Source organism: Hemicordylus capensis, chromosome 4, assembly GCF_027244095.1.
Source record: "Hemicordylus capensis ecotype Gifberg chromosome 4, rHemCap1.1.pri, whole genome shotgun sequence".
Taxonomy (NCBI): Eukaryota; Metazoa; Chordata; class Lepidosauria; order Squamata; family Cordylidae; genus Hemicordylus; species Hemicordylus capensis.
The window spans coordinates 27,301,760-27,878,475 of record NC_069660.1 but is presented as its reverse complement, the minus strand read 5'-3'; the positions used below and the strand labels follow the sequence as shown (position 1 = coordinate 27,878,475).

Sequence of the window (576,716 nt, the reverse complement as noted above, 5' to 3'; positions counted from 1 at the left end):
AACTTCTTACTGCTATTTATTTCCCCCCCTAGTAAAATGTTCCACTGCAGTGTAAGTACCAATATAACAAGGAATCTTAATATATATTAGACATTGGCTCTTGAAATTTAAGGGCTCAGCAGTTCTAGCATTATCCGTTTTAAATTTAACTATGTTTTTAAAAACCCTTCAGTAATTTATTTAACCTCCCCTTTTGTACTTCTTTGGATAGGTCAAAGGCTCAAAAGATTGTTTTGCCATCAGCAGCTGATGTACACCCCTAACCGTTCCCAGAGCAAGCTTGCTTTTTATTTTTCCTAAGGCAACCTCTCAAATTCAGATTTGGCAGATTGAAAATCCACACAGTAACAAGGTCACCTCAAACTTTTGTTCTTTGCTATTAAGCTTGAAACCATAACAAAATGAGACTGTCAGCCCTTAGTTTTTAAAATATATGAACACACACAATATGCTTAATTATCTCACTGTAGCTGCTAATGAGTGTTGAACAACATGATGCCAAATGGCCTGGGAAAGTTGACTCACAAATTCAGTATGGGGAAAAGCTATAGCTTTGCAGAAAGTCCATTATAGACTTGAATGGTCCATTGACTATTAACTCATGTACTTAGAAATAATATTGCAGGACGTAACCTGGAAGGTTGTTCTGCCAACACAGCAATTACACTCTTGCTGTTAAGTCTAACTATCAGGCAGTCAAACCAAACCTGAACTCCAAACCCAAAAGTTTAGAAAGTTTTCCCCCTGAATCAGAACTAGACCCAAACAAAACACCTCTTGGCTGTTTTGAAACTCCTAAATGGAAAGATTGTCAACTAGTTCAAAATAAATAGTTAGTCACTCAGCTTTCAACTGTATGATGAGTGTTTTATTTTCCTAGTTTTTAAAATCCTGTTGCATGTACTTTATTTGTAAAAAACTTAGAAAATTCAAAAATAAGTTTCTAAAAAAAAATCTTGAGTTAAACAGTTATAATCTTATTTTACAGAGTTACATGGCAAGCAAAAGAGTTTGATGAAATGCATGAAATGCATCTAATCCAGTTCAAAGTTTTTGAAGTGGTTATCACATCATTTTTTAAAGTTAGTGGAACTGGAACGGAATCAGAGTTTTAAAAAAAATACTGATGAACCTGAACCAAAACTGAGCCTAAATTCGTAGTGGTCCAACCCACTGCGAGTTTTAGTACTGTTTTTTATATTCTTGCTGGGAAGGAAGCGAGGGGGGAAGCAATGTATATTTTCTCTGTAAACTAATTTCAGACTTGTCACATCCCACAGAAGTTGCTATCGAGCCCCAGAGCAGCTATTAATGTGTACACCAAACAATGGCAGCTTCTTTCCTAATATGTATATTAAATGACAAGAACATTTCTGGCTAATAAAGAACATAAGATTTGCAGCACTGAGGCAGCATGTGCAACAGAAAACACTGCAATGAGAGGATGCTGGAAAAACACTGGCAGCAAAGGCAACGAGTAAAGGGAGTTTTAAGAGAAACCTTGACTAAAACAAAAGGCTTTTAAAAAGTGATCCATTTTTCACATTAATTAAGCAAAAGACAATCATGCAGAGATGAAGAGTATGTGAAAGCCAACTCCAATGCACCACACTGCTCAAACAGAGAAAACCCATTGAAGAATGAGCGACAGAGAGTGCAAGAGCAGATGTCATTAATCTGACAGGTCTTCCACATAGGATTCCCAACTTCGGGACCTCAGATGTTGCGGGACTACAACTCCTATCATCCCCAGCCACAGTGGCCTTTGGCAGGCGATGATGGGAGTTGCAATCCAATAACATCTAGGCATCCAAGGCTGGAAACCCCAGACATATAGATTATAATGGTTGTCAATCGACTTACAGTTAAAACAATCAAGGGGAGAAGCACAAAGCTTGAAAAGCAGGAAAGCTGCAAAAGTTCAGCAGCTCCAAACGCTGTCAGTCCCCCAGGCTTATTGCTTTGGAAACCGACCCCGATTGTGTTCAGGTGGCAGGGATGAAGAAGAAGAGGGATGTCGGGCTTCTCAATGAATCCACTGCAGTTCAGGCAAACCTCAACATGATCACCTGCTCTGCTGCTGGGTGCCCACAGCCCTCACTTGGTGAGTGGCAGGCTGCATTCCATATGCTGCTGCAGTTCTTAGACTCCATAGCCGCACTACCATCCCTGGGGCCGGTGGGGATGGTAACAAGCAAAGGGTCAAAATGAAGGCTAAATCTCTATGCATACTTACTTGGAAGCAATCAAGTCTCATTGAATTCCATGAGGAATTTCTTCGGAACAAACATGCATAGGAACGGGTTACATAGCGACAGCATCCGAAATGGGGTAGGGTAGTTCTCAATCAAAGAAGAGGCCACTGGCAGCTAGGGGTGTCTGGTGCAAGAGAGACAACTGGCACTAACTTTATGGAGATTCGGATTAACAATACGCAAATAACACCATATTTACCCTCCCTTCATGGCCTCAGTCCCTCGGGTTTCTGTAGCAGAATATAGTAGTAATGGTGGGGTGCGGAGCAGAGAAACTAACGCACCACCCCATTCCCATCTTAATTAATCCGGATTATCTCCGGCCTCGCTAGGCATGCTAATTAATTCGGATTAACTCCTCGCTCCGTTCTCCAACGTGGACTGGAATCCCTACAGTCTTGGCCCCACAAGCATGGGTTAGAGCAATGCACCCTTTTACTATCCCTTAAACGACCTTGCACGGAAAAGGAAGCAGTTGTTTAAGGGAGATAGAAACACGCGTGCAGCGATCTAAACCTGCATCGTGCAGCAGCAGCACCACCCTCAAATCGCGAGCTGACGATCCCCTGAATAGTCCAAGAGCCCTGGCGGTGGCTGCTGAGAAGCTCCCGAGGTTACCCAGCACCATCCGGCCGCGGCTTGCGCCTTGGAACGGGAGAAAGTTCCCCAGAACTTGCCCGGGAAGTTCGGCAAGGGCGTTTGCAGAGGGATCGCCTGTCGAGGAAAGCGGGGCCGGCGGGAGCGGGCGAACTCGCTTACTTGCAAGAACGGCTCCGGTCTTCCTTGGTCTGGCGGAGCAGGTGCAGAGAAGCCGGGCAGCAGCCTCCAGCAGACGCACAGAGCAGGGCAGAGATGCACAAGTGCCGCGCCCAGAGCGCAGGAGGCGGCGGCGGGGCTGCGCCGCGCCCACGGGACGCCCTTCTCTGCCGTCCTTTGGCAGGAGGGGGGCAGGCTCATGGTAACCGCGGCTCCGGCCCCGAGGGACGCCCAGGCGCTCGCCTTGGGGCCTGGCGGGGTGCCGCTGCCATGTAAGACGCAAAGCGCGGAGCGAAGGAGGAGGACGAAGACGACACACCCTGCACGCGCAGCTGACTGACGCGTGCACACCCGCCCTCCACCCCGCCCGCACATGCCGCGGCGAAGCGCACTCTCCATGCAACAGGCGCCTGGACGCACCCCATGCCATGCAACAGGTACAAGTGCAGCGCCCAGAGGCTGCGGGCGGGCACGCGGAGTTCTTCTTTTGCGTCTCTTGGACGTGGGCGCTGTGCGCGCGCGCTTCCCTCCAGCCTTTCACTTAGACATCAGCAACATCGCGGGAGGGACCTGCCCTTCAACCAGGACCTTTGCAGCACGCGTAACTGGCGCCACACGGCAACGTTCATAAACATACCTCCATTGTTGCCCTGGGATCAAGTCTCTCCCCACCCCCGGATTGGAAAGCCCGTTTCCACGTTGCCAGGAGCGAACGTAGTGCTCTGTTTGCCCACTGTGTTGGCTTAAATGTGTGTACTCTGCGCATAGACAACGCGCTGGTCTTACTGACGCGTACACCGAGCGGGGGAACATCTATGTAGTAACGTTGGCTGAGCTGTTTTTGCGTGACCGATTTGGCTTTACTTTATACGAATGTTGTAATCCGCCTTGAATCTACTCAGTAGAGAAAGGCAGGGTAAAAAAATGGAATGGAGGGCGGGCAGTTACAGTAAGGCAGGTCTGCTCAACTTTGATGAAGGCAGTAAGGCAGGCCTGCTCAACTTTGGCCACCCCTGATGTTTTTTGGACTACAACTCCCATAATCCTTAGCCACAGTGGCCAGTAGCCAGGGATTGTGGGAGTTGTAGGCAGTGTTCACTAACAAGGATTCCCAGATGTTGTTTACTACAACTTATTATTATTGTTATTACACTTATATCCCGCTCTTCCTCCAAGGAGCCCAGTGCTGTGTACTACATACTTAAGTTTCTCTTTCACAACAACCCTGTGAAGTAGGCTAGGCTGAGAGAGAAGTGACTGGCCCAGAGTCACCCAGCTAATTATGGCTGAATGGGGATTTGAACTCGGGTCTCCCCGGTCCTAGTCCAGCACTCTAACCACTACAACCACTCTAATCACATTTTAAAAGCTATTATGAATGAGTAGATGAAATGCCCAGTGCCCCCCAAGTCTGACTCTCACCAGGTACACATGGGCAGTAGCAAGCATGTCTTCTGATATGTAACAGGTATCCCATGCACCAGTCATGCCTACATGTGCCAATGACATATATGCATTATAGGCAGGTTAGATGAACAATCCTTGTGAGAGTGCAGGCTTATTCCGCCCCGCCACACACACACACCCTCGGTTCTGTCATGCTCTGGGAAGGAATTTCTCAGAATAGAACCCAGTCCTCCTTGGAGTTATGAGATACTGCATTAATGATGGAAATGCAAAAAAGACTGTGAAAGAGCAAAGAGAACTCGAAAGTGCATTAAGTGTAAGTTTCCTTTTCAGGGGTTCCTGGCCTTGGGTTCCCAGATGATGTTGGACTACATCTCCCATCATCCCCAGCCACATTGGCCATTGTGGCTGGGGATGATGGGAATTGTAGTCCAACATCATCTGGGAAACACTGCTTTATGTTTCCCGAATAAAGCCAAAGTTCCCTTCAGACAATATCTCACTGTCTTTTTGCAAGGATGGCCATTCCATCTATCCACAGGGGCCAGTAGGTGTCGCTGCACTGCTGTGGGCTCTTTTATTTGTTTAACAGCAGGGCCTCATCCATTTTTATGAATTTTAAAATGAATTTTCTTAAACAGCAGGCTTCTCACGCATGTGTTGCTTACAGTACTCTTTCTGCTCTTAATAAGCTGACCCTTGATTTTAAGAAGCCTTTGTAGCTTACCTTCAGCTCATGTCAAGGCAACTTAGGGCTATATAAAACATAATTTTGACAAATGACCAGGATAAAAACCATACTGCAAATCCCAGTCAGATCTTTAAAAAATGAATGAAAATTAATACTATTTGCTTCTTTGGCAGGTGGAAAAACACAGTTTGAAACTAGGATTCCAAATTAAAAGAGCACGGGAGTTTTGGAAATAGCACGTCACACCACATTTCTTCTGTTTTTCAGAAAACTGGTAAAATTTAGCTGTAGATTGAGGACAGTGACCTTGATATTAAATTTAAGGGGGGGAATGTGTGGATTTAATTCAGGTTATTGAAAGGTTGTTTTTGGATGTAGAATGTTCATTTTGCTGTCATGGTCTTGGACCAAAATTCAGACAACTCTTCGGTTCCCAGGGTCTGGATGGAAACATTTTGTGTTGGTTGGGCGTGGCTGCTCTCTGCCCCCTTAGGGGAGTCAGTTGATACAACTTCTGGGTTCCCATCTTGGAGAGGCCCTAGTCATTCTCGTGCGGCTCTTTCAGACAGCAATCAAGAATACTTTAAAAAGAGCTTGCAAATAAGTGGACGTGAGAGCTTACTCAGCATCTGCACACTCTCATGAACAAGCGGTGGCTTTTCCAGCACAATCTCATGCACAGGTCACAGAGCCAGCAGTGCCCTCATGCGATTTCCGCAGTGCCACCTGCTGGATTGATTAATAGCACTTAGCAATAGCACTTACATTTATATACCGCTTTATAACCGGAGCTCTCTAAGCGGTTTACAATGATTTAGCATATTGCCTCCAACATTCTGGGTACTCATTTTACCGACCTCGGAAGGATGGAAGGCTGAGTCAACCTTGAGCCCCTGGTCAGGATCGAACTTGTAACCTTCTGGTTACAGGGTGGCAGTTTTACCACTGCGCCACCAGGGGCTCTGTTGTAACAGATTAATCTGTTGTAGACCCTCTTATATGTAGGGGTGTGCACAAAACCAGTTAGTTCGGTTTGAGTCTGGACCGGACTCAGACTGGGCATGTTCGATTTTGTGCACCCCTGAACAGCCCCCTGGTTCATCTTGAGTTTGAGCTGGTCCGGGGTTCAGAATTATTATTATTTTTTTAATTACTCACTGCCGGGCCTGGTTCAACTTTGCTGCCATGGTGGTTGTGCTGCCATGGCTGTGGGGTGGTGGTGGAGGTCTCTAAAGCTTGCCCTCCCCCCACTGGCCTACCCGCAGCGGTTTGGCCTGAAAATGGGCCGAACAGGCCCCGTAAAGACCAGGGGGGAGGCCGGGGGGGAGGGGAAGCTTTAGAGATTCCTTCGCAGCAACGGCAGCACCCCTTGGAAGCAGCAAAGTTGACCCGCACCCGGATATACGATGTCCTAGCTCTGTCTCACAGTGATTAAATTTGAAACAAGGCATTGGAAATGTGAACTGCAGCTGCGGTTAAAAACATTTTTTTTAAAGTTGCTGGTTTTTAGGATTGTTAGATGCTGTGAGACTGCTCACCCTACTGTTTGCGCTTTGAATGCAACTTGCCCAAATGGAGGCATTTTGCTGCTGATCAGCAGCTAGGCTGGAAAGCACCCAGGTAGGTCTGAGAGAGACTTCTGCCTGAAACCTTGGGAAGCTGCTGCTAATCAGCGTAGACAGTACTGACCTAGATGGACCAATGGTCTGACTCAGTAAATGGCAGATTCCTATGTTTCTGTGAGATCACGCCTCTCTAGAAAAATATGACCCATTTATGATTTAGAATATTTATATACTGCTTTTCAACAAAAGTGTTTTACATAGAAAAAGAAACAAGATAGTTCCCTGTCCCAAAAAGGCTCACAAGTCTAAAAAGAAACATAAAGCAGACAATAGCAACAACCACTGGAGGGATGCTGTGCTGGGTTGGATAGGGACAGTTGCTCTCCCCCTGCTAAATGTAAGAGAATCACCACTTTTAAAAGGCGCCCCTCTGCTCAGTTAGCTCTTCTGCTGTCAGCCTATAAGATTGTTTGAGCACCATTCTGTACCATCATCACTGTATTCAGATGGCAAAAGTTTTGAAAAGATGCTCTTGAAGATGTCGTGCAGAGAATTTTAAACACAGGTTGACTGCATGTTAAACTGGCAAGGAATTCCCCAAGTCAGTGAACCAATCTGGGCTTCTTGACGATTTAGCTCCAGAAGGAACTATTAAACCTCCTTTCATGTCTTTTTGTTGCTTGAGGGTTTTACCTTACCTTCTGCTCTTTTGAATGCTGGAACAGAAATCTTGTTCTATCTGCGCCTTGGTTCTTGCTAATAAATCCTGTTGTCATTCTGCAGTCAGATGCAATGCTGAAGACAAAAAACACTGCAGTTCCAGCATTGGGGTTCCTCAGTCTCTGCCATTTCGCGCACTGATTAGGAGAACTGACTTGTCCTTTGGAAGGTAGAATCTGAACCTAGTCTGTTCTGCAAAGCCCAGTGGGGAAGTGGTGCAAAACTCCAGCGGTGGTGTAGGCGTACAATAAGTTGCAGAACTTAGTCAGCGGGCAATTTCAGCTAACAAATATATTTAAGAGCAAAGCCCCTCTGCTTGACAGCAGTGGGGAAACTGAAGGAACACGTGCCATTCATTGGCTACATTACTCACTGAAAATTATTATGTTTGTTTCTGAAGCTCCCTCCAGTCTGGCTGTTCTGCTGTTGATTCACTTCCCCCCTGCCCACTATATGTGATGTGTTGCTGTCTCATCTAGTGGAAGTTTTGCACTGGATCCTTGCATCTTCCCACACATAATGGTAATGCCAAAATGAATGAAGTCATGAGTGTTGCTGTAGTTGAGCAAATGGGTTCAAAGAACTTGCCCTCCCCCAGCTCCTGACGGCCCCCCAGCTCCACACTTCCATATTTTCTTCATTATCTCCCTTGCTCCTAGGGGCCACCAGGGAGTGGGTGAACACGGGCCCCCTTTCCCCTAGCTACGCCCCTGCATGAAATGGTGAGTTTTTTAAACATGCATTCGTATCCTGCTGGGGCAAGACATATCTTCCCCTGCTGATGGTGTCCTTACTTGGCTAAAAGTGATGCAAGTACCTGGTGGCCCTTTGGCCGGGGCAGAGGCCAATGTGTCTTTCCTTTGCTTCTGCAGTTCTAGTGTTGCAGGCAGTCTTCGACTTAACATGTCCCAAGGCAACTGGCACTTAAGGCATTTGTAAGTTGCCACCTTCTTTCAGGTTTACGTAAGAACAGCCCTGCTGAATCAGGCCCATGGCCCATCTAGTCCAGCATCCTGTTTCACACAGTGGCCCACCAGATGCCGCTGGGAGCCTACAGGCAGGCGTTGAGGGCATGCCCTCTCTCCTGCTGTTACTCCCCTGCAACTGGTATTCACAGGCATCCTGCCTCTGAGGCTGGAGGTGGCATATAGCCCTCCAACTAGTGGCTGTTGATAGATCTCTCCTCCATGAAGTTATCCAAACCCCTCTTAAAGCCATCCAGGTTGTTGGCGGTCACCACATCTTGTGGCAGAGAATTCCACAAGTTGATTATGCGTTGTGTGAAAAAATACTTCCGTTTGCTGGTCCTAAATTTTCCCCTGGTTCTAGGGTTATGTGAGAGGGAGAACAATTTATCTATATCCACTTTCTACACACCATGCATGATTTTATAGACCTCTCTCATGTCTCCCTGCAGTCATCTTTTTTCTAAACTAAAAAGCCCCAGGTGTTGTAGCCTTGCCTTATAAGGAAGGTGCTCTAGGTCCCTGTTCATCTTGGTCGCCCTCTTCTGTACCTTTTCCAGTTCTACAATGTCCTTCTTTAGATGTGGTGAATTGTACGCAGTACTCCAAGTGTGGTTGCACCATAGTTTTGTATAAGGGCATTATAATATTAGCAGTTTTATTTTCAGCCCCCTTTCTAATGATCCCTAGCATTGAATTTGCCTTTTTCACAGCTGCTGCACATTGAGTTGACATTTTCAATGAGCTGTCCACCACAACCCCAAGATCCCTCTCCTGGTTAGTCACCGACAGCTCCGATCCCATCAGTATGTACTTGAGATTTTTCCTCCCAATGTGCATCACTTTACACTTGCCAACATTGAACCACATTTGCCACTTTGTCGCCCACTCACCCAGTTTTGCGAGATCTTTTTTGGAGCTCCTCGCAATCCGTTTTGGATTTCACTACCCGAAAGAGTTTGGTATCATCTGCAAATTTGGCCACCTCACTCCTTCTCCTAGTTTTAGATCATATATGAATAAATTAAAAAGCACTGGTCCCAGTACAGATCCCTGGGGGACCCCACTTCTTACTTCCCTCCATTGAAAACTCTCCGTTTATACCTACCCTTTGTTTCCTGTTCTTCAACCAGTTAGCAATCCACATATACTTGTCCCCTTATCCCATGACTGCTAAGTTTCCTCAGGAGTCTTTGAGGAGGAACTTTGTTGAAAGCTTTTTGGAAGTCCAGGTATACTATGTGAACTGGATCACCTTAATCCACACACTTGTTGACACTCTCAAAGAACTCCAAATGGTTGGTGAGGCAAGATTTCCCTTTGCAGAAGCCATGCTGGTTCTCCCCCAGCTGGACCTGTTCTTCTATTTGCTTTACAGTTTTATCCTTAAGAATGCTTTCCATCAATTTGCCTGGAACAGACATTAAGCTAACTGGCCTATAATTTCCCAGATCGCCCCTGGATCCCTTTTTGAAAATTGGTGTTACATTTGCTACTTTCCAGTACTCTGGTACAGAGCCTGATTATAGGGATAAGTTATATATTTTTACAAGGAGGTCAAACTCAATTTCACATTTGAGTTCTTTGAGGACTCTTGGATGAATGCCATCTGGCCCTGGCGATTTGCTAATCTTTAATTTCCCAGACAGTTTAGAACATCATCTCTTGTCACTTCTAACTGATTCAGTTCTTTAGCCTCTGTCCCCAAAAAGCCTGTTTCAGGAACAGGTATATGCTCAGTATCCTCTGCCGTGAAGACACATGCAAAGAACTCATTTAGCTTCTCTGCAACCTCCATATCCTCTTTAATAATCCCTTTCACTCTCCCATTATCTAACGGCCCAACCGCCTGCCTGGCAGGTTTCCTGCTTCTGATATATTTGAAGAAGCTTTTGTTATTCCCCTTTATGCTTTTAGTTAAATGTTCCTCAAACTCTCTTTTCGCTTCTCTTATTGTCACCTTACATTTCTTTTGCCAGATTTTGTGTTCCTTTCTGTTCTCTTCCTTTGGGCAGGCCTTCCAATTTCAGAAGGATGTCGTCTTCTCCTTTATGGCTTCCTTGACTTTACCTGTTAGCCATGCTGGCATCCTCCTGGACTTAGTGATACCTTTCTTCCTTTTTTGTGTACATTCTAACTGGGCTTCTAGTATTGTGGTTTTGAGTAAACTCCATGCATTCTGGAGTGAAGTGACTCTCCTGATTTTCCCTTTCAGCTTTCTTTTCACTATACTCATTTTGGAGAAAATTCCTCTTCTGAAATTCAAAGTGTCTGTGTTAGACTTCCTTGGTGATGTTCTCCCCACATATATGCTGAATTTGATCACATTGTGGTCACTGTTCCCTAAGGGGTCAATGACACTGACATCACACACCAGGTCCTGGGTGTCACTCAGGATTGAGTCCAAGGTCGCCTTCTCTCTGGTTGGTTCCGTGACCAACTGTTCTAGGGCACAGTCATTCAGCGTATCTTGAAATGTGACCTCCTTGTCATTACCTGACTGTGAATTTATCCAGTCTATGTGTGGGTAATTGAAGTCACCTGTTATTACTGCCCTGCCTCTCCTTGATGCCTCTTTGATTTCCTCCCGCAACTACTTGCCATGGGAAGTATCCACTTGCCATGGGAAGAGAGGCACTGCTAGAGGGCACCGGGTGCGTGGGCCAGATGAAGAGGAGGCAACAACGGTGGTTCAGGCTCCTATTGTCATTGGCAGTCTTGGCGGCAGCATCTGAGGCTGCAGAGGGATTGGCTGGCTGGCTCATCCAAGAAGCTCCCCCCACCACTGCTGCTTCTGCTCCTCCAGCCCAGCTGCTGTGCTATAATGGCAAATGGGAGACAGCCTGGCCTGTTCTCAGCCTGCATGCCACTTCCTGCCCACCCTCCCCTCCCTTCCCTTTTAACGTCTGCAGAGGAGGAGGTGGAGCTGAGCAACCCACTGGGTAGTACCCAGTTCCTCCCTCCCTTCCATGGAGAAGAGCCAGGAAGGGGCTAGGCAGGCAGTGGATGGCAAGGCCAAGCAGCTTCTGATCAGTGTTCCCTCTAACAGGGATTCCCGGATGTTGTTGACTACAGCTCCCATAATCCCCAAGCAAAGGCTGTTGCAGCTGGGGATGCTGCGAGTTGTAGTCAGCAACATCTGGGAATCCCTGTTAGTGGGAACACTGCTTCTGATTCTCCACCATCACCTTATCTGCTGCATGGGAGAGGAGAGCTGGTCTTGTGGTAGCAAGCATGACTTGTCCCCATAGCTAAACAGGGTCTGCCCTGGTTGCATCTGAATGGGAGACTTGATGTGTGAGCACTGCAAGATATTCCCCTCAGGGGATGAAGCCGCTCTGGGAAGAGCAGAAGGTTTCAAGTTCCCTCCCTGGCTTCTCCAAGATAGGGCTGAGAGAGATTCCTGCCTGCAACCTTGGAGAAGCCACTGCCAGTCTGTGAAGCCAGTACTGAGCTAGATAGACCAATGGCCTGACTCAGTATATGGCAGTCTCCTATGTCTGTGACTGACACGCTACCAGGTTTGACAGCAGCGGGGTCAGTGGGAGGGTATCCCACCTTGGTTCAGGAACCAATTTATAACATGGTTTCCTGTGGGAAAATAGGTTCTGAGTTGAGATGTTTTGACTTAAGAGACAGTCTTCAGGATCCAGTTTCAGGATCTTCCTGCCCTGGCAGCTGGAGCAGAGTTCTTTCCCGCAGGGAGGGTAGAAATAAGCTCCCCGCAGCTGCTCTTTCTTTGGCTGGTGACTTGGGCCAGCCCAGGCTTCCCTTGCTTTGGTGTTCTTCCTGGGATGGAGGGAGTAGGTGCAACCTCCCTGCGGTCCTTATGCGGTCCTGCGGTTCTTGAACTTTGGTCCCCAGTAGGACGACAGCTCCCCGATCCCCAGCCACAATGGTCAAGGCCATTGTGGCTGGGGAACATGAGAGCTGTAACAAACAACATTTTGGGGACCCAGATCCCATCATTCCCAGCCAAGGCCATTGTGGCTGCGAATGATGGGAGCCAGCAACATCTGGGGACCCAAGATGTTAAGAACCCCTGCTTTATGGGTAGAGGTGCACCTAGGTAATTTTGGAGGCCCCCCCCCACTGCAAGTTAAGCATCATCTCCCTACGTGCACACACCATGATGACACACAGAGTATGTTTAACACGTGATTTCTTGAGGGCACAAACAGCAACTGAACTCACAAGAATGCAAGGATATAAAACGGGTCTATTTATGCAAATATGCATTAGCAGAAACATTTCAACACACAAATTAACATATTCCCATCCCACATATTTCTTTCCCCACTCTGTCTCTAAAGCAGAAGGCATGCTTGGCTGCCTGACACAAGTTATGGCCATGCTCAGCCGCCCGATGCAGCGTGGGTCGGCAGTGCGGCGTCCACATACCCCGGACAGACTAAAGAGATTTTGAGGGCCCCCAGGGGTTGTGGAGGCCCTGGACTTTGGCCCAGAAGTCCAGGGGTAAGACTGCATAAAAGTATGGGGCGCTTTCTTTCCTGGAAGCTCAGCTCCAGCATCATTCAGAAACCTTGTAAGACATTTGGCTGTGAGCTGACTTTTAAGGAACTGCCGAGGGATTGAAAGCATTTTTGTTTCCAGCAGCTCTAATGGAACTGTAATGAGATACTGTTTATATTTGTTTTTAAACCCATTGTTGCTTTCCCCAGCCTCTGGGATGGGGCAGGCTGGATGCACATGAATTCAATAGGTAGTCATTTGTACCTTCACTGTAGTAACACACGTAGTGACTAGATGCCAGAGCAAAACAGGTGCAAAGCACAGCCTCTGTATATTGCTCAAGGAAAGCAAGTGGTTGTTTGCTTAAAATATTAATCAGCTTTGACACCAATAAAGACAAAGCAAGGAGAGTATTTCCAGGAATGGGAGTTCACCAGCCATAACACGTTTCAGGGAACTGTTGTGCGAATAACTAGGAATAATATATAACAAGTATGGACCCACAACGAAACGTTGCAGTGAATCCTTGACGTTCCTGTGACTGAGCAAGGTGGTGGTGGGGGGGAGTGAGTTAGCAATGAGTCCCTATTGTAACTTGGGGCTTATTTCATATACACATTTTTATTTTTTTCTGTTTTTTTGTTTCCTGGATGCAGCAGTTTTGATGGAAGCAAGCAACACACCTTTCAGTACAAGTGTGTGAAGGTTCAGAACCAAGGAATGTGTGTTGGGGGTGACCCTTTCCCCTCCAACTTTTTCCCAATCCAAGTTGTCATGTGAGCAAAATCTCCATGTAATGTCAAAAGCACTTTCAGTATGAGTACTTCCAGACAAAGGTCGACATCTGTCCAGACTAACAATGCACCTATGTGCTGGGGAGGGGCAATTTCCACTGCTCTCCCTTTCCCACTGTGCCTCCTGCAAATTAGCCCCCAAGGGTCACACTGTTAATGCAGCTCAGGATGGCATTAGCTTTTTTAGCAGCTGCATCACACCGCTGGCACATGTTCAACTTGTGGTCCATTAAGATAACACCGAGATACCTTTCACATGTATTAGTGCCAAGCCAGATCTCCCCTATACTATACTTGTGCATTTGGTTTCTTACCAAAATTCAGGACTTTTCATTTATCTCCACTGAATGTCATCTTGTTGATTTTGGCTCAATATCCAAGCCTGTCAAGATGGCTTTGAAACTTGATTTTGTCTTGTAAGGTGTTAGCAGTCCCCCACATGTCATCTGCAAATTTGATAGCATCTCTACTCCCTCATCCAAGTCATTTATAAAAATGTTGAACAGCACAGGCTCAGAACAGAACCCAGTGGCACTCCAGTCTATGCCACAGGATTTTTCTGTACCAACAAAAGATCTATATTTCTCTTGAAGCCTCCTTCCCAAACATGCATTTTAACCACATTATTTTATGTCTTCAATATATAGGATGGATTGTGTTTCCACTTTCTCAAATGCAGCTTTATGGTAATATGGTTATCCTAAATTAAATTCAGAAAAGTACATTTTCCTCTGATTTGTCTGTGTACTATGAAAATAAGAGTTATTGACATTTTCTTTGCAACAGTATAATGACATGTTTCTCAGCTTAACTGATGGAAAAATGGATTTAAATGAACTGAAGCAAACAAATCTAGATAAATATGACAAGGGCTGCAGTCTGGAGAGCTGACTGAGCTGTAGCTTTACACTTGCACAAAGGCACTTTTGACTGTTCCGCTTCCAAACAATTGTCTTCTATGCAATTCAACAAACTGCTTTAAAATTTTGAATTTCAAAAGTGGTTTTTCATGCACCTTGGAGGGCTTGTGTTGAAAGGGTGAAAAAACAAACACACACATCACTAGTCCAGAGATGATTTTGACTGGTAGCAGGTGCTACCCACAAAATATTTTCTGCACCCCGCTTTTACTCCCCATCCACCAGACTGGAACTTTACAGCAAAGTTCCAGTCATAGTATATTATGGTACTATAGATTGAATTAATTGTTTTAAAAGATCTCTGTTGTTTAAATAAGCCTCACACACACTCAGTCACTCCTCTACCCCAGAATAAGCATCAGGAGCCAGTACAGTCAGGTGGGTAACAGACTCCTCAAGCCTCCCAGGAATCAATCCCTTAGCTTCCTTCCCAGCCAGGAAGCTGGCTGGGTGAGACCATGTGTGTGGGGTGGTGGTACAGGGTCATCTCCCCTGCAGATTTCAGTAGACTGGTACTGACCTCTTTCTCCACCCAGTCTTTCCTGCCACATGGTCTTGGACAGAAAGAGAAAAGTATACTGGAAAGCTTGACCTAATCCCCAAAGACAGCATTTTAAAAAAGAAATCTGGCACATTTTCTGAATGTTGAAAATGTCAAGCATGCTTCATTAATAAGGTGAATAAACTAACAACATTCATTCAACTTATCTCTAGAAGCTATATTATTTATTTTAAAATGTTTTTTTGATAAAACTGTTTTTAAAAATCGTATGCTTTTAAAATTGATTTGTTTGCACTGAGTTTTATTTATTGTTTTAAGTTGTATACAGCACCTTGAGACCTAGGTGTTGGGCAGTTTATAAATGTAACAAATAAATAAATAAATATTTAATGTATAGCAAAATCCACACTCCCCTAATAATATTATTTGCCACCCCAAACTAGTTGTTCTGCCCCCTGCAAAAGTCCTTGCAAAAGTCTCATTGGTTGCACAAAGTGGTCAATATAGTATAATATGTAGATGTGCCCAAACACTCTATCTTTCCCCAACTCCTAACAAAAAGTTCTGCAATTAAATTTTAAACAGTAACTTATTTGTGGGAATAATGAAAAAGAGATTGAGAGAAAGGAGGATGCTAAATTTTGTGTTTTCTCTATTGTTAATGCTGGCGTAGCAATCAGCTTTAACATACATTTGCCTACTTTCCTATGTATAATTATTTTAATAATCAAAATTATTGTGAAAACACAATCCATATTCCAGAAAGATGTGAGCTGTAGTATAAACTCTCTATTAATTGTTTACATTTCTGTGCTTTCTCAGTAGAAGTGGGTGAGAGAACAGCGTGTATTTTTGACCAGATTTCTATAATCATGAATTCAGCAATGTTTTCTTTTGAAGCAAAATGTTTTGTGCCTTAATTATGGGCTCTGCTATCATTAAACAGTAGAATTGTTTTATTGTTCTTGCAAAGACAATTAATGCATGTGGATGTTTTGTGCTGATACAAAAGCATCAACTCATGCAGCTTACTCAATTGCTTATTCAATATCGTAATGGAAATACAGTTGCACATAACAAGAAGGAAGGCTAGCAGACCATTTTTAAGAGGACTGAAAGTGGCTTTACTTTCTATACACGTACACTACAGATACATTTCCTTTGCCCTAGAGTCACGTCTGGGCAAACACAGGTCTTGCAGGTTCTTGAAACTTGAAAAACCTGACCGTCTGAAACTTGACTATGCTGAGGCTTGACAAGCAGGTAAACCAACAGGGAAGCTGACAGACTGGGAGGGGAACACGTAGGTGGGAAATCAAAACAGGTAGGCAGGCACCCCCAAAGCAAATCAAGGAGCTGCACAAGCAAAGCCAGAGTCTTCTTTATCTGGGCGAATCACACCTGACCTGGAAATGTGTTGTTAGGTCAAGTCAAAAGGGACCAATCAGTTGTCAGAGGAGGGGGTGCACTGGTGATGGAGCTCTGCTAGAACCGGGGAGACCAGGCCCTATTTTCCCTTCTATTCTTCCCACACTATTTTGCAGCCCGGAGTGATTAATGACAAAGGGTGCCAGTACATGGATCAGGAGGCTTCTGGTTTCAATCCCAGCTGATCCTGGCAGTTTATAACTACAGCAGGTGCTGCTAGGGTAACCTGAACTGGTATAGTGGGAGGTAAGAACACAAGAGTCTTTCTGGGTCAGTCCAAAGGCCGATCTAGTCCAGTATCTTGTTTCCCACAGTGACCCACCAGATCGCTTTGGGAAGCCCCCAAGGAGGAGATGGCATGCCTTCTTACTTTCAATCCTGCTGTTTGTTTTTAGAATGATTGCGTTTCACACCATCCCAAAGCGACATACATAGTCGAAGCAGCAGCTGATATTCAAAGTGCAGAAACTTAATCCTGCAATTGGTATTCAGAGATATACTGATCTCTAGATGTTTTCTTCCTAACATTCAAGGCATCTTAGGTCACTTCTGTATGGCAATAAAGTGTATTCAAACCTTTATGCAAGTTCCAAGTGTGATTTTACTCTCCATACACATGCTGCTTCTTGCAGCATTCTTTCCCTCTGGATACACTGAGCAGGGATCTTGTGTGATTTTCACAGTGCCATCTGCTGGCCAGTTCTTGCGTTCTTTTTCATTACTACTTTTCTGGTGACTGGGGAGAAGGGTGGGTTCTTCTTGGAATGCAAGAGCTGGCCAGCAGGTGGCGCTGTGAAAATTGTGTGAAGTCCCTGCTCGGCATATGTTCAGAGGGTAAGATCACACTAGGATGTAGTGTAGAAGTCTGCAGCAGTGTATGGGGAATAAGATTGTGCTTGGGACTTGCACAAAGGTTTGAATATCCTATACTTTATTATTGCTTTATGGAAGTAGCCCTACAGTTGGATGAAGCCAACCAAACATCTATAACATCAGGTGCTTTCCTGTTCTGCCAATAGTCAACATCAAACATTCAAAGACAGCATTAAAAAAACCTCAATTCTGAACCCATATCATAATAATTGTCCTTGAACATGTACATATCTCTCTGTTGCTCCCAAAGGAGCATGATAAATGGATGTGAAACGGTTAGTAGTATCTCTGCTTTGTGTTCTAGAGAATGTAGGGATTGCTGTGGTTAGTGTGCCTTTTGTTGGCTGTATGGATTCAATAATTTTACAGTGGGAAGCTCTTGCTGTGAAACATTCTCTACCTTTCCTTGTTTGTACATGTTGCTGTGTTGATAATTTCAGAGCATGATTTGGTAATTGGTTTAATAGCCCTGACAATTTGTTAGGATAGTTTCAGATTTGCTCTCTGTGTGACTTCCTGGCCAATCCTCCTGGGACGTGAGCTTAGAGTAATAACAAATCCTCATGTGATATCACCATGAGCAGTTTCACTTCCCATAGTAACTCATTTGGGACAGAAACATGGAAAAACCACAAACTCAACCAGAGTAAACAATTGAGATTTTAAACACTATTAGAATATAGCCTAAAACATTTGCCTGATTCAGGCATTATGCTGTACAGTTGTACAGATGTCTGTACACTTGTGTATGTATTTGTGTGAATGACTGTCTCTGTCCATTCTAAAAGTAAAACCTGGGTACAGGCTCCTCAACTGCATGGTACAGACAGGAAGTGTACTGCTGTACCTGTGTTCAACATAACCTGTGAATGACTGTACCTGTGTACAGATCTGTACCTGTGTATACTGTATACTCATATGAGTGTTGAACATAACATGTGAATGGGCCTACTGAGGATCTGTGTTCTGACTATCTTACCTGGCTCTTCTTGTGATGGTTTTTCATACAATACATTCTATCCTAAAAGAAGTTGCTGGGGGTGATGGGACTTGTAGTCCAACAGCAGCTGGAGAGCCTCAGATTGGCTCTAGGCCCAGCTCTGGCTTGGCTTTGTCACTACCGCACTACTGATTAGCTGCCCCTTCCCTACCCCAAAGAATACAAATTATTTCAGCCTGTTTTGTGGCATTATTTCTGCTGCTCCTATCATTTTTCTCGCCTTCCTTTGTACCTCTCCCATCTTTGCAATGTGTGGTTGTCCCAATGTGAACCTCCGCATTTTCCTCCCGGTTCATGAAAATTTCTTGCTGTTTCTTTGTGCCTTGGCTCTGCTTCTTCACGGAATGAGTGTTTCATTATACCTTTCAAGTTGGGCTGCTCTGTATTTTATAATTGAAATATACCAGTTTGATTAGTTTGAAGGCTGTACGGAGAAATAAATTGCCATCATTTTGCGAGTGGCAAAGCTCCTTAGAAGACTGTCGTTGAATAATGATACTGCTTCATGCCCCTCATTCTGGCTGTACCTGATCAGTAGGAAGTCCAGGGTAGCCTTTTATAGTATTTCTTTAGGGGAGAGAGTGATGAAGACTTGCCTCTAGTTCAGGTATAACAGGCAATTCACATGATCAAAAACTGGGTAGGACACCTATCCGGCTTTGGGAGCTGTATGTGCCCTCAGTTTTCAAGCGTGTTTGTGTGAGAGAGCGAGTGAGCAAACAACTAGGTTGGGGGGGGAGTGATTGTTAGGGATGTGCACAGAACCGGGTGGGTGAGGCTTGTAGGCCGGTAGGGTGCAGTTTTAAGGGCAGAGGAGGGTGCACTTACCCCTCCCATTGCTTCCCCCCCACTGGTGTCTGATTTTAGTAAATCCCGTCAGGGCGGCAGCATACCTCCCTGCTGCCCCATTGCTCCCATTTACTGGAACTACCCAGAAGTATTTGACATGCTGGCGCATGTCGGTGTGGGCACATCGGGCCTGCCTGTGTGCACGTGCCCGCGCAGGCGTGCCAAATACTTCTGGGTAGTTTCAGTAAATGGGAGCAACGGGGCAGCAGGGAAGTATACTGCTGCCCTGACGGGATTTACGAAAATCAGACACCGGCGGGGGGAAATTGGTGGGAGGGCTGGGCTCAGTGCACCCTCTCCTGCCCTTAAAGTTGCACCCCCGCCTTCGAACCGGCAGAACCACCCACTGACCGAACCGGTTCGAAGGCCCATAAAGGGCCTCCGAACCTGTTCAGCGTACATCCCTAGTGATTGTGTGTGAGGCAGGAGCTGGGTAGGACAATGCTATCATAACCAGCTCTCGTACCTGGCATTTTAACAAGCCAGGAAGAAAAGCCATCCTACCCCGCCCCTCTCGCACACATGATCACTCCCTTTTCCTCCTACTTAGTCGTTTGCTCGATCAAAAATCGGGAGGGTGCCCAGCTCCCGATTTTTCTACTTGTTCTACCCGGTTTTTGATTGCGTGAATGGCCTCACTGCCTGATTGCTCAAGGTGAGGAAAGGTTGGCAGAGTGTAGCTCAGAGTCTGACTGTGAGGATGGGATGGAAAAGTCAGGCCCAGGCCCAGCCCCAAGCTTTGAAACCAGGCTGGAACTTGAGTCTGCTTGCTGGAAGGCCTCCGAGCCAGAAAGCATGGAACTGGAATCTCTGGAACCAACACTCACTGAGTCTGAGCCCAAGCCCTTCCAGTGAACAGGCCTTCCAGTCCGGAAGCAACTGCCTCCTTCTCCGGAACCAGCCTTCTGGAACCAGTGAGCTGGCCTCTTCCACTCCAAGGACCTCATGCCAAGCCTGCACACCAGGTTTGGCAACAGGTCAATGGGGACTTGATGGAGTAGAGAAAGGCAGCTGAACTCTGAACTAGAGGGCTGCCCATTTAAATCTCTCTCCTCTCTAGAGGCAGGGAGGCAAAGTTTGGCAGGGGGTAGTCTAAGCCTGGAAGTATTTAAGAGATCAGTAGTTCTGGCTTTTGCTGGAGCAGGTTGCTCACTTAGACCTTCTGTAACTCCACCTGCCTTGCCACCTTCTCTCCTCCCTCCACCTGTGAAAACAACACCCCCCATCTGGTTTGGATTGATGATGACCCACTGTTATTCTTGTACCAGTATAATCACAGCAGTCACTATGGTTATGCTGGTATAGAAATAAAGCTGCACTGTAGTTATTATCTGTGTCTGCAATGCTGTAATTACTCCAGTAATCAGTATTAAGGGCCAGGGAAGGCATTGCATTATATCTGTAATTAGCGCTGATGGATTTTGGTCTACCCACCCCCCAACCCGTTTCCTGCAGATTCAGATCATGGCAATGGGGGTTGGGAGCTTCAATCCCTCCTCCTGCCATCATGGTCCCAGTCTGTCCCTGTTTCACAAGGAAGAAAAGCTCCTATGGGCACCAAGAGGCTGCTAACTATGGCTGACTTTTGAATCTGAGATGGAACACATCTGGGAACCCAAGGCTTGGAACTTGTGCCCTAGACAAAAGGAACATAAAGAATAACAGAGGATGACAACGTATAGGGCACATTTCATAGGAACATAGGAAGCTGCCATATACTGAGTCAGACCATTGGTTTGTTTAGCTCAGTATTGTCTACACAGACTGGTAGCGGCTTCTCCAAGGCTGCAGGCAGGAATCTCTCTCAGCCCTATCTTGGACGCGACCAAGAGGTTCACGCAGATGAGACAGTAAATCTCTTCTGGAAAAGTTTGTATGGTTATGTGCAAAAAGACAAGCGTATCTCTTCTAAACAGCAATGGGACAAATTGTGGAAATGGACGTCGGATGTAACCCCCCCCCCGATTACCTGATGTGCCTTGAAATCCCCCACCCCCGAGTTACAGTACTACCTGCATATACTTCATAACCTTGTGGGTTTCCAAATCATTGTGTGTAAATCTTTGTAGATATATCATGTAAAAACAACCACTTTGTATATAATTGTGCTTTGGCAACGTACTGTATGCTTTGGTAGTTTGTTGGTTCAATAAAAAAATCTTGTCCTATTTAAAAATAAATAAATAAATCTTGTCCTATCTTGGAGAAACCAGGGAGGGAACTTGAACCTTCTGCTCTTCCCAGAGCAGCTCCATCCCCTAAGGGGAATAGCTTACAGTGCTCACACATCACGTCTCCCATTCATATGCAACCAGAGTGGACCCTGCTTAGATAATGGGACAAGTCATGCTTGCTACCACAAGACAAGCTCTTCTCTCCAATACATTGTTGTATTGACTTTAATCGAAATTTGAAGGTCAAAGAATGGGAAGATGCTATACTCAGACAGATATTTATAACAATGGGGTTGGGAAGATAATGTGAAGTTCATATAGTTTATGTGCTTCAGCAATTTTTTAAATAAACCAAGATGCGAGGCATACATAATGCAATTAATATACACATAAATTTTGCATGGGGCAAAATTACCATGAAATTCAGTCTAGCTATCTGGTTAATTATTCTTGCCCTTACAAATTAAGTTTAAGAAACATTCTTCTAAGATGAGTCCTTTATTAAGCAGACACAATATTCTGATAGTAGTATTTCATGGTAATTCTCCCGCAAATCTTCCCCTTTTCCTGAAATTTCCAAGTCTTTATCTAAAAATAAACATCTGCCTTGTCGGTTCCTCCCTCCGCCCAAATAATTAAGTATGGCTTTGGTTTTTTTCTGCTTCCAATCATAATGGGTTATAGTTATGGTGATAGTTATAGTTATTTTAATATTTTATGCAGTTCAACCTAAGGTAGGTTTTTGTGGAAAATGCCATTCAGTCTTCTTTGCAGTGGGTGGGAGGTTTCTATCTATCTATCTATCTATCTATCTAACTAACATAGTTTGGCGGGAGATTTGTATTTATTTATTTATTTATTTAGCATAGTTCTATCCCGCCCAAAACTTGCGACTCTGGGTGGTTTATAATTAAAATCATTTAAACATTAAATCAATTAAACAATTAAAATAATTTAAAACTATAAATCTAATTAATAGGTTGGTGGAATACAATAGGAATTTCTAGCAGATACTGACGAGGTGAAAGCATTAGTCCACAAATACATATAATATCTACACAGATATTCTACTTTGAATGACTTCTCAAACAAAACAGCATGGCCAGCTCAGGTAGATGATGATTTCCAGTTACAGTTTATTTAATTATTTATAGCCTGCCTTTTGGTCCTCCAAGGCGGCTTGCCACCAATTAAAAAGAAACAATGCAAAATTAAAACAAAATAAACAAAAGACAATAACAATAAATGATCAAAACAGCTAAAAGTAGAAAACACTGCAGGATATAAAACTCAGCAAGAGGAAAACCATAGTCACTCAACCAAACCTCTGACAAAGCAGAAACATCTTATCCTGGGCATTTTCCAGACTACGAGATTTGCAACGGTTAATGCGTTAATGCGTCACAAACTGTGACGGAATAACAATAACGTAATGGTTTCAAAACGAGAGTAAAGGGTTGTTTCATGTTTTGTCGTAAGCTGGTGGCCATTCGTATTTTCCAGCCCCAGAAACATATTTTTCAGGCAGGAGTGTCCACATTCGCCTTGAAACCCATTTATCTGCTCCTCCTCCTGCTCCATTTGGGCCAATGGACTCCTGGAGCGTGTGTGACTGTGACTTTAAAAAAAAAAAAATTAATGAGGGAGCGAAAGGAAATCCTGTGGTGAACCTGGAAGTGGGGAGAGAGGAATTGGTGTGCCTGGGTGGGCGCTCTCTTCCATGGCGGCAGTGGCCAGCAGCCCTTCAGCAACCCTACCGGGTAGCTTTGCTGAGCGGAGCAGGCTGCTCGCCACACACTGGCCACCACCACCACCCCCCCCCCCCCGAGCCAAGGCGGGCACACGGGCGGACAGAGCAGTCGCTGGCTCTGTCTCCCCTCTCAGAGCCGAGGTGGGCCTGTGGGCAACCTTGCTGAGTGGAGCAGGCTGCTCGCTGGCCACTGCCACTCCCCTTCCCCAGGGCTGAGGCAGGGGCATGGGCAGCCTTGCTGAGTGGAGCAGGCTGCTTGCTGGTCGCCGCCACCACTCCCGCCCCAGAGTAAAGGTGGGCGCGCAGGCAGCCTCCCCGAGTGGAGCAGGCTGCTTGGTGCTTGCTGGTTGCTGCTGCTTCCCCCCGTCACACATGGCCATGCTGGCTGCTGTGCCGCTGGGAGCCAAGGTGGGTGAGCGGAGCAGGCTGCTCACTTCGTTGCCTCGGTCGCCGCTTGCTGCCACCCCCCCATGGCTCGGCCAGTGGGAGGCTGGAGCTGAGCGAGCAGCGAGGCAGGCTGCTTGCTGCTTGTGCCCCAGCGGCAGCACCACCACTGTGGGGCCCCTTCAAACGCGAGGTCCAGGGTGATCACACCAGCTGCACCACCCTAAGGAAGGGCCTGCCCCAGGCAGAGCCTCGCTAGGGCCAGGGAGCCTTGCGGCTTTCTCCTCTCCGCCATCGCCCTTGCTGCTTCCCTTCTGCCAGGCCTTCTCCTGAGGAGGGAGGATGGTGGCGGCTCACCTCCAGATAAATAAATACATACATAGGAGAGAAGAGGCAGAGGGGAGGAGGGAAGGCGAGCGCTCTGCCTGTTAGGGCTGTGGAATTGCACAGAAGTAAATGGATCATGGTCCAGTTCAATGGGCTTCCTTTTAAGTAAGTGACTGTTCTTTCTCCCTGCCCTTTACCTTGTGGTATGTATGCATTTATTTATTTATTTATTTATTTATTTAGTATATTTGTATACTGCCCCAAACGCAAGTCTCTGGGCAGTTTACAACAAATAAAAAGATTAAAACATTGCAACAATTTTAAATTTAAAACAACGTTAAAACTAACTAAAATAATCAAACAATTAAAACAGTATCTAATTAAAAGCCTGGGTGAACAAATGTGTCTTGACTACCTTTTAAAAAGTTGTAAGAGATGGGAGGGCTCTTAAGCAAGTGGGATTGTACAGAAGTAAATGATTTAGTTCAGTGGGCTTCCTCTGCAGTAAAAAGTGCAAGAGAAAGGGTTGGATTCCGAAATCTGCTCAGCTGCACTAATATGAGTCTCTGGCCAAAGTAGCAAATTAAAAGGGGAATGCATACAAGAACCCTGGTGGAATAATAATAATAATAATAATAATAATAATAATAATAATAATAAACCCCTCTGATCTACTCCCTCCCCATCCCCTTCTGTGTTGAGAAGCTTCAGTTATGTTGGAAGCAAGCGGAGGAGGAGGGAGGTGTGGGGTTTGGAATCTGTGGGAGGAAAGGTGGGGAAAGCCAAGATTTCTCCCTGCCTGTGTCTTTCCCTGAGGCGAGGGGATGGAGGAAGCAAGTAAGGGTGGGGGCAAAGAACTGTCCACACTGCAAAATGCTACAACAAATAAAAATGCGGGGAAAGGCTTCCTACAATGGAAAAATGTAGCTACTTTTCTGCAGTGCATTTACAACATTGTAGGGCAAAAACGCATCATTAAAATTCAAATCAAGGCATGGGAAATGTGAACGCACCCTGCTGACAACGTAGCAACACCAATGTGGAAACACGGGCAATATGGAAGGGCACTTAGAGGATATCATCATCATCCTTTATTACAGCCATAGACCAGCATAATAATACAATTTAGAGGATATGGTGTGAGTATGTTGCAGTGTGTAATCTGGAAAACGCCCAGGTATTGGGGGAAAATCAGTGAAGGGGCCAAGTGGGCCTCCATCCTGGGGAAAGCAGTTTTGTAATTTGGGTGTCACAGCCAAAAAGGCCCTGCCAACTGGATCTCTAAAAAGGCAGACAATGCAGGGTAGATAGACAGACCAATCTGTTTCTGTACTATAGCCCAGTGTTTTCTAAACTTCTGATAGCAACACAGTATTTTTTTTATTAAAACAGAGGCACGCTTCATGTGTATGCCCCCACAAGTATATCTTTAACATAAGAGTCAAGTTTATTACCAAATTTAATGAACTATTAAATGAAGTTAGCACTTACTTTTTTTTTTTTTTAGCTTCCTGGCTGCTCTGATCATACTTTCCTGAGCACAACCCCTGACAGTGCCCATGCAAAGATGTGGCAAAACTAGCCTACTGCTTGAAGAGGTCACACCTTTGCATGAGGCTGCTGTCTGGGCTGACCTGATTGGATGAAAGCCTGTGTAGACCAAAACTCCTGCATAATGTTGTGGTGGGCTATCCCCTCTGAGTCCAGATAATTCTGATGCATTTCTTCATTGGGGGTATGGATAGATCATTTAATCCCTGCTGATGTAGAACACCTGCTTCAGAAGGTATGGAAGAAAAGAAACAGACCCTGAGGCTCTTAGGAGTCTTTGATCATTTAACTTTTTTTTTAAATGGCATACTTAATTTAATGTGCTGATTTGATCAATTTAATGTGATCAAAACTTTAAATGGCCTTGATATCTCCATGACTGCCTCCTCCCCTGTGAACTTACCTGAATACTCAAATCAGCCCCAGAGGTCTTCCCTCTGCATCCTGCCATCATCTGAAGTGTGGTGGGTAGGCACTAGGCCTGTGCAAAGCTTCACCTCCAAATATCCAAAGCTGAGTACTCTGCACAGCCCCCCGGCACCTCACAGAGGCAACCATTTTCACTGCTCACCTCTGTACATTGCTGCATTTCCGCCAGCACTGTTGGGGTCCCTAAATGCAAAACAATGTCCGGCCAGCCCCAACAATGTCTGAGAAGGTGCTCAGGAAGCACTAAGAAGTGGAGTCCTTGCTAGCGGACTCCAAGTGGAGTCCTTGCCTAAATACCTATGGGGTATGTAGGTATTTGCACAGGCCTAGAGAGCATGCAAAAACAGGGCCTTTTCCGTTGTGGCCCCTGGGTTGTGAAGAAGGCTGCTTTCACCCCAGTGCTGTTTGCTTTTGGCATCCATGAAAATCTGACCGTTCCAGAGGACACTTGATACAGGTGCAAGCTGGCTCAGAGTTATATTTGTGATGTTTTTCTGGTATCTTTGGTATATGTTTACTACTACTACTACTACTGCTAAACTTTATTTGTTAGCCGCCCCATAACAAATTATTCTCTGGGCGGCTCACAACCAATGTTCCCTCTAACTGGGATTCCCAGATGTTGTTGACTACAACTCCCAGAATCCCCAGCTGCAATGGCTTATGCTTGGGGATTATGAGAGTTGTAGTCAACATCTGGGATTCTGTGAATCCCTGTTAGAGGGAACACTGCTCACAACAGAGGACTAAAACATACAATAAGAACACATAACACATTAAATCATAGCGGACAAAAAAGGTAAAAAGAAAATACAATATACAATACAAAGTAGCTTAAAATTCATTTTAAAATTAGTTAAAAATCAGAAGTGGTTTTAGTACCTTTTAAAAAGTAAATGGTTTTACTTTTTATATGGTTGACCACCTTGGAAAGCAGGACTTTCAGAGGGCAAGGTGTGATAAAAATATTTTAAATAAATGCAGAAATGAATTGTTCATGGCACATTCCTGAGTCACACTAAGTGTGTGTGCTGGCACATTACTTGGGAATGACTCTCTTTGCCACTGCAGCACAGTGAACTTACACAGTGAGCAAGGAAAGGTGAGTTAGATGAGGAACTGGTCCAGAGGAAGGCACATCTAAGCTTTTTTAAAGGAAGAATGATGGGGAAAGGACAAGTTATTTAGGGGACTTTGGGAATGAGGCCTTGGTTCAGTGGTACCAAGGGAATGGGGCCTTCGTTCATCTGCTTTGCATGCAGAAGGTCCTAGGTTCTATCCCTGGTATCTCCAGATGGGTCTAGGGCTGTCAGAAAACATGAAGAGCTGCTGCCGGTCAGAGTAGACAGTACTGAGCTAGATGGTCCAAGCTTGATGGCAGCTATAAGGTAGCTTTCCAAGCATGTAATTTTTTTGTTCAGTTCTGGTTGTAAAATGCCCATAGCTAGTTTATTCTATACCTTAAAGCTGGGAGAAAAAAAGTTTGGTTTTTTTTTAAACCTTAAAAAAAAACTGCTGTAGGGAAAAAGCTTTTTGTGCATTTTCATCTGTGTGCAGAATTTCTGAGATGGTGTCATGTATAATAGCATGTGATTTCGCAGCAGCCTTATTCTAAATACATCATTTAGGGTGACAAATACATATTAAGTTAATGGCAAATATCCTCTCTTTTCTGACTAATGCACTTAATCAGATGAAACGGAGATCCAGGCACAGTTTAATAGGAAAATTGGTGCTCAGACAGTCTGGGGACAACTGTGACAGAAACACACAGCAGTTACTTAACTGCAGTTTGTGGAAAGGGCAGGGCTAGATACATAGATGGCGGAAGAGAGTACTGGAGAAGGGATTTTCAGGGTTGGTGTTCCTAAGATTGGTGTAAGCTACACACAGCCCTGAACCAAAGGGACTCCATCCTGACCTGAAGGGTGACCCGAGAGAGAGCTGGGGGCTTGTGTAAGGAGTTTTTGCAATGCTTGTGTGAGACGTTTTTCTGATAAACCAGTTACTTATAAACTAGTCTTGCCTAACCGCACCTGATGTACCAAGGGTGACTCATGCACATCTGTTGTGCAGGGATTAAGCGTGTTGTGTAGTCAAGGTGTATAAATGTACTTGTTCCTCCTATGTTCGGGGTCCTGCTCTGAGCGTGAGCCGAGCAGCACCTTTGCTACTTAAGGGTAAATAAACGATCCGTAAGATACTTCTCGACTGGGCTGGTTCTTTGGCCCTACCCACCTGGAAAAAGAACCCAAGTACCTCCAGGCGTCAGAGTACACCAAGATAACCTCGAAGAAAGTGAGGCAGAGATGATGGCATGAGAAACAGTGTGGTGAAGAGGTTAAAAAGTTGAACTAGGACTGAGGAGATCCAGGTTCAAATCCCCGTTCAGCCATGAAACACACTGGGTGACTCTGAGTCAGTCACTTGTCTCTCAGCCTAACCTACCTTGTTGTGAGGATAAACATTTTTGTTTTTAGTACACTGTTCTGAGCTCCTTGGAGGAAGAAAAATAGTTAATTAAATAAAAACTGAGCACAAAATAGCAGAAAGTGCTTTATACCTGCCTGGCAGCAGAACTAGGTGTCTTAGTAGACCACATATTGAACATGAGCCCGCAGTGTGATGCAGCTGCTAAAAAAGCTGATGCGATCCTGGGTAGAGGTTTGTATGGATTGCAGTTTGGGCCACAGCGAACTGGTTTGGTCTACTTTGGCTGAACTGCACACCAGTCCGGCGTTTCAAGGCAGTTCCCGGGGGGTGGCAGTGAGTGGCACCTTTAAATGTAAAGCTGCAGGTCCTTACCTCATGGCTGCCGCTCCAGGCAGCTTCCTGCTGTGGTGGTGCTCCCCTCAGCAGCCCGTGTGTGGTGATGGCGGTGTGGCTCTGTCACTCCATCATCTGGTTGCTGCACATGGGTGGCCGAACCGGTTCGCCGGATTGCAGTCCGAATTTGGACCGTGGCCTGAACCACGATCTGTGCACACCCTTAATCCTGGGCTGTATTAACAGTGCCATCATATCCCAATCATGAGAATTAATAGGGCTGTGTTGGTGGTTTGGAGGCCAATTTGCTCTGAAAGTAATTTGGCTGTTGTTGTTGTTGTTGTTATTAATTATTTATTCGATTTCTATACTGCCCTTCCAAAAATGTCTCAGGGTGGTTTACACAGAGAAATAATAAATAAATAAGATGGATCCTTGTCCCCAAAGGGCTCACAGTCTAAAAAGAAACATAAGACAGACACCAGCAACAGTCACTGGAGGGATGCTGTACTGGGAGTGGATATGGCTAGTTGTTGAAGCTTTGATTCAGATCCCAACAGGCAGACTCCCGGTTCAGTCTGAATTAAAACTACTGTGGCTGAAATGGGCCAAAGTGCTTTGGTTGCTTCAGCCCCCCACCCCTTTGCCATTCTCCCTGAATGAGAAGTAATTGAATTCTGTAGTAACTCTTTGGGTATGGGCAGGAGACAGGGCAAGCTGTGCTTCATCTTCACTCCCAGCAATGAGGGAACAGTGTCTTCCATGGCTTCAGCTTTAAAATTACTTCCCTTCCCCTGCAGTCCTGGGAAAGACACTTGGTTTCTTGGGAATTGTAATCTTTTCCAGGGCTGTGACCATTTCTGCGACCCCAGAAAAGACTACAATTCCCAAGAAACCTTGCACTTGTCTGTCCTGGTCCCTGATAGCCCACAGGGTCTTTGGGGTAAATCCAGCTAATATGTGGACTGGCACACTTCAATCTGGAGTGGATTTGAAAGAAAAGCCCTGTCTGTAAAGCCTCCGGGTGGGATAGTGGAGGAGTGAAAGTCACTTCATGATCAAGCCCATCAAGCCAGCAGGGCAGCTAGTCTGAAGGCTGGCTCCCTCCTCCTCTGACTGCATCTATGCCTCGCTGCCCATCATGTCAGCCACTGTGTCCAGCTCTGGGCATCATAGTTCAAGAAAGGTGTTGATAAACTGGAACAGGTTCAGGGGAGAGTAACAAAGATACTGAGAGGTCTGGAAATCAAGTCCTTGTATACTACTTTACAATTATATGGGAGAAAAACACGATAGTCTCTCCTGTCCTTGACACTTCTCAAGAGACAGAGAAACCTTGTCCCAGATGTAGGAAGATCCAGGGCCCTGGCAGGCAGATCAATGCGTGCTCCATGAGTCTACATCCCACACTTTGGGGGAGATGTAGGGACATAGAGGAATTCCCTGCTACCCCATCACCTGCTGCTTGGCATTGTGTGGGGTCCAGGTCCCATGCAGACTGCACAAGGGATCATTCCTTATGCATGTGTATGTGTCCCTGGGCACAGATGAGTATATGCACAGAACATCATATTCTGAAACAATATGCTTCTGAATACTAGCTGTTAGGGGCATAATTGGAGAAGAGCTATAGCTTTCAGCTGATTACGTGAACGGCCTCACTGCCTGATTGCTCTGTAGGGCAGTTTCTAGATCCTGTGATGCTGCAGAATATTCCTACCTGGGGGTCAGTAAAAAAAAAAAAAAAAGTCCCTGTAGGCTGGATCTGGCCCCCGGGCCTTATGTTATAGGAACATAGGAAGCTGCCATATACTGAGTAAGACCATAGGTCCATCTAGCTCAGTATTGTCTACACAGACTGGCAGCGGCTTCTCCAAGCTTGCAGGCAGGAATCTCTCTCAGCCCTATCTTGGAGAAGCCAGGGAGGGAACTTGGAACCTTCTGCTCTTCCCAGAGCAGATCCATCCCCTGAGGGGGATATAAAGATGATGTAACAGGGTAACCTTGTCCCCAATAAGGAGGTTCGTTCCTGGGCGGATGGAGCCCAATAATCATCAGCCCAGATGAGATAACAATATCAAAGGTTTATTTACTCTCAAGTAGTAATGGTATTGTTTGGCTCATGCTCAAAACAAGACAAAGGACTATTGCAGAGAGCATACATTTTATACTCTTAAAATTGTTCTCCAGAACAACATGTTGTTCAGCTACATAGCAAATACGTCATCATGACTTGCTAAGATTAGGGAATAACCACAAACATGCATGCAGGCAGACAGACAGCCTTATCTTAAAATTGTTCTACATTCTAAAACCATGGTCACTCTAACCTGTGGGGGACGGAAAACTACCAGAGAGAATACACAGTAGTAAGCATCCTTCTAGCAGAGCAGATCCTTGAGTTTAGTTAAACATAATGGCGTTGCTTATGTCAAGCTGTGAACTTCTATGCATTTCTGATTTACTATACATCAAAGAGTGCTCACACTTCTAGTCTCCCATTCATATGCATTCAGGGTGGACCCTGCTTAGCTAAGGGGACAAGTCATGCTTGCTACCACAAGACCAGCTCTCCTGCAGGCCTGGTGTAGACAATGCTGAGCTAGATGGACCAAGGGTCTGACTTGGTATAAGGCAGCTTCCTAGGTTCCTAAGTATGCTCAAGACTGCAGCCTTCTCAACCCCAGCTGCCTCTCTGAGGAACAGAGGAGAGGCAGTCGAGAGCAGTGTTCCCTCTAAGGCGTGTGCATGTGCGTGCATTCACACATTTTTTGATGTCCGCTCAGTTCATTTTAGATCCTGCTTAGTTTGAATCAGGAAGGTCTTCCATTCTGAATGCAGGTGTGCACACACTGTCTTGATACTTCCACCCAGAAGAAAATTCATTCCGCACACAGATGAAAAAAATTAGAGAGAACACTGGTTGAGAGGCAAAGAAGCATTCTGGCCAATGAAGAGTTTTCTTTATGGCATTTGTTAAAATAACCTAAATACAAGAGGGAGTCAAAATGCATTTGAGCCTCCCTTGTGAAAACCCTTAGAAAAGGCTGCCCAACTTTGGCCCTCCTGCAGCAATTGGACTACGACCCCTGTCATCCCTGACTGTTAGCGACTGTGGTTTGGGATTGTGGGAGTTGTAGTCCAAGAACAGCTGGAGGGCTGCAGTTGTGTAGCTGTGCCTTAGAGGGACAGAAGTGCCCCTCTAAGGGTGTTTTCACATGCAAGGTTTACATGGCGTTTACAGTATTTATTAAACGTATTTCTATACCGCCCAAAAATTGTCTTTCTGGGCAGTTTTCAAGTTTTAATTTTTCACACATGGTATAAAATAAAATCTAGCCACCTAATGGCGCAGCAGGGAAATGACTTGCCTAGCAAGCAAGAGGTTGCCAATTTGAATCCCCACTAGTATGTTTCCCAGACTATGAGAAACACCTAAATCAGGAAGCAGTGATATAGGAAGATGCTGAAAGGCATCATCTCATACTGCACGGGAGGAGGCAATGGTAAACCCCTCCTGTATTCTACTCAAAGAAAACCACAAGGCACAGAGTGGACACTGACTCAGAGTCAACACCAACACAGGATTCGACACTGGCTTGACAGCACACTTTACCTTGATACAATAAAATTTAGGTCAGTAAGTCATTATCTTAAGTTAACTTTAATTGAACTGGCCTGGGTCAGACTAGTCATCCTTACAATCCCCCCCCCCCAAAAAAACCAAGCACCTTTCATTTCAATGATATTTTTGGCCCATTATTTGATTGCAAATGTCATGGCAGATAATGAGGATTCAAGGAGAAAATGCAGGGTCCTTCATTTAAAAAACACTCACACCTCCAACCTTCTTTCAAAGAAGACTAGAAAGTCCTTATTAGCAACTGGCTTGCTTTATAGAGTAGAGACAATAGCAGATACCAGCAACAAAAAGATACTTGTGTTAAATTATCTGCTTTTAGTTCAGTCATTGTTAGAGTGCTTCCCTTCATCACCTGCTCCAGTGGTTCAGCACAGCAAATGGCATTTCTTCAAAAGGGTGCTCGCAAATAACCCACAGTCCTTACAGCCCATAGATTGCACGTTTTAAGTCTGACAATGAGCTTTTGGTCTGCAGAAAATAGGTTTTTCTTCCTTCTGCCTGATTATGAATGAAAAGAACATGAATTCACCATGGGCCGAGGGGCAGGGGAGGAAGTTATAAAAAGATGCTTCTAAAATAGTGGTGATGGATGGATGGAGATATATATTTTTTCCCCAGCTGTAAAAAAAAATAAAAAAATGCAACAGAGGTTTTTTAAAAAATGCATAGGATTACTTTAAGCAATGTTCACTGGTACAACACCCTGGCTGCTCTCTGGAGTTGCCAATGGTCCGCACAAAACAAAACAGCAAAGCAAAGAATGAATGAATGAATAAACAAACAGTGATTCAGTTTTGCTTTCCCTTGCCTTCTGCCTCCACTCTGGGAAACATGGACTTCTGCAGGACTTTTTCTGGGGGTGGGGGCAAAAGCTGCAATCCTATATCCACTTTCTTGGGAGTAAGTGCCATCGAATTTAGTGGAGCAGGCTCAATCTGGGGGGTGGGGGGGACACTGCCCACCTTGGCCCCCACCTCCAGACACTCATGATTGGAAACTGAGCCAGGTTTCCAATCTGCACAGCCCTGATCTGGTTCAATTTCTTGGTTGTGCAGGAGGAGGCAGACTCAGAGTTTCTGGAAGCTACCTCCCCGCCCCCTGCTTTTTTTCTTTTCTTTTTTCGTAGGGACCTTGGGAGGTACCAGCGTGAAAGGGAAGCTTGCAGGGATGGAGCAGTCACAAATTGTCAGCTTGGGTAGGCAAAGCCAGTTGCAAAATGACCTGTTAAAAATAATTACATCTACAGAATAAGGGATTTTAATATTGAACCCCATCAAATGGTCATGCAGGGATCTGATCAAAGACAACTAATTAATGTTCATTTTACAGATGTGGAACTGGGGCTGAGAGATAAGCTCATGGCCAGCTATTAAATCCAAGACATATTTTATTTGTTTATTTGTTATGTTCAAACTGCCCAAGTTTGATGTTCAAATTGGAAAGCTACTTCAGATAAGACTATGAGCAGTTGAGCTACCTGATTCCACCTGCCCCCCACCCCACCAGTGCTAGAGTGTTCCAGAACTCGGGAAACGATCAAAACAGATGTTTGTTCCACAAAAAGAAACTTTTACTGCTATTGAGACCTTGCTTTTCAGCAGTCAGCTGTGTAGCATTTCATATAGTGCTATTTTATCCAGCACACTTGATCCTCGTGGACAAAATACTTCTATAATGTTTGCTCAGAAGTAAATCCCACTCTGCAGAGATCTGCTGCAAAGTTAAATGAAAGATTCCTGCTTGCAACCAGCTGTCCTTTTTATTACTTACTGTTGAATGCAGCAGAGGGATTACAGATGAAAAGCCTCCTCCTTATACCTGGAATGGCTTATTGGGTATCATTTAATGTTAGATCATGTGGGGTGGGGGGAGGGAGACTTCCCCTCATCATGTTTTTATTTTTATTTTTTAAATTGGAAAATTCCACTGCCACACTCAAAGCCAGAAGCTGGAATCAGGAAGCATTTAATTAAAGGCACAATAGCCCTGAAAAGCTACAATAGCACTTTGCCAGCTCACACAGGGAAGAGAGCTGGTCTTGCGGTAGCAAGCATGACTTGTCCCCTTAGCTAAGCAGGGTCTGCTCTGGTTGCATATGAATGGGAGACTTGATGTGTGAACACTGTAAGATACTCCCATTAGGGGATGGAGCCGCTCTGGGAAGAGCATCTAGTTTCCAAGTTCCCTCCCTGGCATCTCCAAGATAGGGCTGAGAGAGATTCCTGCCTGCAACCCTGGAGAAGCCACTGCCAGTCTATGTAGACAATACTGAGCTAGATGGACTAAAGACCATATACTGACTCAGTATATGGCAGCTTCCTATGTTCCTATGTTCCACATACAGATTGGATCTGACAAAGACAATACAGAAAACACAGGAAAGTAATGGGCTAGCCTGGCATCCTCCTTAGGCTTTTTCTCACAACCAAAAAGTGGGTAGGAGGTGCACCCAGCCAGGCTTCAAGCCCCATGTGCACTCCCAAGAAACAGTCGTGTGTCAGCAAAAGACCAAGGCAGGGGGAGAGGGGAGTGGTCCGTTCTAGCTGTGATCTGGGTAGGACAGCATGGGACGTTCTTTTCCTCCATCCCCAATACAATTCTGGGTACACGGTGAATATTTGTCGTATTTGTAATGTGGCTTGGCCACCACCATCCTACTCGGATTGTGGCGAATGCATGATCCCTTTCCCCTCCTCCTGCCTCACCTTTTGCTGAGCCATTCCAAGTCATTTCTTGGAAGCATGCATGGGGTATGGAGCCTGTCTGGATTCTCCTGCTATCCAACTTCTGGTTGTGAGAGCAGGCCCTTTGTTTGGCTTCTCAGTAAAAAGTGAACGGACAAAGCGTGGCAGCCCCCAACCAGCTCGTTAGCACTGAAGCAACAGATAGATACACAACACCAGCCGCAAGTTTAGTCTCTACAAATAAACATAAATAAATAAATGAGATTATCCCAGTTGCAGATTGCTCATAATCAAATTGTAGCATCCACCACGCACTGCAGAGAAATGAGGGATATAAACTCCATCGTGTTATAAAAAATAGTGCATAGAGCTGCTTGTTAATCTAACTTCTGTGCCAGCAGCTTGCATCTCCAGATTTGCAAGAGCATGTACTGTGCAGACAGACATCGATTTACTACACAAAACTGATCAAATTGCATAACATTATAAAGAGGCTGTAAATAATGAAAGGTTGCTCCCGACTCACAACTTTGTAGGATAGCTATGTTGCCATTTCCCCCCCAGATCCAATCAAGGGCACAGGAGATCTCATCATCCAGATGATAGTGGTTGATATTCAGACAAACTTATCCAATAATACTACTCAGGAAGTAGTCTGCTTAATTTCAGCAGGACAACTCAGGAATAATTTAGTTTGGAGGTCAGCCAATCTATGAAGCCATTCACAAGTCCACAAGGGGATGGACTAGGGGGAAGGCAGGAGCCTACCTGCCTTCTCCCAGATGACCATTTGCCCATCAGGGCTCAGCCACCTGTGTGCCCACATGAGCAGTGTGGTAGGAAGCCCAGAGGGGATCCAGAAGAGGGGAAGGAAGCTGGGGCTGCCAGGCATCCCACAATGCACTGCATGAGCAGTACAATGCAGAGGGGGAGCGCCACACTGTTGGCCGCTCCTTCCCCCCAGCTCTATCATAAAGATGGCTGCCGGCAGCATGGTGCCCCAGATGACCAGAAAGTGAGGTAGGAGGTATGAACGTGTCCTCCTACCTCACTTTAAACCTGGGTAGTCGATCAGGGCTACCCATGGGAGGAGTGACAGAATTGGGAGTGATCCAGGGGCCCTAGACGACCAGCACTACCCTAGCTAGCCCTGTCCCACCCAGGTAGAACTGATTGTGAGAATGGGCTCTATGTCTCTCCTGGGTAGCATGCCCCATATTTTGAGTAGCAGGATTACAAATAAGCTAACAAATAAATGACCCCATATTACATTCTTAGTATTGTGATTTCTCTGTCCTTTAAATGCTGTAGGCCAAGCAGTCAGTTTAAGAGATACTTCCATTGATTGAACTGGCATAATGCAACTGATGCACGTCTTTCACCATCCTGGGTAGAAATAAAAGTCTCCCCACTACCCGCTGCAGTTATGACACTCAGACTCTTTTATGCACAGGAAATGAAACTCTTTCCCAGACCATATTGTGCTAGATCTGTCACTTGCTTTGGTAGATTTGAAAACCAGCAGTAAAGGGAGCTATTAGCCCAAGAAGTGACCTGGAGGAAAAAAACTGTATTTATATTATCAACATAATAAAGGCTATCATGTGGCCCCCGGGGTAACAAGACATGCTTAACATTTTAATTTTCTGTCTCTTTCTCTTTCTCTCTCTGGCTTTTTAGTGTAGAAAAAAGACAACCAAGGGGGGATTTTTTAGAGTTTTATAAAATTATGCATGGCATGGAGAAAATGGATAGAGAAGATTTTCTCCCTCTCTCATAACGCTAGAACTTGGGGTCATCCGATGAACTTGATCGGCAGGAGATTAAAGACAGACAAGAGGAAGTGCTTCTTCACTTAACACATCGTTATTAATATTTTTGCTGCCACATCTGCCTCAAGGTGATGGGTCATAGATCAGTGACAGAGAACATACTTGAGATGCAGAAGGGTTCCAGGGAGTTCAGAGGGGTAGGACTCTATTCTAGAAGCTTGTTCATCATGCCTTCCAAGGCACAGTGATGATGGTTCATATGCTTGGTCCGTCTGATCCAGCATTCTGCATCCAGCGGCTGAATGCTTTTGGGCTCTTTGAATAAATACCAGTTCTTTTCCCTAAAGTACAGTGATTATAAACCAAAACACTGACCTTTTTGAATCACAGCCATATACATAATTGTGTGCAATAATTTTCTTGAAGTGTTTGGGTCACTTCCCATTCTCTGTGCAATTTCTCCCCTTCCCTTGATTGGAACAGATGGAGGTTTATTATCAGAGAGTGGCTTTTAATGTGGCACAATTAAAAAAAAATTTAAACCCCTCCCACCCAAGAATAAGCAGTTCTATGCAACTCTGTGAAGGTTGATTATAGCCTGCTAAATGAGATGCAGAGATTACTTTCAGCTGCTGTTTTACATGGCAAAGATGAGACCTTATTACAGGGGCGAGGGGAGATCAGATCTCAAGGAGGAAGGAATGTGTCAGCATAAACCTACACACACACGGACTTGTGAGAGGCAAGGAGGTTTAGGATTAGGTGGCTTCTAAGCCAAGGAACAAAGGCAAAGGGAGCTGAATGTCACATATTGATTTGGTTTGGACTCAAGAGTCTTTGGGCTGCTCTCGGCTATAGTCCTGCTATTCATGGCTGGGTTTGAGGGGATCCTGGGCAAAATAACCTCTTGTGAGCTCCCCCAACATTGGTGACCCTCCATTTGGATGAGCCCTGGTAGGCTTTGGGGAGGCGGTGGGCAGCAGTAGTGGTGATCCACCCAGCATTGCTCACCGTTTTAATTCCTGCACAATGCCTCCAACACAATGTCTCTGGATAGGCTTCAGCTACACCAATGCTGAGATGAGTACTAGTGGCGGGGGGCAGTGCAGCATCAGCATCACGGCTGAACCCCAGTTTCCCAGATAATTTTGTTGAGGGCTGGAGCGGAGCAAACGAGGCTGCTTTGTAGGAGAAGAAACGGGAGAGAAATTAATGGGAGAGAAAGTTAAAGTCATCCTGATCATTCAGAGAGAGAGAGAGAGAGAGAGAGAGAGAGAGAGAGAGAGATCCACCCTGCCAGCCAATCAGGCTTGACTGGAAAAGAATGGAGGAAGAAGCAAGCCCAAATGCCCGGGAGTTATTTGCATCTGGATTCATGCTGTGGGGTAAATGTTGAGCAAAGCCACTTCGAATTGCATTTGTGGCACTGAGGGAAGCAGCCCCTCCCCTCTGCTCTCAGTTTTTGTTTTTACGAGTTCACGTGACATGCCTCCATCTTTTCCTTCTAGCCAATGTGGTGGGGGGAGAGAGATTACGAAAGAGCTACATCTGCATTTCAAAGACAGTATCCCTCTTATCATGCTAATGATTCTGCATCAGTGCCTCTCCCCATTTGCTCCAGTGTTTTCAGAAAAAGTAGCTTAAAACCAGCATTCAAAAAACCTGGAAATACCTCGAGAGAAGCTAGAATTCACAAGATAAAGCCCAATTTGTGTATGGAGTGGGTTGAAGGATCTTGAAGGGACTTCGGGGTAAGTTTGGCTGGTGTGTGAACACACACACTCTCTTCTGAAGGAGATTTGGGGTAGAAGCCCTGTCTGTAAAGCCTCCTGGAGCGTGACTTCAGACCAGCCCAGGAGCTACTAGTAGCCCCACAGCTACCTAATGCCTACCCGTGCTCTAGAGCAAGGATTTTCAATGCTGGGTCCCCAAATGTTATTGGACTTCAACTCCCATAATCCGCAACCCCAGTGGCCTTTCGTTGGGGATTATGGGAGTTGAAGTCCAATAACATCTGGGGACCCAATATTGAGAATCCCTGCTCTAGAGGCGTACTTCCAACCTGATGCACCTATTTTATGTCAAATACAGCTGGACCCTCAGAACAAAAGCTGGTCTGGGAGTAAGAACCAAGCAAGGCAGGGGTATAGTTGGGTACCTAAATGGTCTGAGGCTCAAGCTTGCAGGACCTGGCTCAGATCCTGCATTTTGACAGTTAAACCTTTTTGTGCTCTCTAAAGCATGGGGATGGTACTGTAGTTCAGTGGCAGAGCATCTGCTTTGCATGCAGGTCTCCGGTTCAATTCCCATTATCTCCAGGTAGGGCTGGGAGAGACTCCTGCTTGAAACCTTGGAGAGCTGCTACCAGTCAGTGTAGTGAGTTAGATGGACTGAGGGTCTGACTCGATATAAGTCCGCTTCCTGTGTTCGCAAAGGAATCCAGGACTCTCTTTCGTTTTTTGAAACTGTTAATGAGCAGTGCATCCACCAATGTCAGGCAGGAGGGCGGAGGACTGGGGCACTAAAGAATGGATGCTGTCTACAATCCCGAGGCAAGGAGAAGACTAGTGCAGGAGCCTGACTCGGATGCTGCTAAAGGCACAGACCAATTGCAGGTACAGAAGTCAGAGGTTTGTCACCCTAGGCCAGTGTCAGTATTGCTATCTGTATGCCAGCTGTCCAGCTGGGACAGCTGGGCAAAGGTAATCTAATATCTAATTGACTCCACTTGTTCTAAGACAAATGGGCTTTTTATCCCCCTCACACTGAAGAACATTATTTATTCCTTTATATATTTTTCTAAGATCTTTTTATCTCCCCTTTCCAAGCTCCTTCAGCTCACCCAATTTCCTCTCTATGTTTATTCCTTTTACAGGAGGAAAAAGTCTTTTCCCAGCAGAATCTCAGCTTGCCTGGTGAGATCTACCTAGTTATGGCTGAGTGCCATTTTGTGTGTGTCTCAGCCAAGTATTTCCTTGTTTGGACGGCCCAGTTGTATTTCTTCATAAAAGAGGTTCTTCTGGTTTGAAGCATACCTCTGTGGCAAGGGTAGGCAACCTTGACTCTCCAGCTCTTGTTGAACTACAACTCCAATCACCCTCGGTTGTTGGGATGTGCTCTAGAGCATCTCAGCCTGATCTAGAGCATCTGGGCTCTAGACCAGGGATTCTCAATGTTGGGTCCCCAGATGTTATTGGACTTCAACTCCCATAATCCCCAACCAAAGGTCACTGGGGCTAGGGATTATGGGGGTTGAAGTCCAATAACATCTGGGGATCCAACGTTGAGAATCCCTGCTCTAGACCATGTGTTTGTGGGGACATGTAGTTTTTGGCCTTTTTTTGCATGTGCATGTAGTTGTTGGCTCTTACCCTTGCTATGTCCCTTCCCCACACAGTTATTGTGTGCTTTGCACACTACTGCACCATATTGCAGTTGTACCATGCTTGTGGCAGCAAGCATGGCTTGTCCCCTTTGCTAAGCAGGGTCCACCCTGGTTGCATATGATTGGGAGACTACATGTGTGAGCATGGTAAGATATTCCCCTTAGGGGATGGAGCTGCTCTGGGAAGAGCAGAAGGTTCCAAGTTTCCTCACTGGCATCTCCAAGACAGGGCTGAGAACGATTCCTGCTTGCAACCTTGGAGCAGCCAGTCTGTGTAGACAATATTTAGCTGGATGAACCAATGGTCTGACAGTATATGGCAGCTTCCTAAGTTCCTATGTGCCTCATTTGGCAAAAGGGGGCTGTTTATGACATTATATCTCCAACTCACACTACTCTGTAACATCTTGGGTTGATTTGCATGGCAACACGTGATGATAGTTCTCAACCTAACCTCTTAGGACAGATTTACATTTTGGCAGGGGTCCTCAAGCTGGTTTCCAAGATATTGCTGGACTACAATTCCCATCATTCCCAGCCACAATAGCCAAAGACTGGGGATGATGCGAGTTGTAGTCTAATAATATTTGGAAATCCAACTTTGGGAACTCTTGAACTGTGAGACAATTACAAGACTGTGTTTGTCTTGTACTACTAATGCAGGGGTTGGAGGGGAGATGTGTGGATGCAAGGGAGGGCTTAACCCTTCCTTTACTGATTCTCCTCTACAGGTGCCCTCTGCTGTTGGGCTCTAACTGGAAGTAAAAGTAGCCTGGGGGTTTGTTGCAGAAGATAATCTATAGAATTCATTGAATCTATAGAAGAATCTACAGAAGATGTGGCAGTGGCCATTAGCTGAAGTTGGCTTTAAAAGGGGATTAGATCAATTCATGGAGTTTAAAATCTGTCACTAGCTATTAGTCCTGCTGGCTATATGGGAGTTTTGCGTTCAGAGGGAGATGTGCCACTGAATACCAGCAGTGCTTGAAGTTTTGGGAGGAACAGGTAGGGGAGCCCTTAATGAAATCCACAAGCCCCATCTTGACTCCCCCCAAGTTTTAGCCAAATCGTGTCCCCCTTCTAAAAACCATGTCCCCCTTCCATTCCACCAGAGAGGTAAGAGGTGGGGCAGTCCCAAGTTTTTGGGTGCCTGAAGCGAGGCTTCAAGTGCTGCCTTGCCCCACAACCCTGCAGTGGTGGAATCTAGCAGCCTTGTTGGGTCCCAATAACCCACTGCTTCACCTTGCCTGGGGAAGGGAACACCCCTGGTAAGAAGGCTGCCCCCTTGTAATCTGAGCATTGAGCACAGGAATAGCTGAGGGCCCCTTCAGGTTACTGATGGGCATCTGGCAGGGAGTGGGGAGAAGAGGGGCCGGGGAAGTCTCCCAACCCTGGATTGCCTACTGAATTCAATGAGGAATACTCCCAGGGCGTGGGGTATTGGATTGCTAGCTTTGCCCATCCTGGAAAATGTCCTTCAGAGATGCCCATGGCCCCATCCCCATCTTTGGCCCACGTTTGCCCAGGTAATGTGTCATCATTTTGCTCTCATTTGCTGGTTCTGCAGCTCTCAGGGCTGGGATATAATCAGCAGATTCCAAATTGAGAAAGCAGTTGCTGTATTAGCAAGAGTCCTGCTCCAGCACTTGGAAAGCAGCGAGAAAGGGACAAGGTGTGCACTGAGGCATATAACAGGATTATAAATAGAATTAAGAAGAGAGTGTTCATGTCATTAATTGTGTACTGGTTGGTTAAGTCTTCCAGGATTTTTTTAAACAAGGCTTTCAATTGACTGCTCTAATTGACTGCATCAATTATATCACTTACTGCCATCTTGAGATAGTTACTTTCATCAGCTCGCTGTTTCAGTCCATGTTTTAAGTATTCTTCTCCATCTTCCTCGCTTTCATTAATGGCCCTTTGTAAATCTTTTAGGCTTGTTTGTGAGCACTCCTGAATTTGCAGAGCTGAAAACCCAAATGTTTTGGGTTCAGCCTCAACTGCATGGCCCGTGGCCCAGAGATTACGGGAAGGGACAGCAGTGGTGCAGGTGATTAGGCAGGACAGGTATGTAGTCTTAGCATAAGGTCGCCATAGGCAAGTGACTAATGACTGTCTGTCACTTGACACTTCAATTAATTTTCCTAAACAATTTTAGTTCTTAAAGTAAGTATGATTTCAGTATATGAGCTCTCTTACATTTAGGTTTCTGTATTCCTCACTGACTGGCTTCAATGAGAAGTCAGTTGAAGCCCCACCACCACCACCACAAAATTTCTGCCTCTGGAGCAGCTTATTCCAGATCTGCTTGTAGAACACAAGGACTTATCCATCCCCAGCCCAGTATCCCTCCAGGGGCTGTTGCTGGTGTCTGTCTTAAGTTTCTTAGATTTTGTCTAAGATTCTGTCTTAAGTTTCTTAAGATTTTGATGCCTTTGGGGACAGGGAACCATCTCTATCTATCTATCTATCTATCTATCTATCTATCTATTGATGATTGATTGATTAAGTGCCATCAAGCTGGTGTCGACTCTTAGCGACCACATAGATAGATTCTCTCCAGGATGATCTGTCCTTAACTTGGCCTATAAGGTCTCTCAGTGATGCATTCATTGCTGTTGTAATTGAGTCCATCTACCTTACTGCTGGTCATCTTCTTCTTCGCTTTCCTTCTACTTTTTCCAGCATTATGGACTTCTCAAGGGAGCTGGATCTTCACATAATGTGTCTGAAGTATGATAGATTGAGACTGGTCATGTGTGCTTTGAGTGAAAATTCTGGATTGATTTGTTTTATGATCCATTTGTTTATTTTCCGGGCTGTCCATGGTATCCTCAAAAGTCTTCTCCAGCACAGAAGTTCAAAAGCGTCAATGCTTTTTCTATCTTGCGTCTTCAAAGTCCAGCTTTCGCATCCATAGAGTGTCACAGGGAAAACCATTGTCTGAACAATTCTAAGCTTTGTAGGTGTAAATGCGTCACAGCATCTAAATATCCTTTCCAAGGCCTTCTATCTATACCGCTTTGGAAATGCTGTTGAAAAGTGATATATAAATAGTAGTAGTAGTAGTAGTAGCAGCAGCAGATTATGTGAATTCTTTTTATTAATATATTTATATTTAATAAGAAAAAAAGGAAATAGCATGATTATATTATCATCTCTTGAACTCCAGAAGTTACATATGACAATTTGGGATTCCGCTTCCATCCTTTGCCACACACCCCGCCCACATCAGATGTTACAGAAAGATATAAGTAAATCTTGGGTGTGGATGTTGACACTGTGCTAAATTGTAATTTATGAACGGTTCCCAGGTTAACACAAATGTTTCATCTGAGGTATTGTGTACATAAACAGTGATCTTAGCTATCAAGGCATATTCCCACTTTAGTAGGCATTTGTAGGCATTTGTCCAGGGTCAGATTATGTGAATTCACCTGTGTGGAGGTTATGCAAAGGATCTTGCCTTGGACATTATGACTTTAGGATTACCTTCTAGCTCTGACAAGAATTTAAATGTTGTTAACAATAATAATAAAGTCCAGTGGCACCTTAAGACTATTTTGAATACTAATTTATTGTATTATAAGTTGTTGTTTTTTGGTGGACTGTAGTCCACTTCATCAGATACACTGTAGTGCATCTAATAATAAGCAATAGGTGTGCAATAAGCACAAAGACAATAAACATTAGTCTGTAAGATGCCACTAAACATTTAGTTGTCCTTGCTGCAAGAGACAAACACGGCTCCCTCTTCAATAAATTCTGTGTGGATTGGTATTCTCATCCTTCTTATGTGCTCTACTATCAGCTCAGTATATCATGGTAAAATCATTGGGGGATATCCAGACTAATTGCTCCTGAGTAGTTTTAATGAAATTAAGTAGTCCTTTATTCATTCATTCATTCATTCATTCATTCAAAATATTGCATCTCTGGGCGGTTTACAATTAAAATCATTTAAAACATTAAATCAATTAACAATTAAAATCATTTAAAACATTAAAAACATTAAAAACCCAGTATTAAAATGATTTAAAATTATAAATCTAATTAAAAGCCTAGGTGAATAAATGTGTCTTCAGTGCCTTTTTGAAAGTTGCCAGAGATGGGGAGGCTCTTATTTCAACAGGGAGTGCATTAGCCACCAGATGAGTTGGTGGCAGTCGCAGGCGAACCTATTCAGATGATCTTAGCAGGCGGTGGGGCTCATGGCAATAAAGACTTCTCTTAAATACCTTGAGTAACACTATTTCATACTCTGAATGTCAGCCCCCTCTGTATATCATATGCATATGATGACTACTAGCAAGTTTTAGTGATAAAATTCTGTTCTTGTAGATCCCCACCCCAGAGATGTCAAGGAGCAAAGCAAAGTAGAATAATGTATTGCCTTTCGTATCTGGGAAGTATTGAGTGTTCTGCCACATAGCAATATCTATGTCTTTTGGCATATTTTTAGAGCAAAAACTAGTGTTTCGTATGGATGCTCCATTTCACTTACAAATACAATTTTTTAAAATTTATTTGGTTTGATTTATATACCACCCTTCCAAAAATGGCTCAGGGTGGTTTACATCAAAATCAAAACTAAATCAATTAAACAACTAAAATCATTTAAACATTTAAATAATTAACATTAAAACAATTTAAAACCAACATGAAGAATTTAAAACCACAATTAAAAGCGAATATGACAAATATTTAAATACTCCTTTTCAACAGAAGTTCCCAAAGTGGTTTACATAGCTATAAACGATCAATCAAACTAATAAATAAAATGGCTCCCTGTCCCCAAAGGGCTCGCAATCTAAAAAAGAAACATAAAAAAGAGACCAGCAACAATGACTGGAGGGATGTGCTAGAGATGGATAATGGGGCTAGTTGCTCTTCCCCTGGTAAATAAAGAGAATCGCCACTTTTAAAAGGTGCCTCTTTGCTCAATTAACACTCTTACTGTGTGCATGGACAAACAAATATTTTCTGTTATAACCAGGGGATGAAATCCTGATACATTTACTAGAGAATGTCCTGTTGAAATTTAGTAATCCTTTAGACCACTTCCTGAGTAGTACTATTCAGTGAGTTAGTCTGGATGTCAGCCAGTGTGTTTAATATTTTATTTTATTTTTATTTTTTTATGCATTCGATTTCTAGACTGCCCTTACAGAATAGCTCTGGGTGGTTTACAGACACCACAAAACAGTTAAAATCAATCCATAATCAAAACCAGAAACTTTTTAAAAATACAATAAGACAGCTAAAAAATAAACAATTAAAAACCTTATTAAAAAACCCAGTACATCAAGAGCCCTTTAAAACAACTGAAAAACCCTGGAAGGCCAGGCCGAACAGATAGGTCTTTAGGGCTCTCCTAAATGCCAATAAAATTCCTACTTCTGACTCCCGTTGTTAACTAACTTCATGGAGGTCTCTGATAGTCTCCTTGGTTTTCATGGTTGCAGTGTGTGAGGGAGATAATGAAGAAAATAGGGAGGGCTGGAGCTGGAGGCCTGGGTTCTCTGAACCCATTCGCTCAGTTATAGCTACATCTCTGATCTCATCTCAACCATAGTTGATTATACAAGTACAGGCCATGCCTTTGGGCTGCTGTTGGACAAAGCACAAAATATATGTAAAGCATATATTTATGTAAAGCATAAATATATGTAAAGCAGGCATAGCAAGTCCGTGGTAGCTTGTCCCACCCATCGCCAGCCCCTGTTGCTTGTTTGTGGGGCCCAGAGCTAGCCTTTCGTGCTGCCCCCTGTCTTGCCATGCAGTGCTGCCTTCTGCCTCCTCTTGCTGCCGCCGCCAACATTATGCTCCTCACTGTCATGGTGAGCAGGGAGATACCACGCATCCTCTCTCACTGACTCCAGAGAGAATGCATCACATCCCTTCACTTTTCCCTCCAAAAGCCTGCCAGGAGCTCCTGGCAGGCTCTTGGAGTGGCAGCTGAAGGGATGGGGGAGTGGGGCGCATGTTATCCTTGTGTTCACTCTGAAACAGTAGGGAGCATAGTGGTGGCGGTTCTCTGCCACAAGATGTGGTGACAGCCAACAACCTGAATGGCTTTAAGAGAGGCTTGGATAACTTCATGGAGGAGAGGTCTATCAACGGCTACTAGTCAGAGAGCCATAGGCCACCTCCAGCCTCAAAGGCAGGATGCCTCTGAGTACCAGTTGCAAGGGAGTAACAGCAGGAAGGAGGGCATGCCCTCAACTCTTGCTGTAGGCTTCCAGTGGCATCTGGTGGGCCACTGTGTGAAACAGGATGCTGGACTAGATGGGCCTTTGGCCCAATCCAGCAGGGCTGTTCTTATGTTCTTATGAGGTGAAGCAGGCAGAGATGGCTCCTGGGGGCGTGGCAGCTTGTGTTCACAGGGCATGTGTGAACACTGGTTGCTCCACCCCGATGCAAAGATAGTAATGGTGCAGAAATATTCACAGTTGCAAGCATTTGGTTATCATTCAGTACGTCTTAACTTAAATTTCAAAGTGTGATGTGTTAAAACTGTAACACATCGGCACTGAGGCTGATGCTGAAGGCAGGACTACATCTCTCCTCTACACAATGGGAAGTTCAGAGTAATCTTTCCAAGGTCATTTTCCTTGGAAGAGAGAGTACAGGAGTTCTCATCATTTATCATCATTTAATACTTGTGAAGCACCTACCGTATACTGAACGGAAGTGTTTTTGTGCTAACTGAGTTATATTCTCATTTGCAAATGGGAAGGAAGGAATGCAAGGTGGCAGTTAGCATAGCCTGGCAGGGGAGAATCATATTAGGCCCCAGAGTCCAAGAAGATTAGAACCCTCCAGAGTGATCCTGTCCAGCCTTTGTTTCCAAACACTAACTTAAATGGCTGAGGCTGCTTATCGGGATGGTAATGTTTGATCACTACCGCCTCCCATTGGAAACGATGCGTAAGTAAGTTAATCAGCTACGTTCATGTGATGGCATAGGATTTACTTAGTGGAAAGAAAAGCTTGTTTGTTGGCTGCCTGGAAAAATTAACATCATCATTATAAAATTCTGCCAGGATTAATTTCATGTTTACTAAATATATTTTGTAATTGTGGCTCAGTCTTTTATGCCAGCCAAATGATCTGTTTGTTCACTGTGCACTGAAGAGGGATAATAAGAGATGCTAGTGGTTATGTCTGTTGATGTTGAACATGAAAGAGGAACATTTCTGTCTACTGAGATATAAAATTTAAGAGTTTATTTTTCCACCGCAACAAAAAGCGGATGAGTTATTTATTTATTTACTTACTTACTTACTTACTTACTTACTTACTTAATTTCCTTATTTCCTTATTTATTTATTTGATTATATCAAATATTCCAAAATGGCTCAGGGCAGTTTACAGCACGATAAAAACAATTAAAACAAGTTAACAGTTAAAACCAAACGATAAAAACAGAATAAAACCAATTAAACAATTCAAACAGCTAAAAAAAACACCCTGGAAATCAGGGCAGCAATTTAAAACAATTTAAAACAGTTTGTCAATCATTTAAAAACCCTGGGAGACCAGGCCAAACAGATAGGTTTTAAGGGCTCCCCTGAAGGACAGTAATGATCTCAAATTACGAATTTCTGCTTTCAAGACTTAATTTGCTTTCATGGGAAGCACAAACCTTTCACCGTCTTGGGGAGTGACTGATAACTTTCCCAGTATGTGGCAGACGTACATGTAGGTTTGAAATCTGGCCCTAGCCCATCTGGCTCTCCTCTATGTCATACTCCCGTATTGAAAGAGTTACCCTGGCTGCTGATAAGTTTCTAGACAAAATACAAGGTGCTGGTTATAACCTATAAAGCCCTAAATGACTTGGGCCCTGGCTATTTAAGAGAATGTCTTCTTCGTCATGAACCCCACCACCAATTGAGATCATCAGGAGAGGTCTGTCTGCAGTTGCCATTGGCTTGTCTGGTGGCTACTTGGCTACTTGGGGAAAGGCCTTCTCTGCTGCTGCCCCGAAGCTTTGGAATGCACTCCATGCTGAAATAAGATCCTCCCCGTTTCTGACAACTTTTAAAAAGTCTTTAAAGATGCATCTGTCCAGCTTTTAATTACATACTGTTTTAATAGTTTTGACATTTTTTAAAATATTAAATATTAAATATTTAAATATTTTTTAAATACTGTAAGGTTTTAACTTTTCCTGTTAAATTTATTTTGTTTTAACTAATATTTTAGCCTTTTCTGTTGTCATTTATTTTGTTTTGTTGTAAACCACCCAGAGACATATGTTTTTGGGCGGTATAAAAATACGTTAAATAAATTAAAAAAAATGCTTGATGCCTGCTTAATTTCTGTTTCCTAGGCCATACAGAATAAGATTGAAATCATCCATGGCTTGATCATGGATGAGGGAGCTGACCTGGCTTGTAGAACTGAGACCTGGATCGGGGAGGCTCGTGGCCCAGTTTGGGCCCAGCTTCTCCCACCAGGCTACTCTGTTGTGGAGTGGGCTAGGGGTAATGGGCAGGGTGGGGGGGGGTGGAGTGGCTGTGGTCCATAAGAATACCATTTCCCTTACTAAAGCCCTTGTGTGACAGTTAATGTATATTGTGTGTGTATTTCTGAGGCTGGGAACTAGGGATAGATTGGGGATTCTGTTGGTGTACCATCCACTTTGCTGCCCAGCTGACTCCCTAACTGAGCTGACGGAGCTGGTCTAGGAGTTGATGTTGGAGTCATCCAGACTTTTAGTGCTAGGGGACTTCAGTATCCATTGTGAGGCTGGTGAGGCTCAGGAGTTCATAGTGGCCATGACAACTGTGGGCCTATTCCAACTAATTTCAGGACCAATTCATGCTGCCGGCCACACACTCGATCTAGTCTTTTGTTTGGAACAGGGGGATGTTCCATGGGTGGGGGATCCTGTGGTTTCCCCATTGTCATGGACAGACCACTACCTGATTAAGGTTGGTTTCTTGGCCACAACCCAGCCCAGTAGGTGTAGAGGGCCTATTAAGATGGTCCGCCTGAGATGGCTGCTGGACCCAGTAGGATTCCAAAAAGCCTTGGAGGGTTTTAATGTCGGTCCTGCCAGTGGTTCTGTTGATGCCCTGGTGGGAACCTGGAACAGGGAACTCACCAGGGCAGTAGACACAATTGCTCTTAAGCATCCCTTGTGACTTGCTTTAAAAGAGGAGTTGTGTGGTCTGAAGCAGCAAGGTAGGTGACTAGAACGCAAGTGAAAGAGAACTCAGCTTGAAATTGACAGGACACAGCATAGAGCCCATTTGAAGATTTATGCGGATGCAGTGTGTGCAGCAAAAATACAATTCTGGTCTGCACGCATTGCTTCTGCAGGTTCGTGTTCAGCAGAGCTGTCCTGGGTTGTGAGGAGTTTGATTCAGGCTCCTCCCATTTCAAACCAGTCCAGAGACTTTGTGTTCACACAAAAGTTAACAAGACTATAAAAATTACACAATTAAAATACTCAGCTAGAATATAAAAGTACAGATCTGATTTTAATTTTTTTTTTAAAAAAAAATCACAATATAACCATAAAAAATACAAAGCAGCAGCCGTAGAGACAATCATATAAAAGCCTGGATAAAAAGCCAAGGTTTTATACTCTTTCTAAAAACTGTGATGGAGTCCAAGGAGCGAATGACCACTGGGAGAGCATTCCAAAGTCTGGGGGCAACAACAGAGAAGGCCCTGTCCTGTGTGCATGACAAATGAGCCTCCCTCATTTTCGGCACCCAGAGCAGAGCCCCGCCAGATGACCTCATCAAGCGGGCAGTAACTCTTGGGAGCAGGCAGTCCCTCAGGTATCCAGGGCCCAAACTGTTAAGGGTTTTAAAGGTCAAAACCAGGTGAATTGGACCTAGAAACAAATTGGCAGCCAGTGCAGCTCTTTCAAAATGAGTGTGATGTGATCCCAGCGGGCAGCTCCAGATAAAATCCTAGCTGCTGCATTTTGCACTAGCTGCAGTTTCTGAAAATTCTTCAAGGGCAGCCCCATGCAGAGTGCATTACAGTAATCCAGCCATGCTGTGACTAAGGTGTGGGTAATTGTGGCCAAATCTGCATTCTCAAGAAAGCTGGTGCACTAGCCGAAGCCGTGCAAAGGCACCCTTGGCCACCATCTCCACCTGAGCTGCATACTTGCTCTTTCAAAGGGAGTGTATTGGTTTTAGCTTAACTAATTCTATATTACTATCTGCTGTAGTAAACTTTATGGTACACTGTTTTTTGTTTTAATGCTTTTTCTTTTTTATGTTGTGTTACTGTTGGGAATTCTCTCTGGTAAGAGATACCCTTCTATTACAGCAGAGTGCACAGAGGCAAGACACAGCAGAGTCTGCCTAGGCATGTGTGTATGCTGACAGTAAAAGAAACTTGGAGCCAGTTCATAGTTTCAAATCAATATAAGGAGTCGTTATTGGTGAACTCCATTCTAGATAGTAAAGTGGAGAGATAGGATGAGGAGAGCTGGTCTTGTGGTAGCAAGGAGAGGAGAGCTGGTCTTGTGGTAGCAAGCATGACTTGTCCCCATAGCTAAGCAGGGTCTGCCCTGGTTGCATATGAATGGGAGACTTGATGTGTGAGCACTGCAAGATATTCCCCTCAGGGGATGGAGCCGCTCTGGGAAGAGCATCTAGGTTTCAAGTTCCCTCCCTGACTTCTCCAAGATAGGGCTGAGAGAGATTCCTGCCCACAACCTTGGAGAAGCCACTGCCAGTCTGTGAAGACAATACTGAGCTAGATAGACCAATGGTCTGACTCAGTATATGGCAGTTTCCTATGTTCCTATGTTCCTATGATCTCTAATCTAGCTAGCTAGCTGGATGCAGAGGGATGGTTTCTGCATCTCTGCACACGTGTGTTGAGAGAGGAGAGCATGTGTGTTGCAAGGGAGAAGAAAGGGGAAGAGGAAGCGGCAGGCAGGCAGGAAGGAAGTCCCTAAGAGTAGCAATCTACATATCAAAGGGATAGTGTCAGAGCAGTAGAGAAGGGATGACCAATGTCTTGACCCCTCTAGCCCTCTGATTCACTAATCTGTCCCCCTCTGTCGCTGAGGCATGAGCCAGTGCAGAGTTCTTCACTTCCAACAGTTACGAGCAGTGGTTATAACAATAAACATTTTACTTACTTCTGTCTGTTGCACATTTCTTTCTTTTTAGTCTCCACAGTTTAATTTTTCTATCTGTAGACATCAGTAGCCACCTACCAACTTCATAGACCACATCATGCATCTGATGTGTCTATCCCATGATATATCTATGCCACAGTAAATGTCTTAGTCTTTCAGTGGCTTCAAAATTCTGTGTCTGGCTGTGCTTCTGGAATTTGTTCCCAATAAAATAAATGTAGTCTTATATGTTTGTAAACTGGGAGATCTTGAAACTAGTTATAAACAGATATTATGTTGTGTTTACAGTAATATCCCCCTATTTTTGTGGAGTAAAAAAATATTTCCTGGCAATAGGAAAATCTAGTGGGATCCGAATATGTCAGATGAAAATCTTTGCAGTTTCAAATCAAGTTCTTAATTTCCTGTACTGGCAAAGCTTCCTCCTTTGACTGAGAGGAACAAAGTCTGTGGGGAAATGCAGTCTGCTCTGCTGCATGCGTGGCTTAGTTGTTGGCCAAGTAAATGTTTCAAAACTTGGATTTACTACCAGGCTGGCAGAGATAACTTGGACTCTAAAACATCACAAGACACTAATTTAATTATGTTTAAAGTGCCTGTCTTTGTGCATAAGAGCGTAGGAGGAGGAAGAAAATGGTTTCTTATCAACATCAAGTTGTACATATCCCACCAACACTTTACAGATGAAAACAGCAGCACGCCTTTGTACTTTTAGCACCCTCTTTCTCACCTGTCCCCCCAATCTCATCTTTTGGGGCTTCCAGATATTATGCTAAAGCATGGTTTTAGCACTACAGAAATGGGAGACTAGAAGTGTGAGCATTGTAAGATATTCCCCTCAGGGGATGGAGCCGCTCTGGGAAGAGCAGAAGGTTTCAAGTTCCCTCCCTGGCTTCTCCAACATAGGGCTGAGAGAGATTCCTGCCTGCAACCTTGGAGAAGGCGCTGCCAGTCTGTGAAGACAATACTGAGCTAGATAGACCAATGGTCTGACTCAGTATATGGCAGCTTTCTATGTTCCTATGTTCACAAAGCCTGGTCTCACATACTAGGGATGTGCATGAGTGGCTCGGGCAGCTGCCAGCGGGGTAGGGAGAGGTTCCCTTAAAAAGCAGGTAAAGAGCTCCTTACCTGCTTTTTAAGGAAACCGCTCCCACTCCACTGAACTGGTTTGAACACTGACACCCGAGCCCGTTTGGCACTTCCCAGAGGAAGCACCAAACCAGTTAGTGCACATTCCTTTCACATGCTCCCTCCACTCCCTTGTGCATTCAAGTTAGAAACTTCTGGTCTTGGTTTGTGGCAAACCATAGTTTGCCCATAAACCAGGACTGCAAACCACATTCAGAATGTGGTTTGCACATACGGTACTGTGCTGAGTTTAGATGAAACAGTAAGCTATGGTTTGCTGCAAACTGAAGTAGTAGGTTTTTTATTTCAGTGTGCAAGAGGAGGAGGGGGAGGGGTCAAGGCCTGAGGCTCATACCTGCTCATTCTCATAATGCTAAACCATGATTTAGTGCAGGGGTAGCAATGTGTGGCTCTTCAGATGCTGATGAACTACAGCTCTCATCATCCCCAGCTGCAATGAACTGTGGCTGGGGGTGGTGGGAGTTGTAGTTCAGCAACATCTGAGGAGCTGCACATTGCCTACCCCTGGCTTACTAGTGTTACATTTGAACCTGAAGACACTTCTAGACTCCTTTAGACACTCCAGTAGTGGCAGGCGATTGTGTTGGTAGTTCACATTGTCTGCCAATGTCAGCAGTATTGCAGATAAACAGTTTTGGCAATTATGAAAAATTCTGCATGCATGCATTTATTTTATTGTTAGTTTTTTTATACTGCCTTTCATTAAACAATCTCAAGGTGGTTTACAAAACATTTAAGACCATATAAAACTATAAAACAGTTATACAATAAAAATATTAAATTGTAATATAAAAATGCAAATCTAAATAAACATTTTGCAAACATACACAACAGGACCATAAAATACAGAGCAGCAGCAACAAAAACAAATATAAAAGCCTGGGCAAAAAGCTAATATTTCACTTCCTTTCTAAAAACTGGGATGGAGACTGAGGAGCGGATATCTAGCAGGATTGCATTCCAAAGTCTGGGGGCAATAACCTGTCCTGCATGTATGATAGCCGAGCCTTCCTCATTGTCAGCATGTGGAACAGAGCCCCCTCCAATGACCTTGTCATGCAGGCAGAAACTCTTGGGAGCAGGCACTGCCCAAGTGAATGATGCAAATAGACCTTTTGGTGGGTTTCTTTTTTTTTTTTAAGATATTGAAGTTAAATTGTTTGCTTTTGATCGATTGATTTGCAAGGTAAAAGTAGTTGATCTGATCAAGAAATTAACTGCAGATTAAAATGTAGACCTTTAAATCAGATTTTGATCAGTTTTGTCTTCCGTGAAAGGGAGTTCAGTGCAGTTCTACATCTTTAAAGGTAAAGTGTGCCATCGAGTCGATTTCGACTCCTGGCGACCACAGAGCCCTGTGGTTGTCTTTGGTAGAATACAGGAGGGGTTTACCATTGCCTCCTCCTGCACAGTATGAGATGATGCCTTTCCACATCTTCCTATAATGCTGCTACCCGATATAGTAGCAGTGGGGATTTGGACTGGCAACCTTCTGCTTGTTAGTCAAGCATTTCCCTGCTGCGCAACTTAAGGTGGCTTACAATAACTAATTAAGATATATGTTCCTAACAAAAATGATTTGACTGTGTTCCCTAGCAGATAGAATTATTATCATAATCACATGCCCTGAAAAATGTAACCTGTGCTGTAGGAAGTCATGGCTATTTTGATAAGCTAATCAACTGTGATAGTCCGTAACACATTTTAAGTCAATTAGCTGTTGATTGAGCAGTAAACCAAAGAACCCTGTCTGCTTTCTGAACGAAACTCCAAATCCCTCAATACCCCTCATTTTGTAATCATAATCTTAATACATTACTCAGATTGAATAATTAAATGCAACTTCATGGCTCCTGCACTAGTCCAGTGGTGTTAAAGGAACAGTGCAGATATTCCAGGATTCAGGATCACAGCTCCTGACCTTTAGGCAGGAATAGTCACCCATAGCCTATCACAGAATCAACAAACCAGAAGGAAGAATTAAAACCTTAAATGGCTTGGGCCCCGGGAACCTTAGGAAACCTCTGTTCCCAGATGAATCTCTCCACCTGACTAGATTGGCTGGGAGGGCTCTGCTCCACGTGCCGACACCTTCTGAGGCCCATGTGCCAAGTGCACAGGACAGGGCCTTCTTGTTTATTGCCCCCAGGCTTTAGAACTCACTCTTCATTGAGAGAAGACTTCCTCTCTCCCATGGCTCTTTACTTCCCAGCCTTTAGAAGGAAAACGAAGACTCCTTTTTATTCATGAATTTGGGCAATGTGTTGTCCCTTGCTCCTTAAAAAATTTTTTTAGCTGCATTTGTCTTGTTTTTTGTGTGTGTTTTTTAAAAAAATCTTGTTATTAACCATCCTGGGGTCTTAGGATGAAGGTTGGAATATAAATAAGGGAACAATCACCACCGTAACTAGCCCCTGCCATAAGACAAGATATGCGTACGTAGAAAATTCGTGAAAGATGAACATCTAAGCTGCTATTGCAGTTTTCCTAGAGATGTGCACGAAACGGATTTTGCGATTCATTTTAAGCTCAAAATGAATAGGAAAATCCTCAAATCAATACGCCGAAACAGCAGCCAAGCTGGCTGTTTCGACGAATCAACCTCAAAACATTTCAACAGGCTATTTTTAGGCCTGTTTTACCGGGAAGAGCTGGTCTACTAGTTGGGGTTGAAAGGTAGATCAGTCATCAGAGGTGGGCCAACGTGCTAAGTCCAGGGTGGAGGCCTGGTCTATCTGTCTCACACGGCAGGTAGACAACCATCTGTCCTGGACTTAGTGCATTGGACCACCTCGGAGAACTGGTCTATCAGGTAGACCAGTGCTCTGAGGTGAACCAACATACATTCATAACATTCATAATGACATAAGTCCAGAGTGGAGAGCTGGTTTACATGCTGATCCCAATTGGAAGACCAGCAATCCTTGGAAACACAGAGCTGTTTTTCCGGGGAGAGCTGGTCTACTGATTGGGGTCAATGAAGACCAGCCTCCCATTCCAGACAGCATGTTGGCCCACCTTGGAGGACTGGTCTACCCACCGACCCCAAGTGGTAAACCATCTCTCCCTGGAAAAACAGGCCTCAAAATGGCATTCAAAATGTTTTGAGTCAAAACAGAGCTGTTTCATTTAGTGCTCAAAACAGGCCCTTTATTTATTTTAAGGGTGTTTTGTTTAAAGCTCGAAACACTCATAATGTCCCGTTTTGAGCTTGAAACAATTTGAGCTTGAATCAATTCACAATTCTCTAAATTTTCCAAGGAAGGGATTCTGAAGTTAGAAAGCTGTTTGGGTGATGAAATTCTAGAGCCATGTTTGGGCATAGATGTAGGTTTGGGTTTCTGGAGTCTAGGGAATGGAGTCTAAAGATGCTATCTCCTATTGCCACACATCAGACCCTGCTTCCTGGTGTCCCCTACAGTTACCCCGGTGCTGCAGCTTGCATCTGACTTCTGTCCCTGAATTGTTTAAATCTGATTGTTGAATGTATTAAAACACATTCACTAAGACATACCCGTGGCTAATCCCGTTTGTGGCAGCTCTCGCGAGAGTTCCAGCAAAAGAGAGTTGCTGGAAGGGCAGCTGCTGCCGAGGAGGGAGGGAGGTTGAGGAGGAGGCAAAGAAAGAAAGAAGAGACTTTAAGCAATGGCATCCATCACTGCCGAGTCTCCTTGCAAGGAGGACCAGTGCACTGAGGGCCATCTATGCAGGCTGGAAGGGAAGCCCCGGCTTGGCTGTCTTCCTCGTGAGGAGACTCGGCAGTGACGGATGCCGTTGCTCAGTGTCTGGGGGTTGCCTGGCTGAGGGGGTGGGGGTGAGGGAGACTGGCTGAAGGGGTGAGTGAGCAATAAAGTCTTAGAGCGCAGATGCTCTGTGCAGGATAAGCTAGTTCATTTATTATTATTATTATTATTATTATTATTATTATTATTATTATTATTATTTATTATTTCTTGTTTACACAGTCAGACAGGTGTTATTGACTGGTTTGTTTTATCCAGACATCGAATCCTTCCCAAGGACCTGGGTTGCCAGAATTTTATTGTCTATTATTATTATTATTATTATTATTATTATTATTATTATTATTACATTTATATCCCGCTCTTTCTCCAAGGAGCCCAGAGCGGTGTACTACGTACTTAATTTTCTCTTTCACAACAACCCTGTGAAGTAGGTTAGGCTGAGAGAGAAGTGACTGGTCCAGAGTCACCTAGCTAGTATTATGGCTGAATGGGGATTTGAACTCGGGTCTCTCTGGTCCAGTACTCTAACCACTATACCACTCTGGCTCCAGTTTAAATGTAACGATTTCTTGTTATTATAATAACAAGAAATAGTTACATTTATTATCAATCATGCTGAGGATATTAAACAAAATCTTTTAAACATAGGCCATGGATTACATAGCATATTTCTACTTTAGTAAGATGATATTAGTAGGGCAGATAGCCCCTAACATTATGTAGACATAATAGCTAATTGACTCTAGTGAGAATTCTGTTCTTGCTTCATTCTTGAGGACATTATCATAGATTTTAAGTTTAATGGATATAAATGGGTTTGAATGGGGCATTTTCCTTCCTGCTTGCTTTTCTTGTAGGGTTCATTAGGAATTCTCTTTAAAATAGAGGTGTTTTTGAATTAGCGCTGTTCTTGCCTTGGAGTAATCAAAAGTTGCAATCCTCAAAGCACTCACTCTAGAAGAGTTCCATTAAAGTTGGTACACTTGTATTAGGGTAAAATGGTTAAAAAATTGTTAGACTATACACTAAACTAAAATGTCAGGCCACAGAATCCAGGAATGTAATAACAATAGAGATTTGTGGCTGAAAGAGAGCGAGGAAAGTCGAAGACTTCAGAAATTATTTATTAGTCATAATGCAGCAGTGCTAATCAAAGCTAGGTCAATTCTTATTTTAATGATGTCAGGTACAATGGGAATTTGATTATGTGAGGAAATGCCTGGCTGGAATGTGCAAGGTTTGGGGTTTTTTGTTTAAACTTAATTCTCCTGCTACTTTATGAAACACTGGGATACAAAGAAGTGCACAAGTAGTCTCTCATGCCCAAAGGGGATGAGAGCGTGTTTCTTAAATAGCTGTCCCTTATGCCACATGGCAAGCAGTATGTATAACTTGGGGAGTTTCAAAAGCTGCTTGTGATGCGGCATTGGGGGTGGGTGAAAGTGGTCCATTATTCAAAATGAAATAGTCGGGTTTTTAGGCAGGGCTCACACATAACACAGAACCTGAGGTTCACCCAGCTTGCAGCTTGAAAATATGGAAGAAAACTGAAGTTGGCGCTGCAGACAATCACATATCTTGGTGAGCTGAGTCAGAAGTTTCCTCCCCTGCTGGGCCTTCCAACGAGGATCCGGATGCTATGCCAGCCTGCCTTGGACAGCCTCACAGGCATTGTTCCCAATGGCAAACAGGGTGGGCTTGGCTGGAATGAGCCAGAGGTTCATGAAGAGTGTGGGTTCGGGCATCGCATGCACCTGAGGGTGCGCAGCACTTGGTTTGGCAAGCCAACTTCAAATCTTAGTTTCACATCTTGGTTTGAGGGGGCATGTGAACCTCAGGTTCCTGCCTTGGTGTGGGTTGACACTCACAGACAAGTAGATGACTGTCTCTGCAAGCAGAGATGTGCAAATTGATTTCAGTTTGAATCAATTTACACTCAGTACGGGCCATTTTGAACGTTTCCACTCAAAACAAAACATCCTTAAGATAAAGGGCCTGTTTGAATTCGAAATGAAACTGCTTCATTTTGATTCAGAATGTTTTGACTGCCATTTTGAAGCCTGTTTTTCAGGGCTGAGCTGGTCTACCAATTGGGGTCAGCAGGTAGACCAGTCTGAGGCCGGCCAAACCACTAAGTCTGGAGCAGTAGTCTGGTCTACATGTTGACCCCAATTGGTAGGCCTGCTCTCTCTGGAAAAACAGACCCGTATTTCTGGTGTAGAGCTGGTCTACCAATTGGGTTGGTGGGTAGACCAGCTCTCCACTCCGGACTTCATGTGTTGGCCTGCCTCAGAGCACAGGTCTACCTGGAGACTACCCAGAGTTTTTGTTTATTTAGATATAGTAAGTAATCTCTAGGAAAGCTTCTCAATTAGTTTTTCTAAATTTTTGGCTCAAATGAAAAATGACTTAGATTGGTGGGCTATGATTTCGTTGAGTATCTGGGGCAAAATAAATGCACTTAAGATGAATTTAACACCAAAGTTTATAAATATCTCAAGAGGTCTTCCAATTCTCATACCTTCATCATATTTTAAGCAAGTTTATACATTAGTAAATGACTTCTTATGGCAAGGACACCCACCCAGATTTTCACTTTGCAAACTTCAACTGCCTATTGAAGAAGGCAGATTTAATTCCCCCCATTTTCAGGGTTATCACTGGGCATTCATTTTATCTTCAGTTCTAGGCTGGAACAATGAGTCCCAAGTTTCAGCTGCACGTTGGGCACAGCTTGAGAGCCATTATTTGACCCCATTGAAATTGTGGCAGGTGCTCTGTTCACTATTTGTTCGTGGATTACCGGTAGTTATAATGTCATTGCCGGTAGTTAAAATGGCAAGGCATATATGGAGAATCCTGGGTTTTAGACATGGCGTTGATACTTTTCAGCATGAATCGCTTACATTGTGGGTAAATCCCAGTTTAAAGATTGCTTGTAAGTCCTTTTATTGGGCCAACTGGGCCTCTCGCAATGTCATCACATTAGATCAATTGATATCTTCTGAAGCTGTTTTTAAGCCTTTGACACTTTTCAAGCTGGATTTGATACACTTTCTAATGCTAGCTGGCAGTTTATCCAGCTAAAACATTTATTGTCACGACTCTTTGGTCCTGATGCAATTGCAGCTTCTGAAATTCCATCTTTATTATTAGATTTGGAACGTTTATTAAATGCACCTAAGCCTGTAACCTTGCTCTATCAGGAACTTAGACATTGATAAGATTGATATTTATTATATCCGAGATTTTTGGAATAACGATCTTGAATATGCCATATCAATTGCGGGTTGCATTGAAGGCAACAAAACATGCCTTTTTAGATCTTAAAATGCGGCTAAAACCTTTATTTGATGTCTATTGGACCCCTCAGAAAATTTTTAATAAGAGATGGCTGCAGACCGCTACATGTTGGAGGTGTAATTTGTACGAGGGTACACTTGCATATGTCCTTTGGTCCTATCTGGTTATTGCATCATTTTGGTCTGAAATGCACAAGGTAATTAATGTGACTTTACAACTATCATTGTCCATTAAGGATGTTCATGTTTTGCTGGGGTATATCCCCAGCATATGGAATTTAGCATCACATCAAGAACTGTGGATTCTTCGTGCTTGGGGTGTTGCCAAAAGGATTATAATACAACACTGGAAGAACAAATTTACTCCTGGATTACAATTTTGGATTACTGATATGTGTTCCTTGTCTGCATTTGAACTTTTTTTTTTTCTCGTCACCAAGGCAAAGAAGAATTTTTAGCAATTTGGTTGAACTTCAATGAACTGTTTGTGCTTTGAAATATAAGCTTTTTGTTTTTTGTTTTCTGTTTAATCCCTTTCTCCTCCCCCCTCCTGTGTTGGTTGTATTCTATCACGTTTAGCCATGTTAAGGGATTTCCTCCCGTTAATGTACTGTAAACTATAATAAAGAAAAGGCGGGGCGGGGGGGGGGGGAGAAAAGAAAGTCTAGGGTGGAGGGCTGGTTTACCTGCTGTGTTGGCCTGCCTCTGATGACTGTCTACCTGCCAATCCCAATTGGTAGGCCAGCTCTCCCCAGAAAAACAGGCCTCAAAATGGCGCTTGAAACACTCAAAATGTTTCGACAAATCGATTCAAGGGTTTTGCAGTTCATTTTGAGCTCAAAACGAATTGCAAAATCTGTTCTGCGCACATTTCTGTCTGCAAGTAGATTATTGTCCTATGTATGAACGTTATATATGAGCCTGTCCTTAGATTCTGATATTTTTTTTTAAACCATCAACAAATTTTATTGCACTAAAAACTTGATAAATTTGAACTGGGGGGTGGGGAAAAAACAATGTTGTCTTTCCTGGGTCTGCAGACTCAGAGTGATTTGCTGTATTATGACTTGGTGAACTTCCAGTAAGAAGCCTTGGTATTCGGAACAGCCATGGCACAAATTAGATCCTACCTTTATTTGCATGTTACCGGTCAACACCCTTACTAATGCTGTGCTTGTGCAATGAACACAGTTGTGCCAGTGCAAGAAAAATTGTGTCGCTGCACTCATTCATGGTTATTTATACAATAAATTGCATAAATGTATTCAATAGCCTCCCTAGTGAGGCTTGCCTAGTGCTTTCTTCTTTAGATGCCAGATGAAGACCTGTTTATTCACCCAGGCTTTAATTTAAAAAAAAAATCTATTTTTTAAAAAATCTGGTTTTTTAATTGTATTTTATTGTAGTTTTGTTTCTGTTTGTTTTAAAGTGTTTTTTTTTAAATGTATGTTTTATTTGATTGTTTTGTTGTTTGAATTTGTGAGCTTCCCAGAGAGCAATTGTTATGTGATGGCTATATAAATAAAGTTATCGTTGTTGGAACTGTGCAACTGCACAGAAGTTCCCTGCAAAACATACGCGGTGTGCCACTAGTTGTGTGCCTTGTTGCGCAAACACAGATATGTTTGCACTACATCAACACTAGTCCAGAATGCAAGCTGCAGACTTAGCACAACAGCTTTGCACAAGTGTGATGTTAGGGTGTTGGCTGTTATTTATAGTTATAGGTAACCTACAGCTTCTTGAACCTGATTTGTACATACATGATTTTTGTCCCTGAATGTGCATATCCTGTGTCATGAATAATTTTGCCCTAGCCACTTTATATGGCCAGCTGGGCATGTGGCAGAATCCTCCACATAACAATACTGGTACCTCACTGCATTTGTGGGGGCTTGCTTGTTTACAAATGCTCTCCAAATCAACATCTTCTTGCATGTGGAAATTTCAACTCCTATTGTCTTTTGAGCCCACATAACACAACTGTGTGAATCGCCTTTCGCAGTGAGCCACTGATGCATAACTTTCTAGTGTTCTTTGAATGACTAGGTACTCCACTAGGCATAGGCACACTTCAGCTAGTCAAGGCTTGTTACCTGACTGTATTGCATTAAGTGTTCATTCTGTTTTGAGTGAGTCATTTCACTTAACTGAAGAGACACATGGAAGCGAACTGAAGTGTTGCCTGGTGAGTATTGCTTTTCAGTCTGTTCCAAGAAAACATCTTGTCTACTTGAATGCTACAAGAATAAGTGAAGGCTGCCTAGTTCGCTAGCAACTAAAGTAACGCAGAAGGGAGACAGCGAGGACTATTGAGAAGTTAATTTCTCTTACATATCTCTATAACTCTCTTGATTTGTTGCCATAGCAACTCTAATGTGAAATAAATTGCTAGAAAGGCATTAGTTTCTATAGAAACAGCTTGCCCTATATGAGCAAAAAGTTTACTTTGTAACATACAACGCCTAATATTAGATATTGTGTCTGTGTGGTATAGAGTAGGGATCCTCAACGTTGGGCCCCCAGATGTTCTTGGACCTCAACTCCCAGCATCCTCAGTTGCAGTGGCCTTTGGCTGGGGATTCTGGGAGTTGAAGTCCAAGAACATCTGGGGGCCCAACGTTGAGGATCCCTGTTATAGAGGACTGCCCACCTGCGAGTGCCCAAACAATACAAGTAGTTGTGTACAGGTGGCCCACATTATAAGGATGTGCACGGAAACAGTTCGGAGGCCCTTTACTGCTTTGAACGACGGGTGGTTCTGACGGTTCGATGGCGTGTGTGTGTGTGCATCTTTAAGGGTGGGGGAGGGTGCACTTACCCTTCCCACTGCATTTCCCCCGCTGGCACTTCTGTTTGGTAAAGCACCTCAGAGTGGCGGCGTACCTTCCTGTCTCCTTGTTCCACATCTCCCGGAAGTGACCGGAAGTATCAGATGCTCCTGCGTGCACCGGGCACAGGCGTGTGCACGTTGCATGCATGCGTGCACACAGCAGGCATGTGCACATGATGGGCATGACGTGTGTGTGCCTGTGCCTGGCACATGCAGGCGCGCCTGATACTTCTGGTCACTTCTGAGAGATGCGGCAACAGGGCAGCAGGAAGGTATGCCACCACCTCGAGGGGATTTACCAAAACAGAGTGCTGGTGGGCGGGGGGAAGCAATGGGAGGGGTAAGTGTACCCTCCCCCACTCTTAAAGAGGCACCCCCCACCATTGAACCACCCCCACCTGGTTCCATGCACATCCCTACCAGATTATCCACAGTACCGGCACCCACGGTTTCGCATATCTGTGGTTGGGCAATGGAGACCCAGCCAGTGTTGCCTCAAATCTTTTTCATCAGTGAACGGAATGAGGTTGGTTCTGGGCAGCAGTATCAAGGCAGTATGTGTACACTTGCATTATTATGTGCCACTATAGATACAACACACACACACACACATTCTGAAGGAAAGAAGTATATTTTACAATTCTATTCTATTTATAAGATCATAATATAAAATAATATTTATTCTATTTATAAAATTTGATTTATAGCTTTATAGTGCCAAACTGAGTATGCTAGCTTCAGGTAAGTATGCTAGCTTTTTCTTTTTCAGAAAAATTCTGCATATCATTGTAGCAGATTAAAGCCTTTGTCTCAGAGCAAGCTCACACGAGGGAAAGAAATACTGAATCTTCCCTGCTGAGCTGCCTGGCTAGGCTTCCCCTAAAACTATTCTGTATTATCAGTAGATTCAAAATGCCACCAACCCTCTTATTGACAGAGCTTGAACATCCCTGGGCTTGGGGTGGAATCCCAGGGAAAACTCTCCTTATTTTGCTATTGGATAAGTACAAAAATCTTCCATTTGCAAGCCTACACATGGTGAGAAAACTGATTGCTGCTGAACATTTGAGGATGAGTTTCCACCAGAGAAATCCTCCTTAACCTGCTCTTTCCTGAGTTACAAACCAACTTGGAGAGGCTTGTAAAAAGAAAAGAAAAGAACTAAAAATAGTTTTATTCTATTATTATTATTATTACTACTACTACTACTACTACTACTACTACTACTACTACTACATATATATCCCGCTCTTCCTCCAAGGAGCCCAGAGTGGTGTACTACATACTTGAGTTTACTACTACAGACTACTACAACTACTACAGACGGCTTCTGTCTGAGGCGTCTAGCTTCTAGTTACAGTTAAGAATACTTACAGTAGTAGGATTATAAAAATACGTTGTTTAATACATGCTTAAATGTTTATAGAGTCTTTTGCAATGCCCTAGGTAGGGTGGGCATAGACTAGTGCTTCTTATTTCAATTACATTACAGGTAAACAATAATAGAACAGTATTAGGAATATGCAAAAGCACACACCAAAGAAACAGAAATTCTAATGAAAACTCTTTTTAAACCATTTTCTCCTGCCCTAAACTTCCAAAGCCACTAGCCTGGCTTCCTTTCTCCTCACCAAACTCCTGTTGAGATTTCAAGCTTCCTGCTCTCCTGTCTGCAGAGTTATTATCCTGCAGCCAACCTCCACGGCCACATGGCCTCCTGTGCACCTCCTTCTCACAAAGAACTTCCTGGCAACAGCTCTCTAGGTCCCACCCACCTGGTGTGCTGATTGGCTGAGCTTTGGAGTTCACCAGCCTGTCAGTCAAGACAGGGTTCATTTCCAGTTAACTCTTTAGAGGGAGGGGAGACTGAATAAAATAAAACCATATTTTAACTATTATTGAGATCATTGAGTGTTAAAAAATCTGCTGAGAACAATTATAGTTAAAATATAATCAGAATTTTTCTGAAAGATAAGAAATATTTTTTGAAAAAGAAAATAGACTCTATTAAAGACTCATATTTAAGTAATGAAAATAGCTATATTTCCTAGTTAATTAATTGAAGGGTTTTGTTCTGTATATGATCTAGTTATCCAAGCTCTTGTCTACTGAGGGAATCTAGCACTATTCCCTGAGAATTATCACATTTTGTAATTATATTCCTAGTATCTACTAGGAATATTCAAAATTTCTAGGAATATTCAAAATTTCTGAAACTACTTTCAGAAAAGCTTAGACAATAAATTTTGTCTTTATGGAACTCTAAGAGCTCAGCTTCAACTCCCAAACAACATAATGTCCAAGAAAAACAGTACCCCTCTTCCCTCCACCTTACCCTCCACTCATTCCATTCACTCCTCCTTTGGGAAGGCACTTTAACCGCCCAAGCAGCCAGGGCCTGGGTGACATGGAAGTCTGGAGAGTGTGCCAGAAGAGAGGAAGCTCAGTCAAAAAAGCACACAGGGACAGGGTTCCTGCTTCTAGCACCAGGAGCAGTGATCCCACTACAGTCCTACTGGGCCGTTCCCTCTTCGCTCCTGCTCCTGCTTTGGGGGCCAGCTCCAGCAAGTGCAACCACCTCCCCAGTCTGCCGCTGTCTCAGCAGGTGATGCTGCAGGGTCACTGGAGATAGCTTCCCTCTCCCTTCTTACCTTCTATAATGGGTAAGGCCTGGAGGGGGGCACACGTGACCTCTGCTACCATGTTTAGGAGAGGGAGTGACGTTTCTAGCAGGGTGACGACTCCGGGCTCAGCTCAGGTTTTGGGACTTGGGAGTCCCTCCAGCCACCTTCTTTCTTCCTCTTCCTCCCCACTTCCTTTCTTCTTCCACTCCCTCCCTTGCCAGGAGAAAGCCTCCTTCTTTCTCTCACTCTTCCTCACATGCAGCAGGGGCTGAGGAAGGAAAGAGCAGCTCTCCAGCAACAGGAGAAGGTTCAATTTGTCTTCCCCTCCAGGCACGCCATTGGCACATCACACAGTGGGAGGGGAGAAAGGAAGGGGAAAGGAAGGCGTGGCTTGGCTGGGCTCCACTCAGCACGACAGGTGGGGAAAAGGAAGATGTGGCTCGTGGTAGGGAGAAGGTTCAGTTCACCTTTCACCCCACTTGCATGCCACCCCACACTGCACAACTGGAAATAGTGAAAGGGAAGGATCGGCATGGTGCAGTGTGGCTTGTCAGGGCAGGGGAAAGGGAAAAGCAGTACTAGCAGCAGCACAGTGAGACCGTGCAGCTTCTGAAAAAAGCTGCGCGGGGGTATGGAGTTTTGTGTGAACACACACACACATACCTTAGAAGGAACTTTAGACCCAACCTCGTTATATGCAGTTGGAAAAACCGTAATTTTTCACCTGTCCATGGCTCCTAGGTGGCTAGAAATGAGCTCTGAGGTCATTTCCAGCCACCATTTTGCTGAATGGAGCCATTTTGTGGCTCTTTTAGGAAAATGTCCCCACAATTTTTCACAAAAAGTTGGTGGAACTAGGGGTTTTAGTGGGGAATTGCTAGACAGCTGGAGCATGGCATGGTACGTTATTGCTCTTATTTCTGTTTTTTAAAGCTCCCCCCTTCTTTTTTGGGCTTTTTAAAAACCTCCAGGAACCTAACCCCCCAATTCCCATTCACTCACAGTCTCATTATCCATGGATATTTCGTTATCCGCGATTGTAGCTGAGAATGGAACCCCCGTAGATAATGAGGGCCATCTGAATCTCTCAACACAAACTAAAAAGTTATTAAATATGATAGAATTAAAATAGCACAACTTGGGTGACATTTGCATTTGAAAAAAATACAAAATTGCTAGGTCATATGGTTTGTACAGGAGCTGCACCTTGGTGTTTGTACACAAAATTTAAACATACACTGCTAGAAACCACCTCTGAATAATCTTCCCTATGCTTAAGAGGCAGGCTTGCTCATGCTGATGCTTCTGAACAATCTTCAGGGGCAGTCCCATATATAAGAACATAAGAACAGGCCTGCTGGATCAGGCCCAAGACCCATCTAGACCAGCATCCTGTTTCACACAGTGGCCCCTCTGATGCCCCTGGAAGCCTACAGCCAGAAGTTGAGGGCATGCCCTCTCTCCTGCTGTTACTCCCCTGCAACTGGTACTCAGAGGCATCCTGCCTTTGAGGCTGGAGGTGGCCTATAGCCCTCCAACTAGGAGCCGTTGATAGATAACTACTCCATGAAGTTATCCAAACCCCTCTTAAAGAAAGCCATCCAGGTTGTTGGCTGTCACCACATCTTGTGGCAGACAATTCCACAAGTTGATTATGCGTTTGTGAAAAAGTACCTCTGTTTGCTGTTCCTAAATTTCCTGGCAATCAATTTCATGGGATGACCCCTGATTCTAGTGTTATGTGAGAGGGAGAAGAATTTCTCTCTATCCACCTTCTCCACACCATGCATGATTTTATAGACCTCTTTCATGTCTCCCCACAGTCATCTTTTCTTCTAAACTAAATAGCCCTAGGAGTTGTAGTGTGTTACAGTGCATTACAGTGGTTTAGCCATTAAGGCTGTAATATCAGTCATTACAATGAATCAGAAAAAGAAAATATAAAGCACTTGAAAAGCCATGTGAGTTTTTTTTGCAGAATTTCACTTGTGCATGCACATGTATGGGTGCGTATGGAGGGCAGGGGCAAGAATCCCTGAGAATGATGTTATGTCAGAACTAGATCAAAGTTTATAATATCTGTCAAGACTAGAAATGAAGATTATTATAAATCACAGCTGTGCAATTATATTCCTAGTATCACCATGGACAAACCACAGTGGTGTTTGTAATGCATAAACTTCACAAGACGTGTTTGCATCCTTTGCCTAGGGTAATTTTTTTAAAAAATTAAAAGGACGGTGATGTTGCAGATAATCAGTATTGTAATATAATCATGACATCATTATTCTTAGCCGGAAACTCATCAGTGTCTTTAGAGCCTAAGTCAGCTGCTGACATCCTGACTAATGAGGCACTGGAGCAACAGGAGAAACATTTGACGAACATTCAACTATCCCAGCTCCAGCGCTGGCTGAGCAGTGGGGACAATTTTCAGTGACCTCCCCTTCCCCAGGAGGTGCTCTGTGCCACCTGAAAACATGTCCCTGAGGGCCTGGGAAGGGTCACTGTACTTCAGGGTACTTTTGCTGCCACCACTGAGATCTGATTAGGCAGGATCTGAGACAAACTCTCCTTTCTTCCCCTCTTCTTGTTTGTGTAGAGTAGCATGGGGGGGTCTCTCTTCAGGTGAGATGGGAGAGGAAACAAAAATGCACTCAATAAAACTAAATAATGGGATTTTGTTTAACAAAAGTTCATTAAGTGTGATGGCTACAAGTTCTAGAGGTACATAAGCGTAGTGATTTCGAAGTGTTTCATAGCTTACAGAGATGTTAATGGTCTTTCTCCACTCTGGGGTTCGGGTGCCTTTCTTGTTTACAGAGTTTCTGCTCAGCTTCCCTCCTGAGGATTTTTGGGTCTTCCACGGAACAGGCACTGGCTTTTCCAGTGGAGAGCAGATTCTCCACCTAAGCCTTACTTCTCTCTTCACCAGAGAAAACTTCAGAACCTTTGTCTCTCCAAGTCTCTGGCTCACCTTCTCCCCTCACCGACTGCCTGCTTGCCATCCAACCAACCAATTTCTGTCACCTTTCTCTCACTGTAACTGCTTACCCCCTCCCACATTCCAAGCAAGTTTTCTTTGTCCTTCCTGCAGGGGTCTCACTAGTGCAGCTGCTGCCAATCAACTCCCCGTTTACATTACATTCTATACATTAATATTTAAACATGTAAATAACACCTTTAACAGAGACTTTAAAAATGCAAACCGTCATAGGGCCTTGCAGCCCTCAGGGACATAGTTACCTGTGACACAGAAGGGGGAGGTTGTTGAAATACCCCCATGCACTGGTGCAGCGTTAGTCTGAAACTCTTCAGAAGTCCTGGAGCTGCACTGTTCCTTTCCCTGTTGCACTGGTGCTCTCTTAGGATGTGAGCCAGGATCTTGAGAACTTGGTGCAGAGTATAACACATGCAGAGTCATCCACGATAACCACACTGGAATTGTCCCCAATGTTGCCTAACCTCAGGTCTGATTTTCATGTTCACAATACGTGGCTGAACAGATGAGGCTGCCTTATGTTGAGTCAGACCATCGGTCCATCTAGATAGCAGGGACTTTGGTAGAAGTCTTTCTCAGCCCTACCTGGAATAGGGACTGAATCTGGGACTGCTAGTCTTCTTATGAATGGACAACAGTGGGAAGGGAGATTGAATAGATTCTTCTTTCTTAAAATGAGAAATGAGTTTGTGGTTTTTAACTTTAAAAAACACCCTGAAAAGGCAGAAATACTAGGTTTGCATTGGTGATTGCCGTCTGCTAGCAATAACAACAGACTACTGAGGCATGCGTGAAGTGCTAGACACCCACCAACCCAGCAGCATTAGGGCCAGTAAAGTTTTTCCTGGGTTGCACCATTTCAGGTTGGGGTAGGATTGCATGATTGAATGTTCACCTCCCCTCAAAGTCTAATAGAAGCCAAAGGAAAAGCTTGTTTTCTGCTTTCAGAAATGTAGTGTATCAGGAAGAATACTGGGTTTCAGTTTTCTGCTTGACATGCTTCTTGTGTGCACGAATATTTTTTGATGGGGGAGCATTTAAGTAGTGTCATACAGGAAGAATTTTGCAACTTGATGCTGCTGTACAAACTGGCCCTTAATGTATGTGGAATAAGAGGATAGGGTAACCATCTTGTCCTTTGCCTCAAGCAACAAAACGTCTTAAGCCAGCCCTGCATGGGGACCCTGAGCTCATGCCTAAACATGTTGAGAGCTGGGGTACAAATGGTATCCAGAGGAAACAGTTTGAGGCTCACTAGAGTATTAGTTTACAGAGTCATGCAAGATTAATCTCCTGTATTAATAAGGGTGATAGGGAACACTGCAAATCTGCAGGATCAAATATAAACACTAAATATGCAAATCTGAGAACTTTCAGACTGTTCCGTTCTATCTGCAAGTGTTAGTTTTGCGGTTTAAAAAAATAATTTTGTTGTCCCAGGCTTTTCCCTTTGAGATTACTTTTGCAAAATGCTTCAGCAGTGTATTCTGGCTTTCAGTGAAGAGTCTGTGCTTGGCTGTAGCAGATGCCAGCTCTCTTTAATCACAGTCTCTTGTTGCATAATCACCTGAAAACAGATTTCTAGCAATTGTCCTTTTGACTTTCAGAACTTGGGAAAGCAGGGTTAGCACTGCATCTCTTTAAACTGGTGGAAATACTGAAGGAAGAATTTGTTCGTGTTCGTGTTCTCTCTCTCTCTCTCTCACTCACACACACACACACACACACACACATCCTTACAAGTGGAGCCCAAAAGAATTAGACAGCTTTCCCATTTCCTTGTGAAGATGAATTCAGGGTAGAAATGAGGACTGCCAGATTTCTTTCTACATCCAGAGAAGTTTCTCCTCCGAGATGGACATGTGGGAAAAGTGACTTTGCTCACACAGGGCAATGTCATGTATGCTTACAGAACCAAAGGCTTGGTTTTCTTTGTGTGACATTCTCCAAGCCATATACAAATGCATATGTGAAGACTTATTTCCAGTAAAAAGTTGCAGTCCTATAAGGGGCATATACAATATACATGTCAATATATATAAATAAGTAAATTGGGAGTAAGTCCCCTTGACCTCAGTGGGACTCATTTCCAAGTAAACATGCACAGGATCAAACCGTTCAAATAACATGCTACTGAAAATGGGGGAAACAACCTTGACTGTTTTTTACTATCCCAAGTTGCATAGCTATTTCATACTGTACACCATCCCAAAGTAAATTATGCAAGCAAAGCAAGTTTAAGCTTCACAAGCAACACCTAATTATTGGATGGATGGATGGAATTTTCGGAGTTTGTCAGGGCCCTGCTGGGTCAGACCTGTAAGTGGTCTGTTGGAAGTCCAGGTCAGGCCAAAGTCAAGGTCCAGAGCAGCAAAGTGAGATCAGAAGGACCAGAAGCAGGTACATAGTCAAGGTCATGCATGTCAGATTCCAAAAGAGGGCAGGGCAGTCTGTATAGTATATTTTTAATACTAAGAACCTGTGTCTAAGGCAGCAGTTATAGGAGGTCAGCCGGTCCTGATGGCTTCCTAGATCATCTAATCAAGCTGGTTACCCTCTCTAGCCATTATCTGAGTGGCATTATAAAACAGTAGAGACCAGGCCAATACTTCCCTCTTTCTAAGAGCTGCACTAGTGCATTGGAAGTAAGGTGTCTAGCTCTGCTGCAAGATTCCTTTGTTTGAATCCCCTGCTGCCTTACAAAGGGTGGGTTTAGTCAACCCACAAAAAGCAAGTAGGAAGGAAGCAGCACTTCCAGGAGAATGCACACTACTGCCACTTGCCAGTACTTCCACCCATTTCTGTGTTGTCGGAACCCAGAAATGTCAGGTGGAGATTGTTGGGGACCCCTCTCACAACCCAACGTTCTCCACCCAACATTTCCAAGTTCAGTTGACATGGAAGTGGGTGGAAGTACCAGCAAGTGGCAGGAGCATGAGCTCGCTGGGAACCACCCCTTCCTGTGGGTCATCAGAACCCGCTCAAAGTATATAAATAGAATGGCAGAACCATATTAACTAGTATGCATGTTTGATTTAAAACAGATCTAAAGTGTTTGAAAATGTCTTCATCTTCTATTGTTCTTTCATGTGGGTGTTTCATCCATATACTTTCCTGACCAGAGCATGTCACTCTTGTCCTATTCTGACCACTCTTGTGCACTTTATTTTGGCATCTGGCTGATAAAAGTAATATCTTCAATTGCATTTCTTGCTGTCCCTGTCTGAACTTTGCGAGTTGAGTTTCCAGCAGCGATCTTGAGAACATGAAGTGCAAATTAAAAGTAGAGATAAAAATGGAGCAAGGAAAGCAATCAGCATACAGAAAATGAAGCCATGACTTTAAATGTATGCGTAGAAAATAATAAAGTGTTGTGTGATCACAATCTAACTAACCCTTTGAATCTGTAGATGACATACTGCAGGGTTATTTTTAGCTGAAGATGTTCAGAATCTGAGCAGATTGTTTGGAGCATATGTGCACGTTTTAGCTTATCTTGCATCTCAGATAATAAGCCTCTGCTCTAGAGTCTGTATGAAAGTTTTATTTCCTGTAAGTATGCAAATAGGTGTGTGTGTGTGTGTTGCCACCTTACAACCCAAGCCTTAGGTAACTATATAGTTATCAGATCACAGTTTGCTGGCCTTGGACAAAAGCTTGGCAATCACATTTTGGATCAGTTGAAGTTTCCAGACATTCATCAGCTACACTTAATGGGCACAAACAGGATTGGATAATTCCAACCTAAACTAGGTTTCCTAGGACCTGCCCCATGTTGGGCCATGTTTGACCTCACCGATTCAACCTTGCACACTCCTAGTGTCACCTGTTGGTAGTAATACAGAAGAAGACGACGTTGTGCAAGGTTAATAGGACGTAAAAGGGAAGTGTATGTGCAGAAACACTGTACCAGAGTGTTGCTGAGAAAACATGGGCAGAGGGAGGGGGGCTTCAGAAATATGTCCTTGAACGTCGTGCAGCTCTCAAGGACATATTTCTGAAGCCAAAAAGTCCTTTTGGAGGAAGGAGAGAGAAGCAAAATTCACTCACCCCTCTCTCTCTGTCCACTTTTGTCTGCATGGGAATATGTCAGGCAGAGCTCTGATACAGTGTTTCTTCACAGATGCTACTTTTTAATGCCTTATTAATGCTGTGCAGAATGTGAGCCACTAATGGTGTATGAATGGTGTAATCTGCTGTAGTCCTCCATTGCTACAGCCATAGCCATCAGGCTGCAGCGGACGGTGAGGCTAGCAGCAAGGCCCCTCCATGAACCTGAGAGGGACCAAGAACCTACTGGACCCTCCCCCCTGACAACTCCCGCCCCCCACATTTTTAATTGTTTGATTTTTAAAAAAAAGATTGTGAGCCCCTTTGAGACAAGATTATTCATTCTAAAGAATGCTGTAAGCCGCTCTGAGCCTTTTGGGAAGAGCAGGATATAAATAGAACAAATAAACACAAATAAATAATAATGCTTCTCAATGGGTTTGGTCCGATCTCTTTCCTGAATGAGCAATTCAGCTACAGAGGTAGGGTCTGAACTGATCTTTTGCAGGGCGTGTGTGAGGAACAGGCAATTCTGGCAGGTTTGGATTTAGAGAGAAAATTGCTGCGAGTTTAGCTAGATTTAGCTGAAATTGGGTGCAGGGGAGTTCTCTCCAGGAATCGGATGCTGGATTAGTAGGTGTGCTATCTGTTTCTAGGAGCATGTTTACCTCCACTTATGTTCTGTAGGCATGTTCGTAAATAAGGCAGATATTACAAAGACACCAAAAATGTCCACTGATCTTATATCCAAAGGAAACAAAATCTATAGTGTTACCCCTGGAACTTCTTATCTCTTGGTAAACAGGGGAGCATATCACAATTTCAAAAAACCCTGTTAATGTGGCACTGGTTGCTTTAACAGTGAACATAAGCAGATGAAAAAGCTAATGAGTTCTGCAGAGCTGGGTCTGTTTTGTTTTCTGCAGCTGTTCTTAATGATAACAAGTTCCTTCATGAGTTTGGGATTAAAATGCTAGAAATTGTGATTGCATTCAGTCTCAGTGGCTATGAAATGACAGTAGATCACATCTTTTTATGATGCTCATTTCCTTTAGGAGGTGTGTTATCTCCATGACAACACTCCTGGGATTAAAAGATGCTGGCCACATATATGCTTTGGTCAGCCACCAAAGTTGCACTTAGTAGACAACTTCAGCTCCTTTATGTCTTCTCATTTATGAAGAGAAAAACAGGGGAAAACATGAAGGGGAAAAACACGAAGATGTATGTCCATCAGAGTCCAGGAGCCTACTTGGTTGTCATTAGCTGGAGTGTAGGATGTAGTTTGTTGTAACCAATGCTGGAAATCCAGTGTTGCAAATCCCAGAAACTATCCTTGTTTGGGACGTTTGGACTGGGAAGCCTTTGCTGCTGTTAGGATTTACAGGGCTCTGAACATATAATGTGAGCAAAATGGGAGAGGAGGGCTACACTGCAAATATATACAGGACCCAGAGGAATTATGCTTGGGCATTGTGTGTATTGCAGGAGGATAGGATAATGACACTTCCATTTGTTTCTATATACTGCTAGCAATATACATCTTCTACCACCTTGGCAAGAGCCACCTAATGGCGCAGTGGGGAAATGACTTGATTAGCAAGCCAGAGGTTGACTGTTCGAATTCCTGCTGGGATGTTTCCCAGACTATGGGAAACACCTATATCGGGCAGCAGCGATATAGGAAGATGCTGAAAGGCATCATCTCAGACTGCGTGGGAGGAGGCAATGGTAAAACCCTCCTGTATTCTACTAAAGAGAACCGCAGGGCTCTGTGGGTGCCAGGAGTCAACACTGACTCTTCGGCACACTTTACATGACACTAATAATCTTGAACACTATCTTCAAATTAAGAATGAGAAAGGTTTGAGCTTAAGTGGTAGAATTCTCTACTCTCGCTGCCCATAGATCTAATTAAATATAATATTTAAAAAGGCTTTGAACTACAATCAAGGAGATATTAGAAATGCACTATTATTTATGCATATAGGCCATATTTGTATTAAACCGCTCCCAGCCCTGCCCCAAAACACACATCATACATGCCTTTGACATTTTGGATTCTCTAGACTCTCTTCTATCCATCAGTTGTCATAGGAACTGTCATTCCTAAAACAGAGATATGTTGACATTATTCCGCTAGGTGGCTTATTGCTTATAAAATGCTGGCAGGGAGGGCCTTGCAATGAATTCTTAAATGTCACTAAGGTAACTGTTGTTTTAAACAGTTCTGTATAAAAGGGGTTTTGGTTTATCATTGCAAGTTTATTTTTGATTGAAAAATAAACAAGAGTTTGAAGTAGCAGTTGATATAGCAACAGATCTTGCTGAAGGTTTTGCATTTATGTTATTCAGATTTACAAAATCTGCCTTCATCACTAATCTCATCTCATGCTTTCCTGCAACAATCTTGAAAACTAGATTACTATTATTCCCATTTTATTTATTTATTTATTTGATTTATATACCACCCTTCCAAAAATGGCTCAGAGATGGAGAGCTGATGATGATTTCATTATACATTCATATGTCTGCTTCTTTTAATGTGTAGATTTATAATTATTCAAGTTTGTAAATTTAAGTACAGAAAATTATTAATGTCTCAGGCATATCTTCTTAACCTATCAGTTATTAGTTTTATGTTACATTTTACTAAGCCAAGGATCAGCATATTTCTTTATTGATTGGTAACTCTAAATTGACTTGCTCAATATTTTTGGTACACCATGAAGCTATTCTCATGATCGTGTGAGAAGGCTACCCTCTTTTGTGGGGAGGAAGCCCAAAAGCGCTTACCTCCCGACAGACGATCACAGCCAGGGCTCTGGGTGGGTGGATCATGGACGCGGACGAGCGACGGCTCTCTCATTCCAGTGCCTGGCCCTCCGGGGCCCCAGTAATGCACCATGTGAGTGCATGGTGCATTTCTGGGACCCCCCCTCCCCAAGTGTGTCTATCATGGTTGCAAGCAGCTGTAGCAGACACACACCTAGTAACAACCCATTTCTTTTTGGTGTGCTCACGCCCAAATCCCAGGTTAAGTGGCGGGCTCCGTAAGCTGCCGCTGGGAGCCGCACAGCTCCCGTCAGTGCACACGAGCAGCAGAAACTGGGCTGGGCTCCCTTAGCCCGGTTTCTCCTGCTCGTGAGAATAGCTTCAATGTCTTGCATTTAAAGTTGGGAGTTGTCTAGTCCAACAGTCGGTCTGTTCACAAAGCAGGCTGAAGTGAGTTAGCGAAATGGCAGATTTGGAGCCATCCCTCCTGCTTGCTTACCTCTGCTGTGGCTAGCAGCACCACTGAGCGGATGGTGGAATCCCTCTAGGCAGCCCAACTCTTTGAATGGGCCCACTCTAGCCCAACTCTAAGGGTGGAAGGAAATCCATTCTTCTCTGCTTTCTCTTCCATTTCCTCTCCCTCCTCTGTGTCTGCTGCCGCTGTTAGGAACACAAGTGCTCTCGTTTGCTGCCCAACCTAACATCACTGTCCTAGCTTTTCTTTCCATGCTGCTTTGCCCTCCATGACCTATGGAAGGTAAGTTTGATGATGTGTGAGCACTGTAAGATATTCCCCTCAGGGGAGGGAGCCTCTCTAGGAAAAGAAGAAGGTTCCAAGTTCCCTCCCTGGCAATTCCAAGATAGGACTGAGAGAGATTCCTGCCTGCAACCTTGGAGAAGCTGCTGCCAGTCTGTGTAGACAATACTGAGCTAGATGGACCAATGATCTGACGCAGTGTATGGCAGCTTCCTATGTGGACAAGTGTGCATGTGTTGGGGGAATAGGGAGCTGTATTTGGTGCCCTGCTTCATGAACCAAAGCATCTTGGGTGGCTACTGAGTCCACAGTTTATCCAAGAGAAGGTATCACAGGGAGTTGCTGTATACCAAATCAGACCATTGGTCCATTTAACTCAATATTGCCTTTCAGGTAGGGTTTTTTGCAGCCCTAACTGGAGATAGTAGGGATTGAACCTGGGACCTTCTGCACACAAAGCAGATACTCTGCCAGTGAGCTATGGCTCCTCCCTCACAGCCTTGTCCTATCCTCCTATGCAGGTGGTGGTGTAATAGTTCACAAACATTTTTACCATTTGATTCCCAGCTTTGCCACCATGGCGCTGATGTGCAACACATACATGCAGACCAAGTGGACATCTGCTATCTGTGGAAGTATCTTCCAGACCTTTCAGTTCTGTCTATGTATCCACCCTGTCCTACACACCCTTGACTTCATATGCCACGTGCTTCAGCAATGGACCGTGAGGGTGCCCTTACCCAAATGAGGGAAGAACATTCCATCCTTTAACTGAGTTCCTGAGAGTATCGGTACTCTGTCACTGAACTGGAAGCTGTCGCTGTTAAATTGGCCATAGGGAAGCTAAACCTGCAGGAACCTCTATTTGTGCTGTGCTCTCACCACATCCCCCATTCAGTGGCTCCAGGGCACGAAAGAGAGCAACCCCTGTCCCACACACTGGTACCCAGCTCTTCAGCACTATACCTTTAAAATAGGACAAGGACTTCCAGCATTTTTGTGTGTGTCTTTTAAAAAGTGGTATAGAAATATTCTGAACTAGCTGGGCCAGGCACAGAGCATCTGTGTCTCTAGTTTGCCACCACTCCCCCCCATGCCACCTTCACCATTTCCCCCACCCGTCCACCATCACCGTTTCCCCTGCCCACCATCACGTCCCCTGCCACCTGTCCACCCGCCGCCGCTGTTGCTTTCTTCCTGCCCAGCCTCTGCCTCCTTCTTCTGCCTGTCCATCTGCCCCCGCCATTTTCTCTGCCAGCTGCCGCTGCCATTCACTGCCATTTCCCCCCGCCCCGCCGGGCCCCTGGCCTGGCTGCCACCGCTGCCATTTTCTTTCCCCCCACCCATCTCCATCACTATCCGGCAGCTGCTCGTGAACTCTTGTGAGAGCTGCTACACATGGGATTAGCGACGGGTACACCTAAGAGAACACACACACACACACACACACACACACACAAAATTAGTAACCGTGCCAATTTCCCCCTTCCCAATTGTTCCAGATGGGCTTCTCAGCAAGAGGTCTGTGAGCCAATCCGTCTAGAACCTGCCCTTCTTGGGGTTACCGAGAGGGCCTAGCAACCAGCATGAGAGGTGCTGCTCATTTGTCGTGGAGAAGCCACTTGGAAAGCCTTACCTGGAGGTCCCAGCAAGGGGGGGGGCACCTCAAGGAAGGGGAGGGGAGGCTTAAGAGGAAGCTGAATCATCGGCACATCCCTCCCCTGGCCCCATGGGGAGGCAGCCACTCCCAGCACTTGCAGAGCAAGTCCAGTGCATCGTGCAGGGGAGGGCTGCTAAAGGGATGTGGAGCTGTGGTAAGCCCCAGTGAGGGAAAGTGTGTGGCAAGGCACACAGGGTCCTTCCCAGTATAGTCCTTCCCAGCGCTCTCCCTATTATGACCCATCTTCCAAGACATCACAAGGGCTTCCTGTGGTTCCAGGTCCCTTTCATGACCCTCCCTGGCTGTTCTTCACACAGCAGGCTTTACTGCGAGTTTACTGCAAACTCGAAGTTGTCCCCCCCCAAAAAATGCAAAAAATGGAATTTTTTTTTGCCCTGTATGTAAATTGGACTAAGCCACCTAATGGCACAGCCAGGAAATGACTTGACTAGCAAGCCAGAGGTTTCTGGTTCGAATCCCCGCTGGCAGCAGCAATTGCTTGGGAGATGGCAATGGTAAACCCCTCCTGTATTCTACCAGAGACAACCACAGGGCTCTTGTGATTGCCAGGAGTTGAGGGCACACTTTACCTGACACTCTAATGCACAGTGAAGAACTCAAACTGTGTTTGAAGTGCTCCCTGATAGCTTACAGGTACTTTGGGATAAATCTGCCCGATATGTGAATGCACACCCTCCATTCCGGAAGACATATGCACTAAAGGGTTTTTAAAGAGATGTACATATCAGGCACTATAAAAATATGATAGATAGACAGACAGACAGATAGATAGATAGATAGATAGATAGATAGATAGATAGATAGAAGCCCTCTGTGAAAAATGCCCTGGTGCCGTGCAAAGGACTGCTCTGAATGGAAGTAAACACTGGGAGTGGCGGCTTCCCTGTGGAGTCAAGCCAGGAGAGGCTCTTCACTTAGGACAAAGTAAGAGCCGCCCTCCCAAAACTTCAATGCCACCATCATTTTTGCTAACTCACTGCCTCCCTGTGTGTGGCTGCCCTCTACACTTCCCTGCCTGCAGCTTGCCTGCCCAGCAATGTTTACATAGAGTGGGCGCCGGTAGCAGGCTCCAATTGAAAAGATAGAACAGTGTTTCCCCGCTTCATTTAAATATTAATGAGGCAGCAGCCAATGAAAAGGCCCGCCTTTGTTTTCATAAAGTGGGCAGAAATGGAAATGACCTTGAAATGACCTGATAGGAGGCATTGTGTGGATTGACTACCCTATCAGCCAATCAGAGTGGCCAGAGGGGAAGGCCATCTATTTTGAGAGAGGCAAGACAAAAAGAGCAAAATCGCCAATTTGTTTAGCACTACAGTGCTTTTAGGGACAGTTCCTCCTGCATTGTGTGAGGAATGGACTTGAAAATAAGATGTTCAGTTCAACAAAGAAACAAACTCCATTGTTAAGATACGACTGGACAACATTCAAGTGGTGGTGGTGAGTATATTTCCTGTACCCTTGATATTTGTCTCCCTGTCTGCCCTGAATGAATGTGCTTCAACTTGTTTGTATTTGAGAGTTTTTCTTATGTTCAGAAACCAAGCTACCCCTCGAGGCAGTTGCTGTGTTTGCAATATGTTCCTAAAGTAAATATCAATTGCATGTACCCTTTTAAAAAGCTTCATCTATCCCTATGAATAAATATGGCAGCTTTGCTTTCCGCCCCCCCCCCCACAATGAATCATTTCCATCTACTTAAAATGATGGATGGCTAGCTTTGCTTTGTAGTTTTTATAACTGCAAATACAATATTTAATATTTAGCAGCTGTTGGTCTTGAGGATTCCTACTTTTCCTAATTAATTTGTAGTAAATCTTTCAACCTGTTAGCCCAAATTTGATGGTTCCCTTCTGAAGACTAGAGAAATGTTTTCCCCCTTTGAGGTGCATATTATTGTTCTCTCCTGGCTCCTTAACAGTTCTGTTCTGTTTATTCAGAAATCATTAAGGTCTTCTGCATTTGCATCAAAAAAGGGATCGCTTACCTGTTTTGTCTACCTTCCACAGTAGATCTCGAATTGATGAAGGCTTGTTAAAGAGAGATGGAGAGTAATTTGGCTAGTGAATGAGAAGGGTTATGTGGTGGGTTTTGCTATGGTGATCATATTCCAAAAGGGAATGGACCACACATTTAAACTACTTTGAAACATCATTCATCATTTTGGGCCTCCCGACCCTTCCAAAATAAAATAAAATGGGAACTGCAATTTTGTGCAAATGCTGAGAAGCCTTTATTAGAACCCTCTCATCAAAGAACTGCAGCTCCCAGTGCTTGGGTGGTGAGGGACCATGATGATTAAGCAGGTTTGAATCTGGCTTAAAATGTGTAGTGTAGACATGCCCTTAAGAGTTAGGGAAACTTCACCTGTGGAACATTGGTTTTTATCAAAGATCTTAAAGGAACTGGCATGCCTCTTCTTTTTGGAACAGTGCTCCACTTCCAATTTGTGCAAATAATATATTTGTGTGTTTTGTCCTTAGACTTTTATTTTATTGCAGGTGCTGGTTGTTATTGTGAAGGGCATGTTGCTAATATATAGTACTAGTATTTTTAAGCCCGTTAAAATAACGGGCACTAGTACCTTTTTTTTTGTTTATTCCTTCTCCTTTTCTCTTGCCCCTTTTTTTTCTTTCTCTCCCTCTTCCTCTCTTTCCTTTCCTCTCTCTCCCTCTCCCTCCTTCCCTTCCTTTCTTCCACTTTTTCTCATTTTTTTCTTTTTCTTTCTCCTTTCCTCTTTTCTTTCCATAATGGGCGCTCTTTGGGGCTGGCGGTTTTTTGTTTTTGTTTATCTTTCTCCCTCACTTCTTCTATTTTTTTCCTTCGTTCTTTACTTCTTTCTTTCCTATTTTCCCTTTCTCACTCCTTGTTTATTTTGTTCTTTTCTCTCCCTTCTCTCTCTTCTCTCTTATTCCTTCTTTTTCTTCTTCTTCTTCTCTCTATTGTCCTGTCTCCCTCCTGCACTCCTTCTTTTCTGTCTGTCTGTCTCTCTCTTTCTCTCTGTAAAATTGCTGCCGCTGCCGACCGACCGCCCACCCTCCCAGCTGGCCAAGTACTCCATCCCCGCTCCCCCCCATGCAATTGCCGCCGCTGCCCGATTACCCCTTACCCGGTAAGGAGTCCCTATTCTCTATAGGAGAGAGGAGCTCGCAAACAGAGCTCCTCTCTATGCAAAGCCTCTCTTCGAACGGGTGTTTTGGTTGCAAAGGACGCCTATTGCGTCCTTGCTTCCATAGCGGCAGTTCGAGCTGAGGCTTTGCACAGAGAGGAGCTCTGTTTGCGAGCTCCTCTCTCCTATTGAGAATAGGGACTCCTTACCGGGTAAGGAGTAATCAGGCAGCTGGGAGGGACTCCTTACCGGGTAAGGAGTAATCGGGCAGCTGGGAGGGTGGTCGGTCGGCGGCGGCCGCAGGGGCATTTTTTTTGGGCCATTTAGGCCCTTAATCATGGGGGGGGGAGCGGGGAAGGAGAAATCGGCCAGCTGGGAGGGTGGGCGGTTGGTTGGCGGCGGCGGCAATTTTTTGGGCCATTTAGGCCCTTAATCATGTGGGGGGGGGAGCGGGGAAGGAGGAATAGGGTGGCCGCGGCAGCACGTGCATGGGCCGTTTGGGCCAACATGGCCGCCCGTGTCTGGGCGGCCGTATCTTCTCAGCAATTTTTTGGGGCCATTTAGGCCCTTAATCATGTGTGTGGGGGGGAGCGGGGAAGGAGGAATTGGCCGGCTGCGGCAGCCGCGGCAGCACTTGTATTGCCAACATGGCCGCCTGTGCCTGGGCGGCCGTGTCTTTTTGGGCCGATCTGAGCATGCACTCTGCGCATGCCCAGAACGGCCCAAAAAGACACGGGCAGCACGGCCGCACACCTAACCATTTTATGGTATAGGATGTTGGAAATAAACATACCTAATAAGGTCATTTGTGAAATATTCCTGCATTGGTTTTGAGGAGTGTCCACTTCATCTTCCCATGGCCCATCCCAACTTGTCCCCAAGGTTCCAACCACCCCCCAAAGCAACTTTTCAGGGAGTTGCTGGGAAGATAAGTGGGGGAGTTTTTTGGCATTCACTTCTATATGCCCAAGCACAGTGGGGAAGTAACTTGCCTAGGGAGCAAGAGGTTGCAGGTTTGACTCCCCACTGGTATGTTTCCCAGACTATGGGAAACTCCTATATCGGGCAGCAGCAACATAGGAAGATGCTGAAAGGCATCATCTCATACTGTGAGGGAGGAGGCAATGGTAATCTCCTCCTGTATTCTATCATAGAAAACCACATGGCTCTGTGGTTGCCAGGAGTTGACACCGACTTGACTGCACAACTTTACCTTTACTTTCTATATGCAAATGGGAGTTAGTAGTTGTTGGGTTTTTGCCCCACCCCTGCGCCGCCCACTTTGGCTCTGCCACCACCTGCCCTGCCTGGCGTCCACCCAGTCCCAGGAGTCACCAGCCGCCACTGGGCCAGGCAGTGTGCAGATGTTTGCAATGTGCATCTGCCAGGCAGTGTGCAGATGTTTCAGGTTTGACACTTTGAAGTTTAATCTTTGCACAGATCTAGTCCTCAGTGAGGTGTGAACCAGACCTGCCAGTGGGGGATAGAGAGGAGGTGTGAACCTGGGACATTCAGCTGGAGGTAGCTCACTGTCAACTGCTTTCCCCACAGATCTCCTTTCAACGCTTCACACTGCTTGTGTGAAGCACTTCGTAGTCTCCCATTCAAATGCAAACCAGGGTGGGCCCTGCTTAGCAAAGGGGACGATTTATGCTGGCTACCATAGGAGCAGCTCTCCTCCCTGTGGTCCATCCTGTAGCGGATGGACCACATAATGTAGAGACCCAGCAACAACATGACACACAGGCACATTAAACATGGTATGCTCACATTCTTTCATATGCACTTTAGTGTGTCTGTGTTACAAAGAGACACAAAGGGATGATGCTTATTTAGCATATTAACTTGTCACATAGCTGACCTTTCAGAAACACACAAAACCAGGCAACGCCTACTTCATTTTTTCACACGCTTTTGTAAGATACATATTTTCTAACCTTTTAGCTGATGCCTAGTCACCAGATCTCAGAACCTTTCTGCAAAGAGCAAGAATAATTCAGAACCATTAAGATTAAAAAGTGGGCTTTAAGAACTTAATTTTGCCCTGCCATTAAGAGCAATCTTTAATATGCGAGAGAGACTCTTAGCAAACGAAATCTCCTTAAATGCATTTTTTAATGGTTTTAATGAGGAAAACTTTGCAAAAATTACTGTCATGGTTATTTTAGGGAGATCCATTATGATTCACAAGAAAAGCCACTTTTCCTTGATAGTACTAGGAAAAAGTGGTCTACTTACATGGTTTGTCAGATTGTGGAAAATTGGTAGCAACAAGTTCGTAGTAATGGCTAACATTTAAGTGAATACTGTAGCAGTATTATGGGCACTCTGTGAAATGATTTTATAGAAAGAAGACTTATGGGGGAGAGAGAGAGAAGGGGCGGGGGGCGCAGAGGGGAAATGACTTGATTAGCAAGCCAGAGAGGTTGTCGGTTCAAATCCCCGCTGGTATGTTTCCCAGACTATGGGAAACACCTATATCGGGCAGCAGCAATATAGGAAGATGCTGAAAGGCATCATCTCATACTGCGCGGGAGCTGGCAATGGTAAACCCCTCCTGTATTCTACCAAAGACAACCACAGGGCTCTGTGTCGACACCGACTTGATGGCACACTTTACCTTTATGATTCCATTAAGAGAATCCAGTATGTATTTATCTCTCTCCCACTGAAATCAATGGGATATAAATGGGCTTATTTTCAACTGGGATACACCCATTAGTTGTTCAGGCCTTAAATTACAAGGTCATACACATGACCAAACGTGCCAGTGGAGTTGAGGGCACGTGATCGATTTCTGCCACTCTCTGGCACACGAGCCACGCCAAAGTGAGCAGCAGAGCAGGGAGCTGGAGGAGGAAGTCCTCCAGGATCCCTCAGTGTACTGCGCCAGGAGTGTGGTGCCTTGAGGGATCCTCCCTCAGCCAGGTGCTCTTGCCGCCCAGCTCTGTGTGTATACAGGCTGCATGCGCTCGCGTCCTTAACCCTTGCTAAAGGTTAGGGTAAAAAGGCAGGTTAGGCGGAGCGGCAGTGCTGGGATTGGCCTCGATCCTGGCGCTGCACATGAGCAATCTAACCCAGGCCGAGCTGCCCTAGCCTGGTTATGGCTGCTAGAACAGCCTCATGGAGTTTGTAGGCTAGGTTGCAGGCACACTCATGAACTGACTCTTGTCCACTGTGTTTAAATGAATGGAAAATCATAGGTCTGTGGAATTCAGTTAAGAGCAGGAGATGGTACTGCTTATTACATCAAGATGATTTATCGTATCATTATGAAGTTTAGTATGGATGGATATGAGCTTTTCTACTTCTCAGAGAAATCGGAACTTGCTGCAGTCTTTAAACCGGAAGCAGGGTTTTTCTTTTCCCTGGGTATTTCCCACATTTTTCCGTTGAGTAGGGAAGCATAAGTTTAACTTCATCAAGCAGAAGGTGTACATGTTTTCAAAATCAAAGTGCATCATCAAGTTGCATTTTTTGATTAATATTCGAAAATCCATTGTTGATACTGTTAATGCTATCATGTTTTTCAGTTCATGCATTTTGCAATGTAAAGGGGTGGAGAGGGTGTTTATTATACAGCTATTTTCCATAGAAGTGGGAGAGCAAGGAGCACGGAAAATGAGCTGATAAGCTGAGATAAAGAATGGAGGGGGAAAGGTAGCCAACAGCTCCTACTTAATGTGTCTTACAGGGTTTCTTAACCTTGGGCCCCAGATGTTGTTGGACTACAACTCCCAGAATCCCCAGACATGGCCTTTGTGGTTGGGGATTCCGGGAGTTGCAGTCCAACATCTGGGGGCCCAAGGTTAAGAAACCCTGGTGTATTAGCTTTCAGAACAGAGGAAACTGCCTCTGTTCAACACTCAGAGCTGCCAGGGATTGAACCTGAGACCTCTGTGTGCCAAGCAGATGTTCTCCCACTGAACTACAGCCCTATCCCCTTCAGATTCTGTTTGGCTTTCTCTGCCTGTTATGTGGTGAATGAGCTCCCTGTTTGTGAGACAAAGAAGAACTTCCTTCAAAGTGGCGATTCTCTTCTATTTAACAGGGGGCGAGTAACTGTCTCTGTCCATCCCCAGGATGCTTTCCAGATTGGACACTAGGACAGTTTCACTATGTGTCCATTAAGTGTGCTTCTGAACTGCCTCTGTTTTGACGCTGCAGTCCCTGTGCTGTCAGCAAGATGCTGTTCACATTTCCGATGCCTTCTTTTGAATTTTATTGCCATGTTACAGTCCTATAATGTCGCACATGCAGTACAAATAAATAGCTGTATTTTTCCATTTTGGAGTTTTCTCAAGACTACTCCTCCGGCTGGTGGCTTTGCATAACAGCCTTTATTTATGGTTTCAGTGAACTCTGCCCACTGCTGAAGCATGTTACCATTGCTGAGTGGATAATCTGGAAAGCACCCAGGACAATGCCCCTTACAGTGGCCATTGCTGATGTCTACCTTGTGTTTCTTTTTAGATGACACCTTTGGGGACAGGGACCCATCTTTTTCTATGCAAACCACTTTGAGAGCTTTTGTGGGGGGGGGTGTTGAAAAGTGGTATATAATAAACTTCATATCTATTTCTGAAAGAGCTGGAAATGTTATTATCCTTATGGAACACCTGAGATGAGGTGAGAAGGAGTTACCAGCAGAACAGATAGTCAGTTTCACAAAAATCTGAAGGAAGAAAATCTGAGGGCGAAAAACCTCCTAAACTGTCCTAATGTAACTTAATGGAGTGGAATGTTCACAAACTCAGAGGGCTGTTAACAGACAATCCGGTGGGCATACTAATGGAACTCACTGGCAAGGAGTGGGGAAAGAGGACTTGAACAAGAAAAAAAAAAGTGGGAACTTTCTCTTTTTGAAGAATACTCCCTCAAGAGAGTCACAGCCCCTTCTGCTTCTGAGAGGGAAAATATCTAAACTTCTTTAGTTTTCTCACCAGCCATTTCACACCTTTATGTTTTTGAGTAGAGAGGGCTTTGACACATTTAAGCTCTTGTTGTGTTTCGGGGGGGATCGAATCTGCCCCAAACACAACATTTAAACAACTGTATGTGTGTGATCTCTCCTGAGGAATGGAAGGGGAAGTTGCACATTGATTTGCACACTGCTGATAATTGTATATGCCCACTCACATTCACCATTATTTTTCACACCAGGAATATATTGCCACATCTTGTGTGTGACAAACATATAATAACAACAATGCAACCAGGCTTTTTGGATCCAGCATTCTTGATGCTCGTGGGATGCCTGACACCTGAAAGGCATTGAAGGATTGTACTAATTCAAAGGGATTAGCAAGGTCAACATGGACGGCACAAGAATCCTGCACCAGGAAATAGCTGGTCTTTGAGATTCACTTGCCTGCGTTGACTCTATCAAGGCTGGAGATGCTGCTTTGCAAGCTGCTCCAGGCCACTGAGGGCTTCCTCATTTTTTAATTTTACCTTTACCTGGTCTTGAGCTGTCCAAAGGCAGTCTCCAAAAGAAGTCAACCAGTTAGTACAGAAATTCACCTCTACAATACCTGATCTTGCCCACAGCAATGCTCTTGTTTGGTGGTCTCTGTTTTGTCCATGTGATGTGCTTCTTATACAGTATTTTATGCTCATAAATCATGATAAAACAAAATTCCTTATTTATTACTGTTTTATTTATTTTTACATTTATATCCCACTCTTCCTCCAAGGAGCCCAGAGCATATACATGGTTATGTTCAACCTTACAACAGCCCTGTGAGGTAGGCTAGGCTGAGAGATGAGTGACTGGCTTGGAGTTGCCCAGTGAGGAGAGGAGAGCTGGTCTTGTGGTAGCAAGCATGACTTGTCCCCATAGCTAAACAGGGTCTGCCCTGGTTGCATCTGAATGGGAGACTTGGTGTGTGAGCACTGGAAGATATTGCCCTTAGGGGATGAAGCCGCTCTGGGAAGAGCAGAAGGTTCCAAGTTCCCTCCCTGGCTTCTCCAAGATAGGGCTGAGAGAGATTCCTGCCTGCAACCTTGGAGAAGCCCTGCCAGTCTGTGAAGACAATACGGAGCTAGATAGACCAATGGTCTGACTCAGTATATGGCAGTTTCCTATGTTCCTATGTTCATGGCGGAATGGGGAATTGAACTCAGCTCTCCCTGGTCCTAGTCTAACCACTACACCATGCTGGCGCTCTCTCATTGCATCAGATCCCACAAAACCAATCTCCAGATGAGCTCAGGAAATTGCTTGTGCTTATAAAGAAAGGCATTTCATTTTAATATATCGCTGGTATGTGTGGTGTTTTTGGTTAATCCATTCCTGGATCCAGGCCAGCTTTTGAATGGTGCTTTAGTTACTTTTATTCCAATCCTGGAGTGGAGGCAGGCCCAACAAATAGCCAGCAGCAAGCGCACTGAAGGCGGACTGCACTTGCTTCCCTGCACATAATATCTATTTCATTAAGCCATTAATATTCCTGATTGAACTCCACTGCCTTGTCCCTGCATACCACAACTCTTTCCCTTGGATTCTACAGTATGTAAAATTTGAATCATGAAAGTAGGAAGGGAAAGGCCTTAAGATATGATTTAGCATAGTTACATTCTCCTGTTCTAGCAAGTAGAGAATTAAAACCAAGCACTGTTTAAAACAAGACAACAGAACACAGTAATTAAATAACATTCTATACCTATTAATTAGTAGCCTCATCTGTCTAGCAGGCATACTTCTTTTTTTTACCACTAATTAAAAGAATATTATGGAAGAAGCCATGAATTAATTATGCTTCCAGGCTCCTGTAATAAAAGAGCTAATTGTGTAAAGACCGCATCTTCTTTTGATAGTGACAACAATTATAGCATAAGCAAGGTTACCAGGCGGGGGTGCGGGAGAGGGGAGCAAACATGTGAATCTGCCAATCATCCATAAACTGCTTCCTGTGTCTGTCACTCGGTTCACTGGGGTATGAAAATAGTTTCCTCTTATGGATAGTTAATTAGATGAGATTTTGCCTGTCTGTTTTGGTAATTGTCCAGATAACACACTATCTTCCTGCCAGAAGTTGGTGAAATAATTCAAACTGCCCAACAGTACTACTGTTAGTATGTAATGATTCGCCAGCAGAACCTTGTTAGGAATCTTAACGCCTGGCTGCTTGTTGAAGTGTGTTATTTGCTGTTATGTGGTGCAAGTCGATATGGTAGCAAAGAGCTGGGAAGTGAGTGGAAAATGAAAGGATGGGGCCAGTACTTGCATGAGTGGTTTCATGATCAAGAAACTTTTAAGATAGCTCAAGGTAAGGATTGCCAGTTACAGATGTTTGCTCAACACTTTTGAATGGTTACTGCTGGTGCACCAGTTAAAGCTGTGCAAAGGGATTCCTGACCACAAATACGTGCAGCGCTACGACCAGAAACATCCCAATCTATGAATCTGATTCTTCAGAGGATGTGCTACCTGGTCAAAAATAGGCTCTATCAGCAGCCCTGGATGAAGCAAGGCTACCACACCTGGGGCTATTTAGTTTAGAAAAAAAAAGACGATTGCAGAGACATGATAGATGTCTATAAAATCATGCATGGTGTGGTGAAAGTGGATAGAGAGAAATTCTTCTCCCTCTCACATATCACTAGAACCAGGGGTCATCCCATGAAATTGATTGCCAGGAAATCTAGGACCAACAAACGGAAGTACTTTCCCATACAACGCATAATCCACTTGTGGAATTCTCTGCCACAAGATGTGGTGACAGCCAACAACCTGGATGGCTTTAAGAGGGGTTTGGATAACTTCATGGAGGAGAGGTCTATCATCGGCTACTAGTCGGAGGGCTATAGGCCACCCCCATCCTCAAAGGCAGAATGCTTCTGAGTACCAGTTGCAGGGGAGTAACAGCAGTAGAGAGGGCATGCCCTCAACTCCTGCCTGTAGGCTTCCAGCAGCTTCTGGTGGGCCACTGTGTGAAACAGGATGCTGGACTAGATGGGCCTTGGGCCTGATCCAGCAGGGCTGTTCTTATGTTCTTATGGAGGTTTGCTGCTGGGAGCCATGCCGCTCCAGTGGCAGCACACGACCACGGGAAAGTGGGCTCAGCTCCCTTAGCCCGCTTTCCCGCGGTCCTGAGAATCGCCTCCATGACTTAGGGTATCAAAAGCTCATGAAAGGCCAGCAGTGTCAAGGGGCCACACTTCCCTGTACATTTTTGGCATTGCCCATTTGTCAGGATGACTAAGGCAGTCTCAGTCCCAAAGCTAGTCAGAAAGCCAGACTGAACAGATCAGGATAAAGAATCCCATTAAAACAAGCAAACCAAAACAAATGGTTGGCCCAGAACCACATGCTTTGGAACCTGTCCTGAAAAGGGAATGTTGGAAAATGGTCAGTACATTTTCTGGATGAGAAACCTAAAGGTGGTTTGTTTTTTTACTTTATTTGTATGGCTGTCCCATAATGAATGAATGAATGATTGATTGATTGTTAAATGTTTATACTGCCTTTCGTTAAAACAATCTCAAGGCGGTTTACAAAACATTTAAAATATAAAACTATGAAACAGTTACACAATAAATATATTAAATTGGAATATAAAAATGCAGATCTAATTAAAAGGTTTTCTGTGCAGCTGACGAATTATTCTCTGGGCACTAAATGAAACAATAAACAGTAATATAAAATATACAATTAAATATACATTAAAATGACAATAAAATACAATGAAAAAGAAAACAATAACATTAAAAACCATTTAAAAAGCTTAGGTGAACAAACATCCTTCACCTGGTGTCTAAAAGGACAAAGTGATGGTGCCAGGTGAGCCTCTCTGGGAGGGCTCTAGGGAGGCTATTCCGTAAACAGGGTGCCACCACCAAAAAGGCCTTCTTCCTAGTAGCCACCCACCTCACCTCATTTGGCAGGGGCACTTGAAGCAGGGGCTCTGAAGGAGATCTTGCAGTCCAGGTAGGAACATATGGAACAAGGTGCTATTTCAGGTAACCTGAGCCCAAACCATTTAGGGCTTTAAAGGTTTATAACTTCCAATCCCAGTTAATAACCTTGTGGCCCTATTTTGGACCAAGTGCATTTTCTGAACTGTTTTTAAAGGCAGCCCTATATACACTGCATTTCAGTAATCTAAATGGGAGGTTATCAGAGCAAGGGTAACTGTGGCCAGGCTACTCCACCTAGATAAGGTTGTAGTCGGCATATTAGCCAAAGCTGATAAAAGGTGCTTCAAGCCACAGAGGCCACGTGAACTTCTAGTAACAATGCTGGATTAATGAGCAACCCCAGACTATGAACCTGATCCTTTAAGTTTCTTCCATAGTGGTCTACATACTGCTTTCTTAAGCTTCATTAACCTAACAAGTAGTTCTTGTTAGATCTAATCTGCCTACTTTCCTTTCACTATCCCTACAACTGGACTAAATTTGGTCCAAATTGGTCAGGCAGTTCACAAGTTAGCCCATTTGCACTTCAAACGTTCATGTGTCCACCATCTTAAATTGAGGTGGATGACATCATCACAAACTATGTCTTTGAGGTGTCCCTATGTGTCCCTACAACTGTACCAAATTTTGTCCAAATCAGTTCCCACTTGTGCCTCAAACATTCACAATTCTTCCATCTTGAATTGGGGTGGATGACATCATTACAAACTATGCCACTGAGTATCCCTAGAAGTCCCTATAGCTGTAGCAAGTTGGGTTCAAATCGGTTAGGCGGTTCACAGGTTAGCCCAGTTATGCCTCAAATGTTCAAGCATCTGCCATCTTGAATGGGGTGGATGACAGCATCACAAGCTACACTGTTGAGGTGTCCCTGTGTGACCCTACAACTGTTCCAAATTTGGTTCAAATCAGTTAGGTGGTTCACAAGTTAGCCCTCTTGTGCCTCAAATGTTTACATGTCAACTATCTTGAACTGGGGCGGGTTACATCATCACAAACTATGCTATTGAGGCGTCATTGTGTGTCCCTACGACTGTACCCAATTTGCTTAATATTGGTCCAGGCAATGCGAAGCTGATGCGGGACACGCACAGAATGCCGAGTGATCTCATAAGCTTACTTTCCTTAAGGCAAATAGGCCAAAAAAGTTACAGATCATAGAGAGATGATTAATAATTATTACCTCTACAACTTTCAACAGCACATGCTGCCAACTAATGTTCCAAAACGAATGTTTAGGAATGTGATGCATTAGTTGATTCTTACACTCATTCTGTGTTTGTCTCATAGTGCTATATTTAAGGTACCAATGCTATTTTTAATAACATAAATTACCTGGAAACTGACAGTGTTGATGTTGGCTGACTTTGAATGCCAAATTAATAAGAACTTGTTTCCCTCTCTTTGAAACAAGAAGGATGATTTAAAAATAAACCTGTATGTTTGCAAGAATATCTGGGTTGTTTACGATACTAGTACTCCTTGCAGTGTGCTTAATAACATTAATAAAAGATCTGGGGAAATGCAGGCCTGAAAGAATGAGGTGAAGATAACGTGTCTCTAAAATAATAGAAAAGTTTCAGTGTGCGCCAGATTGGATGATACTTTCCCTTGGACTGGGCCCATAGCATAGAGGGAAGTGTAAATGCTCCTGCCTGTGTCTATCTTGTGTGTTAGTCTTGTGCCATGCCTGGCTATCCATGTGAGAATCTTGTGTGAGGCCTGTGTGAGGGCTATGCATACAGAATCCATTAAACCTAATCACTGACTGGATTATTTTGTCCTGCGTGTGTTGGATTTTATGCATAGAAACTATATTCAGAACTGGAACAGCTTGAGGATGCTGGAGGTGGGTCTGATATGTGGGTGGATGGGGAGGGCAGACTTATTCTCATTCCCCTTCCATGCAGTGGGGCGGACTGGGGAGAAAGAATTGTCCAGTTGAGCCCTAAGACTCTATTTGTAATTTATTTCCTCACAAAGTAGTTTTCAACAGGAGTCGTTTTCAACGGGAGGAGAGCTGGTCTTGTGGGAGCAAGCATGACTTGTCCCCTTAGCTAAGCAGGGTACATCCTGGTTACAAATGAATGAGAGACTAGAAGTGTGAGCACTGTAAGATATTCCCCTCAGGGGATGGAGCCGCTCTGGGAAGAGCATCAGAAGGTTCCAAGTTCCCTCCCTGGCAGCATCTCCAAGAGCAGAGCTGAGAGAGATTCCTGCCTGCAACCTTGGAGAAGCCGCTGCCAGTCTGTGAAGACAATACTGAGCTAGATGGACCAATGGTCTGACTCGGTATATGGCAGCTTCATATGTTCCGATGTTCCTAAGTTACAAAGCTGATGTGATCTCGGTCATGTGTGCCCATGTTCCAACAGTTTGCAGTTTAAGACAGGGACGCACTTAGAACAACCAATTCTCATACCATGGATTACTGCCATGACACATGCCTGAAGACTGGATTCCATCCACTACATGTTGCGGAAGTAGTGCCTTACATAGTGCCTTAGTCTTGTGCACCGATTTACGCACAGGTGCACCAGGGACATGATTCATCCACCCACCCACCCAGGTGGAGATTTAAAGACTGTTCATATGAGCAACCCTACCCAGGCTCTAGGAAGGGCTGCTCATATGAAATGCTGGGATCAGGTCTGATCCCGGTGCTGCCCCGCTGGGTAGCCCAGTGTTTTTTCATGCACAGCACGGACTTCCTGCAGTCCAGTTTGGGGGAAGGAGCTTCTAGTATGTGTTCAATGCACTGTGCGAGTAGCGCATTGCATTGTGGGCTTTATGGAGGCTGGGTCTGTTAGAGGTTGTTGATTTTTACCCACAATAGGTAAAACATCAGAGCACTAAGGAATGAGCACACACTCCAGTTACAGAGTAGGTAGCAGAGGATGGTTTAGTTGTTGCAGCTATTTAGAGAAAACACATGGAGATCCTTGTGTGACTAAACACTAAACATTTATTGGTTAAATACACTTAGGCAGGAAAGACCTATATCTAATCTAAAGGACTACATAGTGGATAGGTTAGGAGAGGGAGAGAGATGTTTCCATCTGCTCTCTAGGAGGAAAGGAAGGATTGTGACTCAGCACAGGAAGTGCTGCAGAGTCAGTTCAGGGGTCATAGAGTAGGGACAGATAGGGAGACCCTGACTCACTGTCTCTACTCCCAGTGCCCCTAGTGGTCATTAGGACAGTTGGTGCAAAAGGTCGATGCACTGGAAGTTCATCTCCAACACCCCTTCTCATCGCCTGTCGCACCTGGTCACGACTCCCATCTTCTCACGAAGCATCTGGAATCTGTCTCTGGATAATGGCTTAGTTAATCCATCTGCCAGCATCTCTTCTGTAGGGCAGTACCTCAGCTGGACCACCCCTTTTTCTTGCAAGTCCCGAACATAGTGGTACTTTATGGGAATATGCTTAGTTTGAGATTTCATCTTCTCCATTTGGGAGATCTGGATACAACTTTGGTTGTCCTCAAACATCACTGTGGGTTTTGGTTCCTCGATGCCAAAGTCCGATAGTCATTGGTGTATCCATACTGCTTCCCTGCATGCTTCACTTGCTGAAACGTACTCCACTTCTGTGGATGATTGCTCAACAAGTAACTGCTTGCGGCTTCTCCAAGTTATGGCTCCACCTCCATACAGGAACAGGTGTCCACTTGTGGACTTGCGGTCCGTTCTGTCCTCGCCCCAGTCTGCATCCACATATCCCACAAGTTTGGGTTTGCTGGGATCTCCAATACATAATGTGCAGTACCTTTCAGGTACCTTCCCAGTCTTTTGACCGCTATCCAGTCCTTGTTCGTTGGCACACTCACTTTTCTGCTCAGGATTCCCACTGCTGAGGCAACGTCTGGCCTTGACACTGTGGCTATGTACAAGAGTTTTCCAATTGCCTTTCTGTACTGGTTGTTGGCTGGTAAAGGTTGGCTGTCCTCATCTTGCTTCCAGAAATCAGCATCCATTGGCGTGCTGACTTCATTGGCATCTATCAGTCCCAGGCATTCTAGAAGATCTTTTATCTTCTGTTTTTGGTTGAGAAGGAATGTTCCATTCTCTTCTCTTTCTATTTGGATGCCAAGGTAATATGAGATGCTTCCGAGTTCCTTCACCTCTATTTCCTTGTTCAGGTGTTGTACAATTTCATGACTGTTGCATTTCCTCATGTGCAAGAATCAAATCATCAACGTAAGTCAGGATGTAAGTCCATCTATTGTCTCTGAGTCTAGAATAGGTCAGCTTTTCCTTGCGTGAACCCCTCCTTAAGTAGTAATTGATTCAGTTTTTCATTCCATGCTCTGGCTGCCTGCTTTAAGCCATAGATGCTCTTTTGCAGTTTGCACACTAGCCCCTTCTTTCCAGGTTCCTCAAAGCCTGGGGGTTGTTGCATGTAGATGTCTTCCTCGATTTCCCCATGTAGGAAGGCAGTCTTTATATCCAAGTGTTCAACTTGCATCCCTTTGGCTGCTGCCACGCTGAGCAATGTTCTAATTGACGTGTGTTTCACAACTGGTGCAAAAGTCTCATCGTAGTCCTGACCATAGACTTGGGAGTATCCTTTGGCTACTAGTCTGGCTTTGTAGCGCTGTACATCCCCTTCTGCATCTTGCTTGACTTTGAAGACCCATTTGCATCCCACAGTCTTTCTTCCAGTGGGTAGTTCCACAAGTCTCCAAGTCTCATTTTTGTGCAAGGAGTCAATTTCTTCCATTGCTGCTTTTCTCCACTTCTCCTCTTCATCAGCTGGCAACCTTTCTATATCTTGCCACGTAGTGGGTTCTTGCATCTCTCCTCCTTTAGCCATGAGTGAGAGTCTGTTAGGAGGAACCCCTTTGTTATGCCTCTGTGAGCGCCTCAGTTCTGGTTCTGGTTGTGCAGCCCCTTCTGAATCTGGCACTGATTCCTCGGGATCGCTGCTTGACTCCAGATCCATTTGAGTCCAATCATATGGCTCTTTATTCATCTGGATTTCTGGGGAAATCTTTGATGCTTAACCTTTATTTGGTCTTTGTCTTTCATCAAAATACACTGCATTGCAGACTTTGACCTTTCCACTTTTTGGATCAAGGATTCTGTATCCTCTAGATTCATAGCCAACAAAAATTCCCAGTTCACATCTGCAATTGAGTTTGGTCCTCTTTGCTTTGGGAATATATGCATAGGCCATTGAACCAAACACTTTGATGTGTCTTAGGGAAGGTTTTCTGTCGTGCCAAAGTTCAAATGGTGTCTTATTTGTTGCCTTGGTTGGCAATCTGTTTTGCAGGTAGTTAGCAGTCATCACTGCTTCACCCCAGAACCTGTCTGCTAGATTGGCATCATGCAGTAGACATTTGGTCATTTCCACTAGAGATCTGTTCTTTCTCTCAGCTACCCCGTTGAGCTGTCCAGTAAATGGAGGGGTAGTCTGGTGAGAGATACCATTTGATTTCATAAATTCTTTCATCTGGTTTGACATATATTCCCCTCCATTGTCTGACCTCAAACACTGGGGCTTCCTTCAAATTTGTTGTTCACCAGTGCAATATACTCTTTAAATTTCTCAAACACCTGGCTTTTCTCTCTTAAAACATACACATAGCAAAATCGGGAGTAATCATCAATGAAAGTCAGGACATACCTATTTCCACCTGAACTGACCGGTTAGGGTCCACAAACATCTGAGTGCACCAGTTCCAAAATGCTCCCGGACTGTACACTTCCCCTTGCCGGAAAGGTTGGCTTGACTCCCTTGTTAAGAATGCAACACTGACATCTGCTGGCCATTTCTGGACATGCCCTTATATTAAATCCCTCGGTTAGTTTCCTCATTTGGGAGTCAGTTTTAAAGTCTAGGCTTCGGTGGCCCAATTTTCTGTGCCATAAGAAATCACAATTTTTGTGTTGGCAACTACTTGCCACGTTTGCTTGTGCAGTAGCACAGTCCACTTCAAAAAGTCCATCATCCCGCATGTGGGCAGTCATGATTAACTCATCACCTTTAGAAATGTAGCATGCTTCATTTTCAAAAATTGCTTGCACCCCTTCTTGAGTCCATGCCCAATTGAAATCAAGTTGACTTGCATCTCTGGCACGAAAAGTGCATCATTTATCTTAACCTCATAAGCTTCAGTAGCAGAGCCACAAAGTATCTTTGCTGTCCCCTTGCCTGCCACACTTATCTTTCTTGAATCTGCTAATGTGACGTCCGATTTGTAGGATGTGTCAAGTTCAATGAACAGATTCCGATCACAGATTATATTCTGGGATGCACCTGAGTCCAGGATGAAAGTGTGACCCTGTGTTCACTCTCCTAAGGTAATGCTGTAGCTCTTGGCATTATTACTGGCCCTTTCAGATAAGCCACCTTGTCTGTGCTTCTCCTCCCTTCTTTGTTTGTTGCCATGACTCATCCCTGTGTTTACTTCATTGCCATGGTGACCAGGTCTGTGCCCTCTGAGTTTCCTGCTCTTTGGATATACTGATGAGTCACTGAGGCTACTTCGCTTGTTAATGCTGGAATTACTTTGCCTGCTGGAATGTGCTAGAGTGCCATCGCTTTCAAATTTCTCCTGCTGCAACTTTATATTAAAATTTCTCAGATTGGATATGACATAATCAACCTTCAGTTCACAGTGAGACAGTTCAAGAGCGACAATAAGGGGTTCAAAACTTTTAGGCAGGGATTGTAGGATTGCCCCAATTAGAATAGTTTCATTCAATTCACATTGGTTACTCTTCAAAAGCCTGTTAATTTCTAAGATATTTGCTATGTGGGCTTCAAAGTCTTCCCCTTCCTGCAGTTTGCTTTCACATAGCCTTTTATACAGGAGAAGAGCTGCATTTGCAGAGACTTGGCCACATTGCTTTTTCAGTCTATACCACGCTTCTGAGGCTAAATCAGTATCCCGCACATAGATCAATAGATCATCGCTTATACTCAAAATTAAAAGGCCATACGTGTGTTGGTTTTTCTTGTCCCATGAGGCTTGAACAGCTTCATCTTGGGCTGGCCGTTTCTCTGTGAGCACTTCAAAGATTCCTTTTGTCATGAAGATTGTTTTCATCTTGAGGGCCCAGGTTTCGTAGTTATTGCCATCCAGTTTGGGGAAAGAAGGAGCCATTCCTGAGTAGGCTGTAGTCACAGGATCCATACTGCAGTTTTTAACTAACTCAGCTGCACTTTCAAAAATGAAAAATGAAAAATGAAATAAACTCTGCTTGTGCCTAGAAGCCTGTTGCTCCTGCTGGGCCCATAACCCTGTTAGAGGTTGTTGATTTTTACCCACAATAGGTAAAACAGCAGAGCACTAAGGAATGAGCACACACTCCAGTTACAGAGTAGGTAGCAGAGGATGGTTTAGTTGTTGCAGCTATTTAGAGAAAGCACATGGAGATCCTTGTGTGACTAAACACTAAACATTTATTGGTTAAATACACTTAGGCAGGAAAGACCTATATCTAATCTAAAGGACTACATAGCGGATAGGTTAGGAGAGGGAGAGAGATGTTTCCATCTGCTCTCTAGGAGGAAAGGAAGGATTGTGACTCAGCACAGGAAGTGCTGCAGAGTCAGTTCAGGGGTCATAGAGTAGGGACAGATAGGGAGACCCTTACTCACTGACTCTACCCCCGATGCCCCTAGTGGTCATTAGGACAGTTAGCAAAAGGTCGATGCACTGGAAGTTCATCTCCAACAGGGTCCACTTCCCCTCGCCTCTCTTTTGCCATGCCACTCGCCTAAGTGGCGCTCATGTGGAGGTGCAGCATGGCAAGCATGGTAGGAGTAGCGATTGTGTGGGGGAAGGTAGGAGTGATCCTGACTTCCCCCGGCCCTTCCTGGCCCCGGGAAAGGATATTAATATCTATAGAGACTTGGGGAGTAAGCGGAATCCTGAGGAATGCCAGCTCTAGTAACTCCCATGAGAAAGGAAGTGAAGAAGGCATCCCCAAGAGGCAAAAATAGGGTGAGTGATTTGCCAGGGACAGATCCCAGAAAATAGGAACTGTCCCCTGATAAATACCTGCCCCCAGGCAGCCGCCTCCCCTTGCCTAATAGTAGTTACACCCTGTTATTAGCCCTGTCCCTGGAATACAAGGACTCCTGGTACTGTCTGTGACCTGTAGCCAAAGCACCAGAAGGGATGGGGTTTATCTGGAACATTGCCTCTGCTTTAATAGGAGGGAGTTTTTTTTAATGTCTTGTGTTTATGAAGGGGTTGCTCATCACAATATGTGCCGTCTTACTTTGGAGGGGGCCCTTCCAACTGAGGTGGTCCTTGGCAGAGGGCAATATAGTGGTGGAAGTAGGACATGTCAGGTGAGGGGAAGGTGCACTGGCTATATCAAAGCCATCACACCCTCTGATCCTTCTCCCATCCAAGGTGACCCCAGTAAATCTCCCAGCAGCCCACCTTGCCTGCAGCTGGGTCCATAAATGCTAGGTCCATAATGCAAAGACCACAGCCCTCCAGCAGGTTATCCTGGATGAGCACCCTGACCTGGTGTGCATTTCGGAGACCTGGTTGGATGAGGGAGGGAGATGTATATCTCTCCCAGCTGTGCCCACCAGGTTTCTGGGTGCAGCATCAGCCAAGGCAGGGTGGGCGGGGAGATGGGATTGCCCTAATTCATCGGGAGACCATTCTCCTCACCAGATGCATTGTCCGCCATTCTGACCAGTTTGAGTGCCTGCATGCAGCGTTGGGATCACAAGACAGTTGGGATCCTGATGGTATACCACCCATCCCGCTGTCTACGTGGGGCTGCCTTTGTACGTAGTCCGGTAACTTCAGTTAGTTCAGAATGAGGTGGCCAGATTGGTCTCTGGGGCAACCCGGAGAGACCATATTATGCCTGTTTTGAAACAGTTACGCTGGCTGCCGATATGTTTCCGGGCAAAATACAAAGTGCTGGTTATTACCTTTAAAGCCCTGAAAGGCTTAGGTACGAGTTATCTAAGAGTGCGCCTTCTTCTACAGTACATGATCCCCACCACACGTTAAAGTCATCTGAGGAGGTCCATCTCCAGTTGCCACCGGTTCGTCTGGTGGCAACACAGAGGTGGGCCTTCTCTGTAGCTGCTCCTGGGCTGTGGAATGCACTCCCGGCAGAAATTCATAATTTGAGATCATTGCTGTCCTTCAGGAGAGCCTTCCAGGTTTTTAAATGATTAACTGTTTTAAAGTGTTGTCCTGATTTCCAGGGTTTTTAGCTGTTTAATTGGTTTTATTGTGTTTTAATAGTTTGATTTTAATTGTTAACTTGTTTTAATTGTTTTTATCATGCTGTAAACTGCCCTGAGCCATTTTGGAAGGGCGGTATACAAATCTAATAAATAAATAAATAAATAAATAAATAAATATTTTTATCCTTGCCTGAGCTGCTCAAGGTGGTCTCGGAAGTGGCATTGAGGACCCTGAGGCTGTTAGTCTTGAGAAACTTTAACATCCATGCTGAGGCTGCCTTGTCTGGTCCAGCTTGGGATTTCATGCCTTCTATTATGACTATAGGCTTGTCTCAACTGATTTCTGGTCCCACACATGACTTGTTCTTTGAGTCAATGGTGGACAGTGGTGCTCCATGGATAGTCCAGGACAGGGATTCTCAGCGTTGGGTCTAGGGATGTGCACGGAACTGCGTTGGGGCAGTTCAAAGGCGATGGGGGTCTCCCTTTAAGAGCAGGGGGAGGGTGCACTTACCCCTGCTGCTTCTCCCCCACAGGCATCAGTTTTTTAAAAAGCCCATCGGGGTGGCAGCGTACCTCCCTGCCGCCCCATTGCCCTCGTCTTCTGGATATCGCATCGGTGACGTCTGGTCATATCCAGAAGATGAGGGCAATGGGGCGGCAGGGAGGTACACTGCCACCCCAATGGGTTTTTTTAAAAAAACTTACACCGGCAGGGGGAAAGTGGCCGGAGGGGTAAGTGCACCCTCCCTCTGCTCTTAAAGGGAGACCCCTGCCTCCTTCGAACCGGTTCAGAGGCCCATAAAGGGCCTCTGAACTGGTTCTGTGCACATCCCTAGTTGGTTCCCCAGATGTTCTGTGCACATCCCTAGTTGGTTCCCCAGATGTAACCCATAACCCCCAGCCCCAGTGGCCTTTGGTTGGGGATTGTGGGAGTGGAAGTCCAATAACATCTAGGGACTCAATGTTGAGAATCCCTGGTCCAGGACTCCTTAATACTGTTGTCATGGATGGTTCAGTATCTGGTGAAGACTGGACTGAGGGTGGACCCAATACACCTCTGCACGGGTGGGGGATGAGTTATGATAATCTGCCACTTGGAGGCTTATGGATTCTAATGTATTCCTAACAGCTCTGGGGTGCTGAGAGATGGTGATGAGAGAGTGGCCAATCCTGTTGATGCCCTGGTCTCTCTCTGGTATGAGGAGATGGGTCGGGCAATTGACATGGTCATGCCTCTCCTGACCTATTGAGTCCAAGCAACTCCCTGGTAAACAGATGAGATGCGGACAATGAAGCAGGCTAGTAGATGGCTAGGGTGCCTTTGGTGGAAATATCAACACGGCTAGAGCCCATGTTAGGACCTATTCTATGGGGGTGAAGAAATCCTACTTTTCTGCTACCATCACGCCTGCTCAATGTCATCCAGTGGAACATTTTCGAGTGGTTCAAGGCCTCCTATGTGAGGGTCCCAAAGAATATCCAACAGAACCATTGGCAGCCCTCTGTGATCAATTCATATTACATTTTGCGTATAAAATCGCTTGTATCTATTCTGACTTGGATGCTAAGGTTTTTGCTGCACCAGAACTGGATATTACCAATGTACTGTCTGGTTTTGTTATATTGGGTGGTTTTCAGATTGTGTTGCCTGAGGAGGTGGACAGGCTGCTTGGAAGGCTGAGGCCTACCACATGCGTGGTTGACCCATGCCCTTTATGCTTGGTGAAAGCTGCTAGGGAGGGACTGGATCCATGGATGCTGGGAGTGGTGAATGCCTCTCTGAAGCTGGGGGTGGTGCCCCCTCATCTAAAGAAGGTAGTCATTAGGCCCCTCCTTAAAAAGCCTTCATTGAACCCAGATGATTTAAATGACTTTTGACCAGTTTCTAACCTCCCCTTCTTGGGCAAAGTGTTGGAGAGAGTGGTGGCACCACAGCTCCAGGCACCCCTGAATGAAACTGATTACTTAGATCTTTTCTAGTCTGGCTTCTGGCTTGGATATGGATGGAAACTGCCTTGGTCGCCCTGGTGGATGACCTACGCCAGGAGATAGACATAGGAAGTGTAACTGTTGATTCTCCTGGACCTCTCAGCAGCTTTCGATACCATTGCCCATGAGATCCTTCAGGGTCGTCTCTCCAGTTTGGGACTTGAGGGCACAGTTATATAGTGGCTCCACTCCTGCCTGGAGGGTTGTACTCAGGAGGTGGTGCTGGGGGACGCCTGCTCCAACTCTTGGCCTTTGTCCCATGGGGTGCCACAGAGATCTATTCTGTCCCCTATGCTGTTTAACATCTACATGAAACCCCTGGGAGAGATCATCCGTGGGTGTGGGCTGAGGTGCCATCACTATGCTGATGACACCCAGCTCTACCTATCTTTTAAGTCAGCAGACACCAAGGAGGCAGTGGGTGCCTTGAACTGGGGCTTGGAGACTGTTCTGGACTGGATGGGGGCACACAAACTGAAACTTAATTGAGATAATGTGGAAGTGCTCTGAGTTGGTAAAACTGATCATCTGAGTAGTGAGGTAAATCTGGTCTTGGACGGGGTCACACTCCCTCTGAAAGACAAAGTGTTTCTGGACCCGGCGCTGTCCTTGGAGGTGGCAGCAGTGTGCAGAGGTGCTTTTTACCAGCTATGGCTGGTGTGCCAGCTGCGATGCTACTTGGAGAAGTCGGACCTGACCTCAGTCACTCATGCTTTGGTAACGTCTGGATTGGACCACTGCAATGTGCTCTACATGGGGCAGCCTTGATGGTTTGGAAGCTTCAGCTGGTCCAGAATGCTGCCTCAAGAATGGTCATGGGCACAAGTTGCTTCATGAGTGTCCCACCCAACCTGGAGTGGCTTCATTGTTTACCAGTCCGCTTCCAGGCTAGATTCAAGGTGCTGGTCTTGACTTTTAAAGCTCTACACAGCTTGGGGCCAGGGCACCTGTCGGACTGTATTCGCCCATATGAACCTGCCAGGGCCCTCCGCTCAGCATCTCAGTCCCGGATCATGGCCCCGCCACTAACAGAGATTCAGTTGCCGGGGACTAGAGACGGCCTTTTCAGTTGTGGCCCCCCAGCTTTGGAACACCCTCCCCAAATATATTTCTCATGCTCCCTCCCTCAGTGTTTTAAAAATAATAATTAAAACACATCTTTTTAATGAGATTTTTTAATGTTTTATCTGCTGCTTATAGCTGGTAGGTTATTTAGTTTTTATAGTTCTCAGTTTTTAGCTTTTTATTTTATTTTTTATTTAACTTTTAATTTGAATCTTTTTTAAAAAATTGTAATTTTAAACGTGGTTTTAGCCTGGTCTTTTAAGTTGTCTAACGGTATTAACCTTTTCTTTTACATTGTATCTATTTTATTAATGTGGTGAGCCGTCTCTAGCAGTAGTGTACTGGAAGGTGGGGTATAAATATTTTCAACCAATCAACCAGACAAACAAACAAATAAAATGGGGACAGTTGAAGCCTATCTTTATGGAAAAGACCAACCTGTGAAAGACCTCAAGGAGTTTCCTGTGTTGCAAAGCTGAAACTGGGAGAACAGCACAGGCTAAAAACAGCACCAGAATAATTTAAAGAATAAGTTCACAGGCAGAAAGCAAATTGGCTTCTTCCATGGAGAGTGTTTTCCAGCAGAGGTACTATAGTCCTCTGACCCTCATACTCCAGTGCATTAGGATGTTATATAATTAATGAGTTTATCAAATTGGAACATCAGACCTATCTGACACCTTACATTTTAGACAAGCCTGCCTCTAATTAAGTCCTTGATCTCATCCTGACTTCTCCGTTTTAAAAGTACAACTTTTTGAAGGCGCTGATCTAAAAGTTGTATTTTTAAAGCATTTCTGGTGAACAAATTAGAGTAGATATAATTGAAAAACCGCATACATTTTTTAAAAAGCATGTGTAGCATAGTAGGTCTGTTCACACAATAATCAAAATCAGGGTAGAAGGTAGGTTACCCTAGTTTGCATGATTGCATGAACTCACAAAAATTCCTCCAACCCAAGTTGCTCAAAGCTGGGTAACCCAGCTTTTGTACCCAGCTTTTAACTAAGATAGAAGGAGAGGATAGCTCTCCTACCTTGCATTTCTGGTTGTGTGGATCCACTGACCTTTTCTACCCAGACATCGGGACTCAGCAGTCCGGGAAATAATAGAGAGCTGTGGCTACAGGGATACGCTGCAAAATACACTCTATGATCCTGTCACTGGAGCCACTTCAGCAAGGTTGGGTCCATCTCCTGCTCCTTTGTTGCCAATCAGAGGGCAGCTTCTAACGTCATGAGACTTTCCAGTTTACTGGCAGTGCAAAGCATGCTGGGAAGGTCTGTTAGACCATTGGAGGACTTTCCATGCTTGCAGCTCCTTATTTCAGCAATGGACACCTCACCTGGTTTAATCATGTGTTTCCTGGGTTTGCTGATCCAAACAGAGGTTCTAATCATGTGCTGCTACTGAGGAAGAAACTCTCTAACCCTCGAATCCACCCCAAACGGTTGTGTGAACAGGTCTAATGCCTTCTAAGCACAGTACTCAATTTCTATACTGCCCTTCCAAACTGGCTCAGGGTGGTTTACAATTAAAACAAAACCGTTAAAATCAGTTAACAATTAAATTTTTTTTAATAAAACAACAATTAACAATTAAAACATCATAAAACAGCAATTAAACAATCACAGCAATTAAAAAACCCTGAAAACCAAGTTATAACATTAAAAACCCTCTACAACAATTAAAAAACCCTGGAAGGCCAGGCCAAACAGATAGGTCTTAAGGGCTCTCCTGAAGGCCAATAATGAGCTCAGATTACAGATTTCTGCCGGGAGTGCATTCCACAGTCCAGGAGTGGCTACAGAGAAGGCCCACCTCTGAGTCGCCACCAAACATATCGGTGGTAACTGGAGATGGACCTCCTCAGATCAGGTGACCTTCTGAGGTAACCTGGACCTAAGCTGTTCAGGGCTTTAGAGGTAATAACCAGCACTTTATATTTTGTCCGGAAGGCAGCCAGTGCAGCTGTTTCAAAAAAGGCATAATATGGTCTCTCCGGGTTGCCCTGGAGACCAATCTGGCTGCTGCATTTTGAACTAAATGAAGTTTCTGAACTACGTACAAAGGCAGCCCCACGTAGAGCGCATTGCAATAGTCAAGCCTGGAGGTTATCAGCTGGTGCGCTGCTGTTTTGGGGTCATCCTCTTCAAGGAATGGACGCAGCTGTCAAATCAGCCAAAGCTGATAGAAAGTGCTCCTGGACATAGCCTCCACCTGACATATCAGGGTGAGGCCTGGGTCCAGGAGGACTCCCAAGCTCCATACCTGCTCCTTCTGGGGGAATGTAACCCCATCCAGCACAGGGAGATCTAACTCATCCCTCAGATTCTGAACCTCTACAATGAGCAGTTCCATCTTGCTTGGATTCAGTTTCAATTTGTTATCCCTCATCCAGCCCATTACTGCCTGTAAGCAAGCATTAAGGGAATGAACACCATTTCCTCATGATGCAGATGAAAATGAGAAGTAGATTTGGGCAGGGGCATATCTAGGGTGGGGAAGGCAGGGCACGTGCCTCAGGCACCACTTGAAGGGGGGGTGCCATTTTTTAAAATAAAAAAATAAAAAAATGGCTGCCAAAAACAAAATGGCCATTGCACATTCTCAAATGGCCTCTGTGAGGCCTGGGCCTCACAGACAATGGTGTGACAGCCATTTTGTTTTCAGTGCCCATTTAAAAATATATATTTTTAAAAATGGCTACTGCACATGCTCATATGGTCCCTGTGAGGTCCTAGGCCTTGCCAGGCCTCGCAGAGGCCATTTGAGCATGCATGGCGGCCTCCAAAACGGCCACCACACTGATCTTTGCAGGCCCGAAGAGGCCCAAAAATCAACCCGGGACGGGCTGCGGCAATGAATTAAGAGGCCGGCGGGGGGAGGGGGAACATTTGCAGACATGACCCCCACAGTCTTTAGGAAGCCCCCCGAAGGAGCTACAGGTAAATTGGTTTAAATATATATATATATATATAATATAAGTCACTGTACACATATTCAGTTTGGCACTATGTACAGAGAATCAGGGCTTGTGAATACTGAGCTGAAGCTTATGAGCTAGGATTGTGTTCATTTGCTCTTACTTTGCTTCTTGTGATAAGTGAGTTAAATGTGATGTCTTAATAATATGGCTATTAATGATGAGTTTGTCTTTGAATCAGTGTGAAATCTTTAGTATTAAGGCCCACTGGGAGTTTCTTGCTCTCTTTCTCTCATTTTAACTGTCTTTCTCAAATACTAGAATATATTCCAAGCAATGACACAGTTTACTCTGCATATCCTTTAATTATTTTCAGAGTATCTGGGAAAAGTCAAATTCTCCATTTATTTTTAAAACTTATGTAATAGTGATGCTGCAATGCATAGTAGAGAATTAGACAGGCACTTCCGTTTAGTTTTCCAAATACACCTCCACATAGTATTTGGGTATTTCATGAGCCCAAGCATACTGAAATTTGTAGTTTTCCAGCATTTTTGGGTCTGGCTACCTCCACTGCTAAATAGTTTTTGAAATATTAAAAGATTAATGAGCGTGACCTGTAATTTTCAGTTCATATTATGGTAAAGTTATCTAAAAGTTGGGTGTCAGATGTTTGGACAGGGGACGCAATTTCAGTGCTTGCCCTAGGCGCTATTTCCCCTAGATACGCCTCTGGAATTGGGTGTCATCGGCATAGTGATAACACCCAGCACCAAATCTCCTGATGACCTCACCCAGCGGTTTCATGTAGACATTAAAAAGCATTGGTGACAGAATGGAACTCTGTAGGACTCCATATAACGGCTCCTGTTTTGAGGAGCAACTGTCACCAAGCTCCACCATCTGGAATCTACCCAAGAGATAGGAGCAGAACCACTGCAAAGCAGTGCCCCCATCCCCAACTTCCCCAGGCGATCCAGAAGGATACTATAGTCGATGGTATCGAACGCCGCCGAGAGATCCAAAATAACAAACAGAACTCCCTCTGTCAATTCCCCAGTTGAGGTCATCCATCAGGCTGACCAAGGCTGTCTCAACTCCATAGCCTGCTTTAAAGCCAGTTGGAAATGGGTCTAGATAATCAGTTTCTTCCCAAACCGCCTGGAGCTGGTTGATCACCACCCTCTCGATCACCTTGCCCAACCAAGGGAGACTGGAGATTGGCCTATAAATATCCATTGCTAAAGGGTCTAAAGAAGGCTTCTTAAGAAGCGGTCAAACCATTGCCTCCTTCAAACATGGAGTCACCCTTCCCTCCCTCAGCGATGCATTTATGATATTAACTAGGTTATTAACTAATTTATAAGTTATATAAAACAGATATTACTAAGTGGGCTATTGTTAAGATGGTTGGAGATTTGTGACTGGATCTCCTGTGAGTTCTTAAAATGTAAAATTGTACCCTGCAGGACAAATAAGAGATTGAATGGAAGTCTGTGTATTCAGCTGGAAAAGTGGCATGAGGAAAGGGTTAACTGTCTCCCCAAACACCACTGGTCACAGTCAGAATCTCCACCTCACAGCTACTTTTGTTATTGTTGTTGTTTAAGGTAGGAGATCAGTCATTGATCACCTGTCATCTTGTGTAGTTGTGCCATAACAAGAACACTTAAATACAAAAATTGTTTTATATTTTGCAGGCTGAGATGTGGATCCTGCTGACCTTTTAGCAAACTGGAGTCTTTCATGTAGTAGGCTCTTGAGTTGGTGCATTATTTTTCTCCGCAGTTTGGACATACAGGAGAACCTTGTTGCTTGTGGGGGTTCCCTTCCTCACCTACTACCATTCCTTACCTAATGGCCCCCCAACCACCCCCAAATAACTGTGGTGTGCTCCGTGTGTCTCCCATGTCCCAGGCATGCCCTCCAAAGAACAAAATGCCCCCCCCCCAAACAGTGGGAAAAGTCACTTTTCCCCAGGAAATGAGCTACAAAATGGCTCCTTCTGTATCCTCCTCAATCCTCAAGACAAAATGGCAGCCAGAAGTGACCTCCACTGTTACTTCTGGCCCTCTAGGAACTGCGGATACATGGGTTTTAACGCATTAGTATCGAGGGATACTGGAAACATGTGTCTATTAGACACCCATGGATACACAGAACCACAAATAGCAGTTACACAAATAATGAGGTTCTCCTGTACTAGGGTTTTGGTTTTTTTAAAAGGGATTAGATCTCCCAATCCAAATTAAGGCCACTGAGCTGCTTTGGAGGAGAAACAATCTTGAGTATTCCAGATACAGAACTGCCATGTAACATCTAGTTTGGTCTGGAAACACATACAGGCTTGTAATAGCCAAATCAAACCATATATTTTCAAAAATTCTTTAATGGAGCATGCTGGCCATTTGCCTCTCCCCCATATTCATAACACTGGGACACCATACCACTACTATTCTGCTCCAACAGATATTGTGTTAGTTAGTTATTGTCCCTTATATGTCTGTAAGGCTCTATAGAACTATTTTAGCTTTCCCTCTATGCAGAGGCGTAACTATAGGGGGGGCGGGGGGGCACGTGCCCCGGGCGCCATCTTTTCAGATCACATGGGGGGCACCGCCATGACCAATTTTTTAAAAAACTTTTTTTTAAAATACAAATTTCTCCTGCTCAGTGCAGCAGCGCTGCAGCAGTCAAGGGAGCGCATCGGCGCCCCCTCCCCCACGAGTGGTCCCTTCCGCACCGCCCGTGCCCCCCCATTGCTTTGCTGGCGGCCAGTCAGTGGCCTGGCTTGGTGGCGGTGGGTGCCGCGGCGGGAGCCTTTCATGCTGCTCACTGTGCCTGCCCTTGGCTGAGGCTCGCTCGCTCCATCACTCGCTTAGTCTGGAACAGCCAGAAAGAGGCCCTCTAGTGGCTTGCCAGCCAGAGGGTCTCTAGTCAGTGATGCACGCATGCTCAATTTGGCCAGCGTGCCGTGTCGCGCTGCGCATGCGTGCAGTGCGTCCGCCCTCCTCTGTTCGCCTGCACGTGGTGGCGCGGTCGCCGTTGCGGAGGAAAGCGTGGTTGCTGGGGCTGGGGCTGCACTGCAGCAGGCGCAGGCAGGACGACGAGGACACACACGGACACCCGCACGGAAGAAAGGATTCGGCGGTGGGTGGGTGGAAGCAGCAGACCAAGTGTCAGGGTGAGAAATTGAATGAGTTGCAAAAACTACAGAAGCCACATGTGGGGAAAAAAACATATTAAAGAATCAGGCTTTTATTTAGCTGCCCAACTATGGTTCTCAGATGCCTAACAGGTGTTAATGTTTGCATTATACGCTCCTCTCTCCGCCCCAAAAGAAAGAAAAACAATCATAAAGATTCTTTGGCACTCAATCTTAAATGCATGCATGTATATGGAACTGAGAGTCAATTCCCACAGCCTGGTTAGTACAGCAGTGTGAGTTGACTCAAGCAGTGTAACATAGCTGCCTGTGCATTGTTACAAGGTGTTTCAAGAGAGTTTTACCATGAGTTCTGCTTGCTGGCATGCTCGTTTTTGCACTGTGAAAGCTTGCCTTGTGATCTCAGTTTACGCTGAAGTGCTCCTATAACAGCTCCATCTCAGAAAAACCTGCAGTGTTAGCTTTAACAAGTGCCTGTGGTATCCTGCTAAAGACACAAAGTTTGGCAAGAAAAATGGGGGAGGGGGTTATATGCCAGGACCTTTGGAGATTGTCTCTTCCTTGTGAGGAAAAACCTAAGTATAATGTGGTGTGTATCATCATTGCATCATAATTCTGTTGTTTGAGATACAGGCCAACTCCACAGGGTTGTTGCTTGTGAGGAAAAACCTAAGTATAATGTAGTGTGTATCATCATTGCATCATAATTCTGTTGTTTGAGAGTCAAGCCAACTTCACAGGGTTGTTGTGAGGAAAAAACACATGTGTGTCAGTCAGATGTATGCTGGGGCGGCGGCGGCGGGGGGGGCGCAATTTCAGTGCTTGCCCCAGGCGCCGTTTTCCCTAGTTACGCCTCTGCCTCTATGAACTGGTTAGCAACTGATAGGCCTTGCAGTGGTTATTGCACTGATTAATTGCCCCTAGACCAAGGGTTCTCAAAGTAGGATCCCTAGATGTTGTTGGTCATTGTGGCTGGGAATGATGGGAGTTGTAGTCCAATGACATCAGGGGGGACCCAAGCTTAAGAACCCCTGCCCCAGGCAAAATCTTCTATCCTTATTGGTCAGCTTGCCCAGAAGTGGGAAGGCTCTCCTTTGGAGCACTCTTCTGCATTTGAAACATTTAACTTGGAAGGTCTGCCCTTTCATTACCTTTTCACCTCATCCCATCCCATCCCATTTCATCTGCCTGATTCATCTTGTTCAACCCTTTGTCTTCCTACAGCTGAGTATTTATTTTTCTGCATGTACAAGTTGTCTGCTGATTCACCTGTGTTCTTAATAACACTGAAGATTGATTTGGTTGTACTCATGAAATTGGATGAGAGTTTAGCTGACTGGAGAGGCACACAGCCGATCTTGACTTGGGTTGAGGCTGGAACAACTGCAGGGAGCTGCTCTCTCACACCATGTGAAACAAATGTATTATATTGAATTTCCATCTACTAGAAAGTATACAGCTGGCTCCACCCATGCCATGCAAAGTGTCATTAACAAACAATGGAAAAACCATCAGACGGGCATAGCAAGGTTAAAGTGGTCCCTGGGACAAGGAGTGAAGATGGGCCCCTGTGCCTTCTCCTCCCCACTCCACTCCGTGTCTTTGCTGCAGAATAAAACAAAACATTCTCGCATGCCCTTTCTCTCATTCCTATGCAAATACCATTATATCCTCTCCACACTCCAGCCAGAAGCCAGCTGCTGCCACTGGATCAGGGAGGCAGGAGAGGAGAGCCAGGAGTGGGCTATTTCACAGCCAGTGGGCCCCCCTCCCTTAAGGGCTATGGGGCAATTGGTCTTCCTTGTTCATTTATTCACAGTGGTTCCCAACCTGTGGTTCACCAGATGTTTCAGAACTACAACTCCCATCATCCCCAGCTATAATTTACTGTGGCCGGGGATGATGGGAATTGTAGTCCAGCAACATCTGGAATGCCACACAGGTTGGGAAGCCCTGAATTATGGCTGTGCCCCTGCCTTGAGAAAGGAAAGAGCACACCCTGGATTGTTGGCTCTTTTAGTAAGCAAAATGCAGTGCAATCGCTGCAGAAAAACTTACAAAGTCTCTCTGTGTTTCTCACCTAATAGTTATTCCCTTGAATTCTTGCCATCTCTCCTTTCAGAAAGAGGGTGCATCATCAATGCCTGTGTGGTCTTCTGTGCTGGGAACATCTTTCCTCCCCTCCTTTTTCAGTCTGTCTTTCTTGTACAGCTGATTCCTGCTGCGAACAGACGGTCCAGACCAGACCACAGACTGAGACTCTGGAAAAATCAACTGTCATTAAGGAAATGGCTGAAATAAAAGAACGCATTTTCTAAAGGTCAGCTGAACTGATGGAGCACTTATAAGGTGGAAATTATAGCTCTTGTCTGTTGCGGTAGTGCAGGGCTAAAAGATGCTGTGCAGGAAAAGGTACAAAGCAATGTTATAATAGGGCCGAAAAAGAGTTAAAACCAAACCTCCCTCCCACTTTAGCTCTTCTATACAATTTAGGCACAAGTGAAACATTGAAATGTTATTTGATACATTAAAGAACTTTCCTGATTATTCTGGGTAAGCTACTTGCTGCCCTTTAGCCCGACTTCCATCCCTAGATAGGTGAAGGGTCACATTTGTATGCTACTCTGTGTAGGGGTGTGCATGAACTGCAGTTTGAACCGTGGTTCAGGCACTTTTTGGGCAAGGGGACCGGAAACTTTAAGGGAAAGGAGAGCAGGTTCCTACCTGCTCTCCACTGCCCCATGCAGTTTCCTGGTGGGGCAACACGTGTTTCAATAACCCCTGTGTGGTGCCAGCATGCACATGGTGTCCAAGTGCATGCCGGCATCATGCAAGGGTTATTGGGTAGCTCCATCAGGAAGCTGCATGGGGCAATGGAGAGCAGGTAGGGACCTGCTCTACTTTTTCCTAAGTTTTCAGTCCTTCTGCTCAAACCACGGTTTGAACCGCCATTCCTGAATATCATAGGAACATAGGAAGCTGCCATATACTGAGTCAGACCGTTGGTCTATCTAGCTCAGTATCGTCTTCACAGACTGGCAGCGGCTTCTCCAAGGTTGCAGGCAGGAATCTCTCTCAACCCTATCTTGGAGGAGCCATGGAGGGAACTTGGAACCTTCTGCTCTTCCCAGAGCGGCTCCATCCCCTGAGGGGAAGATCTCATAGTGCTCACACTTCTAGTCTCCCTTTCATATGCAACCAGGGCAGACCCTGCTTAGCTAAGAGGACAAGTCATGCTTGCTACCACAAGACCAGCTCTCCTCTCCTTCACAGACTGGCAGAAGCTTCTCCAAGGTTGCAGGCAGGAATCTCTCTCAGCTCTATCTTGGAGAAGCCAGGGAGGGAACTTGGAACCTTCTGCTCTTCCCAGAGCGGCTCCATCCCCTGAGGGGAAGATCTCATAGTGCTCACACTTCTTGTCTCCCATTCATATGCAGCCAGGGTGAGCCCTGCTTAGCTAAGGGGACAGGTCATGCTTGCTACCACAAGACCAGCTCTCTAACTCTATGCTGCCAGTATTTGCTGGCATCATGAGGACAGTGCACATGCGCAGCCCTTGATACCTGTTGTGTTTGGGGATGCTGCTGCACTTTTTGTTGTTCTTTAAAAAGAACACCAAGATTTGGGGAGGAGAGCTGGTCTTGTGGGTTTGCACTGCTTTGCATTTTGGTGGCTGGCTAAATGTGAACACTGCTGTATGATATTCCAGCTAGGTAGGCAAGGCTGCAAGATGAAGGCTGACTCCTGGTCAGTGATTTTCATTGATGAGTGGGGATTTGTACCCAGGTTATTTTGATGTCTAACCACTACACCAAACTGGCTCTCTGTTCTTGAAAAGACCTTTCAGATATCATGATGGAAAAATCTCAGGTCTGGCTCTTAAGACTGATTGACCCAAGACCTTGTAAACATTCCTGCTGGCTCTTTAAATGTACTTGGAGTACATCCAGTCCTTTCTGGCACCCATATCTCTTTTTTGCCTTATTTGAAGTATCATTTTTAATAGTACGATCTGTGTACTGTATAAATAATAAAGGCAACCATCCAGCAACACAATGGCTGGATCAGGTGTGGTGGAGGGGGAGCAGGAGGAAGGACTGGGATGAATGATGTCCTGGAAGACTCAAATGCAAAGTGTTGGTTCTCCTCAGTGGAAAAATAGCATCTAAAAATGAACCAGCTGTGTTAAGTGGAGAAAACATCCAATTAAAACATGACAGGTATCCATTATTGATGGGATCGATACATCAGCCAACAGACATATTTGGTTGTTTTGATTGACTCCTTTCTCTTTTTTTTGCTCAGAATTGTATTTAATCTTCTCCAAATCCATCTGTAAAACAGCATCACTTCCATGCAAAAACAATCTCAGGTCTGACCATTGTACTCAGCACTCTCTGCCTTCTGGCATCCTTTTTCTCATTCATGTTTATTTCATCTTTTCAGTTGCTGCAGCTGCTGGGGTTGGGTAGAAATGGCCTCACTGCTGGGTTATGTAATGCCAGGTAAATAATACACCTGCTGTTAAAAGAGCCCAAGTGTTTCGATCCAGTTCTTAAAATTGTTTGCAGAGATTCATTCAAAAACCATACCCCATTCCTCTTAATCCTAGATCCTGATACCCTAATAACAGAAAGTGGGGTCTGTAGCAGTGTTGCCTGTAACTGGGATTCCCAGTTAACTACAACTCCCATCATCCCCAGCCACAATGAATTGCATCTGGGGAAGATGGGAGATATAGTTCAGCAACATCTGGAGTAGCACAGGTTGGGAACCGCTGCCCTACATGATTCCTTATCAGTTCAGTGGGATTTGCATGGGAGTAAAGTTTCCTGCAGTGCACTCCATGTTCTCTGAGGGGGTTGTGCAGCCCAAAACAAGATGGAACAGTGTCATGAAGTTGCTATAATAGGTTTTTTTGGTTTTTTAATGATCAGGCTCAGCTTTTGAAGGCAAGATCATAATATTTACTTGAGCTTTCCAGCAGTGAGCCCTTTTATGGTACAGATTTTACTCATTCTTCAAACAAAATTTGAAGGCAGTGGTGTGGTGATTTCAAATCTTTCATCAGTTCAAATCTTCTACTACTCAAAAGAACTTGAGGGCATGATTGAATCATACCTCCTTTCCCCAAATCTCAATACATACAGTAAGTAGCTCTCCTAAGTAAAGTAAATTGTGCCGTTTAGTTGATGTTGACTTCTGGCAACCACAGAGCCCTGTGGGTTTTCTTTGGTAGAATACAGGAGGGGTTTACCATTGCCATTTCCTGCGCAGTATGAGATGATGCCTTTCAGCATCTTCCTATATCACTGCTGCCCAATATAGGTGATCCCCATAGTCTGGGAAACATACCAGCGGGGACTCGAACCGGCAACCTCTGGCTTGCTAGTCAAGCCATTTTCCCGCTGCGCCATTAGGTGGCCTTAGCTCTCCTAAATAGGGAGCCTGAAACCTTTCCCACCCACAAATATGTTCAGAATAACCCCCTTTCACCACAAAGACACTGCTTTAGCTAATAAAACATGCATTAAATCCTTCTTCTTCAACACTCTCCACAATTTCCTGCAGTCCCTCAAGGAGGGGATGACGGACCTTTCAAGCTGCATAGAAAACTGTTAAAATTGTGCTCTACACCCTGCATTTCCCAACCAATGGTGCACCTAGGTAATTTTGGAGCCTGGACATAAAGACTTTTGGAGGCCCCTCTCCCTGGCTGGAGCCCCCCCTTCAAGTTAAGCATCATCCCCCTACACACACACTGTGACACACACAATGAGGTGCTTCATACGATCTGTGTGAAGTGCCTGAGGGGGTTCTGCAGGAAGAGTGGGCTTAGCCCGCTCTCTCCGCAGCCAAGCGGCCGCTTGTAGCTGGGTGGCTGGATTGGCTGCCCACACGACTGCCAGCTCTGTCATGGAGCCGACAGGGGTGGCGGGGATCAGGGGCTGTGCAGCCCCCAGAAGTTCCAGGATGCCCTGTGCGAGCGTGCAGGGCTTCCTGGAGAGACTTCCCAACCTGGGTGGCTGCTTGAAGCCTCCCAGTGGGGGTCTCCTCATGTGTCGCCATGGCGTGGAGTGATCAGGAAACCCGGGTTAGCGGAGGGCTCACTCTACTAACCTGGGCTAAGGGGAGGGCTACTTTGGCGGGCCAGCTGCCAGAGAACTACCGGGCGAGCCGGCGAGCCCGCTGGTTCTCACGATCGGGAAAAACCGGACTGGGCTTCTTTAGCCCGGTTTTTCCCCATCATGAGAATAGCCTCAGTATTTTTAACACGTGGGTTCTTGAGAGCACAAACAGCAACTGAACTCACAAGAAGGTAAGAATTATAAAACAGGTATATTTATGCAAATATGCATTAGAGCATTTCAACACATAACATATTCCCATCCCACATATTTCTTTCCCCACTCCCCCCTCTGTCTCTAAAGCACAGGTCACAATCACTCTTGGCCGCCAATGGGGACCACACTACCCGGGACAGACTAAAGAGGATTTGGGGGCCCCCAGGAGGTGTGGAGGCCCTGGACTTCAGTCCCGAAGTCCAGGGGTAAGAGTGCCACTCCTCCGTCCTGATTCCCGGATCCTCAGTAGATGAGAGAAACCGGCCTGTTGCAGTTATTTTGTATGCGTGTACAGATGTCTGCCTCACGCACAGCCTCTGAAAATGACATGGATGTCCCACCCAGCACGTCAATCTTTCTTCCCTGCTGGATGGGTCCAGCCTTTGTCTGAAAAGGCCTTCCCATGACTGGAAAACTGGGGCATGAGCATAGCGTCCTTGGATAACATCTGAATGAGGCGTATCTTCATCTTAAAAGTGAACCTGGGTACAGGCTCCTCAAATGCATACTACAGATAGGAAGTGTACTGCTACAACAACAACAAACAAATAAGTAAGATGGATGAACCTGTGTTCAATATAATGTGTGAACAACTGTGCCTGTGTACAAATCTCTGCTTGTGTACACTGTAAACTCATTATATGAGTGTTGAACATAACATGTGAATAGGAGTTTGGTGCTTTATTAAATTAAGAATAATGGCTGAAATCCTGACTAACGAAGCACCGGTGTGGTGGCACATGCAGGAGGGGGAACCATCTCTCCATACATAGGAACATAGGAAGCTGCCATGTACTGAATCAGACCATTGGTCTATCTAGCTCAGTATAGTCTTCATAGACTGGCAGCGGCTTCTCCAAGATTGGGAGGTTCTCTCCAAGGCTGCAGGCAGGAATTTCTCTCAGCCCTTTCTTGGAGATGTTGCCAGGGAGGGAACTTGGAAGCTTCTGCTCTTCCCAGAGTGGTTCCATCCCCTAAGGGGAATATCTTCTAGTGCTCACATCTCTAGTCTCCCATTCAAATGTAACCAGGGCAGACCCTGCTTAGCTAAGGGGACAAGTCATGCTTGCTACCACAAGACCAGATCTCCTCTCCCATAATTGTCCATGCTGCCCCAAAAAATATGTCCCTGCGGCTACACATGAGCACTAGAAGATATTCCCTTAAGGAATGGAGCCGTAGCTCAGTGGAAGAGCATCTGCATGCTTGCATACAGAGGGACCCAGGTTCACTTCTTGGTATCTCCGGGTAGGGCTGGAAAAAATGCCTGTCTGTAACCTTGAAGAGCCTCTGCCAGACAGTGTAGACAGTACTGAGCTAGATGAACCAATGGCCTGACTCGTTATAAAGCAGATTCCTGCTTTCCTGTACGTGTCATGGAGATGAAGAGTTGCCACCTCACCCTTTGCTACTGGCAGCAGAATATTTTAGGTCAGACCTGTTGGTGATTATAATTCCTTAGGAACAAAGTATGTGTCAGTGTTTCCTTTTCCCCTTGCAAGCGGTAAATACCCGATGTTTCCCAATTTTCTTTCAGTAGATGACAAGAAATGGCCTTTTCAGACTGATATCCAAGGTCAGCTGCATTATTTCAGAATGTAAAAAAGACTGAAGATCTAATTTTGCCTTCTTAAGCTGATCATTTGAGGATTCTGATGAGGACCTGAAAAACAAAATTAGATTTAGCAAAGTTCAAATGTAGTTTAATGTTATTCAAACCAAATGGATTTTTTTGAAATGGGGTATTGAAAATAAACCCCACACACAGAGTGCTGTTTGAAATGTGCTCAGAGCGTTGGCATGTAATATCATGCAAGTGCGATTGTGCAGATTTACATATGAGCTCAAGCATGCCCTCGTGCAACAGCACTGGTGGTATTTTAGACAACTGCAGCAGTTGTTTTTAGAACAACCTGTGGTACCCACATATCATGTCAGCTACTGTAAAGGTTGTCCAAGAATACAAAAAGTGATTGACATGATACACTTTGTTTACCATAAAAGCTGAAATCTGTGTACAGAACAGTGCAACAACCTCACAGTTTTGCATTAAGATTCTTGTAGCTACATTGTGGAACCTCTGAGCATATTGTTCACAGGGTCCGCCACCTTAGAATTCCATCCTTCAGATGCACTGTTCGGGAACTCTATATATCTGTTGATGGTTTTTTTCTCTTGCAAGAACTGAACCCTTTTTAGAGATTTTGAAAGAAAGGGTTTGACTCAACTGAGTGACATTTAATTAAAGCTGTAAAGGGATCTCTACTCATATATATAACTGCCCATTTCAGTGTACATTTAATTTACTTCCCCCGAGAAGCATCATGGAGACTGAATTTGTCTTCCTCTGTACCTTTGCCAGAAATTGTCATGGGGCATAATTACATTTTTCTTTCCTTTATTTTTTTATAGTTTTTAATTAAGAATTGAAAATCTATATCTCTGCTAAACATCTGGCGCTGCTTGGCCACGGAGTCCCTAAAGTAATATGGCCGGGTATTTTACACTATTTGTCATTCAGAAATAATGTTTCTCTGCCCCTCCAATACTCTGAGCTATAGCAGTTTATTTGCTGAGTATTATCACTATCAATTTTAATGGAAACTTCAAGACAAACTTTAAATTACTCTGCACAGGATGCATTTCCAGTTTTTAATACGTATCCATATTGGTCTGATCCCACTTGTTTTATCTCCCGGATTTTTCAAATAGAGAATTGTATGTGTATGCTGTCTGTCTTAATTATTAATGAAAAGTATACTGGCTTGTGGTTTCTTCTCTGCATCAGTGGCCAGCCCAAAACCTTTGTAATAGTTCTTTCCTTTATAGCCCATTCACTAGTATTTAATAGCAGTTTAATTACAAAAAATACTTTATTTAAATGTTCGCGTCAGTTGGAAGTGCAGGTGGGGTGGAAGAGGGTCTCGAGAATTGTAGTAAAACTACATAGGCTTATTGTTCATATTAATTCTTGGATTCCTATTCCTCATATTTTGTAATGTTAGTAATAGAGCCACTGGCTAATATTTTTACCTGCTTATACATGACTTTCTGTGTATACATGGGGAACAGAGGTCATCTCATGAAACTGTTTGCCAGAAAATTTGGGACTGATAAAAGGAAGCACTTTATTACACAGCAAATGATTTATCTGTGGAATTCTCTGCCACAGGATGTGGTGATGGCCACCAGCTTGATTGCTTTAAGAGGGGTCCAAATTCATGGACAGGTTGATCAATGGCTACCAATCAATGGCTACTAGTCTTGATGGCTATAGGTTACCTCCAGGCTCAGAGGCAGGGTGCCTCTGAATAACAGTTGCAATGGGGCAACAACAGCAAGAGAGAGGGCATGCCCTCACCTCTTGCTTCTAGGCTTCCCAGAGGCATCTGGTGGGCCACTATGGGAAACAAAATGCTGGACTTTATGGGCCTTGGGCTGTTCTTATGATGTCTTTTTGGCTCCTGGTGGAAATGTTTTTATTTGCCCAGGGCAGGACATCACACCACATTGGTGTAGCTGATTTCAACTTTATTTCATTGTTTGATTGGATCTTATTGAACAATAATGGCTGCTGTTTCTGTGATTTTATAGTATCTGAATATGAATTTGTTATTGTATTGGTTTTTTCATTTTAAGTGTATACCTCTCTAAGAGCATCTGCTGAAGAGGGGAGCTTAAAAACCCACAAGATAAAATTGTGTCTTACATCTGTTTCCAAAAGAGCTGGAAATGTTATGATTAGAACATATAAGAACATAAGAACAGCCCTGCTGGATCAGGCCCAAGGCCCATCTAGTCCAGCATCCTGTTTTGCACAGTGGCCCACCAGATGCCGCTGGAAGCCACAGGCAGGAGTTGAGGGCATGCCCTCTCTCCTGCTGTTACTGGAGCACCTGCGAGTAAGAGGCATGAACTTGCACACTCATGGTAACCCACAGATCAGGTGCGGAGTGGGGTGACCACGGTGGCAGCCCCGCCGACCCCGCCCCTCATGTCTGATGTCAGACGTAGGGCTAGCCATGCCCATGCGTCTGACCACAGACATGGAGGGGTGGGAGCAATGGCTTGAGGCTCCGTTCGGGAGTTGGAATTTAACCCCCGAAGGGGTCATGCTGCTCCTTCAGGAGCTACTTAGGCTGGCGCTATGTTTGCAGCGCCTTAGCAGGGAAGAGCTGCTCCTGGCTGGCTCTGTGAATGTAGCACCAGCCTTAGTTTAGCTCCCGAAGGGGCTGCACGGCCCCCGCTCAGGAGCTAAACTAGCACCCCCGTGTCTGACGTCAGACACAAAGGGCATGTTGGGGCCGCAAGACGTGGCCCCTGATTGGGTGCGGCCAGGGTTCTTTGAACCCGTTGGCCCAATGGTGGTTCAACCCCTGCCACAGATATGTCATTTTCACAAAAACCTGATGAAAAAACCCTCAGGGGGCAACTCCCCGCCACCTGTCACAAAGTTACTCAATGGAGCAGATTATTTATAGGCTCAGAGGATGGTTAACAGGCAACTAGCTAGGCAGAGCTAGTGGAACTCAATGACAAAGAGCAGAAGGAAGGAAGGTTTGTGAAGAGCAGGACATTTATCAGCTTGAAGATTACTCCCTCAAGACAGTCAGAATTCCTTCTGCTTCTGCCGAGGGAAAGTGTCTAAAACCTTCAGCATGCTCAAGCACAGACTCAGGTAACACAACACCAGGGATATTCTGCAATAATTTACTGGGGATACATACTGGTGCAGCGGGGAAATGACTTGACTAGCAAGCCAGAGGCTGCCGCTGGTATGTTTCCCAAACAATGGGAAACACCTATATTGGGTAGCAGCGATATAGGAAGATGCTGAAAGGCATCATCTCATACTGCTCTGGAGATGGCAATGGTAAACCCCTGCTGTATTCTACCAAAGACAACCTCAGGGCTCTGTGGTTGCCAGGAGTTGACACTGACTCGATGGCACATACTTGTATTAAATAATATCTTTAGCATTACATACTTGTACAAAATAATTGGATACAGACTTCACATCCATCCAGTATTGCTCTAAGGAAGACAACTCTTTCCTTGACAGTCTTGGGGTGGTTCAGACAATAGGGGTGTGCATGAAATGATTTTTTTGTATCAATTTGTAGCTGAATTGAAACACCCTCGATTTGTTTTGGGTCTGAATCTGACTCATCCAAATCTCTCTTGTTTCAGTTTGTATCCGAATTAATCCAAATCTGAATCCAAATCAATTTGGATTTAAAAAATGGGTCCCAGGGACAAAAGAGTGGGATGAGGTGGTAGTGCCTAATGGGTGGAGGCTAATTTCAGAGGAATTGGGCAAATTTCACCCAAATTTCAGAGGAAATGGGCAAAGGGCTGATTTTTTGTGAATTAATGAAGTTCATGGGTCTTTAAGGTTTTCCACATAGGGAATAATGGAGGTTTCAGCAAAAGAATAGTTTCACGTCGGGGGGAAAGGGGTGGCCCAGGCGAAGTGTGGTGGGTGGTGGTGCCCAGTGGGGGCAAGGAAGCTACCACAATTTTTTCAGAGGAATTGGGCAAAGGGCTGAGTGTAGATCCTCTATGAGAGTGGATTCTTTTTTGTCACTAAAATCTCATATGCCACCAAAGAATCTACACTGAACACCTAAGAAACAACAAAACCCTGTACCCCACAGGCTTATGGGTATGGGGGGTAGTTGGCACCCTATGTGCACTTACCCACCACTCCCTCTGGGCCATCCCAGTGCTCCCAAAGTGCAGTTATGGGGCTGCTGAAACCTCCATTGTTCCCTTTGGGGAAAATCCTTAGAGACACATGAACTTCATTAATTCACAAAAAATCAGCCCTTTCCCCAACGCTTTTGGAATCTGAGTGGTGGCAGGCACCCAGTGGGGCACTACCACCCAACCCACTCTTCTGCCCCTGAAGCCCCCTTTCTGCTTCGAATCTGCCCCAGAGAACATAATAGCACACATCACCACCAACAGCAAAGCTTTGCAAAGAACCAGGTTTCCCTTCCAAAGCAAGCATGATTGATATCACACAGAGATGCAGCAGACTCGGCCCTAGGGCCAACAACACATAGTGCCCTCCCCCCGCCCCAGCATTTTTCATCCACAAGCAACAGAGACACAGTCAGCATCATCTGTGGCACCCGGCCATAAAAGCGGGTTCAGTAAGGATGCAAAGCAATGAACATTCTGCCAGTGGAGCAGCGAGGCTTGGCCCCCTCCTGCCCTAGAAGAGTGATGATTGACGACAACAATGGCACAGTTTTGGGGCAGAAAATACTAACATTGGAACGAACAGTTTTTTGCACATCTTTCTGACATTTCTACAACAGATTAGAACCTGTGGCATGAACAGTGTACAACAAGCAAAGGGAGTGTGGCCTCGAGCTCCGAAGAGCCCAAGCGAGCACCTCCATATCATTTCAGGCAGCGCTTGCTGCCTGAAAGCATCTGTTCTCCCTTTAGGGAGAGAAAGGGGAATAGATGCTTTCAGGTAGCCCACACTGCCTGAAAAGGATAGCCAATCCAGCACTAGCTCGGGGCTCCTGGTAGCCCGGGCGTGGGGGGGGTGTTGTTTGGGGCACACCCCGTGCATGAGATGTCACATGCACGGGAGGCCTTCAGGGGGCCGCCGGGTGGGGCTGGACCCAGGCCACTGCTCGGCTGGCTCCGCGCCTGGACCCCATCTTCATTCTTCATTGCAAACACAATTCTTCATTCCACACAACCTGTCCTTTGCCCAGTGCCAACCCCTGAGGTCCCTCAAAACACAGGCAGGCACAACAACAATAACCATCAAAGGCCTTTGAATTGCGATATGCAATGGAGTGCACTCACTCACTCAGTGCAATCAATGCCTGCCAATGCCTGCGGCTGACTGGCCAACAGAGAAAGTACTATTGTGGAATTCACGAACAGTTAGAACAATGGATCAAAATAAAATAACTGAGGAGAGGACAGACGTGGATACAATGAATGTCAAAAGCAAGCAACAAGCAGCAGATGATACAATGTAACGGGGAATGGGATACAAATTATGGGCAGGGCAGATACAGTATGCTCTCTCTATGAAATTGGCACAGACAGAGGCAGGCTTTTTTTTTTTTTTAAATATAAAAACAACACAAAAAGTGTGCAGAACTTCAGCAGAGCCTAAGGCACCAGCAATATTGAATTATTAATAATACTTAGTAGGGCACAGGACAGGCTCCCTTTTAAAAAAAATGCAAATGCAAAAAAACAAAAATTGGAAGGGAGAAAAAGATAGATAGATAGATAGATAGATAGATAGATAGATAGATAGATAGATAGATAGATAGATATTTTAAACCACAGGGGTATGCTAGCTAGCTACCCTCTAAACCACCTACAGCTAGCTAACGGGGATCCCTGTTTTTAAACTCTAAAGCTAAGCAGATTGAATCCCTATTTATACTTATTCTAAACAGCACACAACTTTTTAAATTCAGTTTAAAAACCAAAACCTCCTCTAAAAACCCCAAATACACAATACAAGACCAGAGACCTGTGTGTGTAGGTGTGGTGTGTGTTATAAATAAAATGGGTGCTCTCACTCAGTAAGGCTTCTCCAGCGCTGGGTCCCTGGTCTGGTCAGTCTGAGTCATTTTTCTTCTCAGTCTTCCTCTACTTCAGATGGGGCTAAACACTAAAGCCTCAAAAAACTTTTGAAAATCTAGGGTGGCAACTGCTGGCTGGCCACAGGTGGCCAGCGCTCTGGGGATGGTGTGGATGGCTGCGTGCTTGCACAGGCAGGCAGCAGTGATGCTGATTCTCAGAGTCAGTAGCAGGAAGAAGAAGGGGGGGGGGAAATCAGAAAAAAAAAGTTTTCTCCCAATTTGAGGCTGAGCAATGGCAGCAATGCTGATGAACTATAATAGCACTAGCAAATTAGCAGCAATGCTTGCTGAGCAAATGGAGGCAATGGTGGACGATGATGGGGGCAGCACCAGCAAGGCTAAGCTCTCTCTTCTCTCTCCTGCGAGGCAGCAGAAAGGAAGAAAATGGATACTGCTGGCCCTTTAATATGCTCCTGTAAACCCCTCCAAAAATCCCCCCCCTTGCCCCTTCCTCCACCTCCCACTGGCCACCTCCTCCTGCAGAGCCAAGTATGGGCATCCTGTCTTCAGATCGGCACTTTGCAATTGAAATCAATGGGAGGCAGAAAGGCGGGAAATTCAAACTGACATCAAACTCAAAACGGAGGAGGAAGAAGAAGGACTTTCCAGCGACTGCAAAATGGAGGTCCGAATCAACACAACTTTCAGAGCTGAAATGGGTGATTTGTTTCGGCTCCAAAACTTTCAGACTTGGCCATCGGTCGATTTGTTTTGTCTACAAATCGCCCGAAACGGTCCGTTTTGGGTACAAATCATTTTGTACCTGAAACATTTCATACACCCCTATCAGCCAATATTCCATGCACACCCCAAACTAGCTCACACAGTTAAGAAGGGGGACACATCAAGAGCACACCCATCCTGATAGCCTATCCGGATGTCCTGATGTCATCCAGGCATGTTCCTTGCCTTATATTGTTTGGGGGATAGTTTGGATGAATCCTCCTCCGATAAGATAAAGGAGTGCACCGGGATGGGGTCGGGATCTCTTGGTTAAGACATCAGGATGGGTGCTCTCTTGGCATGTTTCCCTTTTTAATTGAGTTAATTGGGTTCAGGGAGAGTGTCCTTTGAATTGATCTTTTGATTGATATTAATCAGAGTGGTGCATTACTAACTTGTGATTGCAATCCTACAATGAAATCCTAAACACATTTAGTCAGAAATAAGTTTCATTCTGTCCTTTAGGACTTATTCCCTAGCAAGTGTACTTAGTTTGCATTCTTCATCTAGGGAAGGGTTGATGTGGTTTAAAGTGGCTCCTGATTCTCGCAGTAGTGCTGCGATTTGGAATTGGTCATTTGATTACCCTTGTCCTAAAATGTTTTCCTCTCTTCCTTGAGTGATTTTCTTAATTCCACCATTTCCTCCCACCTAAAAAATAAATAAATATTTGTGCTTGAAAGTTGAAGAGGAGAAAAGAAGCAACCAGGAACAGTTCTTCAGCCTCCAAGCCTGAAAAGCTCTGTTCCAGAGTGGGGTACATGGTCAGTATCTTCCACCATGAATACAGATGAAAATAACACATTCAGCATCTCTGCAATCTCCTTATCCTCAATAATCCCTTTCATGCCCTCATCATCTAAGGGTCTGACCACCTCCATGGCAGGTTTTCTGCTTCTGATATATTTGAAGAATATAGATTTTAGCTTATAAAGAATATAGATTTTCCCTTTCAGCTTCCTTTTTACCAGTCCCCTCATTTCTGATAAGTTTCCTCTTCTGAAGTCCAACACATCTGTGTTGGACTTCCTTAGCAGTGCTTCACTCACATGTATCTAATTAAAAGCCTGAGTGAATGCATTTGTTCACCCAGGCTTTTAATTAGCTATTGTTTTAATTGTGTTTTTAATAGTTTTAACATTTTAAATTTTAATTGTGGTAATGTTTTAATCTTTTTATCTGTTTTTTATTGTTTTGTTGTAATCGTCCAGAGACTTGCGTTTTGGCCGGTATATAAATGTGTTAAATAAATAAAATAAATGTAAGCTGAATTGGATCACACTGTGGTCACTTTCCCCCAATTGTTCTACCAGGGGGCACCACTAAGGATTACTGTAAGTCCAAGGTGGCCTTCACACTGGTTGGTTCTGTGACCAACTGTTCTAAGCCACACTCATTTAGAATATTTAGAAATTTGGCCTCTCTGTCAATACCTGCATGTGAATTTGCCCAATCTTTGTGAGGGTAATGGAAGTCACCCATTATTACACTTCTGTCTCTATTTGACATCTCTTTGATTTGCTTCTCCAACTCCAGGTCAATCTCAGTGTTTTGATCCGGAGGGCGATAGCATGTCCCTACTAGGGATTGTATTGTCACCCATAATGATTATGTGGAGGACTCTGGTCTTCCTGAGTCTTCTAGCTTGTTAGATTATATCCTTTCTTTAACATAGGGATGTGCACGGAACCACACCTCCGTGGTCCAGCACTGAGGAGGGGGGGGATCTTTAAGGGCGGGGGAGGGTGTACTTATCCCTCCCGCCACTTTCCCCCCACCGGCATGTATTTTTTTGTAAGCATTTGGGGCAGCAGGGTACCGCCCTGCCCCCCTGCCCCCATTTGTCAGCAAAAGGCTTCAGAAAGCCTTTTGCGCATGTGCATATCGCGCGTGTGTTTCATGTCTCCGCGTTGTGTGCATGCGTCGCAGAAATGTGATGCGCGTGTGCGATGTGGGGAAGGGGCAGCAGGGAGGTACCCTGCTGCCCCAAATGCTTACACAAAAACGTGTGCCAGCGGGGGATAAGCGGCGGGAGGGGTAAGTACACCCTCCCCGCCATTAAAGGTCCACCCCCCGTGGCATCGAACCGCCTCTGGACCGGTCCGTGCACATCACTACTTTAACATACAGTGTTTCTCCACCCCCAATCCGCCCCTCCTTTCTGTAGAGTTTGTGCCCAGGAATAACAGTGTCCCACTGGTTCTCACTGTTCCACCAGGTTTCCATTATAGCCACTATAGCTATCCACTACAAAGTGAAATTTGCAAGAACAGTCAAATACTATCAAATGGATTTCATCTAAAGCTTTAACGTGACTTGGAAGTTCAAAGAAGCAGAAAGTAGGTCCCTTTAGTTCTACTTAGAATGACTTGTTTGATCACAGGTACGATGCATGAAGCCATAATTGGTCGTGGCTGACAAGAAAAGGCCCTTGCTAGATTCCTGAACAAGCATGAGAAGCAAGAGGCTCAAGTTGGTTCCTATTTCCATTTTCCACAGTTACTCAGTCCAGAATTGTATAAAGCTGCAGCCTGCCCCGAATAAGAGAAAAGCTCTGAACAACTTTCCTCTCAAAATAAGCTGGGCTGTCCTCAAATGATACATCGATGCCCTTCAGAGACTTGCAGCTGATTTCTTACCCCAGATACTAGTTATTGCCCTTTAAAGCTCTTGGAGGCAAAGCAGTTAGCTCCCCGGTCTTCCTCCACTCTCACCTGCTGTGGCAAACAGGTCTCCAGGTGTGCTGTGGAGTAAGTGAGAGAGGATGACAGGCGTCAGGGGCAAATGGGCAGAAGGAAGGAAGGAAGCTTGAAAGTGTCTGGGGCAAAAGGTGATGCCCCAGGAGAGACACCCCTCTGTGAGGTGCCCCAAACCTGGCTCAAAGGTTTGGTTACGAGCCAGTGCGGTGTAATGAGCCAGTGCGGTGTTTCTGGGCAAAGTACAAGGTTTTGGTTATAACCTATAAGGCCCTAAACAGCTTGGGCCCTGAGTATTTAAGAGAATGTCTTCTTTGCTATGAACCACACCACCCATTGAGATCACCTGGAGAGGTTCATCTGCAGTTGCCACCGGCTCGTCTAGTGGCTACTCAGGGACGGGTCTTCTCCATTGCTGCCCCGAGGCTTTGGAACACACTTCCTGCTGAAATAAGAGCCTCTCCATCTCTTGCAACTTTTAAAAGGGCAGTCAAGATGCATTTGTTCACCCAGGCTTTTAATTAGATATTGTTTTAATTGTGTTTTAATTGTGTTTGTTTTAATAGTTTTAACTTTTTAAATTTTAATTGTTGAACTATGTTAATCTTTTTATTGGTTGTTTTTATTGTCCTGTAAACCGCCCAGAGAACTTGCATTTTGGGTGGTATAGAAATATGCAAAATACGATAAATAAATAATGGTTAGCACATTGGACTAAAACTGGGGAGACCCGAGTTCAAATCACTGCCCAGCCATGAAATGCACTGGAAAATGCCAGGCCCGTCATTTGTCTCTCAGCCTGACCTACCTCACAGGGTTGTCATGAAGATAAATATAATAATGTACACTGCTCTGGACTCCTTGGAGGAAGGGCCGAATATAAATGTATAAATAAAAATAAAATAAAATAATCCTTCTCCAGGCTGAGCCACAGTTTCCTCTGAGATCTGCCTAGTGCCAGACTATTTTATTTTATTTTATTTTATTTCTATACTGCCCTACCAAAAATGGCTCAGGGTGGTTTGGATAGCCCCAAAGGCAACAGGTCAAAGCTGCAGCCTGAGCCAGTCAGGGAATATAGAAGCTGGGTGCTGCATCAGAGGGGAAGTCGCTCCAGCAGCTTCTCAGCACATTGCTGGGCTTTATAGTCCATTGCTTAGGCAGGGTGACTCTGGCCATAGGAAAATGTTGGTTCTTAATGTGTTGATTCTTCTAATTGGTTCTTAAAGCATTGGTTCTTCCCGTTGCATAAATGCTTGTTCCAGCAATGCTAGGGCCCTCTATTATGACTGGCAGGTCCTTGGATGACACCTCTGAATCTGAGGACTTGGTGGGGGACTAATTTAGTTTCCGCTGGTTCTCTCAGTGTGTGTGTGTGTGGGGGGGTGCAGTCCTAGTCGTACAGGGTCACCCTGTGTGCCTGACTAATCAGTGCTTTCCACTCTGTTTCCTACCCTGGATTTCCGTCTCATTCCTTATCTGGGGGTTCCAGCCAGGGTCCAGGATCTTGACAGTGACTGGTAACTCACCACTCTCAATAAAGAAAAGGAATAGTTGCTCAAGTCCAAGATCCTTATAGTTTTACCTGCATCTCTGATTGAATAGGGAAAAAAGAATCTGCAAAGTAACATTTATGGGATTATCTACAAAACAGAAGTTACAATTAGTCATTTATCTCCATTCTTCCCTGGGCATTGTATGTTGCTCCATGAGAGGGGTACAGGATGTCTAACAGAGCATTCTCAGCACATCACCAAATCCATCACCATTTTATTTTGAGGTTTGCCTTTTACATTTGTTGTTTCTGCTTTACTTTGTACTTGCTACTTCTTTTAGCAACTGAAGACCTCAACACAAGTGTGTGCCTTGACCTTAGGTCAATATTTCTGATTTTTGATTACTTCTACTTTTTTATTTTTGCACTAAAAGAGATATTAGGGGAGCAAAGAATCCTTCATCTTCTTCAGTTTTTAACTTGTCTGGACAATCCCTAGCCTGGCATAGCCCAGAACCAGAAACATTCACTTTGTTGGGTGATAGGCCCAATGGGAATAAAGCATATGTTCCCAGCTGGAATACACCTCTCCCCATCAGGGGTGTCATACACATAACACCAGGATTCCAGATGGGCTCACACTAGCCCGTCCGTCCTCTTTGCACAAAGGGCTGCCCCCCAGGACGGAGTGATCTGAACTAGCCGCAAGGCAGTTAAAAGTGGTCTCAAAGAGATACAGGTTTGTAATGTCAATGTGCCCTAGGAAGATACCATAAAATGCCTTTTAGCAAAAAATGCCTTTTGGTTTCATGAGCTACATTTTCCAACATATCCATAAATGGAGCGATACACTTGAAAGTCACTGAATCACCACAGCACAGATATTGCTGAGCTTGATTTGCTAAAGGGCAGGGCTAGATAAACTCAAGGCACTCAGGCACTTAATAAAATGCTGCTGTCACCACAGAAGAATTTAAATATTTTCCCCAGCTCCTTACAGTGCCTGGTATATAGAAATCTAATACTGGTGCCTAGGCATTTATACATTTTCAGCCCTGATGAAGGGGAAATCTGCTCAGATGCCTAGGATCACTTTTGATTTGTTGTGCTATGACATTTCTTGTTCTTCAAGGACTCTGTTAGCATTAAGGTTCAATTATTTGCTTGTTTTCATGAGTGCAGCTGCAGGCCCTTTCCAGCTGTTGTTCTGATGATGTCACCAACGTATCTTCCTTGGTAACTGACAAAATAGGCCATGTTTATACAATAAGGATCATTAAAAAACAACTTGAGGAAATACAACAGCTGCACCAATAAACTGAAGGGAAGCATGTTCGAAATGGTTTGAATGACAATGAGCAATCTCTCCCCACCCTTCAAGAAAAAGGACTAAATCAAAGGCTTTGTCCTTAGCAGCAGGCTCAGCCACAATTCAGATTCAGTAATCCAAAAACCTTTGGTTTAAGATGAGAGTCAAGATGCTAGATGAGAGTTGATGCTTACATTTTCACTTGTGCGCTAAATAAAGAATATAAATTGCAAGTTAAGGTGCCCATCTTAACTTCCGCACCATATAAGCTGTAAAAACTTTGCATAGTCTGGTATATGATGATGGCTTTAGAAATGAGGCTCCAAGCACCCACCCTTTGCCTTGATCAGAGATGCATCAGGTAGAATTTCATCAGGGGCATCTCTAGGAAGTGAGTAAGGAAATTGTGCATGTTAAATGTCTGCCTGGATGCATCCCTCCCCAGCCCAATGTCCAACTGAAAGACCAAGGCAAAGTGTGAGTTCACATGGGACCTCATTTCTAAAGCCATCATCATATACCACACTACAACATCTTTACACTTTATATGGTGGAGAAGTTAAGATGGGCACCTTAACTTGCAATTTCCATTCTTCTTAGAGCACAAGTGAAAATGTAAAGCATCCTAACTCTCATCTTAAACCAAAGGTTCTTGGAGTACTGAATTTCCTAGCATTTAAAAAAAGGAAAATCTGATTAGATACTATGGGGAAGAGCTTACCCAAATCACAAGGTAGAACTTCCTGATCTTGGACACCAAAAACTGTGTAAAACCTTCAACTAAGATAGCATCACACACTCCACCCCACCTCCCTGCCATGAACAAACACAAATAAATGAAATTAGTGGATTCAGTAACAGTGGCAGTGTGATCCCACCTCATGATTATTCAGCAGTGAATAAGGACACAAGAAGCAGGTAATTTGTGTTCACTTTAAATCTGTACTTCATACTTTCCTCTTTCTTTAAAACACACACACATTACAAATAACCAATGCTTTAACAACTGTGTCCAAAAACTACAGATAATCTTCCCAGAAATTTCCCAAAACCCTCACAGTTCTCCTGCTTGATTTCCTATAGAGCCCTTGTGTTATCTTTCCCCCCTTCCTTCACTCAGGACACACACCAGGCCTTGAGCAGCAGCCCTCCCCCCTCCCTTTTCCAGGGCCTGTTCTCTGGCTACAGTAGAGCTCTGAGGAGCTGATGTGAGCTCTTCTGGCCTTCTCTCTTCTTCTTCTGTGCAGCCCCGTTTGCGAGCGAAATCCAGCCAGCGCCATGTTCACAGCATGGCTGAGAGCAGCTCTCCCTGACTTCTAAAGGCGTTCGTGGAGCTGGCCGATTTTGCTCACAAACAGGGCTGCTGTGTAGAGACAGAGGCTCTGCCACAGAGACGGCGTTGAAAGAGGTCCTCCCACAAGCCCGGCTTACTTGCAAATGACACAGAGTGAGCGATTTGGGGCCTCTTTCACCGCTGTCCTCCAGTGCCCAACCTCATCTCCTATGATGGTCTAGGAGGCGGGCAGAGCCTCTGCCGCTACACAGCGGAATTTTTAAAAGTAGAAAAAAAGAATTAAGTTTCCCTCCAGATGCAGCTCCCCAAGACTTTCTGTCATCTTCCTATATTGCCTATGCGGTAATCCGCCATTGCTGACTCAGCTGCTGCTTAGCAAATGATCACTTCCACTCCCTCCTTCTTTGCTTTTTGCTCACAGACAATCAGAAAACGGGAGCATGCACACAGCTCCCATACTTGGGTAGAGTGAATGTCCTAATTAGAATCGTGAGAACAGCCCTGTTGTGTGTGTGCCTGTTGCCCCCCCATCCACACAATGGCAGGACAACTGAAAGAAAAGCCAGCTAGATGACAGTGTTGTGTTCCATGGATGGGAGTAGAGGAGGAGAGAGATAGCTGCAGGAGCACTGTTGGAGATCTGGGTGTATAGCATTAAGATTTGCTGTTTAGGTGACACCATAATTGACAGTAATGGAAAGAAACAGCACAGCAGATGGCACACTTAGGAGATCCTGGAAGAAGCTGCGGAACATAGACATGTTGGCTTGTAAGGGCTGGCAAATGAGGCAAGCCTTCTGTCAGGCAGGTATTAATCACAGGTGAAAATGATTGGAGCGACCAAGATGATACAACTCTCGATGGCATGTTTTAAAAGCACCAGCTGTCTGCGCGTGTAACTAAAGGCTCAAGGCATGTTTCCTAATAAACAAATGGCTTTTGCTTTGAAAATTCAGATACCTGACAGCAGGAAACAACATTCTCTTGCAGGGATAGTGAGGGTGGTCTTGTAGCCTCACACTTTTAAAAGCTGGCTCATTTTGCCCACAGGTGAAGACTCAAACCAAACAAGAAGTAACAATGAATGAATGGTTTGGGAGCATCCAGCCACTGCAGCATTGCTGAAACTAAAGGAGGTGTGGAACTGACCAGTGCATTGGACAGGAGACCATTGGGAGCAGTGTGAAAAAGCCCATGTGAGTGTGTGTGTGTGTGTATAAATAAAAATGTGTTTTTATTTATGTGAAACTTTGGCCAAAGCCAAATACCTCATCTAGCCTTCCTGGCGCAGCATCTCACAGAGGCAACTGTTCCCGTCATGCTCACCTCCACAGAGTGCTAGGGAACACCAACAGGAGGTTGGTGGAAGGAAGCTGGGTACATAAAGTGTGACGCCATGTCGGTGTCGACTCCTGGCGATCACAGAGCCCTGTGGTTGTCTTTGGTAGAATGCAGGAGGTGTTTACCATTGCCTCCTCCCGCACAGTAAGAGAGGATGCCTTTCAGCATCTTCCTATATCGCTGCTGCCCGATATAGGTGTTTCCCATACCAGCGGGGATTCAAACCGGCAACCTCTGACTTGCTAGTCAAGTCATTTCCCCTCTGTGCCATTAGATGGAGGAAGTGGTTATCCTCTTCCCCTTGCTTTTAGGCTTCATGGAAACAACTGGTTGACCACTGTGTGAGGCAGGATGATTACTAGATAGGCCTTTGGCCTGAGCTCTTCTCATGTTCTTGTGTCATTTTCTTTATATTTCTTAAATACATGTATATAGAAGACTGTAGCCCTCATCAGACGTTACTCACTCCTGCAGCACTCATGGTTACAGCTACAGAAGTGGAAAGGAAGTCCCGCCCAGAAGCTGTCACTCACTCACTCCTGCTGGGTGCTCACATTTATAGAGCTGTTTGTGTGAAGGAGGAAGTGCTATAACTGCGATGTCCGGCGCTTCCGCGAGCAGCAGCCTTGGGTGATCAAGGTGGCTGCTTAAGGAAGCAGCGCGGCCATCTAATTATGGCATTCCCAACTTTGCACAAACAGCTCCATAACTGTGAGCACCCAGCAAGCGGGGTGAGTGATAGCTCCTGGGAGGGGCTTCCTCCCCACTTTTGCAGCTGTAGCTGTGCGTACTGTGGAGGTCAGTGACATCTGAAGGGGGCTTGTGAGATGCAAAGACGATGATAATCAGGTGGTGGTTCATTCTGGAGTATTTAAGAGGAAACAGCTTTTTTCTGATTAGGTACTTGTTTCCATTTCAAGGGCTTACTGCCCTGTGTATGCATTTTGATGGAAATAAGCGGTGATGAGTTCTTACGTCTACAGTTTGAGGAACAGCAAATCCTTGTATCCTTTTGCCATTCACCAAAATACAGTCTTTTTCACAGGAGAGGAAGCCCTCTGACAGAGAGCTACTTGCTTTGACAGCCCAGTGACATGTATATTTTTTAAAACAAGGTCTTTATACAACACCGATCTTTAGAAAATTAATTGACTTAGACTGACTTGGTTTTGCAAACATAATAATCTATCTTTATAGTTGTTGTCTTTACTCTTCATTGAATTGAATAATTGACAGAGAGCCAGACATCTCTGGACTAGAGTTTAAAAAGTGGCATTATTGACTTGGTGTATTGACTTGTCCCAGACATTAAATTTAAGGATGGTGCAGTTGGCAGCTAGCAGTCTTCAGACTCAGTTTGTCCTAGAGATGGTTGCTACCTTTCTTACCAACTGCAGAACACTCACTTTCCCCTTTTCCTCTTGTTGTTCTCTGAAAGTGTCCTGGAGCAGGTATGCTTACCTCTTCCACCTGCCATTTGGGGATGGAGCTGTAACTCCGTACTGGAGCATCTGTATACTTGCACCTAAAAGGTCCCAGGTTCACTTCCTGGCATCTCCAGGTAGGGCTGGGGGAGGCTCCTGCCTGAAATGGTGGAGAGCTGTTTCCAGCCAGCATAGACAAGACGGAACTAGATGGACCAAAGGTCTGACTCATTATAAGGCAGCAATCTATGTCATGTATCAAACCATGAGATCATCCACACAATCAAAAATTGTGTTCTACCCGGGTTTGGGAGCTGTGTGTGCTTCCAATTTTCGGTTATGTGGAAGCAAAGTAGGAGGAAAACCTGGGTAGAAGTGATCGTGTGGAAGCAACGTAGGAGGAAAACCTGGGTACCTTACTTCCAGATAGAACACAGTTTTTGACTGTGTTAACGACCTCTATGTGCTAATCTTGCTTTGTGACTTAGTCACATCTCTGGCCATTTAATGTGACTTTCATTACAACCTACTTTCCAAAACAGTGATCTTTCAGGGATGCTGGCCATAAGCATTCAGCGATCTTGAGAAATTCAAAGTGGGAGAAATTGCAGATGTTGTTGCCATGTGTTTTTAGTGAGAGTGTCTTTTGGCTTAGTAGATAATGTTCCAATTGCCTCTGTAAAGTTTCCTACCAGCCTGCACTATAGGAACCTTTAGAAAAGAGAGTGAGGATTTTCAATATTGTATCCAGTCACATCAGCAGGAGTGCTCCACTAATGAGGTGAGGTGGGAAAGTTGCCTAGAACAGCGGATTGGCTGCTTCCATGGACCAGTGTTCCCTGTAACAGGGATTCCCAGATGTTGTTGACTACAACTACCAGCATGGCCAGCTGCAATGGACTTTGGCTGAGAATTATGGGAGTTGTAGTCAACAACAATAGTCACCTTAAGTGGCGCAGCAGGGAAATGCTTGACTAACAAGCAGAAGGTTGCTGGTTCAAATCCCTGCTGGTACTACGGTATATCGGGCAGCAACAATATAGGAAGATGCTGAAAAGGCATCATCTCATACTGTATGAGACAATGATACTGTGTGGTATGAGGCAATGGTAAACCCCTCCTGTATTCTACCAAAAGAAAACCACAGGGCTCTGTGGGCGCCAGGAGTCTAAATTGACTTGATGGCACACTTTACCTTTACTTTAGTCAACAGCAGCTGCAGGTCCCTGTTATAGGGAAGACTGCCATGGACTCTCCACTGGGTTCAGTGAGGAACAGGAGCAGTGATGTTTTGCCAGCACTGAAATCACCAGGTAGGGGCAAAGGGGGCTCTCTTTGCACTTCAAGGATTTGCAAAAGACAGATCAAGAGCTTCAGATACAGCTCTTGCAAGCCTTTTGAAAGGTGCCATGCAGGGAAGAATCTTGCAAAGGTTTAATTGTGTGCTTTGTCGAAGACCCATGCAAGGCCTTGGTACACAGGTTGAGGAAAGGAGGCTGCTTCCTGGCAGCTTCTCTTCCTTGCCAGCCTTGAAAAGTGGCCAAGGTGATGAGAAGAAGCTAAACGCAAGACTGAGAGGAGGGGCTTAGGGGTGTGCAATTCGGATTTTCTGTGCTTCGATTTGTAACCGAATCGAAATAGCCCTGATTCGATTTGGATCCTAATCTAACCCATCCGAATCACCCCAGAGTCGATTCGGATCCGAATCGCGGCTAATCCGAATTGAATCGATATGGGTTTCAGATCTGTCTTATTAATTCCCCCAGATTCCCAGCTTTAATTTTTTTTAAAAAGCTAAGCTCTAGCCCTTATAGAAGTGGAGTTATGGAGCAAAATGTGTGGTCACTATTTTTCAAGTGTTCTGATTTTTTGGTGTATAATAACTTTCACTCAATGAATCCTTATGAGGATTCATTACACACATTCATTTCTTCTATTCATTTTGACTGTCTTTTAGACAGTGCCAATTGTCAACTGCCATGTGCCAACTACACCCCACTCCCACCCACAAGGCAGTGGGGTACTACTCAGTTTAAGTTAAGTGCCTAATGGGTAGAGGCTACCACCCAAATTGTAGAGGAATTGGGCAAAGGGCTGATTTTTGGTGAATTGTTAAAGGTGTTGTGAATTGTTAAATTTTGGTGAATTGTTAAATTGTATCTTTGAGGTGGATCTGGGATGGAAGAATGTGGTGAGGTGGTAGTGCCTAATGGGTGGAGGCTACCACCCAAATTGCAGAGGGATTGGGCAAAGGGCTAGTTTTTGGTGAATAGTTGAAGGTTTAGACAGGACTGGGAAAGATCCCTATCTCAAACCCTGGAAAACTGCTGCCAGACAGTGTAAATAATACTGGCCTGGACTAGGGGTGTGCATGAAACCGGCTGTCCCAGTTCAGTTCGAGTCCGAACCAGTACCGAAACAGTTCAGTTTTGTCCCCCATTGAACCCCCTCAGTTCAGGGGGGGTTTGCAAATGTTTTTTCCTAATTTTTTCACTTATCCCCTCCAGGGGGCTTCTCCGAGGCCATGGGGCCCCCCGCAGAGGTTCCCCCTCCCCCCTGCCAGCCTCCGTTAAGCCTTAAATTGCCCAGTTTGGTCGTTCTTCAACTCTTTCCGGTCTTTCCCCCGTCACAGTGTCCATTTTGGAGGCCACTGCACATGCACAATGGGCCCCTGCATGGCTGGGTCATGACCCACTGGGCAGACACAGCAGCCACCAAAATGGCCGTCGTGATGGAGGAAAGGACCAAAGAACGCCCAAACTGGGTGATTTAAGGCATAACGAAAGCCAGCGGGTGGAGGGGGAACCTCCGCGGACACCCCCTCCCAGCCTTGGAGAAGCCCAGCAAAGGGAGTAAGTGATTTCTTTTTTTAAAATGTTTGCGAAACCGCCCTCCCCCAATGGCCGGGGGTGTGTGTGGCTTGGTTCAACTCTGAACTGTTGAACCAATCCAGTTCGATGTCGAACTGGCTCGACACCAAACTAGTCTGGACATCCCTAGTCTGGACCCCAGCTCCAGATCCTGGTTTATTTTAAAACTCTGTGTCTTATCCAGTTTGTCCACAGATTGCCCAGTTTGGCCATAATGAGAGATTAGAACAATAAAAGATCAGAAGCAGAATCCTTCCCCTTGCATGTGGGGGGGGAGTGCACCCCCCCCCCAAGGCTAGGGGATGTTACCTGAAGGCAGATTTCAGTTCTGAAACAGACCATTTCCTCCTGTATCAGAAAAGGAGGAATGTCTCTTTTGGGAAGGTCCTTGCCATGTGCAGTTTTTGGAAGTACTTTTCTTAATTTTTTTTTTAAAGTATGTTGTCCAATTAATGGGGGCATTGTTTTAGTTTATTTTTAAAAAATACTTTAAAAACAGATTAAGGAATTAATCAAATGTTTCCACCCTTATTTTAACCAATGACTTACCCCGCCCCCTACTTCCTAGCAATCATACTTATAGATGAAGGGTTTTGTCATGTTTTTATGGGGATCAATAGCTGGCTTTGCTTAGCTGTCATTAATATATATATATTATTAAACAAGTGATCTGAGTAGTTGGGCATCTAATGTCAGATTGTTAATCTTTACTCTGAAGAATTATCCATCCTATGAGATATGTCTAGTTCTTTTACTCCAAAAGCATTAAGTGAATGTGACAGTTTTCTGTTTTGTTTCTAGAGAGCATGACACTAAGATGCATGAATAAAATGAATAAAAATGAAAAACAGTTATTATGGAAAGGGAAAAAAGTTTTATCTCTGTGCAATTTAGCTTCATATTCTATAATTTCAGTGTGTTAAATTAAATATTCACAGTGAGGGTGTTTTCATTCCTGAGCCTTAACTTACCACTGAGCTCTGTTCTATTTATTGCGCTCCTGATAGTTGTTCATATGGAAGAGAAAGAGGGATAGGCATTTGTAATGCAAATGAGCCTTCTGAGCAATGTAAGGGTTCATTTGCATTACAAACATCAGTAGTAACTAAGATAAGAGCTACCTTAAGTCTTAGATGTGAAAACATCATGTGACTTCCGTCAGATTCCTCAAAGGTGATAGGTTCCTGCTAACTGGGCAAGGATGCTTTAAGCTTTTCCTCTACTTTCATCTTCCATGGGAATAGCAAGCTGTATTATTCTGTACAGCAAAGTTAAGAAAGAATCTTGTGGCACCTTAAAGAGTAACACATGTATTGTAGCATATGCATTTGATGAACTGGGCTCTAGTTCAGAAAAGCTTGGATGTATGCATGAAGCTGCCTTATGCTGAATCAGACCATTGGCCCATCTAAGTCAGTCCTATCTACACTGACTGGCAGCAACTATCCAGGATTCCAGACATGGATCTTTCCCAGTCCTAATAGGGGATACCAGAGATTGAACCCTGGACGTTCCTCATGCAAAGCATGCACTCTGCCACTAAGCTACAGCTTCCCCCCCACCACCCCCCAGTATCAACCCAGCTTATGTTATGGTAACTTGATTATTTTTTAAGGTGTCAGATTTTGTTGTGGTTTAAGGAAATACTTTGAGGAAGCATGGATGAAACAGTGCAATGTCAGAACTGAATGCAAGAAGCAGAACCAATAGCAGTGAGGGCCCCATTTTCAAGGAGCATAAGCATACATTATCATACTGAAACCAAATATCCTGTGAAACATTGCAGAGGAAATTTTGTAATGCCAGCCTCTTATTTGTGAACAATTTTCCTAGAGAAGGATTGCTTGCAAAAATTGCTACGTGTGTCCTGCTTGTACAGAAAAATAAGATAAATGAGCATGCTAAAATGTTGCCGTTTCCGAGAGAGAGAGATAAGCCTCTTACTTTGTGTGGTGGGGAGGTGAGAGGTTCAGGTCTAATCCTTCCATCCCCCATTTCTGACTCCTAATGGGTGTTAACTTACTTTGGGATTGTCATAGCAAGAGGATTTGTGGGCCTCCAGGGGGTGTGGAGGCCCTGGACTTCAGTCCCAAAGTCCAGGGATAAGAGCACCTCTGGTTCCTACCAGAGCCAGATGGGAGTGGAGGAGTTCACTGGGTGACTCCTTGACTGTAAGGGATTCACAGTAGGCTGCCACCATCCACTTTATTTTAATATGGGACAAACCACTCGCTCCATATAAGATTCCTGGGGGGTAAAGTGCCAAAACCCTCCCTCAGGGTTGAGCATTCCTAGGCCTCCAGGGGTGTGTGACTAAGGCAGACCCCAAATGAAGAGTAGCACACTTCACCAACAAGGGTTTATTATTAGATTAAAAGAAAAACAAGAGTATGCAGTAAGAACAATTTTCTCTTTATAAAGCAGATTGTAAAAGAAAGCATTTTAATTAACCAAGCAACTCAGATTCAAGCAATACAATAAAGGAAAATAACTTCCCTCACACGTCTAACTGAAATGGTCCCTATCTTATTACTCACAGCAGGTATCTTCCTGCTGTCTCCAGCCTCCCATGCGTGGCCTTCCCATTTCCCCAGCAGCATCTTAGCCAGCTGCTTCTTCAGGGCACTCTTGGGACTGAACAAGCAAACAGAAAGCTTTCTTTCTTCTGCTGGTGGCTTTGAGTGCAGTTCCCGGCCAGTCCTCTGGACTGGTCCTTCTGTTTTGATTTTCCCAGGCTTTCCCTCTTATTAGAAAAGGCCCACAACCACCCCCCGCCCTGTTGCTCTAATTAGGTGAGGCCTAGTTCTCCCTATCTCTTACAAAATGTTTGACGAAGAAAAGCACCCTGCCTTGCTCTCTCATATAGGCAATCTCCTTTTTATTAACACTTATTTAAGTCCAAGGCTGAATTTGTTTTCACCTCACTAAGTGAGAATGAAAGACTTCATTAATTCAAAGCCTTCTAACATCTTTATGAACGGCAGAAGCAGCTTGTCAGTTTCAGTGTGGTGAGGGGAAGGCATACTTGCCTAAACTGTCCTGCTCCCATTTTTCTCTGAATGAAAACATTCTATCTCTTTTGAAATCAGGAATGCTTTTGAGTACCAGTTGCAGGGGAGAAACAGCAGGTGAAAGAGGGCATGCCCTCAACTCCTGCCTGTGGGCTTCCAGCGGCATCTGGTGGGCCACTGTGTGAAATAGGATGCTGGACTAGATGGGCCTTGGGCCTGATCCAGCAGGGCTCTTCTAATGTATCTATCCTTTCCCATCTAAATCTGGCTGTTCTTTAAGGAAAGGAAAAGGTCTGTGCTTATTAAATACAGTGCTTTTCTGAAGGAGCAGTGCACAGAGCAAAGCTCCTCTCACACACATGATCACTCCCACTCCTGCTACCTAGTTGTTTGCACTCACAAAATCATATTTAGCTGCAGTGACTGTGCATGGGGAGGTAGGCACCCTTGTTTCACATTACCCAAAGAGTGGATTTATAACATAGTACTGGCCAATTTTAATGAGTTAAAATTACTCCCACAAAATCTAGAGACGCGACTTGTCAAATTGGGATTGATTAGGTGTTGTTGAGTCAGTGTTGTCTCTTAGTGACCACATAGATAGGTCCTCTCCAGGATGACCTGTTGTGAGAGCTCAGAGGAAGGCAGGCATTATACCCCTGCTAACTTGGCAAAGAGGCACCTTTTAACTTGGTGATTCTCTTTATTGAGCAGGGGAAGAGTAACTGGTTTTATCCACCCCCAGCACAGTACCTCCAGTGATTGCTGCTGGTGTCTTTCTTATGTTTCTTTTTAGATTGTGAGCCCTTTGGGGACAGGAATCCATCTATTGATTATGGTTATTGATTATTGATTATGATTATGGTTACTATTGATTATTATTGGTTATTATCTTATTGATTATTATGGGAGCCAGCGTGGTGTAGTGGTTAGAGTGCTAGACTAGGACCAGGGAGACCCGAGTTCAAATCCCCATTCAGCCATAAAACTAGCTGGGTGACTCTGGGCCAGTCACTTCTCTCTCAGCCTAACCTACTTCACAGGGTTGTTGTGAAAGAGAAACTCAAGTATGTAGTACACCGCTCTAGGCTCCTTGGAGGAAGAGTGGGATATAATTGTAATAATAATAATAATAATATATTTATTATTTCTCTGTGTAAACCACCTAGAGCTATTTTTGGAAATTGAAATAAATAAATAAATAAATAAATAAATAAATAAATGTAGGCTATGACTACTTTATTAGTGTAATAGGAAGAGACAAGTTCAACAAGAAGTACAGGCAGGAAGAAGGAAGTGCCACCTACTGGCTGGTCATATTATAACACATTTCCACACATCTCCCCTCCAACCCTTTCTTAAACCAACAACAATTATGATTATTAAAACAGTACATCTAAAGAGTTGGAAATTCGTAGGTCTATTACTAATCTCAAAACTTCAGGGGCTTCAGGATAATCCGAGAGTACTGGGATCATTGTCATTTTTGGTGGCTGGCCCTGGCATAGTCTCTATAGATGAATTTGGGGTTGCATGCAGTGTTCCCTCTAACATAAAAACCCAGATGTTGTTGACTGCAACTCCCAGCATCCTCAGCCAAAGCCCACTGCAGCTAGGGATGCTGGGAGCTGTAGTCAACAACATCTGGGAATCCCTGTTAGAGGGAACACTGGTTGCAGGTGCTGTTTCCTCATCTGAAGGTTGTACATTCTCAGGTATGACAAGGAGATGTCTGAGATTTCTGTTGAATGTTCCACTATCCATCTCAACCGAATATGATCTGGGTGTTTCTCTCCTCCCTACAACAGTAGCAGGAGTCTACCATGACTTTTCTCCATCATGTTTTATATAGACTTTGTTTCCAGGCTCTAAGTTTGGTAGTAGTTGTACTGAATGTCGCCTATTGATTGGTTTTGATTATTTTAGTGGTTGTTTTAGATTGGTTTTGATTATTTTAGTGTTGTTTTTAGAATATTGTTTTAAAATTTTAAACACTGTTTTAAATTTCTTGCTTTTAAATTTTCTGTTTTTGTTTTTAATTAATGTTTTACTTTTTAATCTTTGTAAACCACCCAGAGATGTAAGTTTTGGGCGGTATAAATATATGTTAAATAAACAAACAAACAAATAAATAATATTGTAGAAACATCCACAGCTGTCCGTGGCTTTGCGACCTGAAGATGCAACTTTGTGCAGATTGGGCCACTTTGGAACCAGAGTTTTTTCTAGGTTTGGAACTGGTGTTCTGATCTGCCTGCTCATTAACAGTTCTGCTGGGCTATATCCAGTAGCTATCAATGGTGTGGATCTATAGCTCAGGAGAGTGAGATGTGGATTATCATGGTGCAAACTTTTCTTAGCAGTCTGTACTGCCCTCTCTGCTTCCCCATTAAAGTTAAATGATGTGCATAAGAGCTTGAATTCTGCTGCTGTAAACTGAGGCACATTGTCTGTCACGAGCTCTTCTGGGATGCCAAACGGGGAAAAGTGTTCTTTAGTTGTGTAATGTGGTAGTGGACAAGGAAAGTATCTCAATATATCTGGAAAAATAGTCTGTGATGACCATGTAGTGTTGGCCTTGAAATTCACACAGGTCTGCAGCAAGTCTCTTCCAAGGTCGTGTAGGCAAGGGTGGTAATTAAAGGCTCTTTTTGTTGAGTTGGTCTATTCCTTCTGCAATAATCACAAGATGACACCTTGGTCTTTAAGTCATTTCCAATATTGGGCCACCATACCATCTGCTAAGGTCTAGGATTTCTTTCCTTATTGTTCGTGGCACAGCAATACTATTTCCTTTTGTCATCAATCCATCTGATTCACTCAGTTGGCCACGTTCACCAAAGTATCGCTTAGATAGCGCTCTGAAGTGTCATTGATATACTCAGGCCACCCATTTCTGATATACTGTAAGACCTCCTGAAGTTCTGGATCATGCTGAGTAGCTATTCTGATCTGAAGAAGCCGCTTGTCAGATGTTTCCGTGAAGATGTGTACGACATTAACGTAACCTTGTACTTCCTCCTCTAGGTCATAGGAGTTTTCTTGCTGTATGGGACTACTTGATAAGGCATCTGCAAGTATCAGCTTTCCCCCTGGAACATATTCAGTGATTGGTAAGAACTTCATCATCCTTATCAAAAGATGTTGGCGTCGTAGTGGTACTTGATCCAAATCTTTCCTCTTGATTAGGGTCACCAAGGGTTTGTGGTCTGTGAGCAGTCTGAAGGATGGTACATAATTTATGGTACATAATTATCTGTAGAAAGCTTCACATGCCCTGGCTAGGCATTCTTTCTCTATCTGTGCATAACGTTGTTCTGTTTTTGTCAGAGTCCTAGAGAGGAATTTATTATTTATTTATCTATCACATTTTTATACCACCCAAAACGCAAGTTCTCTGGGCAGTTTACAAGACAATAAAAACCAATAAAAAGATTAACACATATTAAAATTTAAAATGTTAAAACCGCCCAGAGATGAAAGTTTGGGCGGTGAACAAAATAAATAAATAAAATAAATAAAACTATTAAAACACAAATAAAACACATAAACCTGCCTCATAACCACTTTGATGTCCCTAGGAGCTACCCATGGGGAACAATCGGTGTTTCAAATTTCCCCATTGTTCCCTATGGCCGAAACACTCGAAATGTTTTGTTTTGTTTTGTTTTGTTTCATCAAAACAACTGGTTCGACCACTGTTTTGACAAAACATTTCGGCCCCCTGCATTTTGTTTTGAGTTTGAAACAAAAAGCAAAATCCGTTTCATGCACATCCCAAGTCGGGGCAGGGCTGAGTGGGAGCATCATGGGCTCCATCTGTAGCTCATTTTCCATCCCCTGCCCATTTGTACCATTCCAGGTGGAAACTAGATTGGAGAATTCTTCTACTTTAACTGACATCTTGAACCCGGCCTATTCGCACATGTACAGCAGTACACTTCCTATCTGTATCCAGCAATTAAGAGGGTCTGAACCCAGGTTCACTTTTAAGGTGAACATCTTGATGTAATCAATGATCTAGACAAATTATGCTCTCCTTATGCCTTTCTGTGCTCAGCTTTCTGATTCTTATTAGTTATAACAGCCTTCTATCCTTTTTATTATATGAAAAACCCTTACCCTTTGCTTTCTAAGTAGCCATTTAACTGCCACTTCTTGCAATTTAAGAATGAAACTGATTTCAGAATGATGATTACGCCTACCCATTTCCCAAGTTATCTTGTCAGTGACTAAAACCCAGGGAGAACAGGAGGAATTCAAATTTGCTCTCCTGTTTGCCAGAAATATATGACAAGCCAGATTAAGGATCATCAACTTAGATTGTATATTTGCTTAAGAAGTTCTAACATAGTTCTGTTGCCATACTAGCTGTTCACACAGATCAAGGGTGGGCAGCTTGATTAGCATTTCAGGCTGCTCTTGAAACATAAAACAATCTTGAGAACACATTGGCTGACATCCAGAGTAACTGTGTGAGGATGCAGTGAGATGCTGCCAAAGGCTCTCCCAGCATGGAGTGTGTCTGTACAGAGAGTGGGAAGCAATTTTTGCTGATCTTCCCTACCTCCAGAAGTGTCAGAGGCTGTGCAGCCCTCAGGGACATACTTCTGGAAGGCACAGAGCACTCCTGGAGGCATGGAAGATTAACAAAAATCACTCCCTCTTCCCTGTGCATGGGTACTCAGCTGCTGGGGAAGCCTCCCGCATATCCTTGGTCCATTGTATCAGTAATTGGGACATATAGACAACTAATGTAATTTGCACAATATCTGCATGAAACATTTCCCAAACCTGAGAAAGCTCATATACTGGTGCAAGTTACATAGAAGGCATAGAAGGGACAATTCTGCCACATGCAGCTTCTCCCATCAGCAGAGTAAAGAGAGAAGCCAAATTTGGAGAGTGTTTTGCTATTAGAAGGGTCCATTTCTTAATAGTCCCATAGACTGGATCTGGCAACCATAAAATGTCAGGTATTAGGGGATATGGTATGGCACTGAGCCAAAAAAGAGGTGCATAATGTCAACATTTTGGCAGTGTGGAAAATCGCACCCCCCTTTTTTACTATATGTTTTGCAGGGAGGAATTGTTCTGAAAGGAAAACAGGTGTTTGCCCAGTCAGAGTAAGGTCAACACTTCCTGAATGTGCTTCATTTGTCCTCAGTGACATCAGGACATCCTCAAATCTCATTGGCAAAGTCATGTTGTGATGCCTTCCAATTCACTCTGTGATGCTTTGTTAGCTGGTGTCATCCATATGATGTAACCAGGAAAAAGAGACACAGTAATTTAAAGAATAAAAAAGATGCCAAAATGGCAGCAGAGTGGAGAAACAATAAAGTAAAGTGTGCCGTCAGGTCGATTTCAATTCCTTGTGACCACAGAGCCATGTGGTTTTCTTTTCCAGAATACAGGAGGAGTTTACCATTGCCTCCTCCCATGCAGTATGAGATGATGCCTTTCAGCACCTTCCTATATCGCTGCTGCCCAATATGGGTGGATGACATCATCACAAACTGTCATTGAGGCATCCCTATGTGTCCCTACAGCTGTAGCAAATTTGGTTCAAATTGGTTAGGCAGTTCACAAGTTAGCCCACTTGCGCCTCAAACCTTTATATGTCCGCCATCTTGAACTAGGGTGGATGACATCACGAACTATGCCATTGTGGTGTCCCTATGTGTCACTCACTACAACTGTACCAAATTTGCTTCAAATTGGTCAGACAGATCATAAGTTAACCCACTTGCACCTCAAATGTTTACATGGCAGCTATCTTGAATCGAGGTGGATGACGTTGACACAAACTATGCCGTTGAGGTGTCCCTATGTGTACCTATACCCAATTTGGATCATATTGGTCCAGGCACTGCAAAGTTGATGGGCGGGGGGTGGGGGCACGGACACACCCACAGAATTCCAGATGATTTCATAAGCTACTTTCCTTAAGAAAAGTAGGCTTAAAAAGAAAGTTGTGAGGGATCATTTGAAAAGGAGCAAAAGATCCTTTCTGGCGTGTGAGAAACTATAGGGAGACAAGGGAAAATAAAACAGCTGTGGGATATCAACACAATGTAAATAAAACTAATCCTCTTTGTGTATATATCTTTAGAACATATATAGCACGAAAGAATATTTTCTTTCTTTCTTTCTTTCTTTCTTTCTTTCTTTCTTTCTTTCTTTCTTTCTTTCTTTCTTTCTTTCTTTCTTTCTTTCTTTCTACACACTAAATAGTAAGAGCAGCCACCCACCAACATCCCCTATTGAGAAAATTAATGTTCATATTAATGCATACTTAAATCTTAGGTTCTGATGTACTTCATCTCCACTCTTTCACGTGGCTGGCAGAGATAGACAAACTATGATAGGATGCATGCGACTCTAGTGCAGAGTGTTAAAAATAGATTTGACACTTACAATGATGGGATAGAGAATCTGAAAAGTTATTTTTCTTCCTACATTTTCATTCTATTATGACTGATTCTACTCTAAAGAAAAGACTGAATTGCAGTCTTGAACAAGCACAGGCTTCTCCCTGCATTTTCTCCTTTTATGTTGTTTGCTTTGAATTGGAAGCACAGTGTCTTCATTGTGGCGTTTTCAGTCATGCATGCGGGGGGGTGGGATTCCTTCTGTTTAATAGATCTGCCATTCTAATACTAGATTTCATAAATATATTCTTAAGAAATCCAGCCATGTTTCCTGATAAAAGAGAAGATCAAAGTATATGCTTCATTAGCAATCCACAAAGCAATGCTGAAAGACTGATTTTATTTAGTTTGATTTTCTTCAGAGGACATCTTGAAATAAATATTTCCCGATTTCACCTCTGGCTTTTGGAAATTATCAGCCATGCCAAGCATGACAAGAAGCATGCAATTAACTCTTTCGTGCTTGTTTAAATAGTAGTTTCAGGAGAGGGGCGTCATATAAATTGGGACCATTATTGTGCAGGAAGTGGGGCATTATTTCTTTCCCTTGTGCCATGTTTCTGATCTACAGGAGGAGACCTGACCTTGTGGCAGCAAGCAAGAATTGACGCCTTTGCAAAGCAGGAAGGCTGTTCACATGAGTAGTCCTACCCAGACTTGTGCAGCCCTACCTGGGTAGGGCTGCTCATGTGAAGCACCAGGATCAAGGATCATCTCGGTGCTGTGCTGCCGGGTAGCCTGGGGTCTTTCCCTGAACTTTTACCCAGGAAGAAGGGTGTGCTCGTGCCCTTCTCCCTGGATTCCCAGCCATGTGTCTGCTTGGGCTGCAGTCAGCCTGAGCGAACACACAGCCGGATGCCTAGAGCGCCCAGCTTGTGGGGGAATCCCCCAATGCACCGGACGCTCCTCAGGCAGTGCTTTGAGGGATATCTGGAGGCTGGACTGCATTCACTTGGCCTCCAGAATGCCGCACTGCCAGGAGCACTGCAGCTTGCGTGGGTGTGGGATCCACACATCCCACAAAACCCGATTGTCTGGTGGGAAAGTAGGTTTGACCCTGCTCCCCGCTCCTCAATGTAAAAGTCATGTGAATGACCTTAGGGTCTGCCTTGGTCTGCATTTGGTTGGGAGACTCTATGTGAGCGCTGTAAGATATTCACCTTAGGGCAGGGATAGGTAACGTATGCTCTCCAGATGTTGCTGAACTACAACTCCCATCATCCCCAGCTGTAATAAATTGTGGCTGGTGGTGATGGGAGTTGCAGTTCAGCAACATCTGGAGAGTCACACGTTGCCTTCCTTAGGGGACCCCAGGCTACCCGGCAGCACAGCACCGAAATCATCCTCGATCCTGGTGCTTCACAAGAGCAGCTCTACCCAGGTAGGGCTGCACATGTCTGGGTAGGACTACTCATGTGAACACCCTTCCTGCTTTGCAAAGGGGTCAATTCATGTTTGCTGCCACAAGACCAGTTCTCCTCCTGTAGATCAGAAATACGGCACAAGGGAAAGAAATAATGCCCCACTTCCTGCACAATAATGGTAAGCATCTCCAGGTAGGGCTGGGAGAGACTCCTGCCTGAAACCTTGAAGAGCCATTGCCAGTCAGTGTAGACAGTATTGAGCGAGATGGACCAATGGTCTGACTCAGTATAAGGCAGCTTCCTATAGTTCATATTGAGACCCCTGTGGCTGCCATTTAAAAAGTGCAGAAGCTTTTGTAGCGTGTATTTTAAATTAAGGGTAGTGTTCAGAAACAGGTTCCTCACCACAAGATAAATATTACTACGGGGGTAAGCCCAATTCAGTGCTCCAATTATAGAAGGGCCAGAGTGGGCTTATCTTTTATGACAACTCCCTTAGCTATCATTTTTAGAAGGCGATAGCTAGAGATATGATTCAGCTAAAATTGGAAGGGATCTGAGGCAGGGCTTGTGGGTATCATTTTAGTAGTAGCCCCCTCCCCCATCTTTTCTCCCATAATGTAATCACTGCTAACCCAAGTCCAGAAGATCTCAACATTTAAGGGATTATAGGCTCATTATGAGAGCATCAGTTTAATTGTACAAAAGCCTAAGATAAAGTTGTTAATTAAAGAATTCAACTTTCAGAAATATCTTGAAAAAATATGAGGAACTAGCTGGCCTGGGTGCAGAGCATCTTCACCTCTAATTGTCCCTTTTCTCTCTCCACCTCCTTCACCCCCTCCTTCTTGGCTCTTCAGGGGCGTATCTAAGGTAGGCCAGGCAGGGCATGTGCCCCAGGTGCCACTTGAAGGGGGGGCACCATTTTTTAAAATTACATTTTTTTAAAATGGCCACTGAAAACAAAATGGCCATCGCACGCATGCTCAAATGGCCTCTGTGAGGCCCTAGGCCATGCCAGGCCTCGCAGAGGCCATTTGAGCATGCAAAGCGGCCATTTTGTTTTCAGTGGCCATCTTTTAAAAACAAAATATATTTTAAAAAATGGCCACCGCACATACTCAGATGGTCCCTGTGAGGCCCTAGAGGCCAGCGGGGAGAGGGGGAACCTTTGCAGACCCCCCATGGCCTTTAGGAAGCCCCCTGAAGGGGCTACAGGTAAAAATGTTTTGGTTTTTTTGTTTTTTAAAATTAATATAATATAAGTCACTGTACACATATTTAGTTTGGCACTATGTACAGAGAATCAGGGCTTGTGAATACTGAGCTGAAGCTTATGAGCTGGGATTGTATTCATTTGCTCTTAGTGTGCTTCTTGTGATAAGTGAGTTAAATGTGATGTCTTAATAATATGGCTATTAATGATGAGTTTGTCTTTGAATCAGTGTGAAATCCTTAGTTTTAAGGCCCACTGGGAGTTTCTTGCTCTCTTTCTCTCATTTTAGCTGTCTTTCTGAAATACTAGAATATATTCCAAGCAGTGAGACAGTTTACTCTGCATATCCTTTAATTATTTTCAGAGTATCTGGGAAAAGTCAAATTCTCCATTTACTGTATTTTTTAAAACTTATGTAATAGTGATGCTGCAATGCATTGTAGAGAATTAGACAGGCACTTCTGTTTAGTTTTCCAAGTACACCTCCACATAGTATTTGGGTATTTCATGAACCCCAACATACTGAAATTTGTAGTTTTCCAGCATTTTTTTGGTCTGGCTACGTCCACTACTAAATCGTTTTTGAAATATTAAAAGATTAATGCCTTGTATTTTTCAGCTGATATTATGGTAAAGTTATCTGAAAGATGGGTGTCAGATGTTTGGACAGGGGATGCAATTTCTGTGCTTGCCCTAGGTGCTCTTTTCCCTAGATATGCCTCTGCGGCTCTCCCCCCACTCTCAGCCTCCCCTGCCCGCCCCCGCTTTCTCTCCCTTTCCCGGCAGCTCACTCATGAACTCTTGTGAGAGCTGCCATGCATGGGATTAACTATGGATATGTTTTAGCGAATTATATATACAGTATATATTAGCTGGGCCGGGCGCAGAGCATCTGCCCTCTAGCATGGCCCAGCCATTTTCTCCTGCCCGCCGCCACCGTTGTTTTCTTGCCGGCTGCCCACCAGTGCTTACTTTTCCACCCACCCACCAGCTGCCTCCACCTGGCCGGCCCACCGCCATCTCCTCCAGTTGGCCAGCCGGCCGTCTCCGCCAGCTGCCTCCTCCCGCCGGTGCAGCTTTGCCTGCCAGCATGGCTCCACTAGCTGGTCGCTGCCTCCTGCTGGCATGGCTTTGCCTGCTGGCACAGCTCCACCAACCAGCAGCTCCACTGACAGGCTGCCTCCACCGGCTGCCATGGCTGTTTTCTTCCCTGTGGCTATCCGGCAGCAATCCGAACTCTCGCGAGAGCTGCCACACATGGGATTAGCCACGGGTAAGTCTTAGAGAATTAAATATATAGATAGATTCCACCATCACGGTGTGCCATGTTGCTAAGTTAACCTGTTCTATTTCTTGGCTTTTTCAAACTTTAGATGTGTTAAACCAATTCCAAGTTAAAGGGTAGTTTACCTTACCAAACAAAAACAAACCACCCAATAACAGTCCAGACACCAACCCTCCACCCCACCCACAAATCCTGCAGCGGAAAAGCACAAATAAGAATCTTTCTACAAAACACAAATGAGGTATACCCACCAAATAATCCTAAGAATATGCTTATATATCATAGCAATATATCACATTCAGGATACTGCAAACTTATTAGGGCTGGTTGTTATGACCACATTTGTTCCATGGGTAACAAAGATGATCATGATCCAGAGAAAGTTAATCACATTGACTGCCATTCAGGTTAAGGAAGTACCAGAGCTCCTCATGAAGTGCTTCTGCTGCAGACAGCTCTGCTGTTCGTGTGAAATTTTCTTTGGTTTCCCCTGCTCCTGGAAAAACTCTCTGTGACCTGGAAGTAGGTCCCTGAGGACTGCTTCCTGGGGCAGAGGAGACTGGAGAAAATCAGCCCTGTGTGTGTGCTTCATTAATCAGCAGCACCATTATTTTGCTGGAAGTGTTGGTGCTTCCTTAGTCTGGATATCAGCCACTGAAATCAATGGGTCAATTTTGTCACAGATGACTCAATTTTCTTTGCTTTTAATCGTATTTATGTGTCTAACTTTCTTTGGATTTAGAAAAATTTCTTCTTTTTTGGACAAATAGCTGGGAACAAATTTCAAGGTCATTCATCAGAAATGCAGTGCTCCTTTCTCAATAAACGATGTATATTTTTCTGACTTTATTTAGCTAACTGTAAATATGACACTAACATATGAATAATTCTATCATTGTTGGTACCCAAGAATAAACTTCTCTGATATTTTAAAATGGGAACTTCACTGTTGACTATTACTAAGCACATAAGTCTCAAATCTCTTCATACAAGTGACAAAATGTAGAAATCAGAAGTTCTGATTTCTTTTATCTTAACTGAAGTTATACAGCTGATAAACATCCGTTTGCAGAGGGAATAATCAACATCTCTTTCTTGGCTCAGTTTGAAGGACAAGGTCTATTCTTGTAGGTTATTTTGCATTCCCTCTGGCCCACCAACTCCTGTTCTGAAATGCAAAGAAGATTATTATGGGAGTCTCCTTCCATCTCTCTTATTCCATTCCTCCCCCTCTTCCCCACCACTTTTCAATTGCAAGACTTCACATCTGGTGTCCTAATAATTGTTCCTAGAAATCTTTCTGTATTGAAGAAACCACAAATCATCTAGTCTTCTATAAGTGCTAATTAAATTACAGCTGCCTGTGGCTGGCATGACTAAGTTGCTCAGAAACACAATTGGCTTTTCAATTGTCATTCTGAATTCAGTTGAGAGTCGAGATTTACAGAGGGACTTGAGGAACAACAGATTACACCAAAGGACTCTAAACCAGTCAGACTTCCTTCAAAGTTGGATAACACCTTAGGAAGACATTCAAAGGTTAGTAGTAAAGCGCTATTAAATCAACAAAATGGCAGCAGCAATTATAAACTGGAATAAGATATCAATTGGGTCAGTCTAATGAGAAACATATCTGCTTGGAAATGCCAAGATTAAGGTACCTGCATGCCAGGGGTGTAGCTAGGGGAGAAGGGGCCCATGTTCGCCCCTCTGCCCAGCTGCCCCTTGGAGTGAGGGAGATAATGAAGACAATAGGGAGGGGTGGAGCTTGGGGGCCCTCAGGAGCTGGGGGCCCCGGGTTCTTTGAACCCATCTGCTCAAATATAGCTACACCTCTGCTGCATGCTCTTACCTGTGCGCTGCGGTCATCTTTGAAAGTCCTTCTCTGGTTATATATGCCTTTAGAGGTGAGGCATGTGGCAACCGCAGAGAAGGCCTTCCTTCCTGGTTATGGTGCTCTGCTTGTGGAATTCCTTTGCCAGGGGAGCTTGACTGGGACCTATGTAGTTGTCCTTCCAGGGGAAGGGGGAAGGGTTTTGAAGAACATGATGGGTCTCTATATTCTATATAAAGTTGAGGGAGGGATGAATTTTATTATGCTAAAAGATGAAAAAACTTATCAGTTTCTGGTTCTTTTGGTTTTAATAGTTTGTTAAAATTGTTCATCCTGTCTGAAAAATTATTAATTAAAAAACCCCACAGTTGTTTTAATGGTGTTTTTAATTGGAGAAGCAGCTCTTGCATGGCATTGACCATCAACCCTATTGACCACTAGGGACACTGGAGTAAAGTCATTCCCTCTCTGAGCATTAAGGGGCATTCCCTCTCATGACCATGCTTTTTCTACCTTTTCTGCTCTACTCTCTCTCAACCTGGAGAGAGAGACTTCCTTCTTCTCCCTTCCCCTCTTCCTGTATGTAGCTAGCAATGAGGCATGATAGGTCTTATCTATCTCCCTGATGGATTTCCTAAATAAACTACTTTATTTAGAACTCTAACTCCATGTTTCCAGACAATATTAATTAACTATGCAGTTCTGCTAGCTGGGACAGATAAAGAAATCGCCCCTCCTGACCTCTCTTTTAATTTGTTATCCTTAATTCTGGTGTTCCTTCCTTATTGTTTTTATCATATGTTGCTTTTCTTTTCTTTTTTTTAATTAAATGGAAAAGTAGCCTAAGCATGTCTTAAATAAGTTAGGAGTACTCACCTAATGGCACAACAGGTAAATGACTTGATTAGCAAGCCAGAGGTTCCTGGTTCGAATCCCTGATGGTATGTTTCCCAGACTATGGGAAACACCTATATCGGGCAGCAGCGATATAGGAAGATGCTGAAAGGCATCATCTCATACTGCACAGGAGGAGGCAATGGTAAACTCCTCCTGTATTCTACCAAAGACAACCACAGGGCTCTGTGGTCGCCGAGTCGACACCGACTCAAAGGCAGACTTTACTTTTACATAGCAGAGGTACATCATTCTAGGACAAGGCTGAAGAACATCTGAACAACAAATTATCATCCATTATTGCTATCTCCAACAACTTCCAGTTCTGTCCTTAACAGGTTTCCAAAGGAAACTGTTTATAACACCTTTCCATTTTCATATGCTGAAGCCCTGAGGGACTTGATCCAGCCATATTCTATATTAAGTAGGTTCTGCATTTATATTATGGAATCGTTTTCAACAAAATCAATTAATTTCACCCACGATAATGCACCAAGGATTTGCTTCTGGGCCACCATGGAAGGGATTATGTTTGTATTGCTATCTGAAGGAGGTCATGATAAGTGAGCATCTCATTCCTTTTGATGATCTTTGTGATAGTTAAGTTAGCTCCTTTGAAAACTGTGGATATCTTTATTACTGCAATTCCTGCTGCTTTTCAATGTCGCTTAATCTGTTTTCAACCATTGCTGATTGAGCCTCTATCTGCAGGAGTGTATAAATCAGTCATACCAATTTCCAACACTTTAAAAAACTGACAAAAGGCCTTTTCATTCTTCATGCTGATTCTGCTCTCAGTCCTTCTAATGATTTCCCGAAGATTGCATGTTATATCTGAACTGACTGTCTGGTTGGTGCTTGCCTTGCCAACCAGGATCAAACCCTAGTTTATCACCTTGGCTTGCAGGGCAAGCACAAACTATGGCCATCTTCACTCATAATGGCATAACCCACAGACCAGCAGTCTCCCCCCCACCCCCCCGCTGCGTGCTCCCAGATGATCCGATATGCAGACTGAGAGACTGAAAAGGGGCAGGCTCTGTCTGCACATGCAGCATGAAGGACAGCTGCAGCAGCCAATTAATTAGGAGAGGGGGAGGAACTTCCTACCCTCAACCCTGGTTACAACATGGTGGCGGAAAGCGGGCAACCCTATGCTGCCTTCAAACCTGAGGTCTCACTGGCAGAACTCACTACAGACTTAAGGTGAAAATGGAAGTTTGAGGGCTAAAACTGACTTGCGGTTCAGCAATGAAACAGCTGTTTTCTGCATTAGCACTACCACAATTTCTAACCTCTGGCCCGTTTGGCTCAGGTTTGCTGTTATGTGCAAAGGCGACCTATAGCTTGCTGTTTCAGATGTAACTGCAAAATATTGTTTACCACAAACCGGCCCGGGGAGATCAGGAATTGCAGCATGCAAGGGGAGACAGGAATAAATGAGCCTGAGGCTCAATCCACATATATTCACAGTGTCATATCTAAGAGTCAGTCTTGGATATTTTGTTGTTTTTGGAATACAGCTCCCATCATCCCTGCCACAGTGGCCAAAGGCTGGGGATGATGGGAGTTAGTCTTGGGTGACTGTTGTTTTTGGACATTAAGATGATTCCTCACAGCAACCTTGTGAGTTGGATTAGAGACTGTGACTGACACAAGGTTACCTAGTGAGTGGCATGATTAGGCCAGGGTTATAACCCAGATCTCCCTGGTCTGAGTCCAGAATTGTATCCATGGCCCTACAATGGCAATACTCACCTGCGTAGCCCAAAGTTACATATGGTTTTGGTTAGAATACTCACACCTCACCTTTAAAACATGATTTCAAATTCCTAGTGCTTAAATGTTTCCTAAGCCAGTGATGGCTACTAAGGTCAGTACTAAGGATAAAATTAGAAGTGTTGTGTAAGCTGGTGGCAGCACTTAATTTGTATGTTTTGCATTTAATACCATTTACATTAAAAATTTGCTTGGCTGTGGTAGAAAAGAATGCAGCACCTGTACTGTAGATGATTCTGTTTATTCAGTTTCTAGAAGCGATGGGTCTTTTGGATGCCTCGGATGGATGCAAAATAAATGGGTGCGAAAAGGCTATTTCCACACTTATTTCAGAGTTGTAACTGAGGCAAAGAGTGGCATGTGAGTAGTTTGCAAAGTGCCAGTATTGCGTAGAATGTCATGAACACCCTTGCAGCTGTCAACTCTCAGACTAGGCAGGCAGCCACTCTGTGGGGGGGGGGGGAGTCGCATGGAAGCCGGAAGTGAGGGTTGCCTGGGCGCGTCGGCGACGGTGCGTCCTCCCTGGCGGAGCGGTTCTCAGTGGCTGCGCCGGAGCGGAGGCTGGCTCGGTGCTGTGCTGGCTTCTGTTCGGGTTTTTTAATACCATTGGCAGCAGTAATTACTAAACCGTGAGTCCCTCAGCACCAGCAATAGGATCTTTGCAAGACAAAGCCGCGCACGCGGCCACCCCGTCCTGGAGGCGGCATTGGAGGCAGAAGGGGCGGCGGGGAGGTATCCTGCCGCCCCAATTTCTACAAAGAATATGGGCGCTGGAGGGGGCAAAGCGGCGGGAGGGGTAAGTAAACCCTCCCCGCCCTTAAAGGGAGACCCCCCCACCCGAACCGAACCGGCCAGGTCCGGATCGGTCCGGACAGTTCGGAGGCCTTTGCAATGGCCTCCGAACCAGTTCGGACTCATGTCTACTTGCCTGTGGGCTTCTCAGAGGCATCTGGTGGGCCATTGTGTGAAACAGGATGCTGGACTAGATAGGCCTTGGGTCCAGTCCAGCAGAGCTGTTCTTATGCTGTATAATTGTACAGGTATCTGTACACATGAACTTGCTTTTGTATGAATATTCATGTGTTCATCTTAAAAATGAACCTGGGCACAGGCCACAGCAAGTGCAGGGTTGCAGATAGGAAGCATACTACTGAACGTGCACTGAATGTAATGTGTGAATAGCTGTACAAGTGTTACAGATCTGCACGTGCATACAGTGAACACAGAAATCCTATTCAGAGATTATGTTGTACATACATACAGATCTCTATACAAATGTACATATTTATTTGTGAATGACTGTATGTGCATTTACTTTAAAGGTGAACCTTGGTACAGGTCCCTCAAATGCAGGGTACAGATAGAAAGTGTATGACTATAGTGTGTTGAACATCATGCATGAATAACTGTACATGCATACAAATCTGTACATGCATTCACTGTACACACATTGTACATGTGCTGAACATCATGTGTAAATAGGGCTTGTATGTGCATTGAATATAACATGTAAACAGGCCTTCACTCACACCCATCCCTGGCACCTTTTTAGGCAGCGAGGATGTAGTTATCTCTATCAATCCTCTACTACTACCACTACTACTGTGAATATTTATATACCGCTTTTCAACAAAAGTTCCCAAAGCGGCTTACAGAGAGAGAGAGAGAGAGGCTCCCTGTCCCCAAAGGACTCACAATCTAAAAAAAGAAACCTAAGATAGACACCAATAGCAACAGCCACTGGAGGGATGATGTGCTGGGAATGGATAGAGCCAGTAGCTCTCCCCTTGCTAAATACAGAGAATCAGCACTTTTGAAAAGTGCCTGTTTGTTTGTTTGTTTGTTTATTGTTAAATTTATATTCCGCCTTTCATTAAAGCAATCCCAAGGCGGTTTACAGCAAAAAATTTAAACACAAGATGGTAAAAAAAGACACAATTAAAATATTAAGTGGGGAAAAATTAAACAAATCTGATTAAAAATTTAAAACAAAAGCAATACAGACTATAAAGAGCATCAGCAGAGAATCAAATAAATGCCTGGGCAAAAAGCCAAGATTTTACACTTTTTCTAAAAGCTGTGATGGAGACCGAGGAGCGAATAGCCACCTGGAGAGCATTCCAGAGTCTGGGGGCGGCAACAGAGAAGGCCCTGTCCCGTGTGCATGACAACTGAGCCTCCCTCATTGTCGGCACCTGGAGCAGAGCCCCCTCAGATGACCTCGTCAAGCGGGCAGCAGGGATTAGTAGGGATCTAATCTAATGTGAATCTAAGAGGGTCCTTTGAAAGGAAGCATTCAGCCTGCTGGAGGAAGAAGGCCCCACCTGCCTGGAATAGGTCCTTTCCTAAAACTCGGTGCCTGCTTTCAGCTATCTTAGGGTCCACCACCTCACATCTTCAGTATCACTGTTGCACGGAGCTGCCATTCCACTGGGGTTAGCTGAGGGACGGAATATGCAAGTTCTACTATGACTGGTGTGAATGTCTGCTGTCTTTTGTGACTGAAATCAGGCACACTGCAACAAACTATATTGTAAACTTGTTCTATTTATGGGTTGCCCTTTTGGTTGTTATAGCAACGAGATGCCACTTACCAGTATCTTTTGTGGGCCTTTGAAATGATCAGCAAGTTTAAGTGCTCCACCTGCTGACTCTTGGAGCCACTGACATATTCAAGCACATGACAGTGACAGAGCTGGACACTTGAACATGATGTTCCAGCACAATAGTAACCTGGGTGGTGTGAAACATAGGAACATAGGAAACTGCCATATACTGAGTCAGACCATTGGTCTATCTAGCTCAGTATTGTCTTCACAGACTGGCAGCGGCTTCTCCAAGGTTGCCGGCAGGAATCTCTCTCAGCCCTATCTTGGAGAAGCCAGGGAGGGAACTTGAAACCTTCTGCTCTTCCCACATCTTCCTGCTGAATGGCAAGATGTTCATTTTTACATTTCAGGAAAGAGAAATTGACTTTTATAGTTCTACTTTCTCTCCACCTGAAAAACTCCTCTGATATCTGCTGATTTTGAATTATGTAACACATTTTCAGAATATTCAGATCCTCATTCAAATTCAGCAAATCCATTATGGTATATAGACTCATTTCAAGCAAATCAATTATGATATAGGTGCAGTGTAGGGATTTGTAGTGTCCTTAATGTGTCATAGGGTTTCTCAACGTGTGGGTCCCCAGATGTAATTGGACTTCAACTCCCATAATTCCCAACCAAAGGCCACTGGGGATGGGGATTATGGGAGTTGAAGTCCAATAACATCTGGAGACCCACACGTTGAGAAACCCTGGTATATAGCATACGTGTGTGTCTCAGAATGGCGGTGCAGCATGGAGTAGGTAATGAAATTGAAGTTTAAAATGCAGTGGGTCTTGGTGTGGGAAGTGATAATACATGGCAAGATGAGATTATAGGACACACAAAAGTTTAAAAGAGAATGCAGGTATCAGAATACATAATACTTATTTTGATTGAAATGAAAAGCACTTGGCAAAATGATGAAATTTTCTAAATCATGTAAAAGAAGCACAATAGCTGGTTTATATGTTCTGTGCTTTCAGAAAGACCTTTAAGGGCTAGAAGAAATATACTAATTCCTGTTATTCCCTCAGGAAGGAAATGGGAAATCTTCTGCTGGTGGTGGGGTCACATACTTATTACAGCTATTTTCCCCCACTTCATTTTTCTTGTGAATAGCTAACACATTATAGCTAGTCAGAGAACCAGCTTGTAGCAGTCTAGGATTTTAAAACCAGGTGACTGCAGAGTTGGGCATGGTCATTTTTCTTGCATGATTTTGATAGAGGAAACTTTGATTCCTGTGATAATGAGCTGGGAGAAGAGAGAAAACAGGACCCAGGTGCTCCAAAGTATTTTCTCCAAATGCATCGCTTGAATTCTCTGTGTGATTCCCAGAACTGTGTTGCTTCCTATACTTTTTTTACTTTGCCCTAATTAGAAACCATTTATTGCTTTTACCTCCTAGTGCAGAAGTTGCATGTAAAATGCCATTTGTGAATTGGTATTTCAAGGCTCTGATTTTGGTTGGGGCAGACATGCTCAGTTCCTGACTATTTTTATTCTGTTGGCACAAAATGAAAAATGAAGACATGTCCTTCCTTGTTTCACCTGTGCAGGTTGGAAATGCCTTATATCCTTGCAAATTTTTTCACATTGAATTCAAACATTTCTTTCATTTATTTATACCAGGGCTGCTCAACTTCAGCTCTCCTGCTGTTTTTGTCCCAACCACAGTGGCCAATAGACAGGGATTATGGGAGTTGTAGGCGAACATTTGCAGGAGGCCAAAGCTGAGTTACCATGATTTATACCTTGCGCTGTTCAGACCTCGTGTTAAGCTAATACAGTTCAGGCTTATTTGATGGTGGTGCTGTCTAGCATTGCCTTTAAACACTGTCTTTTAGTCCTGAGTCTTTTAGCTCAGGGTAGGACATGTGAGAGCAGTAGCACACACCAGACCTCTTCTAATAACGTAGCTATTTATTGCTTACAACTCACTGGCAGAAGCCAAGGGCAGAAAAACTTGGATTAAAAAAATAACAACTGCAGTTAACTGAGAACTGTGTCTATCTGGGATAACTGGTCCATCTGTGCCTAGGACTGTTCAGGTCCCTGAAAAGATCATATAAGCCTCATTCATATGTAAAGCAGAATTGTGGGTACAATGGACTCGTGGTTCCACACCTCCCCCCCCCCCCGGTCCAAATTGGGACGTAATAGAGAGCTCTCTCTCTGTAGTCAGCAAGACTGCAGAGAGGAGCGGGAACTGGTTGCCAGGACTTCCTTCTTGAACTGAAGGACAGCTCCAGTAGCCAATAGCAGCCAGAGTGAGGGAGGAGCTTCCTCCCTAAATTCCAGTTGGAAAGCAACCAGACTGCGGTGCCACATTCAGACATAATGCTGGCAGCGCAGAATTGGAGGTCCAGGCAGCAAACCTCACTGCAAACCAAAGTTACAAATCACTGCCCAAGGACGGAAACTGCTAGGGATGTGCGAAACATTTCGGATACAAAACGTTTTGTACCCAAAACAGCCTGTTTCGGGTGTTTTGTAGACAAGACAAAACACCCATTCTCCAGATCCAAAAGTTTTGTATACAAAACAAAACACCCCTGTTTCGGCTACAAAACATTTTGTTGTTTCGGACCTCCATTTTGTGGTGATCTCTGAGTCAGTCTCCATTTTGTGTTTGACATCTCTTTGAATTTCGCACCCTTCCAGCCTTCTGATCAGTGACCTAAATCATGGGCTGACCTGCTGACAATTCCCTCCTAGTTCCCCATTGGCTCTTTTGCTTCTTCCCACTCTTTACTGACCCCACATTGGCCAGGGGAAGGGTTGCTAACCCATGGGGTGCTGGGTTCTGCTGTTTCTGTGGTGTTCTGAGTGTAGATTCTCTGGTAGCATATGAGAGTGGATTCTTGTTTTTCACTGAAAATCTCATATGCTACCAGAGAATCTACAATGAACACCTAAGAAAAAACAAACCCAATACCCCACAGGCTTGTGGGTATGGGCGTGGTTGGCACCCTATGTGCACTACACAACCCCTCGCCCCCCCAAGTGGAATTATGGGGCTGCTGAAACCTCCATTATTCCCTATGGGAGAAATCTTAAAGACACGTAAATTTCAACAAACCACAAAAGATCAGCCCTTTGCCCAATTCCTTTGAAATAATTCTGGAAGTTTCCTTGCCCCAGAGGCGTAACTAGGGAAAATGGTGCCTAGGGCAAGCACTGAAATTGTGCCCCCCGCCGCCCCCCCCCCAACATACATCTGACTGACACACATGTTTCATGCATCAATCTTTGTTTCTCTCTTTACCTCTGAGAATTCTAGTCATCGTATAATCTTAATATATAAGGACCACAATCTGGGGGTGGGGGTGGGGGGAGACAGCAATTTACATTATTCAAATGGTTTCCCTTATTAGCCCACAAAAACTAGCCTTTCAAGATTACTATTTAAACCATGCTTTATATTTATCATTTTAAAAAAATACTGCCTAATATGTAAATCTCTAGGCGGCTTTGCAATCCATACAATCCTATCATATTGAAACACTCTAAGCCAATTTAAGTTCCATGGATACAAGGGCACAAGGCTACCTAACCAAGAGTTATGTACTTTTATCTAGAAATAAATTCCACTGGGACTTAGCTGCTAGTTAATATGTTTAAGATTTCAGCCTAACTGACTTGCAGAGCACTACAACTGAGACGGATCTCACAGTTCCATAGAACACACGAGTGTCTGCCCATCTCCACCACCTCATTTTTTGAATGTATACCGCACTAGTGCGACTTATTACCTGTCAAGTAGATGATCAGCAACAAGCATCATCTCCAACAGGAGCCTAGCACAAGACAGACACTCGGCCCCCAGACGCCCCTTGCACCTGCAGCGGAAGTGCTCGACACCACACACCTCACGAGGAGACGGAGCCCCCGAGACCAGTCACCCGGTGACATTGACATTACCGTCCAAACCAAGAGAGCAGCCCAGCCAAAGAGATCGTTCCCGCGGGTGTTTATTTACCCCAGCCGTCTTCCTCCTCTCCCCACCAACAGGAGCGTTGCATGAGCAAAATATGGAGCAGCCGCCGCCGCTGCAGTCCCACTTCCAGGCAGCCCATCCCTCCTGCGCTTTGCCCGTTTCTTGCCATCCCCTCCCGCTGGGTGGCAGCTGCCTAAGCGGATGGACACTGCTGGAGAAGTCAGCAGCCAGCCGCCCTTCGCTTGCCTTCACCCTGGTGGTGCCAAGCCTGCTGCTCACCCGGCCAGAAGGAATGGAAAATGGAGAGCGCGCGTCTTCCTCTGCCTGTGTCTCCGCCAGTTTGCCAGCTGCTACCGCAGCTCTCACGCAGCCGCCCAGCCGAAGAAAATGACCGCAGCCTGAAGTAAATCCCCGAAAGGAAAGCGCTGGTTCGGTGGGGAGAGGAAGAGCCTGCGGCACCGGCGGGAGATTCCGCACTCACCTGGCTTCTTCATGAGGCCAAGCCACCTGCGGGTGGCCAGACGATGACAGCAGCCCCCCGAGTCCTCCTTCCCCGCTTGGCTGAATCGGAGCTCCCATCCCGAGAGCGGCTCTGGGCCTTGCTCTGGGCCGGACTCTGGGCCGGACTCTGCTCAGCCTCAGGACAACTTCCGAGGCCAGGCAGGCAACTCCTTCCGGGGCAGCAGGGAGGGGGGGGCGGAGCGGGGAGCGAGCCCGAGCAAGGAGTGTCGCGACCGGTGGTGGGGCGGGGCGGCAGGGCAGGGAGTGAGGGACTGCTGTTTGCAGACTGCTGCAGACAGTGCACTAAAAAAAAAATCACAAATTTTTTTTCTCTCATCAAAGGCAGGGGATCGGCTAGGGTACTTTTTGGTGCCCCCTAGCAGGTGGCGCCCAGGGCACGTGCCCTGCCTGCCCCCCTATTGTTATGCCCCTGCCTTGCCCCCATTGGGCACTACCACCCACCACACTCTGCTCTGGGTCATCCCTTTCCCCTTGATTTGAAGCAATACATTTGCTGGAATCCCCATTATTCCCTATGGGAAAATTCTTAAAGATGTGTAAACTTAAAAAAAAAATCACAAAAAAAATCAGCCTTTTCCCTAATTCCTTTGAAATTTGCGTGGTTGCTTCCACCCATTGGACACTACCACCACCACCCACTCTTTTTGCCCTGGGACCCTTTTTAAAAATCCAAATCGATTCGGATTCGGAAAATTTGGCTACAAAACAAAACAGGGCTGATTCGGACTCAGAAAATTTGGGTACAAAACAAAATGGGGATGTTTTGATTCGGATACAAATCGAAACAAGAAAATTCCAAAATGCACACCCCTAGAAACTGCGGGTCCATTTTCTGCCGTAACTGCAGTTCCCACGTTCAAATGTTCAGAAATGGAAACCAGAGGCCCCTTCACCTCCGGTTTCGTGCTATGTGTGAATGCAGCCATTGATTTAACCCACTCACACAGACTTCTGCTGTAAGGAAACTGTTCCTTCCAGTTCACTCATATGTCTCATCCTGAGGCCTCCTGTGTTTGCATCCTTGTTATCTCCCGCTTAGATTATTGTAACACTCTCTATCTAGGGTTACCTTTGAGGACGTTGGAAAGCTACAACGGGTCCAGAATGCAGCGGCTTGCCTACTCATGGGTGCCAGAAAATATGACAGGGTAACACCACTCCTGCAGTCATTGCACTGGTTGCCTATTCACTTCCGAGTTCAATTTAAAGTCCTGGTTTTGACCTACAAAGCCTTGCGGGGCCTGGCGCGTGTCTACCTACAGACCCGCCTGTCCCATCCAGTTACATCCCGTCAAGTCAGATCTTCTCAGATGGCCCTTTTGTCAGTCCCTGATTTCCGAGAGGTTCAGGGTGCTAGGACCTGTGAAAGGGCCTTTTCGGTTGCTGCCCCACTTCTCTGGAACTCCTTTCCCCTTCAAATTTGTTTAGCTCCTTCCTTATTGATTTTTAAATCTCTATTGAAGACTTTTCTTTTTCGCCAGGCTTTTGCCCTATAGTTTACCTATTTGTTTTTTTCTTTTTTGTTAATTACTTTAGTTTTTAATTTAGAATGTAATTTTAATGCTGTCTTGCTCTGTAAGTTTTTGAACACTGCCCAAAGTCTTTGGAGTGGGCAGTATATTAAATGTTACAAATCAATCAATCAATCAATCAATCAATCTTACAGAGGCAGTATATATATACCAAGATGCTCAGCACTGGTTATAATAACCTAAAGACATCAGAGTGTCAGAGTGAGCTATCCAAATCCATAAACTCCACAGGCTGGATTCTAGAGCTGATTCTTAAGTTATTGCAGTAACTTAAATACTGGAAGTATTTTCTCTGTGGAAATAGCTTTTCTATGGTTTCTCTGCAGTGGGATCACTGCCTCATTCACAATCATAAGGACTATCATTACTGAACTATCATGAAGTCATTACAATACAATGTTATGACCAGGCTTCGAATAAGCTACTCTGTTGCAATATGGTCTACTGTCTGTTGTGCCTTAAACCCTTAATAATGCACTTATCTGCCCATGCCTTCTTCCCATGATGCTCTAGTAGAAGTGTCCCTACTGATGGGGTGGAAGAGAAAATGATACATGATAGTTCGTAACTGGGAAAATTGGGGTGTGTGTGTGTGGGAGAAATGGAGATGTAGGAAAGGATAAACCCAATAGAAGTTATGTAAACAAACTGACTGTATATGGACCTGCTAAGTGAAATCCAGCTTTAAAATGTTAAGAGTGTGCATTTTCATCTTCAAGATTTATTTTTCTATGCCTCACTTTCCTATCCGCTATGCTCCCTTATCTCTCTTCCCCTGAGAACCAAAGAGCTGAAGAGAACACTCATAAATGCTAGCATGATATTGTCGAGGTGATTGCCAGCACTGATAGGCTATTTAAAAGCTGGTTTTTTACACAAGTTTTTTTAATAAACCTCATTTGCACCCAGGAGAGATTAACACTGGGATGTACTTTGTGTGGCTAAGTGTTCCACATGTGGGCCTCCATTCAGCTGTGAAATCCTATTCAGTGAAGCACTAATATAAAGATAAAACATACACCAGTTTTGCAGTTCTGAAGAGACCAAGAGAAGTGATCAAACAGCGTCTCTGTTCTCCGGTTCAATTAGCCTTCTTCTGTATGGGCTCCATATGGCTTGGCTTTGTCCATTTCTTCACTAACCTTTAGTTCTGTTAGTCAAACAGCTGATAAAAACTGGCACCTTGCCGATGTCTTCCATCATGCAATGATTTTCTGCCTTTATCCTGCTTTGTCTGCCAACTTCTGACTTAATTTGTCACTAATGTTCTAACTGTTAAGAGGGAAGGATTGGTCCTGTCATCATACTCTCAGAAAGTGGGGGGTGGGGGAATGAAATGTACTGCTGAGCACAATTTTGGTTGCTAAACTTCAAGAATAAACAACAACAACAAATATTTATATACTGCTTTTCAACAAATGTTTCCAAAGAAGTTTACATAGAGAAATAATACATAAATAAGATAGATCCCTGTCCCCAAAGGGCTCACAATCTAAAATAAATGTAAGATAGACACTAGCAACAGACTCTGGAGGTACTGTGCTGGGGGTGGATAAAGCCAATTCCTCTCCCCCTGCTAAAAAAAGAGAATCACCACATTAAAAAGGTGCCTCTTTGTCCAGTTAGTGGGGTAACTAATAAAGGACCAATTGTGGCAATTGCCCCAGTCCACATGCATAGCAGCCCCTGCTCACAATAATTTCTAGCTCTCAGTGCCATATGTGAACAATATCCCTACTCAGACGTTATATTTAGTGCTTGTTCAAGTGTACAGTACAGATTCAGACCTATACCTTTATTTACACATTTTGAACACATCTCCTATCTGTACCATTTATTTGAGCCACCTGTACCCAGGTTCAATTTTTAAATGAATGCTGGTACAATCATTCACACAATCACATGTACAAGTGTACAGACATCTGTACACTCGTACAACATAGTGTTGGGCTGTTGTCAGGGATGAGTCACTGTCAGCTGTCAAGTGTGCAGAACTGGTTTGAATCAAATCCGGTTCGATTTGAATCGGTTCAGTTCGATCAGTTCAGGCTTGAACCAGACCAGCCCCCCGAAGGGGCTGCTCTGAGTTCAAGCTAAACCAGGGCCTGGTTGGGATTGAACCAGTTCTGCACTATTTGACCTCGTTTGGGTGGTTATGCTTGTAAAGGGAAACCCATTGAGGATCTCCCTTTACAAGCAAAAGGGATTCCTAACTTTAAAGGGGTTCAAAGGGCAGGTGGGGGTGGGCGAGAGACCACCTTACCAGCGCCAGCAGCTCCTCTGGGCCCCTTCAGCACTCCCTCCTAGCAGCACGGGCTGACGGTTGCCCAGTTCCAGCTTCCATGCATGCTCAGATGCCATTTGCATTACTTCCGCGCATGCACAGATGCCATTTGCATTACTTCCATGCATGTGCAGATGCCACTTCTGTGACCACACAAATTTGGTCATACAAATGGCCTCTGAGCATGTGGAGGGGGGTGCTGTTCGGGGGGGGGAGTGCTGGCAGGGCCTAGTGGAGTCACCGCCACCTAGGAGCCGGTGCTGCCACACCACCCTTGGTAAAGTGCCTCCCCCCCGCCCACCCTCTGAATCCAAAGAATAGCCACTCGAATCGGGCTGAACCGTTTCGACCCAGTTTGACCACACAAGCCAAACCCCTACAAGTCAAAAACAAAAGGAGAGGAAACAAGGTGTGGAGGAGGTAATTATGCTTGCCCAGTGTGCTCAGAGTGTAGGAACTCTTCACCAGAGAGGTTATTTTGATATGGTATGGAAGACCATTCTGGTCTCTGAAAGAGCTGAATTAGAGGAGGCATGATGAAGAGTTAGAATTCTTTAAACACATTAGGCAACAAGAATTTCTTGACCATGAGTTGGTCTCTCCTTTTGTTCCTGTGTTCTCCTTCCCTCGCTTAATTTTCATTCAGAGCTGAGAGGCCAGACCAAGACCAAAGCCAAGTATCTAAACAAGTGCTAGGAAGGGGCAGCCAGCAAGCTGACTAATGCTACACACATGATGCCAAAAAAGGCATGTGTGCAGCAATAACATCCCTGCTTATAGCCCCCCTTAACAGGTGCTTGAGCATGGGAGAGGGCAATTTTCACTCATTTCCCCTTATCCCAAAAGCATTCCATGCAACTTTAAAGTAGGTCCCAGAATGGTGCAGCACCAGAAAACCAGGGGTGGGGGGTGGAGAGAAAAACCCAAAGGTGCCGAATAAGTTGATAACTTTTTTCTAAAAGGCCCAATGCATTTCAAGTGTGCACACTTCTTCAGAGGTAAATCTATTCTTATTCTCTCACTCAAAATTATATCACGTACCAACAGGAATCTGTGTCTTTAGAGAGCCCTGATGGGGTGCGGGACCTGGGGCAAATCAGCCAGTGCAGAGGCTCCTTCCAGTTAATTTTAATGGCAGCCACAAGAGTGGGGCCCAGGTGGTCACCCTATTTGCCCTGCCCCCTGCATGCAAGCCCCTACACTTCAGAAGCAGGGACATTAGCACATTAGCACTTTTGGCTCTATGCATGCAGCGTTAATCAGGATGTTGCTCAGTATCATTGCCCAGGCACAATCCCTAGCTGAAAAAAGAAACTCAGCCCTGTGCGCACAAGCCCTCACACTTCAGAAGCAGGGATGTTATTGCTGCATACATGTCTTTATTGGCGGCTCATATGCAGCATTAATCAGGATGCTGTCCAGTGCCATGGGCCAGGCAAAGTCCCTAACTGAAACTGGAGGTCTTTATGGCCTTTTTGTTAAGGGCAGCCCAGGTGGACAGACTCACTCAATACCTAGGAACCCTTTAGTGTCTAGGGCCACTCTCAGCCCCAGTGGTTCATCACACAGAACAGCTGTATACAGAGCTGTGGGTTTCTAGTTGTATGCCCAGCAACTTCCTGACAGAAGGAGAATCCCCATGCTTTTGTGCAGCCACATGGGCAAAAAGTCCATTTCCCACTCTTGTGTCCTTTTTACTTGACTGTTGCTGGGGGGCTCAACCACTACTGGTCAAGCGCTGGTGGGTTCTAGCTCCCCATGCTTCTAGGCAGCCCTGTGTATGCTAAACCATGGTTTAGCTTTATATCGGCATGTGACCATTGAGTACACTGTGCTTAAGGGTTTGTTTGTTTTGATTCTGTTGTGGATTTTCAGATAGTTTTATACTAATTGAAGTGACGTTGTGCCGTTGAGTCAGTGTCAACTCCTGGCTACCACAGAGCCATGTGGTCCCCCTATTAACATGGCAACAAGGGACCTTTTAACGTGGTGATTCTCTTTATTTAGCAGGGAGAGAGTAACTGGCCCTATCCTCCCCAGCACAGCATCCCTCCAGTGGCTGTTGCTGGTGTCTGTCTTACATTTCTTTTATATTGTGAGCCCTTTGGGGACAGGGATCCATCTTATTCGATTTCTCTGTGTAAACTGCCCTGAGCCATTTTTGGAAGGGTTGTATGGAAATCGAATGAATGAATGAATGAACGAATGAATGGTTTTCTTTGGTAGAATACAGGAGGGGTTTACCACTGCCATCTCCTGCGCAGTATGAGATGATGCCTTTCAACATCTTCTTATATCACTGCTGCCTGATATAGGTGTTTCCCATAGTCTGGGAAACATAGTGTTCCCATAGTCATAGTTATTGTCAATTGCCTAGAGACGAAGGTTTGGGGTGGTGTACAAATTTGATAGATAAATAAATAAATAGTCTGGGAAACATACCAGCAGGGATTCAAACTGGCAACCTCTTGCTCGCTAGGCAAGTTACTTCCCCGCTGCACCATTAGGTGGCACCTGTTATCATTAAGGTTCAATATTTTCCTTGTTTTCATGAGTAAAGCTGCAGCCCCTTTCCAGCTGTTCTTCTGATGATGTCACCAAAGTATCTTCCTTGGTAAGTGACAAAATAGGCCATGTTCATACAATCAGAATCATTAAAAAGCAACTTGAGGAAATACAACAGCTTCACCAATAAACTGAAGGGAAGCGTGTTCAAAATGGGCTGAATACCAGGGAATACCAGTGGGGATACATACAAGCAGGGAAACATACCAGCAGGGATTCAAAATGGCAACCTCTTGCTCCCTAGGTAAGTTTCTTCCCCACTGTGCCATTAGGTAGGGGTGTGCACAGAACTGCGGCAGGGCGGTTCGAAGGCAGCGGGGGTACTGCTTTAAGAACGGGAGGAGGGTGCACTTACCCCTCCCGCCGCTTTGCCCCCACTGGCATCAGTTTTTTAAAAAGTCCATCGGGGTGGTAGCGTACCGCCCTGCCTCCCCGTCCCCCTCGTCTTCAGGATATGATTGGAAGTCGCCGACATGCCTGAGCGCACCAGCACAGGCATGCGTGAAGGGCTTGATAGGTGCACGCCCGCAAGCAACATTGTGCTTGTTGTTGTTTATATAGTGATTATTCACCATATGAAGCTGGCTGAAAGGGACGCTTGCAGTGCACAAGCTTGCCATCTCACAGCTGTCATTCTGCAGTTGTTGAATTAATGTTTCTGAACGGTTGTTAACCTGTTGTTGGACACTTATCTTTTTACAGTATGTATTTAATCCAGATAACAAACATAGTTTTGGTTTTAAATCGGGGGGGAGCAGGACAAATGCAGCATATAGCAAGCTGTGAAGAGCCTTCAACAATCTGTAAGATTGGAGAGGTGGTGCTTGCGAACGGCTCCTTAGTAGTAGAATAGAGGTACTTGCTTGCTTATTTATTTTTGCAGTTATATCCTGTTCTTCCTCCAAGGAGCCCAGAGTGGTGTACTGTACATGGTTATGTTTATCCTCACAACAGCTCTGTGAAGTAGGTTAATTGGATTCCAGGCCAAATGTTTATCTCTTAGATTCTGGCCTGGAGTCACCCAGTGAGTTTCATGGCTGAAACGGTATTTGAACTTGTTTCTCCAGGTCCTAACCCAACACTCTAACCACTATGCAGGCTCTACAAGTTTATCCCTATTTTCATCTGTGCAGTGTTGGGAAATATGCCAGTGTTCTTCCTTCTCTGTTTGGCATAGTTGCTTCCCTCCTCTCCCGTTGCCATTTCTTCCACGGTTGAATCCTAGACTGTAAACTCCTTGGGAGAGAGGACCTGTCTTTTCTGTTTTTATTACTCTCTATATAAAGTGCTAGATATATTGATGGCAGCATGTAGCCCAACAAATTTCACATTAAAGTTAATAATTTGTTGCTCGGCTAACATCAATGAGATTCTTCTAAAGGAGGTTTGATAGAAGCATTAAACTTGTTGCCTTTTATACTTTATACTTCTAAAAATTTAATGTAGAAGTTTTGTGATTATTTTAAAAATCACTATTTTATTGGCATGACATAATTAGTAATTAAGATTTTTATTAGAAGCCATTAGTATACTAGGCAGCCTTGATGTCCTGTTTTGCAGTCTCATTTCCAACCATGAGAACCCTACAGTGTTGTTCATCTGCTTAAAAGTGATTAGATTCCTTCAGCCTTCCAGGTCTGGGCCAAGTAACCATCCATCTCATCACAACGGAGGGAGGAGAATACCACCCCCAGTATCTGAATGGAGCTGTTCAAACATTACAATGATACAAATGCATTTTTATTCGTCTTTCAGTTTGCAGAGGAGTTAATGTTCCCTCTTGTTTTCAGAATAGATGTGTGCACCCGTGATTCACTGGAGAGGCCATTAGTCTTTGATGCAGCATGTCAAAGACTAGTGAAAAAGCATTTCTAGCATTGCCTTCCCCCTTTTCCTTAATCATTGCCAAATGCTAACACATTGAAATCTTCCCAGTTTGCCAAGTGGTGAAATGATTAAGACACAAACTTGGCATTTGCTTATCATTTTAAACTCAAGGAACAAACAGGCAGCCTGTGTGGGTGTACCGTGGATTACCGCTGCACACGGTGCTCCCTGACATGCGACTTAAGTGCAGTTCTTCCTTCTTCTGTAGAGCAGTGGCACGGAAACTTAGCAGCATGGGGAAGATATGTCAGCTGTCCCATATGCAGACTCAGGTCCAGATTCCAAAGGGATAAATTGCTACCTAGACAGGTCTTACCCTGTTCCAGGCAAAGTCAGGGCAGGCACGGACTGGCCCAGAAGGCAACAGGGCATTTTCTGATCTGTTGTAAGTGCTCAGAGGAAGGCAGCCATTATACCCCTGCTAACTTGGCAAAGACACCCTTTAATGTGGTGATTCTCTTTATTTAGCAGGGGGAGAGTAACTGGCCCTATCCACCCACAGCACAGTACCTCCAGTGACTGCTGCTGGTGTCTATCTTATGTTTCTTTTTAGGTTGGAAGCCCTTTGGGGACAGGGCTCCATCTTATTTATTTCTCTGTGTAAACTGCCCTGAGCCATTTTTGGAAGGGTGGTATAGAAATCTAATTAATAAAATCATCATCATCATCATCATCATCATCACGGTTTCACGGTCCACGGTTTCATCAAGCAGATGAAACCGTGGACGACCTAATCAGCTGCTGTAAAAAGATCGCACAGACTGACCACAAAAAAAGGCATGACAAAGTAGCAGGGATGACCCACTGGAACATCTGCAAAAAAAAAAAGTTACCTGTAGGCAAAAATTGGTGGGACCATCAAATTGAAAAGGTTGAAGAAAATGAAGATGTAAAAATATTATGGGACTTCCGACTACAAACAGACAAACATCTGCCACACAATACACCAGATAAAACTGTAGTGGAGAAGAAAGAAAAACAAGTTAAAATAATCAACATAGCAATACCAGGGGAAAGCAGAATAGGAGAAAAAGAAATAGAAAAAATCACAAAATACAAAGATCTACAAATTGAAATTGAAAGGCTGTGGCAGAAAAAGACCAAAATAATCCCAGTGGTCATTGGCGCCCTGGGTGCAGTTCCAAAAGACCTTGAAGAGCACCTCAACACCATAGGGGCCACAGAAATCACCATCAGCCAATTGCAAAAAGCAGCTTTACTGGGAACAGCCTATATTCTGCGACGATATCTATAACAATTGACAATAAAATTCAGCCATCCCAGGTCCTTGGGAAGGACTCGATGTCTGGATAAAACAAACCAGTCAATAACACCTGTCTGACTGTGTAAACAAGAAATAATAACAACAACAACAATATGGTGAGACGTAACTTTAATAAACTTATACCGGATCGGTCGTCGCCTGGGTCAACAAGGACCTCGCCAGGTGCTATAGTCCCTGGACATCTGGTGGCAAGTGGGCAACAGGACTCAGGATCTTCAGTTGAGCAACCAGGGCTGAAGACAGCAAAGTTACAGGAAGAAACGTCGCTTAACCGAAAAAAATATACGAAAAATGCCAACAAGGAAATAATGATCTGCTATTACAAGTCTAGTCCAACTAGAAGAGGTTATTTTAAAAGAATGCACCAAATATGGAAAGAGAAGCATCCAGACACAGAAATAACAGAACAAAGGCTAGCAGACTAGAGAAGATACATAATAAGAAATAAAGTATTCACAGGAGTTGAGCTGGAAGAACTGGAAAGAGCAACACAGGCTCAAGATATGGAAGAAGAATTACCACCAATTGAAGAAGTTGCTCAGGCGCAGGTGGAGGAGGTGTTGGAAATCGAGGATGCCACTGTTACTGAACTGTTCCAAAATCAAAACCAGGCAACCACCCCTTTGCCTTCACCTCAAAAACCCAAATGCCGTTTAACAGAAAAGCAACAAGAACTAAAGCAAAAAATAACTGAGCTCATGAACCAAACAACAACCAGGGTTCGACTTCCAGCTCTAAAAACAGTTGCCAAAAAACAACTTGCTGAGGCATTAAAAGATGTCAATGCTGCACTTGCCGAGATAACAACCAAGAATTTGCAAGAAACAAACCAACTAATGTACAGTGCTGCAACAATAACAACACAAGAGCTTGGATATAAGATCAGTGGACCTGTAAAAAAAGAAAGCAGTACATCACCTAAATGGAAGATTAGATTAGAAAATAAAATCTCCAGGCTTAGATCAGATGCTAGTAAATTGAAAGACATGAAAGACAAGAAGCTGAAGAATGAAAACACCAAACAGTATCTGATCCAAAAATACCACCTAGATTCAAGGAAAATTAGAGAAGTCCTGGAAATAATAAAGCAGCAAATAACAGCAGTGTCAAAGAAGATTAGCAGGTATGAAGCCAGAATTACACAACACAGGCAGAATCTCCAATTCCAGTCGAATCAGAGACGTTTCTACCAAAGCATAGAAGGAGAAACTGCAAGAAACCTAGAAACACCAAATAAAGAAGAAACAGTGCAATTCTGGGGGAAATTATGGGACAATCCAATAGATTATAATAAAAAAGCAGGCTGGATGAAAGAGGTCGAAAAATGTAACCAACAAATGCAAGATCTAATAATAACACCAGAATTAGTAAGTGAAAGAGCAAAGAAAATTAAAAATTTGACTGCTCCAGGCGACGATGAACTGCATGGCTTTTGGCTTAAACACCTAACAAGCCTTCATAAACAACTATCAAAACAGTTCAATCACATTTTGCAAGGAGGTGATATTGAACAATGGCTAACAACTGGGAAAACTCATCTCATAATGAAAGACCCAGCAAAAGGTGCAGTTCCAAGTAATTATAGACTGCTAACCTGCCTTCCAACCACGTTCAAATTATTAACTGGAATAATAGCAGATGAAGTGATGCAACACTTATTAACTAACAAACAGCTTCCAGTTGAACAGAAAGGAAATTGCCCGAACACCAGAGGCACAAAAGACCAGCTGCTGATTGACAAAATGATTTTAGAAAATTGCAAGAGAAGAAAAACAAATCTAAGTGTTGCATGGATTGACTACAAGAAAGCCTTCAATTCATTGCCTCACACATGGATACTAAAATGTTTAGAAACAACTGGTGTCCGCAAAAACATTCAGATATGTATTAAAAAAGCAATGAGCATGTGGAGTACACAGTTAACAATCAATGGCGAGACACTTGGACAGGTTAGCATTAGAAGAGGCATTTTCCAAGGGGACTCACTATCCCCTCTGTTGTTTGTAATCGCCATGACCCCACTTTCACAAATACTAAACAAAACAGGCTTCGGATACCAAACATCTAAAACATCAAGTAAAATCAACCATCTGCTGTACATGGACGATCTGAAGTGGTATGGAAAGTTCCAGACAGAAATCAAATCACTGCTAAGCACTGTCCGTATATTCAGCAGCGATATAGCAATGGAGTTTGGACTAGACAAGTGTGCTGCATTAATAATGAACAGGGGGGAAATAACAAAAACAGAAGTAATAGAACTGCCCAATGGAAGCAAGATCAAGAACCTGGAAGAGAAAGAACCTTACAAATACTTGGGCATTCTCAAGGCTGATAACATTGCACACACTGAAGTGAAAAGAAAAATTGGAAGTGAATACATCAGGAGAGTTAGAAAAATCCTCAAGTCCAAACTCAATGGCGGGAACACCATATAAGCCATAAACACCTGGGCTATACCTGTTATCAGATACACTGCAGGAATAATAACCTGGACCCAGCCTGAGCTAGAGATGCTGGATCGTAAGACCAGGAAAATAATGACCATCAAATATGCTCTGCACCCCCACAGTGATGTAGATAGGCTATACCTCCCTCGCAGCTCAGGTGGAAGAGGAATGCGGCAAGTCCATCAAACAGTAGAGGAGGAGAAAAGAGGCCTTGAAGAATATATCAAGGACAGTGAAGAAGATGCACTTCAAATGGTCTAGAACGCGAAACTATTCAACACCAATGAAACAAAGCAGGCCTACAAGAAAGAACAAGTCAAGAACTGAGCAGAAAAATGGAGAAATAAGCCCCTGCATGGTCAATATTTGCACAATATAAGTGGAAAATCAGACATCATCAAGACCTGGCAATGCCTTAAGAATGGCAACTTGAAGAAAGAAACAGAGGGTTTAATACTGGCTGCGCAAGAACAAATGCAATAAGAGCAAAAGTAGAAAAGTCAACAACAAACAGCAAGTGCCACCTTTGTAAAGAAGCAGATGAAACGGTGGAACACCTAATCAGCTGTTGTAAAAAGATCGCACAGACTGACTACAAACAAAGGCATGACAAGGTAGCAGGGATGATACACTGGAACATCTGCAAAAAATACAAGCTACCTGTAGCCAAACCTTGGTGGGACCATACAATTGAAAAAGTTGAAGAAAATGAAGATGTAAAAATATTATGGGACTTCCGACTACAAACAGACAAACATCTGCCACACAGTACACCAGATATAACTGTAGTTGAGAAGAAAGAAAAACAAGTGAAAATAATCAGAATAGAAGAAAAAGAAATAGAAAAAATCACAAAATACAAAGATCTACAAACTGAAATTGAAAGGCTGTGGCAGAAAAAGACCAAAATAATCTCAGTGGTAACTGGCACCCTGGGTGCAGTTCCAAAACACCTTGAAGAGCACCTCAACACCATAGGGGCCACAGAAATCACCATCAGCCAATTACAAAAAGCAGCTTTACTGGGAACAGCCTATATTCTGTGACGATATTTATAACAACAGCAACAACATTGACAATAAAATCCAGCCATCCCAGGTCCTTGGGAAGGACTCGATGTCTGGATAAAAACAAACCAGTCTATTACACCTGTCTGACTGTGTAAACAAGAGATAATAATAATCTGGAGAGGTCCGTCTCCAGTTACCACCGGTACATCTGGTCGTGACTCAGAACTGGGCCTTCTCTGTAGCTGCTCCTGGACTAGGGAATGCACTCCTGGCAGATATCTGCCGTATAGGCTCATTGTCGGCCTTTAAGAGAGCCGTAAAAACTTACTTGTTTGGACTGGCCTTCCAAGGTTTTTTAAATTGTTTTTTTAAAGTATTTTAATTAGTTTTAAATGGGTTTTGAATTGTTTTTATATTGTTTCAGACTCCCAGGGGACAAGGTGGGCTCCTAGCCCTTCTTGAACTCCAGAATGACTGGAGCACCCCCAAAACAGGAACAGACAAGGAAGGGCTGCCACCGACCCTCCGCCCGCCGCCTGTCACATGGCATTGCATTGTTATGCCACCAGTTACCCCACTTCCGTAAGTTGTGAGAGATTCCTGGGATTTGCAATGTCCCTTGGATTCTGGTTTCGTTTGCAAGGAGAGTTGCTACAGACTGATGGTTTAGTTACACAAATATACAGGATGAGCATTGCATGAAGGAGATCTTGATTGATTGATTACATCTTTATACCACCAAATTATAAGAACTCATGGCAGTTTACAGGAATTCCAGATAACACATAAATAACGGTCAAAAAACAACAACACCAATTAAAATAGTTAAAACACATTAAACAGATGTATGTTTCTAAAGGCCACCAGAAATATTAGGTCTCTCACAAGTTAACATATCATTCTTGTATACCAGCAACAGGTTACATCAGATAGGCCAAATTCTGCATCTGGAGATGCAGCAGCTTCTGGGTGCTTCATTCCAGACTCTCTCTCTAGTAATCCTTCTTCCAGTCTCACTACAGTTACTTGCCTGCTCTTTTTACATTGGCTTCACACACATGCACACACACACACACCTTGCAGGGGTGTGAGGAGAGATGGTCTTGTGGTAGCAAGTATGACTTATCCTCTTGGCTAGGCAGAGTCCATCCTGGTTGCATATGAATGGGAAACTTGATGTGTGAGCACTGCAAGATATTCCCCTCAGGGGACGAAGGTGCTCTGGGAAGAGCAGAAGGTTTCAAGTTCCCTCCCTGGCTTCTCCAAGATAGGGCTGAGAGAGATTCCTGCCTGCAATCTTGGAGAAGCCGCTGTCAGTCTGTGTAGACCAGGGCTGCTCAACTTTGGCCCTCCTGCAGATGTTGACCTACAACTCCCATAATCCCTGGCTATTGGCCATTGCCCCAAAACAACGAGTGGGGTGGCAAAGTTGAGCAGGCCTGGTGTAGACAATACTAAGCTAGATGGACCTATGGTCTGACTCAGTATATGGCAGCTTCCTATTTATTTATTTACATTTACATTTACATTTTATATCCTGCTCTTACTCCAAGGAGCCCAAAGTGGTGTACTACATACTTAAGTTTCTCCTCACAACAACCCTGTGATGTAGGTTAAGCTGAGAGAGAGGTGACTGGCCCAGAGTCACCCACAGGGATGGAGCCACCATTGGGCAAACAGGTTCAAAGAACCCAGGCCGCCAATGGGAAAAGGCCTCTGAGCCCCGTGGCTCGGGCTCCATAGGAGCCCAGAGCAAACTCCCCCTTCCCATGCCTGGGCAAACTCTTCGCCAATTTCAGGCAGCTCTGACTGCCCGATAGAACATTTTTCCCTTCGGTGGCCCGGGCATGGGAGGCGGGAGACTCCCGGCGGCCTGGACATGGGAGGGGGGAGTTCGCTCTGGGTTCCTCTGGAGCCCGAGCCACGCCCCAGTGCGAGCAACATCACATGCACTGGCGTATTGAAGGGGGCCGCTACTACCCAGGGGTACTACCCACTACTACCCAGGGGTGTACCAAGGTTGAAGTGGGCCTGGAGATAAAATTTTAAGATGGGCCCCTCGCTGCCTTACACTCCTTCTCCTGGCCCCATGTCTCTGCTGCAGAAGAACATTAAGTGCATGTGTAATGCAGTGTAGCAGATTAACAGAAGACAGAGGACAGGAGACTACAGTTAAAAGGTGTAAACGACAGCAGAACCAAATAATACAGCAGTATCAGCTTTGTGAAATAAAAGGGGGCAGTTCATGCTTGCTACCACAAGACCAGCTCTCCTCCCATTCTGTGGGTTCCAAAGGAAGCTTCTGTTCCAAGCTTAACAAATTTTGTCAGGGCTGTAGTATGGTGGGATTTTTTTTTTTTTAATTTCATTTGGAAAAGGTAGGCAAAGGGATATCCAGGCAAACCAGTTTAAAATTAGCAAACAATCCAGGATACTAGGCTAGCTCCACTTTTCTCCAGCCCTCAACTATTGTGAGCCATTCTGGGAGCAAGGAACTTTTTTTTTGAGAACTTGTTTGATTGAAAAACAATTGAATATATTTTCAATAACCACTGTCAAAGAATCGAGCAATAAACCCCCTGCCACCACCCCTCATTCCTTTCCACGGAGAGGAAAACAACTCATTGCAAGTTCCAAAGGGAAGATCACCTGGGTCAGGACTTAGAGGGAAGAACGCAATCATTAAAAATCATTGTTAAAAAATTAAAAATAGCTTAGGCATAAACAAGAGCTTTGGAGTGTGTGTGGCACAGACACATAAAGGAAGGCTTTCAATCGGGGATAGAATCTTTCTCTCTCACACACACACACACACGCCCTAAATATGGGAAGCAGGGGAAAAATAATCACACACCAAAAACACACAAATAAGAGTTGTTTGTTTGACTTGACTTTCCTTTCTACCTGAACAGCTAGCTCCCTGCTGAGCTCTGTCTTTAGTTCAGCAACTACACTCAGTTGCAGAGCCGGGGAGGAGTTCAAGATGAGGAGGACCAATCGGAGATGGCTGCTGGTGCTGTTGGGGAAATACAGGGCTGCTTTAAGCCTTTCTTTCTCTGGTGCTGCAGCTGCTCTCCTCCCAATTGACAAAAGAGAAACTGGGAGTCACAGAGAACCTGCTTGGGAGGACTGCAGCTCAGCTGGGGGAACAGAGAAACTTTTGAGGTGGCAAGGCCCACTATTGCCCACACTCCTGGCTGCGGGACTGGAGAGAGGGCAAGGACTGGACTTGGGAGCCCCTCAGAGGGTGGGGGCCAGGAGACATTTCTCTCTCTTTTTCTTATTGACGGTCTACCCCTGCTACTACCCAAAGTCTCCCATAAGTGTCACCGATGAGATGCTATTCCTAACTATCCATAGTAGGGAAAATCAATCAGCTCCAGCTCTGTGAGACCAGAATTATTTTAGACAAATAAGCCACCAAGAAAGAGAAAGGGAGGGAAGACAGAAATGTTCAGTCATGTGAGATGAGTTGCAGATGAAAAGGACTACTTCATGCTGTAGGCGAGAGGACCGCAGGGGTATTAATACAAATGATCAAATAATGGAATACAGATGAAGACAGTAAATCCATGGGGCCTTTGATCATGTCAGCTGTCCCTGATGCTAGTGCTAGGGCTGAAATGAGAAGTGTTTTCAGTTCTTTATTCTACTTGTTTTCATTATTAAAAATCTAATTTGTTAGCTTATTGATTAATTGTACAGTTATCCCTTGCCAATCACGGTTTTAAGTATCCATGATTGGGAAATTTTGGCAGGTCTCACCAACCGCAACCTGAGTATCTGCAGTTTGGTGAGATTTTTTAGCAATTTGGGGTGGGGTTTTCCCCCAATTTTGGTGGCTCAGGGGGTTCTATTTGGGGCTCAGGGATGATTTTCAGGGGGTCTGGAGTGATTTTGGGGGCCAGGGTGATTTTTGGGGTTCCCCTTCACTCCCTTACTGAATTGTGGCAATTTGGGGGGATAAGGAGGGATTTTTTTCCTATTTTTAACTGCATTTTGTAGACCATTTGTGACTGCAATTCTCCTAACCCCCCTGTTGTGCTATTAATTCCAATGGCTCACCAATTGCAAATTTGCCAACTGTGAGGTTATCCGGGAACAGAACCCTTGTGGTTGGCAAGGGATGACTGTACTTGCATTCATGTCACTCCAAATTCCATCTGTTTTATTATCTCCTTTGCTTTCATTTCCCATTTTTGTCATCATACAGTAGTTCACATCTATATTAGTCTTTCAAGAATGAGCAGCCCACATGCCTGGGGTTAACAGGGCAGCAGGGTGAGGCAGAACAAGGTGGCCAGGATGGGGATAGGTGAATGGGAACAAGCTGCACCTTTGACTTGTTTATTATTATTATTATTATTATTATTATTATTTTATTTTATTTTATTTTATTTTATTTTATTTTATTTTATTTTATTTTATTTTTTTTTTACACAGTCAGACAGGTGTTATTGACTGGAAATGCCAATAGGTTTAGAAGGGCGGTGGTGGGGTGGGAAGCAACCCAAACCAAAGAGGAGAGCTGGTCTTGTGGTAGTAAGCATTACTTGTCCCCTTAGCTAAGCAGGGTCTACCCTGGTTGCATTTGAATGGGAAACCACATGTGAGCTCTGTAAGATATTCCCCTCAGGGGATGGAGCCACTCTGGGAAGAGCAGAAAGTTTCAAGTTCCCTCCCTGGCTTCTCTAAGATAGGGCCGAGAGAGATTCCTGCCTGCAACCTTGGAGAAGCCGCTGCCAGTCTGTGTAGACAATACTGAGCTAGATAGACCAATGGTGTGACTCAGTATATGGCAGCTTCCTATGTTCCTAAACCTAGCCTAAAGGTTTTCAATGTTATCCCCACTGAATTCAAGACAAACATTTCTTCTGATTTGGGTGAGGTCAGTAATCTAATTTAAAAAGTAAAACAAAACAAATCTCCACATGACAGAGTTCCCCTTTTATTTTCAGGTCTACCCTTGGTTATCCTTTCCAAGGTGGCATATTTACAGCAAATATCACTGCACAGACCTGATTAGAGCAAGCCATTTGTATTCCCTCTGTGCTCAAGTCTGAAACTTTTCATTTTGAGCCTTGCTTTTGACTCGCTGCATGTGTGCAGCACCATGGCAGAGCAAACAAGCCTAATCACGAAGGCAGAGAGTGGAAACCTTTTATGTTTCAGTTTGGGATGTTAGGTACATTGGGCATGTGGCGTTGTTTTCCTCGCCAAAGCTGCCAAGTAATTTTCTTGTCTCCCTATATATCCTGAGCCAAAGCAAATATAGTTTTCATTACTGTGATCTTAAGGTTTTCTTTTGAAATTACCTGACACAAATGTTTCATTCCATTTCCTGTAGCTGGAACTGATAAGAACAGAGGTACAAGCATTCTGGAACTCTTGAAAAATTGTTGGTAGTGTCTTTGTTGCTGAAGAGAGTAGGAAGCCAGTTTCTTCTCCAGTCCTCATGTGTATGGCATCCACACACTAGAGAAAGGGCCCCCAGTTTCCTAGACAGAGTCCAAAGGCACATAAGAACAGCCTTTCGGGATCAGGCCCAAGGCCTAGCTAAGCAGGTTTGAATCTGGTTGGTGACTGGCTGGGAATCCTATGTACAATAGTTCCAAAGAAGAAAAGTATGATGGAAGTATAACAATAAATAAGTCAGATGCTGTGATTTACAGGTTGATTTGATTCTTTACATCTCTCAATGAAGCACTGGGTCCATCTTTGGGTGTCACTGATTCATCTGGTGGTGACCTGGGATAGAGCTTTATCTGTTGTTGCCCCTACATGGTGGAACGTGCTCCCCATGGATATGAGAAGATTATCTTTTGGAGGCCTTCATGAGAGTCTTAAAGACCAATCTTTTTAGCCTGGCTTTTAATGACATTTAGCTTTAATTTTAGTCTTCTTTTAAATGGTTTTTTATTTTAATTGTTATGTATTTTTTATTTTAGTGTAAACTGCCCTGAGCCACATTAGGAAGGGTAGTATATAAATCGAATGAGAGAATAAACAAGTTGTTCTAGTAAGAACTAATCAGCCTACTTTCCTTTCACTATCTCTACATCTGGACTAAATTTGGTGCAAATTGTGGTCCACAAGTTAGATCTCTTGCACCTCAAATGTTCGTGTATCTGCCATCTTGAATCAGGGTGGATGTCATCATTACAAACTGTGCCATCGAGGTGTCCTTGTGTGTCGCTGTTCCAAATTTGGTTGAAATCGGTTAGACTGTCCACAAGTTAGTCTACTTGCACCCAGAGGCGTAACTATAGGGGGCAGGGGGGGGCACGTGCCCCGGGCGCCATCTTTTCGGGTCACGTGGGGGGCGCCGCCATGACAATTTTTTTTTTAAAAAAATATTTTTTAATTCAAATTTATCCTGCTCAGTGCAGCAGCGCTGCAGCAGTCAAGGGAGCGTGTCGGCACCCCCTCCCCAATAAGCGGTCCCTTCTGTGCCACCTGCGCCCCCCCATTGCTTTGCTGGCGGCCAGTCAGTGGCCTGGCTTGGCGGTGGGCGCCGCGGCGGGCGCCTTTCATGCTGCTCACTGCGCCTGCCCTTGGCTGAGGCTCGCTTGCTCCGTTGCTCGCTTAGTCTGGAACAGCCAGAAAGAGGCCCTCTAGTGGCTTGCCAGCCAGAGGGTCTCTAGTCAGTGACGCACGCACGCGTGACTCGGCCGGCGTGCCGTGCGTCTGTCCTCCTCTGTTCGCCTGCACGTGGTGGCGCGGTCGCCGTCGCGGAGGAAAGCGTGGTTGCTGGGGCTGGGGCTGCACTGCAGCAGGCTCAGGCAGGACGACGAGGACACACACGGACACCAGCATGGAAGGAAAGATTCGGCGGCGGGCGGGTGGAAGCAGCAGACCAAGTGTCAGGGTGAGAAATTGAATGAGTTGCAAAAACTACAGAAGCCACATGTGGGGAAAAAAACATATTAAAGAATCAGGCTTTTATTTAGCTGCCCAACTATGGTCTCAGGTGCCTAACAGGTGTTAATGTTTGCATTATACGCTCCTCTCTCCACCCCAAAAGAAAGAAAAACAATCATAAAGATTCTTTGGCACTCAATCTTAAATGCATGCATGTATATGGAACTGAGAGTCAATTCCCACAGCCTGGGTAGTACAGCAGTGTGAGTTGACTCAGGCAGTGTAACATAGCTGCCTGTGCATTGTTACAAGGTGTTTCAAGAGAGTTTTACCATGAGTTCTGCTTGCTGGCATGCTCGTTTTTGCACTGTGAAAGCTTGCCTTGTGATCTCAGTTTACGCTGAAGTGCTCCTATAACAGCTCCATCTCAGAAAAACCTGCAGTGTTAGCTTTAACAAGTGCCTGTGGTATCCTGCTAAAGACACAAAGTTTGGCAAGAAAAATGGGGGAGGGGGTTATATGCCAGGACCTTTGGAGATTGTCTCTTGCTTGTGAGGAAAAACCTAAGTATAATGTAGTGTGTATCATCATTGCATCATAATTCTGTTGTTTGAGATAAAGGCCAACTCCACAGGGTTGTTGCTTGTGAGGAAAAACCTAAGTATAATGTGGTGTGTATCATCATTACATCATAATTCTGTTGTTTGAGATACAAGCCAACTTCACAGGGTTGTTGTGAGGAAAAAACACATGTGTGTCTGTCAGATGTATGCTGGGGGGGCGGCGGGGGGGCGCAATTTCAGTGCTTGCCCCGGGTGCCGTTTTCCCTAGTTACGCCTCTGCTTGTGCCTCAAACATTCATGCATCCACCATCTTGGATTGGGGTAGATTACATCATCGCAAACTACACCATTGAGGTGTCCTTATGTGTCCCTACAGCTGCAGCAAATTTGGTTCAAATCGGTTAAGCGGTTCACAAGCTAGACCACTTGCAACTTAAATGTTTACTTGTCCGCCATCTTGAAGCGGTGTGGATGACATCATCACAAACTATGCCATTGAGGTGTCCCTGTGTCATTCACTGCAACTGTACCTAGTTTGGTGTAAATTGGTTAGACAGTCCACAAATTAGCCTGCTTGCGCCTCAGATGTTCATGCAGCTGCCATTTTGAACTGGAGTGGATGACATCATCACACACCACACCATTTGGGCATCCATATGTGTCCCTACAGCTGTAATAAATTTGGTTCAAATCAGTTTGTTTGTTTTGCTTTAAATTTTTTATTGATTTTAACAATATCTTAAAAATCTCATTACATCAAACAAAAAAATTGACTTCCAGCTCAACTAATCAGCGCAAATCACTAACTAATCAGCACGAATCACTAATTATACAATTAACCCTTGCTATAATAATTCAAAACATATATCCTATACCTTACCAAACTCGATTTTAGTCTACTCAACCTGCTAATATTGCTAAATTTCAAACCCTGTTGAAAAATCAATATTAGGAAAATAGTTCTTTAGGTACAGTAAGAATGGTTTCCAATCTTCTGTAAAACCTTCCAAATTTTGATCTCTTATCAGTACTGTAAGTTTTGCCATCTCTGCGTATTCCAAATTTTTATCAGCCAATCTTCTTTTGAGGGCAGTTCATTGTCCTTCCATTTCTGTGCGTATACTATTCTGGCCACCGTGGTTGCATACATGAAAAATATTAAATTTCTTGTGGAAAACTCTCCTTGCATTATTCCCAGCAGGAAGGATTCTGGGCTCTTAGGAAATGTCATTTAAATTTTTTTTTAACTCATTATATATCATGTCCCAAAAAGCCTTTGCCTTCCTACAAGACCACCACATATGAAAAAATGTTCCTTCACAATGTCCACATTTCCAACATTTGTTTGAAACATTTTTATACATTATCACCAGTTTTTTAGGCGTCAAATACCACCTGTACATCATCTTATAATAATTTTCTTTTAAAGTGTAACATGCAGTGAACTTTAAATCAGTTTTCCATAATTTTTCCCAAGCTGCCATATCTATATTATAACCCACATCTTGAACCCATTTTATCATAGACGTTTTAACCAGTTCATCTCTTGTCTCCTCCAAAAGCAACAGCTTATACATCTTAGACACTAATTTTTCATCATTTTCACATAGCTCCTTCTCAAATCTCTACATGTGATCCTCAAATCCAAGTTTGACATCCTTCTTAAAAACTTCATTTAACTGATGGTACTGAAACCAATTACTAACGAAATTTTGTACTTCAATTAGATTTTTCAACTTACAGCCTTTTTCTTGAAAAAACAACAAATCCTTGTAGGTACCCCATTGCGGTTGCATATTTGTCTCTACGTACTAAAGCTTCGATTGGGGTAACCATAACGGAGTTTTAGGTTCCAGCCATTTTTTATACTTTACCCACACTCTCATTAGACTCCTTCTTACATAGTGATTCAAAAAATCTTTATGTATTTTACTTTTGTCATACCACAAATATGAATGCCATCCGAACCTTCTATCATATCCTTCCAAGTATTCTAGGATTTCTTAATGTTATCCATTCTTTTAACCACGTCAGACAAACAGCATCAAAATACAACCTTAAGTCTGGCAGGGTAAGACCACCTCTTTCTTTAGCATCTGTTAAATTTTTAAAGTTAATTCTTGGTCTTTTACCCTGCCAAACAAATTTAGTCATGTCTTTTTGCCATTGCTTAAAACAAATTAAAGTATTAATTATAGGAATAGTCTGAAAAAGAAACAGCATTTTAGGTAAAACATTCATTTTCACAACTGAGATTCTTCCCATTAAAGACAAGTTTATTCTAGACCATCTTTGCAAGTCGATATTTACTGTATTCCATATTTTAGTATAGTTATTTGAAAACAACAAGGAGTTATTGTTTGACAACCAGACGCCCAATTATTTAATTTTTTTCTCCACTTTCAGTTCACTTATTTAAAAAAATCTGTCCTTAGACCTCTGATCCATATTTTTTGTCAACACTTTTGTTTTAATCTTATTTATATAAAACCCAGCTAGTTGGCCAAATTGTTGTATTTTTCCCAAGAGTCTTCCGATCTTCTCCAATGGATTTTCTAAAAAAAAAAAAACACTACATCATCCGCAAAGGCTCTTAGTTTGTACTCTTGTTTCCCAATTTTTGGGCCTTGTAATTGATCATCTTCTCTAATATTTCTACAGAGCACTTCCAGTACTAATATAAAAAGTAATGGGGAAAGTGGACATCCTTGTCTAGTTCCTTTCTGTATTTTGCAATTGTCTGATAATTCCCCATTTACAATAATTTTAGCATATTGCTCCGAATAAATTGTCTTAATAGCCCTAATGAAATTATTACCAACTCCAATTGCATCGAATAATCTCCACATGAACTGCAGGAGACATTGTCAAAAGCTTTCATTTGCAAATTTTAAAGATAAATGTATAGGGAGAACATGCAGATTATGACTGTAGTACAATTCCGAAAAATTTGTTTCTTTCATCCTGTTGTTTTTTAAAACATGAGTTCTGTGAATGTTTCTCATTCAAAAATTCAGTATATTTTATGCAGCAGCAGGGGAATATGTTTGGGCAGCTTGTGTCCTAAAGTAAAGGAAGAGCATTGGAAGATACTTTATACCAAGTCAGACAGTTGGTTTCTCTAGCTCAGGATTATCTACACTCTGACTGGCAGTAGTTTGAAATGGGAGTCTTTCCCAGCCTTAACTGAAGGTGCCAGGGATTGAACCTGGGACCTTCTGAATGCAAATCAGATGTTCTACTACTGAGCTATGGCCTCACCCCAACAGTATATCCCCTGATAACTGATCAAAGAGGTGCCTTTTTAAAGTGGAGATTCTCTTTATTTAGCAGGGGGAGAGTAACTGGCCCTATCCACCCCCAGCACAGCATCCCTCCAGTGGCTGTTGCTGGTGTCTATCTTATGTTTCTTTTTTAGATTGTAAGCCCTTTGGGGAAAGGGAGCAATTTAATTAATTAATTTAGATCTATGTAAACTGCTTTGGGAACTTTTGTTGGAAAGCAGTATATAAATATTCATCGTATTCATATTTGTATAAATGCAAATTTTATGGCCCCAAAATGGATTAGCAGAGGAGTATAGCACAGGTGCATGTTAATGATGTGCATGAACCTGATTGGAGGCTGTGCGTGTGTCAGGTACTTCTGGTCACTTCTGGTCTGATGAGGCAACGAGGCGGCAGGGAGGTATGCTGCTGCCCTGCTGGACCATTTTAACATGCAGCGCCGGCGTGGGAAACAACACCCTCCCCTGCCCTTAAAGGTATCCCCCCCTCCTTTGAACCACCACCCGCCGCCGGGTCCGTGCACATCCCTAGGGCATGTAAGCTATTCTTCTTGTGCAAAGTGCTTCACTGTGCCTGAATTCTCTCACTGTGATCAATGGAGTCAAGAGCATCTTGTACTTTAGCTACCGGAGCAGGACAATTACAGTTCCTCCCTCCCTGAAGGATGGAACAAAGCATGTAATCAAGTTAGACCCGATGTAAATGCAAATCTGGAGCATTAATTAACAACTGCTGTGCGGGTTCCTGTTAAGTGCAGCAAGTACGTGTACATGATTCGTAGGTTCCCCGCAGCTCTGTCTTTTGATAATTAGATTTCTTAGAGAACAGGAGAGAAGAGTATTTCAGGGAGGCAGCAAAATTGCTTTAGATTGGGGTTGGGGGGTGGTGGGGAGGCCCTGACATGCTTGTCTAGTTTTGTAATCATCCTGGGTCTAATCACTATGCAGAGTTGCCGCTGTCCTTTCTGACATCTCTTGCCAGCCTCTCACCATTATTGAGCACTCATCCCTGCAGGAATACAGCCTTTAAAATAACATATGGCACACAAAGCAATGGGAAGGCAGAGGTGTTATTAAAGTACATATGTGATTTTTTTTTAAAAAAAAGATGTGCATTGTCTCCCACAGCTGTTTAATTGCAAGCTTTGGGGTAGGGAGAAGGGTTACATTCCTTCCTTGCTCCCATTCCCACCCCAAAGCTTATTCAACAGGAAAAGATTAAAAAAACAGCCACATGCAATTGTGGTGGCAACAAATTGCACTCAGTGAACTGGCCGGCTTGTTCCTATAATTGTAAGATCTGCTTCTATCACTGTTTCATAAGGAGGGGAGGGGAAGATTTGCTATAACACATACACCATCTATGGCAGTGCTTTAAAACCAGCCTCTTAGTTGGGCCTGATGATATAGAATTTGAGAGGACAAATGACTGGGGATTGATTTGCTGGCTGCTTTAATCACGAAAGAGGTGGTATTCTGAATCAATGGCTAGAATTAGGTTTTCATTGTTATTGTGCAAGTAGCAAGCCACAAACATTCATAGTTGTGTGTTTTGTTTGTGATATCTCATGCACCCCCTGTCATTATACTCCATCACTGTCAATGTACACTCCTTATTCATTCACACACACACACACACACACACACACACACACACACACACTTACTTCACAGATACACATTCACAGGCAAGATTCACATTCTGAGAAGTTACTCTTGCCCTCCCATGGTGGTCCAGTACACATTCTTTAGATGGGCAGGACAGTAGTTGCTTATGGTACAATTGGAGGAGGCCTGCATGGGGGAATCCATACTATCTATGGTTCTGTCATTGGGATAGGTCTGTGACGCTTGCACTCAACCTATAAATAGTGGTTTCAGTCACTGACTCAGGGAAGCCATGCAAGATGGTAGAACACAGTGGGGAAGCTTCCTCAGCTTCCTAAATTTTTTAGGTTTTAATCTCTGGTTTATTCTTACATTGTTAAATTGCTTTAAGTTTTTGTAAATGTTTTAAACTTGTTTTATGCTATTGTTAACCACCCAGAAACGAAAGTTTGGGGCGATGTACAAATTTGATAAATAAAATAAAATAAATTTGCAAAAGCAGTGGAGAGGGTAGGGTTCAACCAACCTTCCCCCAGATGACTACTCCAAGCCCCTGCGGCACGCAAGCTGCATACCCACACAACCAGCATTGCCAGGAGCAGCACAGATGTGCATTGCTCCCAGTAGCATGGGTAAACACAGGCTGGGACTCATTGTCCCGGCCTCCAAGAATCCCACAGTGCACCACTGGGGGATTCCCCCAGAGGACAGACGCTCTAGGCACCCATCTCTGTGTCTGTATAAGTTGCAAGCAGTGTGCACTGACACATGATCCCAGGAGCTAATGCCTAGTGCTGCAGCATTGCCGGGAATCCCAGTGGTTCTCACAAGTAGCCAAGCCCAGGCTTGGCTGCTCATGAGAACATCCTCAGTGTCCAGATCATAAGAAGAGAGAAGTGGTCCTACCTTGTGGACCACAAAGCTGAAGCAGTCAGCTAGCTATGTATGGCATGCCATCAGAAGCTTGCTAAACTTACTGGGTAGCATCCAGACTAGTAGGTCATGAGTAAGCACTGCTGCAGTCAATAAAAGAAGTTAGTCATGACTAACTTAAATCTCATTATTTCAGTGGGACTTAGGTCAGCTAGTTAATCATGACTAAGCACCATTGAAATCAGTGGCTGACATGATGCTCAGCAGTAAGTCAGCGAGAGAAAGGCTGCACTTTTGCAAAGAGCCCTGCAAGTGTTCCTGCACAGCCAAGCAGGTGCTGAGGGGGAGTGATTTTCATGTCTTTCCACTTACCGCAAAGACCTTTCTGCTTGCATAAGTATGTGCCCAAGGGTCGCGCAGCCTTTAGGCATGTACTAATGCAAGCGGAAGGGTCTTTGCAGTGCGTGGAGACTCAAAAATCCCCCCCGCACCTACTTGGTTGTTCCTGAAATGTTTAGCATAGGGATGTTGCAAATGAGGAGCCCTTCTCCCACTGACTTACTGTTGCATATCATGTCAGCCAATGAGACAAGTTAGTCATGACTTGTTGGATATGGAGTTCCAATGAATCAACCTGTTGCACCGATTATCCTAATGACCACTAGGGGCATTGGGGGTAGAGTTAGTTAGTGAAGGTCTCCTTACCTGTCCCTGCTTGCCTCTACTCTATGACCCCTGCTTTGACTCCTCAGGTATTTCCTGTAATGAGTCAGTCCTCTTCCATTCCTCCTAGGGAGAAGATGGAGACATCTCTCTCTTTCCCTACCTCTTCATTATGTAGCTGATAGACAGGATTAGGTCTTTTCTATCTCAGTGTACTTCTCCAATAGATCAATTTAGTCTAGACTCTACAGTGATCTCCATGCATGTTCCTTAAATAGCTGCAACAATTCAACCCACACTGTAACCGGTGTGGTAGCTTCTTTGGCACTCTGCTAAATAATCACAAACCCCAACATGACTAACTGATATCCCATTATTTCAATAGGACTTATTCATGACTATCCTTAAGTGGTGCAGAGAGGAAATGCTTGACTAACAAGCAGGAGGTTGCCAGTTCGAATCCCCACTGGTATGTTTCCCGGACTATGGGAAACACCTATATCAGGTTGCAGCATTATAGGAAGATGCTAAAAGGCCTCATCTCATACTGTGCAGGAGGTGGCAATGGTAAACCCGTCCGGTATTCTGCCCAAAGAAAACCACAGGGCACTGTGGGCGCCAGGAGTCAAATTCAACTTGATGGCACACTGTATTCATGACTAACTTAGTCTGAGTGCTGTCCCCTGTTTTTCCTGCCTTCCCAGGATTGTGACAGTGGGGAGGTAGTGAAGCACCTTGGAGCTCAGATGTGGTGATGATGGTAAAACCAGTCTTGCTGGTTTAAAAACAGGATTAGACAAATTCATGGGGGATAGGGCTATCAGGGTCTAGTAGTACTGATAGCTGTATACCTCAGGATCGTGGCAGCATGCACCTGAACACCAGGTTCTAGGGAACACCATTGGGAGGGAGTGCTTGCCCTCTTTCCCTGCTTGTGGGCTTCCCAGCTGCACCTGTCTGGCTGTTGCGTGAAGCAGAATGCTAGACTAGATGGCCCTTTGGTAGGGCTTTGCTTATATTCTTCTTCTTCTTCTTCTTCTTCTTCTTCTTCTTCTTCTTCTTCTTCTTCTTCTTCATTTGATTTGTAAACCACTCTTCCAAAATGGCTCAGGCACTCATGCATGTCATTAGTGTACTGGTTCAGTTTAGTGGCTAAGAAGTTGCACAGGCCTGCAGTAGACAGATGCATCATCGCTGTACTTGCAGACTTCAGTGACCTACAATATTATTTTCTCCATCAATTGATGGCCACAGAATGCATTGTCCCCAGTGACAGCTGCAGCTCCTTCTGGGAATAGCTTTAGCAAACAATATGCTTAATGGCAGCACCATGTAATTGCAGCAAGGTAGCTTTTCTGCAGCTTGTGGAGGATCACTGGGGAAATGGCCATTGAGAAGAGGATAAAACATATTCATGGACATATTTATCCACATCAGTGTGCAGACACACACCTCTAATCAATGTTTAGCCTCCCACAGCTGCTTTTTGTTAGGGGAAAATATATATATTGGGAGATTGTTACATGTGTCTGCCAAATAACATCTAGGTTGGCCCACAGTGGTTGATTGTGGTTGAGGAGAGGAGAGCTGGTCTTGTGGTAGCAAGCATGACTTGTCCCCGTAACTAAGCAGGGTCTGCCCTGGTTGCATCTGAATGGGAGACTTGATGTGTGAGCACTGCAAGATATTCCCCTCAGGGGATGAAGCTGCTCTGGGAAGAGCAGGTTTCAAGTTCCTTCCCTGGCTTCTCCAAGACAGGGCTGAGAGAGATTCCTGCCTGCAACCTTGGAGAAGTCGCTGCCAGTCTGTGAAGACAATACTGAGCTAGATAGACCAATGGTCTGACTCAGTATATGGCAGCTTCCTATGTTTCCTATGACTCTCAAGACTCTCATATCTTGACTCTCAAGATATGTCATAATTGAAGTGTGCTTAATTAAACAAGTAAAGGTAAAGTGTGCCGTCAAGTCAATTTCGACTCCTGGCACCCACAGAGCCCTGTGGTTTTCTTTTTGGTAGAATACAGGAGGGGTTTACCATTGCCTCGTCCCTCACAGGATGAGATGATGCCTTTCAGCATCTTCCTATATCACTGCTGCCCGATATAGGTGTTCCCCATAGTCTGGGAAACATACCAGTGGGGATTCAAACCGGCAACCTTCTGCTTGTTAGTCAAGCATTTCCCCGCTGCACCACTCAAGGTGTCAATTAAACAAGTAGATTCTAAATAAATTTTCATCATCATTCAACTCAAATACAATTCAAATACATGGTCCTGTATGGGTGTGGTAACCTTTGGAATAAATGAGGTGTGACAGCAGCAGTCTGAAGGTCCTCAGTCATGTAGGAAACACGGTTGCAGTATGGTGTAGTGGATAGAGTGTTGTACTAGGATCGGGGACACCCAGGTTCAAATCCTCATTCAGCCATGAAACTCACCGAGTGACTCTTTGCCAGTTGTGTATTTCTCAGCTAAACCTAGTTCACAGGGTTGTTGTGAGGGTAAACATAACCATGGGCTCCTTGGAGGAAGAGTGGGATAAAAATGTAAAAATAAAATAAATAAATGACGTGTAGGGTTCCAATTGTAATAAGAAAAGGAATATGCAGGCAAGGAGTACAGCATGCCACTCTTGGCTTGCCTCACGGCAGCATACTTCATGGAAACATAAAGAGCTGCCTTATATTGAATCAGACCATTCGTCCAGAGCTCAATATTTTCTACACTGAGTGGCAGCAGCTCTTCAAGGTTTCAGGCAGGAATCTTTCCTGGCCCTACCTGGAGATGCCGGGGAGTGAAGCTGGGACCGTCTGTAAGCATGTAGGTGCTATTTCACTTAACTGTGGCACCACCCTCTATGCCCCCATATTGAACAGCACTCACATCCAAATGCAAACCAGGGTGGGCCCTGCTTAGCAAAGGGAGACAATTCATGCTTGCTGCCACAAGACCAGCCACCTAATGGTGGGGAAGTAACTTGCCTAGAGAGCAAGTGGTTGCTGGTTCAAATCCGTACTAGTATGTTTCCCAGACTATGGAAAACACCTATATTGGGCAGCAGCCATGTAGGAAGATACTGAAAGGCATAATCTCATACTGCATGGGAGATGGCAATGGCAAACCCCTCCTGTATTCTACCAAAGACAGCCACAGGGCTCTGTGGTTGCCAGGAGTCAACACCAACTCGACAGCACAACTTTACTTACTACCAGCTCACCTCCCCATTCTCTTCCACATCCTTGAATGTCTTTCACAATGCACAACCATTGCTTCATATTTATATACACGCTTCTTCATATGAGAACCTAAGAACAGCCCTGCTAGATCAGGCCCAAGACCCACCTAGTCCAGCAACCTGTTTCACACAGTGGCCCACCAGATGCCGCTGGAAGCCACAGGCAGGAGTTGAGAGCATACCCTCTCTCCTGCTGTTACTCCCCTACAACTGGAGTCTTACCTAATGGACTGTTTGGTATGCCATCAGCAGGTGTTCATAAGGCAAATTATTAAGCATTAACACCTAGTACTTCATGTAAATCAGGTTAATTATTTGATTCCCTAAGCTTCAGGATACAGCATCTGCTTAAATTTTGTGAATTTATTTTGTACCAGCTTCATGGTAAAGGAGAACATAATGCCTCTGGCACATCAGGTGGAACTATGTCACAGAAAATGGAAATATTTTAAAGCTCAGAAGATTACCTTAATGTGTGATGACTGTATTAATATAGCAGTAGAAAGCCTATGATGTTGAGGTATGCATCTTCTATATTCACACATTTGTGGAGAGAGGGGAACTATTCTAGAATGCCATTGCAGTTCTAATTAAACATCTTTCCCAAACATGTTGGCCAATGTACATATCAGGTGGTATAGAAATATGATAGATAGATAGATAGACTAACAAAGTGTGCATGGAGTGATGCTGGGGGGAGGTGCAATTTTTGTCGATCTCATCCTCCCTTTGAAGCTGACTGTGACTCCCAAAGATATGTCCCTGAAGGTCACACAACTCTTAAGGATGTATTTTTGGGAGGAACAGTGGACTTTAGAAGGAAGGGAAGATTGACACAAACTGCCCCTCCATCATATATGGTGCCACGTTAGTCTGGATGTTAGCACTGTTGCACCAGCAAAATGCTAGTCTGGATGTCAGCCTCTCTCCCCCATCCCTATCCTTGCTTCCTCTTAGTGTTTAATTTGTCTATCATTGTCAAAGTGGAGATGGGGTGAAATGCCCATAAACAAAGGAGGGATGGATCATGGGGGTCATGGGTGGGAGGTGAGGTGACTTTAGGTGGGGTACCTGTTAATTTTGGGGGAATAACTTCCATGTCAAGTTTGTTTATTGTGATTCACAGGGAAAGAAGGGATATTTTTATGCTGGAGAAAAATCCATCTTAACTTTCTCTATAAACAGTGGCCCACATGGTGCTCAAATCATCACCAGCATTCCCGAACAGCTGATGCTGCTATGCAAATGGCATTCCCAATTGGCTCGCACTGCGAGCATGCACCCCCACCCCCAACAAGAGTGCAGTTGCAGAGATACTTAAAACAGTGTGCCTACATTTGCGAAGTGGAATGTATATTGGTAACAAATGTAAGCTCCACTGTGCAAGTACGGACATGCTGTTTTAAAGTAGCACAATTGCACACTTGCCCAACACCACCAGGCCTAGCTTACATGTGCAGAGCAGCACTGGCTGATCGGGAATTCTGGCATTGCCTTGCACATAATGTGGTCACTTCTGCATGATCCCCACCGCACGTTAAGGTCATCTGAGGAGGTCCGTCTCCAGTTACCACCGGTTCATTAGGTGGCAACTCAGAGGTGGGCCTTCTCTGTAGCTGCTCCTGGGCTGTGGAATGCACTCCTGGCAGAAATCCGTAATTTGAGTTCATTGCTGTCTTTCAGGAGAGCCCTTAAAACCTATCTGTTTGGCTTGGCCTTCCAGGGTTTTTAAATTGTTGTAAACTGTTTTAAATTGTTTTAAATGTTTGCCCTGGATTTCCAGAATTTTTAACTGTTTGGATGTTTGATTGGTTTTCTTCTGTTTTTATAGTTTTGATTTTAATTAACTGGTTTTAATTGTTTTTATTTTGTTGTAAACTGCCCTGAGCCATTTCTGAAAGGGCAGTATAGAAATCAAATACATACACACATACATACATTTTTAAAATGACCATAGGAAGAAATTATACTGTACTGACCACCCTACTCCCTCTAATTCATGAGTGATACCAGGAATAGCTGCATGATTTTGAGTAGGAACTGGCTGAAGAAAGTGAGATTATTTTGTACAGTACATAGAAGTGCTGGCTTGGATTTATCAAATATGTTAAGGGGTGGTGGTGGTGGTGGTGGTGGTGGTGAAGAAGCACTTGTTTCACACATCTTTGACCTTCCTACTTAAGGATAAGCTACTAGTTGCCAGGAGTCGACACCGGCTCGATGGCACACTTTACCTTTACTTCTACCATGTTGCTGCATAGATGTTTGAGATGACTTCTTAAACTGAGACCCTTCTTTAACTGCACAGGCGCGTCGGGTACTTTCGCTGACGTAGGGTCTGACGAGACAATGGGGTGGCATGAAGGCACGCTGCTGCCCCGACGGACCCATTGCAAACGGAGCGCCAGTGGAGGAAACGTGGAGCGAGGGGTAAGTGCACCCTCCCCCGCCCTTAAAGTCAACCCCCCCCCACCTTTGAACCGGTGGAACCGCTGGGCGTTCAAACCGGTCTGGAGGCCCATAAAGGGCCTCCGAAACGGTTCCGTGTACATCTCTAAAATACACCACCACCTGGGGATACTCATATCTAGCAGTATATAAATATGGTAGATAAGTAGTGATGTATGAACAGAGAAGCAGCAGGCAATGGGAGAACAAGAGGTGGCAGCCACCCCAGGCCTCTCCTTACAGTAAGTACACCAAGGTGGCCTGGCATGAAAAGAGTTAGAGATACTGGAGGTGAGCACAGGAATGTTGGCAGAACTCCAGGTATATGAGGGCAACAATTTGCAGAGTATGCCAGAGCTGGGACAATCTAAACTAAACAGGCAGGCCAAAAAAAGAAAGGAAGAGGAAGAAAGAAAGAAACCAGCAGGCACTGACATCCCAGCTATAGCAGGACTTCAGCTTTCAGTGTTTGCCCCGGGTGGGTGAGGGGGAGAGAGAGAAATAGAGAGAGAGAGAGCAATTACTTGTTCTCAAACATTAGCCTCTTGGAATACTGAAAACAGCTTTACTGACCTGCAGCCACTCTGCTACCCCAACCAATTTTTTTTACCTAGGTGGTGCATGCAGTTCCATAGGTTTCAAGTTGTCATTCGACAAGATCAGCCCAATTGCCCTTTTGTGTACATTTTATTTATTTATGTGTTTATTTTTATTTTTTATTTTTGCATTTTATATCCCGCTCTTCCTCCAAGGAGCCCAGAGCAGTGTACTACATACTTAGGTTTCTCCTCACAACAACCCTGTGAAGTAGGTTAGGCTGAGAGAGAAGTGACTGGCCCAGAGTCACCCAGCAAGTCTCATGGCTGAATGGGAATTTGAACTCGGGTCTCCCCAGTCCTAGTCCAGCACTCTAACCACTACAGCAAGATGCTTTATACAGAGTCAGACCACTAGTCTATCTAGCTCTGTATTGTTTGCTGGCAGCAGCTCTCGAAGGTTTCAGGCGGGAGTCTTTCCCAGCCCTACCTGGAGATGCCAGGGATTGAACATGAGACCTTTTGCATGCAAAGCTGATGCTGTACCATTGAGCAACAGCCCCACCCCACCCCATCCGTTGGCCAAGCCATTAGGACAGCATGTCTCAAAACATAACTCATGAAACAATCTGTGCACTCCTTGTGAATAGTTCACTGCTTTCAAGTTTGAGCAATTTGCTCTCAGAGTATCAATGGTGATCAGGAAATTTTTCACCCGGGGCTTTGAAAGCCCTTTAACGTGCATCTCCTCTGGAATGGAGGGGGTGCGTTCACATATTGGTCAGATTTACCCCAAAGTCCCTGCGAGTTTTCGGGGAGTAGTTCACACACAATCAGGGTTTTTCACTGCAGGTTAGAGTGTAGCCCGATTTATATGCAGAGTGTAAAAATCTACATTTTGCTTTGGTTTTTGGGGACAACTTTGAAAGTAAAGCCTCCCGGTAAACTCGTGGTAAAGAAGCGTACTGTGTGTAAAAGTCCCTGATCAGGTGATACCTAAACCAGTGCTACTTCTTGCAATTCTGAATGTTTCTGCTTGTTCTGCATTGCCCCTTGATGTCCTCGTGCTATTTTTTGCATGTTTTGTCTGCATAGGTACATCCTCCTCCTCCTCCTAGTATTCTGTTGAGATTTACTCTTCTTTCCCCTCCCTGCCCTCATACACATAATTTTGTGGAGAAATTCAGCTCCCCAGCCTTGAGCAGCAGATTCCCATAATAAATCTGCTGACCAAATAAATCTGTAGTCCAGGGCTGTAAATCCACAAGTCAGACGCTTTCTGACCATGAGCCTATGCATGCTCCTAGAGGCCTCTGCATCAGCACACCCAGTGAACTCATAAGTTATGGACCTTTCCACTTTTTGTAACATAGAGGGACAGAATGTTCTGACACAGAAAGAATTCTACTAAAGTTAATGGGCATGTTGCCCAATTGGAAAGCTACAAAAGGTTTGGAGGAGGAGAGCAGAATTGAGCTCCACACGGAGAAACCATAACCGGAACTTAAAATGACATTGTGGAGGTTGAGCTGGATCCTGTAGCAGCTATTATTCATACAATAGTGCTGATTAATTAGGAAGATCTGCCCACCAGCTCTGCATGTGTGCCTTATGAAGGGTCGGGTCCTATGCAAATTTCTTGACTGATGTTTTGTTTGCTAAGCATTAACCATGTTCTGAAAGTGTTTTGTGCCAAGATGACTACATCCTCAGGGTAAGGAGCTGAGGCTCACAGATGGAGGTATTTTGGAGCACATGTGCTCTTTAAGGCCAGAAAGCAGAGCCAGTACTGTAGTAATCAGATGTACCCAGTTTTGGAAAGCAAATACGTTAGTACCAAACACTAGAAACTTGGCCCAATATAATAAGCAAAGTTCCCAAAACCAGGGCAAAGTTACATAATTAATATCCAATAATATTTATTCAAATAGTAATCTTAAAATATTAAAAACAGGTAAAACCTCGTTTACAATAACAAAATTTAATTGTAATATAGTATGCTGTGTCCAGTGTATGAAGTATGAAGAAGTGAACTGAAGATGACTGATATGTATAGTAATGAGCGCTTGGCCTTCAAGTAGTGAGTGCCTGTCTTTCAAGGAGACTTGAATATGAATATGAGGAATATTTATATACCGCTTTTCAAAGTTCCCAAAGTAGTTTACATACAGAAATTGACTGATTGATTGATTGAATGGCTGCCTGTCCCCAAAGGGCTCACAGTCTAAAAAAGAAACATAAGACACCAGCAACAGCCACTGGAGGGATGCTGTGCTGGGGTTGGATAGGGCCAGTTGCTCTCCCCCTGCTAAATAAATAGAATCACCACTTTTAAAAGGTGCCTCTTTGCTCAGTTAGCAGGGTTTGCAGGGTTGAAGGAAAGAAATAGGTATAGTGTGGAGAACCTGATGATATAATCTTTATGCAGTTATTTAAAAGAACACCTTTTTCTTCATGAACCGGTCAGCCTATTAAGATCATTAAAGTAAAAGTAAAGTGTGGCACCCACAGAGCCCTGTGGTTTTCTTTTGGTAAAATACAGGAAGGGTTTACCACTGCCTCCTCCCACGCAGTATGAGATGACGCCTTTCAGCATCTTTCTATATCGCTGCTGCCCAATATAGGTGTTCCGCATAGTCTGGGAAACATACCAGCGGGGATTCGAACCGGCAACCTTCTGCTTGTTAGAAAAGCATTTCCCCGCAGTGCCACGTAAGGTGGTCATTAGGGGATGTCCAATTGAGGTTACCATTGGCTTGATTGATGGTGACTCAAAACCGAGTCTTCCTAGGGGTTGCCCTGGGACTCTGGAACACACTTCCTAACAAAATTAGAGCCTCCCCTTCTCTTAATGTTTTAAAGAAAGATCTGAAAACATATCTGATTAATCAAGCTCTTAATTTATAGTTTTTAAGTTTTAAGTTTTAGAGTTTATATCTATATTTTAAATTTCTTTGATTCTGTTAATGTTTTAATTGTTGTTTTTAGGATGTGAACTGCCCAGAGACTTGCATATGGGGCGGTAGAGAAAATGTGCGAAAATAAATAAATAAATGTAACTAATTGTGAGGAGTGAGTTTGTGAAAACCTAAAGCAGAGGAGGTGCACAAATCTATAAACACGAATTCAATTTATTGATTGGGCCACTGATGAAGATCAGGTGTGGTCAAAACATGTCTGGGCAACAGTTCATTACTGGCAAATAATCTACAATAATCTTCAGGTCTCTTCTTCATTTATGATATATTTTGAATGATTTGTTTGTGCGAAATAAAGTCATACTTCCTGAAGACCTGCAAATACCTAATTTAGCATACACAATCCTGCCACTGAAATTAGCTGAATGCACTACCTTTTACACTGGAATATGCTTGGTGAAAGTTTTTAATTTAATTTAATTTTTAGCAGAAATGCTGAAGATATGATGCTCAGTAATTAAATCAATAATTCACAAAGGGCATTGTATTTTATTTGCCTGAAATCCCTGCCTTTGATAAGTAAATGGGGAAGGAGGAGAAATGTGTGAAAAACTGTAGGTTGTGGGGAGACCGTGGAGCAAATAGCCACTGGTAGAGTATTCCAGAGTCTGGGGCAGCAACAGAGAAAGCCCTGCCCCACGTGCTCGACATCCGAGCCTCCCTCCTTGTCAGCACCTGGAGCAGAGCCCACTCAGATGACCTCACCAAGCGGGCAGCAACCCTTGGGAGCAGGTGGTCCCTCAGGTATCCTGGCCCAAACCGTTAAGGGCTTTAAAGGTCAAAACCAGCACCTTGAATTGGATCCGGAAACAAACTGGTAGCCATTGCAGCTCTTTCAAAATGGGTGCGATGTGCTCCCACCGGGCAGCTGCCGCATTTTGCACTAGCTGCAGTTTCCAGATATTCTTCAAGGGCAGCCCCACATAGAGTGTGTTACAGTAATCCAGCCGTGATGTTACTAAGGCATGGGTAACTGTGGCCAGATCTGCCTTCTCGAGAAAGGGACGCAGCTGGCGCACTAGCTAAAGCCGTGCAAAGGCACCCCTGGCCACCGCCTCCACCTGAGCTTCCCAAAGTAGAGCCAGCTCCAGTAATACCCCAAGCTACATACTTGCTCTTTTAAGGGCAGTGCAACCCCATCCAGGTGGACACAGAGGGAAGGACAAAACTGAGTGTTTTACTCAGATAAATGAGAGGATACAGTGGGGTTTTCCTCTCCCCCCTACTTTTTTTTGCCCCAAAGCAACTTGAGTGGGATTTGGATTGAGACTATGTCATGGGGAGAAGAGTTAGATGTGCATGCCCTTGATTCAAATCTCCACCCTTGATGCTCTGAGGTGGGTGGAAGGCATCAGAAATTCAAAACATAAAGCTCCCAAATCATCATGTCTATGCTGGTTTGTAGTCTCGAATTATCTGGGAGGTTTATTCTCCAGCAGGAGAAAGTAGGGGCAAAAAATCTTATTGCCATAATATTGCAAATTGTTCAATGAGCCATAGAAGTAATGAGATTTTGAGTAATGCTTAGGCCTGGGCACCAGCAGAAATATCGGATCAATGCCAATCCGATAATGACATGGAAGAAAAATATCAGGGAAGCTGACAGGGCCTCCCCAACATTATTGTTATTGGTATCAGGTTGACACTGATCTGATAATCCTTATCAGAAGCCAGTTTGGAGAGATCATCTCTCCATGTGGGCTCCAGATTTGGATTTAAAGGCCTGCACCCCCAAAATCAGAGGGGGGGGCAAGGTAGCACCGCAGCAAGCACCCACTGGCCCTCCACCCCTGATTTCGGGGTGCAATGTTTAAAAACCTGGTCAGGAGCTGGTTTGGCAGCTCTGGTTCTGTGTTTTAAGCGACACACCTGCAAATTCAAGGGGTGGGAGGCCACAGTAACCCCCTCAGCAAGGGGGGTTATCTTGGCCTGGAGGGTTACTTTGGGTCCCCCCTCAATTTTGCAGGTGCAGTGCTTAAAAACTGTGTCAGGAACCAGCTCTGAGGGGAGAGTTCCCCCTTTTGCCTTTGAAAACGCCACAGCTGTGTGGTGGGAGGGGGTGATGAGCTCTTTCCAGCTCCCCTCCTCCCAAGTGACTGCACAGGCCTCTCTGCTGTGCAGCCCATTTTCACTTTTTTCAGCCTCCAAAGGAATGAAAATGGGCTGCACAGCAGAGAGGCCTGTGCAATCACTTGGGAGGAGGGGAGCTGGAAGGAGCTGCCACACAGTTGCAGCATTTTCAAAGGCATAAGGGGAAGCTCCCTCACTCCCTGCAGCTGCCACCACGCCCCATCCTGCCACCAGCAGCAGTGTTCTTTAGAGGGCAAAAGGGGAATTTTTCCTCTTCCGGGGCTCCACAGCTACTGCTGCCACCATGCAGCAATGGGTTTTTAAAAAATGTAAAGCGGGGGGCTTTCTCCTCGTCCTTGCTGCAGAGCTGCCGCCCCCAGAGAGGGGTGGCAAAATTTGCCACCCCTCAAGTTTTGCCACCATAGGCAAATGCCTACTCTGCCTCTCTGGTAATTCGCCACTGTGCTTCTTCCTCTTAGTCCTCTCTCACAAGGCTCTGAGACAAGGCTGATGTCATTAGTGCCCACACCGTGTAGATTATTGGCCAGTTTGGAAAGGAAGGCCACAACTCTAGCTTTAATTAATTAACTGAATGTAAATGGAACCTCTTTGACTTATTTTCCTCATCATGTCAGCCTCTGTGCTCATCTGTCATTCAGTACAAGCGGAAACTTGGCTCATCCCATGCTTGAAGGGCCTGCTGTGAGCTCTCTCTTTCTCTTGCATCAGTCTTTTCCCCTAGGTGTCCCTCCTAGGCAGATGCACTGAACATCTCCATAAATCTTTAAAGCTGTATTGGAGAATGCAGTGACGCAGACTCTGACAGCGAGGTCTCTCCCTAAGAATTCCACCTGACACCTTTCCAATTGGAATTTCTGTGCCATGCAGCTCACTCGATCACCTTTTGTACTCCATCCCTTGTTCTATTCTACCCAGCTCTTGGGTAGAATAAATCACACTCTCTCTCCTGAATTTATGCTTTCTGACTTTCTGGTGCTTCTTGCTAAGAATGAAATATTCGGGTTGGCCTCTGCGGGTTGCCCAATGATGAAATGAGCCTGGGGAATAATTCAGGTGGTGTATTGATTGTCTGCATTGTTCCCTCCTGGCCTTTCTGTTATGCCTGTCAGTAAATTGCTGCTGCTATGCTTTAAATTATAGGTATTTAAAAATGAATAAGATTTAAAAAGAGCAAGACCTTCTCTTTTCAATCTAGTTTAAAAGAGCATAGCAACTTCAATGCTGGACTGCGGTTGATTTTTCTGAGAACATCTTGATATTTCTTTCTTTTCTCTCTCCACTTTTTATTTAGACTTTTAAAGTATTATAAAGGTATAGAAACAAATGATAAGTTGACAAAAAGCAAGAAGTCAAATCCTGGAAACCATGGTACAAAATCAATGGCCAATTGCAAGCACTGCAGCACGGAATCTATTAGCATACTATGTTCCCCACAGCCAATCAAGATGTGCTTTTTTTGTTCTAGGAGTGTCTTCTTGCAACACCCACAACCAATCAGAAACCAATTGTTCCTCCTACCCTTCAAGGATGGGGAGGGGATGAGCTACTACTGCTTCCACAAATTCCTCCCTATTCACCAATGAGGTGTGTGGAGGGAGCCATCACCCACCACTGGCAAGCTTGTTAGGGGCCAGGGTCTCAAATACTATCAAGGGGAAGGTAGGGTCTAATATACCCTGGGCCCGGTGTGGAACTTTGTTCCAGGGCCCCTAGAAACCTGGTGCCAGCACTGCTGACTAGCTTAGCTCAACTGTTCCCCTGTTTTGCTCAGGACACGGGAAAAGGGACAGGGTTTGAGGGTAAGTAGCTGTCTCTTTGTATTCTGCAGTTCTTCAAATCAAATGTAAACCTTTTGCCAACCTCTGCCATCAGCTTGAGCCATATTGATTGAATTCATGCATCAGAAAACTAGCCCCAGAAACTTCTGTAGCTGGGCCAACCTAGAGCTGCTTTTATGCAAGGTGTGTAAAAATTTATTAGCAGTGAAAACACTTGCAGGAGCCTAGTGTGCATTCCATTATATGTGGAAATAGTTACATCTAATGAAATTGATAGATTTTTTTCATTTTAGATTGCAAAAAAGATCTGTTGTTGAGTTTGATTTATGAAACCAATAAAATGCTACAGCAGGGACACTTCATCACTCTACATCATGAATCTAATGCATCAATGCCAACACAGAATCAATGTGTCATAACATTGCATGCCGTATGGTGTTGGAAGGAATATGAGCTAGTTCCAGATATGATATATTCAGATAGGGGAAATTCGGGAAGGAGGTGGGGAGTGGGTCAGTATATTGTTGCAAGTTATTTTTAGCCTACTTTCCTTAAAGAAAGTAAGCTTATGAGATCACCAGGCATTCTCTCTGTGTGTGTATGTCCATGTGACCCCTGCGTCAAATTTGCAGTGCTTGGACCAATATGAGCCAAATTGGGTACAGCCGTAGGGACACCTCAATGGTGTAGTTTGTTATTATGTCATCCACCCCAATTCAAGATGGCGGATGTGTGATTGTTTGAGACACAAGAGGGCTAACTTGTGAACTGCCTAACTGATTTGAACAGCTTGGGACAGCTGTAGGGAGTGACACATAGGGACACCTCAACTGTGTAGTTTGTAATTATGTCATCCACCCCAATTCAAGATGGCGAATGCATGAACATTTGAGGTGTGTGGGTTAACTTGTGAACTGCCTAACCGATCTGAACCAGATTTGCTACAGATATGGGGACACTTAGGGGTGGCTCAAAGGCATATTTTGTAATGATATCGTCCACCCTGATTCAAGATGATGGGCATGTGAATGGTTAAGTTCACAAGTGGGCTAGCTTGTGGACTGCCTAGCCAATCTGAACCAAATCCACTACAGATGTAGTGGGTGTATATATAGGGACACCTCAATTGCATAGCTTGTAATGCCATCCACCCCAATTCAAGATGGCAGATGTGTGAATGTTTAAGGCTGAAGTGGGTAACTTGTTTAGATGCTAATTATCATTTAAGATTATAGTGAAAGAAAAGTAGGCAGATTAATTCTTACCAGAACGACTTGTTCATTCTTGTGCTTAGCAAGGCATTGAGGTTTAGGTGTAACAGCAAACTAGGGTTAGTGCTATGTGAGCAGGCAGTCAAGCAATTTTGGTCTTGCACTTCTCCCCCTCTCTTCAAATTTGGTGAAGCTATTCACATGTGCCGGCAAAACTGGGCCAAGGAAGCCCAGCCTGGTTTTGCCTGTGTGTGTGTACCACCAGGATCGTGCCCAATCCCAGTGGTGCCTCGGCAGCAAACCTGCTTCTGGAGCCACCCTCTTAAACAAGGTTAGGAGAGCAAGCACTTTCCTAACCCCGTTTTTCTGATTGTCTGCCAGCCCTTGCTGTTTGCAGGGGAGGGCAGGAGGGATCCCCATAATGCACTGCACACTCACACGGTGTATTATAGGAGCTCCAGGGGACAGAGGTGATGCATCCCAGGTCCCCGCCCCTCTGAGCTACTGGCAGCAGCTGGTAATCATCCGGGCAGGCGATCCACCCACCGAAGAAAGAGCCCTCAGTAATCTGTGGGGAGGTAAGCTTTTTAAGGCTTGCCTGCTAGCCCTCTTGTCCTTTCTCTATGATCGTGAAAAAGGGCTCAGTTATTCCTTCTCTCCTTCCCTAGTTTGTAAACCATGTTTTTTCTTTTTGCCTGAAATGGTAAATTGTGGTTTGCACTTGCCATAAACCAGGGTTGGAAGAAGGGAATTTCCAGCTAGTGTGAATCTGCCATTTGTTACTTCAGAGCTGGCTCAGACGTCAGGCTTTGTATGCTATGCTTTGCATTCTGGACAGGCAGTAAATACATTAAATATTAGCTCACATGCAGCACAGCAAAACACAGGTGATCCACCACTACCAGCACTGTTGTGTGCGTCAAACTGTGCTGTTGCAGCGTTTGAAAGCAGCTCTTGAGAAGACAGCTGTAGTGATCAGCCTGTGATCGACTGACAGGCTGGTGAACTCCTGGGCAGCCAATCAGTATACCAGGTGGGTGAGACCTAGAGAATGGTTGCTGGGAATTCGGGGAACAAGAAGGGTGGTCTGTGCTGGATAGAAGCGCATGCAGAAAGGTTTAGTGAGGGGCATGGATTTTTGCTCCCTCATGGTCAAAGCCACCATGGAGGTTTCTCTCATGGAATAACTGCAGTTCCTTGAGAGACAGGATCGCAGCATAGGGAACAGGTTTTTTTAGTCAGACTGTGCATTAGGAACTTGTATTTCATTGTATGTTTGTGCTTTTGCATATTCCTGATACTGTTCTATTATTTACCTGTAATGTAACTAAAATAAGAAACACTAGTCTACGTCCACCCTACTTAGGGCATTGCAAAAGACTCTATAAACATTTAAGCATGCCTAAGACAACCTATTTTTGTAACCTACTAAGTATTTTTGAGTGTATCTAAGAAAGCTAGAAGCCTCAGATGGAAGCAGTCTGTAGTAATTGAATAAAACTGTTTTTGTTCTTTTCTTTTTACAAGCCTCTCAGAGTTGGTTTTGAACTCAGGAAAGAGGGGTGCGGAAGAGGGATTTTTCTGGTGCAAAAGCATCCTCAAGCGCTCAGCAGCTATCAGTTTTCTCATCATGTGTAAGCCTACACATGGAAGGTTTTTGTATTTAGCCAGTAGCAATATAGAGTTTTCCGTGAGATTCCAACCCAAGCCCAGGGTGGTTCAAGCTTTGTTGATAAGGGGTAGTGGTGGCAGCAGCATTTTAATTCTACTGGACATATAGATTAGTGTTATGAGAAGCCCAGCCAGGCAGCTCACCAGGGATGATTCAACATTTCCCCACTTCATGTGAGCTGCTCTGAGACACAGGCTGTAATTTGCTACAAACGCTCAGATCAGAGGAGGTAGCAAACATTTTTGTTCCCTAAAGAAGACAGCAAGCAAACATATTAATCAGTAAATCAACAAGAAAACAAGGGGGAAAGAACAAGCTGGTGCAGCCACATTTGTGGCAGCCACATTTGGAGTACTGAGTTCTGGTCACCATATCTTAATAAGGACAGTGTAGAACTGGAAAAGGTGCAGAAGAGGGCAACCAATATGATCAGGGGCCTGGAGCCAGCTTCCTTATGAGGCTAGGCTATAGCATCTGGGGTTCTTTAGTTTGGAATGAAGCAACTATGGGGAGACATGATAGAGGTGTATAAAATTATGCATGGAGTAGGAAAAGTGGACAGAGATAAATTTTTCTCCCTCTCTCACAACACTAGAATCAGTGGTCATCCCATCATGAAACTGTAGGCCAAGAAATTTAGGACCAAAAAAGGAAGTACTTTTTCACGCAGCACATAATTAATCTAAGAAAATTTCTCTGCTTGGATGGCTTTAAAAAGGGCTTAGACAAATTCATGGAGGACAGGTTTATCAATGGTTAGTGGCTATAGGCCACCTCCAGACTCAGACGCAAAATGCCTCTAAATACCAGTTGCAGGGGAGCAACAGCAGGAGAGAGGGTTTGCCCTCACCTTTTGCTTGTGGGCTTCTTAGGGCCACTGTGTGAAACCGAATGCTTGACTAGATAGGCCTTTGGCCTGATCTAGTAGGGCTGTTCTTATGTTCTTATAGTATGTTAACAGGGATGTTCTGCTATGATTTAAAATTGTGCAGCCACAATTTTGGAATATTGCCTCCACTGGAAATATTTATTTTATTTATTACACTTATATTCTGCTCCTCCTCCAAGGAGCTCAGAGCAGTGCACATGGTTATTTTTATCCTCACAACAACCCTGTGAGGTAGGTTAGGCTGAGAGATACATGACTGGCCCAGAGTCTCCCAGTGAGTTTCATGGCTGAATGGGGACTTCAACCTGGGTTTTCCCGATTCCATTCCAACACTCTAACCACTACACTATGATGTGGTTGTACAATTTTAAGTCACAGTGGAACAGCCTTGTTCTGCAACAACGCAGGTGGTTCTGAATCTTCCATATTTCGCTGCACAGAATGTGAGCCATTATTTACTTACAGTTGAGATTTTGCCTGAATTCCAATCTGCCTTCTGATGTTTTCAGTTGGTGGGTATTTCAAGGGTCATAATGTGGAAAAGAATGTGATCACAATGTGGACGAGCAGCCCTACCTGTGTAGAGCGGCTTATGTGGAGTGCCAGGATTGGGCCTGATTCAGGTGCTGCTCGCTGGGTAGCCTGAGTCTACCTCGCCAGGCTTTTAGGAACATAGGAAACTGCCATATACTGAGTCAGACTGTTGGTCTATCTAGCTCAGTATTGTCTTCACAGACTGGCAGCCGCTTTTCCAAGGTTGCAGGCAGGCATCTCTCTCAGCCCTATCTTGGAGATGCTGCCAGGGAGGAAACATGAAGCCATCTGCTCTTCCCAGAGCGGCTCCATCCCCTGAGGGAAATATCTTACAATGCTCACAGCCTCACACTTCTAGTCTCCCATTCATATGCAACCAGGGCAGACCCTGCTTAGCTATGGGGACAAGTCATGCTTGCAACCACAAGACCAGCTCTCCTCTCCCTCCCCAATTTACTGAGCTAGAAGGGCGCAAGCACACCTTTCTACTTCAGATTCCGGCCATGTGTCTTCTCAGGCTGTCTGCAGTCCAAACAGCCACAGAGCCAGGAGCCTAGAGTGCCCAGCAACGGGGAAATCCCCCAGTAGACCTTTCTCCTCACATGGTGCATTGTGTGATTTCTTGAGGCCGGGCTTCATTTTCCCGGCCTCCATATGTAGCCCCTGGCAAGAAGGAGGGTGTGGGTGTGTGAGCCATACAGCCAAATGAATGCACAGGGTCTTCTGGGAGGAAGATAGGTGTGATCCTGCCTCCCCCACCCCCTGCTTACAAGGTTGTGTGAACCACTTTATTGACTGTATCAGAGGGCTACAATTTTCCTACTTTGTCATGTACATAGCATAATGGTTAATCACACCACCATGTGTGTCTGTGTATTTAGTCTGTACAAGAATATCTTGCTCCTCCCTCCCCCGCCCCGCTTTATAATTTGGTGGGTTGAATTTCATTACTTTCTATTCTAAAAGCATTTCAAAAGCTATACTTCAACTTTGCACTCCAAATGAATAAAACAATTAGACAGTGAGAGGTGACATGATTTACAACTCATGGTATTATTAGAATGAAGCCAAGAGTTATCCATTGCTCTTCATGAAGCATAACCACTTAATGCTCTTGAAGTCCTTTTTAAAAAAGGATCTCCTCATGCAAAAATCTGTTCTGCCACTGATAATCTTGCACCTGAAGCAGGTTTTATATCTTATAGCAGAGGAAATTGAGTCACTTTCCTGCCCCATTCTCCCCACTTCGTGAGCAGCAGAGGGCCCATTCTGATCTTTCACACACACAAAACAGGTAGGCAATGTCTCAGGTTAAAATCCAGATTTTAAATATGGTCCCCCCTCCCGCCATTAGTTCCAAAATTTAATAGGCCAGAATTCAATAGGGACCAAATGACTGCAGATGGCAGCCTGAGATGGCTGAGTCTTTTTGCATTGTTTTATTGATGCCTGGCTAATAGGTAGATAGAAGTGTAAGGTGACTGTTTCCATCACTTTCACGACGACGATGATAGTGTCTTAGAATACACACACACACACACACACACACACACACACACACACACACAATCTATCTATCTATATACAAATTGCACTGTGAATACACTATGAGCTCTGTTTTTATATTGTCTGTCTCTAGCATAGCAGCAAGTTGAGTGCCATATGTGAATTTTGCCAATCCCCACCTGCTGAGCTGCTACTGCTGCCACTGTGTCCTCTTCTTCTGGGTGGAAAACAAACCCACCCTGCTCCAAGTCCACTAAAGGTGCCCAGCAACAGTGATCAGGCAGACAAACGAGTAGAGAGGAGCAGAGTTCTCAGACTGGCATTCAATTCACTGGTATTACAGACAATTTAAAAATAATGTGTGCCTGTGTGTGTGAGGGGTGGGGATGGACAAAAGGAAGTACCGTATTTACCTGAATCGAAGACTAAGTCCCCCCCCGCCCCAGGTTCTTTGATGTTAGAAATGGGTGTGTGCGTGTGCCATCTTAAACTCAGAGTACTCCTCTTTTCAGGTCAATACAGGTTTAACCAGTATTTAATTCACAGTTTTAAAGGCGGTCATCTTAAACTCAGTTTCTTCTGTTTGGGTAAATATGATACTTCTCCACACAACACACAACAAATCTATGGAAATTGCTGCCACAAGATGAAGTAATGCCCACTAGCTTAGATTGCTTTAAAAATGGATTCTTCAACGACAAGTATCTCAGTGGTTACTAGTTTTGACCTCTGAGCCTGTCGGTTCTGTTGGGAATTCTCTCTGGTAGGAGAAACCCTTTTTCATTATAGCAGAGTGCACAGAGGCACAACACAGCGGAATTTGGTTAGGCATGCGTGTATGCTGAGAGTAAAGTAACTTGGAGCCAGTTCATAGTTTCAAATCAATATAAATGGCATTTATTAGAGAACTCCATTCTAGATAGGAAAGTGAGGAGATAGGATCTCTAATCTAGCTAGCTAGCTGGATGCAGATGGATTCCGCATCTCTGCACACATGGTGCAGGGGAGAGGAGCTTGCATGTTGCAAGGTAGAAGGTAGGGAAGAAAGAGGAAGAGGAAGGAAGTGGCTGGAAGGAAGGAACTCCCCGAAATTAGCAATCTACATATCAAAGGGATCATGTCAGAGCAGTAGAGAAGGGATGACCAATGTCTTGACCCTATAGCCCTCTGGCTCACTAGTCTGTCCTCCTATGTCATTGAGACAAGAGACAGCGTATAGTCCTTCACTTCCAACACGTTCAGCCCAGCAGCTCGTGCTAACTGCAAGGTGCGCCTGCGCAATTGAGAGAGATCGTCGAAAGCCCATAACATCACAGGCTTGCAATGATCTCTCTCAACTGCACAGGCGCACTTCACAGTTAGCGAGAGCCGCTAGGCTGAATGGACAGGTTCAGAGGTTGCTCTGGCTGCTGCCGCCAGTGGGGGGGGGGGCTGGAAGGACTGATTGGCTCACCCCCTGGCAGCCACCCCTCAGCTGTGCAGCATCTGAAATTTTAAAAAACGGAGGTTTGATGGGGCAGTGGCGGGCATGGGGTGGCTGCAGGAGCCCCCCTCCCAGCCATTTGGAGGTGCCACGGACCTTGGAGGCCATGGACCAGGGCCCTGAGGGCCGGAGGTTAGAGCTCCTCTGACTGCCAGTCAGAGTAGACAGTATTGAGCTAGATGGTCTGACTCAGTATAAGGCAGCTTCTGATGTTCCTGTGGCCTGGGCCTTCAGCACAGGGCCATCCCTAGGGGGGTGCAGGGCTGGAGGCGAATCAGCATGTGCAGGGCCTCCTTAACATTTCATCTCATTACAGAATCATACTGATTGATGACGTACAGTGTAAATAGTGTGATTGAGGTTTTTGGACATGTCCAACCAGCTTGGACATATAATGCATTTCTAAAGAAATAAAAATAAAAAGCACAACACATGCTTCACAGTTCTCAGACCTTCTGGGTTGCAAATCAACTTGAGCATAGTTCATTCATAAACAAACAAACAAACAAATAAATAAATTATATATTGTTTGTTCCAGAGGTTTTTGTAATTTTCTCCCCTGAAACTAGCCACTTATGGGACTTTTTGGATGGGTGGTTTTTGAGGTTTTTTAAAAACAATCTGTCCAATCCACTTCAATTTAAATATGCATGTTCCTCCTACCCCACCCTACATCTCTGCTCAATACCAAAGCTTTATGCCAAGTCATTCCAGGATAGGTGATCTAAAGGCTGTGGCAGAGTAGGGGGCATTTTACCCTTTTTTAATGAAGGCAAAGGGCAGATTCTTTCATATGGGGGTGGAATGATGATCTAAGGTGGTGGTGGGGGCCTTCAGTTCCAGACATTTTTGTAATTTTCTGCCATGAAGCAAGCCACTTATAGAACTTTTTGGGTGGGTTTTTTTAAATTAAAGAATTTTTTAAAAAAACTAACAATTTGTCCAATCCACTTCAATTTAAAGATACATATTCCTCCCACCCTGCCCTATATCTCTGCTCAATACCAAAGCCCTATGGCAAGCCAATCTCTAAATATCTGGTGGGGAGGGGATAACCACAAAAAGGAAATCACATCATATCTCCATTACTAAGGCTGAGCTGGGCAGACAGTCTGCAGAGAGCTCTGGTGCTGGACACTCTCTGTCTGCCTGATCGCTTGCTTCTTTCCTGAGCTTCAGGCTTCAGGGAGGCCTGCATGGAGGCCCCGCCCAAACAGCTGAGAGGCGGGAGAGGCGGAGCTCTAGCAGTTTGCCTGGGAGCCTTTCAAGCTGCACACAGACACAAAAGACTGACTCCGGGGGCGGGGTGGGGGGAGAGATAAGTGGCTGGGATTGGGGGAGAGAGGAGGGCAGGCTGCACTAGTATGCCCTGAGTGGGGCCTGCTTCAGCAATTGCCCAATGCAGATTCCTGCTGCCAGCCCTGGCTGGATCGTAGCAGTTTCTGGCAAATGCTGTGGAGGAGTGTACCGTATTTTGGCAGTTTTCGGGGTGGAGCTTAGAATATGAACCACCTGGCTGACATGTGGAGGAAAATTACTCAAAGTAGTCCCAGTAAAATTGAGTTGGTGTTAGGCAATGTCTAACTTGTCCTTTTAATTTCAATGGGACTACTTTGAGTAATTTTTCTCATATCAGCCCTTATTAATTCAAGGCATCTGGTGGGTCACTGCGAGAAACAGGATGCTGGACTAGATAGATCTTGGGCCTGATCCAGCAGGACTGTTCTTGTGTTCTTAAGACATATAGATAAAAAGCCCAAAACTCCTAGGGGGAAATTGCCTTGCCCCTTATTTCTCTGCAACTAGCCTCAATTGGCCATCTCCAGCCTCAGAGGTGTTGGAAGTGAAGGACTCTGCACTGTCTCGTGTCTCAATGACATAGGGGGGCAGATAAGTGAGTCACAGGGCTAGAGGGGTCATTGGTCATCCCTTCTCTACTGCTCTGACACTATCCCTTTGATATGTAGATTGCTACTCTCAGGGACTTTCTTCCTGCCGCTTCCTCTTCCCCTTTCTTTTCCCTTGCAACACATGCTCTCCTCTCTCCCCGCACCATGTGTGCAAAGATGCAGAAACCATCCCTCTGCATCCAGCTAGCTAGCTAGATTAGAGATCCTATCTCTCCACTTTACTATCTAGAATGGAGTTCACCAATAAAGACTCCTTATATTGATTTGAAACTATGAACTGGTTCCAAGTTTCTTTTACTCTCAGCATACACGCATGCCTAGGCAGACTCCGCTGTGTTGTGCCTCAGTGCACCCTGCTGTAATAGAAGGGTATCTCTGACCAGAGAGAATTCCCAACAAGAGCCACGATGCCTCTCAATACCAGTTGCAGGGGAGCAGCTGCAGGAGAGAGGGCAGGCACATACCTCTTGCCTGTGGGCTCCTCAGAGGCATCTGGTGAGCCACTGTGTGAAACAGGATGCTGGACTAGATGGGCCTTGTGCCTGATCCAGCAGGGCTGGTTTTCTTATAGCCTCAAAGCAAAAATCTGTGCCCAAGTTACTGACTCCATCCATTGTTGCCAGTAAGCTTGGAAAATGCTTTGCTGCCTTTGTATCACAATGCTGCCAAGGCTAATTCTGTCAAATGGTGCAGCTTTCTCTAAGAGGACTTTTAAATATTTTTCCTCATAAAGTTGTCTTTAATGTCTTTCTGCTGTGAAATCATAGCTTAAGCTCTGTCCTCACTTTCTGCTGACATCATGATTTTTTAAAAAATCTACAGTATATTCATATTATCATATGAAGCTGCCTTATGCCAGGTCAGACCAATGTGGCCCAGTCCATACTTCAAATAGCAATGGCTCTCCAAGAACTCAGGGGGGATGCCCCCGCCCCAACTCCTGCACTTAAGATCCCTTTAGATACTAGGGATTTAATTTAGGTCATTTTGCATGCAAAGCATGTGATACAAAGCAACCAATGAGCCATAAACTCTCCCCAATCTAGTTCATGGGCTCTACTGAGATGATGGCTGACAATTACTCAATGTCATCCCAATGGAATTAAAAAGACAAGTTATGCATTTCCTAACTTGTCCTTTTAATCTCAATAGGATTACTCTTTGAGTAATTTTTCACATCATGTCAGCCAGTATTTCTAAAGTTTGCAAAGACTTTGATCCTGAACACATTTCTCAGTTATAACCCCTCTGTACCTTTTGTGGCTACCATTTCTGGTCTTGTTTGTTTATCCTATGTATATACTGCCTGCTATATGTATCTCTAGGCGGCATTACTACCTACGTCTTAAAATCTGCTCTCACGGATTATGCATAAGCTTTCTTTGATACTTCTGGTGCCACCTGCACTATTTTATTGATTCTCCTGATTAAAAATGTCCACAAGAAACTACTATCTTTAACTGCTGGCATGTCGTCTTTCCTCTCCCTCTCTCAACTAATTAACTCTTGCTAAGAAACATGCATTTCACAAAGTTTATAGGAGGAAAGGCAATAACAAGATATTTGGGGTTGTTTGGGGGACTGGCTCAGTACTGTATATTGTGTATTGATTGAAATGCACGGTATGGACATAAAAATAAGCAGCAGATGCCAAAGAAGTGCCCGAGGGAAAGAACGGTGAAACCTGAATTGTGTATGATGATAAGTTCCATCAATATTATTCCTCCCTACAACTTTCCTAACATAATAAGAGCCAGAAAATCTTGCACAGCCCTCACTGCAAAGCACATGGAAGCTGAAATGGCCGTGCAAATTTGAGGTGAGGCCATGCGTTTTTTAAAGGAAGGTGATCTATGAATAGAACAAATAACTGAATAAAACCAAAGAGAACCTTCTCAGATGTGGCACCCCACCCGTGCAGAATGCCCTCCCCTCGGAAGCTTGCCTGGTCCTTACATGGATGTCTTTTTAGCACTAAGTGAAAAGCTTTTTATTTTTCCTGGCCTTTTAACAACTGTAAGTTTTAACGGTTGACATGGTGCCAAGTACTTACATGCATGGAAGACCCGGAAGCAGCAGGGCCACAGAAAAAAACCTGCAGTAGTGCTACGAGCATTACTGTGTTTATTCCCATTCTTGTAAATGGGGGACCACTGTGGTAACACTCATAGCGCTCATGCCGATTCTCGCAGCAGCCCTGCTGCTTCCAGACCTTTGGCTGTGGCAGTGCCAATGTTGTCTATGCACTTAAGTACTGAGCATTATGTCAGTCAGTGTCTTTTCTGCTGCTTTACTAACCGGTCTTCCTAGTGTAGTGATTTTACTGGCTTACATTCTCTGCAGGGTTAGGACAAAGGAGGCAGCCCTGCAGAGATGCAAAAAGACTGGAGCTTAACTGCACAGTCTTCCTCCACAGCCACAGCCACAGCGAAGGTGGAGGTGGGGGGAAACTCGTAACTTTAACTGTTCTCTTCCCCCCCCCCAAAGAGTTTTTACTTCCAGGGATTTATTCTCAAGAGTCATACACCCCACAGGGAAAGATGTTTCCCCGCATGTGGAAACATGGTCTTGCACAAGGAAAGAGGAGCAAAAATGGCACCTTCTGCCCCCACTGGGACTGCAGAGGAAGACTTTTTGCTTTTCTGCAGGGCTGCTTCTGTGGTTCTAGCCCTGCAGGGAATGTAAGCCACTATTTTATTGCTTTCCTTGTATAACCCCCACCCCCTCCTCCTGGAAATAGGTCAGCCTATAAATTCAGATAATGTATTACTAAGTTCTTACACAGAACAAGTGGATCTCTGAATATATTCCAGGTCATTTCTGCCATAAGAATCCGTGGGCAATACATTTTGCAAATCTCTGTAGAATCTTCACTCCCTTTTGCAAACCAAAAGGTGGCTTCTGGCGTTGCTATTGGTGAAGGATGCCAAAGTAGTTGAATCGTTCGCATGATCAACAAGTTGCTTAAGAAAATTTCAACCTTTCAGGTTTCTACTAAAACATGACTGGCACTAAAGGTTTGTCTTAAGGCACATGGTACAGCAGAAGCTAAACAGACTTGGACCTGGAGCTGCTTCCTGGATGGGAGATCTCTTAGAAGCCATATGTAGGATGTGGGGTAGAAGTAAAATAAGCACATCATAAAGTGCCCACATGAATTATTTGGTAGATAGATGGCTTATAGATTGTTTAACGGAGGGCAGGAAGTGTGGAACCGACCATGCTCGGTGCCTCTAAAGCACCAGCGGTCTCAAATAAGGAATGCCTGCTTTCTTGTATCACTATGTTAACTTTCTGGACGATTTCACCACCACTACTGTGGATGGCCAGAAGGTTACATCACAGCTGCTAGTTATTTTATTTATTTTATTTTAAAATATTTCTATACTGCCCAGAACTTGCGTCTCTGGGTGGTTTACAATTAAAATCATTTAAAACATTATATCAATTAACAATTAAAATCATTTAAAAGATTAAAAACATTTAAAACCCAGTATTAAAATTATTTGAAACTAAAATTATTTAAAACTATGAATCTAATTAAAAGTCTGGGTGAATAAATGTGTCTTCAGTGCCTTTTTAAAAGTTGCCAGAGATGGGGAGGCTCTTATTTCAACAGGGATCACATTCCAAAGTCCAGGGGCTGCAATGGAGTAGCCGCCAGGCAAATTGGCGGCAGCCACAGGCGAACCTCTCCAGATGATCTTAGCAGGAGGTGGGGCTCATGGCGAAGAAGATGTTCTCTTAGTTAAGCGGGGTTGAAGTGATGCAAGGGGGCCAATAGGGGTGTGTATATCAGGTCGTTTAAATCTGCTTCCAGTAGCCTGTCGGCTATGTTGCTAAGGAAAGACTGCCATCTTGCTGCCAGCTATTGTGATGGAGGGATGTATGGCTAGGCAGGCTTGAGGTAGTGCCCTTGTCTGATATTCTGCGCAACATTGTGCCAGCACTAGAGATCTGCTGGGACTGCTGTAGAACTTGAAAGGCGGGCCCCGACAGTGTGGAACAACTGCCCTGTCTAATGCTGTGCAGAATGTCGGCTTGTAAGAATATTGTTGGGACTGCCAGACTACAGCCATACCTAGACCTTCTGTGTGCTCAGGTGTGAGTTGTTTGTGGAGGGTGTCAGGGAAGTGGGATCCAGTGGGTTCCTTCTTTGCTGTGCCACATCCCACTGAGTGGCACCATTGCAGAATGTGTGTGGAGCCTGGTGCCATTGTGGTGGCTATGCCCATGGTGTGATCATACACATGAGAAGCCTTTGCTAAGGGCATGTATTCATTTCAGGACAAACGGAACCAAACCAGACTGGACCCATTCGCAGATGCCCACAGTTTGCAGGTCCAAATGAATGAATTGTTGAGATTATCTAGTGTGGCAGGAGAGCTGGGCTCCCCCCACCCCACTTCTAAAAGATATATATATTTAAAATGTCAGTGGGCAGTAGCAAAGCCCCTTTCTCAGATATTGTTTTGTTTTTGCCCACAATACTTTGGAAATAGAAATCTATGGTGCAGCTACATTTGGAGTACTGTGTGTACAGTTCTGGTCACCATACCTCAAAAAGGACATTGTAGAACTGGAGAAGGTGCAGAAGAGGGCAACCAAGATGCTAGAGGGGCCTAGAGCACCTTCCTCATGAGGTAAGGCTACAAAACCTGAGATTTTTTAGTCTAGAAAAAAACTACTGAGGGGCAACATTATATATAAAATTATGCATGGTGTGGAGAGAGTGGATACAGAGAAATTTGTCTCCCTCTCTCATAACACTAGAACCAGGGGTCATCCCATGAAACTGAAGGCCAAGAAATTTGGGATCAACAAAAGGAAGTACTTTTTAACACAACACATAATTATCCTATGGAATTCTCCACCACAAGATGTTGTGAAAGCTACCAGCCTGAGTGGCTTTAAGAAGGGCTTAGATAAATTCATGGAGGACAAGTCTATCAAATGGTACTAATCTGAGGGCTATAGGCCACCTCCAGCCTCAGAGGTGAGATGTGCCAGTTGCAGGGGAGCAACAGCAGGACAGAGGGCCTGCCCTCACCTCTTGCCTGTGGGCTTCTCAGAGTGGTGGGCCACTGTATGAAACAAGTTGCTGGACTAGATAGGCCTAGGGCCTGATCCAGCAGGGCTGCTATGTTCTTAATAATAATGTTCCAGAGAATTGGGGAGAAAATTGTGCCTGTCCGGTTTTGTGGTGGTTGCCTTTTGTTTTTCTCTTTACCTACAATGCCCAGGAAAAACCGTGTAACTCAGTCATTGTGGGGAAAACAAAATGGTGACCACTAGCAAAGAACTTTTGCTACCGTTGTTTAATATTTTTTAAAAGCTAGCCACAACTGCGAGATTCATTTCATTCATTCATTCATTCGATTTCTATACCACCCTTCCAAAAATGGCTCAGGGTGGTTTACACAGATAAATAATAAATAAATAAGATGGATCCCTGTCCCCAAAGGGCTCACAATCTAAAAAGAATCATAGACACTAGCAACAATCACTGGAGGTATTGTGGTGACGGTGGATAGGGCCACTCCTTTAATGGAACCCCCTTTAATGGTACATTAACAATGGAATGGAATTAACACCCCTTTAATGGAAATGAATGGAAGTAATGACACAAATGTGACTTTAATAAATGACTGGTTTAATAATGAAAACAAAGTACCAAAACATCAACAAATTCTTGTATACCTCTAGCCTTTTCACTTTGCCCACCACAAGTCCTTGCATGAGTGTACGCATATGGCTAACTGGCTAAATGTTTCATTTGGCATCCCTGCTAACTGAGCAAAGTGACACCTTTTAAAAGCGGCGATTCTCTTATGTTTAGCAGGGGGAGAGCAACTGGCCCCATCCAACCGCAGCACAGCATCCCTCCAGTTGGCTGTTGCTGGTGTCTATCTTATGTTGCTTTTTAGATTGTGAGCCCTTTGGGGACAGGGGACCATGTTTATGTATTATTCATTTTTATATGTAAACCACTTTGAAAACTTTGGTTGAAGAGCAGTATATAAATATTCGTAGTAGTAGTAGTTTTTGTGCTAACCAAGGGTGGAAAATGAGCCCTAGCTGCTCAGGTACCAGCAGCAACTGCTCTCTTGCAGCCTTCTGTCCCTTCCCTGTTGTAATTGACCCATGTGGGTGGCTGCTACTACTACGACGGATATTTGTATACCTCTCTTCAACAAAGTTCTCAAAGCGGTTTACATAGAAAAATAAAAAAAATATATAAATAAGATGGCTCCCTGTCCCCAAAGGGCTCACAATCTAAAAAGAAATATAAGGCAGGCACCAGCAACAGCCACAGGAGAGATGCTGTGCTGGGGCTGGATAGGGCCAGTTGTGTTGGAAATTCTCTGTGGTGAGAGAATCCCTTTCTCATTGTAGCAGAGTGCACAGAGGCACAACACAGCGGATTTAGTTAGGCATGCGTGTATGCTGAGAGTAAAGTAACTTGGAGCCAATTCATAGTTTCAAATCAATATAAAAGGCATTTATTAAGGAACTCCATTCTAGATAGGAAAGTGAGGCGTTAGGATCTCTAATCTATCTATCTAGCTGGATGCAGATGGATTCTGCATCCTCTCTGCACACATGGTGCAGGGAGAGAGGCTTGCCATGTTGCAAGGTAGAAAGGGCAGGTAGGGAAGAGAGAGAGAAGAAGGAAGTTAATCCCTAAGAGTAGCAATCTACATTTCAAAGGGATAGTGTCAGAGAAGTGGAGAAGGGATGACCAATGTCTTGACCCTCTAGCCCTCTGACTTACTAGTCTGTCCTCCACTGTCTGAAACAAGAGACAGCGCAAAGTCCTTTAACTTCCAACAAGTTGCTCTCCCCAGGCTAAAGCTTAGAGAATCACCACTTTAAAAGGTGCCTCTTTGCTCAATTAGCAGGGTTATTCGCAGGCTAGTCATTTGCCTGGTAGAGAAGGGAAATCCCCAACCCTGGTCACTCACCTACTGGATGAATGTTCTGCCCACACAGCTCACTTACAACTAGGAGGGCCAGATGGCTGTGAGAGAGCAGCAAGAGCTTTTTTTTCTGCCCCTCCAACTTGTTGGTATAGGCCACTAGTGATCTTAGAACAAATAAGATGAGAATAGATTGAATTAAATGTTGTTTAATTAGATTACTCAGTAAGTCAGCCACCAAAATATTATGGGAGAAGAGAGTATTTGCAAAAATTCCAGTGATGGTGCTGAGAACTCTCAAACTGGCACCCTGGTTCTTCAGGGACTGAATATTCTGCATTGTATATTCTGGGACTGCATATTTTCATTAGCAGTCTGCAGCAGCAAGCATTATAAAGCACATGTCTGATTATAGTGGTGCTCTTCATTATTAAACCTGGGCAACAGTTGATTGGTAGCTGTGCTGCAATCAGCTGACACCTAATTACCACTGCAGTGTTTGAAGTTCATGATAGGAGCTCTGGGAATGGCAGAAAGAAATACTGCTGCATTTCCAGACTGCTACACCCCCTTGGTGACTAATGTTACTTGGCATTTGTTTGCAGAGGTTTTGAGTTTGCAAAACTATTATTCCCCCTAGCTGAAAACATCATTGACATTCAAGCCAGTCCTGCATTCGCCATTACAGCTGGGCTGTCAACAACAACCCCACATCATTAGTTCAGCATTGATCAGTACAGCTGCAATTGTATAGCATGTAGATAAAACTAATGGGATGTTCAAAAGCCGGCATTATTTTAGCTCACACTAATTTAGAATGAACATGAAGCCCTACTTCAGTTCTTGCAATCATTAATATGAGCTACAATCATCCGTCAAAGTAGATGCACAGGAGCACTCAGCCACGATTTACCGCGTTATTTTACCATGATTTTAGTCAAAGAATTGGAGTTAGTTGTTCAGGCTTTAATACTCTGCATTATTCTGGTCTCAAACTTGAATTGCAGCAAATATTATCCAGTTTCAGTTTTGGGATTGTATTGATTTGCCAGGGAGGGTGAGAAATACTGGCTGACATACAGAGGAAGGATGCATCAGCGCAGCGAAAGAACACCCTAACAGTGCAGCAGGGAAGTGGCAATTTTTGAGGCTGTCCCCTTCCCCAGGAAGCCCTCTATACCACCAGAAAATATGTCCCTGAGAGTTGCACAGCCCGGGGGGAGGACATATTTTTGGGTGGCACAGAGGGCTTCCTGGGGAAGGGGAGGGTGTCAAATACGACCACTTCCTCGCTGCGTCAGTGTTAGATTGCTCTTTTGCTGCATCCTTGCTCTGTATGTGAGCCAATGGCTGACCGCCACACCACCAGTGTTTGTCACAAAGTGCTGGTACTGCTAGGCTGCAGTCAGGCACATAGGAAGCTGGTGGCGGCGTGGGTGCAACCCGTTGGTGGCCTCTATGCGCCCTATCCATGCCCCCTGCATCTGACATCTGATGTAGGGGGCATGGCCATATGCCCCATTCGCAAGGCGCTGTTCCCAAAGTGCTTCAGCCAGCTCTGAGTTTCCAGCCTGGCTGGGAGCACCTTTTCCTCCCTCGAAAGGCAGAGAGATGCATTCCCAGCCAGGCTGGGAACCCAGGACTGGCTGAAGCTTGTCACAAACAGGGCCATTTGTGAGAATCTATTCTAGATGAACAGTATTTTCAAATGCACGGTAAGAAGAAACCTTTTGATTTTCTCTTCAGGGCAGTCTTGAACTTTCCCCTCTTCCTCTGTGTGCCCTAATAAATCGCCTTCTTTAAACCTTGCTCTGACTGGTGAATTTGCAGCTCAGTAAATTCTCTCATGTGCCTGACGATTTTCTTATGCAGTGAAGTCGTCAAGGAAGCCAGGAGAGAAGACAGAGCTGAGTCTGAGCCAGCAGGGACAGACTGGGAAGACCAGCTGTTTCAGACCTGCTCAACTTCAGCCCCACAGCTGTTTTGGAACTACAACTCCCATCATCCCCAGCCACAGTGGCCAATAGCCAGGGATTATGGGAGTTGTAGGCCAACATCTGTAGGAGGGCCGAAGCTGAGCAGCCCTGACACTCATACCAAATTACCTCAGGTTACCACCAAGGGGTATTATGAGGTGATGACAGTCAAGGGGTATAGAAATTGAATTATTACTACTACTACTACTACTACTACTACTACTACTACTACTACTACTACAGAGTAGCAGAGGTGTGGAGCAAGTCCTGGGGTCAGAGTGGACCCTTATCTTCCACACCAGTTGAACATTTTCATAAATTGTTTTAAAAATTAGCAAGGGGGGGGGATGTTTCTGCAAAAAGGCCAGTAGCTTCAGCTTAACCCCATCTCAGAATGATTGCTTTAGTACTCATTCCCTACTTGTAATTAAGCTATACTAGAAAACTCGCTTGTTGATATCTGCCTCATTGCTATGCTAGCACGTTTTTGTACCAGGCCCTGTAGCTATGCCTTTAACATTGGCTTGATGTAGCTATTAGCAGTCAATAAGTATAGACCTTGAAAAGTTTTGTTTGCTAATTATTGCATAAAAACACAGCTTCTGAGGCTAGTTCAAAAGCTGGCAATTCTACGTGAAGCTATTTTAACCTATACAGATGCTTCCAAATTCTGCAATTAAGACGATGCAAATTCTGCAATTAACAACAACAAAATATTTATATGCCGCTTTTCAACAAGCGTTTCCAAAGCGGTTTTACAGAGAGAAATAAAAAATAAATACATAAGATGGCTCGCTGTCCCCAAAGGGCTCACAATCTAGAAAGAGACATAAGATAGATACCAGCAACAGTCACTGGAAGTACTGTGCTGGGTGGTGGATAGGGCCAGTTAGTTACTCTCCCCCTGCTCAATAAAAAGAATCATCATGTTAAAAAGGTGCCTCTTTGCCCAGTTAGCAGTCTAAATTAGACTAATTAGACTAATAGAGTCTGCAATTTCAGAAATGGATCTGTAAAGAGCTGGGGCCTGTTTTATAAGCCTCTAGGTTCAGGCACACACGCATGATGTCACTGGCATGCACTAGTATGTCACAGTTTGTCTACAGTTGCTACCAGCTCGTCCGCTGGTTACTAAGGGATGCCTTCCTCCATTGCTGCCCCTAGGCTTTGGAATGTGCTCCCTGTTGAAATAACAGCCTCCCCATCTCTGACAACTTTTAAAAAGTCAATCAAGACACATCTGGTCACCCAGGCTTTTAATTAGACTTACTGTTTTAATTTTTTTTAAACCTTGATTTAAGTTTTAAATTGTTTTAATGTTTAAATTTTGTTTTAATTCTGCTTTTATTGTAAACTGCCAAGGGACGTAGGTTTTGGGTGGTATAGCAATTTGTTAAATAAATAAATATAATAGAATAGTAGAGCACATACCCAGGCCCTCCCCACTGCCACCTCCTCACCTTGGACGACTCTGCAGTAGCTGCAGGGATGTTTGTGTTATGCTATAACCATCTGATTAAACATTCAGTTTCACAAAAGGTGGTCACGATTGTTGGAATTTGTAATTATTTAGCAAAGTGCCAAAAGGAAGCTACCTATTCCAGTTACAGAGTCGAGTGCAGAGTTTAGTTGTTGCAGTTACTTTAAGAGCACGCATGGAGATTGTTGTACAGTCTAACCATAATAGGCTTATTGGTTAAGTGCCAATACCTATCGTATAGTATAGGAAAGACCTGTTCTATCAACTACCTAAAGGACAGATGAGGAGAGAAAGAGATGCCTCCTCATCTATTCTCTAAGAGGAAAGGAAGAGGACTGACTCTCTACAGGAAGTACCTGAGGAGTCAGGGCAGGAGTCATGGTGTAATGCTGGACCAGGACCGGGGAGACCCGAGTTCAAATCCCCATTCAGCCATGATACTTGCTGGGTGACTCCGAGCCAATCACTTCTCTCTCAGCCTAACCTACTTCACAGGGTTGTTGTGAGGAGAAACCTAAGTATGTAGTTCCTTGGAGAAAGAGCGGGATATAAAAAATGTTTAAAAAAATAATAATAGAGGCAAATCAGGGACAGGTAGGGTGACCCTCACTAACTACCTCTACTCCCTTTGCCCCTAGTGGTCATTAGGATAGTTGGTGCAAAAGGTCAATGCACTGAAACTCCATCTCCAACACCCCTTCTCATCACCTGTCGCACCAGCTCACTGCACCCATTTTCTTCATGAAGCATCTGGAATCTGTCTCTGGGCAGTGGCTTAGTGAATCCATCTGTCATTGCGTCTTCTGTTGGGCAGTACTTTGACTTAACTACCCCCTTTTGTTGCATGTCTCGAACATAGTGACACTTTATTGAAATGTGCTTGGTTCAAGACTTCATCTTATCCATTTGAGGGATCTGGATGTGTCTTTGGTTATCCTCAAACAACATTGTGGGTTCTTTCCTGCTTTGGTCAGGAGTGAGAATCTTTTGGGTGGAACCCTTTTGATGGGCCTCTGTAGCATCCTTTTGCTTCAGCACCATCCACTCCAGATCACCTTCAGAACTCCTAGTCTGTTGATAAACAAAAAAAGACTAAGAAGAGAGCTTTATTTAAAGTATCTTTTATTCCCATTATGCTTTAAGGACAGCAAATTCACTCAATCAACACCAAATAATAAAGTTGACAAATATAAATAGTTACTAGTATGTTTGAGCCCGTTATAATAACGGGCGCTAGCCTTCCCCCCCCCTTAAGTCTTTTTCATCTCTTTTATTTTTTTTTAACCTGTCTGCTTCTTTCTCTCTCTGTTTCTTCCTCTTTTTCTCTTTGTTTTTGTTTTCCTGCACCATTTCCCCCCCTCTTCCCTCTCCCTTGTTCCTTTTTTGAAGTGCTACCTCTACACTCTTCACTGCCTCTGACTCCCAGCGGCTCTCGCAGCCGCTTTGCAGCTCCGTTCAACGTTTGTAAAATGCCGTTTTGAAGTGCTGCCTCTACAATTTTCGCGGTGGTCCTGGAGCCGGCGCCGCCTCTGACTTCCAGTGGCTCTCGTAGCCGCTTGCTTGCTCCCTTGCGTCGCCCGCTCTCCAGAGAGGAGAGACGGTTGCCAACCTTTTCGTTCTCTGTGTCTGCTCTTCCTCCTCCTCCTCCTCGGGCTGGCGCACCTTCTCATTCTGCAACCCGAGCCCCCACCCCCGCCCACGCTCTCTCCCTCCCTCGAGTCAGTTTTCGAGGAGAGAAGGAACTTTCTCTCCATCTTTTCCTCTCTCTCTCTCTGACAGAGAGGAAGGGGCAACGGCAAGGTATTCTTCAGCACCTCCTTGAACTCTCGCTTGATCCTCTACACCGCGATGTTGGCCTTCTCCGCAGCGGGCTCCCACGACCCGCACAACCCCCAGGGCGCTGCAGCCACCTCTCAGCCAAGCTGGGCCAAGCACCGCCACCTGTCACCACCACCCCCACTCCCGGTGGTTAATCCCCGGCCCTTCCTAATCGGCGCCTCCACCGAGCATGAACGTTATCACATGCGGAGCTTGCCCGGCCCTCCGCTTACTTGTTCCCTCTGCTTCCTTGTTCCACCAGGCCGGAAAGCAGCGACCTCTCTGGGGAACGGAAGGGAAGCTCGCCGGGCAGAGTCACAAACATGGCCGCCTGTTCCCTTTGTCCGTGCCTCCCTCGGCCGTTCTGCGCATGCGCTCTGCGCATGCGTAGAATGGCTGAGGGAGGCACGGACACACGCTTGGTTGTCCACGGACGGACACCAAGCGTTTTATTAGAGAGGATTACAAAAATTGTCACTAAAACCAGTGAGTCTCACATAGACAGATGAACATTTATCAGGTTATTTAAGACCATTATAACACTCATCTCTTTTTAAAATTTACAAAGTTTATAATGGTATGAACAGATTATAAAACTCAGATTTACAGCAATGGTCATAAAGGTGTCACCAAAATATAAGGATCAAGGTTTTTCTGATATTTGTCATTCCAACCCATAATAAAGACACTCAATTTTTCTATAACTTATTGTCATTTTGTCTTGCTTTCCAAGCACGCACTAGATTTGTAAGCTTTATTATGACAGTAACATCCCAGATTCTAAATAACCGTTCCTTCGGTGAAGATAGATCAGCCATTTTATAGTTCTTTCAGCCATTTATAGTTCAGTGCTGCCATTAATAAATGAGCAATCTATTTTCTATATTATTTTACTTAGGTAACCAAGTAAAACCACTAAAGAGATTCACAATATTATGTATCAAGTCATTTTTGTCCCATCTTATCTAGAGGTTTTCAAATAGGTGAATATAAGGACAGGATTAAATATATAGAGGATGTTAGGTTGCTAATATTTGCACCTTCAGCATTTGTCATAATTCAGTTTATATATTTTATTTACAGAGAGTTAAATACCAGTGATATTTCACCTTGAAGAATATTCCTCTCAAATGGTTAAACAGTTGATCTAGGAATGTTCTCTAAATCAGTTTCCATGTATCCTTCCAGATATTTATCATGAAATCTTTCTCCCATTTCATCTAAAATTGCCGCCAGCTCGGTTGGTGGTGACTCAAAACCAGGCCTTTTCTAGAGTTGCTTTGGGACTAGAGTTTCCCCCTTTCTGAATGTTTTTAAGGAGGACCTGAAAACTACCTGTTCAGCCAAGCCTTTAGTTTATAGTTTTAAAGCTTCAGGTTTTAGAGTTTTTATTTGTATATTTAAATTATTTTAATTGATTCCATGTTTTAATGGTTTTTAGATTGTGAACCACCCAGAGACATTTTTGTATGGAGCAGTATAAAAATGTAATAAATAAATAAAATTATTATCAATAGTTCAGAAATAACTGCTAGAACATTTCTGGAAATGCTTTATAAGAATTAGAAGCACCCCCCCCCAAAAAAAAGATAGTTTTCCTCAGCAAACTGCTTCCATAACAATGTGATCAGAATATGTCTAATCTGAAAAGAAGATAAGAAAAAAATACAAACAAGTTCTATGATTATCAATTTTTGTTACAGCAGCTTGATAAATCACCACATCATGCAAGATAATTTAACAATGTAACATCACACCCATTGTGAGATATCCATACACACACACACACACACACACACACACACACACACCACTTGTTAATTATGATAGTTGTGAGGCCAATTTGCTTTTCCATTTTTCTCAGATTTAAAAACAGCTTGGGCACATGGATTTGTATTAGATAGCATCATTAAACAAAACAAAACAAAAAAAAAATTAGATATTGTAATGGTACTTCAGACTGTTCTTGCTATGGGTTTCTCTTATTCCAGTCATGAGGCATGCTTGGAATAGTGATTCATGTAAAAACATGGGGTGGGTTCTTCTGAGGTGGGTACTTCTTACTCTTTCATGAAGTAAAACGTTTGGAGGCATATGAGGGAAATGTGGTTTCAATTTTGGGGGTGGGTGGGGGGGGTGGGATGTGCCTTAGATATCAGCCAGTGTGATGTAGTAGTCAGAATGTTAACTTGGACTTGGAAGACTTTGGCCACCTTCCCGGTAATGGGAAACCAGAGGAAACATACCAGAGATTAAAAATTGTGGTAGTCTGAAGAATGCAGAAAGCCATGGTTTCCTTGCTGAACTGAGGGTGAGTTTTAGTCTCCAAACATGAATTGTCGCCTTAGGACTGTAGTGAGTTTTGTCACCGAGACCTCAGGTTTGAAGGCAGCATTGTGTCTGCATTCTGCTGCCATGTTCTAACCAGAGTTGAGAGTATGAAGCTCCTCTCCCTCTCCTAACGAATTGGCTTCTGTGGCTGTCATTTATGCCACGTGTGCAGCCAGTGTCTCCCCCTTTGCAGTCTCTCAGACTGCATATCGGATTTTCTGGGAGCATGGGGTGGGGGTGGGGGTAATGGAGGCAAACTGTGGATCTGTTTGCCCCACAGTTTGCCGTTGAGTGTGAAGGCGCCCTTAGCTTTGCCAACCCTAACTGAAGCTATTTCTAGAGAAGGTTTTCCCAGCATTTTTCACAATACCAAGCCATAAAAATCTCTAGGGTTGTTTTTAATAGTTTCCTGGAGATTGATGCTGATTCCTAGAGACTTCAGGCAGCCCATCCTGAAGGGATGGCAAGCCAATTCAAATCTCTGTTCATCCAAGAAAGCTCACTGTGCAGTTTAGGGCCAGTCACTACATTTCAGACTTACTAAGTGACCTGATTAGGTTGTTAGGATAAAAGTAGAGCTGTGTAAACTGCCCTGAATACATCTGTAGGAAGCAGAGAGGGATAAAAATTAAATTAATAAAATTTCAATAAAAATTAGCATAATTCAGTAAGACTGGTTTCAACTAAATATTTCAGCAAAAATATTGGCCAACATCCAAACTAACAAATGCACAGCACACACTATGGGGGAGGGGCAACTTTAGTCAAACTCCCCTTCCTTTTGAAACCCCCAACTAGGATTGCCAACATTTCATTGCCAGAATAAGGGACTCAAGTTTGGGGGCTCTGGGGACAGGGTGGGAGGTGAGTGCAGTGGTAATCAACACCCTGAGTATCATTGACGTATATGTAATTTACATATATGTAATTGAATTATATGCTACTGAATAATGCCAGCATTGTTATTATTTAGAACATATTCAAGTTACACCACTTTGCAACCAAAAACCTCTCAAAATAAGAAGCTGCTCGCCCTGCCATCAAAATGAGGGACAAATGCTGTCCCTATAGGGAACAACATTTCATCCCTGAAATGAGGGATGTCCCGCATAATGAGGGACAGTTGGCAACTCTATAAAAGTCTCCCACACAAGAGTGTGGTGTTTTGGGTTACTTTTGTGGTGCTTAGTTACTTGTATCCCAGTCCTGGAGTACAGGTGGGGCTAACAAACAACCAGCAGCAAGAGCACAGAAAAGGAGTCTGCACTTGCCTCTCTGCACATCAGGGATGTAGCCACCATTGGGCAACTGGGTTCAAAGAACCTGGGCCGCTGCCCCTCAGGGGCCATGCCTCGCAGCCCCGACACAGCCCCCGCATCTGACATTAGACATGGGGTGGGTGGGTGCTGGTTTAGCTCCTGAGTGTGGCCGCACGGCCCCATTTGGGAGTTAAATGGCCGGCACTGCATTCACAGTGTGGCCAGAAGCAGCTCTCCCTGCCTTTAAGGGAGAGCTGGTCTTGATCTAACTACTAAATGGGGCTGCTCGCCCCAATTCGAGAGCCAAACCACACACCCCTTCATCTGATATCAGATGCGGGGCATCGCTAACCCCCGCGTCTGATGTCAGACATAGGGGCAGGGTGAATGGGGCCACAGCAGCGGCTGCACATGGGCTGCGCCTGGTCTGACTCCGCTAGTGCTGCACATAATATCTGTCTCAATAAACCATTAATATTCCTGATTCAGCTCCACTATCTTGTCCTTGCATACCACAACTCTTTCCTCTGGATTCTACACAGGCCTCAGGAATATTTTCAGGAGTTGCAGTGGGCTTCAGAAGGAAGGGGAGATCAAAAATCGCCCAGCCCTGTAGCTCATTCACAGCACCAGTGTTTTGCTAGTCCAGATGTTGGCTGCTTTCTTCAAAACAGCCACACAACACTCATTCCTCAACGCTCTTCACTTGTGGCTCCCTGGCAATATATTCCTGACAAAAATCAGTTATCATCCTACTGCATCTCTCCACTGGCAGCTCATAACTGTGATTTCTGTTTTATGAGCAACGTCTCCCTTGCAGAAGAGGGAAGGAGAATTTCTAAACACATCTCAGTTCAACATGCTGTGTTTGAGACCATGAGGAAGGCATGGAAGGCATCATTAAGGAGCGGGCAGCCCTCAAACCAGAACAACAACTGTGTACACTTTGTTCTTTGGAGGCTTTCCGTGGAGGCCAAGTCTCCATTGGCAACATCACAATGCTCTTTCCACAGCAACGAACAGTGATGCTGTAGAGCAAGGCAATACCTATTTTTGAAAAGGTAGGAGGAAGATGCAATTGAGGTGTTTGAGATCTAAAAGGTGCAAAGAAACCCCCCAAAACTCAAATGGTTTTTTAAAGAACTGAGCATAAAAATATCCTTTCCTGCAAAGGGTGTTTGTTTTTTAAGACATCTACTGACCCTGAACTGATTGAGCATTTTGTTTCCTAGCCCATTGTTAAATGTAATGGGGAAAACAAGGGGAAAAGACACTCTGTGTGTGATGTTGTGTGTGTGACACAGTGTGTGTGATGATGTTGAGGGACATGCAGGTCCCTCTTCTGGCTTTGTTTTAAGAACTGTGATTGGTTATGGTTGATGGTTTTTCAAATCCAGAAGCAAAATTGGGACTCTCATGGCAAGAACTGTAATGCGAAATGCCAAAGGCGGGTGATTGAATAGTGCAGTCTGCATACTGAAGTGATGTGCTATTAAATAATGTTAATTATAACTAATAATAACAGGATCAGGAGAAAGCTCTGCTTTGGACTGAGCAGGACCTAGAAGGCAAGCCTTTTGTTCACAAGATAAGTCTTTGCACCTGCTTAATACGAATACAACAAATATTTATATACCACTTTTCAACAAAAGTTCCCAAAGTGTTTTTTTGATTGAGTGAGTGTCAACAATTAGCAACCACATAGCAAGTTGGTGTCGACTCTTAGCAACCACATAGATAGATTCTCTCCAGGATGATCTGTCTTCAGCTGGGCCTTGAAGGTCTCTCAGTGGCTCATTCATTGCTGTCATAATTGAGTAGATCCACTTTGCTGCTGGCCATCCTCTTATTCTCTTTCCTTCAATTTTTCCCACCATTATGGACTTCTCAAGGGAGCTGGGTTTTAGCATAATGTGTCTGAAGTATAATAGTTTGAGGCTGGTCATTTGTGCTTCAAGTGAAAATTCTGGATTGATTTGTTGTATGATCCCTTTGTTTGTTTTCCTGGCTGTCCATGGTATCCTCAAAAGTCTTCTCCAGCACCAAAGTTCAAAAGCGTCAATACTTTTTCTATCTTGCTTCTTCAAAGTCCAGCTTTCGTAGTTTACATAGAAATTAAATAGATAGATAGATAGATAGATAGATAGATAGATGGCTCTCTGTCCCCAAAGTGTTCACAATCCAAAAAAGAAACATAAGATAGACACCAGCAACAGCCATTGGAGAGATGATGTGCAGGGGATGTATCAGGCCGGTTGTTCTCCCCAGCTAAATAAAGAGAGTCACTATTTTTAAAAGGTGCCTCTTTTCTCAGTTAGCAGGGAACACACAGTTTTATGGATAATCATACAGTTTTATGGATAAACCATATTCTAGTTGGATCTGCCCTAAAAACTGAATGAAGCAACAGCACATTGGCATTTAAAGTCATGATCCATCCTTGCTATGAACCATACCTGAGTGTTCTACCTGGTTAAAGTACTGGAAAATATGACTTTCTTATAAGGAACAAGTTATGTTCCTCCCTACTTTCCTACTTGGGAATGCTATGGGTGGGACATCACTTGTTATCAGAAAGATCTTTCCCAGCACTTTTATCATGTGAAACACTCAGGTATGATTCATAGCAAGGATGGATTATGACTTTAAATGCCAATGGGCTGCTGCTTCATTCAGTTTTTAGGGCAGATCCAACCAGAATCTCATAAGCTTATGAGATCACCCTGTGTGTGTGTGTGTGTGTGTGTGTGTGTGTGTGTGTGTGTGTGTCTCCGCCCCATCAATTTTGCAATTCCTGGACCAATATGAACCAAATTGGGAACAGTTGTAGAGACACATAGGGACACCTTAATGGTGTAATTTGTGATGATGTCATCCACCCCAATTCAAGATGGTGGACGCATACATGTTTGAGGTGCAAGTGGGCTAACTTGTGGACCATCTAACTGATTTGATCCAAATTTGTTACAGTTGTAATGAGTGACACATAGGGACACCTCAACACCATTGTTTGTGATGATGTCATACAGTCCAATTCAAAATGGCAGTTGCGTAAATGTTTGAGGCACAAATGGGCTAACCAATTTGGACCAAATTTGGAACAGTTGCAGGGACACATAGGAACACCTCAAATGACATAATTCATGATTATGTCATCCAGCCCATTCAAGATAGCGAACACATGAATGTCTGAGGTGTAACTGGCCTAACTTATGAACCACCTAACCGATTTGAACCAAATTTGCTACAGCTGTAGGGACACATAGGGACACCTCAAAGGCATAGTTTGTGATGATGTCATCCACCCCAGTTCGACGGTGGACATGTGAACATTTGAGGCACAAGTGGGCTAATTTGTTAACTGCCTAACCAATTTGGACCAAATTTAGTCCAGTTGTAGGAAAGTAGACAGATTAGTTCTTACTAGAACGACTTTTTATCTCATAAATACATTATGCCAGTGTCACTCAGTCTTTTGGTACCTGGGCCACACATATTTTTGGATTAAAATTAGAGGCGCCTTTAGTCTCATACTGGAAAATATGCATATTTATGTTCTCAAACTGCTTCCAGAATAATGAATAACAACCTCCTGACAACTGAGAGATAAGCCCTATTCAGACATTATCTGTGTATGCATAAAGGTGTTTGTACCAAAATTAATGGACCTTGACTAACATCCCCCTTGATTTCAAGAGGACCTGTATGACTAACATTCTTTGGACTGAAGCCATAAGGTGAAGAATGTACCCAACAGAGTGTCTGAATCTGTCGGATGTATCCGACAGAGATATAATTTTTTGTATCATTCTGCTGTATCAGAATGATGCTGGAATCACTGCATTAATCCACTCAGGAATCACTGCATTACTCTCTTCCCCCGCCCCATTTGCTCTAACTTTGTGTCTTTGAAAGTTTTGCATATAGGAACATAGGAAAACATAGGAACATAGGAAACTGCTATATACTGAGTCAGACCATTGGTCTATCTAGCTCAGTATTGTCTTCACAGACTGGCAGCGGCTTCTCCAAGGTTGCAGGCAGGAATCTCTCTCAGCCCTATCTTGGAGATGCCAGGGAGGGAACTTGAAACCTTCTGCTCTTCCCAGAGCAGCTTCATCCCCTGAAGGGAATATCTTGCAGTGCTCACACATCAAGTCTCCCATTCAGATGCAACCAGGGAAGACCCTGCTTAGCTATAGGGACAAGTCATGCTTGCTACCACAAGACCAGCTCTCCTCTTTAAGCTCTCCTCATATGACACCAGCAGCATTTTCTTGACATATGCTTCTGCCTTTTATGTGCATATGTGAGTGTTGTTAGTACAGTATACAAAGCAGAAGAGTCAAAGCTGCTTTCTAAATCAGATGTTCAAAGTAGCCAAAGTAGGCCTTATCCTTGCATTACAATAGAAAACACTCATAAAACTATTGATCAGGCTTCATTCTTGCTTTCAGCAAGAAAATCCAAAGACAAACACTTGTGCAAAAGGTAGAAATGATCATTGGGAATGCTGTGTTTCTCTTGTGATGTAGGGTTTGGTGCCAAAAGACTCTGAAAGTGGATTCACATGACTCTGGTCGATAACAAACTCAACTTCTGAAATTACCCACTCGCCTTGCGAGTGTTCAGCTCACAGAACCAGTAGGTGTTCAACAAATCATTTTTGAAGCTTACAGAGCACAGATTGGTCAGCAATCCAGGCACAGTGAACTGCTCCCCAGTACAAGTGGATCTGAGGTGACAGAATGAAAATATATTTTGGATAGTAAAACATTTTTACATTGCACATGAGATACTTTGGAAAGTAAAATATACTTTGGTCTGTGAAATGTGGGCAGACATCCTAACGAAGCACTTGCATAATGAACAAAGGTGCACTAAAAATGAGGAATTTTAAAATGGTGCTCTTGTGCTTTAGTGCTAAAGTTTCCTTTTAAAAGGATGAGGCATGCTGAAAGTTGCACAACCGTTGTTCAAGTGCAAACGTGCTTGCAGCAGTGCAACACTAGACTGGAATGCAAACTCCAGACTTAGCAGAACTCACCTGTGCAACGTCCTTCATTCCATAAGTACACTGTTGGGTAGCATGTCAGCTGCAGTACTTTTGTACATAATATACTTACATTAGTTGAGATCTTCATCTCTCATGCTGCAAATTGCATCCAAATTTATGCAAATCTAATACGGCCTAAAGCAAAATGACAAAGCTGTGATTAAAACTTAGATTGGGAACATTGTAGCACTGTAAATATCTGTAATGAGTGTTATAAATTTTGCTGCTGTTATTCCACTCATGCTACACACTGCATATGTTTTAAGATCAGTTGTCATGTCAAGATGACTCGTGATTTATGCTGAAAATGAGCTAATGAGGCTTGTAATGTAGAGAGGTAATAAAATCTATCAACAGGGAAATAGGGAAACATCTCACACAGAAAAGGGAGTTTCTCCCTTCTGTGTTTGAACAAGACATTGCCCAAAATATGGATACATCTACTCTGCATTGAATATGCTATATTGCAAATGCCAAAACAAAACTAGAAGACAAATTATTCTCCAAAATCTGAAACTATTTCAGCAAGAAGACCATGAGGCTCTCCATACAAGCAGTATGGAGAGCACGCGGAGCTTCTGTGGGGAGAATGGGCTTGATCCAGATTGGCCACCCACACGATGACCAGCTCAGTCACAGAGCTGGTAGGGGCGGCGGGGATCGAGGGGCCACCGGGTGCCCAGGAGTCCCAGAATGCCCCGTGTGAGTGCACGGAACATTCTGGGGAGACCCCCAAGGCTGGGAGGCTTGCTGCATGAGTTGCCACGGTGCAGAGCCATTCCATGATGACTCATGATCACAAAAATGGGGTTAGCGGAGCACTGTCCTTTTAGGGGAGGGGGAATTAAGCAGGCTAGCCACTGGAATTGCCCAGTGCTTTCTATGACTGCTGGAAAGCGAGCTGGGCTCCCTTAGCCTGCTTTCCAGCAGTCGTGGGAATAGCCTCCATATCTATTGATGGTATTGAATATGAAGATTCTCCTAGATTATTGGTGAATATTTATGCACCAATTGAATTTGTTATTGTTGTAAGAGTCCCGGGATCTCATTGGGAAATTTGGAAGAGACCCATATGGAATCTATGGAAGAATTTTTCATTTCATTGGGGTATGTATTTGTGACTAGTGTCCATGGTTTAATATGTTGAAATGTGCTTTAAAATGGTCTATTATTTATTTGTTTGGGATTTATATCACACTTTACATGTGCCTCAAGACAGCCGACACAACTGATTAACAATACAATGATAAAACAACAAATAAAGTTCATTAATAAAATCTGAGGTTCATATTGCCCTCAGAAACATATTTTCAGGAGGCACAGGGGACTTCAGAAAGAAGGGGAGATCAATAAAAATCACCCTCCTCCCTAGGACCAGCACCAGTGCAGCATCAGTGCTGTGTTAGTCTGGATGTCAGCCAGAGAGTTCATTGTTTTAAGCCATGATCTGAACCAAAGTGTGCCCATTCGAAAGGGTAAACATTCGCTTTCCAAAGAGAGCGGGTGAAGTATAATTGCTAAGAGTCTGAGCTGTGAATCAGAACGTTCCCCATTGAATATAAAAGTGTGCCGTCAAGTCAATTTTGACTCCTGGTGCCCACTGAGCCCTGTGGTTTTTCTTTGGTAGAATACAGGAGGAGTTTACTATTGCTATCTTCCATGCAGTAAGAGATGATGTCTTTCAGCATCTTCCTATATCACTGGTGCCCGATATAGTACCAGTGGTGATTCGAACCGGCAACCTTCTGCTTGTTAATCAAGCATTTCCCCGCTGCGCCACTTAAGGTGGCTGGCCTTAGGCAAGTCACTCTACCTTAGCCCCCTCATTTGCAACATGGTGACAATAATACTTCTCTACAGAGGGCCAGTTCCAGCAATACTTCCCCAGCCCACACGATTAAAAGGGGGATGCTCTGACATTCCAACACCTTCACAGCTCATCCCTTCCATGTTCTTCCAAACAGTAGCTCTACGTGATTCTAATACTAGAGGAAACTAATATTTGGAGTGGTCGTTTAGACGGAAAAACCATCCTAATTGAACATGCTGGGAGGGTCCTGAGAATCGGTGGGAGATGTGATGGGCATGTACTTGACGTGTCCCCCTTTTGCTCAAGTGGGCTGAGGAAGCCCAGAAAAGGTGAAAGAATCAAGATAAAACATATGGCATGTTTGAACACTAAACAAACCTTTCCAGCCTGTCACTAGGAAATGCTGCCTGATACTGCTCCCCCTCCCCTCATGGAGAGGATTAATTAACTTGAAGCTGAGCCCAAGTGTTGGGAGCTTGGTGTGCCAGTGAGTCGGAAGGCAAGTGAGGGGAGAGCATGATAGTAGCCCCTATCCCCCTCTCTCCAAATGGCCCACCTTGTTCTATTGTAACCACACCCTTGCCTAAGGTCATCCAATGAGTTCATGACAGAGATGAAGATTAAATAGCGATAGGGTTCTGGCTTGTAGCACATGCTCTTAACCACTACCAGTTCTTTTCTTTTTGGTGATAACCGACTCCACCCCATATCATCACTGTTCAGCCTGCAAACAAAGGAGTCATCCTGGAATTGAAGCAGATTAGTCAGAAGGGAAAGGGCATAGTTGTCACTACAGACTTCTTGATTAAACATTCAACTGTCTTCCTATAGAGTCCTCTCCTGAGCATTGTCATTCTGCAAGGCGGAGGAGGGGTCTTTAGCAGAGACACAGGGGCGTAGCTTAGGAAACATAGGAAACATAAGAAACTGCCATATACTGAGTCAGACCATCGGTCTATCTAGCTCAGTATTGTCTTCACAGACTGGCAGCGACTTCTCCAAGGTTGCAGGCAGGAATCTTTCTCAGCCCTATCTTGGATAAGCCAGGGAGGGAACTTGAAACCTTTTGCTCTTCCCAGAGCGGCTTCATCCGCTGAGGGGAATATCTTGCAGTACTCACACATCAAGTCTCCCATTCAGATGCAACCAGGGCAGACCCTGCTTAGCTATGGGGACAAGTCAAGACCAGTATGATCCCCATCGGTCATTGAGGTCATCTGGAGAGGTCCGTCTCCAGTTACCACCGGTACAGAACCGGGCCTTTTCTGTAGCTGCTTCTGGTCTATGGAATGCACTCCCGGCAAATATCTGCAGTTTAGGCTCTCTGTCAGCCTTTAAGAGAGCCCTAAAAACCTGTTTATTTGGCCTGGCCTTCCAAGGCTTGTAAAGTGTTGTTGTTTTTAAAAGTATTTTAATTGGTTTTAAATAGTTTTAATCATTTTTGAATTGTTTTTATATTGTTTTTAGCATTGTGTTTGAATTGTGGGTTTTACAGGTGAAACTTGGAAAATTAGAATATCGTGCAAAAGTCCATTAATTTCAGTAATGCAAATTAAAAGGTGAAACTGATATATGAGACGGACGCATTACATGCAAAGCGAGATAAGTCAAGCCTTAATTTGTTATAATTGTGATGATCATGGCGTACAGCTCATAAAAACCCCAAATCCACAATCCCAGAAAATTAGGATATTACATGGAACCAAGAAGACAAGGATTGTAGAATAGAACAATATCGGACCTCTGAAAAGTATAAGCATGCATATGTATTCAGTACTTGGTTTGGGCCCCTTTTGCAGCAATTACTGCCTCAATGCGGCGTGGCATGGATGCTATCAGCCTGTGGCATTGATGAGGTGTGATGGAAGACCAGGATGCTTCATTAGCAGCCTTCAGCTCTTCTGCATTGTTTGGTCTCATGTCGCTCATCCTTCTCTTGGCAATGCCCCATAGATTCTCTATGGGGTCAGGTCAGGTGAGTTTGCTGGCCAATCAAGCACAGTACACTGTATACTTTTCAGAGGTCCGATATTGTTCTATTCTACAATCCTTGTCTTCTTGGATCCATGTAATATTCTAATTTTCTGGGATTGTGGATTTGGGGTTTTCATGAGCTGTACGCCATGATCATCACAATTATAACAAATTAAGGCTTGACTTATCTCGCTTTGCATGTAATGCGTCTGTCTCATATATCAGTTTCACCTTTTAATTTGCATTACTGAAATTAATGGACTTTTGCACGATATTCTAATTTTCCGAGTTTCACCTGTATGTCTTTTTAAAAAGTTGTCCAGAGCCTCTGGATGGGGCAGTTTATAAATGCGATAGAAAAATCAATCAATCAATCAATCAATCAAGAAAGAAAGAAAGAAAGAAAGGGAGAAGGGGGCCCATGTTCACATCTCCCTTTTAATCCTCGGCAGCCCCTTGGAGTGAGGGAAACAATGAAAAAATTAGAAAGGGGTAGATCTGGGAGGCTCAAGTTCTTTGAACCCATCTGCTCAATTATAGCTACACCCCTGCAGAGTCTTCTCAGTACTTCACCAAATTAAAATTCCCAGACCCCTTGAAAGAAGCCATCACAATTAGTGCTTTAAAACTAGTATTAGCAGTATGGGCAGGGACAAAGCGTGGAGAAGCTTATTTTCAGTATCTTGGATCTGTAACATAGGGATAATAAAACTGGCCTACATTTCAGGGTTGTTCTCAGCAGTACCGATTAATTGCATCACTTAAAGCCCTTGAAAATACGATGAAAAAAGTTCTACATATGTTTGTATTATTTACACTGTTGCCTTTGAACTTGGATTTGCAGGAATATCTTTCAAAAGTGGAGTGGGGGACATACTGGGGACCTGGTATGAACTAATTGCCTGGATAAGCCTTAAATGCAGGAACACGAAGCCTGTAACTGCAAATTGATTGCTGAGTTGGGCGCTATGCATATTTGTCAGGGTACATGTTTCTGATTAACACTTACAAGCAAACAGTAGTGCAGGTACATATGGGCTCTTGAGTCAGCTGCAGCTGGGCATGAAAGGAGCTTCCTCCCCCCGCCCTAAGATAAAAATAGAACTCCAAGTATCTATGCAAAATGTTGATGAAAATCATAATTCCAATAACATTTCTGTTCTGTCCTTTAGTAACCGCATACATGATAGTAGCTGCAAAAAAGATGTAAAGTTCTGGGAGGTCAGGGGTATAAATAGGAGGTGTTGAGCTTAAGCAGACATGAAATTTGGTTCACACTTGACATCAGGCAAACAGGGCTCGTCTGATGTGGTTTTTACACAGCCTCTTTATCATTTACATTTGCCTCTGGCTCAACACACAGTGCCACTTGATTTATCTTTTTATGACTAGTTATACAAATTTCTCAGCAGTCCTCCTTCTGCATTGCACCCAGAACACACAAACACACACAGGTTATTATCATCAACACTTTCAAATAGATAGTGTTAAAAGTGGTGGCGACGCTCGGCCTTGAGTGCTAATGATATTTCTCTCTGGCATGTAAAGCATGTTTTTTCAGTCAACTGAATCCATCACATTTGTATCCTGCCCTCCCTCCAATGAACTCAGAGTCGCATACATAGCCAGCTCCTCAGAATGTGGATAGGCTGCCATATGGATAAGAAGACAGATCTCCCGTGAATTTCAGCAAATGAAGCTTGCTGTGCAGGGGAAAGAAAAGCTGTACTTGCTGAAATGTATGCATCTCTTAAAGGTACAGGGGGCCCATCCTCTTATCCATATGGCAGCCCTGCCTGGGAAATTTCTCCAATGTTTCTTCTCGGTTAGAACTCTGAAATCTCTTTGAATCTCATCCTTTGTGATGCTACAAGGGGAAGGTCTGGGGACACAGTGTTCAAACTGACATTTCTCCCAAGTGGCATTGTCTTTGAATTTCAGCTTCTCCTTTGGAGAAACCCTAAAATTCCTCTTTGAATTTCGCTTTGGAAAAATTTCAGCTCCAGGAGTGCCTCCACTCCACCCCCACCCCTGAGGTTCCCCTTGCAACATCACAGTAGCTTTGGAGCCACTATTTCAGCTTGCACAAGCAGATAGCCATGCTGGGAGCAGCACGAGAGAGCCTGTTCCTTGCATGCTTCTTCTTCCCTGAATTGTGGCATCCCAGGTAGCTACTTGAGTTGGCCCTGGCTGACAGGGATAGTAGGAGGTTATCCCTAGTCCAAGAGCTTAGGCATCACCAAGGCTTAACCTTTGCCTAGCTAAAACTTCAATAGGTGATTGGAAGCTAAGGCTGAGAGTTGAGTGGATCCAATGGGCATTTTGCACCTGATAGGTCCTACCTATGTCGGTCAGTATCAGGACGAGTTCCACAATGACAGGAGGGCCCCCCAGCAATCAGAATTCAACCAACCCCCCCCCCCATTGTGGAATTCTATTGGAGTTTTGCCATGCCTATTGGACCTGCCCTGCCCCCCTCCCCCTTGCCCGGGACCTGAGTGGGTGCAAGGGACAGTAGATATGATGCTCTCATTGTACCTTCTGGAGTGCTGGATTGTGGGAATTGTAGTTCTTTTAATGGATGCAGCCATAGTTGCTGTCTCCTGCACCCACTTGGGTCCCAGGTGAGGGAGGGGGATGGGGAGCGGGTGGAATAAAGGCAAGGGAAGGCAGGAGATGTTGGGGAGTCCAGAAAATTGTTGGATTTCTGGCATGATCTGACCAAACCGGAGAGCTTATGGGCATACATGCCAACATGTCCCTATTTTCCCATTCAGGTGAATGGGAAAATAGTGTTGGCAAGTATGCTTGCGGGTGGGGGGGTCATGTTGCTGGTTCCAAACAGCTTTCCTTATCAGGGTGGGTTGGATCAGACCAAGAACGTTGATCCTGCACAGGCCTACTGGAAACACTCACCCACCCAAACCTGTGTGCTACTTGCAGCTTATGAAATCAGACTATCATAGCATTATTACTACTTGCATTTTTATCCCACCCTTCCTCCGAGGAGTTCAGGGTGCCTTTTTTCATCATAATTAACAGTTCTTGTGAGGCAGATTAGACTGAGAGTTATTCAGTTGTTAATTCCCATTTATATTTACATGTTATCATTCTTTCCATGTTGTCCTTACTGAAGATGGCATACATGAGGCTCTAAGGTGGCTCCCCATCCAGACCTGAGATATGCTTAGTTTTAACAAGGTGGTTGTATTGTGTGCCCTCAGACCCACATAATGAATGGCCCAAGATCACCAGTGAGCTTAATGGTTGGAAGGAATTCAAACCTGGGTTTTCCTGGTTCAAGTCCAGCACCCTAACCACTGCACCACCCTAATTCTATAAGTAGTTCCCTTAGAAAGCAACTTGGTTCTATCAAAGGGCATGACGACAGTGCTTCTCTCTCTCTTGCTCGTGCTCTCTTTTTAATAGGGTCTCAAGTACACGCATTCAGCACAGTGGATTCTGGAAAAGCACTCTTATCTATTGCGGTACATGATAGTGACAAGGCAAGCCATTCCCCTTACCCCTCATTCATAAATTGAATGGGGGCCCCATTCATAAATTGCAATTCGCAAAATAAACTAGAACACTCTTCAGACATTTGAAGCTTCATTCATGCATTCATTCAATGAACAGGCATAGAATGAAGGCAACAGCATTGGGATGGTAAACTCCACCCCACTGCCCCCTGAATGTCTGCAATATGCCTAAACACAGAGGCGTATCTAGGGAAAAGAGCGCCTAGGGCAAGCACTGAAATTGTGCCCCCTGTCCAAACATCTGACACCCATCTTTCAGATAACTTTACCATAATATCAGCTCAAAAATACAAGTCAAGCTTGTTAACCTTTTAATATTTCAAAAAATATTTAGCAGTGGACTTAACCAGACCAAAAAATGCTGGAAAACTACAAATTTCAGTATGCTGGGGCTCATGAAATATTCAATTAGTATGTGGAGGTGTACTTGGGAAACTAAACAGAAGTGCCTGTCTAATTCTCTACTATGCATTGTAGCATCACTATTACATAAGTTTTGAAAATAAATGGAGAATTTGACTTTTCCGAGATACCCTGAAAATAATTAAAGGATATGCAGAGTAAACTGTGTCACTGCTTGGAATATATTCTAGTATTTCAGAAAGACAGTTAAAATGAGAGAAAGAGAGCAAGAAACTCCCAGTGGGCCTTAATACTAAGGATTTCACACTGATTCAAAGATAACCATTAACAGCCATATTATTAAGACATGACATTTAACTCACTTATCACAAGAAGCAAAGTAAGAGCAAATGAATACAATCCTAGCTCATAAGCTTCAGCTCAGTATTCCCAAGCCCTGATTCTCTGTACATAGTGCCAGACTGAATATGTGTACAGTGACTTACATTATATTAAATTTAAAAATTGTTTTTTAATCTGCTGCCCCTTTGGGGGGCTTCCTAAAGACCGTGGGAGGGGGTCTGCAAAGGTTTCCCCTCCCCCCGCGGGCCTCGCAGGGACCATTTGAGCATGTGCAGTGGCCATTAAATTTAAAAAAAAAAAATAGCCGCTGAAAAATAGCCGCTGATAGGCCTGGCATGGCCTAGGGCCTCACAGAGGCCATTTGAGCATGTGCGGTGGCCATTTTGTTTTCAGTGGCCATTTAAAAAAAAAATTTTTTAAATGGCGCCCCCCTTCAAGTGCCACCCGGGGCATGTTCCCTGACTGTCCCACCCTAGATATGCCCCTGCCTAAACATGTGCATAGCTCTCCCTGTCCCAGCAGTCATCAGAAGGGCAGTGCTTTCTGCAAGCAGCCACTGGCTATTTGGTTGTTTATTGAGGTACTGCAGAGTGGGATGAGCTATGTGAGGTGAGAGCTTAGTCCCAGGTGTGACAATGGCTTTAGTGCTCTACCTTGGAGGAAGGTGGATCTTCCCTCCTAGGTCCTGAAATGCACCAGCAGCACCAACTTTTGGGGAAAATGCTAAAGATTGGGGTGAGGTGAGGGGAGATGTGATGGGCTGGATGGTAGGGATGTGCACGGAACCGGGTGGAGGAAGTTCGAAGGTGGGGGGGGTGACTTTAAGGGCAGGGGAGGGTGCACTTACTCTTCCTTCCACTTTCCCTTCTCCGGCACTCCATTTGGAAAGGGACCATTGGGGCGGCAGCGTGCCTCCTGCCGCCCCATTGCCTCCTCAGTCCCGATGTCACCGGAAGTACCCAATGTGCTGGTGGTGGGAAAGTGGAGGGAGGGTAAGTACACCCTCCCCCACTCTTAAAATACACCCCCCCCCGCCTTTGAACCAGCAGAACTGCCGGTCGTTTGAACTGCTTCCGTGCACATCCCTACTGGATGGCAGCTCAGTGGTTGGCGAGGTGATGATGTTGCCTCTGGAGCTAGGTAGGTATCATCAACAGTGGTTTGATATCCTGCATTATTATAAGATTGCTGACCTGGCATGCTCTTGCATCCTGTCTTTAGCAGCAGCAATGAGCTGGGCAGAAATTGACAGATGGAGCATTTAACAGCTTGGGAGGAAAGTTATCATCTGCTAAAAGTTGCAGATCCAAGCTGCTGTACAATGAGAAAGCTCATGCGAAAAGTTGGCACCTCTAATTTCCATGCTGAAAAAAATCACCAGCTGATTTCTGCAGATCAATCTGCTCTTAAGAAGCCCAAGAACTGGTAGGGCGGATGCAGATGTGTTCGCATTGTTGGGCGGCTGCCAAGGCCTGGACCCTTGGAAGGAGGCACTGATGTTCCCTGAGACCATCTCTGTGTCTAAAGCCTTTGTGGTGGTGGTGGTGCTGGTGCTGGTGCTGGTGGAGTGACTCTCAAGGTCCACCCAATAGGAGGACACCCATGAAAGGCAGCTTGTTGAAGATCCCCTGAAACCTCCTGGAGCTGGCCTGAGAACTGTACAGGCAAATTATTCTTGTTCAGATGCAGGTGTAAACTGCTCTGAGCCACCCTAGGAAGGGCGGCATATAAATAGAATGAATGAATGAATGAATGAATGAATGAATGAAAACTACCCCACCACATCACCCATGTGAAAATTCTGCCTCCTTCAGTAAGCTTACCAGATCAGAGAGAAGTCAAGGTTAGTTACACAAAGTTCCTTCTCAAGAATAGATCATTTTCTAGTGGCTTTTTTTGGGGGGGGGGGCAAGGCAGCTTGCACTCTAGTTAACATAGTTCTTGTACATATTTCCCTACATTTTGTTTTAAATGCACCCCTCCCCTCCCCGAAGGTATTATGCTGCCTTAAAGACTAACAGATTTATTGTGGCATAAGCAGCCACAAACTAGAGCCCAGTTAATCAGCAATATATAACAAATTTAACTAGGTTAATGCTAATATGGCATTAACATGTGCCATTTCCCCCCTTAAAGCTTTTGCTTTGAACAACTGCAACTGAAGAAAATATTCTGTGTAATTGCAGAGCTTGCAGGCCCAGGATTTTGAACACTGGTGGGGCCAGTAAAAAGTTTTCTTCTGATGTCTGCCTTAAATCTGAAGGTATTTTAAGTACTTGTGACAGCTTGCATGTTAAAAAAAAAGAAAGGATGTTGATAAATTGCCTTAATGATGGTGGGAACATCAACAGGAACGGGCTTTGCACCACCCCCTAAAAGGAGATAATTAGGAAAAGTTTTTGTGACCTGCAAAGCCCTCCCCTTTGATGGAAGTGTCTGTTCATTGTCTAGGTGTTTGGCAGTGATTAAGTGAAAATTACACCTTTGACAGTGCTCAGTGCTTGAGTGGAGCTCTATGAGATGCAGCTGGGTGGATGGAATTGGATGAAGCAGATAACATGAACACCTCACAGGATGAAAACAGCAAGATTAATTTATTAAAAGAGGCATTGTTATGATACATTGATTTATCAGGGAGGTTCAGTCAGCTGGTTGAAGAGATCATCCGGATTAGCTACTTTTTCAATTAGACTCGCTTCAAACTTTGCTGCCTTTTCAAAGAATTTGTTGTTTGTTTGGTAAGTCAGATCTGATTAAAATTAGAGGAGAGAGACAGGAGAAGGTCCATGCTTTTTAATTAAGACAATGCAAGGCGGAGTTATTTGTGCCAAAGAGTACAGGCAGATTTTCAGCCGCACAGGAAAAGAAAACCATAAGAGCATAATATATTTCTTTAGACCATTAACAACATCACAAAGAAGTGAACAAGCTTTAATCGGAACTCTTATTCAGGTTGAATGTTAAGCCAAAAAACAAGGGGTGTGTGTGTGAGTGAAAGAGAGAAGAGAAACAGATGTCGCTGGGGTGATATAAAAACTAGTCACAGTAGGTAATAATCTTAAAAAAGAATGGAGGAGGTGTTATGCAGAGGGCACTGCCAGATGTGATAGCACCAACCAGCCATTGCTTTTCTTCTTGCAGTCATAGGCAAAACTGCAACATTTCTTCCATGTAGCAGTCGATATTCATTCATTCATTCATTTGATTTCTATACTGCCCTTCCAAAAATGGCTCAGGGCGGTTTACACAGAGAAATAACAAATAAATAAAATGGATCCCTGTCCCCAAAGGGCGCACCATCTAAAAAGAAACATATGATAGACATCAGCCACAGTTACTAGAAGTACTGTGCTGGGGGTGGAGAGGGCCAGTTACTCCAGGAGCCCCTGGTGGCGCAGTGGTAAAACTGCCGCCCTGTAACCAGAAGGTTTCAAGTTCGATCCTGACCAGGGGCTCAAGGTTGACTCAGCCTTCCATCCTTCCGAGGTCGGTAAAATGAGTACCCAGAATGTTGGGGGCAATATGCTAAGTCATTGTAAACCGCTTAGAGAGCTCTGGCTATAGAGCGGTATATAAATGTAAGTGCTATTGCTATTGCTATTGCTACTCTCCCCCTGCTAAATAAAGAGAATCACCACGTTAAAAGGTGCCTCTTTGCCAAGTTAGCAGGGATTATCCCATGGTTTGAGGATATAGTCGGCTGGCCCTTCCCCTTTTATCTCTCCTGTTCCCATTGCCGTCTGTTGTATACACCTCTCAAAAAGATGGAACAGTAACGCTAAGAGTAGTCCATGCTTTTGCACAATGGTGCAGCTATACCTCTGTTCTTTTTTTAAAAAAGTCAGATTTTCTCCATTTATAAGTGAGACAATTTAAGCATGGGGAAGATACAAACGAGACAGCGTGGTGTAGTGGTTAGAGTGCTGGACTAGGACTGGGGAGACCCGAGTTCAAATCCCCATTCAGCCATGAGACTTGCTGGGTGACTCTGGGACAGTCACTTCTCTCTCAGCCTAACCTACTTCACAGGGTTGTTGTGAAGAGAAACCTAAGTATGTAGTACACCACTCTGGGCAACTTGGAGGAAGAGCGGGATATAAAATGTAAAAACAAACAAAATGTAGACGAGAGCTGAATGATTGTGTTGCCACAAAGGCATCAGCGGTTTAGAATGCCTGCACAGTAAAGAATCACACTATTGCTGAGTTAGCCTTTTATAGCAGTTTGTGTAATCTTTAGAAGAATCCCTTAGAATACATTACATTCATCAATATACCCATGTGAGAGCAGAAATGGTTCAGCAGTATGTGTGTCCATCTAGTCAAGCCTGATCAGAATCAAAGTCAGAATCAAGGTACCAGGGATTGATTGGCAAAGCCTTTCTCAGCCAGCCAATCTTGTGTAAGCAGCCCTGCCTGCTAGTTTACTTCAATTTCTCGTGCTTATCTCCATGAAGCCTTTACTCCTGTACTCACCGGGAAGGTCTCGATCTAGCTAGTAAAACCACGAACCTTTCACCTAATATATCAAGAGTCAACACTCTCCATCTGCAGTAATGTACCTTCTGTGATCTCATCTCCTTTTGAACCTGCAATCTCTGTCTGCAATCTCCTGCCTCTGTACTTGTGAGTTATTTGCATGCTTTGGAAGAAATAAATCTATTTAAAACTGGTTGGGACTCTTGATTGTTTGAGTTTGACACTTAATGAGGTCATTAAGATGCTCATTACAATGATGATGTGTGAGCCCTTTGGGGACAGGGATCCATCTCATTTATTTGTTATTTCTCTGTGTAAACCACCCTGAGCCATTTTTGGAAGGGCGGTATAGAAATCAAATGAATGAATGAATGAACCAACCCCTCATAAAGAGTAAATAAACAAAAGGTGACAACTAGGGGTGTGTACAAATCAAATTCTGCAATTCGATTTGAGGTTGGATTGAATTGTAGAGCCCTTGAACTGATTCATAAAAAACAGCCAGCTTGGCCGGCTGCTTTGACGAATCACCTGAATCTATTTGGGTGATTTCAGCACCATTTTTAGGCCCATATTGCTGGAAAACAGGCCTCAGAATAGTGCCTTTTTCCTGGGGAGAGCTGATCTACTAATTGGGGTTGGCGGGCAGACCATCCCTTTGCTCCAGACTTAGCGTGTCAGCCCACCTTGGAGGACTGGTCTATCTGGGTAGATCAGTCCTCCGAGGTGGGCTGACACACTGTCTAGGGCAGAGGGCTGGTCTACCCGCCATAGACCAGCCCTCTGGTCTACGGCGGGTAGTAAAAAAAGAATCCAGCAGTTATTTGGCTGTGTCTCTAGCACTAATCGAAACCTGCAGGTCCCATGTAGGACAAAGAACAGGAGCAAAGAAAAATTTAGTAATCCTTGTATTAGCAGAAATGAGACAGTATGTCCCAGCTAGTGCTAGAGAGATCCAAATATCTGCTGTCATCCATATTTTTAACAGGAGAGCAATCATTGCTTGCTCACCCCAGCATGATCTGCTGAAACCAGAGCTCTGTTTGCACCGTGCACAATCCAGTCTCATTAACAGCGCAATTCTATGCATATCTACATGGAAGTAAGTTCCCCTGTGTCACATTGGGCTTACTCTCTGTGTTTTGGATTCCAGCCTAAGGGTGTCTCATCATCCATTTGCTGCCAAAGGTCAGGAGGAGCTGGCACACATGCTCCCATGAATCGCAACTGGAGTGGTCATGTGCCATGTAAAAACAGGAGAGATCTCAGCTTGCCGCAGTGCCAAGCCAACATTTAACCGCAGTCATGAATTTTTAATCTGATCTGCTCTGGTTAAATGTCTACTCAGCCTTGTGCCAAGCTGAGAGCAACCCTGTATTTATGTGGTACACAGTCACTCCAGCTGAGATTCACAGGAGCATGAACTTGACCTCCTCTTGACTTTTGGCAGCAAACAGATCACGTGAACCTGTGCAATATCTCAAAAACACCTTTCCCACTTTATTGTAAAAGACTATTACAAGCTGCAGTCTAGAGCATTTCCATCGTCTCAGTAACAACTATATTCTTCCTTCCTCCCCACCTGCTGAACAATAAGAGTTTTAAAAGCTTGACCAGTATTTTGTGGTGTTTGGGTTGGTCTGAATAAAAGTATGATGCTGCTGTTGCTGTGGGTATTTGGCAGAGGAAGACTTGAGTGAGCAGAGATGCAAGCTTCCCTGAAATGCTTGCAAGGATGGCTAGAGCGTTGTTGATATGCGCCTTGCTTTCTCTCTCTCTTGATTTCGGCAAAGAACTGTGTTTTTCCTGAGGAGATTACTGTTGTGGCAAAGGATTTTATCCCATCATCCCATTATCCCATCCCATCATATATCAGTTTGAAAACGAAAGTTTTTGGTGCAGCATCTAGAGCCCTGGTCAGCACAAGCTTTGCTAGGGAGCTAATTTAAGAAGCAAGCAATGGGTAGCAATTTGGGAACTTAACTGCCCCCCCACCACTACATGGCCTGCTCCCTTCCCATTGCCACACAAATATGACTCATGTACAAGCCTTCTTTGCCTTTACACTGGCACTTACTGGGAGGAGAGGTTGACATGGCTTCCCTCACGGAGCCAGAACTGGTTTAGGCATTGCCAGCTGACAGTCCCTAATCTAATGTGAATTGATATTCACAACAAGGATAAAAAGTGCATTCAATGCCATTCTTAAAATTTACACATTTCAAGTATCAGACAATTATACTGCACCAGGGTGCTTTCTAGAGTAGCTGCTCAGCAGCAGCAAAAAATGCCTCCATTTGGGCAAGTCACATTCGGATCGTAAACAGCAGGGGGAGCAGTCTTGCAACAACTAACAACCCTTGTTTGGCCTATGGCTGCAATAAAAGTATTAAATTAACTAACAACCTGAAAAAAGCAACTTTTTCACACCGGATATTCAATGTCCTTGCTCTATATCGCAGCGATTAAGTTCGCAACAAGGCATTGGAAATGTGAACGGCACCCTGCTGTCCACTTAGGGACTGCGGTGTCACAACACAGGAAGTGTGGAAACACACTTCCAAGATACATCCTGACCTCATTGTAGTATCTAGTCTGGAAAGCGCCCAGTTCCAGAATCATATACCAGATATCTGAAGCTTTTGCTGTAGGTAAAATGTGGGCATTTAATAAGATAGTTATGAAAGAATAATGAAATGCGCAACTTTATGAGCTTCCAGATGTACATTTATTTGACTTTCCTCAGGAGTTGGCTGTAAGTATTGATGTGGGGGTTAGCAGAATATTAATGATGGATGACTCTTCAATCTGGCCTTCCTTCACCAATCTGGTCTTTCTTCTGCTTTTTTCACAGAAGAAGCATACTAATGTGCCACATTCGTGCCTCAGCCCCATGCCAGCAAAGTATTTCTATTCCATTAACTTCTCAGCGCTATTCCCTGCTGATCTATCTGTGTCAATCCCATGCTTGCTCTGGCTGTTTAGCTGGGACCCTAATAGCAGTTGACTAAATGCTCCTTAAATGTAGAGTGTGGGGGGAATGGTTTCTTGTGCTTTCCCTTTGCAGGTGTAGTAACTGCTTTCCCAAAGTTCGGAACTTGCTTATCCAGTTATAAAATCTTTGGTATAAGGAACCAACTTCTCAATCCCTTTGCTGTGTAAACCATTTTGTGAACTATTGGGTTGAAAAATGGTGTACACATATTCTAAACAGTAATGGCCCATCCTGTTTCACACACTGTGAAACAGGATGCTGGACTAGATGGGCCTTGGGCCTGATCCAGCAGGACTGTTCTTATGATGGCATTTAGTCAATCACTTATCCCTTTCAGCTTCTCAGTCTGCTGATTTGGGACTGGATGGGGGCAAACAATCTGAAATAAATGGAAATGCTCTGGGTTGGTAAAACCGAGTAGTGAGGTAAATCTGGTCTTGGACGGGGTCACACTCCCTCTGAAAGACAAAGAGGCTCTTCTCGTGATCAGTGAGAAGAACCTGGATGGGGTTTGTGGAGAGAGCAGGCTAAGCCCGCTCTCCCCACAGACAAGCAGTCAGTCTGCTCTGGGTGGGCGAACTGGCTGCCCACATGACTGCTGGCTCAGTTGCGGTGCCGGCAGGGGCTGGGGGGATTGGGGGCTGCGCAAAGTTGCAGGGCATGCTGGAGAGACCCTCGAGCCGGGAGGCTGCTTTTCAGCCTCCCAGTTGGGGGTCTACTCGTGAGTTTCTGCAGTGTGGAGCCACGCCATGGCAACACACAATTGAAAAAACCGGGTTTGCAGAGTGCTTGCTCCGCAAACCTGGCTTAAGCCCCGGGGTAGTTTAGTGGGTTATCCACTGAAGAACCACCGGGCTTGCAGCCGAGCCTGGTGGTTCTCACGATGGTAGAAAATTGGGCTAGCCTCCGCTAGCCTGAAATTCTTCCATCGTGAATAGCCTTAAAGTCTGCAGCTTGGGGTTGTTTCTGGACCCGATGCTGTACTTGGAGGCTCAGTTGGTGGCAATGTGCAGAAGTGCCTTTTACCAGCTACAGCTGGTACGCCAGCTGTGACCCTACTTGGAGAAGTCAGACCTGACCTCAGTTACTCATGCTTTGGTAACATCCAGAATGAACTTCTGCAATGCTCTCTATGTGGGGATGCTGGTTACTGGTTCATTTCCGGGCTAGATTCAAGATGCTGGTCTTGACCTTTTAATATCTACATGGCTTAGGGAAGGGGTGTCTGTCGGGCTGCATTCATGCATATGAACCTGCCAGGGCCCTCGACTCATCATCTCAGGCCTTGCTCATGGTCCCGCCACTGACAGAGATCTGGTTGGTGGAACCATGTCAACTAATGACATGGCCTTAATTTTATTAGTCTGATTTTACATTGTAACTATTTTATAAATGTTGTGAGCAACCCCAAGCAGTAGTGTACTGGAGGGGTGGGGTATACATACAATAAATACAATAAATAAGTAAATAAATAAATACATAAATAAATGTTCATATGGGTGGGGCAGAGGGGATGGAAAACAAACCACAGGTATGGTTTTCTTCCATTCTCTTCTCCCCGTCCCCACAGCCTCACTCTCTCTCACCTCCCCCGCTGCAATGCTAACCCCGGGTGCATGGGCTGGTCATTCTCTTGGGTTGGAGAACTGGGCAAATGACTACCCACATGCCTAGGGTTAATGTCACAGTGGGGGAAGCATGGGAGAGTGAAACAATGGGAATAAGAGAGAGGAGAGTAGGAATGTGCCACACCTGTGGCTTGTTTCCCTCCCCCCTGAAGCCACACAGGCTGCTGCTGATTCTAAATATTAAGCCTATATCGTCAGGAGACCCTCAATCATGTTTTTCTCCCACATCCTCAGTGTCTCCTTTGCCATCTCTGATCTTTTCTTCCAGCCTGTCACCTCCATCTGTCCTCTCAGAACAGCTTTTGTCATGACAGAAGTACAGCCAGTTGGAGGAGCAGCCATGTCTATTTTTTGCAGAAACAAACAAACCTCCTCATAGAAGGTTGCCATCTTTTTTTGACAGGGCTTTGTGTTTTTAACAGCTGTTCATTAAAAGAAATTCAACAAGTGCTACTTTCCATTACTGTTATCTCTGGTTGGAAAGAGCTCCTCCTGGAGCCCTTACACCATCATAAATGGAAATATCTTCCCATTGATGGCTTCCCTTCACAGCAGACTGGTCCTCTGAAGTTACCCAGAATGCTTACATGCACTAGGCCCAGAGAATAATCACAAAGGGGAAAAAATACCCTAACCCCTCCTGCAAACCAACAAAACTTGCTTTAATATCAACATTGACCCAGCATTTGGAAACTGAAAGCAGAAAAACTTCAGAAAACTCCCAAGTCCCAGGAACAAACCCTAGAAACATAGGAAACTGCCATATACTGAGTCAGACCATTGGTCTATCTAGCTCAGTATTGTCTTCACAGACTGGCAGTGGCTTCTCCAAGGTTGCAGGCAGGAATCTCTCTCAGCCCTATCTTGGACTGGAGAAGCCAGGGAGGGAACTTGAAACTTTCTGCTTTTCCCAGAGTGGCTCCATCCCCTGAGGGGAATATCTTATAGTGCTCACACTTCAAGTCTTCCTTTCATATGCAACCAGGGCAGACCTTGCTTAGCTAAGGGGACAAGTCATGCTTGCTACCACAAGACCAGCTCTCCTCTCCTCACCCTGTACTGGAAAAACATTTCCGCTCCATTTAGAATGCTTCCACTCCCCACAATCTTTGATTTTATTTTAACCTTAAAATATTTTCATATGGCATGTTGCCTGTTTTATTATAAGCATCAAACATTGCTGAAAATGCCCTTAGATGTTGGCTTTTTACATGCTGACATTAACAGTTTTAATACTTTAACATTTTGCTGTGCTAATTTTTGGCAGAGCTTGGGACTGTGGGTGGAACTTAAATATCACTGCTCCTCTCCCTCCCCACAGTGGCTGATACAGCAAGTGGCACCTACTTGTCACATCGCATGTGAGTGCCATATGGTTTCATCTGACCCCCCTTCATGTTGAAGCTCAGCAGTCTGAGCCAAGGAGAAGTGTGGGCTTTTAAATAGAAAAATCAAGACTGAGTCTGCTTTTGCCAGCGTGTTTAGTTTTTCACTTGCAAGTGGGCATGCAATGAATGTAATTCATAAATCAGATTAAGGCAGGTTGTATGAGGAGCTGGTGTAACACATGACCCCTATTCGGGCAGGAGACTATACAGTAGGACCTCGTTATTAGCGGATCTGGGACCTGCAGTTTCACGTATCCACGATCGGGTGAATAGCACCCAATCTCAGTATACACGAGAGAAAAATGGGTTTTTTAAAGGTGTATCCGCAGATCGGGGGTGTCCTGAAATGACCTACAAGGTCATTTCCAGCTGCTATTTTGAGTGCCAGAACCATTCTGTGGCTCATATTCAAAGAAAAAGCTGCTTAAAAATTGTGATCCCCCCCGCAAAAAAATGGCAGAATGGAGAATTGGGGTTGGGGGCATTGCTAGAATGCTGGGGATCCATGGAGCATGGTAGGGCACTTTATTTGGGGTGTTGGGTTTTTTTGCAATTTTTTTTGCCTAGGTCTTTTTGCAATTTTCCATGCCCTTTGGAACCTAACCCCCACAACCCCATTGACTTCATGCCTCGGTATTCACACGTTCGGTATCTGTGGCACTAGCTCAGAACAGAACCCCCGTGAATAGCGAGACCCTCCTGTTCTCACATACAATTTCCTAAATTGGCCAGACATCCCACCTGTGCATCATTCACTCCTCTCCCTGCCATGGATCAGTCATAGTTACAGGGTTTGTCTGAAGAGGTGGATGCTATCCGTGTGATGGCACCCATTTCTGTGATCTGTAGGCTTGGGCGCCCCAGCCTCCTGATCACGGAAATGGGAGCAGTGATGTTTACAGCATCCATCTTTTCAGATGAACACTACAGTCGGTGTGAAGAGTGCAGTCAGGAGGATAAGTGACGGACTGGGGGTGGAGATTCTGACCCACTTTTGACTGTGTAAGCCTGTGCAGCAGCATTCCGTGGATACCTGTACTGGCTAAATACCTGTATAAATACTGGCTAGATACCTGTAGTGGCTAAAAGACTGAGCTGTGACCAGGATGTTCCTGGAAGATTTTACTTCAGCTATTACGATAGCAATGGATGCACCACTGAGAGACCTTAAAGGCCAAGTTGAAGACAGATCATCTTGGAGAGAATCTATCTATGTGGTCACTAAGAGTCGACACCGACTTGATGGCACTTAATCAATCATCAGTCAATCAATCAATTAGTGATTACATAGCTTTAGGCTGGGGTTCCCAAACTTGGGCCCCCAGTCAGACTACAAGTCCCATAATTCCCAGCCACAGGGATGATTGGAGTTGTAGTCCAACAACCACTGAGGACCAAAGGTTGGGAACTCCTGCTTTAGGCAAACCCTTCTTCTTTCAAACTCAGCCTCTCCATTCCCTGCCTGTAACATGCAAACTAATAATGTGCTAACTGAGCAAAGAGGCACCTTTTAAAGTGGTGACTCATATTTTTCAGGGGGAGAGCAACTATCTCTATTCAACCCCAGCTCAGCATCCCTCCAGTGGCTACTGTCTACTGTGTGTGTGTTTGTGTGGAGTGTGTGTGTGTGTGTGTGTGTGTGTGTGTGTGTGTGTGTGTGTGTGTGTGTAGACTGTGAATCCTTTTGGGACAAGGAAACCTCTTTCTTCTATATAAACAGTTTTGCAAGCTTTTTTTGTTTTTTTTACAACTGATATAATAATGATAATTAATAATACTGGTCTTACCTTAGAGTGATGTAAAGGACTGTTGAGGACCAATCTGGATTTGACACAGGAGATCTGTGGTTTGGCAGTTTTTGTTTTACTAATTAGCAGCACCATGGAGCTCCTTTTGAAGACTGAGGAAGTGGCACTCAGAAAGGGTGACAAACCTTTTCCTCCCATGCCCTTCCCCAGTGTAAATTTCCCTCCTCCCCAAACTGCAAAGCTTAATGGGCAAAAAAATCAGGTATTTGTCTGTGGATGGAATTTACATGGCGGAGTGGGGAGATATAAGATGAAAGGATTAACCATCCTCTCCCAGAGTACCACTTCCTTGATCTTCAAAGTTGCCATGTGGGACTGCTAATTAGTAAAACAAGAACTGTGGGAGATCCTTGTTGCAGGCCTACTGCCTGCCTCACATCCGGTTTTGCCCTAAGGAAATGCATGTGAATTGTTCTGAACATTTGAAATGTGCCATATAAACTCTGGGTGGTACATTATTCTGTTTCATAGACTAAATGCAAGCTCCTACACTTTTACTCTGAGTTAAATTAATCCAGAATAATTACCACTTAATAGTTTTGTCTCATAATTCTTAATATAAATGTAAAAGTCTTACCCTCTCTCTACACATGCATAGTAAGGTTTTCATACTTGGTTATGTCCATTAGTTTCTGTTCGTCTCCTATTGATATTAAGTGATTGCTTATGTACTGGGTAGTCAGTGGTTGACACACAATTTATCTTGACTCTGTCTTTTTCTGAATTATAGGCTAGGGTGTTTTGCTTTTATTTTTGGTAGCTAGCTTTATGCTATTCACTGCTTTCCAAATTAACAGAAGACAGAAGGCTGGTTTTCCCTTCATGTTTTTTCTTCTTTGTGAATAAGAAAATGCATACATTTTCACCTGCTTTTCACACCTTCATTGCTTCTAGCAAAAATGGCAATTGAAATGCAGTGCCTTTCACAGTCTTTTCACAGTGGCTCCTCCTTGCCCCCAAATAGAGAACTCTACATGCTGGGGGACTAGCCTCCCATTAGCTGAGGGCAAGTACCTGTAACATTAAAGGCCCTTACACCGGGGAGTCTACTGTACGTTTTGCTGCACCAGTTGGAAGATAATGGGGGAGCAAATGCACCCCTACAATCCCTTTTTGGCTCAAAAAACGAGCTTCATGGGCATTGTAGTCAGAGGCGCGCCTCGGTAATTTTGGAACCTAGACCTAAAGGCCTTTGGAGGCCCCCCTCCCCTGAAAATTAAGCATTATCATGCTCCGTCAGGCAACCACACCACCTGAGACAGTCTAAAGAGGATTTGAGGGCCCCCTGGGGTTGTGGAGGCTCCGGACTTTGGCCCAGAAGTCCAGGGGTAAGAGCGCCTCTGATTGTAGTTCCTGCCACAGTGTGATCTATCTGGCCCACAGGGCTGTAGACTGCTTTCTAGAGGCCTGCGATAAACCACCTTCCTGCCTTTTACCACGTCAGACCATTAAGCTCAGTATAGTCTACACCAGGGATTCTCAACATTGGGTCCTCGGATGTTATTGGACTCCCATAATCCCCAGCCCCCAGTGGCCTTTGGTTGGGGATTATGGGAGTTGAAGTCCAATAACATGTGGGGACCCAACGTTGAAAATCCCTGGTCTACACAGTGGCTTCTCCAGGGTTACAGGCATGAGTCTCCCGGAGCCCTATATGAAAATGCCAGGGAAGGAACTTGGAACTGTCTGCACGCAGATGCTCTTCCCAGAGTGGCCCCATCCCCTAAGGGGAATATCTTACAGTGCTCACATGTAGTCTCCCATTCAAATGCAAACCAGGGTAGACCCTGCTATGCAAAGGGGACAATTCATGCCTGCTACCACAAGACGAGCTCTCCTCCCCATCGTGTGTGCTGTCCACCGCAGTCCAGTGGCGGCTGGTGTGGCCACCACCAGGGGGGCACCGGTGGGAGGCACCTTTAAGTATAAATGAGTAAGTGCTTGCCTCCTGTACTACTGCACCTGAAAGCTCTTCTCAGCAGCAGCGCACTGCCCAGCGCAGCACCCACTGCAGTGGCAAATGACCTTCACCAGCAGAGTGACACTGCTGCTGAGGAAAGCTTTCAAGTGTGGAGGTACGGGAGGTAAACACCTACTAATTTACACTTAAAGGTACCTTCCACCGCCCCCGTGGCAGCGCCAGCACCAACTGCCACTGCTGGAGTCAACCAACCACCACTGCTGGCCCACCCCAAGGCAAAAAGAGAGAGAGAGAGAGAGAGAGAGAGAGAGAGAGAGAGAGAGAGAACAAACTGTGTTCATTACTAACTTGATAGGAGCACAACACTTAAATCCGGAATAAGGAACAGTTCCCGGAAATAGGGAACAGGTGTCAGGCCTATGAATCAGCCAACTGGAAAAGTTTAAAACTTTCATCATGTCCCTCTCTCCCTTCACGATAACAAGATTTAGGGAGCTGCTGTGACAAAAACTGTGCCTCACATTTTCAGGTACCTGAGGAAGCCTTATTTCTTACTTCTACAGGGCTAATCTTTAGCAAGGGCTGGTGAGGCTGGGGATTGCATTTGCATTGCAAATAGCTTGATTTGTTAAGTGTTTGTAGTGAATTAATTTGAGCTCCATGTGGTGTTTGTTTTAATTGTGCAACAGAATAATGAATTTCCTTTGGGGGGCCTCTCTGAGAATGAGAATGCATTCATAAACAAGGCCAGCTGATTCAAGGCTTTCAGAGACTGGCCGTTCACTGAATGACCTCTCTGACATTCATCTAGATTTCACAGCAATTTTCAAAGCATACTGCAGACTCTTCCTGAAACGTGCAAGATGTATTGTTGCTATTTGCCACAGCAGGGGCGTAGCTAGGGGAGAGGGGGCCCGTGTTCTCCCTGCTCCCCGGCCCAGAGGCCCCTCGGAATGAAGGAAATAATGAAGAAAAGAGGGAAGGGCGGAGCTGGGGGGGCTCTCAAAATCTGGGTCCTCCGGGTTCTTTGAACCCATCTGCTTAATTATAGCTACAACCCTGTGCCACAGTCTAGTAATACCACAGTTAAAGGTAAAGTTGTGCCGTTGAGTCGGTGTCGACTCCTGGCAACCACAGAGCCATGTGGTTTTCTTAGGCAAAATACAGGAGGGGTTTACCATTGCCATCTCCCACGCAGTACGAGGTGATACCTTTCAGCATCTTACCATATAGCTGCTGCCCGATACAGGTGTTCCCCATAGTCTGGAAACATACCAGCAAGGATTTGAACCGGCAATCTCTTGCTCCCTAGGCAAATTACTTCCCCACTATACCACTGTTAAAGGGAAAGGGAAAGGTTGTGCCATTGAGTCAGTGTCAACTCCTGGAGACACAGAGCCATGTGGTTTTCTTGGTAGAATACAGGAGTGGTTTACCATTGCTTTCTCCCATGCAGTATGAGATGACGCCTTCCAGCACCTTCCTATATCACAGCTGCCCAATATAGGAGTTTCCCATATTCTGGGGACCTGCAAAATCACAAAGCTGTGAGCAGCAAGTTGTCCAGAACCCAAAAGCTTGCTGGTCACAACCTTGTGTCATTGGATTGTTTTTCTAATGGACAAACATGACTACCTGTGATTTGTGGGTTGCTATTTAATTCTTGCAGGTTTCCCTGTAAGAATATATCTGAATATTGTACCTGTATCTATGAGGATAACATTTAATGCATCTGATGAAATAAGCTCCAGAACTGGGAGGACTTCAGGGAGTTGACTTTTTACTAGTACTCTGAGGGCCACCAGTCAGAGCCAGGTGCAAAATCATGGCTCAAAGAAGTGGACATAAACTTACAATTAAGGACCAGGGTGCCCCTGAGCTTATGCTCAGCCCTGTAATATGAGTTTACAGTCCTTGCACCCCCAAATCTACTTTTGCTTTCCCTCCAAGCTTTCTTTATTTCAGCAGTCAAGTTCAAGACAGGAAGCCTTTCTGTTATTAAAAATGGGAGTTAGAAATCCTTGCTACATAGATAGGCACATAGGAAGCTGCCATATACTGAGTAAAACCATTGGTCTATCTAGCTTAGCACTGTCTTCACAGACTGGTAGTGGCTTCTCCGTGGTTGTAGGCAGGAATCTCTCTCAGCCCTATCTTGGAGATGCCAGGGAGGGAACTTGGAACCTTCTGCTCTTCCCAGAGCAGCTCCATCTCCTCAGGGAAATATCTTCCAGTGCTCACACTTCTAGTCTCCCTTTCATATGCAACCAGGGTGGACCCTGCTTAGCTAAGGGGACAAGTCATGCTTGCTACCACAAGACCAGCTCTTCCTATGATACATAGGAAGTCAGACCATTGGTCCATTTAGGTCAGTAAGGCTGGCAGTAGCTCTCCAGGCTTTCAGACAGGGTTTTCCAGCCCCACCTTGCAATGCCAGGGATTGAACCCGGAACCTTCTGCAGGCAAAGTAGATCTTTGGCTCATCTGCTGATCTATTGCAGAGCATCCAAAGATCTGCTAGTAAGTCAGCCTGCCCTCTGCCCTCTCCTGCTCTAGTCCATGAATGTATGTCACAATAAGTCTTTAAAGAACCATGAGACTTCTTTGCTGTGCGTGGACATAAGATTGGGCTGCATGCCATTATTTTGAATGGGAAATGTGAATGGGAGACTTGACTTCTGTAATGCGCTCTACATGGGGCTGCCTTTGTACGTAGTGCAGAAACTTCAGTTGGTTCAGAATGCAGCAGCCAGGTTGGTCTCTGGGTCATCTCGGAGAGACCACATTACACCTTTAATTTTGGAGCTACACTGGCTGCCAATAGGTATCCGGACAAAATACAAAGTGCTAGTTGTAATTTATAAAGCCCTAACTTATAAAGCCCTAAACGGCTTAGGCCCTGGGTATCTAAGAGAGTGTCTTCTTCACTATGAGCCCCACCGCCCATTGAGGTCATCTGAGAAGGTCCGTCTCCAGTTACCACAAACTCGTTTGGTGGCTACACAGAGACGGGCCTTCTCAGTTGCTGCCCTGAGATTGTGGAATGCGCTCCCTGCTGAGATACGATCCTCCCCATCTCTAGCAATTTTTTAAAAAACACCTGAAAAACCATCTTTTCGCCCAAGCTTTCTCAGCTTTTAAAAATAGTTTGTTTTAATTTTATGGTTGTTTTTAAACTGTTGATTTGTTTTAACTTTTATATGTGTTTTAATTGTTTTATGTTAACCGCCCAGAGACGAAGGTTTGGGCGGTATATAAGTTTGAATGAATGAATGAATGTAACATCAGCCCTCTGAACGTTTGCTCAGCGGTAATAATGTCCCGAGTTCAGTGTAGTTTACGAACAAGTAAGTGTGCATAGGATTGCTTACTAAGAACCAAACTATCTGTAATGTTAAATGCATCACTGGTCCTGCCAGGCTTAATTTTTCTTTGGAAAATATTAGGGCCCTTTGGAGGGTGGGGGCTTTAACCTTTTCCTCCTGCTATGGTCCTGGTCCAGATTGCCCCCCCCCAAAAAAAAACCCCAAACTGCTAATGGAAAAAACTTCCCATTGGTGCCAGCTAGAGCTTTCTTTTCTTGGCAAAAAGCAAATGAGAGAGGGGTTCTGGATCCAAACTCTAATAGAGGGGATGGAGTTAAAGCCCCCCTATACCCCCACCATGGAGCCAATGAGCAAGGGGCTAAAATAGGTGCTCTACCAAAAAAAGCAGAAGCAAGTCAGGGCCAATGATATATTTGATGGCATGTATAGTTTGGCTCTAAGGCTGGAGTCCTGTGTGCTTTTAGCTGGTGTGCAATGCCTAAGACTGTAATAATAGCCCCATTCAGACATTATACTGTACGAGAGTATAGATGTCTGTTCACTTGTAAATGTGTTTGTGTGAATGACTGTACCTGCATTCATGTTGAAAGTGAACCTAAGTACAGGCCCCTCAAATGTATGGTACGAATGAGAAATGTACTACTGTACCTGTGCTCAACTGTACAGCCAACTGAATGACTGTACCTGTGTACACTGTACACTCATACAAGTGTTGAACATAACATATGAATGGGCCTATAATGCATAGAGCGCCAACGTGGTGTAGTGGTTAGAGTGCTGGACTAGGAACGGGGAGACCCGGGTTCAAATCCCCATTCAGCCATGATACTTGCTGGGTGACTCTGGGCCAGTCACTTCTCTCTCAGCCTAACCTACTTCACAGAGTTGTTGTGAAAGAGTAACTTAAGTATGTAGTACACTGCTCTGGGCTCCTTGGAGGAAGAGTGGGATATAAATGTAATCATCATCATCATCATCCCCCAGTGAGGCACTACCTTGGCGTAGTTGTGGGGCTTGCGTGCTCTGAGGAAGGTGAGAGCTATGCCAGAGGTCAAACCATACTGGACAGGTCTCACCAGAGGAGCCAGACAAAGAGTGCCCACCCATCAACAATATGGTGAGACGTAACTTTAATAAACCTATACCGGATCGGTCGTCGTCCAGGTGCCGGAGTCCCTGGACATCTGGTGGCAAGTGGGCAACAGGACTCAGGATCTTCAGTTGAACAACCAGGGCTGGAGACTGCATGGTTACTGGAAGAAACATCACTTAACCAGAAAAAATGTATGAAAAATGCCAACAAGGAAATCATGATCTGCTATTACAAGTCTAGTCCAACTAGAAGAGGTTATTTAAAAAGAATGTACCAAATTTGGAAAGAGAAGCATCCAGATACAGAAATAACAGAACAAAGGCTAGCAGACCAGAGAAGATTCATAATAAGAAATAAAGTATTCACAGGAGTTGAGCTGGAAGAACTGCAAAGAGTAACACAGGCTCAAGATATGGAAGAAGAATTACCACCAACTGAAGAAGTTGCTCAGGCGCAGGTGGAGAAGGTGTTGGAAATCGAGGATGCCACTGTTGCTGAACTGTTTCAAAATCAAAACCAGGCAACCACCCCTTTGCCTTCACCTCAAAAACCCAAATGCCGTTTAACAGAAAAGCAACAAGAACTAAAGCAAAAAATAACTGAGCACATGAACCAAACAACCACCAGAGTTCGACTTCCAGCTCTAAAATCAGTTGCCAAAAACCAACTTGCTCAGGCATTAAAAGATGTCAATGCTGCACTTGCAGAAATAACAACCAATAATTTGCAAGAAACAAACCAACTAATGTACAGTGCAGCAACAATAACAACACAAGAGCTTGGATATAAGGTCAGTGGACCTGTAAAAAAAGAAAGCAGTACATTACCTAAATGGAAGATTAGATTAGAAAATAAAATCTCCAGGCTTAGATCAGATGCTAGTAAATTGAAAGATATGAAAGACAAGAAGCTGAAGAATGAAAACACCAAACAGTATCTGATCCAAAAATACCACCTAGATTCAAGGAAAATTAGAGAAGTCCTGGAAATAATAAAGCAGCAACAAACAGCAGTGTCAAAGCAGATTAGCAGATACGAAGCCAGAATTATACAAGACAGGCAGAATCTCCAATTCCAGTCAAATCAGAGACGTTTCTACCAAAGCATAGAAGGAGAAATGGCAAGAAACGCAGAAACACCAAATAAAGAAGAAACAGTGCAATTCTGGGGGAAATTATGGGACAATCCAATAGATTATAATAAAAAAGCAGGCTGGATGAAAGAGGTCAAAAAATGTAACCAACAAATGCAAGATCTAATAATAACACCAGAATCAATAAGTGAAAGAGCAAAGAAAATTAAAATTTGGACTGCGCCAGGCGACGATGAATTGCATGGCTTTTGGCTTAAACACCTAACAAGCCTTCATAAACAACTATCAAAACAGTTCATTCACATTTTGCAAGGAGGTGATATTGAACAATGGCTAACAACTGGGAAAACTCGTCTCATCATGAAAGACCCAGCAAAAGGTGCAGTTCCAAGTAATTGTAGACCGATAACCTGCCTGCCAACCATGTTCAAATTATTAACTGGAATAATAGCATGATGGAACACTTATTAACTAAAAGACAGTTTCCAGTTGAACAGAAAGGAAATTGCCCGAACACCAGAGGCACAAAAGACCAGCTGCTGATTTTAGAAAATTGCAAGAGAAGAAAAACAAATCGAAGTGTTTCCTGGATTTACTACAAGAAAGCCTTCGATTCATTGCCTCACACATGGATATTAAAATGTTTAGAAACAAATGGTGTCAGCAAAAACATTCAGATATTTATAAATAAAGCAATCAGTTTGTGGAGCACACAGTTAACAATCAATGGCGAGACACTTGGACAGGTTAGCATTAGAAGAGGCATTTTCCAAGGGGACTCACTATCCCCTCTGTTGTTTGTTATCGCCATGACCCCACTTTCACAAATACTAAACAAAACAGGCCTCGGATACCAAACATCTAAAACATCAAGTAAAATCAACCATCTGCTGTACATGGACGATCTGAAAGGTTGTATGGAAAGTCCCAGTGAGAAATTGAATCACTGCTAAACACTGTCCGTAAATTCAGTAGTGATATAGCAATGGAGTTTGGACTAGACAAGTGTGCTGCATTAGTAATGAACAGAGGGAAAATAAGAAAAACAGAAGGAATAGAACTGCCCAATGGAAGCAAGATCAAGAAACTGGAAGAGAAAGAACATTACAAATACTTGGGCATTCTCCAGGCTGATAACATTGCACATACTGAAGTTAAAAGAAAAATAGGAAGTGAATACATCAGGAGAGTTAGAAAAATCTTAAGTCCAAACTCAATGGCGGGAACACCATACAAGCCATAAACACCTGAGCTATACCTGTTATCAGATACACTGCAGGAGTAATAGACTGGACCCAGGCAGAGCTAGAGACGCTAGATCGTAAGACCAGGAAAATCATGACCATCAATCATGCTCTGCACCCCCGCAGTGATGTCGATAGGCTATACCTCCCTCGCAGCTCAGGTGGAAGAGGAATGCTGCAAGTCCATCAAACGGTAGAGGAGGAGAAAAGAGGCCTTGAAGAATACTGTATATCAAGGACAGTGAAGAAGATGCACTTCAAATGGTCAAGAACACAAAACTATTCAACACCAATGAAAGAAAGCAGGCCTACAAGAAAGAACAAGTCAAGAACCGAGCAGAAAAATGGAGAAATAAGCCCCTGCATGGTCAATATTTACACAATAAAAGTGGAAAATCAGACATCACCAAGACCTGGCAATGGCTTAAGAATGGCAACTTGAAGAAAGAAACAGAGGGTTTAATACTGGCTGCACAAGAACAAGCACTAAGAACAAATGAAATAAGAGCAAAAGTAGAAAAATCAACAACAAACAGCAAATGCCGCCTTTGTAAAGAAGCAGATGAAACAGTGGACCACCTAATCAGCTGTTGTAAAAAGATCGCACAGACTGACTACAAGCAAAGGCATGACAAGGTAGCAGGGATGATACACTGGAACATTTGCAAAAAATGCAAGCTACCTGTAGCCAAAAATTGGTGGGACCAGAAAATTGAAAAAGTTGTAGAAAATGAAGATGCAAAAATATTATGGGACTTCCGACTACAAACAGACAAACATCTGCCACCAGATATAACTGTAGTTGAGAAGAAAGAAAAACAAGTTAAAATAATTGACATAGCAATACCAGGGGATAGCTGAACAGAAGAAAAAGAAATAGAAAAAAATCACCAAATACAAAGATCTACAAATTGAAATTGAAAGGCTGTGGCAGAAAAAGACCAAAATAATCCCAGTGGTCATTGGCGCCCTGCGTGCAGTCCCAAAAGACCTTGAAGAGCACCTCAACACCATAGAGGCCACAGAAATGACCATCAGCCAATTACAAAAAGCAGCTTTACTGGGAACAGCCTATATTCTGCGACAATATCTATAACAACAGCAACAACATTGACAATAAAATTCTGGCATCCCAGGTCCTTGGGAAGGACTCGATGTCTGGATAAAACCAACCAGCCAATAACACCTGTCTGACTGTGTAAATAAATAATAATTAATCAATAGGAGTAAACTCCATTTAGCACAGTGGGATCCCCCCCCCCCGCCCACAAGTATTATCATGTGAGCCCACCTGAATGAGCTATTGTACATATGGGAACTGCAGCACACAGCAGACCTGCTTCTAAAAACCCAAGTGTTGCTTGATAACAACTCACTAGAAAAGCCCATTGCATAAAATAGATTCAGCAGCAACAAAACTCCAAAATATCTGTGGACTGTCTACTTTCTAGTCCATTGGTTCCCAACCAGTAATGGACAAACCCTCTAGGGGTACTTTTAAAGCTTGTAAGCAGTACTCATAGCCCTCCTGCCTCCCTGACTCACTGACTTGCGATTAAATACAGCTTTATGGCTTCCTGATCAGAGGACTTAGCTATTACAATCACTGGCCAACATCCAGATTGTTACCCATGGGCAGTGCTATTACAATTAGTACAGAAAGTTTACTAGTCCTATTCATTTAATGGGAGTACTTATGAGCAACTTAGTCTGAAAGTAAGCCAGTGACTGTAATACTCTGTCCCTTAGCTGTAACATTTAAATGTGTGTGTGCACACACACACGATCTCTATGGGGTTCCTGGCTTGGAGGTTTCAGACGGAAGGGGTACACTTGTGTTTAAAAGAGCCTAAGTCTATCTGGGCCTAAAGCTGTTCAGGACCTTAAAGAGATTATACAAGCCTAACCACTTACACGACTTCTGCTATAAATGAAGACCGTTCCCCCAGTTCCCTCACATTGGCCCTTCTCAGCCTGAGGCTTTTTGAGCTGGCCCCTTAAAGAGGCAGTACACTATAGGCATTTTGCCTGGAAAGATGGAATATGCATTTTAATATTAAAAACATGAATACAGTCCTGGGCAGGATAATCCAAGCACTCAGCAATAAAAACATTCCAAACATGCTCTCTAGCCTGCATATCTAAGATTGTAGCCTACGTAAATAACATGGATTCTCAGCCCATTTTTAGTCGAGAGAAGTATTTCGGCCATCTCTTTTATGCTATTTTAAAAAGGAAATGTCTACAGAAATTTGTTTTGCAGTTGGGCATTTCTATATAAGGACAACCCAGAACGCCCCTGTCCTCTGGACATTGCTTTTCCATTTAATCACAGAGCTCAGAAATGTATTCTGTTATAGAGTTGCTGTGAGCTGGAATAATGTGAAAATGACTATTCTGGACATCCTGCTTAGCTTCAGAATTGCATTCTCCTGCCTGTGTGGACACCACAAGGAGCACTGAAATTGGAAAATGTACAATCGTAGACACAAGCTTCATCTTGTGATCTGGCAACAGTTGCCGAAAAAGAACAGTACATTCCTCACTTTCTAGCCACAAGAGGTTTCACAGGAAACAACCACCTCCCCCTTCCCAATCTCACAAATATAAATGGAATTGTCAAATCTGGTGAAGAGTGTGGGGGCAGGAAAGAGCTAACTGAGTCAAATAACAATAACGTGGGTACAAACTTGCAGTTTCATCCTCACAGTGTTGTAATGGTGTATGCATCATAATATGAGCAGTGGCAAATTGCTAATAATTCATGTGTGAATTTCAAGGTTCTTCTGTGGCTGGAACTAAATGTTGCAGAAAATATGTGCCTACTGCTGAAAACAAGTCTACAAGCAGCTGCCAATGAAATAGAGGCTTGGAAGCTCAAACTGTGATGATATCACATTGTGCTTTACTTAATGGATATTAAAGGTAGGTAGCCACTATCTCTTCCTATCCTGAGATAGGAAGAGATAGTGGCTGTACTTACACATAATGCAGAACCGTGGATCCAATGGACCCACGGTTCCGTCCCCTCCCCCCCACATGTGGTTACCTGTCCACATTCAGACATAACTGGCAGGACCCTCTCTACAGTCAGGGAGACTGCAGAGAGGAAGGTAAACTGGCTGTGTGGACTTCCTTCTGCCCCGGCAGACAATCACCCCGGCAGACAATCACAGCCAGAGCGAGGGAGTAGCTTCCTCCCTCAACTCCAGTTAGAGCTCAGTGGGGCTGCAGTTCAATGTTTGGACTTAACTCTGGCACCTTGAAACCTCAGGTAGGAGCAGTGAAACTCACTGCAAACCAAAGGTAAAAATTGGAGTTTGGGGAGGGAAACCTCTGCTTCCTTTTGTGTCCAAACAGCAGTTACCTGCGTTAAGATGTACTAGGAATTCAACCTCAGGCCCCTTCATCTCTGGCTTCCCGGTAGATGCAAATGGGACCATGGGCTCATGCTGTAGCTCAGTATCACTAACATCACTAGTTCCACCCTGTGACTTTTAGATCACAGAGAGATAGAATTTTAGAGCTGGAAGAGGCCTTGGAGATCTCCCAGGCCAACCCCCAGCTGAGGAAACATTCCTGACAGATGACTGGACTGCTTGAAAACCTCCAGTGAGTGAGAGCTTGCCACTGCATAAGGCAGACAGGGCCACTGTCAAACAGCTCTTGCAGTTAGGAAATTCTTCCTGCTTCCTAAATCTGCTTCCTTGTAATTTTAACCCTTTGGTTCAAGTCCTACTTTTAGGAGAAACAGAAAATAAGTCTGCTCCTTCTTTTATTTCGGAAGGGTTTGAAAGTTTGGGCCCCAGATTACAAATCAGCCTTGGATTCAGTTTGTGATTTTGGACAAGTCACTCATCTCCATCTAGTCCTCCACTTTGTTTCCAGCAATAGTCATTCAAGTGCATCTGGGAAGTTTACAGGCACAGCAGGAAACAAACCTACCCTGCTTGTTCTAAGCACTGGATGTTCAGAAGTAGAATCACTCTGAACAAATAGATTGTGAGGAGTGCCAAAAGGATCTCTTCGAACTGGGGGAGTGGGCAACACAATGGCAAACACAGTTTGATGTTAGCAAGTGTAAAGTGATGCATATTGAGGCAAAAAAAAAAAAAACCCACCTACCAACAAATTCACATATATGCTGATGGGATCTGAGCTGTGGGGGACTGACCAGGAGAAAGATCTTGGGACTGTGGAGGACAGCTTGTTGAAAGTGTCAACTCAATGTGCTGCAGCTGTGAAAAAGGCCAATTCCATGCTTGGAATAATTAGGAAGGGGTTTGGAAATATAACTCCTAATATTATAATGCCCTTATACAAAACTGTGGTACGGCCACATTTGGAGTACTGCATACAGTTCTAGTCACTGTATCTTAAGAAGGACATTGTAGAACTGGATAGGTGCAGAAGCAGGCAACCAAGATGATCTGTAGCCTAGAGCACTTTCCTTATGAGGCAAGGCTACAACACCTGTGGATTTTGGGTTCAGAAAAAAGACAACTGAGGGGAGACATGATTGATTGATTGATTAAGTGCCATCAAGTTGGTGTCGACTCTTAGCAACCACATAGAAAGATTCTCTCCAGGATGATCTGTCTTCAGCTTGGCCTTTAAGGTCTCTCAGTGGTACATTCATTGCTGTCATAATCGTGTCCATCGTACTTGCTGCTGGTCGTCCTCTTCTCTTTTCTTCAACTTTTCCCAGCATTATGGCTTCTCAAGGGAGCTGGGTTTTTGCATAATGTGTCCGAATTATGATAGTTTGAGCCTGGTCATTTGTGCCTCGACTGAAAATTCTGGATTGATTTGTTCCATGATCCATTTGTTTTCCTGGCTGTCCATGGTATCCTCAAGAGTCTTCTCCAGCACAAAAGTTCAAAAGTGTCAATTCTTTTTCTATCTTGCTTCTTCAAAGTCCAGCTTCCGCATCCATAGAGTGTATGGACGATTCTAATCTTTGTAGATATAGACATGTCCCGGCATCTAAATATCCTTTCCATGGCCTTCATTGCAACCCCACCAAATGCTAGTCTGTGGCATATTTCTTGACTGCTGAACCCTTAACTGTTGTTGGTTGATCTTAAAAGGCAGAAGCTATCCATCACAGCAATGTCTTCTTTATCAGTTCTGAGGTTGGTTGCTATACCGGTTGTCATTAGTTTCATCTTCTTTACATTTAGTCATAGTCCAATTTTTTCACTGTGCTCCTTGACTTTCATTACTGGAGCTTGCAGATCATCCACATTCTCAGCTATCAGCGTAGTGGTGTTAGTGGGTGCCATCAGTGTAGCACAGGTTATTGATGTTCCTTCTTCCAACTTTAAAACCATGCTCCTCTTCTTCTAATCCAGCTTCTCTCAGTGTATGTTCAGCATATAAATTGAATAAAGAAGGAGAGAGTATACAGCCTTGTCTTACTCCTTTGCTGATCTGGAACCAGTCTGTGTCACCATGTTTTGTCTGGACTGTGGCTTCCTGTCCTCTGTACAGGTTTCTCATGAGATCAATGAGATGTTTTGGGACCCCCATTTTCCTAAGGATATTCCACAACTTGACATGGTTGATGCAGTCAAAGGTTTTCTGTAGTCAATAAAGCACTTATTGACTTCTTTTTGGTATTCTTTGGCTTTCTCAATTATCCAGTGTGCATCAGCAATCGTCTCTTGTTCTTCGGCTTTTTCTGAAATGAGCTTGAACATCCTTTCCACGTAGGGCTCTAATCTACGTTGGATGATCCTGAGCATTATTTTGCTAACATGTGAAATTAAAGATATTGTGCGATGGTTTGCGCAATCTGTTAAGTCTCTTTTCTTTGGAGACATGATAGAAGTCTATAAAATTAGGTAGGGAGTGGAGAGAGAATACTAGAACCAGGGGTCATCCCATGAAACTGATTGCCAAGAAATTTAAGACTGACAAAAGGAAGAGAGAAATGTTTCCCCTTCTCTCATAACACTAGAACCAGGGGTCATCCCATGAAACTGATTGCCAAGAAATTTAGGACTGACAAAAGGAAGTACTTTTTCACACAATTCACACAATGCATAGTTAAGCTAGGGAATTCTCTGCCACAAGATGTTGTGACAGCCACCAGCTTGGATGGCTTTATGAAGGGCTTAGATAAATTCATGGAGTAGCCATTTATCAATGTTTACAAGTCTGAAGGCTATAGACCACCTCCAGCCTCACAGGCAAGATGCCTCTAAATACTAGTTTCAGGGGAGCAACAGCAAGGGAGAGTGCATACCCTCGCTTCTTGCCTGTGGGCTTCTCAGAGGCATCTGGTGGGCCACTGTGTGAAACAGGATGCTGGACTAGATAGGCTTTAGATCTGATCCAGCAGGGCTGTTCTTGTGTTTTTAGATGGAACTGGGATGCCAGGAGGAATTTGGCATAGGGAAGTTATTTGGGGAGGGAAGTTATTTGGGGAGTAGCTTGGCAGACTGGGTGACTCCACCTTTGAAAACAGCAGCCCCTGGATTTTGAAAACATTTTCAATATACTAAGTGTTTTATAATCCCTCTCTTATTTACTAGGGATGTGCAGAGCTTTGAGCCAGTATTCAGAACTGAACTAAAGTGAGACACTCTGGCTATATATAGACCAATTTGGCTTGAATTGGCTGATTCAGGTCCAATTTTGGTTGATTCAGGTCCAATTGGGTCACACTGGCTGATTCAGGTCCAATTGGGTCAAGTGAGGCTGACTTTATTACTGTAAGAATTCCCTCTTATGGAGCTAAGACAGGAGCAGCTGCAGCAATACAGTGTCTGTTTGAAAAGGGTTTTAATGTCTCTTTCTGCAGTCCTGGGAAAGATCTTATGGGAACAGCGGTCTTTTCCAGGGTTGCAGGAAGAACAAACAAACACCTCTTCTGGCTGTCCTTTTCAGAAAGGCACTGCATTGCTACAGCTGCACCCATATTCTCCCTGTAAGAAAAAAGGTTGGGGGAGGACATTGGAGAAGGGCTGGTGAAAGATTAGTGTGGTTCGGCCCAATCAAAGTGTTTCATCAGTCCAAACCCCCAAATCTAATTAGGATCACTCTCAATTCTGAGGCTGTGAAGCAAATTAGGGTTGCTTTGCACAGCCCTGCTGTCATAATTTATCCTCACAGCCCATTCAGAGGCTGAAGAATAATGACTTTAAGCATCTCATGTATTTTGGGGTTGAGTGGAGATATGCAGGCAGTTCTAAAATGGCAGCTGCCAGTAAACTTCTATGCAGAGGTCACCCCGGATATGGGTCTAGGTCTTACACATCCAAACCCTTTCTGAACAATCCCGGTGTACTTCAGAAGAAAGAGAGCACGAGAGTATGACTGCTTTGGAAATGAAAGTTGACAGCATCCTGAAATTTGTGAGGAAAACTGAAGAAAGATATTCCTGTCAGAAGTCTCTTTCAGGTTGTCTTTAAAAGACAGTCTAGAATAAGGCTCCAAACATTCTGACCCTCAGATAACAAGGGCACCCGTCCCCTGATCAGTGCAGTGTGCATCTTGCCTTCCCCCACCTGAGTTGAGGTGACACAAAGCTATATGTTGCTAGGGTCTTGACAAAACATACTGTTAAAGTTCTTTGTATATATTATATGTTATCAAGACTTATGCATAAGATCACTTGTTACACTTTGTGATTTAAAACAATAGACAATTTACTGTCTCTTGATTGGTTGGTTGATTAATTGATTGATTGATTAAGAGCCGTCAAGTTGGTGTCGACTCTTGGCGAGGCGACCACATAGATAGATTCTCTCCAAGATGATCTGTCTTCAACTTGGTCTTTAAGGTCTTGCAGTTGTGCTTTCATTGTTGTCATAATCAAGTCCATCCACCTTGCTGCTGGCCGTCCTCTTATTCTCGTTCCTTCAACTTTTCCTAGCATTATGGACTTCTCAAGGGAGCTGGGTCTTCGCATAACATGTCCGAAGTATGATAGTTTGAGCCTGGTCATTTGTGCCTTGAGTGAAAATCCTGGATTGATTAGTTCCATGATCCATTTGTTTGTTTTCCTAGTTGTCCATGGTATCATCAAAAGTTTTCTCCAGCACCAAAGTTCAAAAGCATCAATACATTTCTATCTTGTTTCATCAAAGTCCAGCTTTCGCATCCATAGAATGTCACAGGGAAAACCATTTTCCGAACTATTCTAATCTTTGTAGGTATAGGCACATACCTATACATTAGGGATGTGCAAAAAATTTCGGGCACAGATCGATCTGTGCCCGAAACAAGCAATTTCGGGTGATTCGGATCCGAACTGAATCACCCCCGATGTCCCCCGATATTTTTCAGGGCTGAGCCAAATCACCCCTGATTCGTGCCCGAAAAATTCGGGTGATTCGGGATGACATCTCTTTGAATTTCCCGCCTTTTTTGCCTCCATTGATTTGAATGCAAATGGGTCTGATGTGACGTCAGCTAGAATTTAGGGTCCCAGGGGCAAAATAGTGGGGTGGGGTGGTAGTGCCTAATGGATGGAGGCTACCACCCAAATTTCAGGGGAATTGGGCAAAGGGCTGATTTTTGGGGAATTTTTGAAGTTTTAGTGTCTTTGGGGCAGTACGGGGGCATAGCGTGGGATCTGGGCAAAAATAGTGGGGTGGGGTGGTAGTGCCTAATGGTTGGAGGCTACCACACTGATTTCAAAGTGATTGGGCAGAGGGATTATTTTGGGGGAATTGTTGAAGTTTACGCTTGTTTATGCTTCTCTATGGGGAAAAACCTTAAAGACGGGTAAACTTCAACAATTCCCCAAAAATCATCCCGCTGCCTAATCACTCTGAAATTGGGGTGGTAGCCTCCACCCATTAGGCACTACCACTCCACCCCACTCTTTTTGCCCAGATCCCACGCTATGCCTCTGATCTGCCCCAAAGACACTAAAACTTCAAAAATTCCCCCGAAATCAGCCCTTTGCCCAATTCCCCTGAAATTTGGGTGGTAGCCTCCAACCATTGGGCACTACCACCCCACCCCACTATTTTGCTCCTGGGACCCGTTTTTCTTATCTGAATTGATTCAGATTCGGATTTAATCCGAATCCGAACCGAATCAGGGGTGATTCGGGTAGCCCAGATTCGGGCACAGAACAGAACGGGGGTGATTCAGTTTGGGCCCCGAACAGAATCACCGAAAACCCAAATTGCACACTCCTACTATACATACATCTAAATATCCTTCCCAAAGCCTTCATTGCAACCCTATCAAGTGCTAGTCTTCAGTGTATTTCTTTACTGCTGCCCAAAATCTGTTGCTGTAGCAGCCGCATCTCTCTACTTTATGAAAGGGGCAGTCCTAAGTAACAATGGAACTCAGGAGCTCAAGCAATTTGAGGCTTTTGTCTACTTTAAGAGACAAGATGCAAAGGCTTTGGGATAAGAAATTCAGGTGAGAGAACTGGGGAACAGTTTCATTTTGTAGCAGATGCTGTGTGAGTGGTTGGACCTGTATGATCTTCTCAGAGACTAGAGCAGCCTTAGGTCGAGATGTACTACAAAATAGAAACTGCCTACAGGGAAAGTTTTTTCAAAGCCAGTCTATGTTTTTATGCACTGAGCTTTTCCAGGGAGTTGTTAGCAATGAGTTATTAGAAACAGTTGTTGTGTGCTACTGTCCTCACATATTCAATAGTGTTCAGATAATTCTTGACACTTTGGATTCTTGTAGCAAGCCCTAAAGACTGGCTTATATGTGTTAAATAGGGTGTGGTGCAGTTCTTCTTGGACTATACCATTTCTGCTAGATGGTGGATAATATATTTGACTGTACAAGCCTCTTAAAATAAAATCATTTACATACTGTATAAATCTAGCATGAGAGCTAGTGTGGTATAATATTTAGAATATCCAGTTAGAACTTGGGACACTAGAATTTGGGAAATCCCTGCCACGTGAAGTCAAGTCACCCTCTTTTTCTCAGCCTAGTCTTTCTCTTGGTTGTTGCAAGGATAAAATGGGGGTGGCAGTGGTGCATGAATTCCTTGAAAGAAGGTCTTACAGAGATAAAAATATAATAAAATAAGAATGTCAAGAATGAGACTGGACTAAAACCACTCTCCTTGACATTGTAGCTTTCCATGTTAAGGGAGATGTTTAAAAATTGCATGGAGGAGCATTCAAACACGTGGCCCTTATCTATATTTTGAAGTGGCATGGTCCAAAAACAGCTTTTCGTGCATGCTCTTTCCTCTCACTTAAGGAGCCCCCAAGTGGCTACAAATAGCAGCCAATACATAAGATCAGCTGTGTTCGACTTTGACTTTGTGGATCACAAGTTGTGCTGGCCTGCCTTCAAGGCTTCACTAGCCCAAAGTTAGCTTGAGAGACAAAATGTAATCAAAACTTTATTCACTGGATACCGAGTCCCAAAACACTGCTTGGAAATCTCAGACTGATGATTTAGGCCTTTCTCTGAAAGAATGAATAATTATCCATTATTTTTATTACTGCTGCAGTACATCTGAAGGCACATTACTCTGAGCTACTGAAATCAGTTCCATAGGTTTTGACAGCTAACTGTGTGACAAACCTAATTCTTATTCTACAACGCACTCCTAATGAAAGAAGCAAGAAATCCCCCTTCTGACATGAAAAGCATAAGGTTCTGCTTGAACATCTATTCCCCACTGGTTGCTGCTGGCAGTCAATAGTTCTCAAACTTGCTGAAGAGTGAACCTTAGTCCATCCAGAACAAAGCACACAGGCTCCATCTGTCTCATCATGCAGGCTGACAATGTGTTCCATGAAATGCTAACCAGAGAAAGGTCCCTGACTCTTCTCTATGCTGCCTTTTACTTACATTTCAGCCATTAGGAGGAGACTGTGCTGCATATGTTTGTCTCTCAAGAGAGACAAGGACGTTTCATGGGCTGTGATCTTAACGCAAGGCTAAGGCACTGGCTGAATTTCTTTTTCAAAAAGAAACAAACGTTTAAAGAAAGTGACTTGGTTGATTTTCAAAAAACGTATTTGATAATGATGAGCTTGTAAAGAAAACTAGCATTGGACCAGTACTAGCACTTGGCCTGAGAAAGATTTTGATCTTAGCCTTGGAGTGCTTTCCTCAGTGCCAGAGGGGCTCGACTATGGCACATGTGCAAATAGATGAAAGCTAGGGATGTGCAAATCGATCTGAATTTGAATTGATTCAACTCGAATCTGGGTGATTCGAGTGATTCGAATTCAAATCAAATCACCCCTTAAAAGGGCATTTTCAAAATTCAATTTGAATTTGATTCAAGAGCCATTTGGCACCTTTTAGAAACCATTCAGTCCACCTGATTGGTTAAAAAAGGCACCGAAACAGGGTCCAATCAGTTCAAATTAAGTTTGAATTCAAATCAGAGTTTTGGACCAGATTCGAATGTGATTCGAATTCAAAATGAATTTTTGGAACTTGATTCAAATTTGAAATGAATCAAAAAATCCATTTTGTGCACATTTCTAAGGAAAGCATATGGATAATCTGTAACTTACCTATACATTCCTGAGATGAGGGGTTTGCTGGTTGGAGAGTGTGACTTTCAGACTAGTGCCTCTCTTTTTAGAAATCAACCATTGACTAAAATATACAGGTACCTGCATGCTTTTTTCCATTGGACAAACAGCAACTGGGTGGGAATTTAGACTGGGAAAATGAGGATCTTAATAAAATTTGCAAATCTTCACTTGGGTACTACATCAATGTTAGCCTCTCCCACTAGGTTTCATTAGCACGTTCAGCAATGTTCCCCTTTTTCCAGAATAGCCTGGATAACCTGCCCTGTCATTAATCAGGGCTGCTCAACTTCGGCCTTCCTGCAGATGTTGGCCTACAACTCCCATAATTCCTGGCTAATGGCCATTGTGGCTGGGGATTATGGGAGTTGTAGTTCAAAAACAGCTGAGGGGCCTAAGTTGAGCAGGCCTGATTTAGATCCTAAGAAGAGCCCTGCTGAATCAGTCCAAGGCTCATCTAGTCTAGCAATGCATCCTGTTTCTCACAGTGGCCAGCCACATGCCTCTGACAAGTGCGCAAGCAGGAGATGATCTTAGTGCACAAGCAGGAGATTATCTACTTCCATCATTGTTCCATAATATTATTTTGGGGATGTGGTGACCAGAACTGTGTACAATGGCTAACATTCCTCACAGACAGCCATGCACCCAAGAAGGTAGGGATGTGCCTGAACTGGCTCGGGCAGCCACGGGCAGTTTCCAGGCATGGTGCTTGCTCTTCAAAAAGCTGTGCACGGCTGCAGTGCTGCTCCCAGCAGCCTGGGTGCAGGTGCCTGAGCTGAAACGGGCGCCTGAGCTGGTTTGGCGCTTCCCTATGGAGGCGGCGAACTGGTTTGGGCACATCTCTACAAGAAGGATGTAGCCTGGCTGACTCTAGTACTCACTACATGGATGGTCCTACCAACAATGAGAGAATCTCCATGCACCCTAAGCACTGTGTCTGAGCAGCTACAACCTAGGAGTAGATTGCAGCTGATCTGACACAGCACTTAGGATGCATGCAGCTTCCCTTGTTGGTAGGAACATCCACACGGTGATGAGTGCTGCATAGCCAGTAAGCCCACATCCCTCTCGGGTGTGCTGCTGCCTGTACAGTATGTTAGTATTCCGAATTGGCCACACCATCGATTTGTATAAGAGTACTATAATATTACCAATTTTATTTTCAATCCCTTTCCTAATGATCCCTAGCATAGAATATGCTTTTTCACAGCTGTTTTCAATGCATGCTTTCATTGAGCTATCTGTCACGACCCCAAGTTCTCTTTCCTGGTCAAGCACTGACAGCTTATTTCCCTTGAGGCTGCTAAAGTGACTACAGGCAAATCCTGTTAATTAACATGAAAGTAGGTCCAAATTACCTTAGAGAGCGCCTTCTTCTGCATGATCCCCACCACAAGTTAAGGTCATATGAGGAGGTCCATCTCCAGTTACCACCAGTATGTCTGGTGGCGACTAAGAGGCGGGTCTTCTCTGTAGCCGCTCCTGGGCAGTGGAATTCACTCCCTGCAGAAATCCATAATTTGAACTCTTTATTGGCTTTTAGGCAAGCCCTTAAAACTTATCTGTTTGGCCTGGCCTTCTAGGGTTTTTAAACTGTTGTAAAGGGCTTTTAATGTTGTAACCTGATGTTTCAGGGTTTTAAAAAATTGTTTTCATTGTTTAATTGTTGCTTTATGGTGTTTTTATAATCTGTTTTAATTGTTAATTGATTTTAACTGTTTTGTTTTAATTGTAAACTGCCCTGAGCCATTTTGGAAGGGCGGTATAGAAATTGAATGAATGAATAGTACTTTTTGTAAGTTGCTTTATGAACATATTTAGTGCGAAAGTGAATAATGAATGTATATAATAATATACAGAATACATTCCACCATGGGAAAAGGGTAGGGAGGCACTTAAGGTGCTAAGACACAGTGAAGCTATTCTCATGATCAGTGGAAAGCGGGCTAAGGGTGCTTAGCCCGCTTCCCACCGATTGTGAGACTCACCGGGCTCGCAGCCAAGCCTGGTTGAGTCAAAGCAGGTCATCCGCTAAAACAACCCTCCCCTAAGCCAAGGTTAGCAGAGCGAGCGCTCCGCTAACTCAGGCTTTTCGATTGTGAGTTGCCGCAGCGCAGCAACTCACAAGTAGACCCCCGACTGGAAGTCTGAAAAGCAGCCTCCTGGCTCGGGGGTCTCTCTAGAAGCTCATGCAGGGCATGCTGGAGCTTCCGGGGGCCACGCCCCCCAATCCTCCCAGCCCCTGCCGGCTCTGTATCAGAGCTGGCAGTCGTGTGAGTGGCCGGTTTGACTGCTCATCTGCAGATTGACTGCTCGTCTGCAGGGAGAGTGGGCTTATCCTGCTCTCACTGCTAACCCTCCCACCAATCCCACTGCTAACCCTCCCACCTCACCAATCGTGAGGAGAGCCTCATTATGTGACAAGCACCTAAACCTGCTTAGCTGTGCACGGAAATGGAAGAATGAAGTTAGTTCAGATCAATTTTATTGTCAACTTTGATCAAATATACAATCCAGATCAAATAAAAGGAACTTTAAAGGTAAATATCAAAACAAATGTATCTATGTATATAAACCTATGAAATCTATTACATAAACATTGAGATAAAATAACACAGTCATCCCTCGCCAACCGCGAGGGTTCTGTTCCAGGAAACCCTCATGGTTGGCAAATTTGTGGTTGAGAAGAAATAGGGAAATTCCTATTAAAAATAGGAAGTTAGGGGAATCACAGTCACTAAATGACCAAAAATACAGTAAAAATTAAAAAAATCCCCTCTGACCCCCAGAAATCACCCCCTGACCTCTGGAAATGACCCCTGAAAATGACCTCCTGACCCATGGAATCCTCCCCAAAAATCCAAATTTCAAAAAAATATCAAAAAAACCACAGATACTTGGGTTGTGGTTGGCAAGGGCGGTCACAATTTCCCAGTTGCAGATACTCAAATCTGTATAAGGTAAAACAGAATTAAAAAGGGGGAAAGGGGGAACGATTAAAATTGACCATTTCTGATACACATGTGAGGATCTTAATCACAGCCATATAAACTTTGCACGAGGCATCAGTGTCTTTATCAGAAAGAAAGAAAATTATATAAAATTCATCCAAATTATCAGGTTATCTAAGAATGAGTGGAGCAATATATTTAGAACACAGCTCACTATAGAAAGAACAATTCAGAAGCACATGGCCAACTGTCTCAAAGAATGAAGTCTGTGTTCTTGTGAGCTCTGTGTTTTTAGATCCAGATGCCAAACAAATAATAATCATATTTCCCATGGATCATTTAGGTTGCTTCGTGTACTGTGTTTAGCTTCACATAATGGTTTAACATTGTGTGCATGCAAAACCAGGCTATGGGAGCCCAGCCCAGTTTTGCACGTGTCTGTGTGAACCACTGGGATTTGCCACGGCGGGAAACCTGCCTATTTAGCCACCCTTTAAACAAGGTTAAGAGAGCGAGCACTCCCTTAACCTCGTTTTTTTTGCTCGTATGTCAGCCGCAGCTCCTTGCAGCCGTGGCTGGCACATTCAGGGAGGAGAGGGTGGATCTCCATAATGTACCGCACACTTGTGTGGTGCATTATCGGGGCTCAGGGGTGGGGCGGGGCATGGAAGTGCATCCTGGCACCCTGACCCTCGGAGCTACTGGGAGCAGCCGGTGCTCATCTGAGTGGACAATCTGCCTGCCTAAGGAAGGGGAGACGATCATCTGAAGGGAAGGTAGGTTTAACCCACCTTCCCCGCAGCCTGCCTGCAAGCCCCTCTTGCTGCTTATGAGAAGAGGCTCATAGTCTGAACTTGGCCAAATTCAGGCACCTGGCATGTTTTCCCATGCTGCAGCAACATTTGCTTAGTCAGGATCATCTGCTGGTGGAGCAAACTGACCAACAACTACTTAAAAAAAAAATAGCTGCAGTTGGTAAGGAGGACAAGTTGATATGGGAGAGGAGGTGATGGCCAGTTCCTTCTCCTCTGAGAGAGCATTCGGAGATGAAGGGACCTCTATTTTCATGTTATGTGTGAATCCGGCCATAGTTTTGTTGGTTTAGAATTCTACCATGTTGAGTTGTGTTTGCTCATTCATGGAAGCACCTTCCCTCTATAATATTCTAAACCAACAAAACTATGGCCGGATTCACATATACCATGAAAACAGAGATCCCATCATCTCCGGTTTTGCAAGCTGCACATCTGAATGCGGGCAACAGCAGTTAAACAACAACAACAACAACAAAATGGACAGGCAGTGTCCCTGCCCAAACCAAGAATTATACCTTTGGTTATCTCTCTGTCCCACGGCCTCAATCTCTGGTTGAGTGGTGCCAGCATTACATCCACATGCTGGTGCCACTGTTAGCTTTGTCTTCAACTTGTCCCTCACTCCACCTGCTATAGGCTGTGCGGGCTGTCCTTCATGAAAGAAGGAAGCCCACACAACCAGCTCCCCCGCCTCTCTGCAGTCTCACTGACTGCAGAGAGGATGCTCTCCAGTACGTCCAAATGCAGAAGTTAGAGTGAGGGGAGGGGGATGCTTAACTGCGGGTCCATTGGAGTTCCTCATTCTGTCTGAAGGCAGCCAAACTCTTACATCTGTCTATTGCATGCAAGAGAGAATGTCTGAACTCATCCAGAGTGATAATGGTTAGAGAAATAGGAAATTCATGCCTTCTCTATTATTTTATTCATGTCCCACATTTCTTCCATATAGTGCACTTAGGCTTACCAGCTGGTCTTCTGTCCAGGCACTGCCTAAGATCCAGCCTGGAGTATCTTTCAGCAGCTTGAGCCTTCAAAGGATACCCCAGGACCTAGAACTGGTTGCCTAAAGAAGACTGTTACATCTTGCTTTGAGGTAAGGCCCAGCTGTGCTTTTGCAGCCCTCCAATTTTACCTTTCTCCTTGTGCATAATGATGGGTTTCTAAGGGTGTGAAGGAAGCCACTGTATTTAAAGTTGTAGAATGCTAGGTAAATTGGTGGTATGATGTTCATAGAGTATAGTCACCTCCTCTCCCCTATGTGAAAATACTAGGTGCACTGACATATGAATTTTTGGCTGGTTGGAGGGGTGGGAGAGAAGTGTATGTAGGTAGCTATTTGCCGGAAGGGCTATGGGAGAAAGGCAAGTGAGATGTACTTTTAAAAAGAAAAGAGCTGTGAAAACTGGAAATTAGTGCCACTGTTGCCCACAGATTGTAATGTTTAGCCGGCATAGCAGGGATCAGGCATAACTATTATGTTCTTAGCTATGTTCTGCTGTCAGTTGCTTAACTTATCCTGTTTGCAGTAAATACTGAAAAATAAAACAAAAGATGTCAACAATGGAACTGCATGGAACATGCAACCAAAAAATTAGCAGGCAAACCTCATTCCTAGCTTTCTAAGGCTTTCAGAGCAAACTTTCTCTTCCCACACCTTCATACACGATGTGCAGGTGCTTAAAAGGGCACACACACACCTCAGTCCTCATGGCTCTTTTGACTGTTAGAACTTTTGTTTACTCATATTCAGTTTGAATACAGGCATTGTTTATACCAGCAGACGTGAAGAAGGATATTGCACCAAGGGTATTGAACAACAAACTTGCTGAAATATTCAGGAGTAGCCTTGCAGATTGTAACCGCAGCTCTGAAAGCTAGATTAGTAGAATTCCGAGTCCCATGTTAACTACATTTACATTAGAGCCATACCTTAGGGAAGGTTGAGCACAAATCTGCAACTTGTGTATTTCTGATATACGCTGTTGTATCATCACTCTAGGTACCTGGCATGTTCACCCTATATGGGGAAATAGCCCAGTTGTGACCCTACCCACTTCCCCTCCTAAACCCTCACTTTGAAGTGGCAATAAAACGCTGGATGGCCAAAGGGGCCAGGAAGAAAAGCAATCGTTGTTTGAAAACTAGTGTCTATCAATCAAGGCCAAAGACCAGAGCAAGGGAGAAAATGGCAACAACTCACCTGAAACTTCCTGTACAAAGCCATGAGGTGCAGGAGATACAGACTATAATGTGTTGACAGGGTCAAAGGGTGAGAAAAGAACATTTTATGAGCCCAGAGCCAAGAAAGATGGTGTTGAAGATGGCATAACTGCACTCCGATTATGCCATGTGAGGGCTGTGTAATTATGCCATGTGAGGGCTGACCCACCCACCCCAAGACCATCAAAGGACAGGAGGAGTATAAAACCTGGAGGTCCAGGCCAGCTAATAAGGGGGCAGGTCCAGAAGATGCATCTTTACTTGGCATGTTCAATGCAGAATCCAAGCAAGATGGAGATACTCATTGTGGGAGGTCAGAACTTAGGAAGTGGCTTAGATCTGCCTGTTCTGGACACGGTTACACACACACCCCATAAAGAACAGGCATGTAGTCTGGGAGTACTTCTGTACCCAAATCTCTGCCTTGTCTCCCAGATTGAGGCAGTGAACAGGAAGGCATTCTATCAGCTTTGGATGATATGCCAGCTACACCCATTTCTGGAGATAAATGACCTTGAAAACTGTGGCGTGTATGCTGGTAACCGCCAGACTTGACTACTGCAATGCGCTCCACGTTGGGCTGCCTTTGTAAGTAGTCTGGAAACTGCAGTTGGTACAGAATGTGGCAGACAGGTTGGTCTCTGGGGTTACCCAAAGATATCATATTACACCTGTTTTAAATGAACTGCACAGGCTGCCAATAAGTTTCCAGGCAAAATACGAAGTGGGTACTAGGGTATTTAAGAGAGTGTATTCTTCTTCATGAACCCTACCACCTATTCAGATCATCTGGGAAGGTCCAGATGCAGTTGCCACCAGCTCTGTTGGTGGTGATTCAAAACTGGGCCTTTTCTAGGGTTGCCCTAGGATTTCGGAACGTGCTTCCTACCGAAATTAGAGCCTCCCCTTCTCTGGACATTTTTAAGAAGGACCTGAAAACATAACTGTTTAGTCAGGCTTTTAGATTGTAGTTTTAAAGTTTTGAGTTTTATCTGTGTTTTAAACTATTTTAATTGTGTTAATGTTTTAAATGTTGTTTTTAGATTGTGAACTGCCCAGGGATTTGCATATGGGGTGGAATAAAAATGTGTTAAATAAGTAAACCAAATTAGATGACTTCCTAGTTGCTCCAGCCTTACATTTGGGACTAGAGCCACTTAGGAATAACCACAAAGCCAGTAGCTGCCATCTTCTACTTGTATGAAGAGCACTCGGTCTGTTAAGGATTATAAGGAAGAGATTTGGAGCACCATGATGCCTCTCTGCAAACTTCAATAATACCCTCCCAGCTTTCCTATAGAGTTTACTATTATTATTAATTTTGTTTAGTACATATATATACCACCCCATTACCATTATAGGTAATTGGCTAAAATCATGTTGGAGGCCATCTCTTTCGAGGCCAGCTCGTCCAATTTCCCACACAAGTTAATCTGTAGTGCCACCTTAAGTGGCCCAGCGAGAAAATGCTTGACTAACAAGCAGAAGGTTGCTGGTTCGAATCCCCACTGGTACTGTATCGGGCAGCAGCGATATAGGAAGATACTGAAAGGCATCATCTCATACTGCGTGGGAGATGGCAATGGTAAACCCCTCCTGTATTCTACCAAAAGAAAACCACAGGGCTCTGTGGTTGCCTGGAGTCGAAATCGACTTGACAGCACACTTTACCTTTACTCCCTTTTACCCCTTAGAAAAGAATATAGGTAAAGGGCAGGGGGGAGCAGATCAAATACAGAACTAAACATTACAAATGTTGCAGCTTAATTTGTTACATTTTTAGTTGTCCGTAATTTATAGAAATAGATTCAAAGAATTACAATGGATATTGGGTCCTGACAAGCAAAGCCTACTCCTTCTAACCAAAGTATGGGCAAGTTTACCTAGCAAAGGGGAGGGGAGAGGGAAGAAGAGGGAGAGTTCATTACCAAAGGGGCAGGGAAAGCAATGAATGGACAGTTCACAGTTTCTCCTGTCAACTGAGGATGCTAGGGTTCAAAGAAAGATGGGGTCCATGGAGCTGGCGTGCAAAGAATGCTGCATTGTTAGAGATTTGGTGTCATCAGCATATTCATAACACCCTGCACCAAATCCTCTGATGATCTCTCCCATCGGTTTCATGTAGATGTTAAAGAGTATTGGAGATAAAATGGACCCTGCAGGAGCCCGTACAGTTGCTCTCAGTTTGAAGAGCAACAATCTCCAAGTGACACCATCCCAAGAGATAGGAGCAGGAGTGGGAGGCAAAGCAGTGCCTCCCACTCCCAACCTCTTTAGGCACTCCAGGAGGATACCATGGTCAATGACATACGAAAGCCACCAAGAGATCCAAAAGAACTTGGTGATTCCTAGGGATGCTAAATTGAGGATAGGGATACGGACTCTCCCAAGGACCCTTGGGATGTTGCAATCATTGAACTCACTGGGATGTAATTTGAGAATAAAGTAGTTTCTGTTGGTCCCCCTGTTCTTGTCTATTGCTTTGACTAACTTTGCACCAGCCTATTCAGGAATCATGAGCCATAAAAGCCCTATTCAGACATTATGTGTATGAGTGTACAGATGTCTATATGCTTGTACATGTGTTCTTGAGAATGACTGTACCTATATTGATTTTAAAGGTGATCCTGGGTACAGGCCCCTCAAATGCATGGTACAGATAAGAAGTGTACTGCTATACCTGTTTTCAACATAACGTGTGAATAACTACCTGTGGACAGATCTGTACCTATGTGTGCTGTACATACATACGAGTGTTCAGCATAATGTCTGAATAGGGCTAAAGTCACATAGGAAATTGGCTGAAAAGGCTATTGAAAGCATTCAAACTGTTTACAAAAGAGGTGTTGCCATCCTTTCAAACAGCAAAATTTGAAGGGTAGGTTGCACACTACGCTTGCAGCTGCAGGACATGAAGCTGCAATGGTCTTCTTTTGTTTGCAAAGTGCCCTCAAGATGGGAGATGAAAGAGTGCTTTCTCTCTGCAATTCCTCACTCACTGTGGTTACCCCTCTCATTGTTTCAGACCGTGTTACCTTGAAAATACAGGGTCTGTATGGGGGTAAAAGGAGCTGAAGGAGTTACAGGGGGAGAGTGACTCGCTTCTTTTCTGTAGCTTTTTTTTTTAATCACTTCTGCCTGAGGGTGCTTTTCAAGAGGGAAGGGACTTTGTTAAACTCCAGTGTACTGACATGTTAATTTGTCTCGATATAGCACCTGGAGTCTCAGCCATTGATTCTCTCTAACTCTTGATATAATTGAATTGACTGGATGTGCTCACTTGGACACTGATTTAAATCATGTTGTTAAATAAAGGATTTATTTAATTCAATGGAACCTATATAGCTGTTGAGAAGGGGAACTGGCTAAAAAAAGAAAGCAATTGGGTGGACTGAAGGAAATCAACACATTATATTTTTCAAAAAAAAAAAAGGGGGGGGGGGAGGCATAAACCTGAAGGTAACTTAAAGGTCAGATAGTACAGATCAAAGGGCAGTAGGAAGGCTGCTCTATTTATGTAGCAGTTCTCATCTCATCCAGGTATCCCAACTCTGTGAACTGGAGAAAACTGAACTCAAACTGTTGCTTAGCCATGAAGCTTCTGCAATGGGCTTGTGCATACCAACACATAAAGCTGCTTTGTGCAAATCCAACTGTTGGTTCTTCAAGGCCAGAACTTTCTACTCTGACTGACCATGGCTCTCCAAGGGGTCAGGCAAGGAGAGCTAGCCCTACTACCAGAGTGTAGAGAATCTAATTTTGTGATGTTTTTGAGAAACATCTCATTTACTCTTCCTGCAGCTGCACAGGGAGCCATGCTTGGGGTGCAGGTCACTGCTGCACTTCCCTGAAGTGAAATATACAATGGTTGTAGGTTCTGTGGTCTGGAAAGGTTGTTGCGGGGTGGGGAGGGGATGGCATCCAATGTAACAAATGTAACTACTCAGGAGTAAGAAGTCCTACTTGTGAACAAAATTTCATGATTCAGGATAAGGGTTAAATCTGTGGTGTGGACAACTTCAGAATTTGTACTCGGTATATCAGTGAAAAGGGCAAAGGAGACAAAAAGAAGTTCTAATCAAGAAGTATATTTTAATTTTTGTTGAAACCTGAGTTTTCTTAAATTAATATCCTTTTTATAGCAAGGGTTCTCAAAGAACCACAACTTCTATCATCTCCAACTACAATGCCCCTTAGCCATTATGGCTGGGGGTGATGGGAGTTGTAGACCAACAGTGTGTAGTGATCAGCCTCTCCTCCCCCTAAAGAGTTAACAGGGATTAAACCCTTGTCTTGACTAACATGCTGGTGAGCTCCAGGGCAGCCAATCAGTACACTAGGTGGGTGGGACTTAAAGAGCAACTGCTGGGAATTCTGGGAGCAAGAAGGGTGGTCTTTGTTGGAGAGAAGCCTGTACAGAAAGGCTTAGTGAGGGGCAATGGAGTTTTGCTCCCTCATGGTCGAAACCAGCATGGAGGATTCTTTCATGGAATAACTCTGTATATCCTTAAAAGAAAGGATTACAGGAAGCTTGATTCCCATCAAGAATTGGGTGAGTTCAAGGAAAAGGGAATTCAGCATAGGGAACAGTTTGTTTAGTCAGACTGTGCGTTAGGAACTGATATTTCTTTATATGTGTGTGCTTTTGCATATTCCTGATACTGTTCTATTATTGTTTACCTGCAATGTAATTGAAATAAGAAACACTAGCCTATCCTCAACACACCTAGGGTGTTGCAAAAGCCCCTGTAAACATTTAAGCATGCATAAAGACAACTTATTTTTGTATCTTACTAAGTATTTTTAACTAAAAGCTTAGACAGCCTCAGACAGATCCAGTTTGTAGTAACTGAAAAAGACTCTGTAACCTTACGTTTTAAACCTTAACTTTAAACCTTAACTTAAACTTTAAACCTTAAAGACTCTGTTCTTAAATGCAACCTATTACTGGAGCTTGAGACAACCTATTTTTGTAGCCTTTTGAATAAAGGTTTTCTTTTCCTGTTGTTGCTGGTTTTTGTTTTTTTGTTTTTTACTTTTTACAAGCCTATCAGAGTGGGTTTTTAACTCAGTAGAAGAAGGGGATTTCTCTGGTGCAAACACATCCTCAGGAGCTCAGCAGCTATAAGTTTTCTCACCACGTGGAAGATTTTTGTACTTGTCCAATAGCAAAATTAAGAGAGTTTTCCCTGGGATTCCACCCTGAGACCAGGGAGGTTCAAGCTCTGTCAATAAGAGGGATGGTGGTGGCAGCATTTTAATTCTATTGGAAATATAGATTAGTTTTAGGAGAAGCCTAGCCAGGCAGCTCACCAGGAATGATTCTGCATTTTCTTTCCTTCATGTGAGCTAGCTCTGAGACAGAGGCTTTAATTCGTTACAACCCGGATCTGAAAGCCCCTGTTTTAGAGATATTTTTATGGCATGTCAAATAACCTTGAAAGTTACCCCTGCTGGATACCAAGAGGAAGGTGAAAAACCTCCAGAAGTTTGGCCAATCTACCCTGGAAGAGAATTCTTCCCTGACCCCAAAAGTGGCACTCAGTGCTACCCTGGGGATGTGTAGAGATCTGTTGAAGACTTCTGTTGAAGTGGTTAGTTTCTGCTACTGTGGATGGATGGATGGATGGAGAGTTTGAGGAGCAGAATAACAAAATGAAGGAAAGAGGATATTTCTTCAAATATATCAGAAGCAGAAACCCTTCCATTGAGACTATTGGACCCTTAGATGATGAGGGCATGAAAGGGATTATTAAGGGGGATAAAGAGATTGCAGAGAAGCTGAATGAGTTCTTTGCATCTGTCTTCACATTATACCCGCTCCAGAACTGAGTTTCTCAGGTTTGGAGGCTGAAGAACTGGACCAATTTGAGGTGATGAGAGTGGATGTTTAAACTGTTTTGAAAAACTAAAAACTAACAAATCGCCAGGGCCATATGGCATCCGCCCAAGAGTTCTGAAGGAACTCAAATGTGAAATTACTGATCTTCGAGCAAAAAAAGTATAACTTGCCCCTACAATCAGGCTCTGTGAGAAGTAGCTAATGTAACTCCAGTTTTCAAAAAGGGATCCTACAGGAAACCACAGGCCGGTTAGCTGAACTTCTGTGCCTGGTAAACTGATGGAAAGCATACTTTAGGACAAAATTGTTGAACATATAGAAGAACAGGTCTGGCTGAAAGAAAATGAGCATGGTTTTCCTTCATGGGCAAGTCTTGCCTCACTAACCTTGTGGAGTTCTTTGAGAGTGTCAACAGGCAAGTGGATAAAGGTGACCCAGCTGACATAGTATACTTGGACTTCCAGAAAGCTTTTAACAAAGTTCCCCACCAAAGGCTCTTGAGTAAACTTAGCAGTCATGGGATAAGGGGACAGGTTCATGTGTGGATTGGTAACTAGTTGAAAGTCAGGAAACAGAAGGTAGGAATATATGGACAGTTTTCACAATGGAGAGAAGTAAGAAGTGAGGTCCCCCAAGGATCTGTACTGGGACAAGTGCTCTTTAACTTGTTCATAAATGATTTAGAAGTTGGGGTAAGCAGCAAAGTGGCCAAATTTGCAGATGACATCGACCTATTTAGGGTAGTGAAATCCAAAACAGATTGTGAGGAGTTCCAAAAGGATCTCTCTGAACTAGGTGAGTGGGTGACAAAATGGCAAATGCAGTTCAGTGTAAGCAAGTGTAAAGTGATGCATATTGGGGCAAAAAAACCCAACTTCACTGATGGGGTCTGAGCTGTCAGTGAATGACCAGGAGAGAGATCTTGGAGTCGTAGTAGACAGCTCATTGAAAGTGTTGACTCAATGTGCATGGCTGCTGTGAAAAAGGCCAGTTCTATGCTAGGGGTCATTAGGAAGGGGATTGAAAAGAAAAATGCTAATAAATCAAATCAATCTTTATTACAGTCACAGACCAGCATAAAAATGCTAATATTATAATGCCTTTGTACAACACTATGGTGTGGTCACATTTGGAGTACTGTGCACATTGTACACCGTTCTGGTCACTGTATCTTAAGAAGACATCACAGAACTGGAAAGGGTGCAGAAGAGGGCAATCGAGATAATCAGGGGCCTAGAGCACTTTCCTTATGAGACAAGGCCTGGGACTTTTGGACTCGTCTGGGACTTTTTTAGTTTGCAAAAGGCGACAATGGGGAGACATGATCAAGGTGGATAAAATTACGCACGGAGCAGAGTGGACAGAGAGACATTTTTATTTCTCTGTTACAACACTAGACCCAAGGGCCATCCCATGAAAATGAAGGCCAGGAAATTTAGAACCAGCATAAGGATGTACTTTTTCATGCAGTGCATAATCAATGTACTGTATGCATAACCAATGCTTTTTAACATCTACATGAAACCGCTGGGTGAGGTCATCAGGAGGTTTGGTGCTGGGTGTTATCAGTATGTTGATGACGCTCAAATCTACTTCTCCTTTTCATCTTCAGGAAATGGCACTCATTCTCTAATGCCTGCCTACAAGCAGTAATGGGCTGGATGAGGGATAACAAATTGAAGCCGAATCCAAGCAAGACAGGGGTGCTCATTGTGGGGGCTTGGAATCTGAGGGGTGTGTTAGATCTTCCTGTGCTGGATGGGGTTACACTCCCCCAGAAGGAGCAGGTGCGCAGCTTGGGAGTACTCCTGGACCCAGGCTTCACCCTGGTATCTCAGGTGGAGGCCATGGCCAGGAGTGCTTTCTATCAGCTTTGGCTGATTCTACAGCTGCACCCATTCCTTGAAGAGGATGACCTTAAAACAGTGGTGCATCAGCTGAAAACCTCCAGGTTCGACTATTGCAATGCGCTCTACGTGGGGCTGCCTTTGTACGTAGTCCGGAAACTTCAATTAGTTCTAAATGCAGCAGCCAGATAGTTTTCTGGGGCAACCTGGAGAGACCATATTTTTCTTGTTTTGAAACAGTTACACTGGCTGCCAATATGTTTCCGGGCAAAATACAAAGTGCTGGTTATTACCTTTAAAGCCCTGAATGGCTTGGTCCGAGATATCTTAGCACCTTCTTTTACATGATCCCCACCACACGTTAAGGTCATCTGAGGAGGTCCGTCTCCAGTTACCACCAGTTCATTTGGTGGTGACTCAGAGGCAGGCCTTCTCTGTAGCTGCTCCCAGGCTGTGGAATGCACTCCCAGCAGAAATTCGCAATCTTAATTCCTCATTGGCCTTCATTGGCCTGGCCTTTCAGGGTTTTTAATTAGTTTTAATTGTTTTAATGCTAACCTGGTTTTCAGGGTTTTAATTGTTCTGATAGTTTAATTGTTTTTTAAGATGTTTTTAAATTGGCGTTCATATTTGTATTTCTGTTTTAATTATTATTGGTTTTAATGGTTTCTGTTTTTAATTGTAAACCACTCTGAGCCATTTCGGAAGGGCGGTATAAAAATCAAATAAATAAAAATCTATGGCATTCTCTGCCATAGGATGTGATGATGGTCACCAGCTTGGATGAGTTTACAAGTGGTTTAGACAAATTCATGGAGAACAGGCCTATCAGTGACTACTAGTCTGGCGGCTATTGGCCACCTCCAGCCACAGGAGCAGGATGCCTCTGAAAACCAGTTGCAGGGGAGTAACAGCAGGAGAGAGAGTATGCCCTCACCTTTTGCCTGTGGGCTTCTCAGAGGTATCTGGTGGTCCACTGTGTGAAACAAGATGCTGGACTAGATAGGCCTTGGCATGATCCTGCAGGGCTGTTTTTATGTTCTTGATACATGCTGAAATGGGGATGAATATCTCCATATCTTTTGAAATATGGGAATACATTTTGAATGTTGATGGTAAATTCTCACTATGTTTATAGATACAAATCAATCATATACAATTGAAGTCCAGATGGCATATAATGCCTCACAAATGTTGCATAGAATTAATGTAAATTATGATAAATGCTAGAAATGCAAAGGAGAGCTAGGGAGTTTTTCCTACATATGGTGGATGTGTGACTATGCAAAGCAATTTTGGGAGTGAATCAGGAAAGGAATTGATTTTTTTTTAAGATAGTGCAGATTTGAATCCTCTTGTTTTTCTTCTATCTTATTTAAATATTTTAAATATATAAATGTATAAATATTTATAAATAAATAATATAAATATTTTATATTTATATAATATGATAAATAAATAATAAATATTTATTATTTAATAAATAATATATATTTGATATATTTAAATATATTATAAATATCCTAAATAATAAATATTTATCATTTCTATATGTAAATTAATTTATATATAAATAAATATTTTTGTTTATAAAAATAAACTTTATTTTATAAAATTAAAATATAAATGTGTTTTATAAATATTTATAAAATAAATATTTTTATTTAATAAAATAAATTATATTATTTATTATAAATTAATAAATGCTATTAAAATAGTATAAATATTTTAAATAATAAAGGAGTTTCCCCTAAGAAAATATTGAATAGTTAGGTTGCGGGTTAGTTGTTGTCAGATTATAGTTCACAAAATATTAGAACTTATAGCAGATATATCTATGTTGGCGGAATGAGAAGGAAAATTCAATTATTTACCCAAATGGTGAAACTGACATTTTATATAAGAGTTAACGATGGAAGACAGAAGAACACTACCTCTAGAAATAATTGGCATAAGTATATTAGTAATTTATTAGCTTCCAACATAGGCAAAACTAGTGGGGGCAGCCAGGGCACGTGCCCTAGGTGCCACTGGGGAGGCGCCAGTGCCATGATGCCCCCCACCCCCTCCCCAATCACGGATATTTTTTTTTGATTTTGTAAAAAAAAATAACTGTAGCCCCTTCGGGAGGCTTCCTAAGGGCCGCAGGGTGACAGGGTTTCTGCAAAAGCTCCCCCTCCCCCTGCTGGCCTCTTAGATTACTGCCGCAGCCTGTCTTGGGCTAATTTTCAGGCCTGTTTGGGCCTACAAAGATCAGTGCGGTGGCCATTTTGGAGGTTGCCGCACAGAAGGCCGGCCTGGCAAGGCATACGACCTCGCAGGGATCATATGAGCATGTGCGGTGGCCATTAAAAAAAAAATTTTTTTAAGGCTGCTGAAAACAAAAATGGCCACCGCACATGCTCAAATGGCCTCTGCAAGACCCAAGTTCCTGAATTTCTTGGAGGCAGCAACCTGTAGTGAGGTGTGCTGAGGTGGCAGAGCATTTGCTAAAGAGAGCTTTCACTGCTTAGCTCTATGGAGGCATGCCCAGCACATGGCTGTGCTGCGTTTCCTTGGGAAGGCGACTGGCACATATGTGCCACATGCATGGTTGTGTGTGTGTGTGTGTGTGTATGCATGTGTGTGTGTTGCTTACAACCTGTTTCTCCTGAAAGTGTATGAACTTGTATTTTTGAGCTGATATGGTAAAGTTATCTGAAAGATGGGTGTCAGATGTTTGCACAGGGGCGCAATTTCAGTGCTTGCCCTAGCGGAATTCTACTTTCAATTTCACTTTAGAACAAGGCAGAATCATTTGAGTCTGACTTTGGTGATCCTTGTTTATTCTAACTGGAGTTCCAAAATAAAGCAGGGTCTGAACCTGAGACTGAATGTAGGTCCTTGTGCAGACATTATTACTGCAGTGGAGGCTGGGAAATGAGCCTTGGATACAATCTCAATCCTTCTGTGTACACATTTCTATATATTTTGACCATCTGTAGAGGGCTTATGTTGATGGAACTGCAACTTTTTGTGTTTGTAGTCCTGATTGAAATGAACATTTTCTCTTCTTCTCATACCTTTACATCACATCTGAACTATTCTGAATCCTGTCTTTTTGTACCAGCTTTGAAGGAGGCACTTTATACAAGAGACACTGTTTGTCAGTTGGAGCTTCAGCTCTGAATGGATTTTACAATGAAGAATATTTCAAATGCTCTTAGTGTGACAAAAAATTTCTGGGTAGTTTTGTTTCTGTTCCAAAAATATGGTGGTTCTCACTTTATTTTCAGCATGTATATTCAAGTGCATAGATCTCCTGTCTGTGAAATAAGATGACTTCAAAATGATGAATTGTGTGAAATGTGATGTGAAATATTGTTCCTAGACGACAGACTAGGCTAGAGGACTAGGGTTCTGTTACTGTTGTTTACTCGAGGGAAGGGGATCTTGACCAGCCTCTTGACTGAAGGCGTCACTGCATGCTATGGGTTTCTCTCTCCAACCTCTAGCATGGGAATTGGCCCTCAAAGCCTTTAAGCATGTGCATGAAAAACTGCAATTTCATGCATTCTCGCAAACACTGTGTTTTATAAGAGGAAACAGTTGTTGGAATCAACCTTTGAGTTGCTGAATAATTTAATAGCTTGTCACAGTGTTGTTGCAAACAGCCTGGACTGAATTCCAAATGGGGAGCCTGAGGGCCAGGAGCTTCCATATGCAATATTCAGTTCCTTTGAGCTATTCAGTCTTCAACCTGATTTCAGTTTTAGTAGCTGGGGGTGGAGAAACATACATAAAGATTGATTATTTTTAATACTTCCAAACCTTGGCCATATCTACAAAGAGTTGCCATGCCCCCCCCCCGGAATGCTGGTTTTCACCCAGATTTTAAGTATCTCACCTAGATTGCTTAGCCCACCCACATCTGCCAAGATTTCAACTTTCATTTTTTAAAAAAGGGAAAGAAAAGCTAAGCTCTAGCCCTTGTAGAAGCGGAGTTATGGAGCAAAATGTGCAGTCACTATTCTGCTCAAAAATTATTTTCAAGCCAATTTACATAATATGCAAATTAGGCACCCGGATTTGGAAAGCCAGAATATGGCAACCCTATATCTACAGTATCTTGTGGCTGAAGACAACACATTGACTTATCAGCAGACAGGGGCATAGGTACGTACTTAAAAGATCCCAGACCCAGGCTCACAAGTGGGGAATTGGTATTTAAAGGAAAGCTACTGCTTACCTTGTGGTGGTGAAAGCAGGATGGAAGAGAAAGGTAGCACTGTCTGCATTCAGCATCCCGTGCAGATGCTGCTGAAACTTCCTGCTTGAACTAAGAGTGCATATAACAGCACAGTAAGGAGGCTGCTACCTGTTGTGGTGTGTGGTAGGGGTGTGCATGGAACCAGCTGGTCTGGTTTGGTTTGAGTCCAAACTGGACCCCCCTCCGAACCCCGCACATTCAGTCCAGTCCGGGGGGGGGGGTTCATGAGTATTTTTAAAATTAAACTTACCCCCTCCGGGGGAGTTGTCCATGGTGGTTCCCTCTCCCCCCGCCAGCCTCTCTTATGCCATAAATCGGCTGTTGGGCCACTCTTTGGTCTTTCCCTCTTCGTGTGGCAACGTCGAACCTGTTTGCACATTCCTAGTGTGTGTGTGGGGCGGGGCTGCAAAGAATGCAGATACCAGTATACATGGCAGGGGGCTTTAATCCATCCAATAAGTAATTGTGGTAGGTAAAGAAACCAACTGGAGTATCAAAACAACCCACCCTCTGTATGCTGTTACATAAATCGTAATGTATCTTAAATATGAAAAACAGGTATTTATTTTCCACTATATATCCAATAACTTAAATAAAAAATAATCCAAATTTATATGAATTCTGAACCAAAAACTACATAAAATCACAATAATAAATCCAGTGAAATATAACCACATGAACCAGTTATTCTTCCATTATTTCCAAATTATTCACTATCTACAAAGTTCATATAGAGAAAACACACTACTGTTGTGAATGTTTGACTTTGCCAAAAGTTTTTCCTCTTGTTATTGGAGTTCATCTGAAGAATGCATATTTCTGTGTAACTTATCTGTCTCTGCCAAACACGTTTCCACCTTCTTGGTCTTCCTCAGTGGCACTTATAACAGTACTCATGCAAATTCTTCCTCCAAAGCATCAATAACAGTATCAAAGTAAATAGTAATCTTGTATTATAAACCTTTCTGTTTTGCCTTCTTCGGATAGTGGTGGATAGTGAATCATTTGGAAATAATGGAAGAATAACTGGTTCATGTGCTTATGTAGCAAAAACTATTGGAGGGCAATCTAGACACGCAACCAGGGGTATGGGTCCAAACATATAATATAATGATGGGTTAGAATAAATTATTCAATGTACACACACATTCTGTCTTGTGGCTGGTTGGACAGGCGTGGCTGGACAAAGAAGACCCCAAAAGTAGTTTTAGATAAACAAGAAACTTGAATGAGAACCTTTCCGGACAACAGTTTAATTTTCTCCATTATGAACAATCAATGAGCAGCTGTTAATTGCTGGAGAGGGTCCAATTTTTTTCTTCATCTTAAGGTAGCACTTCTGTTTTGAAAGCATTCTGAACACTTAAATGCAATATTTTTTTTGCTGGAATCATGCAGTTCCTCCCCCTGCCAAATAGTATGCCCACTGTGAGTGGTGCCATATGAAACATGGTTGCATGAGTGTCAAAGCCATCGACAAATTAGTGCCATAAGTAGTGACTCCCTTCTAAAAAGTTTTAATTGGTTTTGTATTTCTTTTGCAACTTCTTTAAAGGCTTTGTCAGTCTGATATGGGAGTGCTCATATAACTGTTTAACACTTTATTTACAAGCACCTATTTAATGTTTTTGGATCATAGGAACATAGGAAGCTGCCATATACTGAGTCTATCCATATACATTGGTCTATCTAGCTCAGTATTGTCTTCACAGACTAGCAGCAGCTTCTCCAAGGTTGCAGGCAGGAAGCTCTCTCAACCCTATCTTGGAGAAGCCAGGGAGGGAACTTGAAACCTTCTGCTCTTCCCAGAGAGGGGAATATCTTACAGTGTTCACACACTTCTAGTCTCCCATTCATATGCAACCAGGGTGGACCCTCCTTGGCTAAGGGGCCAAGCCATGCTTGCTACCACAAGACCAGCTCTCCTCTCCAATATCTTACAGCAGACCACAGACTTTTTGAGGACCAATTCCCAAAGGTGCCAGTACTCTAGCCTGGATTAACCTTTCTACTATACTAAGTATTCTGTGAATGAAGCCTCTGCTGTGATGATGTCATCTTGGTATCTTCCTGAAGTGAAAAATGTGTCCATCTTAGGATCCAACTAGATATGTGTCTACTTGTGTTGGTAAGAAGCAGGCTTAAAAGCATTGCAACGCACACTGGGAGTGTTTGGGCGCATACTGTATTCTCAGATCAGACAGAAACCCAAGTAGCTTGGCGTGACCCAAGAATATTATCATAAATGCACAGTGGGTTCCACTGCAGTCCTAGGTTCAATACATATATGAGCCATGCTGCAGGCTTGCAGTCTAACAGACATAGTACAAAAGGGAAGAGGGGGAAGCAAGCTGATATAGGAACTGAAGCACTGAGGCTATATAATGAGCAAGGAGAATACTGGTCACTGATAAGACATTGCTAGGAGTGGAGGAGCTAACTGAACCAGCAACTAGTTCCAGCCACCAGATGAAGCAAAGGGCTTTTCCAGATGTCAGTAAAACATGCAATGATGGTGAGACATGGTGAGAGCTTGCAGGGAATCCAGACCTTCCTGCAGATTGTTGCTGATCTTTTTTCTGGGATCTGATGGAGAGGTCACACAGGAAGAAGGCTCCTGGTGCAATTTCCACAGCTTAACCTGCTGGCCGTCTCTTGCTTTCCATGATTAACCCACTACTTTTCAAACTACTTTTCTGATGAACGTGATTTAATCACAGAAAGCAAGAGCTGGGACAGCAGTGGCACAGCAGAAATCGCTCCAGGAACCTTCTTCCCATGTGATCACCTCTTTAGATCCTGGAAGAAAGGACAGTGACAATCTGCAACAGTGTCTGGATTCTCTGCAAGCTCTCACCATATACTTATTTGCAAGCTCTTTTCATAGCGTGTTTTATGGCCATCTGGAAAAGCCAAGGATGTATCAGGAGAGGAGGAGCGAAATGGCAGTTTTGGCCAGTTTTCCCGAACTTTTTACTGTCTGGGATGCTCTCTATCTTCACTTTAAGGGGTGGTATCTCTCAGCTGCCACTTGTGGAGAAGACACATTAAAACAGAAGGACATAGTAACATAGGAAGCTGCGTTATACTGATTCAGACCATTGGTCCATGTAGCTCAGCATTGTCTACACAGACTAGCAGCGGCTTCTTCAAGGTTGCAGGCAGGAGTTTCTTTCAGCCCTATCTTGGAGATGCCAGGGAGGGAACTTGGAACCTTCTGCATGCAAGCATGCAGATGTTCTTCCCAGAGTGGCCCCATTCCCTAAGGGGAATATTTTATAGTGCCCTGCCTGCAACCAGTTATTTGCTGAGGCTATTCACTTGTGTGGAGAAACCGGGCTAATGGATCTTAGCCCGGTTTCTCCCGTGCGTGTGAACCACTGAGAGCCCACAATTCCCCCCCCCCACGAGGTTAGCAGAGCGAACACTCCGCTAACCCCATTTTGGCAATCATGAGTCTCTGCAGCATAAGTCGCCCAGGGCAAACTCCTTGCTCGTCTGCAGGGAGAGCAGGCTAAGCCCGCTCTCCCTGCAGAGCCTGGTTAGGATCTGCATACAGATCTTGTGTGGAGCCTCAGTGACTCTTTAATTCAATCAGAGGGGTATAGCGTTATTGTCTCTCTTCACCCTTTGCAACATTCTGGTCACTGAGGGAACTGAAAGGCTTCTGAATAAAGATCAAAATCATTTGCTGTGAAGCTGAAAGTCAGACAAGAGAGGGCTAGTGGATCTCTTTAATTAAAAACTCAAATGTCATGCCTGCTATTAAAATGGTCTAAGCTCCTAATTGTGTGCTCAACTCTTGTATGAAATTAAACAAGTTAATAATTCAAAAAGTTGGACTTCCTCTCTTATTGATGCAGAGCACTAAGTCCATGAAAATAGTCATGGCCAGCATTTTAATGAGCCTAGGCTGGGCCCAAAGCCCAGCTGAGAATCAAAGGGAAGAAATAACCACAATGGGTCCTAAATGTCCTAATGCCTTATTTCTTTTTGGAGAGTGACAGACCAGGTCGCAGCAGTTCGTTATGACCACTGGTTTTAAAAAGGGATTGGACCAATCAACTTAGCACATGTCTATCAGTTACTTTTAGACACGATAACCACATAGGGCCTCTGAATTCAGAAGCATTATCCACCTAATATCAGTTGCTCTGGAGGGCAACCAGTTAAGAAGGGCTGTGTGGCTTGCATGTGGAAGTATCTGTTTAGCCACTGTGGGAGATAGGCTGCTGGACTAGGGGGACCTTCTGTCTGATCCAGCAGGGCTCTTTAGATTCTTACCAGTATATGGCTGTTCCTAGAAAGTCCAAGATGGTTTAGGTTAAAAGAGGGATGGGGCCATAGCTCCATAGGTAGAGCAGCTGCTTTGCCTGTAGACAGTGCCCGTTCAATCCCCGGCATCTCCAGTTAAGCCTGGGGAAGATCTCTCTCCGGAACTCTGGAGAACTGCTGCTGGTCCGTGTGGAAAATGTGGAGCTAGATGGACCAATCAACTGACTCTAGATAAGGCCGCTTCTTGTGCCCCTAAGTAAATGCTATGCAGTGTGATTTTAAACAAAAGAACCACCTTGCTGGATCCGGCCCAAGGCCTATCCAGTCCAGCATCCTCTTTCTCACAGTGGCCCACCAGACTGTTGCAGAGAAATTGCCTATCCTCTATAATTGTCAAGGAAGCAACTTCAACTGAGAAACAAGAGTTTGATATTTATCACTAACCATCCAGCGGGGGCCCCTTACCAGCTCCGGCGTTCCCTCGGCAGCCACGGCCAGAGAGGCCCCAGGTGGGGTGGCCGGCCAGGCAGAGCAGCCTGACAAGCGGCCAGCCGAGATGCTGCAAGACCAAAAAGCCGGGCTGGAGGAGCCAGGGGAAGGGTGGGGGCAAGTGAGGGAGGAGGCAGCAGCAGGCAGAGGCACAGTTGAGGGGGATAAGGGTAAGAGCAGCCTGCTATGGCAGGGTGGAGGTCCAATTAGGATGCATCAGTTGTCAGGAGGGTTTTGAGGAAGCTTGGCCAGTGGTGAGGGGCAGTTGGAGGGCGAGTAGTGGAGGCCTCTGGAGAGAGACTGACCCGGAGGAGCTTGGAGGAGGAGGAGAACTCAGGTGAACCAAACCTCCTCCCCTCAAAACTCTGAGGCCCTGCCTGGGGGAGGTGAGAGGGAGAAGTAAAACAAGAGAACGGCCATGGAGAGACCAGGGTTGTGACACTAACTAAAACATAGGCCAAGAAAACAATAAACGTTGCTTATGCAGAGAAAGGGAGAACCTCTCAGTTTGAATTCAGGACAGCAAGTGAGGAGGCAGAGAAACAAACATAGTGACTACTCCACCCGCAAGCCAATACACAGACACATTCAAATATAGACAAACATGCCCCATATAAAGAACTGAGACAATGTCCATGGCAAAATCCCTCTGGTAAGCCCACAAACCAGGAAATGAAGGCATGCCCACTCTCCTGCTGTTCCTCCCCAGCATCTGGTGTTCAGAGGCATAAAGAGGACTGAGCCTGAAGGTAGCCTGTAGCCATCAAGACTAATCGCCACTGATAGACCCATCCTCCATGAATTTGTCTACTGCTCACACAGTAGAGAAAAGGAAGGGGAAAGCTATGAATCTGAAACATACCAGGATCAGGGATATTCTAATAAATGTTGATTTGCATCCTTTTGGAGTCTCTATCAAAAACTCTTCATTGTGCCCCCACTTCTGCTCTCAAATGCCTGGTGTCACACTGCCAAAGCAGTAACCAGCTTAACACAAAGCTATCCTGGGTCAGTAAGTAAAGGTAAAGTGTGCTGTCAAGTCGATTTCAACTCCTGGTGCCCACAGAGCCCTGTGGTTTTCTTTTGGCAGAATACAGGAGGGGTTTACCATTGCCTCCTCCCACGCAGTATGAGCTGATGCCTTTAGGCATATTTCTATATCGCTGCTGCCTGATATAGTACCAGCGGGGATTTGAACCGGCAACCTTCTGCCTGTTACATAATTTTTATATCAGTATTGCAGACCTGGCACTCTGGAGGCATCACCAGACAAGCAAAAGGTTGGTTGTAACCATGTAGATGTGCTGGGAAGGTGAAACAAGATTGGTACACTGGCAAGGAGTCCTACAGCTGGTAAACCACAATGCAGATGAAGAGATCAGCAGACAAACAAGTACAGATCATCTGATAGCAGGTTGACTTTTATTCAAGAGATAATTTGATCAGGCTGAGGAGGCAGGTCAGGGTTTGAGGCTTTCAAGGGCCAGGTGAAGCCCACAGATTCATTGTGTGGGATCTGCTAAATCAGTGAGCTTTGGTATCTCCTTCTGGCCATCTGCATTGGTGGTGCCCAAGAGATAAGGCTAATGGCTGCCTCGAAGTGCTCTCAAGGTAATGCAGAAAAATTAGGCAATTGGTCTGGGTGCCAAGAGTTTCCAGTTTAAGACTCCTGGAACCTTATGCAGTCCATAGTGTGAACAATGTTAGACATGCACTGGGAAACGCTGAGTTGCTGCAGCTCCCTGCTACTATGCGTCCTTGCTGACCCACAAGAGAGACGAGACAGGAGCTTTTAGATGCTGGAAAATGCATGCCAAAACAAATATGAAGGAGATACATTTCGGTGCAAATTATCTATGAAACCATTATTTGGGATATAATATACAGAGGTGTGATTACGTGGGAGGAATAGTGAAGAGCAATCAGTCACTTAAATCAAATTAGCAGGAGCATTTTGCAGTGAGAGGAGTGCATGAGCATGCTTGGGCTGTTTGTGCAGTGAGATGGGAACCAGTGTGGAAGTGTAGGAGAGGGAGAGAGATGCAGTATTGGCCAAGGGAAGTATTACCTCTCTTTAATTCAGCTGATGGTTGACTAGAGTGCTCTGCCCAGATAGGGTGATAGTCAAAAGGTAGCCTGGCTTGTGGAACTCCTGATTTCTTCCTACCCGAGCTGGCTCAGAAGTCCTCCAGGTACTCTTGAGTTGATCTTTTTTATTTCCACCAGGAAACAAGGATTGAAAGGAGCTCCTGGGGTGTATGTTCTTCATGGGTATCTTCTTGATTGAACAAAGGACTTCCTGCCTCTGATTGAAAGGGGAAATTTTGACCAATTTAGAGTCTCCTCTTTACAAATGAAAAACTGATTTGGTCCTGCTTTGATTTGATTGGGATGTGGTGTTCAGTTGGTGGAAGCCTTCTTGGGCAATAGCTGGTCCCCTTTTTTGATATTCATCTATACTGACTTTACCACTTTGATCAGACATATTCCTGGATGTTTTGATGAGGAGCTATTGAGTTAGCCAGAGGCTATGCTATTGTGATTAGGGCACCTTCTATAATGAAATCCCAGGAACTCAATTCCCTGTAAGGGGTGTGTGTGGTGGGGGGCAAAGGGAGAAATGCAGTCACGTTTTGATTAGCCAGACTCATGAATTGTGTCTGTCCCCTGTCACCCCCCCACCCCCAAATATTTCATAAGCAAAAGACCTTTTATAGCTCTGGTTGCCTTTGAGCTTCCAGGTTCCAACTTTCTACCTGTGCAGGTGTACTGGCCCAGCCATGAACATGGAGGCAGGGGCATTTCTGTACAGCCCTGGCACATGTGAAGAGGATTCCAGCTGTCTTATGCCATGTATGTGTGCAGTAACCAACTGAAGTCTGAAATGGTATACATCTCTGTGATAGCTAGGTCTCTTTATTTTCCTCTGCTGGAGTTGAGTACCTGTCTTGCAATCATTCTTCACCAGTATGCATCTCCTGGCCTGCTGTTTCTACCTTCTCGTATTGACCTCTCTTGCCCAGGGTCTTTTCTTAAGATGCATTACCATTCACTGAAACAAGACTAATGTTCTCCCCTTGAGTACTCAGATACATGCAGAGGATTTGAGAGAGGGAGAGGGTTGGTGAAGAACAAAAGACTGTGGGCTTCCCAGAGACATCTGGTTGGCCACTGTATGAAACAGGATGTTTGACTAGATCAGGGATTCTCAACGTTGGTTCCCCAGATATTATTGGACTTCAACTCCCATAATCCCCAGTCCCAATAGCCTTTAGTTGGGGATTATGGGAGCTGAAGTCCAATAACATCTGGAGAACCAACGTTAAGAATCCCTGGACTAGATGGTCCTTAGGCCTGATCCAGCAGGGCAGTTCTTATGTTCTTATATAAAAGCTGGCTAGTAAGCTAAGCCAAGTCAAAATTTGCAGGCCCCTCTTTTACTATTCTCCCTAATTCACTTGGAAAACCATAAAAATGCTAGACACAATACACCTACTGGCAACCACAATAATTGCCTCTCCATTCAGATAATCCTCATGATGATGTTTTAAGCAGCTACTATATGACCTTACCTTCCCCCCCTGCCTATTATTCCCATTTCCTGTCTGTTTTCTGACTAAGTGGAAGCTGTGATCTCCAGGGTCTCATAAAGTATAGTAATGCATTATAGGATGAAAAAATAGGATGACCAAAGTGAGATCCAGTTACTTTAGGCAGGGTCATCTGCACACAACTGTTTCTCATCCATCCTCTGTAACATTCTCCCTTTCATATAACATCTTTCTCTATGTAGCCGCAAGGTTCACACACAGTCTGGCAATCTGCTCAAGATTCCTAGTGGTATCTCAAAGGAGGCTGAGTTTCATAGCTGGAGGGTTATTTGCTGCTAATCTATAGTCGGGGGGGAACGTCTAGGTAATAAGCAGAAATAATGCTCTTGCAAGATAAAATGCAACCTGGAGCAATTTCATTGACAGATTGAGACAGAGAACAAGCCTTTGGTCTAGAAACGTGAGTGGGTCCTATGGAAACGAAAAACTTTCAGAAAGCAACAAACATTTCTGAGCTGTAATTCACCAGATAGAAAGGCAGTTTTTGGTAATTCAAATCAGAGGTGATAATTACTTTGAAGCCTGCAAGCTACAGCAAACAGAGTTGGATTCATGCAACTGTTTTTTCTGCTTTGTTGTGGCCTTTTCTGCAATCTTCTCACAGTTAGGAGCCATGTGGAACTGCCTCATGAGAAGGGCTCAGGTCATGCTGGAATTGAGAACCAATCTAGTTTGGATTTCCAGTAGTTCATTATCCCAGTGCATGTCAATCAGCTCCCATTAATTGCCTCCACATGAACATGCACAGAAAGAACTTTGCAAAAAGCCAACACTCAGTTTACCAATCAACCGGCAGTGCTGTTACTGTATCCTAGCAATTTTTGGCATTGGAACATAGGAAGCTGCCATATACTGAATTGGACCATTGGTCCATCTAGCTCAGTATTATCTACCCAGACAGGCAGCGGCTTCTCCACGGTTACAGGCAGGAGTTTGTCTCAGCCCTATCTTGGGGATGCCAGGGAGGGAACCTGGAACCTTCTGCATGCAAGCATGCAGATGCTCTTCCACTGAGCTATGGCTCCATTCCCTGAGGGGAATATCCTACAGTGCCCACATGTAGTCTCCCATTCAAATGCAAACCAGGGTGGATCCTACTTAGCAAAGGGGACAATTCATGCTTGCTACTGCAAGACCTCCTCTGATCTGCTTCCAGAACTGCCCTGAGCTGCTGGCTAGACACCTCAACTATGCTTTTGTCTTGACTTGGGGAAATTAGCTTGGCTTGGTTTGCAGTTTGATTCCAGTATTAATTTGAGCACGTTTTGGCATATTGGAAAAATGAGGAGACAGGAATATAGTTCAAAGGCTTTTTAAAGGATAAAATGGGGGTACAGAAAGCAAATGTTCAGTTAGGCAATGAAAAATATTCTAGTGTGAACAAGAGTCTTACTGGAAAATAATTTAGCTAAAGTCCTAATTAAGAGTGAGTCAGGTTGGCTAAGCCTTTTAGACCAGAGCCTGGCTTAAGGCATGCTGTAAAAAGTGCTTGGGAAGTGAGGAGGGAGGCAGAGAAGGGAGAGAAGCAGTGAGGAGGCTTAGAAGGGCAAGAGGTTAGTTTAACTATCCTCCCCAGGTAGGTTGGTGCACTTGTTGCACATTGGCAGGGAAGCCTCCTCACAATAAATCAGGCAGGAAAGCCAAGAAGAGGAGTGAGGAGTGAAGGGCTACAACTTGCATGTATGAGAGTCCATATGATAGTGATCCAAACAGATTCCAAGGCCATGAGCTTTGGCTAGAGGTAGATATACCTTGAAATGTCTCCTGAGGCAGTTTCCAAGCTGTCCTGCTTACCCAGAGGGTGGCAGATTCCATGAGACAAAGAAATCTATTGCCCCTCAAGCTTAATCACTCTGAGGGTAGCTTGCCCAACAAAGGCTGGAGAAAGTTATGTAAATGTGATATATGTGGTGAATAGGGCTATGCTTGGTTGACTATTTTAAGATCAGATGTGGAAAGATTACACATCTATAGTTTTTGTGAGCATCTCCACTGAATCCTTGCCAGTCAATTCATGACGAGTTTGGGGATGTGCCACTTTATCTGTTATTCTTAAGAGTGCTTCACTGTTATCTCTTTTAGGTGAGAAGGTCTCTCCCCAGTGAGTTGCCTTTGAAGTAGGATTTGAAAGTTAGCGAGGTGTGGGCGCATCCTGGTTTGGGTCTGTCCTGAAGGCACACTGCAGGCCTGAAGGCACACTGCCAGCATAACCTGAGCTATCAACCTGCTTTGAGCCAAGAGTCAAGTTCTTTTGACTAGGCAGAGTAAAAGTGGGTACTAAGATTATGAGCCTATGATCCAGTGTGATTGAGACATTTAGGTGGAGAGGTGTTCTCTGTGCTTCCCCAAAATATGGCTTCCTGGCAAAACCTCCCTATTCACCTTTTAAAGGAAACAAAAAGTATACCCCATTTGTTGTTCATATTACAATATTAGCTACCCAGATCATTTTCTCCTTGCTTAACTTACTTTCCCTCTTCACCATTTTCAGTTGCTTTCTATGACTTTGGAAACCATGCCTTGTTCAAAATGTAGACAGACATTATTGCATTAAAAAAAGTGAGACTGATTAGTGTAGGACAATGACCCTTCTCAAGCTCCAGTGTTATGGAAGATACTTCACCACCACCATTATGAAAAATATATCTTTTAATAATTCTGTGTGGAGCCAAAACTATTTGTTCTTTGTCAGGAACACTTTCAGCAGCTTTAACATTATTTTGACAGTATTTGGCATTACATGTTAGCTTATTCATTTTAATTGTCGTCTTTTGCTTTCTCTTGATGACTTCATTTGCCCTCAGTGATGTCGCTCACATTACCAAATCTGTTCATTGCCTGGTCCCTTAGTGTCTAGGATTACCCATGTGGTTAATCTAGAAAACATTGTCCTTCTTCTCCATTGATTCCATTTCCCCTCAGTGCCCTCATCCTGTAGCCAAATCTGGCAACCCAGTGACATGACAGCATCTTGTTGACTACCCTGACCCTGATTGACTGATGTCACTCTATGATTACTTCAAAAAGGAGCAGGGAGGTGGGATGTCACTGAACAGGATTTAATATTTGTACAATCAAGTGTTCTTCAGAAATATTTCTATCACCCAGAAAATGAAACTGGAAAATGTCCAGCACAACTCTAGTCTTGTCATTTTGATTAAAGAACATACTTGAGTGACTAACTGCAGTATTTCTTCTTCCTTTCGGAGCTCCTTATTTTGGGTGGTTGTTGCTTTAACTGATAACTGCTATACACAGCATTTCAATTACTCTATACAATATACAAATCAATTCAGCAACTCCACCTGACAACAGTTATAGGCCTCATTCGCACATAACATGGAACCAAGGGTTGAATGGACCTGCGGTTCCACACACAAACACCCCCACACACTTACTTGTCTGCAGTCAGACAAAATGGATAGTAAACAAACTGCAGTCAGGGAGACTACAGAGAGGAGGAGAAACTGGCTGTGTGGACTTCCTTCTGGCATGAAGGACAGCCCCGACAGCCAATCACAGCCGGAGAGAGGGAGGAGCTTTCTCTCTCTGGTTACAGCGAGCACAGGCTGCAGGCCTGCATTCTCATGTAATGCTGGCAGCTGGAAACCTCAGGTATGAGCAGCGAAACTCACTACAACCCGAAGTTTCAAATTGGAATTTGGCAAGGGAAATCTTGGTTCGCTTTTATGATGGGACCAAGGTTTCATGCATTTGCACATACAGGCTCAGGCTCCTTCACCTCCAGTTTCCTGTTATGTGCGAATGCACCCAAAGAAACACCCTCCCCTGTAGTTCAGTGTCCTTTGGTATTATCCTGTGAACTATAATGATTGAATCACAGAGACTCTTGGGAAATATATTCACACTAATAGTTATGGAAGCAGCATGGATTACAGCTAATGGAGCCTTAATGAGCAGGCATTGTATTGCGAAGAGTAGCCACAGTAAGGCTCCATAACAAAAAGATTGTTACACTATCTCTCAAGATAATCAAGACCTAGGGAGCCTCAAAACTCCTAATGACCCAGGGCTCTCAACAGTTAAAGTGATCCTACATATAACTGATAAATATGGACTTAGAGTGGAGCCAAAAGTTATTTTGATAACTTTTGGGATTTTGGGCACACTCCTTGGGGCTGGGGGCGGGGTGAAAGATAAAAGCACCCCTCCACTCACATTATTTGCAGTTGCCAGTGTCTGCTCATGTGACATACAATACAATACAACGAATATTTATATACCGCTTTTCAACCAAAGTTCCCAAAGCAGTTTGCATACAGAAATAAATTAATAAATAAATTAAATGGCTCCCTGTCCCCAGGGGGCTCACAATCTAAAAAGAAACATAAGGCAGACACCAGCAACAGCCACTGGAGGGATGCTGTGCTGGGGCTGGATAGGGCCAGTTGCTCTCCCCCTGCTCAGTAAAGAGAATCACCACTTTTTAAAGGTGCCTCTTTGCTCAGTTAATAGGGGATATACACAGGACATCGATATGAAGCAAGATCAGAGTGAGAGCAGAAGCAGGAAGAAGCAGTCCAGTGACTGTTGCTGGTGTCTATCTTGTGTTTCTTTTTAGAATGTGAGCCCTTTGGGGACAGGGAGCCATCTTATTTATTTATTATTTCTCTGTGTAAACTGCCCTGAGCCATTTTTGGAAGGGCGGTATAGAAATCAAATAAATAATAATAATAATAATAATAATAATAATAAATAAGAAGCGATTTCTGCACTCACTCTTGCATCTTCTGAGTAAGAAGTGTTAAGGAAATGCACAGGTGTAGCGGTGCACCCTGTGCATGTGAATTACACTCACATATCATGGTACAGTTCTGAATTTTCCTTTAAAAAAGATCTTCAGACTACAAACAGCGTGGGGCAAAGTTTGGGGGGAGATCTTGACTTGGTGGTACAGAGGCAACAAAAACACTAGAAAACAGAAATAATCTAGACCTAAGGCTTCCTTTTGCGGGTGGGGGGGGGTCTTTCTTTATCTTATTTTATAAATGAACTCCAGATTAGGGATCAGCCTCTGTCCCAAATCCAGCCACCTGAAATGTACCACTTGGCTGCTCATTGATAACCCAAGGCCAACAAAAGTCTGTGAAATAAATGGCTGTTGTGGCATTTATTGATTGATTAATATTCTGTTGTTGCTCCGAGGAGTCTAGAGCAGTGTACATGGTTATGTTTATCCCCATAACAACCCTGTGAGGTAGCTTAGGCTGAGACATATGTGACTGGCCAGAGCCACCCAGTGAGTTTCATGGCTGAGTGAGGAAGGGGATAGCCCACCACTCTCCATCCCATTTGCAAAATGATCCAGGGTCATTTTGGACAAAAGAAGGGGGCTTTAAGCTTCTTATAAACAACGTTTTTTGACACAGGAACCAAGAAGGTAGATTTAATAAATGATCCTCACATTGGAGGCTTTCTTTTCCATTTTCCTAACTCTGTATATGCACCAGCTCTGCTTTTGGCATTCCACCATTATGCAATGATATACACATGGATGGGATTCTCACATGTTATAACCTACATGCAGAAATAACACTATTTTCTACATGGAATTGATTAGGGATGTGCATGGAACCGGCTTGGAGGCCCTTTATGGGTCTCTGAACCGGTTTGAACGACAGGCGGTTCTGCCTGTTCGAAGGCGGGGGGGTGCATCTTTAAGGGTGGGAGAGGGTGCACTTACCCCCCTTCCACTCCACCCCCCACTGGCACTCTGTTTTTTTAAAGTCCTTCGGGTTGTCAGCATACATCCCTCGTGCCCCGTTGCCCCCTTTACCAGAAGTAACTGGAAGTATCCAAAGCGCCTGCACACACTGGGCACAGGCACATGCACATCACGGGTGTATGCACACACGGCAGGCATGGGTACCCACCCGTGTCCGGCACGTGCAGGCATGTTGGATACTTCCAGTTACTTCCAGTAAAGGGGGCAACGGGGAGGCAGGGAGGTACGCTGCCACCCCGGTGAACCTTAAAAAAAAACCCAGAGTGCTGGTAGGGGGAAGTGCACCCTCCCCTGCCCTTAAAGATGCACCCCCCACACACCTTTGAACCACCCCCACCCAATTCTGTGTACATTCCTAGAACTGATTTCTGTGTGGAAACATTCACATAGTTCAGACGTATTGTGACCCGCGGTTACATGTCCTCCCCCGAAATCCACATTTGGCTGATAGGGAGAGCTGCGTCTCTGCAGTCAGCAAGACTGCAGAGAGGCAGGAGAGCTGGCTGTGAGGGCTTCCTTCTTGACAGAAAGACAGCCTGCACAGCCAATCAGACCAGAGTGAGGGAGGAGCGTCCTCCCTCAACTCTGGCTCTGTGGGCCCCTAACTGCGGTGCCAGCGTTCATATGTAACGCTGGCACCACAAAACTGGAGTTAAGGGTGGTAAAACACCACTCTGACTGAAGGTTCAGAATGGAGTTTGGTGAGGGAAACCACACCACAGGTCCCTTTTCACCCCCAACTCCGGTTTTCTGACTTTGGATGACTGGCTTCGGAAACCAGAGGTGAAGGGACCCCCAGTTTCCTATGTCGTCTGAACTTGGCCATTGTAATCAGTTATGCTGTGCTCTCAACGGATCTTAAGAAATGTGGTAAGACACAAGGCGAGAAGAAAGCAGAGGCCTAGCTGGGAATATACTGAATACGAATAAATTGAGGGGGCTGGATAATTAGCATTTATGTTAATTAATAGCATCACTTTGCACCATGGACTGGAAGCCCTCATCAAGGTAGCAACATCTCATTTATTAAAAGGCTTCTGTTTGTAACATTACATTTTGCTCCCCGCTTTCCTAGGGCAGTACTTCTCATCATAGCCTTTAATGCAATCCTGGAGTGAGAATAAGCCCCCAAGTGGTTGCCTACTGCGATGAGGTTAATCTGCAGTTGGATAGCAGTCCTTCTGCCTAATTAGTGGCTGTCTCGTGGAGGTATAAATATTCCTACTAATTACACTTATATTAATATCTCCACCAGTGTGATGAGGTTTCATTACACAGAGGGTGGGAATTGGCTTAGCTGCAAAACGAGAAAACTGGCAACGACGGCGAAGAATGGGAACAGATTCCCAGGAGGGCTGTACCATATGTACATTCACGTGTGGCGGCAGACGTACATACAAGTGCCTAAAGTAAAGTTGCTTGGGATTATGGAGCTTGCAATAACTAGTTACAAAGTCCACCTTAGACCATTTAATTCCTTTCCAAAACAAAAGGAAGCACAGCTATCAATGAAACAGTCCAAACTGCATTTCCTTACATGGCTCTGGATTTAATGTAGGTTTTTAATTTGATTTTATTTATATCCTGTCTTTCTTTCATGGAACTTAGAACAGCCTTCATGGGGCTCCCAGGTGACCCCGTTTCCAGGCACTGACAAGACCCAGACCTGCTTAGCTTCAGGAAGGTTGCTGCATTATATGCCTTGCCTTCAGACCATGCCCTGGGCTACAACAGAAATGTCACGTTCTGTTTGATTTACCATGTTTGAAGATCAGCCTTCCTCTAAGGTGGAGTTTTTCAACCTTTTAAAACAAGGTTTAAAGACACCCCTTACATAGGAACATAGGAACATCTAGCTCAGTATTTTCTTCACAGACTAACAGCGGCTTCTCCAAGGTTGGAAGCAGGAATCTCTCTCAGCCCTATCTTGGAGAAGCCAGGGAGGGAACTTGGAACCTTCTGCTCTTCCCAGAGTGGCTCCATCCCCTGAGGGGAATATCTTACAGTGCTCACACTTCTAGTCTCCCTTTCATATGCAACCAGGGCAGACCCTGCTTTGCTTAAGGGAACAAGTCATGCTTGCTACCACAAGACTAGCTCTCCTCTCCCTTCTTCCTCAAAGCTTCAGCTCAGGTACCCAATATAAACAGCCAATAATTGTGACCCTCTAGAAGTAAATCTTGCCATAGTTGGTGGGGGAAAAAATACAAACCAAGTGAATCTGCTCTGGTATTGGGGAGGAAACACCTGCAAACCAAACTAAACCACTAACTCTATGCTATGGCTTCTTTCCTCCTCCCATCCTCCGGAGTCTCATGGCCAGGTCTTCACAGTATACCCCTGACTTGACCCGGCCTCTCCCTCCTCTCCATGTGACTGGCTGGCTAGGTAGGTTCTTGGGCTCAGCCTACCCCTCCCTCCACCTAACCGACAAGCTTGACAGCGAGGGCAATGTCAATGCTGAGGATCAGCTAGCATTTCCCTCACTGCTGAGCCTGGGGTGGGCTGAGCTTGAGCACCTAACCAGCCAGTCACATGGAGAGAAGGCGGGAGGGATGCTGTCTGACACTCTTCCCACTATCCTCCTGGGGAAGAAGCCAAGGGTATAGCATGGGATGACAGGGAGGTGGGAGGGTTCTGTGTACCTCATGTACCCACTGCAAGGCTTCAAAGTACTCCCAGGCATTCAGAAGGTTCAGAACAAGGTTAAAGACCTTGTTCTAAAAAGCTCAGGATGGCTCAAGATACAACAACCCTCTGGGGTAGGTAAGGCTGTAAGAGATAATGACTTGTTGAACGCCACCTTCACTCAGCTAGGAAATTGTCAAGATTTATATAATACTTTCTCATATTCAAACTCAATACTCTAGCTGTTGCGTAGTGCCTTTTAAAGAGACAAGCTTATAAGGCCTCAGGTTGAGAAGGCCATGTGAGGAAACCAGAGATAAAAAGGCTAGGCCCAGATGGACCAGAGACAAGTTGAAGGTAGTGACCAACTACTGTTGACAGATGCTTCAAACTTGCCTCTCTTCCAGAGAATATATAATTAAATGCAGCATTGTTATTGTGGTTTGGTAGAATTCAGTCAGTGACCTGTGAATGACCAACATGGCATAGCTGGGCCTAAAACGTTTTGCGACACACAGGGATGATCTAAGGGTTATTATTATCATTGATGTTGTTGTTGTTAATTACATTTATAGACCGCCCCATCCAAAGGCTCTGGGCAGTGCACAAGAAGTTTAAAAAGACATACAACAAACACCATTTAAAATACAATGCTTATAACAATATGTAACATATTGTTACAAATACAATGCTTATAACAATATGTACAAAGGCAGCCCTACGTAGAGCGCATTGCAATAGTCAAGCCTAGAGGTTACCAGCTGATGCACCACTGTTTTGAGATTGTTCTCTTAAGGAATGGATGCAGCTGTTGAATCAGCCAAAGTTAATGGAAAGCGCTCCTGGCCATAGCCTCCAGCTGAGATACGAGGATGAGGTTTGGATCCAAGAGCAGTCCCAGCTGCATACCTGTTCTTTCTGGGGGAGTGTAACCCCATCCAGCACAGGAAGTTCTAACTCATCCCTCAAATTCCAATGCCCCACAATGGGCACCTCTGTCTTGCTTGGATTCAGCTTCAATTTGTTATCCCTCATCCAGCCCATTACTGCCCATAGGCAAGCATTTAGGGAGTGAATGCCATTTCCTGATGATGATGATAAGGAGAAATAGATTTGGGAGTCATCCGCATACTGATAACAGCCTGCACCAAATCTCCTGATGACCTCACCCAGCGGTTTCATGTAGATATTAAAAAGCATTGGTGACAGAATGGAGTCCCTGAGGGACTCCGTATAATAGCTCCTGTTTCAAAGAGCAACCATCACCAAGCTCCACTATCTGGAATCTGCCTGAGAGATAGGAGCAGAACCATGGCAAAGCAGTGCCTACTATCCCCAACTCCCCCAGGTGATCCAGAAGGATACCATGGTCGATGGTATCGAACGCCGCCGAGAGATCCAAAAGAGCCAACAGAGTCACACTCCCTCTGTCAATTCCCCGGTAAAGGCCATCCATCAGGCTGACCAAGGCAGACTCAACCCCATAGCCCACTCTAAAGCCAGTTTGAAATGGGTCTAGATAATCGGTTTCCTCCAAAACTGCCTGGAGCTGGTTAGCCACCACTCTCTCAATCACCTTGCCCAACCATGGGAGATTGGAGACTGGCCTATAACTATCAGTCACTGAAGCATCTAGGGAAGGCTTCTTAAGAAGTGGTCTAATCATTGCCTCCTTCAAACAAGGAGGCATCCTACCCTCCCTCAGCGATGAGTTAATGATATTAACTAGGCATCTCCAAGAATTTCCCTGCTAGATAGAAGCAGCCAAGTCGGGCAAGGATCCAGAGAACAAGTGGTAGGCCGCACTGCCCCAAGCAGCTTGTTCACGCCCTCAGGCATCACATATTGAAACTGATCCAATCTAATACTACAAGAGAGATTGCAGGACACCTCCTTAATAGATTCTGCAAAAACAGTGGACCATGTGACAACAATCCTTTCATGAAAACATGCAGTGTTTCTGTGCTATTATTTGTCTTTTTAAAGGTTGGGGTTTTGTGGGGGGAAACAGTTTGACTCTTCCGATATTGTACTGTGTTGAATGTTGTAAATGTCCAATGGAGTTGGAGTTTAAACTTTTAAAAAGCAAACACCTGCATCCAACAGTCCTTCTGCAGCATCTATAGGCTTCCAGTTGGCTAACAATTTTGTGGGTATGAAGAAAGGAAAATGCTTCCCTCTTGTGGTCATGAAATTAAACTCTTTCACAAGATCTCAAGGCCTGTGGAAAGGTGGGGAATGATGCAGAGAATTCCAGCCGCCGGGACTGGAAAAGTGTTTCAGATTCTTAGGCATTGTCATCCAGCCTTTCAGAATCCAGATGATCAGCTGGAAATGTGTGTGTGTATTTTGTGTGTTTGTTTTAACATGCTGGAATTCTCATTTTGAAGCTTTCATATTACCATGTAAACTCCATTACCAGGGGCATAATTATAATAGGGCAAGGGGAAACAGTTGTCTGGGGGCCCACTGCCTGGGGGGGGGCAGAGGCAAGTCACATGACTGACTCCCCCAGCTGCGCACCTGCCCGGGCTTCCTTCAGTTATATTCATCCTTCAAAACTGATGTGAGTGTTAAGACCTGGAGCTACCAGAACAGCATGTCTTTCTCTAGTACCATTAAATGACTTGCATCGTCCACAATTTACAAAACCTTTTAAAAAATAATTTAGGATGATGTTCTGTTGTGGTGCGCGCGCACACACACACACACACCTATGCTCTTTGTTACGATTCAGCCTCATTTAAGATTTCTTTACTTCATGAGCTGAGCTTCAGTGAGGGCTGGGCATTTTAAAATCTTGTTTCTGGGTCCACTCCAACCTTGCTATGCCCCTGATTGAGACCCACCAAGTGGTGAGGCTATCTCTTATGATTAAATTTATTCTATCTTTCCTCTGGGAAGTGTGAGGAGGAAACATGGTTTCAGGGTGGTTGTACATCCACGCAAGGCCAGCTCTACGTCTGAGGGGGCCCTTGACAAGCTGAGCTCTCGTGGGCCCCCCTCCCCTTACCAAAGCAACAGATGTGGGTTTCTTTCATGGCGAGTGAGGCTCGCCTTGGAGGAGGGGTAGCACTGTATGTTAAAGAAGGGATAGAATCTAACAAGCTAGAAAATCTAAGTGGACTGGAGTCCTCCACAGAAACCCTGTGGGTGACTATACAAGGCCGGAAAGGGAACGTGCTACTGGGGACGTGCTATCGCCCTCCGGATCATAATGCCAACAGTGACTGGGAGTTGCAGGAGGAAATCAGGGAGGCGTCAAGGAGAGGCAGGGAGGCGTCAAGGAGAGGCAGGGCTATGGGTGATTTCAACTACCCACACATAGACTGGGTAAATTCACATTCAAGTCAGGACAAAGAGGTCAGATTTCTAGATACGCTAAATGACTGTGCCCTAGAACAATTGGTCATGGAAACGACCAGAGAGAAGGCGACCTTGGATCTAATTCTGAGTGACACCCAGGACCTGGTGCGTGATGTCAGTGTCATCGACCCTTTAGGGAACAGTGACCACAGTGCCATCAAATTCAGCATACATGCGGGGAGAGAATCACCAAGGATGTCAAACACAGACATTTTGAATTTCAGAAGAGGAAACTTCTCCAAAATGAGGAGTATGGTGAAAAAAAAGCTGAGGGGGGAAATCAGGAGAGTCACTTCGCTCCAGAGTGCATGGAGTTTACTCAAAACCACAATACTAGAAGCCCAGTTAGATTGTATACCCAAAAGGAGGAAAGGTACCACTAAGTCCAGGAGGATGCCAGCATGGCTAACGGGTACCGTCAAGGAAGCCATAAAAGGGAAGAAGACTTCCTTCTGAAATTGGAAGGCCTGTCCAAACGAAGAGAACAGAAAGGAACACAAACTCTGGCAAAAGAAATGCAAGGTGACAATAAGGGAGGCAAAAAGAGAGTTTGAGGAACATTTAGCCAAAGTATCAAGTGGAATAATAAAAACTTCTTTAAGTACATCAGAAGCAGGAAACCTGCCAGGGAGGCAGTTGGACCGTTAGACAATGAGGGAGTGAAAGGGATTATTAAGGAGAATATGGAGGTTGCAGAGAAGCTGAATGAGTTCTTTGCATCTGTCTTCGCAGCGGAGGATACAATGTGTATTTTGTGTGAGGGTCTTCCTAAAAGCAAACAGAGAAGGAGATGCTCTAATTTCAACAGGGTGCATACTCCAAAGCCCCAGGGCAGCCACAGAGAAGGCCTGGTCCTGAGTCGCCACCAAATGAGCCAGCGGCAACCGTAACTGGACCTCTCCAAATGATCTTAATAGGCGACAAGGTTCATAACAGAGAGAAGGCACACTCTTAGGTACCCTGGACCCAAGCCGTTGAGGGCTTTATAGGTCATAACCAGCACATTCTATTTTGCTTGGAAACATATCGGCAACCAGTGTTATACAATCTCTTTAGTGTTATATGGACCCTTTGGACTGTCCCAGAGACCAGTCTGACTGCTGCATTCTGTACCAATTGTAGTTTCTGGACTATGTACAAAGGCAGCCTCACACAGAATGAAAGTGCATGAATGGATGCTCGGCATGAATGTATTGGCCTTAAAAATGAGGCCTCTGCTGTTGCTGAAGCCATCCACACCAGATCCTCATGTTACTGCCCCCTATTTCACTTTGGCAAATTTTGGGAAAGTGGGACTGGCAGCAGGGGAGGGCTGTCTGGCAGTGGGAATTGCATTGGGGCAAGCCCACTTTGAGCAGGGCCAACCTTTGAGAGGATTTGAGCTCATCTTGTAATGATTCACTGCTTTTCAATTATCTTCTGAAAATGCATGAATGGCTGGAAGTATCTGATGCTTCTTCAAAAGCGTCCTCTTGTTTTCACTGTCCAATTTACAAGCAGTGAAAGTGAAGGGGTGGTGGTTTTTTGTGGAGTGGAGATGCATATTCAATGAGTTTTCCAGAGAGTGGTGATATCGTGGAGGCCCTTTGTGATCTAGCTCCTACTCCATCTCGTCTGTGCTTCCTGGTGGCTCCGGCCAGCTGCCATTTCCACTCCCCACCAGAATGTATGTCTGCAACACATATCTGGGAATGATGTATCCAGGAACAATGTTTCATCATAACTAGAAATGACCTCTGTTGCAATCTCCACCATATTAACACTTCAAGAGTTGCTAAGGTACACTCTGGGGTTCCCCGAATGGGAAGGGAAAAGAAGGTAAATTGTTGTCATAATAGCAAGTTGGAGACAAGCTCAGAACAAAGGAGGCTTATAAGCCAAGTGGACATTTGCATGCTGATTCAGATTCTGAAATTTTGGTTTTGGAGAAGTCTGTTACAATTCCAAATTATAGTCATCTCAGTGAAAAGCAGGTATTGTGTGATCTGAAACATTCTTGCTCAGGCCAGGCTCGGACTGGGCAACAGGGCATATTCCCGGTGCACCCCACCCGCAGGACGCCCCTGTGCCCTGCCACACTCAGCAGCAGTGAATACTTCCACCCTTCCACCATTCTGCTCAAAACCCGGTGCCCTCCCCACATACATTCCACTGTCCTCTCAGTGCCCCCAGTCCAGCCCTGGCTCAGGCAAATTGCTTTTTGCACTGTGCTTAAGATTGGTTTGATTTATATTTAAGCTTATGAGTTACCTCTACTAATGCTAACTGGGCAAAAAAAAGAGAGAAGGATCTTTTAAACTGGGGCTTCCATATTTTTAGCAGGGAGTGAGCTGTTACTCCTATTCAACCGAGCCTATTCCCTCCCAGGGGGTGGTGGTTCCCCTTTGGGTTTCTCTTTAGATTGTGAGCAGTGCTGTAGTGACCTTGGCAGTGGCCTTTGTTCAGTTCTTTGGCAGGCCCCGGCTGCCGCTGCAGACCTCACTCACATGCCCCCCCACACACACACACACTTGCAGCCTTCCCCTGCCGCTCACCTGCCATCTCCACTGGCCTCTGCCCATCATGGCCTGTCACTGGACTGTGACATTATTATACTGCACCGCAGCTGGCAAAGTTTAGCAAGCCGGGCCACACGTGGCAACTGTGGGCTTAAGTCAGATGCGGGGGGGGGGCATTATTTCGGTCCCAAACGGGGCCGCGCGGCCCCATTTGGAGCCAAAACCAGCCCACGCTGCGTTGGCAGCGTGGCCGGACTGACTCTCTCTGCCTTAAAGATCTTAAAGAGCTGCTCCTGGTCTCAGTGCCAATGCAGTGGGGCCTATCGATCTCCCTCCCAAACAGGGCCACACGGCCCTATTTAGGAGAGAGATGGGCCCATACTGCATTGGCAGTGTGGCCAGAATGGCTCTCCCTGTCTTTAAGGCAGGGAGAGTCGTTCCAGCCTGCGCTGCCCAATGCAGAGCAGGCTGATCTCCCTTCCAAACGGGGTCGCACAACCCTGTCTGGAAGGGAGACCACGCCCCCGCATCTGACATCACATGTGGGGGCGTGGCTAGCCATGCCCCTGAGTCTGACATCAGATGTGGGGGCAGGGCCAGGGGGCTGCAGTGGTGGCCACACACAGGCCGCCACCAGCCCCCCTACAGTGCTGCGCAGCGCTGGCCATTTAACTCCTGGCCAAGGCTGCGTGACCCCGTTTAGGAACTAGACTGGGGCACAGCACAGTCAGGAGTGGCTCTCCCTGCCTTTAAGGCAGGGAGAGCTGCTTCTGGTTGTGCTGCAAATGCAGCACTTGTCATTTAACTCCCAAATGGAGCTCATGCCCCCACATCTGACATCAGACGCAGGGGTTGTGTTGGGGCTGCAAGGCACAGCCCCTGAGGGGCGGTGGCCTGGGTTCTTTGAACCCTGTCGCCCAATGGTGGCTACACCCCTGGGGAGGTAGATTTTGCTATGAGAAAGAAGTAAAGTAAAGGTAAAGTGTGCCGTCAAGTCGATTTCGACTCCTGACACCCACAGAGCCCTGTGGTTTTCTTTGGCAGAATACAGAAGGGGTTTCCCATTGCCTCCAGTGTGAGATAATGCCTTTCAACATCTTCCTATATTGCTGCTCAGGGGCGTAACTACAATTAGGCAGGGGGAGGCCATTGTCTCGGGGGCCCCCGCCTTGGGGGGCCCCTCAGAGGCTCTCCCCCACCCAATCTTCCTTTTGAAGTCATGCAAAAAAAATCATTTAAAAAATTCATTTAAAAAGTCATTCATAAAAAAGTCATTTAAAAAAAATTCTCAGCGGGGGGGCCCATTTAAGAATCTTGTCTCAAGGCCCACTCCAACCTAGTTACGCCCCTGTTGCTGCTGCTCGATATAGGTGTTTCCCATAGTCTGGGAAACATACCAACAGGGATTCGAACCGGCAACTTTCTGTTTGTTAGTCAAAGACTTCCCCGCTGTGTAGAGAGGTGCAAATGCTCATGTCCCTACCTTGACTGTGACATCTATTATGCCATAGAAGTATGCATTTCAGAGAGGGATTTTTTTTACTTACCCATGTGGGCTCAGATTAGGAGTGATGTACTGAACATACAGTAATTAGGAGCATTCATTCCAAGTGAATCCAGGAAGGTTTATTGTGCTGAAGTATAAATTGTCCTCCAGAATGATGCCAGCATACTTCTGATAGAATACCCACTTTCCAATTAATTATTTGGGCTGACTCCAGATACCTCCAAAGCTAGATTAGACCTCAGGAGCTTTCTTATAACGATCCAGCCATTGGTCCATTTAGCTCAGTACTAAACGGCACCATCTTGGGTGGGGGTCTTTTCCAGTTCTGCACCAGGGATTGCACCTGGGATCTTATCCATACAAAGCATGTGCTGCACTTTGATAATCTCCCTGATGTTGTCTTTGAAGCATTGCATTGCTTCAACTGCCTCAAATATATCCTGAAGGAGGGCCTAGTAGGTTACTAAATTATATTGTGCAACTATAGACTTTTCTAGGGCTAGGTGCTTTCAGCTGATCTATCTATCTGTCTATCATATTTTTATACAACCTGATATGTACATCTCTAGGCAGTGTAAGTAAAGTATAGTTGTGGCATCGAGTCAGTGTTGACCCCTGGAGACCACAGAGCCCTGTGGTTTCCTTTGGTAGAATACAGGAGGGATTTACCATTGCTGTCTCCCGCACAGTATGAAATGATGCCTTTCAGCATCTTCATATATTGCTGCTGCCTGATATATGTGTCTCCCAGGAAACATGCTAGTGGGGATTTGAACCAGCAACCTCCCTGGGCAAGTTACTTCCCCACTACGCCATTAGGTGGCTTCTAGGCAGTGTACAAAATTTAATATAAAACAAAATAAAAGCAGTTAAAAATTCACAAAATACAGTAAAAGCAGTCTGATAACACCAAAGGGGGACATTACATTCCTGCGGCGGTTAGGATCGATCAGGCTAAAATACTGGATACATACTCAGATGTTTTATGGGGTTCAGATTTGTCCCACCTATAATTTTAAGCCCTTAGAAGTAGTGCAATCTGGATTTCTTCGTGCCATTTTTCAAGTCCCCTGATGCGTACCGAATGCCATCTTGCATCTAGAAACAGGGCTGACCAGAGTCGAGGCACAGGCTTGGCTTCGTACATTTAACTACTGGCGTAAATTATATGCCTGCCCTCAGGGCCTTGTCTCCTTGGTTCTGAAAGATGAGTTTTACTCATCTTGGTGCAAGAGCCTCTACGACAATCTGGGCAGATATGGCTTCTCATCACAATATTTATTGGCTTTGGGTCATGATGCTGCCAAAGAAAACTATTAAACAGCGTGTGGCAGATATGGAGAAGCAATTGGATTTAAGTCTGATTATCACCAGTAGTACTTTAGGCAGTTTTTTAAACTACCCGCAGCCAGCCACATACCTTACCCACTTGACCACCTTAAATCAGAGGAGAGCCTTTTCGCTGACGCGGTTGAATGCCTTGCCTTCTGCCGTTTTGGATGGCAGATTTAAGTGGATTCCGCTAAGGAACCGGTTATGTCCATGTGGCTCAGGTGACATTGAGTCTGTCTAACATGTTCTTTTACACTGTGCCTATTACAGGGATATTCGTACCATTTGGATCAAACCATTTTTTAAAAATTGGCCTGGTCAATCAGAAGAGTATTACATCTCCTGTCTTTTGGCAGATCAACATGCAGCGGGGACCGCAAGATTCTGTGCAGCAGCCTGTAAACTGAGACGGGAACAACTTAGTTGTAACTGAGATTTTTGCATAACCTGATATGGTGTTATCAAGTTTTAATGTTTGATTTAGTTTTTATGCTGTTTTGTACTCTGAGTGTGTATGTTGACTGGTCATTGACCATAATAAACTACTGCTACTACTACTACTACTACTAGCAGTCTAATAAAATAAAAATAAATTAAACAGTTTAAAATTAATCTCAATTAAAAGCCAGCAATAATGGATGCGTCTTGAGGGTCTTCCTAAAATCAGCCTTACTTACCAAGTAAGGTGAACAGAATTAATCCCATAAATAAAGCAGGAACTAGATGTGATCTCTTGTAATCAAGTATAGTTGGTGGTTCTTTGGCAGAAACATACAAGCATCATATCTGGACATTTTGAAAGAAGTTATTATAGTAATTCTGCTTTTGGTGAGAGGTACCAAAGTTGTCATATTTTATGAATGCAATTCTTGGACTTGTACCAAGCATTTTCTGCTTATTAGAAAATCACCTGGAAACAGACCAAGCCCATAATGTACAAACATACCCTTAAAAACCTGCTGAGGAATTACAGCCACTTTACTTTTTGTGGGTCACTTCTAATCAGACTCACCTTTGCCTTGCTCCCACAACATATTCTGAGAGAAGAAAAGAAAAGTTTTTCCTTTCTCCTCAGTTGTAACTTCGTGTTGTTGACCCAAGAGAGAATTTTTACCACAGAGTTACAAAATTTCTGGGAAAGTGGAATTACTAATTGAATCGTGGATGTCTACAAAAAATCAGGCCATCATACCACAAAATTACTGTTATGATAGGAAGTGGCTCATATGATAGACAGTGGTAATAAAATATTGTAAAATGTTCTAGAAATAATCACCTGGGATTGTAAGAAGCAAAGAAAAGCAGCAGGAGAGGAACAAGAATGGTTTGGGTTTTTTTAACATAACCGACAGTGTTCCCGCTAACAGGGATTCGCAGATGTTGTTGACTATAACTCCCATAATCTCCAGCTAAAGGCCTTTGTAGCTAGGGATGATGGTAGTTGTAGTCAACAACATCTGGGAATCCCTGTTACAGGGAACACTGATATACAAGGAGAATTAATTCCTCTGTGGGAGCCCTTCTGCATCTCTTTCTTCTGAGCATGGGTGGAGCTTGTAGCTGAATGTTGAGATCCTCACTAACAGATCACACAGGGATTTACTTTCAGTCTGTATGGAGCACTTTTGGGAAATAAGTAAGAACTACCTCCCACCTGCATGAGCATTCATGCTTCAAATGTGGGGTCACTAGCAGTGTTCCCTGTAATAGTAATTTCCATATGTTGTTGACTACAACTTCCAGCATCGTCAGCTGCAAAGGCCTTTGGCTGGGGATTATGGGAGTTGTAGTTAACAACATCTGAGAATCCTTGTTACAGGGAACACTGACCACGAGTGGTATGTGCATGGCTTTTTCTGATGCATATGTGCAGTGGGAATACCAGCTACTTGCTGCAAAAAGACTATGAACCTGCCCATAGGCCTGTGCGCAGTTCCAAAACAACTTGAAGAGCACCTCAACACCATAGGGGCCACAGAAATCACCATCAGCCAATTACAAAAAGTAGCTTTACTGGGAACAGCCTATATTCTGCGACGATATCTATAACAGCAACAACATTGACAATAAAATTCAGCCATCCCAGGTCCTTGGGAAGGACTCGATGTCTGGATAAAACAAACCAGTCAATAACACCTGTCTGACTGTGTAAATAAATAAATAATAATAATAATAATGCTGAGATTGGATCTGACCCAATTTAATCCAACCCTGTAAATGTTGGTTTGGGGTTCTTTGGACCCTTCTGTATGTCTGGGTTGGGGTTGGTGTCAGGACTGGGGTCGAATCAGGGTTGGACAAACCTTGAAACATTGTTATTTTAAGTAGCTGAGGATACTCACTGTGAACCTGGAAGACAAATATTGTAATGACTGAGAATCACAGGAGAAGTGATGTAACATCAGATAATCTAAGGGGAAGTGATGTAACACCAGAGAATCTCAGAGAATCTTGACAATCAGCTCCTTGTGAGTGAAAAATGAGAAACAGAGTGAGTGAAAATGAGATGCACAGGCGGGTGGACAAATAGAGGGCAAAAATGCCCCCTACCTCGGTTCATTAAGAAGAGAGAGCAGACTCTCACTGCCATTTGGAGCTCTAGAAAGCTCAGATTTTTTACTTGGGCTAGCCAAGTTTGGGTTTGGACTCTCTCCAAACCCCTCCAATTTTGGTAAAACTGGATTGTTGTTGTTGCTGTTGTTGTTATTAATTCGATTTCTATACCGCCCTTCCAAAAATGGCTCAGGGCGGTTTACACAGAAAAATAAATAAATAAGATGTAAATAAATAAATAAGATCATGTCTGATTTTACCGATCCGATCTTGCACAGGCCTACCTACCCACACTCTTAGGTATTCAGCAGGAGCACTGCTCTGTATCCTCTGTCTTTGGAGATGAGGTAGGTGATTACAGTGAATCTGCTGCAGGATAGCTGTACCACTGGTGTAGCAACTAAGACCTTTTCAGCTGGAGAAAGCAAGCCAGAAGAGCCTTGTGTGTTTACCTGCTCTGCTCATTTGTCTTAACGCAAGAACAAACTAAAATTCTAAAAGGCCATTTTGCTGCTGGACTCACTGGCTGTGGCTGCCTTGTAGGTCTCCAGCCCAAGGGTAATTTTGGCTGTTGGGTAAAAGAACACGCTGCCTGTTTCTTTGCTTCCCGAAAAAGCCAGTCACCACGTAAAACCGTTACAATTTCCTGCAAACCAATGAAAAACTTGGCATCGGCAGCTAAGACATCTTAAGCTCTAAATTGCCTGGGCTCATTTACATCAGTCCACTGAGCTCATGCTTCCCAGACAGTCTCCTCCGCACAGGAGGTGCCGACTGATGAAGTGTACCGCTTTGGAAATGTTTGCTGTTCATTTGTATATGCACATAGGCAATTACTGGTAACCAGAGCTATAGCTGGGGGAACTTGGCTTTGTAATAATAATTGCAGATGCTGTTAGGTTCCAGCTGACCACAGACACCCTTGCTGGTAATTTGGAGTGATAGGCTGTGGTGACGTTAGTGTGGGCTGGGTTGCTACATGAGAGTGATCCCACCTCTCCTTGGTTTCATGAGGCTAATGTTTGCATTCATGTCTATGAGATTTAAGAGCAGGCACCCATTTTCTCAACGAGGTATATCCTCTGTACTTGGCAGTCTGCATGCTTGTGGCATTCAGGGCATGTGTGTTTGTTCAAGGCTGATTACTGTGCATGAGGAATTTTCAAAATTGCTTTTGTTTGGGTTTGTCGTCTTTGCAGGTCGTCTAAGTCCAATACTGCACTGCCATACAGTCCTCCATGAATATGGGGAAGACTGTGAGCCCTGTCTTCGTTAAATTGGGTTCTTCATGACTTTGCAGTTCAGAGTTTGCAGACCCCTAAATCAGGCAAGGGATCATGGACGATATAGGAACTCCTTTGGCTCCCCATTGAATGTGGCTTGCATGGGGCTCCCCTAATCTTCATGATGCTCCAGATTCATACATGGCCACATTCAGCGAGGAACAGAAAGTGTCTCCTTAGCATAATGGAGTCTGTGATTCCTTGTGCAAAACTGTTCCAGGACCTGGAGGCTCCAGCCAATCATCACTGCCCAAAACTAGATTCTGTGGTTGGTTTCTTCAAAGCTCAACCCTGGAAAGGAAGCACTATATCTGAAATCTGAATTAAACATGGTATAGTGTGCTTCCATACCAGCCCCACCTCTCTCTAAATGTAACCAGTGTCTTCACAGTAGTGTGTGTGTATCTACCATCACCTGAATAGACAACTCTGAATTTAAGATGACCCCCCCTCCAGATTTTGAACATCAAAGAACTTGGAAGGGAAACCTAGTTTTGGGGAGGGATGGGGAGGGGGGGAGAGGGGGGGATTCCTTGTACATGTTGCTACAGAATTGGGGGAAGAGAGGCTGTACTGTAGTACTTGTACATTTTGTATGTGTATGTTGCATGCATGCCAATAATGCATTAGAAAACAAGAAACTGGTTTGCACATTTTAATGAGAGGGTGTGTGTGTGTGTGTGTGTGTGTGTGTGTGTGTGTGTGTATACCGCCTCATAAAAATGTCTCAAGGCAATTCACAGATAAACAATAAAACCAGTATTAAAACCAATCAGTAAAACAGTTAAAAATTTAAAAATCTTAAAACAGTTAAAAACAACCAATTAAACAGCAGTAACGGTAACCATAAAAAAACCAGCTTACAGCTACTTGAAGGCTTGCTGAAACAGATGTATCCCAAGCTCTCTTTTGAAACCTGCTAGAGATGAGGAAACTCTTACAACAGGAAGTTCATTCTAAAGCCTCAGGGCAGCTATAGAAAAGGCCCAGCCCTGAGTCGACACCAGATGGGTTGGGGGCAGCCGCAGACGGACCTCTTTTGAAGATCTGAATAAGCAGTGATGGTCCTAAAGCTGAAGGCACTCTCTTAAATACCCAGGGCCCAAGCTGTACTCAAGCTCTGTTCTGCCTGGAATCAAGCCTGCCTCCACCCCATCCTTCATTCCTCTGCAGCTGGCACAGGCAGAGAAAACACTATAATTCCACAGTAGAGCACATGCCTCGCAGGAAATGTCGATCCCTGGCATCTCCAGATAGGGCTGGGATTGAGAAGGACCCCTGCCTGAAATCCTGGAGAATCACTGTTAGGCAGAGTAGATATTATTGAGCTAGATGGAGCACTGATCTGCCTTGGTATCAGGCAGCTTTGAATGTTCCAGGGGTGGCTGAAAAGCCCTTCCAAGCACTTGCTCTCCCCTTGTCTTGCCCGGCGGTACTCCTAGAAAGGAGAACCTATATCACCATCTCGGCTCACCCATGAGAGCGGCGAACTTTAACAGTGAGGCTGCTGAACTTTCCTGAGCATTGGGACGAAGAAATGTCTGCCACTATCTATTTGGGGAAATTCCCCAAGTAGATAATGGCAGACCTTTCTTCTCCCAAATAGCAGGGGAAGAACAACTACCAGCAGAGGGAACCAGAACTGCAGCAGGAGCAACAAGCTAGTGCTTGTCAATCTATTGGTATATTGTGGAGTGACTGTTAATAGAGCCTGTGGATTGGATAGGCACAGAGTCTCCACAAGCTCTTGCTAAGGAGGTGGGCATTTGGGGGTGCTGAAAGGGACTGAAAAGCATGCCAAATAATGGGAGGATTTTTTTTTTAAGGAAAGCCTGGACCTCCCCCTGCAAACCAAAATATGCCCCAAAGAAGCAGGGAGCATATTTGCTTTGCAGCCACAAAATGTTAAAATGAAGGTTCTCAAAGGAGGTTCTTAATAGAAGATACAGGGTATATAAAATAAAAAGTGGGAGAAAATGCCAAACAACCACACACACACACACACACACACACACACACACACACACAACCCACAACAGAGTGGACATCCTAAAAAGAAAACAAAAAATGTGTGAAAGCAAATAAAATAAAATAAAATAAAAGGATGAAAGCAACAAAATATAGTAAGTAAAGTGTGTGTCAAATCAGTTTCGACTCCTGGCGCCCACAGAGCCCTGTGGTTTTCTTTGGTAGAATACAGGAGGGGTTTACCATTGTCTCCTCCCACGCAGTATGAGATGATGGCCTTTCAGCCTCTTCCTATATCGCTGCTGCCCAATATAGTGCCAGCGGGGATTTGAACAGCCAACCTTCTGCTTGTTAGTCAAGCATTTCCCCACTGAGCCACTTAAGGTGCAAGAAAATATACCATGCAAGAAAACTGTTCCAACAAGACCCTCCCAGGTTGCATTTCACTTTTCTGCTCCCCATCAATGCCCTATTTCTGTCCCTTCCTAACCAATGTAACACATGAGATTTCAGTTCCTGATGTGACATTTTTGTTTCTGGTGAGGGTTAGGGTGAGGAAGTGATGGTGAAGAAGTGATGGTGCGGGTGGCAGTGTCCAATACCTCCACAGTATTAGATTGGGGGTTTAAGCACATTTGTATACCCCCTGAAGTGCCAATGTGGAGAAAGACAGACAGTTTTGAGATAAGAATAAATACTGTAGACATACGGCCAGATGTTCAGTGTGGCTTTAGGGGCCATGTTGCATAACACCTGCAAAAGAGGCACCTTTTACCGTGGTGATTCTCTTTATTTAGCAGGGGGAGAGTAACTGGCCCTATCCACCCCCAGCACAGTACTTCCAGTGACTGTAGCTGGGGTCTTTCTTGTTTCTTTTTAGAATGTGAGCCCTTTGGGGACAGGGTTCCATCTTATTTGTTTGTTATTTCTCTGTGTAAACCACCCTGAGCCATTTTTGGAAGGGCGGTATAGAAATCGAATAATAATAATAATTATTATTATTATTAAAAGCCATAAATCTTCTAATATGCATTTCTGCTGTACAGAGTTTCTGCCAGCCAGGCATTCTCTTAACTTATACACCTATCAAAACTGTGAATTAAAGCATACATTACACTTCTAACATGGATTATACATGAATAGCTTAAGATACAGCATTCATTCAGGCATTTGTGTATGTATATATATATATCTATATATATTCTTCCAAGGAGCCATGAATGGCTCCTCCATATGAAATGGCCTATGCAATGCAATCCTGTGGAGGTTTACTCAAAAGTAAATCCATGGGGGCCCAGATACGTGTGTACATAGCATTGCAACCTGTGGTGTTTTTTGGTTAACCCATTAATTGATCCAGGCCAGTTTTTGAATGGTGCTTTAGTTACTTTTATTCCAGTCCTGGATTAGAGGCGGGGCTAACAAACAGCCAGCAGCAAGAACACTGAAGGCAGGCTGCACTTGCCTCTGTGTAAATAATATCTGTTTAATAACAGTCTCATTAAACTGTTAATATTCCTGATTCAACTTCACTTTCTTGTCCTTGCATACCACAACTCTTGCATCTGGATTCTACACAACCTAGTCCTGCTTACTGTAAATACCTACGCATAATTAACCCTCCTAAGCTTGTAAAAAAGCATTTTGCTAATCTGATATTGGAATCCAAAAGTTCTGAATTGAGTCATAGTGAGATATATTTGACAACAGCTCCAATTTAATATAAAGAATATGCAGTTGCATTTAGGATTATTTTTTATAGTACAGGGATACAATTATATAGGGATGGTATTTGAACTTTGCAATTACCTCCAATGTTAATTTCTATGGAGTCCAATACCTTACTTAACGCATGTTTTCCTTCAATATCTGCCCTATTCATCCTCAGCACAGCATCCCACCAGTGGCTGTTGCTGGTGTCTATCTTATGTTTCTTTTTTAGATGATGAGCCCTTCTAGAACAGGGAACCATTTTATTTATTTATATCTATGTAAACCGCTTTGGGAACTTTTGTTGAAAAGCGGTATATAAATATTTGTTGTATAAGGTATGAATTAAAAATACTGGTTGACATCCTGACTAAGGATGCACTTGTGGAAGGATATTGTGGAAATTTGTTCTGCGAAGTCTGGAGCTTGTGTTCCATACCAGTGTTGTGCTTGCATGCATGCATTTGCACAGCAGTTATGCAATCTGCGGCATGCTGCATCTGTTTTATAGGGAACTACTGTGCAAGAGCACTATCACACAAAAATGCAGTTCTGCAAATCCACCTTTTTTAGCACAACTATGTATCTTTTTGCATTAGCACAATTCTGTTACACAAAGTTTTATTAGGATGTCAGCCACTGAATGGTCAACAGCACCTTTTCTTAATTGCTGCATCAATAGGAAATAGATATTGGGTTTAAATGAGCTTTCACTACCTGGGGTCATTTGGACCTATAGAAACACAACAACAGGCCATCTGCTGGGACTGGTATTCCTTTTTTGTTTTCTCCCAATGCATATCAATACGATTTTTGTCAAGAGAATATTTAGTGTACTTACAGTCCAGCTCAATTTGCCATTGAGCTGGTCTATAAATAAGCTAAAGATTCCCTTGACAAAGATCAAATTATAATTGTATTGGGATCAAAGAAAAAGGAATGCCATTTCCAGAAGATGGTCTTTGTGTATCTCGTGTGTGCGTGTGTGTGTGTATACACGTGCACACACGCACACACACACACACACACAGAGTGAGTCTTGGGTAGGCAGTGTTTATTTTCCTTCTGTCCAGTCATGTTACACTGAAGACTGTCCCCCAATGCAATAGCGCCTAGGGCAAGCACTGAAATTGCGCCCCCTGTCCAAACATCTGACACCCATCTTTCAGACAACTTTACCATAATATCAGCTCAAAAATACAAGTCAAGCTCATTAATCTTTTAATATTTCAAAAACTATTTAGCAGTGGATGTAGCCAGACCCAAAAATGATGGAAAACAACAAATTTCAGGATGCTGGGGCTCATGAAATACCCAAATACTATGTGGAGGTGTAGTTGGAAAACTAAACAGAAGTGCCTGTCTAATTCTCTACTATGCATCTACTAGCATCACTATTACATAAGTTTTAAAAATCAATGGAGAATTTGACTTTTCCCAGATACTCTAAAAATAATTAAAGGATATGCAGAGAAAACTGTGTCACTGCTTGGAATATATTCTAGTATTTCAGAAAGACAGTTAAAATGAGAGCAAGAGAGCAAGAAACTCCCAGTGGCCCTTAATACTAAGGATTTCACACTGATTCAAAGACAAACTCACCATTAATAGCCATATTATTAAGATATCACAGTTAACTCACTTATCACAAGAAGCAAAATAAGAGCAAATGAATACAATCCTAGCTCATAAGCTTCAGCTCAGTATTCACAAGCCCTGATTCTCTGTACATAGTGCCAATCTGAATATGTGTACAGTGACTTATATTATATTAATTTTAAATTTTTTTTAACCTGTAGCCCCTTTGAGGGGCTTCCTAAAGGCTGGGGGGGGGGCTGCAAATGTTCCCCCTCCCCCTGCTGGCCTCTAGGGCCTCGCAGGGACCATTTGAGCATGTGCAGTGGCTATTTTTAAAAATATATATATATATTTAAAAATGGCCACTGAAAACAAAATGGCCACTGTGCATGCTCAAATGGCCTCTGTGAGGCCTGGCCTGGCCTAGGGCCTCACAGAGGCCATTTGAGCATGCACGGTGGCCATTTTATTTTTGGTGGCGCCCAGGGCACGTGCCCTGCCTGCCCCACCCTAGATACGCCCTGCCCTGTTAATGAAATCCTCAAATTAAAACAAAAACAAAAGACTAGAATTTGGAGGAGTGGGCTGAACATGACAATAGATTTATTATTGCATTCATCTACACAATATATTCATTTATTGTACAACATGTACAACATGTACATCTCTTTATTATAAGAGAATTCAGGAAATATTAAGAAATACTGGTTGAGGGGAACATTTCACAGATTTTTAATACATCTTTGATTGATTATGACCCCAAATATGTAAGAAAGTTAAAATCTTAGTTTTCTCCATAGTTCCACATGCCACAATCCTGCTGTATCTGAACAACCATGGATATTAAATAATGGATTAGAAATGTCACTGACAAAGGTGAATGATTTTGCAAGGTGATGGGGCAGAAATATTGTCTGCACTGAAAATCTCTGTAGCACCTTCTGTGCAGTTATGGTACATTCATATTGGAATTTAAATATGATGTAGACTGATTATATATACTGCAAAGCTCCCCACTCATTTCAATAAGATTTGAACATGTACAGCCAGGGAATAATCTTTATAGTGAAGATTATAATAGGGGATAATCTTTCTATTTAATATAGAGATGAAAGTTTGGGGCGGTGTACACAGTTGATAAATAAATAAATATACAGCTGCTCTATCTTGCAGTCTTGCTGTGATGTCTGAAAGCTCTGCATAGCTTCTGGTTTGAAATCCCTACTAGCTCATTCACCACATCTGTAAGTATTATGGGTCACCTTTTGCCAACATTTTTGGCCCTCTGTCCACCTCCTCTCCCCCACTTAGGTACCTCCTTTGGTATGTCTAGGAAATCATCCCATTGAAGTGGAGAAAATGGATCCTTGGAGACAGTTCCTTCAGCCTAAATATCTGCATCTGTTGCTTGCAGGCAGCAAAAAGGGAATTTGATGCCAAGTCTTGTGAGACGAGACAGGCCTTTAGCAATGCTTTCACCACCCTTCAATATATGGGCAAAAGAGTGTGTGAAAAATATGTTGAGCATTAATTTAAAGTTAACCCTATGTAGGAGACTTCAACAATGTGGTTTTAGGAAAGATTAGCCAAAAGCATGGAGAATAGATCATGGCAATTATTATTAGCTATGAAACAAAACATAGGCCTTCCATGTCCAAAGCCAATATACCTCTGTGTACCAGATACTGGGGCAAATAAGAGGCAAGAAGGTAAAGCATCGTTTTGGAAGGGTCTTGTCGGAACAGCTTTCTTGTTTGGTATATGGTGTTCCGAACACAATATGTTCTCTTTTTCTTTTTGTTAAGCTTTGCTTCGTTTTTGTTTTTTAGGATGTCCACTCTGTGTTTTTGTGTTTGACATTTCCTCCCACTCTATATACCCTGGGTCTTCTGGTGGTTGACAGGAGGCAAAGAACCTCCTTTTGGAAGCTGCATTTGAGCATTCTATGGCTGCCAAATGTATATGCTCTCTGCTTCTTTGGCAGTGCTTCTTGATTCGGGGAAAGGTCCAGGCTCCCCTTCCAAAAAACTAACATTTCCGGCATGCCTTTTAGTCCCCGCAAACACTCCCAAATGCCCCCCCCCTCCCGTAACAGGAACTTGTGGAGTCTCTGTGCCTATCCATGGACTCTTAGCATTCAGCAATCTATTAGTAGCCTGGCTGCCCCAGCTGCAATTCTTGTTCTCTCTGCTGGTAGATGACCTTTCCCAAGTAGGTAAATGATGCAGCCTCTTCTCCCCCCAAATGCTCAGGGAAAGCAGCCTCACCATTAGAGTTAGCAGCTCTCATTGGTGAACGGAGATGGGCTCCAAGTGTGGTGCAGCCACACATGAAGTACTGCATACAGTTCCGGTCACCATACCTTAAGAAGGACATTGTAGAACTAGAAAAAGTACAGAAGAGGGCAGCCAAAAAGACCAGGAGTCAGAGCACCTTTCTTATGAGGCAAGGCTACAATACCTGGGGCTTTTTACTTTAGAAAAAAAGATGACTGAGGGGATACATGACAGAGGTCTATAAAATCATGTATTGTTTGGAGAAAGTTGATACAGAGAAATGTTCCTCCCTCTTGCATAACTCTAGAAAGGGTCATCCAATGAAACTGATTGCCAAGAAAACTAGGACCAACAAAAGGAAGTACTTTTTTCACACAGCACATAATCTTCTTCTCTGACATAAAAACATAAGAACAGCCCTGCCGGATCAGGCCCAAGGCCCATCTAGTCCAGCATCCTGTTTCACACAGTGGCCCACCAGATGCCGCTGGAAGCCTACAGGCAGGAGTTGAGGGCATGCCCTCTCTTGTCTTCATTGTTGTTTTAATTTATGTAAACCGCCTCAAGTCTAAGAAAGTCAGGAGGTCAATAAATTTCTTAAATAAATAATCAACTTCTGGGATTGTCTGCCACAAGATGTGGTGACAGCCAACAACCTGGATGGCTTTAAGAGGGGTTTGGATAAATTCATGGAGGAGAGGTCTATCAATGGCTACTAGTCTGAAGGTTATATGCCACCTCCAGCTTCAATGTCAGGATGCCTCTGAATACCAGTTGCAGGGGAGTTGAAGGGGCATGCCTTCAGCGCTTGCCTGTGGGCTGCCCAGCGGAACCTGGTGGGTCACTGTGTGAAACAGGACACTGGACTAGATGGGCCTTGGGTCTGATCCAGTAGGACTGTTCTTATGTTCCTGTGATGGTGGCAAGGGCTCTCCTTGGTAGGAGAACAGGGCAAGGCAAGAGGAGCCCTCTCCCCAGATGCATTGCAGTACAACTTTTCTATGTCGCATGTAGTTTGGCCCAAAGCTCAAACTAATGTTTTCTTGCCTGTGCTGTCTGCAACATTCCTTTTCAAGTGCTCTCATAGCAAAGTTTGGTGTCTCAGCCCCTCCAGTGGAGGAGACATCTCAGTGGCTACAGCTGTTGAGAGCAGCAGGCTGGATTCTTTCTCCTTCCTTTTGAAGGCTGCTGGCTCTGAAGAGCTGAAGTTGTTTAAGCCAATATTCTCTGCTGCATTTCTGGTTTTTATTGTGAGACATTAAACAGTCACTTTGTATTAAGAGAGTCAAACCAGTGTTACTTTGAGTTTAACAAAAACTTCCACCAAATCCCTTTCTGAGGCCTCATTTTCAAGCCAAAGCATTACCCGGACCATTATCCTACTGGGGAAGCTTTAGAACTTGTTCTGCAAATATCCAAAAATATGGGCTCAGAAATATTCTAATAAGGTTGCCAAGTGTTCAAGCAACAGAAGACAAAACCCAGCTTAGAGCAGTCTTGTGTGTTTAACAGCAGTTTGTTCAGAAACCAGCAGTTGGTACTTTCCACAGCAAGGAGATAAACACTGAGCCAGTTGGACTAAGTGATCCAGAAAAACAGTGCTTGTTGGGTGGCTGTAAGGTATTAATTCTAAGCCCATGTGCCCCTTCCTTTCCCCTCCCCTTTCTTTCCCACCGCTGCAGAGGTATGGTGATAGAATCCCGATGTGTTAAACCAAAGCTCTGTGTGTTGTCTGAACATGGGAGCTATGGTTTACTAACCAGGATATGAACCTGGGATAGTAGTTTAACTGGTAACCAAGATGCCTTCCTGTGTAAGTGAAGAGGAAAAGGGAAGGAGGGAGCACACAGGGTCAAAGCTCATTCTTGTGGGCTTGGAACTCATTCCTAACCTTGGTTTGTTCAGATCATCTGAACCAGCCCATTATTGCAGAGGCATAACTAGGGAAAATGGCGCCTAGGGCAAGCACTGAAATTGCGCCCCCCACGCCCACGTCCAGACATCTGAACACGCATCTTTCAGAAAACTTGTATTTTACCATAATATTGCCTCATATATTACCCCAACATATATGCCCTTCTCCATCTTTTATAAGCGATATCCTAGGACTCTAGCATATATAAGCTACATCCTAGGAGTCTTATCATATAGTCCTGCAACCAAGACACCTGCATCTTGTTTGTTCAACTGATACTGAATTGAATTGAACTGAATTGAATTGAAGAGCCAGCATGGTGTAGTGGTTAGAGTGCTGGACTAGGACTGGGGAGACCCGAGTTCAAATCCCCATTCAGCCATGAGACTTGCTGGGTGACTTTGGGCCAGTCACTTCTCTCTCAGCCTAACCTACTTCACAGGGTTGGGAAACTTAAGTATGTAGTACACCGCTCTGGGCTCCCTGGAGGAAGAGCGGGATATAAATGTAATAATAATGATGATGATGATAATTTCTTTGCTACAGAAACAGAAAATGCATCAGCTTCTCATGTTTGCATCATATATCCCTGTATGGAGTACACTTCAGAGAAGTAGAAAAACAGAGCTATAAACCTTGTAATCATCACAAAGATTGTCAGCAACAATATTAGTTAGGAAAATCAGACTCTCAGAGAACACTGTGGAAATGTTTCATTCTTATCAAGACGCAGTTCTGAAGGAATTATTATTACTCTGCTGTAATGACCATCTGCTAACATCTGCTATAAGCTTGAAGTGGATAGTTACTCTCCAAAAAATCCCGCCAATGTACAAGCACTGGCACCCCCGCACGTGAACCACAAATAGTAAACACACACACACACCCCGATCCAGGAACAAGGAATGCCAGAAGCCAGATTTAAATAGTATGTGTAATCTGTTTCAAGTGGCAAGTCTAGATAACTTTACTAGAAGAAAGTAGGGGCACTATTAAACTTTGGTTCCTATGGAACAAATAATGAACTGGGGCTTTCAATTAACTGTACTAAGCTATTGTAGGTTTGAGAGTACCAGCCCCCTGCACAGCATTAAAAATGCACTTCAGTTTGACTTTATAAACTGTTCAAAGTAACAAACAAATGCACATCCAGCATTGTGAACTACGCACGTTTTACATTCATTATTTAAATACTTGCGTTATGAAATTAAGTCTACAAATATATAGTTAGAAGTAGATGAGGCAATCTGGCTGCATCAAACCTAGTAGATCAGTATCTGAACATCAAAGAGATCACAGACTCCTTCATGGGGTAATATATGAACAACTTTTGTTTGAGGAGTCTTCCTTCACATTTTTATGCTTTGCTGTAGCCACAATTTCTGCTGATCCAGTTCCTTTCCTTTTAGTTCCAGATCTTCAATTTCTGCTTCAAGATATTTCAGTCTATCTCAACTTCCTTTGTATTGCAGCCAGCACCTATACCTTTCCACTGGATGCTGTTTTTTTGACTTTTTTTAGCACTTACATTTATATACCACTCTATAGCCAGAGCTCTCTAAGCGGTTTACAATGATTTAGCATATTGCCCCCAACATTCTGGGTACTCATTTTACCGACCTCGGAAGGATGGAAGGCTGAGTCAACCTTGAGCCCCTGGTCAGGATCGAACTTGTAACTTGTTTTACCACTGCGCCACCAGGGGCTCATTTTTTTCAATGAGATCTATCCCTTCCAAAACATTGGTGATGTCATAGATCCACCTTTTTTGTCTCACAGCGAGTGTATCAGCAGCCGCTTTCAGGTCGAGCACTGCTCAGCCTGAAAGCGGCTGCTGATACACTCGCTATGTAAGACACTATGTAAGACAAAACGACAGAGGCGTATCTAGGGAAAAGAGCGACTAGGGCAAGCACTGTAGTGGTGTGCCCGAACCGGTCCGGCGGCCATTCCAAAGAATGGCCGAACTGCCGGACCGGTCCGGCCCTGCCTGGTTCGGGTCCGGGTGGGGGGGTATGCCTTTAAGGGCGGGGAGGGCTTGCTTAGCCCTCCCGCCTCCTTGCCCCCGCCAGCGCCCGTATTTTCTAGTATAGGGGCACTGGAAACTAGCCGCCCCCCCCGCCGTCGCCGCGGCGAAAGAACTCCCCATGCCAGCCCTCCCTCCCTCCCAGCTAGCTGCCCGCCCGCCCTCCCGCCCGCTGCTCACCCGCTCACCGGATAGTAAACGAGAGGAGCTCCGGCACAGAGCTCCTCTCGTTTGGAAGGCCTCCGGCAGAATGGTGTTTTGTGCGCGCGCGCATGCGCGCACCACAAAGCACGCCGTTCGCCGGAGGCCCGGTCTACCCACCGGGAAAGGGCCGGGTAGACCGGGCCTCCGATCGCTGGGTAGACAGGGCCTCCGATCGCCGGAGGCCCGGTCTACCCAGCGATCGGAGGCCCGGTCTACCCGCCGGGAAAGGGCCGGGTAGACCGGGCCTTCGATCGCTGGGTAGACCGGGCCTCTGGCGGAGGCCCGGTCTACCCAGCGATCGGAGGCCCGGTCTACCCGGCCCTTTCCCGGCGGGTAGACCGGGCCTCCGGCGAACGGTGTGTTTTGTGGTGCGCGCATGCGCGCGCGCGCAAAACACCATTCTGCCGGAGGCCTTCCAAACGAGAGGAGCTCTGTGCCGGAGCTCCTCTCGTTTACTATCCGGTGAGCGGGTGAGCAGCGGGCGGGCGGGCAGCTAGCTGGGAGGGAGGGAGGCCTGGCATGGGGAGTTCTTTTGCCGCGGCGGCGGCGGCGGGGCGGCTGGTTTCCAGTGCCCCTATAATAGAAAATACGGGCGCTGGCGGGGGCAAGGAGGCGGGAGGGCTAAGCAAGCCCTCCCCACCCTAAAAACAAGGCCCCCCTTCGGTGCCGGTCCGGACTTCTCCGGACCGTGCACATCACTAAAGCACTGAAATTGCACCCCCTGTCCAAACATCTGACACCCATCTTTCAGCTCCCATCATCCTCAGCCACAAAGGCCATCGCTAGGGATGATGGGAGTTGTAGTCCAACACAATCTGGGGACTCAAAGTTAAGAATCCCTGGTCTACTCTGGCAGCAGCTCTACAGGGCTTTAGGCAGGAATTTTCCCTAGGCTTGGAGATGCCAGTGACTGAAGTTAGGACCTTCTAAACACTAAGCAGATGTTTTGCCACCGAGCTACATCACCATCCTGATTAATATTTGCAAAATCTCAAAAATTATAGTAGTCGGTGCTGTCACCCAAACTTGTAGTTAATAATTAATACCCAATAATTAGTTCTTTTATTTCTGCCTCTAGGCATTTTGGAATGCCTTGATTTCTCGCATAAAACCAAAATATTAATGTTCTTGTTGCATGTAGCATAAGAGCATTAAAGAAGGTAGGCATGGAGTTTAAATCTATAGACACATTGACACAAGTAATAAAGATAGGTTCACCATTAGGAATTCAGATAATTCAAAATACAAAAGAAAGTAAAATGTCTTATTTAGGCAAATGTGCTTCTGTGCTGATTGGCTAAAGTATACATACCAAGCAGGACAACTAAAGCCTTTCAATAATGTTCTGGAAGACTTTGGGGTCAAGCCCCAAAGCTCTAGAGATGTTCTTATGCCCACTTTTTGTAAAACTGGAACCTATCAGGATTGGTTCTATCAGGTGGTGATGAGTGGACACCCTTTGCTCAATCATTATATTACAAATCAAAAAGAGAGATGCTATAGACATATTATGAAAAGCCAATTGGAGAACTTTATGCAAATGAGATTTCCTTCCCCCATGCTAATGAAGGTTGATTTGAATATGTACTTGACACCATTCTACCTGGCAACACGACAATTTAACATTTAAATTTCAGAAATGCAGGCTTTTAGTTGCCTAGGTGATAGACATAGAAGTACACATATTTGGAGAAGAACAATTTGCTTACTTCCAAATGGAGTTTGAACACTTTTAAAATGGAAACTAATAATGTCAATCAGGCCAATATAAGTCAGGTTCATCACATTCATTCAGGTTTTGACATAGGCCTGAGATATTCCCAAATGCCTTGTGAGTTGACCTAAGAAATGATACAAGGATACACATGATTTGCACACATCAGGAAAAGCAATTGTACTTCTACATAACATCGAATCAAGCCTATGCAATCCTACAAATATTTTTGAAGGTGAGCCCCAGAGGAAGCAAGGGATTTTGAGAAAATAGGAAGTTGTCACACTGATCCCAGTGTCACAAAGAGAGGACGACTAGCCCAAGCGTGTTCAGGTGCAATGAAGTTTTAAGATGGGTGGGATGTGGATCAACATGCCATTTCCTTACCCAACAAAGACACACAGACACTGGGTGGGTGGGTGGGTCTCACTGTACTTGGAGAGCCATGAAACTCGATGGATGAAATCTGACAAAGAGCTCATGAAATGTATAGCATCTGGGACAACTTACTGCTGGAGACACATTGTCTTATTAAATAAGAGTATGCATTTCATGGTCCAGAGACATAAGGAATTTCTGGAATGTAACTCATCAGAGGGTACCCATTAATAGGAAGAGCATTTGTAGGCCTTTGTTCTCATTGGGATCTTTCAATAATGTGTTCTACTGTTCATGGGTGGTTTATATCTCAGCATGATGTTTGAACCATAGATTATTGAACCAAATGGTTCTGAACAGAACTGACATCTCAGGATCTGTTTTGCATATTATTCTGGCTCCAGCAAGCTCTAGAGTTATTCCCAGATACTGTCAACTCATATAATGCTCTTGTATTCTTATGAAGAAAATTCTTTATTAAAGGAACTGTATTGCTTAATTAATGTTATAAAATTTATCTAAATGAGGAAAGCTGAAAGATTACAAGTTGGTGTCTAAAGTCAAAATACTCTGTTGTATTTGGGGGTTGAATGCATATTGCTCATGGTTCAAAGTTAGTTTGTCAATGTGACTTGGTTTTGGTTATCTCAGGCTCACATGCATTTCACAAAACATATACAACTGGTTCATTAGCATGGGGAAATATGCCCTGGTGGCTGTTTTTTCAGCAGGGAGTTATTTGCACATGGCTTCATGCTGCGGGGTAAATGTTGAGCGAAGCCACTTTGAATCACACTCATGGCATTGAGGGAAGCAGCCCCTCCCCTCTGCTCTCGGATTTTTGTTTTTGCCAGTTTACATGGCATGCCTCCGTGTTTTCCTTCTAGCCAGTGTATATGTATGTGTGAGAGAGAGATTACTAAAGAGCTATATCTGCATTTCTAAAGAGAGTATCCCTCTTATCATGCTAATAATTCTACATCGGTGCCTCTCCCTATTTGCTCCAGTGTTTTCAGAAAAAGTAGCTTAAAACCAACACCAGGAAATACATCAAGATAAGCTAGAATTTGCAAGACAAAGCCCGATTTGTGTGTGGAGTGGGTCCAAGGATCTCAAAGGGACTTTGGGGTAAGTTTGGCTGATGTGTGAATGCACACACTCTCTTTCAGGGTAGAAGCTCTGTTTGTAAAAACTCCTGGGGCATTTATTTGGAGAGGAGAAAGAGTAGACAAGGAAAAGGTTAAGCACATATACACTGCTGCTCCAAAACCTCTTCCCAAAGCAGTCAGTCCTTCCTTCCTTCCATCAGGATTCACATTTGCATATCACCTTTATTTGGGCACTAAGTGGTACTAGTAGACTGAAATAATCAACTTGGGCCAAAATATAAATTTTACACTTCTAAAAATAAGTCTTTAATGAAGTCTTCCAGAAAGGCCCTGTTGCAGGCTTGTCTTTATTTCTTTTTCTATGTCAACCACTTTTGTTTGAAAGCAGTATATAAATATTTGCCATCATAGTCATTTGTCTGTGATCTGAAATGTGCTGGAAGAGTACTGAGCCAGGCCCATCTCCCCTGGCTAGGGTATGGGGTGTTTGGGCATGGAAAGAGTTAAGCACCTTCTTTTGCGATTAAATTTCTCCTGTAATGCACCTACATACCCATAACCATGGCAAATGTGGGTCAGGGAACACTTGTCTGCCATGCTAACACAGTTCATAGTCCCATTGTTTGCATCCCACATTTGGTAGTTCTAAACAGAATGCATCTCATTTCTAAAAGGTGATGAAGAAAGAGGTAGAGAAGACTCTACCGAATTATCACATTGGTTTCCTTGCAAGTGTAATTCCTTCACAAGTAAGCACATAGGAACATAGGAAGCTGCCTTATACCAAGTCAGACACTTGGTCCAACTAGCTCAGTATTGCCTCAGTATTGCAGTGGCTTCTCCAAGGTTGCAGGCAGGAATATCTCTCAGCCTTAACTTGGAGATGCCAGGGAGGGAACTTGGAACCTTCTGATGCTCTTCCCAGAGCAGCCCCATCCCTTAAGGGGAATATCTTACAGTGTTCACGTGTAGTTTCTCATTCAAATGCAAACCAGGGCAGACCCTGCTTAGCAAAGGGGACAATTAATGCTTGCTACCACAAGACCATCTCTCCTATATTAGGAACAAGTTGTTCTAGTAAGAACTAATCAGCCTACCTTCCTTTCGCTGTCTCTACATCTGGACTAAATTTGGTGCAAATCAAGGTCCACAAGTTGGATCTCTTGCACCTCAAATGTTCATGTGTCTGCCATCTTGGGTTGAAGTGGATGTCATCACTACAAACTGCACCATTGAGGTGTCCCTGTGTGTCACTCACTACAGCTGTTTCAAATTTGGTTCAAATCAGTTAGACAGTCCTCAAGTTAGTGCACTTGCACCTCAAACGTTTATGCATCCACCGTCTTGAATTGGGGTGGGTGACATCATCACAAATGACACCATTGGAACATCCCTATGTATCCATTCAGCTGTAGCAAATTTGGTTCAAATTGGTTAGACTGCCCACAAGTTAGTGCACTTGTGCCTCAAAAGTGTACGTGTCTACCACCTTGAATTGGAGTGGATGAAATCATCATACTCTTTGCCATTGAGGTGTCCCTACAGCTGTAGCAAATTTAGTTTGAATTGGTTAAGCAGTTCATAAGTTAGCCCACTTGCATCTCAAAAGTTTATGTGTCTGCCATCATGAATCGGTGTGGATTACATCATCACAAACTATGTCATTGAGGTGTCCCTGTGTGTCACTCACATGCAACTGTACCTAGTTTGGTTTAAATTGGTTAGCCTGTCCACAAATTAACCCGCTTGCACCTCAGATGTTCACGCGGCCACCATCTTGGAGTGGATGACATCATCACACACCACACCATTTGGGCATTCCTATGTATTCCTACAGCTGTAACAAATTTGGTTCAAATCAGTTAGGCAGTTCACAAGTTAGCCCACTTGCGCCTCAAAGGTTTACGCACCCACCATCTTGGATTGGGGTAGATGGCATCATCACAAATTACGCTGTCGAGGTGTCCCTATGTGTCCCTACAACTTTTCCTGATTTGGTTCATATTGGTCCAGGCATGGCAAAGTTTATGAGGGGGACACACAGACGGTCACACGGACACACACACAGAATGCCAGGTGATCTCATAAGCCTACTAGAAAGTAGGCTAAAAATGGAATTGTAGTACTCTGCACTGCTAAATTTTCTTACCTGGAGTACTTGCCAAGCCAGGTTCCCCACATCTGTGTTGAATACTAGGCAATGACTTGCTGGTGAAAAGCCAGCAAAACTGCAACACTTAGAGATGTTTTTAATTCCAAAGGCACGATCCATTCCAAATTTAGCGCCATAAATTTTAACATTAAATATGTTCTATTTAAAAACTGCAGATTGTTGAACACAATACTTGAAACATTTGTGATCAATTATCAGTGAAAATGCAGCCTTTCTGAGTAGAGTCTGGCAGAGTCTTCCAGTACTTTCCCCCAACACCAGTGTACACCCTTACAGGGAAAACAACACAGCCCCTTTCACATCTTCATTGTATATTGAATGCATTGAGAGAAGTTGTGCTTCCTGGTCCCACCTTTAAGCCCTGCACCAGCCTCTGTAAATTCAGTGGAAGATGTGAAAGGAGCCGCTGGGCATACAGCTAGATCTTGCACTCAACTGAGAACCCTGATCATGCAGATTTCCTGATAGTGTGGAAGACCCTATGGCCATATAACTATCCATACACAGAGAGGTCCCTTTCACACTTTCCGCTGAAGGTTAGGGAGTGTGTCTAGTGGGCGCAATCACACTCCCCTTTATGTTCAGTGAACACAACATAGAGGTGTGAAAAGGGTTCCTGTGTCATCTGTGCTTCATGGCTCTTAATAAAGGCTGGCCTGCTGATGGCATAATCTACAAAAACTATGCCCCTGCACCCAAACATATGTTAACTTTTATATGACAGAAGAATGCACAAATAGTTTTTGGTTATTTGATTCTACCTCCAATAAAAATCACACAAATTTGAATAGATTCATCAAACCAACCTACCATCCAGCCCACAAAAGAAATGGGCAAGCAGATGATTAAAAAAATAAATAATAATCAAACATTCCTCCCGCAAAACCCATAGGATCCCTAGCGGGGCTTAGGTTGAAAACATTTTTAAAATCACTGACTTGCCGATTTCTTTTGTGGGTGGGATGGTAGGTAGCATCCAACATGCCGTACCACCCAACCCACACTTTGGTGGACCTACCCACGGGGAACAATTGGGTGATTTGAGTCCCCCATTGTTCTCTATGGGTGAAACAGGCAGAGTACAGTGCACACATTTTGCAAGCCTGCCCTGAAAAACAACACTGCAGAACAGAAGCACACTCAGTCCTTCTCAACACAGAACAGATTTTGCCAAACACACAGTAGAAAGATGGCCAAAAAAGAATCACTGAACCAGAATCCACTGCCAGCCACAGAGTGCCTGCATTGCAGCAGCTGCCACAGCAGCAGCAGCAGCAAACATAGCCATAAGCTCAACTACAGCAAGGTCTTCATTTTTATTGAGTACACCTTGCAATGCCACCTAATGGCGCAGTGGGGAAATGCGTGACTAACAAGCAGAAGGTTGCCGGTTTGAATCCCCGCTGATACTATATCGGGCAGCAGCGATATAGGAAGATGCTGGAAGGCATCATCTCATACTGCGTGGAAGGAGGCAATGGAAAACCCCATCTGTATTCTACCAAAGACAACCACGGGGCTCTGTGGGCACTAGGAGTCAAAATCGGCTTGACAGCACACTTTACACCTTGCAATGCAGACTGCAGATCAGATCAGAGCAGTGAGTGAAGCACATTAGTCTCTCAAGGCCAGACATGGAGCTCATCTTGTTGGAGATGGAGTTCCAGTGCATCGACCTTTTGCACCAACTATCCTAAAGTTCTCCCTCCCCCCACCTACCTCGTTAATCACCGCTGCAGCCCATGTTACTGCTTTTTTCAGCCCCTTTGGGCCTCTGTAGCTCAGCATAGTGGCCAGTTTGCTCACCGCCATGCATGCGCAAATGGCCTCTGCGAGGCCTGGCATGGCCCAGGGCCTCACAGAGGCCATTTGCACATGCGTGGTAGCCATTTTTTACTCTTTTTTTAAATAATGGCCTCCGCACATGCACAAATGGCCTCTGGCATCTCCAAGATAGGGCTGAGAAGGAATTCTGCCTGCAGCCTTGGAGAAGCTGCTTCCAGTCTGGGTGGACAATACTGAGCTAGATGGACCAATGGTGTGACTCAGTACAAGGCAACACTCTATGTTCCTAAGTGGTACAATCCATGAAAATTTTTGCCACCTCATCTGCTGTCTGTTTAGATGAGGCCTCTGTTTCTTGGTGTGTAAAGCAGGTGATGGGTGTTATAGGTGCAAGGCAGGGTGAGGAGAGACTGCATACCTAGGGGCGTAACTATAGTAGGGCAAGGGGAGACAGTTGTCTGGGGGCCCATTGCCTTGGAGGCCCCCAGAGGCAAGTCACATGACTGACTCCTCCAGCCGTGCACCCGCCCAAGCTTCCTTCAGTTGTATTCATCCTCCAAAATTGATGTGAGTGTTAAGAGCTGGAGCTACCAGAACAGCATGTCTTTTTCTAGTACCATTAAATGACTTGCATTGTCCACAATTTACAAAACCTTTAACAAAATAATTTAGGATGATGTTCTCTTGTGGCACATAGGTTGTATATATATAAATTTTACTCTGCTTTTTGTTCCCACTATTCAGCCTCATTTAAGATTTCTTTACTTCATGAGCTGAGCTTCAGTGAGGGGGAGCATTTTAAAATCTTGTCTCTGGGCCCACTCCAACCTTGTTATGCCCCTGTGCATACCTATTCAACTTTCTGCAGTTTATTTTGTATTACCCATCAAGTCTCCCTAAAGTGTTAATGTTAATGTCCAATTGGTACTTCTTGATCTCAAAGCAACCATTTGCTTTTTAGGCAACCATCCAGTTACCTTCATTAAGCGTTTTGCTTGACTCATGGATGACTAAGGGTTGCAGAGTTTGCTGTCGGCGTGATGTCAGCTGAAGCAAACTCACTACAGATCTCATTCACAAATCCTCTGCTTTCCCATGGAGACAGTTGCTAAATAATCAGTTGCTAAGCAACAGAGAAGCATTTGTGTTTCCTAGTCCCCCTGCTTTTTTTGTTGTTTCCAAAAGGAGAAATTGCATCTCTTGGCTCGGGCGCATGTGAAATTACTTTTTTGGATTTCTGAGGCCCTGCTGTCCAGCGAAGCTCCCCAGCTGCATCAAATCCCTTTCAAGGATTGTGCTGACTCACATTTTTTGCCATCACAATGACTTTGTTTTTCATAAACAACATTGATTCTCCCAAACAAGGCAGTAGCGATGTATTAGGGTCGGTGGTTTCTGAGCAACCAAGAATTATATCGCATTATATTGCAATTGACTAATCGCACACAAAATGATAAATCCATTGGGAAGTTGTCCTGTGCAAGCCCAATGGAGCAATCGGGGGCTTTCACAATCAAGGTTCCCAGTGGATTGTTCCAAAAATGTCTACAATGAACCCATTTTGCTGGTGTATATAATACTGAATAACGCAATCACTGAATGAAGGCTTTGTGGAGCACTGATTCAAGAAAGACATCTAGGGAAATGTAGGTGTGTTTGAGGTGGTCCTGAATAGGAGAAGCCATTCCTCTGCCAAGCTGGTCTAGAGGTACCATTGAAATAAATGGCATCTTAGAGGGGTCTTGTGGTAGCAAGCATGACTTGTCTCTTTAGCTAAGCAGGGTCTGCCCTGGTTGCATATGAATGGGAGACTAGGAACATAGGAAGCTGCCATAACTTGAAACCTTCTGCTCGTTCCCCTAAGGGGAATATCTTACAGTGCTCACACTTCTAGTCCCCCTTTCATATGCAACCAGAGCAGACCCTGCTTAGCTAAGGGTCATTCTTGCTACCACAACACCAGCTCTCCTCTCCAACTACATGTGTGAGTACTGTAAGATATTCCCCTTAAGGCGAATATCTTAAAGTAAATATTAAATATCTAGAAGAAGAGCATCTAGGTTCCAAGTTCCCTCCCTGGCATCTCCAAGATAGGGCTGAGAGAGATTCTTGCCTGCAACCTTGGAGAAGCCACTGCCAGTCTGTGTAGACAATACTGAGCTAGATGGGACAATGGTCTGACTCAGTATATGGCAGCTTCCTATGTTCCTATGTGATTTGGGGTGAGAAAGCAGCACAGGTTAGACAGCTCTTATCTCTGCACTGTCACTGTGGTCCCACTTCAGATCTGGACCTGCTATTTTTACTTTAAAGTAGACCCCAGACTAGAAGAGGATACATCTAACATCTTGTTTTGTTTGTTCCTAAGCTACAAATTGTCACCTTAAGTAGTGCAGCAGGAAAATCCTTGACTAACAAGCAGAAGGTTTTCGGTTCGAATGCCCACTGGTACTATATTGGGTAGCAGCGATATAGGAAAATGCTGAAAGGCATCTTCTCATATTGTGTGGGAGGAGGCAATAGTAAACCCCTCCTGTATTCTACCAAAGAAAACCACAGGGCTCTGTGGGCGCCAGGAGTCAAAATCAACTTGACGGCACACTTTACCTTTAAGCTATAAATGTACTAAATAACTAAATGTGACCTGTGTTGGAGATGGACTTCCAGTGCATCGACCTTTTGCACCAACTGCCCCAATGACCACTAGGGGCATTGGGAGTAGAGACAGTGAGTTAGGGTCTCCCCATCTGTCCCTACTACTGTCCTAATGAACACTAGGGGCATTGGGAGTAGAGACAGTGAGTCAGGGTCTCCCTATCTGTTCCTACTCTATGACCCCTGAACTGACTCTGCAGCACTTCCTGGGCTGAGTCACAATCCTTCCTTTCCTCCTAGAGAGCAGATGGAAACATCTCTCTCTCTCCCCTTACTTATCCATTATGTAGTCCTTTAGATTAGATATAGGTCTTTCCTATCTAAGTGTATTTAACCAATAAACATTTAGTATTCACTTATACAAGGATCTCCATGTGTTTTCTCTAAATAGCTGCAATAACTAAACCATCCTCTGCTACCCACTCTGTAACTGGAATGTGTGTGTGCTCATTCCTTAATGTTCTGCTGTTTTACCTAGTGAGGGTAAAAATCGACAGTCTAACAAAATGAATAGCAGAAAAACAAGAAGCAGAATAGTTAACATTGGTGATGGAAGGAACCCTGTGCATGATGGAAGTTAGCCTCCACTATCCTAAAAGGCAGAATGCCACTTTTACAGCATCCATGGGACCTGACCTTTACCAATTCCCTAATCCTGTCTAGCACAGGAAAAATTAACCCTTTGCACCCCAACTCCCCTGTTAGGATGTTAACTAGGAAAACTCTTTGAACTAAAGACAGGTGGCAGTCTCAAAGTCGCCTCTGCCCACCAGGACACCTCAACCTCTGATTGGTGGAAGCTGCACAGTGCCCCTCCAGGTGTTTGCCTAAGAAACTCTTTAAAATTGTGTGTTGCTTGTATAAAGTTGTCAGTTACATTCCATCTATTTGCTCAACTACCCATCACCAAGATATATAAGTGCTTTGCTTAGACTGCAGAATGTGTTAGGAGCTAGAAATGACTTTTGTTTTATTTTACTACCCACTACCTGCACATTGGGACAAAAAAAACAAAAACAAAAAACCAACTTCAATTATACATTGATGGGAACTGAGCTGTCAGTGACTGACCAGGAAAGGGATCTTGGGATCGTGGTGGACAGCTCCTTGAAAGTGTCAACTCAATGTGCGGCAGCTGTGAAAAAGGCCAATTCCATGCTAGGGATCATTAGGAAGGGGATTTAAAATAAAACCGCTAATATTATAATTATGCCCTTATACAAATCTATGGTGCAGCCACAATTGGAATACTGTGTACAATTCTGGTCACCATATCTAAAAAGGGACATTGTAGAACTGGAAAAGGTGCAGAAGAGGGCAACCAAGGTGATCAGGGGCCTAGAGCACCTTTCTTATGAGGCAAGGCTACAACACCTGGGGCTTTTTAGTTTAGAAAAAAGATGACTGCACAGAGACATGATAGAGGTCAATAAAATCATGCATGGTGTGGAGAAAGTGGATAGAGAGAAATTCTTCTCCCTGTCACATAACACTAGAACTAGGGGTCATCCCATGAAATTGCCAGGAAATCTAGAACCAACAAATGGAAGTACTTTTTCAAACAGCGCATAGTAAATTTGTGGAATTCTCTGCCACGAGATGTGGTGACAGCCAACAACCTGGATGGCTTTAAGAGGGGTTTGGATAACTTTATGGAGGAGAGGTCTATCATTGGCTACTAGTCAGAGGGCTATAGGCTACCTCCAGCCTCAGAGGCAGGATGCCTCTGAGTACCAGTTGCAGGGGAGTAACAGCAGGAGAGAGGGCACGCCCTCAACTCCTGCTTGTGGCTTCCAGCAGCATCTGGTGGGCCTCTGTGTGAAACAGGATGCTGGACTAGATGTGCCTTGGGCCTGATCCAGCAGGGCTGTTCTTTTGTTCTTACCTATTTTATTACCTTCCCTACCTACTCCGCTACCCACCTTAGTTCCTATAGTTTAATAAAATAATCTTTTAGAGAGAACAGTCTTATCTCTTGTGTGTGCATGCCCAGAGACACTGGAGTTGCCGCTCCCCATGAGGGGAACATGGGCAGCTGCCATATACTGAGCCAAACCATTGGTCCATCTAGCTCAGTATTGTCTTCACAGACTGGCAGCGGATTCTCCAAGGTTGCAGGCAGGAATCTCTCTCAGCCCTATCTTGGAGATGCCAAGGAGGGAACTTGGAACCTTCTGCTCTTCCCAGAGCGGCTCCATCCCCTGAGGGGAATCGCTTACAGTGCTCACACTTCTAGTCTCCCATTCATATGCAACCAGGGCAGACCCTGCTTAGCTAAGGGGACAAGTCTTGCTTGCTACTACAAGACCAGCTCTCCTCCGAGCTGACCACTTGGTTGAGCTACTTAAAAGGGAAACTTACCTAAACGGGGCAAATAAATCCTGGCTCCCGCTCTGCGAGAATGGAGGGGACCTGACACACCAAAGGTTGATTCAGCCCAGACTTGAGTTTTCTCTGGAAACAGAGAGTGGTGGCAGCAACTATCAGGCCCGCAGTGGAGCAGGGGTGAGTGAGTGAAACTGCCTAAACTCCAGTGGGGTCCCCTTTACAACATTTATACAAGTGCTTAATGTGCATATAATGCACAAGTGCATCTAATTCACAAGTTCTTGAACAAGTGCTTCACGTGCAAGTAAATTGAATTGTGAGCAGCAAGAAGCAACCCTGGGGTAATTTATTGCACCTGTTGCACTGTAGAACATGATTTTACCATAAAAGTATTAATTGCAAAAGCAACCTACTACTACTATGGATATTTATATACTGCTCTTCAACCAAAGTTCCCAAAGTGGTTTACATAGAAAAATAAATAATATATAAATAAGATGGTCCCCTCTCCCCTGTCCCCAGAGGGCTCACAATCGAAAAAGAAACACAAGGTAGACACCAGTAACAGCCACTAGAGGGATGTTGTGCAGGGGTTGGATAGGGCCAATTGCATCAATATTGTATCAATATTTTAATAGTTTTTAGATTGTGAACTGCCCAGGAATATTTTTGTATAGGGCATTATAGAAATGTAAGAAATAAATAAAAGACATCCCTTCCCTTCCTTTTTTGCTGCTTCCCTGATATTTCTTTATTATTATTTATACAATTCAGGTATTTCTGTATTGAATTGTATGTTTAGATATTGTATCTTTTTGTATAATTTTTAAAATGTGATTAACAAATGGTTAATCCTAAACATAAGGTTGGATAAGGTCAGAAATTTGGTGCAGATGGAAGTGCTAGAGCAGAGCCACACACTCCATCTTCCCAGCTGTTGTTGCACTACAACTCCCATCATTTTCAGCCACAGTCATCAGTAGGGATGATCAGAGCTGTGGTCTACCATCTGCAGGAGGGCAGAGGTTGTGCAGCTGTGTGCTTGGTCTGTAAGAAAGTTAGACTAAACACCGTTGAAATCAATGCTGACAGACAAAGCAAGAATGCACTGGTGCATTGAGAGAGCAGTTTAACATAACTTCCTAACTAATTGCACTGGTGCAATGGAGAAGTGGCAATTTTTGATGCCATCCCTGAGGGCTGCACAGCCTTTGGGAACATATTTTCAGGAGGCACAGAGGGCTCCTAGCAAGGGGAGCATAAAAAGTTGCTGCTTACCTGCTGCACAGGTGCAGTTACTTGGAAAGCTATGTTAGACTGTTCTTTCATTGCACCTGTGTGCGTCCTTGCTTTGTATGTCACCCAATGAGATCTATTAGTTTTGATTAAGAACTAATGATGTACTGAGCAGCCCTACCTTACCTTGCAACCTCTCACCTCTCCTGACCTCCATAGATACTTATCAGGCATGGACAGAAGACAAATCCTATATTTTTATTTTTATTCAAGTGTGACAAGGGAGTCATTTCAAAATGACTCCCTGAAGCAGTTTTCACTTCTTCCCTTGCACTGCTGGGAAAGTCACAGGGTTTTGTGGGAATTGTAGTCTTTTCTGGGGCTGCAGCAATGGCCGCAGTCCCAGAAAAGGCTGCTACAGTTACCATGAAACACTAAGTCTTTCCTAGCACTGAAGGGCGGGGGCGGTGGGGGGGGCGGGGGAGAGATTCTGGCAGTCATTTTAAAATGACACCATGTAAGATGTCATTTCCTTTCTGCATTCAGAATAAAAATAGGACCAACCTGTCTCCTGCTGCCCAGATCTCCTCTGAATCAAATTGGCTGACGAAGCTTCACACAGCCTTAGTGAGCACCATGGAAATCAGTACAATTTAGTCATGAGTGAGTGCTATGAAAGTCAATGAGACAAGTTACCCTATTTACCTGAATCCAAAACTATCCCCCCAACCACCCCACGTTATTGGATGTTGTTGTTAGAAATTGGAGCGTTATCTTAAATTCAGAGTCCTCTTCCTTTTGGGTAAATATGGTAGTCATGACTAACTTTCCCCATCAATTTCAATGGTACATAAGATTCCTAAATTTCTTAGGTCACATCCTATTGAGTATTAATTAATTTCCCTTTGCCATGGAATGGTGTCTGAATCCAAAGCCCTCTCATTTAGGAAACCACTGTTTCTACTTGACAAACGGCCTTCACTTAAAAGTGCTTCTGTTCCTTATGTGGAAGTGTAGCAATTGAAAGTTATAATCACAAGGGTGGGGGTGGGCATTTTGGCAATGCTTCCTTCAGAGACTGGTGAGCCCTGGCCTCAATATTGCCTCTGGATTTGCCACATTTGCATGCCACTGATCACTGAAGGCTATCATACCCCCGCCCCCGCTAACTTGGCAAAGAGGCACCTTTTAACATGGTGATTCTCTTTAGTGAGCAGGGGGAGAGTAGCTGGCCCTATTCACCCCCAGCACAGTACCTCCAGTGACTCTTGCTGGTGGCTATCTGATGTTTCTTTTTAGATTGTGAGCCCTTTGGGGACAGGGAGCCATCTTATTTATTTAATATTTCTCTGTGTAAACCACCCTGAGACATTCTTGCAAGGGCGTTATAGCAATAAAATAAATAAATAAATAAATAAATAAATCCATCCATCCATCCATACATACATACCCAATTGCAATTTCTCTGTTCCGTAGAGGAGCATTTGATTGACACAGCCCCATTTCTGTTTGTTAGCATCATATCCAGCTCGTTCCCAAAGCAACACTTTGCTAATTCAGTCACTTTGTTACGCGCTGGCTGGGGGTGGGGTGGTGGAGTTCACAGCTCATTGATACTCTCTGTCTGGAACTTTGCCACATCCTGGGGTTTCTGTCTCCTTCTTTCTCATTAGCTCCATGCGCCCCGCTTGACATGAAATATAAGCGTCCGTGTCATCAACAAAGCAGGAGCATTTTGTGCACAGTGTGTGGCATGTCGTTAACATGCATTTCCCGGTGGGGCAAGCTTAATCGGAGAGACCCCCTGACAGCAGCTGTGGTGGTGACTTTCCTCAAGGTGGCAGTGATGTGCTATTCAGCATTTCGCTGCTAAGGTTTGATGAAGGTGGAAAGAGTTCTCTTTTTCATTCTAAAGTCCAGAATTCCATTCATTTGAAGAGCAGTACTTGAGTCACCTTTGAGCATAACTGGAAGGGCCTTCCAGACTTGTATTTTGCAATGACATGCCTCACATGTCTCCAAAGGAGGAATGTTTATGTTGCCTGTTTTTTTTTTAATGACTGGTATCTGGATTCAGTCAGTGTTCTATAGTTTTCTGTGAAAACGGAGGGCAGGACGAGATCTGTAAACTGGGTTCTCAGCCGATGCTAGACTACGATCACGATCAGTGAGACGCGCTTTGAAAGGGTTTGCCTAAGCCTGCTTTCCCCGCAGACAATCAGCAAGCCCTGCCTGGGCAGCTGGATCGGCCGCCCACATGACTGCTGGCTCCGTCACGGAGCCGGCAGGGGCTTGGGAGTTTGGGGGCCGTGTGGGCCCTGGAAGTTCCAGCATGTCCTGTGCAAGCGCGCAGAGCATGCTGGAGAGACCCCTGAGCCAGGAGCATGCTTTTTAGCCTCCTGGTTTGGGGGGTCTCCTCATGAGATGCTGCGGCATGGAGCCGCACCATGGCAGCACATGATCCGTTAACCCTGGTTAGCAGAGTGCTTGCTCTGCTAACCTGGACTAAGAGGAGGGCTTCTCAAGCGGGTTAGCCGCTTGTAAACCACCGGGCTCGCCTGCGAGCCCGGTGGTTTACACGAGCACCAAAACTTGCGCTGGGCTCTCCTAGCCTGATTTTTGCTGGTTGTGAGGATAGCCTCGAGAACTCCCATTATCCTCAGACACAATGGCCTTCAGCTATTGTGGAGTTTAAAGGTGTCCAACTACTTCTTTCACCCTTTCCTGCTGTTCACAAGGCCAAAATAAAAAATTGTCAGATTAGGTGATTTAGCACAATCAGTGTAAATAAGTGAATGCCTTTTGATGATGATGCATGAGAAGCTTCTTGTGAGGTAACCCAGCAAACCATAAAAGTTACTGAGCAGGCCTTTACATAAGCATGTGGATAAAAGTAATCCAGTTGACATAGTATACTTGGGCTTTCAAAAAGCTTTCAACAAAGTTCCTCATCAAAGGCTCTTGAGAAAACCTAGCAGTCATGGGATAAGGGGACAGGTTTGTGTGTGGACTGGTTGAAGGAAACAGAGAGTAGATATAAATGGACATTTCTCTACATGAAGAGAAGTAAGAAGTGGGGTCCCTCAGAGCTCTGTACTGGGGACCAGTGCTTTTAAATTTATTCATAAATTATCTAGAACTTGGGGTAAGCTGCAAGGTGGCCCAATTTGCAGGCTATTTAGGGTAGTGAAATCCAAGACAGATTGTGAAGAGCTCCAAAAGGATCTCTCCAAATTGCGTGAGTTGGCGACAAAATGACAAATGTGGTTCAGTGTAAGCAAGTGTAAAGTGATATTGCACATATTGGCGCAACCCCCTGCAACCTTTATGCGATGGCGTGGGACGGGGTTGTGCTCTCGGCCCCTGAAGCAAATGTGGAGGCTGCCATTTTTGTAGTCTGCCACATGACATGGACTAAGCAATTGAAATTCAGAAGCGGTATTTTAAGCAACCGGTTCCACAGTGCTTGCTCTCACTTGCTTGGACAGAGCAGCCCTCCCTTCCTCCCACCTATTTCAATGAGGGCTGTCCGGTCGCTTTTTGGGGCCAAGGAGCTTCAATTCCCCACTGGTACTATATCGGGCAGCAGTGATATAGGAAGATGCTGAAAAGCATAATCTCATACTGTGCAGGAGAAGAAAATGGTAAACTCCTTCCATATTCTACCAAAGAAAACCACAGGGCTCTGTGGGCGCCAGGAGTCTAAATAGACTTGATGGCACACAAGTGTGGCCGCACCACAGAGACAGTATAGAGCCTCATGGGACTCCACACTTCAGTTCTCACTTAGCGGAACAGCGACTCCAAGCAACACCATCTGGAATCTGCCAGAGAGGTAGGAAAGGAACCACTGTAAAGTAGTGCCACCCAATCCCACCTCCCTCAGGCGGTCCAGAAGGATACAATGGTCGATGGTATCGATCAGAAAGATCCAAAAGGATCACCAGATTCACACTCCCTCTGTTGATAGCCAGTTGGAGATCATCCATCAGGCCAACCAAGACAGTCTCGACCCCATAGGCCACACAAAAGCCAGTTTGAAATGGGTCTAGATCAGGGATTCTCAACGTTGGGTCACCAGATGTTAGTGGACTTCAACTCCCATAATCCCCAGCCCCAGTGGCCTTTGGTTGGGGATTATGGGAGTTGGTCCAATAACATCTGGAGACCCAACATTGAGAATCCCTGGTCTAGATAATCTGCATCATCCAAAACTGCCTTAAGCTGAGATGCCACCACCCGCTCAGCCACCTTGCCCAACCATGGAAGATTAGAAACAGGTCTGTAATTAGCTAACTCTGAGGGATCCAGCATAGCTTTCTTCAAAAGTGGTCTAATAATCACCTCCTTAAGACAAGGAGGCATCCTGCCCTCCCTCAGAGAAGCATTTATAATATTAACCAGACCCTCTCTGATAATATGATTATCAGATGCAATAAGCCAAGTTGGGCAGGGGTCAAGAGAACAGGTTGTAGGACGCACAGTCCAAAGCAGTTTGTCCACTTCCTCAGGAGTCACAAACAAAACAAATGATCCAATCTAATCGCATAAGAGGAGTTGCTGGACACCTCCACAGTAGATTCTGCAGTAACTGTGGAATCCAGCTCAGCCTGAATTTGAGAGATTTTATCCACAAAAAGGTTGTTAAAGACGTCACAGCGAGTAACCTATGGTTCCAAGTTTAAATTTAAGGGAGAGGGGGTAAATATTAGCCCCCTCACAACCCTAGACAATTCAGCTGGACGTGAATTTGCGGAAGTAACGCAGGCAGAAAAGAACTGCTTCTTTGCAGCCCATGCTGCCAGAGCATAGGTCTTCAAATGTGCTCTGTGTTGTGCCCGATCAGACTCGCACCGAGTCTTCCTCAACTTGCACTCTAATCGTCTACCTCGCCACTTTAGCTCCCGTAACTCATCTGAATACCACAGGGCTGTCTTTAAAGAGAGGACGCTTAGGAGCTATTGTTTCTACTGCTCTAGTAAGTTCATTATTCCATCTTTGTACCAGAGCATTGACAGAATCGTTAGCAGAGCCAACCCTAAACCCTTCCAAGGCTTCTTCGAATGGTTGTAAGTTCTACCTTAACCAGATGGTGATCCGTCCATGCCAATGGGGAGATGACAGGAGTCCCCACCCACGGAAAACCTCCCTGATTGGAGCAAAAGACCAAATCAAGTTGTGACCAGCATCATGTGTCGGATCAGAGACCAATTGGGATAAGCCCACAGTCATTTTGGTTGCTATGAACTCTTGAGCAGCCACTGACAACCAAGTCCCAAAATGAACATTAAAGTTCCTCACCAACATCAACCTGGGCGACTCCAATGCCAGCTCAGCAACCAGGTCTGTCAGCTCAGTTAGGGACTCCACTGGGCAGCGGGATGATAGGTACACCAGCAGAAGTCCCAGTTTATCCCTAGTCCCTAGGCTTAGGTACACACATTCAGTATAGGCCAAATCCCTGACAGGGATCCTGGCAAGGGCGATGGTATTCTTATAGACCACAGCCACCCCACCTCCCCGACCACATCCTCTCACCTGCTCTACCATGGAGTAACCCTCTGGGAGAAGGTGGAACTAAACTGGACCACGAGCCTCTCCTGACCAGATCTCCATAATACATACCAGGTCAGCTCCTTCATCCATAATCAAGTCATGGACTACCTCAGATTTATTTTGAACTGACCTGGCATTACAGAGTAATATGGTGAGGTTCTGTGGGTGGGTGGCATTGCTCTTCAGAACCAAAGAGGTGGTAGGCCTGCTGGAAGGGGAAACAGCAATTATATTTCTGAATTCCCTTCTCCTATAATGGCCCGCTGGCCACCAACACCATATCTTTGTTGATTCCCCACCACTACTGGTATAGCTGCCTCCTCACCATCTCTGTTTAGCCCAAAATGCAAATCATGTTTATGTCAATATGACTGGCCAGAGGTTACTATAGGGGGCAGGGCTGGGGCTCTGACTCATCAGCCCCAACACCGATGAACATGTCAGTTCAGTAAAACTAGCTGTTGACCAGAGAGGGTCATAAACACGGCCTGTTGGCTTCTACTTTATAGTTCGTGTATGGCTTAATTGAACCAGGCTGTCTGTCATGCAAGCAGTAATTAGATCCTTGCAAAACACTGCTGCGGTATTCTTATTGAGGCTTTCATTAGACCTTCACAATGTCCCCTTTAATTATATAAAAGTGCAAGCACATGAGAAGAACACACATACAGTAGTAGTTGTCCTTTGATTTATTGCTAGACTATAATAATACAAGCTGTATAAAAATATTTTACAAAAAGCAAAATCACAATTAAGACTGGAGATTAAAACATTACGTGGGGGAATATAAGATACAACCTCCCATCTGTATAAAAAAGTTAAAACATTTTGAACAAGCAATTTAGTAAAATATACATATATATCTCAGAGCAAATTAAAAGCGGCTTTCCTTTGGGGTATCATTCCCCCACCCCAACTTTCTTCAGTAAATGTACATTGCTAACAGCAAATATAGACTCCATATTTAACTCGGAGCACCAGGAAATACCCCAAACTGTATGTTGACATTGATTTCCATGAAATTTAAATAGCCTTTCTTCCCCAGCTGGTCTTGTTGTAGCAAGCATGCATTGTCCCATTTGCTAAGCAGGGTCCCCCTGGTTTGCATTTGAATGAGAGACTACATGTGAGCACTGTAAGATATTCCCCTTAGGGGATGGGGCCACTCTGGGATGAGCATCTGCATGCTTGCATGCAGAAGGTTCCAAGTTCCCTCCCTGGCATCTCCAAAGCAGGACTGAGAGAGTCTCCTGCCTGCAACCTAGGAGAAGCTGCTGCCATCTCTGTAGACAATACTGAGCTAGGTGGACCAATGGTCTGACTCAGTATATGGTAGCTTCCTATGTAACTGCAGCTTAGGATGCTTTTCATAAGTGAGGCTAAAAACATGTTTTCACTTGTGCATGCTAAAAACAGGCAGAAAGTGGAAAAGAGCCCTCTTTAGTCTGTTAAGCTGTCACACTGTTCAGCCTACTGCAGCTGAACCTGGAGGTTCGGAATTACTAACATGTTTTTATTAGACCTATTCCCCATATCCAGATTGGTATCAAGAGCCGAAGTCCTCCAGCAAAGTTGGAGGGACAATTTGAGATGGACACGTACAAATGAGTATAAATAAGATCTATTAAATTCAATAAACAAAAACTTTAATCAGATGTAGCTTACACCCAGTCTCTTTCCCACCATTTGCTGTTCACTGTCTTAGGGATGGATGACTTGTTTAGCAAGAGGGACACGTGCACTTATGTGTCAGCTGGAAGGAGGCTGCTAACAAAACATGTATTACTTCCATGCATTTGTGTATCACTTTCTTGAACATGGAAGTTGTCCATCTGCTACTGATGCATATAATTGGCACAATCCATCAAAAGCCAGGCACACCTAAATTCCATGGAAATTAAAGGGATTTTAAGGTGGAATGCATCCCAATGTGCTTATTACTTCACAATATACTTCTCCTGATAGTCTTTATCCTCACAAGTGAAGGACCTGAGTTAACACTTTAACAGTCTTTGAAAATACAGACTTTGATATCATGAGAGTTGAAAAACAAACGAATCTGTGCATCCTGTTACATGACTTCTCCTCTCTGATATGTAAGCATCTTTGGCCATTGCATTTTTCAAACATCCATCCTTGCAACCAAAGGGTAGAAACTAACATTTTAAAAAATAAGAGTGAGGATTCTCGCAACTCTCTCTACAGACCACATACAAGACTCTTGCAGGAGGCATTTTGCATAATGCCTGCACTCTGTCCCCTTTGGCCTGTACAAGCGTGTGCAGTTGTTACCAGCACAAACCCTGGAGATATTGGGGTGTTGATGTTTTTCTTTTTAATTTATTATACACAAGAAGCAAGTAGAAATTGATAAACAGAACTTACACAGAGGCAGGATTACTGATTTGTCAATGAAGCATATAACTGTCATTTGCCATTGTTATTCAGCACTACTTAAATGAGGGGGAGGCAGGGCAATTGCAAGTGAAATATTGAATGGAGCAAATAGTGTACTAAAAATGTCAATGAGCACCCACCACAGCAGGGTTTCAAACTGAGATACATGAACTCATGGATCAAAGCAAACAACCACTAAAAGCATCTACAAAAGCTAATGTGCCATCTATATTTTGGGGAGTACTTTCGAGTACTTCAGTTGTTTCTGTGAAAGGTACAAGTGTGTTTGCTACAAGAGCACAGATAATATAAAGATACAAGATAAAAGATTCAGCAAATGAAGGCAACTGTTGGGGCAGGGAGGGTCTTGGCAGAACCCTGCGGAAGTTGTTCCCCAGGACTGCAGGATGCAAGATTGCACCCCTTTCAACAGCACTTGCTTCCAAGTAAGAGCACTTATTAATGTTGCAGCTGAAGAAAAGGCAAACTATTTTATAAATATCAGCACGCAGAAGTGGCCTCATTTGTGGCAGTTCAAAAGCATAGTAGACAATTTCTTTTTAAAAAAAGATCTTATAATACAAAATATTTCCCCCCAAAATACATTGTGCTAACTATTTTCTAAAACTGTTGGAGATATATCCTCAAGCAGCAGCATTTCTTAATACAATAACCTAGTGCTGTCGTTGAATGTATTCTACATTTAGAACATGATGTATCCCAACAAGAATAATGAAAGAGACATGTATTTACATGGGGCATGAATGGGGCATTATCAAACCAAAGAGAAGCACTTTCCCAAGCCTCACTGATTTCATTGGATGAGTTATGCACACACTGAACTCTCTTTCATGGAATTTAATAGGATTTATGTAGCCTGTATTGCATAACATATTATATGAAACTAGGTATCTAGCAAAAGGTAAGGAGGGAAGTGCATTACTGACTAGACTGTGCCTACAAGCAGTGTTTGAGTGCAAACCATGACTATTCAACATTCTTTTTACCACTAAAATCACATACAACAAACAGTTTCATCTCCTTGCACTGAAATTCAGATGATTTTGAATTTTTTCCCCAGTCTCATAAATTACAAATGATCTTCACATGCAGTTTCTCCGTTGGCATCCCATACTTCCAAAATGCATTAGTAAATGACAAAACATTCTTCCTAACATCGGCCGTCTCCCCCAACACCCTTTGACTGTTTACATGCTAAGATGGGTGACTTTAGGTTCTCTATATTATATATTTGGTGCAAAGGTTTATAGGAATTCTTCCTGTAATTTGCAGCCAGCACTCTGATGGAAAGCTGGAAGTTCAAAAATAACATGATAACAAAAAACCCAAGACAAAATAAAAAATGAGATGATCTTCAGCTTACAATTCGTTGCTTATATTTCAGCATGGTATAACATTGATGGAAAACACATTATAGTTGTTCACCCTACAGACAATGCCTTGGGAGGCCCTTTGGTACAATGGCAGGAAGGCACTGTAGTGAAACATTCAGATAACTGAGGAAAGACAGAATTTCCTCATATGCAAATATGGCTGTCTTCCAGATCATCTGAGAACAAATTACTCACACAAGGCAATTAACTTGTCCAAGGTGAACCTGATGTTACTTTAGACCAGAAGAAGAAGAAGAAGAAGCTTGCATTGATATTACATACATTAATACTGTAAAACTACTAGGAAATCAAAAGAAATAATTTAGTACATGGAAGCTTTCAGAATTACTTATGCTATTTTAATTCATCCACGTACTTTATCGAGAGAGCACTATATAACTGCTTCTGAAAGCTCCCCCAACTTTCCTCCATAAATAAATATATACCGGATGAAGGCTTTATTACTAGCAAACAGTTGCTTGAAAAACCATGAAAAGCAGAGGCAGCAGGACAGTTTGTTTTAAAACAGCCATAATAATTATATTAATTAAAAAAACTTTACATGTAGTCTATATGAAACAATGACCCTGCAGGTAAGGAGAACATTATAACACACACTGAGTACTATCTACTAAGCACTGCATCTAAAAACTCTGTTCTATTCTCTGGAGATAGCAAAAAAGCACTGATTGATGCAAAAGGGCTATTCCACTACTGCCCTAGATGCAGCTTCATCCCCACCATGGAACATGGAAGTGGGAGAAAAATAAGAGTTACTGTTTTTGATATTTATTGTGTTGGCAAAGTTTGTGAGGACACCTGAAAAAGTGGCTACATCAGCAAGCGCTGAAACGCTGCTCTTTTTTGCCTGCCCTTGATTGATGATATACTCTGGAATGGCTTTTACATTGAAACCATCATGTGGCATGTCTCTGATATGGCAATAATGCAGATGCATCTCTGGATTAATCAGAGCCATGTGACTTGACATCAGGGAAGATAAAAGGAGCTACATGCAGAAGTAAACTTGCCATGATGATGCGAGAAAAGGAAAAAGTAGGTAAAAATAATTGCAAACAAAAGCAATCTATCATTTAACTTTTGCACAAAAATAAAGCATTGTTGCTGCCCAACTTAGCAACCTAACATTTGAATGGAAATGTGGGTTCAATGCATCGTTTTCCAATAATCAGCTTTCAGTTCAAATATCTGTCATCTGTGTTCTTCAAATCAGACGCCAGGGAAATTGGAATGAAATTTTCTTATGACCATATTGATTTTCATGGGATTTGGGCTCTAATCCTAAGGGGAGCTATAACTCTTTAACACGTTTGATCAATGGGAGTACTTTAGAAACTAGTAGTTTGGTAATAACTATTTAAGAGGGTAGATGGTAAAACTGTGGCTAGGACAATTTGCTTTACTGTGCTTAACTTTAAGACATGCACCCAAACCTATGAATCTTTATTCAGAAGTAATTCCTACTGAATTGTGGGATTTACTCTTATATGCATATGAATAGGATTATAACTTTAATTGCTTAAGTGCTTAGTAAGTAATATGTATACCACACAACATCAATGCACATTGTAACATTGCAGTTGTGTGCAAGTGCAAAAATTACAGTTATGCAACAGTACGGCCAACGGAAATAATGGCCAACAATCTTGCAACTATGGTTGTGCAATTTTTGCACCTGCACAAGAGTGCTCTTGCACAACTGTGCAAATTAAAAGTTACAATGCACACATAACATTGCGTGATATGTCAGCCATTGGCTGGGATCAAAGGAATTGTGGGCAAAGGAGGAAGGTGTGTCTTGAAGAACATCTGTATACAGCCCACCTCTTTTGAAAGAGAGGGGAGTTACAAAGCAGCTTGTGATGTGCCATGACATTTTTGCTGTTTATAGTGGGGAGAGGCTTAAAAACAATCTAAAAAGCCACTAAGCATGCCCAAGCCCCTGGGTATAACTAAGAAAGCTTTTTGGATCATGGGCATTATTATTATTATTAGTTTAGTGCAAGTCATTTAAAGCCCTGGGTTATAGATATCTAGCAAGCCATCAATGTGAGTAAATACAGTTGCCAGGAATTTATGTGCCTGATATTCATTGCTAAGATCTGACATATCATCCATTTTATACTCCCGTGTCTCAGTAAATACAACTTTAAGCAGCGGCGGCGGGGTGGGTGGGGGTGGGCTGTGTAGTATGCTGAAATGAAAGCCTGATTGCTCAACCTTTTGAGCACACCTGTTGAACCAAGTATTGCCAGCTGCTCCCTGTTCGAGATGCTGTTCTTTCAGTAATTGCAGAATGGGCACATTCCACTGGTGGAGTTTTCCCTGGCATTGTGATGCAATGATGGGGAAAGCTGCATCAGTTATAGTTCTGATATTCAAGGAGCTGTTAAAGTCACAGGGGAAAAAGAAAAGGACAGTCCTAATGGAGTCCTTTTGGAGTTCAATTTATAGATGAATGCAAGTTTCAAGATATCCTGTTTACCTATGCAAATGATGGGTGGCAGTGCACTAGTAATTCTATCAAAATCCTGTAGAAATCCCATCACTGCTTTAAAAAACCTATTACCTAATAAACTTCGAGATTATTAAATGCCCTTTAGTCCCTTCATTGTGTAAACTTGGTCACAAGTCCACATGCTTCTTTTGGCATATTAATATTCAATATGAGTGTCCAAAAGCACTATACATCTGCCAAGGACTTTGTTCCATTTTGACACTTAAAGCTGTGCCTAAACTGGGTCACATCTTTAAATTTTTCTGGATGTTTTGTTGACTCATCTGTAGTCAGCCAAGCTAAACAATTAATCAAAAGTGACATTTCTCTTTAGCAAAGAGCAACAGTGACTATCGACAACAAAGAAAGTAAAAACAATTCAAGTCGGCAGGGGTGGTGGTGGTGGTCTGACTTGGCCTAAAGATGGACCTGAGATATGATCTGAAATCCAGATCACTTGACCATTGCCTGGGGATTTGTTGTTGTTGAAATGAATACAGATTGCACGTTAGAACTTATTGTAATGGATAATTTCAGGTGAAGCTGAGAAATAATGCATATGATAGAAACACTACCAGCCCCAGTCTGCAGTGTTGCTTGGTTAAAATTGCTTTAAATTTGGCATGCTTTAAATTTGTATGGTACTTTTGGAGCTTCGCATCCCTCCGCAGCAACCAGAGGAGGGTGTAGGAGTGGGGGTTAACAGAGAGACAGAAATCATGCCTCCTTTGTCTCCGGCTTCAGCAGCAGATTTAAAGGTAAAGTGAAAAGATCTAGGTTGCAACCTGGTAACCGCACCTCCCCACCACCTCAACATACATTACAGTTGGCTGGCTGAGAGTGTGGTTGACTGATTGCTCTGTTGATTGGAAAGTTCAGTTTTTTTCCAGCACGTAATGAAATATGTGGCTTGTATTGGGGCAGTTTTATATAGCTGCTGAGCTACTCCTGTAGCCCTTAGGCCTCCTCAAAGTTGTGTCAGTCTTTCCTTGTACATCAACATCTTTTGCCACTGTAATATTTACATATAAACAAGCAAGTACGTAGAGATCTTTGGTCTCTGCTTGTTTTCCATAGATAGGTCATTAGCTTTGGTAATTTTTCTAGCAACTAATGATCTTAAAGCAATTGATATCCTCATATTTATTATTTTTATTACTAGCCTGTATACTATCGTGACATGCTACTATATTGGTTTTCATGCACAGCTTTCTTTTGCAGCACCCCAAAAAACAGTGACACACTGCAAATAAGAAAGCACAAAGCAACAACTAGATGTCTGTACCAGAAGTGATGCATAGCTGACGTACTGATAGGCAGTGATCTGAGTCACCCTGTGAATTGCCAGTGTGGTTTTTCAAAACTGGTGAATTCTAAATAACTGATTGCAGATTTGGGGTGCTTCTGGGATTTTTTGTCTTTAAAACAATAGGCTCCTGGTAATCCCCCCTTTTGGAGTAAGAGTGTGCCTTGCTAAACAAGATCAGCTTCACTTTTAATACTGCTTCTAAATTGTCAAGAAAATGAGAAACAGATGTAATAGTTGTTTAAGTATTGCTACACTCTTGCAAGAGAAATTAGGTGAAATGCAAAGCCCTTGATCAGCAGTCTAGCTCTCCTTAGTCTCTGCATGGGTTTGGCAACTTACAGCCTGCCTGACAAGCTGCTAAGGAGCAAGGCCAGCATAGCTCCTGGGAAATAGCTGCCTTTGTCAGTATTGCAGAAGCATTTCCTTGCAGACAGTTGGTCCCACATTCTATACCGTACCGATGTAAATATTGGCACAGGTGGGACAAATGATATGGAGAACAAGAAGCCAAGACTGCTACAGACCACCTGTTAGTAAGGAGCTGGGGCAACAAGAAGGAGTTCTATTCCTGGCCATCTTTCTGTTTTGTGATGGCAAGAGGACTTGTTATGGTGTTTTCTTTCACTTTGATTCAATATGGGTTATCAGGCTACTCAAGGTGCTGGCCAGCAATATAAAAATAGGTTTATTAATGCTTTCAGAGTTCTTTTGGAAGGCAAGGGCTCCAGCTGATTTGCATATGTAGATAAGTCACGTGATACAGAGATTCTGGGAGGGTACCATTTCAGACTCCAGCGGGGGTGGGTGGGGAGGGGACTGCAGTTTTAAAATGTTTGCCAGTGTTAAAAACCAAGTACTCAAAACTGTGGGAAACTAGCCAGTCTGGTAGAAGGCTAAGCCAGGATCCTCTTCCTGACATGCTGCTATGCAGCCCCCAGGAACAAATTTATACCAGTGGAAAGGGCTTTTGAGGGGAGAGCAGATGAAAGTGGAAGAGACACTTAAGTCTCTTTCATTTAAATCAATGGTTTTAAAATCTGCTTAATTTTTGGCTGAATTATGCCCTGAGTTTTTATCTATTTTTGCCCACAGCAGAACTTGAAAATGTGGCTTTAGTGCATCCTGAGATCAGAACCAACTACCCAGAGGGACACTTCACAACTTCACAAGCAACTGTGTGTACAGATTGTGTGTTTCTCTATCCCTTTCATTACAACAGTCCTATGCTCCACTGCAAGTTGTTTTTGAAACTCCCAGGTATGCTGAGAGATGAGCAAGCTGATGTTTGGAAAGAAATAAAAGCTACGTTGTGTGTATAGATTTGCTGCGTTATCCTTCTCTGACTCATTGCTCATGTATTATCTTGAAAATTGTAATGGGGGCAGGTCATATCTGCTAAATCTAGAGGCCCAATTCATATTCTGTTGAGCTGGCAACTCTGCAATTCATCTGATGTTCAGCACACATATAATCCTACTTTATTTCCGAGCAGGTTTCTGGACGGAAGCCTTCCTTTTTAGGCTGTAGATCTCTCTCCATTGTGTGTGCGTATATATATCTGTAGTCACATTAATAAGTTTGGTCAGGCGCACGCTTTGCTACATGAGAACAACATGATCTTTGGATGAAAGGAAGAGTGTTCTTTTTGATGTTTACAGTGAGAGGTGCCGAGTTGCTTAGTCCAAGCTGTCAGTTTGATGCCAGTGCATTGTTCCTGGTGTTGAACCGGTGCCTTGAGATGATCAGTTAAGGAAGCAGGAGGCTGACGGGGCAGGAGAAGAATCTAAGAGGTCAGGTACGGAAGCATTCAGTAAAAGTTTTCTCGCAAATCTCATCTTCTATGTCTGACTTCTGGCAGGGAGTCCAGAAAACTCTTTCCTGATTATTTCGTTAACTGCAAAGAAAAAGAGGAAGGACAAAAAATAAAGTGTTACTGTGCAGGGGACAGACGGGAATCCAAACAAAAACCATTGCAGTTAAAAGCAATGCAGAGAGAGCCATTGTGGTATATAGTGGCTAGAGTGCTGGACTAGGAAAGGGAAGTCCTGAGTTCAAATCCCTGCACAACCTTGGGCCAATCACAGTCTCTCAATCTAATCAACCCCAGAAGGTTGTTGTAAGGATAAAATGGAGATGGGAGAGAGAACCGTGTACCATGTATCCTTCTCTGAGCTCCTTGGAAGAAGGGTGGGATAAACATGTAATACAGCAACACACACACACACCCCACCCACAATGTCTTATATAAATATAGGTTTGGTGCCAATGAAACAAGGCCTGTAAGTACATTTTCCTCTTCTGAACCATGGTTAGTGGATGACATACTGCAAAAGGATACGTGAGTCCAGTAATGTTGCGTGCACACAGTTGTGCAACTTATCAAATTGTGCAAATGACACTACACAAAAGTAAGTCCACTGGAAACAATGGGCAATTTATTAAAGTTGCACAACTTGAATACATACAGCATTACTGGACTGATGCACCCTTGCCCACTATCAAGCAAACAAGAAAGAAAGATCTCCTCCATACTATTCACAAACCATACAATAAAGAACATGCAACAACTTGGTCCAGTATAATTTTATAATCAAATATATTCTTGACCTAAGATAAAACAAAGATAGCAGTAGGAAATCACATAAATGAAACTAAATATATAGCATGTAAAATCCACTGTGTGGAGAGTGATACAGTCTGTTACGAACAAGTCCACAGCGGTGACATCTGTTTTGATGTCAATCTTTATCAAGTGGAAAACAGTCTTAGAAGAGTAACAACACTGGTCCAAATGCTCCAAAGTCCAATAATATGTATAGACATATTTGTTCCTTCTAGAGAATTCACTAGGAGAACAAGCTGTAACATTCTAACAAGGTACAAAAGCTACTTGCATGGCATGATAGCCAGTGTTAGCATCTGCACCAGCAGATTCTAGAGATAGTTAGGGTTTAGTTAACTATAATTAATGCCAAACCACAATTTGCAACCATATATAGAAGCAGGTTTGGAGACACCACCAGTGAAGATGTAAGCCGAACTATAATTAGTTCTGAAACTAATTGTGGATGGGACTTCCTTTCATAATTAGTTTCAGAACTAATTATTTGAAAGAGTGGAGGAGAAGTATGTCAGCCCACAAAGCACTCTTTATTGCCCGACTGTGGTTAGGAGGATATTGGGCAGCATTACGTTTGCTCCAGGTCTTTATCCTCAAAAGCCAAAGGGCTACATTACTGGTCCTCTGCCTTATCTTGTGGTCATCTGGCAAGGCTGAGGTCTCTTGCACCAATCCAGCAAGCTGAGTCTGGGTAAATGTACTGGTACAGCTGTACCTTGCAAGGCCTTGCCTACATCAGATGTGTGTGGAGGGGGGACACGATGGACACAAAATGCACGAGGTACAGTCCTACACAGAGGCAAGTGCTGCATACAGGCTCAGAGTTACAGTGGGGTAAAACAGGATGTCTGACTTATACTGCACAACGTTCCATCTGCCTTGTCATGGAAGTGTGAATGCAGGTGTGCAAGGATGCCCTAGCGCAAAACACAATAATAATTGCAAACAGCTGCAACTGTGTGTTTCACAGGAGTGCCCTGTACAACTGCACACACATTCTGTCACAAGGCAGATGGAACACTGCATAGTATGTCAGCCAGAAACAACATTTGCTGAGTGTCAGTTTTACATGTGTGATTAACAGCTCAGGTGTAGCTTGCCTGCAAAAGCTACTCTTGCAACACCACTTGGATCAATACAAACTAGTCTGTATCCTGTTCCTAACCAGCATCTGGATGTTGGCACCTGATATGTATGTCTTACAGTGAATGGGTAACATTACGCCGAGAGTGACTCCAGGTCACTCTCAGCGCTTTGATCCAGAGGGCGACAGCACATCCCTAGTAACACATTTCCTTTCAGTCCTCGTAATGTTACCCATAATGTAATTACCCATACAATGCCTCTCAATACCAGTTGCAGGGGAGCAACAGCAGGAGAGAAGGCATGCACATACCTCTTGCCTGTGGGCTCCCCAGAGCGGCATCTGGTGGGCCACAGTGTGAAACAGGATGCTGGACTGGATGGGCCTTGGGCCTGATCCAGCAGGGCTGTTCTTATGTTCTTAATGCTCAATATGCACAGCCTTGAAGTGGTGATGGTAAATATGTACAAGCGGACGTCAATCAGTTAGTGTGCACATTAACCACCCAGTTGCTGTGCCAGATAACAGTTAAGCAGGGACTTTAGGAAATGGCAGTCAGTCCTCTGGCTGACCCTCTGCTAACCCAGTCTTTTCAACCGTGTGTTGCCATGGCGCGGCTCCGCACCACAGCAACACACAAGGAGACACCCGCCAAGAGGCTAAAAGAAGCCACCCGGCCCTGGAGGTCTTTCTAGGATGCCCCACGCACTCGTGCCCGGCATCCTGGAGCTTCCGGGGCCGCACAGCCCCCGATCCCACAGCCCCTACCGGCTCCGTGACTGAGCCGGCAGGCATGTGGGCAGCTGATTGGACCACCCAGGGCTGCTTTGTTGCTCGTCTGCAGGGAGAGCGGGTTAAGCCTGCCCTCCCCGCAAACCCCTTCCTGGCAAGTCTCATTGATTGTGAGACTCGCCTCAATCTGCAGTATCTATTTATTTATTTTTAGTATTGCATTTATATACCGCCTTTTGTTAAAAGACAACCCCAAGGCAGTTTGCAAAAGTTAAAACATACAATAAAAAGGCAATAAAAACATCAAGCAATAAAAACCAAGCTAAAAACATATAAAACAAGCATAAAAACAAGACAACAGATAAAAACACACAGAAGCAGCAGTAAAAATGATTATGTAAAAGCCTGGGTAAAAAGCCAAGTCTTTAAAAGCTTTCTAAAAGCCATGATGGAGTCCGAGGAATGAATGGCACTGGGAGAGCATTCCAGAGTCTAGGAGCAGCAACAGAGGAGGCCCTGTCCCGAGTGTACGACAGCCGGGCCTCCCTCATTGTCGGCACCCGGAGCAGGGCCCCCTCAGATGTCCTCGTCAAGCGGGCAGCAACCCTTGGGAGCAGGCGGTCCCTCAAATACCCCGGGCCCAAACCGTTAAGGGCTTTAAAGGTCAAAACCAGCACCTTGAATTGGACCCAGAAACGAACCGGCAGCCAGTGCAGCTCTTTCAAAATGGGGGTGTTGTGTTTCCAACGGGCAGCTTCGGATAAAACCCTCGCTGCCGCGTTTTGCACTAGCTGCAGTTTCCGGATATTCTTCAGTATGATGCAGCCGGCCCAAGGGAGCAACTGGCATTAAACTTCCAAAATATTATTGACTGATATAATGTGCACGGGCACATCAATCCAGTAACATAGCATGCATGCAAGTTGTGCAAATGGAAAAATTGCACAAATGATTTTACACAGGAGCAAGCCCATTGGAAATAATGGGCTTACTCTTGTGTAAAGTAATTACTGGACTGATGTACCCTTATGCAGTATGCCAGCCACTGTTATTAAAAATATGTATATACCACCTTTTAACAGAAACATTCTTTAAAGTGCATTACATAGCAAAAGGAACGAGGAAATGGTTCCCTGTCTGAAAGGGGTTCAAAGTACATATCAGGCAGTATTAAAAAATATGATAAATAAATAAATAAATAAATCTAAAAATAAATACACCACCAGCAGCCATTGCGAGAGATGCTATGCTGGGCTGAACAGGGACAGTTGCTCCCCTTGCTAAAAATATAAAAGAGTCACCACTCTGAAATTACCCCATTTGCCCACCTAGCAAATATGCTTGTGCACTGACTTCAGTGACCGCATTTGGGCCATTCATCCTTAGCAGGTGATGTTTCTCACTTTCAATTCACTTCAAATTCAAGAGTGACGAGAATTCACAGATTGTTATCCAAGAATAATTTTTTGCATAAGCAATCCTTGAAGGCTTCTTCTCATGTTGGAAATGTGTGGAAGTAAGGTAAGAAGAAAACCTGGGGAGGAGTGATTGTGTGAAAGCAAGGTAGGAGGAAAAATCTGTGATGCTTTTCCTCCTACCTTGCTTCCACACATCTACCCAGGTTCTCCTTCTACCTTGCTTCCATGCAGCTGGAAATTGGGAGCACACACAGCTCTCAAACCTGAGTAGAACAATTTTTGATTGTGTGGATGATCTCATCCTATGCTGATAATTACAATAATGCAAAGATCAATAAACTAGCAAACTTTTTATCTATAAACATGAGAGAGTGAATGTGTTTTATGGTACAATCTCATGCATACTTGCTCTGACTGAACAATTGCACTGCAAATGTGATCAATGTGCACTGGACATTACATTAGGACTACCATGCCAGGCATACTTACTTACTACCCCATTCCACCTGGGACTTATTTGACATGCACAGGATCAAGCTGTTCTTCATATTTTCAAGGTCTGTTTCAAAGCACACAGCTTCAAAGTACATTTACTACCAGATCTGCTGCCTTTCTGTCAGTGCTGCAGTGTGAACCAGCAGCCAGTGGGAGGTGAAGTTGGTCTAGTTTCACAAGAAACCAACCAAAGCTGAAACTTTTTTTTTTTAAGACTTCCTGTTTTCTCTACCCAGGAAATGAGAAGAACAGATCTTCAATGGAAATTTTTCAGCCTCTTGAGGGCTAAAAATAGCAGTTAGGTAAAAAGAGGTGGGCACCCGCACTAATGAGGGGGTGGAGGGTAATTTTCTTTCTGTAAACAAAAGGGACGAAGGAGCAGGCGGATTTATTTATCAACACATTTGTTCACATAGTTAAGTATAGTGGGGGGGGGGAGCCTGAGTTGTAGGGACATTGCCAACGTGACTTTATTCTTGTTGAGCATCATTCATTACAGCTCCCCTTCCCCCCTAAAAAAAGAGGAGGAAGAGATGGCTGAGTGGGATTAACATCGTAAATTGGAGTGAGGGAAATCCCTGCAAGTTTAATTTTGTTTTTAATCCAATTTCATTCAGTTTACTGAGGAAAGTGTTTCTGAAGATTCAGAGTACTGTACCACTCCATGGTTTCAGGGAAATCAATGGGACTCTGTCACACCCCACTTATTTCAATGGGTCTAAGCAAAGCTGCGGACCGTACTCATAAAGATGCAGTCCAATCCTGACACTGGTATGCAGAACTAAAGGCTGGTTCTCACCAGAGTGGTAAACCCGTGTCTGGGCTGTACCGCTTCAGACTGGGGCTCACATGACTAAATAGTCAATATAAATAATGCCCTGCATACAGAAAACCAGATGTCAAGACTCTTTATATGCTGGAACTGTTTTTGTTTTGTTTTATGAGGAAGCATTGCATCATGTAAGCTCTCACCGGCAGTCTGACATGGTACAGGCCAAGCTCAAGTCCTTGAGTCTCGCTGGATGGCATGAGGAAATTTACTCCAAGTGGTCCCATTGAACATCAACAGCACTGAGCACATGATACCACCTGTATGCAGCAGCTCTGAAAAACTGAGCGCTTGTTCTGTACCTGGGCATTCCTGCACTTGCAAGGAACTGGTGAAACTGGGGAGTGCAACTGCAACTGCATTCTACTGTAGTATTCACCCAGTGTGAATGGTGTGAACTGTAGTGTGAATTGCACCAATGGAACTGCCTGAGCTTGCATACAATACAGGACAACTCTCATGGTAGCAGCATCATGGCGTGTTGGTTAGTGCTTTGGAGGATGGGATGATTTTTAATTGGCCCTCTGGCTCACAGAACTGTACGTAGAATGGCAGCCTCATCCCCCAGCTCCAGCAATTTCTTGAGAGTGCAGAAGTGCACACCGAATTCCCTACCCATGAAAATGTTTGCACTCTCTTCAATGGAAAGGACAGCTCCATTCATACACATCCCTTTGGAGTGCAAGACTGTCCTCTCTTCTGAAATGAATGGGGGAGCTTGCTTTGGACAGGGTAAGGACAGGGATTATGTGCAAAGAGCATCTCCAGAAGCACAGCTGCGGACCATTAATGCACTAAAAGGATGGCAACATGCTCAGACATAACAAACTCAGACGATACTGTCCCTGCCCCTGTGATTAGGAAGGGGATGCACCAAGATCACAGCTGCTGGGACAGCCTCCTGGCACATCCCTTTATCTCGAGCAGGTGTGTGTGTGCTGTTTATTCAAATGCTCTCTCTACACACTCTCCAAATACTTATTTAAACAAGGCTTTAACCCAAGGCTAGAAGTTGCTTTCAAATCTAGATTTATTTTACAGAAATTGTTTAGATGAACCAAGATTGAATGATTTGGATGTCACAACTGATTTGGGTTTGCTTTTAACCTCAGTCGGAACGAGAAGTCTGCGGAGGCTAGTAAGGGGAGCATGAGCCCCTGAGGCTCAGAGACGTTACACGGAACCAAGATTTAACCATAGTTCTGCCTGACATCTCTACCAGCCCATTTGGCTTGCATTCAGATAACTGCAAGCACAAGGAAGCCCACACAGGGCAACTTCCCCAATCCCTTCTCCACACAGCAGCCCTGCTCACTGCTGTGTCCTCCAGAAGGTCTTTCCTGAGGATCAGGATGGCATCTAGAAGGGGATGGAATGGGTTATGGGAGGATGCAGGAGATGGTGGAATTTTTGAAAATCTCATGCCACCCCTCCTTAAAAGGGCTGCTGCAGGGAGGATATAACATAAGAAAATAAGAACAGCCCTGCTGGATCAGGCCCAAGGCCTATCTAGTCTAGCATCCTGTTTCCCGCAATGGCCAACCAGATGCCTCTGGGAAGCCCACAAGCAGGAGGTGAGGGCATGTCCTCTCTTCTGCTGTTGCTCCCCTGCAACTGGTATTTAGAGGCATCCTGCCTCTGAGGCTGGAGGTGGCCTATAGCCACCAGACTAGTAGCCATTGATAGACCTGTCCTCCATGAATTTGTCTCAGCCCCTTTTAAAGGCATCCAAGCTAGTGGCCATCACCACATCCTGTGGCAAAGAAATCCATATATTAATTATGCGTTCTGTGAAAAAGTACTTCCTTTTGTCAGTCCCAACTTTTCCAATGTTCAGTTTCATGGGATGGCCCATGGTTCTAGTGTTGTGTGTGTGAGAAAAATGTCTCTCTATCCACTCCCTCTACTCCATGCATAATTTTATATACCTCTTTCATGTCTCCCTGTAGTCGCCTCTTTTCCGAAGTAAAGAGCCCCAGATGATGTAGCCTTGCCTCATAAGGAAGATGTTCCAGGCCCTTGATCATCTTGGTTGCCCTCTTCTGCACCTTTTCCAGTTCTACAATATCCTTCTTAAGATACAGTGACTAGAACTGTACGCAGTACTCCAATTGTGGTCTCACCATAGAGTTGTATAAGGGCATTATAATACTAGCATTCTTCTTTTCAATCCCCTTCCTAATGATCCCTAGCATGGAATTGGCCTTTCTCACTGCTGCTGCGCATTGAGTCGACACTTTCAATGAACTGTCCACCACGACCCCAAGATCTCTCTCCTGGTCAGTCACTGACAGCTCAGATCTCATCAGCATATATGTGAAGCTGGGGTTTTGTGCCTCAATATGCATCACATATTACACTTGCTTTCATTGAACTGCATTTGCCATTTTGTCGCCCTCCCACCCAGTTTGGAGAGATCCTTTTGGAGCTCCTCACAATCTGTTTTGGATTTCAGTACCCTAAATAGTTAGTGTCATCTGCAAACTTTGGCCACTTTGCTGCTTACCCCAGCTTCTATATATTTTATGAACAAGTTAAAGAGCACTGGTCCCAGTACAGAGGTTGGACAAGCTGCCTCCTACAACCTTTCTTGTGTGTGTAGTTCTTTGGATAGAAGTCATAATTTTATCTTAATGTTGTGAGCTGCCCTGCAAGCATTGATGTGCTGGAGGACAGGAAGAATATAAAATAAACAAAACAAAATCTTCCATTCTTCGCAGATGTTAATGACTGTAAGAAACATCCTGCTAATTAAAGTGAAATTACAGCTGTATTGTGTTTTTGATCACCAGCTTTTTTAGCAATGTTAATAAACTTATTATATTGAAATAGATTTGCATATTACCAATCAATTAAACATCCTTTGATAGACTGACAGCAGATCTAAATGTAACCTTTCCTTCCACTTTCTGCTATTTTGGAAAGCATGCTACATACACACCTTTAACAAATCATTAGTATCTATCCCTGTCTTCTGTTTAGCCCTTTGGTGAACTAATTGGTGAACTAAATTCTTGATGTGCAGAATTTTGATCTAATTCTGCACATCAAGAATATGCTATGTGCAGGGTGGAGGAGCATTTTTTTTAAACCTGCTGCATGTTCATGACAGTTCTCCCTCCACCCCACCATCAGTATCATATGAAAGAGTAAACAACTGTTCCGTATTCATTTTTTCCAATCTACTCACACATTTATGTACTTTTGATGATTATACAGTAGATACCTAAAGCTTATTATGATTCATTCTGTTTTTGCCGTGGGGGGGGGGAGAAGGGGGAGATGGTGGTAGAGAGTCCAGAAATTCCTGAGGCCTGAATACCATGCTTTGATTCTTGTAAATATCTAATAAAAATGTATCCTCATTTAGCCAAATGGCTGGGAAGACATCCAACAGATTAAGATAACTAGAGGCGTAGATAAAAAGGAGTGCTGTATACATAGGATCACACTGTTATGGGCAACAGACACTGAAAGAGTATTTGCACACAATAACAACCTGTATTCCACAGTGTAGGCAAATTCACACAACCCAGTTGGTGTGCCCTGCATGTGGCTTGAGTTAAATCAATGTAAATATTCACCAGGCTCTCAAAAACAGTTATGCATTTCCTTTGCCATGAGCCAGACTAGTCTCCATTCACTAAAACTCACCACCCATTTTCAGTACTTTTGCCGTGGAATAGTAAATGTGACTCGAGGTGTGATAACTGAGCATGTACTAAAGCAGTCATGTGATCACTGCAGCCCACTCAGAGGTCTGCAAAGTGCATGCCTCCCCAATTTGGCTGTGTGAACTGGGCCTAGAGATGCCTGCAAAAATTAAATTGGATGACTAATTGGCTCCCTTCCCAATTAATTGTCAGGGCTGAGGCTGAGTGCAGGAAGAGCCTGCAGATCAGAGTGAATCTGTTGAAGTAGTCCCTAGTCCATGAAAGTTCATGCTATAATAAACTGGCTAGTATTTAAGGTGCCATGGGCTTCTCTCATTCTAGCCAATCCTCTTTCCCACAGTGACCAGCCAGATGCTGCTAGGAAGTTCAGAGGTAGGGTGGGAAGGTAGCTCTTCTGCCTCACTGCTGCTCCCCAGCAACTGGAGATTATTGAGCCCTGTATTAGCATGCGGACATGCTGGCTTCCTCCTTTCTGTGCCAAATGGTGTGAAAACAGAAACTTAAAGGTGGCTTGTTTCTTCCAGCATGTATATATAGCTAGTGTGCACTTCACTTTTCAGGGTGAAATAACTAGGGGCTTTCCTTTCAGTAAAAAAGAACTGAAGCTGATGACTGATGCTGAAAATCAGCACCAACATGCCCATGTCTCTTTTACATTTTGATCTTCCACAATGATGATAGGTTCTGAATGGTTTGCTTTTTAAAAATCATTTTTTACTCTGCGGTGTTACTAAAATGGGGGCTATTATATATTTCTCAGACTAATGAAAAACTCCTTGTAAGGATGAAAGGCAGTTGTTGTTTGTTCAACTGCTTCATCAGAGTTATCACAACCTTGAAGCAAACTATGCTGTCCCTTTAATTTCTTTTTAAACCAGCTATACTGAGTATTTGGTGATATGTATATTATTGGCATATGTATTTAAATTTAATCAGTTAACTAATCCCCCCACCCAAATGACACAATTATATTTTGTAATTGTCTGACTCAGAAGACCACATGATTAAGCTAAACTCAAGCTTCAGATGACATTCCTTAATCTAATCCACCTATCTCAGTGTTTCCTGAACAGCAATGATGGATAAAGCTCCAAGATAGTACAACCAAGTACTACCAAGATAATATAGTACTGTGGACAGTCCCTCAAGAGTATATGTGCAATCTCAATTTCCAGTACTTGAGGCTGTGAAAGTAAATGGAAAAGATGTACAACTAACACCATTCAGGATGCAAAATGTACAGGCCACCAGACATCTTGATGAGAAATCAATGACAAAAGTTTCCCAGCTAAATTCTACATGACTGATAAGCTAATGTTATCAAAATTGGACCACAGAAATCTGGTAGTTACACAGCTCCTGACATCCATCCAGCTCAGTGCAATTGTAATTCTGTCTCTCCATAAACCATGCTATGCAAACTGCAATCCAACTTGGGGGATGAGCACTTTCTCCTCTTTCCTCCCTGGAGTGATCCTCCCCTTCTCATCCCTTCCTTGCGTTAAGATATTGTACAACATGTGCACTGAAACACACCATAGCTCCATCGTAGACCAGAGATTGAGAGTCAGACTAGACAGGACAGACGCAGCTGTGCTTGTTTCTCATGACTTGCCCTATTCACATATAAAGCAGGGTTTGGGGTGTCCAATATCCACAGACCAACGGGATGCTTGATTGTGGGAAGCTCCCCTTCCCATACTTCCCTCCCTGGCTTGCACAAGGGACTTCCCCTCCAGCCTTACTCTGATACTGGAGGCCAGTAGAAAAGTGCCTGAACTGATAGTATGGCTCTTCCCCATATCAGCACTACCCCAAGCTCCTGGGATGTTACCAGACTCGCATAGGAGGGGCTTGTGACAGCAGCTCCCACAACACTGCCAGAAGCGACACTGGGACAAGCCTGTGCAAAATGCTAAAACTGCTGACCTTCCAACAAGAGCTTCTTATTGATTTGTGCTGCACTTCCCATCAAAATAGTTGGTCACTACTGGGTGAAAGGAACAGCAACTGGATCAGGTCCTGAACACTTGGCAAGATAATGCAAAATTAATCTCCCTTATAGGCTACATTCTTCTCTCCAAACTGTGCTCCAGATAAGAACATAAGAACAGCCCTGCTGGATCAGGTTCAAGGCCTAATCCAGTGCAGTATCCGGAAAACCCTGCATGGGCAGTGTTGTTCCAAGCAAAGGCTTCTCACAGAAATTAACAGGACTTTTGCACACAAAATGAGTTCAGCGCATGCACTGACTGCAGAGAAAAAAGTGCTTCTAGAATGGGAGGTGGGAGTGGCTGACATTCTGCGCTGCATCCCACGGGGGGGTTTTGTTAGCACTATGGGAACCGTAGCAAGCTTGTTTTAAAAAGTGTTCATACAGTTGCGCAAAAGTGCTTCTGTGCAAATGCTAGAATCGTGCAAATGAAATTGTGTGATGTACGGCCATAATATCTAATGGCCATACATTGTGCAACTGCTTCTGTAAAATTCCAGCATTTGTGCAAGAGCGCTCTTGTGGAACTGTGTGAACCCCTTTTTAAAAGATTTTTTTTTTAGCAAGCATGCAGAGGTTCCCACAGCACTAACAACATCCATGGGAGGCTGAGCAGAATGTCTGCCAGTACGTATCTTCATTTTTTATGCAGGCAAGTGTGTTTGAAATACCAGACAAACCCCAGAATGTAATGATCTTAGAACAAGGGCTGCTACCATTGGTAACTTTTGATGATTTAAAAAAAAAAAAACTGTAGTTACTGCCCCCGCCCTGTGCATCTCCCCACCACCACCAAATATTAGAAATGTCTACAAATAACCTTTCAGGAGAGAAAAACCAAAATGACATTTACAGAAACCAGCGAAATCAAATAAAGGTTAAGAAAATCTGCAGCTAGACAAAAGTCAGGAAAATAGCAATTACCTTGGACTTTGATTGCTTGGATCAAAAAACCACTGTCATTCTGTTTCATATAATGTTTTGTATCCAGCTAAGGTGTGTGTCTATCAGCTCTGAAAAAGATTTGCAAAACCATTTTTGAGAAAGAAATGTAACCTTTGACCCTGTTTTAAGGTCAAATGTTACAATGCTTGGCTTCTGTTTCACATTAAATGCTAAAACATGAATTACTTGCCTGTAAATCCCCAGACTAACCAACCAACATTCATACAAATTGCTTGGGAAAGCAGGGAATAGAACACACCCGAGGTCCCTTTCTTTAAACTTTCTGTGTTCTGGGCACTCTGCATAACCAGAATGCATATTCTATGAAGTACTTTATAGGAGTAAACAATGTCCTTTACTTAAAAATTGTGAATTAAGAACAAACGCAAAGAATTTATTTGGTATAAAGATGAAAATTTATTGGGAAACTGACTCTTCTCAGCTGCATTTTATATGAATACATCTATAGTCTACCAATGCCCAATGTTTAAATACCTCAGTTTTTACAAACCCTACATCTAGCCTTGAGGACTAGAACCTTAGTTTGTTAGCTGGATATTTGGCACATATAGTACACAGTGCAGTGCTTCATAATTGGCCGCAGTATTTGGTCATGTGACATATACATGCAACAATCTAGAGTGCCTTTTGCAAAGCAGTGAGCAATTGCAGCCTGTGCCCCAAACATAAAATTAAGGAGCAGGGATTCCTTCCAAGGCAAATGGACTCCTACACAGGCTTGTGGTGTGACACCTCTTTCGAAAAATTAAGCACTGTTCCCACCTCTGCTGACAACATTCCGAAAACAGTCCTAAAGTGTCTTGAACCCTTTAAAGCTTATTATTCTTGTTTCACCACTTAACCGCCACCAAGCCTTTTAGTGATAATTCTGCATCTGACTATAGACATTCACCTTCACCTACTGGCATACCAGTAGGTGAATGGCATGACCACCTTACTGGTTAAACGAAGCTACTGCTACAACAGGCACAAATCTGAAATCTCTTAAGAAAAAGAGTCATTCTTTTTTGCTTCCGTATGCTTTTGCATTCATGTATATGTTGTGTCATCTCAAAAGAAAGATCTACAGAAAAATTCTGAAATGCACAGTCTCTACTGGTTCTAGACACATGGCCTTTTATTCCATTCTGTTTCGCTTTTCTAGTCAGACCTCATAACAGTTCCACTGCACTTACTATTACAATATTTGTTTTGACAGCAACATGACATGGAAATGAATTATTACTAACACATTGTTAATGCACTGTTACCCATGATAATGCACTGTTATTCATGATGGTGTTGTGTCTGTGGTCAGATTATCTGATTCTTTCATTTCCAGAAACAATCTTTTCCAGGCTGTAAATGCACCAGCAGCATTTAAATGGGGTTGTCTGGTTATCACCCAGAAGAGGAATCTGTCCCTTAAAAACAAAACACAACACCAAAGTTCCTCCGCAGGTCCTTTCGTCCACCCTCCTCTATTGCTTGCTGTGGAGCAGAAGTAGAGTCCTGTCTGCTGCAGCAGGTAGGAGAGGAAGGTGGGTAAAAGGGGATCATGGAGCAAGCAGAACAGGAGTCTCAGCAGCACTGACACCATCTCTCTGTGCTTCAGAACCAGTTTAAAGGGACACGCTGCTTCTCTAGACTCCAGGCAACTTTTAAATCATCTGCTACATGACTGGAGGGAGGTGTCTTTTTGGGATCTGGTGACCCTCCTAGAAGTTTTCTTTTCAGGGGGCATTCCAAAAAACATGACTTCTCCATCTTACAGCCCAATCCTATCCATATTCACTCAGAAGGAAGCCGTTTGGTTTTAGTTTTTCAATTAGACGTACTTCCAGGTAAGTATAGAACTGCATTGCAAGTCTCCCTGATTTGAAGAGGAATTAGGGCAGAACTATGCATTACAAACAATGACTTGTCTGCATTATATTTTGGGTGGCTGATATTTTGGAATTTCTATGCATTACATTTTGGGTGGTCAACAAAAATGGCACCTCTGTACTCAGTTCTTCCTTCAATTAACTTTTGTTCCATGTGTTTCCATGTGCTTCTGTGTCCTTGGTCCAGAATTGGTGTTATATGGTCCCTTTGGGTAAACCAAGAGACCAGTCTGGCTGCCGCATTCTGTACCAATTGTAGTTTCTGAACTACGTACAAAGGCAGCCCCACGTAGAGTACATTACAGTAGTCAAGCCTAGAGGTTACCAGCAGATGTACTACTGTTTTAAGTTCACTAATCTCCAAGAATGGATGTATCTGGCGTATCAGCCAAAGCTGATAAAAAGCACTCCTGCCCACAGCCTCAACCTGAGAGACCAGGGAGAGTTTGGGATCCAGGAGCACTCCCAGACTACGAACCTGGTCTTAGGTGCTATGTTTCAATTTTGTAAACCGCCTAGAGATTTTTATACTTGGCAGTATATAAATTCAATTCATCAATATCATTAGCAGCACGTAGGAATGACATCAAGACATGAGGCAAGTTGAATGAAACATTCCCGAAGAGGAAGTGGGAACCCACAGAGGGCTGTAATTTTTGATCAACTGCCCCATATACATTATAGTTCATATGCTCAAGCCAGGAGCAGCTGATATGGGCCTAGCTGCCTTGTTCTCTCCCCACCACAGTGTTAACTCAAGGTGCAGGGACTGGTATTGGCCAGGTTGGGAACTGAGGTGAGGTGAGAGAGAGTGACGTGGTGGGATGAGAACCAACCACAGCGGTGGCTCGTTCTCCGCACCTCCAGTCCTGCCTGTACTGGTCGGACTGTTCCTATTTACTTGGGATGGTCTTATTTTTTCCTTACCTGTTCCTAGTTAATCACTCTGCAAGTGTGTGTATGGGGACACATACATCTCATCGCTATAGTGTACGTGTATGTAAATGCATGCACATTAACACTAAGTGAGCAGTTTGCCATTTTCCATACTGACAGTGTGGAGGTATAATGTGAAATATAGAAGCATATGCTTTTCTTGTATATCTTTAACCAAAAGAAGACCCACAGTCTTGACTTCCATATCAGCGGAGGACAAGCTGTGTAGAATAAATGAACACAGAAAACAAACTTTAGCCATGCATAATGCGGAGGAGGCAGGGAGGTGCTCAGGGAGTAATCTCTGGTATGAAAATAAGGGGTGTTTCAAGTATAGCCTTATTTTGCTCTTTTGAAATGTTGGCACATACGACAGTGCCTCCTCTTTTTAAAAGAAAGAATCCCACACCCACCCATGCTACGGTCAGAATGAACATAGTTTCTAAAGACAAATCTGTTAACTGTTGTGTTGAAACCCATCTCCTGCTCAGCTCATGTGGCAGCCCAGGCTTCACTTTTATCGGGTCTCTGTCTTCAAAAGGTCCCCATGCAGAGGGAACCGAAACAGAGATTGCTGCTCACAGCAAGATGCCCTGTCCTTTATCAGCCGGTATGGAGCCAGTGGACCTTTCCCCCCTGCTCTGCAGAGGTCCACTCTCACTTGCTGTGCAAATGGCAACAGCCCTGTCAATCATTAATATCACACCTGAGCCTGTAAGTGATTAGCTGAAAAGTCATTACACTTCAGATGGCCAGAGGACTTTCACACAGTTAATCAGTTAAGGGAAGGACTGGAAGCATGCAGAATGCTTCATTCTCTGGAAAGCAGTTTACTGGGGTATCACTATAAAATAAATGCAAATGATAAGCCTAAGCAGCAGGTAACAAGCAGTAACAAGTGCCCTGTAGAAAATCCAGGCTACTGCCCAATCCTATGCATGTTTACTCAGAAGTAAGTTCCACCCCATGCAGTGCAATGTATCCCTCTGTATTTCTGCACAGGCTTGCAGCTTTAGAATCAGAGCGCTAGAGGAAGCATGGAAACCATCTGGTCCAACCTGTACTTGAAGGCACCAACTCACAACCTCAGCTCACTTTAATAGGCTGCATTATCCTGACTGCAGCACACCACAAGCAGAGCAGCAATGGAAAGGAAAGGTTGTGCTGTTAAGTTGGTGTTGACTCCTGATGACCACAGAGCCATGTGGTTTTCTTGGTAGAGTACAGGAGTGGCTTACCATTGCCTTCTCCCACGCAGTATGAGATGATGCCTTTCAGCACCTTCCTATAGCACTGCTGCCCGATATAGGAGTTTCCCATATTCTGGGAAACACACCAGCGGGGATTCAAACCAACAGCCTCCTGCTCTCTAGGCAGGTTGCTTCCCCGCTGTGCCATTAGGTGGCTACAGAGCAGCAACAGCAAACCACTATTCTAGGAGCTGGTTCATATGCCTACTCAGCCCAGCAGTCTTCCATGGCAGCAGCTCCCAGTCCTGGGTCCCAGATACTGTTGGACTACCTTTGACCCTTGTGGTTGGTGACAATGGGTGTTGTAGTTTAATGGCATCTGGGGACCTACGGTTGGGGACCTCTGCCCCCTGCATACCCTTCAAAATTCACAAGTGCAAACCGGATCATGTTGTAACGCCCCACTTCTTATACCATTGCTCAAGGCTCCGTGTTAATTACAGATTGCTTTGAATTCATTTACACCACAATCTCCTGTTTCCCACTGATTTAAAAGCCAGGAAGATGTTCTCTTGGCTGAAGATATGCTAGAAAAACAGAATGACTCTCCTATGGCTTATCCACCACTCACAGCCGATCATAGCAGCTGAACTGTGTGAAATGTGTTGGCTTTTTACCCAGGCCTTTATATGAGTGTTGTTTTTGTTGCTGCTTTTCTGTATTTTATGGTCCTATTGTCTATGTTTTAAAAACATTTTAATTAGATTTGTATTTTATATCCTATTTCAATATTTTTATTGTGTCACTTTTTCATAGTCTTATATTGTTTTAAATGTTTTGTAAACTGCCTTGAGGTTATTTTAATGAAAGGAAGTATAAAAATTTAACTATCAATCAGTTGAGAGCCAGCCTGGTGTAGTGGTTAGAGTGCTGGACTAGGACCAGGGAGACCCAAGTTCAAATCCCCATTCAGCCATGAGACTTGCTGAGTGACTCTGGGCCAGTCACTTCTCTCTCAGCCTAACTTACTTCACAGGGTTGTTGTGAGGAGAAACTTAAGTATGTAGTACACCGCTCTGGGCTCCTTGGAGGAAGAGCAAGATATAAAATGTGAATAAATAAATAATCAATGTGCATGCATTAGTATTAATGTGCATGCATGGACACCTTAAGTGGTACGGCGGGGAAATGCTTGATTAACAACCAGAAGGTTGCCGGTTCGTATCCCCGCTGGTACTATATCGGACAGCAGTGATATAGGAAGATGCTGAAAGGCATCATCTCATACTGTGCGGGAGGAGGCAATGGTAAACCCCTCCTGTATTCTACCAAAGAAAAACACAGGGCTCTGTGGGTGCCAGGAGTCGAAATCGACTTGACAGCACAGTTTACCTTTATGGACATCTTTATGCCTCCAAAAAAATGGAGGCATGATTCACACTATTCTTCCTTAGAGCAAACTGGGCTTCTATGGAAAGCAATCTTATCATACCTTGTGTGAAGTGCAAGGTGGGGAGCTGTGAATAACTGTTCCTCCACCAAGAAATAAAGGATGGTCTGCCAGGTAAACTGGCCCCACAATCACACAACATAAGCACAGCAATGGAAAATACCTCAAACGGAAGTAAATAAGTGGAGTTGCGTGTCGGGGGGAAGCCAAATGTCTTTCTTCTGGGTGAAATGCATACACACTTAACTGGAGCAACGGTAAGAACTATTCTGAGATACTCCGCTCTTGTATTTTTAGAACTGCAGACTGATTATTCTGATGGTGATATTGATAGAATCCAAATAGGCCATTTTGTATCTTTTGAGGGGCAATCTGGAGATTTAATCTGAATTTCAAGAGCCAGCATGGCATAGTGGCTAGAGTGCAGGGCAGATCCAAGTTCAAATCTTCATTCAGCCATGAAACTCACTGGTGACTCTGGGCCAGTCACTTATCTCTCAGCCTAACCTGCCTCATGGTTGTTGTAGGGATAAACATAACCATGTGCATTGCTCTAGGCTCCTTGGAGGAAGATGGGATATAAATACATACATACATACATACATACATAACTTGGCAGAAGAGGATTGTGAGCTTTCAAGATGCAAAAAACCCTAAAGGGGAAGGGGTAGGGGTTTATTTCAAGCACAAGAATTTTGAATCACTCAAAAGCTTACCACCATACTCTAGCAAGAGAGCTGGTCCTATAATATGGAGCATTTGGATAAATGTGAATTTATTATATTTTTAGTTTTAAAACAGAAATCATCTGAAACTTTTCCTCACTGAGGGTGAAGAAACAGAAGGGTCCTTTCTGGGTGCTGTTGAATTCCAACGTGTGGTATTTCTGTTTCTATTAGCTTTAAATAATAAATGCCTTTCTAAATGAAGATTCCTTCCCCCTACCCTGCTAATTTTCTGATATAAACCATTCATTTTGCAAATGCTTGATGCCAGATGGTTTTCACTGATGGGCAGAAGGAAGACCATGTGTGTCTGAGTTAAGCATTTGGCTCTCCCAGGTTGATAGCTAGTAAATTACAGAGAAGATATTAAGTGTATGTTTAATATTAGTTTACATATGATTGAAATCAAGAGAAACATTTCCAAGTATGATATTCATTCATATGCTGAATTTCTGAAGGACTAGACAGTCTTTCTAAATTGGAGAGTTTGACTAACTCAAGACATGCAAAAAAGAACTAACATTTTTTGACTACTTTACAGAGTAGCATAAGCAAAAAGGCAGGTCCCTGCTGAGAAGCTTGCAACTTAAATGTTAACAGTGGGACAGACAACAAAGAGAGGGAAAGAGAGGGAAGAAAGAGAAAGACAATTGGAGGAATCTGCGTGTGTGCGGCTACATCTAGAGTGTGTACAAATGCAAAATTCTTGGAGTGAACTGTCCATTTTCTTGCCAGCTGTACCTAGACTTTTCCAGGGTTAAGCTCAGGGAAAACCAGTTCTGCTGACTTGCAGCAGAAGTCAACTATGCACAGTATTGTTTGGCTGGTGTCTGTGCCACCATGATGCTCCCTTGCCAGAGTGGTTTTGTAGCATTTTATGTATATGTAGGCGTGCATGAATGCTGATATATTTTGCCAGTCGTCTGAGACTGGTAGGCAGAGTCAGCCATTGGATTCTGTTGCAGGTGCAATGCCTGTTCTGTTAGATTAGGTTAGATTTATTATGGTTATCAACCAGCACTAAAACAAATAATAAAAAACAAGAAAGAAAATAGCTAATACAGACAAAATGAATTAATACATACATACATTAATATCTTATAACCTCAAGATCTTAGAATCAGTAAATATAATCTTTAACCCAACTATTACTCATTCTTAAATAACTCTAGTTGGGTAATTCAATCAACAGCCTCCTGGTACTGCAAGCTATGGCACAAAATTCTGCAGTATTATTTATTTATTTATTTTTATTTAAAAATATTTCTATACCACCCAAAACATGCGTGTCTAGGCAGTTTACAATTCAAATCATTTAAAACATTGAAAACTTTTAAAACCCAATATTAAAAATATTAAAACTATCAGTGGTAATATCATTATAATGATATTATATTATATGATCATTATAATTAAAACTATCAGTGGTAATATTGTTATAATAATCTGACAGAAGGAAGGAGACGTAAAATGTATCTGTCCTGCCTGGCATCTTCATTAAAAAATGAAGTAAAAAACCAAGAGCAAATGTCTCTATAATGTGGGCAATAAAGGAGCACATGTCTTAAGTTTCAACCGCTCCCATTGAGCATGCACAGATACGCTCAATAAGAAATATTAAGGTATCTCCTTCAAGTAGGGTGGAAGGCAATACTTTAAAATGTGCCATAGTGAATGCTCTTTGTTGGTTTGGCACTATAAGAGTAAATAAATAATTAAATTTTTTCCCTAGGGTTCCCAGATGCAGGAGATCATGAAATCAAACTCCTGTCCTGGAAGTCGATGTCCAAATTCGTTGTCTGATAATTGTTTTAGCTTTATAATAAGCCAAAGCAATTAGCTATGAGGGGGTAAGCCCATAACTCAGAAGTTTCTCCTCCAGTTCTCTCCTCCAAGGAGATTGAAAATTATCCACCAGAATTAGAGGGGTCAGCCTACCTGGAAGAAGCATCAGTTTAAAGGTAAAGTGTGCCGTTGAGTCAGTGTCAACTGCTGATGACGACAAAGCCATGTGGTTTTCTTTGGTAGAATACAGGAGGGGTTTACCATTGCCTCCTCCTGTGCAGTATGAGATGATGCCTTTCAGCATCTTCCGATATCACTGCTGCCCGATATAGGTTAAACCAATAATAATACACATAAAGCCAGATACGTGCCTCAATTGATACTCAGCCCAACTCTAAATGAAGTTCAGCATTGGACATTTAGGAACTCTAAAGCTGGCTCAAAGAAACCTTGACTGAACTACCTCCAGCGGGCTACAGTCCATAGTTCTCACACAACTGGGAGCCATACAGCAGTTGAGCCACTTTTTTGCTTCAAATAGCTTAATGGCAAAGGCAGGGATGGAGCCACCGTCGGGTGAATGGTTTCAAAGAACTCAGGCCGCCACCAATCAGGGGCTGCGAGTGGGGCCTCAAATGCGGGGAGCATTATTTTGGTCCCAAACGGGACCATGTGGCCCTGTTTGGAACCAAAATCGGCCCGTGCTGCTGGAGTGACTCTCCCTGCCTTAAAGGCAGAGAGAGCAGCTCCTGGTCTTGCTGCCAACGCAGCGAGGCTGATCGATCTCCCTCCCAAATGGGGCTGTGTGGCATTTGAATGGATGTATAGACTGAACAATATAGGAGCCAATATGGCCCTTTGTTTCACGCCTTTCTGGGACAGTATCATCCTGGATAATTGGCTCTGGAAATTGCATCTTATCCTCCAGCGGGTCTTCTCATGTAGCCTGCACATAAGCAAAAGCAAGCGATGGTCAATGGAGGAAGACTCAGGCTTCCCCCAAAGTCTATCCCTAGATATAGAATCAAAAGCAGATCTACAATCAACAAAGGCTGAATACAATGCAGTAATATGATTACTCCACTAATATTATCACTATATTTTTCCACCAGATGCTGTAAAACTAGACACTGATCGGCTGTGGACAGGCCCACCTTAAATCCAGCCTGTTCCTCATCCAGAATATTCTCCTGGTGCATCTGCACAATGATGTTGTACCTTGTCACAAATTGTACTTGCTTACAACAAGTCCTCCATGTACCCAGGCCTTTATTTGGTCTTTGAGGCCCAAATCAAGATGAGGAGGATGGAGTGCACTGCCTGGCACCAGAAAAGATGCCACATGTTGTCCTGCTCCTGTACTACCTTATGAAGCACGTGTATTGCTAGAGGACTTCTTTGAGTTGACCTGTTTGTTGATTATAGCCTTAGCTTGCTGGAGGGGTTCAACTGAAGGGGGGCACTGTTCTAGCACCTTTCCTCATCCTTATCCTGACTCAATAGAAAGGAGGTTTTATGGTGTACTCAAGTAAATGCTGGATGACAGTTTGATCCCAAGATTGTCCATGCTCAGGGAGAAAGAGGATCATCTGATAACCTATCACTAGCTTTCCTCTCTTCTGTCAGAGACTATAGACTTAGAAGATGCTAAAAACTGTAGCACTGTCTACAGTCCAATAGACTACAAAAGATGCTAGAGTCACTAATGTCTTCTATAGTCTATGGTCCCTTCCAGTTCTGTTTTTAAGGCCTCAGCCGGTTCACCAGAGGAAGCGGATGAGAAAGATGCTGCTGCTCTGGCAGGTGAACAGGGTCACATTGTACCCCAGGTAGGGAGGCTTGCCCTAGCACTCCAAGAGCTAACCACACTATCTGGCCCTAGAAGCTCCCCTGCTGAATGATGTGAGAGTTCAAATTGCTTGCTCTGGATCTGAGAATAATCCATAATAGGTTTCAAACATAATGGGTTTTCTTGTAGCAATACAGTGAGGTGGGGTTTTTCAAACTTGGGTTGCAACTTTGCAAGAGGTTGGTGGCTACAAATCCCATCAACCCCAGCCAAATGCCTGGGGATGATGGGAGTTGTAGTCCTCCGGCAACTCAAGTTTGAAAACCCCTACAGTAAGGCTCAGATGCTTCATAAGGCAGTACAGGAGCAGGACAATATGGGGCATCTTTGCTGGTGCCAGGCACTCCAGACTCCCCACCAAAGACCAAGGAGAGTGAATGGAGAATGAGTTGTAAGTGAATACAATTTGTGACACTGCACAATAAATATCATTACTGATCATGTAGCACAATCTGCTAAGGCATCAGCGTTAGGTTTCAATTTCCCAGCTTTGTGGAGCCTGAGCCAAAATGTGATAGCCTTCACTCCGGTCTTACTAAGTAGTAAGACAACAGCAATGTGAAACCCTGTCAAAATCCCCTGAGCTACCAAAGAAAACCACATGGCTCTGTGGTTGCCAGGAGTCGACACCGACTTGACGACACAAATTTACCTTTACAAGGCAATTACAAGGCAACTTCAAACTGGTACGCATCAACACCATTTGCTCCCTCCATCTTCAATATGGCCTGAAACATATTGCAAATAACTCTGAGATCAAAAGAAAAAAACTTCCAGACACTTTCAGTATGAGTAAGTGACACTAACGGTAATATACTGTAGTTTAAGGGAAAGAGAGAAAGAGAGAGAGAGAGAGCTGATTAAAAGCAACCTACTTAGCATACTTCTGATTTGGGGTTGGGGTGGGGGGAGAAGGCCTCTGGTTTTGTAAGGAACAGACAGATCAGTGAAAAAACATGCTAGGAAATAGGAACTGCAATTTTATGCATGTTTGCCAATAAGTCCAACTAAGTTCAATGGGACTTACACCCTAGTAAATATGCTTAAGAGTAGAGTTGGATTGTGGAATAAGGTCATCTGGCAGTGCAAGTCTCAGTGGGAGGAATTCTCTTGCACACTTTCTCTTCTGTGGGGCTAAACATTGTATGGGATTACTTCGTGGCCTCACTCTGCCTAGGGGTATACTCCTCCTCCTATTTCAAAGTCTCAGAAAATGTCCTATTTTCACCACTTTGTTCTCCCATTGCCCAGGAAGTGAGGCAAAGAGTGTTGCTCTTTGCACCAGTGTGGGTGGGACTCACCCCTTGCACACAGCCCAATCCCATGCATATTTATTTCGAGGCAAGTCCCGCTGTGTTCAACAGGAGTTAATCGTAGCAACTCTACATAGGATTGCAACTTTTGGTTCTCAAGTCAACAGTTTATATTCCCTTTTGCTATACTTCCCCCCTTCCCCTCCCCCACCTCGAAGTTATAATGGACAAAAATTGGATATCAAAAATCATGTGCAAATATATCTGCTGCAAGCATTCTTGAGAATGTGGCCATTTTTAAGAACATTGTTAGGTGTGTTGATTAATGGGAGATTGGGTGAAAAGCAAAAGGGGGAGCTTCAATGTAAGTTCTGCTGGGAAAGAACTCGAAATCAGCTGTGAGTTTGAACTAACATTCCCTGTATCTCACATTACTGCAATGATTTGGCTGTAGAATTCTGCACACACTAGACAGCTGTTAACAGCTGGATGCAGGCTCTGAGGTGATTATTTCCCAGTGCAATGGGTTCTCTAGTCACCTATTTTCAGCCAACAGTAGTCAACTATCTTCCAGACTTGGACTTGCCTTCATAGATAGTCTGTCTGTGCCAAAATTGAAAAGTGAACATAGAAAACATAGTTACAAAATGCGTGGCAACCAAACAAGTCCATTGGGTGGGTTGGTGGGGGGATATAAAACCGTTATTTACAAATGTATTATGTAGTTAAAAATAAAAATTCTGCATGAACAAAAACGGAATTCTGCAACATGCAGATTTTTTTCAGCATACGTTGTTATTGTGCATTATGTCTCACTTACCCTCATAAGCTACTATTGGTGCCCTCTGTTAATCCTGCTCACAAACCCCTTTGATTCCTGAGAGTTCACCAGGCACTGTCCACACATTTTGAAGCTTAAAGACCAGAGCATACTAGTTTCTAACAATGAAATCTAGGACACTGAATTTTGCACCCAATGCCAGGTTGTGTGCTTGGTGGGCAACTGAGGAACCCACCTAGTAGAAGTGGGTGTTGGAGACGTGGTGATGGGAACATTCCCCCCTCTTAAAAATGGGCCCATCTATTCATTAGGACAACCTTCTGTTTTTCAAGCCTTTCTTAGAATGCAATGGACGCATCTGGATTGGTGCCATCCCTTTTGTTTTGATCTGCTTTGACTCTGGGGTGATGACAAAAGTGATAGGAACACTGGAAGCTGCTTTACACTGAGTCAAACCATGGCCACCTAGCTCAGTACTGTCTACACACTATCCGTCCTCAGTGCAGCATCCCTCCAGTGGGTGTTGCTGGTGTCTATCTTATGTTTCTTTTTTGGATGGTGAGCCCTTTGGGGACAGGGAGCCGTGTTATTTATTTATATCTAAGTAAACCGCTTTGGGAACTCTTTGTTGAAAAGCACTATGGAGGATTAACGTAGTAGCAAATGCAGCATTTGCTACGGGCCCCTTGTTTTCGAGGGCCCCGCACGCCTGGCTTCCAATAAATATCCCTTTTCTGCTAAATGTGCCTTTTAAGAGAAGGCCCAGCACAGCATCTGTCCAGTGGCTGTTGCTGGTGCCTACCACATTTTTCTTTTTAGAGTGTGAGCCCTTTGGAGACCAAGAAACATCTAGCCACTCTTTATTTTTCTATGTGAGAAACTTTGAGAATTTTGATTGGAAAACGGTACATAAATGTTCACTGTTGTGCTAGTAAGTGTGAGTTTATGGCTTGGTCTCCCATACTCCAAAATATAGCAAATGGGAAAAAATTGAATTACTTTACTACGCAAGTAAATAATTTATTCTTTAATATTTTATGTGCATTTAAAAAAAAATTATGGCCCCTTTATAACATATGCTACAGGCCCCGCACTAACTTAATCCGGCCCTGAAAAAGCAGTATATAAATATTCATCGTATTCATATATCTGGAGATGCCAGGGACTGAACCTGAGACCTTTTGTAGGGAAAGCAGATGCTCTACTGAGCCACATCAACTATTTGGGTTTATTCCTCAGTTATACATATAAGAGGTCTGGTGCTGGTAGGCCTGTGGCCACAAGTGCTGCTAAAAGGTAAAGTGTGCCGCCGAGTCAGTGTCGACTCCTGGCAACCACAGAGCCCTGGGGTTGCCTTTGGTAAAATACAGGAGGGGTTTACCACTGCCATCTCCCGTGCAGTATGAGATCATGCCTTTCAGCATCTTCCTATATCACTGCTACCCAAGATAGGTGTTTCCCATAGTCTGGGTGGGAAACATACCAGCGGGGATTTGAACCAGCAACCTCTGGCTTGCTAGTCAAGTCATTGCCCCACTGTGCTAAACCAGTCCTTTTATCTCTGCTTATTATGGTTGGTACAGGAAAGAGCAGGGCAGGGCAAGCACCCGACAAACTGATTAAAAACCCAATTATGTCAGTCACCATTTCCCTCAGTCTTGGCTGGTCATTCAGCTGCTACAATTCCTGATAACTCCGGATCCAGTTCTGAACTGGTGGTGTAGATAGGATGTGCGCCCACTGCCGTTCTCAACATTCACAGCGCTTTGAGTCATGAGTTCTCCCTCTATCAGTCTCCCCAACTCTACCACTGACTTCCTTTGCTCTCTCTTGCAGTCAGCAGCAGCTCAGACTAATTGGGTGGGTTCCGTTCTTTTCGAAGAGCAAACATTGGGGCTGCTGCATTTCCAAGTTATTTGTTTTCTGAACCACCCACTACGATTCACCGGGTTGCTGTGTGAGCATTGGAAACAGCCCCCAAAAGCAATGGGGCTATTTTCCTTTCTTTTTTGCTTTTTTTAAAAAAAATGTCATCTGCAACCAGCTGTTGAGCGTTTGGAGATCATCAGGGCTTTGTTTGCTTCCTGTGGTTCGGAAATGTGATGGCTGCTGCAATTCCTGGGCAGACCAAAATACCCCGCATGAAGCAAAAAGCATCCAGAACACTGACTCTGGTGCTGCTGTGCCGTACACACTGTGAAGCAGCTGGGAACATTTGTCAAAAGCTGCTTCATGATGAGCACAGTGCGAGGAAAAATCCAAAGCTTACAAGCAGGGATGGTGAATGCTACATGAGTTATGAAAACTATATTATACAAATGGCCATTTGATGTGATCAACAAACCCCATACTGAGGGTTAGGGAGAGCGGTTAGCTCAGCTGGAGGGCATACAGACAGCCTCAGGGTTAATCTCTGACATCTCTAGGAAGCATGGATGTCAGGGGAGGTGCAAGGGGGGAAATTCCCCCTCCCCCAGATTGAGCTGATATTAACTCTGGATACTACCTGTTCTGTTTTGATTTAGATTTAGACAGGAACATAGGAAGCTGCCATATACCGAGTCAGACCATTGGTCCATCTTGCTCAGTATTGTCTACACAGTCTGGCAGCAGCTTCTCCAAGGTGACAGGCAGGAGTCGCTCTCAGCCCTATCTTGGAGATGCCAGGGAGGGAACTTGGAACATTCTGATGCTCTTCTCAGAGCAGTCCCAACTTGAAACCTTCTGCTCTTCCCAGAGAAGCGCCATCCCCTGAGGAGAATATTTGGCTTCCACACACCTAAGGAGGCTTGCACTGTCTTATCCATTGAGAATTCATATGCTGTCCCGATGCATGGAAGAGTCTTTGTGCAAGTTTAGTAGCGCCACCTGCTGGCCAGCTCTTGCTTTCTGTGAAGAACCAACATCTGCCAGAAAAGTAATAATCAGTTCAATGCAATGGCTGGCCAGCAGGTGGAACTGCTAAAATTGCACCCGGACCTGCTGCCTTGCATAAAGAGAGCATGAATTTGTGGTGAAAAGGACAACAGAAACTTCCTGAAGTATATGGAAGCACAGTAAAACCGTGCTTGCACCCGCATTTCTCTTGTGATAGCAAAGCATGAATTGTCCCTTTGCTAAGCAAGGTTTGCCATGGTTTGCACTTGAATGGGAGACTACATGTGAGCACTGTAAGATATTCCCCTCAGGGGATGGAACTGTTCTGAGAAGAGCAGAAGGTTTCAAGTTCCCTCCCTGGCCTCTCCAAGATAGAGCTGAGAGAGTTTCCTGCCTGCAACCTTGGAGGAGCTTCTGTCAGTATGTGAAGACAATACTAAGCTAGATGGACCAATGAGCTGACTCAGTATATGGCAGCTTCCTATGTTCCTATTTCATCTGGAAGAGCCACAGGCATGAAAGAGGCAAAAAGGAAAGATTGTGCCATCAAGTAGGTGTAGACTCCTGGCAACCACAGAGCCCTGTAGTTTTCTTTGGTAGAATACAGGAGGGGGTTACCATTGCCTTCTCCTATGCAGTATGAAGTAATGCCTTTCAGCATCTTCCTATATTGCTGCTGCCTGATATAGTACCAGTGGGGATTCGAACCGGCAACCTTCTGCTTGTTCGACAAGCATTTCCCCGCTGTGACACTTAAGGCGACCGACATAGAGGCAAAAGGCTCTTTAATCCACCTCCTTTCTGATGCAGCAAAGGCCCTATCAACATTCTTCCTAGTCTTCCTAGCGCTTTCTTTGCCATGAACCCTATCACTATGTGATTACTGAGATCACGTAGGGAGGTTCAGTTATAGCTGCCACCGGCTTGTTTGGTGGCCGTGGGACGGGGCTGCCCCAGAGCTTTGGAAAATGCTCCCTGTCAGTATAAGAGCTTCACCATCTCTGGCTGCCTTTTAAAAATCACTTAACACACACCTGTTTTCTCAGGCCTTTTACTAAAATTATTTTAAAATGTTTTTTGTTAAAAACTATTTTTTAAAAATGTTTTGATTTTAAAATTGTTTTTATTGTTTTTGAGTTTTATTTATTTTTCTAAGTTGTGTAAGAGCTTGAGATCTAGATGTTGGGCAGTTTATAAATGAAATAAACAAAGAAAGAAAGAAACGTGCATGTGTGTGTGTTTTCCAGTTATGCCTAGTGCTGCTGCCACCTGCAAAGACATGGCATAAACTGTACAAAAGAAAAACAATCCCTCCTGCCATTCCCACCCACCCCCGCCAAGGAATGCTAAGCTGCCTCCTTAGGTGAAACCTAATAAGAAATTTGCCCCCAGCTCCCAAAATTGCCCCGTTTTGTCCCCACAGCCTTCAGCACCTTTAAAATTTTGCCAAAACTACTTCAAATAATGTTTGGATCAACTCTGGTTCTTTCCTTGTGCACCTCAGCTACATGCTTCTGTGTTCCTTGGCTCACACACTGGCCTGCTGCCAGGTACATACCCCTATTCTGGTGATAAAGATGAGCCTTTCAACTTCAGCCAAACTTCTCAGTGGTGTAGGAAACAAGACCAGCTGTCCAAGTTATATATTAGGGATAGCCGGCACAGCTTAGAAGGCACATTCATTGCATTCCAGAGCTCCTAGGTTAAATCCTGACATCTCTACTTAAAACGCAAATTGGTTCTCAAATTTGGGTCCTCAGATATGGTTGGACTACATCTCCCTTCATCCTCAGCCACAAAGAAGCTGAGACTGTTCTCACGTGCAGCCTAACCCGGGCTAGGGACGCCCAGCCAGCATCACCCAGCCCCACTTTCAAACCCGGCTGTTAGCCAAGGTTAAGGAAGCAAGAACTCCCTTAACCCGAGCTAACTGCTCGGGTTGCGGGCAAAGAGATGGGCACCTAGTGTTCCCGTCTCCTGGGGGAACCCCCCCAATAGGAACATAAGAAGCTGCCCTATACCGAGTCAGCCCACTGGTCTATCTAGCTCAGTATCATCTACACAGACTGGCAGCGGCTTCTCCAAGGTTGCAGGCAGGAATCTCTCTCAGCCCTATCTTGGAGAAGCCAGAGAGGGAACTTGGAACATTCTAATGCTCTTCTCAGAGCAGCCCCAACTTGGAACTTTCTGCTCTTCCCAGAGCGGCTCCATCCCCTGAGGAGAATATCTTACAGTGCTCATATGTGGACTCCCATTCAAATGCAACCAGGGTGGACCCTGCTTAGCTAAGGGGACAAGTCATGCTTGCTACCACAACACCAGGTCTCCTGTGTGTCGGCCTCTGTGCATTGTGTGTCGGCCTCTGTGCATCGTGTGTGTTGCATGGTGCATTGTGGGATTCACAGAGGCCGAGACAAGGTTAATCTTGGGCCATAAACCACTTTGCCATGGGTTCATACCATCATTTCAGTGTTGGCCAGTGGTGACCCTCATTAACCTTAAGCGTGGTTCAAAGACTCATTGTTTATTGGGCCTGTGTGAAGCTTCATCCAAAGCTGAATGTGCTGCACAGTCCCACTGGCACCATGCAGAGATGACCATTCCCACAGCCCACTGTGCTTTGCCCAGTGCCGGTGAGGCTCCTTTAAAGGAAACGGAGCCCTCTTGAGCCCCTGCAACCTCTTGGAAGGCATGTACAGAGTGTCGGAAGTGTAGCACTTCCTAATGCTTTCCTCTTAGAGCTCCTAAGAGAGGGCTCTCTCTCACTCTCACTCTCTCTCAAACGGCCCTCACAGCATTGAGAGAAGCACAGTTCTGTGAGGAGGTCAGAACAGTGGGAAATGGTTCTCCAATTGAAGGGTTGCAGTTTTTTGCCCAAATGGCCCCTGCTTGAAAAATAGTGAAGATCACAGCTCTAAGGGCCACTTCACACAGGCAAATGCCCTCTGAGCAATGCCTAGTGTATGTACAACATCTAAACAGTGTGCCACACACATGCACCTGCTGTTAGTTTCCATGATTGTTGCAACACTTTTTGAAACTGCTCTCATGCAAAAATCACAGTAGGAATGTGTCTGGCAAGCAGCAGCTCAACACAACTTCTGGAGGGATTGTGTAGAGGTGTGCAAGCCAGCTCTGTGATGGGCTAACACTTCTATTGTATGCTGGTGATTTAATTGGTTCTTTGCGGTTTAAATTTATTTTCAGTTCATTTTATTATGCTTGATTTGCACTGTAATGGCCACTGGCTAGAAGCAATAAAGCTTATTCATACATGTTGGTGTAGCATAGAGGGTGAAAAACATGGGCTATCAAGACAGAGATTCCTGGCTCAGATCTCAGCTCTCACTAGGAGGGCTGGGGAACCTTAGGCAAATGGTTCTTTCTTAGCCACAGCACCTTCCCCATAATCTGTAATCCTCTCTAATTAAACGCTTGGTGTCCGTCCGTGGACGGACACCAAGCGTGTGTCCGTGCCTCCCTGGCCTGTTCTGCGCATGCGCGGAGCGCATGTGCAGAACAGGGCAAGGGAGACACGACGGCCGGCACCCGGTGGCCATCTTGGGCGGCCAGAAGCGGCCGCCCCGAAGAAGCTGGGTGAGCGGCGCCGGGGGACACTGGCCGCCGCCGCCTTGGCCAGAGGACACGCCGCGGCGGCAAGGGAGAGGCCCCAGGGAGCGGAGGGCCTGGCCGGAGCCGCGGGCGGCGGCGGTGGGTGGTGGGCCCGCTTGAGCCGCGGCGGCGGTGGCTGGCGGGCCCACCAGAGCCCTGGGTGGCCGGCCCGGCCGGAGACACGGGCCACGGTGGGTGGCGGGAGGGGGAATGGTGGCGGAGGTCCAGACCGGCCCAGGGAGACGGAGGCCGGGACCGGGGGCCGAGCGAAGGCCGAAGAAAACTAAAAGCAAAAATGCTGCCTCCGCCGCTGCCGCCGAAGTCCCACCCTCCCTCCCTCCCAGCTTCTGAAACCACCTTACCCTGGCCCGTGACAGTTGAGCAAAGAAAGTCCTAAATTGAGGAGGGAGAGAGGAGCTCGCAAGCAGTGCTCCTCCCTCTGCAAAGGCTCTGCCTGAACTGGCGTCCTTTCTGCCCCAAGCGCCAGTTCGGGCAGAGCCTTTGCAGAGGGAGCAGCACTGCTTGCGAGCTCCTCTCTCCCTCCTCAATTTAGGACTTTCTTTGCTCAACTGTCACGGGCCAGGGTAAGGTGGTTTCGGAAGTTGGGAGGGAGGGAGGGTGGGACTTCGGCGGCAGCGGCGGAGGCAGCATTAAAAAAAAAAAACAGTAAAGGGGAGAGGAAAAGGCTAGCGCCCGTTATTATAACGGGCTTCAAAATACTAGTAGATCAATAAGAACGCTGGCCTGAGCTACAGAGTTGTAAGGATGGCTGAGATAATGTAAATGAAGCAGGTTTAGCACTTAAGAAGCATATTGCTACCACGATCAATTCTACAACATTATTTTTTTTAGGTCTCATACTAATTCTTATGTTGCACTTTTGCCCAGTAAAGAGATCTGGGTAACTTAAAAGGCTACATAGGTCATTCACACAATCACAAATGGTGTTCTGCCTGGGTTTGGGAGCTGTGTGTGCTCCCAACTTTTGGATGTGTGGAAGCAAGGTAGGAGGAAAAGCTACCCAGGTTTTTTCCCTTATCTTGCTTCCGCACAATTACTGCTACTCAGGTTTTCCTCTTACCTTGCTTCCACACAACTGAAAATTGGGAGCACAGGCAGCTCCCAAAACCAGGTAGAACCCTGTTTTTGATTGTGTGGATGAGCTCATAGTCTTCCCCAAATAGAAGTCTCTCTTACACCTATTTTGTAACTCTTAGGTCCAGATTACTAGAGGTGCACCTAGGTAGTTTTGGAGTCTGGACCTAGAGGCCTTTGGAGGCCCCCCTCCCCTGCAAATTAAGCATCAGCATGCTCTGCCGGGCAACCACACCACTCGGGATAGACTAAAGAGGATTTGGGGGCTCCCAGGAGTTGTGGAGGCCCTGGATTTCAGCCCTGAAGACCAGGGGTAAGAATGCCTCTGCAAATTACACATGAGGTTTAAAGCAGGGTTTCTTAACCTTGGGGCCCCAGATGTTGTTGGACTACAACTCCCATCATCCTCAGCCACAAAGGCCATGTCTGGGGATGATGGGAGTTGTAGTCCAGCAACATCTGGGGGCCCAAGGTTAAGAAACCCTAGTTTAAAGCATTATTAGCTCAGCATTAAGGATGGAGCTGTAGCATTTGCTGTTCATTCAGAAAGTCCCAGGCTCAATTCCTGGCATCTCCAGGGAGGTCTGGGAAAAGACTCCTGCTTGAAACCTTGGAGAAGTCGCTGCCAGTCAGTGTAGACAAAACTGAGCTAGATGGACCAATAGGACTCAGTACAAGACACTCTTAGTTTGTCTTTAGTTAATAGCAGGTGGATTGGGCCCCCTGCAGACCACCACTCCAGTGAGAGGAGGAGTTGTGTGTGTTTTTAAACTTACCCCTTCCACAATTCTGGTCACCAGGTGCCCTCTCCTATGAGCAAATGCTAAAATATTCAGAAGTAGCTTTTGAACAGTGCCAAGTTACAAATGAGCTTTGAATGTGTGCAATGTTTCAAAGAAATCGGTGAAAAGGAAACTCCTATTATAAATATGCATGCCATAGGCTAATGACGAAAGTGGAAATTTTATTTTTCATCTCACCTGGAAATACAAATATTTTTAAAAGTCTACTTCAGTATATATCTATGTTTAAAAAAATAGAAACTCCTCTGAGAACAGGACTAGTTAAAAAAGAAAATGCCACATTGATTTCATGCTGTTTTCCATGCACAGCCCTGGGGCTCTACAATGTGCCTTCCAGCACAGCTTGAAGTTCAGGCAAGCCTATCAGGGAGAAGGAGGAAGGAGGGATCTGAAATGTGCAGCCCAGTCCAGAAGATGAAAACACTACTGCTGTTTATAGAGGGAAACCCAAGTCGTCAGTCCAAATGAATTCCTGCACTAATCCATGCAGACTTCATGTTTTCCACCAGCCCTGGCCACTGTAAAGAATATCTTTAGGAGGTGGCACACACTGTGTTTGGAAAGAAGCCCTTGGAAAGAGGAGGGCACTTATGCCAGCTTGGCAGGGCTTCCCTCCGGGTATGGAAAAAGAGGAATGCTCTCTCCTGGGTTCCCCCCACAGAATTCAAGGATCTCAGTCCAGAGCACAACGATGCCAGAAACATCAACAACGCGAGGCTTCCCCCTGCTCTCCTGGGCCAACCTTCACAATGGTTTCCATAGAATTTGTTTTGCCATCATAACAAAGTTTGATCTAGCCAAACCCTACACGGTGTCCTGTTTTCTCAAGGCGGGAACATTAATTTCTCGGCTTGTTGGCCTATTATTACGAGATTAGTGATGTATACCGTGCCATCAATGGGTATTGCACTTTAGAGAATGCAAGCAAGGTCCCTGCTCCAAGGAGTGTATAATCTAAACCTCAATGCTGGGGGAGATTTACAGAGGAAAATAGAGGTGAGGGTAAACGGGGGAAGAAAACACATTAAGTTCAGTTCCACCTATTTATGCTTAGTTGCAGAAGCAGAAGGCGTTTAAGGGGTTAAATATTCAGAAGTAGCTTTTGAACAGTGCCAAGTTATGAATGAGCTTTGAATGTGTGCAATGTTTTAAAGAAATCGGTGAAAAGGAAACTCCTATTAAAAATATGCGTGCCATAGGCTAATGACGAAAGTGGAAATTTTACTTTTCATCTCACCTGGAAATGCAAATATTTTTGTATTTAAGGGGTTAAACTGTGGACTTCACAAAACAGGTGAATTTCTAGAGGGAGAGAAAGAGGTAGCATCCCATAAATGTTCTGGGAAGTATTTGCAAGCCTAAGAGGCAGCAATGGGAAAGGGTGGAGTCTTCAGGGAGCTTTGGAGGGTGCAGCTAGTAGAGCAAAGATGCTGACTCACAACACTGACTCACACCACCTATGGAAGAGCTGGACACATGCACTGTCTCCATTCATTCCCAAATTGTGTCCTTGTATCTAGCGAACCTGCAGAGCCTCCATGGCTCCTAATAACTGCACAATTGCTGCGATGAGTCTTCTATAGAATGGGACTGCTCAGTAGGGATATTCACGAACCAAGCATCTCCAAGACAGGGCTGAGAGAGATTCCTGCCTGCAACCTTGAAGAAGCCGCTTCCAGCCTGTGTAGACAATACTGAGCTAGATGGACCAATGGTCTGATTCAGTACATGGCAGCTTCCTATGTTCCTAACACCATGCTGACCATGCAAATGGTGCCCATGCATACATAGATGCCATGTGCGTGCCCCGCTGCAGCAGGAAGCTACATGCGGCGGCGGCAAGCAGGTAAGGACCTGTTCTCTCCTCAGCACCGAACCAGTGCACAAACCTCCGTTCGTGCACATCCCTTCTGCTCAGATAGCCAATGGATGTATATTTCAGAGCAAAGGTGGGAATGCTGGGTTCTTTCTTTCCTCCAACTTCAGCTTGTACAGAGAAAACAAAGCAAATAAAGCCAATGCGGGGACCACAGAGAGAGGCCTCCTCCCCTCCTAAGGCGTCTTGTTCCTTTTCCTCAGATCATCCCAATTAAACCTAGCAGGTTTTGTGCTCAGAGCATCTGTGTGTAGCAACACGAGTTTCCTGTCATAAACCAGACGTGCACTGCATGTATTACTCGCTGCATACAAAAGAGGAAATGAATGTCTTCATCTGTTCACCACAATATTGTTGAAATCCTAGTAAATATTATGGCCTAGCTGTGATTAAAGGTTTGAGTTATTTGCAGTGCTGGGTTGGGAGACTTTCTCTGCATACAAACAAGAGAGGCTTTAAAAAAAATTTAATGGCTTGTAGAGCACAGGGAACATTTTTGTGTAGCAAGTCTAGCTCTAAGGAGGTCTCTCCAATGGTAATACTCTTTTCCTGACCGACTGGGGGATAGCTTTTTCAGTGAGTTAGAAAGGGTTATGAACAGCACTCTTTCCACTCTAGCCTCTGCTAAACAGAATTTGCAAGTTTCTGTATTCTTTCAGCAATCTGCAAAACCTGTTTGATCAAGGATGACAAAATGAATGCAAATGTCAGGAAATTTCTCTCAAACCACTTTCAACTCTCTGGAAACTTAAAGTATCTAAACTTAAAGTATGGCTTTTGTACCGAATGTAATTTTGGGCTCCTTTCCCCCTTTCCCCATACCCACTACCTCTTGATAGGAGGAGAGGAGAGCTGGTCTTGTGGTAGCAAGCATGACTTGTCCCCATAGCTAAGCAGGGTCTGCCCTGGTTGCATCTGAATGGGAGACTTGATGTGTGAGCATTGCAAGATATTCCCCTCAGGGGATGAAGCCACTCTGGAAAGAGCAGAAGGTTTCTAGTTCCCTCCCTGGCTTCTCCAAGATAGGGCTGAGAGAGATTCCTGCCTGCAGCCTTGGAGAATCCGCTGCCAGTCTGTGAAGACAATACTGAGCTAGAAAGACCAATGGTCTGACTCAGTATATGGCAGCTTCCTATGTTTCCTATGATATTATAGTGGTGGTGGGAATGGATTTTTTTAAAAAGGCAAATGTGCCCATTTGCAAGCATGTCATAACCAAGGCAATCTGCAATCATTATATTCAATCCAAGTTCTGCTGGATTAAAAAGATGGCAGAGAATTTGTGTTGGAGATACATTCCATGGTTTCCCCCCCAGAGAGCTGAAGCCTTCAGAAGTTTAGAGTGCTATACTGCATGCAGAGAGAAGCAGGGGCTAGCCACTGGCTAGTAGCCAGAGGCAACAGACCAGCAACTTCCAGAGGCAGCCCTTCCAGGAGACAAAGTGAGGCAGTCTTTCAGAGGACCAAGAATGGGCACCATCAAGGGCAACCGAGCAGGACTGAGACAGACTACCATGTTCCTGAACGGTGCCCAAGGACCCTTCCATGAAGCAAAGTGAGATGGTTGCCTCAGGCAGCAATTACTGGGGCTGCAGTCAGAAGGCAAGATGCCCTTCTGCCCCCTGCTTTTAAAGGGGGGAGAGGAAGAGGAGGGTGCAGCCTGCCTCAGCCACAGTGAGGCCATGAGCCATCACTGTCAGTGCCTTTTACTTTCAACAAGGCTTGCAAAGGAGAATTCCTGGTTATTGTACCTCCGTTTATTGGCGAGAGGGTGGAGATGTCATTTGGCTTTGGGGGGCTCAGCAACTAACATATGTTTCTCAACCCTGCTCTCTTCCCCCAACAAATGTATGCCAATGAGATCATTCACAGAATCAAAAACTGCTCTACCCAGGTTCCGGAGGCAGCTGTGTGTGCTCCCAATTTCCGGTTGTGTGGAAGCAAGGTTAGAGGAAAACCTGGGTAGAAGTGATTGTGTGGAAGCAAGGGAGGAGGAGAACCTGGGTAGCTTTTCCTCCTGTCTTGCTTCCACACAGTCACTTCTACCCTTATCTTGCTTCCCCACAACCAAAAACTGGGAGTGCACACAGCTCCCAAACCCAGGTAGAACACAGTTTTTGATTGTGTGAATGACCTCATTCAGTCAGTGCATCCTCAATCCATACTCGCAATTAGTCTTTAACCATTAGGTATTGTGCTGGCTGAGAAAGTACATATGCGAAGTGCTCTTGCAGGGGTGGGACCAGTGTTCCTTCTAAGGAGTGTGCATGTGCACAGCCTCACACTTTTTTTTGGATGTCTGCTCAGTTAATTTCAGATCCCGCTCGGGTTGAATCAGGAAGGCTCCATTCTGAATGCACATGCGCACACATTGCCTTGAGACTGCCACTCAGAACAATACTCATTCCGCACACAAATGAAAAAGATTAGAGAGAACACTGGGTGGGACCACTTCCTGAATGCCATACAGAGCAGTACGCACATGCAGGCAACCCCCTGCAATGAGAATATAGCTGCTGGCATCACTTCCACAATCCTCCATCGACTCTCTTCCATCTCCTCCTGAGATGCAAGAGAGCAGCAGCAACAGGAGGGTGGAAGGAGGAATCTTGAGGGTGGGTTAAGGACCATGCAGAGCCCAGGCTTAGTTTTATGGGCACTACAAACATCTCTGGCCCCAGCCTGATAGCTGCTGACACCATCCAAGCAGAGGAACAGCCCAGTTCTGTGTCCTTTAGCTGCAGTGGTGCATGTGGCATCTGCTGTTGCTGTGACTAAATTCTAAATTTATAAGCCATTTAGCTTTCCCTGGGGCCCCTGCTTCTGAGCTCACTGTCCTTCTCTCAGGGCTCTGTGTCCCTGGCTTCCCTTTTACAAATCCAAGATGCACTTCTCATAAATGCTAATTCGCAAAACCTTCTTTTCAACTCTCTTTTTCCGCTTCCTCCCTGACAGCAAATGTCATTAGTCATTTCACAGCATTAATCCACTCTGATGAAGGCCTAAGTGTGACGCTATAGAGCAGGCTTTCTCAAACACAGGTCAGCAGATGTTGTGGCTGAGGATGACTGGGAGTTGTAGTCCAACAACATCTGGCAACGCAAGTTTGAGGACCCTTGCAGTAGAGGGAACCCACTGGAATCTTGAGCACAGCTGTATGCATGCCAATGCTACCAAAACCTAAAGGTTTTGCATCTACCTGGGTGTATGTAACAGTGCAAGACCGCAGCCTTAATTTTATGTGGAAGCAGCTTAAAGTCCCCTTGAACTGTATTAATCTACAGCAAAAGACTGATCTTTCCCGTGCTTTCCGAAGGGGTTTCCCTTTCAGTTAATACTGTACATATAGGCAGATCTGTCTTCATTTACATGTATTGTGATTCTCAGAACTCTGAGGAATCAGTACATTTCCCCTGCAGTGGCTTGCAATGCCCGGGTACACGGTTCCCTCAGAGGGAGAACAGGAGCACACCAGCTACACAAGTCTCCTGGCAATGCCACACCTCTTGCTATTCCTGGGCTCGGGGCTTGTCTGCAGAAGCAAGTGCTGAACCTGGGGACAGTTTCTCCCCATGATTTGGAAAGCTAGGTGTCCAGCATGCCAAATCATGGTGAGAAACTCTCTCTGGGTTCAAGCCCTGGGACAAAGCCCTGCACTAGGCCCTGATCACACATCTCCTCAGTGCTCCCCCGAGTTTACTAGAGTATAAGGAGGGGGCAGACAGTGGCAGACAGTGAGTCCTCCCTCCCTCCTTTCAATTAATTGCAGGGGGGGGGAGATGGTGATGACAGCAGCTCTACGCCCTCCTCAATCTCAGGTGAGAGGAGGAGGAGATGCCACTGCTGCACCCCCCACAGAAATGGGAGGAGCCACTGCTGAAACTGTTGGGCTCCTCTCCTCCATTCGCCTCTCATGACTTGGGCTTTCATCTAGAACCCCCCTGCAACATCACGATGTTCCAGATGTTCCATTTGTGGATGGGGAGGCAGGTGGGGGAAGGCAGCTCTCACACAAGAGACTCTTCTGGCAGGCCCCCAGATAGGCTTTGGGTCCTCAGGGTTTGACTATCGGCCTTCAGGCCAGTGTTCAACTTGGCCGACCCCTAATGCTGCCTCTGGTTTTGCATTACCTCTGAACCCAGACACGACTGTAGGTATCTTTCCCCTGATTTCCCCAGGAATGGCTAGAGAAGGGCTGCATAACTTATCTCCACCACCTGGCTGTTTTGCTGCATAGAAGAAAAGATACAGATTCTGTTATCTTTCCCCACAAGAATGGAAAAGCAGAATGGGGGAGCAATTTTGAGTAGAAAAATGACTGGAGGAGAAACAGTTAAACAGTCCTTCCCCTGATTGTTTCTCCCCTCAGTCTTGTAGCCTACGAAGGATGGTTCTGGTTAAAAAAAGAAAAGAAAAAAAGCTGGAGGAAAGATACACACGACTGCATGTTACAGCTAGCCTTAAGTCATCCTCACTCTTTCCACCGAGGTTTAGAAACCATCCAAATAAACCAGCACCAACTGAGACATTGCAAATGTCAGAGGAGTCATTCATGTGTCTCCTTCTTCTTGGTCCTGTATTTGACTTGATTCATTCATACATAGAAGATGAAGTAATTTTATATTTTAAAAAAATACACATACACCAAGACCAATTTAACCCACACCACACTTGGGGAATGCTTTGCCAGCCTTCTCAGGCATAGGCAAATGAGAAAACAAGATCAAACTTTTCACATTTGGTTCATTTTCCTAGTTCTAGTACAAATTACATTATGTTTGCAAAGTTTGGCCGTCCCCATGTTAACTGAGGGTTAGCACGTGTCCCTTATTGTAAGGAATACCTCTCATTTCAAAGGTTTGTCCCATATTCCAGAACATCACAGCCCCATGGAATATAAGAGAATCCCCATAAGAAGAACATTATGGCACCCGTGAGAGTGAGACAAAAGCAATGGGGCCTCCCTATTGCAAGTGAACTTGGCCTCACTACACATATTTCGACCTGACTAGTGACAACTATTCTGGATCGTAGCCCTCCAGACTGCAGGCCATGCAATCATGCAACTCGCTTGCACAATTTCAGCATGTGTGTGACATGGGCTCCAGTGCAACCTGCATCTGGAAGATGCAACAGTGCCCGCAGTATGCAAAATGCCTGCAGAACACTGCACATTTTGTGCTTTAAATTTTGTTATAAGCCGCCATGGATTCATTTGTGAATAATGGTGGGATATAATAAAATGAAAAGGAAAGGAAAAGAAAAACTCCTGTTCACTCCCTAGATGGAGAAAACAACCTTATCTTCCTGTATACAGCCTGGACAGTCCACCACTTCCTTGACTCCTACAAATACTTCAGGGCGCTGCCTAAACGAACAGAGCAGGAAACAAGTCTTCTGCTGCGTCTGTTCCTGATGCCACTAGTGGCCCCATCCGGCTCTACTCAACCCCAGCACAGCATCCCTCCAGTGGCTGTGGCCTATCTTATGTTTCTCTTTAGATTGTGAGCCCTTTGGGGTCAGGGGGCCATCTTTATTTATTCATGTATTATTTATTTTTCTACGCAAACCACTTTGAGAACTTTGGTTGAAGAGCAGTATATAAATAGTAGTAGAAGTAGAAGTAGTAGCAGCAGCAGCAGCAGCAGCACTGGCATTTCAGTTTGTTTATTTATTTATTAGAATTGTCTTATATACCGCCTCTTCCAAAGACTCTAGGCGGTGGACCTCAACAATAAAGGTGAAGTGTGTTGTCGAGTCGGGGTCTACTCCTGGCGACCACAGAGCCCTGTGGTTGTCTTTTGGTAGAAAACAGGAGGGGTTTACCACTGCCATCTCCTGCGCAGTATGAGATGATGCCTTTCAGCATCTTTCCTATATCGCTGCTGCCCAATATAGATATACCAGCGGAGATTTGAGCCGGCAACCTCTGGCTTGCTAGTCAAGACATTTCCCTGCTGCACCATTAGGTGGCTGTGGACACTAACAATACCAACAACAAATAAAGTTCTGCGGAAGAGAAAGAAAATGTCTACCACAGGGCTAGGCAATCTCAGCTCTCTAACTGAGAGATATTTATTTAAAACATTTATACCCCGGTCCCTCCAGTACATTAACTGCTCAGGGCAGCTCACAACATTTATAAAACAGTTACAATATAAAATCAGACTAATAAAATTAAACAAGTTAAAAATCCAAGCTAAAACCTGGAGATGAAGGGAGTTATAGTTCAACAGCCACTGGAGAACCAAGGATGTCAACCCCTGTGCTAGACAACTCCATAACATTCTCCTCAACTATAGCCACACCAAGGAATGGGGGATAAATGCTTCCAAAAGCTAGGTAAGATCGTATAGCCAGGTGCTGGAAAGAGGTGTGGAAGAAGGGGTTTCTGAGCCAATGTTTCTACAGCTTGCTGTAGGAAGAAGTGTTGCTTACTTTCCATGGTATGGACAGGACTGGTTGCCAAACCTGGTTCTCAAGATGGCTCTTGTACCTTTAAGAACAGGAGGGAATGGTCCATAAAGCATGGGTTCTCCTGCAATTGCAGTTAATAGGAATAATCAGCCCTGGTGAAATCTTGCCTTCTGCGCAACTCTTAAAAGGTACATAGGATCCCTCATGGAGCTGGGTCTCACGATCAGTGAGACCCGGTTTGCGAAGTTCAGCGGGAAGAGCCTGCTCTCCCCACACACAAGGAAGCGGGAGCACTGGGCAGCCAGATCGGCCACCCACACGATTGCCGGCTCCGTGACAGAACCGGTGGGGGCTGGGGAGTTTGGAGGCCGCGCGGCCCCCAGAAGCTCCAGTATGCCCTGCACGAGCGCACAGGGCATACTGAGGAGACCCCCAGAGCCGGGAGATGGTTTTTCACCTCCCCTCCAGGGGTATACTCGTGAGTAGGCACAGTGCGGAACCGCACCACAGCTACTCACAATCTTGAAAATCGGGTTTGCGGAGCGCTCGCTCCACAAACCCGGTTTTAGGGCAGGGGTACTTGAGCGGGTTACCTGCTCTAGAACCACCGGGCTCGCAGTCGAGCCTGGTGGTTCTCACGATTTTCTGCAATCATGAGAATAGCCTCATAGTCTGAGTCTGACTATTCCAGGGGTGCACAACTCAAATACCCTGGTGGGCCGGAACCAACCTTGACTTGGTATGCAGGGGCCGAGGTAAATTTTCAGCACATAAATGATCACATTAAAAGCATTAAAAATATTAATGAAAACAATTATTAGTTACCCACAGCATGAGGGAGAGAAAAGGAGGCTCTTAGCAACCTTTCCTCTTCCCTGTCTCCCATGCACTTTCAATGCCTTCAAAGGTCAATTTTGAAAGGGGACTGACCCCCCACCAGATCCATGGGGCAAGGCGGCATTTTACACCTCAGCTCAGGCACCACAACACTTTGGGGCCCCCTGGGGCCAGCAAAAAAGTCACCGCCGGCTGGATCCGGCCCCCGGGCCTTATGTTGTGCAGGCCTGGCCTATTCTAATATGGTAAGGGTAGCCACATGTTGCCTGGTATCTGCCAAACCTACGGACTCCTGTAAGAAATGTTTATTGCTTGGATCAGGGTTAGACTCGCAGGCAATACCTGCAGTACAAAGCCTTTCCCATTGGGCAGAACAGATGGGAACCTTGGTTTCTTCATTCTCCATCTTTCAGGCCCAAGGAGGCCTGGCAAAGGATAGAGCCACTTTTAAACTAACCAGATGTTGCCTGTGTATAAGTGCTGTAAAAGAACATGCTGTAATTTTGAGTTCATCATTGTTCTTGCAGCTGACTCAGTCTCTGGGATGCTTCTAGACATACTGTTGGGTTTTTCTCTCTCTTCAAATTACAGACGGTGGAAAAGGCTTGCTAGATCAATCTAGTCTATAGCTCAGCCAAATGCCAGTTTCCTCACTTTCTAGTCCTGCCCTATTTAAACATTTCTCCAGAAGCATCAGCTTGAGCAAATGTCCTAGATTTAGTGAATAAACGTCATCATATTTTCATGCCAACTACAGTTGCGGGTAGATAGGAGGCTTTTCCTAACACACAACTATTCTTCACAAAAAGGACTGGCAAAATGGATGGGAAACTGAAATAGGTAATTTCTTTTTCATGACTGGTAAGCCAAGGTTAAAACAAAATTGGATATTTAAGCAAAATATGTGCAGGGTCTGCGTGTGAAATCCAGAAATTTGAATTTTAACATTTTCTAGTTCATTAACTGATTCACTAACTAGTGGTTCATTATAGACAAATGAAGGCTACTTGAACATGACAAAATAGTAACAGAATTTGCAAGAAACACATGTCGTTTGCCATCTTTGATGAACATATGAGTGAATATTCTGATACACAGAACATAAAGTACACACATGTGCAAGCCCTATCCTAGAGCCAAAGCAAAACTCCGCACAAATACAAAATTAGGCAAAAGGAAAGAATTTGATCCTTTAAAAAATACAAACATTTTCCCATGTCACACTTAAAATGCAACCTAGACAAATATTTTTAAAAACAATTTGAAACTTAAATTCTGTGGATGAATGATCAAGCAAGGATGTATTTCCACTTGACAAATTCAACACCTCTATTTTTATTTATTTAACATTTATAACCCGCTCTTCCTCGAAGGAGCCCAGAGTAGTCATAATGTTTATCCTCACAACAATCCTGTGAGGTAGGTTAGACTGAGAAATGCGACTGGCCTAGAGTCACCCAGTGAATTTAATGGCTGAATGGGGATTTGAACTCAGGTCTCCCCAGCCCTAGTCCAATACTCTAATCACGACACCTCACTTGCTCTATTATATTTTTAATATATTTCTTAATATCAAAAGCAACATCCCCTGTCTGCAAACATTCAAAAACTGAATTTTAATTGTTGCTCTGCCTGCAACTTAAGTATGTTTCAGCACTAATCTACATATGTCTAATCTTTACATGGAAATGCTTCCTATACAGGAATGTTATGATAGTAAAAGTGGCCCTGACTTCAGTTAAATGCTTATTTATGGATCACTGCCTGCCCTTTTAAAACAAACAAACAAACAAAAACCAACCAACCAACCAACCAATCAATCCTTTATTCTGGAACCTGCTTAAAAGAAGACACTGGGGCTATTCACACGCACTGGCAAAACTGGGATAGGAAAGCCCAGACCGGTTTTGCCTGCACGTGTGAACCGCCAGGAGCCAAGCAGCTCCCGAGAGCAGCATGGCGGCAAACCCTGTTAGGTGCTCCTTCTGTTAGCCAGGGCTGAGGGCACAAGTGTGCCTGAAACCAGTGCTAACAGATTGTGTGCTGGAGCCACAAGGCTCTCCATGAGTAGCCTCCCGACCGGCGCTGGGAGGCTCCTCATAATGCACTTAAAAATAATAATAATAAAATAATAATGCACTTCCAATCCAGGGGCCTCCCAGCCTCAGAACCCCTTGCTGCCGGGAGGAGCTGGACATCATTGGGGCAAGCGATCCACCCAGAGAGAGCGATCCATCCATGGATCACAAGGGAGAGCAGATCGTCTGCAGGGGAGGTAAGTGTTTCAGTGTTTCCTCCTCTCGCCCCTTTGGGGTCCTTTCTCCGATCATGACAAAAGGCTCAATCTCCCATTGGGTTTTTAGCTAATTCAATACCCATGAGTCAACAATGATGCCCTTTTGCCCCCTTTTAATTTTTTTTTAAATGAAGATATTGCTACTGAGCCTGAAACTACTTTCTTCCTGGCTGAAAGAAATAAGAACCTTGATAGATGTATCTACTACCCTTCAGTATAAATATCCTTAGGGAAGTTCACAAAGGCAATTAAAATAACATCCTATCACACAATAAAATAGCAGCAATAAATTAAACAGCAGCAGGATAAAACAGGAGCATTAAAACATTCTCACTGAATGGTAAAAAGTTTGGAAATGGAAAAGTAAAATGGTCTTTTGGGTCCCGGAACAGTCCATGTTGCTTTAAGCAGATGATAAGGTTCTCATGTCATACACCCAGACAGGTCTATGCAGGCTTCTAACATCATTGAGTATCTATTGTGAGCTGAATTCTCTGGCCATCCATTAAATAAAAGTGCTAGCTGGACTGGAACTTGCTTTAGATAGCTACTGCTTAGATAAACATAACATTGAAAAGTTCAAATCACACATACGTGCATATGGAAGTGCAATCCTTATGTTGCGCAAGCATAAGGATGATGCGCTAGCTAGCTCTGTTATGTCAGGAGCCTGCGTTTTAGACTAGGGTTGCGCTGGCGCAAACATCCCTGTGGAGGACCTCCTGTAGAGCTGGTCTTGTGGCAGTGAGTATGAATTGTCCCCTTAGCTAAGCAGGGTCTGACTCAGTATAAAATAGTTTCCTATGTTCCTCTTACTAGAAAACCTCTTCCTCCATGTATGCTGCAGTGAACAATAGTGTAAGAGCACAACTACGCAGGAGCACAACCTTGGGATTTTGTGCTGTTCTACTATCACCTTGCGGGTATGAAACTTCCTTGCCAAAGTGCAGTGTTAGTCTGTGAGGCTATCAGTATCGGGTGCTATCAGTATGCTGATGACACCAAAATCTATTTCTCCATTTCGACATCATCAGGAGAGGCCCCTAAATGCCTGCCTGGAAGTGGTAATGGGCTGTATGAGGGCTAACAAACTGAGACTGAATCCAGATAAGACAGAGGTACTCATTGTGCGGGGTCGAAACTCGGGAGATGAGTTTGATCTGCCTGTTCTGGATTGGGTCACACTTCCTTGGAAGGAACAGGTACGAAGTCTGGGGGTGCTTCTGGATCTGAGCCTCTCCCTGATGTCCCAGGTTGAGGCAGGGGCCAGAGGTGCCTTCTATCAGCTTCAGTTGATATGCAAGCTGCGTCCATTTCTTGAGATAAACGACCACAGAACTGTGGAACATATGCTGATAACGTCCAGACTGGATTACTGCAATGCGATCTATGTGGGGTTGCCCTTGTGTGTAGTCTGGAAACTATACTTGGTACAGAATGAGGCAGCCAGGTTGGTCTCTGGGTCATCTAGGATCGACCATATTACTCCCATTTTGAAAGATCTACACTGGCTGCCGATAAGTTTCCAGGCAAAATACAAGGTGCTGGTTTAACCTATAAGGCCCTAAATGGCTTGGGCCCTGGGTATTTAAGAGAACATCTTCTTTATCATTAACCCCACCACCCATTGAGAGCATCAGGAGAGGTCCGTCTGCAGTTGCCAACAGCTCATTTGGTGGCTACTTGGGGATGGGCCTTCTCAGCTGCTGCCCTGAAACACGCTCCCTGCTGAAATAAGAGCCTTCCCATCTTTGACAACTTTTAAAAAGTCTATAAAGACTCATCTATTCACCCAGGCTTTTAACTAAATATTGTTTTAATAGTTTTAACATTCTTTAAAATGTTTTAAGGTTTGAATTGTTGCAGTGTTTTAACTTTTGCTGTATCATTTACTTTGTTTTAACTGGTGTTTTAATTTTTGTTATTTATTTTAACTAATGTTTTAACTTTTTCTGTTTGTTTTGTTGTAAACCACCCAGAGATGTGAGTTTTGGTCAATATAAAAAATATGTTAAATAAAAAAATAAAATAAAATAAAATAAAATATTCACATGCGCATGCAAAACTGGGTGAAGGGAGACCAGCCCGTTTTTGCATGTACATGTGAACCGCTAGGATCAGGCTGATCCCAGTGGCAATACGGTGGCAAACCCGCCTAAATACCCACCCAGTAAAACAAGGTTAATGGAGTGAGTGCTCCCTTAACCTGGTTTTTTTGCTCATCTGGCAGCCATGGCGGCCAGACTGCAGGAGCCCAGGGAGGGGAGGGGGTATCCCCAGGATGTACCGTGCACTTGCACAGTGCATAAGGGTGTTTTCGGGGGGGGGGATGACACATCCCAGCCCCTGGCCCTCCCTGCTGCCAGGGCATGTGGAGAGCAGGCTCAGCAACGTGGCATGGATTATCTGCGGGGAAGATAAATATAACCTGCCTTCCCCACAGCCTGCTCTGGAGCCCTTCTCACTAATCGTGAGAAGTGGCTTTGAAGGTTTGCCATTTACTACAGAGTAGGCCCCACTGAAAAGAGTGTGATTTACCTCCAAGTAAATCATGTATAGGATTTCACTGATTTCTTATACCAGTAAACAGAAACGCCATCGTGAGGATGCTAAATCAGGTGCTGATCAACCTGCTCTTGCAGTTTTGGGGGCCCACAGAATGAAGCATGCACTATATTCCCCATTAAGAAATTCTAGACTTCAAACTGCCCCCACAGGTACTCTAAGGAAAAATACGGAGTTTCTATAGTCACTTTAAATGCTTATAGAACAAAATTTTCAGATCTATAAAAGGAACTCCAAGGGGAGACCCTGTTTATTTAAGAGCAACAGAAACTGGGTGTTTACCAGTGAAAATCAAGATGCATTAACTCCACGTATCTGACTAATAGACTGCCAAAACGTTTGCTTCTTGGAACAGACCCAATTAAGCTCTGTCAACCTAACTTTCAACTGGTACTAGAAATTAGCTTCCATTAATCAGGCATTTGGCTTTTTGTTCAATTGCTTTATTGGTATCAAGCCATTTGTAGTCTAAAATGTTTTTTTTTTTTAAAAAAAACTGAGTACATGATGTATTTATCTGACATTAACCATTTTGGCTAAAGCAGGCCAGCATCATGGTACACTCTGTTAAAATAAACATAAGTTTGAAAACTATTCATCTGACTTTGAAAAATGCTCATTAAGAAACACCTTCACACTTCTACAGATACCAGCTGGTGCCTTCCACAGTTTTGGACTGATAAAGTAGTATGCTTCTATCTAAATCATCCTCTCTGAATTGGTGAAATTGAGGATTTGCCTCATTCATGTCCAGACGCCCTTAAACTATGAGTGCCAGGGATAAATTCCTTCCTGTTCTGCTAAAGGGCAGGGCCTATTAGTCCACTTTACAAACAAAAAAGAAGAAAAATAAATACATTTTGCTTGCAAACAACCTTTGCACTAGCAGTGATTAATAAGCAACTGAAGTTTGCTAGTTCCCAGGTACCTGACACTCATTTCCAGCTCTCAATTTACTTGAGGGCTCCTGAATCCTGGGTTAGTCTGACCTGATGTCAAGTGGTGTTATTCTGTCTACATCAGGGGTTCTCAGCCTAGGGCGTGAGGGGTAGATCCAGGCAGTCCGTAGAACACTATGCTGAGCCAAATTTCATTTGATTTTTGGTGAGCTGGAATAACATCCGCGAAAATAACTATCCTGAGTACTCCCCTTCCCCCCACCACACCTCTATCTATATATTTAATTCTCTTGGGACATGCGTGCCCAGGATTTGGCGGCGGAACTCCCGTGACACGCTGCGAGAGTTCCGAAGTGAGGAGGGCTGAGGAGGAGAGGGGGAAGAAAGTGCTGGTGGTGGCTGGCCGGCCGGCGGAGTTGGGGGGAGAGAAAGGTGGGGGCGGGCAGCGGGTGGGGCGAGAGAAAGGTGGTGGCAGGCTGCGGGCGGGGGGAAAGAAAGGCAACGGGCAGCGAGCGGGGGGAGAGAAAGGCGGCGGGGGGCAGTGGGCGGGCAGGGGGGGAGAGAAAAGCCGCCATGGCAGGCGGACGGGAGGGAGAAAAACCAGTGGCGGCAGGGCCTTTCTTGGGTCCCGCCAGCCCCAAAGCACCACACAAATACTCTGTGCGGGGTTGGCTAGTTTTTCAATAAAGCCTTATGAAAATATATTTTTTAAATGAGGTAGGTCATCTGTGGATAATAGTTGAGGATCTGGGGGCTCCATAAGTGCAAAAAGGTTAAGAACCCCTAGTCTACATGCATAAATGTATGCCACGCCATGCCTAATTACAGGGACAAAAGGCATTAAATGAATGGATCAGGTGCTGGCAATTAAGGATCCAGACAGACAGGGGACAGACTATTAGGGGCCTCTTATTATTGTCCTAGTGAGCCACCTAATGGCACAGCGGGGAAAGTAACCTGCCTAGAGAGCACGAGGCTGTTGGTTCAAATCCCTGCTGGAGTGTTTCCCAGAATATGGGAAACTCCTATATTGAGCAGCAGTGACATAGGAAGGTGCTGAAAAGGCATAATCTCATACTGCACGGGAGGAGGTAATGGTAAACCCCTCCTGTATTCTACCATGAAAACCACATGGCTCTGTGGTTGCCAGGAGTCGACACCGACTCAATGGCACAACAGGCACAGATCTATGGCTTTGAAAGGAGACAGTACAAAGATGAATCCCTGGCATCTCCAGGTAGGGCTAGAAAAGAGCCCTGCCTGAAAGCCTGAAGAGCCACTGCCGGTCAGTGTGTGTAGACAATGCTGAACTATCTGCACCACTCAGTATAAGGCAGCGTCATATGTTTGTATTTCCCTGGAGAAAGGGGAGGGCAGTAAATGGATCTCAAACAGCCAAAGCATAGTGTATGAAAACAGATTCTCAGATAAAGATGAAGTGCAGCAGTCAGGTTTGACACCCACAGCTTTTGACAACAACTGAAAACACTGATATGTCAATGTTTTAAACTGTGAAATGGGGAGAATAATCAGAATCTGATTTTTGGATCCATGGAGTCTGTTAACACCAAGTGTTGCAAAAATAAATTAATCATCATCATCACCACCACCACCACTATAGGGGCCACAGAAATCACCATCAGCCAATTACAAAAAGCAGCTTTACTGGGAACAGCCTATATTCTGCGACGATATCTATAACAACTGACAATAAAATTCAGCCATCCCAGGTCCTTGGGAAGGACTCGATGTCTGGATAAAACAAACCAGTCAATAACACCTGTCTGACTGTGTAAACAAGAAATAATCCATCAAACAGTAGAGGAGGAGAAAAGAGGCCTTGAAGAATATATCAAGGACAGTGAAGAAGATGCACTTCAAATGGTCAATAACGAGAAACTATTCAACACCAATGAAACAAAGCAGGTCTACAAGAAAGAACAAGTCAAGAACTGAGCAGAAAAATGGAAAAATAAGCCACTGCATGGTCAATATTTGCACAATATAAGTGGAAAATCAAACATCACCAAGACCTGGCTTAAGAATGGCAACTTGAAGAAAGAAACAGAGGGTTTAATACTGGCTGCACAAGAACAAGCACTAAGAACAAATGCAATAAGGGCAAAAGTAGAAAAATCAACCACAAACAGCAAGTGCCGCCTTTGTAAAGAAGCAGATGAAACCGTGGACCACCCAATCAGCTGTTGTAAAAAGATCGCACAGACTGACTACAAACAAAGGCATGACAAGGTAGCAGGGATGATACACTAGAACATCTGCAAAAAACAAAACACAAGCTACCTGTAGCCAAAAATTGGTGGGACCATACAATTGAAAAAGTTGTAGAAAATGAAGATGCAAAAATGTTATGGGACTTGAGACTACAAACAGACAAACATCTGCCACACAATACACCAGATATAACTGTAGTCGAGAAGAAAGAAAAACAAGTGAAAATAATCAACATAGCAATACCAGGTGATAGCAGAACAGAAGAAAAAGAAATAGAAAAAATAATGAAATACAAAGATCTACAAACTGAAATTGAAAGGCTGTGGCAGAAGAAGACCAAAATAATCCCAGTGGTAATTGGTACCCTAGGTGCAATTCCAAAACACCTTGAAGAGCACCTCAACACCATAGGGGCCACAGAAATCACCATCAGCCAATTACAAAAAGCAACATTACTAGGAACAGCCTATATTCTGCGATGATATCTATAATAATAACAGCAACAACACTGATAATAAAATCTAGCCATCCCAGGTCCTTGGGAAGGACTCGATGTCTGGATAAAACAAACCAGTCAATAACACCTGTCTGACTGTGTAAACAAGAGATGATAATAACAACAACCCTAAGATCTGTGACTTGCATTTGAGAATGCAAAATATATGTATGTCCTGCAAAAGTAGTGCAAATGGGTGTACCTACAGCCTAGAAGGGTAATTCCTCATGATTCAGACTATCTATGGCAAGCCATAATTGTGAAGTATGTAAGTACACAGCTTGTCTGGGAATGTAGCTTTGTTGTGGTTGAGTTCTCGGCCACATTCCCCTTTTACCGTATTTCAAGCTCACTGAAAGTGCTTGTGTGTCATCTGGAAACTGCCCTTCTGGGAACCGTTAGCTGCTTTAGAGTCAAGATGGGCCAATGGTCGTGGCTCTGGGACTCATTCACTGGGTGAGCTTGGGCAAGTCACTTCCATTTGACTTCTGTTCTGTAAAATGGGCATAATAGCACTCTACCTCAGGGGGTTGTCTGACAACAAATGCCAAAACTACATTAAAAAAAAATAGATTTATTTAGTGTTTGGTTTTATTATTTAGCTATAAACAATAAAATCAGTTTATTGTTGCTGTTAGCATTTGTGAGAAGGCAGAATATACATCTTAAAAGTAAATAATAAAATGACATGGAAAAGTCAGGAAGTGGTTACAGGGGCCTGATGACCCTTGAGACCTTTTCTAGAATAGGTAATCTAGGGTAACCAGATGCAAAGGAGGACAGAATGACTATACCTTTAATAGTCGTACATAAGCAGGAATTTCAACAAGGTGCAGCTTATTTTGCCATGTCCCTGCATGACAAGCTGCACCTGCTACAATTCCTCTTGTTTAATTCTGAAGGGTACTGGACAGGGTTCCCTTTAAGGCAGACATGGACACTCACGTTTTTTTGATGTCCACTCAGTTAATGTTCGATCCTGCTCAGGTTGCCCCTGCTAACTGGGCAAAGAGGCAGCTTCTGGCTGTGCCAAAGGATTTGAGATTATCTGTTCACCAGCAGGGAGCTGCCATGATCTGTACGCCAACCCTTATTTCTTTTTAAAAAAGTCAGAGACAGCAAGGGAAAATTCTCATTTTTCAAGCCCCGCCTCTCCCAGGTTAAGTTCTAACGCTAGAACTTGGGTCATCCAATGAAAATGATTGGCAGTACATTTGGGGAGAGGCAAAATGAAGAAAGTATTTCTTCACACAATGCAAACATTCAATTGTGTAATTTGATGCCGTAAGGAATGTAAGGCAACTAGCTTAGATGGCTTCAAAAAGAGATCAGAAAAAAATCGTGGGAGAGCGGTCTATCAACAACTTTTAGCCATGATGGCTAGACAGAACCTCCATGTTCAGAGGCAGTATATCTCTAAGTATCAGCTGCTGAGAAGCATCGGAGGGAGAAAGCTATTGCTTTCATGCCTGCTTCTGGGCTCTTCTTATGTTTGGGGGGACACTGAGGGTGTCCACCACTTGCTTTGCTCAAGGGCCCCCCAAAGCCTTGGAGCCAGCACTGCAGATTTGTTTAATGTTATTATGAGTCATCTCAAATGATGGAGGATTTCTCCCCACCTCTGGGTTTTCTTGTTCCTGCAAACTCCCTGTGCGTGTGAGGGGTGCAAGCACAAATTGTGAGTCTGTACTCTGAATGAGGCTCCCGAGTTCCGTTCTGTGGTGATCTCGCACACTTAATAGATTTTGTATGTTCTTCTGAACAGGAAACGCTTTATAGCAAAACTTGCCTGTGGGCATTGTACTGTACCAATTAAGAATTCCTGAATTCAAGAACAAAGAAGTGCCAGTAGAACGGCTGTTTTTTGTTTTGTTTTTTTTGCTTAAATCACTCGGTTCATTTTCTTCCTTCCTCCGGTGCCGAGTTTGGATTTATCGCTTTTATTTTGTGGCTTGCGTGTTATTAAATGATGAGGCAAGCTGCACAGGAACACTGCTGGAGGAACCGTTTTGAACAGCCTCCCGATGAGGATTTTGTAACTGTTTTTTAAGCACAACCCTTATAATGGAAGTATATAGCATCAAACCAAGTATATGGCATCTTTTATCCAAGAAGCTTTGTTTTACCGAGAGACATTCAAACCTCTGCACAACTTCTGTGAAGCAACAGCACTGAAAATGCATTAAGCCAGGGGTTCTCAAATTTGGGTCCCCAGATGCTGTCGGACTCCCCCACTTTATTTTGACCACTGTGGCTGGGGATGATGGGAGTTGTTGTCCAACAACATCTAGGGACCCAAGTTTAAGAACTCCTGCATTAATCTCCTTGCAGACACAATTAGACACACACACACACACACACACACACACACACACACACACACACATATGAATAAGATACTGTAAGGGAAAACTAAGAAAGAGGATGCATCTTTACTAGCTCAAGTACTGAAAAAAGCGCGTCGCTAGTAGCAGATTGGAAGTTCACATTGGCTACCTAGATAATACACCCTGATGCGTAGTTACAGAAAAGAGCACCCTGCTGACCTGCAACCAAAAGCGGAGACAAAAATAGCCGTTATTGGCTGGAGACAAGCTACAGGGCCAGCACTCTTTGCTTCTACAAAAGAAACATGCCATGGGGGGCGGGCAGTTATAGAGCAGATATTTTGCATGCACAAGGCCCCAGATCCCAAACTCAGCATCTCTAGCTAAACAGGTTATAAGAAGCAGGGGTGGGAAAGACCCCTGTGCAAGATTTCGGAATGCTTCTTCCAGGCAGAGTAGACAATACTGGGCAAGATAGATCAGTGGTTTGACTAAAGAAAAGGAAGTTTCATATGCTCAAAAGCACAGGCAGTTTGTTGCCCATTGCCGCTTGAGCAGGGCTGGCTCTGCGGGATCTGGTGCCCTGATGCAACATTCTGTTGAGCGCCCCCCCCCCCATAGTAAAAAATGAAAATTCAAAATAAATACAATTAGTGTGTATTCAAAATTTAACTTAATTATGTACATAATATGTATATAATATAATTATAATTATATTACTCCTATACTTAAAGAGCTATTTGGCTACCAATACGCTTCTGGGCAAAATACAAGGTGCTGGTTATAACCTATAAAGCCCTACACAGCTTAAGCCCTGGGTATTTGAGATAATGGAGCAGTCTTGGTGTGTGTGTGAGAGAGAGAGAGAATGAGAATGGAGCAGCCTTGGCAAGAAAAAGAGAGTCCGTTCCCCGTCATTCCAGAGGTCCCCATCCTCCTCCTGTCACAGGCAGTCCCCCTGCCCCACAGCACTTTCTCTCCCCACCGGGCTCCCTCCTCCCTGCCATTTTTGCCTGCCCACCGCAGGGCTCCCTTGTGGGGCCGCCAGCCACCTCCTCCGTCATCACTGTGTCTGGTGCCATTTTCTTCTCACCGCCTCCTGCCAATTCAAGCTGCCGCATGGCCGAGGGGATGGCTGTGGGGGTGCGTGTGTGTCCTTCTACACCCCTGCCCCTGGCAATAGCAGAAGATATCAGAGCAATGCTGTGGCCTGCTGCTTGGCCCGGTGTCACTTCCTAACTGCGAGATACTTAATAGACTTCACTGCACAGGTGTGCCTTGCAACTGGGAAGCGACGCCAGGCCAAACAGCAGGCCACAGCGTTGCTCTTGTTCAGTCGCTCCCGCCGCTGGTGGGGAGGTGTAGGCGGTAGGACACACACGCACCCCCTCAGCCATCTCCTCAGTTGTGTGGTGGCTGGAATTTATTTTTTTTTAAAGGAGGTATAATCAGCTCGACACCCTCCTGCAGACTGCGCCCCGATGCGGTGCATCTTCTGCTTACTGGTAAGAGCCGGCCTTGCGCTTGAGGAAAATCGCAATCTGTTGTCTTGTTGTCCTCACTGCCCACTCACACACCCCACCCAGGTGAGCCTTACCATGATGCAGCCCAACCTTTTGCTCACCAGCCCCACCTGGTGGCAGTGAGAATAGGCACGGCAGGGCTGGCAAAGGAGGATGCATGCTGCCCACTCTCACTGTTGATTTGTAACCAACTCACTCTCTCTTGCCGTCTCTCTGCTCCACCACCAACAGATGACAAGCTTTGTGCTGGAAGGGAGAGGTCGGCAGCAGCGAGAGAAAGCGATCTGTGAAACTGATACAGCTGGAAGTGGTGCGTGCCAGCCCCAGGGCAGAGCATGCCCAGAAGGTGAGTGGGAAGAGGGGTGGCATCAGCACTGGCCTTTGGCCTGGCAGGAGCGTCTGTTGAGGAGGGGTTGGGGCAAGGAGGAGGATCACCAGGAAAAGATCTGGGGTGGCAGTGAAGGTGAGGAAAGGGTAGTGGCGGCTGCAGGCAGTTGGGGCGGGGTGCCTGCACTCGCCATCCTGTGGCTCACTCACTGCCTGAGACCGTCGCCTCACCTTGCCTCGTGGAGGAGCCACCTCGGTTCAAAAGAGAGCAGAGGTCTCAACAAAGATCATGTGTGAACTAATACACCATTGTGTACAGAACTGTAAATGTTTCGGTCAGCATTAACCTGAAAGCAAACTGATTAAAGCAGACTTCTCAGCTCCGTGGATTGCGACAAAAAAATGGCCACCCTTGCCATGAAAAGTTGATTAGAGAAATGATAAGTTATAATTAGAACCAACCGCAGGCCTTAAAAACATACACACTCACTCACCCTGAAAGCTCAAGGGAAAGCAGAAGGAAAACTTCACATTTCCTGTTCTATCATCAAAGCCTAGAGCTTGCCAAGCCAAAAAGAAAAAAAATATATATATCACGATTCAGTCAAAAGTACAGTATAAGAATAAGTGCACATTTTCTGGGCAGTAGGAAATTAGAAAATCCAAGAGATTATCCAGAACACTTGCGTTATAGAATTTCCTGACCTGAGTTTGGTATATGGGGTAGTTGATGTCCTGGGCTGGAGACAAGTGAGAGTTTTACTAGAGAACCAAAGATGGCATGAAAGAAGCATCATCATGGTGTGTCTACACTCATCTCACTTTCTAGCAGCGATCACATGTTTCACCGTCAGGGTCCCCATAGGCCTGATTTAGATACCATGGTCAAATCATTGAGGCTGTTCTCACGAGCGGCCAAGACTGGGCTATGGCAGCTGAGCCTGGGCTTGGCTGCCCATGGGAACTTCCAGGAGCCATATGGCCCAGCGGTTCCCCACAATGCACCAAACACTTGTGCAGTGCATTGTGGGATTTCCAGGGGCTGGGATGACGCGTCCTCACCCCCGCACCTCCACACTGCCTGTCTGGGCATGTGATTCGTGCACCCAGCAACTCCACGTGATCATCTGCGGGGAAGACAAGCTTCTGCTGTCTTCCCCACTGCCCGCCCTCGAGCCCTCTCACTCGATCATGAGAAAGGGCTCACTGTTTTCTAAGTGTGAGTGCCCCATGGGCTTGATGTCTCCCCCACCCTAGCATGCATGGATTCTCTTTCCTGGTTTCAGCAAACCATAATTTGCTATGACAGCCAAACTGTGCAAACTATGGCTAACCAGGAATTGCCTTCAAATCATGATTTGAAACCATGGTTTGATGTGGGTTTTACAAACCAGGGTTTAAGCTGCCTTTTTCAAATCCATTGCCTCCAATTCTGGATCAGGAATTGGGGCTGATTCCTGATCCAGAAACAAAACAGGAAAAGGGGGAAGAAATCCATGAATAAGAAAAAGGACACGGAAGAAGGTGGCAGCACATAAGCCTCGTGCATACTCACAACCGTCAAACCAAGGTGTGGCCTTGACCCTAAGTGTTTGCCGTGGGGCTGGATTCCCTTTGCTTTCCCTTCCCTCAACTCCCTTCAGTTCACTTGGACCACTGTTGTTGCCTTTTAGGGTGAGGAAGCACCTTCTAATCACTTCACATTCCCCTTTTCAAGAATGAAAAGGAGAAGTCAACATAGAAAGGCTCTCCACACGAGCAGTGTGGAGAGCAGGAAGGGGTTTGGTGGGGAGAGTGGGCTTGACCTGCTCTCTCCGCACACGAGCACCCAGCCCTCCCTGGGTGGCTGTATTGGCCGCCCACACAGTTACCAGCTCCATCATGGAGCCAGTTGGAGCAGCGGGGGCCACCTGGCCCCCAGAAGTCCCAGAACGCCCCACGCGAGCACGGGGGGCATTCTGGGGAGACCCCCAATGCCGGGAGCCTTGTTGGAGCTGCAGTGCGGAGCCGCACCGTGGTGGCACACGATCCTTGAAATGCTCGCTTGCTCCACTAACCTCGTTTAAGGGGGGCATCTTTGAGGGCTGGCTGCCAGGAGCCATGTGGCTCCCGTGTCAGCACACGACCAGCCCAAACAAGGCTGGGCTCCCTTAGTATGGTTTTGGCTGGTCGTTGAAATAGCCTCATACAATGAATCAAATAAGGAAAGCTTGCAGAACAGAGGGGAAAGGAAGAATAACGCACTGCTTTGGCCAATTCATATGTTAGTGCGTTTCTTGCATAGTCAGCACTTTCTATACATGATCTATAAACTGGACTGGGAAGTGGTAGCCACGCGGCTTCCTACGGCTCACACACAGGCTCCAAACTATGTTGTAGTTGTTTTTTTTAAATAATTATGTCCTGCCTTTCAAATTATAAGGACCCACAAGGCAGCTAGTAACCAAATAAAACAATACTGCACAATTAAAAAGCAATAAAACAAGACAAAGCATTGAGTTACAACAGCCGCATCAATCAGCAGCAGCAAAAACAAACCCAGCTGCATTACTGCACAGAAACTAGCTGGCAGTCACCCCCTCTGAAACAGCAAGGTTTATATTTGTCCCCCACAAACAAAGCAATGATGGGAGCAAACAAATTTTACTGAGAAAGAAATTCCACAATCTCAGTGCCACTACGGAGAAAGCACTACCTTCAGCAGAATCCGACCACATCTCCCAAGATGCGGGGAACAGAGAGCAAGGCTTACAATAATATGAAACCTGCATTGGATCCCTTGGAGTTAGCTAATTACAGACCCGTCTCTAATCTTCCTTGGTTGGGTAAGGTGATTGAGCGAGTGGTTGCTTCTCAGCTCCAGGCAGTTTTGGATGACACAGATTATTTAGCTCCTTTCCAGACGGGCTTTCGGGTGGGCTATGGGGTTGAGACTGCCTTGGTTGGCATGATGGATGATCTCCAATTGGTGACTGACAGAGGGAGTGTGACTCTGCTGATCCTTTTGGATCTCTCAGTGGCTTTCGATACCACTGACCATGGTATCCTGCTGGGTCGGTGGAGGAGGTGGGATTAGGTGGCACTGTTTTAAAGTGGTTCCGCTCCTACCTCTCTGGCAGATTCCAGATGGTGTTGCTTGGAGACTACTGCTCTGAAAAGCAAGAGCTGAAGTGTGGGGTTCCACAAGGCTCCATACTGTCTCCAATGCTTTTTAACATCTACATGAAACTGCTGGGAGAGATCGTCAGGAAGTTTGGTCTGGGATGCTATCAATATGCTGATGACACCCAGATCTATTTTTCCATACCAACTTCATCAGGAAATGGCATGACCCCGCTAAGTGCCTGCCTGGAGGTGATATTGGGCTGGATGAGGGATAACAGACTGAAGTTAAATCCAAGCAAGACAGAGGTATTGTATGTAGGGGGTCGGGATCTGAGAGATGGCTTAGATCTGCCTGTTTTGGATGGGGTTACACTCATGCTAAAGAATCAGGTTCGTAGTCTGGGAGTGCTCCTGGATCCCAAACTCTCCCTGGTCTCTCAGGTTGAGGCTGTGGGCAGGAGTGCTTTTTATCAGCTTTGGCTGATAACGTCCATTCTTGGAGATTAGTGACTTTAAAACAGTAGTACATCTGCTGGTAACCTCTAGGCTTGATTACTGTAATGCACTCTACGTGGGGCTGCCTTTGTACGTAGTTCGGAAACTACAATTGGTACAGAATGCGGCAGCCAGACTGGTCTCTGGATTTACCGAGAGGGACCATATAACACCAATTCTAAAAGAACTGTACTGGCTGCCGATAGGTTTCCAACAAAGTACAAAGTGCTAGTTATTACCTATAAGGCCCTTAACGGCTTAGGTCCAGGGTATTTAAGAGAGCACCTTCTCTGTCGTGAACCCTGTCGCCTATTAAGATCATCTGGAGAGGTCTGACTATGGGTGCCTCAAACCCGTTTGGTGGCAACTCGGAACTGGGCTTTTTATGTGGCTGCCCCAGGGCTTTTGAACGCGCTCCCTGATGAAATAAGAGCATCTCCTTCTGTTTGCTTTTAGGAGGACCCTGAAGACGCATCTGATTTCCCAGGCCTTCAACTGAGATTGTATTTTAAAATTTTAATGCCTTTTAAACATGTTTTTATCTATAATTTTAATCTTTTTATGGATTTTCAATGTGTTATATTGTATGTTTTAATTCTGTAAATCACCTAGAGATTTTTATACTAGGTGGTATATTAATTAATTAATTACTTAATTAATTACTTAATTAATTAATGGCCTGAGTGCACTGACTGGTTCATATAGGCGAAGGTGGCCCTAAAGACAGTTATACATGTTGTGTGTGATGAGTAGGCCCATTGCACAAATGCATATCAGCTCTGATTGGACAGATCTCTCTTTCTGGGCAAATGCAAACCATGTACAAGGATAGTCTTGCCTTCCCATTCTCTGAAACTCTCTAAGGAGAGTCTACTCCACTTTCCTTTAGAAAGGTCAAATCTTGAAGGCTCTCTCAGGGTTGGCGGTTCAGAATACATGCTCTGCATGAAGAAGGTTCCAGGTGCAAATTCCAGCATCTCCAGCTGAAAGGAGCCCCTGCTTGAGGCCTTGTAAAGCTGCGGCCAATCAGAGAAAACAATAATAAGCTACATGGACCAATGATCTGACTCGATATAAGGGCACTTCATAAGTTCATTCCTGTGCAGCTTTCATTGCTAGGTTAAGACCTGTTTAATTCTCCAGGGTTTTCACTGTTACTGAGCAGGATCCAGTCTATGTTAACTGTGTTATTTCACACCAATGAAATACATGAGCCAAATTAGTCACGACAAGCTTAATATGGATCCTGTCAATGTTTTAATTTTAAACCAACTGGGCCTAGGCATTTTATGCTGCATTTTTAGGATGGTGTATTGGTTTATATTGGGATTTGTGTGTTTTGGATATTTTAAAATATTTTGTAATCCACTTTCAGCTTCTTTAGCAAAAGAGGCCAATACATTGTGTGTGTGTGTGTGTGTGTGTGTGTGTGTGTGTGTGTGTGTGTAAATATATATATATATATACACACACATATACATATACATACACACACATACATATAACATGCAGAAATCTTTGTAGGCAATGCACACTGTTTCCTACACAGATGGTCCATTTAAAGTAAAGTGAGCAGTCAAGTCGATTTTGACTGCTGGCAACCACAGAGCCCTGTGGTTGTCTTTGATAGAATACAGGAGGGATTTAGCATTGCCTTCCTCCCGCGCAGTGTGAGATGATGCCTTTCAGCATCCTCCTATATCGCTGCTGCCCGATATAGTACCAGTGGGGATTCAAACCGGCAGCCTTGTGCTTGTTAGTCAAGCATTTTCCCACTGCGCCACTTAAGGTGACATGGTTCATTTAGGACATGCAAAATATAGGAAGCATCCCTTGGCATCTCTCAGTATACTGAATGCATATGCAGCGTGACTGATTGATGAATGCAACCTCAGTATAGTCTTTGCGAGGGTACGTGTGCTTGATGCTCTATATTGCTCAGTGAGGAACCTTCAGTGTGTGTGCTTATTTGAGATTAACTCAGGAAGATTGGAAAAGAAGTGAAACTAGAAATTGTGGCACCACAATTATGGGACAGTCTTTGGGGCAAAATTTTGTTACCGAACCAAGAGAATGAGATACTAAGAAAAGTAGAGAGGAACTACAGCTGCAGGAAAACTGAAAAGAGAACAAAGAAAAAGGAAGACCAAAAGTTCACTGGGGACAAGAATGGGGAAAGTGGCTCACGAGAAACAGGAGTGTTTTTTAAATTAATATTATTATTGCTTGGAAAGATTAACCAGCACTATCATCAGCATTTTTACTCCTTAGTTAGTATCTCTGGCATGTGATTAGTTGATTGTTCCCTCAACCTCACTTTCTTTAGGAGAAATAGAAGAACTAGTTCATGCTAACACTACCCAGGTAAAGGTAAATTATGCCGATTCCGACTCCTGGCGCTCACAGAACCCTGTGGTTTTTTTGGTAGAATACAGGAGGGGTTTACCATTGCATCTTCCCACGCAGTATGAGATGATGCCTTTTCAGCATCTTCCTATATCGCTGCTGCCCAATATAGTACCAGCTGGGATTCGAACCAGAAACCTTCTGCTTGTTAGTCAAGCCTTTCCCCGCTGGGCCACTTAATGTGACTTACACTACCCAGACATTCCCAGTATCAGCAACAGCCTCAAATCTATAAAAGAGCCACCAACCCATCCAGAGCATTGGCGACCCAATGAAGACGCTCAGATTTCATTTCCGAAGCAAATCAAGAGTTGATCCTCACAACTACAAGGATGGGGTCGTAGCTCAGTGGTAGAGCCTTGTATGCAGATAGTTCCAGGTTCAGTCCCTGGCATCTCTGGGCAGGGATGGGAAAGACTCCAGCCTGAAACCTTGGAGAAGCTGCCGCCAATCAGTATAGACAATATTGAGCTAGATGGAACAATGGTCTGACTCAGTAAAAGGCAGCTTCCTATGTTCCTGTGACTATTTTTGAGATGGTAAAAAATAATCAGGGGTTAAAAATACATCAAAAGAAGGGATTTCTTCTCCCTGCCTCTTAGTGAAACAGTCACATGCCTCCACATGGTACAACTGAAAGTTACCTCACACAATTCCTAATCAGCTTGCTTAAGTAACCTGTCTTTCTCACTCTTTGGAAAGCACCACACACTATATAAATGTGGTGCTTTATAAATAAGTACATGCTATATAAATAATACATAAATAAAAGCATCTTTAAAAAAAAACTTTCATGGCTCCTAGGGAAAAAATTGCATATTATTTCCCAGTTCCGTATAGGGCATAAGTTCCAAAGCCAGTCACACTAAAACTAGAGCACATGTTTAAGTGACATATAATACAGGCCACTTTAAGTGGTTCCGCATGTATGCGATCTCTACATGGTGAACTATTTGGTACCGCAGTTCATCTTATGGACTGGGTGGTTTTCTCCATCCCACTGCAGTAATTTTTCCTCATTCATATGTGGCAGCATGGAGAAACATCACCCAATCCATGTGGTGAGCTGTTTACAAGCAGCTCACTGGATGGAAAAACAGCCACCACATGGAGCAACTTAAAGCAGCCCCTCTGTGTCGTCTGTATTGTGTGGTCCGAAGACCTCACTTACTGTTCTGCATTTGGGAACACTGGTAGGAGGGCAGCAGAACCTGTTTCCTGCCTCTCACAGCAGGTGATTGATTGGTCTCTGTTTGCAGCAGAGCTGCTCAACTCCAGCCCTCCTGCAGATGCTGGCCTACAATTCCCATAATCCTTGGCTATTGGTCACTGTGGCTGGGGATTATGGGAACTGAGGTCCAAAAACAGCTGGTGGGGGGGGGGGAGTGTGGTGTATGTTGGACTAAGTTGAGCAGCCCTGGTTTACAGGGATCTTGTAGTAGGCTTGCCCCATTATAACAAAAGTGCACTGTAACTAGGTGTAGTGCAGGCCTGCTCAACCTAGCCCCCCCGCCCAGCTCTTTTTGGACTGCAACTCCCATAATCCCCAGCCACAGTGGCCAAAAGCCAGGGACTATGGGAACTGTAGGCCAACATCTGCAGAAGGGCCGAAGTTGAACAGCCCTGGTGTAGTGGCTACTAGCTCAGTAGGATAGCAGAAGTTTGTATGCACAAGAGCCCAGATTCAGTCTCTTGCATCTTCAGTTAAAAGGTTCTCAGGCAGAAGGATCAGAAAGATCATAGCTCAGCAGTAGATCACATATTAGATAAAGCACACCAGGAAAATAGTTTACCTACAGGGATCCAACAGAGTCTCCCATTTTAACAGGTGGGAACTGTATCTAGGGCAGATATTCTACTGGCATGTGATAATCAAAAGCCAGATTCTAGTCCTACAAATTGAACTGGACTTCAGGAACTGAACTGGTGAAAACCACTTTGAGCTTTACAGAAAAGAGGTATAAAGTAATTTTAATCAAATAACTGCTACACTGAATGAGGATGGAATATTTCATAGTTCCCCCAGCTCTGGCCATGAACTGCACGAGAGGAAACAGCGTAAGAGCTTAAAACAATTAATTAACCTCTTGGTGAACCCACATGTAGTGGGATGTGTACAAACGAAGACACGCTATCCTCTCCAAGACTTTCTATCCTCTCCAAAAGCAAAAACATCTGAACTCACAACAAAGAAATGACACTTTCATTCCTCATCATGCTACAGTACCTCTACAAACACTAACAGGAATTCAGCCAGTAGGTCTACCACATCCATTATGAAATGTTCAATGAGGTGTTTTACAGCTTTTCAGATAAAACAAAAGATACTTCCGGGTGGGGGGGAACCTTAAATCAACATTTGCACTTTTTTCTATGCATTGTTTACAGCAGGGGTTCTCAAGCTTGGATCGCCAGATGTTGCTGGGCTACAATTCCCATCCTGAAGGTCATTTTGGCTAGAGACCCAAGTTTGAGAACCCCAGGTTTACAGAATAATTATAAATTTGTGTCAGTTACTCAAAGTCCAACAACCAGGAAGTCACCTCAAAATTTAAGACCTCAGATGCAAAGACAACCATTTTTTAACCTTGGTTCCCCAGATGTTGTTGGACTACAACTCCCATCATCCTCAACCACAGTGGCCTGTGCCATTCTGGCTAGGGATGATGGAAGTTGGGTCTTCAGCATCTGAAGACCCAAGGCTGGGAGCCCCTCTGGAGGATGTTTAAAAATGATTCTTTTTTCAAGGTATCAAAGCACATGACCATCCCCTAAAAATGCAACAATAAGAATATAAGAAAAGTCAAAGGAGGATTGTGCATTAACACACATACACATAGCATGTTACTTAAACAACAGATCTGTACTCTGAAAAAGGAGAAAACTTTGCTTTCTTACAAAGATGTATATTGGGTGAATGAGATATTAAAAAGGGTGCTGCTTACCATCATCCAAATAGGCTTGGTCAAGATTCTGTTCCTGTTTAACAGTGACTCCAGTTGGCAATGGTTCCTTCTGATCGCTTACTGGCGGTCCGTTTTTTGCCGTTCTCTGTTGCTGAATCACGGTAGGGTATGAACTTGGACTTAACCTTTGGGCTTGGCTGACCTGAGGTTGGCTGGGTCTCACACCACTGGATGCGAAATTTTCACTGCACATGATGTGTTGAAATTCTTGATGGCTTTCACATCTCAGCTGTTGATTGGCTGTTGGAGAGCAGTGGATCACAGGGGAAGGCTGCTGATTGGATGGAGAATGGTGAAGCACTGCTGAGCTTTGACTGGGAGGGCCTGTGTGCACCAACACTGACCTGTGAACATCTGGAATGGAAACTTGTGTGGCCATCAAACCAGGCTGTGGGTAGCCCAGGTGGCTAGGACTGAGACTCTTGCTTCTTTGGTATATTACAGCCCCTGGGTTTTGCTGGGGATATCGAGATTCAGGAGAAGACAGGCTTGAACGCAACTGCTGGCAGGATGCCATTGTGGCCACAAGACAGGAAGGAGAGTCGGTGACCATTGTATGGTGTGTATAATAAGGCTGTGTTACTGTTCCCAGACCGCTGTGTACTGTATTGCAGATTAAAGCTGGATCATACTCATCAATGGGCTCTGTTTTGATGGAAGGCACTGAAACAAAGCGTACAAAGGACATGATCCTAAATAAGCTGCTACAAAGCAGTTAAGAGGAGGAAGGAGGAACTGGGACTAAGAACAAATGTACTGTACATTTCCCCTGCAGCCTTATGCATATACTGCTCTTCAAAATGGTTTACAAGTTAAAAATAAAATAAAAACAAAATGCACGCAAAACAAAACAGTAGCAGATAAAAGCAACATTAAAGCCATCATGATTCTGAGATGAAAAGGCCTGAGAAAACAAAAAAGAGATCTTTGTCTGGTGCCAAAATGGTATTAGAAATGGGTACACTTTTAGGTGCCGTTCACACATGCATGCCCCTATGTCTTCACAGGACGTATGGTTTTCAATGGTCAGCTTACACAGTCAGCTGTTAGATATAAAGGGCCAATTCATACAGGCATACCCTAGGGATATGGCAAAAATCCGGAAGCCTAATTGCGGCACAATCCCTTTAAAATAGAGGGCTCACCCAGCCCCTTTAACGTGCAGAGCAAGTCCATCCCTGCTCCTCCTCTGCTTGCCACCATTGCTGTACTGGGGAACTCCCCGCAGCTATCCACATGCGCTGGGGGTGCTCTCCCGCAGCTGCCGGCACACACATGGCCCCCGCGCACGTGCCGGTACCATGTGGGGGCAGCTGGGGGAGAGTGCTGCTGGCATGCGTGGACAGGAGTGGTATTGGTACGGTAATAGTGGCGAGCAGAGGAGGAGCAGGGATCAACTTGCTCTTCTCCACGTTAAAGGGGTTGGGTAAGCCCTCGGTTTTAAAGGGATTGTGCTGAGATTGGACATCCCTTGCATACACATCATCTAATTATGGGACAGGATATTGGCCGTTGAAAGCGTGAATTAACTCCTATCAAAAAGCACTGTGCTTAGAAGTGATATGAAAGTACTGCCGGTGATGTTCTATCTATAATGGGCCATTCACACAAATTTAAGTCACCCCTTGATGCTACAGTCATCAACAAATCCCCATTCAGCCATGAAACTCACTGGTGACTCTGGGCCAGTCACTTATCTCTCAGCCTAACCTACCTCACCGGATATATTGTGAGAATAAACATAACCATGTATACTGGTCTTGGCTTCTTAGAGGAAAAGCAGGTTATAAATGTATTAAATAAAATTAATAAGTTATCTCCAAGCATATGTATCAGGCTAGAAACTTTGGGAGAAAGGACTGATATGACTGCAGCAACCGATATCCTGATATGCTAAGATGGCTGAATGGATTGTCCCTGAAAATGTGAATGTAGGAAGCCATCTTCGTGTGTGTGTGTGTGTGTGTGTGTGCGCGCGCGCGCATGCACGCACACACGTACATGCACACTTACACACATACTGTACTTGCATTCTCACACACATATCTTCTACACATAGATTTGTATGTATCACAGAATCAATCCTGAATCCCCAGTGAGTTCTGGTACAGTCAGCATTGAACTTGGTCCATGAAGATCTTGATTCAAATCCTTGCTCAACCCACTTGAGCCTTGGAGAAGCTGCCATCTTACTATCAGTTCTGCATCTCAAAAAAGGGATTATTACTGAGTTACATCTCAGGCAGGACGGCATTAAAATATCAAAATTCCATGCCAGTCTAGATTTCACACCCAGAAGACTGAATTCCGTCTTGTCAAATTCCGTCTTGTCGCCCGTTCAAAAATATCAATAAAACTTAGACTATACTGTGCTTGTATGTGTATGTATTACAACACTCTTTCTCTCGAACAATATGTGTGCTTTTAAACATACAGAAACTGGCCATAGAAAGATGCCTCTGTATAAAATCTGCAAACTTAAAAAACCTTTAAGGATAAGGAGGTAATAAGGAGTATTGACCGCATGATATAATTCACTTTGAGTGCCCAACAGTACTGGGCATACTTTGTATATCCCATACAAGTGGGATATACATCTATATATTTAATCCCTGTAGACGTGCCTCAGCCTCTGTGGGGATGCGTCCCGGCAACCCAGCTGATTGGATGGGCTGAGGTGTGTCTGTGGTGGAGGACAGAGGCAGCAGCGGGCCTTGCCGGGCCATGGAGGCCAGAGCGGCGGTGGTCCGGCCCGGCCGGGGAGGCCGGCAGTGGCGGGGGCCCTGGCCCGGCCGCGGAGGCTGGCGGCGCCCGAACGCGGAGGGTGGCGGCGGCCCAGCCGGAGACTGTGGCGAGGGGAGAGAGGTAGCCGGCCCCCAAAAACGTGCAGATGCTCTGTGAGGGGGTTGGCTTGTTTTAAAATAAAACAAACAACTGAAAATGGTTGACCATAAATGGCTTCTTCCAAAATATTGTACCACATGTCGCCCTTTTGTGTCAAGAATTACCTGGGTGGTAAGTAAAATGTTGCGGCTGGCTTTTTTTCCGTTTTCCGTTAATCACATAGAAATTCACCTTGATAGGGGTGCGAATGTGTTTGTTCCGATATTCTGGTATCTCTACAAAAAGCATGTTCTGAAAATTGTTTAAAAAAAAAAAAAAGGTGAGCAAAACAGACAACAATATAATATTAGAAGTCATTCAATTTTTCCATCAGGTCTACCAGGACTGTTATTTTCCCAATGCTAGAATGTAGCTGATCTTACCAAACACCAGAAATAGTCTTGCTGACTATTACATGAGCCCCTATGTTCATGTAACAAGCATTAAAGAAGCACACTGTCCTAGACTTAAAGAGGCACACTGTCCAATCAAACTCTCATATTTTCCCCATTTCTCAGGTCTTGTCTTGAAAACTCAAGAATAACTAAGCAACATAGCAGTTAACAGCCGGCATCTTCACTAAACTGGCGCATGTGCAACCAAAACAAGCACATGTGCCGTGATATCATCCCTGTTTCTGTAGCAAGGGGGCTCATGTATGTGGGGGTGGGGGAAACAATTTTCATTTACCTCCCCTCCACTATCACAATGGAAGGGGAGCTTTCAGTTTCTGTGGCCAGGGGTGGCCCAAGATATTGCAGCACCTGAGGCAAGGCACAAAACAATGCCTTGCCCCATGCCCCTGGTGGGGGCAGCACCCTTTGTTTGAAAGTGCAATGGTGTCTGGGAAGAGGTAAAGTTGTTCTTTTCTTCCTCTGCTTCTTTCAAGGTTTGCAAGAAGTATGAGGAAAGACACTCCTTCCAAAGTCTGTAAAAGTCTGATTGGTTCCAAAGAGTTGCTCCGGTGGCGACAACTGGGACAAATGTTGCCTCTCCGCTAGTGCTCCAGTACCCTGCCAACTGAGGCAATTGCCTCATCTTGCCTCATGAAATGGCCGGCCCTGCCTGTGGCTAACAATGGGAGAGCAAAACCCTGGTTTGCTTGGACTGCAGTCCACAAGTTTTCAATAACTATTGAATGGGCATGCTAGATACACTGTGCCAGAAGCAAGACATAACACACACACTTATAAGCAGTTAGATCATCATCCAATACAGAGTCAAGTATGCTTAAACCCACTGATGTTGTTAAGCTTAGCAGCACACCCAATTCTGTACTAGACTACAGCCTTAGTGTCTAGGTACAGGGATGGGGAACCTTGGCACTCCAGCTGTTTTTCAACTACAACTCCCACCATCCCCAGCCACAATCATAGTGGCTGGGGATGATGGGAGTTGTAGCTTAAAAACAGCTGGAGTGCCAAGGTTCCCCACCCCTGGCTAGGAGGTCTTTCTGCTGCCACTGAATGAAGCTTGATGTCTGAAAGAGAGCATGGAGAAGGTGCTGACTACTTACAGGCTGGCTCTTGTCTTTATCCACTGTGGCCTCCATCTCCCAAATCTGTTGCCCATCTGAAACAAAGATTAAATCATTCAGGAAAAGTGTGCTTTGAAATGTATGTAACTCCCAATAAGATCATCATAATCATAACCACCTTTGTATTTGTATATCACTTCAAAATGTTCAAAGCACTTCACATATAGTCTTTTGACATCCTTACAACAACCCTATAAGGTAGGTTATTATTATTATATTCCATAGCAGAGAGTGTGGTGAGGTGAAGTTCATGGCAGAGTTGAAAATCAAATCAGAGACTTCTAGATTCAGTCTTTGCACTACATCTGCTCACTGACCCCAAGATCCAGCTCACACATTTATATTTATATACATAAGGGTTGCAAGAGGACTAAAGAATCCTAAGAATTCCCATTATGTTATCTAAGATTAATACCGTCTCTGTTTCATAGCTGCTGACACTGCCCCATTTTTAAAAGCTGCTGATACTGCCCCATTTTTATGCCTCCAAGAACATAATAGGTCTTCCTCATCCCCAAGTTACCATCTTTCCCACTAATGCTGAAGCCCCTTGTGTCTCTCGGCCACTCTCAACAGACACAGAGAAAATATTCATGAGTGTCGTGTTTTGAACAGCCATTTAACACATTTTAATAAAATGCTTACCATGCTCCCCCAAATTTTCACCTCTTTCTTGAACTAAAACTTTCCTAGCTTTTTCAACTCTGCCCTTTTACTCTTAAAACCTTCCACTGTTTTCTTTTCTTCCTCTCAACTCTGTCAGCATATTTCCAAAAGCATGCTGTGCAAAAATGATACACAGCCATTTCAGTGGCACTTAACACATGCTTAAACATCTCTGGGTTGCACCCGGCTGTACTTGTAAGAAGTTGAGCTAGCACTGAATGAAATGGAAAAATCACCTACTGAATGTTTGATTCTACTAATGCTCCCAAGAATTCTATTTGCATTTTTTGTAATGCTATACCCAGATTTGGGCTGCAGCTTATGCAAACCCTTTGGTACTTCTAGGCAGTGATGTAGTTGCAAATTCAGAAGTGCAGGCACTCTCCATGACGGCCCACATAGGCACCCCCCAGTGCCCCCCCCCCTTAGACAGATGCAATAATTTGGGAGGTTCTGTTGCAAGAAGTCAAGGATAGTTCCCTAATCCTACAGAGCTTGTACTTCATGTGGTTATTTACCCAGAAGAGCAGTCTGGATTGTCAACCACAAAGGGCGGAGAATACTCTTTGTAACAGAAGACAGGAAGAATGGTAATAAAATTAATTGTAGACTGATATTCAGTTATGTAACCAACGGTAGGAATAGCAAGAGCAGCATATATTTTCACTTAGAAAGCAGAGGGCTTTATATCCCTGCTGAGACTTTGGAGGGAAAAAATGTCCTGGACTGCAACCCTGCAGCACTACACCAATGCATTTAGATGACGTTATCGTTCAAGCAGTTATTTCCCAGTTCTCTAATGGATGTTAAAAGGAAAAATACAGGAACTGCTGAACCAACCCTGAGGTTTTTGCCCTTTTGCTGTTTTCAACTATCACAAAATAAACTATAACAAAACCAACTAACCAAGCAAGTATGTGGCTTGCTAGACTAGTATTTTTATTTAGTCTCACATTTATATACCATCTTTACTTCAAGAAGCTCAGGGTGGTGCACAGGGTCATCCATCCTTTTTTTATCCATCATAATAGTTTATTCTCATAATCACTCTGAAAGTAGGTTAGGCTAATGATTGGTCCATAGCTAGTCAGTTTCATGGCTAGCTATGGAGCATCATGGGTCCCCTGAACCCAGATCTAAGTCCAATCCTCTGGCTAGCAACTCACACTGATATTGAGGCCATTCTCACAAGCGCGTGTGTGAAGCACTGGGATCTGCAAGGGATCTAACCCCGCTCCCAGGCCTGATTCTTAGCAGAGGTTAAGGGAGCAAGCACTCCCTTAACCCAGCTCCTGGGATCGTGTGTCTCGTCAAGCTGCACAGATCCCAAGAAGACACAGAGAAGAGTGCCTAGAGCACCTGCCTGAATGCACTGTGCTCATGGCGTGGTGCATTGTGGGATATCTGAAGCCTGGGACATGCCGTTCCAGCCTCCGGAGCGCCACACTGCATGGCACAGCACAGATAATCTGGGGGTGCAGACCGCACTCCCAGCAACATGTTTGTGCTCATCTGGGTGGAAGGTGAGTTTCAGCAGTCATTCAATCATATGACCTCCCAACTTCAGTCTTAGGTGGTTCAATCCAGAAAACGGTTTACTACTTTATCTGCTATAATGAGAACTAGGTCAGAGGGAGGGAGGAAGGAATTTTTTCTGGAGAGGGGAGATGTGAGGGGAAGGGAATGCAGATTCCCACAGGGAGCAAGCATTACATCACACTGGGCTTTTGAAAGGGTTTCTATTTGATGCACCTCTGTTTATTTGATGCTTCCCATTATTTGATGCTTCTCCAGGGGCGCAGCTAGGGGAGAGGGGGCCTGTGTTCACTCCTTTCCCTGGTGGACCCTCAGAGTGAGGGAGATAATGAGGAAAATAGAGAGGGGTAGAGCTGGGGGCCCCTCTGGAGCTTGAAGGCCCTCTGGAGTTTGGGGGCCCAGGTTCTTTGAAACCATCCACTCAATTATAGCTACACCCCTGTGCTTCTCTGTTATAGAGGATTCCATTAAGTAGATGCCATTCTTCCTGTTGCTGCTGGATGGTTATGAGACAAGCCACACTTGATGCACATCTCCTGTCTGCCTTACAGATATCAACAGCACAGGGAGCTCTCTTGGAGTCAAGAGCTGGCAATTCTACTTGGGAATTGGGTCTGGAGAATATCCAGTAACCACGGCTATTTTCTGAAAGGTGGTAAGAAAGAGATCTAGAGTGCTGTGGATCAAAATAACAAATACAATGCAAGGAACACACAGGTCCTTTCAGATTTGTGAAAAGCTTGCAGTAAAATCACTGTCTCTTGGGAGAAGAAACTGGGAGGTAGAGGAGGAGTGATGAGTCAGATGTGTCTGAGTCAGAAGGACCTCTGGGACTACCCCTGAGGTAGTTGCAGTTCACACCCCGGCCCTTTCTCAAGGGGGTTTCCTGCAAGCACAAGTACTCCATTGTATTCGAAGTCAGCTCACATGCAAGGTTTCCAGAGTTTTCGAACGTATTGATGCATCATTACCAAAACACCCTGCGAAAGCACAGCAGCTGCACATCCCAAGTGACCAGTCAGATTTCTAAACAGGTTAATTATGGTGCTGCCATACATATCCAGCCAAGTCAAGGTGACCTAGACTGCAAAGCAACAGGCTAAAAGCAGACTTTTGAGCCCATGTACATGCTGTGCCTAAACATAATTATTTATTTAGAAATGTATACCCCCGCTTCCCTTTCAGTTAAGCCCCAGGCAGCCACCCCTTGGCCCAGAATTAGCATGCTTCTGCAAATCTGTATGCATTTTCTTGACCTGCATACTTTATCCTCCTCCTGCTAGTTACTGGGGCACAGGGAGCTATGCAAGATAATGAAGCCCACCTCTCAACTACATGAAATATTTATTTAGCCACATCTCTGTCAGATACTGCAGGGCTTGAACCAGAAGAACTTTGGATCAGACACTGAGGTCATTCACACAATCGAAAACTGTGTTCTACCCAGGTTTGGGAGCTGGCTGTACTCCCATAAGAACATAACAACAGCCCTGCTGGGTCAGGCCCAAGGCCCATCTAGTCCAGCATCCTGTTTCACACAGTGGCCCACCAGATTCTGCTGGGGAGCCCACAGGCAGGAGCTGAGGGCATGCCCTCTCTCTTGATGTTACTCCCCTGAAACTGGTATTCAGAGGTATCCTGCCTCTGAGGCTGGAGGTGGCCTACAGCCCTCAGACTAGTAGATGTTGATGCACCTCTCCTCCATGAAGTCATTCAAACCCCTCTTAAAGGCATCCAGGTTGTTGGCTGTCACCACATCTTGTGGCAGAGAATTCCACAAATTGATTAAACATTGTCCAAAATACACAATGTTCGTGTGTTCTGTTTGTTGGTCCTAAATTTCTTGGCAATCAGTTTCATGGGATGACCCCTGGCTCCAGTGATATGCAAGAGGAAGAACTCTATCCACTTTCTCCACACCATGCATGATTTTATACACCTCTATCATGTCTCCCCACAGTCATCTTTTTTCTAAACTAAAAAGTTCCCGGTGCTGTAGCCTTGCCTCATAAGGAAGGTGCTACAGGCCCCTGATCATCTTGGTTGCCCTCTTCTGCATCTTTTCCAGTTCTACAATGTCCTTCTTTAGGTATGGTGACCAGAATTGTACACAGTACTCCATGTGTGGTCGCACCATAGTTTTGTATAAGGGCATTATAATATTAGCCATTTAATTTTCAATCCCCTTCCTAATGATCCCTAACAAAGAATTGGCCTTTTTCACAGCTGCCGCACATTGAGTCAACACTTTCAACGAGCTGTCCACCACAACCCCAAGATCCCTCTCCTGGTCAGTCATCGAGAGCTCAGATCCCTTCAGTGTATATGTGAAGCTGAGGTTTTTTTGCCCCAATATGCATCACTTCATATTTGCCAACACTGAACCGCATTTGCCATTTTGTCGCCCAGTCTCCCAGTTTGAAGTGGTACTTTTGCAGCTCCTCACAATCTGTTTGGGATTTCACTACCCGAAAGAGTTTGGTATCATCTGCAAATCTGGCCACCTCGCTGCTTACCCCTACTTCTGGATCATTTATGAATAAATTAAAAAGCACCGGTCCCAGTACAGATCCCTGGGGGACCCCACTTCGTACTTCCCTTCCATTATGAAAACTCTCAATTTATACCTACCCTCTGTTTCCTGTCCTTCAACCAGTTAGCAATCCACACACGTACTTGTCCCCTTATCCCGTGACCGCTAAGTTTCCTCAGGAGTCTTTGATGAGGAACTTTGTCAAAAGCTTTTTGGAAGTCCAGGTAGACTATGTCAACTGGATCACCTTGATCCACACACTCGTTGACACTCTCAAAGAAGTCCAAAAGGTTGGTGAGGCAAGATTTACCTTTGCGGGAGCCATGCTCGTTCTCCCCCAGCAGGGCCTTTTCTTCTATGTGCTTTACAATTTTATCCTTGAGAACGCTTTCCGTCAATTTGTCCAGAACAGACATTAAGCTAACCGGCCTGTAATTTTCTGGATCGCCCCGGATCTCTTTTTGAAAATTGGTGTTACATTTGCTACTTTCCAGTCCTCTGGTAGGCCTGATTGTAGGGATAAATTATATGTTTTTGTAAGGAGGTCAGCAATTTCACATTTGAGTTCTTTGAGGACTCTTGGATGGATGTCATCCGGCCCTGGTGATCTGCTAGTTTTTAATTTTTCCAGAGCGTTTATGTCATCTCTTGTGGCCTCTATCTGACTCATTTCTTTAGCCTCTGTCCCTGAGAAGCCCAGTTCAGGAACAGGTATATGCTCAGTATCCTCTGTCATGAAGACAGATGAAAGAACTCATTTAGTTTCTTTGAAACCATCATATACTCCTTAATAATCCCTTTCACTCCCTCATTGTCTAATGGTCCAACCGCCTCCCTGGCAGGTTTCCTGCTTTTGATATATTGAAAGAAGTTTTGGTTATTCCCCTTGATGCTTTTAGCAAAATGTTCCTCAAACTCTCTTTTTGCCTCCCTTATTATCATCTTGCATTTCTTTTGCCAGGGTTTGTGTTTCTTTCTGTTCTCTTCATTTGGGCAGGCCTTCCAATTTTGGAAGGAAGTCTTCTTCCCCTCTATAGCTTCCTTGACTTTACCTGATAACTATGCCGGCATCCTCCCAGTCTTGTAGTACCTTTCCTCCATTTTGGTATATGTTCTAACTGGGCTTCTAGTATTGTGGTTTCATGTAAACTCCATGCATGCTGGAGCAAAGTGACACTCCTGATTTTCCCTTTCAGTTTTTTTCCCCACCAAACTCCTCATTTTAGAGAAGTTTCCTCTTCTGAAATTCAAAGTGTCCGTGTTAGACTTCCTTGGTGATTTTCTCCCCACATGTATGCTGAATTTGATTGCACTATGGTCACTGTTCCCTAAAGGGTCCATGACACTGACATCACAGACCAAGTCCTGGGTGCCACTCAGGATTAAGTCCAAGGTCACCTTCCCTCTGGTTGGCTCCATGACCAACTGGTTGGCTCCATGACCAGCTGTTCATGACCAACAATTTTTGGCTGTGTGGAAACAAGGTAGAAGTGATTGTGTGGAAGCAGGGTAAGAAGAAAACCTGGGTAGCTTTTCCTCCTACTTGCTTCCACACAATCACTTCTACCCAGGGTTTCTTCTTACCTTGCTTCCATACAACCAAAAATCAGGAGCATACACAAATCCCAAACCCAGGCAGAACACAGTTTTGATTGTGTGAATGACCTTACTGCCTCCTAGCTGCCTCCATCTTGCACCCCCAGAGCTGCTGGTTGCAGAGGAAACTACAGGCCATACCACCCTGTGATCCTGCTGACCTAATAAGTCAGGCGATGCTCGAGGGTCAATTGAATGCCATGTAAGGGATATAAATTATAGCAGACCTACTGAAATCCCTCACTTGACTCTTCCTCTGCACCTTTTGATTCCTGGCTCCCTGGATGGTTGTCTCTCCGATTTCTCAGGTATCTGACCACTCTCCACCTGAGATTTCTTTAGGTATTGCCATGCGCTTTTACATATATTTTCATGGCCAAAACCTTTTCTTAAATAGAAACTAAGATTTTCAAGAATTCCACACCTAATACCCAGCTCTGCAATCTAGAACATAAATAATGCCTTGCTGGATGTAAATAATGCCTTGCATGTCATTCCAGTCCAGCATTCTGCTTTGCGAGCAAGATAGATGGTTCTGTGATGCTCACAAGCAAGACATGAAGACAACCAGGGAGGAGAGCTGCTCTTGTGGTAGCAAACATGTATTGTCCTCTTTGCTAAGCAGGATCCACCCTGGTTTAAATTTGAATGGGAGACTACATGGGAGCACTGTGAAATATTCCCCTTAGGGGATGGGGCCACTTTGGGAACAGCAACTGCATGCTTGCATGCAGAAGGTTCCAAGTTCCCTCCCTAGCATCTCCAAAATAAGGCTGAGAGACTCCTGCCTGCAACTTGCTGCCAACTTGCCAAGACAATACTGAGCTAGATAGGCCAATGGTCTGACTTGGTATCTGGCCGCTCCATATATTCCTCTGTCTCTAATTACCTTCTCTTGTTTCTCAATTCCAGCATCTGGGGTGCATAGGAATACTGGCTTTGCACATGAGGTTCCCTTTCGCCATTGGGAATCTTACCTCTGTAAATTGGTTTAATCCCTTTTAAAAGCAATATAAGCTAGTGGCCTTCACTCACATCTTGAAGGAGTAAGTTCCACTGCTACGTCACACAATGTGCAATTTAACTTTGCACATTATGCAAAGCAGTAGTACTCCTTTTGTTCAGTCCAAACCTTTTCCTGATTTAAGCACCTTTTCTTTAAAGATGCACAGTTTGCTTAAGTGCTGATACAGTGTACACATTCAGGGCAAGTCTGCATACAAAAGTGCCCACACTTTCAGCCTGGCGATGGGACACTCATGAGCAAAAAGTGTGGCAAGTGTGCCTAGAAAAAGGAATTTGCTACTTCTCTCCTCGGAACAACCCAGTAGAGATAACGATCTGCCTGTGTAGATTACAGACATCCCTGTCAAAAGGAGATAAGTCCAAGCCACAGAACACCAGGGCATGGCAGACTGCAGAACCTGAATGTACAGCTTATTTTGATCCCCCAAATAAGCACTGTGTGAAAATGCAGGAAGGGTAGTGACAGGTGGCGGGGGTGGGGGAACACTGCAGCCATCTAATCCGGAAACAATTGTGTTTCTTTTCAAATAGCCACTCTCTATTATCTGTTTAAAAGCACAAAGGCTGAATTACTGACTGAATCTGGCAGTTTGGTTGTTCATCTCTTTGGCTCTAGGAGCAAGAAACACAACCAAGTACCATCCTAGACATAAATAAGGACATCAATTTTATTTTTCCTTCAGCCACCTATGTCTGATAAAGTACGTGCCATCTCGAAAGCTTGCAATGCTTTAAACAGTGGTTAGTTCAAATTAAAGCTTGTTAGTATTATTTCTACTCACTGTGTAGAAGATCTGATTCTATGAGGCCATTACTGTTATTTATATACAGGCATCTATAAATTCACTTGCCAGCTCACCAGTGGCGAATGCCTCCAGCCCCCTGGCAAGCAGGACACCCCGCATCACACAGATCTCCTCCCCTGAGGTCTCATCTCCAGAGCCATTTTTAAGAAGGTAAGAAACAGGAGCAATCCTTTCTGAGCAGTAGGGGAGGACTCCCACTGTTTCCTACCACCTCCATGTTTCACTGCACATGACAGGAGACTCGCTTCTCTCCTAAGGCCTCTGCCTGTGTGCCAGAAAAGGATCGGAGAGAAGAAAGGGGATTGGTGGCGACCACAAATAATGGCTGGCTAGTAACCTAAATCTGTGGATGCCTGTTTATACAGCATCTGTGGAGAGGGTGTTTTACAGAACAACATAAGCAAGGTGGGGGAAAGGCAATCCAGCCCCAAGGAATTTACAGTCTGAATTTTAGCAGTGTTGGAGCAACAAAGACAAGGGCAAAAAAGGAAAGGTCAGGGATGAATGTAAGGAAGTGCTGTCACATATACTTAAACTTCATTTCAGTTAGGGGTTAAGAAAACTAAGGGGTGACAAAAAAGATGGGCTTTGAGAAGCATAGGTGCAGCGTCCATTGAACAAGCAGCGACAAATGTCCCTGGGCCCAGAGGATCAGGGGCCCCCCAAGCAGATCACCCTGCTGCTGCCCCCCCCGTGCCATCACTTCTTATCTTGGTCTCTGGGGGGTGGGGGTGGGGTGAGCCGAGTGGGGCAGGCCACCCCCTGTGGCGGCAGTGGGCTCTGTGGCTGTTGGGCCTCTCTGGCTGGCCTGTAGACCTCTCTGGCTGAACTGCACGTCTGTGCAGTTCGACTATGGACATTGCATGCCCATGACATCACAGGTATGCAACATCCATAGATGAACTGTGCAAGCGTGCAGGCTGGCTGGAGAGGCCCGAGAGCCACAGTGCCTGCTGCTGCCACCACAGGGGCCAAGATAAGAAGCGGCGGCGAGGCAGGGGCAGCGGTGTTGGGGGCAGCCAACAGGCGGTAGGAGCAACGGTGGGGAAACGTTGGTTGCCCCGCCCCTTGCATCTGACATCAGATGCAGGGGGAGGGGCTTGGGGTGTGCACATACTTTGCACATGCTATGGGGCTTGCCAAGATTTTGGCCCCTGTGGAGGTCACTACGCCCCTCTTGAGAACAAATCTGAAGGGTGGGAGGGAGGGAAGTAGCACCACACAGGCCATCCTGGAAAGGAGTTGCAAGTATTATTTTGAATACTATTCTAGAACACTGACATAGCACAAACTAGATGCAGCCTGCAAAATCACATTCAGTACTCCAGAGACCAGTGAATCATGCTGGAGCCACAAAAACATTTGATTTCATTTAGTGACAGAACCACTGGAACGGCACTAATAAAACCTTGTGAATCTGAAACATTAAACAAAGCCAGATGATGCGGAGTTTAATCCCAAAGTCTATGGAGGCTGGTGGGGGTAAGGATGGGCAAAATCGGTCTATTTATTTATGGTACATTGTTCTAAAGATGATTCTACATGGATGTATCAATGTGAATAACAGGTGAATGCTTTTCTAACAAATCTGGCGCCCGGGATAATCCTGGTTCTACAAACATAGTATCTTTGTATAAAAAGCAAACATCTCATGACAATTGTACTGACCTTTCTACTTAAATATCATGCTCCATCTGCCTTGCTTTTATAATCTGGAGTGTACAAGCCCTAATTTTAGACAGTCAATATTTGCTTTTCCCTGCACATCTCTGAATATTAAAACTCCTGAGAGTTTATGTCAAAGCAGATGAAACAAGAAATAAAATAAATCAGTGTTGTTCTGATAGGAAGAAAAACGATAGTCACCCTATAAGCTATTATTTGTAATTTGTAAAAAGATGCAAAACTGGCATAGAAAAGATGACTAGAGAGAAGAGTGTATCTATTGCTTAATGTTTCTAAGATTAGTGTTGCTAGGATTAAAGCAGGGCTGCACAACTTCAGCCCTTTAGCCGTTGTTGGACTACAACTCCCATCATCCCTGACTACTGCAAACTGTTGCTGGGAATGACGGGCATTGTAGTCAACTGTTGTAGTGAGGGTCAAAGTTGTGCACTTCTGGGTTAAAGTATCTGATGTGAGCAATTCCAAGGGTAACAGAATCAGACCTGTTACTACTTTTTCAATGACTATAGTCACAAGCACATTTTCAAGCTGATATTTTACACACCCCATCTCTTACTATAAGGTCGTTTTACAAAAAAATATTATAGTGTCTGAAATGTGCCAAATAAGTTGGTAACGGAATCAGAAGCAATGTCCAAAAATTCTGACTTCATTACTGTTGTGTTTTGTGCATTTCAGACATGATCTATAATATCTAAGGATGTTGTAAAAATATGGCCTTCTAGTAGAAGATGTTCTCCGGCCAGTGGGTATATACAGTCAGTGAAAAAGTAGTAACATGCCTGATTCCTTTACCCTTGGAATTGCCCTGGGGTCAGTTCCAGAGGTGGGTCAAGTTGGCCACTGGCCAGGGACTCAGGATCATCAGAAGGCCCACAGCCTAGCCCTGAGGCCCTGCGCAGTGCTCAACTCAATTCAGAGCCTATGAGGCAGCAGCAATTCAAAGCACGAACCAGCATGCTTTGTGATGGCTGTACCGGCTGCTACCAGTTTAGAAGCAAAATGTAATGCTTTTATCCCACTGATGCATCGCGGTCACTCGGAGATGGGGTAAGCACATGTCCACACAATAGGCATGTGCACGAACCACAGTCCATGCCCTGGTTGGTATATGAACTGGTTCATGCTGTTGCTGAACCGGTTCAGCAGTTTGCGTGCAGGCCAGGGGGGTTAAAAGTGAGTGCAGCAGGTCCTACCTGCATGATCGCTGCTGCATGCAGCTTCCTGCTGCAATGGTGCTCCCCCCAGAAGCCTGCATGTGGTGCCAGCATGCACATGGCCTCTGCACCTGCACCAACACCATTTGCATGGTCAGCATGGTATCGGTGGCGGCACGAACGAATTTGCATTCAAATTGAGGGACAAACCACAGTTCGTCCACATGCCTACCATAGGATGTGGCAGCAGCCACCAGCTTGGATGGCTTTAAAAGAAGCTTAGATCAATTCATGGAGGACAGGTCTATCAATGGCTGCTAATCTTGATGGCTATAGGCTACCTTCGGGTTCAGAGGCAGGTTGCCAGCTCCAAATACCAGCTGCAGGAGAGCAACAGCGTCGGGCCTGATCCAACAAGGCTCATCTTGTATTCTTATGTTTACCTTGCATTGTCATGAAAAGGAAAAAAATAAGGATGGCGGCAGTCATTGTGGAGCAGCCTGCACCGCTGCCTCCCTGCCACCCAAGTAAGCCTCTCCCAACCCATTGTGGGGGCTTACTTGAGGGGAAAGATGCTAGCAGTGGCCTGGAATGCTTTGCAGCTGCCACCTTGACACCTACCCATTGCAGCATTCGGGCCCTCCATCAGAGGCGTGAGGACTTTACCCCAAGGCCCTCACAACCTGGCACTGACCCTGCCCTCTGAACAGGTGACTTGCTCCCCTCATCTTAGTGGGGACTGACATGGATTGTTTGTCATTGTTCAGAAGTAATCGGGTGGAATTATTCATGTAGAAACATATATCCTAGCTTTCAGTCCTAATGAGGCCCTCAAGACAGCTTACAGTCCATTAAAATACAACAGAACCTAGGACGCAAATTAAAACAATATATGCTCAATAAAACAAGTAATTAAGAAAGCCCACTACAGCTATAAACCCAGAACAACATAGGAATATAGATACATCAAGGGAGATTTCCTTCATAGTGGCTGGTGTAAATCCTATGCAAAGCCTTCAGCTGACTTCATACATACATACTATCTACACTATAGAGAAACTGGTTCAAAAGTTATTCCATTTTCAGAGGCATCCCTGGGAACATTAGTTTTGTAAGAGTGGGCCTAGTGACCTCTAATAAAATTCTCAGCTCCTCCACCAAACCACAATTCCCAGGATTCAGGAAGCGGGAGCCATGGCAACACTAATTCTCAACATTAAGGAGAAAGGCTGGCCAACCACCGAGAAAGCCTGCATGAAACGGCCTACCACAAGAGGTCTACCCATTTACCTCTCTCCTGGTTTTACATAGGAACATAGGGAGCTGCCATATACTGAGGCAGACCATTGGTCCATCTAGCTCAGTATTGTCTACACAGACTGGCAGCGGCTTCTCCAAGATTGCAGGCAGGAATCTCTCTCAGCCCTATCTTGGAGAATCCAGGGAGGGAACTTGGAACCTAGATACTCTTCCCAGAGTGGCTCCATACCCTAAGGGGAATACCTTACAGTGCTCACACATCTAGTCTCGCATTCATATGCAACCAGGGTGGACCCTGCTTAGCTAAGGGGACAAGTCATGCTTGCTACCACAAGACCAGCTCTTCTCTCTTTTTAGATGCTCCTAAAGGTCCTCCTGCCCAAAGTGCCTTTGAGCACATCAGTAATGTCCTCTGGTTCCTGGTTAGCTGCTGTTCAGGATTTTGTAGTCCCATTTTCTTGACTGTGTTTTATTCAGGGGCACACCAAGGTAATTTGGGCACCCGGACTGCCCAGATGCATTCCCCCCCACCATGAGCTGACCCAAACTTCCTTTGGGGGGCCCGTCCTGCCAAAGCACCGCTTTAAAAAAAAAAGTCTTACCGTGGACGAGGGGTGGCTGGGGTGTGGTGCGGAGCAGTCCTTTTCCCTTCTTCCCCCCTCCCCCAGCAGCGGCGGGGTGGGAGCAGGAGAGACACTGGCCCCATCCGTTCAGGCCAGCATATTTAAACAACTGTGAGGTACGCCTGAGCAGTTTAGAGATCATCGCAAGCCCGTGATGACATGGGCTTGCGACAATCACAACTGTGCAAGTGCACCTTGCAGTTGCTTAAAGACGCTGGCCCGAACGGATGGGGGCAGCGTCTCTCCTGCTCCCACACCACCACTGCTGGGGGAGGGGGAGAAGGGGAAAGGACTCCCCCTACCGCAGCCACCCCTCGGCCTCAGTAAGACCTTTTTTTTAAAAAAAAGCAGAGCTTTGGTGGGGCGGGCGTAGGGTGGCTCATCTGCCGGAGGAACCGGCCCCGGCCATTTGGAGGTTCCCCTGTACCTTGGAGGACTGGACCGGGTCCCCAAGGTCCGGTGGTTAGTGCGCCTCTGCTTTTATTGCATGTAAACAGGGTGGCCCAAGGTATAGCAATGCCTGAGGTGAGGCGCCAAATGCTGCCTTGCCCCCATGCCACTGAAGGGGGCCAGCCCCCTTTCAAAACTGACCATTGCAAGCTTTGAAAGTGGCACACGGGGTGGGAAGGAGGGAAGATTGCCAGCAGCCTCCTCCTCCTCCTTGCAAGCTTTGCAAGGAGTGTGAAGAGATGTGCTCCTTGAAAAGTTTGCAAAGGTCAGATTGGCCCCCGAGAGCCGCTCCCATAGCAATAGTGGGGCACATTGGTTGTACCCCAGTAATCCGCCACTTGAGGCAGCTGCCTCCCCTTGCCTCATGAAAGAGCTGCCGTGTATGTAAACATTGTTTTAATTGATGCTGCAAGGGCCTTGAGTGACTGGAGAAAGGTGAGATGCAAACAAGTTTTTAATTGGTAGTGACTGTTAAAACTGGCATAAAACTAGTATGCATTTGTAGAGCAGATAAGCTCTAAGAGTCCTTGGGTTTTGCTAAGTGTGGTCACACGAGTGTAAGAAGTTGCTTTATACTTAGCCAGGCTGCTGGCTACAATCTGCAAATAAGTTAACAATATGTGACCAGCAGCAAAGGAAGCAGGTAGACCTATTCTGCACTGCTTAAGAGGCATGTCTCTTATTTTATGCACATCAGCTGGGGATGTTTTATATCAGGTGTTTTATAAACCAAATAAATAAATAAATAAAGTATGCTTCATGACCCGTTTTTTCCACCCCCTGCTGTCTTGGATTCTCTGACAACAGAGAATGCAGAAACACTGTCTGGCATTCACTAATAAGCTTCAATCGGTATTAGAAAGAGACTGAGAAATATATGCAGATACTTCAGGCCAGAATCTTATGTTCAAAAGAATGAATTGGCACAGGACTGGCCCAGCTATTGGAGAGCTGGGCTATTTGTCTCGGTTGCTCGGGTTGCAAGAGCATCCTCACATTTGCCTGAAAACTTTCTCACATATTAGAAGAGAATGTCCACATAAGCTTGAGCCTTTGAGAGCGGTCAATTTGACCTCTGCAAAAGCCTCAAAGTTGCTTGCACTTTCAAGCTGGAAAAATGGAAGTCCATGGTCGACATTTTCAGGGCCCTGGCAAGCATTGCTTTCCCCCTGGGGATTTTGGGGCTGCTAGGGGAGCAGCATAGCCAGTGTTTCCACCAAGCTTCCCTTCTCCAAACCCAAAGATAAATAGTTGGCTATGAAAATAGGGGAAGGAGGAGACAGATGGGGCTCACAGCATGCCTGTAGTCAGTCACTGCACTCATCTTGATCTTCCCTGCAAGCATTCAAACAGGGCTATCACTTTTGCAAGAGGCCTTGTTAGAATGTTCATCAAATCTATCCAAAGGTAAAGTTGTGCCGTCGAGTCAGTGTCGACTCCTGGCAACCACAGAGCCATGTGGTTTTCTTTGGTAGAATACAGGAGGGGGTTACTACTGCCATCTCCCATGCAGTATGCAAGGATGCCTTTCAGCATCTTCTTAAATCGCTGCTTCCCAATATAGGTGTTTCCCATAGTAAACATAACAGCAGGGTGTTTCCCATAGGAAACATACCAGCAGGAATTCAAACCAGCAACCTCTTGCTCCCTAGGCAAGTTACTTCCCCACTGCGCCATTAGGTGGCTCATCTATCTACCTACGTGCCTACATTCTTGTGATAGATGGATATGTGCATCCCTAGCCCAATATTATCTACTGTGGCTAGGCAGCAGCTCTTCAGAGTCTCAGAGAGTTGATATATCTATCTAATTTTTATACCGCTTGATATATACATCTCTAGGCGGTGTACAAAATTTTAAAACAATATAAAAGTCACAGATTAAAATCCACAAAACACAATTAAAACAATATAAAAGTTATTAAAACAAATTATTAAAATTCCAATTAAAAGCCTGAGAAAACAGGTGTCTCTTGAGGGTCTTCCTGAAAAACAGAGAAGAAGATGCTCTCATTTCAGCAGGAAGCATATTCCAAAGCCCTGGGGCAGCCACAGAAAAAGCTCGGTCCCAGGTTGCCACCAGAAAGGTCATTACCAGTCCCGAGTTGCCACCGGCTCTACTACCTGATATCTTTTAATGACTACTTTAACTACCACTTTAACAACTACTTCAACTACTACTTTTATATACCACTTTTCAACTAAGCTCACAAAGCGGTTTAGATAGATAGAGAGATAGAGAGATAGAGAGATCCCTGTCCCCAAAGGGATCACAATCTAAAAAGAATAAGATAAACACCACCAGAGGGATGCTGAGCAGGGCATGGATAGGGCCAGTTGCTCTCCCCCTGCTCAGTAAAGAGAACCACCACTTTAAAAAGGTGCCTTGTTGCTCAGTTAGCAGGGGTTAACTGGAGATGGCAGGGACTGAACCCAAGAGCTTTTGCATGCACAGTATGTGCTCTCAGCATATACGGTCCCTCCCCATAATGTCCTCATAGATTTCAGGCTCCCCATAATGTCCTCGTAGATTCTTTAAGTGTATTCCTGGACATGTGTGCTTGGGACAAATAAGTGCATTTGTAACAGTGGCGAGAACCAACATTCCTACCAAAAATGCAGACTGCAGCATGGTAAGCATATGTGCTAAGCTCCTCTTTGTTGGGTCAAACTTTAACTCCACAGTACAGGGGCATGTTTTGTTCTGTTTGGAGACTGGAAAACTGAATATGAAATTAAGCTCTAGTGCAATATCTGATGGTGTCAGCACTCTCTACAGAAATAAAGGCCTTTTTTTTTTTTTAAAGGAAAAGTGTAGCTCTGATCAGACCACAAGTTTTATGCCAAATTCTAGGGGGAAGTCAAGATGTCACTCTGCATTAGGGAAATCCAGCTTGATCCGCTACAGTACCCTCGGAGTTGTTTGGCATAATTAGCCAATTAAAGGGTCTGTTGAGCCTGTACACATTACTCACGATCCCTTACTCATTACTACAAGCTTATGAAATGGCAGGAAAACACGTTTTCTGCCACAGCTTAGCTGAGCTGGCATGAGAGATGGACTGAGAGGTTTGAGAAATTCTCCTTGCATTTCTCACAAGCTTACTCTGAGGTTGTTGTTTTTTTCCTTGCAGCAGAGATTTGACAGACTGTCAAACAAAACGTTTACTTAAGTCATTGCGGAGACAAAGTTGGCTGCAGCTTCCAATAGCACATCTGACCTAGTTTGATAGCAAATTGGACTCCATTTGGGAGATCCATCTGTTTTCAACTCCCACCTTTGTTGGACTCACTGTGTGGTTGTGGCAATTCACAATGGATGCAATCCACCTCTCACCAATGCCTAGTTAAACTGGTTTTCAGCCCATTATCAGCCTCAGTTCCTCATCTGCAAAGTGTGAATATTAGTGATGGCTGTTTTGAAGGTAACTGCAACAACTTCTGTAAAGCATTTTGTAAGCAAGACCCCTGCTGACTTCGCAAAGAGGCACCTTTTAACATGGCGATTCTCTTTACTGAGCAGGGGGAGTGTAACTGGCCCTATCCACCCCCAGCACAGTACCTCCAGTGACCGTTGCTGGTGTCTATCTTGTGTTTCTTTTTAAAGTGTGAGCCCTTTGGGGACAGAGATCCATCTTATTTATTTATTATTTCTCTGTGTAAACCATACTGAGCCATTTTTGGAAGGGAGCTATAGAAATTGAATAATCAAACAAATAAACAAACAAACATGTTGTTGTAATAGCAGGGCCAAACTACACACTAGATCAAATGCAAAGTTTGGCCTGAGGTGTTAACAATTTTTTAAATCACAACCATGGGCAGAATAATCAGGATGTGAAAGGAGAGAATATTTACCCCTGTGGTACCAATGGGGCAATAGCATCTGGTGCTAATAACTGTTTGGAGAGCGGGTATTTTCATCAGGATCATGGTGTGAGGGCAAAAAGGGTTAAATGCCCTCTCATCACCCACCATGCTTCATGCTGGTTTAACCAGCCAAAGCTGGTGAGGGTGGAGTGGGGTGACAAAAGGTACCTTTAAAAAGCATTACCGTCTATCTGGGTGGCACCTGGAAGCCACCGGGAGCAGCGACACCCCACCTGGCATCCTATGCATGGCTGCCCTGCCTACTGTACTCCTCTAGCTTGTGCACATGTGTGGCGGCCATTTGAGAAGTTGGCAGATGCGCATGCGCAGGGTCCAGATGAGTACAGTGGGCAGGGCAGCTGTGTGCGGGATACCGGATGGGGCACCAATGCTCCCGGTGGCTTCCAGGTGCCTGCCATATAGACGGTAATGCTTTTTAAATGTACTCTCGCTGCCCTCACTGGCCGCCACTAGGTTTAACGCAACATCTACTTTGGCCAGTAGCAATGAAAACACTGAATGGTGGGCCAGCAGCTTTGTTATCAAGGTTCAGTGTTGGCCTTGCCACTTAACTACCCCAGGAAGACAGATATATTCATTCATTGGAAGCTGCCTTGTACTGATCATTGGTCTATCTGGTGCGGGTAGACCTGACTGGTCTCTTTGGGGGTTTTCCCCATCTCTACCTGGAGATGTCAGAGATTGAATGACTTCTTGCATGCAAGTCATGTGCTCTGCCACTGAACGATGGTTCAGCTCCCAAGATATCTTGACTAGCCCTTTGGGTCAATCAGTACTTTTACTTCATCAATGGAAGGCATTTCCCCTTCACTGGCAGTACCACCATCTCTCAGTGCCACCTCAGTGCATATGCACTGGTGTGTTTTTGCACATGTGGGCTGCCCTCTTTCTCTGAAATTCATAGTGAAGCCCTTGCTAAATGGTTGAATCATGCCCAAATGTCAATGTTATTTGGTTATGGGGTGCAGCCCTGAGATTTTTGTTCCTGCAACTGGCCACAAAGGCTCTATGAGATTCTTGGATTAGGGTGAGAGTGTGGTATGAGCAAGACTTCACTCCCTAAGTTACCCCTGAGGGAGAGTTAAATGTCAGTTGCAGCTGATGAAACTGCTCTTGACTCACACCAGTACAAATGCCAAGACAGAGTCTGGCCAATGTGTTATGGTCAGACTTGGCATAAGGCAGCTTTCTTGTCAACCTTGTGCTGAAGTAGCCTTCCGTGTGGATACCCAGTTCTGATTCAGATGTACGTCTCCATCCGCATCCCCATAATGTGTTTATCTAGGCCCAACTAAACTAACTGGGATGTACCTTTGGATGCACATAGAGCCACATCCCCGTCCAGAGGAACCAGTTGTTACAGCCTTGTACTTAAGTTCATAAAGACTCTAGCCTACACAAATTTTGACTAGTTTGCTTATGGAAAGGCTTGGGGTGGGGGGAGAGGATCACAAATAAAGAGAATGGAGTCCTTCTGCACTTCCAAAGAGTTTCAGAGCTGCTTACCAAAATTGTTAGTGGAAGCTGAAAATCCCCCCCCCCCCCATTTTCTCTAACTTTTTGATGCCACACCTCTGTGGTGGGCAGCAGCAGCTTCAGTAATATTTGGAACACTGATCATGTGCTCAGTGGCTGGCTCCTGCTGAGCCAGCTGTAGGGAACTCTGTCAGTGCTTCAAGCACGGCAGAAACTATGGCTGCCTACAGAAGTGTGGTGTGAAACTGTTAAAGAAGGTAGCTCTTGTCTAAACGTAATTTCTGGCCACTTAGAGCAAACAGGCAAGTGGTTTAGGTTGCATTACCCATAAGTAGCTGCCTGCAACTACAACTGGAGTTGGGTCAGTATGTTTAGGATCAAGAAAGAGGGGATGGCTCTATGCACCCTGCCCTGCTTCACGCATTCCCAAGGGTACCCCGGATGACCACTCTGGGAAGCAAGAGTGCTAGATAGAATGCTAGACTACACAGAATTTTGGTCTGATCCAGCAAGGCAATTCTTATGCTCTTACACATCATGCTCCCCTGTTCTGTGAGTAATCACACATGGCTAATTCTGTAATTTCGGGAAGGCTACTGCAGCTCGAAAGAATGTGGTGCCTATGAGCCAACATGACACTGCATGCTTTCAGAAGGACCAAATTCTGTGGTGGGCTTGTTTGATTCATGTGGGTCAAGAGACTGTCCACCTTAGCCAATTAAGTGGTCTTCTGGGGAGCTGGGGCCAACACTTTCATTTCACCAAGAAAGAACTCAAGGATGATTCACTGAGGCCAAAGAGGCATGTCAAGGTTTGCTTGGTCAAGGGCCAGAGGTGTGAGTCATCTTAGTTGTAGCCTAGCCCCAAAATTGACATTTTGCATCCAGAGAACAAGTTGAGAGGCAGGCAGTAAACCCGAGTCCATTGTTTGAAAAATTCAACCTGAGTTGCAACAAAACATAACAACAGTAGCTGAGTAGTGAAACAGCAGGGGCCAATGCCGTTCCAGGTCTATTTCGATGAATATCTTATGCCAGTTCATGGAAATATACTTAGCAAAAGCAAAAAGAGAGAGAGTAATGTATAAACATTTTATGAAACAAAAGCTCCACTCAAAATAAAACCACTGGGAACCTCCGTGTAATAAAATGAGTCACACCAGGATGTGATGACTAAGTGGGAGAATAGGGAATTCCACTCCTCGTTCCAGGTTTCTATGTGATCAATTAGCTTTCAACAGGTGATAGAAGATTCTCTCTCCATCTCACCCCTCTCACTCTGCCTTTTGTCCGTTCCAAGACAAATGCATTAAAAAGCAATCTCTGTCTTTAAGCAGATATGTTGCAAAGCCAAATAATTACAGACAGGCTTGTTTCTAGGCGCCCCCGTAGTAGAAAGCAAGCCAGAGAATCTAGGCCAGTAGTAGTTGCCTTTGTTAATGAGGGCTTACCAGCTGCAAAATTCCAAAACCATGCGTCATGCAGGGAGACCTTCCAAAACACTGGATTCCACCCTGTCTCAGTGATTCTCTGTCAGCTATGGCAACTCAGTTTCCACAGCCACTTCTTTTGTTTTGTTTTTTTAAGATCTGGGCTGATGTGTTTGTCTTAATTTGCCCACCCCCATGTTGCAATGTTTTTCCTGGGATTCCCCTATTCTCCATCTGATATTTGCTGGCTACATTATAGGAACACTTTTGCCTGCTGCCAAGTAAACAAGAGGCTGCAACACAGAGGTTAATTCTCACACTACTTTCAGCAAATATCTTCTGTGACAGCATCATGTCTACGACACAGCAAGGGATTCCAGAGACTCCTTAGCTGCCATTACTCTCCTCACCCGAGACTACCACAGTGATATAACTATGCCTTGCCCTAGAATATAGCAACTCTAACCCTAAATATTGGGATGCCAATACAGCACTTCTGATCCCTGCAGTCAGACAAGTCCAGTATTCCATGAAGGCCGCAATTGGAGCCCTTTTGATCATTTGCTGTCATTGTTTTACGGTTCCAAACAAAGCACCTGTAGGGCATAACTATTGTTTCTGACACACATTGTTCCCTGTTTGCATCTAAAGAGACGCAAGTTTGGGTCAGTATGGAAATATTTTAAATAAATAAATATTTTTAAAATTAAAATAAAATCAAGTACTATTATGACTCATTTTTATGTATTAAAAAAAAATAAATGTCGCCTTTCAGGCCAGAAGGCCTCTCAAAATGGCTTAGAGTAAAATCACCAAAGGACGTTAATGCACAATCCATAAAATATTGTCATAATGACCACAAAGGAGGAAAACAGCCAGATAAAAACAATAGCACGAAAACACCCAAAGTACCGCAGTAGGTGGTATCAAGGAATCACATGCATGACTGGAGTTCGCTTCCATCATTTTGATGTGATAGCATCTGTCAGACCTGCCATCCACCTGTCCCCTAATCCTGTCTAGCATAGGAGAAATGGACACTCTGTGCCTCAGTTATCTCTCAGAGATGGTAACTGAAAACTCTTTGAACTACAGGCAGGTGACAGCCTCGTGGCGTACATCTGATTGGTGGAACATTCTCACCACCCTTCCAGGTACTTTGCCTAAGAAACTCTTTAAAAGTTGTGCGTTGCTTCTGTAAAGTGTCAGCTATTTTCCATCTACTTACTTCCATCTACTTTCATCAAGATATGTAAGTGTTTTGCTTTAGACTTTAGAATGTGTTAGGAGTTAGAGATGACTTTTGCTTTATTTTCCTAATGTCGATCTGCTCCCCTTCCCCACCCTGGTTCCTCCAGATTAATAAAGTAATATATTAGAGAGAACAATCTTGCCTCTTGTGTGCATTGCTCAGAGGCTCTAAAGCCCTGAGTCTACAGAAGAGCACAAGGCATAACTTTAAATAAGCATGTAGAGTTATGTCTTTATACATACTATTTTATGTGAATGCACACACATAAAAATGTATATAGACAACTATATACCATAGATCAGGCGTTCCCAAGGCTGGGTTCCTAGATGTTGGACTGCAAAGGCTGAGGGTTGTGACTGAGGATGATAGGAGCTATAGTCCAACATCATCTGGGAACCCAGCCATAAGTGACATAGGAATAACACATGCAGGGAAATCACATTGGAGCAGTAATCTATACTAGGCTGCTTTTCAGTTAGCCATTCCATAAAACATTTAAGTGTTTACTGTGCCAGTTTTTTAAAAAATAAGAACAATGCAGCTGCCAGGATTTAGGACTTGTTGCAGTGTTCCCTCTAATAGAGATTCCCAGATGTTGACTAGAACTCCCAGAATCCCCAGCCAAAGGCAACTGTAGCTGAGGATGCTGGGAGTTGTAGCGAACAACATCTGGGAATCCCTGTTAGAGGCAACAGTGGCCTGATGCACAGCTATACTACAATAAAGCCCAAGCTTTATTGTGTTAGACAATCTATTGGAGATGCTGCTGCACTTAGTCAGAGAAGTCTCGACAATCCTGGGTGAGAAGGCAGGTGAGAAGGCTCTACTCCAGGCCAGGAGCTGTTATGACCACTCTAACCAGTCAAGGCAATGCCAGTGGTTTGCTGCAGAGCAATTGGTTTGTGCCAATTTCCAATTCTAAGTAAATTGGAGTATCCCAAGTAAACCTGGAACTTATCAACTTGTACTCAGGGTGTGTGTGTGTGTGTATGTGTGTGTGTGTAGGGAGAGGGGTTAGATCAGTGAAGCTGGAGATTTCTGTGGACTCCACCTTTAACTAGCCCATTTACCCTACTAACTCACAAGAGCATATAAAGAGCCCTTGGGTCTTTTAGAAGAACCCCAAGACACTGACACCTTCACTATTTTTCAAAAGGGAGCCTTCAATGTGAGAGCCATTTCCCACTGTGATGACCTCTGCACAGTACTGCATTTTTTTTTAAATTATATTTTAAGTGCTGGGAGGGCCCTTAAGAGAGACTGAGCCCTCTCTTAAGAGCTATCTGTGCATGCTCTCTGTGCATGCCTTCCAAGATGGTGCAGAGACTCAAGAGGTTCTGTTTCCCTTAAAGGAGCCTTCCTGGCACTGGGCAAAGCACAGCACGACATGGCGAGAATGGCTGTCTCTGCATGATGCCAGGGGGACTGTGCAGAGTTTTCAGCTTTGGCCAATGCTTTGAACAGTCCCAATAAATAATTAGTCAGGGAGCCACACTTAGAGTTGATGGGGGCCACCACTGGCCCCTGGGCCATATAATGGAGAACATCACATAGGAAGCTGCCAAATAGTATAGCAGCTTAGTATAGTAGTATGCTTAGTATAGTCTTCACAGACTGGCAGTGGCTTCTCCACGGTTGCAGGCAGGAATCTCTCTCAGCCCTATCTTGGAGAAGCCAGGAAGGGAACTTGAAACCTTCTGCTCTTCCCAGAGCACCTCCATCCCCTTAGGGGAATATGTTACAGTGCTCACACTTCTAGTCTCCCATTCAAATTCAACCCTATGAGAAACCCTATTCAAATCACCCTATGAGAAAGATGAATTAGGGACAACAAGATTTAAAATCTCAAGTGGATCAGCAGGAAACCACCAGTTGTAAGCCAGAATGAAAAAGAACATGATGTATGAGGTTTTAAGGGTGACAGAGAACGATGGGGGAAATGCACAGCCAGTGGGAAATATCAGCATGTGCCTTCATTTTTCTTTATGCCTTTACAGCTTTCTCTAATGTCCATTCTGTTATCCTGAAAAAAGAATGCTGGACATTTGGAATGCTGCAGCAATCTGCCAACTGGGCTTTCCCAACACTGCAAAGTGTATTCTGTTGGTGGATTGTAAATCATAAGGAGAGGAGATCAAACCACAAGGAGGTCATCTTGTACTAATTTAACAAACAGGTGGGTGTTTATGAAGATGATTTATCACCTGGTCCAGACCACTGCTCTGCAAGAATTGATGGAGAGAGGATGTGTACCACCTAAGAAGCCAGAGCTGAATTCCAAGCACAGAGGGAACTAACAAAGAGGCTCGAGGGCTCATATATCTACATTTCATGGAACATAGGTAGCTGCCATATACTGAGTCAGACCACTGGTCTATCTAGCTCTTTATTGTCTTCACATACTGGCAGCGGCTTCTCCAAGGTTGCAGGCAGGAATCTCTCTCAGCCTTATCTTGGAGAAGCCAGGGAGGAAACATAAAGCCTTCTGCTCTTCCCAGAGTGGCTCCATCCCCTGAGGGGAATATTTTACAGTGCTCACACATCAAGTCTCTCATTCATATGCAACCAGGGCAGACCCTGCTTAGTTAAGGGGTCAAGACATGCTTGCTACCACAAGACCAGCTCTCCTCTCCAATTTGGGTTTGAGCACTTTCACACCCCTTTCCTTCCTATACTTTATGGTTCTCAACAACTCATAGATTGACTTTTTTTTCGAGTCAGACAAACGATGGTTTGTTCAAATCACAGTTTGCTTGCAATCTCAAACTGGAAACCATGGTTTCCTGAGAACTAGCAAACATGGGAGGGAATCGGAGTGTGTGAGGGAAGGAGGACATTCAGACGCTTCAGAGGGAAGGACGACATTCAGAATACCAGTTGCAGGGGAGCAATGTTGGGAAAGGGGGCATGCCTCCTCCTGTTTGTGGGCTATATAATCTTGAAAGTCCCCAAATCAAAATATAACCTTGAAAGTCCCCAACTCTCAAGGACATTTTTTAGAGGGAAGGGGGGAATTGGTGAAAACCATCCCTCCCTGCTTTGTGAGAATGGAACATCTTCAATTCACACGAACTAGCCTGGATGCTACACACTGCGCATCTTTCATCAACAACCCTGAAGTACGGGGTTATGTGCACAAGCTACTTTTCATTATTGGAGAATATTACAGGTGGACCTTGTTATGACAGGTTGAGTGTGTGTCGTCTTGAATACTGCAAGGAATCCTGGGGGAGAAGACAGTGTATTTAAGAGTCCTTTGCACACAGACACACACTGCACCCCCTGCAGTGCAGGCCAAGCATTGAGGTTGTTAACATGACCAGGTGGTCGGGGAGGTAAGTGGGCGGGGTGGAAGGCTGGTCAAACTCACCTTCCCCCAGATGACGGCTGCAAATTTGCTGGGAATGTGGAGCGTGCTCCCAGATGATCCACACTGTATGCCTGCAGCGTGGAGCTCTGGAGGCTGGGATGATGCATCCGGGCCTCCCAAGATCCCACAATGCATCATGTGGCATGCGTGATACATTGGGGGATTCCCCCAGGAGATGAACACTCTAGACATAGATGGGTGCGCTAAACATAGCCCCAGTGAACACATGATCCCGAAGCCTGGATTAAGGGCTCGGTCGAGCTCTTAACCCTGGCTAAGAGCCAAGCAACAAAAGCAGGGCTAGGAGGTGCTGCCCCACTGGGATCAGGCCTGATCCCAGTGATTCTCATTTGCCCTCACTACCAGGGTTGAGTGGAGCCCTCTAATTTTTGTTATCGACAACTATTTATATACCACTTTTCAACAAACGTTTCCAAAGTGGTTTACACAGAGAAATAACAAATGAATGAATGAATAAGATGGAATTTACAGAAGTCTTATTTAAGACTTCTATTAATAATTTATAGAAGTTAATGTGGCCTATCATCTACTTGTGTGGGAGAACAGAAAGGGTGCACTTGAGGTCCACTTCATCTTGGTGTGAAGGCCCATACCTATTGACTCCCCTAGTGATCCCAGCCATTTAGAGTCATGCCTGCTTTCGGTATAATCCTCACTCTTCATCTGCATAGCCCTATCCTAGATTCTGTTTCTTGGTCTCACAGAAGTGTAACAGATTGTGGGTAACTGCCTTCTATATAAAAATAAACAGTTTAGTTAACCTAAGAGTCCCGAATGAACGTAGGCACCACCCACACCACATGGTCGTTGAAAGGTGATGTAGTGTCCTAGGAACGAAAACATGTCCAGAAAAGCTATGTCCCTAGAAGCTATAGTTACTTCTCTCCTCCCATCCAGGGGAGTGGGTGAATGGCTAAATAATTGTAGGGTTCATTTCAGAGTGCGATTTGCACTCAACACACTGTGCATCATCCACAGATGGTATAAATAAACACACTACGTGTGCAATGCACACACTGGCTTCTCAAACACAATTGCTGCATTCAGTTGCGACTAGCACAAAAATCTGCAAACTCCCAGTCCCCCAGAGTTCACTTCCTTCCACCATTTCCTGTGCCAGGCTTAGAATGACTGTGCCTTTTTATAAGCTGCTTGCTGATCTCATTAATATGTACTGTGGTCAAGTCAACCTAGCAAGGGTCAGTTATTTTCATGGGGCAGGCTTGATATACTGCAACTCAGCACCTATAGCACTTTCAGGTTAGGACTCCAGACAGAGGCACGGCCCAGTTCCCACTCGCTCAATCCAAGGAGGCACTGAGAACTTCGCAACATTACTTCACTGATTCAGTTTAGAAGTCATCCAGTACAGAAGTCAACCTAGACTAAATTGCCAGAAAGTTTCCATACGGTACTTTCAAATTTGAAGACATGAGAGTATGCACACCTATGTCTTCAAGGCTTGCAGTGTTTGTTCCCCCTTCCTCCTCAGGGACCAGAAGCAGAATCTGATCTGCAAGAGAAGGGGCAGAGCCATCAATCCTGGTCCCCAGCTCTTGTTCTGCCTAAGACAATAGAATAGTACAGCAGGAGGGAGCAGCAGCAGCAGCAACAACGACATGAGAGCTGGTCTTGTTGTAGCAAGCATGAATTGCCCCTTTGCCAAGCAGGGTCCTTGGTTTGCATCTGCATGGATACCTACATGTGAGCAATGTAAGATATTCCCCTTCGGGGAGAGGGCTGTAGCTCAGTGGGAAAGCATCTGCATGCTTACATGCAGAAGGTCCCAGGTTCAGTCCCTGGCATCTCTTGGTAGGGCTGGGAGAGATCCCTGGCTGAAATTTTGGAGAGCCGCTGCCAGTTCAGAGTAGGCAGTACTGAGCTAGATGGACCAGTGGTCTGACTTGACAGGTATAAGGCAGCTTCATATGTTCCTATGAGCCCTATTCACATATTATGTTCAATATACTGCACGCGCACACACAGATTAGTACACGTTTGCTTATTCACACATTATTATTTTTTTACACTTCTATCCCGCTCCTGTGAGGTAGGTTAGGCTAAGAGATACATGACTGGCCCTGAGTCACCCAGTGAGTTTCAAGGTTGAGTGGGGATTTGAACTCGGCTCTTCCCGGTCCTAGTCCAACACTCTAACCATTACGCTGTGCTGGCACATTATGTCCTAACACATGTACAGCAGTAGATCCGATCTATACTCTGGAATTGAGGGGGCTTGTACCCACTTTTAACATGAACGCATGTACAGTCATTCGCAGAAAAAGCATGTGTATCCATACTTGTATGCACATACATCATAATGAAGCTATTCACACGTGCACCAAAAACCAGGCTAAGGAAGCTCAGCCCAGTTTTCGGTGTGCATGTGTACTACCGGGATCAGGCCTGCCAAGGCAGCCACCCTCCAAAATGAGGTTAGGAGAGCGAGCGCCTAACCCTGTTTCTGTGATCACCTGCCAGCGGTGGCTGCTTGCAGACTGAGGAGATCCCGGGCAGCTCCGGGGTTGGTGAGGGGGGGACCCCATAATGCACAGCGTCCTTACACGGTACATTAATGGAGTTCTGGAGGGTGGGGCGACGCGTCCCGGCACCCCGGCCCTCCTAGCTACTGGCAGCAGCCAGTAGTCGTCTGGGCGGGAAATCCACCCGCTGGAAAGGATACTGTCAGTCGTCTGCGGAGAGGTGAGCTCTTTAGGGCCTCCTCCCTGCTAGCCCTCTTGCCCTTTCTCACTGCTTGTGAGAAAAGGCTCAATGTCTGAATAAGGCTATGATGTTGACCAAAAGGCTGGAATTCTCAATCCCATCAAACCTGATGGGCTAAGAGCTGGTTAAGAATATACAACACTTTTTTATGACTGTTCAAAATAAATGACATTGAGGCTGAGCCAAAACGTGACCCCCATTTTTCCAATTTTCAGGTGGGGTGTGGTAATACAAGATGAAAACGGAGGCTTACTGGTGGCAGTGACATCCACAGCATGGTCCTTCTAGCATCCACCAAGTTTCTTCCCCGAATACCACTGGGAAATTTTTATTTTACTTTATTTTATTCTATCTATCTATTATATTTTTATACCATCTGATATGTACATCTCTAGGCGGTGTACAAAACTGAAAATATGTTAAAGTTACAAATTTGAATACATAACAATAAAAACAATAGTATTAAAACAAGTTTTAAAATTATTAAAATTAATTCTAATTAAAAGCCTGTGAAAACAGGCGAGTCTTGAGGTTCTTCCTGAAAACAAACAGAGAAGGAGATGCTCTTATTTTAGTAAGGAGCATATTCCAAAGCCCTGGGGCAGCCACAGAGAAAGCCCAGTCATGGGTCACCACCAAACAAGCTGGTGGCTTCCGTAACCAGATCTCTCCAGAAGATTGTGCTGCTTCCAGGGGGATTCTGGAGAAAAAATGTGGGTTACCAGCTAGCAGTCACTGGAATGACCAATGTTACTGCAACCATGAAACTGAAGGCAGTGATGGAAGGGAGAGGCCTGGCGAAAAGATAAGAAGGTTTTGGCCCCTGCCACCAAATTTGAGCAGAAAGTGATTTGTGGAGAACTAGACATGCATTCTTGTCCCCCTATTACACTGGAGGAGAAGGGATGCTGAGATAAGAAAAAGAATGGCTTGCCTGAGGTCACCCACTGAGTGTATGACTAAGCTGGAATCAGGGGCTTTCCAGTTCAAAGCCCACAATCTTAGCTATGGTGCTACATTAGTTCTCAATGAGCATGGGATATGGAGCAATGGTTACATTCATTTGAATTTTTCAACACCCAGTGACTCCCCAGCCTAACTAATCTGTGAGGTCATTCACACAATCAAAAACAGTGTTCTACCCGAGTCTGGGAGCTGTGTGTGCACCCAATTTTCGGTTGTGTGGAAACAAGGTAGGAGAAAAAGCTGGGTAGAAGTGATTGTGTGGAAGCAAAGTAGAAAGAAAACCTGGGTAGCCTTTCCTCCTCCCTTGTTTCCAGGCTACCCAGCTTTTCCTCCTACCTTGCTTCCACGCAACCGAAAATTGGGAGAGCACACAGCTCCCAAACCCAGGTAGAACATCATTTTTGATTGTGTGAATGACCTCTGTCTGTTTTTATCCAGATCACTTTCCACCATTTCATCAAACTACTGTGTGACCAAGAGAGACACCTCAGAACAGGAAGATAGGAACAGGCAGGAAAAGCTGCACTCAAGGATGCTGTTGCAGTGAGGGCAAATGCCGCCCTCCTCTGTTCCTGGCAATGGATGGCTTGGACTTCACTGACAGGGGCTCTGCAGGGGGTACAAAGTGTCTCTCTCGCAAAGTATACCAAAAAGCACCCTCCAAGGATTCTTGCAGTGTAAATGACCACATACACCCCATGGGCCACGATAACAGGCATTTTGCTAATGTTAGCTAAACAATGGCGCTGGACTGGCTTTGTGATGAGTGAAAGTGCAGCTAGGATGTACATGTTCCATGAGTCATCAAAGTGAAACGGAGAGATAAGCAAGCATGCTTTCCCTTCTGAGTGCTGGTACACTTTCCCCCCTCCCCTTCTTTCATAAAAACGCAGGCCTTTTCTTAGCCTCAGCCATCTGAAAGAGGAAATTAACAGTGACAGTGTCACTGAGGATGCACAACCCACCCACAATGGGCTTATTGTGGTTTTGCTGTTCATCAGCATTCTGGTAGGAAACATGCAAACTCAACCAGACTATGCTCTTACAGATGGTTGCCCTAGACAACTCTAAATCTGCATACATTTAAATGAATTGGCATGTGCAAGTGTGCATAAAGCTGGCACATGGAGCACTCTTACTAAGAGTCCTTTGAGAGCAGGGCTCTAGAGTACAGGAGAGCTCCCTGCAGTGCAGCCGACCAGTGGCTGACATCTGGGGACGCCGAAAGTAGGTGCTTTTAGCCTTCTCATACTGCTGCACATTCTCTTCGATCTGTGGGCAGTACTGAGTACTTCCGAAATGCTCTGTTAAACATGTTATCTGACCATCAGTGACATCTTCCGGGTCTAAAAAAGCCGGAGTGCAGAGCATAGTACTATCTGCACTTTGGGACAGGCACACAACAGCAGGGGAAGGCCAGAAGGGCCCACATTAGGCTGCTCCGGATGCCACCCTCTGTTTGCACACAAACCATTCTCTCACCCACCCCATGATAGGTAACTGGACCAGCAAAGGAGAAGGATGAAGCTAGGCCATTCCAGAGTAAACACCAAACTGTCTTGGACCTTTGGTCTGGCCAGTAAATGCAACACTATGATTCCCATAATGGCCCCCGAGAAGCGCACCACACAAAGCTTCAAGGCAACAGCTCTCTTCTGCTCTTGTTTTATTTATTACATTTTTATCCCACCCTCCTTCCAACGAACGCCGGGCAGCATATATATGGTGTGTCTCCCCCCCCCACCCTTTGCGTTTTATCCCCACAATAATCTTGTAACATCTATGTTACAAGCTTGTTGTGGGGATGAAATGTGAGAGAGTGACAGACCCAAGATCTTCCCGCTCCTGTTGTTGCTCCCCAGGAACTAGTATTCAGTGGCAAACTGCCCCTCTCATGGAGACAGTTCCATCTTCTGTCCTTGCTTCTCTTTATGCAAGGCTCAGCATTCCACAGAAGACTATAAAAAGAGCCTTACTCATACAGTGCACTCAATGCCCATATATACACCCTTAGATCTGTATGCGTGTACAGTTATTCACACTTTGAGGCTGTTCTCATGGACAGTCTGGCCCAAGTGGAGGATCCATGTCGATCCCGGTGCTCCTGCCCAGCCTAACCCTGATCCCAAGCCCGGCTCTTAGCCAAGGCTACAAGAGCAAGTGCTCCCTTAACCCAGCTGCCAGGATTGTGTGTCTCCTCAAGCTGCATGCAACCCAAGGAGACACAAGAGAGAGCGCCTAGAGTTTCCACCTGATGGAGGATCCCGTCAATACACCATGCTTATGGTGTGGTGCATTGTGAGATATTCAGAGGCTGGGATGCATCATCCCAGCCTCTGGAGCTCTGTGCTATGTGGCGCAGCATGGATCATGGGACTGCAGTCTGTCCTCCCAGCAGCATTTTTGTGCTCCTCTGGGGGGAAGGTGTTTGAACAGCCTGCCCTCTGCCCCACCCCCCAGTCACATGAATGGCCCAAATATTATCAGAGTACAAACAGTAGTGTCACCTTAAGTGGCACAGAGGAGAAATGATTGACTAACAAGAAGGTTGACGGTTTGAATCCCTGCTGATACTATATCGGGCAGCAGTGATGTAGCAAGATGCTGAAAGGCATCATCTCATTCGGCACGAGAGGAGGCAATGGTACACCCCTCCTGTATTTGTATTCTACCAAAGAAAACCACAGGGCTCTGTGGGAACCAGGAGTCGAAATCGACTGACAGCACACTTTACCTTACATACAGTAGTACATTCCCTTTCCGTACCGTACATTTAAAGGGCCCTGTACCCAGGTTCACTTTTTAAATGAATGCATATATGGGCATTCACACAACATCAATGACATTGTGTACAGACCTTTGAATGCACACACAACCTAATGTCTTACTTGGTCTAAGGCTGTGTACTGAAGGAAAGGTCTGCCCTTAAGGCAGTCTTGCTCCTCCCTTGATTTATGTTTGTAAACAGCCACTTGCTTGGTCACCTATGGTGATTAAGAATCACCTCCAGGTGACCAAACAGAAGGAAAGCTATGAGAGCCAGTTCCTTTCTTCTCTGCACATTTCAGACCATGAGTAAACCACAAATGACTAACACAGGTATGCATAGACAAGACATGCTAGTTAACTTCTTTGTGGGAGAATACGTTTTGCGGACTTTTATAAGGCTGCCAAGGAGGGAACGTGGAACTTTCTGCTCTTCCCAGAGCGGCTCCATCCCCTGAGGGGAATATCTTACAGCGTTCACACTTCTAGTCTCCCTTTCATATGCAACCAGGGTAGACCGTGCTTAACTAAGGGGACAAGTCATGCTTGCTACCACAAGACTAGCTCTCCTCTCCTATCTAGCAACATCAATTGACACATGTGCACAGACCATCACAGGTGCAGCAGCGAGGCTTCCAAATTTCATTTTTAACAACATCAGCTTCTCAAACACCATTGGAAGCTACTACTTACATGTCTAAGTTTCAGAAGCAGCTTCTAACATGACATGGGGGAGCGATTACCTTAAACATTTTTTTAAAAACCTAGGAAAAAGCCCCACTGTAGAGGAAGATCTTGCGGTGAACATCTCTGAACAGGAGCCAGTAGTCCCTGAGAGATCACAACGTGGGTGACAATTATTACTAACTAGCCCCTAAATGAGTCAGAGCTGCGGAGGTCAGCCTTAACTGTTTTATAATTGCATGTGAATGAACTGTGCTGTATTCTTTATTAGTCATCACCATTGTTTGAATTTGTGTGCTACCTCCTGAAAACAATGAGTCCATGCTAAAGATATTTTCTTTTGAGGTCAGATATGATTCAGGTCAGAAATCAAAGCATTGCTGTGGCTATTAAATGGCAGGCCATGATGAATGCAAGGGAAGGAGCAGTAAGGGATGAATCCAAAGGGGAAGGTCTATGAGAATCGCGCAGGGATTCAGCAACTGGAAGGCTGTGGGCCAAATTCAGCTCCCTGGTCTCCCAGTTTTAACCCTGGAGTTAAAAAAAAACACACACAACCAGACTAGGGAACAACAGTTGTAGTAATGGAAGTCGCCAGTTGGCCATTTGGGGGAGGGGTCCTAGGCCCACCACCAGGACCAGCACTGAGATCAATAGTGTCCAAGTGAGGAATGCCTTTGGAGCTTCCCCCAATGGTAACTGGTGGACAGTGTTCCCTCTAAGGCATGCACATGTGTACGTGCACACAAATTTTTGGATGTCCGCTCAGTTAATTTCACATCCTGCTCAGGCTGAATCAGGAAGACCCCCACTCTGAATGCATGTGTGCACACAATGCCTTGATACTGCCGTCCATAACAAAACTCATTCCACACACAGATGAAAAAAATTAGAGAGAATACTGCTGGGAGAAGTTGATGTTTATAGTTAGTACCGAAACAACCTGTAGAACTTTCAACAAAAGGTTAAAGGCAGGTAAACCTTTGAATAAAAGGTTAAATAACTTTGAATAAAAGGTTAAAGACTACCTAGCTCACGGCAGGCAGTACGGAATAACCTCATTATTCACAGAACTGCTATTCACAGTTCCGCATATCTGCGGGGTGTCTCATTGAAATCCTTTTTCAGTATCTGTGGATACGAAGGGGTTACAATCCACATATCTGGGGTTAAAACCCACATATCCTGTACCTACTCAACAAACATTAGGCCAAACTTGGCACCCACTTCAGGTAGGTACAAGTGTTCTCTCTAATTTTTTTCATCTGTGTGCGGAATGAGTTTTGTTCTGAGCGGCAGTATCAAGGCAGTGTGTGTGCACGTGGATTCAGAGTGGGACCTTCCTGATTCAACCTGAGCGGGATCTAAAATTAACTAAGTGGACATTAAAAAAATGTGTGAGCATGTGTGCACATGCACACGCCTTAGAGGGAAAACTGGTAGGTACCATGGGTGACTCCCTGGCTCATCCAACCCGAAGGCTGACCCTGCCCACCACCCACAGCCATATTTCAAAATGACTCTCGACAACACTAGTTGCTAAAGTTGTAGTTACACTAACCAAGCCTATGGAAAACTTTACTATGGAAAAGTTTGTAAGCATTGATCAAGTCCCATTAAATAACCCAAATGTTAATCTATAAGTCATTCAAAAGCAATAAGCTACATTTATAGCAGAAACAAAAACCTACTGTGGTCAGTGCTCCTGTCCTTTTAAAAATACAAAGGCAGACATTTCACAGAGGGAGCATCTTCCTTTCATGGGCTGCATATTGCATCACTTGTCTCCAAACTCAAAGAGACAAAAATCCTGCTCCTTTTTGGAATATTGACAGGTATACCATATGTCCCAGTGAATTCAATTTCAAAATTTCCTATCATCAAAGCATTATCCTTCTAGTGCTTTCACATATCAGCCTTGCCCTTAGACTGGATTCAGTTTCTTTACTCAATTTTCATAGTTCTGCCACCCATTAATAGTTCTGGTATCCTCTGTATTCTACCAAAGAAAACCACAGGGCTCTGTGGGCACCAGGAGTCGAAATTAACTCAACAGCACACTTTACCTTTATCTGATGCGACCACAGTACATCAATATTTTTTCAGTAGTCATTTCCTTAGAGCCTCCGGGAAATTTTGGATGAAATACTTGCACATGGCTATATCAGGTGTGTTTTTGCTTTGCACCATATGTGCAAGCTACAGGAGGAGAGCTGGTCTTGTGGTAGCAAGCATGACTTGTTCCCTTTGCTAAGCACAGTCTGCCCTGGTTGCACACTAATGGGAGACTACACAGGTGAGCATTCTAAAGGGGATTCCTTAGGGGATGGAGCCGCTCTGGGGAAAATACCTGCATGCTTGCTGGCATCTGGAAGCCCTTATCTCTTGCACCATCAATCAGAAGCATCATGAATAGTGTGCAGGGCTCCTCAAAGTATGAGCCAGATAACTAGCTGTGTGGTTCCAGGGCATGAGGGCAGCCGCGTAGCCAGCCGAGCAGCAGCTTGAGTCCAGCCCCGCTCGGCAGCCGCCTCCACGTCCACCCGTGCGTGTGATGTCACGTGCACAGGGGCGTGGCTCGGGCTCCAGAGGACCCCAGAGCAAACTCCCCCCTCCCACACCCGGGTTACCAAGAGCCTGCACGAACTATCTGCTAGTTATTTCAGGCAGCACAGATTGCCCAATAAAACATTTTTCTTTTCCTCTCCCTCTCCTCTCTGGAAGAGAAAGGGGAAAACGTCCTATCAGGCAACCAATGCTGCCTGAAATTACGTGCGGAGAGCTCTTCAGGCTCTCAGCAGCCCAGGCCATGCCCCCCCTGTGTGTGATGTCACACGCAAAGGGGGCATGGCCTGGGCTGCCAAGAGCTCAAACGAGCTCTCAGCTTGTCATTTCAGGCAGTGTCAACTGTCTGACAGGATGTTTTCCCCTTTCTCTCCCTCCAGAGAGGGAGAGGAAGGGAAAAACATTCTATCAGGCAGTCTGCGCTGCCTGAAATAACTAGCAGATAGTTCGCCCGGGCTCTCGGTGGCCCGGGCATGGGAAGGGGGAGTTCGCTCTAGGCTCCTCTGGAGCCCGAGCCACGGGGCTTTGGCGGCCTTTCTCATTGGCGGCCCGGGTTCTTTGAACCTGTTTGCCCAGTGGTGGCTCCGCCACTGCATGAGGGGCAACAGAGCTCCACCCCTTGCTCCTAAGGCCTTCCTGATTGGTTTTGTCCGTTTGGAGGCCCAATGTAGGCATACCCATACTTTCATTTCTGGTTATGTTGGCCTTACTTGTAGGATCCATCCCTTCAAGCCACGGCTTCCCTTGATCAGCCAAATGAGAGAATCAATGCCAACAATGGCCTACCTGGTGTCTTCTCTGTGAATAGAACCTTCGACTCTGCAGTAAAATTCTGGCCGGTCAGGATCATCTGTTGCCCACCATACACCAGGCAGCTGTCAACATCTTGTCTCTCAACCATTGGAAGTTCATGAGCAGAGCGTTGGGCTGTGGACAAAATGCAGACATGAATGAAATCCCATCTCTTTTTACTAGGAAATCTCAAAACAACCCGCAGGGTCAATTTTGCCACTATTGCCATCCCCTCACAGCCAAAGGTTGCTTCTCCAGGAGGCTAAATTTAGGGCTTTTTTAAAAAAAAGAGGAGGAAAAATAAAATGTCTACTCAAAGCATTTTTATTTGGAAATAGTCAGAAGCTGGATCCAGTGCTTCAGCTGTGCTGGCCTTACTCCTTGTCCCTGACAAAGGAGAACTCGGCTGAATGAGCTGGAGTCGGCCCATGTCTATTTCCAAGTCAATGGCCAAATATTCAAGTGCAAGTACACTACAATCCTGGAACCTTAAATAAGCCACCTGCAGATTGGATTCCAGTGGATAGCCCTGAATTCTTTTCAACAGAACTAAAGCATATCTCATTCCAAGCTGAAATGTGAAGGCTTTTGAGCCATCTGGGTAGCAGGAAGGAGTCCAGTCCTCACTGCTTTGCACTCCAGTTTATGCACACACAGTTGCATTTGTGTATGGATGTGAATGTGTATAAAACCTGACTGGCTGCCAGCTTCTGCAAGCTACTGTCATGGAATGTTCACAAACATTCGGACATGTTGAAGGAAAAAGGACGAGTCACAGCATGCTGAAACTGCAGGCTTTGTATTAGAAGCAGGGAGATGTTTGGGTTCGGAATATCTCACACAGGGCTTAGCGACAGGATGAGCTAAGTGTGGTGCTGAAAAGGGAAGCAAAGACAAGGGTGTGTGAAGGCAAGGGGACTTTGGGCCTGGAAGCAGAGCTGCCAAAAGTGCTGGAAGAAACCTAGTAACTTGGGGGGAAATATATCTCCCTGCAATACATTCTAGCTTTCTCTGATGAAGAGTACACAAAAAGAACTCATGGTTCATTAAAAAGAGTTATATGCATCTTTGGAATTAGTTCCTCATCCTTTGTTGGAAAATCTCATACAAGACCTTGTGATACAACCAGGCAAGGAGGCTGAATTACACTAATTTATTCAAAATAACCAGCCAAATTTTGGGATGCAGATAGACTATAAGAACTGCCACCTCACAAATCAACTAGACAAATCTTTTCTCCCTAAGACAGGATACCCTGCAATCCATCCACTGACTTCACTGCTGAATAGCCCTTATAATTAGGTGGTTTTCTTAATGTTTACTTTAAATGCACCTTCTTGGTCACTGGATCTCAATTGCCTCTTGTCCTATTCTCAGTAAGCATAATGGCTGATATTCTGACTAACAAAGCATTGGTGCAACAGTGCAACAGAGAAGAATCAGCACAGCACCAGTGTTTCTGAAAAGCTGAGACTAATGCTCTGTGTGTGTGTGTGTGTGTGTGTGTGTGTGTGTGTGTGTGTGCGTTTTCGTGCGTGCATGTCTCTGTGTGTAATTCAGTGACCTCCCCTTCCCCCAGAAGTCCTCTGTGTGACCTGAAAAATTGAGAATGGCTCCATAAGAATGCATAGGAATGAATGTTACAGAGCATAATTGCATAAAACAATAACTGGAGCTCAGCAGAAGCATTTAAGTATCCATCCAGATCTCCTTTCCAGATCTCCTTTCCAGATCTCCATTCTTCCTCGTCAACCTAAGCAGCACAATGGAGGAGAGCTGCAAGTTGACAATTCTTTCCCCACAACTGCAACCGCTGGAAAGGACCGAGCACTTTCCTTTGACTGGGCTAGGTGCATTTCTGGGACAACTCTTTAGGCTAAGTGACCTAGGAGTTCAGGACTTGAATTCGAACCTCTCCATGATCATCCTTCCGTACATGAAGGTCTCGACAGCATTTTGTTCCACGTGCAGAGGTGCATTTATGTAATTTTGGAGCCTGGACCTAAAGGCCTTTGGAGGACCGCACCCCCCCGGCAGGCCCCCTCTCACTGCAAGTTAAGCATCACCCCCCTACACACACACACACCATGACAAACAGTATTTTTAACACTGGAGTATATTTATGCAAATATGCAGTAGCAGAAACATTTCAACACACAATTTAACACATTCCCATCCCACAATTTTCATTCTCTGCTCCCCGCTCTGTCTCTAAAGCACCTGGGCGCAGGTCACAATCGCACTCGGCCACCCAGCGTAGTGCAGGCCAGCAGTGACCACACCACCCGGGACAGTCTAAAGAAGCCCTGGACTTCAACCCCAAAGTCCAGGGGTAAGAGCACCACTGTTCAATGTGATCTTCTTTGCTCTTTCCTTGTGCTTTTGATGACCACAGATGAAATTTATCCTGCAAGGCGGTGAACCTTTGACTGTCAACCAATTCATGCAGCCTCCCTACTTGTGGTTGTGCCTTTGTTTTACTTTTTCTTGGGCTGAATAACGATCACAGTACCTGAGCTATCTAAACCCCTTGTGCATGCAATCAGTTTATTCACATTCCATGGATTTGCTGTAGGGGACAAAACTGTGCCTAACAAGTCATACGACCTGTTCTTTATGAGCAGGTTCATTTGGGGCAAGACAATCAGGACACCAAACCATGAGCAGGAAATGAGCACCAGACTATATGAGCAGAGTTGTGTTCATGGGGCGGGGGTGGGGTGGGGCTCCAAGTTACTCCTGTTGGCTACTAGAAACACCTGTGTTACACACTTTGAAGACTGATTTCTATACATTTGTGTAAAAATTCTAGTCAGTGGCCAACACTACACTTGCGCAAGAACACTGTACTAGCACAAGGCTGTTGTGCTAAGTCTGGAGCTTGCATTCCAGATTAGTGTTGTGTGGGCACAAACATTTTTGTGCTTGTGCAACAAGGTGTACAACTAATGGCATGCCTCATATATTTTGCAGGGAACTTTTGCACAGTAGTACATTTCGAAAATCCCTGTAATTTTGCGCAGCTACGGAATCTTCTTGCACTAATGCAACTTCGGTTCTTGCAAAAGTGCTGCATTAGGATGTCAGCCATTCAAGTTTGAATATATGAAGCTGAAATATACTGAGCAAGACCACTGATCCATCTAGATTAGTGCTCTCTACACCAACAAGCAACAGTTTCCCAAGATCTCAATCAGAGGTCTTTCTCTGCTCTACCACCACTACTACAAATATTTATATACCGCTTTTCAACAAAAGTTCTCAAACTGTTCACACTGAAAATAAATAAATAATAAATAAGATGGTTCCCTGTCTGAAAAAAGCTCACAATCTAAAAAGAAACACAAAGTAGACGCCAGCAGCCACCACTGGAAGGATGCTATGCTGGGCTGGAATAGGGATAGTTGCTCTTTCCAGAGGAGAGCTGGACTTGTGGTAGCAAGTGTGACTTGTCCCTTTATGAATGAGAGACTTGATATGCGAGCACAGCAAGATGTTCCCCTGAGGGGATGGAGCTGCTCTGGGAAGAGCAGGAGGTTCCAAGTTCCCTCCCTGGCATCTCCAAGATAGGGCCGAGAGAGATTCCTGCCTGCAACCTTGGAGAAGCCGCTGCCAGTCTGTGTAGACCAGGGATGTCAAACTGTGGCCCTTCTGCAGATGTTAGCCTACAACTCCCATCATCCCTGGCTTTTGGCCACTGTGGCTGGGGATTATGGGAGTTGTAGTCCAAAAACAGCTGGAGGGCCACAGTTTGACATCCCTGGTGTAGACAATACTGAGCTAGATGGACCTATGGTCTCACTCAGTATATGGCAGCTTCCTATGTTCCCGTTGCTTAATATAAGAGAATCTATATAATTAATTCCTGTAGAGGGGATGCTTGGGGATGTGGCAAGCTCCACCCCCAGTGCAGCTGCGACCAATGGTGAGCCCAGAGGGGGTGACACGTGCAAGGTGAGAGGACGACGGGTGGTGGGAGGAGGATGGGCCGCGGGCAAAGCCCCACTGCCCCAAGGAGGAGGATGGCGAGGTGGAGATTGGAGACTGGACCTGGGACTTTTCCTGCCACTGAGTCGGGTCCACATCTGTTTTTGTCCAAACAATCTTGTACTTCTTGCATCCTGTCACTTGAACCCAAAGAATGGCTGCAAAGACTGGAAATGGGGGGAAAGGCTTGTAGTACGGTACTTATGAAGACACACTGGGAAAATTCTACATCAAATACATAAAGACTGAATTTCAAAGAACAAGCACAATGTCTATTAATTGTCAGTAGGTTGTAGCTTTCCAAGAGCCATTCACTGAGTGATTCAAAACCCACTGCTTAAAGATGTACTTTCCAAAATACAATTCAGTGCTTATCACAATCAATCATTCATACAATTTTAGAGGATTTTTGTTTTAAAAAATTAGGGCGCTTGTATTATTCACACAGCTGGCCCACAAGGCTGCCAGAGTATATACTGAGATTACTTTCACAGAAGTTGCTTATTTCTTCCATATGCCTTTTATGATTAATCACTTTTTGTAAATAGTCAAGGCCCTGATGAGTTCATAACAGGATTGACCACTTCAGAGGTTTAAAGGGATTTATAGTTCTAAAAACTCAGGGTAAATGGTATCTAAAAAAAAAATTCATCTGCAACATTCAGAAGAAAATAAGCTTGAAATGCCATATTTGAGAGCATTTCCACTGTGTTGATTCCAAGACTGGACATTTCAGAAGGAAGTTTCAATGTAGCTTGACAAATGTGCACATGCTGTTATAGAAGCTTCAGTTTCGCCAATAAAATAGTTCCCAGATTCAGGTTTATTGTTTAACCAAACCAGCCAGTCATTACAAGAAGTGTAAGAGAGAGAGAGAGAGAGAGAGTGTGTGTGTGTGTGTGTGTGTGTGTGTGTGTGTGTGTGTGTGTCTAATAAAATATGGCCCTCCCTGTGGCTGCTATTTAGTAAACTAAAGTGAAGCACTTTGGGGCAATGGCACTGTAGTTTGGTGGTCCTAAGCCATAGATCCACCCCAAATATAGAATAACTCAGGGGTTTTACCCTTAGGAGAAACAAAGCAACTGATGTTTAATTCTTAAAACCTCTAAGTTCTTAAATTATTAAAACCTCTAAAATGGAAGTCTCCTTTGTTTTCCTAAATAACTAGTAAAATAACAAGTAAAAGAAGAAGGAGAGTCAATCAGTGGATCAGTTTAAGAAGTTTTTCTTAATGTTCAGTCTATGGTCAATTTATGCATCAGCCTTGCTGGTCCTACAAGCAGTGGCGCCTCTCCACCCGGACTTTCGGGTGGAAGTCCGGTCCCCCACAGCCACCGACCCCCCAAATTATCTAATGTCCTGGGTGGCCGCCGCTGGACCGTGCCAGGCTGTGCAGCCGAGTGGCAAGCACAACTGGGCTGTAAGGGGCAGTGCAGCCTGCCCACAGCCCGCCCCATCTCCTCCCAGTCCCGGCTGGGTTAAGTGCTGAGTGGGAGCAGCCTGTGCTCATACAGTCCCATGCATGGTAATGCGTGGCTATGGTAGAGCCTGGCCAGGCCAAGTGAGCAGCCTGCTGAGCCACTTCCACCCAGCCATCCCCACAAGCCTGCACAGTCAGTGTTGTGCACACATTATGGTGTTGGGCACTGAGCAGCCCGTCAAGCTGTGCGCGAGGGAGGGGAGCACGCTGCCAGGTGGCACAGCAGCAGCAGTTCCGACTCTGAGCTACAGTGAGGCCAGGGCCCCAAGAGGTCCGGCGGTGGTTGCTGCCAGCACATCGGGTGGTGACCAGGGACCGGGCTTTCTCTGTGGCTGCCCCGGGGCTGTGGAATACGCTCCCGGCTGAAATAAGAGCATCTTCCTCTCTGTTTGTTGTGGAAGACCCTCAAGACTCATCTGTTCTCACAGGCTTTAATCAGAATTAATTTTAATTTGTTTTGATAACTGTTTTATGCTATTGTTTTAATTGTGTTCTCTGGATTTTAATTCTGTGGCTTTTATGTTGTTTTTAAATTTTGTACACTGCCTATAGATGTACATATCAGATGGTATAAAAATGATAGATAGATAGATAGAGACTCAGGGCTGGCAAGAGGCGGGCAGCAACTCTCTCACTTGGAAGGTTCCAGAGCTCCCAGCCAGCCAGGCGGCACAGACTGTGGTGATGAACGCAGGGCAGGCAGCTGCCTGCCTGTGGAGTGAGGGGAGAGGCAGCAGCACCGGCAGCCGGGCAGGCAGGCAGGCACGCGTGAAGTGAGCCAGCAAGCTAGCCAGCACGTGCCTCCCTTGCTGGGTTGCCAACACCACACACTCCCCAGACCAGCAACGTGACCAACAACAGGTAAACGGAGTGCTGTGTGCACTGAGTCGCAGCGTAGCAGTACTGAGTTCTCATGTTATGCTGTGGGTTGGGGTCTTGTAGTGGGAGGTGGAGGGAGAGAGGGAGGGGGGATGGGACTCCATGGGGGATCTGGCGCTTCAGCTATTGTCTGTTGTGTGTGTGTATGTGTAGGGGTGGCTGGTACTAATGCATATCTGCACAGTCTTGTTTTACATCTTTACCTTCTTGCAAATTCAGTTTCTAAAAAGCTGGATCCTTTAGAGGCAGAGGGGGGAGTGGGGAAAGAAATATGTGGGATGGGAACATGTTAAGTTACATGCTGAAATGTTTCTGCTAATGCATACTTGTTTTACATCCTTACATTCCTGTGAGTTCAGTTGCTGTTTGGTCCAAGAACCCACATGTAAAATACTGCATGTGTCACGGTGTGTGCACGGAGGGAGGGGGGGTGATGCTTATCTTGCAAGGCGGTGGGAGGCAAAAGGCCATTAGCTTCTGGCTCCAACATTACCTAGCTGCACCTCTGTCTACATGCAGCAAGGTCTAGATCTGAGCTCAGTGCAATGCACACTCTTTCTCATGAAGCCAGTCGGTGCTTGTTACCATTGATCAGTGCAAAACCAGGAAAGAAATGTTAGGCTTGGAAACTGTACAGCAAAACCATGGACAGTATACAAATTAAAATGTAAAAAGAGCAATAAAGGCCGATGATGTAAAACAAATGAGTAATAAGATCACTGGATGAGGAACTGGCCTACACTCAATCAGATAGGAGGGTCCCCATAACATCTAACCATATTTTTGTGCAGCAAACTTAGTTCTACTTTTTTGCACTGCCAATGGAAAGAAAGCAATCTTGGAAGTCGCATATTTGTCCCTATCAGCAAGAGTAAAACAAAATGTCACTACCTCCTCTATGTCAGGGCAGTCTGTCTAGAAATTCTACCATACAACTTTGGCTGGAGGGTATATAGTGGAGTGTGCTCACAGATAGTGGACAAGATTCTCTGCCTCCTGAAGACCACAAACACAAAATATGTAATTTACCCGGCAATTTGCAGGGGTGTCTACTGTCACACAGAGCAAGGACTCACTGTTACAGCAAGAAAGCAGCCTAACAAAATTTCCCAACTAACTGCACTGGTACAGCAGGGAAAGAGCAATTTTTGTTGCCCTTCCCTTTCCCAGGGAGCTCTGTGTATGATCCAAAAATATGCCCTTGAGGGCTGTGCAGCCCTTGAGGACATATTTTGAGGTGGCACAAAAAGCTGCCAGGGGAAGAGGAAGGTGCAAAAAATGGCCTCTTCCTGAGTGCACCAGTGCAGGCAGTTAGGAAGTTTTCTTGGGCTGCTCTCTTGCTGCACTGGTGCATCCTTGGTCTTTATGTCAGCCACAATAATCTTTTAGAAATCTCCATGGAAATATACCTTCTCAGGCTGCCTGTCTTGTCACCATCAGTGCACCACTTCTCTACAAGGGCACAAAGAGACCATTCCTAGAGCTACACAACGATGGAATGTTCACTATCTGAAACCCCACCTGACTATAAAACCATGTATAATTAGGAAGTGGTTTTTTGTTTTGTTTTTAAAGCAACTTAAGTCTGGGATGCCTTTAAGTGGCAGAATAGAAACTGGAAAATGGTTGAAGGGTGTTGGGATTTTATTAACATTAGTTATGGGGGCTGGTAGGGTGGGGAAGCTGCTTTAGGACAAAGTTGCCTTTGTCAAATAAAACTAATCATACCCAGATGCTATTGCAGAATGTAAAGATTCTTGCAGATTATATATCAGCAGACGGCAAGATAACAAACACACACCCTACCAAGAAAGAACCTGCCTGGGTGGGAAGATCACGATATAGAGGATCTTGGCCATTATTTACAGACACTTCATTTGCATTCTAATAGAAGAGAAATTGGACGGTTCAAAAAGTTGAATCCTCCAACAAAGGCTGAAACTGGAGATGATCAAAGACAAAATTACATGGCAGCAGACAAATAATTATTTGCCAGGTGTGAGTGTATTGCTGCTGTAGCACAGCAAACAGGGGGCGTAACCCATTTTAAAATTAATTTTGCAATCAAAATGGCTAGCTAGAGGCAGGAGTTACTTGCCCATCCTCTTCGCAGCATTTCCTAGAATGTCTGAAATCAATCCACAATAGGAACACAGGAAGCTGCCTTGTACTGAGTCAGGCCATTGGCCCATCTAGCTCAGTATTGTCTATACCAGGCCTGCAACTTCCCCCCACCCGCAGCTGTTTTTGGACTCCCATAATCCCCAGCCACAGTGGCCAATAGCCAGGAATTATGGGAGTTGAAGGTCAATGTCTTCAGAACGGCCGAAGTTGAGCAGCCCTGGTCTACACTCACTGGCAATGGCTTTTCCAAGGTTTCAGGCAAGAGGAGTCTTTCCCAGCCCTACCAGGAGTGAACCTGGGATCTTCTGCATGCAAGCAGACGCTCTTCCACTGAACTACAGCCCTGTCTCCTAGGGGAGATATCAGGCGCGGATGGAGGTCAGAAGTGGCTCGGGTAAAGCTCGCCAACGGGCCCCCCTTACCATACCCCATACGTCATGTCAGTGTCTGACGTTAGACGCAGGGTGTGTGGTTTGCTCGCAAATGAGGCCGCACCCCGCATTTGCGAGTAAAATCTGGCTAGCACCGTGTTCGCAGTGCGGCCGGAGCAACTCTCCATGGGACTCTCCCTGGGAGAGCTACTCCGGCCATGCTGCAAATGCGGTGATGGCCAGCTTTTACTCACAAACATGGCATGTGGCCCTGTTTGTGAGCAAACCATGCCCAACGTCTGACGAGGGCATGGCTGGGGCACGAGGTGCAGCCCCTGAAGTACAGCAGCCCGTGTTATTCGGACCCGTTCGCACTATGGTGGCTCCGCCAGTGGGGAATATGGTACAGTAGACCACACTCACATGTGATCATCCATCCAAATGCAAGCCAGGACAGCTTCTGCTTAGCAGAGGGGACAATTCAAGTTCACTCCTGCAAGGCAAGCTCTCCTGCTGGACTTGCCACACTCAGAGGCAGTATTTCCCAACCTATGTTTGAAGACTATTTGGATGCCTCTTCTGGTTCTTCATTTTTTAAACGCCCTAAACACTGATGTGGATTTCATTTTTGGATTTGCTATTTATATGCATTTCACATTATGCTTATGGTCTGCAAATGCTGCTACCCACTCTATGGTCAGGTTCATAATTCCCCCCCCTCTAAAGCTAGAAAGCGAAGAAGAAATGAAAAGGAATCAGAGTCTGCTGCAACATTAGTCTATGCAATAGATAAATTGGCATAGTTAAGATTAGGTGTGTTTTCTTTTGCATGCAGTTTTAAATCCTTCGTAAATTCATGGCCTCTGAGGTTCCAGATAGGTGAACTGTAAGCAGTAATTTCACACTCTTCCTTCTCTTCCCCTCAGGGGCTGGCACTCCATAAAGCAGACCTACAGCTACTGTAGTTTATGAGCGCTGTATAAACAGAACACTGTTGACTTATCCAGCTGGGGTGTTTACTTTCAATAGCAACAGCCACTGACATAATGCAGGAAAGCAACTGCTAGAGAAACACTCACTTTTGCCTTGAAATAGCATGTCAGCAGGCCTCACTAATGGTGCTGGGGGTGGGTGGGGATTTCTGCCTTTATTTTATTTGACCGCCTGCAAATCAAGATGTTACGGATCCTCTGAGCCAAAAATTACAATACAGCCGGCAGTGAAAGAGAAACAAGGAAAGGGAACTGCGGTTATCAGGGGTCTGCTTGTGCTTGCTTCCTGAGCCGCACAAGAGAAAGGGACTGAGATGGGGAAGACAGAGAACTCGGCTTGGAGGCAGACAAGCAGGAAGCCAGTGGCTCAGTACGGCACTAGAAGTGCTATGCAGATTCAAACCAACAGTCCATCTAGCCCAGCATTCTTTATACCGCAGTGTCACTCCAAAGTCATGTGGAAGTTCACATGCAGAGCATAATGGCAGCACCAAAGCAATGAACATCAAAAGGCTGCACCATAATCATCCTCATTCTGTACCAAGAAATGCTGAATTCCGTACCTCGCGGAATGCAAACTAAGCAAACCTGCATAATTTATTATTTTGCGGGGAAGAGCAAGAAACTATGCCAGAAACCGATACTTCACCTCCAACCATAAGAAAGATTATTCAGCTACCCTTCCGGTTTCCAAGCTGGCCGGCATTCTTTAGACGTTGCTGAACTACAACTCCCATCTTCCCTTGCCACAATTTATCACAGCTGGGGGTGATGGGAGTTGTAGTTCAGCAACGTCTGGGGAGCCACATGTCGCCTTCCCTTTAACTTTAGAAGTTACTCTGCTGCATCTTATCGAGTACGTTGCTACCCACAAATTCAGGCAAGCTAACACAAAGTGTCTCTTGAGGGAAGTCATCTCAAGTTCAGGAGAACCAAAAATTGGACACTGACTGGGGATTCCTGTCCATAGCCAGGCAGCTGCTTTCCTCCCACCCTCACAACCCATTAATGGTCCCCTAGACAGGCAAGTTGATCATTTACAGAGCACGGTGAGGGTCAGTTCATGCAAACTCTCACATATACAAGGCAAAAACTGTGTCATGTGTGAGATTTCCTGCCACAGGCAGCTATTTCTAGCACAAGATCAAAAAGACTATTACATGGCCAGTCATCATGCAATGAAAAACGTCAAGGACCGAGGCTTGCAGCCTTCTCCACATGTCACACCAAGGTGCCTGGCTCACAGATAGGAACATAGGAAGCTGCCACATACAGAGTCAGACCATTGATCCATCTAGCTCAGTATTGTCTACACAGCCTGGCAGTGGCTTCTCCAAGTTTGCAGGCATGCATCTCAGCCCCAGCTTGGAGATGCCAGGGAGGGAACTTGCAGGCATGCATGCAGGTGCTCTTCCCAGAGTGGCCCCATCCCCTAAGGGGAATTATCTTAGAGTGCTCACATGTCTCCCATTCAAATGCAAATCAAGGCAGACCCTGCTTAGCAAAGGGGACAATTCATGCTTGCTACCAGAAGACCAGCTCTCCTCAAGTTTCCTCCCTGGCTTCAGGGCTTGCTTTACTTCAACACCAGAGTTATCAATATTAATTTTCAAGGGAGAGAGTATAAATCATGTGCTGGAATCCAGGAATGAGCATCTCTTATTATTTATTTATTACATTTCTATACCGCCCTGTCCAAAGGCTCTGGGCAGTGCACAACAAGTAAAAAAGAAAGGCATACACCAATTAAAACAAACTTAACACAGTCCAGAGCCATTTAAAACCAATTACAAATATTTAAGAACAATTTGAATGAGGCAGCCCATATTAGAATGAGACAGACTCCCTTCTTGAAGGCAGATCCCTTTCAACTTTTTGTATCACTTTGGATTATGTAACTGTGCTTCAGAATAAATACCAGTTCCCAAAGCATATGAAGTTTGTGAACATGTAATGCTAAATTAGTGACACTCCTCAGGAATACTGGTGCCAGACAGTACCAATCCTGGAATCTGGTATGGAATTATGACTTCTGGAAAAATTCAATGTTTAATCTACCTCTCTAGTAGATTCTAGATTGTGTTGCTTGGAGACTGTTGCTCTGAAAAGCGAGAACTGAACTATGGAGTTCCACAAGGCTCCATACTGTCTCCAATGCTCTTTAACATCTACATGAAACCGCTGGGAGAGATCATCAGGAGGTTTGGTACAGGGTGTTATCAATATGCTGAGATTTACTTCTCCATGTCGACCTCTCCACGTCGACATTCTCCACGTCGACATCAGGAAATGGCGTATCTTCCCTAAATGTCTGCTTGGAGGCAGTAATGGGTTGGATGAGGGATAAAAAACTGAAGTTGAATCCAAATAAGACGGAAGTACTGACTGTGGGGGGTCAGGACCCAAGATATAGTTTAGATCTGCCTGTTCTGGATGGGGTTACATGTAGCTTGGGAATGCTCCTGGACCCAAAGCTCTCCCTGGTTTCTTAGGTTGAGGCGCTGGCTAGGAGTGCTTTCTATCAGCTTCAGCTGATACGTCAGCTATGTCCATTTCTAGAGGTGAATGACCTTAAAACAGTGGTACATATGCTGGTAACCTCCAGAACTGACTACTGTAATGCACTCTATGTGGGACTGCGTTTGTACATAGTCCGGAAATTACAATTGGTACAGATTGCGGCAGCCAGACTGGTCTCTGGGACAATATGAAGAGACCATATAACACCAGTTTTGAAAGAACTGTACTCACTGCCAATATGTTTCCAGGTGAAATACAAAGTGCTGGTTATTACCTATAAAGCCCTTAATGGCTTGGGACCATGTTATTTAAGAGAGTGCCTCCTTTGTCATGAACCCTCCTGCCTTTTAGGATCTTCTGGAGAGGTCCAGTTACAGATGCCACCAGCTCGTCTGGTGGCAACTCAGGACTGAGCTTTTTCTGTGGCTGCCCCAGGGCTTTGGAATATGCTCCCTGCTGAAATAAGAGCATCTCCTTCTCTTTTTGTTTTCAGGAAGACCCTCAAGACTTTCCTGTTCTCGCAAGCTTTTAGTTAGAATTTTTATAATTTTAATAATTTGTTTTATATTGTTTTTATTGTATTTTATGTATTTTAACCTGTGATTTTAATACTGGGATTTGTACACCGCCTAGAGATTTACATATCAAGCAGTATAAAAAAAAGATAGATAGATAGATAGATAAATAAATAAATAAATGTTCAGTTTTTTGAAGTAATGTTTCTAGTTCACATGGTGGGGGAGGGCAGTTATGTGGACTAGAAACATTACTTTTTAAAACTGGTGAGAGAGAGACTGGGGACAAAGCGAAGAGGTATTTTAAAATTATGTAAAAAGTATATGCTAAAGGCTCAGAAATAAAGTAGAAACTTTGTTAAGCTTTTTATAAAGAACATATGTTCTTATGTTTACTAAGAATCAGGTGAAACTTCAGTTCAATCGAGTAGGACTCTTCTTTAGATTACACCAGGGCTGCTCAACTTTGGCCCTCCTCTCAGATGTTGGCCTACAATTCCCATAATCCCTGGCTATTGGCCAGTATGCCTGGGGATTATGGGAGTTGTAGAACAAAAACAGCTGGGGGGCCTAAATTGAGCAGGCCTGGATTACACCAATGTTCTGTAGGAAGCATCCTTATACCAAGTCAGACCATTGGTCCATCTAGCTCAGCTCTCCCTGGAGATGCCAGGGAATGAAACTGGAACCTTCTATGCTCTTCCACTGAGCCATGGCCCCATTCCTTAGGGTGAATATCTTACTGCGCACATACGTAGTCTACCATCTAAATGCAAACCAAGATAGACCCTGCTTAGGAAAGGCAACAATTTATGCTTGCTACCACAAGACCCAAACCAGGCTCAAACTATCATACTTCGGACACATTATGTGAAAAGCCATCTCCCTTGAGAAGTCCATAATGCTGGGGAAAGCGGAAGGAAAGAGAAGAAGAGGATGACCAGCAGCAAGGTGGATGGACTCGATTACGACAGCAATGAATGCACCACTGAGAGACCTTAAAGACCAAGTTGAAGTCAGATAATCCTGGAGAGAATCTATCTATATGGTCGCTAAGAGTCGACACTGACTTGTCGGTAATCAATCAACCACCACAAGGCCAGATCTCCTCCTCATCATCATCTAGTCTAGCGTTCTGTTTCTTGCAGTAGCCAGTAAGAAGGAAGTCCACAAGCAGGACATTAAGGCAGTAGCCCTCCTCTGCTGTCTCCCCAGCAACCGATATACAGAGGTAGTAAGCATATGGATAGTCTATTTACCTATCATGATTAATAGCCCTTGGTAGATCTGTCTCCTGTGCATTTGACAAATTCTCTTTTAAAGTCATCTAAGTCGCTTTAAGTCAGGGCTAATGTCCAGCTGTCCCTATTTACCCCAGTCTCTATATTTTGAATTCTAACCCTGGTAAATCACTAACTCCTATCCTTCCCCCGCCCCGCCCAGTTTTTAGAGTAAGTTTCATATCCCTCTTGAGCGTCCCTAAAGTTAATCTCAGAGAATGGAGTAGATATATAATCTCTAGCACCATATTTTGAACAGTTCTTCATCTATTGTACAACAATTTTATGTTTCTAGTATATTTCCAACCAAAATAACAAACACCTAGCTGGCTTTAAATTAGGAGTCAGGTGGTTACAGAAGGCACATCAGAACCTTCAGTACAGTGTAAGGGGCGGGGGGTGGGGGAGAGAGCTTCAGGCATAATCCTGGGTATGAAAACTGGGGTATCGGGGTATCCCTATTTTCATCGGTTATATATCAGGAGGCATGCATGACTAGAAGACTGAAAGGGGGAAATCTGCCCAATAGTGCCCAAAATCTTTGTAACTTCTCAGTAGCAGTTCTGAAAAGTTCTTAGAAGTTAATAGATGGACAAATGTCTAACTCAACTTTGATATATTAGATTAAAAGGGCAAGAGGCTAATCCACATAGATATGGAGGTACAAATGTAGAACAAGATAGTTTGGACCACTGGAGTGGAAGTGGAATGTGGACCGTTCCACTTCCAAAATCCACTTTAATTTCTTTTAAAATTTAGAAGCAGTATTTGCTAAGCTCTCTCCTCTCCTACCCTAAAATCATGTGGGCCAGAAACATTCCTTTCAAAAACAAAAACAAAAGCAAACCCAAATGGTGAGTTCAGGGGCAGCCCTTCTTCCATGGGGCAGGGTGAGAAACAGGGGGCTGCAAATGCCAGGCCCTCTATCACAAGTGCCACCCACTGTCCACTGCTCCTGCCCTTCCTTGCCCTGCTGGGGCACACTGTTCACTGACGGAGAGAGGGTGCATAATGCTGTCCTTTGCCTCAGGCAGCAAAATGTCTTGGACTACCCTTGGCTGAGCTTCACAAGAAGCCAAGTTACCAAGTTTCTGCACCAAATGAATATATCCATTTTTCTAGAATACCCCCATATACTACTCTTCCTGACCCTATACCAGTCCTTACGACCTTTCCTTCCCAAATGACATTGATTACAGAGTTCAAAAGAAAACAGGCAAACAAAATGCATTCATGCAAAATATATCCATTTGCATCTATTCTATTGTTTTGCATCATTCATTTTAAGCATGGAACTTGAGCTTGCTTGGCACAAAGGTTTTATGAAAAGAGCCATAAAATTAATATACATGTGCCTTTTAAATATCTATATCTCTCAACTTTTCAGAGTTCACTGGCGTAGCAACTGAAAATGCAAAGCACTCACAGACTATAGTACGTTCCCTGAAAGCAGCAGGCTGATGACTCTCCTGGGAATCACAAGAAGGATTCTTTGCTGCACTTTAACTAGCCTCTAGCCTACTGTTGACAGTATACCAGCTGGCTTTCTTGCCTGCAGAAAAGCCATAGAGGGCCTGCCAAGATGAAGACGTTCTTTAAACTGACTGTTTCTTTCCACTGTACTTACTACTCCGCCACATAACATAAATGAAGAATATCTAATTTTATGGGAAAATTGAGTTGGAGAGGAGGAAAGAAATAAAGGGAAACTTCCAAGGAAGTTAATTAATAGGAAACAAAATATTTGACCCCAAATTCACTGGTATAAAATAACTTTGTGAATAATAGGAAACATCAAAATTAATCAGATGGTTTCTTTCCGGAAAGGGGAAAATATTTCTGTCTAAAGAATATTTATAAGATGAAAAGGTTTGCAAGAGAGCCTTCTTTGGCATGTGCGGCTCAACCAAGGAGAAAAATGGAACAACTGGTTATCCTCCGGGATTCACTTCCAAGGGCAGAACTTCATGTTACAAGGCAAACACAGGTTCACAACTCGGCGTTTTCCTTACAATACTAATTAGGGGGCATTTGCAGGGAAGATTTGGAGGGCAAGAAGCTGGTGCTATTAATTATGCCTGCACCTGTTGCTTCTCTGTTGCTCACCTCAACGTATTTTTGCTGTTTTCCTCCCAACCAAGCTTTAAACAGGAATCAGCAGGCAAGCAAAGAGTAAAGTCACCCCTTCAGGTGTGAGAAAGCACTCTGTACACTCTTGTTCAACAATCCTTCTTCCTGACTGCATAGCCCTGTTATGGACAGCGATCGATTTTTGGGGGTGGGTGGGCGGGTTGATCCAAAATGAACAGGGGGTCCTGAGTAGAGCCATCTTGCACAGTCTTGGTGTGAGGCTCTGTTTTTGCTGAGAACAGCAGGACAGCAAAAACACCTGTTGTTGTGCTCTCTGTGCATGGCCTTCACTCCTTCCCTCCCAGTCAAGGCAATGAGATCATGCGCACTTGGCTTTTTGTTTGGGAGGGGGGAAGGTGAGAATGCAACTGTAGAACAGAGGCCTCTCCCAACTGCCCCTGTGCCCAACATCGGCACTCATATGGTCCATGTGCATGCACAATGGCCCGCTCATGGCTGGCACGCATACCATGTGTGTGCCAGCGTCAGGAACAGAGACAGCTGGGAGACACACACACACCCCACGCGCAATTAATCCTGAGGTGAGTACTAGGTACAGTGATGTCAGTGATAGAAGGAGGAGCAGGTATGGACCTGCTCTCCTCCACTTTAAAGGGGCTGGGGAAGCTCTCGATTTGAAAGGGAGGTGCCCCAAGATTCGGCTTCCGAATCGTGTTTCAGCACATCCCTAGTTCCTGTGTTTTAGGAGAGAGGAACAGTTTTTTATTCTGAAGCTTGCTTTTTGTATTTTCTTTTTGTATCTTGCACCTGCTAGTTGCTACTGCCTTGTATAATTGGTTGTATAATTTGAACCAATTATACCCAACCTCCTGCAGGAGCTGTGTAATTACAGTCTTGTAAAAAGTTATTTTAATTCTCTTAACTAAATGCTAAAAATGGTACAGATTAGACCTTGCAAGCTACTAACTCAGCTATTTTTCTAAGCCTGACTTACTTCACAGGGCTGCTGTGCAGATAAAATGGGCAGGAGACCATCTACGCTACCCTAAGCTTCTTGGAAGGATGGTGGACTCAAAATGAAAGAAAGAACGCTTTGGTAGTGACTATGTTTCTAATAAGATACTGACTGACATCCTAATGAAGCATGAGTGTGAAGTAAGAAGCATCAATGCTGCTGTTGAGTTCCACACTAATGCAGCACTGGCGCTTCCACACAAAGGGCAGGGATTTTGATGACCTCCCTGAGGACTGCTCAGCCTACATGATTTTGGGTGGCACAGAGGGCTTCTGAGGAAAGGGGACACAGATGAAATCCCATCCCCCATGAGCTCCAAGCGCTCCTGGGGTTCAGCAGCAACAGTGCCTTTCACATAGCACTCATGCTTCATTAGTCAGATGTTGGCCATCCTACTGTCTGAATTGAGCTTTCTCCTGAAGAAGGGTTTTTAGAAATATGCTAAGTCCTTTAATACATCCCTCTTTATACCCTAATGACTGCTCTGCTTTCAAAATCTAGCCACCAGATTTGCATGCATACACACAGCCCCTTTGGAGACATCAGTGGTTACTCAACACTTCCCCCACACTCAGCTTTCTAGGAAGTTATTCCAGACTCTTGAAATCTGCTGAAGGCTGCAACCTACAAGTGAGATGTAGTGGGATACAACTGCTGTGCTCGGGTCGGTTCTCATTTCATGGGAGCTGCTGATCTGCTCCCCACAATGGCAGTTGTCAGGTGCTCTGTTGCTAGCAACCGTCATCTCAGGAGAGCGGCAATTGGCAGGAGCAAAGGATTAGCTAACTCCAAATTACTATTTCATGATGTTTTCCCTAAGGGATGTTGTAAACTGCTCCTGCATCTGATGGATCCTGCAGGAGGGTTTACCATCAACAAGACTTACCAGCTGCATAAGCAGAAGAAGAGTAAAGCACCCATAAATAGCTACAATGGAACCGCCAACAGGTCACCCTACCCCACTCCATGCAGAATTTCAGAGTTAATAAATAGCTCCTGACTTTATCAACCTGTTGTGGGTGGAGCTAAAGTCCCCTTGTAACACCCAGATTCGCAGCATGGGAGTTCTTCTACTACTACTACTACTACTACTACTACTACTACTACAGATATTGTTATACTGCTTTTCACCAAAATTTGCCAAAGCAGTTTACATAGATATAAATAACAAAACAAACAAACAAACAGGCTCCCTGTTCCCAAAGGGCTCACAATTTTAAACATAAACATAAGGAAGCATAAGGTATGGATAACTTCATGGAGGAGAGGTCTGTCAATGGCTACTAGTTGGAGGGCTCTCGGCCACCTCCAGCCTCAAAGGCAGGATGCCTCTGAGTACCAGTTGCAGGGGAGTAACAGCTGGAAAGAGGACATGCCCTCAACTCCTGCCTGTAGGCTCCCAGCGGCATCTAGTGGGCCACTGTGTGAAACAGGATGCTAGACTAGATGGGCCATGGGCCTGATCCAGCAGGGCTGTTCTTAGGCAGATAGCAGCAACAGCCGCCGGAGAGATGCTGTGCTGGGATTGGATAGGACCAGTTGCTCTCCCCCTGCTCAATAAAAAGAATCGTCACTTTTAAAAGGTGCCTCTTTGCTCAGTTAGCAGGGGGAAATCTGGTTCTCCAGGACTCAGCTTTGCACCTGGACTCACAGCTGTCTGCTGTTGCCCAGGGCCATGTGCCCAACTTCAGCAAGTACGTTAACTGCATCCACTTATGTCTCAGTCAAACCCGGCCACATGGATTATCCATGCCCTTGTTATATCTCAATTGGATTACTGCAATGTGCTCTATGAGGGGCTGCCCCAAAGACCTTTTGGGAAACTGAGCTGGCCTAGAATGCAGCAGTGAGGGTCTTGACTCATGCAAGGCCCTTAGGGCACAGGGCATATGACACCCATTTTGTATGCAACACCTCTAGACCCCTGGCCATGATCAAGGGTACCCAGTGGTGTAGTGAGGTCAGATGGGGCATGTGTCCAATAAAGGAAAATGGGTCCTCCCCTTTATTATTAGTATTTTGTCGTGCCATAGGCATGGCTGAATTTTTATTATTTTAATTTTTTAAAGGGGCCATCACCCTTCCCTGGCAAATGACCCTCACTCACCACATCATCATCTTAATTTATTGCAGCTGCTTGCCACTTTTGCTCTCTCTCCCCTGCCTCTCACTGGCCACTGCTTTCCAGTTGGCTCGTGCAGTTATACGATACTGAATTGGCTCCTCCCTCTCTCAAGTGAAGAAAAGAGAAAAGAGGTGATCCAGCCTCTTACCAGAGTGCAAGCCAGCTGGGAAATGGTGGGCACACATGTAGCCTGATGATGCCAACATGCTACATGGTTGGTGTCAGGGTACCCACCATTTTCCAGTTGGCTCACACTCCAGTAAGATATTAGACTGCATCTTTCCTCTCTTGTTGACTTGATCTTGGAGAGCTGCTGCCAGTCAGTACAGACAATACTGACATAGATAGAGCAATGGTCTGACTCATGTACCTTTGAATACAAGATACAGGAAACTAACAACAAGATACAGCCATCACCTTCATGCCCTGCTTCTGTGGGAACTGTATAGGTCTGGATGCAGTGGAAACAAGAATGTCAGAGTAGAAGGACTTTTGTCTGACCCAAGAAATCAAGCCCATCAAATAATCTAACTTCTCCAGAAGTTTGGTTTGAAACGTTAAGACCAATTTCAAGTAAAGGATAGTCTCCGATACAGACACAACTTAGGGAAAGCATGACTTTCACAACTTAGGAAAGCTAGACCAGCTCTCCAGGAGAGGAGAGCTTGTCTTGTGGTAGCAAGCATGACTTGTCCCCTTAGCTAAGCAGGGTCTAGCCTGGTTGCATATGAAAGGAAGACTTGATGTGTGAGCACTGTAAGATATTCCCCTCAGGTGACGGAGCTGCTCTGGGGAGAGCAGAAGGTTCCAAGTTCCCTCCCTGGCTTCTCCATGATAGAGCTGAGAGAGATTCCTGCCTGCAACCTTGGAGAAGCCGCTGCCAGTCTGTGAAGACAATACTGAGCTAGATAGACCAATGGTCTGACTCAGTATATGACAGTTTCCTATGTTCCTATGACTGTAAAATTAAAATCTGCAGAGTGGATCTTTTTGAGTAACTTTCCTCAAATGGTTTATTGTAACAGCAGGATTGTGTAGACTAATATGAGTCATGCCATAAAAGAAGTGAAAATGGTCCGTTACAATTCTGTGAAATCCCTAAACCACTGAGAAAGCTCAAGTTACCAACAAAAAGCATCGCAGAATGAGCAGAGAGACCTGTGAGTGGAAGCACTCCCAACATGACTCAGTCTCCTTGGATGTGCCAGGATGGAGGCCCTTCTGCAGGTCCAATCTGTGAAATGGCGAGGACCCTTCCTTTCCGGTGTAACCCTCCCACTCTGAAATGGTGATAGCTGGGGATGAAATGGTGATAGCTGGGGATGAACACATGCTAGTGGGCCAGTGAATATTTTCTCCATGCGAGACAAACTGGGTGAATAGAGCTTGCTTTCTGCAATCATAGACACATTCACTGGAAAGCCCCTTTTCCCCAACATGAGGATTATGCAAGTGCCTGAACCTCCCACACCCCTCCGTTTTATCACGTGTGTGGCTTGTCCTGCTCTCTTTTGGAGTACTGCCTAAAAACAGACAGTATATCATATGCTGGGGTGGGAATCATTAAAAAGTCATGTTTAGACTTTACTAGGAATCAGATCTCAGACTACATGAGCACCAAATTTCAACTTTCTATCTGCTCTGGAAGGACCCCAATACATTCCAATACTCCCATGAGCGAGAGATCCAGGGAGTTCCCAACATCTCTCTCATTATGATTTGCATTGGAGCTTTAAAAACTTTAATCAATCCGTTAGTGAAGATTAACACCAGGGGTACATACAGGGTGACACATGGGGGACATGGAATTAGACTTCATTCTTTTCAGATGCATCTCAGCCATAGATGCTTATGGTTCTTCATAACAAAACTGGGGGGTGGGGAGATGGTTATAGAGAAATGTAACTTACAGCATTCAATGGGGTTGGATGCCACTTGCAAAGAAACAATCCTGCCACTAGATTCAGGGATATGCACACGGAATACCAGCCGCACACGGGTGTTCTTCCGACCAATATCTGTCTCTCCTTTCCGCAGTTCAATGTCTGCATTCCTCAGCTTGAGAATCCCTGCGCAGTCAATGCTGAAAAGCAAAAGAGAATCGACGGTTTCTATCCATGGCATTAACCGTCTTACTCCCAAGTGCATTTATTGCAAGGTAGGAAATATAAAGCTAGTATGACTTTGCCTTGTTGGTTAAAATTATAGATTTTATTTTTTAATTGTGAGCCCCTTTAGAGCAGGGGGACTATATTTTCCTAAAGGATACTTTAGGTTCACAGAATCATCACAGAGAAGGATAGATATGTAAAGGTGTGGATATGTTCTGGCCTTGCTACCTTCTAATCAGTCTCTGCTATAAGTAGACAGTTCTGCTGCTCCACTACACCAGTTATAGTTCAATCATTCAGTCACTCCTGATGCAAAGATGCAGAAGAATTTCCTTTCCCTGAGAGGAATCTGACCACTGCATCTCTGCAAGAGTATTTACTCTGGGCTTGCCTCTTTCCGGCACCACTAGGCTCAAATCAGGAACCCTATGGATCAGCTGCTGGCCACGTGCTCCTTTGGTCCATTCATGGCAGTTACAGTTGGGACATTCACACACAACAACCCATAATCCTCTGAACCTGGGAAGTCAGGTGATACTGGAAGACCAATCCAATGTCATTGGCCAACATAAAAATTCCCAATAAACTTTATCGCCACAGCTGGGAAGAGAACTATGTCTGACACCCTTAGCTCCTTAGAGGAAGGGCAAGCTTAACAGAAAGTAAATGAAGCTCTCTGAAACTTCATAAATCTGAGATCTTACAGTATGGGGGCAAATTCAGAAGAAATGCTCAGCAGATGATGGTTTTCATGTTTCAGAAAGTAATGTGAATATCAAGCATTGGTGCAAGTCCTTTGCATTTGAATGTTTTTTCAATCATGTTAAATATGGGCACCTTACTATCACTACTACACATATTTATATACCGCTTTTCAACAGAAGTTCCCAAAGCGGTTTAACATCAAGAAATAAACATTAATAAATAAAGATGGATCCCTGTTCCCAAAAGGCTCACAATCTAAAAAGAAACACCAGCAATAGCCCCTGGAGGGATGCTGTGCTGAGGTTGGTTAGGGCCAGTTGATCTCCCCCTACTCAGTAAAGAGAATCGCCACTTTAAAAAGGTGCCTCTTTGCTTGGTTAGCAGAGGAGCAACTGGCCCTATCCAATCTTCCACACAAAGATCAACATGAAGAATTTAGTTTTGCTCTATTAATATCTTAGAACAAGAAACTTGCTATAATAGCACCCTTACGTTGCTTTCATGTTGTTTTTTGGCTCCAGGGGGATTTCCAGCACTTTGGTGTTGCCAATGATTTTCTCATAGCTGGTGGTGGTGACTGTTTTGCCTGTAATGCGATGAACTTGGTAGAAAGCATGAGGTTTAAGAATCCGCTCATCTGCCGTTCCAATGAAGATCTGGAGGCCCAGAGGTTTGTTGTCCATGTAACCATGAAGCTGGAAAGAGACCAAATCCGTTGCATCATCATTCAAGTAGAAATACCACAGACAAATCAAAACCAATCATAAAGAGAACAAACCAGGCTTATAAAATAGAGACTTGTATGATCGCCTGTGGCAAGTGAGAATTCGCCTCTAGACGACCAGACAGGAAACTTTTATACATCTGTGCCTATTAACTTTTGTGAACTTCCTTGCAAGGCTGGAATAAATCTTAAGTTCAGAATGTTGAATCCATTCTCTATTGTAAAAACAGCAATTATTACTACTATTACTCCCAGTGAAATCCCCAATTATTTTCTAGACCTCTTGAAATTATATATAATGCTTCTAAGAAGAGGTGCCAGCATGATGAATACAGGAAACAGAGTTTTGTTTTCAAGACGCAGCTTCAAGTCCTTCCTCAAATCTTAAGGTCACTGACTGGCCTTGGGCAAATCACTTGCTCTTTTCCAAATATATTTTACAGAATTGGCAAACTTGCTCAATTCTTTGGAACTGATGGTGGGGGGGGGGAGGGAATCTAATCAAAAGGTTTTCCCCAAAGCCATTTCTAATCCGTCTAGTACTTATTATGCATCAAATTAGACTGATCAATTAAAAACCATTTTAACTAAAGTAGATGCCCCCAATTAATCAGGCTACAGATTCATAAATATTTGGAGATTATTCTTAATGGAAGTACTTATAAAAATGCAGGTGGAAAGCACCAAAATATGTTTTAGCTTGTTTTGTAGTTCTAGTTTTAGTATCTTATGTATCTTTGTTTTAATTGGTATCATATTATTTGCTGCCTTGGGTCGAGTTTGTACATGAAAGCTGAAATACAAATATTAAAAATCAAATCAAAAGGCATTCCCTCTGGTATGAAAGAGGGAAAGAACTGTTGGGGGGAGGGAGGTGTTGTCTCTTTAGGAAGCTTGCCTTCCAGTGTCATAACCACAGAGTAAGATGTTTGTGGTACCCATAGCTGGAGAAGCTTTTGATGAGTGCTCTGTTCTTGATTATACCAGCATGGCAAGGTTGCTCCTATGAATCACAGTGCTTGAATCAGTGGGTGATAGTGAGAGAGCTCTTTTGTAAAAACAAAAACAACAACAAGATGTTCTGAGTAGAACTAGAGCCTATTTTCTTATTCTTTCAACATGTAAATCTTACAACACTCCATAGAAGTGCATGCATGTGTCAATATCTAGTGTGAATCAGACTGAAGTACTTCTAATTTCAGTGGCTGCCATCTTGTTTCAAGATGGCAGATTGAAATAAAAATAACCCATTAGGACCCCACCCCACCCCATGTACAGTAGGACCCCATGTTTTGTTTGTATTGGATTGTAAACACATGTATTCTAAAGGGATATGGCTAAAAATCCGAGTGATTGCCATCTGGTTTCAAGATGAAATGAATTAAAGTCATCCCATCAGGATCTTCTAGGGCCTCCTTCCAGGTACTGTAAGTTTTGTTTGTTTGGGACTGCAAAAACAAAGGTTATGCACACACGAGCACACACGAGCACACACACACACACAGATCTCGTATGTCTTTTCCCATTTTGGAAAACAGGGTAAAAAATCTGAGTCTTAGACAACTGAATACTTGAGAAATCTTATCTTGGAGTAAATGGACATTCTATTCAAAACAGTTGCAACACCGGTAAAAAATAAACAAATCTATTTCGTCAAGATCATCCTTGTATAATGTGCAAGGATGGACTCCAAAGCTAAATCTAAAGTCTTAATATTAATAGGTGAGGCATAAATAGAAAGTTTAGTCAAGATTTTTGGCAGCTTAGACAGCTAACTCACAAAGTATTTCCTGCTTTTGAATAGGCTGGACTTAATCTAGCAAAAGCAGAAATAATCTGCAGTTGTCATGATATCAAATTCAAAAAGGTTAGAAAGCAGGGAAATGTAAGTAGTATTTTTTCCATGAGGAAAGTTGGTCTATAGAGCTCTACTTGCTGAACTAGGTCCAGTTTATACACACAAGCAACTGTAGGAGGAGTGGCAACGTAGAGTGCAAGCATACAGAGGGCTGGAGGCAGAGGGAATGGTAGAATTGCAGTTGTGAAGGGCAAGCGCGTACCAATGAGGATCCACCAAACCAAAAGCAGCCCCCTCATCTAGTCCCAGTCATATATAGTGACCCAAGCAGGAACTTATTTTTCCTGCCTACCTGGGAGTGCAACATCACTTCGACTTGAGTGGGGAGGGGCTATAGCTCAGTGGTAGAGCATTTGCTTTGTACTGTATGCAGAAGGCACCAGGGTCAGTCTGGAATCCCTGGGTATGCCTGGCAAAGACCCCTGTCTGAAACCCTAGGGAACTACTGACAGTCCATGTTGGCAATACTTGGGGAAGGGGGAACCATAGCTCACTGGAAGACCATTTGCTTTGCATGCAGAAGCTCACAGGTTCAGTTCCTGGCATATCCAAGTAGGGCTGGGAAAGACTCCAAACAGAAATGCTGGAGAACCATTGCTAGGGATATGCAAACGTGTTTTAAGTCGAACCAAACCACCCCCTGTTCAGTCCAACCCTGGACCGAACCCACCTGGGGGTCCACGAGTTTATTTATTTGTTCATTTTTACACTTATCCCCTCTGCGGAGCTGTCTGAGGTAGGGGGGTTCACGGAGGTTCCCCCTTCCCCGCCGACCTGCCTTATTCCTGAAATCAGCCATTCGGCTGTTCTTCGGCCAGTTTTCGGCCTTCCCCCCTCGGCATGGCAGTCATAGGCCTCTGCATAATGGAGGCCGGCGGGGGGAGACAAACAAAATCCAACACTATTGTAGAGAAAAAGGAAAGGCTTCCAGTTAGGAAAACTGATAGGTACATCCTTTAGAAGGTAACATTAGAGCAGAGCCGAAGCAGTTTTGAAATTTTTGCTGTTCCTTTAGTTACTGTCCAAAAGCACGCTTGTTTTTCAGTGCAGTTTTGATGGCCTCCTCTCCCTCAATCTAGGAGAAAGTGTGCAAAAGCCCCTCAAAGACTGTGCAGTCAAGTGAAGCACTGAACATGGAAATCTCAACATAAAGGTCAAAAGTAATGAAATGTCATATTTTAAAACTCTATGTGCAACACATTTGTGTTAAAAGCTGGATTTGTCATCTTTTCCTATAAACACATGTGGACCGATGAAGTGACAGACAGAGGTTACAATCTGTCATTATTCACTAAACTGGAGTGCCTATATTTCTGTAAGCATGTTTCAGAATTTTCAGGGTAATCGTTCTCTGCACAAATATTTACATATTCTGTATCCAACAAACTTTTGGGGGAAATAAAATGGGCACTTCATTTTTTTAAAAAAGAGCTGAGCACAAAAAAAAAATCTTTTCAGCAGAGAATAACAGCAGGATTTTGAATTGGGGTTTGTTACGTGAAGCGTGAAGGAGCCAAAATTCCTATGTAGGCTTGAGACCAGGGAATATCTCTTTCATTATTAACATTCACAATTACAAATCAAGCCATTCTACATTTCTCACATCACTGAAAATTGAAAGCAGACGTGTCTACCACATAGCCAGCTATAGAGCTGAAAGGGAACTTGATGGTCTGAGACATGCTAAATTTGTTTTCAATTACTTGGTCCAAATATTTTTTTAAAACTTGATTAAGCTGTACAAAGCAAACAGGGGAGGAAGATCAGAGAAAGGAAACATTACGCTAATAGCATCCATGGTCGAGAGAGTCTCTTTTTGTTTGTTCTCCCTTTGAACAGTCAGCAGGAGGTATCTTTGCATAGAGGAATTACTTCTCTCCCTCCCTTCGGAAAGATACCACATGCAACTCTATGCATTGCTTTGCTGGCGGCCCTCCCTCAGTGTGGTAAATGAAGAGGAAACCACGAGACACAGCATCTTGGATCGGTCTTGCTCTCTCCCATATAGTACTTTGTGAAGCAGAAAGACCAAAGAGTGCTCTATATACTTTGCATGACTACCGAAACATACTTGAAACATTGACTCACATGAATAAGCTCACTAACACAAAGGTTCTCCCTGGATTCATTGTCACCTCTCTTGCACTCAGATCTAGCTGACACAAGCAGCAGAATGAGGGGGCAGAGTGCTGAGAGTTGGGTTGTCACATTTCAGTACTTCAAATCTGGGCAGCCTAATTTGCATATGATGCAGATTGTTTGTTAATTATGCATCTTATGCAACTTTACTCTTATTTTGTGTGGAAGATGTAATTATTTTGGGTGGGAGAAACAACTGGCTTGTTTCTCACTACACAACTGGACAGAGTACCACTAGAACATAAGAAGAGTCCTGCTGAATCACACAAGGCCTGTCAAGTCCAGCATCCTGTTTTCCACAGTGGCCAGTCAAATGGTCCCACAAGCAGGAGAGGAAGGCATTTCCCATCTTCCCTCATTGTTCCCCTGCAAGTGATATTCAGAGATCCAGCTTCTGAACCTGGAGGTAGCCTACAGCTATCAAGACTAGAAACTAATGATAGACCTGTCTTCCATGAGTTTGTCTAATCTCTTTTTAAAGCCATTGAAGTTGGTGGTCATCACCACATCTGATGGCAGCAAATTCCACAGAGTAATTATGCATTGTGTGAAGACTACTTCCTTCTGTCCTAATTTCCTACACACTTTGCATGATATCTCTAGTTCTACAAGGGCTAAGAATGTACTTACTTTTTTTTTTAATGAAAGCTAAGAATCTGGGCCAGTTGATGGTCCCTAGGCAGCTACCTTTCAAGTAATATCTACACACTTGAGAGGAGAAAATGTGTGTAGTAAGAACAGGCCTACCTGGCCTATTCAATAACAAGGGTGTGAGCAAACTGGCACCAGTGTTCCCTCTAACAGGGATTCCCCGATGTTGTTGACTACAACTCCCATAATCCCCAAGCAAAAATGTGTCTAAAACATGGGCAAACCGCATAAAACCAGCTCAGCTTTGGACATGCAGAGATGCATGAACTGGAGAAGTGGAGATGACATACTATATCTATCCAAGCATGAGGAAGATGTGTGGTCTCAGCATCAAATGTTCACAAAGAGCAATGCAAGAGGAAACTTGGAACACACTTGGGCTTCCTCTGCACCCACTCTTTCTTGTTTGAATGTCTGAAGCCACACTTATTTGAATTTGTAGCTCAAAACATGCGCCAAGTTAGCAGCACCATAATAGAAGAACTTTATTTATGATCAAAAGTCAAAAGCCAAACACCGCCCCCCCCCAATAAAAATCCAATGAAATACAATAGGTACAGCAAATCAGATTAAGTACAATAATGGTAAGTAAGTAAAGTGTGCCGGCAAGTCGATTTGGACTCCTGGCGCTCACAGAGCCCTGTGGTTTTCTTTGGTAGAACATCTCATTGGCGGTCCTTTGTTTCATGGCTGTCAAACAAAAGCTGGCTACCTTTCGAGTAATATCTACACACTTGAGAGGAGAAAATGTGTATAGTAAGACCTGTCCCTACCAGGCCTATTCAATAACAAGGGTGTGAGCAAACTGGCACCAGTGTTCCCTCTAACAGGGATTCCCAGATGCTGTTGACTACAACTCCCATAATCCCCAAGCAAAAACTATTGCATCTGGGGATTCTGGGAGTTGTAGTCAACAACATCTGCTAATCCCTGTTAGAGAGAACACTGGCTGGCACATGAGTCTTTATAGGAGGAGCAGTACAAAAGAACACGTTATATTGTCTCAAGCATTCCTTCACTGCAAGGACAGATCCTATTGGCTTGAGATGTTGTATTATACCTGCCAAAAGGTATTGCCAAGGGGAGCACATCAAATCTGGCTCTGAAGAATGCTTTACTTAACCTGGGGAAGGTAAGTAATGAGAGATATATTTCTGGAGAACAGCTGATATTTACATAATACTCTCAACTGAGGTCAGAGATCATACTGAGATCCTTTTGGCACTCTATATCCTCTAGTCTCTGTGCAAATACCCTCTGGGCCTGGACAAGGCCCAAGGACAGCAAGTACTCAGGGAATAGTCTATAGGACAAAAACTTCTCCCTAAGTGCCATCTTAATTATCCCGATTTATAATTGTCAGCGAGCACCAGAAGGGCCAAAACCACAGGGCACAATTTGAGCTTCAGCCATGAGTTGCCCATCAGCTTCCATGCCCTTGCTTCCACTCTTTGAATCTATCTCCAAGCTCAAACTTACATTGGACACGTATCTAGGTGTGCCAAGAACTGCACTCAAGAATTTAGTTTGGATAGTCTCCATGTCCTTATGCTTGATGTAAATTCCTAGTTGTGCGCCATACAAAATTTGGGCCAACAACTTGGACTCATACAGCTTGAGGGCAGCTGGTACCAATTCCCCTCCTCTGAGCTGACTACATGGCACTGCTGATGTGGAGCTTCCAAGAGCCCGAAGCACTAAGAACTACCCCCAAATATCTAATGTCCACACCTGTTCAATTTTGTTACCCCCGACTGACCAACTGATTGTCTGATGTCCTTTGGTGAATAACAGAACTTTCATTTCCCAGTAATTATTCTCCAGCTGGTTTCCCAAACAATACTGTGAGATGCTCCTAAGAGCTCTTTTCAGGCCAAATGGTATGCACGAAATTACCACAGCATCATCCGCATAAAGCAAAAGGGAAGCCTGGATACCTGCCAAAATTGGGGCATGAAACTCTGGCTTATCCAAGCTAGTGGTCAACGCGGAAATATAAAAATTGAAAAAAAGAGGGGGGCCAGGATATAGCCCTTTCTGACTCCCTTCTTCACATATATTGCATTTGATAACAACCCCTGCATATTACATCTTACTTGTAATGAGTTATTAGAGTACAACTTTTGAATAAGTAAAAACAGACGCCTGTCTATATTGGTTGCTTTAAGTCCCCCCCCCCAAAAAAATCAACCTCGGAATGGAATCAAACGCGAACCAAAGTCCATGAATGCCACATAAAGAGCTGATTTGGCTCTACCAGAATATTTTGCCACTAAATGCTGCAGCACCAACACCTGATCAACTGTAGAGCACCCTTCTCTAAAGCCAGCTTATACGCTGACAAGAAAGTTTCTTGAGGAGTGTTTCTAACCATTCCTCAAATTTCCAATGGAGGTGTCTTGCGTAAAATTTGCTGACTACACTTAGCAGACTGATTGGGCAACAATTGGCTGGGTTATCCTTGTTCCACTTTTATATAGAGGGACTATGGCCACAACCCCCCAATCTTGCTGTGCGGTCGATGTAGGTGAATAATGAGGCCAGGACTGGAATCCAACCCTCTAAATTTGCCTTGATTGCCTCTGGTAAAACGCAATCGCTTCTGGAGGCCTCACCTATCTTCAGTGCATCTATTAAGGATTTTATTTCAGTTGTAGTTACAGGGACCCATGCTGGTAAACTCTCCCCTTCCCGCTCTTCTATCTCATTCTCCTCCTCTGAATTCTTATAAAGCATTCTATAATGTTCTTCCCAGACCTCCACTGGAACCTGGTTGACTAATCTTAACAGTTGTTTTATAGAACAACCCACTGTTACTTCCCAAAAAAGTGATGGAATTTTAGCCTTAACTGATTGGGTTAGAAGATGCCAAGTTTCTTTGATAGCAGCCTGCTTTTTCTCCCTAAGTAATAGTTTGTACTGTTTTGTTTTGTTTTTAAGGAGAAGGACTTCCTGTGCTAAAACTAAGGCCAGATTTAAAACTTTGCACCAGAGTCTGTCTTGCCAAAAGACAATCCTGGACAAACGAGGTTTGAGACCTGATCGCAATACTGGGTTTATCTTTCTTTTGTTCTTTTGCATAGAATTCTTGCAGCTTGCCTATAAACTCTTATTACTATCTATAAATAATAATAATTATTAAGAGTAGATTCTGAATCATCTCCCACTGTGAGTGCAGTGAAAATTTCAACGACTTCTGGTTTCTTCAACCAATATGTGACTGCCATTGAATTCCTCTCATTCCATCTTGCCCTCACAATTATTTCTCTGTTTTCCAACTGTGGTGCATGTATGTTCTCTAACCTACATGGAGTCGAGGCAAGTTTCATTCCTAACTTTAAAGGGAGATGGTCACTATCTGGCCTTGGCTCCACCCTCAAATATTCTACGTTCTGCATCAGATTTCACGAAGTGAACCAGTAGTCTACAACAGATTTCCTTCCACCGGACTAATATGTACATTCAGCAGGTCTATTGCCAGGGACTGAAACATTCAATACAACCAGATCCAATTTGTTGGCCAATTGCATCAGGAATAACCCTGCATAATTACATTTATCATCTATAGCAATAGCAATAGCACTTACATTTATATACCGCTTTATAGCCGGAGCTCTCTAAGCGGTTTACAATGATTTAGCATATTGCCCCCAACATTCTGGGTACTCATTTTACTGACCTTGGAAGGATGGAAGGCTGCGTCAACCTTGAGCCCCTGGTCAGGATCGAACTTGTAACCTTCTGGTTACAGGGCGGCAGTTTTACCACTGCGCCACCAGGGGCTCCTATAGCTGCCCTTGGCATATAAAAGTCCTCTAAAACCTCTCCTGGGGGACTGCTTCTAAATCTACTGTATAACATAGCATCATCTGATAACAATCTAGAATTTAGATCCTCTCCAATCACTATATAAGCTTTGGGGTGGAATTCCAAACAATTCTCAATGAAACTTCCCAGCTTATTCCACTGATGCCTAACTGACTGATACATATGTAGTAGGGGAAAGTAGAGATTAATCAACAAAATTTTAACCTCTCCAAAATGGAGCAAGGAGGAAACTAGCCAACTTTTAGAGGTGTGAAACGGCATCAAGGTAACTTGCAACCACCACAGCTATTAATGTGTATGCACCCTCCTTAGGGCTACCTCCTCAAGTGCTAGGGGATGCATTTGAGCAGGCAGCATAAAAACCATCCAGCTCCACCTTATCTGTAGCCCAAGTCTCTTGTTAAAAAATTACATCAAATTTTGTCAAATAATTAATAAAACAGATTTTCTTGACACCCACCCTGCTATGTTCCATGTCACCAAGGTTAGAGTACTAGAGTTCTTGGACAGCCAATTTGCCTGGAAAGCTAAACTTTCATCACACAGCTGCAAGTGCTGATCTTCCCTTTGGTGCAGGCATATTGGAGGTGGCTCTTCCACACCTTGCCATAGTGGAGACTGCAAGGCTCCCTCTCCTTCTACACATGTTCCCCTCTCTTCCCATTGCACTGGTAGCTCGTGCTCCAATTATGTGGTCATTAATGAGATTATACTGTCATTATCATGGTCAGAATAAAGGCAGTCCTCCTCATTACTCTGAATGGACAGCTCTCTTGCTAACTACTTAGATGTTTCCTCCATAAGTCCAAGCAAGGGTGGTAATGGGTCCAGCAGGTCTGCCAGTTCCTGGAGAATCTAAGGCAACTGCCAATGGATGCTTCCTTCCTCTGACAGCAATATTTATTGTGCCTCTTGGGGAGATGGTCCAGATGACATTCCTTGCTGCCTTGGTACTCCGAGAGCATGGGCATTGCTGCTCTTCCTTAATTTGTTTTCCAAACCCAAGACCTCCCCAGACAGATCAGCTTGAGTTCTGAGCTGCCAATTCTCTTATCTCTGGAGGCCATGGACCTAGATCTTGGTCCATAACTTTGGGGACATCTGCAGGGCTGGAAGCTAGGACCCCCTAAATTTCTGTCCTCCCATTTGGGCTGTCATGTTTTGCGAGAAAAGGGTATTGGAAGGCTCTGCTGTTACTTGAATGTTCAATAAAATTGCCTGGAGCCCCTGCAAACTGGAGGTGATATGATCTCGCTGTTCCACCAACTGTTCATTTAAGGGGCTAAAACAGTGTTTCTCAAACTTGGGTCCTCAGGTGTTATTGGACTTCAACTCCCATAATCCCCAACCAAAGGCCACTGAGGCTGGGGATTATGGGAGTTGAAGTCCAATAGCACCTGAGGACCCAAGTTTGAGAATCCCTGGGCTAAAAAGTCCTTGCTCTGGTAAACCATTCTGCGTCATTGGTGTATCTGTGCCAAGAGTTACTTTTAAAGTTCTGCTTGTTAGGCCTGGGAGAGAATACTGATAATTCTGGTGAACATCCAGCAGGCTCTATGAGCTCAAGGTCAACCTGTACTGGCTTACTACCATCTACACTTTTCCAGCTCTGGCAAATAATTTCTTCTCTAAAAACACAAATTGGTGTAATTTTAGAAGCAGACCTTAAAAACGTCTTCATTTTTAATAAAATAGATGGTACACTCATTTGTTCAAATGTCAGCAGAAGCCTCACCCCCAATCCTTGATTAGGGAGTATCTCCCACTCAGTCAAGTCGATTTGACCAAAGTCTGTCTTAGAAGCTGACTTAAGGAACGACAAATATTCTTCCTTAAATGCCATCTGCCTCTGTTGACCTCCAAAAATGCTATATGTAGGAGGACCTGTTTCCTTTGTGAACATCGCACAACAGGAGCCTCGGGCAGAGTAAATAACTTTGGTGTACTTATAGGATTGGAGTTCTTATCTCCCCTGCAACTGTTTGCAGCAGGCACAGAGCATTATTCTGGTTGTTTCTCCATAAACTGTTCAAAGGCAGTTGTAATGTACTCTAATTTAGATGACACTAATGATATTTGTTCTAAAACTGATAGGACAGTTCTTGCGGTCAAACGGGTGTGTTCCTCTAAGTAATCAACCAGACAGCAATTCTGTACAACCTGTTCCACCATCTCCAGCCAGGGGTGGGGGTTCTCCATCTGGGGTGCACTAGTATTGAAGTTTAAAACCTTTTTACACCTCACCCCCTCTTCCTCTGCCTGAGTGGAAGCCTCTGATACCTCCATATCCAATACATCAAATGTATTTGGTGGAGCAAGCATAATTAAATTACAACCATCTCCTTAAGAGATAGCATGTCATCAATTCTGGTCTGTATTGCTGATTTTTGCAGTCTCTGTAACCCAGGTGATCATCTTGAGCATTTCTTACCCATTTTGGAATCTCAATGCTGACTGCGTTAATTGTTCCAAACTCCAGCCTGATATAACGCTGATAAATGGGCTTCAAACTGTTTGGATAAAGACTAAAACATTAAACAAAATTTTTTTAAGGGAGGACAAGGTAATTATTTTAGACGGAGCCCAAAACATACTGCTGTGAACCCATTGCCATCTTGGCTCCTCCCAGCACCATAATATAATAAAGTCCCATTCAAATTTAATTCAAGGATCCCACTCAAACATTTAAAAATGGCCATATATTAAAACTCTCTTCTCCAATCAACTTAGCCCAAATCACAGAACAGAGTCCAAACAGGGCGCTTAGGAAGATCACCCAGAAACCACTGCAAACATACATAATAATCCTTAGGATTATTCTTTAAAGTAGTTACTTACCCACACCATGGCCATTACATGTTGTGCCAAACATGACATCATTTAAGTGTCTGACATGAAGTTTTTATGTATACATCAGTGAAGTATACATTCCCAGATCTATACAGTGAAGTGAAGGACTTTGCGCTGTCTCTTGTCTCAAAGACAGTGGAGGACAGACTAGTGAGTCAGAGGGCTAGAGGGTCAAGACATTGGTCATCCCTTCTCTACTGCTCTGACACTATCCCTTTGGAATGTAGATTGCTACTCTTAGGGACTAACTTCCTTCCTTCCTGCTTTGCACTTCCTCTTCCCTTCTCTTCCTGTTCTTTCTGCCTTGCAAAATGCAAGCTCCTCTCCCTGCACCATGTGTGCAGAGATGCAGAATACATCTGCATCCAGCTAGCTAGCTAGATTAAAGATCCTAACTCCACACTTTCCTATCTAGAATGGAGTTCTCTAATAAATACCACTTATATTGATTAAAAACTATGAACTGGCTCCCTTTCTACACCATTTTTTGCAAGTGGTGCAGGGGCAGGAAGAAAGGGAGTTGAAGCAACCTCCTTTTCTCTCCTGTGCTTTTTGCAAGGAGCATGAGAAGAGACACTCCTTACGAAGCTTGCTTGGAGAAGAGCTGCTCTAATGGCAGCATCAGGGGACATTCCATCACCCTGCTGGTGGTAGAATCTCGCCTCATCAAAGGGCTGCCACAGCATGATCCTGAGAAGGGACATCCAGAGTTGTGCCTCTGTGCACGCCAAACTGTCTGAATATGGTGATGCTATTGGTGTGTGCAGTCAGTCACAAAGATTGCAGTGTGACTTGAGGAGGAGACTATGTCTTAGGTGTCCTACTGAGGTCAAGTCTAGACATGTCAATGTAGGCACACCTTTAGGGACCGAGATCACTGCCAGAGGCTAAGCTGTTGCCCTTCATTTTTCAACCCACTTCTTCCAATGACAGACAGGACAAAATCTAGATTTGAAGGGCAGACACTTGAAAAAATAAATGCAAGTTTTTAAAGAATGAGAATCCTGAATGGGTTCTCACCTCCCATCTTATAAAGGTGAGCAGCTCACAATAAGCCTCCCCCAAAAGTGTATATATAGACCAGACTGGAGAAAAACCAACTCATTTGAGTCACATTTACCAAAAAGGGAAAGGGAAGCCAGACATGATGTGTACCTTTCCATATTCTATTTTGGGGGTTTTATTTCTTTCTTTCAGTACAAATGGACTGTTTGGAGGCAGGGGGAGCAGTTTGCATTAAAGTTATAATATTAACATGACTAGACCTGGGCTTGGGCTGGTTTGTGACTCAAGGAAATGCTAGGTACTCTGTCAGATAAATAAATAACATCATTCAGAAAACAAGGCAGCTATTCTCAGTTGGTTTTATTGCAGAGATCGGTAATTCCAAAAAATTTTAAAAAATTAAAAATGCATGATTAAATTTACCAACTCAGCCCTTCACAAACTAGCTTCATTCCTTCATTAGCTCATTAGGAAGTGTAGATATTAAGCACACACTTTTAAGTAATTCTGCTGGTAGAAGTGAACATAATTATGAATGTTCTGTTTGCATATATAGCTTTCAGCATGTGAGCAGAAATGGCTACTTTGTGGCAAACTGCCTGGACAATTAAAAAACCCAGCTAAGGATCCATAGCAGGTAGGTCTCATTATTACACCTAGTGCATTTCAAGCAAAGTAACTCTTCCTCAGAGATGACAGTATCTTCTGGCTTTTCATACATGAAAATCTTTCTGCCCTCAAGGAAAACGCCTTGGTGTAATAATAAGACATAGGAAGCTGCCATATACTGAGTCAGACAATAGGTCCATCTCGCTCAGTATTGTCTACACAGACTGGCAGCAGCTTCTCCAAGACTGCAGGCAGAAATCTCTCTCAGCCCTATCTTGGAAATGCCAGGGAAAGAACTTGGAACCTAGATGCTTTCCCCAAAGCAGCTCCATCCCCTTACAGTGCTCACACTTCTAGTCTCCCTTTCATATGCAGCCAGGGCGGACCCTGCTTAGCTAAGGGGACAAGTCATGCTTGCTACCACGAGACCAGCTCTCTTCATCTGGAAGTGTTTTATAAAATAAACAATGTTTTCATCACTATGGGCATTTGCCTCCCATTTTCACTTGATTCCTTCTTTTGCCACTGGGATTCACTTCTCCTCAATTCAGCAGCCAATCTTGGGTATTATTTTCCGCTTCTATTTTATCTCCAGCATAGAAACATATTGCTATCACATGGGCAGGGAGGTAGCTTGCTGACTCAGGGCAGTTTACACAGAGAAATAATAAATACATAAGATGGATCCCTGTCCCCAAAGGGCTCACAATCAAAAAAGAAACATAAGATATACACCAGCAACAGTCACTGGAGGTACTGTGCTGAGGTGCATAGGGCCAGTTACTCTCCCCCTGCTAAATAAAGATAATCATCATGTTAGAAGGTTCCTCTTTGCAAAGTAAGCAGGGGTTTATATATGCCCCTACAGCTGTAGCAAATTTGGTTCAAATTGGTTAGCCAGTTCACAAGTTAGCACACTTGCGCCTCAAAAGTTTACACGTCTGCCATTTTGAATCGGGGTGGATATCAACATAAACTACGCCATTGAAGTGTCCCTGTGTGTCACTCACTACTACTGTACCTAATTTGGTTCAAATTAGTTAGACGTTCCACAAGTTAGCCCACTTGCACCTCAAATGTTCATGCATCTGCCATCTTGAATCATGGTAGATTACATAATCACAAACTATGCCACTGGGGCATCCCTTTGTGTCCCTACAGCTGTACCCAATCTGGTTCATATTGGTCCAGGCATTGCAAAGTTGGGGGCAGGGGCGGTGGCACACACACACACACACACACGGACATACAAAATGCCATATGATCTCATAAGCCTACTGGAAAGTAGGCTAATAAAAACAAACACAATTTAAAACAAATTGCTTAAAACAATGTAAAAATGAATTTAAAACAGGTCAAAACCATTTAAAACCAATTAAAAATACTTTAAAACAATTTAAATACCTTGGAAGGCCAGGCCAAATAAATAAGTCTTTAGGGCTCACTTGAAGACCAACAACAAGCCCAAACTACAGATATATGCCAGGAGTGCATTCCACAAGCCAGGAGCAGCAACAGAGAAGGCCTGGTTCCGAGTTGCCACCAGATGTACCAGTGGTAACTGAAGACAGACCTCTCCAGATGACCACAATGTGCGATGGGGATCATACAGAAGAAGGCTCTCTCTAAGGTAACCCAGACCTAACCCAGCACTTTGTATTTGCCCGGAAACATATTAGCAGCCAATGCAACTGTTTTAAAACAGACCTAATATGGTCTCTCCACATCACCCCAGAAACCAGTCTGACTGCCCCTTTTCACTAAATGAATTTTCCCAACTACATAGAAAGGCAGCTCCACATAGAGTGCATTACAATAATCAAGCCTGTAGATTACCAGCTGATGCACCACTGATTTGAGATTGTTCTCTTCAAGGAATGGATGCAGCTGTCGAATTGACCAAAGTTGATGGAAAGCGTTCCTCACTATAGCCTCCACCTGGGATACCAGGGTGAGGCCTAGATCCAAGAGAGTTCCCAAGCTGCGCATCTGTTCCTTCTGGGGGAGTGTAACCCCATCCAGCAAAGGAAGATCTAACTCATACCTCCGATTCCAATCCCCCACAATGAGCATCTCCGTCTTGCTTGGATTCAGCTTCAGTTTGTTATCCCTTATCCAGCCTATTACTGCTTGTAGGCAGGAATTTAGGGAATGAATGCCATTTGAGGAGGAGGAGGAGGTGGTGGTGGTGGAGGAGAAATAGATTTGGGTGTCATCAGCATACTGATAGCACCCTGCACCAAATCTCCTGATGACCTCACCCAGCGGTTTCATGCAGATGTTAAAAAGTATTGGTGACAAAATGGAGCCCCGAGGGACTCCATATAACAGCTCCCATTTTGAAGAGCAACCATCACCAAGCTCCACCATCTGGATTCTACCTGAGAGATAGGAGCGGAACCACTGCAAAGCAGTGCCTCCTAACCCCAACTCCCCCAGGTGATCCAGAAGGATACCATGGTTGATGGTATCGAACGCTGCCGAGAGTTCCAAAAGAACCAAGAGAGTCACACTCCTTCTGTCAATTCCCTGGTAAAGGTCATTCATCAGGCTGACCAGGGCCGTCTCAACTCCATAGCATGCTCTAAAGCCAGTTTGAAATGGGTCTAGATAATCAATTTCCTCCAGAACTGCCTGGAGCTGGCTAGCAACCACTCTCTCAATCACCTTGCCCAACCATGGGAGATTGGAGACCAGCCTATAACTATCAATCACAAAGGGATTAACATTGTTTTAAAATTTAAAATGTTTCAATGTTTTAATTTGTGCTGTTTGACTGTAAATTGTCCAGAGTCGTGAATTCTGGGTGGTATATAAATATGTTAAACAAACAAATAAATAAATTTAAATCCCTGATCATGTCTGTGATGTGTGTCTGAAGTTCATTGCTTGGCTTTGTAGCAGCTGCTACACAGCAGTGCATTAGGAAAATAAAACAAATGTCATTTCTAACTCCTAACACATTCTAAAGTCTAAAGCAAAGCACTTGCATATCTTGATGAAGGATGGCCCAGAAAGTAGATGGAAAATAGCTGACACTACAGAACCAACACACAACTTTTAAAGAGTTCCTTAGCCAAAGTACCTGGCGGTGAGTCCCTTCCACCAATCAGAGGTAGGCCATGAAGGCCAGGTTTATTATTTATTGATTTGATTTGGTTTATATGCCACCCCTCAAAAAAGGGCACAGAGCGGTTGACAGCTCCTCAGCCAATGAGGTGGTTAGATACCCCGCTGGGTAGAGGCAGCTGACACCTGTCCATATTCAAAGAATTTTTCAGTTACCATCCCCACAGGGGAGGAGAGGTACAAAGCGTCCATTTATCCTGTGTTAGACAGGATTAGGGAATTAGGTCAGGTAGATGCTGTGGACATGATGCTCTCACTTCAAGACGATGAAGGCTAACTCCCATCATGCATGCGGTTCCTTGACAGGGCTGCTCTGGGAAGAGTACCTGCATGCTTGCAGGCAGAAGGTTCCAAGTTCTCTCTCTGGCATCTCCAAGATAGGGCTAAGACTGCTGCCTGCAACCTTGGAGAAGCCACTGCCAGCCTGTGTAGACAGTGCTGAGCTAGATGGACCAGTGGTCTGACTCAGTATAAGGCAGTTTCCTATGTTCCAATGTTCCTATGTTAATAAGCACTGGGGCTCACAAAGGGGGCTGTGTTCTCTTAAATACAACTGATCTACCTTGCAGGGTTCTTGTAAGAACTGCAGTGCATGTGAACTGCTTTGAACCTTCAAGTGCCTAAAAATGGTAATAATTTGTTCAGAGGTCATGGTCTGAAGACAGATGGTGGAGCCACTTTGCTGAAGCTTAACAAATCTGGGTCTGGTCAAGGTCCACATGAGAGATTGCCTTGAAACCTCATCTAGGCCTAATGTACCTAATGCTCTGCCATGGATGAAAGGCAGGATATAAATATATAGATTATTAAATTTTCCAAATACTTTTAGAAGAATCTGGTAGGCCAAATTGCTCCAGCTAAGGCTATGCTGCATGAAAGCAAAAGTAGCATATATTAAATAGAGTAGAAACGAGGAAAGAGTGGTTTCAAACCACTGGTTTGTTTCAGCAAGATCTTTCTCCGTGGGAGTGGTGCACTTTTCTTCACCATAAAGATCTTTTAAAATGAAAACACTTGTCTTCTTCCTGTCTAGACAACCCTCTTCTAGAAGGAAAAAGAGATAGATAGATAGATAGATAGATAGATAGATAGATAGATAGATAGATAGAGAGAGTCTACAGGTCTTAGTTATTTTGTCTGCCTCCAGATGATAAACTTTTAGACTAGATTACAAATGGAGCCAATAAAATGAAATTCCGGGGGAAGCACAGCCATTTGCGGGGCAGGGGGATTATTTATTTATTTATTTGAAGCATTTATTATACTGCCCACTCCAAAGACTCCAGGCGGTGTACAATGACATGTAAATAAGGTAACATTAAAAATTACAATCAAAAATTACATTAAAATTTTCAAACTAAAATAGATAATGAAAAGGAAATAAAATAAACTACAGGGCAAATGCCCAGCAGAAAAGAAAGGTCTTCAGTACGGATTTCAGTACGGATTCAGTATGGTAAAGAGGGGGTTAGACGAATCTGAAGGGGAAGAGAATTCCAAAGAAGTGGGGCAGCAACCGAAAAAGCCCTTTCGCGGGTCCTAGAACTCCAAACCTCTCGAAAATCAGGGACCGACAAAAGGGCCATGTGTATATATCTAATGCTGCAGTCCTAAATATACATACTTGGAAATAAGTCACTCCAAAAACAAGGACTTACACCCGAGTAAATATGGTGAAGACTGGGCTTTTAGGGTTTTGTACTTCCTGTATCTATTCTGCAGGCATTAGGCCTTAGGCAGAAGGATACAATGAACAAACAAATTGGAGGCGATTAAGATGTAAAAAAAGATGTAGTAGATGCCAGAAAAAGAGTCTCTAGTTAGAGGGCAGTGGCAGGTTTAACTGGCAGGACAAAGCAAGCCAGGGAAGACAGATCATGACAACAAAGTTGACATTGTTAAAAGGTTGCTGCCTGCTGACTACTAACACAAGCACATTAGGGTGAAAACATCAGGGCGGAGATTTTCAAACCTGGGTTTCCAGATGTTGTTGGACTACAACCCCCATCAACCCCAGTCCCAGGCTATATGTGGCTGGGGATGAGGAGAGCTGTAGTCTAATATCTAAGGACCTGTGTTTGAGAAGCCCTGTTTTAGGAGCCTCCGTGCAGGATTTCCTGCCTCCATGTGGCCTATAGATAATAACCATTTGCCAAGTGATAACCACAGTAGCATAACACTTCTTGGTCTATTGGCCATCTTTACCATTTCCTTCTGTGTGGCTTTGCTTAGAATTTGAAGCTGGACTTCCTTTGACAGGTGATGAGAGGCCGGTGGCCCTGACAGCTCAGTCCCAGAGCACATGTTCTGTATGCAGAAGTCCCAGTTCAAAGGATCCTGAGCAGTGAGACTGGGGAGGACCCTGTTCTGTCTCAATCCTTGGCCAGCCACTGCCAGTCAGATAATACTCGGCTAGGTGGACCAGTTGCCTGGCTCTGTGTGTGGCAGCTTCATAGGTTAACACTGTCCCATCAAGTGGTGAGGAAACGTCGTAGCCCACCTCTGCACCTGATCAGAAAAGCATCCCTTGGCAGAGCAATGCAGACAACTAACTTAGATGCACATTGCACTACTACTTGATATTCACCTAGTGTGCACGAGTGTGTGTGGTTAGCTTGGGAACCCTTTCTCCTGAGTTTGATCAGTTCCAGTGGTTTTGCTCACTTCAGTTTGGTGTAAAGTGGTGTAAACCAATCCACTTCTTCATGTAACCTCTCACATCCTGATTGGAGTTGTTTTTTGTTTTTGTTTTAAACACCCCCAACTGAGACCTGCATCTGTGTGATCAGCTTTTTTCAGTAATACATTGGTGATTTAGAGTGACATTAATCAACCTCTGAGGAAAACAAAAAAAAAGAAAACAGGAAAAAAAAAAGAATCCCCACTGTGTGCAGTTAATTAAAGGCAAATAAAACTAAGTGAGAAATCGCTTCCTCCTACCCCTTCCCTTTTCCTACTGCATGTATGAAGATAAGACCACACTTGAAACATTTGCTCCCTCTGGTTTCAAAGGAATGGCTCGGAATTACAGCTCATGACTGCCACAGGTTGCTATTGCTTCAACTCCTAGTGCATTTTTCAGTGTAGGAAACCCTCAGTGATTTCTATTTCATGCTTCCTGCAAGAAGGGACTAGTCTAAGGCAACTTTGCTTTATAGAATAGCGATCTTTCACAGCTACACCCTGATTCTACCTGTTGCACCACAGTAGACACTAGGGATGTGCAAATCGGCTCGCCAGTTCATCATCAAACGGGGCCTGTTCAATGGCTAATCCTTGAGCCTAACAGGGCCTGGTTTGGTTCAACTTTGAGCTGAACCCCCCGGACCAGCTTGGGGGTTCTAGACATGTTTTAAAAAAAATAAAATTAAACTTACCACCAGGTCCAGCAGCCTCTGGTAAGTTTAAATAACAAAAATAATTTCTAGCTAGAACGGCCTCTCCGCTGTTCAAGCCAGAGCCAAACTAGGGCCTGGCTCGACATGCACGGAATTGAACTGAATTGGCCCAGTTCCAATCCAGTTCTATTCGAACCGGGCTTCCCAGTTCCATACATACCCCTAGTGGACACTATAGACCCATTCACACATTATGTTCAACACTCATACCATGAATGTACAGTGTACTCAGGTACAGTCATTCACATGTTATGTGGAATGCAGGTACAGAAGTACACTTCCTATCTGTACCATGCATTTGAAGGGCCTGTATCCAGGTTCACTTTTTAAATGAACACAAACTTGTGTATGAGTGTACAGACATCTGTACGCTCATACAGCACAACGTCTGGATTGGGTTTATGTTTTCATTTGAAAATGGTGTAGCCACTAGCCAGGGACATAGCCAGAATGATTAATTGAGCTGAATGCCCTTTGTAGCAAAACAATGCAAAGTGTATGCCAAGAAATTACAGATTTCTGTATGCAAGATAACTGTGTTTAAATGAAACACACATGCCTTTTGATTGCATAACATATTCTGCATCCAAGGTTCAGGTTTGCCAAGAATTTGGATCTGACAGTGTGTCTCAGCACGGTCACAGAGACTAAGAGACCACTAGCCATAAGACAACAGAAGGGAATTGTGCAGGTCACATTCCTGAGAACAGAATTTAATCCTCCTCAGTCCCAATCTTATTTCTAAGCCCTCAAGAATTACAGCCCTCAAGTCTGCAACCACATTTCAAAACCTTTCTCCAGAGTCATGAGGACTAGAAATTTCCTTTGCTACTGATAAAAAGAAAGAAAGCGGGTATGTCAGGATGTCACATTCCACAGCAGATTGTATGCACACATAATACGTAGAAACAAGTTAGACATTCCCACAGTCTCAGGTTCTGATGACATTTCTGTGCATAAGCATGGCTGCACAACGGCCACAGTTTAGCCCTGTGTTGTACACCAAAGGTTCCGATCTACTATAATAGTTCACTGCACACTTATAAAACCTATATAAATGTAAAAGCTGGGAAGGGAACTACAGCAGTAAACAATGAACTCTCTGACTTGAAGTCACAGGAGAAGAGATACCACCACATTTCTTAATGGAGAGAAAACATGATAATGCAACTGAAGATTATTTGCATTTCATCCACAAAACCTGTCTGTCACAGCCTCCCACTCATCGGCCCAGGAAGTCTGAGTCCAAAGTCTGCAACCCTAAGCATATTTAAGGCTCAAACTACATGTTATTTAAATATATTCTTTAAAAACATCAAATATACTTGCAAAGTGTGCACGCAGTGTTAAACAGCCAGTATGGGACCCCATGCAGAATCGGGGCCACAGCAGGAGGAGGAGGAGGAGGAGGAGGCTTTAAACAACATCCCCCAAGGTTCCTAATCCAGACAGAAGGCATCTGCCAAGGACAAAACAGCTCCCATTTCTACTGAATAGCATGTTCCCCCCACCCCGATAAACAGCAACCAGGGAGAACCTGATTCAGATTAGGACCACAGCGGTGGGGGTGGGGCAGGGCGTGGGTGTAACCAGAGCCAGCGTGGTATAGTGGTTAGAGTGCTGGACTAGGAGACCCAAGTTCAAATCCCCACTCAGCCATGAAACTAGCTGGGTGACTCTGGGCCAATCACTTCTCTCTCAGCCTAGCCTACTTCACAGGGTGGTTGTGAAAGAGAAACTTAAGTATGTAGTACACCGCTCTGGGCTCCTTGGAGGAAGAGCGGGATATAAATTTAATAATTATAATAACAAAAACAACAATAACAACAACCCCTCCCACCTTGCCCTGTTCCCAAACCACAAGGGGTCTCACTTGGCTACTTTTTAATATTTAAAAAACCAAAAACAAGCATGTGCTTCAAGACCAAAAAGCAGGAATAAATACTTAAAAAAAATAAATCAATAGGACCTTCTTATGAGTAAACATGGTTAGACTAGGGCTGTAAACAAAGAGGCCTTGTAAGAGTTAAGGCATTAAGGGAGGAGTACTTTGGTGTGATCTGTTTTTTGGTTTGCTTTTTAGTTTTTTCAAGTTAGCCTTTGCTAATTGTTGTCACTTCCTTCCTCTTGTTCTTTTAATACACAAACCTTAATGCACATGATCATTCTGCACCAGAATGCTGAGGCTTGTGTGGGTAATGCAATAATACCTGGTCTGCAGTCTTCAAAACCGTTCATTCTCACCTGCACTGCAGACACTTTGCCTCCTGTCTCCTAAAGGTTTAACTTCATGATACACGCAGGCATATGTAACAAAAACCTCAACAGCTATCGCAATTAGGGAAAAGCAGCTTCAGGGAGGAACAAGGTTTAAGAGAGAAGTGGGCATGGGGGCGGGGTGGGAGGGAGAGCACTTAACCCATCCCCTGCCTATCACTTTTGCACTACAGCTCCTCCTATGCACCACTGCCTACCTTCCACAGGGCTCTAGACGTGTGCAAAGCAGATTTGGAGCCAGCCTCAGTGCTCTGAGCCACCCCCACTCCAATTCAACCCCTTGGTGCTTTGAGGGGACAGGCCAGTTTGACTTGGCTGAGTTCTTCTAAGTAGTCACACTTTGATTTGAAGCAAAGCCTTTGGTATGCACCCCACTGTACCTTATGTGCCTCACTGGGCTGCAAGACAGGTAAGATGCACTAAGCAGTGAGGGATCACTGGAGGGAGCACTGTTTCAGTTTCAAATAGGGAATTGGTGTTTTTGCTTGTTTGGTTTTTGTTTGTTTGTTTTGTTTTGTTTTTAAAGCAACAACCTACAATCTTGGGAAAGGTGTAGGGTTTCCTGGGAATTGTAGTCTTTTTTGGGGCCTAAGGACTACAGTTCCCAAGAAAACTTGCAGCTTTCCCAGGACTGCCAAAGTGGCCCCTGCTTGAAAAACAGTGAAGATCACTGCTCTAAGCCCTGCTCTATGTTAATTCTCCACATGTTCCACTGGTAGTTATTTGCTCACTATATGCATCAGTTGTTATACACAAATATGACAGGAGCTAATACTGGCTGGCATAATGCTAACATGGGTATTTAGGAGTTAGATTCATGACATGCGGAAGGAATTTATGGTATCTAAATACACCAAGTGTGTGGAACATTCAGAGTTGCCTTATAACAGGGGTTCCCAACATTAAATCTCAAGAGGTTGTTGGACTACAACACCCACATGAAGGCCACTGTGGCTGGGAATAATGAGAGCTGTAGTCCAACAACATCTGGGGACCCAAGATGTCGCCTTATACCAAGTCAGATCACTGATCCATGTAACCCAGCGTAGTCTACTTTGATGGGTAGCAAGCAACTCTTCAAAGTATCAGGCGGACATCTTTTCCAGGACTGGTATCCCAATTCTGTGAACTACAGATACCAGGATTTGAGCCTGTGACCTTCTGCACACAATGCATATGCCCTACTATTGAGTAATGGGGCTCTCCCACACTTTATCCTCACAGCACCCCTGCAGTATTGGTTAGACAGCGATGGTGACTTGCCCAAAACCATTCAGTGCTGTTGAGGGGGAAAGAGAATTTCCTATTTTGACATGAAGAGTTCCAAAACTGCGTGCTAGCCACCAACAGATCCTATGGCAGAACCATTTTTAATACTCTACACAGCTATTTTTACTTCTATCATGAGCTTCCTCCAAAGTAGTATGCATGGGATTGTCCCATTTTATGCTGAAAGCATCCCTGCAATGTAGGGGAGGCTAAGAAATAAGGAAGGAGAGTGCCATCACTCAATGGAATAGCATCTGCTTTGTGTGCAGAAGGTCCCAGGTTCAATCTCTGGTATCTCCAACAAGGGCTGGGAGAATCCCTGTCTGACATTCTGGAGAGCTGCTACTCAGTGTAGACACTACTGGTCATGCTGGACCAATGGTCTCCCTCCTTTGTTCAGATGGAAGTTGCCAAAGTAATTGTCATCATAGAGTGGAATATGAATCCCTGTCTCCCACTGCTACTGCACCACACTATACTGTATCACACCTATGAGCTGCGAGGAACTATCCTTCCATATTAACAAGTGTTTCCCAATTTCTTCTGACAAAGAAGAACACAGGATTTGTCATGCTGGGTTGGATCAGAGGTCCATGTGAACCTGCACTTTGTCTCCAGCATTGGTCAGCTATATACCCACAGGAAGATGACAAGCTAGGTAGGATGGACAGACAAATCCCTTGTTTGCCTCCAAACATGTGTTAAGTAGATGTAAGCATGGAGGTTCTATGTTAACTATGTGACTAATTAACATGGGGGTGGGGGGTGTTCATGTCAACAGATGCAAGTTTTCTTAATTTGCCTAATTAATTTTGAACCTATAATTAGTTATCTGTTTACTTCTGGGTTTTCTAACACAGGCAGGCAGACTTAACTTGAGCCAGGCTTTAGCCTGAAGGTCTGTTTTTCATGCGAAAGGCCCACTGTGACACATGCCAATTAAGGATAAAGACCTCTGAGCCTGTGCAGAGTATATTTATCACGGTTGAATAATCACGGCTCATTGCCACATTTCTGAATTTAGGGCCAGTTTGGGGAAACAGTCCATCCCATTCTACAGGTTTTTTTTAACTACGGCTGGCAGAACTTGGCAGGAGTCTACTGAAAGGCAAAGGATGTGTGTGCGCCATATCCTCTCTGAACTGAGTGGCTGTGCCAACCTGGAGGAAAAAGCTTCATGTCAACACTAGCCTTTGTCCTCAACACAGAGGCAGTTGTTGCTATTCTCGGCCCTTGAACAAGATGTTAAACACACAAAAGCCCATGTCCTCATTGAATGCATCTTGCCCTGCCAGAGGCTCTAGCTTTAACAGGCAGACAATTGTTCGACTGTTCTAGGAGTACCCTACAAGCACACACTCCTCAATGGAATGTGCCAAGCTCCCAGGACCAAGCATGCAAAGAGGAAGCAGCAGCAGAGAGCAAAACCAGAAGATAAAGCTGGGGAGGACATGAGAGGCACCGCTGTGCAGCTCCCTCACTAAAGTCGGCTTCCATGCAAAAAAGGAAAGTTCTTTAAAGCACAAACAGACCAGAATTGCAGGCAAAGGTTCAAAAGGTTAATTCATTGCAGCGGGCATTTCCTTCCTAAAACTCTTTCATGAGCTATGTCAGAGGTGGAAGTAACACACACTACCACACACAGGCCATGGCACTGAACTAGGACGTATCAACTCAACTGGTTTGACGGGATTCTTTTAGAACTCAATAGAGCTCAAGGTTTTCTTCCCCACTTCAAGTATTAAATAAGCATAGCAAAGCCAGGAACATAGGAAACTGCCTTATACCGAGATAGACCATTGGTCCAGCTAGCTCAGTATTGTCTACCCAGACTGGCAGCAGCTCTCCAAGGTTACAGGCAGCAATCTTTCCCAGCCTTCCCTGGAAATGCCCAGGATGGAACCCAGGAACTTCTGCATACAACACACTTGCTTTACCACTGAGCTACGGCCCCATCCCCTAAAGGGGATATCTTACAATGCTCACCTATCCAAATAAATGCAAACCCTGCTTTGCAAAGGAGATAATTCACGCTTGCTGTTGCAAGACCAGCTCTCCATAGGAAGTGCGTGTTATCACCAATTATTGGTGGTTTGGATGATACCTTTGTGGGCCCACATGATTAGGAAGGGGATGTACTGAGAACATGTGGCATCCTCCATGGATGTCCCAACAGAGTCCTGTCACATCCCTCTATTTCATGGGGGGGGGCTGTTAATCCTAATGTCCTCTCTATTAGGAGTGTGTGGAGAGGGGCCATTCAGATGAATAGCCCGCCCACACACGATAAAGGTGTTGGGACATCCATGGAAGATGTAACAACATACATAGATCTGTATGTGCACATACTCTACACAGGTTGTATGTGCACTGAACATAATGCGTGAACAAGGTGTGAACAGGGTTATGTTGCAAACTGTGCCTCTTGAATTTCATGGCCTTTTGACTCCACTATTTACTTTTCTTTTGCTCTGTGTGTATATATAAACTTGCCAACTGAGGACAACACTTTATGCATCTGATAAACTGGGCTCAAGTCCATGAAACCTGAAGCCCTATTCAAGCATTCAGCCTGAACACAGGTAGAGAAGGGATGAGAGGGTGATGGCTAGTCATGCCCTCCCATGCTGACAGACTCCAAGGTCATGCAACCTGCTCCCCCTCAGTTCAGCATGTACATGCAGATGGAACATCTGCCTTGTACCGAGCAGGGGCATAACTATAATAGGGCAAGGGGAGACAGTTGTCTGGGGTCCCACTGCCCTGGGGGACACCCCAGAGGCAAGTCACATGTCTGACTCCCCCAACCGTGCACCCGCCCAGGCTTCCTTCAGTTGTATTCATCCTCCCAAATCGATGTGAATGTTAAGACCTGGAGCTACCAGAACAGCATGTCTTTCTCTAGTACCATTAAATGACTTGATTTGTCCACAATTTATAAAACCTTAAAAAAAAATAATTTAGGATATTCTATTGTGGCACATGGGATACACACACACACATATGAATTTTGTTACCACTATTCAGCCTCATTTAAGATTTCTTTACTTCATGAGCTGAGCTTCAGTGAGGGGGGGGCATTTTAAAAATCTTGTCTCTGGGCCCACTCCAACCTTGCTACGCCCCAGGTACCAAGTCAGACCACAGGTCCATCTAGCTCAGTATTGTCTACACAGACTGGCAGCAGCTTCTCCAAGATAGCAGGCAGGAATCTCTCCCAGCCCTATCTTGGAAATGCCAGGGAGGGAACTTGGAACCTAGATGCTCTTCCCAGAGTGGCCCCATCCCCTAAGCGAAATATCTCACAGTGCTCACACACCAAGTCTCCCATTCATATGCAACCAAGGTGGACCCTGCTTAGCTAAGGGGATAAGTCGTGCTTGCTACCACAAGACGAGCTCTCCTCTCTTCTAACACTAGAATCAATGCAAACACTGGGGAGAATCTCTTCCCCCGACCCCTGCCCGCTGCATGTTCCAATACCCTGACTGGCCAGGATCCTAGAACACAGGGAGAAATTCTTCCCAGGTTCAGAGACTGCCTCTGTAGAAACATGCTGAACACACAGCCATAGAACATATCGGCACAGGAGCAGGTGACTAGCTGGTGCACACCCATTCCTCCTGAGTACCTCAACTGGGCTTTATGTCACAATATAACAGTTTGTGTCTAAGGTGCCACAGTCACAAGCATCGTTTCCCCTGGCAACAGACTAATAAGGTTTCCTCTTTGGAAGCTGTTACATACTGTGTGTGCGCATGGCCCATGGAAGTTAACAACTGAGAAAACTTCCATTACAATCACCACCACTTTCTAGCTCCATTGGGCTACCCGTGGTTGCCATTTTTTTAATTCTTTAAACGGCGCTTGTCTACCATCAGGTGGTTTGGTTGGTCAAAGTAGCCACAAACTTCTTGTGCTTTTGGGAGCCATGATTTCCAAGGCCACCTCATGATTCTGACACTCTGTCTTACTTTTTTTTTTAATGCTGAGAACAGCAATACTAGTTGCTGAGCTAGGCTGGCTGGAAGGGGAAGAACCCAAGAAGAGGCTGGCTGACATATACTGCACAATATCCCATGTGGGTTCTAATGGACCATGCATGCAGTTGTGCAAGAGCACTCTTGTGCAAACATATGAAGTTTTACAGTGGCGTTGTGCAATTGATGACCAATGGAAATAATAGCTATTCATTGCACAATTGTGCACATGTTCTGTTAAGACCCTCATGAAACTTTGTGCAGTAACATCAGTCACTATTCACATCTTTCTATGCACCAAAAACTATTTCTTGGGAAGTCACTGCCATGCAAGCCACAGAGCTACAGATTTAAGCATGTGTACCAAGAGGAATAAGGGAGGAAGTAGCAGCCAGACCTGCTCTGTGCTCACTATTTGTAAGCAAAACACATGCAAACCGTTTAAGGAGTAACTATCCTCCACAGAGTGTGGCTCTATCTTCCTTTGATAGGGAAATATATTGCATGAACAGGTTAAATTATTTGATTGATTGACTGATTGATTGATATACCACCCTTCCAAAAATGGCTCAGGGCGGTTTACAACAGAATAAAACAATTAAAACCAGTTAACAATTAAAATCAAAACTATAAAAATAGAAAAAAACCAATTAAACCAATTAAATAAAATCCTTAATACTGCTTGTCTGGATTCACACACAGCAGGATCTTAAACCCTGCCCCTTGTGTTACTGTCGAAGGAAGAGCTGCATGTAGAGATGTCCACATTACAAATCAATGGTGGGTTTTTTGGGTAACCAATTTAACTGTTGTGACTTCCTCTAAAAGAGCCCCAAGAACCAGGGGCAGTCCTTTCATGAGGCGGTTGCCTGAGGCAGCATATTATTGGGGTACCAGGAAGGCAGCAACCCACAGGGTCATCTCGGAGGGGGTCAAAGAGCACTTCAGAGGGCAGGAGAGATCAGCGGAAATCCCACACACATACAAAGTGCTTCAATCAGGAATGAAGCAGCTGCACATGTGTTTCCTTTGCTGCACATGCATAGTATTTGTCAGAATGCTGGCCCCCATAACTTAGACCCAAATTAAACTCAAATGCTTCTACTGAAGTCTAGCCAAACTTATACGTGTGATCAAGAACAGGTCTATATTTCACCAGATCCTTCGATATCCTAAAGGCACCCCGCATTGCTTCCATGACCTCACTCCAACTTGCAAAAGGCCTGCTTGCCCTGAACTCAGTCACCCTTCCTTGGTGCATTCATGAACCCAATTACCTTTCCTCCTATCTCCCTTTACAACTGTATCAGCTTTACAGCAGGCCACCAAATGGCTCATTGAAATAAGGCTCAGCTCTGTAAAACGCTTCAATTAACCTCGTCCTCTTATCGCTCTCCAAACCGTTCCAGTGAAAGAGATTTCCTACTGGCGTCACATAAAAGAAGATATTGCAGAAGGAAGAGAGATTGTGACAACCAGCCAGGTGGCATTGTGATTTATAGCGCCAAGTCCTACGAAAGGTCTTGCATGTACAGGTTGCTCTAGTCAGCATCTCCCCAGCAGAATAATGAGTGGAAATCTGAAATAAAAGCCTCTTCCCCACCCCCAGCACATAGCAACAGGAACTGTACACAGTACTCCAAATGTGGATGCAACATAGATTTGTATAAGGGCATTATAATAGCATTGTATTTTCAACCCCCTTCCTAATGATCCCTACCATGGAATTTGCCTTTTTCACAGCTGACATCCATTGAGTCGACATGTTCAAAGAGCTGTCTGCCATGACCCCAATATCTCTCTCCTGGTCAGTCACTGACAGCTCAGATCCAATTAGTGTATATGTGAAGTTGGGACTCCCACTCCCCGGCAATATACATTACTTTACACTTGCTTACATTGGACCGCATTTGCCATTTTGTCGCTCACTCACCCAGATCGAAGAGATCCTTTTGGAGCTCCTCACGATCTGTTTTGGATTTCATTACCCTAAATAGTTTAGTGTTTTCTGTGGCCCTCTTACATTAATTATAAATAGGACTTCCCTTTGTGTTCTAATGTAGTGCCGTCTCTTGCAAATCAGGAATTAAATATTTCATATTAGAAAAAGGATACTTTGCTGGTGAGAGCAGAAAATCTTTGGTTCTACAAAGGGCAGAGGCAGAAATTGAATAACTTTGTACAGCTCCCATTTTCTTAAACAAAATGATGTTCAACCAGATTACCAAGAGGAATGAAATTCAAGGTCCTCTCCCACTTCACACTGTTCAGCAACCTTAATAAAATATCTTACCTGGATCACAGGATGCCCCCCTGTTGGTGCTTTGACTGCCCCTCGACTCCCTTCCGTTTCATAATGGGCACGATGGTGGGGTTTGGGCTGCACTTCAATCCGAAGTTCATAAGAGCCAGAATGACTGGAGAGTGGCCACTCAAGTGGTGGGAGGGATTGCACGGGGATACTGGGATGGGGAAAGGTCAATTTGAACACAGTTATGAAATGTAGATTAGGAAAAAGAACATAAACACTACAATCTCTCAAGACAAAAGTGGAGAAGGGGACCCTGGTTATATCACTCATAAGCCTCATTCACTGTACGAGTGTATAGATTGACAATCTATACAATCTATAGAGTGTATAGATTGTACACCTAATGGTGCAGCAGGGAAGTGACTTGACTAGCAAGCCAGAGGTTGCCGGTTCGAATCCCCACTGGTATGTTTCCCAGACTATGGAAAACACCTATATCGAGCAGCAGCAATATAGGAAGATGCTGAAAGGCATCATTTTATACTGTGTGAGAGGAGGCAATGGTAAACCCCTCCTGTATTCTACCAAAGACAACCACAGGGCTCTGTGGTCGCCAGGAGTCGACTTGACGGCACACTTTACCTTTACACTTGTACATGTGTTTGTGTGAATGACTGCCCTATGTTCATTTTAAAAGTGAACCTGGATACAGGCCCTTCAAATGCATGGTACAGATAGGAAGTGTACTTCTGTGCCTGAGTTCAGCATAACATGTGAATGACTGTACCTGTGTACACTGTACACTCTTACGAATGTCAAACATAAAATGTGTGAATGCACCTATGACTTATGTTACATCAAGATTGGATTATTGCAGCACACACTACATGGGGTTACCTTTGAAAAAGGTCTGGAAGTTTCTGAAGTGCCAGAATGCAGCACCTGATCAGTTCCTTGGAGCATGCAGCTTCATGGTCAATCAGGTGGACAATCCCTGCCCTAGCAACTAGTTCATTTCAGAGGTCAATCACGTGCTGGTTATCACCCTTAAAGCCCTAAACAGCATGGGACCTGGATACTTGAAGGCAGCCTTTTCATAAGGTGACATGAGGCAGTTACCTCAGGTGGAGAATTACTGGGATGTAAGTAGGATGGAACAATGCCCCCTGCTGCAGCTATAGGAGCAGCTCTTTGGGACCAATCTGACTCTTGCAAACTCTGCAACTGGCACCTCTCCTCTCACTCCTTCCAAGGCTTGCAAAAAGCACCAGGGGAGAAGAGGAGGCTGCTGGCCACTTTCTCTCTCCCCACACCCTCCCTTACCGCTTTCAAAGCTTTACAAGGTTCAGTGTAGAGAGGAAGCTGGCCCGCACCAGGGTCATGGGGTATGGCAGAAATTGGTTCCCTGCCTCAGCACTGCAATATCTTAAACCATCCCTGCTTGAAGGATTCCCTCCTCTAACATGATCCTGCCCATCAGACACTCATTTTCAAAAATAAATGAGAATGAAAATGAATGTGCCGCATTCATTTTTTAAAAATGATTATTTTGATTTGAAAATGAATGGAAAACTAAAAATTAATGGAAATCCATTCTCTCTCATTTCATCCCATCTTTTGATACTTTTAACTTTGTTGCTGTCCAATAAAATGGCATTAATTTTACGATCAAGCCAATTTTAAAAGCACATGAATGTAAGATTCTGGTTCATTTCAATGAGAGAACCAGCAGCTTTTCTGCTGCATGTAGTTTTTGTGCTTCCCATCCAACAAACTTGAAATTTTCAGGTTTTCTATTCCCTCAAAGCATAATAATTTTAAACTTGTTTTTATCCCATGAAATTGGCTTAACTTTTTTATTTTGTGAAATGGTTTAAACTATTTTTACTCTGTTTTATATTTGTTGTGTTTTAAATTGCGTACACCACCTAGAGATATACATATCAGGCGATATTTAAATCTGATAAATAAAATAAAATAAAAATAAAATAACCTTTTAAAAAAAGATATGTAGGGCAGAACGTGTCCCATTTTTAGAGCAATCAAATAGTGCATAGCTAGTATAAGATCTATATTGATTTCAATGGAAAAGACTCTAGTTTTTCTGCTGCTTCCTACATCTTGGGTAATAAATAAATAAATAAATAATCCTCTCCTGAAAGTGTTCACACACACATACACGTATCTTTAAATTGATTTGCGGCAAATTAAATTAAATTAAATTGATTTGAGGCAAAATCAGCTAGGAAAGCATTTATCTCTCTCTCTCTTTCTTGGCCAGCCCAAATGGGGTTATGTTACGCACCCCTCCCAATCTTTCCCTCCAAGTGCCCGCTCCACTCCTCCACATTCCACTGATTTCAATAAATGTAAGTTTAAGAACATGTTTTTGCTAAGATAATGTGTAACTCCACCCTTAAAGACAGGCCCCTGGTAGATTCTCATTGACCTCCAGTAAATTACTTCTACTTGTTGCTTAGCAACAGGGTTGCAGCAATGCAAAAGTACACACACACACACAGGTACAGTAACTAAAAGGTAGAAAGGTAACATGTGGTCAAACTTGTAACCTTGTCTTCCATGTGCAGATGTGTGAAGTAGAACTTACACCATCAGACTATTGGTCCATCCAGACCAAGGCTGCACAACTTCAGCTCTCCAGCTGTCTTTGGATTACAGGTGGACCTTGACACACATGGTCACAACACCTGTGGTTTTGCATATCCGCAGTCAGGCAATGAAGACCCAACCTTAGTATACGCAAATGCAAAAAGGGTTAAAATCCACATATCCACGGTTCCTAGGTGGCCAGAAATGACCTCCAAGGTCATTTCCAGCCACCATTTTGCTCAATGAAGTAATTTTGTGGCTCTTAGTTGTTTTTTTAAAACCCACAATATTTTTTTTGCAGAAAATCAGCAGAATTCAGAGCTTGGGGGGGCACTGCTGGACAGCTGGACACATGGAGAGCATGACGTGGTACTTTATTTCACTTATTTCTGCTTTTTATTGCATTTTTTGCCTTTTTTGCCCTCCAGGAACTTCATTATCTGTGGAAAGTGGCGGGAACAGAACCCTCGTGGATAACAAGTCCCAATTATACAACCCACATCATCCCCAGTGACTGAACTTTTTAAATAATGACTAAATTTCAAGTTTTACATGATGTATTTTCATTTAAAGAGATTTCTAATGCAAATAGGCATATTGCAAGATACGTGTTTTTGTTAGATGATCAGTTTTTCTTTACTATTTCTATTTCCACGTTAGACTTTTTGTAATGCTTTAGAGCTTGACATAGCTTAGGGCCTCTGCATGTCATAATCCAGCTCTGATGCCAGCCAAAGTGGTCAATAGTCAGGGATTATGGGAGCTACAGTCAACATCAGCAGCGGGGCCAAAATTATGCATCCCTGATCTAGACAAGAATTATCTACTCTAACCAATCGCGGCTAGCCAGGATCTTAGACAGCCATCTTTCCTGGCCTTGCAACTGGAGTTCAATTGAACAGGAAATGCCAAGAGTTGAACCTTGGACCTTCTGCATGTGCTCTGCCACTGAGCTATGATTCCTCCACTAGCACATTACTGAAAAGAGGAGGAGGAGGAAAGGCACATGGTTCCTTGTAAAGATGCCTAAGGTCCTTTTTAAATGGTTTATCATCCCTGCCATCCACTTTGTACAGAGATGTACTCCTCATTTGTTGTTTTTTAAACTACTTATTACATTTTTGTCTCACCTTTTTTTTTTTTAAGTGGCACATATTCCCCTTCCCTTTCCAATTACCCTGCAAGGTAGGTTAGGCTGAGGAACCTTGTTTGGTGGGCTTCTCAGACCCCAATACTGTTACATACCTGAATGTGTTTTAACTTGATGTACTACTAAAATAAAAGCTCATCAGCAACTCTCTACTTCAGGGGTTCTCAAGCTTGGGTCCAATGTTCCCTCCAACAGGGATTCCCAGATGTTGTTGACTACAACTCCCAGAATTCCCAGCAGCAATGGCTTTTGTTTGGGGATTCTGGGAATTGTAGTCAACAACATCTGGGAATCCCTGTTGGAGGGAACAGGTCTTGGGTCCCCAGATGTCATTGGACCACAACTCTCATCATCCTCCATGGCCTTCCACTGTGGCAGAGGATGATGGGAATTGTAATCCAATGACATCTGGGGATCCCCAAGTTTGAGAACCCCTGCCCTACTACATTACAGGATTTTTTAAAGACAAAAATTTATAAATGACTTTTTTTTAAAGTCTCCTGCATATTGCGGCAGCTGCTGTTTGGGAAGGTATATAAAGACTACTACTGTGGATACACAAGGCCATGCAAGTGCCCAGCAGTTTGGGAAGCAAGGCCCAATTCTAGAAAATTCATATGAGGAATGACACACAGCTTACCTACAGATGGGTATTGCAGGCATCAGCTGCTTTGGCCAAGATGGCGGCACTAACAAGATAGACTCGGGTGGTGGGTTTCTTCGGTCATCCTGCTCACAAGGCCCAATGTATTCGATGGGCTGAAGCACATGACATGGCATGCTGGCTTTGTGGGAAGACATCAACGAAGGATCTGGGTTGTTTTTCCATATTTTTGTGGGAACTCCACAGGAAGAATCTGTGGTGAGGTTGTTCATTGCATCCATGAGGCTAGAAGAGGTGGACAACTGGGTGTAAGTGACTGAAGACCTGTCTTCTCTCAAGGGGAGCTGGGGAGAGGCCTGTGGAGATGGGGTCCTCGATTGCCGTGGAGAAGTGGAAGGCTGCTGACTCCCGTAGAGCTCAGTGCAAGAGTACCTCCGCTTTGCACCTGGTGATGACGACCTTGAGTTGGGACGTGGCGATGGTGAACGTGGCCCCAAGCAGGTATCCTCCACGGTGGTAGCTTGTGGGGACATTATTGGCGAGGTTCTAGGGGAATAATGAGCATGGGTGTTTTGAAACTGTGGACAAAGGTCATCACTAGGGCCATTATTTGGTGAAACGCATGGCGAAGTATAAGGAGAGAAATTGGTCTCTGAAATGAAGCTTGCAGAGGAGCCACTGCTAGGCGGGCTCAGGCACAGCGGTTCTCGGTAGCTCTCAAAGCCAGGGACAGGCAGGGTAAACCTTGGGCTAGCGGTAGCCGAGTTGGACTGATGCTCTACCAATAGATCTGTGTCTCTGCAGTAGAAGGACCCCCCCGAGTGAAACAGTTCATGAGATGGAGTTATCTCAATCCTAGGGCTCAAGGTAGGGGGACCTGCAGCCTTGACAGGGTCCAAGTAGCATTTTGACCCTATGCTATCTGGCTGTCCGCATCTGCCCATGTGATCTGCTGAAAGGCTAGACAAAGCGAAGGGAGTGCATGACTTGAGGCCATAATCCGAGACATCATCATGAGGGTAAGTACCTCCAGAGGGTGGGCTGATGAATTTATGTGAAGGAGTCGGTTCTTCTGGAAAAAGAAGGGTCGCTTTTAAGACTAGGCATACCACGGCAGAAGCTAAGCAATCACGGGTTAACAAGAAGGCATTAGCGATAGTGTGTTAGGAAGAGATTTCAATATTTTAACATACTAAAGTCAGTTGCACGTGGAAGGCACCATCTCATCTACCACCACTGAACATACAAAGCTCCCTTGGTACCGTTTGTCCATCTGTTTCATTGTTGTCTACACTAGCTGGCAGTTCTCCAGGGTTTTAGACAGGGGTCTCTCCTAGGCCTGTCACCTTAACTGGCACAGCAGAAAAATACTTGACTAACAAGCAGGAGGTTGCCGGTTCGAATCCCCGCTGGTACTATATTGGGCAGCAGCAATATAGGAAGATGCTGAAAGGCATCATCTCAAACTACGTGGGAGGCGGCAATGGCAAACCTCTCCTCTATTCTACCAAAGAAAACCACAAGGCTCTGTGGGTGCCAGGAGTCGAAATCAACTTGATGGCACACTTTACCTTACCTTTCCTAGGCCTACCTGAAGATGACAGCTCTTAAATCCAGGACATTCCACATGCATGGAATGTGCTTTGCTACTGTGCTCTGGTCCCACCCTGAACGAACAGAGGTAGCAGCACAAATAGTTGCAGCAAACAGCCCTTTTGGCTTCTGAAATATGTACAGGGAGCTATTGTAGGTTCACTGTGTGGGTCGCCAGCTACCAACTGCTACCAATCTTCTTGTATCTTAAGCTTAAAATGGGTCCACTGCTTTATTTCTAAAACAGAGGTGATACGGCTATGGCACAAACACACATCCTTATTTTATTTATTTTTACTGGGGCATTCCACTGCCAAACTTGCTTTTTTTTTTTTTTAAGTGTTGCATTATGCAAGAAATAAGTGTATAATCAATTAAAATTAAATATATTAAAACTTTGGATTCTTAGTCTTCCCAGTTTTCCAAGAAGAAAATTTGTTTGCTTTCCAAACAATACATAAATGATTCTTCCAAAAGCTCCAAGAAGTGCAAAATTGCCTGGAAATCTGCCACAGAACTCCTCTTTTCTAATTATACTGCTTGTTGGTGTGTGGATACTCAGTTAGTAGAGATACACACTCAACACATACAAGACAGAGTAAGTCTCAGTTGTGACATTCCAGAACTGAATCTTAGTGAACCATTGCACCCAATCAAGCATTTACCCGTATACAGTACTTCACTTTCTTGGTCTCTGGAACAGAGCAAGTTATTTTCTAGCTTCCTCTCTGTCATAGATGCAAGCGCTTTACATATGCACTGACACATATCTACACAACATATTGATTCATCTGGCCAGAGGCCATATCCCACATCAACAGGCTCAACTTAATGCTTGCCACTTTCTGCTGAATATCGATTCAGCTTAGAATCATTCCACAAGGCAGGGACCAAAGAGGCACCTTTTAAAGTGGTAGCCCTCTTATGTTTATCAGGGGGAGGGCTACTATCCCTATACAGTCCCAGCCTAGCATCCTTCCAGTGGCTGTTGCCACTTGTTGTTCTTTTTAGACTGTGAGCCGTTTGGGAACAGGGAACCATCTTACTTATTATTTATGTTTCCATGTAAACTAATCTGAGAACATTTGTCAAAAAGTGGTATACAGGAAGACCCCAACTCACAAACAGGCGTTCCAAAAGTTTGTTTGTAAGTTGGATGTTCATAACTCAGAACACATAGCAGAACAGAACAGTCCCAAGAGTGACAATTTGTTTGTATGTGTGGGATGACATTTGTAAGCTTCTTTAATGTAATATGTTACAGAGCTTTGTTTGTAAGTATGGGTGTAACTTGGGGAGCGCCTGTACAGGTGGCCCTCTTTATTCGCGGGGGTTCCATTCTCGCCTAAAACCTCAAACATGGAAACCGTGAATGAAGAAACTTTACCGAAATGGAAGTCTAGGGGTTAGATTCCTACCAAAAAAGTTTTTTTAAATGCCAAAAAGTGGGAAGGAGGGGGAAATAAGAGAGCAATACCTTGCTCTCCAGGGCTGCAGAAATGCTCCCACGAATTCCCAAACAGGCTGAATTTTTGGTATTTGCCAAAATAAAAAATAAAAAATTCCAAGAAGAGCCTCAAAATGGCTCCATGCTGTAAAGTGGTGGCTGGAAGTGACCCCAGAAGTCATTCCTGGCCTCTCAGCAACCCTGAATGGGCAAATTTTAGCCTATTCTTGTACTGCAGATAAAGAAATCAGGTCTCTAAGACCCGTCTGCAGATATGCAAAACTGCGGGTGCCAGCACCGCGGATAACAAGGGCCACCTATATATGTATTCATAGTAGTAGATGTCAAGTGCATAAGAAAGATTTGATCTCAGCACCTTTTGGTGCTAGAAGCAGAACACTGGATGTAATTGCCCTCCATTCTACACACATGCACACTCATCCCCTGACTCTTTACCGGGCTGCTCGCTGAGCCAGGTCAACTGCTGAACAAGGGCAGCAGCGACTGCATAGCATCCTGCCACACTGCCTTGCTCTTCCCTACAAGACCAGATAGCTGGTGTGGCAAGAGCGCTGCGGAACCTTGCTGTGAGCAACAGCAGCGGGCAGCCATGTTGCACACCTTTTCCTCTTCTCAACATTAACCATGCAATGGAAAGGTGAGGAGAAAGTGCTGCAGGAACAAGCAAGGGGTCAAATGAGAGGCTGGGAGGCGACTGACAGAGGCTTTCAGATCTGCCACACAAAGCAGCTTGCTTTCCCCTTTTTGCTTGGTAAGGAACAGCAGTTTTTGAAGGGTAACAATCTGCAAAAACTTTCATATGTTAAGAGTTGTGTGTAATGGATAGTTCCACTAGGAAATGAAAAATCCAAACTAAAGACTAATGACTTTTTAGTTTGCAAAAAAAAAAGGGGGGGGCGGGGGGGAGGAGATTCAACTATTTTTTACAATGACGACAAAATGTGCCTCCTTTTCACTAGTCTCATTTTTCATTTCAAATATTTTACAGACTCAGAAATGCTCCACTTAGCACAATCTTGGCAAATACATGCGAGACACAGTTTAACACACACAAACATTGTACACTTCCACACTGAATCTTGGAGACAGCTTTATTTCTGTCCAACAGACAACAGATTAAAGAGGGGGGAAGTTTATCTAGCCAGACACCAGCAATATAAAAAGATGCATATTTCCGAAGATTTAAGGTCTTACATAAGGTATATACTGCCTGCTGTCATTTGCTTGTTTCACATGAACCGCTGGTGTGCACACTATGGTGTGCAGCAAGAACTAGATTCATGAGGTCTAGTGCCTACCAAAGCACTTTTAAAATATGCCTTCCAAAATCTATGGCACTATCTGCTGCCAAAATTTGAAGCTGCTACCAGCACTGGCCATCCGACTTCTAAACTTAGCGTGGGGAAGCTATAGCTCAGGGATCGGGCACATGCTCGATCAAACAGCCAACGAGGTATAAGTGGCTAGGACCAGGGGAACCCCAGTTCAAATCCCCATTCAGCCATGATACTTGCTGGGTGACTCTGAGCCAGTCACTTCTCTCTCAGCCTAACCTACTTCACAGGGTTGTTGTAAGGAGAAACCTAACTATGTAGTACACCACTCTAGGCTCCTTGGAGAAAGAGCGAGATATAAATGTAAAAATAAATAAATAACTGCTTTGTACTCATAAGGTCCAAGGTTGTGTTTCTAAACTCTCCAGCTTAACAAAATGATATGGGGTAGCAGGGCTAGAAAAGACCACTGACCAGGACCCTAAGCCACCGCCAGTCAGGGTAGAGTACCAATAGCCTGAATTAGCTTAATATATTTTTATTCATATATTTGAGCTTGATTTAGGACAAAACAAACTATGCAGCACTCTCAGATTGCCAGCTGCTGTCTCTTAGCCCTTTACAATCCATCACCTTCTACCACCTAGGGTCACAAACTCTGTATGTGCATCTGTCATTCCTTTTCCTACAAAGAATTGCTTTCGGTGCAGCAGAAGTCATTACAACATTTAAAGCAGCCTATAGACAAAACATCTAGAGTGAAACACCACATCCAACTTCCCCCCCGCCCCACTCCACAGGTTATCAAAAAGGAAAACGTTCTGTTTATCCTTTTGTGCAAGTTATTATGACAACGGTTATAAGCCAAGTAGAAGTTTGCATAGATGCAAAGCACAACACTTTCCATTTTGCATAAGGCGGCTCCAGGTGATCACAGACAGGCAATGAATGCCTCCTATTGATGTGCTGCATGGAGAACACCGCACCAGCAGAAAAACTCCCCAGTGGCACCACCCATCTCTGCTGGCCCAGTTCTGAATCGGAGGGAAAGTGCTATGGCGCTGACTCATTGGTATGCCTTCCTGCACTTCTTAGGTTTTTCTTGGAGGTAGATCACCTCTCCAAATCCCAGCCCTGCTTGAGTTTATAAAGAGTTGGTGGCATCATGGTCCAAGTTGGTATGGCCACAATGCATGTGTTTATGACATCACAGTCTGTAGTCATGGGAACAGCTGTGATGATACACATGTAGCACTGTGACTCCATTGTGGAATGGGAAGAGAAGACGACTGTGAACACAGCAAGTCCTACATTTAAGATTAAATTCCCTGATCTGGCTCCAATTTAAAGCAACCGATCCAGATTTCATTGCCACGAAGACCGAGCATGTAACTAGTAAACACTGAGCTGCCAATCATACCAGCCTAACTTGGCGTGCTAGAGACTAGTGCTGATTTTTGGAATCTCTAGAAAGCACAGGCGAACCAGCCAGGATCTTTGCTTATTCAACACAGAAAATGATTCTCTGTAAGGCTTCCCTTCTGAATAACAACTGCAGTTCTGGTTAGATGCACTCCTGCCAGCAAGTGTGAAACTAGTCTGCATGAAACTAGAGACCACCACCCCTACAGTGGATCTTGTTAATTCATGATCAAGCTCTAGCACCAACTAAAGGCAGAACTGCTGAGAACAAGACAAGAAAATCACACCACTCCTAGAGGAACCCAACTTTCTTCATTGTAATCAGAGTTCCTGCTTCTGTACACTATCCTTCCATTAACAGGCAATCAAAATGGAAAACAGCTACCCAAGATTAGAAGGCAGTAAGGCTCTCCACACGAGCAGTGTGGAGAGCCTAAAGGGGGGGTTAGCAGGGAGAGCGGGTTTGACCCACTCTCCTCGCAGACGATCGGTTAGCCCACCCTGGGCGGCCAGATTGGCCACCCAGACAATTACAAGCTCGGGACATGCGCATGAGTGCGCGGGTCATTCTGGAGAGCCTCCCAATGTTGGGAAGCCTGTTGTAGCCTCCCTTTTGGGGGCTACTCGTGAGTCACTGCGGAGACACACGATCCCTTGACCTGGTTTTATTTGAGTCAATAGGAACCTGGTTGGCCTTTATTTGATTTATATACTGCCCTTCCAAAAATGGCTCAAGGAAAGGGAAATGCAAGAAATGCATTCTTCTGCATTTCCCACCGATTAGGTTGTCCCGATACCAGATACATGGTATTAAATAGAGGTGTATTTTTTTTCTTATATTCCAATTTAAGGCTTGTATTGTTTGACTGTTTAATAGTTTCGTATTGTTTTGAGATTTATTGTAAACCATCTTGAGATTATTTTAATGAAAGGCAGTATATAAATCAGTCATCATTGTCACTGTTCCAGCCACTTTCTCTCACTCTCTCTCTCAAAATTGTCCTGATCCATAGCAAAAGGCAAGGGGCAGGACTCCCTCCTGCTCCGGGCTGCCCTCTGTCTTTCCAAAAGGCAGGAAAGAACTGCAGCAGCAAAAGGCAAGCAAAGTGAGGTGGAATCAGACAGAAACGTGGCATGTAAGAGTGGGAATCAAGGGATGGCAGGATTTGCAGGCAGGAGGGAAATTTTGCACAGTGCACTCTGTATGTCATGGGGATAAAGATGGGCTGGTGGCTCACCATGCCACCTCTGGCACCAATGGGGCTTGGGCCAGGCCTCTTTGGGCTATACAGCTTTGGAATGCAGGTGCAGGCTCATACGACTGAATGCTACTCCATACAAAAGATTCCCTGCATGTAGGGAGTCAGATATCACAAGCTCCATTCCATCCTTAAGAATGTGGGTACAGCATACCCAGATACAGAGCTAATGGGAGTACACTGGGCAGCCCCACCTCTCTGCACTGGTACTCTCCATATCTACATCCCTGGCTCTCCCCAAGTCCAAATTTGGTCTGCAGAACAGCAAACACCATATGCAGGTTTAGTAGTTTAAACTGAACTTTTAAGTGGCTGGCCTGAACATTCTGGATCAAAGACCACAACTTCAGACTGAAGTTTCCTTAACAGGAGAGGACAAAGAATTGCCCTGATGGATCCAACCCAAGCTCCATATAGTCCTCCATTCTGTTCTTAAGAGTGGCCAGCAGCCAGGATGCCTAATGCACCGGTACTCAAACTAATGCAAGAGTGGCCAGCAGCCTTCCCCTGATGCACAGGTTCTCCAACTTGGGCTTAGTCATTGTGGCTGCGGACAATCGGAGGTGTAGTCCAACAACATCCAGTGACCCAAGTTTGAGAACCCCTGCCCTAAATTTGCAGAGCTCTTTCCATAAAAGATGCAGCTCTCTCTCAGGACAAAACAGTTTTACCCCCAGGGCAAATAGCACTTTATTTTATTTATTTATTTATTACATTTATATCCCGCTCTTCCTCCAAGGAGCCCAGAGCGGTGTACTACATACTTGAGTTTCTCTTTCATAACAACCCTGTGAAGTAGGTTAGGCTGAGAGAGAAATGACTGGCCCAGAGTCACCCAGCTAGTTTTATGGCTGAATGGGGATTTGAACTCAGGTCTCCCTGGTCCTAGTCCAGCACTCTAACCACTACACCACGCTGGCTCTCTTGTTGGAGTTAGGATGCAGATCAGGAAAATGGCAGGGCCAAAGAGCTAAAGGCCCCACTCCATATCATGGTCCAGTTTGGGCCCCCATAGCTACTATTTAGAGAAGAAAGAACTAGTGAAGCATTAGCTCTATTCAGACATTATTTTGTACCTGTGTTCAGATGTCTGTACACTCATGCGTGTTATGTGAATGACTGTACTTGCATTTGTCCCAAAAGTGAACCTGGGTACAGGCTCCCTGAAATGCAGGATACAGATGGGAAGTACCTCACTAATGTACCTGCACTCAACATAACGTGAATAACTGTACCTGCAGACAGCTCTGTACCTGTGTACACTGTATACAAGTGTTAACAACAACAACAACTAGCTGTCCAGGGCACAGAGCATCTGTGCCTCTATTTCTCCCTCGTTCTCAGTCCCCTCCCTCATTCTTGGCCCCTCGTTCGCAGCCCTCCCCCCTCCTCTCCCCCCCTCCAATGTTTTTTCTCTCTGGCCGACCACCCAGCCAGCCACTTTCTGCCTGCCCACTGCTTTCTCCCCCCCCCCGCCGCCACCACTTTCTCCCCCCACTAGCCACCACCACTTTCGCTTTCTCTCCCTGCCGCCACTGCTTTCTCTTTCTCTTGCCCTGCTGCTGCCATCACTTTCCTCTTCCTCTCCCCTTGCTCCCGAACTCTCGCAAGAGCTGCCACACATGGGATTTGAGACGGGTATACCTAATATATATATATATATATATATATATATATATATATATATGAGAAGATATAGTAGATGATGGATAATGTTGATAATAGTAATAAACTTTGTTAGCCACCCCATAACAAACTGTTCTCTGGGCGGCTCACAACACAACATTAAAACATGAAATAAAAACACATACATTACATCAAGTGTTGAACATAACGTTTGAATAGGACTATCATGCCAAACACATGCTTGGCTCTGTGTAATTTGGCCCTGAGCATCTGCACCTCGAAGGCTGTTTCATGTACGCACATCATCATTTTGATGCCTCAGCACTTCCTAATTGAAAGCTGAATGCGAGGACTGACTCCACTGAAAATCCATGTATTTGAAGCAACACCAGACACTATGGAAATTTTGCAGATGTGACAACCCATTTGTTCAAACAAGTAATCTCTTGCTGTTGCTGGCTTCAAGTGATGAACACGCACATGTGAACCAGCTCTAAGTGACATGTGGAGAGGCTCTAATGATTCCACATAAGCACCCTTAACTTGGGGAAAGCTCTTTGGAACAAGTTTGGAGAAGAGAAAGAGAGAGAGAGAGAGAGAGAGAGAGAGAGAGAGAGAGAGCTTGCTGCATGCTGTGGTTACATTTCTGGCAAAGCTTACAGGTTTGGATTTCTACCAGTTCAGATGCAGCTAACATCTTTTAGAAACAGCCTCTTCCACAATTGCCAGGCACACTTAGACATGTGGACTGAAGTTGTTTTTTTTAAATTCCATCCCTTTGTAAACATGCTTTAATCTTTAGTACATTAAAGATCACTGATGTACAAAGGATTACTTGCAGACTCATAATGGTGTCTTTTGAAGGACAAGGAATGTCCTCCAGATTATAAGTTTTGTTGTGATCTCTCTAAGGCTAATTATTTCCATCTTGTAAATGCACAAAATTAATAATAATCATGGTATCCAGTCATTTGGTGCAGGAAAAACAATCTCTGGAGGGTCCTTCCAATTCTCTACAAATGCACACACTATTCAGCATTACAGTGGGTGAAAAGTCATATACATTATACAATAGTTTTACTACTGCTATGAAAACAAATATGTATATAATGCTGGTCAACAACATTCTCAGAGTGGTTTGCACAGAAAGATAAAATAAAATTTATTTATTTATTTATTTATTTATTTAAAATATTTATACCCCGCTCCTCCAATGTACTACTGCTCAGGGCAGCTCGCAACAATAAAGATACAAGGCACAATAAAAGTAATAAAATTAACAAACAAGTTAAGGGTCAGGTTAAAACCACACTCATTATTAGGTTCATATTAAATGTTATTTTAAAAGCTAAAATCTGAAAATTATAAAAAGCTAAAGAACCTACCAGATATAACCAGAGGTGCACCTAAGTAATTTTGGAGCCTGGACCTAAAGGCCTTTGGAGGCCCCCCTCCCCTGCAAATTAAACATCCTCATGCATGGCTGGGTAACCACACCACCTGGGACAGACTAAACAAGATTTGGGGGGCGGGCAGGGGCTGTGGAGGGCCAGGACTTCATCCCGGAAGTCCAGGGGTAAGAGCACCTCTGGCTATAACCAAAAATGGAGCATTAAAAAGCCTACTTGAAAAGGTATGTTTTAAGTTGTTTAAAAAAAAAAAAACACTGAGGGAGGGAGCATGGTGAAGCTCTTCAGGTAGGGCTTTCCAACATACAGGGGCCATAACCGAAAAGGCCCTATCTCTAGTCCCCGCCAACCAAATCTCTGTTAGTGGCGGGGCCATGAGCAGGGCCTGAGATGATAGGCAGAGGGCCCTGGCAGATTCATATGGGCGAATGAGGTCTGACAGGTACCCTGGCCCCAAGCTGTGTAGAGCTTTAAATGTCAAGACCAGCACCTTGAATCTAGCTCGGTAACCAATGAAGCCGCCACAGGATGGGTGTGATACTCATGAAACAACGTGCGCTCACAAGCATCCTTGCAGCAGCATTCTGAACCAGCTGAAGCTTCCGAACAGTCTTTAAGGGCAGCCCCACGTAGAGCACATTGCAGTAGTCCAATCTGGATGTTACCACCATGTGAGTGAGTGAGGTCAGGTCCGACTTCTCCAAGTAGGGTCGCAGCTGGAGTACCAGCCATAGTTGGTAAGAGGTAAATAAAATAACTAAATAAGATGGTTCCCTATCCCAAAAAGGACTCACGATCTTTTTTTTTTTTTTTTTAATAATAATAAGGTAAAACACTAGCAACAACCACTGGATGGATGCTGTGTTGGGGTTGAAAAGGCACAGTTGCTCTTCCCCTGCTAAATAAAAGAGAATCATCACTTTTAAAAGGTGCCTCTGTGCCCAGCAGGAATTCTAGGCTAGGCTAATGGTAATGTGGCCATTAACTCCTGCTAAGAAATTTATTGACCTAAATAACACACCAATGCTGTGGATATACCTTTTCAGACTAAATCAACTTTAGTCTGCATTTATATAGCACTATCCCCGATGTCAAAGCACTTTACATATATATCTCAGCAACAGCAGAACCCCTGCAAGGCAGGCCACACACGACTTCACACCTAAGTAAGAGATGAGCCAGGGGCTTTCCAACTGTTACACTCATGCCAGCTCTCCTGATTTTGCTTGCAAACTTTAGAGAACTTTTCAATTAAGCTGTTTTTCTTCTCATCCCAGAACTCGGGCCTTTAGAGACACTTCACAGATGATGGCTTTCCTGCCTAGATACTATTTCCCTGTAGGAAAAAAAGGACAAACGGGGCCATAGTGACATTTCATCCCATGAGACAAAGTGCTACACTGTAGTGAGTGACATCCTCAAAGAAAGAGCCCTGCTTGAAAGGGCCTTTTCATGAGGCAAGGTGAGGCAGTTGCCTCAGGTGCAGTGGCGTGGCGAGGGCATAGGCAGCCCGTGTTCTCACAGGCCGTTATGACAGCGCACTCCCTACCTCGGCGGCAGCCTCCCCTCAGCAACAACCATGGCAAGGTGGTGGCCTCCCTCCAGCAACAGCAGTGGCAGCATGCTCCTACCGCCCGTGCTCTGCGCTCCAGCCAGCTTTCACTCCGAGGCAGCAGGTGGGAATGAAGAACATGCATGGGCACCGATGACACAGCGAGTGGCTAGGAAGCAGCAGTGGGCTGCAGGAGTGCAAATGCACCGCGGAGAGGAGGAAGCTGTCAGGAGCACGGTGGCAGGCAACAAGAGCATGGCTCCCTGCTGAAATAAGAGCATCTCCTTCTCGGCTTGTTTTTAGGAGGACCCTGAAGACGTACCTATTTTCCTAGGCTTTTAGCTGAAATCTAATATTTAAATGTTAATGTATTTTTATCTATTATGGTTTTTATCTTTTTGTGAATTTTAAATATTTTGTATTAGGTTTTTAATTCTGTACACCGCCTAGAGATTTTATATTAGGTGGTATATAAATTATTTATTTATCTATCCGTCAGATTTGTACACCGCCCCAAACTACGATAATCTAAAAATTAAAAACAGGTTAAAACGGGGGAAAAAATTAAATAAAATAAATAAATAAATAAAATAGGTGGAGTGCTGCAGCAGCAGAAGTGACTGGCCAACTGGCCAGCAAGGAAGGGGAGGCAGAAGGAGGCGAGCAAGGCAGCAAGGCAGGGCGGTGCATGTTCTTGGGACACATCCACACAATTGTAGCTCCACTCCTGCTCAGGATTTTGCAGATTATTGGGCACTAGGTGGACAGCAAAATGCCTCCTGCAGCTGTCACCAGAGCACTTCTTTTGGACCAATCAGACCCTTTGCAAGCCTCGCAAGAAGTGCCTCTCCTCATGCTCTTTGCAAAGCTGGCAAAAAGCACAAGCAGAGAAGAGGAGGCTACTGGCAACCTTTCCTCCTCCCTGCCCGTCTGTCACTTTCAGAGCCTGCAAGGCTTGGTTTTGAAAGGAGATTGCTCCCCTGCCCCAGGATAGCAGGACAAGACAACACTTTGCCCCAGGGGCCACAACTCCTTGGAACACCCTGTTTTAACACTCCCTCAAATACCAAATACCTTTTCAATTGACTAGCATCTTTTCATTCACGTCTGCAATAGGAAAGGAACTCCCTAGACTATTAGGGCAGTTTCAGATGTGCATTTGCCAACCCCAGAGCCACAGCTGTTGGTGCGTGGAGTGCTCTTGTGGATCCTCTTTCTATGAATTAATTACCTTTTATCACATCATTTTAAAAAATCAGCTTTGAAATCCATCCACTTATATCCATGGTGTCAAGTGCCACACATGAAAAAACTGGTGCACTGGAAGTGGTAAATTCACAGTTGCTCTGAGAATTTACTGTGAATCAGAAGCGGTAAATTCCAAGATGCTCTGAGTCAATCAAAAAACTCACAGCTCAAAAAATATTCCCTTTACTGCCTTCCAGTTGGCTATTCTTGCATGCATTTCACCAAAGTAGAATTTCAGGGGTGGCACGGATTATTATAATTTATCACATTTGTCTTCCACCTGCCCTTCAAGGGGCTTGGAACCCACACAGGGTTCCCCTCATTTTATGCTCAACAATAATCCTCCAAGGTCAGTTAGGCTGAGGGATGACAACTAGCAAAAGGCCACCTCATGAGTTTCATGGCTGAACAGGGATTTGAACCCGATTCTCCGCAATACAGATTCAATCTTTTATACCACATCAGCTTCCCTCTATATTGCATTAATACCTGAACACTTTATTAATAATCATGGACATACTATCTAACACCACCAAGCTAAAAGGGATTTGGTTTTGATTTTAAGACAGTCACTGTTATACAGCAACAAACGCCAAAGAGTTTGATAAGAGAATAACTTCAGTATCTTTTCCCCTGCACTGTACAGAACCAAGTGTAAATTCTTAATTCCTTAGGAGTTCAACTAAACAATAAACCCAGTCTAGATTTTATTGCATCTCTGTGCTAGTGCTGCAAAAATAAACGTGTTAATTTCTCCAGGCCTATCACTGAAAATGTAAATTAGCAACTACGGTTGCCTTCATTGCACCGGAAAAAATATTCTAGTCACGGTTTGGGCACTTTAAGAGTATACCAGTTTAGAGTACACTTAGCTGCATTCACTGCTTTCACTCATTCAATGTTTCGCTGCAGTTGCATGCTCAAAAGTAGCAAGTCATGCTCCCTTAATCTTAGGTTGCAGTCCTAATCTCATTTACTTGGAAGTAAACTACTTGGAATGGACTGTAAGGCACATTTAGTTATACTATCTACTGTATGCTTTCAGAAGAAAATAATAAAGTTATCTCATTCACCTTGACACCAATACATCCAAATATAAACTTGACTGTTCATTGCAATAGTCTATTGAAAGTTACATTTAGCTATTACTGTTGATGAAGAGCATCTTGCAAGGTCTTCTATTTCTACTAATTCAGGAGAAAGTATTCAAGCTTTAATTGGCATCTAGAGGACTGGATGATGTTGTAAAGACATAAAATGTCTCTCCACTGTGCTCATGTTTCAAACATCAAACACAATTCAAACGCAGGCCATCAGTGTTATGTTCACAAAAGTGCTCCCCTTCAAGCTGATCAGTTGGGATGTTACAAAGAAGGTGTCACTTAATCTTTATAGGTCAAAACCAATACCATGGCATGAGTCAGAAGCCTCTGGAAATGACCATGTGCATTTTGCACGTCAGTAGGCCTGGTTACTTCTCCTTTATTAACCCCTCACCTCTGATTTTTGACAGAACCCTCTTTCACATCCGCCACCCCACCCCCGTCTAAGAAACAAGGGTTAGGGCTCAGGAAGACATTTTCTATAGAAGCCCCACTTCTCTACAATTCCCTGCAGGAGGCAGCCTGCCTTTCAGAAAAGCAATTAAGGCCCATCTTGTTTTGTCTGGCATTAGGTGGAGAATTGGCTATTTAATGACTAGAATTGGATTTTAAAATGTAGGTTGCTATGAAAGTCATATAAATATAGTGCAGAATGCTAACCTACCTCACAGGGTTGTTGTGAGGATAAATGTAACCATGTATACTACTCTAGGCTCCTTGGAGGAAGGAAAAGTTAAAGTTGTGCCATTGAGTCGGTGTTGACTCCTGGCGACCACAGAGCCCTGTGGTTTTATTTGGTAGAATACCGGAAGGGTTTGCCATTGCCTCCTCCGTGCAGTATGAGATGATGCCTTTCAGCATCTTCCTATATCGCTGCTGCCTGATATAGGTGTTATAATCTGGGAAACATACCAGCAGGGATTCAAACCAGCAACCTCTGGCTTGCTAGTCAAGTCATTTCCCTGCTGCGCCATTAGGTGGCAGGATATAAATGTAATAAATAAATGTAGTCTTCAGTGAGGCTGTTCTCACGAGCAGCCAAGCCTGGGCTAGGGCATGGGGCTCCCAGTGGTGCCCTGGTGGCAAACCTGGCTAAGAAGCCAAGCAGTTCAGCAAGGTTAAGGGAGTGAGCACTCCCTTAACTCAGTTTACTTGAACACATGTGTCAGTACCGGCTGCTTTCAGCCCGCACTGAGACACAGATGGGTACGTGCCCGTTGCTGGGGGATCTCTACAATGCACCACACACTTGCATGGTGCATCGTGAGATTTCTGGAGGCCGGGGCAATGTGTCCTGACCCCTGCAGCTCTGCACTGCCTGGGGCAGGATCATCTGCAAAGAAGGTGAACTTCGGCTGCCTTCCCCGCCACCCACCCTCAAGCCTTCTCATGCGATCATGAGAAAGGGCTCAGTGATGATCTGGTGTGGAGTTTATTTCAACATGGTGTAGAGTACACAGTCTTGATTAAAGGAAGCCTCCATACACCTCAGAGTACCCGCATGATGTCACAACTCTCTGGCGATCAGCCTAGACCAGGCCTGCTCAACTTAGGCCCCCAGCTGTTTTTGAACTACAGCTCCCATAATCCCCAGCCACAGTGGCCAATAGCCAGGGATTATGGGGATTGTAGGCCAACATCTGCAGGAGAGCCGAAGTTGAGCAGCCCCTAGACCAAGGGTTCCAGGGTACCCAACCTTGAGGCTCCTGATGCTGCTGGACCGCAACTCCCATTATCCCTTTGGCCATTGTGGCCAAGGATTATGGGAGCTGCAGTCCAACATCGTCATCAGGAGACTCAAAGTTGGCACCCCCTGCCCTAGCCTACACGGGGACCAGCCACACCCTTTTATTAGTCTTCAAAAGTACCTTCACATAAACAACTTTATTAAAACATCTTCCAAACATGGATATCCTCTGTGATGTAGGGACACAGCTGTGGCAACCCATTACATGCACATGCTTACTTGACTGGAGGTCCACAACTGGCAGTGAATGCCCAGTGCATGTTAACCTAAGCGCATAACAATATTTACACTTGCTAAACATGGGGGCACATGGACATTCCCCTTCATCCAAATACACCTAGGTTTGGGAGATATGAAACAGCCATAATGCCGAGGACATCAAGGTACCCCAAAACTAACAACATCAAACATTAATGTTCAACCACAATAGTCCTAGTTTGACAGCTAGACTCATTTACCAGTGTGTAGACCCATTAAGATTAACAGGACAAATTAGTCACGACTAATGTCTCTCCTGAATTTCAACAGGACTACTTATGAGTAACTTAGTCTGGCTACCAGCCTTGGTGTTCATCCTTCTCTACACATTAGCAAAGCCCTGCAGTCAGCCTCCCATTCCTTGTGCCATTTGCCAAGGCAAAACTACATGCCACGGATGGTCACCACAGTCCAATAGTCATTGCAACGCACTTACCATTTGCACAGGCACACTCTGCCTATCTGCACTTTGCATCACAAGCCCAATGCCTGTAAAACATACTGCCAGTCTACAATGCAGTCTGTTACACTATGCTAGGTGTTTGGGATATTATGATGTTGTAGTTGAACAAAAACCTGCATTGCCAGAAAGAACAGCCCTTGAACCTGCTAAGACAGCCACACACAACAGTATATATCTAACACCACCACGAATACATCATTTGTTCAAAGGGGACCCGTAGCCCTATTCACACGCTATGTTCCACACTCGTACAAACCAGTATACAGTGTATACGAGTACAGATCTGTACACAGGGACAGTTTTTCACATGTTATATTGAAGGCAGGTACTATCTGTATCATGTATTTGAGGGAGATACAAATACGATTAATATTTATATACCACTTTTCTACAGAAAGTTCCCAGAGCAGTTTGCATAGATATAAATAGATAAATCAAAATTGCTCCCTGTTCCCAAAGGGCTCACAATCTAAAAATACCCAGGTTCACTTTTGAAGTCACACAAACACATGTACAAGTGTACAGACATCTGTACACTCGAACAACATAATGTCTGGATAGGGCTTGTCTTTCAAATTTCTCCATCGTGTGCCTTCGACTATACCCCGCGATCCCGATCTGTCTATTTATCGTTTAAAAGGACAGGCGCCTCAGCACTTAAGCACGTGCTTAAGGTAATACAGTCTGCAGTTTGATCCTCCTTCTAGGAGAACCCTCAGCAGGCGACACTTTCTAATCGCCCATCCATCCTACTGCAAGTGCAGGATGAATGTAAACGTACATGCAGCCCTTCTGCTCGCTCTGAGACTGATGGGCAAGGAAGATAAAGTTTCATAGCCACTGCTAATGATCCCCACTGAATCTCAGCAAACACTACAACCTTTCCTTACCGCCCTCCCCGGGGGTTAGCTGCAGAAAAACAACACTTTCCTGTACAGTCTAATCCAGCCTGCCTCTCTTATTTATTTATTACTCAGATGCCACGAATTTCCTACCTACGTGCTGCAGAATCCGTCTTTTCACTCCGAGTGCCCCCCAGCAGCGATAGCCGGCTAGGCAAGATCCCCACCCATAGCCCTGGGGGCTACGGAGCCCTCCACCTTAGCAAGCATTCCCTCCACACAACAAGACCTTTGCAAAACTTCTTTACAGAAAAGCAAGAAGAGAGGCGGTAGAAGCCACAAACCTGCTATAGGGTTCGTGTAGTCATAATCAAATAAGATCGAGAAGTCCAGCTCTTCCTGAGGGCTATGTGGATTCGGATCGGGATCCCCTGGCTGGGAACTCGGGTCCGAGTCGTTTGGGCTGGAAGCCATTTAGTATGTCTTTTTCGGTTTGTTACCTCTCTGTTGTTAAAGGGCAAAAGCTGAGGGGTGGGGGGGGGGGGAGCGGGAAAGGAAGTGCTGACCCTCCCTGCACAGCAATATTTTTTTGGGGGGGGGAATGCAATCCTCCTAAGCGTGCCCCCTCAAAATAAAAATCCCTCCTAATTGCCGCCAGGAAACCGGAGCGCGGCGTTTCTGCTAAGCTTCTGGGATTTCCTCCAGCAACACGTTTTGAGCAAGCCCGGGGAAACTCCAGCCCCTCTGGGTCAGCAAACTTGCAAGCCGGGAAGAGGGGCTTGCATGCTGATGCGGCTGGTCCGGCGATCTCTCCCTCTTCGCCCCTGCTACTGCGCGGCAGCTTCACGCCGAGAGCGTGAAACGAGCTCGATGCACACACAGTAGCAACTTCCTGTTCTCAGCACAGCAGCCACCTGCGGCTGGGAGGCGAGAGGAGGAGGTGGCTGCTGGCAGGCTCTGGCACTGCCACCCTTGCCTTGCAGCCCCGGCGGGAGAAAACGGGACGAGGACGGGGGTGCATTTGTGGGGAGCTCGGGAGCTTCCAAACCCCGCGAGGCGAGGCAAGAAGGAAAAGAAGAGGTCCGGCCGTCTGGCAGAGGCACAGGGGGAGAAATTGTTCTCTGCCCCTCCTGAGAGCAGGACTAGAACCAAGAGGTTGAAACGGCAAGGGAGCGGATACTAGGTTCAGGGGTTCCCACCCAGTGGTGCTCCGGTGTTGCTGAACTACAACTCCCATCATCTTCCCTTTCGCTACAATTTACTGGGGATTATGGGAGTTGTAGTTCAGCAACATTTGGAGTACCACAGGCAGAGGCGCTCTTACCCCTGGACTTCGAGGCCGAAGTCCAGGGCCTCCACAGCCCCTGGTGGCCCCCAAATCCTCTTTAGTCTGTCCCGGGTGGTGTGGTTGCCTGGTGGAGCATGATGATGCTTAATTTGCAGGGGAGGGTGGCCTCCGAAGGCGTTTAGGTCCAGGCTCCAAAATTACCTTGGTGTACCTCTGACCACAGGTTGGGAACCCCCGAGTTAGAACTTAGGACAGGCATGACTTAGCCCCACCCTCCTCCAGCTGATTCCCATAATCCTCAGCCGCATGGCCAATAGCTAGGGATTATGGGAATTGTAGGCCAACATCTGCCGGAGGCCCAAGATTGAGCTGCCCTGCGTTAGGAAGATGCTTTACCACTGAACTGAACCCCATCCCCTAGGGCAGGAGTTCCCAGCCAGGGATACTCCAGATGCTGAACTATAGCTCCAATCATCCCTGGCCAGTTAGACACTAGGAAGATTTAACTGAGCCACTTTAGGAAGGGTGTTATACCAAACAAATAAATTAAACTGTAAGGGCTGTTCAACAGTGGAACAGGCTGCTACACGAGAGCCAGCGTGGTGTAGTGGTTAGAGTGCTGGACTAGGACCGGGGAGACCCGAGTTCAAATCCCCATTCAGCCATGATACTAGCTGGGTGACTCTGGGCCAGTCACTTCTCTCTCAGCCTAACCTACTTCACAGGGTTGTTGTGAGGAGAAACTCAAGTATGTAGTACACCGCTCTGGGATCCTTGGAAGAAGAGCGGGATATAAATGTAATAAATAAATAAATAAATGCGGTGGTAGGCGCTCCTTCACTGGATGTTTCCATGAAGAGTCTGGATGGCCATCTGTCAGGGATGCTGTTTCCTGCACTGAACTGGGGGGTTGGGTGCTAGAAGACCTCCATTGCCCCCCCCCCCGTGCTAACATTTATGATTCTATGAAATAAAGCAAAAAGAAACTATTTAAACAAGCATTAAAAAGACAAAAAGAAGAGGTCCAGCAGTTGGGCAGATGTGGGAGGGTGAGAAGGGGTGAGCTTTCCTTTGTAGTTTGAAGACCGAAAGGTTAGGGTTGCCACCTTCTTTTCCAGCAGGGCTCCTGCACATTTAACAGCAACAGAAAGAAACCCAGCAAGTAAAGCTTTTCCTAGTATGGAGATGATGTGTTGATGGGGGACTGCTGTACCAGATGAGTGTAGACTCGCCTTGCAGCTGTTAAAGATACAGGAGCCCTGCTAGGACAAATACACTTACTCAAGTGGAATTCTTCCATACCTTAGCTATTGTATATCTCAATACAAATGAGGGGGGAGAATGAGCAACAGCAGGAGAGGGGGCATGCCTCCACCTCTTGCCTGTGGGCTTCTCAGGGGTGTCTGATAGGCCACGGTGGGAAACCGGATGCTGCTGGACTAGATAGGCCCCTGGGCCCGATCCAGCATGGCTGTTCTTATGGTGAATGTGAGAGGGTAACAGCAGGCTTGTGAATGGATTTTCCTGGAACACAAGTCTACATAAAACCAATTGAGTCGTTGCCAATGTGCTGATGTGACATGGATGCATATAACAAGAGTCATAAATCTATACTGCCCACATGAAATGCTCATAAACCACGCTTTAAACAAAAATCCACACTTTTTCCAGCCCTGTGTGCAGATGCAGATAGTGAGAGCATCCGCATGTGAAAACAGGACTACTGGAAAGGTGTCGCTACAGAGAAAAGGAGAGCGGCGGAGACTAGGACAGGGCCAGCTCCAAGACAGTTTGCTTCCCTACACAGCTGCACTGAATGATTCCAGAAATGCTCTCAGTTGTGTTTCTGCAATGTTGCAAAGGATGCTGGGACACAACTTTCAAATGATGGGTCCAGCTGTTTCATTGGTTCTCCCATGATCGCTGTCCCAAGCTTGTGATTTCTGTCCCCACTTAGATGGCTCAGTGCAGTCAGTCTGATCTTAGGAGGGGATTGAAGAGAACCAGTTAGACAAGGAAGGACGTGTGATAGACGAGGGAACAAATACTGCAGGAAGTAAGCTATATTTGCCTAGATATCTAACTCTAAGATTTTTCAGTCTTTCATTAAATCAATGAAAGTTGTCCCATTGATTGGAGTTACACTATTCCCCCCTCCAATGGATTTGAGGAGCATTTTATTTCCAAAAATTAATAATGGCAGGATGCAATATAGGCCACAATGCTTTTGCAGAAGTCTGATTCATTTCATGTCAATGCATTTGGCACAGGGGAAATTCCTGGCAGACTGCAGCCACAGGGAAGGAGGCGGCAACTGTAAGAGAAGGAATGCTTCAAGAAGACATGTACTTACTGCTGAAATAACAAATCAAGAGTTTTAACAGGAGTGAAAGACTGTCCTGTGAAAGAGAGGAGAAGTGAGAAGGATGTGCGATGGAATAAAATACTGAACACGAGACCCATTTAGACTTTCCACCTCTTCCTTCTAGCTGCTAAGATCTACCATTTTTAAAGGCTCCTTCCTTGGTTGTCTTCCCCTGCCCCTTGATTTTGATGGATACAGCTGACTATATTTATTTTTCATGAGATCCCTGAAGTGTAAAATTTCCCTTCTGTTGAAGGGCTTGTTGGCATCCTTTCAGTTTTACTTTGATTTAGTATCTTTAGACGAAATATAAAAAAGCTGCCTTATACGAAGTTAGGCCATTGGTCCATCTAGCTGAGTATAGTCCAGGGGTTCCCAGATGTTGTTGGACTACAGTAGCCATTGTGGCTGGAGATGGTGGAAACTGTAGTTCAACGACAGCTGAAGGTTGTTGGAAACCCCTGGTCTACACTGACTAGCAACAGCTCTGTGGTTTCAGATGGGGGTCTTTTAAGCCCTACCCAGAGATGCCAGGGATGATGATGATGATGATGTAGTATATACTGCCTTTCATTCAACAAAAAAAGTTCTCATAGTGGTCAAAGAAGGTCCCCTGTCCCCAAAGGGCTCACAGACTTTCTCAGGGAGACCCCAGCAACAGTCACTGGAGGTTGCTGTGCTGGGGTTGAATAGGGTCAGTTGTTCTCCCCCTGCTAAATATAGAGAGCATCACCACTTTGAAAGGTGTCTCTTTGCCCAGGTAGCAAGAGCAAGTACCTGGAACCTTCTAACAAGCATGAACTTCTGGTACGGAGCTATGACCTCATCCTTCTCATCGCGCACATCCAGGATGAAGAGCACAGGGCCAGGCAGATTTAGAGAAAAGTGCTTTCGGCAAATGTTAAATGTGATCATAAATGCTGCTCTGCTAGAGACAAAGCAGCATCTCCAAAAACGCCTGCTGTGCTACTCTACACCTGGGTAGGGATGTGCACGGAACCTGTTCAGAGGCCCTTTATGGGCCTCAGAAACCGGTTCGAAAGGCGGCCGGTTCCACCGGTTCGATGGCGCTGGGAGTGCTGCTTTATGAGCAGGGGAGGGTGCACTTACCATGCCCTCTGCTCTCCCCCCTCCAGCGCTCCTTTATTCCGAGGTTAATCGGGGTGGTAGAGTACCTCCCTGCCACCCTGTTGCCCCTGCTGTCCAGATACAACCGGAAGTATCCGTTGCGCTGGCACGGGCGCATGCACTTTGGGCACGCATGCATAACGTCTGCACGCCCATACCGGCGCATGCAGGCACAGCAGATACTTCTGGTTGTATCCAGACAATGGGGTGGCAGGGAGGTACTCTGCCACCCTGATTAACTTTGGAATAAAGGAGCGCCAGAGGGGGAAGAGTGGAGGGAGGGGTAAGTGCACCCTCCCCCGCTCTTAAAGCAGCACCCCCAGCACCATCGAATTGCCCCCGCTTGGCTACATGCACATCCCTACACCTGGGATGCCCTTTTCAACTTAAGCTGCTTTTCAACTTCTTTGAATCTAATTTTTGCCACTTACTCTGCCCCTTTTAGCCCAGCCTCAGTGTCAGGCAGCAGGCACATTTGTATTTACATACCCAAATTAATGCATGCAAATGAACAAGGTCTGCATTTGTCTCTGAGATGGGTGACAAAACTGTACTTATAGCTGCAGGTTTAACTTTTATTTTATACAGAGACCCACACGTTCGTAGCATTGGGTGTTGCTGTTTTTTAATTGATGGTTTTATGAAGATTTTCCCAAGTTAATAACAAATCATTAGAACAAAAGGCACGAGATGAAAACAGACACCAAAAGGGGGGGGGAGGATGGAGGGGTTGACAAATATTGATCTGAAATAAACAGAAGAAATTGCACACATAAAACTAAATTGTCCTTCTGGTGGATGCGGGGGGCAGCCTGATGGCTCAGTCAGGGGCAGTCCTTTCATGAGGCCATGTGAGGTGGTTGCCTCAGGCAGCAGGTTATAGAGGCTCCAGCAGGGCAGCAGAATGTCCCATGCTGCAGCCTTTGGAGCTCTTCAGGACTGAGCTGACGCTTGCATTGCAAGGAGCACAAGAAAAGAAGAGGAGACTACATAAATGAGCACTGGAACATATTCCCTTTAGGGGATGGGGCCAGTCTGCATGCATGTTTGCATGCAGAGCGCTCCAATGTTCCCTGGCATTTCCCAATAGGGCTGAGAGGGACTCCTCCTGCTTGTAACCTTGGAGAAGCTGCTGCCAGCCTGTGTAGGCAATAATGAGTTAGGTATACCAGGGGTCTGACTCAGGATAAGGCAGCTTCCTATGTAAGATATGTTCCAACGTACTGCAGGGTGCCAATCCCACATACTAATGCTCCTAGTCATAGGTCTGATAATTTCTATGGTGTTTGTTGGCAGAAACCAATGGTGGCATAGGATATCATGAACAGCCTAACCCGGGCTAAGCTGCTTGTGTGGAGCATCAGAATCTGCACAGATCTTGGCGCTCTCACCCAGCCTAAGCCCGGCAGTTAAAGTAGCAAGTGCTCCCTTAACCTGGCTGCAGGCACCCCAAGGAGACCCAGTGACGAGTGCCTAGAGAGCATGTCTGATGGAGGATCTCATCCATGCACAGCACTCATGGTGTGGTGCATTGTGGGATATCCAGAGGCATTTCCCCAGCCTCTGGAGCTCTGTGCTGCGTGGCACATCGTTGGCGAGCATGGTCTACATTCCCATCCACATTTCTTTGATCGTCTGGGGGTGGGGGGAAGAAGGTGATTTGGAGCAGCCTTCCCCCCGCCTCGCCCAATTGTGTGAATGGCCCCACTGTGTAAATATAGTAGTAATAGCCAAGAGCAGAGGATGGATGGGGGCATTGCAGGGTGCCTGGGAAGCTGACTGAAAGTAATGGTAGATTATCCATAGAAGGAATTGCTTGCACTGGGTCAGATCAAGTGTCAGCTGTCCTGACTGTCAGCAGCTCTCCAGTGTCTTGGGCAGGGAATTTGTGCTGGTCCAAGAATCAACACAGTCACAGCCCTCTTGTAGGGCAGAGCTGCCCATCTTATAGTAACAAGTGCACTTAGGAGCTAAGCAGCATCTGTTGATAGGAGTGTGCATTTTCCCCCTTTCCCTAATTGTGCTTTGGTCCAAGGGCCTCAGTAAGCATTAATCCAACCCTATAATTTCTATCGGGTGGCTGGCTGGCTGGCTTCTCATACATCAGTGTCATAAAAATGAAACTGGAACAAAGTACAACACTAGCCCAAGCCAACATTTATGGCATATTCATGCTTCCTATACTTCTGTCCACCACAGCCATGTGGCCAGCTGGTAGAGGACAGCTGGTCTTGTGGTAGCAAGCATGACTTGTCCCGTTAACTAAGCAGGGTCTGCTCTGGTTGCATATGAATGGGAGCCTTGATGTGTGAGCACTGTAAGATATTCCCCGCAGGGAATGGAGCTGCTCTGGGAAGAGCATCTAGGTTCCAAGTTCCTAGGAAATTAGGGCTGAGAGAGGCTCCTGCCTGTAACCTTGGAGAAGCTTCTGCCAGTCTGTGAAGACAATACTGAGCTAGATAGACCAAGGGTCTGACTCAGTATATGGCAGCTTCCTATGTTCTTATGTTTATGTATTGACTGCTGTTATAAAATGCTCAGTAATTCATTTTTTAAAAAAAACAGATTCATACATTGTAACAGTCAGGTCTTAAAATTGATACCTGTCCTGTAGCATTCAAGATTGGTTTTATGCATGTTTGCCATACCGTTAAGACAGGCTTTGAGAAGCACTCTGGATCTTATACAGCCAAGCATGCATCTCAGCAGTAAAATGACATGCCCCTAACCCAGAGGTTCTCAAACCTGGGTCCCCAGATGTTGGAATAACACTCTCATCAACCCCAGCCACCATGGCCATCATACAGACACAGGCGACCCAAGTCTGGGTCCCTTGTCCTGACTCTAGAACCTTCCTCTGTTATTTATCACAATATGTATCTATGAATATGACGAATGTTTATATACCAATTTTCAACACAAGTTCCCAAAGTGGTTTAAAGGTAAAGTGTGTCATCAAGTCAATTTCGACTCCTGGTGCCCACAGAACCCTGTGGTTGTCTTTGGTAGAATACAAGAGGGGTTTACCATTGCCTCCTCCCACTCACTCAGTATGAGATGATGCCTTTCAGCATCTTCCTGAATCGCTGCTGCCCAATATAGTACCAGCGGGGATTCAAACTGGCAATCTTCTGCTTGTTAGTCAAGCATTTCCCTGCTGCATCACTTAAGGTGATCTTACATAGATATAAATAAATAGGCTCCCTGTCCCCAAAGGGCTCACAACCTAAAAAAGAAACATAAGATAGACGCCAGCAACAGCCACTGGAGTGATGCTGTGCTGGGGATGGGTAGGGCCAGTTGCTCTCCCCTTGCTAAATAAAGGGAATCACCACTTTTAAAAGGTGCCTCTTTGCTCAGGGCGAAGAGTGAAGTGTTGTCTCACTTCACTCATTTCCCTTTTCTCTCTCTGCCCCTCTATCAAAATCTAGATTGTTAAGCAGCTCTTTGAGATCAAGAATCCTTCTGGGTTTGCTTGCATGTTTGCTTGCTTGACTGTGTAAAGGATTGAGGATGATAATTATTTAATCAGGTTTGCTAACTACTTTCACAAGAAACATATTGCTTCTTGAACTTCCTGTGTCTACATGATGATAAGTCACATAGATTTTTATGCATATAGAAATCTTAATGTTTTTGCACTCTTAGAAAAACCACATCATCTTTCTAGTGTAAGAGAGGGCACATGGCTAAGAAGAGCTCAGATACTATGAGTCCCTGTGGTAAGAAGATAATTGGCCGCTAACAGATGTACATCTTTAAGACAGAGAGTTAGTGTGGTGTAGTTTTAGAGTGTTTCTATGATTACAGAGAACTGCATTTACTCTGCCAAGTTCACTGAGTGATCTTGGACTATTCTGAAAAGCCCAAGAACACAAGATAAAATTATATGCAGATGATGTGCTTTTTACTATCACACAAATCAAAGACTCTCTTGACTTGCTATTAGCAAATATATGTCAATATGGTGAAATGCCTGGTTATAAAATTAACAGTAATAAAACACAGTTCATTACTTGGAACTTGGACAATATGGAATTATATTTTCTGCCCGACACTACTGGGTTCCAGACTACCATGAATCCAATTAAATATTTGGGAATTAATTTAACTAAGAATAATAAGGATTTATTCAAAAATAATTACTTAGAGACTTGGATATCTATAATTTCAAATCTGCATAGATGGAAAAAGTTTCTTGGTTAGGAAGAATATCTTCGATAAAAATGAATATACCACAAATGATTCCGATTAGAATTGAGGATAAGACCTGGAACTTATGGCAGAGACATTTAAACCCATTTATTTGGGAACATAAGAGACATAGAATTAGATTTAAAGTTATGCAAGATTTAAAGGAAAGAGGAGGTCTAGCTATTCCTAATTTAAAGCTTTACTACCATGCCAATTGTCTAACATGGATTTTTGATTGGATCAAAGCCCCATATGGATATTTTTCAGATATGGAGGAGTCTGGTCTTTCTAAAGGTTTACACAATTTTCTATGGGTTACCAAAAAGAGAAAAGACTCAGAGATTCAATTACATACTGTTAGAAACAGTCTCTTACATTGTTGGGATAAATATCAGAACAGAATAAGTCCAAAGGTCTCTCCCTTGACATCAATTTCAAATGCATCTTTTTATGAAGAAGAACGACTTGGGAAATTTGGATTATGGGCAGAAAAATCTTGTATTTTGCAGAATTTATTAGTTGATAGAGTGAAATTGAAACCTATTCAAATGCTTATAAAGGAGTCCATTCAAAACCCTCCCTGGTTTCAGTATATTCAAATGGGTTCAATTGTTCAACATGAATTACATCGACAAGGAGGGAAACTTAGGGCTCTGACTGATTTTGAAAAAATTATTTAAAAACAAATCCTGATCATTTGTTTGCTACAGTCTATAAGTTGTTATTGAAATATGATACTGAAACAAAACAAGTAAAGGTGTGTATGATTAGATGGATGCAGAATATTAATAAAACAATTGATTTCAGTGATTGGGAATATCAATGGCAGAAAAATATCAAATTCCTCAGTAATAATTTGAGGGAGAACTGGTATTAAATGTTTTTTTGGTGGTATGTGACCCCTATGACTATACATAAAATTGATACCAGTCTTCCAAAAGAATGCTGGAAATGTAACAATCACATAGGGACATTTTATCATATGTGGTGGACATGTGACACAGTCCAATCATTTTGGAAATAAATACATTGTAAAATGGAGCAAGTTTTATGTATCAAATTTCCTTTTTAACCAGAAATTTTTCTTTTCAGTATGACAAAATCTCATTTTTTTTTTTTTTTAATTTATCAAATTTGTACACCGCCCAGAGACAAACTTTTGTCTCTGGGCGAAGTATACTGAATTGTCTTTCTATATGATCACAGCAGCTAGGATTCTTTATGCTGCCAATTGGCACTCCTCTACAATCCTCTCTTTAGCTGATTGGTTTATTAAATTATAGGACTATACTTCTGTTTCTAAAGTTTCAGCTTATGTGAATAATTCTCCATCAGAGTCCTTTTTATTAACTTGGGAACCTTTCATAAAATATAATGTTCAACAAGGTCATTGTCTGTTTCCGAGATCTGGTTTCGATTTGTGATTTATGATTTCATGATTGTTCTGATTTAGTCCAGTCGGTGGAAGATGTCTTTTTTCTGTTTCTATTTATTTTATTCTGATAATTGGTTTTTGGAGGAAAACTCTGTATGCTTTGATTTCAAGAGATGGATTTTCTTTCTTTTTTGAAATAATAAAAACTTTTTTAATTTAAAAAGAAAGAAAGAAAGAAAAGCCCTATTCACACATCATGTCAAAATGTGTATGAGTATACCACGGTGCAGTGGGGAAGTAACTTGCCTAGGGAACAAGAGGCTGCCGGTTCGAATCCCCACAGGTATGTTTCCCAGACTATGGGAAACACCTATATCGGGCGGCTGCGATACAGGAAGATGCTGAAAGGCATCATCTCATATTGTGCAGGAGATGGCAATGGTAAACCCCTCCTGTGTTCTAACAAAGAAAACCATGTGGCTCTGTGGTCGCCAGGAGTCGAAACCGACTCGAAAGCACAACTTTACCTTTACATACACAGGAACAGCTCTGTACACAGGTACAGTTACTCACACATAATGGTGAACACAAGTACAGCAGTACACCATCTATCTGCACCATGCATTTGCAGCCAGATCCACTTTTAAAAGGTACCTTTTTACACAGGTACAGTTATTCACATAAATATATGCATGAGTGTACAGACTTCTCTACATTCATACAACAAGGTGTCTGAACAGGGCTTATCTCTCTGCCTAATCTACCACATTGGGTTGTTGGAAAGATAAGAGGAGGGAGAATAAAAGCACAATGTATAGCACCTATGACCTCCCTGGAGGAAAGGTAGGATTAAAATGTCATAATAAATATGACTGTGCCCATTTATAAAGGAAAAACTATGTACCCACTGGCATGTTCAAATTAAATAGAGATGGTCATTTAATTTTGCAAGAGGCTGTTCCAATTACACGCTAATCATATGCACAGCTTTTAAAACCCACAAACTATGTTTAGCAACACTTCAAGCACAACTGTCAAAAGGAACTTTGGAAGCAGCCCTCAGTTGATGAGGTGTTACAACAGCCACTGAAGCAGGATATTATGAGCTAACTATTACACTGAAGTGCGTGGGAGAGAATGGCTGTGACCAAGATTAGATCACACTTATCATGTAAATTGATGAGACTGTACTAACCATTGCTAACTGGGCGAAGAGGCACCTTTTTAACGTGGTGATTCTCTTTATTTAACAGGAGGAGAGTAACTGGCCCTATCCATCCCCAGCACAGCATCCCTCCAGTGACTGTTGCTGGTGCCTACCTTATGTTTCTTTTTCAATTCTGAGCCCTTTGGTGACAAGGATCCATCCTTTCTTTCTTTCTTTCTTTCTTTCTTTCTTTCTTTCTTTCTTTCTTTCTTTCTTTCTTTTCTCTATGTAAACTGCTTTGAAAATGTTTGTTGAAAAGCGGTATATAAATATTTGTTGTTGTTGTTTTGGTGGTTCCAAAGTCAAAGAGTCCTAATTACTACTGGGTGTCTTCTTCTGTTCTTGCATGCTAAATGTATAATATTAGCTGTAAACCACTAGAAACATTGGCTGACATTCAGAGTAAGGATGTACCAGTGTAGCGAGAGAGCAGCCTAACAAACCTTCCCGAATACCAACTAACTGCATCAGTGCAATGGGGAAGTTACAATTTTTTATGCTCTCCTCTTTCCCAGGAAGCCCTCCGTGCCACCCGAAAATATGTCCCCGAGGGCTGGGCAACTCTCAGGTACATATTTTCAGGTGCATCCTTACTCTGTGTATGTCAGCCATTTCCTTTTAGAGATCCAGAATAGTTACCACTTGCAAAATGATAATCAGTTCTCTGTCAGCTTTTCCATCACCAATGGAGGGGAGGGGGGAGGAACCACATCAGTTTCTACTCCTTTACCATTACTTATTTGTATGTCAACAATATTTATTTAGAAACAGTCTTAATGGACATTTTGCTTCACACTCAGAATCTTATGTCCAATGATCACATGTTTTTACCTGGCAATAAAGTCAAGGTGATGTTTCTTTGAGATTGACTGAGAATATTTTGATTGAATGTGCCCTCGAGTGGTGAGACCTGGTATTTACAGAGCCTAGACAAACACATTTTCAAGACTTTGCCCTGAAGTGGCAAATACTATATTTTACCACATGAACCAGTCAAACAAAATATTTACCATACAAAACTCTTGTTCATTTTACCACATAAAAATAAAATGTTAATGAAGCCTGGCTACCATATTGGGGTGTGTGTGTGTGTGTGTGTGTGTGTGTGTGTGTGTGTGTGAGAGAGAGAGAGAGAGAGAGAGAGAGAGAGAGAGAGAGAGAGAGAGAGAGAGAGAGATATTGATTGATTTACTCCTACTGGCTTTGTGGTTTGGCTCACTTGCTTGAGTTATCTGAAGCTATCTTCTCTAGAGGAACCTTGGTATAAAATCCATTGATTCTGCTTTCTGCATGTGACACACTGTGGTCCTGGTTAATTTTATGGAGAGTCCAATGTGTGGAAGACAGTGCCCAGGTAGAGTGTTTTGTTGTTAGACTAGCAGCCATTTTTTGTATATAAAGTTCCTTAAAAGAGGAGTAAATGTGTTTCTCCATATAGTGGTGCCTATAAGCAACAACTTTGAAGCACTGCATGCTGGAAAATGTAGTCTGAACAGGAACAAGAAGTGAGGAGAAGGAGATTCGGCTTGGATGAGTTGCTGAGTGACACAGCCATTGTTCATGATTAATTACAAAAATAAAACTTGTTTGGACTGCACTTGTGGTCAGTTGCCTGACACAGTAAGCAGCAAGTTGAATTTAATGGCTGATTCCTTCCAGTTGTCCAGTTTATATTAGGCCAACTTCATATGTGTCTATCGGGTGGTGTATTAGCTTGCCTGAGTAGTTGCACCCATGCAAGGAGCAACTGCTTTACACAAACCAATTCCTGCATGGACCAGTGCCCACATGGGTCTGTTTTCAAGCTGTAGCTATGCACTATTGTCATATAGGAATTAGCTGGTCAAGTCCTTGAGGCTGCTGTGCAGAGTGGCACCTGGAATCTAAAATAAAGCAATTTACACCCATTTCTAGTGTCAGCTAATCTAAATCCCAACTAAAGCAAGACTCTTAAGTGTGTCCGTTCAGATTACATCATGGGTTCTACTACTACTGCTGCTACTACTTCTATTTATATACCGCTTTTCAACAGACGTTTCCAAAGTGGTTTACAGAGAGAGAGAGAGAGAGAGAGAGAGAGAGAGAGAGAAATAAACAAAGTAAGACGGATGGTTCCCTGTCCCCAAAAGGCTCACAAGCTGAAAAAGAAACATAAAGTAAACACCAGCAACAGCCACTGGAGGGATGCTGTGCAGGGGTTGGATAGGGCCAGTTGCTCTCCCCCTGCTAAATGTAAGAGAGTCACCACTTGAAAAGGTGCCTCTTCTAGCTACCAGTGAAGCTCGTTATGACCATCAACAGTTAAAAATAAAAATTTTAAAAACTCTGAGACCCTGCCCCACCCTGCAATTTTTTTTTAATTTCAGATCCTTAAAGAACAAACAAAAACAAACACCATTCAATTTTGGGGTCAGTCTGAGTCAGAGATATTTCTCTCAATTTGAGGCACACTGTGGTTTTGGTAAGAAAAGCCAATGGAAAAATTGCTCATAATCTCCATGTTCCCATTAAAAATGCTGAAGGCAGCCTTGAAAACCAATGGAATGCACATATCATAATATGTTTAAAAAGTATATATTAAGCCAAATAGTGGAAAAGACATCCTAGGATATTATTATCCCAGGCTTGTTCTCCAAAGAGGTGCATGATGAAATCATTCCGTTGAGCAACAATGTATGTTAGGGAGTTATAAGACAGTTTGCTCAACACCGTGTAGTTCATGCTGTCTCTCTTGAATACAAAGTGTTTTTGCTAAGACTTTGCTAACAAATCCCATTTGAGATATTCAGAGTTAAGGTCTAAATGTTACAGTCCTAAGTGTGCCTACTTGTAAGTAGGTCTCACTAGAATCAGGTTAAAAGTTTTATTTGTATGCAGATATTTATTGGATTATTTAACATTTCATTGTTGGATTTTTTTTTTTAAGTCTACAGCTCTTTTAGGTGTCTTAGAACAGGAGGTGGGGTGGTGGTAGGGGGAGAACCAGCAGAGTCTTGTGGCATTTTAAAGACTAACAAATGTATAGTGGCATAGGTTTCCCTAGGACATAGCCAACTTCATCAGATGCATCCTTTGACATGCTATAGACAGGACTACGGTTTTGAACCAGACTATAACAGTGCTGGCTGTATAATCCCAAAACACACTTCTAGGTTCACCCATTATCTGATATCATTCAGAGTACAGCTTCATCTCAGATTCACCAAGCCTGGCACTTCAAACTGTGTCATTGAGAACAGAGATACACGTTCAGAACCATACAGTTTTCCCTGGGATTTCATTACTTCAGAATACTAGTGAGGAAATTGGATTTTCCATCCACAAACAAAAAAGGCTCATTGCACATTAAAACAAACAAACAAACAAACCCCTAGCACTCAGGACCCTATTCAAACATTACAAGTGCCTATAGCACCCAGTATTCCCAAGTGGTCTCCCATCCAAGTACTAACCAGGCCTGACCCTGCTTAGCTTCTGAGATCAGACAAGATCGGTGCATTCAGGGTAGTGTGGCCATAAACAGCATTACAAATCTGAATGCATATACATGTTTTAATGTGGGTGACATGGCATGCTTCATTTAAAAAGTGAACCTGTATACAGGCACCCTAAAATGCACAATCGGAAAAAAAGATCAAAATGCAGATCAGAAAAGCACTGCTGTACATGCTCTGGATATAGTGTACATGCATACAGGCCTACTGTACACAGATTGCACATGTGTTGTACTGTACAGAGATAGCACATGATGTGTGAATAGGGCTAATGCAGTTTTTGATCACATGACTCATGTGATCCGTTACCTTCCCCGGCTTCTGTATTCTGAAACAGTACAGTTCCAAAATGGTTCTCCATCCTAGACTCAAGGATGGCTCCAGAGGGGACAATCCCCCCATCATTTGCCCCTCCACCTGCCCCCCATTTCTGTTTAAGAAATTGAATGTGTGGGACACAGCTTACCCACCCATAAACGCACTTTGCCCCTCCTGTGCCCCCTGATTTTTTTCCCACTTCCTGCACCTGTAGATCAGACCATTTCAGTCCAGAAGGTGTAGCTGCTATGCAACAACGCCTATAATAAATACCATTCTGTGCAATGGGGCTTACTCCCACATAAGTGCAAAGGAGTGTTAGTCTGCTGCAGTGAAAACAACAGAGACCTGTAGCACCTTAAAGACTACCAGATTTATTGTGGCACAAACTTTTGTGGACTGACTTCATCAGGTACAGAAAGCGTCTCCTCCTTTCCCATCCAGACACTGCTGGCTGCCCCCATCCCCACCCCCATGGTGCTCTCACCTGGTGCTTCCATCCTTGCTAGCAATGGAGCACGAGAGATTCCCCAGGATAGTTAGATGGCCCTTCTGCAGAAGATGGCACAGCAAAGGCCCTCCCCTTGGCATCATGGCAGTCACCTTCTGCCAGCCATTGGCTATTTGTCTTGCTGGGTGGAAACTACCCACTGAGTGGCACCACACACCAAATCATTGGGTGAATTTGAAATCAGTGTAGGCCAAGGGTGGCCAGCCCGGGCTCTCCCGCTGCAGTTGGACTGCAGCTGGGGGTGATGATGGAAGTTGTAGTCCAACAGCAGCGGGAGAGCCTCGGATTGGCCACCCTTGGCCTAGTAGTCAAGGAGAGGGGGCGATTCCCTCACTCCCTCATTGGCTGTGCAGGAAGGGGAACATGTTGCATGCAGTGTCTATTCTTTCACCACCTTCTCGATGGCGTGGGGGAGGCGGGGAGAAAGGGTGGGAAAACAACGGGCGAGTTCTTTGACGACTTCCCTGTCGTCTGAGACTGTGAATCCGGCCATTCCTTCCCCCCGCCCCTTATATTCACAGATCCCAGTTTGTCCCCAACAACTGTATCCGCAACTCAGTGACAACATTCAGCTACCAGTCCAGCCTGAAATGTAGAGCTAGTTCCGGCCGTCCCGCTAGACCTTCATCCAGCGAGAAAGGAGAAGCAGGAGGACAAGCCGCGATGATGAATGGATACTGTTATTTTTAGCAGTCAGGGTGGACCTGGGGACTCTTCCTGCCAGCTCGAGCAAGTTTCTCTGTGAAGCTTGCTTCAGCGCAGTTGATGAAACAAGCCACACGCCTCTCGGCTCTCCTTTCCCTTTAAGAGCAGACTCGGTCTCGGCAGCGACGTGCGGCGCAAACCACACGCGCTCTGGAGGAATATTAGTGCTCAGGGATCCTCCTCTATCGCTTCCCCACCAGTCCTTTTAGCGGGACTTATTTGCGGGCTAGCGACTAAAACTGCAGCAGGGAAAGGCGGCGCGCGTGAGGTGATTTTGCCCGGGATGCGATCGTATGCAAAGGGGCTTAAAGAAGCCACAGAGACAAAATCACAGGCTTGTGTTGTGCGTTCCTTAATGCAAGAGAACGACCACTCCTGTATTCAAAGGCAGTCAAATGGCCTGTCAATCCCCGATTCAAGGAGCATGTAGTGAAAACGTCGAGAACCTCACGGTTGAGCCACCCGACTTATGGCAGCGTGGCTCAAGAGTGGGGGTGGGGTCGGAAAGGGGCCAGTTATCAACGCATGCTTTGAAATGAAGTGGGAGAATCCAGAGGGGAAGGAACGGGCTGCTGTATGACTTTAGACCGTGGGCGCGCGCGCAATTTTTGAACGGTCGCCTCCTTTAAAACAAAACTCTGCGCAAGAAGAAAGCCACTATATATCGGAGGAAACAGGGTTTAGAATAGGCCGTCACCTTTCCCTGCTTTTCGAGCTGTCCACTTGGAGGGAGCTACCTAGGCAAGCATTCAGAAAAAAAGTGGCACCACCCCTGCAGAAATGGCACATTCCAGTATACTACCTCCAGGTTTCCTTCACCGTATGCGCATCTCATTCTGATACATGCGCAGAGCAAACCTAGTAGGTTTATACACACAGGAGGAGGAGAGAGAAGGGTTCTAAAAAGGTAAAACGGACTGTGCCGTTTGAGGCTGTAGGTGGAGACGGAGAATCGCTTTGTCCCCCTATGTAAACAAAACAAAAAAACTCACAGCCTCCCTGTAAGTAGACAATTAGCAAAGCAGGGAGAGAGTTAAGCTAGAAACCTCCACGCTGAAGTGCTACGTCACTCCTTGCAGGGAGTTTTCACATAGAAGAACACATGGTATTTTGCTGCAGACAGTATGGAGTGATGCAACTCGTGTCTAGTCCCTCATTCTGCAGCATGGGTAGGCCAGGCCTAAAACACCGGTTACGGGGATCTCGAGGAAGGGTACTCAAGATCAGTTAATTTGGATTGCTGACGTAGCTTGGAAGCGGAGTATGAGCTACAAGCCTAGGGAGATCCCAGTCCAAATCTCACTTCAGCCACTTACTAATTGGCTTTAGGCAAGCCACTTTCTCTCAGTTTCAGTCCATCTGTAATACAGGGGCAGTAATACCAGCTAGTACATTGCTTTTATAAGAATTACTGAGCTAGGGTATATGACGTTATACTTTAAATAATCAAAATGCACTATATAAATGTGAATTATTATTAAGCAATCACTTTCCTCCCCAAAAGCAGTGGGGTTGAAAAATATGAAAGGGGGACATTTCCCCAAAGCGCACTTGGGGTAAAAGTGAGGATTCTGCGTTAGTTCATGTGTTTCGAGGTAGCTGGTCCGCATTAATTAATTCTGAGTGCAGGCACAACCAGCACAACTTATAGTGTGCATAAGGGAGTCTGGGCATGACTCCTGCGACCCTCGACCCAGACCACAGTCCTCCCCTTCCTTCAGTCCCACTCACAAGAACTAGCTCGTATCTCCCACTCGTGCCTCACCACGGTCCAGGTGAGGAGGGCGAGAAATTGACACTAGCTATAGCTCTAGGTGGGGCGAGCTCTTTTGTTTCCATGGTGAAATCGAGGTTATTTGTGTCCTTAATAGCACGCGCACGCCGCTTTCCACAGACATCTCGCCTGCACGGTTTCCCGTATGTCCATGCTGTGGGGAAGCTGCACCTGTTGGACTTGTGCTTGTTATTCAGCACCAGGGAAGAAGGGGAGGAAATATGACAGAAAGAAACATTGGCAGCAGCTCTAGATGGGATCGGATACTGTCACCTGTTCTCGGATTACAGAGGTGTATGTAAACCTAGAAGTGCTGCCTCGCTTTCCCCGAGGTATCCTTCACTTCCCTTCCAAGGTACCTCCGAGTAGGAACGGGGAAGGGGCTGCAGCCCTTCCCCCAACATCCTCACATATCAACACACAGTGGCATCTTGCCCTAGCTCGTCTTGCCTTCACCTCCTTCATCTCGCCTTCTTGGCTTCCCTTGTACCGCCACTCTTAAGTTCACCGCCACTGCCCCTTCGTGAATTACGGATCTCACTCCCAATGGAGTGAGATCTTAGGCAGATCAGAACAGGGAGGGCCACAGATAGAGGGAAAGTGAAGTCTGAGGAGCATCTTCTCGCATACATTTTATTTTAGAGTGGGGAGGGGGAGAGACACGTTGCGGGTGCGGTTTGGCAAGGGGAGTTCATTAAATTGGGGCGGGATTCTGCACCTCTGCCCCAGCAATCTGCACGCAATCCCTGCAATCTGGGCAGGGATTGCGTCACTCTCTGCAGCGCCTGGCACACGGGTGGCCCTTCAGAAACAACCATTCCTGGCGGCAACCCGAGGACCAGAAGTCTGGTGCTTGGAATGCCTTGTCTCCCTGTCCCTGACCTGTCCTCCTGGAAATCCATCACTTACAGAGGCTGACATCTTTTGTCGTATGCGTTGCATCAAACCCCTCTGAAGTTTACAAAGCCACGAGAGAGAGAAAAGATTCTGCTTGGGGATCTAATAAGCACACCAGCCGCTTGTTACTTATTCCAAGCATGAGCGCCAGATTCGCACACACACTCTTAGCGCGCCTTCTCTTCACGCCTTGCCTCTGGCGCCGGCCACGTTGCGTACAGCGCGGCCTACACGATCCAGCTCAGCCGGCGTGACACGCAGCTCAAGCCCCGCCCCTTAAGATTCCCTTAACTCTTCCTTCACCCTGTGGAGCCTGGCGCGAAGCTTGGGCTTGGGGCTGATGAGGCAAACAACCGGACGCTTCCAGAAGGAGCCCTCCTTGGCTTGCGCCTCACCCACTCCCGCTGCCCCCAGTAGCAACATGTCTTAGGACAAGGCAGAGAGAGCCAGAGAACCCTCTCCTGCAGGTCTGGCGGTGCACCAGCTGGGAATCCCCAAGACCCCCTGATCTATTGAAGGCCAGTCAGTGCCAGCTGACTCGCCGAAGCGGCGGGTCCATGGGGTCTACTCTAAGTTGGGGACATGCAGTCACGTCATCACCGCAGAAAAATAAACAGAAGACTTCACTCTCCCTGGCTGTCTCATGGCATGGCTGGGGTGGTTAAGATTAAGACCCGTTTGCCCGCCGCCCGGCATCAATAGCTGCCCCCTGATGAAATGAGGATGCTTGGTTTGCCAAATAAACAAGTATCCTCTCGGGAAGCTAGAGAGGCAGGCACCGCTGAGAGGGCTGCACTCCTAGGCACGCTTCCTCGGGATCAATTCCAAGGCAACCACTAGGATTTACTTCGGTGTGTAAACATGCACAGAGAAACTCTAAAACTGCAATTCCGTACGCGCACACTTACTTGGGAGTCGGTCCCACTGAGCTCTCTGCGGGGCGGTCTTCTGAAGAGACGTGCAATGGGTTCAGGCTGTAAGAGTCGTTACCAAGATCAGCCTCCCACTCCTGGGCATTGCCTCGTTTACAGTAGCCCGCCCGGGAACCTTAAATCATCCACATTACCGACACATAAATAAATTATATGTCGGCAGCGGATGATTTAAGATTATTGCCCTCCCCCGACCCTTGCGTTTATGTATTCCTACACCCCCGCCGCCCCGACTCCTTGAAATCCCGGGTTCTGAAGAGGGGAATCAAGAGTTAAATAACCACGCCACCAGCTGTTGAGCAAACCCGACTGCTCGGACTAGGATGATGGGTTTGCAACAGGAAAAGTCTTTCTGGATGAAGTTGAAAGAAGGTTTCTCTCAGTTTCAACTGAGGAGACGCAGGAAGACTTCCAAGCAGGATTTTGAAAAATTGCTGCCTTTCACCCCAAACGCATTAATAATCTATAGGCACCACCATCTCCAGTTACAGAGATGTGTATGTCACATTTTAGGTGACGCTTCGTTTTCCTCCCCCGAGGGAATCCCTCACTTCCTATTTCCTTCGGAAAGGCAAGAGAAAGAGAGGGAGTGAGAAGTTCTTTCCCCCAGTAGCATCGCCGAAATCTAGAAGAAAAGAAATGGTCCATGGGGATGCTTGCTTGCTGCCCCCAAGTCGAAACAAATTACGCTGGACATCCCTGATCCTCGCTACATTTATCAGAAAGGAAGCCCCTAATGGGACTGACTCCCTTAGCGAGCATAGGATGGCAGCAGCCTTGAAGCAGACGAGGCAAGCGGCAGAAGAGAGTAGCCGGCGACGCGGAGCAAAGCGTTTGCGAGATTCAGACGTGAACGCTAGAATCAAAACTAGACTCTAAGGGAAAGAGAGAGAGAGAGAGAGAGAGTTAAACAAAAAAAATGAAAAGGCTGTACCTTGATCCATAGATCTCATGATGTGGTGATAGTGCACCAGCCGGCACGCGGTTTCTCTCTGCATTTGGAATTTTTTTATACGATCGATCTATATATTTATATATATAATATTATATATAAAGAGAAGAATATATATATATATATTATATATGTATATAATATATAGGTGTATGTGCATATATATATATAAATATATATTTATATATTTATTTATCTCTATATAATCTTCTTTAGACCATAGCCACGCACCGCTCCCTCCGCCGGCTAGCCTCTCCGGCGTGGAGGGCTACGCGCGTGTGTCCTGGTGCTTCTCTTTCTCTCTCTCTCTCTCTCTCTCTCCCCGCGCTTCGAGAGGTGGGTTACTCGAGAGGGAAAGGCCACTTCCTTCCCTGCGCCGAGTGTTTATAGTCGTTGAATGCTGTAAAATAACGGGATTCCCTCACTGTTTCCTCCTGTTTATGCCCAGCGCCATGGAAACCCTTGGATCGCCTCCATCTCTTAAACGGAGGGCTTTCCTGCAAACTTCCACACTCACTCAGGAATCCATGACGTCTCCCCGCGCCGGAGCCAAAAGGCGGCCCTGTGGCTTTCCTCTCGCTGGCTCTCGCTCGCCTCGCTCTCTCAAGGCAGCAACACAAGCGCCCGATTGTTGAGCGGCGGAGCGGGTGGGAGAGTGGGCAGAGCAGCGCAGCAGCAAAGATGGGTGGGGTGGGCTTCCCCCCCTCCTTTAAAAGCCCAGTTTAGAAAAAGAAAAGAAAACCAAACCGAGAACACCCCACTACCGCTGCAGGAAAACCTTTCAACTCACCTTTCAAAGAAAACAAATCAGTGTGTGTGGTGGTGTGTGGGGGGGACCCGATCCCGGCTCGCAGAACTCACACTTCCCTGGCCCTATCCCCCTGAGCAGGGAGTGAGTGGTGTAGCTATAGTTGAGCTGATGGGTTCAAGGAACCCCTGCTCCTGAGGGCCCCCCCAACCCCACCCCTCCCTATTTACTTTGTTATCTCCCTCACTCAGAGGGGACACTGGGGAGAGGGGTGAACACAGGTCCTTTCTCCCCTAGCTACGCCCCTGCAGCTGAGGTCAGTTCTTGTGGCTAAAGAAGGCCTTTGGACTATAAACTTATTAAGCTGCTGTATCCAGAGTCAATGCCTTGGTCCATCTAGTCTACAAGGGCTGCTCCAGAGGAGAGTCAAGGGGGTCAAACATCCCTCAGACCAGTAATTCCCCCTCACAGCTGCCACCCATTTCTGTTCCAGAAATCTAATATGTGGGACATAACTTGCCCCTGCTGTCCCCCCCCCCCTCCACCATTTTCCCCACCCCCACCCAACTACACACTGATTGGCAGCACACTTTTGCAGGCAGGGAGGCTCTTTCTCAGCCCTACCTGGAGATGTCCCAGACTGAACCAGCCACGAAGTCCTGCATGAAGATCTTTCTGCGAGTGACCTAGGAAGGACCCCTTCTTCAATGTGGCTGGCACCTAGGCATGTTTGTTCAGTGGTTGTTCAACTCACTGGGAATTGCTTCCCTGCAAGTATGCATTGAATCACTTTCTTAAGAGAGAGCCAGCAATCCTGTGCCCAGGAGTGGGGTGGTAGCCCCCCAAACATAGTGTTACTCACTTTTGGGTGAATGGATGTGCCAGGGGTGTAGCTATAATTGAGCAGATGGGTTCAAAGAATCGGGGCCCCTCAGCTCCTGAGGGCCCCCCAGCTCCACCCTTCCCTATTTTCTTCCTTACTCAGAGGGGCCATCCCGGGGAGAGGGGTGAACATGGGCCCCCTCTCTTCTAGCTACGCCCCTGGGATGTGGCCATGATAGTGCTGCCCACTTCCTCCACTGAAATAAACTGGACTTTGAAAGTGTTTATTTTTGACTGGATGGTTGTCCAGTTGTTAATCAAACTGCAACAACTTCCTTTCTGTCCCATTCTATTAACTCTCCGGAAGGAAACACCCCCACCCCCACCCCCAAATATCTCTGCTTACTGGATGGTAGATAATTATTGAGATCATTCCACTAACTTTCTGCAGGGCTGAGAAGACTAAATCATTTCACACCCTTTTCAATACGTGGGTTTTTATTTTACCTTCTTTGAAGGATCTACCTGCATCCACATTAGAACCGCATCCCCCTTCTTAACTGGACAAAGAGGCAGCTTTCAAAGTGGTGACTCTCTTGCTATTTAGCAGGAGGAGAGAGCCAATGGCCCTATCCAACCCCAGCACAACATTCCTCCGCTGGCATGTCCAGAAGCCAGTGAGTGGTGGGAGAAGGGGGGGACAGTGAACAGGAAAGGTGGCAGGCAGGCGAGATGATGGCCACTGGCATTGGGGCAAGATGCCCTTCTTGTCATCCTAAAGTGCTGCCCACCCCGCCCCATGACCAACCACCTCATCTCTTTATTCCATCACCCCTGACCAGCTCTTGTAAACAAGAACTTCAAAAGTGTTGAAAGTGTGGGAGGCTTATAGCCGTTTGAAAACAACAAATCTGGAGCAAAAAGGTGCGACTTCATGCAAACATCATAATAAATGCGATTGCAAAAGTGGTCGTCATGAATGGACAGTCTACAAAAGGGTGAGCATGATAGTTGAAGCAGTATACATTTCATGTGGCCATGTAGTTAGAGCAGGAGTAGGCCACTTTTGGCACAGTGGAGAAATGACTTGATTACCAAGCCAGAGGCTGCCGGTTTGAATCCCCACCGGTACATTTCCCAGACTATGGGAAACACCCATATCAGGCAGCAGTGATATAAGAAGATGCTGAAAGGCATCATCTCATACTGTGTGGGAGGAGGCAATGGTAAACCCCTCCTGTATTCTACCAAAGACAACCACAAGGCTCTGTGGTCGCCAGGAGGCAACACTGACTCGACGGCACACTTTACCTTTACTTTAGGCCACTTCGGCTCTCCAGCTGCTGTTGAAGTAATCAATAGTGGCTGAAGATGATGGGAGTTGTAGTTCGGCAGCAGCTGGAAAGCAAAGGTTGCAGTGTTGGACTAGGATTTGAGAAATCCAGATTCAAATCATGGCTCAGCCATTAATAAATATTTGTTAATAAACAATAAACAATAAACAATAAACAATAAATTATTTATTATTATTATTATTATTATTATTATTATTATTATTATTATTAAGGCAGACCTGATCGACTTTGCCCGCCCCTCAGGTGCTTTTAGACTACAACTCCCATCATCCCTAGCAGAGTGGCCAATAGCCAGGGATGATGGGAGTTGTAGGCCAACATCTGCAGGAGGACCAATCCAGTGCTGAGCAGCCCTGCATTAAGGTCGTAGGTGAGCTCTGTCTAGTTGCTGTGTCCTGGCCTAACTGACCTCAAGGGGTTGTTGGGTGGATAATATTGGCCCACAAGTGTTCCCCTCCTCTGGCCCCTGTGTCCGAGCCTGGCTCTTGATCACCTTGAAACCAAACGGCTGCCCTATGCAAGGTCAAAGGTGATGGTGGGAAGCAGCAGGAGGATGAGTCACTCCTCTGCAGATGGACTCAGAGTACTCCAGCTGTACGGACTTCTGGCCGGCTGGCATCCACAGAACCTTTCCATCCTTTCTCTCTTCAGTGCCCAAATCACCTCTCTGGAGTTTCTGCTTCTGGGTTTTGTTGTGGTGGGGTTTGTGTAGTAGCAACTGGGAGTGTGGGGAGGGAAACACGTTGCCCCCTCCTCCGTCCTGTCACTTTTGGAAGCATTTCGGTGGAAATGCTTTGCTGCCCAGGGGGCCAAGTTATGTAAGGCAACCTCTGTTGAACTCTGCTGCACAAGACAGTCAGCCTGAGCTCAGCTGGGGAGGAGGGAGGAAGAGAACCAGAGTGCAATGCTTAAGGTGCATGAGGAGAGGAGGAGACTGCCCCAAATCGGGAGAAGAGAGCTGTCTTCTCCCATCTTAGCCACTCTAGTCTCCGGGACTCTTATCCCGGCTTCCTAAAGGGTGCCCCTCATGAGTCACTGAATTTATCCAGGATTTATTAACTCTTCACATACTAGAATCATCCTGCACAATTAAAATGCATCCCAGGAATGGAATTTCCCCGATACAGGTGTGAAGTTGGGATTCTCAGTTGAGTTAGTGAGAACAAGACCTGCTCTACACCTGCAGGAGAATGAGGGGGCAGGAGTGCCAAGTCAGCCTGAAGGTGGGAGGTGCAGGTATTGAATGTTTTCCCTCTCTTCTTGGGGGAAAAATCCTTGCAAAAAAGAAAACCATCTACTGGGGAAGGTAGCTGAACTACAACTCCCATCATCCCCTGCTGTTCAGCAACTTTTGTAGAGCTACAATGGTAAAAGAAGTAAAGAGCAGTTTAGAAGACCTGTGGTGGTGGTGGGGAATTAAAAGGTGGCACTGGGAAGTCAGCAGTGGTCACTCTGTGGAGAGGTTCTTGCCCATCACCTTCTCTGCTGTGCTAGTTTTCTGTTAGCAGGGATTTTTTAAAAATATACATAGTATTAAAGAATGTGACCCTTCTAATTGCAAGTCTGAAGGGGTACAATATATTCTCCCATGTCATGGCTCGACCACTTCATTCTGCTACGTAGGTGGAAACTAGGTTGCAGCAGGGAACATGGGGATTGTAGTTAGTCCAGATTCAATTAGATTAAAGCAGATCCCAAACTTTGGAAATATGCATCAATGGCCAAAATAACTGCATATATTAAAATATATGCATATATTAATCCTCATATATGCATATATTAATCCTCAGAAAAAAATCCTCAGATTTTTTCTTTCAAACATGGGAACCATTTATCCAATATAATATATCGCAGGGTTTGGTACCTCATCCGAGATTCGGCTTCTCCTTGTAGAAGAAATTAACGCAGATATCAAGAATATCATTTTTGTTATCTTTCAGTGCTGCAGTCAATAATTTGTAGTGTGTGGGGCGGGGGGAGAGACATGCTGGTCGACCTATATAGTCTGTATTGAGAATCTTTGTACCTGCTGGGCTTGATTATCTTGTTTCTTTTCCCCTCTGTTTCTTATGTTTCTCTGTTTATATCTTTGTTAAAACAATAAATATAATTAAAAATAGATTAAAGCAGATCCATTGAACCTTTGCCCCCTATTCACATACACACAAGAATGTGGGATAATATCACTGGGAACTAAGGTAGGTGTGTGTGTGTGTGTGTGTGTGTGTGTGTGTGTGTGTGTGTGTGTGTGTGTCCCCACTCCCAGTACCATGCTTCCAGTGTCTATCTATGTTTCTTTTTATATTGTGAGCCCTTTGGGGACAGGGCTTTCTTTCTTTCTTTCTTTCTTTCTTTCTTTCTTTCTTTCTTTCTTTCTTTCTTTCTTTCTTTCTTTCTTTCCTTCCTTCCTTCCTTCCTTCCTTTCTACCGCTTTGGAAACTGTTGTTGAAAAGCGGTATATAAATTGTTGTTGTTGTTGTTTGTGTAGGGTTCCCCCCTCCCCAGGAGGAATATTAAAATGAATTACACTGATTAACAAAGGGAACGCTCATGGATTTTCTGGAATTTTATCCAATGCTCTAACTAGGCAATGTCCAAATGGCAGTAGTTCTGAATTAAAACATAAAGAGACAGGAGGGTTACTGAAACCATCTTATTAGTTTAACTGATACTTTTAGAGAGACCACAACATCACACTTGCCCCAGGCCCCTTAAATCCTCTGGGTAGCCCTGCCTGCCTGCTCCCAACCTGGAAGGGGAAATAATTCAATTCAGAAAATCAGCTGATCTGGTGCTTTTATTAAAGCAAAAGGAAATAAAAACAACCCCAAAAAGTGAACCCGAATTTATCTTCCATTATTTCCACCACATGTGAAAAGCCTCACATTTGAAAACACCATTGTTTTGAACAAAGCTATGCGGAAATAAATCAGTCAGCAGGTAACTTTAAAAACAATGAGTACAATTTAGCACTTTCAAGTCCCACTGACTTCAAGCACACACTTCTCTGCCACTGAAATCAATCGGACTTAAACATGCTGACCTGTGGCTGGGTTGTGCCCACTGAGAACAAACTTATATTTATGAGGACACATTACATGCATGATATCTCTTATTTGCAAGGGCATGTATGTAAGGCTTCCAGGATACTAATCAGCATTCCCTTAACCCAACAACTTTCCTAGGGGGCTTTACAACTAGAAACAGAATGATGAAGGCAGGAATTAATACAATGCAGAGAAAAGCAGGTGTGCAGAAGTCACATTTAAAGGATTTGAACATATATATTTAAATCCCATTAAATTCAATGAGACGTGGGGGTCACTTCACACATTATATCATTTGTATGGATACAGGGGGAAATGTGTAATATACTGCAGCGCTCTTGGGTTTCATAGAGGTATTTCCCAACCCTGTTTGGAGACAAAGGGGATTGAATCCATGGTCCTCTGCATGTACAGCAGGTGCTCTGTACCACTGAGCTGTAGTCTATTCCACAGTACCACTGTATATCTTCACACTATTGCTTGCAGAGAGTTAGTTTAGCACGTTTTACATGCATAAGAACATAGGAAGCTGCCATATATGCTGCCATATACTGAGTCAGACCATTGGTCCATCTAGCTCAGTATTGTCTACACCAGGGATTCTCAACATTGGGTCCCCAGATGTTATTGGACTTCAACTCCCATAATCCCCAGCCAAAGGCCACTGGGCCTGGGGATTATGGGAGCTGACGTCCAATAACATCTGGAGACCCAACACTGAGAATCCCTGGTCTACACAAACTGGCAGTGGCTTCTCCAAGGCTACAGGCAGGAGTCTCTCTCTGCCCTATCTTGGAGATGTAAGGAAGGGAATTTTGAACTTTCTGCTCTTTCCAGAGTGGCCCCATCCATCTTAACGTTCTCACACATGCTGTCTGATTCATATGCAATCAGGGCAGACCCTGCTTAGCAAAGGGGACAAATGATGCTTGCTACCACAAGACCAATGTGTTTATGTGAGAGTTGAATGCACTTTAAACATTCAGGAGTCAGAAAGATTTATATTTCACTAGATGAAGCACATTAACTGGGATTGAAGGAAAACGTGGGATGTGTCCTATAATATCTTCAGTGGGATGTGTTTGTTTTGTGCATGTGAGTGAGCGATATTTTGGGGCAGTCATGCTTTCTATGCCTTCTCCCTCGTCATTGCTGTCAGATCAAGGGGAAATCACCTGAGAGAGCACCTTTCTCTACAAGATTCCCACCACTCATTAAGATCAGCAGGAGAGATCCATCTTTGGGTGCCACCAGTTCATCTGGTTGTGACCGTGGACTGGGCCTTCTCAGTTGTCACCCTAGGCTGTGGAATGTGTGCCCCTTGGATATAAGAGGATTATCTTCCTTGGAGGCCTTCAGGAGAGCCTTAAAGACCTCTTTTTAGCCTGGCTTTTTATGATATCTAGTTTGAATTTTAATGAATTTTATCTGGTTTTAATTATTTTAATAGGTGTTTGTTGATTTTAATGTAAACCTCTCTGAGCCCCTTTTGGAAGGGTGGTATATAAACTGAATAAACCAGCCAATCAACCAATATAGGAGCAGGTAGATTACCCTACAAGAGTGATGAGTGTGAAGCAGAGCAGATGGAGGATGATACTGAGCAGAGAGGAAAGACAAGGACTAGTATAGTAACTGTTGGCTATGCTTGGGGACAGGGGGGTCTCATAAACCAACATGTTTCCTGGAGTGAATGGAGAATTCAGGCTGCCCAGGTGGAAACATCTGCCCCCGCATTCCTGCATTACAACTGGGAGAATCCCTTTCCATGGTTAGGACACTCAGTTTGGCTTTGTTCAGCCAGGACAGTTTTAAAAATACACTTTGTCTTTCTTTAAATAGCTCAAATTCATCTGATCCTGCTGGTTCACATGAGAGCGTTTTCTTAAAATATCCCTTTTCCACCCGTGTCCCCCTTTTTTTTTTCCAAGCTTGAAAAATGCTGAATCCTGCTACTCCAGTCCAACTCCGCGAGGAGGGTTGGCAGGCAAGACCGCCTTAGTAAGGCTAGCATTCCCCAACCAACCCCAGTATCTGACAGCTTTCCAAGGGCTTCTGGAGGAGGCCAGAGAGAGAAATATGTGTCCTCCACAGCCTCCTGCTCTGCCGCTGAGTTAAACTTTCCTGATGGAACCTTCTCTGCTGCTGGCTTGGCTACAGAAGACCTGAGAGTGACCATGGATTGGGAGAGGAGCAAGCGGTGATCTTACATAACCCGCAGGAACTCCAAAGGAGGAGGGGAGCGAGTTTCCCTGGAAACCAGAAGAGTTTTCTATATAGTTATATATTTCGATTCCTTCTCGGTGGAAGGCCAGATGCCTCCCCCTCTTTTTTCCTCTCTGTTTTTGGTAACATGAAAATGGATTTTATTTTTGTAGGAGAGAAAACAATAGCTATTTATTCCTCCTTTCAAATGTTCCCTCTGTCACCATTTCGATCTGATATTTGATCAGTTGCTTTCCATCTGCACTGTCTCACTGAGAGAGGGAACGTGGGTCAAACTAGGGCAGAGGCAGTGGCCTAGGGAGGGCATAGGTGGCCTGTCTTCCCTCCACATGGCAGGGGCACCCCTGAAAAAGCAGCCCGGGGGAGCCTGTCTTGCCCCCCCCCGTCACTCAGCAACCATTTGAGTGGTTGGCATGGCAGCTAATTGCTGTACCAACCATTCAGCTGGTTGTCATGAATGCACGCTGGCCAGCTGAGCAGCAGGGGCAGTGCCGCCTGCAGCAGGCTGCTTGGTCCGGCAAGATGCTGTCACCACTGCACGGGCAGGGGCAGTGTTCCCTCTAACAGGGATTCCCAGATGCTGTTGACTACAACTCCCAGCATCCCCAGATGTAATAGCCTTTGCTTGAGGATGATGGGGGTTGTAGTCGACAACATCTGGGAATCCCAGTTAGAGGGAACACTGATGGGGTGCCACATGCCATCCAGGAAGGTCTCTTGCATATGCTTTGTTGAAATGAATGGGAGAGGTTCAAGAACACTCCTGTTTGCTTCAATGTGGTTAGTACAGTACAGGATCATTTTCTGGGGCATGTGGGTGCCCATCAAGGCACCTAAGCTGTCTTCGGATGCTGGACCATCTTTCCTCTGACACTCCCACCATCCCTACCACAAATACAAGCAGATGAGTCTAAGCAATCCAAGCCAAAGGAGACCACAAGCAGGCTGCAGGCACATTTCAGATATAAGGCTACATAATAAATAGTCCAAGATAAGCCATGCAGTCTGAAAGAAAAGGGGAAATAGGCAGGATAAGGCTAGAGATGCAATCCTCTCCAGCCAACAGACCTGGGAAAAATCCCTTCCTGACTTCAAGGAGGTAAGCCCCTGAGCAAAATACAGCCACTATGGATGCTTTCTGATCATAGCTTTCCCCATGTGGGACTGAAGCACTCAACAATGGCACAAGAAGGAAATAAAAATCCCTTGCAGGTATGGGTGGTTTAGCCATCCACTTTTAACTACACCCATTTAGTATCACTATCTATATATGTGGTCAATCCTCTTAAAATAACATTGAATAATACATACATTATTAGAGGATGTTACTTCTGAATGTATAGAATGCCTTTCTCTCACTACTGAGCAATTACAGCTTGATTCACACACTTAATTTTTTAAGTTGCAGGTTTCCTTCGCTGACCTTGAGCCCTGGTGCCACTTTCTGTAGAAATTGTATTGCTCTCACTGCTCTTGATAGCACTTTTCAATGTTGCCCCATTCCGTTCATCATCCCTTGATGGCTTTTCTTAAAGTTAAAACAGCTAGCTGGGAAGAAAATGCTGCCTTTTGCAATATGTGAACAAAGGGTAAGATGAACGTGCATTCCACATGGTATCTAAATACAAACTGCATTGTTACATGTGAATGAGACCCAATAAGACTAGGATTTGCACTCAGAATACAGATCCAACAAGATACCTGCTACCACCGCATGATCATTAGAGGCCTCCAACCCACAAATCACCATTGCTGTCCTTATTTTGTAGGGAAGAAGTCAGTAACCTCTTGTTTTCACTCCTTTTTTGCACTGAACAGGTTGAATAAATAGGCCTACAATTTGTCTAATTTAGGAATTGCTCAACACCGTCCTTTTGGGAAGGGAGGTATATAAATCAATCAATCAATCAATCAAACAAACAAACAAACAAACATCTGTCATTGCTGGGTCTATTCTAGTCTTCAGACTTTGCATTTTACTGAACAAAGTGATCCTCCATCATAGGTGATCTGGTTCCAAAATAAAGTTGCTACCATAGTAATGGGGGATGAAAGTTATGGACCACAAGTACTCCGCATAAGTGGAAAAACACACAATCCTGAAGAGGGAGCTAAGGATGATGAAAAAGAAGAAGAAATATTAGTTTCAAGTATTCATTTATTTCAATAATAAAGTTCACAACACAGTTTACATAGGAAAAAGAATGGCAAAATAAGAAAAAGGAATTAGAATTGTACTAGCTGACCTGGCGCAAAGCATCTGTGCCCCTAGTTGTCCCTGCCTCTCTCCACCCCATCTTCATTTCGTCTCCATCCCCTTCAGCCATTCTCCTCCCCTCCCTTCAGCCCCAGTTCGTGCTCCTTGTCCAGGACCCAGATGGCCTCTTGCTAAGAGAAGCCCTTCTGGAGCCTCTTCACCCAGCCTCCTGTTTCCAACAGGGGCCAGCCAGCCAGCCAGCCAGCCAGGAGCTTCCTGGGCAATCCCTGGCCCAGCCAGAGGGAGCCTCCCCACCCAGAAAAAGTATGCCTGGGGCCCTCAGCCACCTCTCTCCGCCCAGCCTCTGCCACAGCTTCGTCCTCCTTCTTCCCTCCCCGGTGGCGGGTGCTTCCTGCCCTGGGTTCTGGTGCTGCGCCTCCGCCTCCCACTGTTGCTGCCACCACTGGTGGGCCAGCCGCCCAGCGCCGCAGCCTCCCCTTAGCAGCCTCGCCGCCTCCGCCTCCCGCGCCTCCTGCCGGGTGCAACACCCAGCTTCCAGTCCGGAACATCTATGGGGAGCACATTCTACAGCCCAAGAGTGACCACAGAGAAGGCTTGAACCCGAGTTGCTGCCAGGCGAGTTGGCAGCAGCTGGATGACCTTAATGTGACATGGGGGTCATGCTGAAGAAGGCACTCTCCAAGGTAACATGAGCTCCTACTGACTAGAGATACTTTGGATTAAAGTTCAATATGTTCACCCCTATCCAGTCTATTCCTGAGCTCAGGTACTGGCTTAGTACCTCAGCAGCATCCTTGAAACCTGATGGAAAGGAGAAATAGAGCTGATATGAACTTAAGAACAGAACATAAGAATAGCCCTGCTGGATCAAGCCGAAGGCCTATCTAGTCCAGCATCCTGTTTCCCACAGTAGCTCAACATAAAAAAAGAACCCAAATGCGATATAAAGTAAAGGTAAAGTTGTGCCGTGTCAACTCCTAGAAACCACAGAGCCCTGTGGTTGTCTTTGGTAGAATACAGGAGGGGTTTACCATTGCCATCTCCCACACAGTATGAGATGATGCCTTTTAGCATCTTCCTATATCGCTGCTGCCCGATATAGGTGTTTCCCAAAGTCTGGGAAACATACCAGCGGGGATTTGAACCAGCAGCCTCTTGCTTCCTAGGCAAGTTACTTCCTTGCTGTATTCGTATTTTAATATGGTAGTAATAAAACCGGATGGTTAAAAATTATCTAGACTATGTTATGTATAATACATCCAAATCAATACATCTATATACTATAATAAAGTAGATTAAAAATGATCACTAAAATTTCATTAAAATAGTCTCTATATGTCCAGCTGAAAAGACAGAATCTGATAGTTCATTCACAAAATATCATGTCCTCAACAAATGGGGTAAGTGTTGACAGATGTTCCCAAGTGGTTGCAATGTCACGTTGTGATTGAGAAATAGAATGTCACATCTTGGTTTTATCGATTTCTACAAGATACCTGCCACAAGACCAGCTGGTATCCAGTCTCAAAGGGGCTCAATCAATCTTGTGGTGTTGCCAAACGTCTTTTGACTAGGATGTCTTAATCAGTGGCCATTTTTAAAAAATATATTATAATTTGACTGTATATAACAAAGTATTAAATAGAAAGCATTTAACAAAAGTCACTATAAAACCAAACAGATTATACACCAGATGCCTCTGAGAAGCCCACAGGGAAGAGGTCTGCATACTGATAGGAACATAGGAAACTGCCATATGGTCAGACCATTGGTCCGTCTAGCTCAGTATTGTCTACACTAAGGCTGCTCAACTTTGGCCTTCCTGCAGATGTTGGCCTACAGCTCCCATCATCCCTGGCTATTGGCCACTGTGGCTGAGGATGATGAGAGTTGTAGTCCAAAAACAGCTGAGGGGGCCTAAGTTGAGCAGGCCTGGTCTACACAGACGGGCATTGGCTTCTCCAAGGTTGCAGGCAGGAGTGTATCTCAGCGCTATCTTGGAGATGCCAGGGAAGGAACTTGAAACCTTCTGCATGCAAGCACATGGATTCTCTTCCCAGAGTGGCCCCATCCCCTAAGAAGAATATAGTACAGTGATCACCCATGTAGTCTGTCATTCAAATGCAACCAGGGTAGACCCTTCTTAGCAAAGGGGTAGCAATTCATGCTTGCCACAAGACCAGCAGGTATCCAGTCTCAAAGAGGCTCACAATCTAATAGAATATGCAAGGGAGACACCAGCAAGGGCCATTGGTGGGATGCTATGATTGGCTGAAGATGGACAGTTGCTCTTGCCTGCTAAATGTGAGAGAGCCACCACTTTAAAAAGGAACCTGGTTGCCCAGTTAGCAACAGGAGAGATGTAACATTAAAACTTGGAATAGGTCTACTAACATTTTTCCTCTCCCTTTGGAGTGAAACAGTGGGTATACTTTTTTTTAATTTAAAAAATCACCACTTGATTTCAATTTGGTAAAGTCACCCACAGACCTGATAGAATTACTTTAAGGGCTGGATTTACCCCATGGGCCACCAGTTGCTCTAACTCATTCAGTAGGGAAGACTCTGTGGCATGTTTAGGAAAACAAAGCAAAGGCACCAAATGACCACCTTTCCCCCTTCGTGCCCCTTCTGCATGAGAAGAGAAAACTTCAAGGTTTCCTGAGGATGTGCTCCCAAACCTTAATGGCAGCTCTTTTAGGCTTATCATAACAGTCAACTCTATTTTTCATTTGTAAAAGCATTCCAGTCTCACAGCAACAATACATTTGTTTGACAAAAGACACGCACCCTTCCAAAGTAAATAATCCTCAAAGAGTTGGCCATCACATGCTAGTGAGAACAGATCATAAACCTAACCTATATACCAGACATTATATGAACATATGAAGTTGCCTAAGAGCCTAAGTTGTGGCTGTCTACACTAGGGATCTAAAATTGCAGTCCTCCAACGGTTGTTGGCCTACAACTTCCATCATCCCCAGTCACATTGACCTGTAGGTCGCATTAGCATGTAACTGGGACTGGAGTTGCAGGGACCCGCAGTGTTCTTACCATTATGCCCGAACTCTTAATGCAACTCTGGCCCCATCCGTAGAGCAACCAAGGTTGCACTCAGGATACTCCAATCTGAGTCCTTGGTTTGTAGTGAGTTTCGCTGCTCCAAACGGAGGGTCCACCAAGCCTCCATTCCATCTGAATGCAGCCTCCAGTGCATTCAGATGGAATGGAGGCTCGGTGGACCCTCAGTTTGGAGCAGTGAAACTCACTACAAACCAAGGACTCAGATTGGAGTATCCTGAGTGCAACCTTGGTTGCTCTACAGATGGGAGGTTGCTCTACTGGTTGCTCTACTGGAGGCTGCATTCAGCCCGGTTGGAGTTGAGGGAGGAAGCTCCTCCCTCTCTCCCTCCCTGATTGGCTGTCCAAGAAAGAAAGAATCCCGCAAAGCCAGCTCTCCTGTCTCTGCAGTCTCGCTGGTGCATCTCCAGAACACTCTCCAGTATATCCAAATTCGACAGGAGAGTGGGTGGTGGTGGAATGGAACCATAGGTCCATTGGACCTGCGGTTCTGTCTTACATGTGAATGTGGCTGTAGTCAGAGATCAGGGGCATAACTAGGGAAGAGGGGTCCCGTGTTCATCCCTCTCCAGGCAGCCCCTCTGAGTGAGGGAGATAATGAAGAAAATAAGGAGGAGTGGAGCTGGGGGCCCTCAGGAGCTTGGGGACCTGGGCTCTTTGATCCCTTCTGCTCAATTGTAGCTACACCCCTGTCAGAGATGATAGGAGTTGTGGACCACAGTTTAAGACCCCTGGTCTGCACTGACTAGAGACACAGAGTTTTAGACAGGGGTCTTTGCCAGGCCTACCTGGAGATGATAAATATCAAATCTGGGCCCTTCTGTATGCACACCATGTGCTCTACCACTGAGTTATATAGTAAGCACAGATGTAAAGGAAGTTCCAGACCTGACAAATCTGCCCCCCCCCCACCAAATAGCTCACAAAATATGGGCCATTTCATTCAGACTTAATGATGTCTGAAAGGACTTGCTTTTCCTCCAACAAGGAACTGCCACTTGGATCTGGAAAACCATTCATTTGCATTAACTTCCCAAATGAACCAATGAAGCTGCCTTATAGCTTCTATTAATCCATCTAGTTCAGTATTATCTACTCTTTAAGGTCTCAGGCAAAGATATTTTCTGTCACCTGATATCTGAGCCCATTTTAACTTGAGAGACCAGAGATCAAATATGATACATCCTCTATTACTAAGTTATATGGCTCCTCCCAAATAAGTATCCTTACTGAGCAAGATCACAAGCTTATTCACATGTCATTATGCTGGCCCAGACCACTCTCTTGTTCGCAACCACATGGGCCATGGGAGCCACTTCATCAATCAATTATGTAAACACATGTGCTCAACAAAGCTTACAGTGTACATCACAAATTAAAACAATTGCAAGGGAGAAGAGACAGCAGAGAACAATAGTTCAGGGAATTTAGAGTGATCAACTCAGTGACAGTAAAACTAACCAAGTCAGCAGGTCATATGCTTGCCAAAGAGAGAAGATCTTTGTAGCATAGTATTGTAAGACATAGGAAGCTGACATATACTGAGTCAGACCATTGGTCTATCTAGCTCAGTATTGTCTACACAGACTGGCAGCGGCTTCTCCAAGGTTGCAGGCAGGAAACTCTCTCAGCCCTATCTTGGAGATGCCAGGGAGGGAACTTGGAGCCTAGATGCTCTTCCCAGATCTGCTCCATCCCCTGAGGGGAATATCTTACAGTACTCACATGTAGTCTCCCATTCAAATGCAACCAGGGCAGACCCTGCTTAGCTAAGGGGACAAGTCATGCTTGCTACCACAAGACCAGCTCTCCTCTCCAACCATTAGAGAGGGAGCAGGATTGGTCACCTTGGATAGGGAGTCTAGAGGAAGCAACAAAAAATGCTTCTCTCTTGCATCCCAACCAGAAGCAACTTAGAAGCTAGAAAGGAGAGGTCCTGCAGAAGATCTTAAAGGGTGAGCAGGTTTGTATGGGAGAAGACAGTCCTTTGGTTTGTTGATCAAGAGCCATTTAGGGCTTAAAAAGTCATAACCAGCACTTTGAATTGGTCCTGTAAATTGATCAGAAGCCTGTGATGCTTTTGTAGTAGAGTCACACACTCTCAAGAACTGGCCCCAGTCAGCAGCTTGGCTGCAGCATTCTAGACCAGCTGAGGTTTCTGGACACTCTTCAAGGCAGCCCCATTATACAGCCCGTTAAACAAATCCAGTCGTGATGTAACTAAGGCATGTGTCACCTTGGCTTGATTCACTTTTTCTAGGAACAAGTGCAGCTGGTGCACAAGCCCAGGTTGGTCTAAGGCTCCCTTGGTCACAGCCAACATCTGGACATCTAGGTTCAAAGCAGCATCCAGGAGTATCTCCTAGATTGTGAACTTGTTTTCAAAGAGAATCCAAGACAACTTGAGCTCCTGCTGAACAGACCCACCTGGGTCTGGATTAAGTTTCAGTTTAGGTCTTAGTCCCTGTTAATTGAGCAAAGAGGCACCTTTTAAAAGTGGCAATTCTCTTTATTTAGCAGAGGGAGAGCAACTGGCCCTATCCAACCCCAGCACAGCATCCCTCCAGTGGCTGTTGCTGGTGTCTATGTTTCTTTTTATATTGTAAGCCCTTTGGGGACAGGGAGCCATCCTCATTTATTTATTTATCTTTCTCTATGTAAACCACTTTGGGAACTTCTATTGAAAAGTGGTATATAAATATTCTTTGTCTTCGTCATCATAGGGTCCCCCCGTCCCCCCCCCCCCCGCCGCCTGCATCCAGACCATTCCACGTTTGGCTTAGTATCTCAACAACATTCTTGAAATCTGTTAGAAAGGAGAAACAGAGCTGGGTGTCATCTGCATAATAATGATACAACACTCCGACGTTTTGGACAGTAGGCCCTAGAAGAAATTCAATGTTCATGTTCAACAGCATGGGAGTCAAGATAGAACTCCATGGAACACCATAGGCCAATGGACAAGGTATCAAACTGGAGTCTCCAGTACTGCCTTCTGAGACTGTTCTTCCAGGAAGGACCAGAACCAAGACAAAGCCATGCCCCACAGTCTCATCCCAACGAGACAATCCAGGAGGATATTACAGACAATGTCATCAAAAAGTTCAGTTCTACAGTAGTGCACATTGGGGAGAACCACATGGGCAGGCCAACACAGTCTTGGCCAAATTTGCTATCAGAGGTGGCTGTGCCACTCTGGCTACTGGGAGGACAGGCTTTGGTTTCTGTGACTGGGATGTTACATAATATAGGAACATAGGAAACTGCCATATACTGAGTCAGACCATTGGTCTATCTAGCTCAGTATTGTCTTCACAGACTGGCAGCGCCTTCTCCAAGGCTGCAGGCAGGAATCTCTCTCAGCCCTATCTTGGAGAAGCCAGGGAGGGAACTTGGAACCTTCTGCTCTTCCCAGAGCGGCTTCATCCCCTGAGGGGAATATCTTGCAGTGCTCACACATCAAGTCTCCCATTCAGATGCAACCAGGGCAGACCCTGCTTAGCTATGGGGACAAGTCATGCTTGCTACCACAAGACCAGCTCTCCTCTTGTCTGGAGATACCATTGTGTGATACCTTTTTTTAAAGAGGGGATTTGACTAAATTGGGATGAGAGGGGATTTTTTTTTTTTAAATGAAGCATGACATCTAGAGACAGTATCCTGGGCATGTCCTTGTCCTGTATCTTTCTGTTTAGCCCTAATAAGCCATTTGCAGCTCCATGTGATCTGTGAGGATAGAAGCTCACCCAGTCCTTTAAACTGGCAGCAGGCTGCTTTTGCGGGGTTGCCACTCTTGTCTGGTGATGCCAAGAGAAATAGTCTGGGGTGAGGGGGACACAGCTCCTGCCAAGCCACCTGGCAACAGAACAGGGTCAATTTGCTATGGAAGTGGAGTCAGTCCAGATAGGATCATTGGGAAAAGCTCAATTCAATAGAGATATAGCATGCAACTTATTTTGTGTGGGAAGATTCAGTTCATTTTATGAATGCAGGATGTTTACACTGAATGATTATTGCCTTTTATTTATCAGACAATGTTTTAATGGGATACTAAGCCATCCAGATTGGATGCTCAAACCAGTCCAAATTATTATCAGTGATTAGTTTTAGTGACTCATGCGCCATGTGCAAACATGCAGATTGTGTTTATACAACCCAAAGAGTTTGAAAGCAAAGCTTGTTTAGAAGGGAGGAGAAACATCAGTGTCCCATCATCAAGCCAAGAATTAAGAGGTTGGTATTTAATCCAACATTATTTTGTTTTGAAAGCTGTAAAACCAGAGCATGGAGAAGCTGCTGTATATTGTAGCTTAGGGAAGCAGAACCACCTCCAGCACTTTTGTGAACAGCATCATTATCAGGGGCACAGTGCTGTCACAGGAATTATTTACTTGGAATGAAATCTAAGAAAATGCACCATCCCAAAATTGAGGAGACATGGGGGGCTGATTTTAGAGAAGAGACAAACTTTTCTTTTCTTTTCTTGGCAGTTTTAACAACATTTCAGAATTCAACTTTGAATTTTGAGAATTTTAAAATGGTTTTGAAATTCACATTTGAAGGGTATTTTGAAAGCAAATTTTGTTGATGACATTATCATCTCCAAATGTATTTATCAACCGTGTGCCAAATGCAATATTTTTGAACTCCTCCTGGAGCTAAATCCCTGAGTCCCAACATCTATTATTGGAAATGCTGAAAAAGTATTGTATTGGAAGAATATAAAGTCAAATGTTTGCAAGAAGATGTGGAGAAGTTACTTGAGTGGTACATCTTTGAATGGGCCTCTAAACAGGGTCATGACACATGTACACTTTTCATATTTATTTATTTATTTATTTATTTATTTATTTGATTTATTTATTGCCCTTCCAAAAAATGGCTCAGGGCAATTTACATTAAAACAAAAACAATTAAAATCAATTAACAGTTAAAAACAAAAACTATAAAAACAACATAAAACCAATTAACAATTAAAACATTTAAAACAGTTTAAAAACCCTGGAGGACCAGGCCAAACAGATAGGTTTTAAGGGCTCTCCTGAAAACCAATAATGAATTCAAATCATGGATTTCTGCTGGGAGTGCATTCCACATATGGAGATTCTCCATCAAGTCAATCCCAATAACCACCAATATTTTCACATGATTCCTATCAAAGAATGAGAGTCAAAATGCATGTGGCATTCATATGCTCATTAATTATGAACAAATGAAGCTGCTTTATACTGAGGCAGCCAATTGGTCTCCCTAACCTCACAGCACTTAATTTAACTGTTCAGCTCCCCAAGATCTCATGCACAGTTCTTCCAGGTCTTATTCCTGAGATGTTTTCAGATGAACCTGGGACATTCCACACACAAAGCGTGTGCCTCCACCACTAGCTCAAGTTTTGGAGACTTTTTGGAAGATTCTGAACATCACCTTTTGAGCTCTAGCAGACCTATCTGGAGTTCTTATGGAACTGAGTTTGTGGTTTATTTGGACAGTGTAATGCACCTGTGATTTGTACAAATGTATCTGCTAATTTTCTTTTCATAATGGATATTACTTTGGATTGGATACCATTGTTTGGTTTTTGACCATGGTTGGGCCTTGATGCTTCTACACAGAGTCCTTAAGAGCCAGTGTGAACCATTGGCTTTGTTGGCTTACACCAGCAATAGCAATGTGCATCTCAGTCCTATGGGTGTTTACTCAGAAGGATGTCCCAGTATCTTCAGTGGAGCTTATACCTAAGTAAGTGGACTTAGCACTGCCACACCCTAGTCTCCCATGGGAATCAGATTCCACAGTCCTGGAGGAGCCGCCCATAATGTGCCTTTTTAAAGGGTGTTGACATCACAGATGGCATAGCCAAGAATACAATTTTTCTATACCTTAGAGATAGTGAAACATAAAGGAGGAGGAGTACCTTTAATGTGGCAGGGTCAGAGCCAAAACATGCACAACTGTGTCCAGAAAACAGGTACAAACCAGTTCATAGTGATATAAATGCCTTCCAATGATCCACTCCTATCAAGAGCAGGCCATATCTGGCTCATTTTAAAGCAATGTATTGAAGAATGTGCCATAGCAAAAACTGACTACCTTTATTGGCCAACATGATATGCAGCAGTAAGTCAGCGGCAGAAGGGCTGCACATTTGCAAAGAGCCTTCTGCATCCCTGCACTGAAAATTCTTGCACAGCTGAGCAGGTGTGGAAGGGGAAGGGTGAGCAATTTCTGTCTCTCCCCTTGCTGCAAAACACCTTTCTACTAACATAAATACATGCCTGAGGATCACACAACTCTCTCACACACGTACTTTTATGCAAGGTACAAAAGCCTTTTGCAGAGAGGGGAGGGATGCAAAAATTGCTCCCCCCTCCCTTTCCATACCTGTTCAGCTGTGCAAGAAGCCTTCAGGGCAAGGACATTGGAAGTTCTTTGCAAAGGAGCAGCCCTTTTCTCGCTGACTTACTGCTGCGTATCATATTGGCCACTGAATTTCCATTCAATCATTCAGCCTATTGTTTGCATTCACAAGTAATAAAACAGGTTAAACTCTGATCAGGTATCTGATCAGGTATCTCTGATCAGAAAAATAAATTCACACTTAAATCCTATTAAAATCAATGAGACAAACTAATCACAATTAACTTTCTCTGGATTGCAGTTGTTGTGCTATCCTAAATCAATTGGAAGTACTACTTTGCAATCATGAAATAAACGGTGTTGCAGACAAACTAATCCATGGTTCAGAGAAAACTGAGTTGGTGAGTGTTCTCTCTCCCCTCCCTCTCTCCCCCACCTCCCTCTCATGAAAGAGCTGTCATTTTAAAGTCATGGCAGGAGGAGACAGAATCCAACCTTAAATCTGAGCACAGTTTGCTATTCATTACTGTGGCCACTGGCCACACCCTGTCGCTAATGCTGAATTTCACACATTTAATGAACTCCATATTTGAAGGGGGAGGAAAGTAACCTGTAAAATCTGGTTTACACTGTTGTTAAAATACCTGGCATTAGAAAGAAAACATCTGAAAGTATATATTTATGCAAAGACGGTGTGCTATTTTTAAAAAAGAGACATATATACTGTGTATACTCAACAACCTAGTCATTAATTGGGCTGAAAACATCCCCTCCCCCTTCAACAAAAACATTCTTTCTAGTGCCGTATTTCTTTCAGCACTTCAAATTTAGCTGCCGTCACAATGTAATTGTCGATACTTGGGATGCTAAGCTAACTTGACAAGTCAGTTCATGATGTAGTCCAGGTTCTATAATTAGTATGTTACTTGCAACGGTAATAAAAATCCTCGGCATTAGGTCAGTTCTTGTCTGGACTGTTTAAGAGCTACCTTGCAATGTGCTTTGATTCAGGCATGTTCAGCTTTTATTGGATGTTAACACCTGATCTTTCCTCCAGGCTTTGGTTTTACTGAATGCTTTGTTCTGTCCCTTTTTTTCACTGCCAAATCATCAACAGGAGCTGCCTTGGAACCCAGAAGTGCAGAGATGAGTGTAAATCACTTAGTCAACAGCACAAAGGCCGAATACAGCTGTAGCAATGAAGCCTGCCGGTAGCAACAGCTGTGGCACACCAATGTTTTAAAAGGCACAAAGTCTTTATTGTTGATCAGCTAGAAACATGCTCAGCCATCCGAGCAGCATTTTGTGCATGAAGAGAGGGCCTATATGATGCAAGGAACTCTGGGGAATAGCAGTGCACTTCTAGTCCATGCGCCAGGCCCACAAATTTTAGTGATTGGTACTATCTCAGAGGACGAATGCTCATAATGATTTTGGGCAATGTCTAGCCCACTAGCGATGGAAAATGCATGATAGCATTGTTGCACTTACAGCTTTCTCAGTGTTATCACCCCTTCTTTATCTCTACCCCCAAACTATTAGGGTAAAATTGTAGTCACTTCTGCACAGAGCAAACAGCTAGAGTTGGGGTACTACTATTATGACAGTAAATATTTATATACTGCTTTTCAAAAACAATTTTCCAAAGCGGTTTACATAGAGGAATAATAAATAAATAAATACGATGGATCCCTGTCCCCAAAGGGCTCACAATCGAAAAAGAAACACAAGATAGACACCAACAACAGTCACTGGAGGAGTACTTTGCTGGGGGTGGATGAGGCCAGCTGTTCTCCCCCTGCTAAATAAAGAGAATCACCACTTTTTTAAGGTGCCTCTTTGGGGTGGTGGTGGTGGTGGGGGAGAACATCAACATATTCTGCCCTGCTTGAGATTCTGGCTGTACTCACATGTAATGCGGAACCAGAGTTGCCGGGACTAGAGGTTTCCCTACCATTATGTCTGAATGCATGCAACTTTGGTCCCACTCCTGAAGTGACCTGAGGTTGTGCTCTGCAAACTCCAATTTGAACTCTTGGTTTGTAGT

At 44.4% G+C, this 576,716-nt stretch overlaps 2 protein-coding genes, 1 long non-coding RNA gene and 1 pseudogene across 14 annotated transcripts in view; 1 reads left to right on the top strand and 3 right to left on the bottom strand.

Annotated features, from left to right (window-relative positions):
- KCNG1 (potassium voltage-gated channel modifier subfamily G member 1) overlaps positions 1 to 3,760 on the bottom strand; it is a 21,670-nt gene extending 17,910 nt beyond the window's left edge. The window contains exons 1-2 of one of the 6 annotated variants that reach the window (XM_053248480.1): positions 3,649 to 3,700; positions 2,237 to 2,379 (exon numbers count right to left, since the gene is read on the bottom strand). The gene's annotated coding sequence lies outside the window, so the exon portion shown is untranslated. Of the gene's footprint in view, positions 1 to 1,863; positions 2,136 to 2,236; positions 2,380 to 3,014; positions 3,510 to 3,648 lie in introns of those variants that run through there. The other 5 variants (XM_053248478.1, XM_053248477.1, XM_053248482.1 and 2 more) reach the window with 5 other exon arrangements.
- A 188,131-nt stretch (positions 3,761 to 191,891) lies between these two features.
- On the top strand, positions 191,892 to 356,872 carry LOC128324780 (uncharacterized). 4 transcript variants are annotated; one of them, XR_008307095.1, is made up of 3 exons: positions 191,892 to 192,001; positions 274,666 to 274,809; positions 356,484 to 356,872. It is a non-coding gene; the product is annotated as an uncharacterized LOC128324780 (long non-coding RNA). The 4 variants fall into 4 exon arrangements; XR_008307093.1 differs by lacking the exon at positions 191,892 to 192,001 and adding an exon at positions 241,946 to 242,100 and having other exon boundaries at positions 356,487 to 356,872; XR_008307092.1 differs by lacking the exon at positions 191,892 to 192,001 and adding an exon at positions 241,946 to 242,100.
- Positions 348,448 to 534,149, bottom strand: NFATC2 (nuclear factor of activated T cells 2). Of its 4 annotated transcripts, XM_053249762.1 has the most exons (11): positions 534,020 to 534,149; positions 516,448 to 517,483; positions 512,090 to 512,258; positions 482,572 to 482,774; positions 481,174 to 481,346; positions 459,879 to 460,019; positions 424,590 to 424,645; positions 423,199 to 423,325; positions 420,170 to 420,853; positions 369,161 to 369,249; positions 348,448 to 357,285 (listed from the first exon to the last, which is right to left on the bottom strand). In XM_053249762.1, the coding sequence occupies exons 1-10, from the start codon at positions 534,147 to 534,149 to the stop codon at positions 369,206 to 369,208; spliced, it is 2,763 nt and encodes a 920-aa protein (XP_053105737.1). In that variant the 3' UTR covers positions 348,448 to 357,285; positions 369,161 to 369,205. The 4 variants fall into 4 exon arrangements, with proteins under 4 accessions (XP_053105737.1, XP_053105736.1, XP_053105739.1 ...); XM_053249761.1 differs by lacking the exon at positions 369,161 to 369,249; XM_053249764.1 differs by lacking the exon at positions 369,161 to 369,249 and having other exon boundaries at positions 516,448 to 516,957; positions 534,020 to 534,097.
- Positions 534,150 to 548,635: 14,486 nt separating this feature from the next.
- On the bottom strand, positions 548,636 to 548,753 carry LOC128325522 (uncharacterized; annotated as a pseudogene).
- Between the last annotated feature and the right edge of the window lie 27,963 nt (positions 548,754 to 576,716).

Bases quoted from the DNA above. Each gene is read 5' to 3' on its own strand.
- NFATC2 (XM_053249761.1), bottom strand. From the start codon at position 534,149: ATGGCTTCCAGCCCAAACGACTCGGACCCGAGTTCCCAGCCAGGGGAT. The intron at 482,775-512,089 runs GTAAGATATTTT...GTCTCTTTCCAG, and splicing joins GGGGGCATCCTGTGATCCAG to CTTCATGGTTACATGGACAA. The intron at 424,646-459,878 runs GTAGGCCATTGT...TCTTTGTTTCAG, and splicing joins ATTCACAGAGAAGACACCAG to ATGGGCAACAGATTTGGGAG.